General features: G+C 39.9%; 6 protein-coding genes and 1 long non-coding RNA gene across 14 annotated transcripts; 4 read left to right on the top strand and 3 right to left on the bottom strand.

Annotated features, from left to right (window-relative positions):
- The first annotated feature begins 14,367 nt into the window (after nt 1-14,367).
- Nucleotides 14,368-59,932, top strand: NUP205 (nucleoporin 205). The gene is made up of 43 exons (XM_050969706.1): nt 14,368-14,525; nt 17,488-17,630; nt 18,660-18,831; nt 19,748-19,892; nt 20,738-20,897; nt 22,062-22,290; nt 22,448-22,612; nt 23,335-23,510; nt 25,422-25,538; nt 26,692-26,829; nt 27,886-28,036; nt 28,790-28,995; nt 30,390-30,572; nt 31,216-31,266; nt 31,858-32,067; nt 32,853-32,952; nt 34,460-34,597; nt 34,861-35,050; nt 35,713-35,833; nt 36,338-36,419; nt 36,851-37,015; nt 39,081-39,205; nt 40,089-40,203; nt 41,192-41,341; nt 42,308-42,382; nt 43,100-43,257; nt 44,251-44,331; nt 45,144-45,335; nt 46,928-47,198; nt 47,647-47,745; nt 48,864-49,012; nt 49,724-49,915; nt 50,681-50,802; nt 51,873-52,011; nt 52,222-52,348; nt 53,268-53,344; nt 54,143-54,271; nt 54,708-54,834; nt 55,514-55,680; nt 56,085-56,208; nt 57,038-57,166; nt 57,877-57,950; nt 59,013-59,932. The coding sequence occupies exons 1-43, from the start codon at nt 14,498-14,500 to the stop codon at nt 59,163-59,165; spliced, it is 6,045 nt and encodes a 2,014-aa protein (XP_050825663.1). The 5' UTR covers nt 14,368-14,497; the 3' UTR covers nt 59,166-59,932.
- Nucleotides 59,933-60,569: 637 nt separating this feature from the next.
- On the top strand, nt 60,570-66,655 carry ARL1 (ADP ribosylation factor like GTPase 1). The gene is made up of 6 exons (XM_030237672.2): nt 60,570-60,727; nt 62,560-62,697; nt 63,986-64,067; nt 65,041-65,152; nt 65,905-66,083; nt 66,280-66,655. Exons 1-6 carry the CDS (start codon nt 60,724-60,726, stop codon nt 66,308-66,310), a joined length of 546 nt encoding a protein of 181 aa, XP_030093532.1. The 5' UTR covers nt 60,570-60,723; the 3' UTR covers nt 66,311-66,655.
- Nucleotides 66,656-66,795: 140 nt separating this feature from the next.
- Nucleotides 66,796-130,157, bottom strand: UTP20 (UTP20 small subunit processome component). Of its 2 annotated transcripts, none has more exons than XM_050969705.1 (62): nt 130,020-130,157; nt 129,334-129,414; nt 128,143-128,209; nt 127,832-127,964; nt 127,162-127,350; nt 126,103-126,184; nt 124,862-124,999; nt 124,322-124,477; nt 122,602-122,748; nt 121,970-122,104; nt 120,491-120,568; nt 119,692-119,870; nt 117,586-117,741; nt 116,970-117,058; nt 111,355-111,460; nt 110,026-110,176; nt 109,582-109,644; nt 109,116-109,274; nt 108,052-108,128; nt 107,111-107,190; nt 106,200-106,443; nt 105,426-105,632; nt 103,639-103,729; nt 101,853-101,938; nt 101,170-101,295; nt 100,467-100,633; nt 99,741-99,949; nt 96,891-97,034; nt 94,473-94,552; nt 93,421-93,647; nt 92,353-92,566; nt 91,830-91,917; nt 90,613-90,756; nt 89,948-89,998; nt 89,701-89,853; nt 89,027-89,182; nt 88,510-88,650; nt 87,614-87,751; nt 86,279-86,418; nt 85,701-85,780; nt 84,607-84,896; nt 83,974-84,113; nt 83,371-83,527; nt 82,487-82,585; nt 81,722-81,889; nt 80,893-81,059; nt 79,861-80,002; nt 79,447-79,563; nt 78,549-78,719; nt 77,916-78,044; nt 77,313-77,423; nt 75,994-76,073; nt 75,165-75,234; nt 73,983-74,165; nt 73,018-73,149; nt 71,770-71,902; nt 70,536-70,735; nt 70,126-70,197; nt 69,635-69,901; nt 68,814-68,940; nt 67,847-67,992; nt 66,796-67,491 (listed from the first exon to the last, which is right to left on the bottom strand). In XM_050969705.1, exons 1-62 carry the CDS (start codon nt 130,062-130,064, stop codon nt 67,336-67,338), a joined length of 8,454 nt encoding a protein of 2,817 aa, XP_050825662.1. In that variant the 5' UTR covers nt 130,065-130,157; the 3' UTR covers nt 66,796-67,335. The 2 variants fall into 2 exon arrangements, with proteins under 2 accessions (XP_050825662.1, XP_009084879.3); XM_009086631.4 differs by having other exon boundaries at nt 92,353-92,497.
- LOC127059095 (uncharacterized) lies at nt 67,500-68,151 on the top strand. Its single transcript, XR_007776541.1, has 2 exons — nt 67,500-67,645; nt 68,028-68,151. It is a non-coding gene; the product is annotated as an uncharacterized LOC127059095 (long non-coding RNA).
- A 12,919-nt stretch (nt 130,158-143,076) lies between the features above and the next one.
- SLC5A8 (solute carrier family 5 member 8) lies at nt 143,077-172,549 on the top strand. 2 transcript variants are annotated; one of them, XR_007776540.1, is made up of 16 exons: nt 143,077-143,726; nt 145,801-145,866; nt 149,772-149,823; nt 151,351-151,418; nt 152,286-152,440; nt 153,825-153,965; nt 157,966-158,095; nt 159,511-159,599; nt 160,930-161,042; nt 162,363-162,430; nt 162,748-162,834; nt 163,924-164,117; nt 165,294-165,397; nt 165,686-165,791; nt 167,096-167,181; nt 168,618-168,746. XR_007776540.1 is itself a non-coding variant. In XM_009086633.4 (15 exons), the coding sequence occupies exons 1-15, from the start codon at nt 143,394-143,396 to the stop codon at nt 168,747-168,749; spliced, it is 1,818 nt and encodes a 605-aa protein (XP_009084881.2). In that variant the 5' UTR covers nt 143,077-143,393; the 3' UTR covers nt 168,750-172,549. The 2 variants fall into 2 exon arrangements, 1 of the variants encoding a protein (XP_009084881.2); XM_009086633.4 differs by lacking the exon at nt 165,686-165,791 and having other exon boundaries at nt 168,618-172,549.
- On the bottom strand, nt 169,137-404,144 carry LOC103813633 (anoctamin-4). Of its 4 annotated transcripts, XM_050969710.1 has the most exons (35): nt 403,959-404,144; nt 400,892-401,053; nt 400,013-400,139; nt 398,697-398,743; nt 397,543-397,711; nt 397,029-397,147; nt 393,558-393,621; nt 371,925-372,161; nt 293,153-293,359; nt 277,700-277,810; nt 272,201-272,337; nt 267,379-267,537; nt 242,884-242,984; nt 242,527-242,628; nt 239,725-239,769; nt 235,008-235,139; nt 225,570-225,676; nt 223,415-223,470; nt 222,788-222,909; nt 216,317-216,451; nt 215,500-215,596; nt 214,934-214,994; nt 207,129-207,211; nt 201,501-201,641; nt 199,300-199,464; nt 195,677-195,713; nt 193,164-193,275; nt 192,020-192,077; nt 189,231-189,328; nt 186,775-186,917; nt 185,622-185,774; nt 184,496-184,643; nt 181,941-182,060; nt 178,809-178,914; nt 169,137-175,904 (listed from the first exon to the last, which is right to left on the bottom strand). In XM_050969710.1, the coding sequence occupies exons 4-35, from the start codon at nt 398,712-398,714 to the stop codon at nt 175,713-175,715; spliced, it is 3,735 nt and encodes a 1,244-aa protein (XP_050825667.1). In that variant the 5' UTR covers nt 398,715-398,743; nt 400,013-400,139; nt 400,892-401,053; nt 403,959-404,144; the 3' UTR covers nt 169,137-175,712. The 4 variants fall into 4 exon arrangements, with proteins under 4 accessions (XP_050825667.1, XP_050825665.1, XP_050825664.1 ...); XM_050969708.1 differs by lacking the exons at nt 242,527-242,628; nt 277,700-277,810 and having other exon boundaries at nt 169,140-175,904; nt 272,201-272,334; XM_050969707.1 differs by lacking the exons at nt 242,527-242,628; nt 277,700-277,810 and having other exon boundaries at nt 169,141-175,904.
- A 523-nt stretch (nt 404,145-404,667) lies between these two features.
- NR1H4 (nuclear receptor subfamily 1 group H member 4) lies at nt 404,668-440,841 on the bottom strand. Of its 3 annotated transcripts, none has more exons than XM_018910067.3 (10): nt 440,682-440,841; nt 435,465-435,604; nt 427,106-427,468; nt 421,633-421,785; nt 417,809-417,942; nt 417,189-417,287; nt 416,540-416,639; nt 415,449-415,595; nt 406,589-406,702; nt 404,668-405,529 (listed from the first exon to the last, which is right to left on the bottom strand). In XM_018910067.3, exons 2-10 carry the CDS (start codon nt 435,547-435,549, stop codon nt 405,291-405,293), a joined length of 1,434 nt encoding a protein of 477 aa, XP_018765612.1. In that variant the 5' UTR covers nt 435,550-435,604; nt 440,682-440,841; the 3' UTR covers nt 404,668-405,290. The 3 variants fall into 3 exon arrangements, with proteins under 3 accessions (XP_018765612.1, XP_009084883.1, XP_018765614.1); XM_009086635.4 differs by having other exon boundaries at nt 421,645-421,785; XM_018910069.3 differs by lacking the exons at nt 435,465-435,604; nt 440,682-440,841 and adding an exon at nt 431,336-431,510.
- Nucleotides 440,842-445,815: the final 4,974 nt, after the last annotated feature.

Here is a 445,815-nt window from a genome sequence, read left to right as displayed (position 1 = left end):
AGACACCTCAGCGGACAGAGTGCTTTTACTCATCGCCTTTACAGCTCTCTTGTGGCTTTCCTGGCCTGGCATCCTCAGCTCTCCGGGCAACCAGCCTCATCCTAGGTGTTTAATTATCTGTTACGTCCAGTGCACAAACTATTAATACTTTTGCCATGACAATATTCACCTGAGAATTTTACTTATTTCGGCAGTTGATAGGACAAAGAGGTGTTCACCACCGAATGCAAGGACACAACAATTACATTTAATGGCATGGATTTTTTCTCTTTTACTTTTGTTTCTTAGTTTGAAGTATTATACTAGTACAGCTTTGTACAATATGCCTGTTCAACTAACAGTGGAACTTGTGTTGACACAGCTTATCTCCTTCCTAAAACAAGTTAGTTACCTTGTGCATATTAAATTTTAGACTGATATATGCACGTCCCCCTCAGGAAAGCTCTAAATGAACTTTACTACTTCTTGCTGTCAGCAAGACCCAGGTCTGCATAAAAAAATATGCTGTTCTCAGCAGTAGTCTTGACATGAGAACTCAAATGCAATGTAATTCAGGAAACAAAACAAGAAATGGAATGTAAATACCTGTATTTGTGAGAAATCCTGTTTCTCTGCATATATCTTAGAGTGTAACATATACTTAATATACCAATGTAAAAGTAACTAGTTAGTATAAATTAATCCAATTCAGGTGAATGTATGTATATAACAATGTATTTCTCAAAAACTTTATTATTTCATATTTTCCTATCAACTGATATATAAATCATTAGGTTCTAGAAGTACCCATTATGTAAGTAACTTATATAAGTAATGTGATTGTTGACACACCTAATACCCGGCAACATTTCCTGTTGATTAAAAGCAGGTAGTCTGACTTGGAAAGAAAGGTTAAAAATAATATAACTAAAACCTGCAATTTTAAATCAGAATTGAGGCTGTTCATATTAAGTGAAATCTGTGCTTTCTTTTAATTCAGAATTAAGGAGTCTTTCCCTTAGCAAAAGTTCAAATCACATTGCTGGGACCTGCATGAACAGATAGCAGCACATCCAATAATAATGTAGGAAAAAATCTACATGCCTGAAGACTCCTCTGGCTGATTTTACCAAAAGTTATCCATAGCCTGCTTCCACCTCTTCTTTAATCTGGTAAGAATAATTCACTAGGCCATCATGTGGCCATTTTAAGGTTTTAAGGTGTCTTTAAATTAATTATTTTATTACTTTTAAGTAATTGTAATTGCTTTCATAAGGTTACTTTTGGAAATGTTTGGGTTTCATTTGTTTTGAATGGGTCTGACAACTCAGCAGGACTGTTTCTAAGAAATCGTTTCCATGTTCATAAAGAAAAGCTTTTGGAACACATTTTCTTGGAAATAACCAATATGTACCAGCTAGAGTAAAAATGTCTGTTCATAGGATTTATATATTGTGGTTCAACCCCCAGTTCCCTGACATTTGTTGCACACGCAGTGTCATGCATTGATTCACACCTTGTACTGGGAAATTGTTCTCCTGGGCAATGATCCACAGTCACTGTTTTGAGGAACAAACATAGGAACCTACTAGGATTCTGCAGTTTGGTGTGAAGCCAAGCTCTTTTCAGGATTCCTCCAGTGTTAAGCCACCACCATTTCAAATGGCTGCCAACCAGTTTGGAGGAAATGATGGAGGGTCCAGAGAATGAACTAGAGAAAGACATGATGGTGGGGTACTGATACTGGCAGGAAAGGAGGGGGTGGAGATAGAGTCATTCCATGCCTGGTTGGGATAGAGAGTAATTATGCTGGGACTTTAGGATGGGAAAGTTGCAAAGCATCTGTACAGATTGCAGTCTGAATATTCAGCAGCAAAGAAACAATACAGCAGCACCTCTGCATGTGGACTTTCTGCTCACTGGGATTGATAATGGTCTACCAGTATGTGCTAGAAATATTTATCACATGTATATTTCACTGTGTTGGTACTGAGGAAATACTTCCTGTTGTATGAAGTTTATGACCCCAAGCTCTGCTGGCAGCAGTGGCTGAATGTATGTGCCTATATTTTAGGCTGAAAGTTGTGTTTTATAAATAGAAATAAAATTCTTTTTCTCAAGCTTTTCCAAAGCCTCATGTATCACTACAGAAAGTTCACAGATATTATAGAACGATATACAAGGGTTAATAACAGGTATTTTAGAAATTCAGCCTTATTTACTGAAACAAGAATTGCTCTGCAGACTGCAATGGATGTTATTGATGTGTCCACTCCTTTTCACACTCTTGGAGGTCTAAACATCTTTCTGCTTCTCTGACTAATGATGCCTTTTACTTGGCAAATGCACTGAAGAAAGGAACTGCATGACTGTTCTGACTAACTGTAAAATAATGATAAAGGGCTTTGTTGGGAAGTTAAGGGTAGGTGGAGGAGCCTTGCAAACACTGATCAATATTTGCTGCAAGTGGTAGATGTTCACTATGTCTTGTTGGAAGTCTATGAGAGGAGAAGGAGATCTCTATGCTGCTCAGGCAAAAAAGATGACTGAATTGTCCTGCTCTTTCTTAAATGAGAGAATAGAGTGGTCAAAAATTGATATATTATAAAGATAAGGAGAGAGATATATCTTTGTTATGTTTTTGAATTATTAGGGAAAAATGAGAACCTCAATGGGATGCTACAGCCAATTTTTTTCATTACAACCTTATTTATTCAGCATAACTCTGGCACAGCACACCTTATCTGCTAAGTGCACCTATCTTTGCAGAAAGCAGAAATCATTCCTGTTTTCTGGAAAGGGTGTAGTGGGGATCTCAGGAAGCTCCCACTATTTGTTAACCTCAGAGTGCACTTGAAGTAGTGGCATAACATCCTAATATTCTTCAGAGGACTGGGGTTTTTTTACAATTTACAGCAAATCTTCCTGTGTGGTTTTTTCCCTTATCCCAAACTCCTCTGAATCTATACACTCATGTCCAAGTTAACACAAGTTATCATAAACATCCTTCCAGCTCTTTTTTTGCTATCTGGCTCCTGTGCTGAAATGCATTCATAGAATCCTTGAACTTCTCTTTCCTATCCCCTTCCTTTTTGAAGTATTTTTTATTCATTAAGCAACCTGTTAGGCTAAAGTTCCTCATCATAATGGGGCCTTTGTTGTCAGAGAGAAATTGCAATTATTTGTTATTTCTGCACTGAACTCAGTGCCAATGATCATAGGTTTCATTTTTTTAATCAATTTTGGAATGTCATTCCCATCTGTTTTTCCAGTTTGGACTTCCCCAGGAAGTGGTTGTTCTCAGCAAACCCCATAGTGTGTAAAAAACAAGAAGCCTTTCTCTCTCTACATCTCTTTTCTGTAGAAATCCTGTACTGATCTTGAAATGGGAAGGAGGGAAGAAGATGCTGGGCTAATGAGAGAGATGAGAAACCAAGAGAGCTGCACTGCTTTGCTCTGTGCATAAAAATGGAGCATGGTCTTTGCCCTAAGATCTCCTGTAACACATGCAGGTCAGCATCATGTGCACTAGAAGGGAACAGACTGTAAAGCAATTGGCCTGAATTCAAGAATTTTCTATTGCTGAAGGTTTGATTACAAGTGTTTTATAATCTCAGCATTTTAAAATGTTTAATTTTGGTAATTCATTTCATTAAATGTGAAAGGAAGCTAAAGAATGCTGAACAAATTATAAGCCAAAGTATAGTTCCTATTGCTTTTTTTTTCTGCATTTGATGTTGCAATAAATATGCCTGCCCTGCAATCTGTATTCCTTTTAACTCATGGGATGCTGCCCATGAGAGTTATTTGAGTGGCAGGAAGAGCAGCAGTGAGCCCAGATGAGTAGCAAGCAGCACAAGGTGGGAACACAAGACTGGGACCTTGTTTGTGGAGCACCATGATGACCACAGTAGAGAAGGTGGCTCTAAACAGATGGAGACAGGCTCATGGTTCATACAGCTCATTCTCCCCTGCCAGTGATGGCATCTGGATACCACCTGGCTTAGAGTTGCAGAGCTATGGTACAATATTGGACATGATAGGAATGCTTCCCTCAGCAGCATTTTCAGGCTAACCACCTTTCTGGATTCCAAACAGCTTTTTTGTAACCTCAGTCTTTGCATTTCAGTTCAGTGGTTTGGAAACAGTATTAGCCCTACAACTCCATATTTGAAGTGACATCATTTGACAGCTCTGGTAAGTCACCTGGGTCTGTTACAATAGAGAGGTTCAGCAGTTGACTTCCCATGGATAAATCTTTCACAGATTATCCTGTGCTGGCCTGTTAGAAGTCCTGGAGGTCCTGTTCACATCCCTTCAGTTCTTGTAGAAAAGCCAGCCTTATTTTGCTTTATGGCAGCACAAGTCCATTTCTCAGGAATGTCCCTCTCTTTCATTCAGTTTGACCAACAGTCACAAATAGTAACATTTGAGGCAGTGCCATAAAGTTTGGTCTGGATGTGCTGATACACATAACCCATGAGACAATATCAGAGAAGGAAAGAGGTGGCCCTCAAAAAATAAGTGTGCATCTGGAGGAACACACATCTACTGGCATTGCAATGGAAGCCATCAGCATTCAGCAGGAGTGATTAACATACTTGATCCAGATGATCTTGTAACAGAAGAGAGCACTCAAGGGCCAGACACCAAAGAAACCTTATCACAATATACAATGAGGGAAAATTATTTAAAAATGGGCAGAATGCTCTCATAAACTGGAGGATGCAGCTCATAGCTGACGGCTAGTGAGCCTGGGTTTCATTCATGCAAAAAAAGAAAGTCTAGCCACTTTAAAACAATTGTTACAAATATGCTCAAGCCAACTCACCTGAAATATTTGAAGTAACATGCCTGTGTAGACAGGACTTCATTATGTTACTTATTATTGTTTTCAGGGAGTCATCACCTGCTCTTTAAAGCAAAACATACATTACAAGACAGAATGATTGCTCATTATTGTCATATTCCTTAATTGCCTTCTATATTAGTGCATTCAAAGGAATATATTTTTCCTCTTCTGTCCTTCTCTGCCTTCATCCAACAGCACTCAGCATTTTCCACAGAGCTCAAAATTGCTCACATTCTTATAAAAATGCCTCAGCCATATGGGATTTGCTGAGATGAAATAAAAAGTGCATGACTTGAGAAAATGCAATACTTTCTCCTGCATATTGATTCCATGGCTGCTGTATAAACAGGAACTGTCCATGACAAGAACTTCCACTGACTTTTTCTTGTGTTGGAGCTCATGTTCTGCATAAGCCAGGTGTGACAGGAGCTCACCTGTCAAGAAGGTATGACGTTGCATTAAAGGGTTGGCATGAACTTTGACGCTTGTAAATATATTGCACCAGCCAAGCTCCAGCTGCAACCTTGCAATTTTCCAGACAGATATATTTCCTTTTGCCAAAAGGAACGTGACCTACTGCAGCTAATTTTATGCTATATAAATAATGCTGATAGAGAGACAAGCCTGAGATTAGATAGGTTAGATAGGCAAAGTAATAGATGAAGCAGGAAAGTCAACACATTTATTAATCAGAAATATAAATATGTTACTTAAGGAGCTGCAGGAAACCAGCTGTAATGGGGACAAACGAGAGATCCAAGAATAATTAGATCAGTTTTGCATATACCTAGCACTGTAACTGAGACTTTTTATGACAGAGATTTGCTTGTTGTACAGAGAAATTTGGTTATATGTTGTGACAGAGAACATTTCTTCTTAGCCTGTGCTTGACACACCACCAGAGGGAAGGTTGTGCTGTGTGCCTTGTGCTGCTCTGCCCTCTTTCCCCTCTGCTCCATCTTTCCCCTAGCACTCTGCACCATGACAGGACCAGGCCAAGAACCACTAGGGTCAGGAACATATCCAGGGGGAGCAGAGACCAATCTGGTATCCTGACCATATTTTATAGATTAACCAAGACACCCAAAGCATGGAAAGATACTTTCCTATTTTAACATACATTTTTTTTATTTTTCCATCTGAATTTTAAAATTGTACTATGTTTTTCCTTGGCAGCATTTTAAAATCATTGGTACATCAGTCTGTGAATATGAGAATTATCTGCTAACAGGCCAGACATGGAATTAAACCCCAGTTTGTTTTACTCCTAATAATCCAGAATTTGTGGGTTATTAAGGAATGATAAATTGCCTCTTCTTAAATAGATTATATTAAGCTGTAGCCAGTCAGCTCTGGTAGGTGCCATAGTTTTCTAAAGCAAATAAATCAGGTTCTGATTTTTATTTTAACCTACTTTCACATTTTCATTTTTTTTCTCCTGTTTACTTTCTTTATGTTACTACCATACTTGGGAAAATTGAATTTTGCATGGAAAAATTCTGAGGCATGGAAAGCTTTAGAACAGATGTGCCCCAAACGTTTCCACTGCTAGTGTATTGTGTCATGCATGCCTGAAGTGTTTATAATTAGTTTTATGCAAACCTTTATGCTGGGCCTTGAAATGTACTGTGCAGTTGTCAGATTGTCGTGGGAAGAAGGCAGGATATGCTCAGTGTTTTGTGTGGTTTTAGTCCATGCCTAGCAATATTTCTCCTGACTAGTACACAAACCAGTGTAATGTCTAAAAGCCACAGAATCTGAAACTTTTAGGTGTTTATATTTGCATGGGATCCCATGAAAATACCCTGATTTCCAAAACAAGTGAGCATTTGCAACTTCTCCTGAGGTCAATGAAAACTCATCTTCTCTGAAACACAGTTCCATTCTGCAGGTTTCCACACAAGATTTCTGTGTTGAATATTAGACCTAGACTGTGGAAAACATTATGTACAATATTACAAGCATTAAGATTAGGTGGGTAGCCAGCTGCTTCCCATTTGTGTAGAAAGACTTGGCCAAAGTCAGGGACAAGAGAGAAGTGAGTTGCTGGTTGCTTGCTTCTTCACTCCTCCTCTTTGCAGATAGGAACCTAGACATTGGACTTCCTTCCTTCTGTGTAATGTATACCTTTCCTCATTCTTCTGAACAGTATATACTTTGATTCATCTCAGGCCTACTTCAAAGACACAGAGATCAGAGGGAGCACTCTCAGACCTTTCCTGCTAAAGTGAACTCATACATTCTTACCTCAGGACAGGTAAACAGTGAATTATCTCAGCTGAGCTCTTAGTAAAGACAGGGGAGTTAATTTTTCATCTTCAAAATCTCATTAAAATCCAAGATTATTTAAATTTAATAATTTAAGTGAAAATGCCACTATGGATATTTTTAAAAAATAGTTTAAAAAGTAAGGTATTTATTTTTTGAGGTACATCTACTTTGATGCACAGAAAAAGCACTCAGGTCTCAAAACATGCAAACTGCTGAAAGAATAATGGTTCTGTTGTATTCCTGTAAAAAGAAGGAGCAGGTGGCCTAATCAAGTTTTATTGGGCATTGCTTCCTAATTGTTGACATGACTGAACCATCAAAGCTGTAAAAGGTGCTTGTCTAATATTCTGAGCAGTGTACTTCCTTAAGAAAACTTCACTCTGATACAGCATTCACCTTTAATTGATGCCTTTCCTCTCAGATAAATGTGGAATTAAGATGATGAATAGAGTCAAATTAGTTTTTTATGGCTCATCTTTATCTTATGTAGAATTTCAAAGTTTAGAGCATGGTATGTCCTCCTTACAGGAGGTCTACATGTCTCAGTCTGCAGAGGGCTGAGAACTGCCATGGAGCAGACTGACAGCACAATTATTTGCAAGGTGTGCCCTATTGGGAAAAGGCTGAGCTTCAGCACTTTGGTCACGTCACAGCATGTGACAAAATGTTACCAAAGAAGTGATTACTCCTGTCCTACTACAGCAGTCCTTGTGTCAACTGGTTCTAGCAATGGCAGCCATGCTTAAATCAAAGAACTTCTTACTAAGCCATGATTTGGATGAGAAAATGTGGGATATGGGCAGAGAAGCATGGTGAGAACAACACACACTGCCCTGGGTGATACTAGAGCTGAGTGTGCACTTCCTGTACTGCATTGTATTCCTTCCCCTTGATTTTAAATACCAGCAGTTAAAAACTATCCCCTTAATGCTGTCCAAGTTTGTGTTTGCACAGTATTTAAAGAGGAGGTAAGTTGCTTACAAACTGGGATTCCTAGAAATGAAGTAGGCTGTTAACTCTAGAGGGATACTAGCTCCTCAAAAAGCTAGCTCCTTGTCTCGTGTTATGTGTGAAAGTTTGTGTGAGGCAAGACGTGGAGTTGGATCATTATTTCATGGAGCCATGAATAGAGAGAAAAGACACAACTTTCAAACAAAGAAATCAGTTTATTGAGAGCACTGGGGCTATGTGACTCACTGATTTATTTGAGTAGGCAAACAAACCACAAAGTATTGAAAGAACATCTTTGATCAATGAAAATAAAAACATGATTTTGTTCTTGCTCAGATCAGAAAAAAAAAAAAATCCACTCTATAAATACAGATTGCCTAGGTTTGGAATATCTCTGAAGGAAAAAAGTTACAGCTGGTCAGGTTGACAGAGCTGGTTGTCCATTTTCACATATGGCTTAGGCTTTCAAGAACTCTCCAAAGTAGTTAACACAGAAGTTTGTTGGTTTTTTTTTGTTGTTGGTGTTTTTTTTTTTTTCTTGTGAAAAGAAAGTTAATTAATATTTGAGTCAAACACATGCTGATGTGTTTGTCAAAAAGACTTGATCACAGACAAATCACAAGAGAAATATTCTTCACCTAGTGGTCAGATTAGCCTTTTGAATGGTGGGATTTCCTCTGCCCCATTCCCTGGCAGGTTCCAGTTGCATATCTGGTGGAAGTTGAATTATTTTCACAAAGTTAAGTGTCACTAACAAGAGACTGAGAGCATAGAAGGCCAAAGATCTCTCCAACATTCATGGGAGATAGCAGTTGTATGTTAAGGTGGGAGGGAAGAATTTAGCAAGCTTCTCACAACCTGAACAAGTAATCTGAACTCCTCCAGTGAAAGGGAGGCATCAGTCTCCCCTATAATGCTCTTCAGATCTCACCTCAAAACTGACACTAGACTTTCTGAGAAGTTCTGGGAAAACACACTTTGAAACACATTTATCATCATCCAATATGAAACAATGTCAAACTAAGACACCCAAAAGGCATAATCAAATCCTCATTAAAACTACGGCCACCTAATTTTTAGGGGTTTCTCACAGCTCAGTGTCCTTGTGTAGTTATAGTCTAAATATACCTGCAAGCAAACCTTTCCCACAGTGTTTCAGGATGAGTCAGTACCTGAAGCTTCTCCTGGGCTGGACCTCACCATAACTACTTGTTTCTGCAGACAAACTGCTCATTAAAGAGGACTCAGAGTGATGCATAAGAAAAACAAAATTATATTGTTACTAGGCAGATGCCCAGGAATGCAGCTGAGTGATGCAAATACAGCAGAAGACAGACATGTGACATCCACTGAAATATTTTGACATCAGAACTGATTAATAGAATTTCTTGTTCCATAAATTGAATTTGTTCAGTCCATGTCCTTTAAATTCTTGCTCCTGAACATAATTCTTCCTGATTCTCAGCAAACTTATATGAAACAAAAAAATGGACTGGAGCAGAAAGCAAATAATTTCTTATGCTACCTATTTACACAGGGCTTTTTTTCAAATAGGTTTTTTCAATAAGTTATCTCAGACCACGACAGGGAAAGTATTTCAGTAACAAATTGTCAGAAGTGCACAAACTATATTTTACATACATCTTTTGGGTACAGGATACTTCTTGTCTTCTGCCCAGAGAATTCCAAAGAAGTGGACAGTGCTGGGAAGATAATTAACAAAATGGTAGCATAATTTGAAGCAGTTTTACATTGCAGTAGAGATGGCATTGCAAGGTAGCCTTTTCCTGAGGCTCATTGATTCCTTTATCAATTTCACTCAGTTTGTAAGTATAAAGTAATGATTTATATCAATTTAGTTTAAATTTACTCCCTCTCCCATTTCTTGCATTATATCTAATTACAGAAACCCTCTGCTTTACATTCATAGCACAGAGATTTTTGTGCAATTTCACACATCTTCGGTGTGGCCCAAGTGAACTCATTATACTCTTGGACCTTTGCATTTATTCCAGCCCACCCATTTTTGGATGGGAACCCAAAAGAAGAAAGAAGTATGTAAGTCAGCTGCAGAATATATACAACATGTTTTAGGAAGTGCTCAGAGTGAATTATAGGATAAAGCCTGAATCTGCAAAACTGGCAACCTGCAAAAACATCAGCTATCCTTAAATCTGACATGCAAATCCCTGAACAGAATGGATATCAATAAGGCAGTTCATGTGCCAAGACTTCTATTTACTATATCAAGTATCTTAACTTTGCTTATGCTTTGTTTTTCCAGCATTTCCTTGGTTGTAGGTTTCTGCACTTCTTGTTGTCAATTACTGGCAGCTACATCGTTACACTAATCATATCACCTTCTGGGCTAATAACTGCCTCAATGCCCTCAGCAGCTGAATGGAGAAATTATTACAGAAAAAGAAACACAGTTCTTCATTTCAGAATAGAGAAGAAAGAGAAAGAAACCAGATAGCTTTAAGGGCCCCAAAGCAGAAATTAGGGGAAAAATAACTCACGATACATCACAGAGCCAAGGTATTTTCACTTTACCTCTGAAGCCTGAGCAAGGCTCATACAGACCCAGCTGACAAGCAGGATATTGCTTATCAAGGCATTCATTTCTGGTCAGATGCCTATAGTCACTAACTGTCCTCACCTACACAGGAAGGGCAGTGCTTGCTGTTGTTCATCTCCCCCTGCTCCCTGACCCCAAGGAAGGCGTTCATGCAACTTTGAGAACTTTCAGCTCATTGTTGCCTTTGACCAGATAAACCACTTAGATGAGCTAGTGACAACCTCACACAGTTTCTTTGATCAGCTTAGATACCATGGTGACACTAGAAATATCTAGGATGGAAGACAGAGAAATTACAAAATTATTTTGTTGAGAAATGCTGAAGGCAAAGGTCTCAGACCTTTTCCTAAGATTTGATGCTAAGGAAACTATCTTCATGTACAAAGCATGCTTTTTGCAGCAAAGACAGGATTATAGCCAGCTAAGAAGTTTCTAGGAAAATTTGCCAGCACATAAGACAATTCAGGATTTTTTACTCTGCCAACTAACTTAAAACAAAAATACATTATTTTTCCTCTGTTCAGATGATGGGGCCAGGCTGAAGATCTGCTCAATCAGCATTCCAGGCCTGCTGTGAGATGCTATACCCATTTTTAACAGAACAGTAAGCTGAGATGCAGAGTTAGTGTCAGTCAAAACAAGAGCTCCAGGAAGTCTTATGGTCTAATCAGTAGCCAGAAATGTTTCTGGCTTTTTGGGAAAGAGGCATATTTCACAATGCAAGGACTGCTCTATTTATGTAGATGCACTTCTATAAGGCAACTTTTTCAGTTTCAGCTGCAATGCTGAAAAGCCTTTTTTCATTTTTCTCCATCGTGTGATGGAGATGTGATCATAATGACACTAAAGATTAGAGGTAGGAAATTAGGTAGGGCCTCTTAGGCATTTGAACATTACTCTTTTTTTAGCTAATAATTATTCTTCCTGGTAATAATAACATATAAAGAGAGTAAATTATATCATCATCACTGTTATCTTGGTATCTTGATGTATGATTTGACTATGAACCACCAAATACAGTACTATCAAAATTAAGAATGTTACACCTGTAGTACATCACAAACCACTTACAAGTTACAAAGAGTAGGTTCCCAGTGTGCAGTTCATTTTAATTATTACTAAGAGTTATTTCCACCTATAGAAATTAATGTGGATCTCTCACCACACAAGCAGAATTCACTACCCTACAGGCAATTTGGAACCTCCTTTCCCTGGAATCCAGGTGAATTAATATCCATCCCAGATATTTAGTGTCAGCCTACCTTTGATACTTCACAGATTTCTGTCTAGTAATTAAGGATGAAAGACATTGGTGTCCCTTCTTGAACCCATCTGTGTTGCAGAACTTGCTGAGAGCTATTGTTAGGGAGAGGAATGAGGTATTCTTTCCCTATAGTGACTTGTCAAAAATAGACTACCAAACCAGCCAGTGATCCTGGGTAAACAATGGGAACCTAAATTAAAGAACAGCAAATAAAGCAAGAATAAGCAAGAATTACTATTCATGGGCTTCCCTACTCATTAAAGCATGGATGGATGGATGCAGTTGTGCCAATAAAAATATGTGCAGAATGTATGGTATGGTGTAGCTAAATGCCTCTCTTACTTCATCTATACTAGGAGCTGAACTGTCACGACTATTTTGCATTAAAATATCACATTGCTGACAGAGAAAGAATATAATAAATGCTGTGCAGCTGGAGCCAAATGTGGTATTTTTTCTTCTGCAGTTCAGCTGCCCAGTGACCTACCCCTTGCCATCCACTATTTCAGGCTGTTTTTTTTTTCTTGTTGCTATGTGACCCTAGGTCAATTGGCAAGGAGAAGAAAGAATTATTTGGAAATTTAAAATACTAAATCTGCAGTGGTTAGAATGGATTTTTTTCCTTCAGCAAAGTTCAGAAAAAGTGGGTGCAATCTGGCTGTATCTGAATGCCAAAAGAAATATGACAGCTCTTAATGCCTGGGAACGGCTTTTTTTTTTTTTTTTTTTTTTAAATCAATTATTTATTTCTCTCTCTACTTTAAAACTTCATGTTTCTTAAGGAAACACAGCTTAGGAAATCACACTGTAAGCCAAACTTTTTCAGTAACTTTTGAACCTGTTGCAATTTCTGAGTCAATTCCAACCTAATCTGATCAAAGGCTAGAGGGCTCATAAACTTAGTGAAAATCAGGGAATGTGTAAAGGAAAAAGATCAAAATTAGAATCTCTGTGGAAAGAAAGACTGAAGCAAAACCTCAAGCCATCCATTACATTTGCTGTGGCCAGGTGATCAGCCCATGCATCTCCAAGTTTATCTGATACCTGCCTTTCATAGTCATGGGCTTTGGGGTGGCACATGGGCAGCAGAGAAGCAGGACTATGGCTTCACAGGGAAGGATGCACGGGAGAGGATACAGGAATGCCCCACCCAGGTATCAAGGCTGCTTTAGTTCAGCTGCTTGGGGAATAACTTCACTTACTTCCTGCTTTTACCTTTTGCCTGGCATTCTTCATTTCCTGGAATGAAATGGACAATTCACTGTCATTCTCATCATTATAGGTCTGGTCTGTTCATGGCTAAGACCAGGATAAGGTCAATCTCAAAGAAATATAGGACCTTTGACTAAATCAACAAATTAAGCCAAATTATTAAATACACATTCATCTACTGAACTCTGAGAATCCCCCTCTTTTCTAAAATACTCATTTCTCTCTTCTCTTCTGACTGTGAAACAGTTTCTCTGTTTTCTGTCTCCTTTTTCTTACAGCTGCCTTGCCAATTCACTCTCACCCCAGGAGCACTGCTCTCTCTCTATTACCTCTTCTGCCATCCCATTACAGGGGAGATCTACAGAAGCAAAGATAGTTATTTTGCCAATTTCCCATGGGTCTAGTTTATTGGACATGATTTTGCAACCATGAAATACTGGTTCAATAAAGTTCTAGAGGGGAAACTATTGGAACTAAAAATGAGTACTTTTGGTGGAAGTTTTTATCCTAAAGGTAATACTCTGTAAGAATGTTGATTACTACTGGGATGAAGAATGGTAAATTGAGTTCAGACAGAGACTACTTCTAAGATACTGATATTTGTCATTTGTTCCTCAGCTCCAGATAAACAAGTGTATAAACATGGTTTTTATATTCTTTTCTTTGTGCCTGGTATTTTTCCTTTTCTTTCTTGTACATACTTTGAGTTTAAATGCTGCTTTCTTCACAGGATAACTCCTATCAGAGCTGGTGATTGGGGTTTTTTTGTGGGTTTTTTTCCTCCTCCCCTATACAAGGTTGTAAACCCTAGTTCACATGCAAAAATTATTGTCTCTATTTTTTAAGACTTCAGTCAGAAACCAGACAAGCTGGAATAGTCCTGATGATTTTTTTTCAGTTAAAAAATAAATTAAAATATTCTAGTAAATGTATCTCTTAGTGCAGTGTCTGAATTCGGGTATTTAGCCATATTCAATGAAAACGGCTTATAAGGCAGGGCTTGGGAGGAAAGACTCACTTGAGCGTGGCTCAAGTGAAAGGAAAAGGGAAAGAAGAACGGAACGGGGCGGAATCGCTGTGTTATTTACATCAGAGGAGCGAAGGCGGGAGTGCCGAAGCCGGCGCTCTCCCTTCCCGCAGCTGCCTCGAGGGAACGCGAAGCCGACGGGCAGGCTGAACCATTCACCTGCATTGACTACAGCTCCCATCAGCCCGGGCGCGGGGCTGCCCCGCCGCTGCCGGAGCCGCTGTCCCTGCCGGGCCCCGGCGCGGGAGCGGCCGCCCCGCGCTCGTGCCCAGCCGCGCGGCGGCGAGGCGGGGCCGAGGCGCGCCGGGCTCGGCCGGGCCTTCCTCGGGCGCCGGCGCCGCGACGCGCCTCCCTCTGCCCAAGATGGCGGCTCCGTTGGCGGTAAATTCGGGTAAGAACAATCTGAGCTTGGGGCTCCGGCTTCTCCTCCGCCTCTCCCCGCGGCCGTCCCGCTCCCCGGCCGCCCGCGGCCCTGCGCCTCTCCTCCGAGCCCGCGGAACCGGGGCGGCCGCCCTGGGCAGGCCGGGCGTGGCGGAGCGGCGAGGCGAGGCCCGGCGGGCTGCGGGGCTCCCGGGCGGTGCGGAGCGCTGTGTGCGGGCAGGCGCCGGGAGAGCGGCCTCCCGTGCGGCGGTGCCCGGGCTCGGGCCGCGCAGAGCTGCTCGGCGATTGAGCTCCGCGGTCAGAGCTGCCTCCATGCCTGGCTGGTCCTGGCGGAGAGTCACGTCAGGCAGCCAAGGCCTTCTTGCTTACAGGGGACTGTGGTAACTCGGTGTGCACGTGGTTACGCATCACTTCGGTATTACACTCATCTCCTCATACTCTGTGGAGTAAGAGGGAAAAGAGAAATATATCCAGAAATTTTCCCCGCTTTCTATGTATAGTGCCATTCAGTAGTTACAGAAAACCAAGCCCCTATTCCTCTTTAGCCTTCTTTTTGTAAGGCTGGACCAGGTCACTTATTTCAGCCTCTCATTCATTCTGTTCTCTGCCTCGCTATTTCAGTGTCTAGCTCTGAGGAGCCCAAAATTACCCACAGCATGGGAGTGAAGGACTCTGAGATGCCTAAATAATCACTTACTTGCATCTAACAGTTGGCTACAGCTGTTAATACAGCCTGGAGCCTGTATGACTGATGTTCAGCCTCCTGTCTGCTAGGACACGTGGGTGCTTGACTCTTGGGTAAAGCTGCTTTCCAGCAATCTCCCTTGGTTCCCAGCCTGTGCAGTGGTTTTGTCCTGGGTGCAAGATGTTGCATTTACTCTTGCTGAGCTTCATCAGGATGAGAGAAGGAGAATGGAGACCCTGTGAAAAGCAGTTATCACTGGCATGTAGGACAAAAGGCCTGTAAATAAGGTTTTGTATGTCAATAGTGACAGTTAATAGTCATTATTAATTCTGGCTAATAGAATTAAAACCTCCATTCCTGTGGCAAGCAGATTTTACAGAGAAGATTCTTTGATCTCACTGAATGGCTTGCATCCATGTAGCCTTACAGAAAAGCAGTAATAATAAGCAAAGACTCTTCATGAAAAACTATGGCTTTGTTGAAATGAAATGGAGTAGTTCAAATGAGACTATTTTATGAGTTAAACAACAAGAGAGTCTATAGCCTTATAATTAAAAAAAAACTAGGGGAAGAAGGAGTTTTTTACAAGAAATATGAGAAAAATTAAAAGGAGATGTGGCACTAGAACTGGTAAAGATTTTGCCTTATGTTATAGTATATTGTTTGTGGGAACAGACATACCATGGTTGAGTCCATCACTTGGTAAAATGTTCAGGCATATAAACATCAACTGCTATTGTTGCCAAGAGAAGCAGCTCAGCCTGTGTTTTCTTTCTGTCCCTGATGGGATGGTCAGTGTTTCTAAAACTAGTGATAATGAAACAGCTTAAGTGGGAAAAAGTCAGCATGGTTGCTGAAGTCCCACCTCTTCCTATTCCAGGTACCTACTCCTTTCTCTGCAATAATTCATCTTTGTGCCATTGCGGAGCAAACTGCGTTGTAGATGTGATCCTGTTGAAAAGAAACTCCTTTTTGGATTAGATATTGCTTAGAGAAGTTAGATCCTTAATTTGTTCTAATTTCCAAGCAATTATGTGGTAAGAGCAAACAAATGGGCCAGGGAAGTAGTTGAACAGCTTTTGGCAGGCACTGTGGTTTGCTGCTTGTGCTTACTGGACTTAGTAAAGCAGTAAGAGTGAAAAGACAATTTCAAGTTGAAATAGATCTGAACTCTGAAGTTGTGTGGGACAGCCAGTTACAGCTGAGTGTGAAATTATGCATGCAGTAGTAGCTATTTCTAGGCAGGTATAGCATTGAATGAGTTAAAACACTGATGATCAGAAAAGACAAATTTGTCCCTTTTTTACAGGTTGGCCTGACAGAGCCATACTAACACTGCTAAATGTGTTGTCTCAGTAATTTGTAAATTCACGTGTAGCTACTCAGCATGAATGGCTTCACCATTTAAGTGTGTAGACTTCACCATTTAAGTATGGCAGTCTTTGATCTGACATTCTAGAGGTACTTTGAAGCTTAGGAGATTGGCATTTTGATTGTTGGGTGGGATATCAATTTTAGTTTGAGTAATCAAAGGAGTTTGTGCTCTCTCAACAGAGAATGTTTTTCTCTGATTAGTGAGGCAGGATTTTACAGCCCTTCCAGATGACTAGCTCAGTACACACTGGTTCATCTCTGACAATGTAGGAGCAATAAGGGTGATTTAAATAGCTTGCTTTTGCTTAAACTGCTTTTTGGTTTTCCCAGCTTGCTCACTCAAGTAGTAATCTTTGCAAATGGTTGAAACAATTTTTCTTTACACATCTGCTGTAATTCGAGAGTATTGTATATTTTGATTTGATGGGTTGTTTAGCTAATAGTGAAAGTAGTCCTTTTCTGGAGTGTTCTGTAGAAGTGGAGTCACAGTCCTGGAGGGATTTAAAAGATATGGATGTGGCACCTGGGGACATGTTTTAGTGGTGGACTTGGCAGTGTCAGATTAATGCTTAAACTGAATGGCTTTAAAGGTCCTTTCCAACCAAATACCTGTATTGTAAGTATTCTTGTATGATGACTTTCAGCACCAGAATTTAGGTGTGTACATAATCTTTTTTGGTTCTTTACTTCCCTAGATCCAATTAAGATTTATATCAGACTGTTGTTGGTTTTCTTGTTTTTGTGCCTTAGGAAAAGAAAATACAGTTTTCTTGATGGGTGTAAGAGTATACTGACATGCCAAGAGTAAGAGTAAACTAAAAAAGAGTCTACTTATTGAAAGCAATATAGAAATAATTTCTTTTCTTCCTTTCTGTGTTTCAATTACATTGTTTTTGTTTATCTCTTCTTTTAGCTGCAAGCTTGTGGGGTCCATATAAGGACATATGGCAGACTGTAATGAATGCCATTTGGAAAAGGCAACCTGAAGCTGTTCATCGTCTCGATCAAGTTTTAAAGAAGCACAAATCTGACTTCATTTCTCTCTTCAGAAATCCGGTACTGGACTAATGCTCTCTTCTGGAATGAGCTGGAGAGTTGGGGATTTACTCTGTCTTATATTGTTGTCTTCCATGCCATTTTAGACCCTGGCCATTCTTTTCATGTGACATTTTTACAGTACAAAACCCAGATGTGTTATACCAGTCCTGTTCTGCTGTAAGAATACAAGTAGTATTAAGTGGGAAAAAATAATACACACATATTATATTGTATCATCTACAGGATAATTTTATCTATTATGATTTTTTTTCTCTCATTATTTGAGTGCTATTTTGAAAGGCGTAGTAAAAGTATCTCATGATCCATCAGTCATGTATTAATTTTTTTTGTTACTCTTGTGTGTCTGAAATAAAGCACAAAGCTATTTTGTCTGGTTTTGCTCATATTTCAGTCAAATTGACAAACAAAAAATAGGTGAACACATGAGCTTAAAAAATACAGAATGTGTCTTGTTCAGAATGTCAGGTAATGTGAAAAAACCTCCCTGTTTCTTGGCTGGTGGATCGTAAGGTAGTAACTAGAAATAGATCTTCTTTCAGGAGTGAAATTTCTCCAATAGTAGATGGCTTTTTTTAGATTGAAAGGTCAGAAAATTTAACAGCTATAGAGTTTCATCAGTATATTTTAGCATCTCAGTTTAATGGAAAAAGTAACGTTGAAAACAGTTGGGAGTAACACAACAGTTCTGATCAGCAACCCATATGTCTTTCACTGAGTTGATATCAATTCCTATTGAGAACTGTATCAGAGTTTATTTTCAACCACTAGTATTTTGTGCAAACTAAATGTCAGCACTGATTGTATAAGATTATTCTTTTACGTTCCCACAAAGAGACCACTGCTGTCCAAGCATGAAGCATTTTTAGGATGCCTTTACTATCTCTGCTTAAAAACACTGCCTTTGTTTTTATGATGGCAACCTAACCTGACAGAGCTGTGTTTGTGAGGAAGGATTAATGTGTAAAGCTTTATTCAGTATTTGATCTCGCCATCTTGAATAACTTCCGATGCTTGTTTCTCTTGCAGCCAAAAAATGTTCAGCAGCATGAGAAGATTCAGAAAGCAAGCACAGAAGGAGTTGCTATCCAGGGTCAGCAGGGAACTCGGCTTTTGCCAGAGCAGCTCATCAGAGAAGCCTTTATCCTCAGTGACCTCTTTGATATTGGGGAGCTGGCAGCTGTTGAGCTCCTTCTAGCTGGTGAGAAGGCAAAATATTTAAGATCTGGAGAAATACTGCTTAAATAGGGCCTTCTTGTTAAAGTGTACATTTAAGGTGAATGCGTGAAGGCATTAAGTGAAGGCCTTAGCTTCCTATCACAGAATGTTCTTAAAAAGAAATTCTCACTGTAATGTCATATGGTAGCAGTGTTCTAAACCATAATGTTTGTATGCTCAGCTACTGCAAAGGGGGGTATATTCTGAGGAAGTTTTATGATTTACTTTCTGTATCATTGAATTTAAATGTAATTAAAACATGATGAGAATTTTTCCATAAAGCAGTGTAATAGATACTGATTCTTCAAATTATATGTTAGTTATACATTGCTGTGTGATTCTGTAATCTAATAACTGATTAGTAAGATAAGCGTTCTGGAGAGTGACATGTTCTTTGTGTAGAAGATTGATTTTTAGAATCGTTAAGTTAAAATTGTTAGTTGTTATTACTAGCTACTGTTCATTAACTTGAAAAATTTGTTAAAGAAGTAGACTTCAAGTTTGGAAAGCCATCTTCAAGTCAGGCTCATTCTGTTTTGAACTTGAATTTTCCATGTACTTTTAGATAGAAAATTTAATTTTGAATAAAAGATATTTCTATGATAATAATCTCAAATTGATTATTAAGATTGGTACATATCAGTGGCAAATACCATTTGGACTAGCATTTAAAAAAAATTTGTATGTTTTAGTAGTTGAGTATTAATTTTACCAATAGCACCCAAAATATCTGGGATTTCTTTTAAGTGTCTGAAACAAATCAAAGTGGTAGTGAATAACCACAGTTACTTTGAATGTGATATTTGTATTTCAGTTATAAATACAAAGATATAGAGCTGTTAATCAAGGCACGTTGGTTCAGCTTTCTTTGTCTGTTTCTGGGCATTTTCATTCACTAGGAGAACACCAGCAGCCTCACTTTCCTGGCCTGACAAGAGGTCTAGTGGCAGTCCTGTTGTACTGGGATGGAAAAAGGTGCATTGCCAATTCACTGCGAGCCCTCATCCAGTCACGCCAAGGCAAGACGTGGACATTGGAACTCAGGTCTGTACCAGGGCAATAAGCTGATCAAAACTCTTTGTTTTGAGTGCTTTTAGAACTAATTAGTCTAAAGGGAAAATGTATAATCTCGAATTTGCTTTCTTGTAACCTGATACAGCTGCTTTCATGTTTGTTTCTTAAGCATAATCATTTTTTGCACATATTTTTGTTGGATGATAGGCATATCTATTTTACTTTCAGTTCTTTCATGCTACTTCACCTTTTGGCAGTATTTTATTTCAGACACTCTCCCAGTCATTGTTGCTCTGACTAGTGGTCATTGCTCAGTATTTGAGGACACTGCTGTGTTCTGACTTTCTGTGTACTGTAAAGGGGAATTGTGATCCTGCCTTTACTTGAAAGGAATATACTGTCTACTGGTGAACATTATATGCTGGTATTTTTTGCCTTGAAAAAGAAAGCAATGCACACTGCTCCCAAGCTGGCTAGAGAAAGATGAAAAAATGTGTTCTAGTGTAATTATAAATTGTGAGTGCATTATCTGGACAATTGCATTTACTAGTAAGAAAGAGCCTGTGAGCTTTTGAGTTATGTGCATCTTGTATATAACACTTTTTCCTTTTAATAGAAATCTTAACTAGCTGATCCCTGTCGTATTCTCATTCCATGTTCTTGAACCTACAGCTACGTAAGGACTGTATCCCTTCAGCATAACGTTTTGAGGGCACTACTTACTGATTACTGATGCACCTTTAGTTGCTCTCTGTATATAATTTATTTGTATACTGTTTTGTAATCAAATACATTTTATGGGATTCAGTATTTTAGACACATTTGTGACTGGAAAACTATGATTAATTGTTAAATTTATATTCTTTCTGTTACAGTCAAGAGTTAATTTCCATGACAACACGCTTTACAGACGACCTCATGGAGCAGGGTTTGACTCAGAAGATCCTTACACTTGTGTCTCACATTGATTTGAACAATGAATTTGATAAACTCCAGAGAGAGCGTGGATTGGGCAGTGAGAAACACCGCAAAGAGGTAAAATTCACTGAGCATGGATATTCTGTTACTCAACACATTAGGATAGAGTTAGACTCTGAGGAGTCCTTTACCTTTGCACAAAGTCTGCTGCTCTCTGAGATCACAGGTGCTGCTCCACAGCTTGTGCAGTATCAGTGTGGGATTCACATTGCTTCCTGCATTTCTATTTTGCTGTTGGTCCCAGATGCTAAGGCATGTCTTATTTTTAGTGAAGAGTAGTAACAGTAAAAATCTAAGCCTAATATTTACACTGTGTTTAAATTTCTGCTTTTTTAAATTCTGAAGTCTGTATTTTCAATTACAAGAACTACCATTATGTGCACTACTGACATAAGAAAAGTGAACTAATTCACAAATTATTAAAACATACTGAAACCAAGTTGAGTCAGGTGAATAATTCTCTTAATAACCCAATTATGTTAATATGAATGAAAGCATTTCTAATAGTCAAGTGAAAATTGCTTGAAAATACATTGTCATCTCTGTAGTTCTTGGACTTAATTGACACTGTGACTAACTGCAGCATAATTTTGCTAGCAGGAAGATTTTAAACATTACTGTTTTATTTTTTGATCTCCTTTCTAATGGGTGATCGGCCTAAAAATCATAGCTCTGTGGAATAATAAATCAACTTACTTTCCACTGGATAAAGAACTAGCCTTACACTTCTACTATGAATCTAGAAACTGTGGAAAGAGTATCTTTCACATTTACCTGAAATTACCTTAATTTACCTTAGTTTCACCTGAAGATTGATTTTTTGGGGCAAAGGGAAGGTTGACTGTAACTGGGGTAACTGCCGGTGCAGTTGTGTAATTGGAGACAGGGAGTGTGCCTTCTGTGTGATGCATTTACAGCTATGTAAATTCTATTTAGATTGATGTCTCTTTGACCTCGACAGGGATGCTGGTTTGTGTGTAGTTATATTCCCAGGTATCTACTCACACCTCTCATGAAATACATAGGAATATAAATGCAATTAACAAGCAGAAGTGTCCTTTTTCTGTTTAGGAAATAAACACAGCATTTTCTGTAGCTGCGTCTTCAGAGTGATTTTTAGTTTATCATCATGATTGACTGAGAAGGAGAAATTGAACATGTTACCAGAATAGGTATATTCACCAGGTTAGTTTTTATTGTTTTTTTGTTTGTCTTGTAAAGGTTTCTGATCTCATTAAAGAATGCCGACAGTCCTTGGCTGAAAGTCTCTTTGTCTGGACCTGTCAGTCACCCCTGAGTAAGGATGACACTCTGCTCCTCATAAGTTACCTGGAGAAGGTAACAGTGGAAGCTGATGGCTCGTTGGATGGCGTGAACTTGTCTCTTCTCATGGCTCTCCTTTACTGCTTTGATGTCAGCTTTCTGGAACAAGGGGCAGAGGATCGTGAAGGTAATGCTGGCAGCTTTCCCAGAGGTTACATTGTGCAGAGGGATAAATTGTTGTTTAAGCAGTTTTGGTATTGATCAGTAACAAATTGGCAGGATTTTGCATGTGTTTTTTCACATTTGTTTCATTGAGTATTGGTTTTGTGTTTTTATTGTTGAAGACTTGATGCACCGGCTCCCTCTGCTAGCAGAAAGACAGTACATAGCAACGATCCACACTCGGCTTCAGGAGTGTCAGCCCTGGAAATTACCCGGCCTGCAAGCCACTGTTAGATTAGCCTGGGCACTGACATTGAGAGGAATATCCCAATTCTCTGATGTGACAGGTAAAGTTCACTTGCTGCACATTAGTATTCAGAGCTTGCAAGCAGTGTAAGTCAAAGGATCTATTACCTTTCTGAAGTGTTATTTACTTCCTTAAAACTTTTTCTATGTGAGTTTGGTTGTAGTGCTCTGAAATGTACACAGATGTAGAAGTAATTATTTACTAGACAGTAATAGTGCCTCATTGAAGTGAATGAGATTTTAATGTACTGGAAAATTCAAGGATTTCATTTTCAGCTTTAGTATCATTTGAATCTGCTTAAATCCAGAATAGATTCTTGACTGTGTTTGTTTTTACATCTGTACATGTTAGACCTCAGTATCTTGATATGATAAATCTGTTGATAATTTTCTTCTTTTCTTTCTGAACCTCACAAACCATAAAGCTTTCTACTACGTCAAAATTGAGTCTACTCCAAAATATCTAAAAAAGAAAATGTAAACATTATAATTAATGTTTAATTAAAGTTAGTTTGTGATTGCTGGTTGACTGCCTTAGATTTTTTGGGGTGAATGGATATGCACTGCAACATTTATTAAAACAGAAAGTTGAGGTCCTCATCTGCCACTTATTTATCTTTTTTTCAGTCTAGTTCTCCTGTACAGTAGAAAAAACAGAGTTGATAGATGCGTGGAAATTTGCATGTCTGTGTATCCTGAAATATATTTGTTTGGTAACAGATTGTTATTTACTTCTTCCCCTCTTGTGAATTTTGTTGCCCAGCTCTAGCAGAATTCACTGAGGCAGACGAGGCAATGGCAGAGCTAGCAATTGCTGATTATGTTTTCCTGTTCCTGACTGAATCTGTTGTGGCGTCTGAAAATTTCTACCAGGAGGAATTTTACATTCGCAAAATCCATAACCTTGTCACGGACTTCCTTGCACTCATGCCAATGAAAGTAAGTTGTTTGTGTGATTAGCACTTACTGAGAAATGTGGGCATCTCTTCTATGTTTCTGTTATTTGGACAAGGTAGCACAGAGATACAGATGAGATGCTCAGCTTGAGGTCCTGCGCTTCAGAAAACCTGTTCGCTTTATAGAAGCCATAATGTTTGGGGTTTGTTTTCCACTGTTTTCCACTGAAGTAGAATGTGGTTTTTAAAACACTTCAGTGTGATGAGATTTGCAATAGAAGCTTTTATGGTGGTGGTAGTTTTGTTTTACGTGATTAAAATTTAAATGAATGCTGAAATTCCATTTCAGTTTGGGTTTGGTTTTTTTGGTTTTTTTCTTGCTTTGGCTCAGATTTTCAGTTGGGTGTAGCTCATGACTGAAGATGAAGAGAAATGTTCATTGCAAACAGGATTTTGTAATACAGGATACAAGACAAAATCAGACCATTGACTTTTATCTAGTTTGATATAAGTCAGTACTAGTTGTTTCACAGGAAATTGTTAGTAGGCAATTGACAAGACAATTTTTTGTCTTAACTGCTGATAGGTAGTGGTTGGCTTATGTCCTCAGCTGTTTCTACCGAATTTCAAATTTTACGTAAAAAGAAGTGTCTGTTTTGCAGGATCTTTGTTTTGCTTTGTGTATCTGTATAACCTTTGTTCAGTTTTACTTAAATCTCTAAGTCAGCATTTTGATTAATTCTTCTGCATAGTTTTTGCATTTATGCTGCTTGCCAGTGATGATTTCAGAAAATCTTTTGGGTGCCTCCATTATATTCATTCAGTGCTTGATAATTGGCTTTAGTACTTCAAATAATTGGTTATTTAACTTATCAACAGTTTTTTTCTTGTTCAGTTAGTATACCAATTTAGCTAGTTTGCTTTGACCCTTTCCACAGTTATTTCTGTTTTTTAATATTTTTTCTTCTTATTATTTTTAAACTATTTTTTCCCAATGAGACACAATTATTTTGCTGCTCATTCAATTTTGCATATTGAGATATATTATAGACCATGAACTAGTGTCTGTTGACTGTCAACATGTTTTATTTTTTATGTGTTGAATTGGTTGCTTACTTCTGTTTCTTGTTCTTCAATGTCTCCTTAATATTTAACAAAACTTTTAATCTCGTGTTGGTTTGCTTTCTATAAGCCTCTGTTGGGGTCTCATGTCAAAAGCTTTTTAAATTTAAAATTAAATGTCAGCTGGTTTTTGCTTAGTAATTAGCATTTTCAACACAAAGAAGTTTAGGATGCTGATTAAATGGCTCTTTTTTCTTAAAAAATTGCTGCAGTTCTTCTTGCTCTTCTCTCTTGTTTTTCCTGTGGTATTTATTGACATGTGATAATGCTTCTGGCTGAGATGGAGTAACTCCAAAATTGCATCAGTTCGGACTTTTTCAAGTCACAGAGTAGCTGCAAGTAGGAGTAGTCTTTAATGGTGAAGAAAGGTGCAGTCCACAGATTGCAGATACAGGAATCAATATTTTGCATTCATGTTTGCATTTATGTTACATGTTTCCTTTCACTCCTTGTGAATAATGGTCTAGCATCCTTTGAAACTAAGCTGTCTGGCTTTTAAATTAAAAGAGGAAAAGGATCCACCTTTTGGAGACAAACCAAAGTATCTGGTGCAGTCAGTTAGGAAAAACTCCCATGATACAAGCTGAGGGCTTTTGCTGTGTTCTAAGGGCTTTGGCAGTAAGCAAGTGATTGGCTATAACTTTGAGTGGAAGCTCTTGGGAAGGTGAGAGGATTGAAAAATAGAAAATTGAATATTTTTGTCATGTTCAGGCAAGTACTTTTGCTTTCATAGTTTTAATAGGCCATGTAGACAGTTGAATTATTTCTGTTCTATTTCATTCTTAGCTAAATATAGACCACTGTTTCTTTTTCCACTTGATAAATCCTGCAGGTGAAACAGCTGAGAAACCGTGCTGATGAGGATGCTCGCATGATCCACATGAGTATTCAGATGGGTAACGATCCACCTATTTCCCTTCGGAGAGACCTAGAGCATTTAATGCTTCTAGTAAGCCTTATTTTCTTGTAAATTACTGTGACAAATAATGATTGTGACTTTCGTTTGTCATCTGAAACCTATACCTGAATGATACCACATGGTGCTGCATCATTCCCCTTTGGGATTTTTTTTTTTTTTCCCTTAAGTACAGACACTTTTCTATATTTTTTCATATAAAATAGTTAATTTACTGCCTTGGTTTCTGATGTTAATGTCATGGTTTTTATTATTTTTTAGTAAGCAAATACTGCATTGTTTCTTACATTTGAAGGTTTTAGAGGTTTTACCCCACTGTTGACAATTACTCTGATAAATAATCGAAATGTGTAAATAATTCTCATGTGTTGATATATTTGTAAAGAGAGTTTGGGAAGACTGTTTTGGTAAGGTGACCCCATCTAGGCTGATGGAATTGCAAATTCCCTTATTTCAGTAGAGTTTTGACCATAAGTATACATTTAAAAGAATGATTTTGTATCCCATTTTTAATAAAATAAAGAAAATCAAAATAAAATAAAATGGAAGTAAAAATGCTTATATTTGTTTAAATATTAGCTATTAGGGTTACTTAACTGCACTTTCAGAAAAATCCATGTTGAAAAACAGATTTGCATACTGAACTGAAGTGTTTTATATTTTCTGGTAATTTAAAAGCTTGTATAACTAATCTTTTCCAAAGATACTCCCTTAGGTTATAGGACATTAGCAGGAAAATTTGTAGTGAAATGCTTTCTTAGGCAGCTCAGATAGCTATAGTAAACTTAATTGAAGAAATAAAAATTTGCTCTGAGAAATTTGTAGGTTCAGGTAGCAGATAAGGTTTCTAGTTATGATACCAGCTAAGTTGTAAAATTAATGTTTAAAGGTTGGCATATGGTTGTTTAAGGAGAAATGACTGGTTTTTTTAGCAATTATGTAATCCATAATAATTTAATAGAAAATTATTTCATTTTCATTGATATGTGCATTTTGAATTTTGCTGGCTGCCACTAGTTCCAGTTCTGTTATTTAGAAATTGTGATTTTCAGGAAGTTTTAAGAACTGGAACACCAGCCCTGTGATACTTTGCCTCTCAGATGTGTTTAGCTAATCTAGAAGCAGTGCTAAATGTTTTTTTCTTCCTGGAGTTGATACTTCCCTAGCCTCTTCCTTTTTCTGACAGATTGCTGAGTTGTACAGGAAGGACCCCTTTAATCTGGAGCTTGCCCATGAGTACTGGTGTCCATCAGAGCCCCTGCAGACCTCCACCATCATGGGCTCCTACCTTGGAGTAGCTCACCAGCGACCCCCTCAGCGCCAGGTTATCTCCATTTTCCTGAGTAATTGCTAGTAACTTAAAACCAAAGTAACACAAAACCCTCAAGCAACAATTTTTTTTTTGGTATCCTTGTTACAGATAACCTCTAAGAAGACCTTACCTTTTTTCAGTGACTGAGTTGCATGTGCCCTGCTCTGCATGGCATGGTTGTTGTTGCTTGCCCTAAAATGAGCTTCTGCCACCCATTCATGGTTGTCAATAAACTTAACATAAAAGAGTACTAACATACCTCTTTAAAAATGCTGTTTAGGTTTGATTTGTTACAGTTGCTAAATGGATTCTGATAGTTCTCTTTGTGTTTTTTGTCATGATTTCTACATGCCTTTTTCATTTAACTGAGAAGTTAGATTCCTTAACAATAAAAAACCCCAAAACTTTATTAACTGCAATTGATAGTATTTTAGGGGTAAAAAGTCCTAAGAATATTTTAATGATTTAAAATCCTAAAATTATAGTCCATAAAAGATAGAACTTAAAATTAGAATGAAGCAACAATCTAAGCAGATAAAGCAGACATTCCAAAAACTCTTTGGGTATCTGGGATGCTGTCAACCCTCAATGCTTCTTTAAGGACTGTGCTAGGCAAAACCTTGTACAAGACAAATCAGACACATCCCAAGACCCACCCAGAATATTGGCAATTTAAATTAGGGCCAGGTGCAACTGAGCCTAATGACCCTGAAAGGAACCACTGTGTGTGAGAGTCTCTGTTCAGGTATATGACAAGCACACTGAACTCTTTACTTGCACTGTGAGATGTGCTAATAATACTCCTATGGAACATTTGGGAGCTGATGTAAATTTTATTGGTGGAAATACAGAATTGCAGAGTTAGTATATTCTGCAGTCACAGGAGTTATTTTGTTTAGTTCCTCTTTCAAACATGTCTGACTGAATAGGCCAGTCTACAAAGGAACTTGTCTACCCCACCCTCATTACATTAGAATTTGTTTTCTGACTTTTACTTCTTAATGTTTTCCTATAATACTCAGATTTTCCTTTTTTTTTTTTTTAAACACTGATCTTTATTTGTTCTAGGTTGTCTTGTCAAAGTTTGTTAGGCAAATGGGAGATCTACTTCCTTCCACAATTTACATCCCATACTTGAAAATGCTGCGGGGACTGGCTAGTGGGCCTCAGTGTGCTCATTACTGCTTTAGTTTGCTAAAAGTCAATGGCAGTAGTCATGGTAAGAGAAGTGACACTTCAGCTCTTTCTCAACTCCTTTTCTTTTGAAAAGTGCGAAGACTCATTTGAGATGAATTGAGATGAATTCATACTTTTAACATTTCATTATTAGTACAAAGTTGAAACTGGAAGTCTTTACTTGAAACTGTAGTCTGAAATAAAACCTGCCAGATGAGGTAGTTAGATGTCTGAGCACCATCGTGAGCAATTCACCTAGTGAAATAATGCTTTTTTGAAAAAAAAAAACCCATGCCTTAGCACCATAAGAAATGCAGAATGTCAGTGCTGATTATTATAAACCAAAAAATAAGTAATGTCTTAAAGTTAGCTATATTTACAAAATATACAATGTAACTTTCCTGAGCTAACTTTCTTCAGTTAAAATTTTTTGATTCATGTAATACAAAAGCACATTCTCAAAGTAAAAGATGCTGGTCACTCCTGTGTTTTGCATTCATTTTGCATTGGTCAAATTATAAAAAACCCCCTACTCTGAAAATAGAAATAATGCTGCAAAGCTTCCTATTCATTAAAGAGAAAACTTATTTATACTAGTTCTTTATATTAGCACCTTTCTATCTCAAAAAAACCATAAACAAGCAAAAGTCCCCAAACATAAATGATTATTTTGGATACAAGAACTTTCCTTTGAACTTTTTTCTTTAGATAAGAAACTTTTAGTTTTAGCCACTCTGCTTTTCACCCTGTGAAAGAGTAGAAAGAAAATCTTGTCACCTGTTTGTCATTCTTCTAGCGGAAAACATCCAAGGAGCAGGTGGCAGTCCTGTCTCCTGGGAGCATTTCTTCCACTCATTGATGCTTTATCATGAGCACTTAAGGAAAGACTTGCCAAGTGCAGACAGTGTCCAGTACCGTCACCTGCCTCTCCGAGGCATCACACAGAAAGAACAGGATGGATTAATTGCATTTTTACAGCTGACCACTGTTATAGTCAATTGGGTAAGTAACATTTTATTTTGTTTTCTTTGTTAATACTTTTTTTTTACCCTGGCAAATCATCATCATTCAGCTCTAAGTTCTCCTTGACCAAAAAATGTATGTAAGGAAAATGTATCTATCAGTTGTCATTTTATTAGTGAACTCCGAAAGTATGGGAAGCATCAGGAGTAACTGTAATGACCAAACACTGAAGGTGTAGGTGAAGCAGAAAGAGATGAAGACTTTTCCTGTTTTTGCTGATTTTCTTGCTTCCTTGACTGTCGTGCTGGTAATGGAGATATCATTCAGAAGTGAGGTATATTCACAATAAATCACTATGAAGTAGGAAAGTTCTCTGCCTTTATTTATGAGTTTGAAAAAGCAAAAGTAATAGTTGAATTCAAAAGGAAGGGGTAAAAATTTGACAAGGAATGTGATCAGCTGTGAAACTTGCCTCCAGGGTTATGATTTAAAATATTCCCAAACCAAGGGTGTAAAATGATTTGGATTAATTGACTGGAAGAGAATTCTAGGAGAATAAAATTGCAGTGCATGATTTTGTATTGTGAATTGTCTGTGTAATTCTGAATAGTGTAGAATTCTGCTCTTAAGTACCCACCAGATTTTGCAGCCTAAAATTTTAGTGATATAGGGAGATAGCCTTAGTTTTGCTGACAGAGACACAAGACAGATCAGTGAAACTAAATATGATTTTTAAAGATCGTCTTTGGTGGAAATGATAATGGGGTGATCCTGTTTGAGCTGTAATGTCAGCATTGGATATGCATGGAGAAAGGGAACTCTTAAAAGTAATATTTCGTGGCATCATTAAATCATAATCTGGGATGAAGATAAATTTGTTCTAAAGATGCAGGGAATTACCATTTGATGAGACTAGAGGCTTGATCCTGTCCAGTGGTTCATCTCAGAGTCTCTAGTGAGTTTATGTGAGTGACGATCCTGTTCTTAGACTAAAAGCAATTGATACAAGTTCTTAGAAAACATCCAAATGAAGTGTGAGTTCATAGAAATATGTAGAGATAGGAGTATACAGAATGTTTGTAATAGAAGAACTAATAAAAGTCCCTCTACCCATGCTTGAAGAAGCTGCTAGAGTGTAAGTACTTAAAGACTAATCCCATGAATGGTTGTCTACTAAAAAAAAAGCAGATTGTTTTAAGAAGCCTGTATTATCCAAATAATTTTTCTGTGTGGATAGGCACAATTTTAGTACTTGTAAGTCTTTATACTCAGCTTTTTGTTTAATTAAAATGGTTGGCTTTGGAATTTTCTACTATTCTTTTGATGTCTTGTGTACTTTCAAGTACAAAGCAGAGTCTTTGGTGCTGAGATTGTAAGACATGAAAAACCTTCAAAGTAATAATCTGCAGTTCTGTTTTCTGTTTACTCTGTAGAGTGAGAATGCTCGCTTGGCTCTTTGTGAGCACCCTCAGTGGACACCAGTAGTGGTCATCCTGGGACTTCTGCAGTGCAGCATTCCTCCCATTTTGAAAGCAGAGCTATTAGAAACCCTTACTGCTTTTGGAAGATCTCCTGAAATAGCTGCTTCACTCTGGCAATCCCTGGAATATACACAGGTATTTTAAGATTTTCAGTGCTTAGAAAACTCATCCTAGTTTGTTGAAATTGCCAGTAGTATATTTGAAATAGTACTGCATTTCCTCCTATATTTTCTTTTTGCCATTGTTGAATATAATTTTTTTCATGTACTTAATGCTTTGAAACAATTTTGAAAATGACAGTATCACCTCAGAGATGTCATTGGTGGTGCTTATTTTATGTCAGTACAAGTTTCCTAACAGTCCTGTTTGAACTGTAATTGCTGCCTTATTTTTGGTTGCTGATAAGAGACCCTGACAATAATGACTTGTCTCCACTTTTACTTCCTAATTTATGGTATTTCTTAAAATATACTATTATAAGGGGTAATGAAGGAAATGTCTTTCCCCTACCAATCTAAGATAAAAATCATAAATGTGAAAACATGATGCAGATCTTGGAGAACATAAAGCTGGAAGCATACAAGTGTCAAACATAATCTAGCCTCTGAGACAGAAAAATCTTGGCTTTTTATCCTTTAAAAGGATTTAGAAAACCTCTTCTTAGATCTAAAATGTGATGAGTATCTTTTTTTTTTTTAATCCTGATAAAAATTGTGGAGATGCACTTTGATTATGTGAAACGTGTTGATCTGTTTTCATTTCTCTTTCTGTTTTGAAGATACTACAAACAGTGAGAAGTCCAGGCCAGAGACAAGCAATTGGTATTGAGGTAAGGAAGTTTCTGTACTTTGGCAGCCTCCCTAATCATCTGCATATGCGTTTGGGAAGCACTTGCAGAAGCTGCCTCTCCTTCATGTGTCCATGGGAAACTTTTCTAATAGACGCTGTTGTTTTACTGGTTTGTAATTTACTTTCAAGCCTGCTTGTAATTTCTGGAAAATTTTATCCATTTTTGCATCTAGTTCAGCTTCATACTAGTAACAGAACAGCATCTAAACTTTCAAATTGCTCATGAGCACTTCTTACTAACTTTTTCCTAAATTGGACTCACTTTTGTTACATCTTGGTATAGCTCACTTTGTGTCTAACAACAGTGGTAAATAAAAACAAAGTAGGTAAATGTTGAGGCATAACTTCTAGTAGCTCAGAAAGGAATGAATATGTGGTGCTGAACTGAAGTAACAGTACTGATGCTTTGCTGCTTTTGCTCTGTTTGTGTTGTACTGTAGACAGAAATGCTGCTAAATTGATTCACTGGGAAATAATTCACAGATGATGCTATTGTATTAGTTCTCGTATGTTTCTTCCTCCCCCAAAATTGGTGATTTGTCTCCTTCTCTTTTTGCTGTCCTCCTGGAAGGTTGAATTGAATGAGATCGAGTCCCGATATGAGGAATATCCTTTAACCCGTGCCTTCTGTCGGCTCATCAGCACACTAGTGGAGAGCTCATTCCCAGCTAACCTCGGAGCAGGTCTCCGCCCTCCAGGCTTTGATCCCTACCTCCAGTTCCTCAGGGATTCTGTGTTTCTCCGATTCCGCACCAGAGCTTACCGGAAAGCTGCTGAAAAGGTAAGTTTGGTTTGAAAATATTTTTTTCCTTAGGATATAGTTGTTGATGTGGCTCAGATCTGTATGAAAAGCTGTGCAAGTTTGATGCAGCAAAAGTAACCTAGAGCACCTGATGGTGTTTTGATTCTGTAAACAGGTGATATTTCAACTCATGGATGAGGATATGCTTCAAAGGAGCCTGTATAAAGTATCTTTTAAAAAAGAAGTTTGTATTCCTAAATTTCAGTTTGCTGTGCAGGATTCTGCAAGTCTTCATCATGGCTAATGATTTCTGAATGTGACATGCCCAAAACTACAAGTCACATTTGTCCTTTTCTCAATGTTACCTCAGAAAATATCTCTGACTTGCTGAACCAAGGAATTTGGCTTTGGTTCTGGATGAAATACTTCTGGATGGAGGCACATGCTAAACTGTATCCTGGAAGCTGGCTATTCTTGATCTGTTCTTAGCTGTATACCTAATAAAAACTATTTGTTGCTTATCCTAATAAGCAATAAATCCAATAATAAAATATCCTAATATGTATATTGTATATTAGAGCCTAAAGCAGATAATAAATCTGTTTCAGTGTTCCCCTTTCATTTCAGGAAGAAAGCTTGGGCTTTCAAATGATTTGATATGTTGAAGTATAGTGTTGTTGGCATGACTGTATAATTTTGAAATGCTAGCCATGGTTCTGATCCAGTACATTATTGCAGTGTGTGTTGTGTTCTTTGTCATCTTGGCTTTGTTGCTTCAGTGTCAGCCTTAATCTGTGTATGATTTGTTTTCTCATTGTCTACAGTGGGAAGTAGCTGAGGTAGTTCTGGAAGTGTTTTACAAATTATTGCGCGACTACGAGCCTCAACTTGAAGACTTTGTGGACCAATATGTGGAGTTACAAGGTTAACTTGTTCATTTGTTCACTGACAAACAGAATTGTAGCTTGTTTTGCTCTTTTGCTGCTATCTTGGGATCTTGTTTAATACTGCAAATAAGCTGTTGGAAAGCTAGGCCAAGACTTTAAACCAGGAAGATGTTAAAAATTTTCATGTAGTATTGAGATCTGCATTGCTGACTCTAATAGGTCTTCAAATACACTATTTTCTACTTTTCTGTCTCTGCTAGGGGGATAACTTCTGTCTCATTTCTGATTCGGTTGAAGAGCAACATTTGACACTTGAACAGCACCTTGGTTTTGGCTTGTTCCTCTGGTCTTGTGTGGTCTCTATCTAAATCACCACTATTTGTAGGGTTAATTTAAATGCGTCATTGTATTTGAGATAACCTTTACTATTAATGTTATTAATACATGAATTATTGAAAGCAGATAGTACTGGTGGAATTGTCACCTGAAGTCCTTTAATTTGGAGCAACTGTTCTTTAAAAGGCTAAAGTAGATTACACTTGCCTCATTATAGGAAATCTAGGATTTATTTGGGCTCTAAATTTTTTTTCTTGAAACAAAGTTTCTTATAATGAATTCCATCCTGATGCTTATGGATTTGTTTTCTTGTAGCAGTGCTGTGAGAACCACTTTTTAATTGAAAACAACTTTAGAATTGGAAGGCCTGTGTGCCTCATACTTTGACAAAGAGTACTTGGCAGCATAACTAGCTCAGAAAACTTGTTAGCTTGTTCCTGTCCTCAGCTAATCCTTCAACTTGTATGATTATTTGTGCATTACATGATATGTTGGAGAAGTGGGTTAATCTAGTTTTGAGTAGGTGCATTTTTTGAACAGATTCAGTGTGTGGCTCCACAGTGGCCTGTCTTCTCTGTTGGTGTGTGGTGGAGTTGCACACGTGGATTGAATGGAAGAAGGGCATTTTTAAAGCTAGTGCCAATAGAAACCGTTGTACCCTTGTTCTCACTTGTGTGTTAAAAAAGATTCTTACTCTTTTCCTGCTTTTATCTACTGCAGTTTATGAAGAGCCTAGGTAAATTGGAAGCATTAGTCTTCTCCTTTTATTTCATATCATGAAGGTCTTTGAATTTTAGGCTAGTAGGTTTTTTTTTTTTGCATACATTATTACAACAGTCAGGAATTTTTGGTGGACATTCTCTTTGATTTCTGAAAATACTTTTTTCCCTCATTCAGGGTCTTTGTGCATGTTTGGGGAGGGGGACATAAACGTTTTCCAGTTTCTTTTTGTTAATATCTCTTTTGGGTTTAAATTTGAAATTGTACTATTAGATACTGGAAAGTAATGGTAATTGCCTTTACAACTATTCCCAAACTTAAAAAATTTCCTCAATGGCTTCTATGTAAAGAAAATCTCTGAAGACTTTGTACAAAGGATGTTGCTTAGAACCATGGAGGCTGTTATGTTTTGTAGCTTATGCTAGCTTGAGTAATACAGGGGGTTTTTATTAGAGGTTATAGCTTTTTTTTACTCCTTCTGTCTTTAGGAGAAGAAATAATAGCATATAAACCACCTGGATTCAATTTGATGTATCATCTGTTGAATGAGTCTCCAATGCTGGAACTTTGCCTTAGCTTGCTAGAAGAAGGGGTTAAGCAGCTTGATACTTATGCTCCGTTTCCTGGTATGTGCCTAGAATTCATTTTTCATGTGAAATTGAAATGTATAGTAAGTAGGATTTAAAGCTAGCATTGCATATTTGTAACTTGTATCTCTTGCATATTAAAATTGTATTTTGGTGGCAGTTTTCCTACTGGTAAACAACTGAAAGGTTTTTTTTTTCTTGGTGCAAGGCTTGATGAATGACATTTATGTATTCTATAAATACATAATGAATGTAGTCTATTTAGCTTCTCCTGTATTTCTCACGTTCTTTGTGCACTGCAGGGAAGAAGCATTTAGAGAAAGCTGTACAGTATTGCCTTGCACTTCTAAACTTAACCCTACAGAAGGAGAATATTTTTATGGATCTGTTGCGGGAGAGCCACCTTTCCCTTATTGTCACACCACTGGAGCAGCTGCTTCAAGGAATCAATCCTCGCACAAAAAAGGCTGATCATGTGGTGAATATTGCCAGGTATGTGCAAAGTACTGAGAAGGGAGGAGTTTTGGAGAAACAGAAGTGTTTGGATCCTGGATCCTTTCATTGGTTTCACTAGCCAGTGCTCCTCTTCACACAGAGCATCTCATGAACTTTTTTTGGTGAGGGGAGATGCCTTCACAGGTGGTGTGATCTGTGATTGTCTAGTGCAAGATTGGGATCTGTATTTATAGTTTTTCTTTCTGAATTCCCCCCCATCATGATTTCCTCCTGTCTGCCTTATATTCAATGATTCCCTTGCATATAATTTCATTTTGCCCCATACTTTGGTTGTCACAGAGTAGGAAAGTTCAATGAATTTGGTTGTTGGCCATGTTTTACAATATTGTCCATTATTTACTCTTATTAAATGCCTACAAGCAGTTGTTTTAACTTCTGCAGCAATGTTTAATGTAGGTATTGGATAAAAAGAATGAAAAAAATACCAGGAAAGATGATCCCTCCTCAGCCTTCTCATCTCTCCCAATGGAGGAGCATTCAGTGTTTCATACAGAGTGAAATTTTGTTTGAAGCTTTAATGTTATCTCATGTAATTTGATTTGTAAATGTTTCACTTCTAAATGTTGTTTAATTTCTTATCCATCTTTAAAAAGTTAAATTCTCAACAATTTCATTGCCATAATTTTGTATCTTTGAAGGTATCTTTACCATGGAAACAACAATCCTGAACTGGCTTTTGAAAGTGCCAAGATTTTGTGTTGTATTTCTGATAATTCCAACATCCAGATAAAACTAGTTGGTGATTTCACACATGATCAGGTAAGTATCTGTTTCTTTGAATCTGGAAAGAGAAACTGATGGAGAAATGCTAGGACTTCATAATGTTTCTTTAAAGGATAGGTTTCTAGGTTAACCACATTAAAACTGTATTTTGTTTTATATCTACGCACATTTAAAATGTCTTTTACTGTGGCATTGGAAAAACAATTACTTCATTAATTGAAAAAACAAAATCATGATTGTTTTCAAGGAGAAAAAGGGCAATATCCTTTGAGATAGGGAGATCTTTTTGTGACTTCATGGTCTTCAGTCTGTGAGAATAATTTAGCATATGTAGCAACAGGTAGATTTTTTTTTCCTGTTCACTGGCTAATTGCTAACCTGTTACTAGAACAGCTGTGACTCTTAACTCTTGTTTATTAAGTGGATTATATAATTTTTGTCTAAAAGTTCTGTCAACTTACATGAAGGGAATGGTGAAAAGTATTTGGTTTAGTACTCTTAAAATTGTCTTCATTTCCATCCTTCCGTTGTTGAATACAGAGTGTTAGCCAGAAGCTGATGGCTGGATTTGTGGAATGTTTAGACAATGAAGATGCAGAAGAATTAATTAATCCAGATGAGGGTATGTAAAAGGCTTCTTAAAATAGATTAAACAGTTGTCTTTTGCATGGAATGAAGTTAATGAAGAAAGTGTAAAAAGTGTTCTTAAGCTAGGAAACAATCTTCCTCTTTTTTCTGTGGAATTGGACCTTTAACAGAATGAAAAGCACCTGTATTTTGTTAAAGTGTGTCCACAGTAAGATGAGCCAACTCCAAACTGAGTCTGTTTTCAGAAGACAAGCATTTAACATTGCTTTGGATATATTATTTACAGCTGTAGTAACAGCAATTTGCAGTTTTGTTCTTGTATCTCTTTGCAGTAATATAAGTTCAACCCTCAACATTCTTGTATTTAACTTGAAGACCCTGAAGATTATTCTATTAGATGGATTTTTTACTTCATTAGTCACCATATCTGCTTTTTCTCCTTTTTCTTTTCTTTTTCTAATCAAGAGCTGGAGCCGGAGAAGAAGCGGGCACAAATCCATCATGAAACCAGGATCCACATTCTGAATCTCCTTATCACCTCTCTTGAGTGCAGTCCTCCCAGCCTAGCTCTGTATCTCTTGGGATTTGAACTAAAGAAACCTGTCAGCACCACAAATTTGCAAGATCCAGGTATGAAGAGGAGAGGTTGAGCTGCCATTTAATCAGTTCTGCTAACAACACTGAGAATATTTATTGGGAAATTCATGGGGAAAAGTAGTTCCTCTTCAACTAAAGAATAAAACAACAGGCCTTGTTCAAGTCCTCAAAAGCTACATGAAAAGGTGTATTAATATTCAAATACAGCATTTAAACAACTTTAGGATTTGAGTCTTGGTTTAAGTTGTATTTTGGAACAGACTTGAAATTAGAATTGTGGGGGAAAATGATAATTTAGAAGGAAAACATTAATGTATTTATTATTTAATACAGTGTAGTACAAAGAAGTTGATTTGATGATCCAAGTTGTAGCTGCATATCACAACATGTGAACCTACAAAAAGGAGACTGTTGCTTTTAACTGTTTCTGCTTCCTGGCTATTGTTCTGTCCTTCCTCAAGCTCCTATTTAAAATTATTTATAGGAAAGAAAACCAGTTTTGTTTTTAATGTTGTAGAAGAAAACCTTTTAGGACATGTGGGATTTCATTCTAGTGTTAGGATATATAATTATTAAATATATTAATTATATGTATATGACAATGCAAACTTCAGAAATATCACTCCTGCTGCTTTCAAGTTGAATTAGTGAGAGTAATAGTGTGTTACTCTGTGTCTTGTTTGCCTCCTCAGTTTCCAATTGGTGTTTTACAAAACAGACTGAGTAAGTCCAGCCGGGATGATCAGGGCTCTGGATTACTCAGCCTGTGAGGAGAAGCTGAGGGAAGTTTGGAAAAGAGAGAGGCTTTGAGGGAACCTAGTAGAAATCTTTGAACACCTGCAAAGACATAAATGACAGGATGAAACCAGATTCTTCAGAGGAGTGTGGCAGAAAGATTGGAGGCAGGAGGCATAAAATGAAACAGGAGAGGCTCAATTTGGATACAGGAGAAATTTTTTCGCCAGAAGACAGTGAAGCAGATTGGCTGTAGAGGTCATGCTGTCAACATGTTTGGAGGTTTTCAGGACCCAACTGTCTAAAGCCATGAACAATGGTTTGATACCATAGCTAGCAGTAGTTTGGTGTTGAGATGGTGTTGAGTCATGGTGTCCCTTCCAGTCTGAAATACAAGGTTATTTCTCAACTGTTTTAAAGCAGGTTTTAAAGTTTGAACAACATTCAATAATTTGATTTTAGTTTTTTGAGAAGAATATTTCTTATTGTCTTCAGGTTTGTATTGGATGTTATGGACCAGCAGTTTTTAGTTCTTTATAGTTCTAAATGAAATGTAGGTATGACCTGAGTTTTATTTCTTCAAATATTGTGAAATACTGTAGTTACACAGCACAGGTAACTGGTCTGCTCCCACGCAGTTTTACAGAGTATCTATCATGTGTTAGGTCAGTGATGAGGAAATCTGTCTTAAAGGTTTGAGAGACCTTGCCCGCGTCTTTCAATTTTCTTGTTAATAGTGGGAAGAAATAATGACTGTAAGACATTTACCTCAAGATAATGATTTCCTGCTAAAGCATAAAGTATACATGTTCAAACAGAGATTATTTCCCCTGTAAGAACTCTGATTATTGATGCTTTTGCTACTTCACGACCTCTTTCTGGGTCGATTACAGAATTAATTGGCTAAAGGAAGAATGCAAAAAGACAGAATTTTGACTTCAGTATTAAAATCTATTCTCTATTCCCCATGGTTGCAGTGTCAGGTGCCTTTAGGAGAATTAGTCATATAATAGCTGTATTTGTAAAATAAGACAGGATTTTTTAAAGCTGTTCTTTGAAATTGTCAAATAGCTCTTGGTTTAAAAATGTAAAACAAGAATTCAAATTGATTCACTAGCATCTCAAAAGCCTAAGGACTAGCTATAAATATTTTCATTAGGTTTTTGCTGAAACATGGTTCCTTCTTTGGTTTTAAGTAATGGTGATAAAACTTTGTCAGAAGTTTTTGCTGCAGCTCTGTGGAGCAGTATAGTGTAGCACAGGGCATCTGAACAGTTTAGGTTCTGTATTTCTGTGTACTTGACCTATATTGGCTATGCAGGAAAGTAAGTTCAAGAATTTCAAGTTCTTTTTCTCTTTTCAGGTGTCTTGGGTTGCCCACGGACCTGCCTTCATGCTATTTTGAACATACTGGAGAAGGGTACTGAAACAAGGAGTGGGCCTACAGCAGTTCGGGAATCTCCCCATCTTGCAGAACTCTGTTATCAGGTATACAGCATGTTTTCTATTGGCATATACTAAAAGTATTCTCTAAATAAAATTGGCTACTCCTTGGTTGGTGAACACAGATGGTTGATGACTCTGATAATAGTTTCATTTTTAAAATTAGTATGTCAGGTTTCTGTGTATAGTGAACTCTTCCTATTTTACCTTCTTCTGTTTAAAAAAATATCTTGCGGCATCACAGAAATCAAAGGATCTGCACTCATATCAGAAACTTGGAATTAGGATATATGTGTAGAACTTAACCTAAATATTTTTGGTCAGACTCTAAGTCTGTTGTGACATGTGCCAATTTAATTTTTTTTTTTTTTTTAATTTTGGAAGTGTAGTATGATAGCAAATAACATAAAATTCCAACTAAGCCAGTGAAACTCTCTGCTTTATTCTGTAGCTGTGAGAGAATGTACATAGGTGTGGCTGAGAGGGTCAGGTGGGGGAGACAGCTGAGTTAGACAGATGTGTGAGGTAGCTGATGCTTGCACACTTGTATCATGTTGAAAATCCATGAGCTCTAGAAAGGGTTTGAAATGTTATTAAAAGCAAAAGGCAATTCTGTAGAAGCCGGGAAGATTTATTACATTTTCTGTCTTGGTGGACATGCAATGTGAACTGAACAAACAGGCTCATCTATTGTCCTGTTGTGAACAACCAGCCGTTGTGGTCATCCACATGCTGGTAGTCCTTTAAGATCATAATTCAACATCTGTTACAAATAACATGTTCAACTTTGAAGAAAGCTGATGGAAAATTTACTGTAAATACTGGTAATGTTGTTTGAGCTGTAGAAAAGTATTATGCTTTTGATTGGGTGGTTGGTTTGTTTTAAAATAAATTCCATACATTGATATCTACTGTTTTTGATTGTCAGGTGATCTATCAGTTGTGTGCATGCTCTGACACTTCAGGTCCAACTATGAGATATCTGAGGACCAGTCAGGATTTCTTATTCACTCAGCTGCAGTACTTGCCATTTTCTATCAAAGGTAATTTTTATGCTATGATAAGATTGTGCATGCTTAAAATTCAATGCACTTTTTGACTCCTTAGGAGTGAAAGAAGAAACATAGGTAGCGGTATTAACTGAATTTATTGCAGGCTCTGCTAATTGTTTAATTCTGCAAAAATTGAACTCTCCCTACTTAAGAAGATTAGATTTTTAGTGCTGAACTTTTGGAAAAGAATGTTAGCTTTGGAGTGCAGTAAGTCTCCAGAACCACATCCTAATCTGTATTGCAGTTATCATTGTAGTTTTGTTAGATCATGCTACAGATAAAAAAATATTGAAAAGAGTATTATAAAGAACCAAGGGATTATAAGGCTGATGGTTGTAACCACCTATGTCACCCCTTTCTTTGAATAAAGTACTTTTAAGCTAGTAGGTATGTTTTATATTTCAAATCAATGTTTCTCAGGTGTCTTAAACTGAATAAATGTACTTTATCAGATGCTTGACCATCAGTCTTTTGTTCAATGACTGTAAACTTAGTATTGAAATACATATATCCAGCATGGATAAAGTGCTTTAGATGATTCTTATGTAACTTAGGAATCTAAACTTGATGAAGGTAGGAAGATTCTAGGAGATCCGTGTTCCAGTCTCACCGATTTTGATTAAAGCTGCAGTTCACTTGAGTAAATGCCTGGTTATTTTCACTGAAGTTGTAACTGACCCTATTGGCTCATGAAGCACTGCATTCTTCACAATGACTGTTCTAACAGTTGGTTGTGTCCAGTTTGGTTGTGTTTGTGTATGTGCTTGTTGCATCTATGTGTATGATTTGTTTTCAAAATAACCACATGTTCATTTATTGGCTTTTGTCGGATTTCTGTCTTTTTGTCTTGTAAACAGCTGGTAAGCAAATAATAACTAATGACATCCTCTAAAAGCTTTCTCAAGTTAAAAATGCTTTCCTTGGAGTAAGTAATGTTATTTATACTCAATTTTATATTTTTTGCCTTATCCCTTTCCAGAACATGAGATTTCAACACTCAACCAAATGTCTTGGCTGATGAAGACTGCAGCTATCGAAATGCGAGTGACGTCTCTGAACCGCCAGCGCTCCCACACCCAGAGGCTGCTGCATCTGCTGCTCGATGACATGCCTGTGAAACCATACCTGGGTAAGAGGAACTTATGGTGAGGCTAAATAGGCTGCAAAAAATGGAGAATGAGAGACTCCATTTGAATTCTTTTCTTCATAAGCTTGTGGCAGTTCATTTGTGGTATGGGAAGAGAGATGATGGTGGTTGTAGACTACAAAGTAAAAGAAATCAGGGCATCATTTTGTTCATTGCTGATAGAAAAAATAAAAACAATTTGTGAGGTAGAAATGGGAATATTAAAAAAAAATTAAACTTGTGGAATAATTTTTTTTGAACTGCTGTTCAGAATCATTACAAAATAAAGAAGGTGGAGGGTCTTCCATTGTAAACAGTTTAAGACAGTTTCTCAGTCTTAATGTCTGTCACAAGCTGTGAACCCTCTCTCGCAGAAGATAGTAGCTACACATCAATTTTGCTTTTAACATTATAACATCACAAAAGTGATATTTCATCCCAATGTGGTGTAAAATTCAATGTCAAATAAAAAGGCAAGGTTTCAGAGTTTTAGAACAGGGTAGAAGTAAATTAAGAAAAATAAAACCAGATGGCAATAAAACTCTACATGAAGAAGGTAGAATAAATGGAAGATACTTTAATAGGTTACTGCAGTATGGTGTTTTCCCTTACTTTTGTCAGCCTGAACACTCTTTTCGTGCTTGTGAGGATCTGAGTATGGGGAAACTGTGTTCAGATATGTTACTCATTTTATGGTGTCCATCCAGCTGCATTATTCATACTGAAGAGTGGGATGTCTATTTAGGCATTTCTAGTATTTTCTGACAGTATATAATAATTGGATAGCTTTTGTCAGGTAAGTATTTTTTAAATTTGATTAAGAGTTCAAGGGTATATTGTATTAGAAGACTCTAATGTGAAAGGTTTATCAGTTAATCATTGTGCTCTTTCACTATTAATAAAGTAGGTTATATTTTTCACTTAGATTTGTTTTTTTGTAATTTATTTAGTATGTTTTATTACCTTCAGCTGATGGTGAAGGAGGGATGGAAGATGAAAGTCGATCAGTCAGTGGATTTCTCCACTTTGACACTGCTTCCAAAGGTAACTGTTATGACTGTTGGTTATTTATCAGTAAAGTGTATCTGCTCCTGAACAGGCAGGAGGGCCACTTCCAGAATGGACGCTCCAGAAGAGAAAGTAATAGGTGTTCTGAACAGCAGCAGTACATGAAACAATTTTATTTAGTGTAGGGGGAAAAAAATAAAAGAACCTTGATACAGATGGTTGGAGTGAGTGAAAAACGCTGAACTTGAAAGGCACTTTGAAGATGTGTTTAGGTATCTGTACAAGGATGAAATGGGAGAGTGGCAGTCTATCAAATTTATTGCTAACAGTAGAAACAGTGAGACTGTTTCTAAGGCTGAACAAATTTGTATTTTCATGGCAAAGAATGTAAATCCCACATAAATAAATAAATTCAGATTCTTTATGGTTTCTCAGCAAAAGACTGCAGAGGTTATAATTGAAAACCAGCCTGGTTTCATTTAGGATAAAAAATTAGTCTTGTGTTTCTAAATATTGGATGTATAACAGGAGAACTCTACAATATAAGACATTTAAGAATTTAAAGCCTTAGAAAATGTTTTTAAACCTTTTACATAGATTGATAGCACTTTCTGTAGCTTTAAGGCTTTTTTTTGGAACTCTACACTTTAAGCTGAAGATTTAGATTTACATAGGTAAATTGTGCTCTTTTTGTTAATTTTTTGTTTCTCCTTGATAATTCTGAACACAATTTGAATTGATTTGCATTTCCAGTACGCAGAAAGATCTTAAATATCCTGGATTCAATTGACTTCAGTCAGGACATTCCAGAGCCTTTACAACTGGATTTTTTTGACCGGGCTCAGATTGAGCAAGTCATTACTAACTGTGAGCACAAGAATGCACGTGGACAAGTGGTCTGCAATGTCAAGGTTAGCATTGGTCTTTGTTTTGAAGTTGCATGTGCTATTTTGTAACTTAATAATAATAATAATAATAAAAAAAACCAACAGTGTGTTAATAATACTTTCAAACTTTCTTTTACATAGAAGGTGTATGTTTCAGATATGTATTTTTTTGGTTGCCAGTACGCAACTACCTAGCACTACATATGTGTACACAATTACATGTGCAATGTTGTTGTGTACTGTGGTAGTTCTTGGAGGCTTTACTTAGGATTGTATCACGTTGTGACAAGTACTTGACAAGTGTATTATAAATTGTCCTGAAGAATTTGTGACCCTAAAAAATGAGTAAAACTTGTTCGAATCCCAGTCCATCTGTTGCATCTGTCACTATGTAGCCATCTCCTAGATTCTTTTAGGAGGTACAAATACATTTCCTTTGTCACTTGTCCTAGTTTTGGCTCAAGTGCTGTTAGTTTTCTTCATGGTAGCTGGTATAGTATTGTGTTTTGGATTTAGGATGACAGTAATGTTCCCAACACTTTCATCCTTTAGTTGTTCCTTAGCAATATTTACTTAGTAAAGGACTTTTCAGCTTCTCACACCACCCACCAGTGAGTAGGCTGTGGGGGCACAGGAAGCTGGGAGGAGACACAGCCAGGACAGCTGACCCAAAACTTGCCAAAGGCCCATGCCATGTGATATCATGTTTAGTGTATCAACTAAGGGCAAAGCTGGCTGTGGCTGCTGCTCAGGAACTGGCTGGGCAGTGGTTGGCAGGTAGTGAGCAATTGCTTTTGTGCATCCCTTGTTTGTATTAGTTTAAATGTTGTATTATTCCCCCCTGCTTTCCTTTTGTGTTCTATTAAACTGTCTTTAACTCAACCCACAAATTTTACTTTCTTTTTCCCCCAGTTCTCTCCCCTACCCCACTGGGGCAGGGAGTGAATTGCTGTGTGGTGTTTATGTACCTGCCAGGTTAAACTGTTATAATCATTTAAGTTTCACTTTTAATTTCAGTACGTTCACAGAGTTCTGGTCGCAGAAGTCAATGCCCTTCAAGGAATGGCAGCAATAGGCCAGAGACCTTTACTTATGGAGGTAAATACAGAAAAAGTTAACTGTTGTTTGTTGTTGCTCTTGGTGGATTTCATACCCTGTTAGCAGTAAGCATTACTATAAAAGATTGTGGATTTGAGTCCTAACTTAGATTTAGTAACTCCTGAAGACAAAAACCACCATACTGATCAGACTAAGGTACTTCTTAGATACTGTTCTCTAAACAGCTGGCCTGTAGTCTGTTTTCTTTTTTTCTTTAACCTCTTCCCTCCTCCTTAGTGGTAACAATTGCAGCTCCTCACCCCACTGTACAGAAAACAGCTGATGTCAGGATTGGCTGGTAAACGTTCATCTTATGTCCAAGATCATTTTGCCTTTCTCTCACAGGGGATGCTGATTTATTTCTCCTTTTTTCCAGACAGATATAGTTTCAGTGAACTTGGAGATTAGTTATTTTCTGAGTTATCTGCCATCTTTTAAATTAAGAAATTGGTTAAAATGGATGCAAAGGATAAAGGGGAAGTTACTCAGACTAAATGGGAAAAAAAAGCACAAATAGTTTCTTCATAGTTGTTTTTGTTTTGATTTTAAAGTGCTAGAAAAAAAATTTCCTGGTTGATTTTTTTTCCTATGAGATTGAGACATTCATGATGTCTGCCCTGTGAAAAGCAGCTCAGAAATGGAATGGGCTACCTTGTTAAAGTAGTAATAACAGCTTGTTTTTAGTAAGCTGAAGACTTAACATTTTATTCTGAAGACTACTACTAATAGAAAAAATTGTCATCTTGAAGTCTGGCTTTGCCATGAATTTCTTTTAGCACGTTGTAACTGAGTCTCTTTTGGTGGGTTTTCAGGAGATCAACACTATCCTGCAGTACGTGGTGGAGCGCAACAAGCTGCTGCAATGCCTCCATGCCAAGAGGCATGCACTGGAGTCCTGGAGACAGCTGGTGGAAATCATACTCACTGCCTGCCCCCAGGATCTCATACAGGCTGAGGACAGGCAGCTGATTATCCGGGATCTCTTGCAGGATGTGCATGACAAGGTAATGCTCTGCTGGAAATCAGCCCACTCCTTGAACTTTGTTGCTGCATCTTTTTATGTGGAAGTGCTTCAATTTTGATTGTAATCCAACAAGATTTTACCTGTCTTTAGTATTCTTTTTAGTTTCTGATTGCTGCTGTGCTGATAGATGAGACACAAGTGATACTTTGTGTTCTTGCACAGCTACTGTTGAACTGTGAACCATGTATTGACAGATTTCAGAGGCATTTCAGTATTATCCAGCGTGATGGTATTCTGGAAAAGGTGTGTGAAAAAGAAGCACCCTGCTTTGATGAGAAACAAAGAAGAACTTATTGAAGGCTGAAGGCAAACTGCTGCATTTGCTAATTTACTGCGTTTAGATGACTCACTGCAAATCCTACTGCTGCTGCTTTGGAATAATTAAAGAGTAGAATGAAGCTTCATAGTAGAAAAACTAAAGATTTTACAGTTAAAAGGTCTTTTGGAAGTATGAGAGTTTGTCTTAAAAGTCTAGGTTTTTTACTGCTGAGTTATAGTAATAATTTTTGAGAGAGACTAGACAGTTACTACTGACCCATCCATTCTAAAGGGCAAAATTTAATGAAGAATTGTTGTATTTTTTAGTCTGCTGGGGCATTCTTATTTTTTTGCTTTATTATGAGAGTTATGTTGTTTGCAGTTCTGATTAATAGAGTTTTGTTTTGAGTAATATATATGAAAAAGTTGTATCTTTTCAAGGAAAAAGTAACCTTTTTGGGTTTTGTTTTTGTTGCTACCATTATTTTTTTCTGTAGGAATTACATAAAAATTGCCTATTTTTAGTGGAGTGCTGGTTTTGTTTTTTATTTGAACTGAATTAAAAAACAGGAAACAAGGAAGGCCTTCACTAGCTGAAGAAATTTCTTTCCTAAAATCTTTACAAAGAGGAAATTCCAGACTCTTAATTTTCTGTAACATCTTGGTGAAGACTTTTGTGAAGTGAAGGAAAAAAATCGTTACCGTCTATTGAAAATAATTGAACTACTGTTCAAAATCACTATATTGCTTAAAAGGAAAGCTCCTTCAGTATTAGTATTATTCAGTACCTTCCAAAAAACAGAGTGAACAAAAACAATACATGCAAACTTCTTGTTAGTGTTTTTCCACATTGTCTTAATGCTTCTTTGATGCTCAACCCTTTGGGTTTTTAAAGTAGTACCTTCACATTTTTAATGGTAATAAAATAGCTGTATAGCAAAGCAGATACCACTTATTCTTTCCCTAGCTTAGGTTTAAATATTTTACTAATAAAGCATCTCAAATGTCAACACATTTCTTCCCCTTCTGCCATCCAGATTTGATTATCAACCTGCCTGTGATTTATGTAAAAAATCCAGAAGACTAATGGTCTTCTCATTAAAGTATGTTCAACTCAGGTTTCTAAATCAGTTTCTGACATTACTGATTTTGATGTGTTTTAAATACTGTCATGTTAATGAAATCCTTATGTATACATAAATTAAAAAGCTGTGAGAGGCTAATTTAACTACTTTAATAACTCTTGAAATCAGACACTTTTAAACATTTTTTTTCTCTTTTGCCTTTTTTTTGTCTTTCTACTTCTGTATTAAGATCCTTGATGATGATGCAGCTCAGGAGTTGATGCCAGTGGTGGCTGGGGCTGTGTTCACCCTGACTGCCCACCTGAGCCAGTCTGTGAAAACGGAGCAGAAACAGCCACTTGCACTCTCCATGGCAGGACAGTCCCAGTATGCCTTGATGCTAGATGGTTCTTTTACCTCATCACCTGGCTCTGAGAGCATATCCATGGGTTTTGCTTCTGTTGGTGACTCCTCCCTCCACATCATCTTAAAAAAGCTGCTGGATTTCATTTTGAAAACAGGTGTGTTGGCTTCTGCAGGGCGTGTATGTGAATTCCAACTGCCAAGAGAAAAAAGATGGGCTGAGCTGCTTTCAGATACTGCAGTGAAGATTTTTCTTGCAGTCAGTTAGGTGGATCATACATCATTAGTATAAATGTAAGCGATGTTAATAACAAAAAAAAAAAATAGCAAACCCTTAAAAAAATGTGAACCACAAACAAAAGAGAACTATACAAATGACTATAAAGAGAATTTAATATTTTCATTCTTTTGGAACAGCATCAACTTGCTGAATTTACTCATAAATACAACTTTAATGCAAACAGTAGAACTTTCCCTAAATGAATCTGGTTTCTTTATTTCGTTCTGCCAGCGCTGCCATAGGAAGTTGAATTAAGTGCCAGAGGAGGATGGTGTTATGGAATTTACATTTGTTTGGTTTTAATTGTGAATGTTTCTTGTTAACAGGTGGTGGCTTCCAGAGAGTGAGGACGCACCTTTATGGATCACTGCTTTATTATTTGCAGATTGCCCAGAGACCAGATGAACCAGACACTTTAGAAGCAGGTATGGTCCAACTGTGTTTGGAGAAGAGCAAAAAAAAAAGTTGTTATTAAACCCTGGAGGGTCCAGTTTCTGCATGCTGAGTTGTCTTCTGGAAATAGATGGAAAACATCTTGCTCTTATAGCCTCTGAAATAAATTGCTTATGCCTTCACATACCATAGTGATCCTATTAAAAAAACCCCAAAACAAATCCCAAAGCAAAAAAAGCACAAAACACCAACCACACAAAAACCTCAAAATAAACCCCAAGGTTTGTTTATAATTTCATACCCTTTCTCTTCCTTTGTATGAAGATCCTCCTGGGGGGGAAACAAACACAAAAGCCTCACACACACCCACCACCATCCCCTCCCAAAAAAATTACAAAAAATAAGCCAATCAGAGTTGCTATTTATCCTTGAGTGCTTATGGTAAATATCACATTCTCTCTGTCAATGGCTAAAACACTTGAATTGTTAATGTTTCTAATAGTTATTCAGACAAGAATTGAGAAGGAATCATGGGGCTAGTTACCTGCATGCAGGCTTTTACTTGGCCTGGGTTTTGAGTTACAGTAGTAAAAGAAAAAAGACAAACTATGAACTTGTTATGACCCCTTTGAACTGTATGGCTGACTTTGGTTTCATTCTCTCCCATTTAAGTCACATTGTTAATTTAGCTCACACTGAATGCTTTGGCCCTAGTGAAAGTTCATAGAATCTTAGGATGGTTTGGGTTGGAAGGGACCTTTAAAATGACCTCATTTTAACCCCCCTACCATGGGCAAGGACACCAGACCAGGTTGCTCAAGCCTCATCCAACCTGGCCTTGAACACTTCCAGTTTTAGGCCTGTTAGTTTATCTATGTTACAAGGACTGAACATTTGAATTATTTTAAGCAGACTATTTACCAGAGTCATGTATCTATACAGGTCCACAATTTTGCTCTGGCTGGTCTGTGTGATATTCAAGGAAGGGTGGATTTGTAGAACATCTGCAGTTCATTAAAAAACCTTGACCATTGTTTGGGGCATTTCTATTGCAAGGCATAGAGAGAATGCCCTGAAGGATGTAGCTAAGTTAATGCTAAGATGCCTATCTTTGAATGTTTTCATTTTTTGTTTTATTTGCTTTTTACAGCTAAAAAAACTATGTGGGAACATTTGACGGCTCCTGAAGATATGTTTAGTAAATTGCAACGGGAAAACATGGCAACTATTGAGAGTTATGGGGCAGCTCTCATGGAGGTGGTCTGTCGTGATGCTTGTGATGGCCATGAGATAGGCCGGGTAAATGAATCTATTCTTTTAAAAGTACTGTTCTGTTTGTTTTAAAGAACATCATCTGTGCAGAGATGGGAAGTTTCATGAGGTAGAACTAGAACATTTCTATAGATACAGGATTGTTTCATGTTTCTGTCCTCCCACTCATCCTTCAAGCTGCTGAAAGTAGAGCCATACATGCATATTAATTTTTTTCTCAACGAGGCTATGTGTCCTATTGTTTAAAAATAAGGGTAGAAAGCTCTGCTGCAGTAGATGTAGGTAGGGACCCCTGTTAGAATTATTTGTTAGCATTTTTAAGTCATGGACTTAGCTTGGGAAGATGTGATTTCATGATGAAGTAATTTCTCCATCAGTAGATAGTAGCCAGTAGCTGAGAATTTCATCAGAAGGCAAACTAGTTTTAAATAGTAATTGCACTTGAGGCAATACTTCATTAAAATATTTTGCCTTAGTTATATGTTAACAGTATCTGTAATGTTTTTTAAAAGAATAGTAGAGAAAGGTAATTGGCTCATACTGTACTAGTATCAAGAAATCTTAAAATATTTTTTACATAAATGGTTGCAATTGTAATGAAGAAATGCATTCTGCTTATAAGAAACTGATACGAGAAACTGCTTAGCATTTCACATTTCTAGGTATTTATTAAAAATCTCATTGATCTTATAGGTTTAATTCTGTTTTGATTTGTTTGTTTTTCTTCCCTCATCCCAGATGCTGGCATTGGCTTTACTGGATCACATTGTTTCAGTAGACAAGCAGCAGCAGTGGCTGTTGTATCTCTCCAATAGTGGCTACCTGAAGGTGCTTGTGGATAGCCTGGCAGATGATGATCTGGCTCTTCAGAGCTTGCTCACACCTCAGCCCCCTTTGCTTAAGGCGCTGTACACCTATGAGTCCAAAATGGTAACAGTACTTGGGAAATTATTTTGTGTTACAGTGTTCTTTTTTTAATTTTACTTCTTAGGAAAAGTTGTTTGTCTACACTTTGCATTGATTGTACTCACAGATATTGTTAAGGAAGCTTTCCTGTCTGACCATTCAAGAGCACTCTGGCAGTCACACTTGTACCACCAGAGATTTTAACTGCTGGGACCAAAGCCCCTTTGTAGCGAGTGGCTCCAGTGACCGATGGGTGGCCCACAGTACCCTCACCACACTCACACACTCAGACCAGGTTTCTTTACTGGTCTGACCCCAGGTTTCCCAGGGCAGTCTCAGATGTCTGGATCCTTAAAATTATTTAATCATGGTGCAACAACGGAATAAGAGCCTGAGCTGGTGCCTCTGAGGAGGGACCTGAACAAAGGAACCCCTGGATTTTCGTACTCTCAAGAGTCTGTGTGAGTCAGTCTGGGGTCTTCAGCTGACTTCTTGTCTCCTGTCCTGTCTTTGAGTGTCCGGTCCTCTGGCTGGTGCCACACATCCCTCGTGCCCTTTGTTTTGCAAAGGGTGGGCAGTTCACAGGCTTTTGCTTGGGGCTCCTGCCATCCAGAGTTTAATCTGCAGTTGCACTGCAGCTGCACACTGAGCTACTTGCCCTGAAGGTATTTCTTAAGGATATTTTATTAAAATAATATATTTGAAATTATGCAAAAATGAAGTGAGAAAGTAGACATTTTAAGTCTCATTGTGCATCTCCAAAACTTGACCTTCTCTACTGTTGCGTAGGCATTCCTCACTCGAGTAGCCAAAAGTCAGCAGGGTGCGTTAGAGCTGCTGCGGTCTGGCGTGATTGTGCGGCTGGCACAGTGCCAGGTGTATGACATGCGGCCCGAAACAGACCATCAGGGGTAAGTGTTGCTTCCCTGGCTGCTGGTGAAACCATAACACAGTCTTCCTGGAAGCACATCACATCTGTTTATAGCCTCATGATTTCTGAGTAATGACTTGTGGGTTTATTCTTTGTGTGTATGCTTCTTAAACTTATCTGTTCAGCTTAAAGCTACCTTTCATTGAGAGGAAAATTTCAGATGGGGTATGAGGTTGTACTTGCATGCTAATTACTTAGACTACATAATTTTTCATTTGGTGTCTCAGATAAAAATGATTATTAATATTTAATATAAGTTATACTGTAGTGTTTGACAAACAGCTTAAACTGTAAACTTATTTTGGGGGCTTTGCAGTTTGTGCAGTGCAGAGTCTGTCTTCCATCATAAAGCATTGAGAGAGCAGTGAATTAAATGCTATTTCAGGAATTTTTTATGATGTGTTTAAAAAATATATTCACAGTTATATATTGCTTGGCAAGTTTCTTGATGTGTTGCCACATTAAGTCATTGTGAGGTGATTAAGAGAAGATCTCAGAGAAAGAAATTCCATATTTAGGGGAAATTACCTGGGTTGATTTCAAGCCTTGGTCCCCTTTTTAAACTCACAGTTCTTAATAACACAGTGAGAGTTCAAATGCTTTGGAAAAATTTAAGACTTGGACAAGGTATAATATTTGAAAGTTCCAATAAACATAAGATTGTATAAAACCTACAGGACATTTGTGGAGTACTGTATTTAACAGTTGCTTTAGAATTAAGTACAACTCTTCCTAAAATATTTGAGAATACCTAGTTTTGTGTATAAGTAAGCAGGTATTGTATTTCTGCAATAAAGTTATCTGGTTTAGTGTAGCATAATACAAAGTAATTTTCCTTGATTAAAGAAAATGTCTGGCAGCAGCTGTGTATCATAAATGTGTTGCTTTTCTGATATAAAGTCAGTTTAGGTCTAGACATCTTATTAAAATATGAATGGTTTTAGGTTCTTGAGTGATTGTAGGCTGAGGCTCTACCTCACTAGTGGACTTCACTCTTCTTGCACTCTTTATCTTTTTTTTTTTCTCTCCCTTCTTTTTATACTTCCTAAGAATGTATGGAATGAGAGATCCCCCAGTCTTCATTCCTGCTCCAGTGGAACGTTACCACCAGATTCTCCTTCCAGCTCTTCAGCTGTGCCAAGTGATCCTCACATCCAGCATGGCACAACACTTGCAAGCTGCAGGACAGGTAAGTTCTAAAACTTGCTTGAGTACCACTGGTATTGCTCATTCAAAGAAATTATGTGTGCCTTTGCTCTGATAAATTGTTATTTTTTTTTTTATCCCATCCTCATTGGTACATGAGGTCTTATAAAGTTCTTCAGAAGCATTGTTTCCTCTCTGCTTGCCATTAAATTTTGAGTCATTCATATTTTCTCTTTTTTTTCTTGTGGTGCAGGTTCTGCAGTTCCTCATTTCCCATTCAGATACTATCCAGGCAATCCTGAGGTGTCAAGATGTGAGTGCTGGATCTCTCCAGGAGCTGGCCTCCCTGACAGGAATAATCAGCAAGGCAGCATTGCCTGGTAAGAACTGCTGTTTTGAAGTCTCAACCCCATTTGCACGAATCTCAGGCTTTGTTTTCTGTAAAGAAACAGTAAGACAGAAGAGAATATGCATGACAATACAGATTTTTATTTTTTTTTACATGTAGAGCTCTGAGAAAAATAAAGAAATGTTAAATATTTTTTCTTGAAGTAAATATGCAGTAGACAAAGTGCTCTTAGCCATACATATCTGACTTCCCATTTTCTTTTCATCATGCTACCTCACACTAAGTACTTTTTGTCACAAATAGAAGTGCTCAAAGTATCTGTGGTATCTTCAAAAACCAATTTTTATTCAATAAGCTCTGTAACTGAGGAAATTAAGATAGAAAATTGTTTGTATACCTATTTTTAAAATGTCTTCTCTGTTTTTATTTGTTTAAAATATAAAGTGTCCTGGGGGAAAGCACTGCAGATTAGCATACTGCCATTTTTCTTGGGTGACTTACCTTCACAAAGGGCTAATAATGATTGTGATGGATATAGTGGTTTCTTCTGCATGTTTACCAGTTCAAAATAACTTCTCTATTTTGATTCAATGATTTTCTTTGTTCAGGAGAGATGTCTGACTACTGTAGAAAGGAGTGCACAGTTGTAGCCCAGGTGCTTCTTTGCTTACAGTACACAGAACTTTGCACAACAGCTGTGATTTCCATGCCAGCCTCCCTTCCTCCTTGCCCCCATTTGATTACTTACCAGGACAGTAAGCCACGTGTTCTCATGCATCTCCTGATAGCTGCATTCGTATCTGAATGTTTTGCTCAAAAAATATGCAATGTACAAGTTGAATGTTTGGCTGAAATATTCCTGATCAATGCTTGTATTTAAATGTATATCATGCACAAATCTGTTAAAAAAACCCCAAACAAAGTTACTTAATGGCTGTATCTTTCCTCAGGAGTGCTGACTGAGTTGGACATGGATGTTAATGAAGGGACACAGATGGAGCTACAAGGACACATAGGGCGATTTCAGGTAATAAAGTCATATATTTAACCCATGTCCTTTTAGAATTGCCTATCTAAATGTGTTTCTTTCTGTTTTTTTTACTTTGAATAGTAGCCATTGGGAAAAAGATGTTTTCCAGCATCAAGAAGAATGTGTGAGAGTTTTTTTTGTGGGCGTGGGATGGGGTTTTGATGGTTTGTTTTTTGGTGTCTCCCCACACTTCCCTGTGCAGTAGAAAAGATAACATTTAGCAACATTGGGGTTGCATCAGAGACTTTGTTTCCCTTCCTAGCTTAGGACTTATGTGAAGAGAAAAATTTGAAGCCAATACCAAAGCATGTGAAGTAAAGCAGAAACAGTCTGTTACCACTTTGGCCACAAGCATGTCTCCAGCTCAACAGTTTGGTGTATCAGACATGCTAGTGGTTCATTTATTTGCTACTGAATTAGTTTTTGGACTCTGCTTTTACTGGACTTTAGATTTTGTTTGTCTATATAGGTTAAGGTGTTTCAGGTGTGGGAATGGCTAAACTAAACTGTCATTGGTAATATTCTGTATAATGGCCTGCAAGAGACACAAGAAAAGTTGTGCATTTGTGAATTGCACTCATTTCTCATTGGCAGTGTTTTAGGGTGCCATTAATTTCTAAATTAAATCAAGGTAAGTTAAAACACTTAAAACTTAAATTTTGTTGACAAAGTGCTGAAAGTTTTATCTGCATTGCTTTCTTAATTCTGTTTTAAGGGACGTGTACCACTTAAGTGAAAAGAACTGTGCACTTCATTTGTTGAGATGGTAACTTAAATGTTCCTTTCTTATGGCAGCGCCAGTGCTTAGGACTTCTGAGCCGGTTTGGAGGATCAGACAGGTTACGGCAGTTCAAGCTGCAAGATGATAACGCAGCAGGAGACAGAGTGAACAAGAGGGATGAAATTGAGTTGGCCATGCAACAGGTAAGAACACAAGATACAAGAAACTTCAGTCTCAACATTTTACCTGCTGTGTGGATTTATTTGGTTATCATAATTTCATATGATAGTGGGAAGGCTTTACACTGGTTTTAGTGTGGTATAGGAGTCCACATATAGGGATGTTCAGAATGAAAACTGTATAGAGGGTAATGGCTAACACTAACTTAAACCCAAAGGAGACTTAAAATTATCCAGAAATTTTAGCTAGCAGTTTTGGGAAAGAGGCAAAGTTGCAAGTCCTAGACTTGCAGTAGAAGAGAGTTTGTACCTGATGAGAAAATAGAATCATCACATTCTGGTGGGAAGAGAGGAGCACAGTATGGTTGTTTACTGACATTTGTCCATGTAAAATTTAATGCTTCAAAGCCTGTAGATACTGTAATTGACATGCTGTCTTTTTTTTCCCCTTTGTTGGCAGATCTGTGCCAACGTGATGGAATATTGTGAGTCACTGATGTTGCAAGGCGCCCCCAGTTTCCAGCACACTGTTTGTCTGTTTACTCCCAGCCTGTCAGAGTCAACCAACCGAGATGGGCCTCGGCAGGGTGAGATTTTTGACTTGCTGTTTTATGAGCCTGAACAGTGTGACATTTGGGCTACTAGAAAATAGTGAACCAGAGGCTGTAGTTTCACATACTGTGAAAGTCACTTTATGCCAATACTGTAGCTGCTCACTCTCTCATTCTGGAATCCATGCTTGTTCAACCTTGCCCTAAGCCAAATCTAATCCTAGTTAAAACAAATTGTTTTTTCATTCACAGCCTCAGAAATCTATGTCAGTAAAGAAACGTATGTATGTAAATAAATAGCACAATACAGGGGAAGGTCAAGATCAGATTTCAGCATCTGTGCTGGATTACATTATTTGAAACTAGGACCTCATTTATGACATGTAAGATGTGTTTTGATGCTGATTGGAACTCTATTACAACACATGGCAAGAGTTTACACTGTGTTATTATGCAGCTGAATGGCTAAAATACGTAAATAATAAGTCTCCTAGTTACATTTCACATTTTGTACTCACTACTGCACTGGGCTGACTGCCTTTTAGTACTGGAGTTAAAGAACTTTTTACCTAGGCTTAAATTTAGGTTACTTCTGACAGAAGTGCAAAATATACTTGCCAGTGCTTTCATGTGTAGGTTATTGACAGAGAGCATAACTTATTGATTTCTTGGGGGTTTATTAGTTTTGTTTTCTTATCTTCAACATCTTATCTAGATACACAAGTACCAGTGGTGCCATACTGGCACTTGCCTGGCCTGGGCATTATTGTTTACCTGCTGAAACAGAGCACTGGTGATTTCTTCAGTTACTATGACAGCCATCGTCAGAGTGTTAACAAACTGCAAAATGTGGAGCAACTGCCACCAGATGAAATAAAAGAGGTAATTGTTCTTCTGACTCTGTAGTTTCTGTATTGTAGTAACTTAAACACAGCTGTAACAAAGGCTCCAAAGCATCTTTGATAAGCAAGTAGTTCCACTTCTTGTGCATATTCTTTTCTGCTCTTGGTGAAGGGGGTCCATAGAATTAGTGATCTAAAACTTTAAAGAAAATATTTGTCTTAACTTTGTTAAAATTGTGACTTTCATTATAGTTGCTTGGAGATGGATTTCATTTTTCCATTTTTTGGTCAGCAAAATTATGCAAATTCAAAATAGAGAGCAAGGTTGTAAAGAAATAGTAGCTTAGAAGAAAGTTCTAGATATCAGTAAGTAATCTTATTTGCTTATTTCTCCTGATGGTCTGTAATTTGCTACTGTCTCTGTTTTTTCTCTTCCCATCACAGTTGTGTCAGTCAGTTATGCCAGCTGGGGTTGACAAGATTTCCACTTCCCAAAAATACGTATTGGCAAGGCGGCGCCTGGTGAAACTAATAAATAACCGAGCCAAGTTACTCTCCCTCTGTTCCTGTATCCTTCTAAAATTGAAATGACCCTCAAGGTGATGATCCAGAAAAGCAGAGAGATAGGAACAGGTTTTTTTTACCTAGATTTCTGACCACTTTGAACAAAAATTCTTTGCAAAAAGTAAAATTGAAATATTGCTCTACTACTGCCAGAATGTAAGGATTTTCAAGTTAGTAATTCTCATTTTGAAACCCAGGTAGGACTTTCTGCAATATTCCAATAAAGGAAATGTTACAGCCCAGCTCTTCAATTTTTGTGTCCAGACCCCATAAACATTCACACATGTCCAAGTGAAGTGGAAAAAATACTTTGAAAAATAATTTTGATGTGCCTGTCATAATAGGAGTTTGTAGTCTTTACAGCCAACCTTGCACAAACCTAAATCTCATAAACACCAGTAATTCTATGGAAATAACCAGTCATGCACAAAAGAATTGTTTTCAACAGATCAGAATTTTCCTTTACAGCCTCTCTTGGGAAAGCCTCCCTTGTGCTCTTGCACACTTCGCTGTTGTCACCTAAGATGTTCCTGCCATGCCCAGCTTTATAACCTCAGCTTTACTTTACTGTGTGCAGCTGAGGCACCTTTACAGACCACGTGAGCACTCCATACTTTGCTCTCCTCCTGAGGGCTGGATTGAGGCTCTGTAGGGTGACGAGGACAGTGAGTGTGAGCGATCCATCACTGGGCTGTGGCAGTACAGGAGGTGACAGGTGGTTGAGCTGATATCTTCAGCTGTTTCCAAGTATGCAAATATACTCATATGTGTTAAACATAATGTACAATCCAAAAACAACCACATTGGAGTCCTTCACTGAGATGTGTCTGCAGATATCATAGAAATCTGTCTCTTCATCCTTTGGCGCCATCTGGAACACTACCTACTGCACTGCACACCCACTGACTCCCAAGACCCGCTGCTGTCCTCCAGGATGTCCTTTAAGAAAGGAAGGCTGCAAGGTAAAATTTCACAAGCATCAAAACGCCTTTGAATACCTTCTTGTGATTAGCTTTAAAGCTGATTTCCTACTATTAATATCATGCCTTTTATATTTAATAAAAGAGATTTCGTTTGGATTTGTTCCACCTTTGCGTATTCCACCGGAGAACTGGCATTTCTGATATTGTTCACTCCCAGACTTCTGGGGTTGTGTATTACACATAGCCTCCAAAGAAAAGTAAAAGTAACTATTTTTTTTATTTCTGCTCTTCAAACTAACTGAAGTTCAGCTAATACAATCAGATAAGTGATCCAAAATTATAGGAAAATATTTCAATATAATGTAAGATGAAATTATGAAATAAAGTTAATATTGGTGGTTTTAAAAGTATGTTTAGAATTATAGCCACCATTAATTTCACCAGAGGATTTTAAGTTGATTGAATTTCATCTTTTTAAAAAAAAAAAGAAAATGGAAGGAAATCAGGGAGAGTGGATTTGCAGAAGAGTCTTTTGTTTAAAGTGCCATGTTGTGCGATCAGAATTATTTATTACTCACTGTTTATGTATTTTCTCTGAGTCATTTAAGTCAAAAAATTAGTGTAATCTCTAATGTATAAATTTACTTTTGGATCAAACTGGAACACTGTTTTAAATTTTTTATATGACTTGATACAGAGATAGTGTGGAGCAGTCAACACAATTTTAAGATCTTGTTTTCTATTGCCAGATTCCTTTGGTTCAGAGCCAAGCTTGGATTTCAGTAGTGGACTGAATCGAGTGAGCCAGCATGACATAGACCAGGTGAGATGTGACAGTCTGCTGCAGGGTACAGAAGGCTCCTGGCTACCCTGCAGCTATTAGAAGCAGTCTGACTGTTGTTTTCCCACTTCAGAACAACCTGCAGTAACACCAACAGCATAGAACTTAATTTAGGATTAGTGAAGCATTACAAAATTGTTTTGGAAAATATTGTGAAACAGGTGGCACTTTTGCTGCTGTGCACATATATTTGAATCTTAATATGAAAAGTTTAGTAAAAAATGAGCTATACTTATAAAATGATCATTCTTTTTCTCTTAGCAACCAGTCAAATGGTGGTTTTTAATAACAGCTTTCCAAAACCACCAGATATTCTTGAAAGACCTGCAATATGAGAGTTTCTCAATTTTCTGTGATCAAACTGTTCACTATGGATCAGCTTCAGCTAGGCTATAGAGAAATGAGATCAGAAGGGTAACAGGAACTGAGGAGGTTATGAAATGTGAATGGTAGAAAAGAAGTAATTTCACTTACACAGAAATAAAATAGTTTGTGTAAATTTGATGCAGAAGTGGCAGGAAAAAAGATATTAATAAATCTCACTGACATTTCAATGACTATGCAGAAAACAACTGTTCTTCAAAACGGCAGTCTCAAGTACCTTTATAAGATCTGGAACTGTAAGAAAAGTTGCTGTGTGTTTTGTGATGAAGCATGTGTCATTTATTTTGTTTGTTCAAAAGTCAAGTGTACAGTATCATCTTGGTAAAATATTCAAAATGTAGTTAATTCAGTGACTCTTTACATAGGCATTAATGGAAAAATGTCGGTGTACACAGACTCTCTGAAGAGTCCCTAAAGGACTAGGAAAATTTTAATTGTAAGATGTGTTTGTATGACTCTAAGTGAAGAAGCTGAATTATAACCGATAATTCCTAAACAGAATAAGGAGTACTTAATAGAGAAGTCAGAAAAACCCATTCTTTGGAAAGCAGGTCAGAGAATAAATCATAGTGAAGGGGTTGACAGGCAGTGGATGATAAGCTGGCATTTCAGGAAGAAATGATTTTGTATTGATGACTGCATCAAATCTCTGTTTCTCAGCTCCAGATTGAAGCCACCAACAGCTTTGGTGAATCTCTGCAGAAGAAGCTCCTGGACATTGAAGGTTTATATTCCAAGATTCGCTCGCGGTACACCTTCATTCAAGCTCTCGTTAGACGTATCCGTGGTCTCCTAAGGATATCGAGGACCTAAAAGACTCTTGGTAGAGGCTGCTTGCCCAGTGAAGCTGGGTACTAGGGCAGGCCTTCTGGATCATTGCGTTTTATAGATCAGACATTTTCTAAATACTGCCAAAATTATTTTGTTACTTTTTTTTATCCCTGTGGATGAGTTTATGTATTCTTTCCTACTGCTCCCAACTTGACGTAAAAAATAAAGGATTGTTTTTGACTGAGTTATGAATAATGTAAAATTTCAAGCAAGAAAGAATTCTAATGGAGAGTCTCGAGGAAACAGGAAGTTCTGCAGCTGTGATACTACATTTGTTGATGCTTTCAGAGAAAATGAAAACATCTTTGTGTTGTTCCTGCTTCACACAGAGGTTTAATGAAACCATAGAGTTCATGTGTCATCACTTGCAGACTGATTACTGTGGTGTGGATTTTATATTCATTTTGCATTGTGAACTGCTAATTTCTTCTCCCTCATCCTGCCTTTTATTCAGCTGGAAGAAGTACAAGCTACTTCTCTTTGAACAAGTTTAAATGAGAAAGGTGATAAAAGTCATGGAAGGTAACTGCTATAGGTTTGGTTCTTGTGGCTGGGGGAATAAAGGTTTCTCTGCTTTTCTTGCTGGAACACAAGTATAAGGACAGAATGAAGTGCATGGGGAGGAAGCCAGTATTGTGAATGGTAGGTTGGTTCTATAGTTAGATTGTTCTCCTATGAGACTTTCATATATCCCTGTGTCTTCTGTAAAAAAGCTATTAAAAAAGTGGCATCATTGATTATTGACATGAGATCTGTTGCACTTCTCCCGTAACTCGGTCTGAGCTTATGGCCGAGTTCATGTGTGCCTTGTACATTATGTTTCCTCTGAGTTCTCATTATGTAATAGTTCACATTTTTTATGATTTCATATTTACTTACCTGCGCAACCTAATTACATGGATGATATAAATTTTATGCAGATATGATGACAGTGCTGCTGTCAGGTGAGCCTGTTAGCTAATCCATAGGAACAGCTTGGTATCAGTGTTTTACTCAGGTGGACTTTGTTCACTTCCAGCAGGGAATGTTTCTTTTTTCTCCCCCAGTCGGAGAGAACCGATCCCTAATCCAAGAAGCGTGCTGGCTCCGAGGGCTCCCCGCCCTTTGGCAAGCAGGCCGTGGTTCCGAGCTGTCGGTTGTGTGGCCGAGGGTCCCGTGTGCTTGTGTGGCCGCCCGGCTCCCGGGGCAGCGCGGAGGCCCCGGGCCGGTGACGCCGCCGGCCCCGCCCGCCGCGCGCTCCCGCCGCCGCAGATTCGCCACGCGCTGGCCGCGGGGCCGTGGTTTTTATTCTCCGGACCTTTCTTCCCGCTCCCATTCCCGCCCGGGCGTGCCCAGGGAGGGCGCGGGGAGGGTCCCTCTCCCAGACCTTTCTCTCCGCGCCGGAGGCGCAGCCGGCCTCGGCGTGTCGAAACGGCGGCGGGCCCGGAGCGCTTTGTTTACTCGCCGCGGAGTTCGACGTGGAGCCGGGCGGCGGCGGCAGGGCCAGCGCGGCGAGGGCAGCGGAGCGGGGCGGGCCGGAGTGCCGGCGGAGCGGCTCGACATGGGTGAGGAGCGGGCGGGAAGCGGCTGCCTGAGGGGACCCGTCCATCACGACCCTTCCCGGCGGCTGTGGAGGTGGAGGCAGGGGCGGTGGGGAGGGCGGCCGGGTCGGCGTTGAGCCCTCCCGCGGGTCTCCTGCCCCCCGGCGGCGGCTGAGCGGGCTGAGGGCCGCGCTGGGGCGATGCCCCCCTGCCCTCAGGCCGGGCCCTGCCCGCGGGCCCCTTCCCGGGCAGCCGGCCCCGCAGCGCCCGGAGGCCGCGTTGGGGCTGCCTTGCGATGGCGAATGGTCCGAGCAGCGGCAGGAGGGTGTGTTCGGTCACGTCCTCAGGCTGCTGTACTCCCGACGCCTGGCAAAATTAAAGCCTGAGTCAAGTCTGTCATGGGCTGCTGATAAGGAGCGGATTAGGAGAGGAGGTCCTGCAGACTAGTAAATGGAGTAGAGGGTATATTAAAGAGAGGCCCTGAATCTGAGGGTTGAGTGATCGAGGCGAACCTGTCCTTTGCAGATGATATTTGAGCAGTGTTTTAGTGTGAGAAAAACATACAAAATAGCATATAAAGGGGGGGAGTGAGAAGTGTCTGGCGGCAAGCAAAGTTACTGACTGAAAGAATTTTTGCATCTTAGGCCTCCATGCAACCAGTGGGAACCTTCTGCTTATGATGTTTCTATTGAAATACCTTTTTGAAGCTCAATTCTCTTAAGGTTATTTGCCTGCCTGCCTGCCTGCCAGTAAGAGGTGCCCTGAGCAGCACTATGCTGACTGGCAACCAATGGTCCCTTTCACCTTCTCCTTGTTTTCCAGGTCTGTAGTGTATGGCTTCTGTAGTGGGCTGGGCTTAGGAGAAATAAAGCAATCTGTTACCAGTCTCAGTTCCTTCTGAAGTTTAAGCTCATTGCTCCCTCCTTTCCCTGGAAAAGCAGAAGCCTAGACAGGCAAACATAGGGAATAATTTTTGTCAGAACATCTTTCAGTAAGATTTTGGTTGCAAATCTTCCTCATTTGTCTCTGATATATTTGTCAGTGTTGTCAGTGATTCTGGCTTGTTGGATGTTTCATTACCTTTTGCGGGCTTTAAGTATTTACAAACTTATGATTTAACATTAGATGTGTTTGTTATAAAAATCTTTGGAAAAAAAAGGAATTGTTACTGGCTTAGAACATCAGTATTCTTTTTATGAATAAAAATCTAGTAGGCATTAATCAGATATTAGCCTGGCCACTAGTACTCTTGCATGCTTGTAGAGAATAAATGAGATGCTGGGGCAAGCCAGCTTTGAAAAAAAGAATGAGAAGGACTTTTAAAATCAGCTGCTAGACTTTTCTGTAGCATTAACATACTTGATTTGGTGCAGCTTTACTCTTGGTAATGAACTGATTTAATAGGTACCTACTGATTTATACCTAATTTTAAGAAAAAAAGAAGTGGGTAATCCTGTGGAAGGCCATAGACATCTTCTGATGCTGAATTCTTTCAGGCTTCTTTTGGTCCTTGTATTGTCTCTGGCACTAAAAAGGTAGAGTCTGATACAAGCCAAAAAGAAGATGACTCATATTTTGGCAAAGGAGAGAAAAGGAAAAAATGAAACTGTGACTGCAGTGAGATTTGGTGCTGCTGCAGTGAGCTACCATAAAATCATAAAATGGCAGCACAAACCAGGAGGACATGATGTTGTTGAGCACACAGCCATGTGGGCAACAACCTGGACTTGTCCTTTTTCACTGAACAAGAGAAATGTCTTGTAGGCCAGTATGAAATTAGGTCAGTCTGTCTGCCTTTGCATATCCTCCACAGAGCTGGCTGACATTGAAATGCCTTTCTCTTCTGGTTTTTGTAGGGGGCTTCTTCTCCACCATCTTTTCCAGTTTGTTTGGAACTCGAGAGATGAGGATTCTCATCCTGGGGCTGGATGGAGCAGGAAAAACAACTATTCTGTACAGGTTACAGGTTGGAGAAGTTGTTACCACCATTCCAAGTAAGTGATCTGCCTGCAGGGAGAGTATTTGCCTGGAGCCTGTGATTTGCCTGTAGCTCTGACACATAAACTTTGCCAGTTGAACTTACTTCGTGCTTCCTTTATAAACAAAAGGACCTTAAGTTGTGGGAGTCTTGCACTGTTGTATCTAAGAACTTTTCTTGGATAAAAGTATTACAAAAGAATATTTTAAGCTGCCTTGCAAAATGCAAAAAAGCATTTGACCTCAAGATTGTTAGCATGATTTCACAGACTACTTGTGGTAGGTCAGCATTCAATAGATGGTAGTGGACTGTATAATTAGTTTGTTTCCAAATATAGCTATTTTGTGAACTTCAGTGGTCATTGTTGCTGTACATAGGATGGTGTACCTTTTTTTTTTCTTTTTGACAACGGTTTTATAAACACTTTTGTTTAACATGGAGAAAAAATCAGATGATTTAACTTTACATTCTGTAGAAAAGGTAACAAAGCTCAATGTGAGGTTTCAAGAGAGAAGATGATGCTTGTTTAACCACTTGTCTTGGCATTCATGCAGCCACACCCACCCAGTGTGTGTGCCCAAGTGTTCTGGCCATGATCACTCTGTGTAACATGAAGGACAAGGCATGCCTGACTTTTTTATGTCCCTGTCATGCCTGTTGTGTTCCTCCTGAGTCTGACTTTGCTCAGGCCTCTGTTACCTTTTAGAAGCCAGCAGTTTGCTGGGACATAATCTTTTTGCCCGAGGGTTTTGCTTCTTTCAGCCTCCATAAATTTAAGCAGCCTGTGCCCACTGTTCACTTCCCTGTGCTATGTTTCTCGGGGCTGGCAGGACAAGGAATGACATATGTGATACTGCAGCCTTGTTGCCATCTTCCAGACATTGGTACCGAGTCCTCTCCTGAGAAGTTGGTTCTGCTTTGGTTCTGGTGTCGCTCTTAAAAGAGTGCAGACCTTGTGTGGACAGGACACATTCCTTAGTGCTCTCTTGCTGTCAGTTGTGTACTTGGTTATCACAGCAGGCCAGTTCTTTAACCCTTGCTCTGTTTCTTTTGGTGATTTCAGACACACTTCTGTTGATTTTTAACAACCTTAGCATTTCTTACAAATATCTGCAGTATGTTTACAATGTGGTTTTATTAGTTCAAAAGAAATATTTCTGCATTATTTTAAGTCATGCTGTTGGGATAGCTTTTCAAAGGGCATGAGGTACTGAGAATTTTCAGGTCTGAAAATCTTAAACTGAGTGCTGTGATATTCTTCAGAAAAACAGGAAAATCACCAATGGTAAAATTGTTTGTTTCAGCCATTGGCTTCAATGTTGAGACGGTAACCTACAAGAATCTGAAATTTCAAGTCTGGGACTTAGGAGGACAGACAAGCATAAGGTAATAGATTTCTTAAAGTAAATCAACTTTAAAAAGTGCCAAGTTCTTGGAATTATCATAGCAGGCATTTCTGAAAATTGGTTAAGTTTTAAAAAGCCCATTCTCAGGAGAGCATTTCAATCTAATGGAATTCAGTTTGTAAAACCCGTGATGCACTACAGATTGGAAAAAACAAGCCAGTGTTTTCATTTGTATTTGGTTTTACTTTGGAAAACAAACTTATTAGTGTAGTAGGCAATGGAGTAGCATTCTGAGAAAGAGTGGAGGGGGTGATAAAAACCCAGAAAGATACTTCCTAGCTTTGCATTCTTAAGAGTAGTGAAGTTGGATTTAGATATAGATGGTGATTTTTTAGCAAGCTTCACAAGTTTTGTAATGAGTCATTAATGGTACACCTGTATGATCTCCTTGTGATTCCTTTTTCAGTGCTTAGTATGAAGGTGCAGTGTTGTTAGCTAATAAGGAAGGTAGTTAGTGAGATAAAGGTTCCTTCCCTTTTTACTTTCAGTACAATAATTCTGAAAAAGGTGTTTTGTTTTGATGCTTGTTAATTACTTGCCTGTATTAATTATTCATTTAAGATTTCTCTGCTGACGCTTCTTTGGTGACTGTAATGCAGATGCTTATGTCTTTAAACTTTCTTTGCTTTCCTGTCCCTCAGTTATGGATCTCATGTCCTGCAGTCTGATTCCCAAATAAATCTGTCCCCAGCATGTCTGTTCTTTCCCTGTTTTCAAATTGCTTCTTTATTTGCTTTGTGTTGGGTTGGAGTTTTTTGGTTGTTTTGTTGTGCCTCAGAGAGTATTTGTACTGTTAGTTTTTGTAGCCTCTTGAAGAAACCTTACTCGCCTCCTGGGACTTTTGACCCCAGAGACAGTTTTTACTTCCTCTGGATGGTCTGTTTTTAATTGTCTAGTTGAAAAGAACTGCTAACATGCAAATGACATAACTGGGACTTCTCTCTCCTCTGCAGGCCCTACTGGCGGTGTTACTATTCAAACACAGACGCTGTCATTTATGTAGTGGACAGCTGTGATCGAGACCGAATTGGCACTTCAAAATCAGAGCTTGTTGCTATGTTAGAGGTAAGAAAACAAGGATATAGTCATTATCAGTAAAACAGATTGAGAAATTAAAACTTTTTTGTTTTTGGAGTAAATATGAAATTTGATTCTGTGAACCAAGTGAAGCTCAACTTCACTTGTGAAACTTCAGCCCTCAGCATAGCCCATGCAGCACTTCTGACTGCAGGAGCACTGAATACTCTGCAGGTATTTCATGGGTTTGTGCAGCATTATCTGGACAGTTAATTTCATGTAGCCTTGCGGTCACATGAAGATTCACCTGCCTGCCAGGACTGCTGCTCAGTACTGCAGTGTGGCAAAATCAAGCCCTGAAGCATTGACAGTAATTAGTATCCTACGATGTTTTGAAGCTGAAGAACAAATGCAGAACAAGGTAATAGAAGTAAGATGAGTTGAGCAACACTTCCTTTCTCTCTTGCCTTGCCGCCCAAAATACCTGCTAGCTCATTTAATGTGCCTTGTTAAATCCAGCTACCAGCTTGTTTAATAATCTGGACTGTCATGTTTTGAAACTGCTCCTATAGGGAGCAGTTTCATGCTGGTATTGAAATTCCAGTATCGTACTGGAATTGAAAATAAACACCATTCTTTCACTGAAGAATTTTCTACAGAACAGAAATCAGCAAACAAAATAATTGAGAGCTGCTGAAGTTCTTTTTTATTATATGTACAGTTTTTTATTATATAGGTTTTCTTTCCTGAAATTCCATAGAAGTCTCTGCAACAACTTCCACAATTTCCCTTTTTTTTAGGAAGAAGAACTGAAGAAAGCCATTTTGGTGGTGTTTGCAAATAAACAGGACATGGAACAGGCCATGACTCCCACAGAAATGGCAAATGCCCTTGGCTTACCAGCTTTGAAGGACCGAAAATGGCAGATATTCAAAACCTCTGCAACTAAAGGCACAGGGCTTGATGAAGCAATGGAATGGTGAGTACCAGTCTAGTTATGCTTCATTGATGTATGTAATTTTACACATTTGGGTTTTTTTTTTAATAAGACTGGATTTGTGGATAGTCTGATGCAAAAGAGTCCACATGAGAAGAATGACTGCTGGTTTTCTGCTGGAAGTATTTCAGCAGAACTGAAATGACTTTTCAGTAAACTGACTTAACCTTTTTCCTAGGTTGGTGGAGGCCTTGAAGAGCAGGCAGTGATACAAAACTGACCATTGCAAGCAAGTGTCAGCTATAGCCAGCATCCTCCTTTCTGCAGTTAAGTATTTTCAGGCCACAGATACTTGTAAATAGGACAGATTTGAATTTGACTTGTTATGTGGATGCCTCTCTCCAATTGTAAAACTGAAATAAGTGAATGTGTACATTATGATACTCCATTTCTTTCTTTTTGTTTAAAGAATGTAGTTATGTTAATTTGTATGAAAGTCTTACTGTCTGAGAAAGTTGGTGTTTCTTTTGTCATCCCCCTTTCCTTTGGTGGTTTTGGTGGCCAGCATATTGGTGTAGATAGAACACTAATAAAATCTGGAACTGTCAGCTATACCCAGGGTGTGTTGCTTCCTAGAGGCTTGCTGCTTGCTTTACAGAAACAAGTCCAAGGGCTGCCAGTTCCAGCAGCCACGTAGCTGAACACCTGCAGAGCTGCACCTTCAGTGCAGACACACTGTTACAGTGAAGTACATGGAGAGAGCACAAGTATTGCACCTCTGGCTGCCAATGTGGCCTTCAGTGGGTGTCTGAAAGGAGAACCAGTGTCTTCAGCACACATTACTGCCCAGATGTGCCAGGGCAGTGACTTCAATTTAACCTCCACCTGCACGAGCTGTCGTTCCTGCGCTCTGATCTTAGCCAGAAGTGACAGGTAAGTAGCTCAGTATAGCTGCAGAAACTGAAGGCCAAATCAAAGTTAGGAGGCAGACTTGTCTCTCCAAGACCAGTGTGTTCACAGGCAGAAATGCAATCATCACAGAACCAATTTCTTACAAATGAAGTAAAATTTAATATAAAATATCATAGTTGTTGCCCATTCAACTGTACATGCTCTGGTAAATATACAGGTTTGGAAAAAATTTAGAAGTTTTTATATAAGATCCTTGATGAAAAAGGACATCAAAATACTAATAAATACAATTGAAATATGCAAGTACTTTTTAAAACAGCAATTAGTTTTTTAACTCAGTATTACTTTTCATAAATTATTCCTCCAGGAAGGAAAAGCCTTTTCATTCCACCATTGCCAAATCTTTTAGTGCATTACTTCGATGCCGCTTGGCCTTGTACATAGGACGCAGGGATTCAATTTTTCTCTTCCTGGTTTCTGCCTTATTCTTGTGTCTTTTCAGCTTCCTCCTTGCAGCAATGTCAGGATTTGCTACAGTCTAAGGAAAAACAGTACATTGGTAGTTCATTGACAGCTAACAACAGTGCCTGTGAAAATCATGAACTTCCTGAGAAACTGGTGACTGCTAAGATAACACATGGGTGTTGTTGGGTTCCTCGAATGTGAGGTATTCAAGCTGCTTTGCCCTTCAGGTAAGCAGGAAACCAACCCTGTCAGCCAGAACCTGTGCAAGAGGCTGATCATACACAGCTTTGTCCAACTTTTGTAAAGGAACGGATGAAACTGTCCTAATTAAAGATTAAGTTCTTCCTCAAACTCCCCTGCCTGGGCATCTCTCAAGCCTTTAGAAAAGCCCTATTTTCTTTTTCTCTCAAGAGAAAGTGGAATCTTACCTGCAAAGCCCTCTGCTTTTTCCTCATTGCTCTTTTCTGGTTGGCCTGTTTCTGCACAGAAGAAAAGGCCAGCGAAAATGCCTCCAGCCCCACTAACTTCTTGAGAAGTTCTATGATTTCTTGGGAAAGGTTCTTCAGTGTTGGATCTATTAAAACAAAATTGACTTATTTATCTTTTCAGCGTATGGAATGAAAGCCAAGAGCACAATATGGATTCCTCTTTCTTTACTAAAGGATGGCTGCACTGATAAACCTTGGCCAAACCGGTGCCTGTGAAATCTGCTGGTGCTCCACCAGCTTTCCCAGAGAGTGGCTTTTCAACCAGCAAACAAACAAACAAACAAAAAAAGCTTCTGAAAAGCAAAAAAATATTTTTAGAAGGGTGAAGTCATTGCAAAGGTAATTAAAAGTGGCTTTCTATATATATAGCCAGTAGGCTTCTAGTGAAATAGGCTTTGTTGGAAATAAAGATTATTACAGTCAGCATCCTTGGTAAGCAAAACAAGGGCTGACTTAAGTGTTGGAATCACTAGTTGGTGGCAATATATTAACTACAATCACTGGGGGAAAAAGAGATACTGGGGGTGAAAAAAGGCTACAGAGAGGTGCTAAGGGAAAACTGAGAATAGGGCAAATACTTCCTTGGTCTCTCAAACAGTTCTTCCAAGTTCCTCTAAGTCTTGCCACCATGAGCCCACCTTTGAGTACGACAATTTTCCCACATGCTTAAGCTTTACCTACTTGAACACAGGAGCATGCCTAACTTCATTCCAGTCTTTGAACATACAGGTTTCTACTTCAGCTGACATACACTCTCCTCCCTTCCTGGTATTTTGGTTAGGCAGCAAGCAGGTGAAATTCACTGATTACCATATCAATGCCTCACCAGACGAAAGGAATGGCAGGTATTGTTTGTATTGGGGCATAGCTGTGATGCACATTCCTCTTTGTGAAGGAAATCCCTTACCTTGCTCTGCATAGTTGCTGTTCAGCTCCCTGTACAGAGGGCTGAGAATTGTTGGAAGGTAGGGCTTGATCCTGTCTTGCCCCAGATCCACTGAGATTGCTCCCAGGAACTTAAAGATGCAGCTTCTCTGAAAAGAAGTGTGTGGGACATGAATTAAGGAAAGCTGTAGGGAAGCTTCCTAACTGAACTACTACCAGGGGGCCTTGCACCACTGTTCAACACAGCAGGTGTTGTTTTAGACACCTGAGTCACAAACTCACTGCTGTTTCAAGGTCTTGCTGCATCCAAGTACAGCCTTTAGAGAGACACAACCCCTTGCTGGGTGAGCTGGGACTGGGTTGGCAGCTGTTGACACTTTGAACAACAGGCTTTCTTCTCACTGTCCTCAACAGCTGAAGACACACAAGTTCAACCTAACTCCGCACTACGGGGAACCACAGTGCTTTGTGTGCTGCTCTCCCACACCTCCCCCCTCCTCATCCTAGCAAGTTACTCCACACTGCCATTTCCCTGCCTGCATGACCCTAGCTCTTGGGCATTCAAAGGCACTGCTCTGTTCTCTTCAGCTTGGTGCCTTGGGGTTTACCACTCTTCCCCCACCCCCCAGAAGGCTGGAAGCATTAGCAAGAGCCAGACTGGCACAAGCCTTTCCTGAGAACCGCAAAATGAAAGGCTTGTTTCTTCAGCACCTACTAATCCTCGCTTCACTGCCAGCTCACAGCACCCTCTGCACCTTGTCCCCTAAAGCAAAGAGTTAGAGCAACACTAGCCTGTAGAAGTGCCCACCTCATCAAAAGCAGTGGGACCACCACTGTTCTTACCTTTAAAGGGATCTTAGGGGAATATGCTGCTTCTCTCTTCACCATGACACAGAGCTTCTTCATCAACCACAGCAGTGTGGCTGGCTGGCCTTTCTCTTGTGTGTCCTCTCTTTCTTCCTCTCCTTGAGCAGAAGTATCTCTCTCATCCTCTGAGACCTCCTGCTCTTCCAGTTCACACCTGAGCTCTCCATCTGCCTCTTTACCTTCTTCTGAGGCAGGGGCTAGCAAGTAAACAACTTTGGCCACAAAAAGTAAATTCTTTATAACCTGAAGTGTAGAAACAGAGGAATCAGTCACTGTGGGTTGCCTCTGTAATTACCAGGGCATGTAGGAGCCAAGACTAGATTTGACAGAGGATCATGCCCTGAGCAGAGAGCAGCTAGCCCTGAACTGTGTATCTGCCCTGAGCCACCACCTAGGACACAATATCCCTTATGTGTCAGGGCCTGCTCTGTGTCCCCCTGCAGCCCCAGACAGGCTCCTGCCCTTACCTGCTCACTCAGAGACATGTCCAGGAACTTGGACTGCAGCTGATGGCAGAATGCAAACGCGAGTTCCTTCATCTGGGGGAATGAAAAAGGAGCAAGGAATGACTCCACTGAAGGGAGCTGGTAGCAGACACTCAAAGGAGTATTTTGCAGTCACCAGAGGCAGTTCCCAGGGGATACCAAAGGATCAACACAACTTCTGCCTGCATCTTACAATCTGGAAAGGTAATGTGCTGCTGAGAATAAGACCCCTCCCAGCAGCAGAGACACCTCCTCAATGCTTTAAGTGATGAGGAGTAGACAGCAGATAAGTGACTAAAAGAGAAACATGCATGCCAAACTATGAACTATTTTTATGTCCCAGTCAGGGAATGGGCATGAGCAGAGTGAAGGAATAGTATGGACATCATTACCTTTTTGTCCAGTTCAGCAGTCAAGAAGACTATGGATGCAGACAGCTCTGCTGGTGTCTTTTTTCTCTTCCCTGACTTTCTTTCCTTCCATTTGTTGACAAGATCTTCTGGCTTATAAGATGCAAACAACAAGCCAAAGATCTCAGTGGCTGTCAGCCAGACCCAGCTATGAGGATACCACAGGTGAGACTGGACATGATCTGGGGAAAAGAAAACCTCTTTCAGCAAAGGACATGTTCCATTGAGAGCAAAAATATATTTTTATTGCAACATATGCTGCAATAGAAAGGTGAATGATATGAACTGTTCTCATCTGCTCAGAACATAATAAAAGACTTTCTAGCAACTCAATCCAGCCAAAGTGAAGAGCAGCAAAAACCTACAGGTAGCCAAATGTCCCCACAGCGATCAGGAAAGTCATGTTTCTGCAACAGCTACAGTCCCCTCGGGGACTCGGTGCCACAGCTCATCTGCCCATGATGTCTGGGGGACTGGCTGCTGTGAGACTTGTGTCAGCTGGCCCTGCTGCTGATGGTCAAATCAAACCCCTGGAGAGAGGCTGAGGATACTTCAGAGAAGAAATGGAGCTGCTCTGCTGTCTCACCTCTGTCCAAGCTGCCCATCAGCAAAATCCAGGATAACAATGATTATCTGCTATCTCACTAAAGGCACCTGGCAGGCTGGACTCTTCAAACCAGCCACATCAGGTCTTCTGATTGCAGCAAATGAAGCAGTTAAAATAAGGGCAACAAAATGGCAATAAACCAGCCTCATATTTTATCATCTCACACACAGGGAAATTGCTTGAATCAAGTAACTTCCAAGTCTTTACATCCTGACAAACATGGTATTTAGAGCACTATTACCATGTGTCATCATTTTCTGGCTGGCATGTAAGATCAAGGAAATCTCTTTTCAGGAGAGCTCAATGTTTTCATCCAAGAGAATGTAATTATGGTGAAACATGCAATAGTTTCCAATTATTTGCTCTGTGGGTAATCAAAAGCACTTCCCAGCAACTGAGACAGAGGGTGTGTTGTTTTCATCAACCATGTAACCTTTTCCATTAGCAACTTCTCTTTCATTGCCCAATAACTGCTGTGTGTTAGCATTTTGCAGAATGGAAACCTTGTATAATAAATTTCAGTCATTTCTATTAGTGTGTGAAAAACCACAAGGCACACAAAGAATCTTTCTTGGAACACAGCTGTACTAACTCCTGAATGATACTTACCCCAGATCCTGCTCACAACATCACTGTTCCTGGTTAACTGAATCAAGTTGCACTCTGTGATTAGCTTTTTTACCAGCACAAGAAAGCTGAATAGCAGCCTATCTGCAGCCTTCTCCTCTTCTTCTTCAGTTATCTAAGAAAATCAGCAAGTCAAGAAAGATAACTTATGAGAACCTGAGGACAGTCCTGATTAGTCCTTGTTAAATAAATTTCAGATCAACCATTCAAAAAAATCAGAAGACTGACTTGTACCCAATTCCCAATGTAAACAAAGCAGAAGCACCTCCACTGAAGTATTTCCTCTGGACAGAATCTTTGCAGGAGATTGTATTAGAATCATTCTTCTTGTTTTTCATACAGACATTACTTTAACAAACTGCTGGGTTTCTAAATGCAAGCAACTACACACATTATGTCTGTGCATGTACTTGTGCAGATTTCATCCTCATCACCAGAGCCCAGCTGAGTGCAGATTTGCCTGTATCACCTGGGAAGCCCCGAGTTGTTATGACAACACTGTGTGTGCTGCCTGTGGGCCTCACCCTGCCTGTAACCACCAGCTGGCTTGATGTCAGTTGTCAGCACAGGGTGTGATTACACCAAATTTCTCCTCACTCCAGGTATTTCATTTTCATCTCTTGACAATTTACAGATCCTGAGATTCTCTTCTCTCTTGTGCGAGGGCAGCTTCTTAACATAAGTAACATTCACGGCCACTCCCCAGGCACAGTGACTGGGATCCCTCTGGGATTATCACATGCCAAGCAGAATCTGAGGCAGCCTTGTTATTATGAATTAATCAAGTGCACTAAAAAGATTTTCCAAACAACAAAACCATGGTCTTAAAGTACAGGAAGTACTGTGAAAGTTAAAGCTGTAGATAACACTGGACAAAGCAGACCGTCACATGCCACGCACTTCTGACATGCAATGCTTACACAAATCTCTGCAGCTAGCAGACACATTCCCCACATTGCAAGGAGCAATATATCTGTTGGTTACACTGCTGGTATAGTTGCAGGCTCAGGCCAGGTGGCTTTGCAAAGTTTCTTTTCCCCTAGTGCTGTGACATATGACATCAAATTTGGGCTTACAGGCAAAAAAATAAGGTTCTTCAGAACATATGCATGTGTTTTGTGTGTTTCTTCAGTCTTGAACAGTAAATTCAAACTCTCCTACACTTTTTCCCTTTTTCAATTTTCTTAATTCTCTTTACTCGAGTTTCATGCATGGCAAAAAGTTACTTACATTTTCAAACCTACTTGGGTTGATTTCTTTTTCGATCAAAGTGAGGACTGCTGCAAGCCGCCGTTCAAACATCACTCCGTCCACTTCAACAAACAAACCGCATGCCTGGGCAGCCAACCTCCTGTGTGAGCTCTGACACACAAAAAATTACAAAAAATTAACTCTTATAATCAAATCCTGCAGCTCCCAAGTGCAGGAGCTGGTAGCAACCCTTACTTTCTGCCTGTAGCAATAGCACCTGAAGAGAAGCTGGTTTTCAGAGTATACTGAAAAAGGAGATGCTTCCAGCAAGGTATAAAAGCGCCCAGCAGCACAAGTTATCCCTGGGAATGCACCCTAAAACTGAATGCCAGAACTGCTCAAATCCCAGCTGCAGAAATCCAGGAGCTCCTTTGCAACTCTTCGCAATGAAACAGGCAGCCTACAGTTACAAACCAAAACTGAACATACTATAATGGAAACCATGAAGTGTTGAAGAATGCTAACTCTGCTAGTGTAGAGGGACAGAGCCTGGGTTCAGCTAGAGGACAGTTTATCACCCAAGCACCCAGATCCAAACAGCAGATCTTGAAGACCAGATCTTTGCTGCCTTCAAGTTGCCAGCAACAGAATGAAGCATGTCTGAGATAAAGTCAGCACAAAATGCTGGGATCAGAAGAGCTTTAAGGAATTTGCTCCAACCTCTAACCTGAGCTAAGACTACACTGTGAAATACCTGAGCCAAAAGTGGAACTGTTAGAAAGCCACAAAATGCAGCTGGGAGGAGTCTGTAGGTTGAGCTAAAGCATCAGCAGGTCCTTATATTTGTGCAGCTTTATGAAGCTGTACCATTTCTTGCTCTCTAAGTCAGGAACGACTAATCCACCAATATACCAGCTCTGGTACTAGCAATCTCTCACTTGCCTTAATCTTACTTAGCCCTCCAACAGAGTTCAGACCTGGTCAGTGAAAAGACCCAAGAGTACCTTTTTGCTGTGAAACCACTCAGTGACCAGTGAAAACATCAGATCTTGCTTTTCATTGCTGATCTTACGGAGAAGAGATTTACACGTCAAAGCTGCCATCTTTTTGCATTTGGCTGAGTCATCATTTATCATCATCATACAAAGAGAGAGAAAAAACAGCCCACAGTATTTGTGCAGGAGATCCTAGAAAGAAACAGCCATTATCAACCACAAATACCAAAGGAGCTTCCAGCATTTAAAGAGAAAAAGAGGAGTATTTGCTGCACTATATTCAGGAGCAGCATTAGCCCTGAGTAGGCTTCATGTCAAGGCAGCTGAACTGCTAAAATGGGATGACCCTGTTGTTGGAGGGGGTGTACAGCAGCCCCAGCCCCACTCTGATTCTGACTTGCTACCATATCCCTGGGTCAGCAAAGTGAGTGTGAAACCTTAAAGGGCATTTTCATGCCCAACTCTCACTGCAACAGGCTTAAGTACTCAGCATTGCAGCAACACCCACGTCCTTCTCTCAGAGACTGCAGCTCTTTGCCACATTAAAGAGTTCCCAGGAACCAATCTGAAATATTAAATCATCAGGCAGTGCTGAACCACAGCTTACTGTGCAGAATTTCTCTTCCTTCCAAATTCTTGCTTGATTGCACTTCTCCCAGTGTCCTGAATGCACAGTTAAGCTCCAGCTGCAGAGCTTCAAGGCAGCTTAGGATTTTGCCTGCATGATCCTGTATAGACGCACAGCTCTGTTTTAGCTTTCACATTGAAGCACCCCACTGAGAAGCCCTTTCCCTCCAGTCAGGCCAACCAAACAGAACACACCAGTTCTGTCAACAATCTCTCATGAATACTGAAAAACCCTTACAGTGAGAAAATTCTAGACTTCACTTTCTATTCCTACCCTGGTTGTGTTTCTTCCTGCCATAAATCACGACTGAGTTTATCCAAACTCCAGCTGACACAGCTTTATTTTACTTGCAAACAGAGCACATTAGGCAAACAAGTGCTGCAGACTTTCCAGCGTGTCATTCCTCTTTTGGATAACAGCCAGGTTCTTTGGAGATAAGCGAATGTTCTGCTCATGATAAGAGATAACAGGAACTAGCAAGTGCTTCCAAAATAAACTGCTTGGAAAATGCTGCAAACCACAGAAACTGCCTGATTCTTGGAACACCAGGGGGTGCTTGTTACCTGTGGGAATGTGTCAAGGAGGTACACAATCATCTCCAGTGCAGATTCCCTCCCAGTTTCATACTCATACCTGTGAAGAAATAAAGGATTAACTGTTAGGGATGAGTTAATCCTCCTATGAAGTTGCCAGCAATTTACAACAACAACCAATTCCAGAAACACGCACTGATAGGGATCCTTCTACAACGGCTACCAGCCCTGGCCTGATACTGTGGACAACAGAAGCAGCAGGCCCACAGCTCTGCCTGTCAGAGAATGAGCACAGGGACACGAACAGCCCATGAAGGGTTCCAGCCCACTTGAGTCAGCACAGCCACACTGTGCTGGGGAACCTGGAAAACTGCTGTCACCTTGAACAAGGGAGGGGTGAAGCTCAGGAGGAGGTCGGAGGCACAACACTCCTGCAGAATCGGTACAGTTATTTTAACTGTGCCTGCAATTGCACTTGAGACATTGCCATGGGATAACAGTCCCCTAAAAATGCACCCTCCCTTATTCCTCCTGGATTTTCCATTTCACCTGTGTCCTAGGGTGACTTTATGATTATTCACAATCAGTGAAGGTGGTAAACTACTAAGCAAACAGCGGAACTTTTGCTTACAAATAGATAAAGAATGATATTAGCAGTGAAACAGGGGTAAGAAAAAAGCATTTGCTTCATCAAACAGCCAGACTTGGGAAAAGGGAAGTGCTTTACAAGTAGGAAAATGAAGACTTCATCCATGCCTTCTGCTCATTACAAAGAGCTTTTTGGAATACTAGAATCACATTTATAAACAAGGTTCTGTTCTCACAGAACAGTGACTACAAGTCAGGAATATAAACTCACTCCAGCTGTGCGAGCATGAAATCCAAATTGGGTTTCAGTTTGTCACCAAGAGGGTAATCCAGAATGTATTTTAAGTAAATCTGGAAAGAAAAAACAATACACAAAGGAGTTAAAATAAACACTTGGGTAAGCTTGTAAAAAGGTTATGAAGAAAATTTAGTGATGGAGCAGCAAGCTTATAAGAATCATCCCTTTCCTTCATCCTGTTCTTATTATACAAAGGGTCAACAACTGCTGCCAAGCTCTGTGCCTGGAACAGGAACAATTTTTAAAATACTACTGTGATTTGCACAGGCATCTGTGAAGAAATCCTGCATCCTTCAAAATCCATCCTGTAACTATGAAAGCTACATTTCCTGATCCTACAGCACCTATATCCCAATGCTTGAGACAAAGTAAGCAGTTCTTTCAGTTGGATTTACTTTGGAAAGAATGAGGAAGTAGAGGAAAGCAATTATGGATTTGTGGCAAATTCACTTATCCTGGGGCTTAAAAAAGAGCAAAGCTTAGTTACATAGGCTTCAAAGCCTCCAGGGGAGGGACCATGTCACTGCTGCTAAGCAGCTCTCCTGCACTTGGCACTGGTGAGGCTGCAGCTCAAGTACTGCGTTCAGTTTTGGGCTTCTCACAGCAAGAAAGACATTGAGGTGCTGAGCAGCAATGAAGCTGCAGAAGGGGCTGGAGCACAAGTCTTATGAAGAGTGACTGAGGGAGCTGGAATTGTTTGGCCTGGAGAAGAGGAGGCTCAGGGGAGACCTCATCACTCTCTACACCTGCCTGAAAGGAGGCTGTAGCCAGGTGGGGGTTGGTCTCTTCTCCTACGTGACAAGTGACAGGACAAGAGGAAATGGCCTCAAGTTTTGCCAGGGAAAGTCTAGATTGGATATTAGAAAAAAATTCTGCACTGAAAGGGTGGTCAAACACCGGAACTTGCTGCCTGGGAAGTGGTGGACTATTTAAAACAGGCTGGAGGTATTTAAAAGAGCTATAGATGTGCTACTCAGGGACATGGCTTAGTGGTGGATGGGGCAGTGCTGGGTTAAGGGTTAGACTCTCTGACCTTAAACCCAAACAATTTTACAGTTCTATGAAGGCACATCACAGTCTCACTATAGGCAAGGAGTCTGTGATTCTGCTATGCACCAGTCTCAAGAACTGAAGCCAGATAGCAAGGGGATTAAAGACAAGTAAAGAAGGGGAAATGGAATTCAGGGCTCAGCAGGGCCAAGGCACATGTCTGTGAGAGGCAGGATGGCCACACTAAGCCCTCTGGCCTGTCAGACAGCTGTGAATAGTGAGAGACTCTTCACTCCACCAACCTGCCTGCACTGGACTCGCACTGGCTCACTCTGACCCGTGATGGCCAGCTGGGCAACCTTCTGCAGCACATCATCAATTTCAGGGACAATCAGCTTCCTGGATAAAATAGCCTGAAAATGTGAAAGCATAGCAGGAGTCACATAATTTTGCTTATTTGCATCAGTGTGAGATGCAGTTCTACAACTTGGAAAACACTGGTCTCAGATGGTACCTTAACACTGACTGTTTCACATACAGAAAGTGCAACTCAAAGGGGAAAAAGAAAAGAAAGGATGGCTGACACATCCATATATGTTTCTTTTGGGTAGCACAGAATACCTGTTCTAATGATCAGAGATGTTGATTCTTTAGCAAAAACATACTCAGATCCAAATACATCTCATATGCACTGTGAATAAAACAGCCTCCCAAACAATTTTAAACAGTGACTACAAGACAAACAGTAAAACTTTGTTGACCTTTCCTCTCTTATAACAGAGAGCTTCAATAGCATCTGCAGCCTGTTCTTGATGTGAGAAAGAATGTACAGCCTTTCACCAGGAAGCAGAATCACTGCTGTTCCAGTGGCTCACAGAACACCCACAACTGCTGCACAGAAATACCTTGAGAAGGCCAAAGGCAGTGGCTTGGCGTGATGAATCATAAATGTCTTCTTCAGCAAAGCCAAGCAACACTTGGAGCTGTTTGCTTGTTATCTGACTCTTTGCATTCTTCACAAGTATTGTTACACACTACAAAATCAAATTGCACATTGTCAGTACACATGCAATGCCATAAAATAAAGGTTCATGCCTAAGTCTAACTTGATTTATACAACTTCACCCTGAAAAGACAAACTGCTGCTCTAGAACATGTGGCCAACACTATTCTCACCACAGTTTGCTTTCAGATGGCAATTGTGAGACAAAAGTAAACAAGTGAATTGTCCCCTTCCCACGTCTCACTTCAGCTACCAGGATTTACTCAGGTGGAACAAGATACTACTACAATGAAGAAAAAAGGCGAACATGTTTCTATAAAGACATTTCTTCAGACACAAGCTGTGCACTTTTAGGGAGGAACTATCTTTAGGTTTGCATTTGGGAAAGAATCAGCAAGGCCACATATTCCTCACTAGCTTGTGATCTCCAGACTGCCTCTCCAGGGACAGGTGCAGGAGGGATCTGTAGCTGGAAGAGTCTTATTCTAGAAAGTTAATCCTAAAGCAGAAATGAGCAGAGCTGGGTCTGACTTACTTTGAAACAGCTCACAACCAGGTGGAAATTCTGGCCTTTGGCTATTCCTGTCTTGGCAAACTCTTTCAGCAAGAGGAAAAGCTGCTTGATCAGTGCCTCCATATTTGTACTGACAGAAGGCAAAGGGAACTTTAAAATCCATACCAAGGACTGCAGAGCACCAGTTATCACCTGGAAGAAAGAGCCAGAGGACAGCACGTGGATACAGTGACACTGAGAGAACTCTTCTCACTGTTTTACAGACACAGTCAGGCTATCTACAACTGTAGTAAAAGGCTAGGAGTTTGTTAGATAGCTAACAAACTCCATCTATTTCCAACCATTCATGGGTAACACAAGGGTTTCTCAGTTCTGAAAGTACTATCTGCTACTCCAATACTCTGTAACTTTCATTTTACCAGGTAAAGAGATGAAGCAGAGCTGCCTTCAAGACATGGAAAGCCCCATTCTAAGTATCTGACACGGTATGAGGTATGCCTTCCACTCCTGGGCTCTAGGCTCACTCAAACCAAAAGCTGTCCCAAAAAGTGGCTGCCTACAGTGCTAGGAATGAAGACTGGAGTTGGATCCGAAGGAACCACAGTTTTGAGAACACTGCTCCCAGCAGCCACAGGATCTCATGAACATCCTCACAGATAGTCTGTAAGTTCCTCACATGAACATTCTCTAGGAGAACTTGCCCCCAGCAACACAGAACAGAGCATTCAGTCCTCCATCAGCCACAAGCCTCCCCTGGGATTACTTGTCCTCAAACAATTTAATCTGCACACCTATTAAAGCAGGTTCGAAAAAACGGTGGCTTTCTCTCCTCTTGCAAGTCAACTGCAAGATGACATTTGTGGGCTGGACTCATCTTAGTACAGCAGACAGAACACACAGACTTAGCTCAGAACTGTACCTTGACATCCATAGATTTCAGGCAGTCTATAAGCAGCTGAACAAAAGGGTCTAACATTTCCAAGGCCTGTTCCTCAGAAGAATTTACTTTGGATCTCTTCAGGCTCATGTGCAGTAGCTGTCATAGAAAAATCAGGATATTCATCTCAAAATCAGCCAGGACACAAAAGAGTCAACTAAGGTCCCCCAACTGTTTCAGGTTATAGTAGAACTTATGCCATATCCCACCTAAATATTTCAACAGACTGAGCAATTAAATAAAAAAAAATCTCTAAAAGCACCACTGGATTTACAATATACAAAGTGAAGTTAGGGCAAATGGCTGTGCTATTAAAACAATGTATCCAGAATACTTTCCTTTGCATACCCTTAACAAAATTTTGAATGCAAAGTTTTTTATCTGAGGAGATCTTACCCTAAGTCCTGAATCAACCAGGATATATGTGTTAGTCCTGCTGCTGACACGAGCTTTCTGCCCTCCTCTTGTGGGAGTGGGCTGGAGCAGCAGGCAGCTCTCTGGTTGCAGCCGAGGGTCTGGAGGAGGGGTAGCTTTCTTCCTGAAAAGCAATGTATGTATGGCAAAAGAAAATATTCAGATATGAACCCTCTCCACAACAATCCTGCTGCTGGGAGGAAAAAGAGCTGAACTGTGTTCAGCTGCTTCCCACACAGCAAGCAAAAGCAGGTCACAGATGGACCACAATGAAATAAAACCAATTTGAAAGCAACATGACAGCCAGGACTCAGACTTGAGCACAACACCACTATTCCAGAGATTACAAACACACAATCATTTGTATAACATCCTGACTTTTTTTTTTAGTGGACAGATAACTTTGGAAGTTCCTTCAAGCAAATACACATCCTGCCACTACCCACTGCTCTTCTCTACTGATCTTTACTTCAGTTACTGATGGCTTACAAACACTGCTTCAAGAAGTCTGCAAACAGCTGTCATACCCTAGAGAAAGCCAGCCTACATAACAGCAAATGCAGGACACCCAAACCCAGCTCTGAGCAGTGACACCACCAGACAGAGAGAAAATCTGATGGTTCTCCTCATCTTCTGCCTCAGCAGCAAAGCAATAAATTGAAAGCCCATCTTTTTACTTGCTCCTGGCCCCATGGGAATGTTTGGAGCCTGCTTCTAAACATTGTTCCTTGTCCCTCCGTCCTAACATCCTAACGCATGTTATCAACTCATCAGACAGTGAAAAAGTCTTGCTGAAGGTCCAGAGCACATGCAAAAGACTCTCATGAGTTCTACAAATGCTAACTCCCATTACTAAGCTTTCTCTTTGCCTTCTAACTGCCCAAATGATTCAGTTACATTGAAAACAAAAGGGGAATGGAAGCAATTAAACTCTCATGATCAGCTAGATTTGAGAACTGCTATTTCTGCAAGCAAACCAGTACCAGACCATCTGAACAACACTCTGGAACTCACTTGGCCTTCTCAGTGAGCAGAGGCAAATTTTCACTGATGAGACCATAACTGAGGAGGAGGAGGGACTCTGCATTCATGTCTGAGTTGAAGATGAGCCCTGCCATGATGTGACGCAGTGCCTCATGCACCTTCCGGACTATCTTCAAGCTTGTAGTGCTCTCCAGAGTCTGCAAAGGTAGAACCATGAGAATTTAAGAGGACAGCCTGATGGCAATTATCTGTTATCTGTATTCAGAAATCATGGGTGAAACTAGAGCAATTTCTCTCTCATCATGTTGTCACAGTCTCCAGCCCTTTAGGTAAATATCATCCCATTGCCTCAGCTCTGCACCAACATCCCTCTCTTCCTCTTAGCCTCCAGCCAGTTCAGCTACATCCACCAGGACACAAGAGCTAATGAGCAAACCAGGAAATTCCTGTGGGAGCTTGAACTCTGCTAAAAATTCTGCATCTTTGAAAAGGCAATTATTGCACATGGATAGACCCTGGATACATTTCGTTGACGTTTCCCCCAAGCACAAGAGATTAAACCACAGAGCAGCCTTGCAGGACTTCTAAGCTCCAGAGGAAAGAAGAGTGGCCAGAGGGAGAATGCATGGAGAACTCAAAGTGAGATGTTTCCATTTTAGCAGCAGTTAAAAGCTTCCCAGAATGCCGCTCCCTGCCCTGGACATCAACAGTAAAGTCTCACTGCTTTCCCAAAGGAAATTGGGAAGCCAAAGCAAGATTTCATAGGTGATTTCAAAGTTGCCACCCAGAGGCTCTAGAATCATTTTACAAAATTGAGAGTGCTCACAGTTAGTAAGAGACACTGGCTGACTTTTCTTACCTCCTTCAGTGGCAGAATAAGTTTTGTCACCTGGCCCCTTCCTATGAACTTCCCAAGAATTTCATAGGAATCGTAGCTCTTGTTTTTGCGTGCTTCCATGATCTTGGAGACAATTCCCTTCACTTCTTTCTCTTCAGCTACATTCCCAAACAACTCTTGGTTGAAAATCTTTGGAAAACAGGCAAGAGAAGTGATGAGAGAAGAAAAGCAGGTTCCTCCAGAAGCAACAAAACAACACTATTTTTCCCCACTCACAGACAAAACAATTCTCCAGGTTTCCTACAAATCATGTCTATCTTTCCTTTGTCAACACAGAACATCCTTTTTTAAGTACACCAGGTGAGACTGTTCTCACACACCTCTGTGGTGTTGTGACTCAAGGAATGGGGCTGCAGTCAGACCAATACATCCCAATACACCCCATCTGTGTGGCCAGCTGAGTTCCTGGGCTCTGTGGACTGCACTGAGTAGATGTCTGCTGACTTGCTCAGCCACTTAAGAGTACAGGAAAACACAGGTAGGTATCTTCATCTTGAATCCATACCCTCTCAGGATGCAGGGCTCAGGATACAGCCCCAGAGATACTTGACTTCTCTTGGTTCTCACTACAAGGGGGCCTACTGGTGCCTCCTTCCTTGGCAGTACACGACAACAAAGAGCCTGTTTGCCACCAAGTCAGAGACAACCTACACAAAACTTTCCCCTCCTAGAATATGTCCCAAGCACTTCATGATGCTTTTTCTTTCAGTCTTGAATAGCTTTTACCTCAATCAGGATATCTAAGCAGGGGTCCAGATCACCAGCACTGAGCCTGGTAGTAAGGCCCTTCAGTAACAGGTTCACAGTGAAAGTCAGCACATGGAGCTAGAGAAAAAGAGAACAGATCATTCCAAACCTTTGCATTGACCTCTTTAATCATACTGCATGGGGACACTCCTATACCAGAGACATCACAAGTCACGCACTGCACTTGAGCTTTCATTATAAGGAAAAAAAAAAATTACTGGGAGGACGAGAATCCATGTAGTAGCAAGAGAAAAAGGATCCCTATCCCACCACATACTGGCAAGAGGGCTGGAATGTCCTCTCTCCCCAGGGCTCTTACTGATGTACTTAGGCTGCTCTAATTGGTGCTTTCACTGTTACAGCAGCTAGAAGCTCACACTGCTCCACTGTGGTAATTCACATGAAAATGATTCTTAACCCAAACCATAGGAAGAAGAAAGATGAATTAATAGTCAGAGCCTTGGCTCTGGATCTAGGAAGCAAGCCTTAAACTAGCATCACCACACACTGTCTGTGCAGTCCCTGTGGCAACTCCCCCCAGATACTGCTTAGCCCTCATGACCTTACGGAAAGATTTCCTCTAATCTTACTGGAACCAGAAATTCATCCTTCCTCTTCATACCTCAACTCTTCACTAGGAAAATGGCTTAGACTCTCAGTTCTTTGAGGGTACAGACCCTTATTCCACTTGGAATGGCATAACAGAGACTGATGCAGGCATTAGCATCAGTATTTACTTGCATTATACCAAGCTATTCTACCAGTGCAAAACAATTTCAATAGCAACTTCCCTTTGGACTCTCCTCCCAACACATTAGAAAAAAAGCCTACAGAGAGCAGAAGAGGAAGAATTTCAGCATTACCTGGTAGCCATGGATGAGGGCAGACTGCATCTCCTTTAAGATATACAGAAGGTAGTGCACTCCCAACACTTCCATGATTTTAATGAGGGTGTTGCGGGCAATGTCCCGTATTTCCTGAAATCTGTTTCTCAGGAATGTGCAGACCTTCAGCAGGATGCTGGAAATAAAGACAGACAGCTTTGTTCACCTCCAAGCAGAGCAGAACTACTTACACTGCCAAGGAGGCTGCTTTTCAGGACTGTTTCACAACCATGGCTGTACTCACAGCCAGCCTCACAGAGAGGTGTTATAGGCACACCTACTGTCCTTCAGGACGTTCTACTGATTATCCCTTCTTTCTGTACACTATTCTTTCCCCAGCACAAAGAGCCCTGCCTCTGCACCTTGATTCACAGCTCTGCTCTTAGGTCAGGATTTACAGAAGTTAAATGCTGAGGTGCAAAGGTGCATGTCACTAGGAACAGGGATTTCCAAAAGAGTCTGTAAGGATGTCCCTTTTGACTTTAGCCGTGTACATAACCACAGCTTGAGAAAGGTGCTTGCACTCCTTCCCTGAACAATGAACAGCCCCACTGGGATGTGAGGAGCCCCACTGGGATTTACCTTGGTAAGTTAGCTTCCATCACTTCCTGGGGAAGACACTGCATCATTCTGACCATTGCAAAAGCTAATGGAACACGAACTACCTCATCATCATTCACAACATTGGATTTCACAAGCTTGTGCTCCTCGTCTCTTTTAACCTTTTAAAGAGAGCAAGACATAATGCACTTTTAATATACAGAAACAAACTCTGCTTTTTCTCAACAAACCCAGGAAGAGGCCAGTATGGCAGGCTGCTCTCCTCTGATGACTACAGGAAAAACCCATACATCTAAAGGAGAGGTGAGACAAATCCCTGTGTTTTCAATACAGAAACTAGGCTGGTGCAAGCAAGTGGCTGAGAACTCTTCAAGAGGTTGGACAAAGTGAATCATTTCACTTGTGTAGTTTGAGACAGTTCTCAGCAAGGAAGTTAAGACACCACATCCACACTGACCAGAGTGTCTGTCAGTAATCTCCACGACTCAGCAAAGGGCTTTTCTGACTCATGAAGCCTTTTCTGTGCTTTCAGATGGTCTCTCTCCAGTTGTGTCTGTTTTTTTTTAATGTGTTGCTTTTTCACTGGCTCTGAAGTAGTACCCCAATCCTTAAAGTAACAGCCTACAAAAGACCTTTCAAATGTCAACTCCTCACCTTTGCAACAATACACCTGTGCAATTTAGGCAAGATGTTGACTGTAACTGTTTCTTGAATGTGTTTGATCAGACACTGAAGCTCCTCTTTATTTCGGGGTAAGAATGAAACAGGTTTTGGCACTTGTTCAGCATTTTCAGATGGCTCAGCTGCTTGCTCAGGTTCTACTGGCTTCTCAGAGAGATTCTTCCCATTCTTTTCTTCAACCTCCTCCTCTTCCCCTTCACTCTGCTCCAGCTCCATGGCTTCTTCAGCCTCCACCACTGGCTCAAGGTCCATGGCAGCAGCTTCTATCAAGTAATCGCCAAAAGTACAGGTAAATGCAGGAGAACACAAAACTTGAACCTTTAATTGAGACTCCTGTGACAGCTTGGTTCTACATAAAGCTCCTACCTACCACCAGTGACAGCAAACTACCAATAAGCATCAGGCTTCTACTGAGTAAAGAAGCTTGGGCTTGCTGGTTTCTGATGAGCACCCTCAGGGCCAGGTTTAAAGCAAAGATTATGTTACTCTGTGTCTGAACCCCATAGTCAGCTGAGCAGAGGTCAATGTGCTTGAACTGTAGAGAATTGCCATTCACTTAAAATTGAGGATTTCACAAGGCAAGAAGTACCAACAAGCACAGCTGGGAGACATCCTCCTCCTTCACCCAAAGGTCCTAACATAGGTAACCACAATAGTGAAGAAGCTGAAAATACAACTTGGTCCCACACAATGGCAAGGGAAGCAAGATGAGGACATCTTGGTGCAGATAACCCCGAGAGCAGCCAACATCAAAGATAAAAACCTCAGATGTGTCAGACCTTAAGAATCACACAGCCCAGAACAGCCCAGGTTCTGGGCTGTTATGGCTTACAGAAGCCTGGGATGGAGTGGTAATGTGGACATGATTCCCTACACCTCTCCTTACTTTGTCAACACACAGGAGGAAAATCTGCACTTCTCCTGAGGAGACAAGTAAACACTAGCTTCCAGTATGCCCATTTAAAAAGAAGGAAGTAGCTGGTGTCAAGAGTAAACCACAAAACTTGGACTAGCTGCATTTGATCAGTCTGAGGCAGTGTTCTTACAAGCAGACACAAAAAGCTCACCTTGGTTGTCAATGGTCACAAGCTGCTTTTCAAGTGTTTTATGGTCAAAGTGAAAGGCTTCCAGAACTGTCTCTAACAAGCTGCAGAACGAAAACATGAAGAAAGATCAGCTTTCTGCACAAAAAGAAGAGGATGCATATACAACAGAAAAATCTTACAAGTACTTTTTGGAAAACATCAGATTTAGTGACATTGCACCATAAGGAGGTTTATCCTAAAAAACCCCAGAAAATAAAAACTGGTTACTTCTTAGCTACATGTATTCTGTGACCTAGCTCAATGTGAAACCTCACAGAGAGTGGTACTGGAGCAATGGAGGTGTCCCAGGAGCAGGGACAGCCGGACAGAACACCGGCCATGCCTTCAGTGAGACAAGGTGTAACAAAGTCACAACTTGTTAAAACTTCATAGCTCCAGGCTGAAAGCCTTGCCCACCATCACTTGCCTAAGGCCACCTCAAAGCCAGCATCTCTCACCTAAGAGAAGTGGCACAAGTCCATGAGATGCCCCTAAAAACACTGAATTGTCCCTAAGCAGTCTTTGGAGAAACCCAGAGCAGCACTGCCCGTGTTACCCACCTGACTCCCAGCTTCGTACCGATCTGTCCTGTTTGCAAGACATGGATGAAGTGCTTTAAGTGGTACAAATAGGCTGACCACGAAAGATGTCGGCAGACAGCTCCAACAACTTCAACTGAGGCTGTTACCATATTTTCATGCTGCTCAAAAGAGACAAATTCAGCTGCTGTTAGCATTCCCAATGGTCGTGTGTCTAAAGCATCCTTTACCCAAAGCAACAGGAGACAAAAGTAACGTTTGTCCAGTGGGGATGCTTGGGATTCAGTATTTTTAGATCTCCTCCTGAGCATCAAGTTAGGGGAAAAAAACCCACAGTCCATCAAGCAGATCTCCAGACCCACTTCCTCGAAATTATTCTGCACATTTAACTTTTCTCACGTACTTAAACCTATGGGCTCACTCGTGCTAAGAACTACGAACAAGAACCGGTGTCAAGGCATCCAACCACAAACACATGGCACATTGCTGGTCAACTATAAACCCATTTCAGATATGAAATAAAACGTGTCTATTTCTTCACCAAAGTTTCAATCAACACATTTTACTGCCCTCTGGTCAAAGAGCTACTCAATCACTCTACTGAGGGGCACAGACTGCACTGCTGCAGGGGCTGGGTCCTGTGCCTGAGCTCTAATTCTTTCAGCTTCAGAAGAGTATTTCTGACAGTAAGCAAATTAGACATTTACTTTGCTTGATAGAGGCAGTCTGCTGTTCTCCTGGTAGTGTGCAGGAACTACAGAAGTGTGAAACCTGGCTTTTAAAAGCCACAGGTGGAAAGTCTATCCACACGGACATTACAAGTAATTTCACTGAAAGTGACTAAAAAAAGGACACCCTTCAAATTTTAATTATAAAGCTGCTATTGATTTCAGATGTTTTCAGCCAATTCCTGCAGTTTCCCTCTAAATTCAGAGAAAACTGTATTTATTCCCCCCTCTGTTACTAGGTGCAGATTACATTCCCACAGTCTACTGTCAAAGAATATCACAACTAAATAGGACGACAAAAGTTTGGAGCCAGAGGGGAAAAAAAAAAGAAGCTGATTACAAAAAATAAAGACAAATAAAACCCCAATTAAAAATTAAAACAAAAACCCCTAACCCAAACAGTTAAAGATCAACTTTTGAAAAGCAGGACAAGTTTAGCAGATATAGGACTGGGCCCAGACTTCATCTGCACTTTCCAAACCCTCTTTCTGCCACCAATACCAGCACAGCACTTTTATCTACAATGGAGACACCCACTTCACAAACATATCAGCTGTCTAAGGGGGTTAGGTTTTAAAGGGAAATGGTGAAAATATTCAAGTAAATGCATTCAATTAAAAGAGCCTACCTTAAGCATTTTTTCACTGAAAATTGCAGTGGTAGCATAAGGCATGATGTAGTTCTGGAGGGATTTAGAAGACAGCACAAGCTTTTCTTCAGTGAGCTGCTTTGCCAGTTTCCTCAGAGCTCGTGCTCTCCTGTGGATCTGAGATATGTCACATGGGAGAGAGTGAATGAGGTGGTGCTTGAGTCTCAGCTAGCACGAGAGAGCACCTAAATCCTACAGTTCTGAAAATGTCCCAGTTTTAGGTAATGGCATAAACATACTACAGTCATTTCTAAGGCATGCCTTTTTCCTTAAATCTCTGGGCCTTCTCTAGCCTTTTGCCTCAACAGATGTTCCAAGTCAATGGCACTGTGGATTCACAATCATAAGACTGTGCTGTCTTGAGGTGTTAGACAAGGGAGGCAACTGAAATCAGCAGTTGCTGCAATGAAATGCAAAGACCAGAGAAAATTACAAGTTAAGAACTTACAACTTTGCATATAACTACAGATACAGCAAAGACTCTCTCAGATTGCACAGCTGAAAGCAGAAGAAATGTATTTTCATACTGCAAGAAAAACCAGGCTTTGTGTGACATTTATATTGCTAAGGTTTGTGAATGGGAAGGGGCTGCAGACTGAGCCTCCAGACTGAGAGCAGCAGCGAGCAGGTCAGAAAAAAAAACAGAGACCCATTCCATACCATAAACCCAATACATTTATAGACAGAAACATGACTTTGATTCTCAATCACTCCTGATGATGTCTACATCCCTCTTTTTTGTAACAGTATCTAATGACACAGGGTCAATTTCTCTGCAGACAACACACAGAGGCTTTGCAAAACATCCCCTCACAGTAAGATGCTTTTTCTTGGCAGGGGAAGACAGGCACTAAGAAATGCCTGCTGCCTTTTACCTGCATGTGTTTCATGTTCTCAAAGAAGTCCATGTCAGGATCATGGCGGTTGGTCAGCTGGACCAAATCCTGGAATTCGGGATTTGTTGGGAATGTCTGAATGAGGCAGGAAAGCAGTGATGTGTAGTCCTGCTGGATGCTCTAAAAATAGCAAGTAGTGAATGTTAAGTATCCCTTGGAGAGGCTGCTACACAGTCCTGAGAACAGCAGTGCAGTCATTTACAAGTGTTTCAGTCAAACGTCCTAATTCTTGGTAACAACAAATGCACCTATTATGGCCTGCATATAAATTAAAGCCTCCCCCCCAAAGAATGAGTTTCAACAAAGAAAAGCTGAACAACAGCAGAGAAACACAGTTAACTTCTATAATCTCTTAGAATTTAATAAGGTTTCAAATTAAAGGTTAGTTTATAGTGGGTACCTGCACTTCTTATCCAGTAGGGGACTTTGAGAACTCAAAAAACATCTCATGACCCTGAAGAGGCTGGAAATATGTGATCAGATACCACTGCCTTACCTCAGTCTTACTCTTCAGACCCCTTCTGATGGACTCCAGGAGAGTGTGCTGGATTAGCTCCTTGTACTCATCTTCTGTGTGGCTGATCTCTGCCAGTCGGTGGATGAAACTGGTCAAGCAAAGGCTTGCGTTGTCACTGAGAGCCATATCCCCGAGCTGAGTGGATGAAGAAATGGCACCACGTGAGTCTGGCTATGACACCTTTCTCTAACCAAAAGCTGGGACAGAACACCACTGGACACAACATAATGAGTCCTGTAGAGATTCAGAAACTCTTGAGAGCTTTCCTGTAGAAGTTCTAGTCCCTAATTAATGTCCACCCTACCCATCAGGAAAAAACCTTTTAGATTTACCAGCAGGCACACACAACCAGAACATGCTGCAACAAACAGAAAATCAGCCTTTCAAGCCTGTAATGTGCCTTTTATCCAGTACAAATGACCAAACAGTTGCAGGGGTCACTGACAGAAAGTTGTGCTGCGCTGTATTTGCCTTTTGGGACACACAGATGAAGAGGTAAACAGACAAAACTTTAAAAATGTGTTTGTGAGACTACCTAAAGATACTTTCTGAATGTTACATGGTGCCAAAAAATAGCCACATGAAGGAAGTTGAAAGTTAGATTCATCAGGGACACATGATGCACAGAGCAAGGGAAGGAACATTCAGCCAACCTGGATGGTATAGAAGCAGTTGTGCATAACAGGGATGAGGAAGTCAGTATCCACTGTTTGCATTTCCTTGATGTGGGCTGTGATTGACTGAAATGCTGACAGACGCACATCGAAGTCGATATCATCCAGATGTCGCTGATCAAAGGCATTCAGCTAAAACAGAGCAACAAGTTGTGAATGAAAAATGACAGAAACGTGATCAAACCATATTGGGGGAAAAGGGAGCAGAGAGAGAAACTGTGCATACCTTAACAACATCAGTAATATACTTCAGCTTAGCGTCCAAGTCAGATAAAGTCTAAAAAACATAAAAACCCATTTAACTTCTATAGTTGTTAAAAATTTGGATAACTTAAGACTTTACCACTTGAGACAAAAAATAAATAAAGCAGCAGCATTAGTATTTCCCCTGTTAAGACCTCCATAAGAGCCTTTCTTATGTAAGTAAGTTGGAGGATATGTGTTTTAAGTCCTATGTTTCCAAATATCTACACTGTATGTTTCCCATGTTTTACTGCTAAGAACTCATGTAAGTCACTTCAAAGTAATACAGAATATCCTACTATAAACTGTGAGAGAAGAACACAAATAAAAATTGTCTTCAGGATACTGAAATCCATTCTTATTTCATCAACATGCAGGATTTGTTGCAGTTTAAGTGCTTTGCTAGGCTTCTCTCACACTAAAAATCCCTGGCTCACATCAACCAGGCTGTAAGCCAAAACTTTTACAAATCTTAGTGCAGCTCATTAATTTTTATCACATAAAATTCTGTTATTTTCACTTCACACAAAAAATAAAGTAAAAAGATTTTTAAAGTCATGCACCAAGATAAATACTCCTATTATTTTGTTCTTGATCTCTTAGAACAAATAAAAAAAAAATATATAGAAAGATGTAGAAATGCAATACCTGAAATACCAAGCACAACTTATTTCGAGACAATTTGTTCTGGATGACAGAAAAAAGCTTTGCCAGTGGTTTGAGAAAGCTCATAGGGTTTGAGCAATGCCTCAGCAAGTTCTGCACTGTCTCCAGAATGTCAATTTGTGTACCCTGAAAGAGAAACATAACTCTCAATAAGTACTGAGACCTGACAAGATTATTTAATTTCCTTGGGACATATTTCAAGACATGAAGTGCACATTACTGTACTTCACTCAGATCACAGATACTGAATGAGAACAAAGAATTAGAAGGACACAATGCAATAATCAAATCTCTTGAAGTACTTGCAACCTTTCAATTAGAAACAATACAGTGTTAAGAGATGACTGTCAGCATGATAAAGACTTCTTTTATGTGTCTTTCCTCATGACTCAAGGGTCAGGAGAATTAACAGAGCTTTAAAAAGCAGTCTTCCCTGAATTTGTGAGATGAACAATAACAGCACCATATACTTCACAGAATGGGTCAGGTTGGAAAGGACCACAGGGGTCAATTTGGTCCAACATCCCTGTTCAAGCAGGGTCATCCCAGAGCACATGGCACAGGATTGCATCCAGACAACTCTTGAGTATCTCCAGTGAGATACTCAAGAATCCACGGATTCCCTGGGCAATGTGTTCCAGTGCCCAGTCACTGCACAGTAAAGCTCTTGTATGACCTCCACCAACAGCAATAACATGTGGTGCCCTAATGATTCACAGATTTAAAACCCCAAAACAGCATGTATATGGTTTGCCTTTGCCTTTCATAAAGAAGCAGACTAATGCAGCACTGCCCAGTACACCACACACACCACATACTCAACCACATGTAATCACATTGCTGTCCAGACCCTGTGGCTTTGGGGTGCATAAAATCCACAGTGAAGAGCAATTATTTCAAACACTGCAAGCAATTTGGTGGATTGACTACAGTGACAAAGAAAGTAAAGACTGCATTATAACTTCTGCAGACCTTCCCCATGACCAGGGGGAACAGAATCAGTCTGGGCACTGGTACCTCTGGTGAGTAGTGCACATCAACACATAGTGGCACTGCTTTCTGAACAGACTACAAACATGTGCAGACTTGCTTGCAGGCTGATAATGAGAAATGGCATGTATATGACTTTAAAACAAACAAATATACTTGATTAAAAAAATCCTATGTTTAGTAGGGGCGAGGAAATAATTTTTACCTACCTGCTCCATGTTAGTCTGATAAAGGAAAGGGATGAGAAGGCTCACAAGCACTGAATTCTGGCTCTTTTCTTGTATGAATTTGCTGATCCTGCACAATTGGACAAGGTAATTTACTCTTTTATATAATTTCAATCACCAGTACAGAGCAAAGAAGTCTGTCAGCACTAGTGTCATTTCACAAGGCTTTGTCAGCCTATCCAGGCTAACAGAGTGTACCCACCAAATTCACAGTCCCAGCCTAAGCATTCAGTTCCACATGACTGCAGGCATTTCTGCACCTTTTTCTAACCTCAAGAGATATTAGGTTTGAGTACCAGCAACAAAATCAGCTAGAATCAACTTCTGAAAACTTATCACCTCAATAACCAGCAAATAGCAAGGTCAATGACAGATCCAGGTATTTACAACAAATTTTAAAAAGTTGAGACATGGTGTTTTTTAATTTGGAAACTATTACAATAAGCCTCTTTCTTCCTCACTCCATCCAGCTTTTGAACTGTTTCAGGCTCTAAGAATCACTTACTTGGAAAGTATACTCAGCTCTTTGCTGACTTGAGCTCTGTACTTCTTCTTTTTCACCTTCTCCACATTCAACATTGTTTTGCTGAAGTACTGCAGTATGGCAGGAACATGAGGCAGGACCAACCGGCAACCTAGGCTGAGGGGCTCTGTAAGAGATACAACAGCTAGCAACACCCAAGAAACGCTGCTCCAAGAAACAGAAGGGAGATCCAACCCTATACAAAGGGGAAATTAGGATAAAGGAGGCTTCATTAGTGGAAGAATAAGCAAATGGGAGCTGTGAACATGCAGGGCAGCTGGTGGCTGGGAAGAAGCACGAGCACTTGCTGAGACCAAGTCTAACACATCTGAGATGTGATCAAAGCAAGCACAAACCACTCTCCCCACAGATTCCAGTAACAGCCCTCGTATATGTAGGCTTATCAGAAGGTACCAAGGACAATCTTCTACAGTAGCAACATCTCCTACAACGACTGGAGCATTTGTAGATGCAGCATTTTCTTTATTCCACCACTGACCTCTTGTGTAAAATCAAAGCTGCCATAAGAAGGGCACATGCCCCTTTCCACTAGCTTTGAGGTTGCAGGTGAAAGCAGCACACTGATGCTGTCTCCACAGCATCAAACACAGCACAATACTGTTCTGTCTACTAACTCTCAAAGATGCCAGGTCTTTCCAGCCAGGGAGCACATACTAAACATAAAAGTGATACAGGATCATGTGCATACAGGAATGGGGCCTTTATATAAAACATGGTGTAAGGTGCAGAGCCAAGTCAGCAATGCAGTTCTTGAACTTGTATCAGGCAAAGCTTCACAGACAGAACAGGTCAACATTGCCCTCTTCATTAGGAATCTCTCTGTGCTCAGGACCCTGACACTCAAACATGGACTTCATCAGTCATCAAGCAAGCAGAACTTTGCAGTTCTTGAGCACAAGTTTGTACATTGATGTTTCCATCTCTGCCGGGAGGCTCCTCTTCCCCAGTATTCTTGGACAACCTCACCATAATCTAACACCTCCATCTAAAGCACCCAACAGGTTCCTCAGAACTCTCAGGCAGGCATACCTTCTGTCACGTCTCCAGTGGCCATGACAACACAGTCAGTCACGCTCAAACTGGAAACCTGCTCTGTGGGTTCAAAATCTGGGCTGTTGAGAAGGCTATCAGCAATGTCCATCACAAGGCTGGATGTGGCCTCAGACAGATTCTTGGCTGACAGCACAGCAAAAACATTTGTCAGTATATCACTCTCTGGATGATCTGGCTGCTGCTTGGCCAGCAAAGGGAAATACCTGAGAGAAAGATTAAAAAAGGTTTACTGAAAATTAGGTTCAGAATTTTTAGCTTATAATTCTTATGTGCGAGAAGTCACACAAAAAATAATGACTGTCTTCCACTTCAACCAAGAAAAAAGTACACAAAAACCAGAACAAGTGTCATCAAAAATACAATGAAAGAAGGTTGAGAGGTTATCAAGTTCCTTTTCTAATCCTTTCTCCACAGCCTGAGTCTCCTCTTAGTCTGCTCCTAACCTAGTGATCCAACATAATTTTTAACAGAAATTTGTAGTCAAGGTCTTCATGCCTACCAATGAGGTGTCTCAGAAGAAAATCACTCAAGACAGTTGAGGTGGAACTTCTCAGAGTGTCAGAATCAAAAAAAGTTCTTTTACAACTTTCAGTAACAGACTCTCAGTCACAGATTCTATGCTGAACTTACCCATACTCTTTAGCAAAATAAAAAGAAATAGAGACTCACAAAAACATGAATAAAATTATATATTGTAAAACTGTTTTCCCATCTCGTAAGACTAAGAAGTCATTGGCCAAAACATATCCCTAAGAAGTCAGACCTCCTCCTCACTTGTGAGTTGGGTTTGGGCTGCATATGTGCCTATTTATCAATACATGGAAAAAATAGCCTATTTAAAATGTGAGTTCTTGCATAAACTGCAAAGCTTTCCAGCTGCTTTGACTGCTATCAAAAGAATAAGAGTCTAATGGAAAAAGACAATATGGGTTTGGACACAATTATTCACAGTCTATTAGTGTGCTCTTTTTACCTTGTGCTTTGTGTATTCAGAAGTACTTAGGCTTCTTTGCCAGAAGAACACTTACCTGGGGTTCTTACTCCAGGTGTGAATGAGTTTGAGCAGAAAAGTTGGAGAATACTGACTCTCTGAAGCCAATCTGCAGACCTTAAGGAGAGAAAAATCAGAAACCAACGCAACACAAGTAAAGCCACTTGAAAACCTCATCTCTAACAAAGACCTCACATTCTATAGTTTATCTTTTTTATAAAGTAATTTCAACCTTTTATAAAGTAATTTTCCAACTTCCTCAATATTTGTCAAATGACTCTTACATCATTTCACTCCTGTTTATACAGTATTCCAGCCACCATTTTTGCCTTCCCTTGAAACTAGATTCCCACAACACCTCACAATTGCCACAGATACCTATGAAATCTCAAGCACAGCACCCAAAATTCACTCATCCCACACTTCCTATGCCCTGACTGCAGCACCTGGTCTGTACCTCCAGGGCCTCACTGGAAAGGCTGGAACATCATACTGCATCCTGTGAATGGGATCTCCTAACAGGGCTCTGTGTCCAAAACAACCCCACCTCAGAGGTGGCCAGCCTGAGCCACAAGAATAGCTGCTGCTCCTTCATGACTGGACACAGGCTCAGGTGACACAGGGCACCCTCCTCTCTGCCACTCCACAGCCCAACAGGCTCCACCCAAGTCACACACGTGGGTTCCCACTGTGACTGTTGGCAGGGCACTGCAGTGACCACACAGGCAGAGCAGGCTCCAGGGCATTCAGGGGTGGCAGGCAGAATGGTGCACGTGGGGCTTGGACTAGCTCAGTTTGCTCAAGACCTGAGCATAACAGAAAAGAAGGAAGCTCTGACCATCATGGCCAGGATCTTAGAAATCTTCTTCTCTTGTCCCAAAACCTGGTAATATTATTGCCCTGCATAAACCAGAGATCTTTTTTAATTATATACAATGGAGTGTAAACCATTAATCCAATCCTGCAGGAATGCTGCTCTGCAGGCTAACAAGTCTCTGCAGCAAAATCCCGGGCTGTGAACAACAGCAAACTCCAACTGCAGGTTCAACAGACTTAAAACAATTTGCCCTCTCCACCAGTTTTACACACCTCAGTTTCTGTAGTTTTAAAAAAGGAAACCACACAAGCCAAAACGATTCTTTTGCCAAAACCAAATCTTGTTGAAGTTCACCAGAAAAGACTCCAGAGGGAGCTTCTGGATTGTACCAACATCCAAGCTTCAAAACCATCTGTTTTCCTAACATATGTAAGGACAAGAGGCATTCTAACTATTTAGTAACAAAAGTACATATTGTTCAGAGTTACTGAGACTTTGCAAACACTGTGCCCCAAGAAAGCTTTAAGCGCTTTGCTGACTGCCTGGAACTGCAATAGCCTGAACTGCTCTGGAACTGCAATAAATGTTCACTGCTTTTCCCACAGAGCACCCTGGCTGTAAGAAGACTCAGGAACATGCACTTCCCTGTTGCCCAGCCCAGGGCAATACAGAGCTACATGCACTGCCTGGTACCTTTTATCTGCTATTTGTCCACATAGCCATACTACATATCATGTATCACATAACCATACCACACATCAATCAGACGACATATCACATAAAGAGCAGAGAAACAGTGTAGGAGTAAACAAACACAAAGTCTAGAGAAGCAGCTCTGTTGTTTCAGACTAGACCAATGCTCTTTAACAGGCTTTTCTGCTGCAAGGAAGTTGGACATTTGGATACCTTAAAAGCCTCTGTGGAAGAGCACTCTTGGAGTCAGCCCCTCTTACTCAGTTCACCTTTCCGTGGACACAACTGCTCTTAGAGCAGAGACAACCCAGTAGCTGGTACAGGCACTCCCTGACAACCCCAGAGCCAGTGCACTGACAAAGACAATATAATTTAATTTTAAATCTTGTGTTCTCTCTCCATCTCACAGCAGTGCATTTTCCAAGCTCAGAGGTGATCTGAATTTCTCTGATAAAAGCCACATGCCTGTGCTTTGTCACTGTATTCACATGGAACTCTTGGCAGGCAGGCTCAAGACCACTTAGCCCACTGACAGATCCTCCTGCGTCCTTCCTTTCCTGCTGCAGCATTTGCTTCTGCAGTCCCCTACCCAATAACTGTCACACAGAAAAACAGCAAGGTACATCTAGAAATGACTCGTGTTATTTAGCTTCCTTGAAGCATCTAAGGAAGAAGTCTGCTTCTGTGGTTAAAGAACAAAGAAATGGCATCCCTTTTATTCAGATGAATTAATTTGTACTATAATCTGTGACTTGATTATTCCAGGACTAATCAGAGAAGAGCCAAGAAACTGGCCTTGCACAGATCCACTGGGATGCCACAATCTGTCCAAGACCACATCCAATCTGGCGATGGACAGAACTGACATGATGGACTCCAGCACAGCTGGAGTTTTCTGCATGGTACGTTTCAAACAAGTTATTTGGAAAAACAAGAAATACTTACCTGAGGCCATACCACAGCATGGAAAACTGCATCAATCTCTTCCACACTAAAGCCGTAGGTCTCATAATCAGAAAAAAACTCTGCCACAAGCTTGAGACCAAGACGTCTCAAATTCTTCAGTGGATTAATCAACCTAGGTTGGACCTGTAACGAAAACCAACAAAAAACCCAACCCAGTAAGACCTTGGCAGAACAACTACCAACTACTTGCTCTGAAATTAAATCCAGCAATTGACTGACCACATCCAGATACATCCTTTGCAGAAACTTCCGTTTTCTCTTGTAACCTGTTCACAGTAGCCATCTACACCTCAGAGCTGACCTAAATGTTTCTAGAAGGGGCCTGCCTGTTCCTGCATTGAGTCAGTTACACAGGACTCCTTCAGGTCACAAAAAAACCCACGCTGATAGGTTTAAGCCAGTAGCATCTGCCCCTTTTGGATGCAATGCAGAAAGCTACACCGCAATTAATTACATTTCCAACTCTGACACTTAAACAATTCTGTTTTACACTTGAAAGGACCGAAATCAAAGTGAAAGGACTCTTCAAAGTGAAGTTGTACTTTGCACACTGAGATCTTCTGGGAAGAAATCAACAGACGAAGAGAAGGGGGGAGGAACAGAGAAGGAAAGAATGTCAATTATGTCTTCCAGCAGAGTACAGTGGGGGCTATAGCATTTGGTTACAGGAAGGTGCTTCCTGTACCCATTTAGTGGTTATGTTCCATAGCCTTTCTTGGGAAAAACATTTCAGTAAGGGAATTCATGCAGAGCTGCATTCTGACTCTCCTCCCTGAGAGGAGCCTTGACCTGAGTAACTTAAATTATTTCCATACTGTGCAAGGCAGCTCACAGCATGAGCACATGAAGTAGCTCCACAGTGCAGAGGTAATGAACTTCAGCCTCAGAAACAACAAAGCCACATGAGAGCAAATGAAAGCCACTGTCTGATATTGGAGCTCTTTCTTTTGGGTCTCCATATCATGATCCATCGCAAGTAGATCCAAGAATCCAAAATCACAAGTGAAAAAGACAAAGAGGAGATGGTGGAAAAGGAACCTATCAAAGTCTTGCAACAGGACCTCCCAAGCTATGCTGAATGTGTTCTAATGGAGTGCAATCAGCTCCCAGGTGGCAAATGAACTGTTTGAAAGCCCAAGGAAAGCACAAACCAGGATACTATTGCTAATGGCAGCCTCCAAGTGAAGTCATTTTGGCTTTCCCACTACCCAATCACCATAAGAGTTCTCTGAGATCAAGCCTTTGAGAGGACAAAGTCTTAAAGTGGTCAAAGTTGATGTTTAACTCTCCAGGCAGTATCGGTCTGCAATAAATTACTCTCAAACTCCGAGAATGTCTTCTAATTATTAGTCAAGATAAACAGATTTCTCACACTCTTCCTTGAGCTTTTAACAGCCCCTGGGCTAATGAAGTGCTAAATTAAGTTCAGACAAACAATAGACTGTCACTCCTGACGTTATACAACCATGACAGAATTACTGTAGCAACTCTGGCAAGATGTGGCTTTCCTAGCAGTTAATGAAGCAGCTTTTAGAACTCCTGTCCTCGTTGAAAACATGTAGGCATATGCAATGCACTGCTGAAGTCAGACTGTGGGATGTTGACATCCTCCAATTTGCTCATCCTCTTTGTAAATTAAGACAGGTACCAGCTTCTGTGCAGCCTGCAGGCAACTATGAGACCTTGGATACTGCCTATTGCAAGGAGGTGTCTGATGGATTTTTTTCAAAGGAAGTTCTAACCTCAAATGCTCACAGCTGGGTCGTGGCAAGAACATGCTCATGGTGACAAAACATTCATTCCCACTTGCTCAGGCCATCATCCCCTAAGGCCTTGCAACACCACAGTGATGATGATGACTGTGCAGTTTGCTTGTTTCCCACCTAATGCATGAACAGGCTCTGCACCAGGAAGACAGAAAAGCCTGGCTCAGTGTTACAGTTTCTGAGCAGCTGCAAACAGACCCCAAGTAGCTGGACTAGAGCTCAGGGATGTCTGTGCTGCCCCCCTGCATACAGGGCAGCTATAAGCCAACACGCCCCACCTTCACGTTAACCAATCTTTAACAGGATGTTTTCCTCCCCTGACCCCTTCTGCATGTACAGCCATTGCACAGCAAGGAAAAAACATTTCCACTGCTCTGCAGATACCTGGCTAAGACCCAAATGGTAACACTGGATTAGTATGACTCCTGATACAGAGCCGAAGATGCTTCTAGTGTGCTGAAAGCACGGCTAGTAGTCATGTCCATCCTGTGTCCCATAACAGGAGGCATGCAGGGCAGATAATCACTGTGATCATCCACAATGCTGAGGATTATCACAAAACACCTGCAACAAAACACCTCATGGACAAGGTTTGCTCTCATATCTTCAGGCAAGGAACTTTAAACCTCTCTTTCCCCTGCTCAGACGTTTTATCCCTGCAGTCAAGAAGCCTCATCTTTATGGCAAATTTCAACTTCCAGCCATAAAATCTTGTTACATGTTTACAACTGAACATTTATCTCTCTCTCATGCCCATCTCTCCACAAAACAGGTAGGAACAATGCACAAAGATCACCTCCAACTCTTTCTTCATTAACTCAAACAAAAACACAGTTTAAATCAGTTTTCTAAGTACATTAACTCTGCCTGAACTGCCTGAGCCCAGACAAGCACCACAGGCCTCTATTTTAACAGACTTCTTATTGCTAAGCTTCACTCCACAATGGCATTCAACTTCTCTTTATCTGAATTGGTAAAGCTCTGTCTATATATGTAAGCTCAGAGGAGGAGGAGAGAAAGCAACATGATTTACATGTTTGTATATTGTTTGCATATACTGTACCTTCTCTCTTTGCTGGAGGATGCAGGATACCACTGCAGTCATGCAGAGCAGAATCTGTAGAATTTCAGGCAGGTATTGCTGGATCAAATGTCCCATGTTTTTCAACACAACCTCAAGACCATTAAAGAGGCTATGCTGACGCCCAAGAGGCAGGACTTTAGCTAAATCCAGCTCTTTCATACTTTGAAGGACTGCAGTCTGGCAAGGCCCTGTGATAGGCAAAGGAACAGCAAATTATCTAGGGAAGCATCACTACCAAGAATAATTTTTCAGTGAAAAATAGAGGAATTTGGCCCTAAATTACAGATCCTCACAGTCAGATTTTTAAATATGAACAACTCTGTGTCTCCATGTCTCTGACACTCAGATCTGTCTCCAACTGCTACAGAATCAGAGCACTTAACAAGCTCTCTTTACTACCATGATACCCAGGCTAACCTATCATGCCAGCCACTACCCACTCCTAGCCTGCTACAACTTACTTGCACAGCTGTGGCAAGTAAGCTGCAGTCAGTTTTTCTGACCTCGGACACATAAAACAGAGGAATCATGCTTTGTAAGGAGAAACTAAGGGGAAATCTGAGTTTCTTACCAAGGGCTTACTTTCATCCCTTCAAGGCATGGTTAAGAGACAAACTGAAGCACATAACAGTAGTAAGCCTATTTATCCTCCCACATCTCCACAGTCAGGAAATACCACATCCCCAGTTTCTATGGCCTACCTACCATTACTGAATTGCTTCACAGCTTCAAAGAGTAGATCCAAGAACATCCGTATCTCTTCTGGCAGCGAGCCGGCCAGAAATCGCAGCACGATCGACATGCGAGTGCTCGCTGAAGACTTGCCCTGTGTTTTGCTCCCTGTTTTGTTTCTCATTCTGCCATAGAGAATTCTTCAAGAACCAAAAAGAAGTTGCATTAGCTTTCAGCAAGCCATCTGTTTTCCAGCCTCTTATTCTGCATGAGAAACTCGGTTTAAAAATATTCTCTAGTGAAAGTTCTCCCTTCAGGTTCTCCGCTGAACTGCTACATAGTGTCCAAAAACATCTTAGTCAAAGGTCAGCTTCTGCTTCTACAATGGAAGCTCTGCTAGAAACTTCAGGTATAAAACTGGTTATCTTGCAGGACAATTCACATCACTGCAAATAGCTGCCAACACTCAACGAGCTGAAATGTCCTCACAGGTCCTCTGTAATCCTTAGTAGAAACAGTATGTACCAAAATGCTGTTTTTAAAGAAAACACCATTTGCATAACACATTATATAAATGTGTTAATAAGAAAACCATACAGAATATCACAAACTAAGTCATCAAACTATACCATTAAGAATGGATTTATCTCAACTATTCAAAATGGGAAGCAGCATTACATCTCTCTGCTCATGGTACCCTGCCTTGAAGCTTTTGAACTCACACTTCAGAACACACCTCATAAGAACAGGGATGAGATCTGGTCGATGCTCTGTTTTTACTACTGCGGTCTCTTCAGAAATACTGAAATGGACTATCTCTTCTTTAAAGCTCTTGTCCTCCAGTAGCCTTTGCAAGTTCTCCCTGAGGGCAATAAACAATATTTGAGGGCAGGTAGGGTTATAAAAATAGACAGATAGACACACAGATGCATCTATATCTAATTACCTACCTATCTATCCTTGCTGTATACAAAATATTAAAGTACTATTTTCTCACCCTTTTATTATAAAAATATTTTAAAAGCCAGTAAGTTCAAGCTAATCATGTAGACAAGTAAGTCCTGGATGTATTCCAAGGAAATTATTTAACTATAAACTACAGTTTTATGCTGTCACTTTCTTTGGGTGGTTATAAATCATCAGTACAAAAGGCATCTTGGAAAATGATGGAACTACTAACACTACTGACACTATTCTAGGACAGAATGGAAGTGTTGCTATTTTTCTCTAAACAAAAAAGAGACACTGATCAAGACCTGATTTCCTCTCTTAGATACAAAACATACAGCTGACTAAAATTAAACTTTACATATACGTCTTCAACAAATACAGGACCCCAAATAAAACTGACCCCAAAGCAGGCTTCTGATATGTTAGCAGGCTAATTCACCAATGCTAAAATAATATAAAAGCTTTTACCTGTATGGCAGTAGATGAGGATGTTTGTATGTCATTATACAGTCAAGAGCTATTCTCTGTACATTCTGGTCTTGATGAGACAGCAACTGGAAATAACAAAAGAAAGAAAATAAATCCCTATCTAGGAGGCAGAAGTGCTTACTGAAAACAGTGAAACAACCCAAAGGCTAGAGGCTCAAGCAGGTTTTGGACTAACTTATTCAAATGGAAGCAGAATGTATGTGTTGCCAGTATAAAGCCAAGATGTACATGCACAACTGCCACTCATAAAAAGGGCCATGGCTGCTGATAGTTCATATATGCTTTTCCTTTCTACCTACATAGGATAGTTATAATTTTATGTTTTTTCATAGTTGTCTTTTGGACCACTATAAGTTTGCATTTATCATCAAAACCAGTTATCAGCTGTGTGTCTAAGAAGACTGGATGAAAAAGCAGACTACCCAAACCATTCCAAGATATCTGTATTTCTCTCCTGTGACAAACACAAACTACTTGGAAGACTTGGTATGCAAAGTCTCAGTGAGATTCGCCCTCTCTTAACTCTTCATAACCTAGGCACCAAACAACACCAAGGAGTGGTCAGAGCACCAAGACTATCTGAGTTAAAGAACTGTTTGCACAATGCACTCAGGCACATGGTTTTATTCTTGGGGTGTCCTGTGCAGGGCCAGGAACTGGACTCAATGACCCTGCTGGATCTGTTCCAACTCAGCATATTCTGGAATTCCGAGATTCATTAAGACAGGGAAAAGAAGCTGAGAAATACAGATCATTTCCCCAGGCAGCATCTTGATCAGTTCTTCAGTCTCCTACTAAATAGCACAGGCAAGTGTCATCAAAGGTCACTTTGCCATGACATCCCTATGCCAGATGGACACACCAGCCGTGACACTGCATATTCTAAGACACAGAAATGCAAACAGTAAGTGATGAAATAATCTTTCTTCTTGTGCCAGGCTGTTCTTCCCACAGTGATTTGACCTTTACAGGACTGCCTAATATTTTGCTAAGAACACAGGCAAGCAAACACATCGATCAGCTGTTTTTCTAAGCAATACTTTGAGATAGACTGAAACAGAGTGGATGTCTACTAGAGATTGTCAAATTCAGGGACTAAGGAATGGAGCTTTCAACAGCACAGCCTCAGAAAACCAACTGGGAACAATGAGAGCAAACCCCAATGACCTGAATAAATCCACAAACTGGGAACCAACACAACCCTGTAAAATTAAAAAAATTAAAAACCAAAGCCATTTTAAGGATTGTAAAATAAAGACTTAGAATCCCTCTTAGAAGTCATACTTTTGACAATTCTTTCAGGGAAATCCCTATAATGGAGCAAATTGAATATTCTTCAAGAAGAAATTCTTTTTTTGATGCTTGATAATCTCTTGTACATATTTGCCATTCTCTTAGTACACAAAAGACTGTAGGACAAAGACAGATCTCCTTAGATCTTCCCCAGATTTTGGATTCTAAATCCTTCCCCATATCCTGCATGAAGTGTAAATGAAAGGGATATACTCTGCAACCACTCTTCCACCTTGTCAAAGACTACTACTTGTCTGCTGTCAGATCTGTTTGCCAGTGCCTGGCAAACGAAGCCAGGTATCTTAAGCACCTCTTTGCCTAAGGGGCTCATTTCAAGTGAAGGCTGTTAGAAAGTCCTCCCAAGGACAGCTCCTTTTTCAGAAAATGACAGCTTTCCTCAGTATTAGACAGTGCTCTCAAATAAGAGAGTTCATTTATTAGTAGTATTTGTAAAGTAAGCAGACAGCCTCACCTGGGTATACAAGGCATTCAACTTCTGTTCCAGATACAGCGCACGAGGATTTGAGAATTTTGAGAAAACTTGTAAGTGGGCTATTAGTTGCCTGCAAAACAAAGCAATGATTTTTTAAAAATATTCAGGAGACAAACAAACAGGGAACTTCAGTTAAAATTCATTAACAAGAAACAAAACAAAACACAATACAAGAGGATCCCAAGTCTTCAGCATTATTTCAGACATCTCAAAAAGTGTCCAGCTCCCTAAGCAGCTCCTTCCAGCTGCCACATCACTGCACAGAGAATCCTTTACTTCAGCAGCACTAGGTAGGCTCAGTTTTTTTCATGAGAAAGGGGTACAGTCAGGACACAGCTTACTTCCCTCTGCCAACCCAGCCTAGAACCCCAAAATTCTGTATTTATCTCTTTGTTTATTCACTTGTCCATAACTGGTGCCCATGTTGCTCCTACCAACATGATGGGCTGCATTCAGAATGTACTGGACTTAACACTGGGCTGCAAGGACAGATGGGAGTCAGTTCCTCTAGCACTGGCAGGGTCATTCACATCTGCCCCACGTCCTCCTCATGGAAAGGGACAGAGAAGACCAGGATAAGTGAAATCTCCTCTACCATGTGTGCTGTGGGACTGGTAGAAGCTATCCTCATTCAGCTGCTAATTTACACTGAACCCTCCACACACTTGAGCTGGGCCATCCTCTTCCATGGCTGGGCATAGACAAGGAATGAGTAGGATGCCTTCCAGGAACCCCACAGGGAGCCTGGAGCCGGTGCTCCCTGCTTCAGCCAGGCCTCCCAGGACACAGGGTGCAGCCCCACGAGGGAGTCCTCCCTGGCACAGGCCTGACCCGGGAAGGGAGGTTACTCCACAACTCATTAACACACCCCCAGTAAATCTTTCATGCCTTTGTTACAGCTACCGGAGTGAATGTTTCCACTTCACTGCACAGATGTTCTGAGATGGAGGCTGGGAAAACAACAAAATATCTTGGACTGTTACTGTATTTTAATTGCTGATAACTTGCAGATACTAGCCAGAATCTTGGAAAAAAATGAAACACCCACAGGACACCTGGGATGAAATGACACTTTAGGTCACATATCAAATACTTGTCTTGTTCCGACATATAAGGTGACATTTTGAAGTTCTCTGTCATTACAAGGGCCATCCTTTGCAAAAGAAGTGTCAGAATATAAATCTCTGTGCTGTATTTGTAAGGGATATTTGACAGGGTCATCACTGGGGAGAATTCATACGAAGAGCAACTTAGCCCATGTATTCAGCACTGCAACAGTGACACTCAGCAACATGCAGCTTCAGTCTGCCAAATAAAAACCTTGGTCCCTAAGAAGACAAGATTTGTCACGGGCAGGAAATGGCAGAATCCCAATATCAGAATACCTAAACAAATAATCTAATTTTTCAAAGCATTTGGCAATGCCCACAGTTTTCAAAAACTAACAGATATGCACAGGGAAGCCAGGGAAATTAGGTACAAGAGTCTCTGAAAACTCCAGAATACTAAACATTTTTTGCCTAAAGTAAAACACACCACAAACAGGTCAGCAGATAATGAGATAATGATAAAACCTGGGCAATGTATTTGGATTTTTAGTAATGTACAGGCAGAATTTCTGACTTGCAATCCACTGAGAAATGATGAAGCACAAGCAAAAGAAGAAAAAATAGTATATACAAAACCACAGCTTGTATCTCAATGTGAGCTGCTGAATCTGCCTTTCCATGAGAGCACTAGCAAAAGGGAAAACTAAAAATACTTACTTAGCAGCAGCTCTTCTTGTTTTCTTTTTTGGTACTCCTATACTAATTGGTTCCCCTTCTTCCTTTTCTTCTTCCTCCTCCTCCTCCTCCATAGCAACATCATTCACCTCTTCAGTGGGTATTTGTTTTGCTGCTATGGTACCACTTATTTTCCTTCTGAGATCCTGAGATGGAGCCACTAAGGAATCTGCTGGGTAGTACTCATTTCTGTGTTCAAAAAAAGGAAGGAAGGAATTAAGAAGCATAACATTTTTCAAGGTTTCAGGGCAACAACATCAACTAAAAACCTCACCATTCTTATTGTAACATCTTATTATGTCCATCACACTGTCTGATATGTGCACAGACATGCAAGCACACCATTGCTTTCCTTCCAGGGGCAGGAATTTGAATCAGCCTCTAACAAAATCAGTATTTTCCCCATCCTGGGGAAAAACACTTTGGTATTCTGTGATTCCTAACTAAAGTGTGTTTTCATGAAAGAGGAACTGTATTTCCACTGAAATCACTCTGTAACTGAGTAATGAGACTGACAATGTCAAGTCAATGAATGAGAGACTGAGCAGCAGAGACCTACTACTGTAAGTTTCATTCCAGCCTGCTTTGTTTCTAACAGAATCCACATTCCAATTTAAAGGTTATCTCTACTGGAAACAGACATGTCATCAGCCATGCATTCAAGAAATAAAGTCTGTAATGGGATAGCCAATCTTAAAGCTCAGCAACACACTGAAAGCAATGTGTCCAATCAACTGAAAAATAAATCTTACTTACCTAATGAATCTCAAAAGAAGTGGGGAAAGCTCCCTCGACCGAGGCTCCACTCTGTCTGGAAACTTATCCAGTGCTTTCCAAAGTAGGAACCGATAATTGGTGTGGTCCAGCCGCTCACTGCAATCTGTTCTACTCCTCAGCTGCTCCAGAAAGACAGTCCCCACCTCACCTTCTGGCATCTTCTCACTTTCTGTCTCAGCAATGCTCTCCTCCTGTTCATCTAATTCATATTGTAGCTCCATTTCTACAGAAGAGGTAAGAAAATCTTTTCAGGTTACTTCATAACCACCAGTAGCAAGGAATCCATCCCCCATTACAAAAGTAACACCTTTGGTGACATGCACCTGTTTAGACACAACTGTATTTAACACTGACCTGAAAAACACACATTGCTTAGAAAGCATTCTAGGATACCTTGCAACCCTGGCACTACTCAACTGGGCTCAGTTCCCTGGAATAACAGGGAAGTTCACAAATGGCTGCACACTTCTGACTCTATATTGAAATATTAGATTGCATATGGCCATAGGTAAACCTCAAGAGCACATGCAAGGGCTGTGTGCAAAAATTCCACAGAGCAAGAAGATGGTCTGCACCATTACATAGGTTTTGGCACTGCTCCTGACCAGTCTGAGCAGTGCCAGCCTTAAGCAAAGATGAAATTGCTGCAGGGTTTCTAACAACCTGCAACTCCCTCCTGTAATGCAGGTGGCCTTTTCCAGCTACTGCTTGGTGTTTAGGACAGAGGACACAGCTTCCTCACAAGCCTCTCCACTCCTGCCCTGGACATGACAGCAGTACTGGTTTTGAATTCCCCCATGACACATAAATTTAGGGAACTTGAAAAACAACCACATAATTCACCATTAGCTAGGTTCCTATGATAACCATGCTTAGGATAGGTGACTTACCAGCATAGCTAGCAGCCCTCTCCAAATGCTCATACAGGACCTTCCAGAACTGTTTATTCTCCATTTCCTTTGCATGAGAACTAACAAAGTGGAATACAGCATGAAATTAGAAGGAAGATAAGGAAAGGCAAGCGTCACTCAGCTAGTTATCAACTACCACAATCAAAGGCTTTGATCACTGCTTTAATGTGGCTGTCCAGAGACAGGACATCTGCACAATGCAGCTGTAGCACTTCCTTGCCTTTTCTCAGGGATCCCAAATGTCAACTGTTATTAAAATAATCTGGTTATACCCCATGACTTCAAATGAACTCAAATTGAGTAAAAATGTTCTCAAGCTTTCCACTGACTTCTGTACAGCAAATCATATAGAATCAAAGGAAGAATTACCATGGACATATCTTTTGAAGAGCTGGTTTAATTTTTTCTTTAATTAATTCACTGGTTTGAAGAGGAAAATCCCATCCTTTTTAATCACACAACAAAGGGAGGAAAAAAGAAGATGAAGTCATGCTGAAAGAAGTCACTTATTTTTTCACCATGGTAAGACTTCTCTACTCTTTAGTACGATTTAGAGGTTTTCCAGTAAGGACTAAAAAGTTAGCAGATGAGGAAACAGAGAGACTTCTTGTTCCTTTAAGCATTTGTGAAACATAAATCAAATCCTGCTACCTCTGACTAAAAACTCTGATGTTATTTGACTGTATTTGCTGCAAGTTCCCTTTAAAGTAAAAAAAAAAAAAATCAGGAAGTAAGTTGAAGAGTCTACACAGGCTGAGATTTGAGAGATCAAATTAATTTCAGAAGATCTCACATGAAGGCTCTCATGCACATCTCTCCCCAAACTGGACATTTTTCACCTCAGCTTCAGTTCACAGAAGAATGAAAGGAATGTCCTGTGACACAACTACGGATTGCAGCATCCAACTGCATATACTCACGTTATAAGTTCAATTACAGGATCCCAGAGAGGGCTGAAGTTAATATACAGCATTCCTAGTAAATACCGAAGAGGCACCTAGAATGACATACAACACCATCTTGTTGAGATGCAAAAAACAGTAGTTAAAGACCAACCAAACTCCTCTAACCTTTCTTTCTCTCAAAGAAGAAATTTTGGTCTAAGAAGTTTTCAGGAGTGCTGCAAGAGATGAAGGATGTCACATACATAATAATTTCTTCATGTGGAATATCTAGAACCCATTTATTTCCTCATAGCTTCATGAGGAAATCTAGAACCCATGTGGAATATCTAGAACCCATTTATTTCCATGAGGAAATCTAGAACCCATTTACTGAAAGCTACATTGAGATCTCATAACTATACCAAAATAACATGAATATGGAAAAGGCAGTTCAGCACAGATGATCTGGACTGTCTCTCTCACCAACTTCATTGCTGCCTCAGCAAAATGAGGGACCTCAGACAGATGAGAGTTTGCCCAGAAAGTACTTACTGCACTAGGCCTAATGCATGTTCTCTAGGCTGGCTCCTCACTGAGCTACATGGAGAAGGAGTGACCTACAATCCTTCCTCATGGATGTGAGGCCTCCTTTAGCTCAGCAGCAGAGGACATTCAGCAGTTACAGGCATAAAAGATTTTCCTGCTGAAGCAAGACCCAGAAGTGAAGTCACCAATGGCCAGTGGGAGTCCTACCAATGTTCAACCACACTGAGGACACAGCAAGGTCATGAGTTTAAATTTGCTCACATCTCGCTTCTCGCTGGAATCATTTGCCTTCCTTTCCATGATATCAAACCCAGATTAATCTGACTGTGGGCCATTTATCTGGATACCACTGTTGTTCTACTAAACACAGTACTCCCGAGGACAATGGAATCTGTGATCCCTACTAACAAATAAGTTTTCTAAAACCTAATCTGAGAGTTAATTTACTTTTTTGACGCACTCTCATTAAAAACTCTGCAATCCATGTGATGAAATAAGAACATTCTCTTGGAATAAAGGAATGTGACAACTGCTTTTTGACAATAAATCCTTACCTCCTGCAAAGATCCACTTGGTATTGCAGGCTGCACTATGTCACATCTTAGTTTCCTCAAATGGAGAAGTTTTTCTCTGTAATCATTCACTGTTGCTGGCACAAGTTCTGCTTGGAGCAATATGGCAAATACTGGCTGGAATTCCCCTGTGCCATCACCCTGAACAAACAAGTGACATGAATTCTGTTAGAATACCTTTATCTCATTGCAAAGTACTTCAAAAAACTATACAGACTCACGGCCATTCTGGACAAAAGAACAAAGCCAAAGGACTTGCTCTGGTTTCCACCATTTAGGCACACATCTGAAAACACCAGGAGGTGGGGGACAAAGAAATAAGACTGGAATGTGAAAGGACAAAAGCAGAGGACCAGATCCATTCTATTTCTGCAAAATGAACAACATTTCACACAAAGCATGAAACACAGATAGCTTTGAAATGTTAAATGAAAAGCTTCTGCCCTACCTCAATCTGTGCAGAAGGTGGATTATCAAAATGGTTTAGAATTCGAACTGTCAACAGCCGGACCTATTCCAAGCAGAAGCATATGTCAGGCAATATAAACTGACACATACACACCTACAGAGAGGTTAATGTCTGGTACAGCACACTGATTTCACTAGGCTCATCTTGGAGCTGAGAAACAGATGAATTCCTCTAGTCTGGAAGGCAATTAGAAGTGAATGCATTATGCTCCTGCCCTAATTTAGCTCTAGGGAAGAGGCAAGGCTGACAGGGAACCTCTGTTAACTCATGCCCCATTGACACAGGTCTAAGCAGACACTATGGAAGGAATAGCTTTACACAGCCTCATGCTTCTCCTTTCAGACTTTATCATTTAACTAAGATTACTTATGTTTTATTGTTAAAATACTAATTACTTTGCATGTGCTCAAAACAGCAGATTACCTTGGAAACACCAGTGGAAATATTAGGATGCAATTTCTCAAACAAGTCCATTAGGTTCTTTTGGGAAAGGGGCTCCTGGCAGCCACATAATGCCAGCCTCGTGTAATAGAGATCAGCCAACAGCAATGCAGAGGGGTCTGAAGGGAAAGTGCTGAAACAATGGATGATTTTATTAGCACACAGAAAGCACTGCAACAACACTGGTATTTAAAAACAAGGCAGTAGTGATAACTACAACATTAAGGGAAAATTCCATGATTTCAGACTCTGCTTGCACCAGCAGGCCAGTGAAATTAAATTTCACCAGCACAATGACTTGTAGCTGTAAAACCCATGAGAGGCCAAGAGGCATGAGATCCCTCCTTTGAGTCAATCAGGCTTGTCAAGCTGAGACTTGCATGCTGGACACACAGCTGCAGAAAATAAACCTGCATAGGTCACACCAGGGCCTCTGCTACTGCCCAGGTGCTCAGTCAATATCAACTTCAACAGAAGAGAAATAATCTAGGCATAGGTGAGACCCCAGGAATCCTGTCTGCTCACAGAGAAACCTCCTTCTGCTACCTCACATCCCTTGCTCCAAGCAGGTTTCACAGCCCCTGCCCAGAGCTGACAGGAAAGCATTAAGCTAAAGCTCATTGCCAATAATTCCTGTCTGATCTGGGCAAGCTGTTTTATTTCTATCATGCCTCAGACATGAGCACCCTAATTTCCTAAATGAACAGGATGTTTTGAAGCTCAAGCCACCAAAGACTTGGAGATGCTAGAGAGAGCATTCAGCTCTCTCCCTGTACCTCCAGCCAGAGAGTTTTCTGTTCTAATTATAAGTTAAATAGAGTCAAAATAAATAAAATGGAGTATACAAAATCTCCTCCCATTGTGGAGCAAGCACAAACATATCCATATCCCAACACCAGGAGCAAACTCAGGCTTTTGACACAGCTCAGAAAGTGCCGCTCCTGTCTCTTTTATCATTATAATGTAACACAGAATCACTAAGTGTAGCATTCCAAAGCAAAACTAGAACCAGTGTAGCACTCCAACATAAAACTAGAACCAACTTTTTTGACACACTACCCTGCAGCTAAGAAAGCATCAGCTTGCAGAGAAAATGTCATTGAACAGGAACTACATCTACCTAGTTCTCCAGAAAAAGTGCCTACAACTTTGCTCCATTACATAACCACAATACTGAAGCAATGCTCCAGCACAACAGAACGGGCAGCACACAAAGAAGCATTTAACCAGCTCTTATATAAAGGCAAAGTCAAATTTTTGCCCTACCAAGGAAAACCATGAAGCACCACAGAACCAGCAGAGTTTACTTACGTCACCAAGCTCTTGACACGCTCCACAGGTAACAAATTGAGTACTTCAGCAGATTCCACCAAACTAAGTAGAGTACTTACAGCTTGGCAGGCCACAAACAGGTTTCCTGGAGCAGAGAAAGAACAAGAACATCTTGTAAATTTACTCAGCTCTCAGTGACTTGCGCTTGTATGGTGCATGCCCATCCTGAAAAGGCTGGAGTTAGAGAAATAAGGTTGTATGTGGATCCCAGAACTGGCATGTGTATTTTCTAACCATAACACATAAAAGAAGTGCCTCCTCCAGCAAGCCAGCACTGAAAGCTGTGACAGCTCCCAGTTTGCATGTTTCCATCACACCCACATGTGCAGAAAGCAGGGATCTGGAGCTAAGCACTGTGGCAGGAGTTGCAGACAGCACTCTGCTAAAAAAGGAAGAAATGCTGCCAAATTGATATGAATGTAGCAAAAGCAAAGCAAAAATGCATACTGATGCCACCACCACACAGGTGTCTTTAAACTCTGGAACTTTGGCAATGCACTACTGTGTAAGATCTTTAAAGCTGTCCCATGAGTATATGACTGAGTATATATTAGTGAATGAGTGGTGGGTTTGCTGAATTTTGTCTCCTTTCTAAACCTTTCAGACTCCTTTCGAGATGAAGGGTTTCCCAGAAGCACAAGATAGCCAATGCCCTGCCAGGCAAGAAAGGGCAATTCCTTTCCCATCACACTTCTAAGTCAGCAAATAGGTTGCTTTAAAAAAAAAAAAAAAGTAATTCCCCTCCTTTGTCTATTTCCAGGTTGAAAAAAACTGTTCCCAAACCAGGCAAATGAAAGAAAGTTTTTAAAAGATTTAACTGTCTTACATGCTGCCAATGGAAAAGAAAGGGAAGTGAGCATTCATATCCTTATTATTCCTCTGCAAACATTCCTCTATTCTAAGTTGCTTAATTCCCCAGGTATGTGATTTCCCAGATCTTGCTAATAATTAATCTCCATAAGGATCTCCTCAAAGAGAGAAGAAACATCAAGTAATGACAGGAGGAAACTTTCTGCATCTATCTGCATAGTGTAAGGACAGTTCCCAGGCTGCAATCTGCATGGCCTTTGGTAGCAGTATGCCCATGCTGGACAAAGACAGCAGCTCCCACCTCACTACAGACACATCTGTGTGATCAATAAGGAAAGCACTTCCATACTGGCCCTGAAGAGCTGCCAGAGATAACTTGCTGTTGCTCTGACCCAGTTTTCAATCCTGTTTCCTTGCACTCCACAGCAACCAGAACACCAAAACCACCCAGTTCTGGAACGTGCACTTTGGCTCACGGCTCAGAGGGCAGGAAGGTCAAATAGAGTACAGGGCTGGGAGCCTTGCACAAGCAGTGAGAGAAGACTGAAGTCCTAGCAGAAGATGAAGGAACTGCAGGAATCATGGAGGTGGAAAGAATGCCAGGGGATGAAAAAAGTATCCAGGAACACTAGTTTGGGGGAAGGGTGAAGAAAAACAAGCAAGTAAGTATAACATGGGTAACAGAAGGCATGAGTACAGGACTGAGGATGCATTTACTTTTCTTTTCCCTTATGAAAAAAGGAAGAAATAGCAATGTGCCTCTGGCATGCACACAGAGCCTGAGCAGTGCTGCTACTACTGCCAGCAAAGATGAGACCAAACAAAAAAATTCTAAATATTCCTTTTTTAGGCTAAGTACATTACCAATAAAACAATCATGACAGCAAGAAAAACCTGCAAATATGATAAAAGAAAGACCTAAATGCTTGACAAAGCTTCTTTAAAGAAGAAGAAGCAATAGACCTGATTGGCGGATACATTTAGGAATATTACCAAAGGCATTATAAATGGAAAATGACAGACAGCCCTTACAAACAAAGGAACAATGAACACTCAACCTGGAGCATTCTAAAAATTGTTTATAGTTTGCCACAAGGTCAAATACTTTCTAGCTCTCTGAGTAACTGCCCTGCTCTATGCAGGCTCAGTTAATTTTTTTTTTCTGGCCAGAGAGGGAAGACAACCAACGACCATCACTTCCTGGAGAAAAGATTGGTGGTGTCACTTGGGTCAGTAGAGGCAATTTTCTTCATAGCATCTAGTATGTAGCTCTGTTTTAGATTTGTGCTGGAAACTGTTGATAACAGAAGGATGTTTCTGTTAGCAGTGAGTAGCACTCACACAGCACCAAGGGCTTTCCTGCTCCCTTCCTGCTTCTCACCCCACTCCACCAGTGGGGAGGCTGGAGGTACACAAGGCATTGGGAGGGGTGTTGTCATTTAACTCCAGCCAGCCACCAAACCCTCTGCAGCCACTTGCCCACTCCCCCACCAGCAGGATCAGGGAGAGAATCAGAAGGGTAAAAGCTAGAAAACTTGTGGGTTGAGATAAAGCAAAAATGCCATGCACATAAGCAAAAGAGAACAAGGACCTGCCTCCCATGGGCAGGCAGATGTTCATCCATCTCCAGGAGAGCAGGGCCCCATCACATGTAGTGGTGACTTGGGAAGACAAATGCCACCACTTCAAACATCCCCTCCCTTCCTCCTCCTTCCCCACAATTTATATACTGAGCATGAAGTGATAAGGCCTGGAGTATCCCTTTGGTCAGTTGGGGTCACCTGTCCTGACTGTGCCTCCTCCCAGCCTGCCATGTACCCTTAGCCTCCTTGCCAGCATGGCACCATGAAAAGCAGAAAAGGCCTTGGCAGCAGCAGTAGGCTCAGTAGTAACAAAAACAACTCTGTATTATCAACCCTGTATTCAGCACAAATCCAGAACACAGCCCATACCAGCCACCATGATGAAAACTAACTCTACTAGTGGAACACAGCTGGGACAGCTGACCCCACTGATCAAAGAGATATCTCCTTCATACAGCACCATGCTCAGCATTTAAAACAGGGGAAGAAGAAGGCATGGCATTTGTCTTCCCATGTAACTGTTATGAAAGCCCTGCTTTCCTGGGGATAGCTGAACACGTGCCTGCCCTTGGGAAGTGGTGAATGAATTCCTTGTTTTGCTTCACCTGCATGCATGGCTTTTGCTTTACCTGTTAAACTATCTATATCTCAACCCTTGAGTTTTCTCCCTTTTTATCCTTCTGATGCTCTCCCCTCATCCCTGTTGAGTAAGCAAGCAGCTGTGCTGGCTGAGGTTAAGATACAACACTTCTTTCTGGTACCCAACATGGGGCTTGCAAGGTTAGAAGAAACAGCAGTGTGCCTCTGGCACACATAGAGCCTGAGCAGTGCAAGGCTGCAATGTGCTAGACTGAAGCCTGATTGATAGCTGTTATTGCTGCTTAGATATTAATATTAATTAGCAAGCTTCTGTGCCTGCCAAAAGGCTTGCTTGTCTTCCTGTATATTAGCAGCCACTGCTTATTAGTGACTGCTTTTTGCTTTGACAGCTGTAGTGCTGTACTGCTTAGCACCCTTCTCTGTACCTGGGAACATTTTGCTAACAGCCAGGGCAGTGCTGCTCTTTTTGTCCTGTACCAGCCAGGCTGGAACTCCAGAGTGAACTTGAGTCAATTGGATTGTGACCTGTGGACGAGTCCACACAGGAGCAGGACATCCCAAAGCATCTCTGGCTGTGGCTAAGTCCATGACAAAGGAGGTACATCTCAAAGCAACGATGGCTTTAGTTATGTCTATGCTGCAGCAGGTGTACCTCTGAAGGAATTGTGACCCAAGGGTAAATCCATGCTGGAGAAAGTACACCTGAAGCATCTGTGCCTGTGGGTAAGTACATGCTGCAGCAGGTACACCGTGAATCCTCACCAGCTATGCATGAGGTCATGCTGGAGCACCTCAAAGTGTGTGGCCACAGACAAGTTCAAGACAGAGCAGGTACACTCCTGAGGGAGAGCAGCCATGGGCAAGGCCACATTTGGAGCAGGTGTATCTCTGAAGGCACTGTGGCCCACGGATAAGGCTGCCCTGGAACAGGTGCACCCCAAAACACCTGTGGTGCTGGGGAAGTCTACACCACAGCAGGTATACCCCAGGAGAAACTGGGACTCATAGGTAAGACTCCACTTGGAGCAAGTACTCCCCTAACAAGACTGTGGGTAAATTCAAACCCAAGCAGGGGCAAGGAGAAGAGCTCACTGCAATGTTAAGCCCTGTGGCCTAGCCAAAAGGGACTGGGGTGGAGATTATAACAGATACAACTTTAAATTGTTGCAACCCATTTCAGTTGCTTGTTGAAGGGTTTGTTGCATGCTGTAGGAATTACTATAGCACCCAAACCTATGGAAGACAAGCTTTAGAAGAAGCAGTGCAAGTGCAGCAGTGAATTAACATGAGCTGGCTCTGGTGGCAAACAATTCCACTCAAGACACCAACTCTCCTGTCCTGAGTGACCACCATAACAGATGGAACCCAGATTCATGGATTAAATGAACTCAGCAGATATTCTGTGAACATTTTACAGGGGTGGTCCACAGACTAAGGGAATGAAATTATATCAAAGGATGGGAGGGGAAGAGGTGGATAATGAGGTTGCATTGGATAGGGTGGTACCTGAGTATGACATAAATGGTATTAAATAACAGGCAGAGAACGTGCTGGTTTTGGCTGGGATAGAGCTGAGTTTCTGCATAGCAGCTGGTGTGAGGCCCTTGGATTTGTGCTGAAAATGGTGTTGACAACACAGGGATGTTTTTGTTATCAGTGTGCAGCATTCACAAAGCATCAAGGCCTTTTCTGCTTTTCATACCAGCCCACTAGTGAGTGGGCAGGGAGCACATGAGGAGCTGGGAGGGAACACATCCAGGACAGCTGACCCCAACTGAGCAAAGGTATTTCAAACCATATGGTCATGCTCAGCAGATAAAGTGGGGAATGTTTGATTGATAGTGTTTATCTTCCCAAGTCACCATTATGCATGGCAGAGCCCTGCTTTCCTTGAAGTTTCCTGCCCACCCATGGGAAGTGGTAATTAATTCCTTGTTTTGCTTTGCCTCTATGTGTACCTTTTGCTTTACCTATTAAGCTGCCTTCACCTCAGCCCACAAACTTTCCCACTTTTGCTATTCTGATTCTCTGCCCCATCCCACTGGGCAAGTAGGAGCAGGTGAGCAGCTGTGTGGGGCTTAGTTGCCACCTGGGGTTAAACTACCACAGTCTTTTTTAGCACCCAACATGGAGCTCAAAGGGTTTGAGACAATGATATTTAATTGCAGTTTATAGCTGTCATTGATGAGTAGCTATTAACTAACAGATGCTAATGTCCTAAACTTTGCACTACAGGTTTGAATTGGAGCTTATGAGTCAATAGTCTCTCCTTCACTTGACAGCTTCAGCCTGAATTTAATTTAGTCAGATTCCCTCCCTCTTTTTTTTTTCTTACTTTCTTCTTTTCCTTCCCAATTACCTCTGTCTTTCACGATGCAGGACATCTGTCACCCCATCATTATTATGAACAGCAAATGTTCCTCCATTGTATCCTGAAGGTGGTTTCCTCCCAAGCTTTGCTCTTCTAGTTTAAGTCAAGCTGGTAATTTTGGATACAATGCTACCACTATTCATTTTCATGCTTTGTGCAATCAGAAAAACTGCTTTTATTTTTTTGTATATCAACAAAAAGCAAATAAACAGGAAGTAACTGTAACTGACCTTTGCAGAGGCTTCCTTTGTCAATGGCTGTGAAGAGAGAGTCTATAAAACTCGTCACATGAGGCAGAATGTCATCTTTGTTCATTGGTCTGCTCAAAATAAACGCGAAGACTTTTATTTCTGTTCCACTGACACCTACATATAAAAGCTTTCTATCCCATTTATCTCTATTCAATTACAGGTAGCTCATTCCAAGTTTGAAAACAGCAGCAAAATGTTTTTGCTATTTCTGACTCACAATTTAAGATGTAGCATTCACTGCATCTCCTTTCTAACTAGTCCTTCAATACTTACTGAAAAAAATACTGTTGAGAGAGGATAGTGCTTAAAACACAAAAACTGAAATGTGTCAAGAACATCTCTATACATTAAAGCACCAAATTTAGTGAGTAGGCAATCAAGAAGCTGATATTCTATTCCCGGCTTTACTGTTGACTCCCAGAATTTCCATGCAGCACTTGTTTTTGTCTTCTAACCCCAATTTCCTGAGCCTAGCACTAGCACTTACTGTCCTTTCCTTAGTAAAGTGATTTCTTACAGAAAGAGAGCTAACAGGCAGTAAGAAAGTAGACAGTACTACAGAAATACATGAACAGTACCTTAGAATATCCCTTACCTAATATGTGGTAGTACAACCAAGGCAACCCAAGACTGTGAAAGGTCAGTGATGTCTTCCTTCTCTGGTAAATGCATTAAAGACAGTACGTGATCCAACACTGGTACTCCTGCCTTTCCTCCTTGTCTTTTACTTGTTTGTTGCCTTGTATTAGAGCTAAAAATAAACCAAAAATTTTTAGTAATTCACCACTGCATATCAGAGATTGTTCCTTTTCCTCCTATAATATTCAAAATTATGTTGTTTACTTCGAGCAAAAAGGACTTGAATAACACGAGAGTTTTTTTCTTCTAAATGTTCTCTACTGCACAAAACATCATCTAGTCATGTTGAGGAGCACAAAATATGGCCCACAAGAAATGTCAGCTCTTCATTTCAAGTTCAAATAATATTTCTAGAAGAAAAGACACTGGTTCTCAGTTGGACACCCTCACAACTGGGACATACAGACTCCAGGAACACTTGAGAGTCATCTCTATAACTGCTGTTAATAAACCATGATAACATTGACATAGATAGAAAACAATCAGTGAAGTAAAAGTTTTGGGACTTAAATGGAATCACAAGGTGAGCCCAAATCAAGCCTATCTGCAGGCTGAAAGGGTTGACACCATACTGGAACATATGAACAGGACTCCTTCACACTCCATGCACAGCAATCTTTCCATTCCACCCAGTGCTTGCAAGATCACAGTCAGAAGGCTGCATAGGCTTCACTTCAAGAAATACAGAAGCTCATAAAAAGCCAGCAATAAGAATTATTAGAGGCTTAAGAAAATACATTTATGAGATAAACCTCAAGGAATTAGGATTGTTGGTCCAGAGAAAGAAGATCTTAGACATGTCTGATGATGAAAGCCTGCTATTTCTAAAAGCTTGATGCAAAGAGTAAGAAATATTCTGCTCTTTATGTTTCCAGCAGATAAGATAAGCAGCAAGGGATTTAAACTGCTGTAAAGAAGGTTGAAATTATACACTGAGGACTGGGGGAAAAACCCCTAACAACCCCAGAAAAAACCCAAAAGCCAAAAAGCCCAAATAAATAAAAAAACACCTGTGTAAGTATAAAGATATCAAAGTACTGGCACAGGCTGCCAGAGGCAGCTCAGAAATCTCCAGAATTGGAGTATTTAAAAACTAGGTAGGAGATGGAGTATGCAACTCTTGAGATGTCTCCTGACTGTAATTTACACCACTGACATTCCAAGAGCACAAAAAACCAGTCCAAGCAGGACCAAGGTCCTTGCAGCTCTGTGCTCCAAACCACTGAAAAAATAGAGAGATCAAGAAACAAAGAAAACAAGGGAAGAAAACCAAATTTAATCATTTTGACTCAACTTTCTGTTCCCAAAACCTCAGTGCTTCCACTACTATTAAATAAAAATAGGAAAAAAACCACACAGAGTAGACTGCTTAAAGGAAAAAACAGACCTTACATAAAAGGCAATACAAAGTCAAAAGTTTTGAATTAGCTGAGTTAAAATTGTTAGAAAAATCACTATCATTAGATTAGCAATGGTCATTCTGTGCTTCAGTGGTTACCCCTAATTCTCTAAAGAGGCTCCAGGGAAAGCAACCACTTCATTGCAACCATACTAGGTTTGCAACTAAAAGCAGACAAGCTGTGCCAGCACAGTGCTGCTTCTGGATTAATTACATGTCCTTTGATATCCAGCTGTGCTCTATGGCAAGACTATTGTACTGCTGCCAAGAAAGCTCCTGGACAAGACCTATGCATACAGGGAAGAAAGCTGGGGCACAGGCAGGAGGTTAGCAATGATGAGAAGCTGAATTGCTGCACTCACTATGAAGATTAACTGCCAAGGGATGCAGTTTGCATGATAGTGTAACAGATGCCCATCATCTGTGCACCACAACACTGTTTCTATCAGTGACCACCTTTCCAAAGCAGTATCTCTTCCCATATGATTTCAAAAAGGAAAGTGATGTCCTGCTATATCATTTGGTTTGCAAATCTGCCAGCAATGCTGCCATTTTACACAACTCCAGCAAACACTGGAGGGCAACTTTTATGTGCTCTGCACTGCCTTCAGGCCTAGAGCCACACAGACACATCTAGCGTTCCCTAAACTTGACAAGTCTCACCTGACAGATGCTTCAGTGAAGACAAGAGGATACTTTTCAAATGCCATTGAACCAATGGTAGGAGGCTCTGCTTTCACCAAAATGAGTTTAGCCAGCATTGCCACGGCCTCATCCTTTGCAATGGCATCTGTGCCAGAGAAGCAATGTTCAATGTATTCTAGAAAGCATGGGAGAAAATGCTGAAGAGAAAAAAAAAAAGAAAAAAAAGAAAATAAGTCAGAGATTGGAAAGTCTTTTAATCATCATCAAATCCACAAAAACCTCTTGACACTAACCACAGGGAAATCCAAATGATCACAAATAAGCCAGGACAGCATTGGACTTAGCAGTTCTGGGGCCCCTAGATAAGAGCAAGGACTGTAATTTAATGCAAAAACTCATTTTGCACCAAATCCAGTCTTATCAGGACATTCCAGATTCTTGACTTGGCTTTCACCTCCCATTCCATTTAATTAATTTGATTCCTCCCAGATCACCACTTATACGGCTCATTCTTCATTTCCACTTGGTTTCTCCAGAACTCACTCTCTTCCTCCCATCCACAACACACTCACCCTCTTAACAAGCTTCTTTTTGTGAACAGATACTTATCACCTTCTCCAGCTCTAAGAACCCTTAACAACTTTAACACAATAGCACAAGTAACCTCTTTCCTCTTATCAGATCATAACAGAAGTTTAAATAAACATCATGTCAATACACAACAATCCTTCAGCATTCAAGGCAAGTAAGTATATGTGGATTCTCCAGTTCCCTTTAGCAACAAAAATAAACATAATGCACAATCACTTCCACCTACCCTCTCAAATTGCTTCATTGTAAACATCGCTTCAGAGAAGTCCAAAAGAAAATGCCGTTCAAATTTACTTGCAAATACCTGCAAAATACAAGTGAAAGATTGCAGAATGAGAGACATTTCATACACATGGGACATGTTTTCTGGTATACAAATCAAGCATTCTTTGAACTCTTGAGATACTCCGCCTTGCCCTCTTGCTAATTCCAGCACACAGAGCAGCATTGTTTCCAAGTGACAATTCAGGTACAGAAATGCACAGTCCTTTTTGACAAACCTTACTGACACAACCCTATTTGACAAACACTGCTGGATCCTACTGTCTCTGTGCAAAGACAACTGAGCTATCTCTTCAGTGTGATGTGGAAAATAGAAGCTGAAAGTTCTAGGACTGCAGCACAGACACAGTAACTGTTAGGAAAAAGCTTAGGCCCAAAACATATTTCAACTCGGCATTTTTTCTGTGTACCAGGCTGCAGAAAGTTTACTACCTCATGGGCAGAGCAAACCTCTGTGCTTTTGAAGGATCCAAAACAGAACAGTCCTTTGAGATACCCAGGATCAGTACTCCTCAAAGCCAAGACAAAAGACACACCCACATCTCTCTTTCCCAGACCCTTCAGAACACAAGGACAGCTTTAAGCCTCCTCCAGTTTAATAGAAGCCCACAGAAATATCCTCAAATGTTTGAAGAAGTCTGCTGAGCAAAACTGGCCTCATGCCACAGGCAAAACCAATCTTACTTCAGCAGACCAGATGAAATTTGATCTTCTTTAAACAATTGCAAGTCTTGCTTTCCCCTTGTAAATCGTGCAGCATTTTTATTTGAAATATTTTTTTACACATACTACAACTATGGTCCACACTGTTAATTGCAAAGTTATAACTTACTGCAACGTGAAAACTAAAGAATCAGACTCCATAGTATAATCTCCTGTTGATCTTTGCAACACTACATTTGATAGGAATGTATGCAGCTAATAATGTCAATGCTCCAGGAGCAAAGGTAGTACTGAAATATGCTTACCCCTATACTTTCTAAATCAGAACTGCACTTGTGTGAACCTTGTTCACAAGGCTAAGGCATGCTCATTAAATGCTTGGAAACTTAATGAATTTATTTTTTTTCACTAAGTTTGACTCAGTGATCTGCTTTATCACCATAGGCAGGATGCATTCCTTCACTGCCCTCCTTCCTTTGTCTAGAGGCTGCAGGTGTTTGAATTAGAGCCTGGATTTCATTGCAATGATGTCTGCCATGGTGACACTGCTATACTGACAGCCTGTGCAAGACTGTCAGGTAATCTCAACAACTCATCAGACTTTATTTAAGGCATTGGGCAGGTTCTTCATTATCTGTGCAAAAAGGCTGAAGGGAACCTTATAGCATATTTCCTAGCCTGAAATAGAATGTCCAGAAATCACCCTGCTGTAGGGAATTTGAAGACTGGGATTTGTTGTGTATGCAGCAATCCTTGTTACCTTCTGAATAGCTTCCTTGGTCAAAGAATCTGGCAACAAAACATTTTCCGCCAGCAGGAATGCAGAAATGGCATTCAGCAGCATCTTGCAGCAAGATGATGAGAGATATGGTGTCTGTAACATTTTTATTAAAACCTGAAATGAAAAGAGAGAACTCATATTTGTCCACGAAGATAATCATTATCTGGTCTGAATGGCCTGGACAGTCCCTGGACCAGGAGGGCCAGAGAGTTCTAAGCTTCAGCCCACAGAAACAAATCCTAATAGCCCCACTGAAGTTTGAAGGCCCTAAATCTAGCCTAATGGGGTCAAATGTATATGAATCTGGCAGAACTGCTCTATACCACTGACACGGGGGGGATCTCCTCCACAGTGGCAGGAACAGACTCTACAAGCAGTAGCCCATTTTCCCCACTGCTCATTTAAAGCTGGGCTACACCAGCATTACCATACAGAGGTAAAATCTCACCGGATCAGAGAGGTAGCATTACTCAAAATATATGTATGTCTCTGTTCACTCAAATCCCAAGGCCAGTGATGCATCAGAAATATGTATGGATGCTTCAGCTGGCCACACTCTTTCATATTCAAACAATACTTCTCTGACACATCTAAGTGCCAGTCTGACCTACCTGACAGACATCTTCAGGCAGTGAGATTTTAGATCCATTTGCATGTTCCACTAAGATCAGATAAGCTTGCAGAATCCTTTCCATTTGCTCTGAAGCCACAGAGCAGTTGACCTTCGTTATTTTCCTCTGCAAATCTAGGAGTGACTCCTGTTTAAATAAAATATGGAACTTAAATGCTTCAGATAAATGAACAGACTCTGTTTCACTTACTGCTATTTGAAAGACATTCTGAAGAATCAGTATCTCAGCTGCCCAACAAACTATTACTGGCTCTTTCATACATATTCCACAAATTAAACTGTGCAGAAACACTGTGAAATTTCCCTTAGGTAAAAACACATCCCAGATTCCTTGGACAGAAACACAAGGAACTCCTAAAATGAGGGTTCCCAAAAAGGCTGACACTTGGCATACACAGTAGGAAATAGAAATATTGAGTTCAACACCCCCAATGGTTTGGAAGCACCCAGCTTTCACTGGAATTACCAGAATGTAAGTACTTTTACACTTTATGCATAATTTTGCTAATGTGGATGCTGAGAGATTACTCATAACATTTACATTCTACATCAAAAACCCCTACCCTTGATCCAACAAATTGAACCCAATTTAGACAGCTATCACAGACTACATGAATACTTCCCTCTGAGCAAGATATCCCTGTGCATCCATCATTTCCCAGGGTAAAAGAAAAAAGACTCATTAAAACTAAAAGGAAATAAGTCACAAATTTCCAAGATTTTGTAACAATTGCAGATGCTGCGCCAAAGAAACCTCAGAGATACAAAATATTCAGAGATAAACAAATCTGTAGCTAATGACAGTCAGGTTAAAACTGCTTATCATATTGAGTGAGGCTAGAGGAACAGGATGGGATTTTCTAGGAAACTGGTTAGTCACAGGAAAGCAGTCTCAAGAAAGAACCAATAGGAGTTATTTACCCATGCTGGAAGGACTACCCTAAAAAAGCTCATGTGAATCATTTCCTGCAGTTTCCCATTTCATCCCTCTCAGGAGCACAACTGGCAGAGTCTGCTGTCAGTTGTAAGAGGCTTCAATCCCCCTTAGCAAATCTTTGCAAATTTTAAAATATTGGTCAGGTAAGTAAAACACACTGCTATGCTGTGTCATTGCTGATTATTCTACATCACCCTGATCCAACACAGCACAGCCCACAGCACTCAGCTGTACTCCTTCAAACCAGAGTGTAACCCCCAAGCAGCAACAGAGGAACATCCTGACTGAAAACATTCTGATTTTCAGTACTTGGCTGCAAGGCTCAAACTTGGATTTGCAGGTTTAACCCAACTCTTTGCCTTAAAAAGATCTGAAGGGCAAAAAGCTTCCCTTTTACTGTCATAAAATGGTTTTGAACCAACAATAGTTCAGCAACATAAAACAAGCACTACATTCCAGCAAGGGTTCTGCAATGTGTGCAAAGGCAGATGTACAAACCATCCTTGCCCAGCCATAGGACTGAGTTCCAAGTCTCACCTGCAGTAGCTCCCTTCTCAGTCACAAAACAGCCACCAGGGTAACTCTGAGCTTAGAAAAGAAGGGTGGAATTTTTCCCATGACTCTGTATTTTATGTTTCCAAAGCAGATAAAACTCCATTTCTGGTCCAGTAAAACACAAACACTTTCCTCAATAAGTGCAGAATTTTTTCTCAGTCACTCATGAATAAAAAAATAACAGTAAGAAGAAAAATAATCAGTGTACCTCCAGGCACTTGAAGACAATGTCAAAATGCTCCTTATGGATATGCACTGCAGCTGATCTGATCATTTGCTTGAAGGCTTCTCCAACAGCTACCCATGGTAGCTCAATTTCTTCTTCGGTCATAGGCCCCAGCTTCACCAGAATTAACTTCATAGCCTGCACAGGAAAAGAGTATATTGTGTTCTTACACTCAGAAAATAAATCTAGCAATCCTATAACTAATTAGTGCAAGGTATTGCTTAAATATTCCAGTGATCTCAATTCTTTTTAGAGTTGAGAAAAAAAATAGGCTATCACCTAAAATCTGAACTATGAGCAAGAAGTGTGATTTCAGCATACAGGAATACTGAAGAGGAATTATGTAAAACAACCTTCCTGTCTCCAAAAATATTCTTAGTACGCTTTCAGATTCTACCAGGTAATTACCAACAGGCTTCTCACCAAGGAGCCACTGAGGTGAAGGAGAAAAGACCCCTGGTTTCAGTGAGCACTGCCTAAGGCCCATTACAGTGACAGCTAAAGCAGCAATCTTGTCTTTACCGTCTCTGCACAGGAGTGGAACATGTTTCGAACACCCTTGCACATCTCAAAAAGCAGCTGTCCTACACCTTCCACCTTTTCAGGGTGCTCCCCCAGGTCACGGAGCATTAAATTGAAGAGTTCATTTTTATCAGAAACCTACAAAACATAAGGAGAAAAAACCATTATCTTCTATTCAGAGCTGCCAGATGGACAACCAAAAGGCTCCACAGCACCATGCTGTTCTCCTAGTCCTGCCTTCCCACAACAGCTCAAACTCATTATTTCTGTGACCACACAAGGAAATTCAAAGAATAAATCTGATCAGCTATTCAGTCAGTACATCTCCCACAACCCCAGAATGTATACAGGTCTGCTGAGGTCACTGCAGCTGAAATATATGGGTTTCATTCTTCTCATGCACATTTAAACACATGCATAAATGCACTGTTAAACTGGTCACAACTGAAATGAAAAAGTCCCTGTGCTGATGAGAAAAAGACATGAATCAGCTGAACACAGAATCCAGTAGTCCAAAACTAGAACCACACTTGAGAATACTGCAGGACTTCTGGTCCAATATTGTAAACACCTCAGTTTCTGAGGATTTAACTTAAAGTTCAGAAATTTCCAAAAACAACCAAGCAAATGAACATGCTTTATTAAGTTCTCTCAACTTAAGACAAAAATGAGGATACTCAAACTCGCTAGCCAGTCTAAGGAATCCTGGCTTTTGTATGTTTTACCTAAAGAAAACCCAACAATTAACACTCCCTTTCCTTACTTCCTGAAAGCTGCTGTCTGATCTTGGCAGGTCTTCCTGGGAATGTTACATACAGTGATCTTCAGGAGTGGAAAAACGTCATAAGAATTTCAGTTCTATAAGGGCCCTTAAGTATTTGTGAAAAAGCCAGCAGGTAAATGTGCTTAAACAAATCCAAGCCTCCCTTCAGCAGGATTACCTTACTATTTCTAGTCATTTTAGATAAACCAATGACAAGCATTTGGTTTAATGTCTCTAAACAGAGAGTGCTAAGGCCTCTATTTGCCACCACTGACATAGAATGCATAACATTCTCAGTATGACAAAAAAAAAAACATCAAACAACCCAACAAAATGACAAAAAAATGACAACTCAAGACACACTGTATGCCAGTTCAGGCTCTGATAACCTTCCTCTGGAGAAAATTTAACATTGCACATTGAGTCCAAAAACCATCTCAAAATGAAGATAGCATCAAAGTACAAACATCCCACTTACCTTTCTCATTAGAAAGACAAAACTTTCAGCAGCAAAGTTTCTGATGTGGAGTTTGTGGTGAGCCAGCAGGGTGCTGTACAGGCTACAAAGACACAAAATAACCCATTGTCTTAGGGGCAACGCAAGAATTGCCATCAGCTGGTTAAAAATATTGTCTCCAGTTTACATTACCACTTTTTACCAACACTAATAACCTGTCCAATACCATCCCTCATCTAGATTCCTTTCCACTCTCCCTGCATAAAGAACAAGAGTTTTGCAAAGGAGGTCAAATGACAGTGCCAAGCAAATTAAGCCACAATCAGAAATACCTTTCACATCTGGAGATCTACACAGATACAACTGCAGCAGCAAGATTTACAAGTTATATGTTTAGCAGCAATAAGTGAATGAAAGTTGATTTATATGCCAGATTTGTATTTCAGTTGAGCCAACAGGCTCTCCGGTACACTTAAAAGTTTTGAAAGATTCAGTTTGCAAGGCTGACAAATATTTGCAGTTTGCTGGTATCAGTAACAGTGGCAGATGGCTCATCACAGGTTCATTGCTGAGGGAGTGGTGCCTCAGATTCTCTCAAATTGAGCAGATAATTTTTCAATATGTTCGACAGCTTAGCCTGGGCTGGGGAGAAAATCTGTAACCAGTTTTTTACTCCATCTGTTCCAAACTGAAATTAGGAGGAAGAAACATGGAACCACTGTCTATGTCAAAAGGAAGAGCCCAGCTAAACCAGCAATTTAAGACTGAACAAGTAGTCACATTGGGTCAGGCCACATGCTCAGTCTACAGCAGCTGCCAAAAGCAGATACTTGGGAAAGGTTTAAAAACACAAGCACATACAAAATCAGCCTCCAAGCATCTGAAGCTCAGGAACTCCCCAAGGCCAGAAGTCCCTGCATTTGGTAACTGCCTGGAGCTTGGCCAGTTCTTCTCTGAGAAAAGCTGAGAAAGCATGCTAAAAAGTATACTGAAGCATTAATCCATGTATTTGTGTGGCATCTACACTTCTACAGCTTCTAGTAGCTGCTGATCAAGACAGACATTAAATATGGTTTTTACCTGTATATATTGTGTATGTCTTTCACCATCAATCTCCACAAATACTTGTAGAGATAGGAAAGAGAGGTGAAAGCCCATTCTAGCAGCTCTGTATCCTGTGTATCCAACAATTTGGTGATGGCCAGGAAGAAGTCATGAAAGTGAGGATAGAAGTCAGCCTGAAGATCTCGAGCCAGCTGCACCACTAGACTGTTTCAGAAAATACACCAGTGTTACTGCATTTCAAAAACAAACCAGTCAAAACCTAGTCAAACATTGCATCATCCAGCACAGTCTCCTTGGAAAGAAAGGCAGCATCACTTTTACGTCTCACTTCTTCAAAAATATCACCTATTAGGCAGCTGTGGATGGCAAGAATCTTAAGATTTTCAAAAAATCAATCAGACAGAAGTATAAAAAAAACCCCCCCAAATTATTAATATCAAACAAAGCACATTAATATAATGTCTGACATTTAGTAAGCACTCCAGCTAATTCGTTTGTCTTGTCACAACTATATTTTTTGAAGACTTAGAACTAAAAAGCTCTACCAGGGAAATATGAAAACATTGGGCATCTCATTGCTTATTTTCCTCAAGCACAATAAAGATAAAGAACACTTGCAACAGGAATCATGCTTACTTTTAATACCATCAAGGCTTATGACTACATTTTGTGACCATATACTTACTTTAACAGGGGTTGGTAAGCAAGACTGCCTTCGACTTGCAGATGTGTCTTCAAGCTCTGCACAACAGCACTTTGGTAATAAACCAGCTGGTTGAAGGACTGGCATTTGTTGGCCACTTCATTATAGAATTGCACTGTTCAAACAACAAAAGAGAAACCCTGAGAACTAGTCCAGTCCCTGGTAAGCATGTGGGGTGTTAAAGAATAACAGTGCTCCAGAGCCCAGTCAGTAATCTCCCACTGGGCTCTGGGTGAAGAAAAACCATATTTAGCAGTCTAAGGGAAGCAGGAACCATGAATATAAAGATGTACCAAAATGGCGAGTGAGGTTCAGCTCCTTCCATTTCCGCAGTCCTTCGAAAAAGTAGGTTTCAACCTCCTGCCAAAACAAAGATGAAGAATAGTTACCAACCCTACTGAATGTGTCTTGTAAAGATGAGAGGTTCAAATGAAGACAACTATCAAGTGCCTTAAACAAAGAATGTTCTAAGAAATCTTAATGACTCATTTCAACAGGCACTATTGAGTTTCCCTGCAAATAAGGTTTTTTTTTTCAATATTCAAAACACATTTGAAAATATTTTCTGATGACAGGACTTGTTTATATAATTGCTTTTTATACTTCTGTTGACTGGCCTTGATAATCTAAGATGCTGAGCCATGGTTTACCCAGCACAATGCCTTGGGATTTTCTTTTGGCATCCTCTCAGCTATGGAGTGGGAAGTTCAGAACAATCCAGCAGGCCAGGTGGCAATAACCTGCAAAGCACTATAATCATAATGATGATTTGTATGACACATAGAAATGATCCTTGTGATCTATGAAGACACATGCTCCTACTTTATACACATGCTGCCAGTACGTGGGTGTCGACAGGTAACAAGTGATGTGTCCCACGTGACAAGTGATAGGACAAGAGGAAATGGCCTCAAGTTGTGCTAGACGAGGTTTAGACTGGATATTAGGGAAAACGTCTTCACTGAAAGGGTGGTCAGGCATTAGAACAGGCTGCTCAGAGAAGTGGCTGAATAATCATCCCTGGATATATTTAAAAAATGTGCAGATGTAGCACTTGGGGACATGGTTTAATGATGAACTTGACAGTGTTGGGCTAACAGTCAGACTCAGTAATCTTAGAGGTCTTTTCCAGCTTATGATTTTCAAACTTCAGATTCTATTGCAACTACTCAACACATGCAAGTCTTTATAAGTCTGGTCCTAGGACTGCTAAATGACACAGCAGCATCCTTCATGTTCAGAAACAGGCCCACCAGCCACATGGAAGACATCAGGGTGGTACTGACAAAGTCCCTCAATGGCAATACTGCAGACCAGGTAAAAAAGTAAAATTGAACAAAGCATGAAATGAGGCTCCAGAAAAAGCAGTTCTTGCAGAAGCTCCTTTCCAATTTCCTCCTAAATACATTTCTTAAGTGACTCTTTCATGGAGTATGTCTACTTGTGATGTTATTTCAGAAAATAATCACAGTTGCTGCTCTCACCTCAGCATAGCTCCCAGTTCTGTCAATCCGATGAATAATATCAATATTAATGTTGCTCAGACGCTCCGAGAAGGTAAGAAACTGGAAAAATAAAGGACACATTTCTTGCTCAATTCTGAGCACAGCCCTTGCAAATCTCTCTCAACAGCACACACACACTGCAAACAGAAGCCCCACTTCTAAAGAGGGGCTGCCGGACAATACCCCTCAATATCAGCCCTATAAGAAGGTGAAGGCAAAGCGCCCAGGAAGGAGCAGGACCGACCCTCTACCCCCGCGACCTGCAAAGCGAGGCTCGCAGCCCACGCGTCTGCACAACACGATGACAGAGACGCAGAGAAATCTACCCAGATTTCAGCAAACTGCCCCGCTCTCAGCCTCCCTGAGATAACCCTGGTTAATTTCACTGAATTATACCCTACGCTAGGGCGGCGGTGAGCCTGCTGCCTGCCAGGGACGGTGACCGGGCGGCCGGAGCTGCCGGGTGCGGGGCAGCAGCCGCACTCCGGCCCCGCAGCCCCGGCCGGGACCCTCGCAGCGCTGAGCGGAGCCCGCCGCGCCGCCGACCCTCGAGCTCCTGCCGCGGTGCCGCTTCGGCAGCCGGGCACGACCACTGAACGAACACCCACGGCGGAAGCCTGAGCTCCGTTCCCCCGGCCAGCAGCCGCGTCCGGGCGGGCGCTCACCCGGTGCGTGTTGCCCGACTTGTGGGCCGTGGGCTTGCTCTTCATGGTGGCGCTGGCGGCGGCGGGAGCGCCACAGCGAGTCCCACACGTGCGGCCCTAGGCGCCAGGCGCCGCCATGCCGGCACGGGCTGCCGGGAGTAGGGGCGGGACCGCCGGCGGAAGGGGCGGGCGATGCCGAACGAGGCCTCTGTTCGGAGCCGGGGGACCTTCCCGTCCCCGTCTCGCCTTGGCACCGAGCGGAGATTCCGGAGTGCCGTGGGCAGAGCAGCTCCTCTCCGCCTTTGTCTGTGCGCTCTGGTGTAGGGCGGCGGGCTGGGGCACCTCTGTACCAGGGGGAGGCCGCGGCGATGCCCAGGGAAGAGCAGTTTGTGCTATGGCCACAGCACAGCACTGATGGCTCGTCCCGGAACGGCCACTGCCCAGCTCTCCGATCTCAGTAGTGACTTTTGTCCGGACCTCAACAATTTAAACTAAAATGTTCATCGCAGACAAAGTCCTCGCACCAGAGTAAATGGTTACGGACTGGTCCTCCCTTGCAATACCACGGCTTGTGGGAGCTTCTGTCGCTGCAGTTGCAGGAGGGGGAGGACGTGTGAGTGAGGTGGGAGGTGAAGTTGAGGTGGGAAGCTTAAGGAGCTGTGGTGCGGGCAGGTGTACTACAGACAGCTCAGAACCACGCGGCCTTTCGAGGTTGCGTCTTGTCCAGTTTGAGAATTTCTCCCTGCCGAGGCCGCCTGTCCTGCCTGCTACAGGCAGCTCAAGGCCCTGTCAGAAAGCAGGCTTGCAGGCTGTTCAGACCAGGCCACTGTCAGAAACCAGGCTTGCAGGCTGTTCAGACAGAAAGACACCCAGGCAGATTTGAGCACGGCTGAAGTTCACGATTAGGAGCACGTAGGGACCCACAGCTTCGAACAGACCCAGCAGGTTAAACAGTGCCAGGTGCATCCAGAAAGGCTGCCCACAGGCAGGCAGTAAGCCATTAGCATGATAGTCATCTGGGCAGGTAGGGGAACGTGCTTGCTTCAGCACCTGTGGACTCAGAGCTACTGAGACAGCTTTAAACCTTGTTCTTTTGCTGTAGGAATAGAAAGGACTTCTGGCGTTTGCATTAGGTGGGAAGAGAATGCCTAATTAGGCATTTAGGTTTGAAAAGGTTAGCTTAAGTGATTTCAAGGCCAAATATCTCCATAGAAAGTGCAGCCAAAAGCATGTTGAGAGGTCTAGATCCACAAGACCTTAGGGACCAATATGCAACTGTTTAAAGCACAAATAACCTCCCAGAAGTGGATAGTAAATTCACTTAGTGTCTCCTACCTATTGTATACTTGTGGAAAACAGTAATCTTTTTTTCCATTATGAATAACATCTATTCATAGAGTTGTAGAACTTTGTGGGATGCATGCACTGCAAAATCATCCAAGGAAATAAGAAAAATCTAACATTCATGTACAGTAACGGGGAGAAGAGCTCTGACTGTTGCAGAAGTCGTCATCGGCAAAAATAAAAGACATTAGAGGAAGTTTTTAAAAGCCTTAAAATGCTCTTTTTGTGTTTGTAAACTGGCAGTTTCTCTGAAGATTGAGACAAGCTAAATCTGCAGCTGCTGATGTTCCTGAGAGTTTCTGGTTGCAAGAGCTACACATGAACTGCGTGTCAGCCAGCACTGAATACCACACTTGGAGGTACACCTGAGTGAGCCTCAGGCTCATAGCCCAGGTATCAGTACTACTATGGCCAGGACAGTAGGTCTGGTGCCTCAGCTGGCAAGGTTCAGTGACCCAGAAGGGCCCTTCCCCACTTGTGTATGAGCTGCAGCTATGTTAACAATATCTTTACTACATACACTCCCCTCTGACTGCAATGCCTCAAGCCTCAGGACTTTTACTTTTCCAGTAAGAGATGTGGTTTTCCCATCTCTGGGCAAGCCCTAGCTCCAGCACCCTGTGATTATCTGATGGTTCCTGCCAGCAATTCTCCTTCAGAAATTTATGCTACAGGCATTAAAAATTAAAAGCAGATGGCTTTCTGAAGAGCAGTGGCTTATTGGTAGTAATACTTGTAGAGGCATGTAGAGGAAACCTTTGTAAAATAGTGCATGCATGTCTACCAAAGTAGTCACCAATTCAGATCTGACTTCTTCAAACACCCAGTGTGGACTACAGCCACCAGTCCCTAACTCTAATCCATCAGCACTCCTGAAACAGGTCTAAGATACGTGTCTCTTCTGTTCCTGGGCTTTTTATTCCTGCAGTTCTAAATCTACTTGCTGGACTCAGCAAGAGGCAGACCCACTTTATGTAGAAGCAAAGCAGGCTTGCCTTTGGTAGTCTGTAGTTTAGCCTAATAGTGGTAATTGGGGTGAAATATCTCGATATTTAACCCAGGATGGTCTCACAGGGCAGAATTCCTCTCAGATACCCTCCATGGTTAAAATGCATGTGTCCGCCTTTGAGCATCAACTTCAGGCTCCTTTTCTATTCACTGAAGCTCTAGATGTATTCTTGTACTCGAAACATCTGTGTTAGAATAGCATTAATCCTAGAACTGGTAACCTCAGGAAGTTTGGATGACTGCATTATATGTGCATATCTACAACTGACCCTGTGGGTGCTCCCCACATGGCATGGCTCAATAACTACATAAATACATTGTATCCAGACAGGGTTACTGAGTTGCCCTACTTCTGTCATATTTTATGTGTATTAATCACAAGCACAGCACATGTTCCAGAAGCCCATATGACTCTTGAGTTTCTGACTTAAAGGACATGTTACCTGACACAAGACAATGAGCAGCTAGGTCAGACTATTTTTAACCAGAGGACATTGTAGATTGCATAGATGCACAGGAGTTAGATCAAATTTTCATTTTCCTACCATATGCACAGAGGCATAGTGGAGTTTGCATAGGTAATTATCTTGTGCGAGGATTTTTCCTTTCAAAATGAAATATAACAGGCTAATAGATGAACAGAAACAACTGTGAATTTCACCAAACAACTTCTAATCTCGGATGCCCAAAGCTAGATTGATCAATCAAATATTAGAGACAATAAACAGTTATCTGAGCTGGTTGTGAACCCAGAAGCCTTTCTCTTTGCCTGTCACGAGTCACCACACAGGTGGGGTGCAGAGGCTGGGGTGGATGTGGCTGTAAACCTATTGCATCACAGGAGCTCTTTAGAATCCTCCTGTAGGGAAAAGCTGGCATGAGTTGAAGGCAGGTTATACAAGTGTATCATGCAGTTTGGTGTATTCTTTCAACTGAAGCAATCTAATTTTTAAATTTGACTGCAAAGTAAGATGAGCCCTTTGTAACACAATGACATATTTTCACTGCCAGTTTCCTCCTCAGCTTCTAGCTGGCACTTTGCCTTGCCTTGCGGGAGAAAACCCCACAGGATTATGTAGGATGTTGTTGAGAGCACTTCAAAATCAAAGCAGACAAGATACTGGAATCCTGCTCTGCAATGTGGTGGAACTGCTGGGCCACATTTTTTTCTAATATGCCTGGAGCATAGAAATTCTGCAAATAATGCAACTCCAGGTCAATGCTAGCTGAGTCATGGGGAGAATTTCATGGGGAGAAGGGTAAACCCTTAGGTTTGCTGAACAGAAGGGTTGGAACAAGGGGCTGGAATTTAGATCCCAGATTTTCTGTCTGAAATATTCTGAACTTATGGACTTTCATCACAGAAAGGGACACTGACAACCTGGTTCAACTCTTGACAAACCTAGGCCAGTGACTCATCTATTTCAAGTCAGTGTCCTGCTGCAGAGCTGAAATAGGTGGGCTGTACTAGCCCCAACTCTTGAAGCAAACTGAACAGCACCAGGGCACAGGGACTGTCCACACCAATAAATCATCTATACAGTCCCTGGCAAAAGTTTGATTCATGCTAGTTTTCTGCCCAGTAGGAACCCACACCTGGGTTTTTTAGGCTTTGGTTTTCTCTTTGTTGTTTGGGGATTTTTGTTTTGTTTTGGTTTTGGGGATTTTTATTTGTTTTGTTTTTTGTTTTTGTTTAGTTTGTTTTCTTAGTTTTGCTTTGTTCTGGTTTTGTTTTTGGTTTTTTTTTTTTTTGGTGGAGAAGAAAGTTTTAGAAATTATTTGTATTAGAAAGAAAAAGAGTCTGATTTCTGCACAGACACATGTATAGACAGCCCCAGGACAGGAGAGGTTTGCAGTGGTGGTTGCTGCTGTTGTTCCTCATCCATTGCTTTGCCACAGCAGCAGCAACAGAACTGGCTACAGCCTTGTTGAAAGCAACAGTAATAGAAGCAGCAGGAAGAGGATTCACAGAGGAATCATGCTGCATAGAAAGGAAAATTAAAAGGCAGGATGGTCTTGTTCCCCAAAAGAGATGTGAATGCTCTCCCGCATTTCATGGTCACCATTAAAATGAGGGGCATTTGGATTTGACAGAAACTATCTGGATTTCAGACTGTCTGTCATGTGTCTGGGACTACTAACAGTCTGTTTACAGCATGCCATTCAGGGAAAAATAAGGCCAGGCTCACTGAAAGGAATGGTATGTTCCTGGCATGGAATAGAAGGTAATGTACAAAGCAATTGGTACTGTTCTTCATATCTCTGCATCCATCTCATTCATGCAATGAAAGTTAGGTATGTAGGTTTGATGTTTTGGCTAATTAATTTGCTGCTTTTTCTTTTCTTATTTGAAGTTTCAACTGTCATAGTATTCATGCAGCTGTAACTTTGCTTTCAGGTTCCAATAGAGTCAGTACTTCAGTTATCCATTTCTGATCTCATAGATCCAAGAGACATAGTGTACAAAAGCTGAAACTCCAAAGAAAGAGTCTAATAATCTCAGCTCTGCAGTGTACTGTAAGGAAAAAACATTTAAACATACATACCCTTAAGCTGAGACTGCTAGGACGCAGTCGAATTTTGATGTGTACTGTTGAGTGAAATATTTCTGAGTACCTTAGAAAAGTGGAAGAAGTTATACAACATCAAGAGAAAAAGCAGCCCTTCTTGGCACTTCCACTGTGTCATAAGCTGCTCGTACCAGCTGCTAAAATGCAGATATTTATGAGAAATTTCCAATATTGGTCCATATAAAGCAGAAAAAAACCCAATAAAACACCAAAAAATCAAACCATACCAACCAACCTACCAACCAGTGAACCAACCAAAAAAACACCAAAAAAAAAAGTTATTAATGCTGTCACTGCAGAGATGTTGCTAACACTAAATTTAAAAAAAAAAAGGGCTGTCCCTTCTTATAATAAAATTTAAGTAAGTTTTTGGACACTGCTCCTGCTTTCAATACTGATTTGTGGGTCTAATTTATGATCAGATCAAATAGGAGCCATTGAAAGAACTGATAAAACAAACATACTGAAACAATAAATCCCTGTGTCAGAGATATCTAGGTGGAGATTGACACTTCAGTAATAAAGGAAAAGAAAATGAGCCGCTATCTCCAAGTAAGAGAGAAAACCCAAAAGACTCTGAAGCAGATGAAGTCCTGGCTGCTTGAACTGGGCAAGCACTTAGCACAGGGGTGCAGTTCACCTCTTTGGCTATAGCTGCTGGCTGCACAGAGGGCTATCTTTCACCTGGTGTTCATAGCCAGGAGAAGATCACTTGCAGGGTGCCCACCAGCACCTCATTTGATGTGAGATGATACGAGCCCCTTTAAAATCAGGATCAGCTAATGCTACTGTACAGATACAGAACATCTGCTGTACCAAGAGATGGAGTCCCTTAAATCCAGCTGCAGCCAAAATGCTTCTCCTTGACTACCATTTACTGCTGTGCTTCCTTGTGCATCACATCATTCGCCAAGTCTGCAAACTGCTGACACTATCACATGGCATTAACCTGACTGTGCAGAAGCTGTGGAGGGTTTATGATGCTAGATCAATACAATTTTTTTTTGCCTATTTAAAAAATCATATTAAAATTATTATTTCTTCTCCATTGCCTTAGCCCCAAATCCACATTTTCATCAAACCCCACTCAGTAGTCTATTTGAGCACATGCTAACACTGGATAGCAATACACTAAAGCAAAAGACATTAATTTTAAGAGTCCCAGTGTGCCTGGATTAATAGTCTTCCTGCCATGGAGTTTGGTCATGAACATCTGCATGACACATATCCACTGTCCTCCACCCACCACAGACCACCTCCTTAGCATCCTGCAACAGCAATAAGACTGCAGTGCAAGAGGCCAAAAAACCTACAGTGTGTTCCAGCAGCATCTTGGGAGAGACCAAGGATGCTGGCAGTGTTTCCACTCTCCAGAAAAAACAGGGCTTTGCTATTTGAAACGTCTAGATAGCATCAGAAATAGGTGTAACAAATCTCACGTTATAGAGGAAAACAGAAGAAACAAACCAAGCCAAAGTCAACAGGTGCAGATGGTTGGAACCTGAGGGAAAAACCTCCTTCCTTATCTACTTTTGGTGATGGATTTGCTTTGAGGATGTCTGACAAACAAAGCAATTAAACACGTAGAGCTGATGTAAATATGCATAACTGCTTTCAAACATTTCCAAGCAATGTATGTGTTTGTGTGATCTCAGCATGGGCAGCCTTCGCAGAGAGTAGAAGAAGAACTGAAGATGATCAAAAAGGGGTTTAAAAGAGAGGCAAGGCAGTCAGTTCCTAGAGACATTAAAAAATTGGAAGAATGAAGTGGATAGGAAACAGCAATTTTGAGGGAAATGCCTCATGGGACTGTGAGTCCAAAAGGAAGGGGATTCTTGTAGAAGTGTGAGAGGAAGGAGGATGAGAAAGTTTCTTAATGTGAAGAGATGGGGGTGGAGATGAAAGGATTGAGGGATCACAGGGGATTCAGCAGTAGCAATTACAAAGAAGGATGGGAGGCAGGTAATAAGGGAGGTGTCAGAACTGGTGATAGACACTGGATAGTGAAAAAATATGGAAAAATAAATCAAAATAATAAAAAAGCTAGTTAGGTCACTGGGGCAGTGGCAGGCAACATTTTTCAGAGTGTTTTGAAGTGACAGAGTTAGCAGGCTCATGTCTAGAGGCTTCCTCTGTAGAAAGTGCAAAGAGGCAGGCTCCTCCAGGGAGCATATCAAAGCAACAGTTTCTGTCTGAAAAACCTGTCTCCTTCAGCAGGGAGCCAAGCTGCATAACCGAAGTATCCTACATGGTACACCTAAAGCAAACACATATCAAAATAACATCAGCTAGAACATGTAATCTGAGCTAGTTTGGATAGCTGGTAGTGGAAAAAAGAGGGGAAACAAAAGAAACAATACAGAAGTTCAGAAAAATTGACTCAGAAAAAAAAAATCGATTTTTGTTCATCATTCTGGTGAACATTTGACAGCCTTTTCTCATACATTAACTGCAAGTAAGCAAACTGGTTGAATTGTAATTCTGTTGATGCAGAATTGAACACTTTAAATAAACAAAAGATCCCAAAGCCATGGGAATAAAGTTCAAACATGTAACTTATTTATCCATTTGAGTTAAAGAAGTAAAATCTGTACCACAATTTTATTCCCATACTAATTGTTCTTGTGAGCAAGTATTTCTGTATGCTACATCTCACTGCATGGACAGTCCATAAATACATTTTGAAATTTGTTCTTTTAGATGAAAGAGGAGAATTCTCCAGCAAATGCATTATAGACTCCTAATCATTCAGATTTAAATGCTCAGTAGTCAAGGCTAACTTAAGTACTTCCTTCAATCCTGGAGCACTCACTATTGATTTTAAAAGGTATGTTGGTATTAGTGGGTTACACAATATAAAGTTCCCTTCTCAAGACCATTAAGTACTCACATTTAAATTATTTTCCTTACAAACTGTATTCATTTGAATTTCAGTGGAATGTGAACACAGAAAAAACAAACAACTTAGAGGGTGTCATTCAAAATGTCAACATAAACCATGACTTCTATGACTCTTTGGCACTTTTCTCCTTGTTGATCTCTTTCTTTGCAAATCACTTTCTGTCCTTGTGTCCCAGACATGCCAAGCATGAGAGGACAAACACTTCAAGCAAAAGTTGTTACCCTGAAAGACTTCCTAATGATTAGGGTCTGAAGCAAAGACCTTTCCCAATTCTACACCTCTTCAAATATAGGATTTGGATAGGATGAGGATTGGAAATACAACAGACATGGAATTAGGGAACCATGCTTCTTGAAATATTTAACTTGTTATGTTTATGGTGTTTTTTTAAGACATAAGACACTTGCAAATATCATTGCAACCTTGTTATTGCCCACAAACAGAACGCAGAACACAGTCTGTGCAAGAGGCACTTCTGTAAAATTACTACTAGAAAAAAGAAAAGGATCCTTGGAAATGTGCCCTAGTGATGTTACTGGAAATAAAGAGGTACCAATTATGGGACATCTCTGTAAAAGAAAATCCCTGTGGTCAAAATACATGTGCCAGGTGACTATTTCTAAGAAACTCATCCAAATTTCACAAGGAATATTGATGATGATATGATGCTCTTCTGAATCCCCTTTCAGGGTAATTCTGTCATGTCCAAACAGTATTAACAGAAAAAGAGCTGACAAAAAAGTAACTGAAAAGAAAGCTAAGAAAATCACTAAACAAGACTGTGGGAGATTAAGACATCTTCCCTGATTTTGGCTGGGATAGTTAATTTTATTTTAGTAGCTGGTACAGTGCTGCATTTTGAATGTAGTATAAAAGGAGTGTTGATAACACACTGATGTTTTTATTGTTGCTAAGTTGTGCTTACCCTAAGCTAAGACAGTTTCCCATGCTCTGCCAATGAGCAGGTGCACAAGAAACTGGGAGGGAGCATGTCCAGGACAGCTGATCTGAACTAGCCAAAGGGATGATGTTCTGTTCCATACCAGAACATCATCCCCAGTATATAAACTGAGGAGTTGGCCAGGAGATGCGAATTGCTGCTCGGGTGTGGGCTGGCCATCAGTCAGTGGGTGGTGAGCAATTGTATTGTGCATTGCTAGTTTATTTTGTGTTCCTGCCACCCCTTTTAATTAAAATTATTAATATTGTCATCATTATAAATATTATTATTAGATTTTATTTTGTTTCACTTAATTAACTGCTCTTATCTCAACCCATGAGTTTTGCTTTTCTTTTTTTTTCCATCTCTCCTCCTCACTGCAAGGTGGAGGGCAGGTGGTGATTGAGCAGCTGCATGGTGCTTAGCTGCTGCCTGGGATTAAACTACATCAGGAGCATTAAACCAGGAGAAGCAAAGCCAGTGGTGGTAGTAGTAAGGTAACTAGCTATACTATGCCCAGCAATTCAAAACAGCAGTGTGTGGAAAAGCACAGCACGTAGAGGAAATTAGGGTGTATTCAAACACCCTAACTGATGTTCAGAAATATGAAACACCATCAGCAATGAGCTTCCTTTACACCAAAATGCAACAGGCTTTTCAAGGTGACAGGTGATGCTGTATAGGAAGCAGTTGCTGCCATGAAAATCTTCCAAAAGTAAAAGTGCATTTTTACTTGAAGTACTGCATTGTGAGAAAAATCAGACAGTCTAATTAGGAGTAAATGATTAATTTTGATATGTTATTCCTAACACTAACTGTGACATAAAGGAAATTTAACTGGTAGCTCCATGAATGGAGGAGTAAATTGAATCTAGGTCCTCATATCTCTGTGTCTTAGTGTGGTTGCCTGTGAACTTAAGAAGATGAGAAGCTTTGCCTGCAGTGCTGTGTTTTTAAGGTCTTTCAAATGGTTTCACCATTCCCCTAATAGAGGTTCAGCTCCTGCAGCAGTATTCCTTTCAACAGGAACATTTATGGGAGCCTGCATTTTTTCCCATCTACTTCAATGCAACTGGTAACTCCTTAATCTTTCTGAGGCCCCGATCTCTCTAGATTTGATTATGGTGTACTGTGATCATTGCATGAAGTGCAAACACCTTCCACATGCATACATGTACCTATACATATATACAGGGCATCATTCCACATCCCAGATTTCCTAACAAATCATCCATTTTTGCTGATTTTGTTTTGAAATTATTTTGTTTGTTTGTTTTTACCAACAGTCAGCCGTTTTCTGGCAAGGCTTCCAAACAGATCCCTGTGTAAGCAGCAGAGAACAATGGCTGGTCCTGGCACTACACAGGTCAATAAAATTGACCATGAACTGTTCTTGATCTGCAAACTCAGCTCACCTGGTGTAGGTACAGCTGAACCCCACATAGTCTGAAACGAAGCAAAAATTACTGGAAGTTGGAGAGCTCCCAGGCTGCCAAAGCAAAATGTAAAAGGTCTTGCATCATCACTGAACAATGGTCACCAGGCCTCCAGTGTTCCCCTCCCTCACTTACAGTTGTTTTTGCCCATGCCCACATTTGCCTACAAGCAGGATAATCCCTGAAAGTCTATTTTCACAACTTAGGCAGCATCTCTCCAAGTTCAGGGCTCAATATATTTGTCTCATCCACAGGAGAAAATACATCCTAGTGATCTCCCAGTGCAGTGGCCTATCCACATGAAAAATAACATTAAGGGAATGTCCTTCCCTACAGACTTCCAGTAAATTCTCACAGAGCTGTCCCATAGTGGAAATGAGCCCAATACAATCACAAGGAAGGAACCATTTGGAGCCCATAGGCAGCCTGGGGTTTGTTTGGTCAGATCCATGGCCTTTTTATTAGAGGGTGCTGGAGAGATGTGACTCTTACCCCTCTTTCTATTAAACACTGAGTCCCACTGATGTCGGTAGTCTTACAAAAACAGAGTCACAGCCACAGTGAGATGAGACACCGCATAAGGCCCAGTGGAGATGGGGCAAAAGTGTTACAAGAAGATAATGAAAGACACTCTCTGAGTTTGGAAGCCATTTACATATCTATTGTAGCAATGAGAAAAAGCAAATACTTACAATTCTGTCTCTGTTACACAGCACAAACCAATAGAGCTAATTTGGTTCTCTGTGTGAAAAATCCAGAAAAACATTTAGTCCTGTTCTCCAGGTTCACTTGCTGTGATTTAGAATACGGCCATCATGAAGATTTGCTGCTCGTTCCAAAAATGGAAATATCCACATGGGAGTATCCAGCCTTTCTTGCCATATTGATCATGATGACATGTGAAAGACAATTGCTTAACACTATTGGTAAAAGGACCAAGGATGCCACGTGAAACCAGAGTGATGTGCATTTCCTCATAGCTGCTTGTGTTTCAGTTAAGAAACATGATCTGTTTTCCAGTACATGTTATCACTTGCTGTGTTTACATTATGTCAAAAATTATAAAGAAGCTGAATCAAAATTGTATTAATCCTGTATAATTAATACTTTAAATGCATGTTATTGTTTGAATGGTTTGAGCAACATAATTCCTGAAGAAGTGCAAACAAAGAACACTGAGCATGAAGCTCTGAGCAGCACAAGCTGTGGTCTTGGGCCAGAGCCTGTTTATATCCTTCCTGAGAAAAAGGGGTCATGCTTTTTGACAGCAAATACGTTTTTTTGGACAACACCAGTTCATTGCACTGTGGGGTTGTGCTGGTTTTGATTGAAGCTTGGCTTGGAAGGTTTATCATCTTTCACACTGTCAGAAGTTGATTTAGGGCAACCACTTCAGATGATCAATAAAGCAATAGCCTAATTGGTAGGTGTAGAGCATAAGTTTCTATTTCACTCTTCCTCAACAAGACATCTGGAAGCTCTTACTCATTGCATAAGTAATTAGAGAGTAATTGGGCTACAGAGACTGATGCCCTCACCTGCAGTGGTGAGATTAGGACATGCCACTTGCACACCATGGCCAGCTTCTGTCTCTTCAAGGACAGATTCCCAGATAAGCATCTAGACCAAATCAGACATAATTTCACAGCTCAGCTTAATAATCCTGCCAGATCAGACTTCCACCTGTTCCCTCTCCTTCCAATATGCACTCAGAAAAATCTTCAAAAGGTATACAATTCCAAAGCTCCCAAGGAGAGAGAAAAGTTCCATCATCTGTGCTTGGCTGTCAGGTGTCTGTCTGGTCATTTCTGTCTAAGATGCAGAAGGCTGCTGAAAACCATGTTTCAAAATGGTCAGATAAGGGCAGTTCAGAGCACCTTGAGCTGAACCCAGAGCACTTGCAGCAAAGACTACTTCCAGCTTATCCAGCTGTGGATGAGAGCCAGAAGAGGCTGGGCAGGAAGGAAAGTTATTCTACCTTCCATGAAGGAAAACAGGGTAATTTTTAATCCTCAAGCTGGTTCTGACTTTTACTAGGTAATCACCTCCAGCATAGCACTTTGCCAATGTACAGCTCAGGATGGAAAGCTACTGTGCAAAGCTTTTAAACTCTGCTGCAAGGTGTGCTGTGTGTGGCTGCACTGCTGTCAAACACATCTGAGTCAGCTTTGGCATTCTTTAATCTTCATTCCCCATCTGGGGTTGCTAATATATAGCAAAGTGGCCAAATATGGTATTTGCTGTTAGTCCTCTGTCTACTGCTAGCTATAGAAATAGTCACATCTCCATCACTTGACATACATCATGACCTAAAAATCCCATAGGTGTTTTTGGTGTATTCCTCTCTGGGTAAGGTGTGTGAAGCTCCATTTGTGATATTCTTGTGCACTTTGACTCCTGAACTTGAAGACGATTAGTAAAACTTCTGTGAGCACGGTGCAGGTAGTAGGGTTTCCCTATTGCACAACTGCAGTGTTCAGCAACTTGTCTTGGTAAATCTGATTCAGTGAGTTTCCTTCCAGATTGCACAACTCATGGAAATGTATATATTAAATGATATTTTCACCTCAGCCCTTTGGGGAGATGGTGGAATATGCTAATGAGCGAGGCTAGGTTCCCCATCCTGTGGAGCTCTCGAGTGAAATGCCTTCCCTCTAGAAGCTCTGGACCGCGACTCAAGTTTGCGGGGTAACCGCGTTCAGGCGGGGCTGTGCCGTGGGGCCGTCCCGCAGCCCGGAGGCGCGGGGCGGGCTGCCCTGGCCCGGGATCGCCGCCCCTTCTCGCTCCGCGGGGGCGCTCAGCGCCGCTGGGAGGAGCGGGCACCGGCACCGTATAAGGCCCGCCCGCCGTCCCGGCTGCGGCACTCGCACAGCGGCTCCCGGCGCAGCCCGCTCCCGCCCGGGGACACTCGGCAGGGACATCGCGGGGCGCTCCGCAGCGACCTGTCCCGGCGGCAGACACCGCAGCGCTCCGCACCTGTCCCACTCGGTGACACCGCATCGCCCCTCCGCTTCTGTCCCGCTGGTGTCACCGCACCGCACCTGCCCCAGCCCCGGCGGGGGGCACCTCCCTGGGGGCCCGTTCCTATCTGCTTCCTCCTGCTTATGCCATCCCGTGCCAGCCCTGCGGAGGCAGCAGCAGCCCCTCTGATTTTGGGGAAGATTCTTGGTTCCAAGGGTGAGTTCCTCGGGTAGAATGGGGCGCTTCACCGTGTGGGACTATGTGGTCTTCGCGGCTATGCTGCTCATCTCAGCCATCATTGGCATCTACTACGCCTTCGTGGGAGGCGGGCAGAAGACATCAAAGGACTTCCTCATGGCAGGCCGCAGCATGAGTGCCCTCCCGGTGGCACTCTCCCTCACAGCCAGCTTCATGTCAGCCGTCACGGTGCTGGGCACCCCTGCTGAGATCTACCGCTATGGTGCCATCTTCTGCATCTTTGCCATCACCTACGGCCTGGTGGTGCTGTGCAGTGCTGAGATCTTCCTGCCTGTCTTCTACAAGCTGGGTATTACCAGCACCTATGAGGTAAGGTGGAGTGGAAAGAAGCCCTGCCCAGCTTTTAGGGAGCTGGGAGGCTTCTCATGCCTACTTTCTACGTGTCTGCCCTCCACCTTCTCTTCCCCCAAATTCCCTGCACTCTAGGCTGTCCTATGTCACCACACTCATGAGAGCAGGCTGCAACCCTCTCTGTCCCCAAGTCTGCCCACACTGTCTCTGCAGGCAGGTGATGCTCAGCCCTGGTGCCTTAGCTCAGGAGCTGTGTGTCATGCCAGATTTGTTTCCTCATGCCAGATACTCAGTTCAGTAGGTGGAGTAATCCTAATGCAGGTTGGATGGTGACATGTCATTAATCATCTGTAATTAATATACCCAAACCACAGCACAAAAGCATCTACTATAGGAACCAGAGTTATCGCATCATATCACGCTTCCTCCAGGTTGATTTTTAAGCTTAGGTGCAACCACAAATGTCACCCTTTGGCAGAATATGTATTTGTGCTGTTCCTAGAGATTTTGAAGAGACTCCTTGTCACCTGAGGCTGTTTACACTACTGAATGTCTTCTCCCTCATGATTATACAAGGAGGTCAGCAAATGCTCTCTGTCTGTGAAAGTTTTCTTCCACCATAATGAGGCTGAGCCAGTTTAAGCACAGCATACAAGTTAAAGTTATAGCCATCAGCACAGGTGAGGTAGTGGGATAATCACAGGTCGAGTCTGGTGGTTTTGAGATGGCAAAGCATCTGGTCAGTGCTTTCTTCTGATTCAAAATGTCCATGCAACCTGTTTATCTTCCTGCATGGAGATAGTTCCTAGCTGCAGATTTGGAAGCAAACTGCTCATTTTGCAGAGGACTTTGGGAAAGGAGCATCAGTGCAGGTGAAAGTCCTTGACTGGCTACTTTGGTCTTTAGCATTTTATTACACTGAGCAGAGACATTGCAGCACTGAAGGCTGAAAACAAGATTTCTGTTAGTGAATTTAGATAAGAATTCACCAACAGAAATCTCTGGTGTCTTCCAGTGTATTTTAATCTACTAATCTTTGGACTGTCATGATGATACTTAAATAAGGCTCTTTTAAATAAAGGCTTATCATCATTACCAGAAACTCACTGATTATCTTGGCATTGAAACAGTAATGCACCTATAAAAGAGATATCTTCTATTTCTGGACAGAGTCCAGATTTCTATCAACCTGTTGTGTCTGTCTAGGAGTTCAAGACTGCTTCCTTGTGTGGACATGCTCACAGATCACATTTTAAATGCTTAGTTCATGAGTGAGCCCTTTGAGGTGCTTCAGTGTTTATCTGTGTTGATTGAACAGATTTGTCAGGCAAATGAAACTTCTGTTGTACAAGCACACACCAAGAGGGTTTTTAGGACAGATGGTGGTAAGAAATCTGCTCTCCAGCATGACAGACTAATTTAGATGTTGTGCTGTCCAACCTTGATAGAAAAGTGAGGGTTCCTGTTTCACAAAAGGATAAATTTTTGACTTACCAGTAGAATATATCAGGCTGCCTTGAGCAGTGCAGAAGGTGAGGTTAACATGGGGAGAAGCTGCTGACCACTGAAAATCTTTTGCCCTCTCTTGCAGCAGTTCGGATGGAAACACAAAATGCCAGAGTTTCCACACTAAGATGTAGGAATAGTCACAATGTTTTCTTTTTTCTTTTTCTCTCTGATTTCACAAAACTAGTGGGTTCTGTTTCTTGGCTCCTATGTCATTGTCGACTCTTAGGTTTCCCTGTGCAGAGTCAAGAGTTGGACTTGATGATTCTTGTGTATCTTTGTTCCTTTCAACTCAGCATATTTAGTGATTCTGTGATAATGTGTTCTAGTCTTCTCTGTAGACACCTTTGTATAGTGACTAGCTTATGTCTGCTTCACTTGTTTGTGTGTTATTACCCACTAGAGAGGTCTGTAAAGAAAACCAGGTTGAAAGAGATATCAAACAAGGGGACTCTAGGAGTTTTGGCCATTCATGAAAATGTAAAAACTACATTTTGCTCTTTCTGTATTGCATGTCACTTCATTCTAGTCCTATCAATAATGCCGAATTTCAATATAAGCATTTGTTTTGTCTTCTTTTTTGCAGTATTTAGAACTTCGGTTTAATAAATATCTACGCCTCTGTGGAACGGTCCTTTTCATAATACAAACGGCAAGTAAACGTCAAAGCTCTTCTGTGGTCCTTGGGGCCACCAGAATTATTTGGTTGGGTGTAACTGGCTGTTTTCTCCGAGCAGCTGATGAAGTTACCACAGTGCCTGGGGGGGCTGGGAGCAGGACAAACAAAGCTCTTTCTGCTGCACAGCAATGTGGTGGGGAGCTGGTGCTGGGCTACCTGCCTCCTGGGTCTCTGTGGGTGCTGTTGAATACCCAGAGCTGTCACTTGGCATCAGCACCACGCCAAGAGACGAGCAACCCTTCACTACAGGGTAGCAGTGTGAAGAGCAGTCATTCACTTGCCTGCTGGAGAAACCTGCCATGAGTTCAAAATGCAAACGTGCGCCAGTTATCTACAGCGACAGTTTTCATCCTCTGCTGGGTGGATTCTGGGAGCCTGACTAATTCTTAAGGGTCAGGGAGAGGTGACAAAAAAGGCTGTCAGGAACTGTCATTTACTTACTGCTCAAGGGTTTGCACCACCACCACTAGACATCTCGGAAAAACCCTAGATGTCTGTCTGCAAACTGAGAATTAGAAGATTACTGGGGAATGTTAAACTAAAGCAATCTCTTATATTATTGTTGGTACAGTTTGCTGTATCTGGCCCTTTCAAAGAATCAGTATGGGACCACAGCTTCTAAATGTCAGTGAGCATATGTCAAATGCACCAGAACAAAAGTGTGTTCTTTTCACAGTTTTGAAGTGGACTTATGGGTAATTCAAAGTACACCTTTTTAAGGTACATGCTTGTTTTTGTCTATTTTTGTATTTTTAAAGGCACACCAGAAGTCGCAGGGCAATCACACTTGCACCAGTAAGATAGTTCCCAATGCAGTGCTCATTACTCATTTGAGCAGTGCTTCTTAGCTGGTTTTAACAGATACACAAGTTCATGGAAAAAGTAGAGTGCTGGCATGTGTGAAACCTGACACTGTTTCACCAGCACATATGAAGACATCACAGTTGCATAAGTTGGAAGAGCTAAGCATAATCTTTGCCTGCAAAGATGAAAAAAATAATTCTATGCAACTTAAATATGTGCTCAAGGAAATTAACCAAAGATCTATATGTGGCTTTCTCTGACAAGCACTTACAATTTAACCTGAATAAATTAAATACTAGTGAGGAAAGAAAACCTCCCAAGATTTTAATGGTGCAATTTTAACTCTTCTGTGAATATTAATACTTAAAATAAGGTAAAGAAAAGTATTTATAATAATACAACCAAAAAAAAAACCTACTGAAGAAGCAGAAAGATTGTATCAGTCCTATTTAAATTGACACAAAAATGTGATCGTAGTTGTGACAAATTTTAATTTCTGATGATTCAAGGCTTCTGGCACTTACTCACTGTGTATAAGAAAGCCACAAGTTCTCATGCTGAATCCCTTGAATTAAAAGGCTTGAAGAGGTTCGAGTTTGACTGATGGACTGTTAGAAGGAGAAAAAAACCAAAACTTGATGATTGCATCCAAATCATTGCAGTCAACAGCTACGTATTCCGATGGGAACCAGCAATGAGTGCTGTATGTACTGGAACCAATACTATTTAATTCCTTCATTAATGACATAGATAGTGAGAATGGGCTCACCCTCAGCAAGTTTGTGGATGACACTGTGCTCAGTGGTGCAGCTGATTTGCTAAAGGGAAAGGACACCATCCAGAGGGACTTTGACAGACTCGAGGAGTGGCCCCATAAAGTTTAACAAACCCGTGTGCAAGGTCCTGCACATGGACTGGGGCAATCACAAAAATCAGTATAGATTGAAGGATGAACTGATTGGGAGCAGCCTTGCAGAAGAGAACTTGGAGATACTGGTGGATGAAAAATCTGACCGAGCCAGAAAGTCTGGTCACAGTCCAGAAAGCCAGTTCTGTCCTTCACCAAAAGAATTGTGGCCAGCAGTTTGAGGGAGGTGATTCTCCCTGTCTACTCCACTCTTGTGTGACCCCACCTGAAGTACTGCATCTGACTGTGGGGTTCCCAGCACAAGAAAAACATGAACCTCTCAGAGAGGGTCCAGAGGATGAGCACAAAAATGGTCTTGGGGGTGGAACACCTCTCCTGTGCAGAAAGGCTGAGAATGTTTGGATTAATTGCTAAACTTGGAGAAGAGAAGGCTGTGAGTAGACCTTATTGCAGCCTTGAAAGGGGGCTTATGAGAAAGGTGGAGAGAGACTTTACCAAGGCCTGTGGTGACAGGACAAGGTATAATAGTTTTAAACTGAGAGAAGGTAGATTTTGAGTGGATAGAAAGAAGAATTTATTTGCAACAAGGATAGTGGGATACTGGACCAGGTAGTCTGGGGAAGAAGTGCAATGGCCCATCCCTGGAAGTGTTCAAAGTCAGGCTGGATGGGGCTATGAGTTTTGATCTACTGCAAGGTGTGCCTGTCCATGGCAGGGGCATTGGACTAGATGTTCTTTAAAGGACCATTCCCACACAAAGCATTCTATGATTCTATGTTTCATCAGCACATGCTGACAGCCACAGTATGGACAGCAAGTCAAACACTGACTGGGCTAGACAGGTGTCAGGAGCTGTCTGGAAGGTGGTATAGGTAGTTTTAGGAGATATTCACCAAGGACTAATCAGGACTGGCAGCTTTCTTGTAATGCCAGCTATATATGAAAATCTAGAGAGGACTCGTGGCACTGAGAGAAACAAGCATGCACACACAGTGGCAGAATGTAGCACACAGGTAGGAATAACTGTTTCCCCAATGGTCCCCCTATCCTTTCTGGCATGTGTTTCTAGCAGGTGTGCGGCAGGGGGTCAGGGCAATTAGGTTAGGCTGGGTGAAGAAGCTTCTCCCCACCAATTTCCTCAGACAGGTAGAGAGCTGCTCATTCCCATCACCTCTTGCCTTTGTCCCAGCATAGCCACTGGCCATGTGGTAGAGCTCCACCTCGGGGACTGGCTTTGATCTGCTCAAAAGCCATGGCAAGTAGTTCAGTGGTTAGCAATCCTGCTCTAGTTTGCCACCTGTGCCTAGGGTGGACACTTGCAGGAAGGACAGAAGCTGGCTGAATCCTGGATCACGTCTGATTCTGCTGTTTTTCCATGCCCAAATCCCATCCCTGTAAATCAGAAAGTCAGAAGAGTCCAACCATGGAAAGCTGATGCACGTCAGCTCATGACCTATTGGTGATCCAGATGCTTTGAATCGAGATTGCTGACCTTCACAGAAGTTATCAGCATGTTGGAAGCTGCATTCTCCTGACCCATGTCACAGCTGAACTTGTGGCAGTAATAACAGTGATAAAGAAGCAAACAGGATTTAAAACCATATACAAAATAATTGAGGATATCAGTGTATGAATCCCATTGTGCTCACAAAGGTAGATGGAGTAGCTCCTTGATTTGTCTGTATCTTTACTGTGGTTGAAAATATAATGTATGGCTTTGTTTTACAGGCTGAGGGTTATAATTCCTTGTAACACTATCTGTAAGGACTAACTAATGTCATATTTTGTATTCTTATTCACATGAATTATAGCTGGATACTGAAAAGCATATTGATCTCAAGACTGAGAAAATGATAGTAATAGATTCCTTGACAAACCATGTGTAAACCTCATTAACTTCCTTTTGCTCTTGTTTCCTTTGCAGTTTTAAAGGAATAGAATAAGTTAATTATAAAAGGCAGGAGAAGATGAAGATGGATTTTATATTTAAGAGTCCTTGGTATTTGTTTTAAGAACACTAGAAGATGAGATTGTAGAGCTTAATAGCCTCAGACATTTGTTTTCTAATTGGAATTATTTGTCAACAATTATGAGTTTAGGAAATATAGACTACATAGATAGCTGAAAAGAAATCATGTCAGAAAGTTATCACCTTTCCAGGAATTTACATTTATTTTGATCTTTCCTTTTTTTTTCCCCTCTCTAGACTTTATACACTGGTATTGTCATTTATGCTCCAGCTTTAGCACTAAATCAAGGTAAAATGAGTATGCTGCAACTGTTCCTCTACTGATATAATTTCTTCTTCATGTAGTATTGGTATGGTAGGGGTTTTTTTTTGGTAATGCAACACATAAAAATATAGCTCAGGGCTTGACTGTGAAGTCTTTTAATGGGAACTCTGTAATCCTAATTTGTAATCCCCTTAATCCCTGCCTGTAAGGAATTACAGAAGAGATTTTTGGGAATACTAGCTCTCATTTACTCAACCTCTGATGCAATACCTGTCGATAATGGCTTACTCAGAAAAGTTGAGAAGGCTTAAGTAAATTTTTAAGGCAATGCAGGCAGTAAAGACAAATTTAATTCCTCTGGTTAAGGGCTTTTCTTCAAGATGAGAGCAAGGCAAAAGTAAATATGATTTTGGGCTTCCTGGAACCATTTAATGGGGTCTGTCCTTTTTGCAGGAAAACCAAATCAACAGCAAAGAGATTGTTAACTTAAGATGTTTATTGTGATATTTACAAAGTTAAATATTTCCATTTTCTACTTCACAATGACTCTTTGATTTGAAAATGAGCCACATTCATTTCTAAAAGAGCAAAAGCTTTTCTAAAGAGCCATATTAAACTTCTAATCTGTCACCATTAATTTTGTTCATTTGGTAAGAAAAGGGAATAACAAAATGCTAATAAAAAATGAATCATTTTGGCTAGAATCAAGTCACAGTTGTTCTGCTCATTAAATGTTTTTTTTTGCCCTGTTCATTGAACAAAAAGGAAGAAAAAACCCAACTCGCTCTCTACAGGTTACCTCCAGTGTATAAGTTCCACAGGTTTTGTGTCTTTGATATTTATATTTGCCTTGCAAATACATGCTAAACCAAGCTATGACTTAGCTGGCTTCTAATTATTGTAACTTATGTTTTTCACTAGTTTTGTTTCAGTGTTTCTCATTAGCCTGAGCTCTCTGTCAGGGAGCTCCCGAGGCCCTGCCTGGCAGCAGGTGAGCATGCCAAGCTGGGGCAGTGACAACCTGTATGTCAGCCACAGCACAGTGCTGTATAGCAGGAACTTGTAATCCTTAAGAGAAGGAAGATTTAAGGAAAGGCTTTTACTCTGACACATTTATTCCAGACAATGCTTGAACAAACTTATCACTGTGGGGATCCCCCAAACTGTTCACTTGCTTACATCACTGCCTAAGGGCTCGGTAGCAACTACACAGGTGTTTCAAGGAAGGACATGTATTTTAAAACCTTCCTGAGTTGGGACATATTGGACATGCTGTTTGGGAGTGCTCACATTATAATAAGGAAGCAATAGCTTCCTTATTTTTTATCCTGAAATAAATCTCAACTTTTTAGCAGTTTCCAAATCTGTAGCAACTGTTTCAGTTTTAGAACTGGTTAAGGTGAATCCCATGGTTTAGACGCACTAAGCTTTTCATTGCCATTTATACCTCCTACTTTTGTATTTAATTTATTTCTAGCTTTTTCCAATAATTGGCCTTCAGTGTTTTGTTCCCAGTGCCTCCTTCACACTGGTGCTTTTTCCCTCTTTCAGTCACTGGCTTCGACTTGTGGGGCGCAGTGGTGGCGACTGGCGTGGTCTGCACATTCTACTGCACACTGGTACGTGGGCCCTTCAGTTGAGAAAAATCGGTTCCTTTCACTCACATCAAATATGGAATTTATTAAAAAGAAGCCTAATAATCAGGTTACTCCATGGAATTACATTTTACAGGTGGAGCCACAGGATCATATTCATTCAGGGATCTCTCTGAAGGCATAGGCAGGCTCTATGCAACTGAAATATTTTTTGTGAGGGTTATGATACACTCAAATTTCTGTTGTTGCTGAAAGAATAGCTAAAAGGTAGATTTCACTTTCTAAAAATTCTCCTATGATTTTTCTTCTGATCTAGTAGGGTTTTGCTGTGCAATTTGTCAAACACCACAACTGTAACTGTCTTGTGTGTTATTGAATAGAGCCACTGAAAATAGCATGCCACATGAACAGATTGGTCTTTAATTCAGCACTAATTGACCAAGTGTCTAGGTGAAATGATGAAATGGAACCTCAGTGACAAATTTATTTGCATATGGTGGATTAAATAATGTTTATTTTTGTTCAGATGAATGGTATACCTTCTGGAGTTAGTGGTACTTACTTATATAAAATAAGACGAACACTGTCTGAAAATCTATCTTTTGAAACAAACTTCTGAATCAGGTTATGTGGTGAAGGAAATACTGGATTAAACTATGTATATGGCCAAAGTAAATTCCTGTGAGCTTCAAAAAAGGGTCAGGGTGCCCTGAATATCTTCCAGAATACAATTCCTAAAGACATCAGTACAAAATTAGTTCCATTAAAGATGGAGATTAAATTAATCTATTACCCATAACACAGATGGCAATGCTTCTGTCAGTTAAATGTGAGTGCAAAGCAGGAGTGCTGCTGCCTTGTTGTACCTGATACATGCTCTTCCTCTTGCAGGGTGGTCTGAAGGCAGTGGTGTGGACAGATGTTTTCCAGGTTGGAATCATGGTTGCTGGATTTTCATCTGTGATTATACGAGCTGTGGTGGTTCAGGAGGGAATTGGACGCATTGTGAATGATTCCTACCATGGAGGAAGATTAAACTTCTGGGAGTGAGTTTGTACTAGCAGAGGCTGTGCCTCTCTATTCCTACAAATAGAGCTCATGTGACTAACTGTGAAATTAAACTGCTACTGCAGGAGGAGGACTGCAGAAGTTGTGACCCAGTTTCTGTATATTTTTAAACAAGCTTACCTAGTTTGAAGGATATTTTTTAGGTTTTACTCCATGCAAAATCCTGGAAAGAGAGAAACCTTTTTACTTTGTCAAGTAGGTATTTTAAGGATTCATTTGGAATTCCACTGAAAGAGAATGGTGAATAGGAGAGCACATTTGTATTTATAATTGCAATTTGCAAGTAGCTGATTTGGCATTTCAGTGACTGGACCAAAACAAATGGGAAAATAATAATTTTTGCCTAATCTGGAAAAGGGAAGATTTGTTTTCCTGAAAGAAAAAGTAGAAGTAGTTTTAATTGTATTTTACCCTCCATTATTGTAAGTAATCTTAGCCTAAAAATATCACTTTAAAAGTTCAAGAGTATTCAGTCTGACAATGTTGAATCAAAGACAATTTCAAGTAAAAAAGTTATTGTACCTTTGATGAATACAAGATTCTTCTAAGAACCTTCATCCAGTGCTCTTAGTGAAAGTTCAGTATGACAAGTATTGTGATAAGTTCACAATATTAAACAGGTTATTCTGTAAAATTCTTCACCAAATTCTTCAGTAAGTAATTAATCTGTGGGTAATTTATTCTACTTATTAACAGTAATTTATTTCAATCTGTTTGGCTCATTTGCAGTGGTTGCACTGCATTAATTCTTCTCCCAATCACTGAGTTCACAGATGGAAAAAGAAAAGGAGTAGAGGTTGTAAGAGGTTAAATAATACTACAGCATGCACCAAGATAAATATAATTCGTTGCTATATTAAAGTTTGGTTTAAAAATAATAATTGTTCATGGCCACCTAAAATCTGCTGTTTAGTTAGAGGTAAAGCAGCAAAATGTTTTATAGAGGCTCTGTCCACAAAGGCTGGGATTGTAAACACACCTTTATACTGGTGTTAGACTGATGTCCCTCTAGATAAGCAGGCACATTACACTTTTTACTGCAGCATCGTTTCACCACAACCATCACAAGCGTCATACAACTTTACATAAGACTGTAGTTTACAGGAAAAGAAAGCTCTCCAGCTTCACCTTTGGACAGTTCAGAGGGTTTCACTGGCTCAGAATGTCAGCTCTGAGTTTTAAAATTTGCTTTCTATGACTTCACGTAAAGTTAGAGCAACTTAATGTTCAAAATCTGGCCAAATTAAGAAAGTTTGTATTAGAACAAGCATGGAGAAATTATTTCTTCTAAGCATTAAGGTTTTTACATATTAAGAAGACTTTCATATTCTGAATTTGCTTTCTCTTTTTCCTTCATTGTAGCTTTGATCCCAATCCTTTGCAAAGGCACACCTTCTGGACGATTGTTATAGGTGGGACTTTCACATGGACTGGTATATACGGGGTTAACCAGTCTCAAGTCCAGAGATACATCGCATGCAAAAACAGATTCCATGCAAAATTGTAAGTCTGTCTGCACTTACTCTCTGAATTTAACAGTGGCTGTTCTTCATAATTGATTTTTTTTTAAGGAATGAGTGGGTATTTTGTCTGTATAAATTCCATTTATAAAGGCTAGCGTCTTTTGCCTTCTGTCTTGTGGACCAGGTAGAAGAAATGTGGCACAGTAATTACTGGTATATGAACTACATGTGTTTGCTGTAACACTGAACTTTGTGCCTGAATTTTTCACTGCACCAGTATTCTCATATAAAAATAGCTGCAGTAAGTTTATGTGCAACTTAAAGACCAAATATTGTAGTACTTATGCTGAAGTCATATCAAGACAGTATCTTCAATTGCTGCTCTATGAAACCTAAATCATTGTGTGGGGATATTGCATAACTAAAGAATGAAATATTTTCCCCTAACAATGAAAGTGTGAGGAAATCCAGAAATGACTTATTCAGTGATAAAATTGCTGAGCAATTGTTTATTTTGTGTTCATAATAATCATGACATATTTTTAAGGAATTAACTGTAGAAACTGGCAGAGGGTTATGTTTTCCTTGAGTGTAAACTTTTCTGATGAGCCTTTACTCTAGAATGGAGTATATTTGCTAGCTCTGTTATCTTTATCTTTAGAACCATTCCATTAGTTCACAGCTCAGGATTTAAGAATTACTAGTGATCTCATGAAAATAAGTTATAGAAGAAATGTAGAAATACACATCATGACTATAGTCCCTGTACATTCAGTCATTCTGTGGTACAGTGGCGTAGAGGAGAAGAAGCTTTGTGAAGGCTTTCACTTTATAAGCTAGCAGAATACCACAAAATCATGCACCATTTACAACTGAAATATTTTGTTTATATCAGTAAAGAAAATCTACTTTTCAGCCATTTGTGCTGCAGACAGGAATGAGCTGATGCTCATTATCTGGTACACATCCAGCATTCCCTGACACATCTCCAGCATACCAGGTCACTTCTCTGCAGTCTGTGGCACATGGCTGGGTTCTAGGTTCTCAGCACTGCAGAGGCAGGAGGCACACCCCACATCTCCCTGGAATGACTGTGTATGGGAGAACAGACACACATATTGTGCCTGATTTGTGTGCCAGTCAGGCTGTTCCTCCCAGCACCTGCTCCACTTAGGGCTGTGCCCCTCTCTTGGGCCCTCCCTACACTCTTTGAGAGCAGAGACACCTCCAGAGTGTCTCAGAAGAAGAGTGTGACCAGAGGGAATCTGACACCATGGCAGCCTCAGGGTAGTTTTTGTGAGCTGTTGCAGCAGCTTTTGCCAGGGCTGGAAGATATCTGGTTCTGTAGGGGGTTGGATGGAATTTAGGCTCTCATATTAATGGTTGCTGAGCCTTAATCAGCAAAGCCCTGTCCTGCTGGCATGGGTGGTTGGATTCTGTGGCATCTTGCTTGTGCCTCACTTGTGCAAGACATTTGCTCTGCATGGAGAAATCATTTTGCATAATAGTTGCAGCTTGTCACAACTATAAACACTGCTATTCTGTGGTGACTATCTAGTTCATATTCAAGTGTAATTAAACACATTTGGCAGGTCACATTGCTGGCCTGTACCTCTTATTGTCATTTAATCTGTACACAGAAGTGCAAAATGTCATCAGGTCAAAGTAATAGGGTTTTTTACCCCCGTGCCATTTACTGTAAAGGTTTTTAAGAGACAGCACAGTAACAAATCAGAGCTCAGAAAATAATTCCTTCACAGATTCCAACATGCAGGTTTTGGGAAGGCCTTTAACAGTGGCACAAGAACAGGAATTTTCTCAGGCTGTGGGAAAGGATTTCACCCCATTCAAGGAACACTAGTAGGTAGGAGCACATTCTGTCATCTTTGAACAATCACTAGGCAAATTGAACATAATGCTTATATCTGAATGATAAGAGGCACTCAGAGCAGGAGAGCTACACTGTCAGAAAAATATGGGCTCCTAACACATTTTTCTCTCCTTTCAAGGTCATCAGCTGGCATATTTCAGTGCTAAATTCTTAGAAACAAACTGAAACAAACAATTGAAAATAAGCTTTCTGCAGTCAAAATGCCTACTTCACCCAAACTCCACCCCATGTTACTCACACAGAATTAATGGAAACACCTCCCTCCAACAGTGCTACAATAATTATTCTCCAGTGCTTAGTCATAGGGTGTACCATGAGCTGGGATGTAAATCAGAAGGAAAAAAAAAAAGCTCTCTGTCAAACACTGACGCAGTTTATAGACAAGAATTGCTTAAAAACAAGACAATTTATTTTGCTTCTGTGTGTTTCTCTTGACTTTCTAATCTTGACTACAGGCTCTAGGCTTATTCTTCTATTACATCTTTTCAAATGAATTGGATTGATTTTACTCATTGGTTAAATTTTGTGCTAAATCAGTTTCTGGGTGTTGTATATCAAGATAGATTATGCCAGTGCAGGAATGGCTTCAGCTAAGTGGATGCAAGACATCCAATCAATATGTAAGCATCTATGAGAAGAGGACTGCTTCATTTTTACTGAATTAGTTTAGAGAGAAATTTAAAGTGCTGTTGATTGTGTGTTTAGACCACCCCCTAATTGCAAATACAAGGCAAAAATGTAGAGTTTCCCCTACTAAACATAAATCAGCTTTTATTTATATAGGTCTTTTCTAAGAGTTTGAATTGTGCTTGCCAATAACTTTTCTATTGTATAAAACTGATAGTTCAATTAGTTAATCTACCTTATCCGTTTCTGAAAATGTCCACTTCAATGTCTAACAAGGGTTATAAAGTTAGGTTTAGTTCTTTGTTCATCCTGCTGGTCCTCTATAGAAATACAAAGGCTGTTTCCCCTTACTTTCCTGGGAACCAAAAGCACTAAAAGGCCTCTTGAAGCATTGCAAGCATGAATATATTTTCACAGAAACCAAATGTCCTCCCAGAGGAGGTTTTATTAATTGGCACAAGTCCAGGGTATGTGATCTGTCAGGAAGTTAAATCACTATCAGTGATACACTGATAACCAGGAGGCAACTGCTGGAAAGGAACGTTGTTTTTCAAGGCCTTGTTCCCAGTGGGTATGTTTGCTTGAAATTACCACTCTAGGTGAGAAGAACTTTGTGACCCTGGAGATACCAAGAGATTTGTGACCCTGGAGTCATCAAGAGCTTAGAAACATTTGAGAAAACCAGAGACTTAGATGGAAAGCAAAAGCTTTCACTGAGCAAGGAGAGCAATGTGTTTTTCACTGCCAGTAGAAGCTGCCTGTTGTGTGGCAAAGGCAGAATTGTTGTCTGATGAAAACATGTCTGGTCTCACCATTGTCTGAAGCTGAAGATTGCGTCAGGACGTGGGGAGGTGAAGGAGTTTCTGGATGATACCAGACTCCAAGATTTTTAGTTACTGAAGGGGAAGCTCTGGGCTTGTTGAGAATCCCTACTCTCTGGAAGTGGCAGCCAGAGGCAGCTCCAGACCAGGTTCCAGGCCCCAGTTTCTCATCGCTGCTTCGCACAGAGACTGTGGCAGGAGGAAATGGGGGATTTGTAGCTTTACAAGGACAACTCCAGCATTGTGTAAGCATGATACTACAGCTCCAGAGGCAAAAGAATGCTGGTGCTGACTATAAGGTACCCAACACTTGGATCTGGGGCACCCCGCCTTACAAATCTGCTTGGGGTTTGTCAAGGGGTGTGGCATGGGGGAAAGAGCATCCTCTGGCCTGCTGCTTGCAATGAACAACTCGTACGCATGATGAAATGTGGGATTGCTCTATCGCTCCCATCATCTCCATTGCCAGGGGACAAGCGCTCAGACTGTGACACCAAAACCAGAAGTGTCATGTGTTCACGTAGAAATGTGGTCTCTCTCCAGGTGAAGTGCTGGGAGCCATATGGTGGCTCCCTTGCTGGCAGCAGCTGCTGACCAGGGGGTCAGCTCGGTGCAGGCGTGAGCTCTTCCTTGCTTGGCCCCAGCAGGGCCTTTGTGGGATGTTGAGCTCTAACATGCTGTTTCCATGTGTCTTGGTGCAGATCCCTCTACATCAACCTGGTGGGACTCTGGGCAATCCTGGTCTGTGCCACACTGTGTGGACTGGCCCTCTACTCCATCTACAAAGACTGTGACCCATGGACAGCCAACCAGGTGTCGGCACTGGACCAGGTATGGCCCCAAATCTCGGGGGAAGGTGGTGGAAGGGTATCCTTCCTCTGCAGCCATAATAACCAGACAAAGGCCGTTCAAGAGTCAGGGGGGTGGAAATAGTGACATGATGGAATCCTGTGTCAGGCTGAGACTGCGTTCCTGGAGCTGCAAATCCCTCAGCACTTGGTAAGGTGGGCAGCAGGGAGAGCTGCAATGTGGAGAGCTCTCAGTACACCCACCTCTGCAAATGTGTGGGTTTTTCACTCAAAATGGGTTCAGGAGTGCCAGCATTACATGAAACTGCTTTGAAGAGAAAGCAGTTTCTTCTTTGAGGGGAAGAGAGCAGCAATGCCCTTGTGAGTGACTGTGGGTCCTGATGCACTGCTTTGTGTCATCCAACCCAAATTCCCTTGGGCTGATGAAGGCAAAACCCTTCTCAGATTCAAACCATACTTATGCCCAGAGCACACACTGGAGGAAGGCTATCAGCAGGCAGCTCTTTGCTAGTGATTATGAATCCTTCCCTCCTTCAGAGGAGATATGGGCAATCAGACTGTGCTGCAGAGGAGCCACCTCACCACTGATAATGACTTCTCCCCAAATAGACCTGGAGCAGCAGGTTTACCTGAGGAGCAAGAGTTCTTGGCAGCCCATAGACTGGCCAGAGCCAGGGCCCAAGGAAATCAAATAAGTTTTATTTGTGTATTTAAGCCTAAGACAATCACAGGCTCTGGATAATGCTCCAATAGACAGTAGCTGGAAAGGCAGGAGAAGAGCACAGACCATGGAGCACCTGAGGCAGGACCACTTGGTCTTTAAGAGTAGAATAAAATAAGAGACAAGGTGGAAACTGGACGGAACTAAAGTTTTTCCAGTCAGTCAAATTCATTTGGTAGAAGCTGGAAGCAAGATACTAAAAATATCAACTTCTCTGTGAAAAAAAAAAGGTTCACAGGAAGGAAATCTTAAAATTCCTCTCTCTGTCCAGCATTCAGATCTTGCAAATGTAAAAAGAATGGCAGTTTCCTATATTGAAATTGATCTCAGGTACCAATATCTGAGTTTATTGGACTGTATATGAACCCCTTTTTGTGGAGTCAACAGCAGAAAAAGCATCTGTGGCACCCAGTCCCCCCAAGGGAGTGATGTGCAGTACAGACCACCTGCTGCCCAGCCCTAGCTTCCTCTACAATTGTCACTGGAAAACAAGGTCCTGAGGGCATGGCACCCCAGCTAGGTGGTCTCAACAGAATCTCTGTAGCTCTAGTGGACACTTTAGGGTTGGTTTTCTCTGTAAAATAATCAATACACAGAGCAAGATAGAGCATTAAAAATTAGAACAGCTAGACAGAACGCCAGTGAAAAGACTGTAAAAAACAAAACAGTGAAAAATTAGGGCAAGATGGTAATACTTCTTGATATGAATTTTTCAGCTAATGCCATACCTAGTGCTGGATATCATGCGGGATTTCCCAGGAGTGCCGGGACTTTTTGTGGCTAGTGCCTACAGTGGGACATTAAGGTAATTTAATACTCTGGAAACTTCTACCTTTTCTTTTCCCATTTTTATTGGAGCTAAAGTTGTAATTATACCAAAACTTTTGTACTTATTTCTTCATCTAGCTGATTTCTAGTCTTGAAAAAAATCACTATGACCTCTTTGATGATGCAACTTAAAAATCTATAGTTTCCAATATTTGGGTACTAGGACTTAAAGTAGTTTGGAGTTCCCTACTAACAACAGGAGGAAACAATTAGCCACATGTCATGTAAAACACTAACAAATCCTTCACTGTGCTTTTAAAGCCCCTCTGCTATAGGAGTTTTTGAGTATTATGGATGGATAGTTACACCAAATAGCTACAGTTGGGGAAATTTCCTATTGCTCATCTTTAATTTTCCAGTTTAAAACCTGCATAACTTCAAAGCCATGTGCCTTTCCTTACCCCTGATCTCTAGAGACCTCTTTTCTTGAGTTCTTGGGCTTCCAATTGTCTTGAATGAATCCCATGAGACAACAACCACTATATATTTGCACTGCAGGAGACAGATTGTTGCCCTTCTATCCCATACTGGGGAGGGTTTTGTTCAGCTTTCCCAAGGAGTATCTTCAAGAAATATTGTCACAGTGGAGGCTCTGAACAATAGCAAACAGTTAGAGATGAAGAAACTTACGAATGTGACACCAGAATATTTTTTAAAAAAATTCTGAATACTTGTAGCTACATAAATAGAGGGAACAGCCAAAATATTAGTTTCACATGCTGAAGAAAAGCTGGTTGCTTGCAGGAGCAAGGTACACTCAGACAAAGGATCACCTGGATGTGCCTTAGGAGTGCTGGTTTCTCTGATCCCACAAGGAGCCTTCAGTAGTTTGGTTTGTAGATGCCTAATTTAGTAGGCATGTAGATTAGTAGATGCCTAATTTTTAGGTGACCATAATTAGGTTATCTGAATTCTCCTCTGAGGGTGCATTAAAATTAATGCACAGTGATGTGGGAATTTTTCCTACCAGATATATGCTGTAGATCATATGTGAAGGTATCATGTATACCAGTAGTGTTTACAGCTAGCCATATATAATAGATATTTCTGTTCAGTTCTCCAGGTCCAACCCAACTTTTCATCAGTATGTGCCTTGACTTCACCAAGGATAATTACTTTAAACTGTTTTTCTAAGGTGTTAGCTGCATTCTCTGCAATAATAAGTTGTTTAAACCTATGCAGCAGTTACATTAGTTTTCTGGCACTGTTCTAGACAGTGGCAGTTTCTCTGTGCCAGTAACCTACCTGTCATCTATGATTTCAGCTTTTAAGGTAAAAAAAAATTGTATAAATCTTGCCTTCTGTAGTACGGTGTCCTCCAGCATCAATGCTCTGGCTGCTGTGACTGTTGAAGACCTCATCAAGCCCCACTTCAAATCTCTCTCTGAAAAGAAGCTGTCATGGATTTCCATGGGGATGAGTATGTCTGGAAAACATCTTTTCTGCTTTTGCTTTACAAAGTGAAGGTTTGATTCAGACCTTGCTTATGCTGGTGTATGTCAGGAGTAAGTAATTCACACCAGTGGGACTATGTTGGTGCAACATTTGGGGGAGACAAGATCAGCTCTGTGGGTTTTACACAAATGGGGGACAAGTGAGTTAAAGAAAAAAAGGAAACCATCTTGTTTGGTCTTTAATAAGGAAAGATGCACTGCATCTGTGTTCAGTATTGAGTCACAACTCTACAAGGCCAAATATCTCTGACTTAAACACCTGCTATTTTTCTTTTATCTGTCAAAAATAAGAAGCAAAGGAAGCTGTTTTGTAACATTTTATTAAAATTATTATGCAAGGAGTAGCCTTGTGTCCCAAAAATATTCCAGAGAACAAGAAATTTCACATCTTCTCTGATATATTCTCAGACTGTCACTCTGTTTAGCTCCTCTGCTTAATGTAACTCAAAGAGAATCAGAACCAGACTGAGCAGATGGTCTAAGTCTGTGAAGGACAATTGTCACATCTGCTACTTGTACTGTCTGTGACCAGCTGCAGGTGTAGCCCAAGAAAGTGTTTGTAGTAAGAATGAAAACACCTCTGTCCCAACGTGCTGTCATGTTGGAGCCCAAACCAGGGAGCAGGGCAGACTGGTGGGAGGGTAACAAGAATTAAATATTGTCACCTGAGAGAAATTTCTTAAACATTGCAAACAATGCTTATGCCAAAACTGTTGTTTGTGGTATCATGAGTTGCCTGGCACTTCACAATGAATAGAGAGATTAACCTTTTGCTAGAGCAGGGAAACTCATCAGGGACGGAGGTGGGAAAAACAAGTAAGCCAGTGTTAGGGCTCCTGGAAAGAAACACTGTGTCCTGGTGACCTGGGATGTTCTCTGTCACTGTGCCAGCTCCCAGAGATCTGCCAGCATTTACTCTTTTGCTTCCTAGAATTTAGGCTGAGAAGTGAAAATCATTCCCTCAAAATAAGGACAATGACACAGGAGATTAGCTGAGAAATATGAACAAGTGGGTTATTGCCACTATGCTTAATCCATGTGGCTGACCTTTATTAACTAATCTTTAGCTTTTCACAGAATGAGGATTTTGTCAAGTTTGTGTGATTTCTTCTTAATGTAAACAGACACCTGACCTTTTGGCCAATTCAGGCTCTCTTAGAAAATCTCCAGGTGTTAGCACTTTTATTTGGGAGATGTTGGGGCCATGCTGGGTTAGACAGAAACTTTTCCATTAGTGATTTTCAAATTTTGACAGATTTATACATTGTGCTGCCTTTCACATACAGGCCTGTTTTATGGTGGAGTCTGCATTGCTATGGCTGCAGTGGCATCTCTTCTGGGAGCCTTGTTGCAGGTAGGTGCCAGACAGATTTTTCATGGCCATGTTGAATGACCCAGAATAAATTATGTAAGAAAATAATTGCTGAAGACCATTGTGGGATTAGTTTTTATTCTTTCTTGGGTACTGATGTGAACAGGCCCATGGCCTATGTTTTAAGGATCTACAGCTCAACCTGTGTTTTAAGCATCCATATATTAAATCCTGGCAACTGAGTACACAGCACTTTAAAAAGTCTCATAAATTCTTTCTGAACATCTTCTTTTCTTGTCACTTTGGAAGCTTTACCTTCCTTGCACAGCACCTGATAGCAGACTTTCTTCCTTCCTCAGGCAGCGCTCAGCATTTTTGGCATGGTTGGTGGCCCCCTTTTAGGACTGTTTGCCTTGGGAATCCTCTGCTCCTTTGCAAATGGAATTGTAAGTAGAAATTTTAAGACCTGTTCATCCAAAATTTATTGATAACTTTGGGCTTCTCCTTCCACTAATAATTCAATGTTGGGCAGCAAGGGAGATGTCTTTCTTCGAGTACATTTCCCCTTGCCCCTTTCTTCCTTATCCCAAGGAAAGGACAAACAGAGCTGTATAGGAACTTGAATTTCCATCCTATGAAGAGATTTGGATGGGGGAAATAATCTGAATAAAAATGAAGCTTTGACAAGGATTTCTTAAAACCAGTTTTAGAAGCAGGGACAATGCATCTCAAGATACAGCTGAACAACCACTAGGGTCAGAGAATTATGGCCTGTCTGAGCAAAAGGGGGTCAGGCCATGAAAGTGGGGTCTAGGCACTTGCACGCCAAATTGGGGTATTCTCAGAGTGCTTCCATATTGTAAAATTATCATTTCCAGATAGAAAACCTTTCCCATCAGAAAAAAGAACTGACAAACTTTGTTGATATTGTTTATGGTTTAGTCCAGCAGGATTACTATTTACCATTTACAGGTTTACTAATTTATTATAGTAATATTGCTATATTACTATATTAATATAGTAATATTAGTATAATATTTTACTATTACCATTTGCAGGTTTACTAATCACTGATCTTTACCTCTTTGCAGTTGAAAATTTTATATATATATACTGAAGTAACAACAAAAAAAAATATTAGCTCTCAGCCGCAACCCCACCTACATCTGATGTAGGAGAGACTTTTTCACTAAAACAGGTCACATGAGAAAATTGAAAAATTGCTCCTGTATTTTTTCAAGGAGGGCCTCAAATAAAGCAGGATTTCCCCATATACCACGAAGACCAAAGTTATCCTTTGATTGCAAAGACTTAGTGGCCAAATAAAAAGAGGTGTGTTCAGGAGCTGTGAGAAAACATCATATTTCCCCAAAGGAGAATGAAGTAATCTCCCCAGCACTTCCCAACTATATATTTCATTGCTATGAAGACTACTGTTTAGATTATCTTGACTATTTCTTACTCATCTAATTGTTATTTCTTTCAAATATCTTTTGCTTTTCATGTAAATCCAAGTTTCACTTTTTGTTTTGCAGGGAGCATTTGTGGGTCTAGTCAGTGGCTTCATTATTTCACTTTGGGTTGGAATTGGATCTCAGATTTATCCTCCACTTCCAGAGAGAACCAAGCCACTCCCTCTCTCGACTGTGGGCTGTAATATATCCTCAGGAAATTTCACATCAACAGAAATTCCATTAACAACAGTTTTCAGCACATCAGGTGCAGAAAGGTATGTGAGTTCATCAAGTACAGTAACAATGTATGCATTTTTTTAAAAGAAATACAAACATCTGAACAGTATTTACTATAAAGATCCTTCTCTGGTTTATCTTCCACACTCTTTGAGATGCAGCAGTTTTCTCTGATTTTTTTTTCCTCTCAGACTGAAGTAGTTTGTCTGAGTTATCCCACAACAGAAATCAAAGTGAATATTTCTATTGATCTGAAAAGCTTCAGTTCAATATTTGAGTTCAAAGGCTTGGACATGCCTTACTGTGGATCACAGTTTTAAACAAAGATATAATTTATAGTTATTAGATTAGCTTCCACAATCTGTCACATGAATTAGAGTAATTGGCAGTTAAAGGGCAAAATGCCAGTTAGCAGCTCTACCTACAGCAACTTGTCTGTGCAGAATAGTTCTAATCAGTACATTCAGAATGGGCACAATATATGGGATTTCCTCTGCTTTGCAATTGCCAAATGTCTTACTCTGGATGATCACAGTTAAGTTTAACACGAATGGCAATACAGAGAACAGCAGGAGCAGAAAAAAGCTGAAAAAACACATTTCTAGGGTTTCCAAATCCTTACACCTTAGAGCATTGTACAATCAAGACATACCCTGACACACTGGCTGCCCAACATCCAGTTTCATACACCACACCTCTCTCATGAGCCCTCCAGCATTGCTCCTGGCTGCTGGGAAGCACCTGTTGCAACAGAGCATGTAGTCAGGGAGAGCAGAATGAGGTGTAAAGACAGTTGCTCTGTTGTTTCTGGCTGTTTAGAGCTGCATGGGGTTGATTTCCTTGTTGGTTTTCTTTTGTGCCCCTTCCTTTAAATAACATCACCCTTGCTAAAGAAATCAATCCCTTCATCTGGATGACTAGGGTGTTCAGCTCTGCACTAGATTCACAGCAGAGACAGGACTGTCCTGTTTTACCTGCTCTGTCTCATGCATTGCCTCACTGTACTGGCTAGCCTTGTCTCTTTACAAAGGAACTTGTTCTGCAAATTTTGGAACAAATTTTCAGTGCACACGTGATTGTGTGGAGGTAGCTCAAGATTACCAGGTTGCTTGGTTCAAAAGTATCTCTGTATTTTTACACTGTCTGGAAACAAGCACTTCCAAGTTTTTTGGAACAGAAAAGGAGAGATTAACACTTTTTCTGCTTTATTTCAGGCCTGCCCTGGCAGACAACTGGTATTCCTTGTCTTATCTCTACTTCAGCACACTTGGGACACTCGTCACAGTAGTTGTGGGAATAATTATCAGCCTCCTAACAGGTACTAGTTTCAGAGTTGTGATTGAATGTGTCTCAGATCTCTTTTAAGCTAAGATGTCCTGAGAGCCACAGGAAGTGCCAGTAACCTATTGCAAACACTGTGTAAAGGTTACCATCCTAAATCGAATTTCCTTCCCTCAGTGCTTCTGCATCCCACTCCTGGTCTTTGCTCACAGCAAAAGTTCTACAAATCTCTAAGGAGAAAGAAGTTTCAGCATATTTTTGAACCTAAGGGGCATTAAAAAAAGGAAAAAAAGAAAAAAGACACCTGTCTTTCCTGTTTTATTAGATGCCTGCAGGGGCTGGAGGTTTAAGACTTGTCCCTGGACATGGCAACAACTCCAAGCAAGGAAATACACCTATGCTTCTAGAGGACAAAAGCAGTTTTACTTTGAGTGAGTTCAGAGCACTCAAGGGCTGTTGTCTGCATCCATAGAGTGCATGCTTTTCACCATATTTCTCAAGAACATGCCTAAGAGCTGCAGATCTTCTGCATGGCTATTTTAGCTTCTTTTTCAGTTTCCCAGTACTTTTGTGCAAAGGGAAAAAGCAGCTTGCCATGGGTAAGAATGGGGAGTTCAGTTCCAGCCCATGGCCTCACTACTTTTGCATCCAGGTCAGATGCAAATTAGTCTTGTCATCCACCTCATGCATGGCAGAAACAGCAAAAAAGCAGCTGTTCTTACAGCTTTTCCCAGTATCCCCAGCCAGATTCATATAACAGCCCTCATCTTGAAGGCTGTTAGATTTCAAATTTTTAGACTGATCCACAACAGCTCCAGGACTATGAAACTCCAAACTCAGTAGATAAACTCACTTCCATTAACTTCGCTATGCCTTGCACTATCAAGCACAAGCTACATTTATCTAATTTTCTTTTCCTTCTCAGTTTTTAGAAGATTTGCTCCACACTTTCTTTTAAGCACATGCTCTTCCCATTGCTATAGTGATGCTTGAATCCAAATTTTGCTTTTTACCTGGTAGGGATCAGGTTACCTATAGGCCATGAAACAAAACATGAAAACCTCACAATTCTCTAAATCCAGATGAGAATTACTCAGCCCACGATTAGAAGCACAGAAGAATTAACCTAGTCACAATGTCACCCTGCTTCTCATGGAGCAAGATTCCATTTAAGCCTCAGGTAGCAAGCAGAGCTTATTCCCAGCACCTACATCTCTTTTGTTTCCCACCCAAGAATAGCTAATCTTCCATGCCTTGAAATGCCCAGACATTCCATTAGACCTCATCCCCCCATCTTGGGGATGCCCTTAAATACTTCACTATAAAAGTTGCTCGTGTGTTTGGAGAGAGGAGTCTTGCTGATAGGGAGCTGAGAACTGGAGCTCAGGGTTCAGGGTAGCACTTGGTACCACAGCTCCTGGACTGGCAGAGTAGTCCCAGATGTGATTTATTCTTTTCTGGTGATTGCCAGATTCAATTTTTTTTCCAAAATAGGGAATCTGAGGAAGCTGGGAAATAGCTAAAGCATTTGAAATAGACGGTGAGGGATCATTTTATATCTTGAGAGAAGCAGGGTATACATTTTTGTAAAGAAATGATCCCTAAGGTCTGTGATTGCTTGATGGCTTTTGCTGCATGACTCTGTCCTGCTTGCCTGGCCTGGTGCCCATAGCTGGAGTCTGCCCCATGGTTTGCATGTGTAAAGCTGGCTGAATAAAACTTGCCTGTTTTGTAGGAGGACTAAAGCAGAACACGGATCGTAAATTCCTGCTGACCAAGGAAGATTTCCTGTCCAACTTCTCACGGTCTGAAACTGAGCAAGTAAGTGTAACTGTACATCTCTGATTGAAATCAATCTTTCCTCCAGGGGACAAAGGCAAACAAATTTCCTGGCTCACACTTTTCTAGTTAGGATGAATAGCACCTACCTGATGCTGCCTGATAGGACTATCTGGTATAAGGCAGTAGCAGAGCACAAGGCAGGTGGGAGTAAGGCAGCTGCCACAGGCAAGGAAGCAGTTTTGCCGCATCTTAACTTCAGTCAACAACAGAGAAGTAACTGAGAAAAGGGACAGTTTTCTCCATGTTTCTGCTAAAATACTCCCTAACTGGCCTCTGGGAAGCTGCCCCAAGGCACCTTGGACTCAGCAAAGCTTCCTTTGTTTGTGAACGTGTGTTCTCTAAGGCCAGAATTTTTTTGTAACTTTGTAACTTTGGCTACTATTTGAGAAAAAACATTTCTAGTCAGTGTATCTATTTCCTAGCTCTCATCCTAAGAAAAAGAAAAGAGGAAATGTTATTGGGTAATAACACCCATTAGAAGGGAAAATAGGAAATTATTATTTTTAATAAACTACAGATCACTTTTCAATCAATATAATCAGCTGAACACTCAAGTTCAGCTTTGTTCAGTAGTTTAGACAATAATCATATCTTTAAGATAGTCCAGCTTGCAAAATGTTTTTCCTTAATAGTTACAACTCCTTCTAGAATGTTCCTATGTATTTCAGCTTCTGGATAAGAACACCAGTGAAAAAAAAGGATATTCTACCATACTATTGTAATGCTATTTGCTGATGTCAGTGTGGAGATCAGCTATCCCTGAAGTCTTTTGAAAAAGAAGAAAACAATCCACCACCCACATGGAAGCTAATGTCCACAGCCATACATTTTTATGCCTGGAGTCAGAAACAAGTCTCTTTATGTATCTGTCTCTTATATGGCTAAGAGCAGAATAACAAGTGGTTGGCACCACAAATAGTGCAAAAATTGATGAGATAAAAAATCAGGACTAACTAAACAACTTTCTGCAACGAAGAGCTCAATATCTCATTCTATTTAAGAAAAATGTGACCTCAAAGCCATGGTGTACGTTAATCTTCTCTTCCTGTCACAAGGATGAGCAAGGATGAAGGGTTGGGAGTCAATAGCTCAAAGACCTGGTGGTGACATGTCAGTAGACATGAAAACAGCAATTAGAACTTTGCACACTCAGACCAATTAACAGGACAAGAACATTTTGTGTTACAAGATAATTTTACACAATTAGTACCTTATGCAATACAAAACTTTCCATGCCCCTAGAAGAATACCATCTAGTGCAATGAGTAAGTATTTGTGCTCTGTCAGCAGCCAACATGTTTTCCTGCAAGGCAGCCCTGCATGTCAGGCCAGACTCTGCTGGCCAAAGAGAGGTCAAAGAGAAGAAGACTGTTACTTCTTTTTCACAGCATGGCTTTTGTCTTTTGTTTTTTTAGCCAGAGAAAGTGGAAGTGTTGAACTGGAAACCATTTACCATGGCAGACGAAGGAACTGACAACCCTGCATTTAGCCACATTGAAATGGATGTTGCAAGTGACAAGAACAAAGCCAATGGTCTTCACATATGACACAAGGCCATGTCAGCCCATGAGGACAGTTTTGTTCATGTCAAGCACTGTTGATGTTCCTGTTATGGGTCAGCTCTGCTGGGGTCATGGGCAGGCATCTACTGAGCTTTGTGGCACTATCACCTTTGCATGACCTTGACATTAGTCAAGAAAGGAATCAGGTTTTTCTTGTGCTTCCTCACTCTCTCTGGTTCTTGGTGACAGAGCCTAAAGCAATGTTTCTATGTGAAATATTTGCCTGATATTTTTGAGCCTCCTGGAAAATATCTGCTTTTAATCTCATTTAACCCTCAGAGTGAATTTTTTGTTTGGAAAGAGTACCGTTCACCCAGACATGGCTGTTTTTCTGGCTTGATTTTTTTTTTTTTTCTTTTTTCTTTTAAGGCATTGAAAGTATGAAGAGATTGGGGTGTGGGACCTTATCAGATTGCAAGAAACAGTGGGTCTTTTTTTTTTTTTTTTTGTATAGAAGGTATATTTAGTGCTATCTGGTTAGTCTGTAGAACTGATTCTGTGAGCATATTTATTTTGCAGGTTTTGTCATCTATGTTTTTTTTAACCCACTTACTTCTTGGCTACCTGCACCTTCTCCTCTGTGCTCACTGCTGGGAGCTGCAAGAGTGCCTTTGGTGGTGGTAGAGGCAAGAGTCAGTACTGTCTTTCCTTTCATGCCCTATCTCCCTGTTTTGCTCTGTCTTGCCCTTACAGAGCTGGTCCTCATGAGGGAAATAATTATTTACACTTTTTATTCAGTGCCATGGACCAGAACCACAGCAGCCTTCTGCTGCATGCCCAGCTTGCTGGCCTAGGATTGTTCTTGCACTGGGCTGGGCACAGTGCAGCAGAGGTGTTCATAAAGAAGATTCCCTTTTGGCTGTACTGGACAAGAGTGAAGGCTGCATCTGCATTTGCCACAGCAGTTCTCTCCAGCTATGAGCTGAAACTTTCTTAGTCCTTTGTGTTCTTGGAGTTCTTGTTTTCACTCTGGGGATTCATGTTCAAGGTTGGTTCAGATCAGGCAAGTGCATACTGTGTTTTGGCAGGTGTGCAGAGCCCCCTGCACAATTCTCCGGCATGGAGAAGGGATCACAAACGATGTCACGTGGTGGAGGCTTCTCCAGGGCTGCAGGGCTTATGGATTGGCCTATCCTCTGATGGGGCTGCCAAGAGAAGGTTAACAGCTCATCCATGTGAGACCATGCCCTGTGCTGGTGTTTTGGGAGGGTGAAAACCCCCATTGCTTTCTTCTCCTGCTTGCTTTTGGGTACAGAGGGGAACAGACTGACCCACTGTGGTTTTTTTGTGCTTCAAACTTTTACTATGACTATACAGGAATGTTTAAAACTCTTCTACAGCAGCAAAATTAAGTTGGAAAATTAAAGCCATTGCAGGAAAGCTGATCTGTGATGCTTAGAAGGCAGTCATGCTTGGGAATCAAGTGAAAAACTGACTGCATGTGTTAAATGGCTTTCTAAAAGTTGTACTGCATTTGTGCAAGTACTGAGCTGCTGTAACTTGGAAAATGACACAGTGCTAGCTTAGTTACCTTGACTGGGGCCCTGTAGCATCTAAATCTGTTTTTTTCTGTGCCCTTGTGACAGAGGACACTTGATGATCTACTGTGCAAGATAAACTGTTAGCATCAGAAAACAAAGGTGAAAAAATGGGCTCGAAGGAAAAGACCAGGAGAAGAGGCCAGCCAGACACACTGTGGGTGCCAGCAGGGCCATGACTCCATCAGCTAACCCAGCACAAAACCATGTGGTGGTGGAGGCAGGCTTTCCCCATGCCTCCTGAAGCATTTTTTTTTTTTTTTTTGCATTATCCAGTGCAGAGTTTAGGGCCAGCCCCTTTCCCCCTCTGCTGTAGCTCTGGTTCAGGTCAGTGCCTAAAGCAACTGTGTGGAAGGGCTGTGATCAAGTGGGATAGATCCCATGAGTTATGTCTTGTGCCCCTTTATCTGAGATCTGAGACAAACTATAGAGTCCTGAATAAAGTCTTCTAGGATTCAGGACAGGAATATCTCTGTTTTGGGACTATCTAAGTTACTCTGAGACAATTAGCCATTGACTGAATCAGCTGGCTGTTCTTCTCAAGTCTCAGAAGATAAGAGCAGCTCATTCAACCTTGTGCCTTGTCTTCATGACCCAGAAACAGATACTGCGTTCTGTGCTATGGAATACTTCTTCAGCCTTGGAATATAACAATTTATACTTACCTGGTACTTTCAGCCCACAGATCTGAAAGAGGGTAAGTACTGCTACCTCCACGCTGCTGCAGAGTGCTGAAGTGGACTGGTGTGCCTCTGTGTACCTGTGCTTTGTGAGAGAGAGTAAGCTGTAACAAAGAACAGAACCCTGCAGCAAGCACTTGGTCTGTGTGCCTGCCAGTATGGCTCCAGCCCTCCCAATCCAAATGCTGAATTCCCATCTGAATGTGCTTCTCCAGAGGGTGACTGGTCACCGCTGTGTGAAACAGCACCAGCATGTCCTTTCTGCATCACTCTATGCTGAAATTACTCTGCTGTAGTTGATGCTGCCTTAGATCATCTGTTACTTCTACCTGTTTTGTTCATGACTAATCTTCCTGGCTATCATTCTTAAAAAATGTAGTTTTCTTCTCCGTGCTTTGAATTCACTTAGTTGTTTAAAACAGAGGAAACACATAAATTACCATCTTACCTCCCCGTTATTGATGAAGTCACTATTTAAGCACTGAGCAGACATTTAACTCAAATTTTGGTATGAAGTGAAAGTTTGGGCCAGGTGATTTTATTGGTCCACAATCATAACATCAAGATGAATTTTCACTGGGAAGTATATCTTGTTGTGAGCTAAGGTTTAGAGACAAACACCCTTACACACTTCGCAGGTGACCAAAGCAGCTGCCCCATTTCTTGCTATCTAAACTCCCATGACTGCTGCAGAGCTATAAAGGGACTCTTTTGGCTTTCTTTTTTCCTATATTCTTCTTAATTAGCATCATTAATAAAAGCAATTAATTGATTTTCAGTAATATTTTCTTGGGAAAATATACTGTCCTCTGCTAGCTGAACTCTAAACCAAGGCCTTCCTTCTCTGTGTAAAAGCAAGATAATTGTTGGAGTCTCCACCATACTCCTGCACCCTGATCCTTCATCTCTCCCAGTTAAAAGCTCTCCTGATGAAGAAATGTGGGATGCTCAAAACGGACTCATTTCACTGGAGTGGGAACACTCCGCAGTGTCCAAATTATGTGCAGCATCTGGTAGGGTCACAAGACAAAACAATTAGGAACCTGTTTAAGTAAAAACATTAAAAAACCCCAACCATAAAACCACAACAGTAATAATATTTGACTATGTGAATACACAAAAAAAGAGAAAATAGTGACAGATTTTGTCTCTTTTTGGTCTGCATTTAAATTTTACTTCTATCTGACTGGTCAGTTTGCTTGCTGAACAAATAAGGTAAACAGAAAGAAACTCATGAATGACAAGCAGTAAATATTTCATGTGCATAATTTATTTTTAAAGTTTATTACATCACATTATACAAGCATTAAACATGGCTTTATGTTGATGATTTTTTTTAAAGTGTGAAAACTTGACATTCTTCTCCATAGAATTTTTCTATTTACAAATAAACAATCTCTCTATATACTTTATATATATATATATATAAATATAATATATATGGTCAATAATGTAACTCCCCTCAGAAAGATTTAAAATAAAAAAGAACTGATTTGTAAACACGGTTTCTGTTGTAGTATTTGGTGGCTTGAATGTAGATGATGTTCTATTCCTAGATTTTTCTTTTGTCAGAGTATCTAGGTTGTTCATTTATGTTTTTTATTCTAAGATCTGTAAAACCACCATGGGACAGAATGCAAAAAACTTAGCAAACAGGCTGAAAAACAGTCCCAATATACATTTTTTCCTTGGTTTTAAAAACTGGTGTGTAACTGCTCATGAAATACATGCTGCTGTCAAGAGTGGCCTACGGAGAACAATCCTATGCTGATTGCAAGATGATTTCACAGTAAATCCTCTGATGTGTGCTGTCCTGCTTGCTATGTAAAATGTCTGTGCCATGCATTGAGGTTGCAGTTTTTTCTCATTCTCTTGAAGGTAGTGGTCTTGTGGAGCTGGAATAAGTAAACAACATACAGGACTGTCACATGGAGATTTAAACAAAACACATCATCAGATCAGGAAGAGAGTGGCATAAATTAGTTCTCCAGAGACTATTAAAATTCCATTTATTATTATACTATTATTTGTATTTTATTATTCTAGTAAATAAAAAGGGGGCATCTTTCCTGAGTGTTCTGCTATGTAGCTCTGAAGGACTCTAGGGAAATCTGTTCATCAGACCAGCAGCAGAGAAACCTCAGTGGGTTGGCTGGTCAAACTGAAGTGACAGAGCTGTACTCAGGGTCTGCCAGGGAGGTCAGAGCCCCTTGCAGCCTCATACTCAGCACAAGCTTGGCAATCATCCAGCCCATGATCTCATTTAGAATAGAGCGAGAAACATCTTCTAGCAATGTGTTGTCAGGGAAATTCATCCTAATGCAGCTATCTTGAAAACTACTCTCAAAAGCAATTATTATCTATTGCATTTCTGCTGCACATTATTTGTTTTGGCACATTTTATTGCAGTGGTTTCTCTGGAGTGGAAGTCAGTTCATATTCTACTGTGTTTCAGTTCAGTTCTCGAAGTTACTGAGATCTAAATTGACAAAGCTGCATCTTACTGCAGGGATTTGCAAAGGTCCATTTTGCTCATGTGGGTGACACTGATTTTATGCACGGCTCATGTCTCACTTTACAACTTAGTAAACAGTTTCTAAGCTCTGGTCATCTGTTGGTTTAGACATTAAACAGAGGGTATCCAAAATAATCCAATTCTTCATGAGAATTTGGTCTGAATATGATTTTGCACAGCGATCCTGTCCCAAAATTCCCAGGTTGCAACTGTAGGTGGTGGATGGTAAATACTAACCCATTTGGCATGTGTGTATTGGAGGTCAACACTGCCTCATCCCCACCCCCTGTTTACAGAGACAGAAATATTCCTATTTCCCCACTGTCCTGTGGGCTCTGTCCACAGCTGCTGTGAGCAGAAGCAAAGATGAACCAATTCCCTTCCCCATTAGTCAGGAATTTACCAGACAACCACTGCTTGTGCTCCCCACTCAGTCTGTCACCAAGCCACCACAGAACAGACTAATCCTGAAATTCCTTCAGTGATTATGTTGTTGTCTCATGGGACTTTCAGGCTTGGGCCAGGAGCAGCTGATAAAAGGGAGATGCTGTGTCATTTATCCTCTTCAGGTAGGATGGAGGGTTGCTACTAGAGGAGATTCCTTGCTTTTTTGTGCAGGCAGGCAGTAGCTACAGAGAGGAGGGTGCTCACGTTTTCTTTCATCTTTCTCCTTCCTCAAGTCATATTGCCTTTCGTCAAAGCTCCCCCCTCTCATGCAAATAGCAGAGTTTTCCTTTGCAGTGGAAAAAAGTTACTAGATCTAATTTGTCTTGGTGCAAAAGGTCCTGTTGTCATGGGAAGCTTGACGTGTCCATCTGTAGGATCTTGCATTGTGTGGTCTGTCCAGAAGGGCAAATTCTACTCTTTCTATCAAATTAGTTCCAGAATAACTTGTAGGAACAACTGATTGAAGAGCTTTCACAACACTCAGTATTTTGATTCATGTTGCTCTAGCCAACACTTATGATGTCTTCAAAGCTACAAGTCCACTCTTTTGGGTTAATAGTCTGGAAATTTTGACTGTCTTAATTAAATCAGAAATTTTAAATTTCTCAATATTAAGGAATTTGCTAAAGGATACTGACAGTGGCTTATTTTGCCCAAGTCTCATTTGCAGCCTGTGCAGAATTGCTCTGCATTAAGGATTCCAAGCTGTTTCATACCAGAGTCTTTGTTTTGTGTTTTCCCTCCACCCCTTCATAGATAATGGAATGATGAATACAAAAAGTGCTACAAGCCTAGATATTCTGGATGACTGTGTTTTATTCTGCTCACCTTGTTCATCTGTCTCTTTTTTTGTTTGTTTTACATAGGCAGATAGGTCTTTAAGACACTGTCTGACATGTGTGTGAGTACACCCTAATTCCTGACTAAGCCTCAATATGATCTGGCAACACAAATCCATGGGCAGTTCTGGGCAAGATGCCTTAACCTGATCTGATTCCTTCATACACCAGACAGTCCTATAGCTGAAAAGGCACTGTTCAAAACTTTAACACGTCTTACCAACTTTTCACAGCGTCATTTCCAAATAAATGACCCTACAGCTAGATACCTCTGGCCACAATTGGCTTGGCTATCTGCACTTCTGATGCCTACATTTTTCAGCATTGTCAGGCCAGCTGATCAGACTCATGATCATGCATGTCCTTCTAGATAATACTTCAGTATTGTTGAGCAATGGAAATGGCCCAGCTACGTGACCTTAACTGGTGGCAAACGCAAACTAACGCAGCTGGGTCTGCTGTGGAAGAGAGCAACGCTGCCATGCACGTGCTGCAGGTGGTGGCCACACACAGAGACAAACACTGCCACGCTGCCAAGGCACAGTCACTGCTTGGGAAGTAGCAACTTCATGAGAATGAGCCGTAGGATCACCAAGTTCTGGAAAGCACTGGAAGTTGTGTAACTGCTGTGAAGTTCAGGGCCTCGAGTTTTAGTCATGGCCTGGGAGCTTCCTGGCAAGAGTGCAGAGACTTAGTATTGGTCTGATGTGCTTGTGCTGACATCAGCTCTGGAGAGGACTAAGCCTTGGAAACACCTCTAATTTCAAAAGACTTATGACAAAATCCACCCTGTTGAAGAGGGGCACACATGTGCTAAATGCACACATTACTGACTATTCCTTTCAGTGCACTCTCTGCTGTAGAAAACCAGGATTTTTTTTATAAACAAGAGTTCTTATTTTCTTTTAAGCAGTTTCTTCCTCGTCCTGTCATGGCCACTCATTGTGATAAGATTTTCCATTCTTTTTCCTTTCCTTCCGCTCTTTTTGCAGACGTTCTAGCTCAGCTTCATACATCATTTCCTGAATCAGGTACTTTTCTCTCCTCATTCGATCTCTCAGATCTTTTGGAAGATCTGGAATTAAGTAGGAGATCAGATGCTTTATGCAAAAGACAAGGTGCTGTGAACACAAAAAAAGGAAAGAAAAATTTAAAACCTCAGGAAGAAAACAAGTACCTTTCATATCTTCTGATATGCAGACAGATGCTGTGCTTAAACTAAATCCGTTACTAAATTTTAAGAGAAAAAAACCCATGAAGTTTTTTTCCCCACAAAAACTCCAGCCAGTCAAGTGAAGTGTGGGTCACAGCAGAAATTATGAGAAGGTGGGTTAAAATAAAGCCTCAGAACTGTTCTGTGACCTGTGTGTTCAAGGCTCAGAGGTCATGATTTGCTGTAAGGCTGTTTGGACAGAGCCTGGTATTAGTACTGGTATTAGTTCCTGCTCTGAAGGAAGAGGAGGCTCAAATGATGGAACACTTTCCTGTTGCCATAAACACTTACACCAAAATTTGAAGTAGTGTATCTATACAAGAGCAATGTAATGTATCTATACAAACAAAACCTAAAGACTTTTTCTTAAACTGTGTCTCTTATCCAAAGACATACTCCTGTTTAGCAAACACCACAGTTAAATAGAAGTTGACTGATCCTTTGTCCCTCTTATTTTAGGCATGACACAGCAAAACTTGAGTTAGATACCTGAGGATTGTGCTTTTCTGTTTGATCAAAAATGCTGCTTGGAGATTTACTCACTTCACTTAAGAGGAGGAACAAAAAAATCCTCCATCTCAGAAAGGACATACATTCTAGATTGAAGAAATAAAGGTATTTCTTTTTCTCCAAGCAGAACCCTTCTTTTGAAAGCCACTGAAAAGAGAATGTAAAAAGAGAATGTAAAATCTCTTCCCTCATGTTAAATAAACTCACAATACTCTAATTGTTGGGGGTTTTTTTGCCAAACCTAAAAAGAGGAAAAAAAAGTCTCTTCTGTCAGTTTGGCCTGGACAAAGAATTCCTTTTACAGTGATAGGAAATACTTTTGTTTGTTTTAAAAGGAGGTTAAGTTATCCAAAACAAACCACACTCAGAGTGCCACAAAGGGGCCTGAGTCTAGGCAGTTACTTAATTTATGAAAAAAACCTTCCTTGAATCCCCCATCTCTTTGTGCAATCTTTATTGTAAGCGCTGCAGCAATCACAATATAATCCTTAGTGTTTTAGAAAAAAATAGGTCATGGTTTCTGCTGCAATTACCTTTTTGATTTCATAGATATAGCTAAGTTATAGTTATAGTTATAGTTATAGTTATAGTTATAGTTATAGTTATAGTTATAGTTTAGTTATAGTTATAGTTATAGTTATAGTTATAGTTGTAGTTAGTTGCAGTTTGCAGTGTCAATAAGCAGAGTGGCTCATGTTGAGGGAGGCAGATATGAGCCAGCCTATGGCTTTGGTTGAGACAAAGCAAAAAGTCAACTCAGATGCGCCCACTACCACTAAAAGTTATTCCACAGATCACAAATTTGGTTGGACACTGAGACTTGAACAGGGCTCACTTTTCTTGCCTCACTTCCCTTTGTGCCTACACTGGGCTGCCTTTATGTCAAGTGTGTATCAAGAGGCCAGAGTCTCTTCAGTCTTTAAAATTCTTAGGCTGACCTGCCAAGACCATTCTTGTAGTCCTTTTTGGAAATGCATACCCTGACTTTCAGTACTGACTGCTCATGAAACTAGAAGGGATTAAGCCCAGCAGGCCTCTATCAAGTCTTTCTCTCTTTCTTTCCCTTAATATTTCCCTGAGTGTGGAACAGATGATGGCAGAAATGATCTCCTTGGAAACCAACTGCTAGTAAGTTACCCAGTGTAAAGGAAGAAGAGAGCCCAACCTGCAGTGCCATATTCCTTCACCTGAGAAGGTCTGAAAATTGCAATCATGGGGAATTTGCTGAAGTATTTGGGCTTCTGCTGAGCCACAAAGTATAGAAATAATAATCTAGAAAATGCTTCTTCTCCACCTTTGCTCTAACATAAATGCTTCTGTTGTGTTATCCAAAGAGGTGTGTTGAAAGCTCAGTTCAAAATGAATTTACACTCTTCTGTGAGTCAGGATGCAATATGTGCTCATGAACATTACACCACATGCCAGAATGGTGACTACAGTTTCCATATCTGTGTTGAATGCCCTGTTGCTATGATTTCAGAGCAGCAGATTGAGTAAAATGGTTTTTAAAATCATGTGTTCCTTCTTTGGCTTCTTCACAGTGTAAAAGGCATTTCAAACTTCTTCTGCTGGAGAGATGTCGAGCTCCTGGATTCTGGTGGGGATGTTCAGGTACTTGAAATTAGGTCTTATGAGCTGCATTTTCTAATTTTTTTTTTTTTTTTTGGTAAATCATCCTATCCAATTTTTCTACCCTTCTGGCTCTCTTTTTCAAAATCAGCATGGGAATACCAGTCATGTGAAGTTGGTATTATCTCCTTTGGTTTGCCTTAAAGACACCGAGTTACTGACAGTAAAAACTAACATCATGAACATGGACAAAGATACTGAATCCTTTTCATTGTCGTCATCTTTGTGATGCCAACCATTCTGGAGGACTGAAAGGCATTAAAAAAAAAACAAAAACAAAGAAAAAAAGCTAGATGTGTAAATACTGTAACTTTAACTCTCATTGTTTCTCAGTTTCTCAGATTTAATATTTTCTCATGTTCCTTCACCCCTCACACAACAGTCAGCATATGGCTTCCCAACCTAGACAAATTACTAAAAAAGTAAATAAAAGCTTCATTTATTTCCCCCTCTTTGCAAACCACTGATATAGTTTTCAGTGTTATTTTCCCTTTTCTATAAGAACCTACATTCCTGTGAAAACAAAGCCGAGAATACAAAGCACAATATAAGCAGAAGAAACTAAGACAAAAACCACCTCAACAGCTGCCATCATAGATCAGCCCAATGCAAAGTTTCAGAGGGAAATTTGTTTTCTTTTTGGTTTTGTTCTGCCACCTGGATGGGCACTGACCTCAAACACAATAATGAAGGCCAAGCGTGCTGCCAGGACGTGCCAGAACTGCAGCGTGTACCCGTAGGGCACGGGCGAGTGCGGAGGGTCCCGGTAGTCCCTGTACCTGAAAGACAAGCACAGTGGGGGAGTTAGCAACCTCTGCACTGCTGCCTGGGTGAAGGCAACCCCAAAACTTGTCTTCTCTTGGCCAATACATTCTCTGCACCAAAAATGAGCTCAGTGCAAACTGCACAGGATACCCTAATGCTGCTCGCTTCTAAGGCTGGGCTTGACTTCAGGTCAGGTGCCTGCTTTGGAAAGAAGTGTGCTGATCACCTCCACTTACTTCTCTTCATGCAGGTGGACTGACTTTCAGCTGAAACCTACCAGGAAGATGCACTCCAGGAGTTCTAATGGAAATTGGGTACAAAGGACCCAAACCAGTGTCTGTCTGAAGAAAAGCCCTGAGACAAATACAGAGGATGGGAGGAGCTTTGACCCTACAGCATCTCCCTTGGCAGCACAACATGTACCTTTTAGGCATCTCAGAACTTGGAGAAGGGTGGGATGCTCTGCTCATTTAAGGGACATTTTATTCCCTTTATTCATGGACATTTTGAACCCATAATTGTCCCCTGTTTTGTCAGCCTGTCAGTTCTCCCTGACAGTAAAAATGCCTCATGGATTCCACCTGGCCCTTGATCAATTAGTTGGCCACCCCTGGTGTAAAACATGACTCATCCTGACTTGAGCAGAGCCAGCACTGCACCTCTTGGTCTATCAAGAGGTGAGGACCACGAGAGAAAGTGATCTAGTGTCTTCTCTCACAGTATTATTTGGAAGACTTTAGGCCTCCAAAATTTAACTGTAGGTATCTATGGGGAAAGTTGGATCCAGGACTAGTCCAATATTGTGTTTACAAACTATGAATCTCTTTAAGTCACATATTCTAGAGTCCATTTTTACTAGCAGTTTGTTAATTCTAAAATAGAACTGGGGAAATGTTATTTAAAAGTAGTGTAAAAATTGTTCGCTTCATCATCTGTTTCCTAGGTGGGACAGAAAACCCACTGTAAAAAAATATTGAAAATACCATAGTAAATAACACAGGTTGATCACTAAGTTAGTTTAAAGAAACTAATGAAAATGCAGATGAATAAAAGAAATAAACGTCATTTAATCTCTATGACAATCTGTATTTCTCCATGAAGCTTCACCTTCTTAGATTGCAGAGGGTGCTATACAAACTGAAATAAACTGTCTTCACATCTTAGTTAGCATCAAATATCTCAGAAATTGCAGTGTTTCTAGAATAAGTCCTAAAAACTGAGATGATCTTTCCTTGTGCAAGTAGCATTCTGACTTCATAGTTTAGGATGTTTTACAATATCCTAAGAATCCCAAAAAGAGAAATCCCTGGACCAAGTCCCGGCAGAGTATATATTTTCTTTCTTTTTTAACTCACTAGGAATGCATTCTTACACATGAAAAAATGGGGAAATCTTTTATAAACAACCAGATTAGCACAGCACTATCTGTGTTCCAGACAACCAGAAGTTAACTGGGACTTTTTTTCAGACATACTGCCTTCCTGGAAAAATGCCTACACTATTACACAGTAGAATGTGATATTTCCTTTACTCCCTATCAATATCTGTCCTGAAGTGCAATTAAAATGACTGATGCTTTAGTAGAATGCAGTTTGGTAAGGAGCTGATAAATTCAGATAAAGAAAGATGTTAATTTTCTTTCAAGGGTAGATATACATGACATTTCAGTGTCTCCCAAAAGGACAGATATCTCTTTTGGAGATTTATCACATCAAATTTAATAGTGTTCTGTTTAGGGGATATTGAGCAGACAATTTTTTGTTTTTTTTATTGTGGGATTTCCATCATCAAATTTAAGGGGCAGCAACTTCATGCTAGAAGTTGGGGAAGAAAGGAATTGAAGGCGGGGAAGAGAATGGTCAGAACGACAAAAAAAGTATTAAATAATGCTATAGCAAACTATGTGGAATGGAATATTCTCACTGTGGCTCTGCTGCAGGGGTGAATTCAGCTTTGGAATACTCTTTCTGCCAAATAAGTTGCAACAGTCTTAAATGAAAGCATTGATGCCACCCCCTCCTCCCATTTATTATGCTCAAAATTTGTCTTATTCACAAAAACATTGCAATATAGCAAGTATCACTGACTTTTGCTGAATCACAGACCTTTGTGGTATCCCAGAGTATCTTTGGTTCTTTAGGCACTCATAAATAAAAGGATTTCAATTCTTCACAGTGAAAAATATTGGGACTAGGTGTACCTGCTAAAAGGCTACCAGGTCTCATGATTGTAATGTAACATTGCAATTAAAAAAAAATGGTAGCTGTATTTGTTTGGTTGGGACACTATTGAAGACTTCTATGTAGCCCCTTGGGGTTTTTGGCCATGAAATTCACTCAGGTACAAATCTGCCATTACGGACTTTTCTCAGACTCCAATTTCTCCAATCTGTTGTTGAGGACAAAGGCATGCAGACAATTAACTGCTCATCTTCCTTTGATTCCAACCACAAGTATATGATTATTACTAATAATCACACCAGTAAGCAATGACATAATCCCATTACCAATTCCACAGTTTGGAAATGCTGGATTTGAGGTTTTGCAAAGACAGCTTATGACAGAGCCTGTTTATGTCTGTCAGACCTGTGAAATACCTCAGTGTGGCCTCTCCTGTGCAACCCTGACTTCCTGTGCATGTCCTGTGTTATCATCTCATCACTACTGGGTCTCACTGGTACCTAAGTAATCAGGCACCTATTAATGGCCCTTTGATTTGACTGATTGATTTGATTTGATTTGATTACTGGCCCTTTGATACCACATTTATCCGTGATGATTGTGTCTGAATCAAGCTATGACGCCATAAAAATCCTGCATTAGGAGCACACTCCAGATACCAACTTTTTGGCTTCTCTTTTATCTGAGGAAGGAATCATGCAGGTAACAGCCAAACAGTACCAAGAAGAGCATGACCCTGAACAGCACAGTTAAAACTTTAAATTTTTGTCTTCTAACATTTAGTTTCAATTTCAGATTTATTATGACGCTTCTCCATTTCAATGTCCTAAAGCAGAGAAGTATGTTGACCAGAAACTTACCTGCAATATTTTAATGGTGAACCAGAGAATTCACTTCCATTTGATGTTGGCTCTGAACGGTTTTCAAAGTCAGACACCAGAAATACTGATAAACTGGCATTAACATAGCCAACCATACACCTAGAGGGGACAAAATGCTGTCAGCAGGACACAGCAAGGCTTTTCCATTAACTGTTGTACCCAGGAGGATGTCCTTTGGGTTTCATAAAATCCAAAAGCACAGTTTTGGTGCTTATTAATATTTGAAAGGGATGTTGAGGCAATATAAAAGAAATGCTAAAGTAGGTCAGATGAACAATAGAAGTGAAGCAATGGTAGATTTCTATGGGAGAAGGAATGGTGAAGATTGGGACTGGTTACTTTTGAAAAGTCACCTAAATGGTGAACAATAGGGACAGTGAAAATAATGAGGAGGGTCAGGAAGATAATCAAAATATTCCCACTGTTACACTCATGGTACTATCACAAAGGGACACTAAATCAGATGGAAAGATAATACACTTAAAAGGAGCTTTTTAGAAAATGTCCAGTTAATCAGAGGAACTCCATTCTAGAGGATCCCAGCTTGACTGAACACTGTGAGGGCCAGCCAAAATTTAGAGAGCACTGAGTAGGGGAAGTTATGTTCCCTGTTGAAGGGCTGTGGGTGTCAAGAGAAGGCTCAAGTTTAGGGTTAGCAAAGCTGAGGGGATCTGGCCAAAATGTGTTGTGCTGTTCATGCTGCACTGCCCAAACACAGGTAAGTGTAGGCACACTACTTATCTTGGTGTAAAGTATAATGCACAGTAAGGGTTGGGGGATTTTGGGTTTGGATTGGGTTTTTCTAAATATGGACTTTACAGTCTTTGAGAAATTATATTCAAACACCATCTGGCTTTGTCTTCATATAGATTACACTTGGAACTTAATTTAATTCCAGTATTTTTCTAGTATCATTGTGTGTCATGTAGATCTAATAGTTACAGATGTTTTTTGAAAGAAAAGAGTACCTCTCTCTTTTGAGCCATTAAATAACAGATGGTCTTCACCCCAGAATTTGAGAAAACTCACTATTCCTGTGGATTTTTGAATACCTTCCTGCTTTTGTAATATTACTTGCTAATAACATTATTCAGAATGCTGACATAATCAGTTTAAATACAGGTTAGCTCCTTCAAAATATTACTACCTGACAGCTTCATCTAGAAATTCACTCAAAGAGGCAGCAGAAATGTGACAACATTGTACTAGAGGTTTGTGAAAAGAAGATAAGAGCCAAACTGTGAGCCAATCTACTTCCCCTGAGCAGAACTTGTTTCAAAGCCACTGAGTCATATTTGAGTCTTGAGAGAAACATTTCTAAAGGTGTTGTTTTTCATCCACAGTGATTCTGAGAAAATCCTTCCTCATGCTTTCTTTAGCAATGAGAGTTGCTTACAGTGCCCCAGCATCCTGTAGATCTTTACAATGGCACGAGCAGAGGCACATGCTCAGGAACAACTGGCACCAGACCACTTTGCCCCTGAAGGGATTTGAATTCTTCATGAAAGTAAACAGAAGATCCTCCCTAGCCCCAGCCAAAGCACCCAAATCCTTGCAGGACAGGAGTTAGCAGGTCTGCTAATCAGGAGCTGCCCCACCAGATGCCTTTCTTCTGTCAGAATGATTAAATGCATTGACAGTCAAAAGATGTCAGAGAAGCAGCAACAGATGAACTCACTTTCTGCAGCAGGGAGTAAAAAAATCAATCTGCCACATGTCCAATAGCAGAATGCAAGCTCTCTGTCACTGTCTACTGCTCAGCCTGGGTTTCTTGGCACTGCAGGGTTCCTTGCTCATGGCACTGCTAGGGCATTTGCAAACTGTGTCCGTGTTTGGCTGGATTCAGTGACCTTCCAGAGTCCAGCAGCTGAGATTTCACAAGTGGCCATGCAGTAACTATCTCATGCTTGCTGGTAGTGTGCACATGCTAATATAATCTCAGTGCTTAGCAGCACTGAAAGAAAATCCACTTAGGCAGCAGGGATTCAGATCACAAATGTCTCCTGGAAGATTTAATCTAAGAACTCTAGTTTTAGAAGAAAAACAAATTGCTTTTCTCTGTGAGTATATATTGATGTATTAGTTGGAAATTTCTTCCTCTTGCTAGACACTACTTTTTAAAGTAATACATGCTGAATATTACATCAGGATACCCCCCAGTGTACAAGTGTAAGATGCTCAATAATTCTTTACTGATTTGTATCTCTGAAGCATTGCTTCTGAAAAAAAACAGGATTATATCCATGTGCTACCAGCTGGGAAGTACAGCTTGGGCAGCATCCTGTCACACACACAAAATCTCTGAAACAGCTCTGCCATGTTTGTCTTGAAGTAACCTCATGGATCACAGTCACTCAGCAACCCATTCTGGGAATATGCAGAGCACCAGTACCGGTGGTGTCTGGTACCTGTCACCTAGACACAAGCAGTACCTTTGGTTTAGTGGAATCAGAGCATACACAGACAGTAATACTGCACCTGTTTGAGCAGATTTTCATGCACATCTGTTCCCCCCTCCAAATAAAAAGCCTTACTTTTGTCCTGCTTCTCCTTGGCCAGCACAGGGTCCATATTTGTAAGCATAAACGAGGCGAGGGATGAAATCTGATGTCACCGCTATAACAAACGCATTTGTGATAACCGAGAGGATTCCAATGCCTTCCAGGATCCCATACCAGATGCCTGTTCAACAAGGACAGCATGTTTGCTCCAGGAAAAACAAGAACCAAAGTGCCTGGAATACTGCATGATCTGAAGTAGCTTTCCCCACTGCACAAGGTGTTTTTATGTAGTTTTCATCCAAGGGTCACTGAGTAAAAATAAATTTTCTTATTGAACAGTGAGACCTCATCACTGTGAATCACACCAAGGGAAGGTTAGACCTACCCAGTGATTTAATGAGGGACAGAATTGCCCCTGAAACTTTGCTAGAAGGCAATTTATTTTGAGAAATCACATTTGAATCAACATGAAAAAAGGTATTCTTCTGTGCTTCTATTAATGACTGGTTTTTGTACAAATTATGCCTGTAGTGTATACCATGTATGGCTGTTGTCCAGGCTTGTGCCAGAACCCACAGATTCACATTGTTCTCATTCAAAGCTTTAATCAGACTTTAGGCACATGCTAGAATGCTCTAAGAGCACAAAGCCTGAGCTTCTGCTATTTCTTGGTGTGGGCTATGGATCTTTGCAATGCAGTTGGTTGGTGAGGTTTCCTATTTACCCCTCTGAAAGCACCAGGGATTCAGCATTGGGCAGATGAATTTGTTTTTGAGTTCTTCCTAAAGGTGTTGTGCTTTTGCATCCTGCAAGGACAGAAGAGATTTGTAGCCAAAATAAGTTCAGAGATCCTTTGCAATAGTGTGTGGCTGGATGGCCTCAGGATTGTGTGGACCCTGTGTTCAGCAATGCAGGCGTCACACTTTACACCTTGGCTGCTAAATCCTCCAGAAAATCATTAAAAGACATTTTCCAATATAGAGTATTAATTGCATAAGTAGATTGGCATCAGATACTTGAGGTTTTTTTGAACAATCAAGGGCTGTATTAGTAATTGGGAAGATGACTGAAAATACCTTAATCTGCTCTTACTTGAAGTGGTCAAAGCTTTGATGAATAACACACATATATAACAAATTCCACTTAACAAAGAGCTCACCTATATCTTTGGCTCTTGAAGCTAAAGGTCTTCTCCACTGAGTAACAAATTTGTAAGCATCAAGCCGAATTTCAATAATATTGTTTAGTAAGGCCAGAAGTGGTGCCAGTGGAAAAGCTGCCACAAAAATGGTTGTGAACCCAAACTGAAGAACTGGGGGAAAAAAAAAGGAAATATCACAGGATAACTGTTAGGATCCAATCCCAAGGTCTAAGATACCAAACAGTGTATGCAAATATGCTGTATGTACAAAGTATACAGACACTTCTTATTATGTCATACTATGTAATGGTCTAGGGGCAGTTTTACAGCAAGTCCTTGTCAAAAGTTAGAAGAAAGAATAAAAAGCCCCCGGAATGGACAGCACCATCTAAATTTTGTAATTTGGAATGAAGTTCTGAAGGGAACAAACTGTGCTTTTAGAAAGGGACATTTTTACTCCAGCATCAGCTAGGATCTCTCAGTACTTGCAAAGATTAGGGATGAATACATTCCTTTCAATAGTTCAGATGGAAACAGTTTGAAATTTGGTTTAAGTTTCTAGAGGTAGGTTTTCAGATTATGAGATTTCCCATTAATTTGAAAATAATTGTGTGAGGGAGAAAAGGAAAAAACCAATCATGACATATGCAGTTCAGTCACATAGGGCAAAAGTTTATGTTTTTTTAATGTCTTTTTTTGAGCAGCTATTCTCCTCTCTCCTATGGATAGAGCAATGCCTTCTTGGCAGTAAGTGACTTTGTTAATGTGAGGTAGTAAATGAGGGAGGATTTTAAACATAAACAAGCATGCTGGTCTGTACCATGCACTTCAAAGGAAAAACACAAGACAACTTTCTTTAGAAAATAACAGAAAAGTTCTTCAGAAATGCGTGCAGATAAAGAACAGGGCTCTGGCTTGGAAAAACAAATCCAGAATGGGAAATATTTCATGGATGGGAAATTAGCAAACCATCAGCAGTGTGCTTAACTACATTGGTTTGGTTCTTAAAAACTGACTCCCATTCCTCACCTGACCTGTGAGAATGAAAACCTTTTTGCAGTCTCCTTAGCTTAATTTAGTGATAATTAAAGTTATTCACCAGCTCATATCAACAAAAAACCAACAACTTTAAAATATAGTGAAAGAGAGAGAATGAAGGTTAGAGCCATACTCATTTCTAGATATTCATCAAAGAGTCCATAAGCATTCATAGGCTGCAGATTATAGTCCTTTTCCCACTGTGGGAAGCTTGTTTTTCCCTGTGTGCCATACTCCTGCCGCAGTTTCCTCCTGGTCCACCAGTTTTGAATTAGCCTACATTTTAAATTAAAGAAAAGAAACAAAGTAAAGAATATGAATGGCTATTTATCACAAAATTGGAAGAGGTTAAGTGGGCACAGCATATCCTGCAAAATTCATTTCCCAAGGTACAGGAAAATGGAGCATTAGTAATACATGTGGATGATGACACAGCAGATGCAGCTGATGAGCTGTAATCCCAGCCTATATGTTGTTAAAATGCTGAAAGGATTTTGAAATATTTTCATTATTTATTTACTTATTTCTCTCTGCACAGAATGCCAAATGACTTCAGGGTTGGTTTATGTGGCAGAATGCTGTGTGGAGATAGCTGAGCTCAGTAAATAAGAGTGCTAATGCTGCCTGATTCTTTCCTCCCTGTGTGACCTGGCATCTCTGCATGGCTCAACAGTCTCTGGGCAACCCTGAATGGTGCCTACAGCCACCATTCAGAGGAGAAAGAGGCAGAAAGAAATGCCTGAACTACCATGGTGGCTGAGAGATGGATGGCTGACCTAGGAGCTACCTGCATCTCAAGAAACTGGGGACCTGTACTGGACATCAGGAGGAAGATACTGTTCCCAAAGTAATGCATGTGTAAGACCACTGTGAAAGGCAGTGAGCCAAAAGTGAAATTAATTCTCACATCTGAAATAAACACCTTTTCAGGGAGTTTGGTTGTCCTAGTATGGCCAACAAAGGACACTAGTTAAGGGTTATTGTAGAGAGAAAAAAAACCCAAATGACAGATTTTCATCAAAATGACAGATTTTCTCCAAAGTTGTGGTTGGCCACTTTGTGTCAGTAAGAAAAAACATGATAGATCACTGAAATAATTCAGTCCTTTCCCTGACAGTGCTTCACTTCTTGCCCTCACATTGGTCTGGTCTGGTCTGTGAATGGTGCAAACTGACTGCCAATAGTCATTAGATTTGGGTAAGGGTTTGGACAGCTGCTTGTTTTCTTGAATCTCAGAGATTATTTTTCCATTTATGTAATTTTTCAGAAAGATTATAGCTTTTCCTGTCTTCCTTAAAGAAGTGTAGGTGAAATTGAGTGCAGTTCATCTGAATTCAGGTGAAGATCGCAGGGCTGTCTGCAAGTCCTCTGGCCACCCACGCTGTGTTGGCTGCCATCAGGCTCTTAGCAGAAAGGTGTTTTTCACACAAAAAGGCAATGCAAGTGCTTGCAGCATTTCAGGGCTGGAAGATGGACTGAAGGGCCTGGAGAGCAAACACATCTCTCATCAGAATAAGCTGAAGCATTTCACAGTGTTGTGACTGTGTCTTTTATATTGTGGCTTTCCTTGTGACTCTCAAGTGAAGATTCACTTCACCTGAAGCAGTTTGCTCCTATTAAACCACTTGTACTTAAACAATCTCCTCCTATCTCTATCAATCACCTTCTTTTATTTCTCTCCTATGCTCTTTGTTAAGTTTCAAAATCTGCATTAAGAGAAGCAGAGAGTTCTAATGAAAACTGACAAAAGTGGTAGGGAGTGGAAAGAGAAGGATCAGTATTGCTGCCACTGTTCCCTCCTGCCCATCCCAACTAATCCCTAACAGCTGCAGAATACTGGCAAGGAGTCCTGGGCCCAGGAAAGATGGAGCAAATCCCTCTGGACTTTGCAAGGGCAAACTTTCTGACAATGTCCTCCCTCTCTTAGATTTCCACACTTGCAAATTTCCCTTGATGACCACCCACACTCTCACTAGCATCAACTACACTGATCATTATAAACCTATATTAATCATATTAAACGTGCTCATTAAATACTAATCAATAAGGAATAAACCAATAAGAAATGAGTAATTGCCAACCTTTTAGCTAGGGCACAGCTTCATGTTACCTTGAAGATCACAAGGGAATTTGTCTACATACCAGTCAGTACATTTTTCTATCTTTCAGAGTGCATGTGCCAGCAGTGCATTTTTTCCAGCTTGTACCTGCTCTTTCAGGCATCTTTTATCACCCAACAAGAAACAGAATTTAGACCTTACTAGTATAGCTAAGAAATGATACATATAATATTTTTAATGTAAGCAACATAGTAGTCACACAGTAATTTTTAAGGAGTTTAAGAACACAGAATACAATTTAACAAAATCAAGTACTTCCCATGTATTATTTATTTGTTAATATTTATATTACACTTTCACTTTTGCAAACTGTGTCCAGTCTGGAAAAAAGCCCAAAACATCATCTGTATCCTTGGGGGGATTTTCTGTTGTAATGACTAGTGAATCTTGCTTTTATTAACTGGTGATAAGGAAAACATAAACTTAGTCTTCTGTGACCTAGAGAAACATAGGTGTTATATTTACTTACGGATATCCCAATTCCATGAAATTGTTCCATGTCTGCTTTAACACCATTATAATGCCCATTTGCATACAGAGATCAATAAGGCATCCACTAGGGTGGCACTAGAGGGGAAAAAAAATAAACAAAACATTAAACAGTAATTATGCTGAGTTTTAAAGCATTTATTAAATGCTATAAATGATACTGGATCATTTACTAAAAGGGAATTAAATGCATTCTCCTTACTTTTTAAAGAAGTGTAAACTCATGGGAACAGATGACACTGTATTATACTGTCAGCATTTTAAGATTTTCACCTAATTCTCAGCAGAGGTCAGAGCCAGCTGAAACCAATGCAGTTTTCACAGCAGTGCTTCTAACGTGCAGTGCAACTGTGGGCAGGGCAGAGACAAAGGCCACCAAGTTCCTCCTTTCATTTCAATTGTTTTTGGGGAGGGTGACTGTGCATCAAGTCTAAGAGTGAAGATAAAATTGCTCCTGGCTGCACATAAACCAAAGAGTTCATGCCTAGAGGATAGACCTAGAACTATCAATTGAGTACTATTTAACATCTGTGACTGAGCAGAGCATGCAAAGCTGTTCTCTTCTTGAAGAACTAAAAATCTCTCACTGCTGAGCAACAATTCTTACTGTTTCTTGCTGAGTGTTTGCTTGCTTTAGCAGTGGCTCCAGACCCTGAAACAGTGGTGCTGCTTTTAGGAGAGATCTTCAGATAGTACAAATTTAGGCAATTTTTTATCTGGTATTGGAAAAAACAGAAAGATATCAAAAGTTTTCTACTCTCAAACAGCACTTGTGCAATTGGCTTTGCAGATCCAAACAATGTAGTTCAAACTGTATTTTAAAATCTTGGGTATTACAGATAAATCAAATAAAGCACTGTCACAGAACTGGGATTATTTCTCTCTAACTTTTAGGGAGAAAAATTAGTAATGACCTGGAATAAAATGAGACATTAATTTCTTATACATGCTTCATTATCCAGCTCTCAGAACTTGGATCACTGCTGAGGGTTCTGCTGACCTAATTCAGCATCTCTTTAGAGTAATGGGGTGACAGGGTTGGTTTTTTTTGTTGTTTCTGTGGTTTTTATTCTGGTCCTTTTTTTACTTCTCTGTCATTATGACTAAATCATCATCCTTCTGTTTTTAGGAATGGGTTGCTTGAATGAATACCCTGAGAGAGGTGGGTGCAGTGTTAATGAAGTAGGAGCAATGTTACAACCATAACATCAATGATACATAAACTGTACTCTGAGCTTGTCCATGGACACTGGACTAGGGTTACTGAATGTCTCAGACTTGGCAAAATTCGACAGGTGAAGAGAGAGAGGTATTGGAGGGATATCTGGACATGGTATTCTAAAGAAAGTTACTTCTAATCAGGGCTAGCAGAGATACAGTCAATAACTTTTTTATTATTAGACTCTTTTTTTCTCTGAGAAAAGCTTAACAGGGACTACTAAGCCTAGCTTCCACCAGCAACTGACCCAACCTGTAACACCCCCCTGTTGCACTTTCCTCACAAACCTGGTTCTCTTGTCCTTCCATCTCTTCTCCTGCAGAAAGATGAGTTACTTTCCGTGCTCTCTGATCCCTCTGTGAAATGATTCAGCCCACTGAATCAGCAGAAGACTAACTCAGCCAGAAGAAGGAAGTTTACTGCTGGTACAGGGAACTGAATGGGCTCCTCACAGGGTTGGACAAGTGAGAGCCAATGCAGAGGAAGAGGAAGGAGCAAGTCTCAGGGTGAGGAAGGAAGACCAGAACTGTTTTCCTTTGACAGCAGCAAGTCAGCTCAGCCCTAGACTGATTTTGGAGGGATGTTAAGCAAAATTCTGTCTGCCCATTTATCAAGTATTCTTTCCTTGAAGGAACAGAATTCTCTACAAAATGAAGATAGTTTTATTCAAATTCAAATCCTTTCCTTTGTTTGTTTTGCTAATATTTGAATGGCCTTTATTAACCAAAATACTTCTATATCCAGATATGTTTGAAAAATCAAGCTGGCAGGCGTTTTGCACTTACCATTTGTCATTTATCTGCAAAGTTGTTTCAATTATTCATCTGTGGAGCAGGAAAGAAACCACGGGATTTCAGTGTGCACATAGCAGCACTGGAAAGTAAATGACTGGTCCAGAAACTGCTGCTGTTCTCCTCCTATAACTGTCAAATGGGCTCTGAATTCTGAATGCATTTATTTAAAAAAATAAATAAAATGGAATTGGTCCTTGAGAAACTTGCAGAGCCAAACTGTCATTGCTTTTCATATGAATTTGATTTTATGGACATGAGACATTATGCCAATAGCTTGTTTGGGAAGTTTGTTTAGTTGTTTTGGTCAAATTTCACATACATTTTATGTGTCTTGATTTTTGATTCATTACTTTATTATTTAGCTCTCTGATCTGCAAGGCTAGAAAAGCTGAAAAGAAGGGATTTTTTTTTTTTTTTAAAAGCAAAAAGTTGTCAGATTATTATTTGATTTTGATTCATTCCAAGGACAAAATATTTCCAATGTGAGGAATCTTTAAACCATCTGATACCACTGTTTGAATTTGATGCCAACACTAGAACTGATAGAATTGAAAAGGGAATATATATATCTATATATATATCAATATGTTGATGCTTTTGTAGCAGATGGTAGTGTCAATAGTGGGGAGTTAGACATCAGCTGAAGACCCAACAACACACTCAAAACTGCCTGGGCAGATTTATGTGTCTGCCTCTCTTGCATCCATGGCATCTGTGGGCAGCAGATAATTCAGTGTGCAGTTATTGAGCACTCACCTCTTCCAGCCTCCACCGGTTTATCAGCCTCAAGTAGGCACCAGGGTGTCCTGTAAATCTTTAACACAGGAACACAGATGTTGTGTAAGCAGTCTGTTCACAGCAGTACAAAAAGCTCACACTCTAATTTTAATCTGGTGTTATCTTAATGGGACTGGTGTAACTATAAAAGATGTTATGCTGTAAAAAGATTTATGGGTATTCCTGGAATAATCCTCATGAAGGACTACAGATATTTTTGCTTCAGTTTTATTTCAATACCAACACTCTGCTGTTGGATATTGAACATAAGCAGAGCAGAGGAAAAATCTGACTACAACTGCTCATGTCAGTTTGGAAAATGGCTTTCAAATGCCAGTCCATTTCTTTACACCATAAAATGCTCTGTGATATCTGCCTTCCTGTGAAATCAGTGAAAATTTTAGTTTTCAGTAAAAAACATAATTTCTAACTCTTCTCCTGTGTTTTCCCCCAAAGTTTTTCCCATATGTAAATAATCCATATTATTCTTCTACTCAAACCTTCTCTACTAAAAAGGTCTTTTTTTAGGAGACTACCAGAAAGAGATATACAAGTAATATATATTTATATAGATACATAAATACACAAAAATACATGTGTATAAAATATAAAACAAAAATAATTTATATATATATCATAGATATATATGTGGGAAAACCCCCAAATGAGAGCTCATAACTCACTCTTAACAGTCCAGACTATGCAATCAGAGAAGGTCCCTTCCAATTATCCTATCTTATCCTATCCTATCCTATCCTATCCCATCCCATCCCATCCCATCCCATCCCATCCCATCCCATCCCATCCCATCCCATCCCATCCTATTTATGTGTACAAATAACATACATAAATACCTAGTGAAATGACCTGCATGTATAGCATTGTGAGATGCATCTGTTTCCAATAGTGAAATTGTTAAGTTAATATTGAAACCATGTGCTGATAGGAAATGAGAACTGCATCTGTTTCTGGGCTTTTGAAAGTAGTATAAAACTGCAATGTGTTCTGCTGGCATTTGCATTTTGATATGTGTGATAATATGGTCCATTTTGTTTCATTACAAACAATTTTATTTCTTCTGTCTGCTTCATTTTGCACACATGAGTGCAGAAATCAATCCTACCTTCCAAGGAAGAATGCTATATAAAAGGTAGAGCTGTTCAGATTGACAAACTGAAAAAGAAACATTTTCAGAGTGAAGCTGTTCTCCCACTCCGATTCCGTACGAGGCTGCTCTGTGAAGAAAATGATCAGAGTTTCAGAGGCTTATTCAGATTATCAATTTCCCTTGGCACAAAGGCTGCACACACCTGTAAGTGCTGTCAATATATTTTTAAATTAGCCTGCTGTTTTCAAAATACAACCTGGCAGAGAAAATTGTATCCAGAAGCAGCGCTCAGCAAGTGAACTTATAGAGACATAAAAATCTATTCTGGTGTCTGCATATGTTCCCCTAAGACTGTAAGAAAGTGGTCAAGGTAATGCATATATTCAACATCCCACCTGTATTTAGGTGGTCTTTACAGGCTCAGGCTCTTCTCTTGTTTCCTTTTCTGCATCCTACCATAATGACATTGCCATTCCATCAAAGCTATTTAAATGCCTTTTTGTTAGAGGTGCCACACTGAACAGCAGAAAGCCCTCCTGGTAATTCTGTTTCATGGATTTGCCCACCTGTATCAGCAGAGTGCTGCTGCATGACTCCCCTTCCTTGTCCCAGGGAGCTCATCACAAAAATCCAAGAAAAAATATTTTTCAGTGGATGGGCTAAGGCAAACAGGAAAGGGGAAGACATATTCTTGCCTTAGAGTACTGTTCCCTTATTCTCCATCTCAAGAAATATCAAGACAGAAGTTAACAGAACAATGTCCATGCCAACACACCAGTTCCATATTCTGGAACTACTTTCCAGCTGGCAGGAGCTTGTTGTTAGCTGACCATTGCTGTGAGCAGGAGTAATCAGAGAAGTGGAGTTACTAATGGTGATTCTGAGCATCATAATGATAGTAATCATATACTGCTTCCAAAGCAGCCTCCAGAAAAGTACTAGAAGTATAGAAAAAGCAATAAACTTGATTCTCTTAGAGCTGCCCTTTCATTAGATGCCAGTCTGCAGGAAGGACAAGTTTGACTGTAAGAAGCCTGCTGCAGCTGAAGCTTTGCTCACATGCCCATCAGAGACAATGGTGATGCTCTGGAGGAGCACAGATGTGAGTTCTGAAAAAGGTCATGTAAAAGCTGAAGAAGGACATCCTCAATGTCCTTAATGTACTTTTGCTGCCAGTTCTACTTTGAGCTTATTACACTGATAAAGATAATTCAGATCAAATCAGTTCCTTATGCCACCAGAATAAAAATCACAAAAGCGTCTGAACAGGATCGAAAAAACTTGACCTGCTGAATTTTCATACAAGTGCTTTCTGCAAAAAGCACACCTACCTTGATGACAACCTAACAGAAAGTAATCAAGCTTTAAGGTCTCCAGAATATATCTTACTCTCCCCAGGCTGTCAGGACATAGCTCGTACAATCCACAAACTTGAAAGTCGTGTTTCTCAACTGCAGCTAGCAGATATCTTCTCCATGGATACAGGATAGCAAAAATATTTTAAAACTACAGCATACAAATGAGGACTCTCAGCTTACTAAGAAACAAAAGAATAAAATGCTGTTGTGCACAGATATGTTTTGAACATTACCAATGACTTCTGTGATGTAGGAAAGCCCTGTGAGTAGCTAAAATCAGTTGTTTCCTTTGAGCATCAAAGCATCAAAATCTGTCCATCTGGTCCAATATAATTTACTGAGCATCATCAATGTACACAGGTTTCCAGGAGCTCAAAATAACCTCCTCAAACTACTTATATACATGCAGTAATATGGTTTGCTTAATAGGCATTCAGCCAGAGTCTCATTTCAGGCTTCTTGACACTAAGGAGCCCTTGCCAATTGCCACCAATTACTGCAATCTTCCAAATATCTCAGGATCTCCACAGATCCTGTCTGAGCCATGGATGTATGAATGACAGCCTGTTGCTACCCCACTGACAGTGGATGCTCCCCTGGGAAAACAGGTTTCCTTGCTCTAGCATAAGGACTGCCTTTGCAAGTGAGCTGAAAGGATCACTGAAATGTAGAACATCATGGAGTTCAGGGGTAGGCAGAGTTGATGATGTACCCAGTTGTTTTCCCTCCTTACTGCCCTTCTTAAAGGCAAATGTTTGATAGCCAATCAGCACCTTAGTTTCAAGCTATGAATTTGTTTTCCAGAAGTGGGTCCCCTTTTCCATGTTTACAAACCCTGGAGGGTGTGAGTGCCAAGTCTGTCTGAAAACTCATGCCTTTTCCTCCAAGCTAAAAATTCTACATTTACTTATAGTAAACAATTTATTTACATTCTGAGATGGTAATGGGTTGAAACAAGAAAGGTGGATGATTGTTGTCACCACTGGTTGAATGGCACAATAGTTTAGTTTATTTACTTTCTTATTAGAAACTTAAAAAAACCATTAATTCCTATAGATTGCAAATTAGTTAAGATTTTTCATATTTATGCAGACATTTTGAATTTTATCATGGTGTATGGACCAATAAATCAGTACAATATTATTCAATTTTATATTTAACATTACTTACCTAAATTTGTCAGGAAAAGAGCAACTTTTTCATACAGCTGTAACAGAGAAGAAACAGGCTCTTAGTTACATGGCTGGCTCAAAAATATAAAACTGCTTTCAAGGGAGAGAACATGTTAAATCTGACATGCAGATGATTTCTGTGATGTTCTGATAATGACAAAACTACATAATATATAATAAAAGTACATAATAATACAGCTTAAAACTTCATAATAATACAGCAGTGATATAATCAAACAAGGAATAGTAAACATTTTATATCTAATGCTCATCCATAACATATGGAGAAGACATGCCGTCATTGTCCTTGTTTTATATACAGAGTGAAAAAGGGTGAGAGAGAACTTTTCCAAAAATAAAAGAAGAAACAACAGCATGGCTGAGATTTTTGTTTTAGCTACTTATGGAACAACCACCTCACAAGAAAAAAATCACCCTAGAAGAGCATGCTATGGTATGTTGGATATGTTGGTTATTTGGGGCTTTTTGGTTTTGTTTGGCACTTTGGTGCTGAAAGGAAAGACACAGGGAGGACAGGGTTACTTCAGAGAACATCTTCAGCAGTCCTCACCACCAGACACATTTCTTACTCTGAGCCAGTGCCATTTTTTTAAATCCTAAGTGGTGATTTCCACATTTTCAGGCACCATGCTCTCAAACTCTCCAGGAGACTCCAAACTTCATTAGGATTACAAAACCAGCTTGGAGGGTTTTCACAATCAGTGTTTGCAAAGCAGTTTTGAATCTATAAACTACATCACCAACACCACCAGTATTAGAGAAAATTAATACAATGATTTCCATTTGCTTTAAATGAGGCTGGAGCCAGCTCCTACAAATTGCTAAATGTCCTTAACTCTCACTGATGCCTGCAGGAATACAAAGCTTCTCATATTTCAGGCTCAAGTATTTACTTACCCCTACAGTGCATATCAGCAAAGTTTCTTTTTATTTGCAGTTATCCTTAGAATCTCTTACTTAAATTGAGTTATGTGTTGTTTACAGACCAAACTGCCTGCTTAAGAGATGAAATCTCTCATCCATGTTAACAACACTTCATGCTTACTTGGAATAGCTTTCCACTGCCTTTGGAGTAAATGGTTTTGTTCCAAGTAATGAAAAAGGTAGTTTCTTCTGGGTTTAAAAGCATCTCTTAAGGGCAACTGTAAATGTGCTAAATGTCTGGGTCATTTATGTCTTGGTCCCAGCAGGGAGTGTGGTTTTTTCCCAAATGTTCACTGCTCTGCAGAAGGGTTTATTAAAACTTCAATTTGTTGCTATTCCATTTGGAACAGTAAGACTGTGTTAGAGATTCTGTTAACAATGTTTGGATCTAATTGTCTGCTACTGTCGTTTATCACTACTACCCTCAAGGGGCCCTGTTTGGGATCATATTCTGTATTTCCCACGAGCAGTATTCCTGGAATTAACAGTTTTACATAGCCTAGGTAAAGCCAGTGATTGTTTCCAGGTCAGGCTGCAAGATTATCCGGGAGACATGATGCTTGAGGGTCACTTAGTTTTGTCCTGTGCTCAGAACCTCTGGTCTGGAATTTACTCGTGGTCCCCTGATGCTTTGAGAGGTTTCCACTTGTGTCAGAATCACTGCTGGTTTTCAAGTCTTCTAGCAGTGAATTCTCTACTGCTGTGCACATCTTGGTCTGTTCTGGTGTTATTACAGTATCTTTTCTTGCTCTTCTGACACCTTTCTTGAGTCACAGCTCATGAGGATTCTACAACCTGAATCGCTTCTGGGGATTTTTCTTCTACCAAGAGAAATCCCACGATTGCCCTTCAGTAAACTACACTAATCCATCATGGGAAGCAAGGAATTATGTTCCTAAAAAACATAATCTTTCCTTGCTTTGAAAAACTCCTGCAGTTTCATATTTTGTGGATCTTTTTCTTCCATAAGCTATATCCAGATCTAAGGTTTATTGAATGGTGATGGGTATGAGGCTAGAGAAATCCATCTTTGCAGTGCTCCACTTTGATTTTTTTAGGAAATAAAACTAAGTTTCTCAAAAGGCACCTTCAAGCAGTCTTCATTATTTCAAAGAAAAATCTCAGAGCTCTTAAACTCATTGGGAATGAAGAAATTTCATTTGTGCAGCATTTCTTTGCTGCTGCTTCACTGCACATACAATGACTTACACTGAGAGCTTGAAAATGGATGTTGCACTGGCATAGATACATATATATAGATTTTCAATTTTTTTCTTTTATGCTTATTGTGTGCTCTATGTGGAGTAAAGAAAATCCCCCAAAGCTAGAGATAAACCCCAATAAAATAAAAATAACATAAAAGAAGAGAGCCCTCAGTACAATCTCAGACAGAAAATCAGCTTCCTCCTTTCTGTCCTTTCTCAGCCTATAGTCCCACCTAAGGGAAAACATAGGAAAAACAACAGTTCTGGATAGACTGTCTGTGTCACTAATCCAGTCTTGCCTTCTTCCTTCTTCAAAGAAAGAAGCAAAGTCCTGCACCAAAGACTCTTGGAATTTCCTGTCATATAAAAAAAGGAACCATCAAAAAGAATTTTTAGGTTATGGAAATGCTTGGATATTGCATAGGGAAGAAGGAAGTCTCTAAGCCAGCCTTGGAAATGAGCAGACCTGAAATAACATCTCATCCTTTCCCTAGGAAGGAAATCAGCATATCTCCTGGAGTGAAGCCTAGCAAGCTGTTTGCAGGGGATGCTTGCTGTTGAGTAGGCAGAGATACACTCTGGCTCCAGTGCCTGTCTGGTTTGTAGGCTGAACCCTCCTTCCCCTAAAAGGCATTTTTATAATGTCAGTTGACAAAACCTGCTAGTGAAAGGCCATACACATCTTGCCAAGAGGAACAAAGAGCAGACACATTGCTATCAGAGCAACATGCAGGAGTTTCAGCATCTCAATGGAAGGAGGGAACTCGTTCCCCATCTAATCTATGCTCTACTCTCTTGCTGGGACTCTTGCTACCTAGAAATTCCATTTTTTTCTATGTTGCTACATAGAAATTCCATTTTTGTCTTTGTCCCAACAATAGCTGCCATCAGCCAGCCCCACTGCAGTGCACCCAGGCCATGTCTCTGGTGCATTCTGGCAAAGGCTTTGGGCAGCTCTGGAACAAATCTCATCTGCTCAGGCCTTGTGAAGCTTTTAGTTCAAGAGAGTTCTGCTTATGGACATTGTGTCTGTATATGCTAATCCTCCCTGGAAAACTACCATGACAGCTGAAATTGGAATTACTGAAAATAGTGTAAATAAGAATTAGCTTTGTCACTGTATTTAAAAAAACATCAAAACACAATTAAAAAGAAGAGTATGAATGAAGTGGACTGAAAACTGCATACATATAAAAGGGAAAGAAGTGGCAGAGGATAAAGAAGGAGTATGGTCATGTCTCCCTTAAATATTTACAGAATATTTAAACATACTTTACATAATATTTTGGGATTGTAATTGCACTTTATATAAATACTGAATGGTGTTCATGAACAGTAATTCCATGTCTGGCTTAGCAAGACGCTCCACTCCTGCTCAAAAAGGAAGTGAAAGCCTTTGGTTGTCTGCTGACTGAGATCTCTACTGCTCTGATGGCTTAGGTATGACTTTGGATATTTTAATTTTACTCACCACATTCAGTAGCATGATGATGCAAAAGTTGATGCACACTGCAGTCCCTGTAGTTGCAACCTGAGAGTTATTCCTGATTAAAGCCCACTTAAAGGCAGCAAAAGTGCTGACAGTCACAACACGGTAAATAACAATGCCAAAAACAGCAGCAATCACCACACAGATCTAAAGGAAGGAAAAAATCAGAGAGAAGAACCTGAAAACTTCCAGTGCAACAAGAGTCACTTTCTCCCTGAAACTCTCAAAATTAAATGAAATGAAAGACTTTAAAAGTGCATTCCTTTTGATTCCAGAGGAAGGTTTCAACATGATGATTTTTTTTCTTGTAAAGTTCTTTTTATTTCTCATAATGAAAAATATAGTTGAAATAATATTAAAATAATTTTTAGTTTTAAACATTTTCTTGACAAGCTTCCTTGCCCTTAGCATTAATGTGGGAAACAGTATTGCCAGCTCTGGGAATTAGAAATTTTCCTTATCTGCAGATGATGTGCAGAGGCTAGTCTCAAGCTGCTGTTGCAGCTTGGTGGTATCATACTTGGGATGGATTTTGTGATTTGATGGACTTCACACTCCACACTAATGTATCCAACTGTAAGCCCTGCCTCAAAAACAGCCTGCCAAGCCAGCCTAGCTAGCTGTTTCTTCCTACAGTTCTGGAAAGTTTCTATCTAGAGAAGATAACCGGTTCAATTGCCCTTGGGATTTCTTCTCTGATGAAACTTTCAGCAAATGTGACAGTCAGAATGAGAAAGCCACAGCTGAGCCAGGCTGCTTAATGACTTGATGTTCCTTATGCAGCAGTTGAGCTGTATTATTTACTACACTGTGAGAGTCTGGGCTGAGAAATTTTGAGAACTACTCTAACTTGAAGTTTGGTGAGTGTATATCTCCTGTTATAGGTGTAGTTAAAAAAAATCATTTTTATCTAAATGGTCAAAAGAAGTGTAGATTTTCTAACTTGCTGGAAGCCCATGCTATGCCAACAATAAAAATAACTGCAGTGAAAGTAATTTTTTTCCTGTTTTAAGGGCTGTTATAAGGACAATAATTTGTGGTGCATGCAATTTAAGGCAAGGCTACTCTCTCTGGAACTTTGAGTAAGATCTATCACTGGTCCAAGAAGATCAATGACCGAGTTTGCAAAAGGTAAAATGCTTCCACCCTTCAAGAAAAAAACATGGGGAAAATACACAAAATATGGGAGTTGCAGTATCAGTTCTGAGCAGAGACTGCAGTCCTGAGTACATGTCCCTGAGTCAGGCTGTCCATCCACCTGACGTACCAGAGCACAGTTCATCTCAATAATGCTCTTGCCTGTCTTGACCTAGATTGTTTTGGACAATTTTGGACCCATCAGTTTCTTGCTGTCCTCTGCCCTGTTGCTGGGTCAGTTCACCTACCTGGCTCTCCACAGCTCCTGAGGCTGGGCACACCTGTCATTTTCTTGTCTCCTGGAAAAGGCCCAGTAAATTCCGTGGCAGTCTGCTGATTCCAGACCAGCACTGTGTTTCCAAGACCAGCACTACCACGCCTGTTGTCATGTGAATAACAGCCCACATCTGCATCACTGAAATCAGAGGGTGGGGGTGTTTCTGCAGAAGTGCATGCAGCTCTCTGTTAGGAGAGATTTTGCTGCTCCTTTTAGTTTTGACTAACTAAAGGGATCAATGCATCATTTTAATCAGGGAACATTGGTTTCTCCATTTCGACTGCACTTAGGAATATGAACTCTCTTTCCTCATCTCCTCAACACACAAACAAGGTAGCATTAACATAATTAAGCACTCTAGGAATCCTATTTATGTTCTCTGGGAAGTTTAAAAAAGAACAACTGCTTCTCTAATGGCAACTTTCTCCATCACTCTGCACTGTCTACACAGGGAAGGCTACCAGTGAGCTAATTCAGCCAGCTGAAGTTGGTGCCTGAATGTGATAGTGTCACTATTCTGGCTTGTGTCACTACATACAGTGTCACAAGTGCAGCCTTGAAGGGAGGGATTAACTGTCTGTGAGTCTCAGTGAAGAGTGAACCAGTGTAGGACTTGGCAGGAACTCAAGTGATTTTCTGTGTAGATTTTCAACATGCATAGAGCTTATTCAGCTTTCTAGCAGTCATATCCAGTATTTACCTACTCTACTAGCAGAGATAATGATATTTTGTTCTTTTTCAACTGGTAAATAAATAAAAGTTCTCAAACCATAAAAAATATTCCAGATGCAGAAACGATGAGTCTGCTGCATTTATCTGCAAATGCTTGATAAGGCTCTGGCTTCCCGGATATGGGGTTCATTCGTTCTTTCTTGGAGTATTTGGCTTCAAACTGAGGACGTATTTCCTCCTAAAAGAGCAGACAGATAATGTTCACATACAGCACAGCTAGGAAAAACTCTGTAGGAAACTTCAGATCTTTTATCAGATCACTGTTCTGGGGAATTAAATCTTTGAATACAGCAGCTGGCACAGCTACTATAAAAGCTGAGCTGGGAAATCAGGTCTCCTCCATGAGAACTAGAATAAATCACTGTACCCTTAAAAGTAAGTACTGAAAGTATTTAGTAAAATCCCCAATTAGCTATTCCTCTAAATAATGCTCTTTCAAAACTATGTGGCTGCAAGACAAATCGTTTTAAGATTGATACCACAGAATTTTTCAGAGTGACATTATCCTATTGACACTGGAAATTTACAGCTAAGGAAAAAACCAAACCGAAACAACAACAACAACAACAGCAAAAAACCAACCTTACAACCAAACCTCCTTTATCCAAGCTTAATTGCTGATTGTTTGGCATTTGGTTACGCTTCCACTACCAGCAAAACTTCTCAGCATTTCAAGAAGGATCCATGCCATCTAACACTGCTCAATTACTTCTTAACTTGGACAATATTATTAGCAGGAACAACTTTCAGCAGCATAAATGGCAAAGCATGCTTTGCCATCAAAAACCCTCTTGTGAAATGAAACCTGGGGATTACTTGGGGAGAGATTTGGTTACATCTGTTCACAGCATTGCCAGAAAACAGGATCACCCCATGTGCAGGTGACACCTGCAGCAGGGCTACCCCTCTGCCCTAACATCACCAAGATCCATGTGTCTTGTGTCACCTCATTCCTGTCTGGCATCCAGGACGTTGTCAGAGGTGAGATTAAAGCACCAGGCTGGACTCTCACAAATGCTGGCAGATATTAGAGCACAGTTTTTAGCACAGTTTTCTGCTGTACAGTGGAGAGCTGCTCCGTGGTACAGCTGGCTACAAGGGAGCAGACAAGAACCAGCTGACACATTGCAGTCGCTTCCAGCCCTTCACTGCACTGTAACTGCAGTCTGACTGACTGAAGTTGGAAATGGCCAGACCTTAAATGACTGCACTGAAATAGGTGAATGGTAACTGCTCACACAAGTCTTCAGAATGTGAGTAAAGGTGAGGTATCTTAAAATCCTACATCTTTTTTTAATAATTCCCCAAGAGGAAGGGGGGAAGAAGTCATGTCTCATTCTCCTCATTCCAAGTGCTGAAGATGCTTTCTCAACACAGTTAATTTCCAAATTCATGCAGCAACCTGGTAACAAGTTATAAAAAAAAATGAAGAGGCATGTATGCCTAGCTGCAATGCCTCTGTAACTAATTATGTTCTGTTCTTCAGCCTTACCTCAGCTATACAAAAAGGCTAAGCATGTTTCTGTGGAGACAGAGTAATACCTTGTTCTTGTTCTATTTTACTCAAGCTGTTCCTGCCATATCAAGGCTGAAGGAAGCTGAGCAGACCGTAGTCTGGCAGAAGGAACAATGTAAGCAGCATTCCTGTGTGCCCAGGGGCATGAAAGAGGACAGAGTGTGATAGCTGTGAAGCAGGGCTCCTGAGAATTTTACCCTGCAGATTGTGCAAGGGCTCTGCCAGCTGGCTTGTCAAAGACAAGAAACCTTTACTTTCTGCACCCCTCTCAGAGCCAAGGTTTGATTATCTTTTACAATCTGCAGTGTAGGGAAGTTCTTATCATATCCACACGTCCTGTAATCTCCAGCTGATGCAAGTAATGCAAATGCTATTTTTAGACATTCTCAAAAATGCTTGGAAATCTGGCGTGACACTTTGTACCTGTTTAATGATACTCAGCAATGCTTGGGCAAGTAAACAGTACTGTGTCTGGCTGAGGTTAATGATACAAAGAAGGTGACACCCAAGAAACAGAAAAAATATGCTACAAATAGCAACAGAAGCCAGATTTCATCTGGAAGCGCCAGGAACTGCATGCAGTTGGTTTTTGTGGCATGCCCACCAAGGCTCTGTTGCTCTCCACGTCTCCCACCTTACACCTGGTTTGCAAGAGCAGGAAATCCAAATATTTAGGGTTGAAAGAGGCAGGACACTCTCAGCTTGTATCCTCAGACTGAGAGGCCTGGACATTGCAGGGGTTGCTGTATGCCTTTCTTGGATGAGAATCTAAAGTGGTGAGGGATTCACAAGGCTGCATATCTGAATAAGTGCAATTCTCCTTTCCATTGTCTTCACTGTTTCCTTTATTTGTCTCTTCATTTAGGACACGAAGGTGATAACAAAGAGAGTGGAAGCCTTTATAAATGGTGTTTTTTCAGTGTATTGTTGCTAGGAATTAATAAATTTCCCTTTGTAATAAAACCCTTATTTTTCAGTTTGACAATGAAAATTCAAGCAAGCAAAGGCTAGACACATATTGGTAATAAAATAACAATCTTCATTATCAAAAGCTTGAGATTTAAAATGGTAATTAGAACTCTTTAATCGATGTCTTTGAAACAACTAACAAAAGCCATCAGCTGATTTTTCCTGGTGATAACTGAATGGAAAGCAGAGAGGAAATTTAATTAGCAGTGACTGTATTAGAAAGCAGCACTTTGGGAGAAAAATGGTCACCTTCTGGAGTCAAAATTCTCATTGGCATCTCACTGACATGCAACTTCCCAATGAAATTCCACAGGATGAGTCTTATCCAATCTACATAAAACAGACTGTTCTCCTTCCTTCCCATTTCTCTCACATGGATAATCCCAACTTTTTCATAAGAGAAGCCTTATTTCAAGAGAGAAACCCTATATGTCTGTGTTTACATTACACATTATATGGAGTAATGTATTGCCTTAGACCATGTATTTGTGCTCTAGAAGAGCTACTCTAAACTTCTTTGTGAAATACCTCCTTTTTCTCCTCAACAATTTTCTAATCCTTCAACAGGTAAATTATTGAAATAGTCCCATCCTTCCTAGTCCAAGCATATTGTCCTCTATGGCCCAGATGTAGAAAAAGAATTTGTAGATTGAAAATTTGAATCTTGTCCACTGGTACAAGTATAGCATCCCCAGAAGTAAGTCTCCAAGCAAAGCCTGTGGTTTGCAGGTGAAGACAATGGCAAAGTGAAGGGGTGGGCTTTGAACCACAGAGCAGGGAAATGTCTCCACACTTTTTCTCCACACTTTCATGATGAGCACCTGCTTCCAAACTGTCTTTCTCAGGAGGAGAGTGCAGTTCCAATGGAAAAGTGCAGCATTAGATACTCAAGCAGAGGCGGCAGTGCCCATTGGGCTGACCCAAAGCTGGGACATGCTTAGCTGTGCCATAGGTGTGGGCACTGGGGGCTGTAGCATCTTCAAAAAGATTTTGAAGATGATTGTCTCCTCTGGGACACATTCAGCTCCTACTCTTTGGATGCCACTGCATGCTGAGCAAAGGAGGAGCTGATGCCTCAAATGCCAGTGAGATCCTGATGTTCTAGTTACTGGACACACACATCTTTGGGAAGCAGCCTGCTGAGTTCCTATGGGCACCTTTAACCTCTAATTTGAGAAAGGTACAATCTGGCACACTGCTTCTGAAAAAACTTCTACCTCCTGCTGTAGAGACTTATAAGATTCCCTGTAGAACTGAAAGGAGGTGCACTGAAGAATAGCTCTGGAACAGAAAGGAGGTACACTGAATAGCTCTGGAACAGGTACAGTCACCACTGCTCCTGACAGAGGTCTTGGTGACACAGCTGACTGGAAAAACTCTGGTATGAGAATAGAAGACCAGCTGACAACAGGGAGCAAGTATCCTCTGAAAATTACCAACATGCAAATATCATCCTGCAGGCCAAACTGAAATAATCTGCCAGGGGAATAGAAATATATCTTATTAAAAATAGGAAAAAGAAAGGAAAAAAAAAAGGAAGGGAAAAAAAATTGAAGGGTCACTTAAGGACAATCTTACCAGGAAATTCAATATTTGTAAATGAACTGATCAGAGAAGATTCAGGTGGATGGCTTTATAAACCAGCATAATCCCAAACCCAGGTAGGTTAAATGGTGAAAGATGAAGATATATAACATCCCAAACTATAAACATCTGCAAGACCATTCTTCCTGGGAAAAACATAAAGAGGGTCTTATAGTGCACTTACTATTGTATTTTGTTTGTTTAAAGGCTCCTTCTCATTCCAGGGACACAGAGGAAGCTGTAATTGTCACTTGGAAATTGCAATTTGGTACAGCTTTTTCTTGGCTGTCAGCATCAGCAGCAGTGGCTTTTTTGGCAAGTAGCCATGAGAAGACATGATCCCTGCAGGCCAATCCTGACCACTGTGTGAACCTCAGGCAGGACTGTCTCAATCCCTTTGGGACTCACCAGCATTGGCAAGAGCAGCCTGCTAATCTCAGAAGAGTTGAATCAATATCAGAGTATTTCCAATAAATAGGAAGATAGTCCTGGGGTATCACCCAGAACTGACTGCATATGTGCACAGATAACAACATTCCTGTTGTTATAAAGAAATCACTTTCCAGTTGTGTAAGTTATTTCATGTTGCATTCTTGGGTCATCTTAGTAATTAAGCATTTAAAAGAAAATCCTACCAGCAATTCCACCATTTCATGGCCTCACTGAGCTACTTTGCCTCATACAGACAAACATCCCATAACTCAGAAGTCTGATTCTCTGCTGGCAAGATTGATAAAAAGGAAAATCTTCCACCAAAGCAGCAATGTAGAGGTTCAACTTCACTGAGGCCACTACAGCAGCCTCTTACCAAGAGCTTCTGTAGAGTAAGGAGAGCAGATTTATAGACACCTATATGTCCAAATCCCACTGGAGTAGCACTTTTTATTCAACACTCACTGAATCTTGCTTTTCTCCTGCATAATAAAACCTTCTAATTCTATTTAGACCTGAGTTCTCAGTCCCAAGAGCATGTGGTTTCTTTCTGGTGACCACAGAGAGGAAAAGATTAAGGCTATTTTCTGAAGTTTAATGTCTTCCATAAGGGGATTTCCTACCAACACTGAATGAATTAAGTCCTCTCTCTCTCTCTCTCTCTCTCTCTCTCTCTCTCCTACCCTCCTCCTCTCCATCTCTCTCCTCTACTCTCTCATCTCTCTATCTCATAATCTTTTCCTGAGAGAACCAACACCCTGAAGGTTCAGAGGCTGGTACAAGCTTCAAAAGCCTTTCCTTCCATCAACACTCTCAGTGACAAACTAAAGGAATAGATAAAAGCTCATTTGCCAAAATTCACGGTACACTGGGCCGTCAATAATTTCTGGCTTTCAAAATAAGAATGCATTTCTCCCATAGTGCATTTTTCCCTAAAATCTCTCAAATTAATTTAGATTTACAAAAGTGGGGAAAAAAAGAGGACAGTTTGGCCTGGAGAAAGTTTCTTTACATTCCAGAGGAAACATCTGAGGAGAAAAATCCTTATTTCATAGTTTATAAAGATTTAAAGAATGAACTGAAAATGAATGCAAAATAAAACCATACATTTTCAAACAAATAATTTTGTATTAAAGATTAGGAAGTACATTTTTTTATACAAACCTCTTCTTCTTCCCAGTCTATCAAGTCCCAATCATAAGCAATTACTGCTCGCCTTCTTTTCCAAAACTCCAGAAAAACAGTGGCTAGAGCAAGTAGGGAAAAAGATGCAAAATTGTTTTTAAGTCAAGAAAATGTTAATGACGATCACAGAACTGTTGAATGAAGCTGTTACATTATTTTAATTTCTTTGCATAAATGGATTCCTTTGAACAGCAAATCATGCTGATGATCAAAACTGCTTTCAAGAAGCATTGCTTTCTAAGGATTAGTTTGCTTGCTTCAAGTATGATTGAGGCTTTAGAGATTTCATTTAGTGCTAAATGAGAATGTTTAATTTCTAACCAACCAAAGGAGTGCTCTCAAAGAATAAAATCATTCCTGTGAGTCATCACTGCTAGATAAAGCAGATTTCTGATGAAGCTAAAGGTTTCTTGGGGCCATTGCACATAATGGAGTAACTTTCTTTCTTTGAAGACCATTTGCATGACACAGAAACCAGAACCCAGAGAAAGCACAGTCCAGTGCGTTTGAAAATGTGCAGAGTAGTACTGGGGAAATGGGAACTTCTGGTTTACACCTTTTTAATCCAACTCCTTTTATTTTACAGTATGTGAGTTCATATATAGGGTGTGGTGTTCATGTCTGATAATTAAACATTGTGTACTACAGCCCTTATTGATGGAGTTCAAGATGGAGTAACAGGCCTGCACATGACTGCCATGGGAAGATGACTGGGAGTAAAATTAGAGAAAGCTGGGAGGTTGTGTTCACATTCTGAACAGAAGTTAGAACAGTACAGAAATTATAGGGTAAAACAGAGTTGCTGCTGCCTGGGTGGAATGTAGGCGGCATGCCTGAAACCCATTCCACCATGACTCCCCATAGACCCAATCTGCAAATTTAAGCACATGCTAAGGGGAATGGAATGGAGGGTGGAGCAGGATGGAGACACAGAGGTCACGCTCTGCAGTAATCCTTGCTGGGAGGGGAACTGATGGTCCTTTGCAGCTGATAAACAGCACAGCACCAGTCAGCCAGGGGAGATAGGAGAGGGTGTCTTGCTGCTGAGCCAGCAACTGTGGTGAAATTGTTGTTCCTGAATGAACTGGGTTCTTTAAAACCTAACTGTACTATTAACACACACCTCCATCCCAGAGTTACCTGCCTTCAAGGTACGACCTCCCCTTGCTGGGCATGCACTTTATATTTCATTGAGTATATCTTTAGGAGAGAAGTGAGAGAATTTTACACCTGTCAATAGCAAAGATGTGTTTCACTAAATCTAAACAAATAGTCTAAAAGTAAGTTAAGAATGGGGAAAAGTTACAGAAGACTCCATCATAACTTCTGGGATCAGGGAATGGGCTGAACCTGTCTCCTCCTCCAAAGGAATGTCTATTGGGTAATAATCATATTCTATGCTCACTGAATGATCATCTTGAGCTAGGTTTGGTTGATGATTAGAGCTTGTCTGGGTATTGCTTTGAATACATTTTTGCAGTCTGCTACCGTCACTGCCAATCTTTGAACTTTAACCTGACACAATTTTCCACTCACTGTTTCTGTATTAATAAAGAGTGCTGTCCCCTGAACTGTTGGTGTGAGTCCTTCAAGGACTCTGGCAGATGTCAGCAGTGTGCAACATACTTGAATTAAAGTGTGAAGACCTGGGAGGGGGTCTCCCCCCTGCTGTTGGTGTGTGTCCCTGAACAAGTCAGTGGAACCACCCTCTGACCCAGTGGGCAGCTCAGTGGAGAGTCACCATAACAGGACATTGACAGAGTGATCAGACACAAAGGTATTGGCTTTCCTGGAGCACTGACAGACCAATCGAATGTAAAGGATTTTTGAGGAAATTCCCACTTTGATATAATAACTGTGCTTTCATTTTGTGATGGAAATAAAAATCAAGGAAACAGTAATAGCATAATATGCTCATAATCCAAAGATTAATACTCAGCCTGCCCAAAGTTACAGTTGTGTTAAACATTTATTTTGTCTAAAGGATGCAGAAACTACTTAAAGTTAACACAAATCAATGGGCAGGCTTCCTCTCCTGCTGTGAAGTGGAGAGGAAGACTGCCCTTTATTGCTCACTGAGAAGGAGCAGATTGATAACCAGAGAACATAAACCTCTTTGTTCATGAGCTAGCACAGTATCAGCTGTAACAGTGTCACAATCATCTGGCAATATAATTCACCTCCAGTCACAAAAGTGTCTTCTTAGTGGGCTGTTTGCCCTACTGCAGCATATTGATGAAAATGGGACCTGATACTAAGTACTGGCATCAGTTTGGCAAAGTTAATTTTTAGATAGGAAGAATTATGTTTTATTGTACTAGCTAGTGCAGTGGAAGTGTGCCTAGGAAATAAACACTACAAGCAGACAAGGTAAGGTATCAAAGGCATGTGTAAGGAAGCAGATATTTGGTTTGAGAGCATTTTCATATATCAGGTGATTGTTTTTCTGCAAGCTGGAATTATGTTACACCAAGTAACAACCACTTGGATTTTAGTCTAATAGAGAGTCATGAGCCTAATGCTTCTATAAATGTTTGTAATAGTTGCAGTATAATTGCTTGTGATCAGCAAAACCAGTAAGTGCTAACGAGGCTCCACAGCTACGGAACCACAAGATGGTTCATTCCTTGATTTTTTTCCCTGGTAGACCTGCTTCTCTCCTATCAGCTCATATTGAATTATTTTGTTCAGGCTAAACAGGTAGTCCTGCACTGTTTGCAAACCTAGGAGGAAGAAGCCTGATTGATTTCTGCCACTTTGTTTCCATTCCAGAAAGCTGCTGGTAGCAGAACTCCAGTTGTTGGAGTCCCAGCCCTGAACGTCTCAGATACACCTTTGTTGAATAATACTTCTTTTCTTTCTTGTTTTTCCCACACCTGGAGAGAGGAATTTATGCACACTGTGTTTTGCACATTTAGCACCTGTCAGAGTAAGTATGTGAAGTTCCTGAGGCTTTTTTAGAAAGTTATTTTCTAATCACTAAGTAGTAAATATGATGTTCTGCACAGCGCTGTTTCAGCTTTTACTGTGTTACACTTTTCTCCCTCTATTCAGTGGGAGCTTTCCCTTGCTAGTTATTTTAAAATATCTAGCACAGTGTGCAGCTTTCCCTGGCTAGATATTTTAAAATGTGCTATAAATACCTATCTTTGATTGATTCACTGTGCTACTGAGGTCTTCCAAAAGAACTGCATTTTCAATTTTCTCTGCTTATTCTCTAGCTGTAGTTTTAACTACAAATGTGCTATACAAACTTCAGCATTTTCTGACTTTGACATTCAATAGGACGCAGTTGTATTTTCCCATTTGTGTAAAGGAGATCCCGAGTTTTCTCAATATTTCCTGCTTGGAATTTTGCATTTCTTATTGGCCTTAGCTCCCAGATCCTTTCCTAGCTTTTCCTATACTACATTTGCCCTACTTCAGAACTCAGCCTTGCAGCTGGGTCCTCAATACCCACTTGTACAAGCAGCTGTCTTCACATCATTTCCTCAGCTGCTTTTGTAACAAGTTGTGATCTTATCTCGTAATGCAAAAGGCCTCTTGTAGGAAATAGCTCTACCCTGACCTTCTCTCAGAAATCCTCTCTCTATTGTTTTTCAGAGCACCATTTAATAAATCCATCCTGACTCCTAGAATATATTCTATATACCAGGAGTACTGCTGAAGAAAACCCTTCAATTCTCTCTCCTTGGAGAGCAGATTAATGTCAACGTTTTATGCTAGAGGCAAGATTTGTAGGAAAGTAATATCTTTTATTAGACTAACAGATACATACAGAAAAATTGTTTTATGTTGGCATTTCTTACTGCTTGAAATTGCTTCATGCCAGTTGTCTGTTTCCCCTCCCAATTTTGCCTTTCAGTGAGTGTTCTAAAGCTACTTCCTTTATCAAAGCAAACATGCTACACAGGAAAACATTTCAAAAAGGACTTTTCTTCCATCATTAGCTCCCCAAAGATTTGCACAGAGAGATAAACTACCACCAGCCTACCCTGCCTTCAGCATGGCTTTAGAAATGATAAATTGCTGGACTTTCCTTTTGAACAGTTACAGAATTTTGCTCTAGAGTTTCAGGAAACATCTAGGCAGAAACAGCTTTGCAATAAGTTACCCAGTACCTCAACTGGAAAATCAAAATCTACAATTCCAGCTGGCTTTACTGAAACATGCTGGAGTCAACTGAGTGTCAAATTTACTTAATTTTTAAAATGAGAATTAATTTTTCCTTCACTTTAAATGTCAATATTTTTTTGAATTAACATCTTTCTCTCATTTTCTGTCTTTGGTAAGAATCTAATTTAGGCAGTAAAAAGAGAGGAACTTTTCCAAAATATGGGAGTTCCTTTATCATCAAGCCAAAAATTTCTCAAGGCATACATAAAGAACAAAGTGGAGATGTTTCTCCCTAGTACAGAAACACAAAACATGATTTTGCTTCCCTATATTTGAAAGCTTTGAACATCTGGAAAATGTCATCAAGAAAAAATTATTTTGCAGCTTCTGAGATGATCATGTCTCAGTGAGCATCAATGGCAATCTGTTCAACAATGAAAAAAATTTAAGAAATGTTAGTGATTACAGGGACTCACCTTTTCCCTATAAACCACAAAGATTTATAGCTTCAATCTGTTTGAAAGGGTATTTCCTTTCAACAGAAGTTTCAATACAGAAAAACTTAAACAAGCTAATAATGAATTCCTTTAGTGCACTAAAGGGACACTGTTTGTCCTTTGATCAATCAGTTACAAATGAAAGTTTCCTTAAGTCATATGGCTGTCAGGTATACTTTGGTAAGCATCACACCTTTTTTTTCTATTTTATCAATTACTTTTACTTCTTTGCTTACACCAGGCAGAAATTAAATAAGTGAGGTGAAGGGTCAATGTATTTTTTAAAGAGAAGTGTACTTCTATTCCAATATCCCCTGGTACACTTACCAATTCCAGCCTTTCTTTGATGGGTGTCACTAATGCCACAATGAAGTGTTATAAAAGATGGGTCCCTGAGCTTCAGAGCCCTGCAGTCAGGCTCATTGCTGCTCCACAAATCAAGCATCCCCTGCTAGCATTTGTCACAGTAATTCCTCTCTGCAGACCACAGAAGTTTGCTCATCACTTGGAGATGTTTTATATTTATGTTTAAAATGGGAGCAGGCAGCTTAATTCATCAACTAAAGATGTCTTTAGAGCAAAAGGATGAAAGCACCATACAGATCACCTCTGCATGGAAAGACCAATGGCCACACCTGGTTTTGAAACTCCCAAGCAAATGGTTGAGGCTTCTCTCTCAACATGGGAGCTTACTAATGGATGTAAGGATGGTGAAGAAAATACTTTAGATAATAAAACAGCATGCAAACTCTGGCTAAAGAGATAACACGCTTCTAGATGCCTTTTTACTGTCATTCTCTTTTTATGAAAGCACTGCCATATTTATTTAATATGTCAGTGTCAAACTGGATCATCTGGAAGGCTGAGCTTTTCACAGCCAATATTTTCTGAGCTTGCCGGTTGTTTCACGCTGACAGAAAAAATATTTCCACAATCAAACTGCTATCATTGATTCTTCTCTTCCTCTATATGATTCACTGCCATGCTGGCAATGCCTGCAGCTGCCAGTAGGCTACTGCAGACTGAAAACCCATTTAACACAGGCAGCAAGCCAGCTCCTAAATACAGGAGCAGAAAATCCCTGGAAAGTTTGACTTCCCTTATCCGAATGTTGCTTTAGCCCTGTCTGCATGGGAAATACCTCCACCAGCTCACTGTTTTCTCTTCAGACTCTTCTTTAAGAATGATGGTTGGTGTGGAGCCAGAGGATTGCCCCATTCCCCAAGCCACAGCCCACACTCACAGCTCCTGCTGGTGCTGCCCCTCCCTCCCTCTTGGCAGCCACCTCCCAAGCCCAGGGAAAGCCTGCAGAAGGGCTGGGGAATGCTCTCAGCCCAGCTGCTGCCCTGTGGTCTCTTCTCCAGCAGCCAAATCACCCGGGGGCAGCTTCTGCTGCATTTCTTTCTTATTTCACTGTGGACTTGGGTGCTGTGGATGCATGGGTGGGCAGTGCATTGCTCCCTCCTGGCAGGCTGGTGTGGAGATTCCTGGAGGGAATTGGGTCTGGGAGTCCGACAGTGATGCTGAAGGAGGGGGAGGAAGGAGAGAGATATGGTTCCTGTCAACTAGAGGGGGGAAAGAGAGAGGAGAGAGCCCACAACATTTTGTAGCAGGCATGTTCAGCCTCCTCAGGCTTCTCAAAGGCAGCGAGCACAAGGCAGGACGGGGCATGGTGACCTCTGTGAGGGACTCCCCTTACCTAGAGCTGCTTCTCCTACAGCCCTGGATCTGGGCACTGCTAAGACCCAGAAACTATGCTGTGAGCACAGCTGTTTTCTGAAAGCAGTTATTGTAAAGGAGAAACAAAAGCACTGGTGCAAACTCTGCACTCTGAGGAAATGTCCGCAGCAGTCAGGAAAACTGCCATAAATGTTCAGCAATGTTAACCCAACAAGTTTCCTACCTAGAGATTTCCCTGCCTGTACATTGTGTTGGAAATTCTCAACTTCAGTGAGCACATGGGGAAAGAGTTTGGAAAAGCTAAGCAAGCATCTAAGGGAAATCTTTAAGGCTTAGAAATTTTTGGTGACTCTTAGCTCTGTGTAGCTCTAAAACAAAGATGAAATATCAAGCAGAAACATAAAGACTGCATGATCTGTGGATTTTTCTTAAATGTGATTTGTGAGATTTGAATATTTTTAGTATTACATGAAATGGTATAAATAGCCTTGATTGGAGGAAGGAACTGAGATAGACAGGTAAGATAATCCATGTTTCTCTGGTGGCTCTCATGATGACTCCTGGATATTTCCTGTGGTTCAGTAAAGAGATTTGCAGTTTAAAATTAGGATTATAATTACTTGGACACCTTTCCAAAGCAGTTGGAGATGTGTGAGTAAGAACAGGAGAACAATGATTAAATCTGGGTAGCTCAAGGACTTGGATGCTGTTTTTGAGTCCCCTTGCTGAGCCATTTTCTACAGTTGTTAACCTTCTCTCACAATGGCAGCTAAGAGGCTGGGCAGGTTCAGGGATTGTTTGACATTATTTTTTGTGCTGCCAGAAATTACTGGTTCCTCTTGCCTTCAATTCTGCCTACATGACACAGTAGGAAAAATAGTTGAGCCAAAAATAGAACATTTCTATGCGCAAAATTCAGCCTCCATGGCAACAGTTAGACCACACTCGGATCAATTTGCCATTCAATGAAATCTTTTATTTATTTCATCAGAGCTTTGCTTTCACTGCAAACAGCTTACATAGATTTAAGTTTCACTGCCTTTCTGCAAGGTGGGGAAAAAATGTTACTTCATTTTAATACTGACACTAAACTGGGCTGCCCTAAGCCAGGAGAAGCCCTGAGCAGTAATAGAGAAAAGGCCTTAGTACCAATGGATTTAAAAATGGTTAGAAATTCTCACAGAACTATATATATTAATACATATATATATACATACATAATATACATATACATATATAAGCTGCATATATATATATATATATATATATATATATATATTATATATATATATATAAAAGCTAAAATTACTATCAAGTAAAAACTTGATTCAACCAATTGCATCTTCCTTTTGCAGAAACAGGAAAGTCTCAAGCCTATATTCTCTTTTTTAGTGTCAGATAAAGTGTGCTGGAAAATCAAAATGCTTATGTTGCTTCACATTCTCTAAGAAAAAGATGGCACAATTACTTAATATCAAAATGAAAACTTACCCCACACTGCCATGAAAACAGCAAAAAAGACAGTAGCTCCATTGTCAAACAGGTGGGTTACCTGAGAGATACATTAATAATGTGATCAAATTGTGATCATAGGCCTTTATTTTCGATTTTCACCTCCTAAAATAAATGTGAGCATGAGTTTAGCTGGCCTGCCAATCCTGAGGATGCTTCCCTTGACATGTGAAATCCACCTGTGGATTGACAGCACTATTTGCCAGCCTGGCCTGGGGCTGACCCCTGCCAATACCAGATGAGAGCATCATTTCAGCCCCAAAGCATTAATTTTATGGAGCCACACAGAGAGGATGGATGAAAAGATAAAGGCTGATGCCAAGGACACTGTAACACATAGCTCTAGGACACAACCCCTAAGTGCAAATTGTATTCAAGTATTTTACACCCCAAATTAAACATTGGGGAAAGACAACGTTAGTGCTGGCTGAACTTGATCTGTCCCTTCAAGATTTCAACTATCCATGCTCACCAAAGACAAATGCAAAAGGCAAAATTCATGCTTTTGCCAGGAAGTATCTGTATTTGCATAACCTAAAACATACCTTGGCATAAATGCAGCTGTCTGACAACCTCATGAAGGGGCAGTATTTATCACATATAGGACACATTATGATATCTGTAGCTTGGCAGACTTCTTTACTGGAAAAACAGAAAAGACAAAAATTAATGGCTTGATTACTACAACAATCTGTCTGGATTGATAGGCTTTGCTAATATTCAGTTATTTATTGAACAAAACTGATCTGTAACTGAAGCCAAGATGTGTATAATTAATATTTGCTGACTGTCTAAGACTACAGAGTTTACAGTCATGGCTGCAGAGTGCAGTTCTCCAGGGACTGCACTCTGCAACCATGGTAGTATCTCTTTACCATTTCCAGCTTCTCCTTGAGTAAGAGTGACTTTTGGTAGGAGGAGGGTGAGGAGAACTTCAGGCAAAGTCATTCTTGTGACTTAAGTGCACAAAAACTTAGAGATGCAGCATTCAGCAGAAGGTCCAGTGATTTCTTCATCTGAGGAATGCCTCTGTGGTGGATCCTTGGGAAAGGCCTTATAGAGAGTGAAAATTCCCCACTCTTGTGCTGGCCTCTTAAAGAGCAATGGAGGAGTCTGCTTTTTCCCTAGTTTGTTCTGGCTTGCCAGCACCATTAACAGCTGGAACTGGGAAAGAAGAATTTCCTCTCTTCCCAGTTCAGGAGTATAAAACATGGGAAGTTTGACTGCTTACAACTAAGCAGTGTTTTCTTGACTGTTCGTTCCACACTTTAAAATGAAATAATTAACAGCTTGTGGGAAGATCTCTCAAATTATTCATAACAACTCACAGTTGCAATTTCTTTTTAAAAGTTCCCACGTTACCTGACTTGGCAGTGGTTCAAAGTGGTGACTCCATACAAAAAGACAAATAATCCAATGAAGGCAGCTGGGAAGAGCATCCCTGTGTACCAGCCTAACCAGGCAAAGTACAGCCCAATTTTTTCACCAAAGTACCGTCTGTTTTAAAACAAAACACAGCAAAGTTACCTGCTAATCTACTTAATAATAATATTATTAATAAGAATAATCTACTTAATCTTGTTATTCAGTAGAAAAAATATTTCTATCATATCTGAAGAGTAGATTAAAGAGGAGAAAAAGCCTTCAACTAAGCTTTTAAATACACACTGAGGGACCTGCCTCAGTAATGAACTTAAAACATTAATTGAAAAATTAAATAACCACAGTTTACTGTTTGATAAGTGGTGACCTCATGAAGGAAACACTGAGTTACTTTCAGAAAGCTAGTTCTTTGTATTTGGGAAATTGATGGTGTGCTTTGATTTTGGCCGTTTGACTTTACTGCCTGAATAATTGCATTGAAATAAATTTTATCCCTAAAGCTTGTAGAACAGCAAAAATTATTTGAGTTCAAATTAGCTCAAAGAAGTTAATTAACACGGGTTCATTCTCTAATACAGTTTATTTTAGTTTCATTATTTATTTCCTTAGCTCAGTTCCTGCAAAACTAATTTCATGATTCTACTGCAGTGGAAAGTGAAGTGCAAGTAAGGTCCATCATCTTGCAATGGTTTGAGGAAAGTCTGAATTGACTCTGATTTATTAGACATATTGCTCAAAACTAGCAGCAAAGTAGCCAGAAAGTTTCATCTTGCTACATACATATTCATTAGCAATTTCCCCCCTCCCAAACACAACCAAACTTTTATTTATGTGTTAGAGAATACATCAAGCACACAAAGACCTGCTGAACTCATCAGCAGAGGAGCAGGCTCATGTACTGTTCCATTGATTTGTGCACAGTAGATTTTAGGGAATTATTTGCAAGACTGGTTTTAAAGAATGATGCAAGATGATACGCTTGTGTTTCAGACATTTTGTAGACAACTTAAATTTGCATATTCACTCAATTTGAAAATAGCTGCTACTGGAAACTCTCTTTCACCCTAATGATGCAACTTCTGATGCATCCAGAGAACAAGTGCAGAGAGCCAGCACTGCTGGCTCCTCTACTCTACCAGAAAACATCATTGGCCAAACTTTTCAGCCAGAATGGAAAGCCCTAGGACTGTCTCTAGGGCTGGGTGCACTGGAGGCCACTTGGTCTGGACTGTACAGAATTAGCAGTTTTCAAGTTGTTATTAAAAATTTCCAGTGTAGGAAATATCTCTCTGGCCTGAGCTCATGCTCTGATGGAAGATACTGATCTGCAGTGACTATTTTCATTTGCGTTTATCAGCTCTGTAGAAGAAGCCAAGTATTGTCACTTTGTTTTTATTCTTCTGTCATTCAACAGACACTCAAAAATCACAGACTAAAGAGATGGCAAGCTAACGCTAACATGCTCAGTTCTGGCAAGGGCAGCAGGTCTGATTGTAAAAACCACACTGCAAACTGATTTTTAAGACCTGACTTGAGAGTGTAAATGAAACCTTTAGCCTGAATATTTTCCTGACATCTAGGATGTCAGTCTGTGCCTGCACCTCCAAAAATGCAAACTCACATTTGAGCTTACTTCCACTAAGTATGGATGACCTATTTTTCTCCATGAACATAGCTCAAAGTAGTGAAGTCCACCTAACTTTCATCAAGATTTATTTTTTATTTCATTCCCTACACTCTAGGATGAATGCTTCCTCATTTCAACCATCTAGCTGACAAGCATTAATGGCAAAAATAAGGGAGATTATTTACAATCTAATAGTGCAAATCATAGTACTCCTTTTGAATGAAAAGAAATGTTTCTAGAAATGAAACACCTTCATCCTAGATGAAGACCCAAGCAAAGTTCAGTGTGTGCATAAAGAAGACTGTCCATGATGGGAAGCAACCCATCTCTGAAAAGAAAGGAAAAGGCATCTGAGCTGGGTTTTAAAATTAGGTGTAAGATGCTGACATTACTTTGATATGTACTGCTTTAAATATGGAAAAACAGCCTCGATGTTCCATTATTGCCCTTTGCAGCACAGCTGGTACTCTACAGGCACGGGCTGTACTACTGCAAATTGCTTCAGGATCAACTTAATATATCAAGTCTTCTGGCCCCATGGCTTGTATATTTCTCCTTTTAGTCTCTGCTCAGACAGCACTCAGTTAAATGCTATGGAAACAAACTATGCCAGTGTGAAGGTCTTTGGAGGCCTTCCTAGGTGCCATACTCAGAGCAGCTCCACATTTATTCCAATATGTAATTCAGCTAGTCTGGACCATCATGACCCCCAGGAGATGAAAAATGTGTAGGTGCCTTTGTCGCTCCCTTCAATTTGCCCTAAATATTTGTTTGAAGAACAAATTTGTTCCTTCTCTTCTTCTGCCACCATGTAAAGGACAGAAATGTCATATAGCTCGCTTCAGTGATGTCAGTTCTCTCTGAACCAGGGCTCAGCAATGGACACAAAGAATTCCAGAGGTTTCTTTCCAGAATGCATCACTGTGCATGACTTATACCTAAATTTCACCGGTTATCATTCTACTCATTTCAAGGCCTCTGTGAAATTTTCCAGTGTTGATAACGTCTTTTTGTTCTTGTCAACTAATTTATTACTATCCTCTTTTTCAGATTATTAATATGGACAGGAAAGAAATAGTTTAAGTCTTTAATGGTTCTCCCACTGAACTTTTTCTCCACAACTAACCTAAAAAGCAGAGACATAAAAACCCCCAAGCACCTAACAGAATAATCCATCTCTCCTATCCTTATTTATACTGTACCATCAAAATAATAATAGAAATGTCATTTCAGCTTCTCAGTTGTAAGCTAGCCAGTATACTAGCCCTTCAATACCAGTTACCTTAATGGTGAACTGTATATCCCCTCAATCCATTCCAGAGGTAGAGCTATGACTTAAATCTTGGGTCAAGATTTCAATATCAATATTTATCAATAAGGCACATTTTTGGAAAGTAATAAGCTACAAAGTCTAATTTCCAACCTATGAAATGTGATGTTGGATTGTCCTATGTTTAATGACCCTCATTACAGAATATTTTGCTTTCAACATGCCTAGAAGGAAGTCATGGATCTAGAATATAGACATATCAGGGCTCAAGCCAAGATAGCTATTTTCATTAACTCTTTTGCAGGTAAGAATGAAATCCTGTTCAGAACTTTCTACACCACAGAAACTAGAGGTTTCCAGCAGGTGTTTTGGACATATGAAGCTCTCATGTCAGAAGCAATGGGGTGGGTAGAAAGGCTTGACAGGAGACTGAAAGGGAGTAGTCAGCTTGCAGTCAAGACCTTTAATGGAAACATGGAGCAAAATGCAGGTTACTCAGGCACCAGTTTTTGCTTCCAAGTTCATTCAGATACCTTTACAATCACTTAAAAACCAGTTTTCTCCCTGCATTTTTGTCCTTGAATTACATGCACAAGCAGCAGCAGGAGCAACTTGTGCACAATCAAGAGGGAAGCAATGATGCACAGAAGTGTGAAGGAGGTGATCCAACATCCCCAGGAATCACTGCAACTGCTTCTGCTGATTTACGTGGTCCCAGAGCATATAAATATAATGAGACCTGTTTCTTTCCAATTATAAGATACTCCAAGGGTCATAAATTATTATTGTCAAGTATCTATGGACACTAAATTCCAAGAGATGTATAATTAAAGTCGTGGTACCACATCTGTTGACTAATAGGAGTGGCTTTGTAAATTATGCCAACTCTGTGCCATTCCACTGCCACATGTTTCAAAGCAGAGTGGAAGAAGAATCATGCAATTTCCCTCAAATGACTTTTTCTCATTTATTTTTAGTGACTAGTATCTCCATAACAGCCAGCTGATGAGATTAAATGAAATCAGTTTGGAGTTGCTAAATTGGCAACACAGGAGACAGAAACCTCACTTTAACATCTAAGGAAAAAATAAAACAGCACTGCAGTATGAACATTTTCACTTACCATTGTGGTATCTTGACTTTAAGGTAGAAATAGCACATCTATTGATGACATAAATGTGCTATCTACATCTAATTTATTTCTTAGCCCTTCTAAAGCATAATGTCAACTAACTAAGTTCTGGCCAGACATGTGTGGAAGAATCAACATCCAGCCACTCCTTTTGTACAGATGACCGCACCACACCCTTCAAGCACAATCCCACATAATTTATTATTGGGGGGGAATAAAAAGATTTTCCTGCTGTAGAACTGGCACTGAGAAAAGTTTCTTTTTAAAGTATGCCCACTGAGACACTTCCAAGTGAAATGAACAGCAGGTCTTGCTGGTGTCATCAGTTCTTCAAGGAAAAGTCTCCAGCTCAATAGACATGAGAACTGCTGAGAGTGGCAGTACATGTGGAAGATTCATTCATGGATGCTGGATTACTCACATTTCCTTAGCTCCTCCCAAATCTTCAAATCCTCTGAAAACTTAGCAGGAGCTGAGGAAATGTGAGTAATCCAGCATCTGTGAAGTGAGAAGGAAAAGGCATCCCCTTCTCTTTGTTGTCACCCTCCTCCAGTGAGTTCATCACAGCTGTGGATGTGCCCCAGGCAGCACATGGCAGGCTGGGCTGGGGCTGCAGCTTTGGACCTGCTGAGTTGGGTGGCTTGTGACTCAGTCTGCTGCCAATGCTCAGGGAATCTCACAGCTCCCCCTGCCCCTCTCCTCTTTGGGTAAGCATCTACTCTCAACCACAGCAGGACACTCCTGACTTCAGCTAAGGGATCCATAACAATTGCCTTTTTTTTTTTTTTTTAATAGATTTTGAAAAATCTGTCTGATAAAAAATAAACTTTCTTAAAAAATCTTTAACTTTAAACCCAGGTTATGCAAGAAGGCTGCTATCAAGGTCTAGAATAATCATATCTCTAACATTGCTTATTCTGTTACCATTTATTCTCATACTTTCACAGACCTTTCAGATGCCTGATCATCAAATTAAACCAAACACCAGATACTGCCTCAAGAGCACTTTCACAAACAAGAAGTGATGAAAAACAGTAGACCACTATGGAAACAGTTGACCACTATGGAAAAATGGTTATAAAACTCTATAGAAATAAGTTGTTAGCACTGTGATAATAATATCTTGTTGTGTACTCAGAAATTAAAAGCAAAAACCCCCTTCAGTATAACTTTAAGCTCTTCCATAAATCAGCAATTTCTATGGTGTAATTTGACAAAAAAAAATTCAAATTTCCATCCCGTTTATTTAAAAAAAGAAATAAAAAGTTTTGGGGTTTAAATTATGAGATTGAATGAATTATTTCATAAAGGAGTAAAAAAATTACATGACTCAGTAAAAATTTTTATTGTATTTCTAGGTTAGCTTTTTATCTACGGAAATGACACTCTCTGTTCCATGAAATGGATAAGTTTTATATGGCCTTAATCAGGATCACTGTCTGTCTCCAGGGCTCCCCTCTACAAATCTTTCATCTGGAAACAATTTTCAGAATAAATAAGAGCAAAGTTTTCTATTAGTTACAGGACTTATGAGAGAGGCAATTAATAAACTGGACCAATTGAATATTGTGGATGACCCTTCCTGATGGTCAATGTATCCTCAGCGCTCCTGGCACATCTGAAGACTTTATTAACAGGCTCTTGTAGCTCCCTGTTCCTCTCTTCAAGTAGGAAAAGCCCATTACTGTCCAGTAATAGTTCTGCCATCACAATCAGTAAAGGCTCTGGCTCTCTCTATATGCACAAGAAATATGTAATCCTCTATTAATGCTTTCAAGGCTATTTGAAAACATTATTTTAAAGGCCTGTAAGAACTTGGAATCACAGCTCAGCTTTCTCAGTGTTTTTTTCTTTGCAGACTCCTTCCAAGATGAGTAAAAATCTGGACAGTGGTGATGTGGCTGGTCTGAATTAAAGGGCAGTGGTACAGAGGAGACTTGCATCACTGGTGTTGTGAACACAGCAGCACACTCAGCAATTTGTAAGCTCTGTGCCATTTGTAAGCATCATGAGAGCTCATTCTGTGGCTGATTTTTGGAAAAAGAAGACCTAGTTGGTGGAGCCTATCTTTCACCAAAGCCAGGCTCCAAGGAGGAAGAACTCCTCCTGTGGACAGATGTCTAACCAAGTACATCCAGCCTCCACAGATTCTTCTCTTCCTTTTTTACCTTCTTAAATATCCTGTAAACACTTCATTACAAATTACAGTGTCAGGAAACTCTGGAAGGAAACTTCTTTCACCTTCTAAAACTCCTCTACAAATACTTCTTTGGATGTAGTGTCACCATGAACTCAATGGTTTCCCATGACTTCGGGATCAGGTTTTAAAATCCACATGGATTGAATGAGCTCTCCATGGTTTTGTAAGAAGTGAAATAACCTGTGCTATAATGTGACATAGCAAAAGCAGGTAAGTCTTACCTTACAAGATCCAGTGGCTGGTATTTATACCACACTCCCCAGGAAGCCCAGCACTCATAGAGAAGGTGTCTGTGGTTTTCTGCTCCATGGGTTTTTATTGAATTTTTACTTCTGTAACTTCCCTAAAATACAAATCTGGACATTAATGAATAACAGCAGCAAAAAAGAGCATTTAAGAAATCTCTCTTACTAACAGCATGGATAACACAATTTATGAAAACTACATATTTGTGCTCCAAAAGCTAAATATGGCATTAAAAAAAATCAACTGATGTCACTAAGATTTGAGAATATTCTTCCTAAGAAATTTATAATAAATTATATTCAAGTCATAGCCTATAAATGCAAAGAAAATCTTAGGAGACTCTCAAAAGGTCCCCCAGAGTGTGATGTTTTCCTCTCTGAAAACATACTGATATAACAACTCAAAGAGTTTTTACAGAACAGATCTAGAACAACTCTCTTTACTCATCTCTTTTTGCAAGAAATACCCCTAATTTTTCCCCAAGGAAAAAAGAATTGCTAAATGGAAGCCTGTCAAGGCAGACATTAATAAGGTTAAGGATAAATAATTACACAATTAAGAATTCATTTGGTGGGAAAAGGAAAAAAAAAAGAGCAAAATACCTCATGAAGAGGAAATGCAGCTTCATAGGAGCCATTACTGAGCAATCGATTCAGACCTGAGAATCAAAATTATTCAATTATTTAACAACAGGAGCAGAAAGATGGCTAAGTAAAAAGCAAAACGTATTTCCAGAAACTGGCTAAATGGAGATGGAAGACAATTGACAGTACACAATACATGTAGAAAAATTAATCTTCTATAGATTTTGATAACTAAGAAATAATACAGAGAAAGACTTGTTCAAATAATAATCAAAATTTATCATTTGTTATGTTTAAGGCTTAATGATTCATTAGCCAAATCCATCTTTAGTGTAACTTCAGTGAAATTGGAGACTTTACACCAGGTTTAAAGTCTGACCTTATAAAACTTGGTCTAACAAAGCTATTTAGATGAAGAGCTGCATATCTTGGGGGCTAAAAACTTCAGGGTAGGCTCTGACATTTTTGAATTGCAGACCACTAAGGCAACAGAAACTCATAATTTCCATATGATAAGAACTTTTTAAAATGTGTTCAGCTTCTGTCTGATGAAAGTTGCCAAACAGACAGAAAGGAACAAGACAAACTGCAGCATTACAAGACCAGAAAATAAAATCATTCCTATGAGGCACAAAAAAGTAACCATCCAACCCACTCACTCAGGTCATGTCCCTCTTTAATGAGAGCCTGGAGAAATAATGTTTGCTGAGATGTTGGTGATTTTCACTTGGAAGATCACCAAAACAGGACTGTACTGCTACCAGGCAATGCCAAACAAAATATCCACATGAAGAACCTGAAGGTATTTGAACCCCATTGACCAAGAGGCATAGAGTCTTGATTCCTTTCCTAATTCACAGGGGACAGACAGCAACAAGAATACAGCAATGAGAAATTTTGAGTCAACATGAATAATTCTTTCAGTGGCAGTATCAGTGTCTGCCTGGCAAAATATGTTTTCTTCCAATGTCTCTGTCAGAAAAGTAAAGCTTGCACAGCTGAGCTGGGCTTTGCTCTGCCCAGTGATCACTGCAAGGTTGTGATCACTACAGGAACAGCACAAGTTGGCATGGGAGGGAGATTGGGATCTGGAGGTAGGCAGGGACTGCAGGTGTTTGGGCAAGATACAGCATCAGCTCTGCTCAGGGCTATTGCTGCCCTCATCCCAGCAGCAAGAAAAGAAAGAAAGAAAAGAAAGAAAAGAAAAGAAAAGAAAAGAAAAGAAAGAAAAGAAAGAAAAGAAAGAAAAGAAAAAGAAAAGAAAAAGAAAGAAAGAAAAAGAAAGAAAGAAAAGAAAAAGAAAAGAAAAGAAAGAAAGAAAAGAAAAGAAAAGAAAGAAAAGAAGAAAAGAAAAGAAAAGAAAAGAAAGAAAAGAAAAGAAAAGAAAAGAAAGAAAAGAAAAGAAAGAAAGAAGAAAGAGTGAAGTTCTGGGATATATCTCTTCCTCTTCAGGAAAGTGAGCTTTAAACAGCAAGGCAATGAAATAGACTGCAGAGTTTTATGGAGAGTTTCTCTACATTTGTCTCTGTGTGGTACTCAAGCTGTGTGTACTCTGTATGATTTGGCAGAAGGTGGCCACTGTTTCATCTTCTGTCCCTCCTCTGTCACTGCCTGCTTCCCTGGACCTGCATGTGTGCCACTCCAAATTTCCACTCCACTCACCAACTGAAAATGAATCCAGAGTTATCCATAGGGTTCTTTGCACTGAGGACATCCATGGTGAACTCCCTTTTGACTTAGAGCAACACCAGAGACACAGAGTCCTCCATCTCCCTTGGGGATGGATGGGTACCCAGGGAGCAGCCCTGTAGCCTGAGATGTAGAGCAGCACTTGCCTTCCTTCCAAGCACATTTTAATGAAAGAATAAAGGTTTTCCTGCATGAGTGTCTCTGCTTCACTGCTCCTAATCTGTTAATATTTCATGCTTAAATCAGCCTCTTCCCTTGCAGAGGTGATCAATCCCATGTGGTGACCTGCCTCTGAAAGCTGACTGATAGTACAGGGAGATGATCACATCTTCCAGGCAAAGCCCCTACCACAGCGGTGGGTGAGATGGAAACAGTCAAAACCAAGCTGATTGAAAAGGAAGGAAAATAGTCTGTTATGAGGCAAGGCAGACTTCTCCTTTCTTTTTTTAAAGACACATTTAAAAGCACATTGCTCAGTACTTACCAATTTTGTTTTTCCCTTCTTCATATTTGACTCTTTGTAAGATATGGTGCACAATTCTACTTCTTGTAGCATTGTTGAAGAAAGTATCTTTGTTGTGTATTATGAAGCTACATGAAAATAAAAACCAAGGACACCTCAGAAATATATAATAGAAGGTTTAAGGCAAACATTTATTTCCATTACTTTATTTAGCACTCTAAAAATCTACAGTGTGTGAGCAGGTGCAGGGAGGATAAAAGACACCTTGATTAAGAGATGGTTAGCCAGATCAGATTCTGTCAGTAACAGTGTTCATTCTCTTACAAAGAATTACATGGAGGAATCTGGAGAAAGATAGAGGATATTTAAGTATTTATTGAGATATGCATCACTTTTAGATAATTCCCTGAAAACTACAAAATTCTTGCACAAAAAATTGCAAAAGCATATCTTTGTAAGTGCAGCAATAGAATTTGACATCTGTTCCAGGCTTTTTTGTTATGCTTTACCATTAAGAGTCAGTTGGAAACATCTACTTGGTAAACCATTCTTACTGAAAACTGTTACTGAATACAATGTTAGAAATTGAAAGTATCATATACTCCTACATTTGGTCCTGGAAGCTAAAATGCAGTAGAAAATTAGCTCTCAGAGGCCACTTATCAAGTTAAGTATGAATACAGCTTCTCAGTTCAATAAGTTAGATGGAAAAAGTTTTGAAAAACCCACCAAACCCTGTAGATAGGACACAATATTGGTTTCCTCATCTGCGTTTTTGAAGAGCTGAAGAATTGAATAAACTGATAAATAAAATGTTAAGGTCACAGAGGTGTCATAGAGAGATGAGTCTGTAGGAGAGCACACTAGAAAAATATGATCTTAAATGAGATCATCTTAATCAGGAGCTTGGCATGGATTCTCTTCACTTTCTCTTTTGCACAATGTGAGATTCACTTCTCAGTTTTCCCCTCAGGTAATTTTACTCAAATTAAATTTTTTTTTTCCAGAATCAGTCTTTACCCATGGGAAATAATATACAGCTTTGCACCTCCACAGTAATTTTGAAAAATGAGGAGTCCAACTTCTGGACTTTGAGAACTTCATGTGCTCCCTCTTTATTATCAAAATTCTCAGCTGAATTTTCAATACAATACAATGTGTACATAAGATCCTTATGTTCTGCTTCAAAGGCTGACAGTAAAATAAGTCCTAAAGTAAAGGTATGTAAGACAAATTGCTCCAAGTGCACCAGAAGTAATAAAACCTGGTTTTTTAGAGATTACTATCTCATGTCTCCTTTGCCACTTCACCCCAGATACTCACAGGCCATTTCTGTGTCTACAATCTACTCACTACTGTACTCAGTAGTTCTGGCTTCCTCCCATTTCCCTGCTATTCCCAAAGTCCTGCTCATGCCCTACAATACCGACCAAAGGTAATTAGATTTATGCATATTTGTTGTGCTGATTTACCAGTGGGCTGGTAGCAAACAGCAAATGCAATTGGTGTCCTCTGGCCATTGTCTTGTCTGTATAAGAACAGTTTTGGGCCACTATTCCATTTCAAGCAGCTATTACTCAAAAGATGTGTAAGACTGAGCTTATCTTTCAGACACAAAAAGATATGTGGATATAAAGATGTATCTTTGCCTCTACATCAAATACTTTTGGAAGTTATTATTTCACATACTGATTACTTTCAGATTCAGTTGAAAGTAATCAGTATGTGAAATAATAACTTCCAAAAGTATTTTGAGAGAAGAAAAATGCTGCATTCACGTAAATCTTAATGCTGATAGAAATTATATTAAAAAATTCTAAGCTGTGAAGCAGTGCTGTTTTCAGCTGAAGCTGGAACTCTGTATTAGGCTGTTTGTGTAGCAGCAGAAACAAATTAAAAGGCAGAAGTAAAAGAGAAATGAATAGTTAGAGATTTTTGCTCTTTTTCAAATTTTCTTTTACTGCCTGACTATCCAAGACCTCACCTCCCAGACAGCACTAAATGTTAAAGAACTGTGATGATAACTTCACAGATATGAAAACAGCACAGTAATTCTCATTCTGACTCAGCTTGACTCATCATTCTGACAAGTTCTTGTAAGATTCAACCATGAATTGGATCACCTTATCTGGGAAACCTGCAACATGGAACCAGATAACACCTTAATCTATTTTCCTTGTAATACAAGGGTATTTTGCTCATCTGTTATCACAACTGTCTCATACTGCAACTAGAGATAGCCATTTCAACATCTTTTCTGAAGAACTTGTTTAATAGTTTTGTTTGTATTTAAGATTTTCTATTTTCATGAGTCATGAATGTAAAAAGGCAAAAATCAAGAGTTACGGGAACTCTAAAGAACAAAGAAATAATCCCTCATTTAAAGAAACACTTTAGTAATTTGCATTCATTTGCTAAGTTAGTAATTGTGTTACTATAGCTTTTGATCTCACATGGGCAAGAAGAAATGACCAGATGTGTCTGTGGAGCAGATGTGAACACCTCAGTGTTCACACTGCCATGAACTCTGCCTGTTCCAGAGTAGCTGAAGCAGCCCTCAAGCACCTGGGAGAATATGAGCTGCAGAGGTTCTGCCCTGCCCAATCTTGTGCCAGTAAGGGCAGGAGGGGGAGAGGAGAGGAAGGACTCACCATGATCAGAGTGGGTCAAAAACATGCCCTTGAGTGTTTCCCAATGTTATTCATGAAGACACAGATAAAGAAGAGATGCTAGAGTTCAGCAAAGGTGAAAGAGTAGTGCCAAAGCTGTGTGCTCTGGATGTTCTGGACCACCCCTAACAATATCACTATTTTGGGATGGAATTGCATGTGATGACATTTAAAAAAAAATCCTCACTTATTTTTGAACATAAAAGTCATAGGGTTTTTAAAATCTGCTTAACTCAAATACACCTGTTTTTTTTCCTGTGAAATTGTCTGTGGAGTAGACCCAGAAAGATCAGCATCACCATAATCAGTGGGGCAGGGACCTCTGGCACAGGAAACAAAAAGAGGCAGACGTGAGTGGAAGGCCTTGAAAGGTTGAGAATATCTCAGGTAGCTGTATCTGTGTTACAACATCCCAGTTAGACATCGACATAAATCAGGACAATGTCAGGGAGGTTTCAATTTATCACAAAAGTCACAGGAGTTCTTGTCAGGTGAGAATCAGGCAGCTCAGCCCTTTCAACCACCACCCCTTCTTCCCATGCTTCATGGGCTTTTTTCCCCCCAAATTTTTGTGCTTCTTATTTCTGAATGTGTGTGGTAAATCCATAGTCACAGAATAACCATCAAAGCTATTCCATCTTCTACAGCACCCAATGAAGAATTCAGAGGAGAAAGATTTTTCTCAGTCTGTGAAGAATCTCACAGTTCAAATTTCAGTTCACAGGGGCCAGAGCTGAAGACAATTTCAAATTAGGTACACATAAACATTTATCAGACATTACTGAGCTATGAATTGTATAAAGCAGAGGCTTTCTAGCAAGTTTTTTAACCCTTGTGGCTTTTAGGTGGAAGAATTTCCTCAGCTCTTCTGTTTCTGCTGCCCTTGTTAGATTTTCAACATGTACAAGGATTTGAATATTCATAAGAGCAATACATCTTGTGTTCAGGCTCAGTAAGAGTTTATTTATGACACTCTTCACTGATGGTTGTCATAATTTTGATGAAAAATAATATATAAGGATTAATACATTATAACTTTTTTACCTGTGAAGTTAATGTACAGGTAGATAAAGCCAGTGATTTGTTCCACAATAGCAATAATCATTAACTTGGTCCTGTAAGTCTTATTTGTGTGAGCTATCCTTGCTCAAAAAGAAAATCCCAATGAAGATAATGAAAGTACTTTTGGAAGGAAAGCTTCCAGACTTGATCCTTAATTAAAGTCCCTTTCAAAAATGTCATTCTGGAAATACTGCTCTTACATTTATGCTTTAAGAGACAGGAAGAGTCAGTGAAGGTTAATTGCTTTGAAGCTATATTTGTAGCCTTTTTAACTAAAGTGTGAACTGGAAATTTCAAACTATCTTTCCATGGATAGCAAAGCACAGCAAAGCTAACAGCTGTCTAAAGAAAGACCTCAAATTAGTGCAAATTCAACCAAGAAAAAATTACCAACGAATTCCTGTTCACACATTGTCTTTGGTAATTTTGCAGGTTGTACAACCCCTTAAAGGGTACATTTAGCTGTTGAATCTTTGAATGCACATTTGAAAAAAAGCAGGTTTACTTTTCCTGCTTGATTTTACTTTTTGTATTTTGGGAAAGCAAAAGGAAGGAAAAGGCTGTTTTCTGCCTTGGTGGCAAGATAAACAAGCTGAAATCTGAACACCTGTGCCCTGGTGACAAAGGTACAAAGGGAGGGTGGGTGTGTGCACAGATCAGTGTGGATCTTTGCACTCTGGGATCCACAGACACTGAAACATCTGATGTCTGACACTCACCACATCTAAAACTGCCTTCTGCTGGAAGCAGTACAGACTAAGAGCACAGATGCTTTGGGAAGTAGTGATCTCTATGTGAGCAGTGTATTCCTTAGCACAGGAAAAATGCTCAACCTTCTGCACTCCCAGGTAAATCACAGAGCCAACAGCCAACCTGTTGCTGGCTGAGGTAATAGCAGGTTTTTAGCTCATTTAACATAGAAAAAGTAAATCACCAGCTGTAGTAGCAGCAGCAATGTGAGTCTGCAGTATTCCCCTGAGAATAATACCACACATTTATCTACTTTATTTGTTTGAAAATGGCTGTATTATTAGCATTTGCTGATTTTCATTTTGCTCGATTTTTAAGGCTGTAGCTAACTGTCTTGCTTATATAAAAGGACATTTTTATTAATGGTTAGCAGGGGGTTTTCATATCATACAGGGCCTGAAACAGGGTCACTTTGGGACAAAGAATGTTGTAGTGGCTCTCTCTGTTTCCAATTTGGCACCACAGACTCAAAACTGCCAAAGTAAAATAGAAAGGCATGAAAGAGCTGAATCTCTCCTCCACCTTCCTCTGCCTTTACCCCAGATCAGTCTTCTCCCCTGATCTCTTCTTAATTTAAATTAGTTCACTTAGAAATATTCAGAAGGAGGGAGCCTTTTATATTTTTCAGGGATGCCCTGCTTCTTTCTATTTTATGCAATTAAAACTTCCAGAATCAGAGGGAATAAAAAAAACAACATTGCAGGGCATGTCCAAGTTTGGCAGCACAAATATTTGTTTGAGAGCAGGATTTACAAGACTGTGTGATTCCCTGTTTATAAAAAGCCATTAAAAATGTATGTTATTATACTGCAGTTGTATTTAAACACCAGAATGACCATCCTGGTCCAAAACAAGTAAGTGTCCATGCAGCTCTGTGCCATGTCTCCAGTTGCAGCAGCTCCCTGCTCTCTCCATGATTTTGGGGTGATGGGGCTCAAGGGAACATGGGCACAGATCATGTTTGTTAAGATGACCCTGAACATCAGAAAAAGCTTGAAAAGTAGCTCCACCTTGAGAGACACATATGGAAATGTGGAAAAAAATACAAGACTTCTGTTCCACAAGGGGACATAATACAAATGAGAAGAACTTCATTAACCTCTGGTATGCAGGGCCATTTTTTGCTTAATTAATCAAGTTACTAACCTAGCCCTCCTAATTGAGTAAATTTTTAATGTTATTTTCACTAAGTAATAAATATTTATTTTAAGTGGTTATTCAATTATATATTAGATTAATATTTAATCAGAGTGTTTATTGACTTTGAAAGATAAAACAAAGGGGAAATAGCTCCTGATATAGAGTTTGAAATCTCTAAACAACAATTAATGTATTTTCCTAGCTAGTGCACAGTTATCTCAGAAATTGCAGCTAATTGCTGCTGTTACTATCCCCAAGTGACTAGCAGAAACATTTCTCACATCTTGTGCATGCTTGTAACAGATACTTTTCAGAAGAAATATTTTGGTATAAGCATGACCTTTTCCAAAAAAAAAAAAAAAAAAAAAAAAGTGCTTGGCAGTTGGCAGAACTTCTTTCCTCCAAAAAGAGATTTTCTATTACTTAAGGAATAAGATGAATTTTGGGCTTCTGTTGTACTGGCAATTTTGAGATATACCCTATGAACTATGCCATAATGCCTTTAAAGGAAAACCTGAAGCTCTGCTGCAAAAATTATAGGCATATCTCACAAATGTCATTCTTGTGTTTTCTTCTTTGCCAGTTTTGAAGGAAGTTTTTCCAAAAAAACTTTTTTTTTTTGGAAAGCTGAATTTCTCAACATCTGGCTTTTTTCCATCTGAATGGAAAAGAAAAATGCAAGAAAGAAAAAGTCTACTGATATGATCTACTAAAATTGCACACACTCCTTGTACATCAATATTTTTTAAATACTATTTCCTATGGAAATAAGGTCTGGTCAGGGTTTTTCCTTAATTATTTTCCTCCCTAAACATTGCATTGTAAGTATTGTCAGTTCTTTGTCTTTCCATGCTTTTAAAAGAAACTCTCACAAATGAAGTTTCTACTCAGATCATGTTATAAAATCTGTATGAAACTGGAGCCCTCTATGTGGAAACTGTGGCTAGATCACAAAAGATAAACTGCCTGGTTTTGGTGACATGAAAGACATTTGATGCTATGAAGAAAGGAAAAAATAAGGAATTTTAGACCCAAATTGAAATATTGCAAACAATCCAAGCTCATATAAATATATAAGGCATACTATTTTAGAAAATGCAAAGCACATAAAACCAGGAAAAAAAGGAAGAATTTGGCAGCCTCCAGGTAGGATATGTGGCAAAATCTACTGTGAGGCCATGGAGATCTTATCTCAAAACTAAGGATATGGAGTTTTCTGCTTTCAAGATGGTTGTAATTGTGAGTGATTTACTTCATGTTCTTCAATAAGCATGTCTTGGATAAACAGTAATTTATGACAACACACAAATCCAAAATATTTTCAACTGCCAGAAGTACATATCTTGCTCTCCAGAAATACTTGCACAATAGCCAGAAAAATCCTCATCAGTGTAATTAAAAGACTGATTATATATTTTAGGCTCCTGTGGGTATTTCTCAAAGAACAGTTGAATGTACTTCCCACTAATCTCTTCCTCTCAGTTAGGATTCTAGATTTGCAGGAAAATTTAATGGCTTCTACTGTAAACTTAAAACTCAAAATCTGTCCATAAGTCCTGACAAAAAGCAGACACTAGTGGAATTTTTCAGCGACCACCTTAACACAGTACAAAAGGACTAAAAACTTGCATTTATTCTTCATTCTCTGAGGACTTCAAGAACTGAAGGAGTTACAAACATTTGCTTAGCTCAAAAAATGGCCATGTGTTCAATAAGTCTCAGACAGCACTGAGGTCAGGTAGCTGAACACTGGTGTGGCACTGGGACCCCTCCAGTCCTGTACCTGTTCTCTCTGAATCAGTTTTGGCACAACTGGAAGAGGAGGCAGAGTCACAGCTAAAGGCTCAGGAGTAGGAAGGAGATTGTTGCTGTTCTTCCAGGCTGTAGGATGATGTGCTTGTGGAACACTGAACTCCACAAGTGATTACCCATGACAAGTTTGTAGCCTCCAGTACAATGACATTGTGTTGGTTATATGCTGAGAGCACTCTAGCAAAACCTTTACTGACCCAAATTTCAAAATGTATGGACTTTTCTTACCATTGACAAAACACAAGCTAAATTTTCATCACATTACTGTAGATGGCAATTTCTCTTTTCAGCATCTCAAGAGTTTCAGTGATTATTTATCTTCACATTTCTTACACAATATTGTGGGTCTCTGGGTTAAAAAACTGAAATACCTGCATGCAACTCAGTAGAAAAATATTGAACAAATCATTGTATTTCAAAATGCTAGTGAAACAAATCAAGCCAGGCACAGGAAACAGGCTGAAGCATGATAGGAACTCCATTGCTGTCAGAGCCAGCATCTTTTGGGAAAAGGAGGCTAGCTCCAACATTTTATAAACCCTACACAAAAGGATAGGAAGACTCCATACAGAAAGCTAAGCAGAGAATGTCAGGTCTGCCATGGAGTAAAGTTTCCAATGCTGCAATGATGTAAAAGAAGCACCAAACAACAGCAGCAGTGTTAATGAAACTAACACTACTTAATAAACTCTCCTGCCAGCTTAGCAACACGAACATGAGCAGGGCAGAAGAATGAAAAAAACCCCTCCAGTTCATAAATGTCAATTCTCCTTTCAGACTCAAAAAAATCTCTCAGAACAAACCACCAACCCCTTTCCTATGTGCACTCATTTTAAGGGAAGTTATCAGGTAATATTACTGTTAATAAAAACATTAATGCTGATATCCCAATTTAGAAGTTTTTTAGTATCACTGATCCATTCTTAAACTAATTTGCACTTACTCTTCCTCTTGCAGGGCACAATAACTGACCCATCTCTGTATCAAACAGACTTCTATTGAAATTTCCCTGGAGTTTTGCACCTGTTCTTGTTTTTCTGCTGTATTTGGAAAGGTGCCATTTGTGACAGAGGTTTATTATACTCATTTTTATTGCAGCTAGTTAATCAAATCCCTGAAAAATTATTCATTCAAAATGAGTTATTTCAGAGCTTTATCAACCTGGCTTTTCCCTGAACAAAACCACATATTTCAGAATTTGGAGTGACCTATAATTCAATCTGTGTCTTCTTTTAGTATATCCTCAACAGTGCTGCCTAATGTGGTGAGGCAGCACTGTTGAGGATTGTGGTTTTGCTCTCAGTCAATGACTGTTTCCCACATCACAAAAACTGTAACTACCCATAAGACATCAAAAATTTGACATGCCTTAAATTTCATACAAGTTCTGAAAGTTACGTGGGCTTTTCCTGCTCTGCATTTTGCAAGGGAATAAAGGTTTCTTGTAGCCAAGTGATTTCTCTGACATTTGTCCAGCACTGGTGCTCTTGGTGGAAAAATGTCCCTGCTAGGTCTAAACCCTGTCTGAACACTGCCATTTTGCAAGGAGTTTGGCTTCTATAAAATGGAAAGAGAAGTGCAATCAAATTGACATTGTCTGTTTTCTTTAGAGTTTTGTTTGTTCTACAGTCATAACAAGGAATGAAATGCAAGTGTGAGTATTTCAACCATTGGTGATGAAGGACTTGTTTTGATTATGTTAAAGACATAAGGAATGCTGAGTAAAGTTTTAATCACATCTTTAAATGAAAAAGGAAAACTGCAATTCTGATCAGAGAGAAAACAGCCATTTGATCCCTTGAAAGAGGTAACTGAAATTAAAAGGAACTTTCCCATTGATTTCCTTAGCTTTGAGCTGGACCTTTAATTAGTAGAAACGTAGACTAGCTCTCTCTCCCTTCTTGTGAAAAAGGACTAATATGAAGGCACTAGTCCTCAATACATGAACAAAGAAATCAATTTTTCCCAAGGTGAATCCAGAAAGAAAAGTTTTCACCTTGCAACTGAGCTGTGATGGAATACTCACTGATGGATCCTTTGTTGGCTGAATGGAGCAGTGTAGCAGTCATTCTCCTCCAGATCTGGCAGTGTTTCCTTGTCCAGTTTCATTGGCTTTCTGGGCAACCATCCTCGGAACCTGCTTATCTGTTTCTCGATCCTGCAGCACATGACAAGTATGAGCATTTGTGACAATGGGTTTTCTCACTACATTTTGAAGTACAGGTTATCAAACCAGGACACTCAATATTTACAACTAGGAAAGGTGCAATGTCTTTTGACTTTTGTTGGTGCAGACCAAATTACATATGCTGAACTCGATTACTCATAACCAGCTTTCTGCAGAGGAGCATTTATTTTGTCTCATCAGAAAAGCAATGCTCTTGGTCCATGCTGTCATAAATCTTATTAAGCCCAGTGAGTGCTTGGCAAGTCTCTATATCTTTTTTCTCACATTTTCAGTTTAAAATTTTAATTCAGGCTTAACCAACATTAGATTTTGGCCATCTAAACACTAAAACAGTGGAAATTGTGACAAAGATCTTTGGCAGCTAAACTCAGCAGGTTACACCCCATTCCTGCTCTCTGTATGAACTCTTACCTTGCAATTGATGCTATTAAAAAAATAGGCTGCTTTGTTCATTTCCTTCAACTGTGGTTTCCTGCAACACTACAACCTCCATGAAAGCAGAACTCTGGGTGTATAAGCTAACAGGTGACTGCTATGCAGATTCTTACATTTGGAAGGTGAAAACAAAGAGTGATTGAGCTGGAGGAAGGGCAGATTTAACTACAGGTGCACTCATGCAAAGATACACAGCGAAATGAAGGGAACCACCAGAGCTCACTGGAGAAGACAATCTAAACCAAATTCAAATCCATACTAGAATGTTATAATGAAAATCTCCTGAGAAAGCTTAGTTTAACACCGTGAGCCCTGCTCCCAGTCCTAACCACTGATCCCTGCAAAAATCATGGACTACAAATTATGGAGTGTGCCCATACTTCAGTCACTGGATGAATGTTTCCAGAAGTGAAACTAAAGGACAAGAATTTACTTCCTTTACTTCCTTTGAACTTCAAACTCAGTTCTGAAAGAAGCTCAAGGGCTGGAAATATGGCAGTGGGATGGGGGCTTGTTTGTTTTGCAGGGGTATTTTGTAGTTGTTGTTTTGGTTTTTTGGTGTTTTTTTTGAAACAGCCAACATAAGAACTCTTAAGACCAAAAAAAGCTGGTACCTCTGCAGAGCTGATTTGAAGGAGGACAACCCATATCCAGGCAGATGAATATATAAGGAAGTGATGTGAAAATGTTACATATTTTCATTTAAAATTCATATAGTTTTTCCTGTAATATAGGAATATATATATTCATATAGTTTTTTCCACCAGGTTTTATTTTGGATAAGGAAGCTAATGGTCATTTTTAAACATGGGCACATTTCAAAATTGTAAATAAATCAGCTGTACCTGTTTTAGTCTCATTTTTACACTTCCAATCTGGAATAGCAGGATGGGGTGAGGGGTGTTGGTTGCTGCATATGTGTGCAAATTTATCATCAGGACTGTTTGGGAAAACTGAAATATGTATGTAAATTTAATATAAGATTTAATTGCTTAATTAATCATAACCTCTCCATGGGCAGTGTTTGCACTGACCCAGCAGTTTGAGCACATGAGGAGGTAGTTTGCAAATGTCTGTGCTGAATGCAGGTGAGATGTCAGATCCCAGAGCTCTAAAGGGCCTGATCCATGTAACTCTCCAGCTGCAGCATCCTGGCAGCCTTGAGCTAGCCTGTGCAGGCAGATGGAAATGTCAAGGGAAAGTAAATTCTCTATGGGTGAAATCCCTGTCTTTTGGCCACTGGTTTTTCCCCTGTAAATTCAGTAAGCCCTGTGTTACCGTTTATTCAACAGGCTTAGTGTGTCTGGGTATGGAAAAGGGAGGAGGAATTAGGAAGAGGGTTTTTCTAAATATCCTGTTCCATTCCTGTTAATTAAACCCGTTTGAATTCTCTAAGCTATTAACAGCCCTGCCCATCTGCAATCCTTTCCCGTTCATGCTGGAAGTCAATGTGCACATTTGAGATACTGCCTGCCTCAGGTTTATCACACCACACAAGCACAGCACACAGGGACCGAGGGCTCTCCCCACTTAACAGCAATGCATTATTCATGCTGGCTTCTCACTCAGTGCACCCAGAATTTGAGTGGTTTGCCATTCCCAAGACTCGGATTGCTTGGCATGCTCAGCCAGCCTGCTGGCAAACGGGTCTGAGAAGGTTGTAAAACCCTACTGCAAAGCACAGCACATGCAGTACAGCCTTCTGCAGGGAAAGCAAGCCCCCCTTGTTATCTCCTTGGAAAAGAAAAATGACCAAGTTTTAAAATTCCCTCCGGCTCATTCCAACAGTGCCGTCAGTCAGCAGCACAGGTTTTGTACTCTGCAGGATCATCTCGCAAGGGGAAACAGCTGAAAGAGTGGTGTTGGTGCTAACAAATACTGACACACAGTGTTAAAAATCCATTTTTTTATATCATTTCTTCAAGGCTAATCCATGCCTCATTTTCCCCGCACTCAGCTGAACAGGGGAACGATGTTTGGAAGGCAGTGTGACCTACTCAGGAACAAAGCGGTGATGGAGTGATAAAGAGGTGGCTGCTTCAAACAGTGCCTCAAAGACAGAGGGTCTCCCACTTCAATCCTGCCCCTGCTCTCTAAGCCTAGTCATTACTCAGCACCCTCTTTCTAAAAATACATATTGTGTTTAACTCACACAAAGAGTCTCCCCAAAAAATTTAAATGAAATTGTTTTCTCACCATAAAGTAGGGTAGAGATAGAAACGTTTTTCAAAGGAAAGTTAGGAAAAGAAAAAAAAGGTTGTGAATTGAGACTGATTTTTATGAGTGGGTCAGCTTTCATAGAACTTTATGCACATTGTGGTGCTAGCTATTTTATTAGCTTAGTTTTAAACCATGATGCAGGTGCTATAAGGTGTCTGATAACCCTCCTTTCCTCTAAAGTAGGAAAGTTTAATAATTTGAAGTTTTGAGATCACTAGAGTTTTTCAGAGAGAAAATTCCAGTCAGGTTCACAAGTTGCAAGAGACCTGCTCTGGGATTTGCCTTGAGACAAAACTCCTCTCTAAAATAAATTTTGCCCAAATGTCAACATAATGTTTGTATTAACTCAAAAAATGAAGAAAGGCTTTAGGTACTTGTAATCTACATTGAACTAGGAGTAGAGGAAATAGATACTTTTATTGAAGCCATACATCTGAGTTTCACATAAGTGAAAATAAAGCTGAATATATTTTATTTTTCCCCTCTGGAACCATTCAGTTACAGCTTTTCTTCCTCAAGTAGCTATTTATAGGCCTGAATATAAAAACTGAATTTAGTGTTCTCATCACTCAGGAACTAAATACCAGAAAAAGATCATACCTCTTCCCATACTGACTTCAAATTGCATCCTGACTCACAAGAAAATGAATGTGAAGCAAGACTTCATATAACACTTATAAATGATGGAACCTTCTCCTTCCTATCTATTGCTTTAGTCAAAGCAGCCATTCCACAAGACCAATTCCAGAGCTAACAGTTGCTGTAGCATCTATTGTAAGGTGGGAATGGAAAGTGGGGCAGCCTCAACAAGTTTTGGAAGATTTGTGTGCATTTATTACCATGTGCCAAAGAAGGATAAACTGTCTCAACTCCACAGAGGGCTCATTGGGTGCTTACTAATATGAAAAGGCAAATTCCATAATGTGATATCAGCGCTGGTGCTGTCAGGTTACCAGCACACTGTGACATAACTTAATATCCAAAATGCTTTTTAATATACTCAAACTGCAGAGTGATCATTCCATGGATGTGAATGTATCAACATTATGTGCAAAATGGTATGGCTGTTTACTCCAAAATGCATATTTTTCAAATTTAATTTTTCTCTCTTAGAGGTTCTTGGGAATATTTCCACTGACCTCAGTAATAAGGGGCTATTGAATACAATGGCATTAAATGCCACACACAGTGAGAGAGATAATTGACAGAGATAATTGTAGATATATAAATGATCTGGGTTTTGCCAAGTCTGTATAATTTTTAGGCATTTTGGAGATATTTCCATTTCATTTTCCAAGGTATCAAAAAGAAAATGCAGCAGGAAAAGAGCTTCATTGCTTGAAGTCAGACCTAACCTGGGCATCAAGCATAACCTTATTTAATAATTGAGTGAAAGCACTTCAAAGATTCTTGGAAAATACACATCTCTCAATCTTGGTTCATTGGCTTCCTATCTAACAACAAAGTACTAAGCATCCCCAGGGAGGAAGCAATAAATAAATAATGCCATCACTATCACAAGTAAGCAGGGTTCATGGAAATGGAAAAACCCCTGTAACTGTGGTACTCTAACCCCAAGAAACTCCCTAATGAGCTACATAGAAAGAAAGAGGTACAACATTTGCACTAACATCTATTTCTTTAAAGACTCCATCAGCTAAAAAATATTTTCTTATTCCTAAAAAAGGCAGAACTGATAAAATTGCTTCTTTCGCAATGCAGATGCCTTAAAAATGCAACTTCTGTTTGGTTTTTTTTTGGCAGATGTCCTAGTATGTAACCACTCCCTTTATCATTTCTACAAACACAACTGATTAACTTTTCCATCCAGCTTGACTTTAACCATTATTTTTGTTACTGGGTCCAAATGACCATGAACTGGCATGAGAGCTGTACTCACCTATTCATGAACTTGTATCGGCGATGCAGGTAATAGATTTTTCTCCTGGAAGAACAGCAAAAATGAAGCCAGTCGAGAAGAAAACCCATCGTCAGTTACAGTATGAACTAGCAAGGAAGGAAAGGAGATTGAAGACAGAAGCCTGTAAGAGGTGGAGGAAGAGACTAAAAGAGAGATTAACAGACCCGTCACAGGAAGCCACAGAGACACTGGTGGCATTAGAATTGCCAGAAGGTCAGAATTTTCCCATTGTCTCCTCCTTTTCTACTATTTGTCATGTGCGGAAGATGGGGATCTGAAGAAATTTCTAATTCAGAGTTCATAAACTGTTGCAGGAATTCCATAGGACTGACACAAGTATGGATAAATTAGATGACGTCTCCTAGTGAGTTATGGAAGCTGCATTTGGTGAAACACAAGGGGGAATCCCTTAGAAAAGCCAGGGAAGCTGTACCTTGTGCTGCAATATGCTGTAACACGTGCAGTACCAAGCGGGGTCTGTGGCTGCTGTTGGGATAACATCCCTTGAAACTGAATATAGGCTACACAAGCAAATGCACATGTGCTCAGCACCCCACCACATGTGCAGCAGCTCCCTCAGCCCCTCCTACAGGCTGGCTTCTGTTGTCAGTGCAATAAGCCATGTGTGAGAGCAGATGAGCAAGTGAGCAGACAAAGGGACACAAGCAGATGCATGCTGGACCCACTCCCAACCTGTCTCCTGACAGACCTCTGCTGCAGAGCAGCCCCTAACCATCATGTGTAGATCCAGGACTGGGAGTCCACGTCCTGGGTCACTCCCCTACTGGCTGCTCTTGTTCTTCTCATGGATGCCTATCATACCACAGCTGTCAGGATCTGACACCTTGCCTTCAGCACAGAGATCGCATCCTCACAAGAGTTAAGAAAATCTGAGGGTTCTTGAGTGCGGATTTGGGACTCATACTCCTTCCTGGAAAATTTGGGTGTCTGACCAGACTCTGATTTCCTCCTCCAGAGGCTGACTTTGTCATCCACTGAAGGTGATTGCCAAATCAAGGTGTATTCTGAGAGGTTCCATTGTGTAATGCAGAGCTGTACCACTTCTGGAAAATGAAGGCTTACACCACACATGTTCTAAATATTGTAGTAGATGTAGTGTAGGAATGCTGTTAGTGCCTTAGAAGCAAGTCCTCTAAAATAAGATGACTCTAATGCTTTATAAATGATTTAAAAAATTGGTTAGCATTCCAGGTTAATTTTCAGAACTTTTGAACATTTTTGTTATTAGAGTCCATATCGTGCTGGTGAAGTAAAATTTTTTAAACTATTTCGTGTTAGCCAGCCTTCTTTGGATAGTGTTATTTATCTAGCTCAACTCAATATACTCAATATCTTGCTCTGCTCAACCTTTCTCGACAGAGTAAAGTCAAAACTTAGTGTTTCTGAAGATGCCATCCACTTCTTGGTTTTGCTTCCAATATTCAGAGGTATCCACCACCTTCTCCCTCCTGCTTTGAAACAACAAGGATTTCATTCAGTGATGCGTGGACCTTGCACAATTCCAGCCTGACTAATCAGGAGCACTAAGCAATCAGCAGCTCTTAAAACAAGGGCTTAGACAAAGGCATCTGGGAACACACCATCTAGACACGTGGGCACTTTGTAAAATTCTTTGGAAATGGTAAATTGTACTCTTGTTTTTAAGAAAAAAATTAAAGAGCCTGCTCAGCAGTCACTAGTGAATTACCATGATTTTCTCTTAACAATGCTGTAGGAATTCTCTCTCTATGGATGTGGAAAGAATGAAGCCAGGATCCTGAAGCAGGTAAAGAAAACCTCAGTATATTCAAAGCTTTCTGTGTAATCTGTATGACACCTACTTTGCTGTCTGCAGAGTGATCAGGAAAGAATAAGCTGCTCCATGACTAAATTCAGAGTTCCTGGTGTATTTCGGAATCATGAGACCTCACTCCACTGCCAGAGCAGGTCCATCTCAAGGAATGCCACAGAAGTCAAAGAAGGCACAGTTTTGGCCTAATCCATTGTTTCTATGGCTGGAACACTTTAAAAAAAGAATATTACTATCCTGCAATGACTTATGATTGCTTTTAGAATTGTCTCTTTAGCAATAAAAGCATAAGGAAGAGCAGTTGAAGATTTGCTGTGAAAATGAAAACAAAATGAATACAAAATAAGCCTGCAATTTTGTCCTTTATACATATCCATTCTTCCTTATGAGTTCTCTACTGCTACAGGGTGTCTCATACCAGAGGCATTTTTCATACTGAGGAAAGAAAAAACAGAAGGAATCCTACGAAGGCCATAGCTCACTGGTTGCATATTCTGGGTCTGATTCTTTTCTTGTTCAGGAGTAATTCCATTAAAATCAATGGAGCTTTATCTTACAAACCCTGCTAATTGAAAGAAGAGCCAAGGCCTCTCAGTTCATGGGTTGTGGTCAGTTCCAGTGGAAGTCTTTATTCTACTTTAAAAGTTCTGATAACCAGCAGAGTAAAAGCAATATTTTACATAGAAAATTTCATAGCCCAACATGCAAATAATAGTTAATCAATTATAAAAATAACCTGAATTTCAATGTGGAATTAATCTGGTTATCAGTAGCATTTAATATAAGTTCTCTATTTTCTCCACAGAGAAAAAAAACATTCACAGCTTAAATTGTTTTCCTATTAGATGAGATACTTATTATGGGATATTTATAATTATTTATGGGATACTGACTACATACTACACAAGCAATTTACAGGTGCATACCAGATACGTCAAACAGACATGCCCTTTCTGTGCTGCCTTACGTACCTGGATCTTCTTGACCTCCCCTTGATTTCAATGAAATGTCCATTTAAAAAACAGCAGCGCACAAGTATGCAGGGGGCTCCAGCACTGAAGGGGTTAAAGGGCCTAAGGACAGAATACCCCATGAAAACAGCTGCACTGCTACAGCCCATCTTCATCTCAAACCAGCATTGTACCAAACTGTAGGCTTTAACAAGGAACAGCAGTGCATGTGCAATCTAAGGAACTCCATTTACATTTCCTAAAGGCGTGTGGTATCTTACAGAAGAGCTTTTCTACAGGCATTTTGGTGTTATTATCACATTAACTTCACAGTACGGTGAGGCTCTGGAGGTTGAGACAAAATACAGCTACACCTACCTGAAAGGCATTCTTACATTCATTAGTTCAGCATATTTGCCCAGGACCTCCCAAGGGGCATGCAGTTTCACAAAGATGATGTCACTGTTTGTTAGGGAGGACTGCAAAAGAGAAACAAAACAGCCACCAGAGCTTACTTTTTCAAGTGAAAAAAGAAAGAAACCGTAGTCAGTGGTCAATGTGACGTGTCACAATCCCTTATTCTTGAAATGTTGTATCGGTATTTTGTCAACCCATTTTTCTTCTGCTGTCCTGAAAGCCATGTGTGCCTCCTTTACAGGGATAAGAGGACACAGGGGGCAGACAGATGCATCTATGGGTTAGCTGAGTGTACATCTCATGAAGAGAACTTTATGCAGGGCATGAACATCGACACGGCTGCCACCTAACTGAAAGCTGTCTGGCAAAGAGCAGAGGATGGGCAGCAAAGGGGAGAAGAGGAGGAATTCAGCTCTGTTTGCACTCAGGAGGAGACACAGTGCTCTGCAAGAAAGCTACAGCAGGTTTGGCTGAAGCTGTGAGAACACAGAGACATGTGATAATGCTGGAAGATTCAAATTCTATTGAACATTAATTAAATTTTAATGATGTTACATACAATACAATTTTAGACATTCAAGTGGATGACATTCCAAGAAATAGGTGAAGGTGTACTTAGCATGAGAAAAGGAAAACATGATGACAGAAAACCAGGCAAGAAAATTGCTAGTTAGCTTTGGGGATGATTTCCTGGTTTTTTAGATGTTGTCCTATATTCAACATTTCTCACATAAATTCTTGGTTAACACAACTTCCTAAGAGTTCTTAAATCTAGTATTGCTTATCTGGAAACTAGTGACTGTATGGGTGAGAGGCTGACATTTATACTTTTTACACTCTCCCTCCACTATCCTGATAGATGCTGAAATTACTGAATTTGCACGTCCATGTCCTTAGAGTGGCTAAAATTCTATTACTACTTTGTGACATGATAGGAATGAAAACTCCAACGTTTAAGATACATATATATGATTTTATTCAGCACATCAAAAAACTCCAAAAAACAAATAAGCAAATTTAAGAAACAAAACAAAAACAAAGGAAGAAAACCTCACCCAAGCCAATCTCTATAGAGTTAACATTTTATAAACAACTACAGCATTGGACCATAATGGACACAGATATTTGTACTCAAAATATTACTGGGGTGCAAATATGGATTTAACCTATAAAGGAATGAGTGATGTTCTGGTGCTAAAAACTGCAGGGAAAAAAAAAGTCTTTCTTCCTTGCCGATGAAATTCTGAAAAATATTTCAATACAAAATGACACAACAGCAGCAAAATGCTCCCAAGAGATTTGCTTCCAAGGCAATGAATTCACTTGTACTCTTTCCCTGACTTTTATGGATTCTAAATCAGGCTTTAATTATGTTTTTCTTTATAGGTACATTTCACAAATTAGCTTTTATTTTCCCATGAGAATTTAGCAAAGAGATACAACAAAACCAAAACTGAATTCTGCCACTCTAAAAATCTCCTGCGAATTGCTCTCTCAAAGGTGAGGTTAAGTCAGCAGTGGATTGGCAGTTTTGTCCTAAACAGCTTGGATTAAAAACCAAAAAAAAACCAGAACAAAATCCACCCAACCTCAAAAGATCTAAGAAGCCCAACATACAGAAAGAAACTGCAGTACTGACACACCAATAAAAACTGAGAAATGGGGGAAATTGATTAAAAACAGCTTCTAAGCTTAGTGAAGGCTGTTAAACAGGAAGTTTATAGGTATTTTCCAGCATATTGTAGTTTGAGCCTTACTAGGTATGGGAGCCAAACATGACTTGTGAAGATGCTGTTTCTCAAGTGAACACTGTCTGAATTTGGTATCTTATGTGTTACATGTTTTCATGCAGAAACATGAAAAACTTCTGAATGGTTTATCACAATACAGATGTTTAAAGAATATTTTTTTATTCCATATCTTGCAATGTTGTCACAATAAAATGTTTTCAAAATGATAATCAGCTTTGCCAACAGAAGATCTAACCAACAGAAAATCTAATCAAAATACACTTGGCAGGTTCAGTTATATTCAGAAAAAAAAAAAAAGAAATGATAATGCTAAATTATTAATATAAAAATCCATTTCTCTTGGGTTTGCACATGTTAAGTGCCCATAAAGGAAAGCACTAAGAAAAGCTGAGAAAAGCAAAGCTGGAAAAAACAAGACTGGAAAGAGAATAACAAATCCAGATGGAGGATGAATTGAATGATGAGATGTCACACTCACCTAATCTAAGGAGTAAATAGCTAACCAAAATATCTGGAAAAACAATAGCATGAAGACCATCTTCATTACAAAAATACTTTAAATCTCCTAAACTGTCTTGGTTAGATTAGTATTTAGACTCAGTGTCCTTCATCTAATAAATGTTTCAATTGAGAATGGAAGAACATTCTTCTGTAGTAATTGACTTTCAAGGGTTGACTCATTAAATGATTTGGAGAAGTAAACTCAATTTCACATTATGGGAGCATGCAAACAAAAATCAATGTAACATTACTCCCCTTGGAAACTTAAATAAGACAACTATTGACATGAACAATCTGCTATAAAGTGATGTCCAGATAATGAAGAAAGAAAACCAGAGGAATTAAGGGGGCAGACCAATGAGATAAAACACTTTAGCAAACACAGAAATGGAATACACGTTTGGAATTGACCTGTAACACCATATCACAATGCAATAATTTTCAGGCCACCAATATTCAAATAAATTGGTTGTTTTGAACTGATTTATTGAGGAGGAATATCCATAAAAAACGGATTTTCTTCTGGTCCCTAACAAACACTCTCAGCGTTCTTCAGAACAGTGTAAAGCCAGGATGACAAGAGACTTACCAGAATCAGACAGCTGTAGATTCATCTAGAGAGGGAGGGACCTCTAGGGTTCATCTGGGCTGAGCCTCTGGCTAAAGCAGGACTAGCTTAGATCAGCCTGCTCGGACAGGAGCTGGTCCCATTGAGTATTGAATACCTCTACAGGCAGAGATTCACAGCCTTTGGGCAACCCACTGACTGAAACTGGCTGGAGAAGCTGTGGAAGAACTGCTCTCTTCCATAGAGAAATGTTGGCTTGAAACTACCACTTCTAGACTTGTTTTCCTTTAAAACACCCTCATTTATTACAAGAACTGTATTTAATTGTTATTCTCATTGAGAAGTGGTAGCAAGGTATATTTAGTTTAATTGACCTGATCTTCAAAGTGGGTTTGTATGGTAGAATTCAGATCACCAGAGTCTGAGTTACAGATAGCCAATTTACATTTTGGCTTCACTGACAAGCATCACTAGTACCAGATCACCTCTGCCAGCCCCAGAATACAGGCAGTACTACAGGTCCACTTATTATAGCCTTCCCCTTCTGGCAAGGCTCCCTTTCTATTTTACCATTAATTTTGTAAAGACATTGCTATTTCCCAAAGAAATCAAATCAACTGCAAACACATTGAAAAACAAAGCCACATTTTCTTCCCCATTGTCATTATACAAGGAGTGAAAGAGACCAAAGCACGGGCCATTTATGTAACTCCAAAAGCAGAAACACCTGCTGTGGAGAGTTACTGTCATCAGCTAGGTCAAGGAAAGCTTGTAAAAGGTCAGGTTGCCATTCTTCTAAAGCAAGCACAGAGCAGTGCCAACTGCTGGTTAAGTCGTGGCTACTGAACTCCCATGTATTCCTGCAAGCACTCTAATGTCTTTTGATGGCAGCATTTAAATATCTATGTACTTGCTATTGACCTGACTCTGCTCATTCTGCCCTTATCGTTGCTAGTCTGAACAGAAGTAAAGCTATGCTGACGTGGAATGTCTCTTGAAAAGCCCACATTCTGCTGTATTTGCAGGCTGCCTTCCAGGATCAAGTCTAAAGATTAGTATCTTTTGTCAAGTATCTTCTTGAACATTCTCCTCCTCCTTGCTAATTTTAGCTCATTATCAATAATATTGTCAAGTCATTTTAAAACAAAAGCTGTTATATCAACTCACCTTGATATAAGCATTTCTTCAGTCTAAAAGTTAAGAAGGTTGAGAAAACGTGTTCACAGCACATAACCTTGCACAAGGTTAAAATTAAAATTTTGCAAACCTGCCTAGTAGCCTCAAGGCAAATAAACAATGGCACCACTCAATTGGAGCCACTGTAATTTCAACTGAAGCCACTGTAATTCATGTATGCTAAACAATAGGGTGAAAAAAAAAGTCAGGATTTACCATAAAGGTGTTTCCCCTATCACCATTAAAGAGAAAAATTCTCAAGGCTGAGTCTCTCTTCACCTTTAAAAACCTTCCTCATGAAAGTAATATGAGATAAGTAAGAATCTGAAACTGATTTACCAACCAGAATTAATGTCATCTACTTTAGGAAGATCCTATAAGGCAAGTAAAAAAGGCAGAACAGAAACAGTTCTTTAAATTTTGGCAAATTTCTGGTAAGACCACAACGCAGGGAAAAACAGAAAAGGAGACAAAGTCAACATCCTTCTTCCAGTAACAATTCTCTCTGTAATCTAGCTCTGTATGATGTCTGAATGCAGAGCAGTAAATAGTGATTACTACATGTTCCACTGTTTTTGAGAATTACTTAACAGCACAGATTGATTTGCCATGTGGAGTGAATTAAGTGGAAAAACAAAACCCGGCAAATTTTAGTTGATTAAACTGTTCTTCCTCTGCAAAACCAAAGTAAATGAAAATTCACGTGGGCAATTCCATGGAGCTGGAGAAACAAAAATTATATTCTGCCAATACTTTTCCAATGCATACATTACTGCAGAGCAATTATTTAGATACTGCCAATATGTGTCTGGTTTCAGGGAAAATATTGCATCCTCACAGACCTTAGCTTCCACGTTCATGCTTCTGAGGAACCTAATGAATAACAGTGCCAATATCTTTCACACATGTACCTTCAAATAAGCATGGCTTTAGTGAAAAGGGGGAATATATATTCACATTTTAATTTGGATATTAAGAAGCCTTTGAGTTGCAAGAAACTGCAGGGCAAAAGCAGTAAGGATGACAATAAGAAAAAAAGATAGCCCTACGTAAAAAAATAGGAAGCTGTTGATAAAAGCAATTTTGACCTGAGTACACCGACATGTGAAATGCAGAATAACTTGATCTAAGGAGACAGAGGCACATGTTTACAATTTAGAATGATTTTAATGTGAAATCTCATGACAAAATATGACGATGAAAAAAAGGTTATTTTTTTTTTTTACTTTGCAAAGTCCTTGCAGAGGTCCTGCTCCAGTGGAGTTAGGAATGCAGGCAGGTGGCTGCTTCCTGCCAACATTCAGGCAATGTGTCATCTAATCCAGCTCAGAGCAGGTGTCATTGTTACAGGGCTTAATTTCTGGCAGCATGTGACAGGATCTCAATTGAAGAACTGAACAAGGGGAAATGCTTGCAATGTCCTTCTATGTAGACAAAAATATGTGAGTGGGAGGACAGCTTCAAGAACAGGGTAGGCTACTCGAGCAGAAGTAAAATGCAAATACTATCTCACTGCCCAAATTTACTGTGCAATGATAGGCTCACAACCTGCAGTAGAGAAATACAAATTCCTTTAAGATAAGAAACCACATCAGAAGGAAATCTTTAGTTCCAACAAACGTCATCTAAATCCGCAGAATGGGTCCTACAGTAAGGTAACTTAGATGTAGTAAATCAACCATGGAAACAATATCCTCTGACTTGGACTGCACTTCTGAGAGAAAAGAATTAGAAATATCTGCAGCATGACTGTCTTAATGGAAAAGGTTGGTATGACTGTGAGGTAATGATAAAACATTTCTTGATAATTCCATCAGCAAATACTGAATGAATACAGGTTAGACCCATCAAGGTAAGATTTCTGCGACAAAATAGCTAATAATATGGATTTTATCTGACAAATATCCTTTAATTCCTCTGTACTGGGAAATTGCTATAAACATGTGAGATCATTATTTGCAGATTTAAAATGCAGATAGCTAAAATCTCTGGGCAGAATAGTGCATTTTTACTTATGGAAACAGTTTTTGACATTGTGTCTTTAAGGAAACGTCAGTTATGGGCTCAAATTTTAGATTTAAAAAGTTAGTACTTTATATAGTCATAGCTGACATCATCAAATCTTTTTGATTGTTCTGTGGGCCAAAAAAGGCCTCTTAAGAACATTATTTTTCTTTTGACATCACAGGCCATTAAAAATGCATCACACAATTGAACTGCATTTTATAACTACATTTTATATTCCTTTGTGATTTATCCCAAGTGTAAAATATAAAACAAATATTTTTCTAATACAGATTTATTTCTCATTAATAATTTTTTGAAGTAGAAAATACTTACATTTAATGAATTGTCCATTACCTATTCTTGTTTGCTTTTAGAGGCTTATTGGAAAAACATTGCTTTGGTAAAGAAAAAGGCAGTTTATTTTTTGTCCAACAGTTAATTTCACAAACATGATAATTAGTAAAACACACAAAAAATCCAGGCAGGCTTATGATAGCTTTTTCATACACATAACCTAGAGAAAACTGAATAAGATGCTTATTGCATCATAGAATAATATAGGTCACCCAGTCAAATCTCCTGCTCTAAGCAGGGACAACTAGAGGTATTTGTGGGGTGTTGAACATCTCTGTGGCTGGAGACCTTGCAACCTCTCTGGGAACCAGAGTGTCTCCAGACAGAAAGATCACAGCTGAACTTCCATGTGGATGCAGAAGTGCTGGCAGCAGCCCTGGTTCTGAGCACCTGTGCTCCAGCAGTGTGAAGCTCTTTGGTTGTTCAACTCCCTCAACAGAATCTTGTTTCTCAGCTCATACAATCAAGGAAGGCAAGAGATGACAATCAGTCTGGACCCCAGAGTCCTTTCAGCACCCACACTTTCCAGGATGCAGTGAACTGCCCTGCAGCTCTCTGTACCCCTCTGTATTCGATGGGGCAACTCAAAATTCTTTCCAAAAAGAGACACCCATGAGCTCCACAAGAGCACAGCTGAGGAAGAGAATACTCTTAAGGTCACTGTCAGTTCAGTTCAGTCCACATGACACAAGCTCCAAGCTCTTCAAGCCAGCTACACCTTCTCCACAGGAGTAACTGCAGGCAGAGGTGTTAGCCCGTGCTGTAGGGGAGGCAGTGGGGTAATGCATGTGCTGCTTATCACAGCTTGGTACCTTGGGTGCAGTCCCATGCTGGCAAGAGTAGGATAACTACAAGGACTGGCAACACCTGTGTGGGTTTCTGGGTTTCTTCACCATTCCTGGCTGTGCAGGACACAGGTGTGCCTCTGCTCGGCGGGGAAGCCACAGGAGCGCACTCTCACTGCCCTTCTGAGTTTGAGGAGCCATCTTCTAATAATTCATTTCACATTGTTCTAATCATTGCTGCAAAACTTTCCTGCCTTCCTCATTTAAAGGCAGAGACATGAGCAAGACATTTCCCCTTTCTTCTTCCACTTTATTCAAATTGTTATACAGTTGTTATATTTATTTAATAAGATGGACAAAGTGAATTTCTGAGCTACTGCATTCTGTAGTTGCACTAAAGTACTCCAGAGATCTAATACACTAAAAGGATGCAAAAAAAATTTTACAAGGAAATTTGTCTTGTAAATATGCCATATTTAGAAGACAACTTGTAAATTGTAGTTGCGTGTGGTAGAGCATATGGTAGAGCAGCCATCTCTTCAGACATACCACCATTACTACATGAAAGGGAAGTTCTTTTCAAAGCCAAATGTGATGGTGAGAATAGGCTTGATTACCAATATTCAGTTCACAATTTGTATTAAAAAATTAGATAGACTGACCTTCTTTTAAATCCCAAACCATAGTAAGACTGTATAAGACTTCCCACAAAAAATGAAATACAAAACCCCAAGAGATAAGGGCAAATCCATCTCAATGTGTTGTCTTCAGCAAACTACAGTTCCATGTTGATCATAAGAAGAAATCCCAGTTTAGTGCAGATGGAAGTTTCTAATAATTGATGGTGTACATGATTGTACATTGATGACCTGTCTGCTCAGCTAAGCTCGAAGTAATTCGACCTCCATGTAATTAGATCATTGGATGTTAAAAAACCCACACATTAGAAACAGAAGAAAATCCCACTTTCTTAAGCAAAGATAAAGTAGAATCTAACTGGAGAGAAGGTGAAAGTGAAATACATAATGTCTCTAAACTAAAAAGGCAAAATTCTGGATCCTTTGTGCATCTGTGTACGAATTCCTTCATTTGTTAGACATGCTTTAAATGAAACAAGGTCGAGGTATGACAAGGGCAAATTATGAATTTGCTTCAGACTGTTCTAATTTATTGTGGTAAAGCAATGCTCATACATGGCACGATGAATTGTCAAGGCAGACTCCTAAACATGACCTCTGCTATTGATCAATTATTGCTGCTCCCAGTGTGCCTACTGACATAAGGTGCTGGATGAAAACACCTCCTGAATGACACAGAAGAGCAGAGCAGCACCAGATGGAGCTCAGTATCTTAATGGTTCAGATAAATGTGATGGAGCACAGAGAGGATTTCCTCTCCTAGTTCAGAGCTCTGACATGCAGATTTAATGAGAGGAGTTGCAGAAAACAACAACAAGAAAACAATTCTCCTTTTCTTGAAAGAAAACATCTCCATCACATGAGATAATGTTAGTTTTGTTCTGATTGCATATGTTGCAAAGAAGTGGTACTAATCCTGAAATTGTTTGCAGAAAAATTTTGGGTTTTGAGATGCCTATGAAGCGTGAAATGAAGGCCACAAGTAACACATACACTGGCAAAGAATCCTCCTTTCCAAACTCACTTGTACCATGGAAACTGCTGAAATGAAGATTATTTACTTAATAGACCATACTGTCCTTCTCTAGGGATAAGAAAAAAAAATTGTCTTTAAGAAGCCCCCAGCTTACAAAAGGCAGATTGTTCAGCTTAGGAAATTACCAATGTCTTTTTTATCTATTGAAAGAGAAATATTTCTTTTTAGTATTTTTTATAAGGTCTGTGCTTCTCAGAGCTGCAGCAAAGAATTCACAGCCCATAAGTGAAACAGAAGTTACAAAAGAGTTTCCAGCTCTGTGGTACTATTCAGATCCTTTTATTCAGTGCAAAAGTTTGGAGTAGAATTGAAATTCTCATCTATTGCACCTCTGGAACACGTCTGCTTACAGCAATCTGCTTCATTCTCTTCTACAGGGAAGCAGAGAAACATAACGTGGAAATAAAATCAATATCTCACTTCATTTAATAATCCCAGTTTTCAAGCTCTTTATAGATTCACTGTGATAGACATTTTCTTCTATTACAGAGATTTCTTGGCAAGAAAATTATAATTCCACTAGATAATTTTTGAAATAAGTCAATATGGCTCATACATGAATGGCTCTATACATAATAATAATTTTGTTGAAAGGAATTTTCTTAAAAGCATGACATTTTGGGCCCAGTGAATATTATAAAAGATATTTTAAAATTGGGGGGAAATTCCATTAGTGTTACATCACTAGACAACAGGGAAAATTTTGCAAATTGCAGAATACTATCTCAACAAACCACCTCTTAGGGTACTATAATTGCACATACACTGCAGGCTGTTGTTCCTTAAATATTTAAAATACAACATCCAGTGTGTTAGAGCAATGTAGTGTAGGAATGTGCTTTGCATCATTTGACTTTGCAGAGTCACTATGATTACTGGTGCTTTACAAACACACAGGCACCATCATGCACAACCTCTTTTGAATGCCAGAGCAGGGTGGTGAATTGGTAAGGGAAGAAATGATATGAAAATTGTATGGCACACACCTCTCCTAGTTCTTGGTAGCAGGGACTGAAAGCTTTGAGCTGAATTGTTATCAGCACAGTAGCACAGCTGGTGAATTTCTTTTCTAAAATGTTATTGCCCTACTGTCCACAATTGCCATATTGCTCTTTAAAAAAGGAAAGATTACAAAATTACAAAAAATCCCAAAATTTCTTCAGCACAATACTTCAAAGCAGCTCCCCCTTTCTGTGTCTTACACACTCATATCCAGAAACACGACTGACAAGTACTTCTCTCAGTGTTTCCTCCTTGTATTTGTTTCCTCCTCCAGAATCCCATCTGCATCTTGCTCACTTATCTCCTGATCAGCCCAAGTCACATTTCTCTGCCCAGGTTCCTCTCCCCACCACAGAGGGCAGCCAGTCCTGCCCATCACTCTGGCTGTGTGGGACGTACAGATCTCTGCCAACAGCAGCCTCTGGAGCACACCCAATTACAGAGCTCTATTTTTTAAAACTTCAGTCTGAAAAAGTAACAGGAAGCCATCTTAAGTTTCAAACTGGAGGAACCTTGTTTAGAATACACATATATTAAATTTCCCAAACTACCAAGAGAACAAGAATGTGGGGATTCTTGCTTTGCCCAGATGGTATTTAAGCACAAAATGGGAGAAAACGAAAAGCTTTGAAATATTTTTTTTCTGGCAGATTTTAAGCGAAGAGCTCATCTAACTGAGATGCCATCTCCCTTTAAAACATTAAAGGTTAAAAGGAAAATATCAAAATACTAATAAGGAAAGAGCTCTGGGTAACAACTGAGCAATCATCAGCACTGTACATCGTTGGTGGAAAGTGCAGTGGCAGCAACACTGACAAGAAAATAGAAAGTCTAATGTTGGAAATGTCACCAAGTGCCTGAAGTGATGCACTTATCTAACATATGAATATTTTTAACGTATAATGAAGAGCAAAGGAAAATGGGGGAGGGGGAAACCATGCTCTGTGCTTGGGTAAATGACTTCTAATGTTACACTCTAGTGTCTGACAAACACATTCTTGTAGCACAGAAGAAAGAGAGGTGGCTGAGTGTTAAATGGAGAAAAGAAGAACACACAAAATATCACTTTTAGAATCAAGAAGAGAAGCCAGAATAGGGTAAAGTGCATGAAGATTAAAAAAAAAAAATCAAATTAAAAGCATACAGGTCTCAAATTCCCTAGTCTTTTATTTTGTATAACTGTTCAGCAGGGTGCAAAGTACAGGCTGAGTAAGAAATAGATGGATTAATTAAAGAAAAATCAGAGAAGGATAATAAGAATGATAAAGAGTTTTGGGAAACTTGACCCAGGGGAAAAAGATTGTTCAAAACACAGATGGAATTTAAAGCACCAAAGAAAATGCTAAGCAGAGATCACAATAACATTTTAAAAACAAGTAAGGAATAGTTATGAATAAGAAGAAATGAACTGCACTCCATTTTTCTTCTCAATCAGGCAAGAAATAACTGGATTAAATTGTAGCAAAGGAGGTTTAGGTCAGACCCTATCAAACACCAGACAAGAATTTCTAGGACTTGGCATGTGGGGCTGTAAGGAATATATGAGTGGCTGAGAGTGCTTAGCCTGGGATAAAAGGAGAAGCCCTATATTATGCTTTCATGTGGGTATTACTGTAACAAACCCTGTCAAGAAGGGAGAAATAGTTCTTTACTTAAACTCTTTGTCCACATCCACACACACATATTTTTCTTTCACCATACTAAAATCAATAAAGAGCTATTTGATAAAAATCACAGAGGACTCAGGCAAAAGTGGTATTAAAAGCATAAGTTTCTTCAAGCACATCTGATATCCTTCAGAGTTTCCACAGTATCTGTATGCAGCTCTTACTGTGGAATATGTTATTATTTAACTTAAAATCTCTTTCTGAGATCTTCAGCCTTATAGGCTTCAAGATCAAAATGTAGCTGTTAAGGGCACTAGAAACAGATCTTCCCTTTGTTGGAGGCATACACTTAAGACAACTCAATCTACAAGAGGCTAGGAACTCAAGAGGAACACCATGAAAGAGATCAGTGTTTTGGATGTTGGTAAGGTCCTTTTGACAGGGCTCCAGGACTTTGCTGTAGAGTTACAATGTTTGCCAGGTGTTTAGAGAGGTGCCTATGCACTGTTTAGGAGATACAAATTCTAGGTGTTCAGGGAAACCTGACACATTTTGAGGTGTTCCCATTTCAGTTTTAGGAGTTTTAGGAACTGTCTGTGATAATCTCTGAACGCAGGATAAGGAATGTAAGTGCAAGTAATCTGTTCATGTCCAAGTACATCCTGATGAGACCTGAAACAAAAACTGTGGCCCAGCACTACATCCCAGGCTGTTGATCTAATTTTACTTTTTTGTAGTCACATGAAATAAAATTCTGGTCCAGAGACCATGATTGCAAAGGCTTTTGTTAGATCGTTTCTGCATCAAGAATCTAGTCATGAGTTTAGGAAATGAAGTGTGCTTTTATGTGACATATTGTCTAGTGGGAAATGTCCTTTATGCTCTACAAGTAATCTATGACATGAATTAAGAAGTTAGCATATAAAAGCTTTGCTAGTGAGGCATGGTTAGTCCTGCATGAACATTCCAGTGATCAGCTGTGATGCCATGTAAGAGAGAAAAGTATTTTGCTGCAACACCAAACTCAATAAGTTTTATGAAAATGGAGCAAATTGGACAAGGTTTCTAAAGATTTGTCAGGAAATAGGTGAAAATCTTGAATTTAGTTTAAAAAACTGTCCATACAAAATAGCATGTTTTGGTATTTCAATGGATTATATCTGTTTTCCCTTTTGTAAAGATAGCCTTTTAAACAACTAGCACAACATTTTAATATCAGGTATTTAATACTGAATCTGTTTAAATGAAATATTTTCACATATTCAAAATTTTGTTTCCCTTTCCTCAGCTAAAACTCTTTGCTGAGTCTAATCTATACTAGTGATTATTAATTGCTTGCCTTTCTCCTTTGCTGCCTTCTGTCAAGATGTTCTCCATAAATACAAAACAATTCTTTCAAGGTGTTAAGGGCTTGTGTTGTATTTCCAAAGAGATTTCACTGTCACATTTTTATATTGGGAGCTATACAATGAGAAGGGGGCTTTTCTTACATATCTGCCATGACTGAATGTGGATATGCCTCCACATTTTGATTCTAGTATCCTCTTATGCTTTCTCACCATCATTTTAAATTCCCCCCTTTCCCAAGACTCTGAAGCACTCACCTTTGCCAAACAATTTTTGTTTTGTGCCTTTTGGCTGGAATAATACATTAGTAGGAGACATGAATTGTGTTCCTAAGACAGACAAAAATCCAGCCCAAGATGGGAATGTAAATCATGGCAAACACTCATCAATTCCCAGTCAAAACAACAAAGAACAAAAAATGTCAAATAATGGAAAAACTGCAGAAACATTAATCCATTCCATAGCTTGGGGGATATTAGAATGGAAATTTTCAGTTGTCACACAATTCCATTAGTTGCATACTTTACATTATACCTGTACTGGGGATGGTCTTGAAATCCACATATCTATTAATATAAATCTATAGATAACACCTGGACAGAGGGCAAACAAAAAGGCTTATCTTGAGTGGTTTATAGATATGGTGTGTGACAGGTACCTGACCCAGTTTTCCCTGCTGGATACTGGCAGGCCACTATATTTGTATCAAAACACTGGCACTATCATGTCTCTAAGCCCACTGATCCTGAGAAGTTCTCTGAGGGCTTTCTCCCAAGGAGCAGACACCACAGGTGTGGTTCAGGGCAACTAAGTTTAGATGTCTGCAATGGAGAGGAACAGGCACCTTGAAGGTGTAATTCATTTGCTCTGTTTTCCTCAGAGAGAGATGAACTGATGCATATTAAGGGCTTGTTCCTACCTAGTCAGATTACATACATTGTCAACAGCTACAGTCAATATGTTGGGTTTTTCCTCTTGGGGCTCTGCAGTAAAACCACTATTTTCCCTGAGCTCCTGTTCCTCACCACCCACATCAACTTCTGCAGTGGCAGAGACACATTATTGCCTAGAACTGCACCTTCATGGGTGCCTCTAGAGCACTGCTCAGCTGTCTGGGACACATCACAGCAGCAGCATCTGATTTGGAGCATTTCACAAGACCTTGGCTACCATCCATTTCCCCCATCCCACCCTATTCATCCTTCCTGCAGAGAAGACATAGGGAAATGCAGATCTTTAAATAACAAAGCCTCCCATCAGTGTCCTCTGTACATTAAAAGGCCTCTTGAATTTGGTCAGTACTTTCTGTATTTCATTACTTGAATTCTTCTCTCCTGTGAATTTCTGAGGCTAATGATGATAAAATCCATATATTTGCACAAGAACATTGACCTGGAATGTTCTAAAAATCACAGCTTCTATTCTCTCAACTGCTGTTTCAGGACATTTGCTTAATTCAATCTTGTCTCAGAAAGTCACAGTTTCCAACAGCAATGGCACTCACAGTACCACTTCAAGAACTCTGGTGATGAAGGGCCAGGCTGTTATCTATAGAAAACCTATAGAATTCTATAGAGAAAAGACATGACCATCCTGATCTAGCATTGGTGACAGCTCTGCTTCACAAAGTTGACCCTCAGACCTTCCTTGACACCTTCCCACCAGTGCTCTGGAGCTTCTCCATATTCCCCAGAAAATGAGTTCACTGACTAGGTCATTAACTTACAAGGCACAAAAAGATGCTGAAATCTAAATACAAAATGGCAAATTTCTTGAGGAGGAGAACATGAATTTTGCATATTGCAAGACAAAGCACAGTCATGGTTTCCAGATGTACATGTGTCCATTTTGTTCTTCTCCTCTCTACATTTTCACTGTGGGGGCTATATTCTTTCTGAAAAATTTCAAGTTTTCAAAAGGTGTATTGGATGGATTTTAGACAAAAAAAAAAAAAAAAAAAAAAGAAAAAAGAAAAAAGAAAAAAAAGAAAGCACAAAGTTCTTATATTTTAAGAAATTGGAGTCAATCCTGTTATAAATGGAAAGGTCTATTTGAGTCTATAAACAAAAACAAGCTGTACCTAAGAAGAGTAATAAGTAAGTACCATGAAGACCTCCAAGAGGAAACAAAAGGGTTTTCACACTGTTTTGTCTAAAATGTATTCTTACATATTCTTTCAAGAGGTTTCAGATAACAAAATAAAAGATAATTTGTGCACAGAAGAGAGTTTTGTAAACCAGATAAGACTTCAAACAGGAGGACATGACTGGCTGACAGAAGTTGCAGTTAGTATGGCTATGTCAGAAGCATTTTTCTCTCAGGTCAGGCTTTTTTAAACTTCATTTACACTACCTCATTACCACTCAAGCAGCAAGAAAGAAATTTGTGAATATGCAGTAGATAATTCTGCATTTCATTTGGGCCCAGAGACCCATAAAGTGAAAGGTCTTTTTCAAGAAAGTTGAGCCCTGATGTAATTAGTTCTATTTTGTTCTGTTCCCACAACTGAGATACAGTAAATCCAAGGCACAGAGCACCAATGCTTCACTTGCTCCATCACTGACTTAACCCAGTATAACAAAGAAAATCAGACAATGAGAGGGCCTGGGGTCCTTGTGCCAAGAGCAGTGAGAAAGGGAACTGTCCCTCCCAGGTTCATGCTTCCTTCTTGGCACTACTTGCAGAGGGGCAGCCCCACACTACCTCAGGCTTTAGGGGAAGATGTAAATGCCCCCAAGACCAATCACTGCTATTTGTTTTAGATGCATAATGCTGTAAATACTGTGCTGTGTTCTCAAAACAAGTTCAACACCAAAATCATTAACATAAAATGAGAAGACAAAGCCTACTGCTGGGTTTCTATATCCTCTGTCTTTCTGTTCCCTAGAAACAACTTTAGATTTTTGCTTATTAATCCATTACTGTAAGGGAGTGCTGCAGCAAACCAGTCATGTCACCTTTGGGCAATGAAAACTCTCACTGTGCACTAAGTGTTTGTGCCCTTGTGCATTGTGCTTGTTCCTGATGCTGCTGGCAGGTGAAACAAGACCTCAAAAACAATTGCAGTTCAAGACCAGCTATTGTAAAGGTAAAGGTGACTTTTGACACATAGGGGACATCTCATATATAACCATGATAATTTTTTCTTAACCTGTTGCCTGTCTGTTTTTTTTTCCTTCAAAAGATTTTTGACGTTCTGATTTGTGGATGTTGAAGACAGTAAATTCTTAGACAAGAAATTTTGCCTGTTCCTGAAAGAAGTATGTCAGGGGCTTTTAAATTCCTATTCAGCTATCTATGTATTTTCTGTATTACCTCCCTATTCCTTGAAAGGGACACTTTTTTTTTTTAAAGTGGGTCAAGTTTTTAGCAACATTTGTTTAGTCTACTAGTTTTACAATGTCCTGTTAAAGACTGGTGCTTGTCAACTCAGAAGCATATTAATTTATGGGTTCCCTTTAGACAATCAAGAAATTTATCTTTAAAAACTGCATTCTGAAATTTGAAGTCAGACACTATCTATCCAGTCTTTCATTTATCTCCTCAGTCGTTTTTTTTTTTTTTTTTTAAATTGGCATTGTGCTGTACAGTGGACATAGCATTTGAAATCTAAAACTTTTCCCTCAGAAGTTCAAGCAGCTGGAAACTTCTTCACTCTTTAGTTACTGTGGTTTTTTGGTACAGAATACTCCCTTGGAGAGGACATTGTTCTGCTTGTACCATCACATTTTTCTGTAAAACATTGCTGAAAAGAGACTCCTTTTGCTATGTACATTAGATAATAAGACAGTCTGATTTCCACTTGCTCTGTCTGAATTGGGATGAAATGAATAGCTCAACATTTAAAACTAAGTAGCTGGAAGCACTTTCATTTATAATGCTTGTGGTTAGGTTTGCATTTCAGTCTGGCTCTCTTTTTGCAGCCATAGTTTATGTCATATTGATGTCCCTGTCCATGATTTGTGGATGCAACCAGACACAGTGCTTAAAACATTAAATAACAAGCTGCACCTGCTAATAATAATAGTTATTCTGCTCATGAAAATACATAGCCTGCAGGCTGCATAATTTGTACTGTAAGTTCATTAGCTGTAGCTATTTACATATTGAATAATTGCATCAGAAAAGTGAGATACTGAAACAACTTATGAGAGTCCATGAAAGCTACAGAATATTTGATACTGGTCACAGTAGTGGAGTAACATTGAATTACACCTGTGGGTTGACCCTGGCTGCATGCCAGATACCCACTAAAGGCACTCCATCACTCCCTTTTCATCAGGACATGGGAGAAAATAGAAGAGGAAGCTCCCAGCTCTAGATAAGGACAAAGAGAAATCACCTACCTCTTACTGTCATGGGCCAAACCGACTCAACTTGGAGAAATTAGTTTAATTTATTATCAATATTCAAATTAGAATAGGATAATGAGAAATAAAAACAAACCTTAAAGCACCTTCCCTCAACCATTCCCTCTTTCCAGGCTCAGCTTTGTTCCAACTTTTCCCCACCTCCTCCTACCCAGTGGTATGTAAGGACAGGGAATGGGGGCTGTGGTCAGGTCTTCACGTGTTGTCTCTGCTGCTCCTTCCTCCTCAGGAGGAGGGCTTCTCTTCCCTTGATCTGGTGTGGGCTCCCTTCCACAGGAGACAGTGCTCCACTAACTTTTCGAACCTGGGACCTTCCCACAAGCTGCAGTTCTTCACAAACTTCTCCAGCACGTGCCTCTTTCATGGGATGCAGTCTGTGAGGAATGGATTGCTCCAGGGCGGGTCTCTTGCATGGGGTCACAAGTCCTACCAACAAATTTGCTCCAGCATGGGCTCTTCTCTCCAGGAGGCCACAGATCCTGCCAGGAGCCTACTCCAGTGTGGACCTCCCACAGGCTCACAGCCTCCTTTGGGCATCCACCTGCTCCAGTGTGGGGTTCTCCAAGGTTACAGGTGGATATGTGCTCCCGTAGTCCTCCATGGGCTGCAGGGACACAGCTGCCTCACCATGGGCTGCACCATGGGCTGCAGGGGAATCTCAGCTCCAGCAGCTGGAGCACCTCCTCCCCTTCCCTCTTCACTGACCTTGGTGTCTGCAGAGTTGTTCCTCTCACATAGTCTCATTCTTCTTTTGGCTGCTGGTCTTCAGCAGGCTTTTCCTCTTTTTAAATACTTTATCTCAGAGGTGCTACCATTGTTGTGGATGGGCTCAGTCTTGGCCAATAGCGGGACCATCTTGGAGCTGTGTGGCACTGGCTCTGACAGATGTGAGGGAAACTTCTAGCAGCTTCTCACAGAAGCCATCCCAGCAGCCCTACGTACCACCAAAACCTTGCCATGCAAACCCTATACAAGATCTCATCTTCTCCAAAGATTAGGGAAGCCTAGTTTTGTCCAAATGCCAGTTTGGCCTAAAGGAAACCTGTTAGCCATAGGTGACATCCTGCATGTTGCTTGACCTATCATGCATGCACAGAAGGGATAATCACCACTCCCACCATTGTCCCAGTGCTTCCCAGTACATATCTCACACAGGCACGCTCAGAGGTATCTTTCTCTCTGTCAAAAAGCCCAGAGGACAGCTGATATTTTCAGGGGTGGAAGCTTTCCCTGGCTACCCTTTTCTCTAGTGGATGGTTTTTGATAGGTGCAGAGCAAGCTCAACAAGACAGGGAAAGGATATGAGCACCAAATAAAAACTCTCAGTCAGGAAAAGATTTTCCAGCTGGCCTGCAGCTTGCTCCTGGCTACCACACAAACTCTCCTGGCAATTTGTAAAAAGTCAGTTGACCATAGACTAAGCACTCTGGTTTAAGCTGTATGCCTGGTTGATTAAATTACATCTATAGGAGCAATAAACTACAGAAAAGTTATTGTTCTTTCAATAACTGGATAAACGGAAGTCATAACTGAAAAATAAACTTGGAATCAACTATAAAGACACTCAGATTTTATTGCGTGTGGCTCAGAGAAACAAATTACGTAAACTACATTTATAAAACACCTTTTCTAACTCAGATCTGCAAGTGCCACTTGGGGTCTGGAAGTCAGCTCAATTCTTTTCTACCCATGAATCACAATCAGAAAAAAAAGCATTTATGTAACAGGAATCTCATGAACAATTGCGCCGATGACGCACAAACCAGAAAAAAGCAGATCAGTCTCCCATAAATGTTTGGTTCTGCAGTACTAACAACAACAACAACAACAACAACAACAAGCAGGAGATGTTATTTTTTCTCCAGAAAGTTGATAGTATTTGATTAAGTTCAGAAGCAACAGCTGTTGATTATAATGTCTCTTTCACATCACCACTTTCTGAACAGAGTTAGTGCTCAGAAGTTTCAGTCTTTGAAGTTCTTAGCTTTGTCTTGTTCTTTATCTCTAAGTTTCACCTCACTTTGACATGGTCATAGGTCTATTTTCCTTTTACACTCAGGGATGTGCTAAAAGTCACGGAGATACTCTGCGTGCTCTTTCTGTCATCTGTAATTTCTCTCAACATTCATCATCTTGAAGGCAGACTCCAACTTGCTGCTAAATATAAGCATCTTACTGAATCCATGTTTCTAGCTTCTTATGTCCTGCCCCATTAGCACAAAGCTACAGCTACATTAAAAGAAACTGCTTTACACAACTATCACTAGCTCTTCAGGAACCTATCTACATCTGCTTGCAAAATTGAAAAGTGATGAAATAATAGCATTCTGTAATTATATTGCATCAACTACTGAAAAATATTTCAAAATATAACTTCTAGGGTCATGTTAACATAACTTAAGACTCAGACTATACCCACTAGTAGATATTTGTTCATACAAGACAGCTAAAGCTTATACTGTGCTTTTCTTTCTTGTCCTTTTGGGTTTTCCCCAGAGAACACCTATTATGTATTTCTACTACCTACTGTATACACCAGCTGTGTTTTTGCTGCCAGATGTTGCACCAGAAATGTCAGCTGCTGCTTGAGGCAGGGAGTGAATGCAATTAGAGGTGCCCTGGTGACAGCTTGACACTTGTGGTGGTAAAATTTAGATTTCTGATCAGGCATGTAAGTCAAAAACCCACACAACTTGGATTCTTCCAAAAGCTGGACCAGCACTACATTGGCATCATTTATCAGGGAGGTGCAAAGACCAGTGTGCCAGCAGAAATCCAAATGGATTGCCTGTTACTTGTAAAATATCTGGAGCTTATTTCTGAAGCAGATTCAGCATGCAGTAGCTGTGAGGAGTCCAGCTTTCCAGGGCAGTAAGCAATGCTATTGGTTTAAAGTAGTTAATTGCTTCTATACTGAGACATTAGTTACCATAAATATACAAAATATATAAAATAAAAGACCTGAATACTATTTTTTACTACTCCTGTGGTTAGTTCCCATTTACTACACTTCTATCACTCACTTTCCACTTGTCTGCCAATTGCTTTTTCAAGTAAACTGCATGAAATCAACTTATAATCTATACATTAAAAACTTTGAACAAAATCATTAAGCATAATGTATTTTTTAAGTATGTTTAGTAGTAGAAATACTCTGTATGACATAGTTTGTAGTCATGAGAAGTAGAAAAACCAAAAAAAATCATGCTATGTTCATACTAAATGTAGTCTGTTCCTAGGGCTACGTGATCAGATCCTAACCCAACGTCAGATTGATTTTGGACAGACATTTCTTAGTTAAATGAAAGATTACTTTCTTCTTTTTCTCTTGTATAAATTACTCATGAAAGTGTGGTCTGTGTTTGTTCATCCAGCATAAATTTCTCACCTCTATCCTGCATTTCCATTACTTTATAGTGCAGCTTAAAAAGTTTGCAAGTGAATGAGCATTTCTGTAATACTGTATTCGTGCACCAGAACTGTGTAGATACTCTTGACAGCAGCTGAATTCTACCTGGTCATTTAGGACAGGTAAATAGTAATTCATGCTGCAGGAATAATTTGGGAAAAGGGTAATCTCCAGATTTTGGCCAGGAGGTTACATTTATAAATATTTATTCTTTTGGAAAATACCATGGGCTCAAAGTAATTCTGACTCTTCATTCTCTCTTGAAAAGACAGGATTTCCAGAAATTGCTGGGCCACAGGGAGGAACATTTAATTTGGAATGGATGCTATCCATATTTCCTCTTCACATAAAACTGATCACAAGTAATTCTCTTCTGCATGTCAGTGGGCTGATCTAAGTCTCAGGTTTATCTTGTATTAAGATAAATTTGAAATGTTCCATCAGCATGTGGACAGTAACACCCTGTTAACCTTGTGCCCGCCAGCTCTGGAAGAGATGAGTCTCATGTGATATTTACAGATGGTATCAGTGCCTACAAACTTACAGTGTGATTGGTACCTCATCTCCAAGAAGTACATGCTCCACTTGGACACTGTCCTCTCCATTTTGCTCACATATAAGTCTTTTTCAAAGAGTATTGAAAAATGAGAGCAGCAGGGTCATCGAGGATCCCAGAGCCAGGATATCAAAATTACTTATCTCACTTGTGAGACATTGGAAAAGAGAATAAATCAACAAAGGAAAAGTTTCACTTGGCTGAAAAGAAAATACAGTCTCTTATCCAGGAATTACCTACAGTTTTGATTACCTTATGTGAGCATCTCTGCATGTGATCACATGTGTTGGATGTGGTCTGGAAGTGTTTGGCTGAGACAGGGTCAACACACTCATCCTATCCAGAGCAGGTATATACAGAAAAGCAGGGGGAAGCATTATAAAATCACTTGTGCTGTACCACTCAATTAGTATTCACTCTTAGGGTGTTGTTTTCAATTTAAAATCTTTACTATTTAATTTTATTTTTCCTATTTTTATTTTTTTTTCACTCTTTAGAAATGTTTTATCACTATTTTTTCTCTGTTATTTAATTTTTTTCTTTTTCTGTTAAATTTTCAGTATTTTAATTATCTCTTCCTTGGTCTGGGATCTCCTCATTCTTTATTACTATATGTACTGAGCACCAAATCTGGCAGAACTTCCAAGGCAGAGTGGTGTGGTTCAGTTGAAGACTGTGAGTGTGAATTTGTAGGGAATATCTGCAAAACATTCTCACCTTTTCCTGGAGTCAGAAACATGTATCTGTTCAGACCTTTCTCAGTTACACGATCTTGACATTGTGCCTGAAGTTATCTCAGCTGTTGTGAATTCGTTTCAGAGTCGCTTTCTCATTTCATGCTGCTAAGTGAGCACTGCTCCCTGCATTCTCCACTTCCTGGGAATTTCACTGCACTCTACTTGTCAGTGAGCCACTGCAGTGCACTTCCCCTCCCTGCAGTGAGGCATATGAGTTTGAAATTGCAGTGTGGATAGCTCTGTAAGATTTCCTCTCTGCCAGTGGTTTCCTGTTAAAAGGACAGGGCTAACACAATCAAATGCCAAGATATGAACAGCTGGTAGCCAAAGGAGAATGAACCAACAACCACACAAAATTCATGGAAGGGAAAACATTTCTTTCAGTCCAACAGTTACTACCTATTGCCTCTGAAAATGTTCTGTGGCCAAAGCAATAGGCACATTTTCATTTCATCTGGGAGCAAACTTTTTTTCAGTGGAAGCAGTATAGTGCATGTGAACAACTTGAAAAAAAAACCTGCAGTTATAATTTTCCAGAATTAACACTCAAAATGATGAGCAGTCTCAAAAATAGGAGAAGTAAAAATAATGAGAAATATTCTAGACACTAGGTGATCACACAGCTAAGTTTAAAGCTAAGTGCTATGCAGCACTGTTGTTAATCCCTGGGGATGGGGGAGGGAGTGTGCTAAGAATGTACATATTTCCTTCAGGATTATAATTTAATTTAGAAGCTAACATGATCATAAAATGTACATGCTAGAGTTTAGTTTTAGGTCAGAATGTTAAAAAAGATTGCTACCCTTGATTTTAAAAACATTAGCTCTAGTCATGTAGCACAACCTCATTTTGATCATTCTGTGTTTAGAAAATGTACAATTACTGACGCCGGCAAGAAGTCACACCAAGGGCAAATGAGATCAGTAAGAAATAAAACTGCATGTCACTAGCAAAATAGAAACTGAAATGAATAATCAAATTGGCAGATCTTTCATGCAGCCTAGGCAGCAAAGTTCAAATAAATGGTCTTGAAAGCCAAAAAAAAATCCTCCATAGCAAGCGCTTAAATCATCAATTTGAAAAAGTTTTCAGCAGAGAATGTTGCAGTAAGTCTCATAATACTTAATATATACAGTGATTTCATAGCTTTCACTGCTGACCTTAGCACAGTAATAAAACTGCAAAAACCACAAAGTAGGAAAAAAATTTATTTGAAACCATTGGACGTATGTATTAATAGGGAGGATTCTTTCCCCATTTGTTTTCTACATTGCCCAAATTTTAGAGACTTTGTCAGCATCTCTCCTGGTGGAAGCAGGACAGAATTCTAGTATGTGAAGGTGAATAGCTGCAGCAACACTCCCATGTTCTGGAATGTTGGGTTACAACTCCTATAGGCAGTAGCACATAGACAGGAAATGCAATAATGAAAAATCCCTGGCACTGAAAACATCTGTCAATTATTGAAGCACTGAAGAATATGACTTCCAGCTTATTTGAAGGAATAGTTTAGGGTAACTTTTGATGTAACCAGTAAAATGCTCTTAATACACTTACATACACAGTAATACATAATACAGTACCTATGTTCAATCAAAAATATTTAAAGAAAAGAAAAATTTTCATTTTCCTGTAAAGGCTTCCCTTTTTCCCTCCCCAGTGTTCTCCAAAGAACAGTGCATGTCAAACACACAGAATATTTACAAATGTACCAAGAATTCAGAGAAGGAAAGGGAGATAATGTGTAACACCTATATCCTGAAAATGTCTCTTCTGTTTCCATCACTGGCAGCATGACCATGCATACTAGCATGAGTGTGAGTACAGCAGGCACAAATAAAAGTAAACACTCAGCAATAGTTGAGTGGAATGGAGGCTTAAGCCCTGCTTAAGCACATTATCAAGGTTTAAGGAAGATCATAGGCTTGGCAAAAGAGATATGGTCACTTTAAACCTTGCTCCAGCTACCTGACATATCAATACATTTTAGATATTTTGCATTAATTTCTACACTCTTGTCCATGAAAGAGTATATCTTTTATTCAGGACATTATTTTGGAAACAATGTAGATATAAATGATTCATATGTACTGCCCAATTATTTCAATGCTTGGGGTTAAGCAAGAAGGAGAAACTTTAAGCTGTTTTCAAACTACTAAAATAACTCTCACGTTGCTTTGCCTAAGCTGACAGATGAAGGAAGGCAGGGGTCTAGTTAGGTCTCTGGAAAGATTACCAGGAGCCTCAGCAAATAGTGGAGCATGTAGCTAGAAAAAAATATAAGTGCAGAAATACAGATTGCGCTCAGTAGAATTCAGGCCATTCAAACCCAGAACTTGTTTTTTGTACTGCACAGCACAACAGATGAAATTCTGTGGCCCACTTGTGCATAAGGTTGAAAAAGATGGCTGTAATGGCCTGTTCTGGCCTTCAATCCCTGTGTCTGATTTTCCTTTAGGCTATACTTTTGCACTGCTCTGGCCTATATTTAGGCATGGTTAAAAGCATTTTTCTACTGCTACAACAGAGTGAAGAGTTTCAGAGTAAACAAATCATAGCCCCAGATTCTATATAGCTTCAACGAGAAAGTATTTTTAAGGAATATCTCTTACTTCTTTTTCCATCTGAAGTCCTTCTGCTCTGATATTTCTCTCAAAGACTTCCCTCTTCTCTGTCTGTGGATTAGATTTTCTATACACAAGGATGTAGTCAATGCGACATTTCCCATCTCTAAAATATAGTCCATTGGTTTTGTTCTTATCAGGTACTTCCTGCAAAGAGAAAACCAAGCATTGCAGTCATGTTAATTTGCCTTGATAATTCCTGTTGGCATCATCAGTTTTCAGCACTACTCAAGAGGAAAGATAAGGAATCACATCAAGCTGTCAAAGTTTTAGGCTTTTCCCATACAGTGCTTCTGACTTCATCTGGGAGGAGCACAGATTTCCCTACTTAAGGGGATCTTAAGGGGCATCAGGAGGTCTAAGGAAAAAGCTTGGATCTATGGGGATGGGATAGGAGAGAATAGAAAACACAAGCGAACCTCCCTCCCCCACCACTCTCCATAAGGTTGGGAATAATTTCTTACTTATAAAATAGAGCAGAGAAAAGTGTTACTGAAATGTAAATTTAAAATTAAGAACTTAGTATGGCTGAATGTCTTTGTACATGTGAGAAGAGTGACCATTAACATTATCATTATAGTTAACTGGAGTGAGAAGCACTAAAACCTGGCACTGAGATTTTCATTACTTTGCCCCATAGGACACAGACAACAATATGAAGGTTCTGAGCTGACCTCACCATACCTCATGGTGAACTAACTACTGAATATTCCTTGCTTAAGGAATAGCTGAGGATGGATTTATTTGAAAAGAATTACTGGTGGTGGGTGTGGCAGCACATAAAATCAAGAAAAGCAATAAATACTGCCTCCTTTCTATATATATACATATATATATATATAAAAGGCTGTTCAAATGTTTGGTCTGACAGGAAAACACAACTTGATTTCACTTTTAATAAGAGGATGAACAGGTCACTCTCCTGAGATATAAAAACCCAAACTACTGGTCTTTTTCCAGTAATGAGATTAAATTCTCTACAGATCCTCCTCACAATTTAATACTACTTCTACATTACACAAGTCCTGCCCAGGGTTTGAGCCTTCATTTTCAGACAAGTTGAAATTGCATGACAGTTTGTAATGGTTGGAGTGTTTCATACAGGAAATGTACACTGTGGAGGATCTATGGGGACAAACAGCACTCCCTCTGAGCAATATAAAGGGCAGGGACCTTCAGGAACCTCAAGATCAGTCCAGCTCAAAGCTGAAAGGAAATTTAAGCTACTTTACCTCTATTTTTCAAAAATCACTCTGCTATTCCTGCCAAAAAGAGCCCTACCCTATAATATACAATCAAGTCTCTGGAAAAAAAAAATAAAAATTTGACTTTCACATCTGGGGGAAAGAGGGAATTTTCAAAATACTTTCTCCATAAAATAATTGCTTCTGAATTTAAATCACAAAATGAACATTTAAATAGGAAAACTATTTTTACAGGAAACCACCCCAAAACAATTTTCCCATTCACAGAGTTTAGTATAAGCTATCTTTCTGATTCTCAGCCGGCATTTTGATTAAATGTAAAAACCAATGAAAGCATCTCAAATGTCCCATCCTCTTGGTACATCCAGTTCCTTAAAGGAAGAAGGGAATTTTTCTAACGTTATTTCATTGGAGTGTCTAACTCCTGACACAACTTAGGGCAGACTTGATACAGTGGAACAGTTCTTAGAGCCCAAAAAGAAGGCAAGAAAAAAGATCTAATCTCTAAAGAAAAAACAGTAGCAAACTATTTATATCTGAACTGCATATCATGCTGATAAATGATATTATCAAGATATGAGAAGCATTTTTCATAGAACATTAAATGTGAAAACAGCTCAGGAGGCACGTTTTATCTTCTTCCATTAAAAATCTCTGTCGAGAAGACATAAAAAAACCCCCAACAACCCAAAGGGTATTTAAGGTTATTTAAATTAAGAAAGGGTGTAGGAGATTCAGAGGCTGTGGGTCAGCTTGGTGGCCCTGATGTGATTTCTAACCCTCCTGGCAAGCCTCTTGCTCAGTAGTCAGAGTCAACATGTATTTTTAGTGTAACAGGAAAGGAGCTGTAGAGCAAAACAATCCATGCTGAGGATCTGCTGTGTATGCCATGTGAACTTAAGGGCTCACTTTGGGCCCACTGTAATCTGGTCCAAAGGACTCATTGGACTTACATCCATAAGGAATACAGGTTTAAAATCCAGCACTGCTCTGGACCACAAAGAAGTCATGGGTAGGGGGAATTGAGAGATCCACTTCAAATGTACACTCCTCATCTGAGCTCAGACCCATCCTGAGGGTACCAGAAGGAGTGTGTCCTCCTCTGCGTGCAGGAGTGACTCTGCTAGAAAAATTGATTTGCCCCTTCCTATGTTTCTTCTTTCTCTGAAGAAAATTGGTTTGCCCTGCACTGACTCATCAGTGAATGCAGAACATCACACTAAGGAGTATCCAAGAGATTCAGCCAAGGTATTTGGTTTGTCAGACTTCAAGTATGACTGCTGGGGACAATTACTACTCTTGGGCTTGTGAAACACTACCAACTACAGTATTGTCATTTTGCACTCAGAAAGGCAGCTTGGACACCCTTGACACTTGAAGATCCTTTTCATTTTAGGAACCCTGTGTGTCCAACCCAGGCTGGTAAACCCTACTAGACTGTTCCAGCCTCTGGAAAGGAACCCTTTCTCTGGCTCTCTGTTACAGACACTAAGGCAACTTTATGGACTGAATCTGGACTTGCAAGAGTTCTTGAGGATCAAATTTGATACAGAGACAGTAAGAGCTGGTTCAGCAGTGTCAGCTGCAGGACTTCTGCATCATCCAAGTATTATAGGCTTAAGCTGTGCCAGACAGAAGTTTGTCCTACCTTCCTCCAGATATTGCATCTCCCTTACCTGTGTAACGACATCAAAATTCAGTTTTCCTAAAGTGATGAAGAAAAAATATATAGCACTAGATCTGACTGGTTTTTGGTGAAAAACTGGTGTAGTCATGTATGTCAAACCTCCATTCTTTCATCTAAAAAAGGATGCTGGAAGAAAGTAGAACAGTGAAGACTTCACTCTAACAAGAAGCTCAGCATTTCTGTCTGTCTCTATGACTGTGCTGCAACACATGTTGTATAATTTGCACTTGTTTTCCAAGGAATACAGCAGTTTTTGTATTCTCAGGTGCTCAGCTGGGAACCATCAGCATTCAGACATGACTCATGTACATGCATATGCTAGGAGAGCTTTAAGCCAAGGAGCTTAAACCACAAAACATCTGAACAGTGTATCTTTTCCTTCTAGAGTTCAGCAGGGACCACGTACTTTGAAACTCTTTTTGGTAGGCTGCAGCATCCCTTAACTCCCGTTAAGACTTTCAATTTTCACCTTTTTTCCCCCCATCTTATACCTATATGTGACCTACATTGCTATTTTCCTCAGCCATGATTACAAAAATACCCCTTAAATCTGTTCATATTCCTCAAAGGTTTTCCTTTTCCTCTTAAAAAACAAAGAACACATCTGAGAGAAAAAAAAATAGAAATTTTTGACATATTGTTTTTTCAATATTATTACATTAAAAGCAGCAAGTCCTTCTGATCATTTCATGTTATTTTTTCCTCTTTAACTTACAAAAATTGTGTGCCTTTCACCTGGTCCTTTTTGCTAAAGACCCTATGGTACATGGTCCCAAAATGCAACTTGGGACTCTCATGTCAGATTAGCCTGTTATGCGGCAAGCAGGCAAAGAGAGATCTTTGTACATTGTACAGGAAGCTAAGGAAGAGCTGTGATTAAAGAAGATGAAATTGTGAGCAAGGTCAAACATATTCAGGGTGCCCTGAATTTTGTTGCTTTAATTATCTGTCTAAACATTCAATGAGTGCAGCTCTCTATGGGCTGAATTTCTAGAACAAAGAAAATCTCTGTCTCTTTCCTCAGCAGTGTTGCACAAAAGAATTTGCACCACAAAACCCTCTAGCTCTTGAGAAAGATAATCTCTAATTGCCTCTTCTAAACTCTATCAAAACTAGTAAACAAAAGAGGGTCAGGGCAGGGCCTTCAGCAATGTCCTGTGGTTTTCCACTCTTTTTTAATTACTAGCATGGTCCCTGCCAGTTCTGATCTGTTCCAGTCAGCCCTCTGCCAAAAATTCCTCAGGCATAACTTGCAGGTAACACCAGACCAGTCCAGTAAGTAGGATCAATGTAGCTCCATTCCTGAGGTGGAGGAAAGGAGAAAAGTCCCTGAGGAAACAACCACAACATCCATGGGTGTCAGGGCAGTGGGAGGCAAAATTAAAGGACAGATTGTTCCTTTCTTCACAAAAGAAACAGGAAGAAATTAAGACCCAAATTTTCATCGTGGGTCCATGACACTTTGCCTGCTTTAGGACAGATTTTAAAAGGGATTATGTTCTCAATATTTCCTCCCTGGTGTATTCTCTGAATCACCATTATCCACCATCAGGTGATAATTGTTCCTCATTGGAAGGGAATGTGTCACATAACTCAATGCTTCTCATAGGAGTTGTAGATAGATCCCCTCCACACTCTTTCCCCTTAAAGAATGAATATAGGGAAAATTTTCCCAGCATTTTCAGAAGTGGTGAAGATTTGTATAGATGTTTCACTGAGGGTGCATGAAACCAAAACTTTTGAATTTGAGATATTTTATACTTCAGCATTATATAATCTTAGAATGGGAAACCAGTTCTCATGGGAAAGATTAGGCACAATTTGATGTAGAAAATGAGATTTTAAATCAAATTGCATTTATTAGATCTTTATAATGGGCATGAATAAATATTGTATTAATAATTCTGTGTGTCCTTACCTCGCCCACAACTTCCAGCCTGCTGGCATCATCAGAAGTACTGGTCAAGTTACCATGGTGAAGCAGGGAATCATCATCTTTGGAAGGGCTGTTCACACCTTCTAACTCATCAAAAAAAATGTTGACATCCTTAGCTACTAAAAAACAAAAATAAAAATATACATTTAAATCACTGCTGAACCAAATGAAGACAGCAAGTATAACCCATCAATAATTTCACTTTTCAGTTCTGGTATAAGTATATACCATTTAATTTTAAAATATGATGAGCATTATTGGAATGCTTTCTCCATCAATGAGCCACATAAGAATTTAGGACACCACAAGACCTCTCTGATGGAAAATAAACAATCTGCTGTCACCATAAAACAGACATTAGCTATCTTCTCAGCTTCTTTTGGGGCAAATGGCTTAAATGACTCCCTTCTGGATTAGTGTTGTCTCTGGAAGTTTCTTAGGAGACAGATTTTTGACCTACTATACAAAGTATGAAGTTAGAAGTTGTACAGACCCGTGGGGCAGCCAGAGGCAGAAAGCCTTAAATAAATACTGCTTCTTGAAAGGCATTGAGTAAACAAACTTGGGCAGATATTTCTCTTTTCACAGCTTGGCATGTTTTGATGCATATAAATCTGACACTTTCAGATCCACCTACCATGCAGCCCTCAGTCTTGAAGCAATTGCTTACATCTACAGATTTAAGCTGTGGTAAACCAACTCTGACAAAAAGTATGGATATTAAACTCTGGAGTGGCTGCCAGATGGAAGGGGCAGGGCAGGTAGGTTCACTCTGCACTCCATGCACTACAGGGCTGGTGAAAAACATGAAGAGATGTGTGGCAGGAGAAGAAAAATGCCTTAGCTGAGGATCACGCTTCAGCTGTGGATGGACTTCAGCTCTCCAATCTCAGGCCTCGTAGGCAAAATCCAAAATTATCAAAGTAGAGTTGTAACTGTTAGAAGGCACCTCCAAAGGTCCTGGCCACTGAGCCTCTTCCACTGACTACAGTGGGAGCAAATATCTAGCAATCTTGGCAGAAATTAGTCTAGTCCCATATCACTGTTCACATTTCTTGCAAACTTGACTGACTTTTGGAGTCATTCTTCTTTTGTGCAATGAACTCCTGTTGCTTTTGCTTGTCCTCATCTCCCCTAATTTAGTGACAGACAATTGTAATTCCTGTTGGTGAGAATCCATAGCAACAGCCAAAATGCTCTAATTGCTGGCAGCATCTTAGTTCCATTTCCAACTCCTGGCTGCAGGTGTAAAAATCCATTCCCCCACTGTGGAGAGACTGGATAGCTGCCAGAAATTAACAGCCACTAACTGGTCCCAGTGATCACGAGCATTTTGAGACCTCCTTTTCACCTTTCCCTTCTTCAGGGGTCATAGCCCAGTTTCAGAATCCTTTTAAAAAATTGCTGATGATACCAACTCCCCAGTCTCTGCAGGTGGCCTATTTTTCATGCTCACAAGCAGGAGAGTCTTATCCATAATATTCCTTAAAACAGACATATGTTGCAATTTAAATATGCTGCTCTTTCCCTCTCAATAATGAGCATTGGGGGAAATGTTTCCTCCTTTCTTTAACATGTCTTTTAGAGCATCTAAAGTCTATTACATCTGTGGGTAATAAAAAAAGAAAACCCTACCAAAATATTCAAGCATCCTTCATCTTCATTTTCATGCATAAAATAGGGACAAGGCTAATGAAAGACATTTTATTCTTAACTACAAGAGTTTTGTTTGGAAAATGACTAAAAGTTTCAGAAACAACAGAGAAGTCCTCATGTCCAAATAATAGGCTAAAGTGCTAAGCTAAGCAGCATAGTTTGTAAGAGAGATTCTGAGTTTCTGGTGTTGAGATACATGCGATGAGAGCCTGCAGCTCCTCAGAGTCCTAGGGGAAACCACAGAGGCTTTAGGAGGCTTGAAAGACAACAAAGAAATTCCAATTTGAAGCCCATGTAGCAGTAATATTACAGATTTTTCCCACCTTCATTCATTTCAGTCCACGAAAATCATACTTAGATGCTTATAAAGAGAGGTGAAAGCACAGCACAGCCTAACTTCATGTCCTTCACTGTCCCTGCTCTTTCAAAAGTCAAGACCAGAAACATTCCAGCCCATCAGATAATAATGTGGATGTGGATCATGACCAGATTTTGCACATATTGTTCGTATGAGAAGAATAAATCTCAATATTCAACAGAAAGAACAAATGAAGCAGAAAACATTTTTAATTATTTGAATTTCACTGAATTGAAACCCGTCAGTGCCTCCATGACAGCAACACTTAAACCTGTGTATGGTTAAAACCTCAGTATAATCTGAAAACAACTGTGGAAACCCCCCCCCCCAAAAAAATTAAATAAATGTGAAGCTTTCTGAAGCTTATTCAAGATACATTTATCTGTTGTAGACAGCATCAATGAAAGCTGTAAAAATGAAAGTTTTGCCTGTTCTCTATACCCAAGGGAATTTAAACTATCTTTGTTCTGACATTAAGACTGCTTTGGTATAAAAGATGAGGCCTCTGGGATACTAGAATTGCTGCTTCTTGAAGTGCTGGTAATGCTTTGGGTTGCAAAATTCATAGTTTTAAGTGGATGTTTTGAGATACAGAACTTGGTGTGTAAGACAGTGAATGTGTCAGTAGCCTTGAAACACTGAAGTACTGAATTATCCTGAGGATTTGTGAGGAGCCAAAAAAAAAAAATCTTATTTTAAGATAATTTTAAAATACAATCCATCTCAGCAGTGAAGAAGATGTGGAAGCAACTCTCATCTTTAGTGAAATTAGCTACCTAATCTGACTTGCCCAGATTGCCTGCAGTGGAAAATTGTTTATATCAGAGATACACAGATAATTGGCATGTTGGTTGGTCACTGCAGAAAATATGGGCCCCCAACATTTGCTGAGAGAATTTTTCTACCCCAAGTCTCACTATATTCTTAAAAATAAATTAATAAAATACTGTTCTACAAAATCAAATAGATAATTTATATAGCAATTCCTGGTTGCTTTACATTAGTAATGGTGATGGTACTTCCACCATAACTCTCCTGCTGCTTGTAGGAGGCTCAGCCCTTCCACTCCAATGGACTGGACACCTCCATGGACAAATGTTGCTAAAAGGATGATCAGGGCTCCATCATTCTTGTCCCCTTCAGACCCTAACATACTTATAGCCACATATGTCCTTAACAGAATGACATAGAATGGCTTTATTATATACATAAATGTTATCTGGGAGACAGACTGGTGCTACTGTACAGTCAGGTATTTTTAAGCAGTGAAATTTAACAGGAATACAGAGCAGCACATGCATTGCTACAGGAGATATTAAGAATTCTCCTTCTGGTTTTAATCAGCTTAAATATGCAAACTCTTTTCTCCCCCTCACGTTCTATTTTGCAGAAAAAAAAAAAAAAAACTTGATAATTCAAAATCCCTTGAAGAATAAAAGGAAAAAAAAGTAGGTATACAAATATTTTTATCCCAAATATAGTAGAACTACATATTCTGAAAACTGGATGCTGATAAATTCTGAGCAGAACTCCACACACCATCTCTGTGGGCCCACAGATCACTTCAGATCAAGATGCTGGTATAAGGTAGGACTCAAAAACAAGATGACTCCTTTAACTTTCTGAAGGTGGATGCTGAAACTGAAGTGTCTAAAAATAAGAACTTTCATTAAAAAATGGGACCTGACTAACTTGTCGTGTGAGAAGATGGAAACACGCTCAGAGATCATGCTTCTGTTTGTTGTCATTTTATTAGCAGAAGTCCCACCAAGCCATCAAGTGTACTCTCACTTTGGATAATGCTAGCTGAAGATCAATATTCCAAGCTTATCTTAGCAAGAAAAAAATATTTGGTTTTGAAAAGCATCATTAGCCTGTTTCAAATTATCATTCAATGCTAACAACTGGGAATAAAAGTAACATTGACTGTTCAGAGCAACCACCCTAGAAGGAATATTTAGTCATGTTTATTTCAATTAGATGGCATTTGCAACAGAGTGCAGGTGACAACACCCCCCTGGACACACAACAAGCCTCTGCAATGTGGGTTGTACAGAATTCCTTCTGTCTTTGATGAAGGAGATGTAGCTAAAGGACATAGAGGTTAGCTTCCCAACAGCAACTGTGTCTGCTCTGGATAAAGGAAAAACACTCTCTCCCAAGCTGTAAAAGCTGCATCCTTCTCAAATGGCTTGTGAATAATCCATAAAGCAAATTGTTAATTCTTGAAGCACTCCCAGATTAAATTGCTTATCCATGTTTAGCCATCTTGTTTATCCACCTCTGAAAGACTCTACAGAGCCTTTTCAGTCTCTCCAGTCTGCATCCTGACTGCCCCCAGGCCTAAATCTGGGCTGTGCTGGGGTGGAGAAGGGAGAAGACAAAACCTCACGTTAAGATTTCTGATGGGAAAAGATTTTTAAATCAGAAAACACAGAATCCATCCAAAACCTGTAGCTTAAGTAATAAGGTGATTCAATTTAAAATTATTACCCCCATTATCTAACCTGAGCATTTTCCTTCCACCCCCAAATGAGTACCACCACTAAACAGCCTGATTCTACCACTGTGTGGTTCCTCATTCATGTGGCAAATATCAGGCAGAGTCTGGGTTTTTATGCATTCTTATTCATCCTTGAGCACTCTAGAATCGAAGCTGCTGTTTCTCACCCTAGAAAATTGCTGTACCAAACACCCAGTTTAAAATCAAACTGGAAAATAAGAAAGTCAGGAAGCCATGACTTGCATTCTGACTCTCAGCCTGCATAAGAATTTCAAACTATTATGAAAAATTCTCACTGAAATTCCAGATTTTATTGGATTCCAGAACTGCATCAGTTTTGGGTAGGGAGGTGTCTTCCACTGTTATTAACAAGAGCAGCACTACTTCTAGCACAAGTGTTGAGATCATTCTGCAGCTGGACTTAAGAAGGGTGAGCCAATTAATTCTTAGTCCACAGCCCATTACACACAAAAAGAGATAATTTTGTGCAGCACCTAAGACACACAGACCTTCACTTTTTGTGACAACCTTGTGACTCTCCCGAAAAATACCGGCTGCAAAAATGTGAATTCAGCCCAAAACTTTGGAAGAACTGGAACTTCAAATCCAGCCTTCAAACCCCAACTGCAGCATTTTATTAATAGTATTAGTTCACACAGCTACTCAGGAGGGCAAAGCATTGAATAAACTACAAGGAATCTTACTATTTCTGGTTAGGTCTGCATAGAAAATATATACTGCTGGAATCCTTTGGCACACAGCAATTCAAATCTTTCTATGACTTCTCTGATAGTAAAAGATTTCTTACTAGCCTTCAATAATCCATTGAACTTCCTGAAAGATTTTAATAATAGATACTTATCATTCAGTTCATCACTTTGTGTCTGCCTTCAGTTATAATTTCAATACATCTCAATTGAATCTTCCACTGTAAACACAATTTTGCATCCAAGGAAGAACTTACTTTCTTGTATTGCATTAAGAATTTCTGAAAAGTCCACATCTGTCTTCTTTATGCCTGGTTTGATCCATATTTGTGTTTCCAGCTGGTTAACCTGCAAATCCTCTCTTCCTTCTGAAGAAATTGAAGAGATTGATGGGGTTTGTGACAGTGCAGTAGAAAATCCAGCCAAGGGGCTTCAGGTGAGGAAACATACACATTGAATGAAGGTATTTCCATTTTTCCTCCTTAGCAGAACCAAGTTTTCTTCAAACCAAGGAGCTTCAGATAGAACATGGACTGATTTAAAGCTAAATAGAATGAAACAACAACATTCTCTGCTATCAGCAAGGATGCAGAGTTGCCACTGGCAAGTCCCTCATTCAGGTGACCACACGCTGCCATGCCATGAGCATCTCCTCACATACCATCTACAAAACTAACTCCCAAGTGTGAAAACAAACAAGAGATGTTGTTACAAATGACACAGGAACAAACAGACTAAAATAAAACACACACACACAAAGTAAGTTGCAAGACAGACAACAACCATTAGGACAAAAAGAGTACGGACAGCACGCTTCAGATGCAGGGCACTGAAAGATCTCACATGCCAACCTGATGGCATGACATAGCCTAGGAAGAAGTCCAGCACTGGAGTCCATTTCAAATGGATTCACATTGGTATGCACTGGTTGCTGTTTAAAAGCAGTGCAGAATAAAAACTTATTCTGGCGGGTCACAGTTTGAAACCTATTGACACACAAAAATAGGCACAGGATTTGCTCATTTCACTGCTCTTTCAACATTAGCAGAGAAAGCAGGAAGTTTTGAAAACAGAGAAAGGTGGCTGCATATTGAGAGCAGACAGAAAAGGGCCAAACAGGCACAAGATGCTGGCTACAGAGTATTTGGATACAGACAGAGAGAAAGAGGGAGCTACTGGGAATACCTCTGGCTTTTGAAGATTAGCAGGAAAACCTTTCCCAAAGGCATCTGTGAGACATGATGCTCTTGAGTACCTAAAGCACAGAGTTAGCAGAGACCTTCAGTGGTCAGGGAGAAATCTGGGAAAAGAATTCATGACAAAAAGGCTGAGGTGGAAGAACAAACCTTCAGGTCATTTAGACTACGCTGCTTCACTAGAAGCTATCACTCACGCTTTGGAAAGAAGCATTTTCCTTTCACCTACAGTCTGCCTATAGCAAGATGCTCCTATTGTGAATTCTGAGCTAGGCCATTGTATTTTCCCCTTCTCCTTGCCAAATTACTGTCTCACTACTGCCTTGATGGGAGCGACAAATAATATTCCTAGGCACAAAATTACTCATAAGTGCTCTAAAGGCCCTTCTCCACTTTTTGGAAATACAGATCTCAAAATGGGTACATTTCGACCAGCTTCATCCTTTATTACTTTTCAGTGTTAAAATATTAAAAATTAAAATTGTCTCGTGCTTGCTTCAGCATATTCTTTTGTTCCACAGCAAAGATCCACTGTTAACATCAGAGTCAACTCCCTTTGTAGATTCCTGAAAAGTGATCTGTCATAGCAGCAGCAGGAGTCAGCATTTAATGATGTAGAACAAAGAGAATTTCTTAAATGAGACAACTGATTATTCATACAATAGCAGCCTAAGGAAATCTGCAGATGACCTCAGAGATAAGAGGTGGAGATATGCCCCAAAAGAGATTTCTAAAACCCAAGAAAAAATACTCCAACTGCTGAAACATACATACAAATATGATGGAAATAGAAAAGTAATCAATGGGCAGCAATTCAGTTAAGCAGCTTTGCAAATTATATAATCCAGTTTCTTCTTAAATACTCAGCTATTACTTGTACCATATACCATTTCACACTTGCATCCTCACATTCAAGAGCCTTTGTTCTGCATTCCAACCCTACTTAGAGCAAATTAATGACAATGTGGACAGATATAAATTACCCTTTGTTCCCTCAAGCCCTCCATCCTTGTTACATTTAAGCTGCTGTTCCTCAGAAGAGATGAAGGTTGCAGGATCCCTGCAGCACTCCAGCAGATCTGGACTAATTGGGCCAGGGAGAAAGGAAGTGGCAGTCAGCTATGGAGGTCCCAAAGACCTCCATAAAATTTATACTCTTGGAGAATGTACACAGCTGACTTCAAAGCCCCTCTTTAAATAACAAAAACCAAACTGCCGAGGAAGTGGTCAGAAAATGACCAGCCTAAACCTGACTGTATTCCAGACAATGAAGTCACAATTTTGCTGCATTTGAATTTCCTCACCTCTGTCTGATGCTCTTGCAGTATAAGGAACTTTCAGCAATCCACAGAAATGACAGTGTTCTACACTTGTCTGATTCCCAGTAGCCTTAATACCTGGCCTCACTGCACAGGTATCACATTAACAGCATCCAGTCTGATTTCAGTCAAAATTGTAGGGGCAATCTCCTACCAATCATTTGTGATAAAACATAAAGTGAATTACAAACTTGCCTTCACCAACACAAGGGAAAAAAAGTGTCTGTGAACAACATAGCTTTTAAATTAGGGGTTGCAGGAAAGCTTTCCTCTCCCATGACCTTAATGATGTCAACAAAAACTTGAATTAGGGCACTTGGGCTTCTGTGCTCCTCCCTCTCTATCAGCACCTACTTTTCAGGTGGGACTACTGCATTGAGAAACACCACCTATGTGATGTGCTGTGGACTGGCCAAATTAATGATTTCTGGCTCGTTGTCAGGCAGAGGTTTTAAACCAGCAGCTCCTTGGAAAAAGCCATGGTGAGCTCACCCATGTTCCAGAAATTTATTTTCTTTACCTTACTACAGATCTCCAGTACTACATGCAAAGACAGCATCTGATGTCACTGCTGCTATGGATGGATCACTCACCTGCCTTTAGCATTTCCTTCTTGCTTTAGCAGCTGCTGATTTATGCTTTATCAATGACATATCCCACTCAGTAAAATCTAAGCAATATTGTCTGAGAGGGTGGTAAAGACTCTTTCCACAGAAGTATGAGAAATAAACACATATAAAAGCAAAGTAAATATTAGATTTTTAAAACTTTTATGGTTTTCTCTGTAAAGATCAGTCTCAATTTTTTCTCAGCTTATTGAGATTTTGTAGTTCAGCTGAAATAATAATTTAAATTACCTCATGGTAATTTAAAATAGATTCATTGGACTAATCTGAAATAGATTCATTAGACTAATCTGATTTACTCATTGATGCATAAAGTTGTGCATAAAACAACATACTTTTTCCTTTATTTGTCGTGAAGGGTCCCAATTAATTAGGTTAGGAAAACAAATGAGATTTTTTAAAGGCTTTTAATTTTAGAGGCTAAATGAGTGGCTTGTTCTCAGTCAGAATTTTAGCACACTTCTAAATATAAAAATGACCAAATGTATCAGAGAAGTAATTTGTGTACCAACATAGCTAATATGTTAATATGGTAGTGGTGTTAAACAAGGGCATTCCAGCTTGTAGTGAAAGAGATTTTGCCATGTGGGTGGATGCTGCTTTCACATCTACCTCTGAGAGGGTGACACTTAGCAAGAACAAATATAATTCCAACATGAGCAGGTTTGTTTTGCTACACCAAGTGCTGCATGTAAGTTCTACAGAGAAGTTGCTCCTTCTGAGAAGATCTTTCAAAGCAAACTGAAAGCTGCTGTGCATGGTGCCCTTTTCACTCCAGGCAAACCCGTGCCAATAAGGGATAAAAAGTCATCCCTTCAGGCACATTTTCCATTGGCTTCTTCCTGTGAGTTCTTGGCAGCTCATCTGCATCAAAAGCAGAGTTTCAAAGGGAAACTGCATTAAGCATTTCCATACATGTTAGTCAGGGCTCTGCAGGTGTGTGTAAAGCACAGCTTTCCTGCTCTCAGCTCTGGCACTTCTCATGTCTGTGACAGGAGTGGAAACCAAATGCACAGCACAGCTGGCCTTCCTTCCCAGGATCTGCCCCATGGCTGCACTGGACAGTGCAACTGCAACTGATGAAAACCATTTTGGTTCAATTATTGCTTCAGAAAAAACCCCAAACTGTTCTATGAGCCATAGAATGTATGCAAACACATATTAATATACACATGTCTTCCTAGCAGGATAAAGTTGGCCTGGAAGCAGTAGCTCAGAGACAGATAATTATTTCATTAAGTGGAAGGCTGATGTGTGCCATATCAAGTCTTTCAGAGAGCGCTGCTTTTGCTACATGGGTCAGAAAGTGTTTTCTGTCAGAAATCCTACATCATGTTCTTTTTTGGTCCTCATCAACCAGTACTGCTATATTCTTTCTGCCTTGGCATTTTTCTTTCCTGCAGCACAAGGTGAATACTGTGCACACCAAATGTACTTCAATGATTACATTAGATAGATTTTTAATATATCAAAAGTGTATAATTTTTTGCTTCTACCCTTAAATCCCTCATGTACAGTAGTGCAGAGTTTCACAGCACAAAATTATCATTGCTAAGTATGTTCTCAGAGCAGGAACATGTCTTGCATCCTGCCTTGAGGTTTCTCTTCTCTGCACAGAGGAAAAAGTCTTTGCAAACTGCAACTTTGATTTACCAGCCCAACACTTGACTCCTTTCTGGAAAAAGAGTGTTGCCCAGAAACTTTCCTCCCACCCTTGCTCCTTGCCAGCAGCACTAAGCTTCCTCTACCTTACACCTTTAACACAATTTCAGATTTCTACAAAGGATGTGGGGGGTGTGTGCTGAGTTCTCTTCTCCTTTCATTGATGCTTGTTTCCAGTTCTGGGCTCCTTTTGAAGACGGCAGTGGGGGTAAGGGCAGGAAAACTCATGTGTTAATTCTCTGTTTCTGAGAACTTGCTGGCATATTTTTACATGTAATGCAGTACCAGCTGTCTGCCACATCTACACATGCACATGTAGTGACAAACTGGAATATCTTAAAGGTGTCAATTTTATATAATATCCTTGTATTAATTACTTTTACTAATGTATGTCACAGGATTTGCCCCATCTAGCTACAAACATCCACACTTTTGGAAAAGTTTTAAGTAACTGTTAATGATACACATTGGGAGACCTTTGGAGACTTCTGATTTAAGACAAAGTACTCCATAATAACAGTATTAATATACAATGTGTTTCCAAGACTGAAAAGATTGGGTACACTGTGGGATTACTTGCACAGAACTTTGAAAAACTTCTGACCTTGCAGATTGCCATAGATATCTATAAATACATATTAACTTCCATATAACTTTGGATATTCTTTATTGGTTTAATAATTACCCTAAAACAAAAGTATATAGTCTATCACTATTTGGTATAGCTAAACACATCTTTTTCTAGTATGCACAAAACACCATTTATCTTAAATGCTTTCCCCATTGTTTATGAATAAAATAATATGTCTGCCTATTAGCATCCAAGTGAAGTGCAAAAGCACAAAAATATCTTTTTAGTTTTGAAAATTATTGGAATAAAAAATAAGTCTTCTTTATTTTCATTAAGAAAGTCCAAGGAATATTAGGAAAAAAAATTTCAAACCCCAAATCATTGTAGCTAAATTGAGGCATCTATGCCATAGCTCTCTGTGCATGGTCAGGTGCATGGTCATGTTAAAGGCACAGCAATAAAAATTCTGGAATTATTTTAGAAAAAAATAGATTCCCTTTGCATTGTAATGCATGACATAAGCAAGACATATGCTTAATTATTATTAGAACAAACTCTTTTCTTACCTTCCAGAAGCAGCAGTAGTGAAGGGAAGATTTCTGAACATGTGATATTACTGATTTATGACAGACTGTGGTATTTTGATGGTATATGACGTCCACTCTCCCCTCCATGAAACCCTGGCTGGCATCAAACACAGGCTGTGCCATTTAACTAGAGATGCAGGTAGTTCTGTGTCCAGCACTTGTTCTTTCTCTATCATGCTGTGAATGACTTTTCCAGAGACAACCATAGGAAAAATGGACAGACAGATAGCCCTTGGTGCAAAGCAATACCTTGAAAATGTCCTCTACTGTCACAAGAGCCTGAACACCAGACTGTAGGGACAGAGTCCTGATTGCCCTCAATTCTTGTATTTCCAATTCCATCACTGCCCAGAATGAGCTGTGGGCATGAGTGCAGTCAAACCCACCAAGGCTGTGCTCCTGTCATCACGGGGGAGGCACCTTTAAGCAGTGGGTTTGAACAGGACAGCAGCTGCAGAGAGCTGATAACCCACGTCTGCCACATGGGCAGAACCCACATGGGCAAACTGCTGGACAGCTCTGCAAAAGCCCAAAATCTCTTGCTTCATTTCCCACCTGTGCTCAGAGGATGCCTCAATGTTCTGATTATTGAAAGAATCCAAATGTTCACATTGAACACAAGCACCTCCCTGTGCCTAACAATTCCAATCACTTGGCTCTACTTGGCCCTGGTTCAGATTCTTCAGCAATTCTTCAGGAACAGAGTTGCACAACAAGCCTTTGGAATTACCTCCTGAAAGGACTTCAGTGATTATACAAAGAGAGAGGGCATCAGTGTGTCCCTCCTGTGGGGAACAAAGCTCCCCTCTTCAAGTGCCACAATGCCTGAGATGGGAGTTCACAAGATACACTCTGAATATGGCACAAAGCCATTTAATGTATATACAACTAAGTATAACTAAGCAAAGACATTTCTCCACAGTTGTATATTGCAAATAAGGATCTTGAAAGAAGTAGAAGATCCAAACACATTGAACAATTCAGTCCATTTCCTACTACTCTTATTTCTATAAAAACAATTGTAAGAATGATTGTTAGCTTCTCTTTCCTCTTAGACTGTGAGCACACATATAAAAACACAACTATCAAAGATCACCATCACAGGTGTTCAAACATTTGTCTGTGTTTGATAAATCAAACTACTTGTGGATGATAAATCCCTTTACCAATATCAGGAGTCATTACCAGGCCATTCATAACGGGGAGGAGAGAAAAACCTTTGCTGAACAAACAGTTTATTGCAAAACCCTCACCCAGTTCTCAAGTCAGTAGTTTATTGATGAGACAAACAGAAAATCTGGCTGCACAGGGAACAATCTAACAGAAAACTTCAGTGCACCAAATATTTACTTTATTATAATGTGGGACATCAAGACAGCTTTAAAAAGATCCCGGGTGTCTCTTTCAGGTGTGTTTTAATGTAACAACCCCATTGTACCACAGCACTGCCTGGTAATTCATTCTGGTAGAAAGTACCAGCAGCTAAACCATTTGGGGAATTTCAGCTGTCCTAGGACTGCTGAGGAATGAACATAACCTAGGATTGTGAAAATGGTTATCCTGAAGATAGGATAGCAGAACAGGGGTCTATGCAGGGCAGGATGCTATTTCTGACACCAAGGGCTTAGCCAAAGGGAGTAAGACCAGTGCAAGTACATCCAGTCCATCCCCAGTCTGTTCCTTCCAGTTTGGAAAGATTTAGAGATTTCTAGAGTGGAAGGTTTCATTTGGATGACAAACATTCCCAGCTACCAACATCCCTTTTCCCACAAACCTATTCCTTCTATATTCTCTGTCACTTTTGAGCTAACAGGTCATCATCAAATTCCTCCCTCCCCTTTTTACCTACCTTGCTTCCAGTTTTCAGGAGCTAGAGGGCCTGCTCCTCAGTTACAGCATCATAAGCCCTTCCCAGGCCAGGGCCATGAAGCCCAGAAATCCACTGTTATCACAAAGTCTTTCTTACTTTTGTCTCAGCCAAGAGCTGCCATGCAGACCCCATTAAATATACCTTCCTGCACAGAAACTAAACACAGATCAGTGAATCCCACCCTAGTCTATTACAGAGAGAGGATGTGGCTCTGACCTACCAGCCTGGGTGTGTGGAGACATAACTGGGGAGAGGTTATGATAAATACAACCATTCAGTTACAAACTGGAGTGGAAGAATGGGACCAATATTTGTAGAATATTTTGTAAAAATATTCTTTCTCAAAATTTTAATTTGTCTTTGAGAGAACCTTATAAACAGCAGGAATCATGCCCTTTATACTGTTCTTATCTAGCCTTGCAACCAAAACCTGCAAAGGAGAAATAGAGCACTGACATTAAAATGCATGGAGTAGTGTTGGGCTGTTCACATAAGATGCCTACCCCAAAGTGATTATTTCCAGCAACTGGCACTAAGCAGAGTCTCTCCCACAAGCAGTAGGAGAGGATTGGAATAGCAAGGGTCATAATTTTCAGGCATTCTGGCAACAAAAGGTGCAGTTGAAAAAATGTGCAGTTTTGATGACCCTTAAAAATCTATCATCGGGGTAATAGGTCCTGAATTCCTTTTCTGTGTTTGGTGCATTCCTGAAGCAAGGTCTAAATAAAGTACCAAACTGTAGTGACATCTCCCTTTTTCTGTTTTAACTTCCCTGAATGTTACCAGGAAAGAAGAAGACCTCAAAAAGTCAGATGCTTTGTGCTCTATTGGAGCTCTAAAGCATAAAATAGCACAGAACTGCACTCCCAAGGATGGGAGCAGCAAATTATTGTGCCTCTGTGAAGATCCCAACACTCACAGGACACATTTACTTTCCTGAGACATCCACCCTCTCATGGCACAGGAAGAGCCAGTGCTCTGCATGACCCAAAAGAAATTCTCAGAAACAAAGGACAGATTAGAAATGACTTCACCTTTTTTCTCTGCTGCTGCCCTTATGCCTGGTCTACGTTGTGATGAGTTTTATGCAGCTCTTTTGGGCTTTTGAGCTTTTCTGGCACCACAGTACCTGGGTTGGAATTTCTAGTGGGTCCATTAGAACCCTAGAAGCACTTACCTGTAGCATGTCTACTCATCCAAGGAATAATCCCCCCCTACTGATTTGTTTTGTTTTGGTTTAGCTTGGGGTTTTTGTTGGTTGGTTGGTTTTGGTTTTGTTTGTTTGTGTGGTTTTTTGTGGTTTGTCTTTTTCTTTTTCTTTTTATTTTATTATAAAGAAAGGAGTGGCTGAAGTTTGAGATATCAGAATGAACCAGAGGCTTGGTCTTAGGAAAGAGGTTTGGTCTTGTTACCTTTTGGAATGATACAAACCTTTTGTAGAAATTAGTAACACTCTGCAGCCCTATTTTAGTCAAATCCTTTTTCTGACTTTAAAAGCATCTCTGCCAAAGTAGAAGCTTGTTTGTTCCATCTTTTGACAGTCTTCCTGCAAGAATCTTTCTTTGGAATATATGTAACATATTTAACATTAGAAATAGAGTCTTACATAACACTAAACCCCTTTAAGCAAGAACTATAGAGCTAAGAAAAAGCCCCATTTTTCAGTCAAGCATTACAGGAACATAATAACTGATTATTCAAAGTCTCTCTCACTGTTCCTTGAATGAATAAGTTATTTTTTTGATTAAATGGGTCATTACTTTCTCAGAAACTTTGCAAAATTTTATATATTGTCTTTTATTTTTATAGAATAGAATGGTCAAGTCATTTTAAACCAGCTATGTTACACTGGCCTCAGGACATTATAACCTTGCTCTAGGGTCAGTGAATTTAGTCCAAAGCCTTTTCCTGTTTTTTCTCCTTGAAGGGAAACTCTCTGATGGTAAACAGTCAGGAACAGATCTCCACAGAGTGTGGCATTTTGCAGCCTTTGTGAGGTGACTACATATTGTAAACAAACAACAGCCAGGAGAGCTGAAATCTGAGGGTGAATTGTACTAATTTCAAAGTAAACATGCATAATTGATTGCAGGGCTGAAGGAAAGAATGTTTTATAACAGCAAGCAGGAGAGTGATCAAAGCAGGAAGGAAAAAAAAAGTATTTGAAAAGAATTAAGTTTAAAAACACCCTCAAAGAGATGCAAAACACCCTCAAAGTCACCACTTAAAATTATTAATATTATTTTTGAAGCCCCTTATTGAGGGCATGCACAGGTCCCTCCTAGATAGATTCAATTCTTGTGTGTGTCACATGCAGCACAAATTAATACAGAGGGATGCAATTTCTGCCTGCATAAAATACATTTAAATTAAGAAAGACAGCATTTGTGTGCTAGCAATTTTTTTCTTAGCATGGTGCTGCAAAAATGTTCTCCGAAGTGCTAGAATGAACATTCCAGGAGACTTGATACCTTAGGACCAGAAATTTTCAAAGTTACTTTTGTCATAGAAAAGTCAAGGGCTGAATGAAATAGGCTGAATGACTAAGCAAAGTGATAGAAGATTTCAAGCTCTGCATCGTCTCCAAGCTAGTTCAGTCCTTCATTTCAAAGTACTGCATAATCACCATGTGATGTCCTGCCACTCAGACTGGTGACCAAAGTCCTCATGGTAACTGAAGCAAAGTGTTCCTCTCGTTAGGAGCTTTGCAGAGGCTGCAGAGCACCCAGAGGCAGGAGAATGAACAGTCTGTGGTCAGCAGGGAGGTGTTCACAGATCATGCTTGAAGTACCAACACGGGAGAAATTTTGCTCTGTGCATTGAACTTACATTGCTTTGAACACAGGCTGTAGAGAAAGGGAAAAGTTAAATATGCAGGCTGGTCTCTTTGACATTCATGTCCAAATTAAAGTCCTTCTGCACAGGAATGATTCTCGTAACATGTGGGGGTTTTAATATGAAAATCAACCTAATGAGGGGAATACTAAACTTTTTTGAAATCTGCTCGCATTTTCTATGCTTCATTCCACATGACAGAGAGTTCTGTGTAGGCCCAGCAGAAGGCATATTGAAAAGGATTGTTCCCTTAATAATGTCAGACAAGTAAGATAACAGCATTACTGTCGGTGTGAATTCAAATTTCCAGATGAGTTTACATCAGCCATCCCCATGCCATGCATGTATTTGCCGCCAAGGATTACTTGCATGACAGAGCTTCCTGGCAGAATTATTTGCAGGGTTTTAGTCTTTCAGTCTAGGAGAAATGCATGCCACATGTCCTGCCAGTCAGCAAAGAAAAGAAAATGTGATTTAACCAGCAAGTCACATCTAACTAACATAGATCTTCTAAAGACCATTTACAACCAAATGTGAATGCTAACAAGCATATGCATATTTTGTGATGAGAAAAGGATATATTTTGCATAGCAAATTACCATTGTTGAAGGCTTCATTCCAAGATCTTTTGATAATTCAATGTTAATTAATTTGTGACTAAGCATATTAAACATGTTTCCTTTTTTCCTTTGTTGCTAGTTTCAAGAACCATGCCTTTATACTCGCCTCCCAAGTTGGTTTTTCTGTTGGCCAAGACCCCTAGTTCTTCTTTCTTATTTACAAGCTCAGTAAGTAGAGTAATCAATAAAAACACTGAAAACTGATAAGCAGTAAAAAAAGACGACCCAAACATAAAGAAAAACCTGTCCAAAGCAAGCATGCCTTCTTCTAAACTTGTAATTTATCAAATACTTCTTATCACAAAAAGCAAGAGAGTGCAAGAAAAGTTTCTCAGTGAATTCCAATGACCCCAGCAGACTTTCACCATAATACCAGAAACCAGTCCTTTCAGCACATACAGTTCTTTCAAGTATCATGGATATGCCTCTATAATTTCACGTATCAAGGAATGTCCTTTCCAAAATGTACAGTTCTTTGGCTTTGAAAGAGATATTTTTGAACAGTAAATTCTTGAAAGCAGAATTTTCTAGAATATTTTTATGTGTTTCCTGGAGTGAAGAATCTTTACATGTTGACGAAATTTTGGAAATAAATTATTTCAAAGACAACCCTTTCTTCTGCTTCTGTAGATTGCTTGCAGAACTGATTTGTATAAGTGATATAAGTTACAATCTACATTACTGCATATACACTAATATATCTAAACCTCAAAATGCATTAAGGTTTTACCAGAAGCACAGAGAGAGAGAAAATCTTGCCGGGGAACCTCTGAATTCCTGTTATTACAAAATGGGTAACAAGTGTTAGGAAGTGTTGCAAGTAGAGAATAACCAAGAGGATTCCAAAGTTTGTCACAATGACATAATTCACTTTACTGCTGCTTAGACATATTAAATAAGACATTTTTTTCATGGCCAGCAAATTTAAGGACTCCTAGGATTATGAGGTTCGATGAGTTCTGCAGAATCTGAAAACAAAGGAATTTGTCCCCAAGAGAATGAGGCAATGTAACATTGTCCTGACTTGGAATAGACTGACAATGAAAAGAGAAGTCAGAAGCCCAGAAACCAAAGTATTGCTTGTTGCACAGCAAAGGCGCAATGCCATCAGAAGGGAAGCGAGGCATTTTTCTGTCCCCAGATTTGCCTAACCGCGACATTGAGGGAATAGCCTGGGATGACAGCTTAACCCCCTCTAGGCTTGCTTCATGCTTCATTCTGTTGCTCTTACAGAGAGCCTAAATGATGACACTGTTGCTTTCAAATTGAGCCTCCTGTGTGCAGCACAGACCCGACAGTTCTATGCTGTCTTCAGGACCTTTGTGCCAATTCACTGCAGCCAACAATGGCTTTGATCTCTCAGCTTCAGTGGCCTTGTACCCCACTAGCCACAACACACCGCAACTGCTCATATGGATGGAAGCTGATAACTAGAGGTTTCTCAAAACTAAAACCACACTGTCCCTGACTTTGGAAAGAAATGCATATTTGCCTTAGTGCCACTAAATCTAAATTTATCATCTGATTGCTTATACTGATCTTTGCTTTCCTTCTTTGAAGAGAAAGTTCCCTCGTATGGGTGCACCTGCAAAGGTGTCAGGAGTCTTCCCTTCTCTATTAACAGTGTTTTCTTCCACTTGTTTCTCCATTTTCCTCTGTGTGTTGTTTCAGTTTCTTGATGCTTGTATATTTTCTTAAAATCCAAGCACGGATGTTGTGCAAGCAGAACCGCTTTGCAAGCTTGCACAAAAAGAAGTTTTAACATTTTATATATTTTTAAATAAGGTACAGTACAGACAACCCACCGCTCCCTAGCCACTCTAACACCCAGATTAATAATAGAAGTCATGAGCCTCAGGCTCCTCACTAGTTACAAATAAAACTGGCAGGGAAGTAACTGGAAAGGAACGCTGGAACGATGAACTGTATCTCTTGTTTCTTGTCCTTAGCATGCAGCTACCTATGAGCTTCATTCAAAGGAAACTACTGTCAAATAAATAGAATTCATGATAATTAGGTAATAAATAATTCATGGTAATAAGGTAATAAAAGCTGTCATTCTTGAAAGAAAAACAGTGCAAAGGGGAAAAAAGGTGCTGTGAAGAAAATAGAAGTGTGCTATCAAAGAAGAAAAATACTCTCAACTTGCACTTTATCAAGGATCTCTTCTTTCCATGGTCCTAGTCTATTTTACTGATAAGAATTAAAATGCCATTTAAGTCCTAGAAATACCTTCTATTATGCTAGACTGCCTTCATGTTTGGAGTATTTGCTAACTGGACAGAGAAACTTTCAGAGCAAGTACGGCATACGCTACTCCACCAGTGAGAGCTACTTGATGGTGATAACAGCAGCCCTACAGAAGGAAAAACACAAATTATATGAACTATTTAAAATTAGATGGAACAAAACCCTACAAACTTACTGCATGTAGCAGCAGGATGACAGTTCAGAAAAAAGCGCTGTAAGATCTGGCACCTGAGTAGTTAACATACATAAGAACATTGTCTTTCTAAAATATCAAGCTGCTTATGATATCTGAGAGAAGGTACTGCCACTGGACAACTGATGTCTTAATCTGATTATGAAGCTACAGCTGTTAACTTGTGACTGACTTTGAGTGAAGAACATACGATTTTTTTTGTTTAAATTAGAATTTCCTCTTAGGAGTGCTATTTATTGCTGCTGCTGACCATAATCTTTCTTAGATCTACTTGCATACAGCTCAAATAGTTGCAGTTTAACCTGGATGCAAACACAAATATTGTGGTCTCAAAAAGAATTGAAAAGGCAGACACAAATCATAGAAATGATTCTTCATTTCAGATAAAAAAATGGGACTGTAAGTTAGTCAAGAGAAGACTGCTGGCCTACACAAAGGGTTCTCAGTAGGTTCTCAGATGCTCCTACTGTCCAAAGAGGAGACTATGACAGATAAAACTAATCTCATATACTGAAAGATAATCATTATTCAAATGGTCACTAATGAGCTCCATTTTAGGAAACCTCTGTCTGGGGTCTACCTAAAAAGTGATCTTTTTCTCAATCAGAGTCCTGTGCACAAGCATGTGCTGCATGAACACTGTTTAATATTAAAGCACAGGCCCTGCTTATCAACAGATAGCTGTAGAATATGCAGCATTCCAAAATGAGTGTTATTGTGCATGTTCAAGATGCTTTTTTTTAAAAACTGTGGTGCGGGACTTTTTGTCAATCTCTTAACATGCTGCATACATCATTATATATCTTTGGCAGCAGCAACATTTCAGTAGTAGCAATTTCTCTACTTGAACGAAGAAGACAGAAGCTGAAAAAACAGGACAAACAAGTGAACAGAAGAACTAAAATAAATAAAGCATATGGTGATGAGTCACTGTAAATTCTTTAATCTGTGTTGACAAAGATTATGGTGACTAAATACTATGAGTGTATGAAACTCATGGCAAGAGACCTGTATAGCAACTTACAACAGATAATCTACAATTTAAACTTCTATAAAAATTAAGCCATTTACTAGATCTGCAAGTTAAGGGTTTGCAGGCAGAACTGTCTGTCTCACACAAATAAGGTCTGCCTCCCAGCACCCAAGTAGCTGCATACATCATATATCATGCTCTTTTCTGGGCAGCAACTCTGGAAGATTATTGAGACCCTCCAATAAATATGCTACAAAACTGACTTCATGGGCAGCTTTAATTTGCTCTGCTCAGGAAAGAAATTTGGTGTCTAATTTTCACTGTGAAGAATGACTGAGCATGGCCAGTACAAATGCACATCCCTGCTATGAGAAAAGGTATTTCTAAAATAGCACTTTCAATTATCATAACAAGGAATGAACTCATTATGCCAATTAGAATTTGATGGTTCCCTGGAGATTTTGACTTTCTTTTGAAAAGTTTCATTTTGTTAACCAGTTAAGCTTTGTTGTAAGATCTCGTGCAGATCCACAGGTTTTGTTAGTGTTATAGCAAAAAAAGAATTTGATCTACACCCTGGATTGTGTATTTGGTCAAAACCAATTTTAGTGTCAATTATTGAATTCTATGGGGTATGCCTGTAGCCTCTAGAGCAATTAGCTCAAGGCTTTTCAAAATTAAATATATATATATGGAAAGCAGTATTAAAAAGCAATATCCCAAATCTCTCTGCTTAAACATTTTGGATACCACTACACATCGTGGGGGTTTTTATGATTAAACTTACATTTTTATTTCCCACTTTCAGCTGTCCCAACTGCTGTTACTCCCTATAATCTATAATTGACAAAAACATCAAATGAGAACAAAACATCAGTGGGTAATTCTGACAATCAATAGGCTGATCTCCACACAACCTGACCTTGTGCTATTAACACCAGCTTTGCCATGTCATGGCACATCACATGTGAAATGGGACTGGAAAGGGTATCAAGGCAAATCTGTTACCTGGCTGATGGGTTTTGGCTTTTCCACCAGTGACTGATGAAATTGTAGATCCAGAAGATGAAGCTTCCATTTTTATTGACCCTCTGGCTTGTGGGATCGAGGGATGCCCATCCACAGGGGGATGCTGTGACACTGGGTAGCTTGCTGCAGTTCTCCTCTGACAGACTTGCACACGCTTTTCAGCCCCATGAATAGATAAATTTATACCTGACAGGAATAAGAATTAGTACTGTTAGAAACAAGAGATCAATATGGAATAACTAAAATATAAATTGTCAGGGTTTAAAATGAAGCTGCAAGAACCTTCTTAATTAAAAAAAAGAAAAAAAAAAAAGAAAAAAAAAGATAACTCTAAAAGATTAATTTTCTTGGAAAATTAAAAATGTAAACACTTTTTCTGCTGTATTGTGGGCATCAGATTCAGCCACAATAATGGATATTTAAATTAATGCACACTAATGGTTTACCAATTTACTGGTCTGCAGGAGGAAATATCTTCCATTCCTTCAAAATATCCACACAGCTCACAAAGAACAATATTAATCAAGCAGCTACCACAAAGTTTATGAAATGACAGTTTTCTGATTGATGGATTAGAAATTTGTCAGAAATTATTTCTTTTCTTCTGAGCCTTTACCCAATACTAGGAAGTCTCATCATATGGAAAAGATGCTACAAGTGAGGTATTAACTAGCTTTTAAGGAAAAAATAAAGGTCTGTTTTGAGGAAAGCAGTAAGGCTAGAAAGAGTAAGTAGTAAGTAGTAGTAAGACCTTAAGCTTGGAAAAATTCCACTTTCTCCTGTCTTGTGAAACCTTATCGTCAGTACTGGAAATTGTCTTTCATGCCAAAAATCTCAAATTTGTCACATAATCATTTTTTATACTGAAATTGTGATTAAAAAAACAGGTTTTATTTTTTCAAAGAGAAAAGTAAAGTTGAACTTTCCTTTGTGGCTAATGCACAGTCTTGGAAAGAAATGCTATCTTACAGTAAATTGCTGATTCTGACTTCTTCCTGTTCATATTGATGCAATTGCTCCAACCCCACCTGAATTGCTTTCAGTATGCTTGGCTGAAAACCATCGGACACTCTCTTTTGGGCAAGAAGGCTGAATGAAAGTTCTACACTACTGTTTTATGCTTAATTTACTTGTGACTCTTAGTGCTTCTGTTAGCAAACTCTCTTTGTTTTTAAAGAAAGAAAACAAAATACCCTAACCAGATATAAATAAGCAAACTAAGTAGCAGATGTAAAAGCAGACCCTAAAAACTGAAATTGTGGGTATTGTATTGTATATTGTAAGCACACTGTAAAGTGCAGTCACGCAAAATTGTTGGGTATTATGGATTAGATTGCTCAGCTTTGTGAACTGAAATGTCCAAGAATGCATTAAGGACTCTGCTCTTCTAGCTCCCCTGGAAGCCAGTGTATGTGAACCTCCAGGTCATGGAAGAGGTTTAGAATCTCTGAAATATTAATACACTTTGATCCATAATACACTACCAAGGGGAAGAGAGCTACCACTTCCATAGGCAGTTTGTGAAAACAGCGGGGCTGCACACAGGAGCAAAGGCTGTGCAAACTGCTTTCTTTTGTGGGGGATTTGTGCTTTCAGAATGGAAGCTGCACACTCAATACTTGTCTTTGCTTCCTGACTCCAGAGCTGATCTCCTGCAGGAAATGTGAAGGCATGAGAAGTTTCTTGCAGCAGCTGCTCACCTACTTCCTGGTTTTAGGGCTAATGTAACTGCCAGCTTCTAAAGACTTGAAATCACATCCTTAGGATACAAGCAAACCCCAGCCACCTTATTCTTGTGAAAGGCAGCATACCAATCCATGTGAACAGAATGACAATGAGCTTGCCTGCACAACGTGTTTCTTTGACCATGCCAGCTGTAACAGGCTTCAAAGGCTGAGAAGCTAAGTCCCAGCTGTAAAATGAGCTCTTTACTACTTTTGCAGTCACCAGAACATTGTGATGTTCAAAATATTGAGCAATTATCCCTAAGGTGTTACAAAATTAACTGCAACCATTTTCTTTAAGCATCACCACAGGTTGTTGCACCATTTAAAACAATCATCCCTCTGAAGCTTACGGTGGAGTCAGCCAATGTTCAGCACTAAACTTGAGCCTGTCATCAACACACACTTTCTAGCTGGATGTGCTTTCATTTGGCCATGAAAATAGAGATCTATTTTAGGAACTGGTTCCAAACATAAACTGACTGCTCCATTACTCGGAGGTTCGAGCTAAGTTGCTTCTTCACATTCTGAAAACGGTCTATAAACTCTGGTGCAGCTGTGACTGAGCTTCCTAAACTATTTCTGCAGCACGTTCTTTTTCAGACGTCAAAATAAAGGATACTGCTAGCAGATTGCTGTTCCTAAGAACTGCAAAATTTGCAGATTGATCACATCCAAAATTAGGTTCCATCAACAACTTGCTGCTGGTTATATGCAACCTTTTCCTTCTTTCACCAAAGAAAGATGATAAATCATACCTCCAAACTCTATGAGGAAGAATGTGCCAGCATCACTGAAAACTTCACATTTACAATTTTCTTTAGACATATTTAAAATTTAAAAGTGCCCAAAACCAACCAGACAAAGAGTGTCACAAATGTATACAGCATATTTGGAAGTTTTTCACTCCAATCTCATTGGTACTGCAGTTATTTTTTCATGGAATATATCCTTTTATTTGGAGAATTAATTCCCTTTATTTTCCTGAGAATGACATACAGGACAAAGATGCAAGTGTCCTTATTTAATTATAATTTCAGGTTTTTCCAGAGAAAGGTCAGATCTTTCTTTTTTATGTGCATTTCTTTTGTTAAACTAAAAGTCTAAAAAAATGTAAGACAGTAATACTGCTGCAAGCTGCAGCATTTTACCTTGTTTTAATGTGGGTGAAAGTTCTTTTAAAAGAGATATTGGCAGTCAAAAATACATCCCCAGATAACATGCAGAAAAGCACAGACTGGGAGGGGAATCAGAAGTAGAAAAGAGATTAGGAAAAATGCATGTAGCTTATGGCAGATGAAAGCCTGGTGAACTATTGGCACTAAGCAGACTCTAGGGAAAACTCTCCCTATTCTTCCTGCAAATAACCCACGTTGCTGATGAATCCCAGGTTTGTGGATCAGAGATGTGAGAAAACAGCAGAGAGCTCTCTGAAGAGTATATGTTAAAGTTGACATCAATTACTTTATTGCAGCGTGACAATACCTACACAAGACATCCAGAAAGAAAGAGAAGCTCTCCAGCAGCACACTGCAGTCCAGGTCTTCACTTATTGTACTTGGTGGAGTTTTTCTCCTGCCTTTAGGCTTGGCCATACAGCTGCTGACACCAAATCCTCTCACCATTGCATGCCTGGCTGCATGGCCTTAAGTTGTCCCTGTTCCTGCAGCATGGTGATTTTTGGCATTCATGCTCCCTAGCTGGGTGCAATCACACTGGTATGCTCTGATAAGTAGCAGAGATGTTAAAAAGACCAGGGGTTTCTTGCCCTCTGGCTTAATGCAATGGCTCATGAACACCACTTTGAGCCAGGGCTTCAGTGCAAATGCAAGTGAAAGGCTTAAATACTGCCCAGCATCCACAGCTGACTTTTCAGTTTGGAGGGCTGGCTTCTGGGCAGGGCTCAGCCAGCTGCACCTGGCTGGCTGCAGGAAGAGTGGGAAGTAGTTTAGTGTTTTGAAGCTGGATGAGATTTGCGCCTCTAAGTATTCTACACAGCACTCAGCTCTTTTCCTTTCCTGCGTGCATCAAAAATCCTTCTCTGTATTTTCAAATCTCCACATGCCTTTCTCTTTCCTACCTGTATCTATCTTTTTTTTCTCTTACAAGCTTTTTGTCTCCATGAGGAGCTGCTCTTCTTACTGACCTTTTGTTCTCCCATGACTCTGAGCTTGCAGGTTCATATAAGACAAACACCTTCACTACCTTCCTGCCCATATGCCTCAGCTGCACAGTTTGCCAGCAGAGAAGAGCAGCTTCTATCCTGCTTCTGGATAAATTTTACTGGTCTAAGATAAGTCTTTTTATTATAGAATTTTCAAACCATCAATCCTTCCACATTGAGCATATTTTGTCTCTTATAAAGTGGTAATATGCTTATGACACTTAGGGATTTATAATGCTCCAGATAAAACCTGCATATGAGAACATTAAAAGGGAGTAATGAAGCACTTCCAAGTCATGAAGCAATAAAATCAGACATAAAGAATAAAACAGGAGGGAGAAATTATTAACATTCCAAACACTACAGTGTGGCTGCATGCAAAGTTTTGTGTGACTATTTGTTTGGCTGGCTCATCAGATGTTGGCTACAAAGATGAACAACAACATCCCACACTACTCGGAAATCACTTTGCCCATGCATCTAATGGACATCAGCTCTGGCTGTGCACCATGCACCTCTGCTATGGCACTGAGCACCATGCACCTCTGCTATGGCACTGAGCACCATGCACCTCTGCTATGGCTGTGCACCATGCACCTCTGCTATGGCACTGAGCACCATGCACCTCTGCTATGGCTGAGCACCATGCACCTCTGCTATGGCACTGAGCACCATGCACCTCTGCTATGGCTGTGCACCATGCACCTCTGCTATAGCACTGAGCACCATGCACCTCTGCTATGGCTGTGCACCATGCACCTCTGCTATGGCTGTGCACCATGCAACTCTGCTATGGTTGTGCATCATGAACCTCTGCTATGGCTGTGCACTATGCACCTCTGCTTTGGCTGTGCACACTGCACCTCTGCTTTGGCTGTGCACTATGCACCTTTGCTAGGCTGAGCACCATGCACCTCTGCTATGGGACTGAGCACCATGCACCTCTGCCATGGCTGAGCACCATGCACCTCTGCTATGGGACTGAGCACAGTGACATGGCTCTGGTGCTGATGGAGAAGACTCTTGCCCCTGAATTTGGGTCAGAAAGGCCATGTGTCCAAATTATACTGTGCAGGGACTGAGACACCTCTCCACCTGGAAAGCATCCTCACAGTGACTGTCAGACTTGTGTCAGCCCCAGTTTTCTTCCATCTTGTGCGACTTTGGGTCACAGGCATTTATTTGTACATTTCTTTCTGAAGTGTTTGTCTCTAGACAAAGATTATATTAACATTGGCATAGGCAATGATAAGACAGTGCAGAGTTACAAAGTTGTACAAACAATTCATTATCTAACTGTGCTTGATTAGCCTGACCTGCTTTGCACATCTTTCCAGGGATAACAAAGTAGTTCTGGCAGGTGCAGGAAGTCCTTTCAGTTTTGTATCATTAGTGTCAGTGCTCCTGATGGAGACCAATTACTCCATCTATTTCTCCTTTCTAAGGATGTCTTTTATTTTGTTTCGGCCCTATGTGGAGGGCCTTAGGAGCAGATTAAGGCAGGCCCTTTTATCAAGGCCCTTTTCACAACAGACCAAGTAGAGGGGAACACAAAGAAGTGAGGAAGAAAATCTCAGCTACTCCATCACACATGGGCACAAAAAGTAAAGCAGCTCTGAAAACTCTGCAGTCATCAAGGCAGAGATAAGCAAGACCATAAGGAAGCACTTTGCAAGCATGAGCAGAGAGCAGAAAATGAGGCTTTAAGGAGCAGTATATAAATGGGAAAATGAGATATTTAGCTCCTTTCAACTTTTACACATAGGGAAGGAGAAAGTGAGCTAATTTTTCCACCTTAATAAACTAAGTACTCTTTCCTTTCCTGGTGCAAATTGCCACATTTCCCATTAAAGTCAATGATGCTCTACAGCCAGCTTCAGTTTTTTCACATTTTAAAGATAGCTTTGATAAAGGGGATCTCAGAAAGGGAAGGGATGTAAAAGGTTTCTCATGCAAACCCAGTTTAATTTGAGATTCAGGAGAGAAACAGCTGTACTTGATGCCATGAGGACTCTTTTGCTTGCTCCAAATTCCAGGTGGAAATGAAGGAACATGAGAGAACAATTGTCCTGCTGTCCTCTGCACACATGCCTGAAAGCATAGTCTAAAGGCAGTTTCATTTTTCTCCTCACCCTATGTATTACTTAGGTAACAAATACATCTAGAAACCATCCCTAACTTGGTGGAAAATGTTACAACATCATTAGGATTCCCATATTAAATTAAATCAGTTCTTAAAAGTTTAAATATCATCTCTTTAATGCAGCATCAAGTCCTTTGCCACTGATAACATGTGATTACAAAATCATACCTAAGATCAGGTTATGCTTCAAGTGCAGATTTGGAATTGTTGAAATACTTGTGACTACATCAGATGCAAAAAACACCTCACAACTGCAAGCCTTCATGTAAGCAAACAGAAAAGCTACTACTTACAGACTTTCCCAGGAACTGCACTGGCTGGAGAGAAGGACTAATTCTGTACATCTTAATGTGTTCAGTTTTCTTACATTCGGCATGATTGCTCCTCCCAGCCTGTTTCCTCCCAAATTTTGGAGACATTACAGGATTTTCAAATTCTTCAATAGTTTCAGATAATGATTGAAATGTTATTGTTTTTCTTATTTTTTATCAATTTTTTTTTCCAGTTGGCTTCTGAATTTACATCCATTTTTAGCATATATGATTTTCCATGGAAAGAAACCACAGAGCTCAGAGATACAGTTGGTGGAGGAATAACTCTTTTTGGTTTTTGTTTTTTGGTTTTTGTCTGAAACATGTTGTCCATGGAAGTATTGTATTGAAAGAGCTCTATCATGCCCCCTGCTCTATTGTCTCTCTTCCTGAGCTTAGGAGACCTACTTTAAACTGTTGCTCCTTTCTAATAAACTGCTGTATATCTCCAATCATCCCTGGTCACTCCTCTGTTCCTTGCCTTTTTCAAAGGATGAAGATCTGAAATGCACACCAAGGAAGGTTCAAGAAGCAACATCAGAAATGCCCATGATGTTCAGGCTGTGCTTTCACCGAGGATTTACACGCTGACACAATGAAGTTTCTCATTTTATTCTTTCTCTTGTAATTTCACTTGCCCCAAGATACCTGTAGATGGATTCTGCCTCCCTGTCATATTTGCCAGCTCTTTGGGCAATTTTTCAGTGACTCATGACTCTTTCTTCTAACCATGTGCTTCAGGTTCCTATGTTATCATTCCTTAAAAAAGTGGCTATATAACCTGTGGTAAAACTGCATCCAAAGCTAGTGTTAACTTAAGTCTGTGGAAGTCCTAATGAATAGAAAGATCATGCCCACCTCAGGCCTGCCATCAATGGATTGTTTTTATAGCCCTGAAGGTGATTTATTGAATTACAGCCAGCCAACATTATTGGTGATTATTCAGCATAACTGAAAAACTCCCAAAGTGCTCAAGGAGAGGCAAGATTACAACCTGAATTCAGGAAAATGTCTTGGAGAGAGCCATAACAGTCCTACTTGAATGGTCTACATGGCACTCTGAAAAACCACTGGTCTTCCTTTGGTGTGCAAAGTTTGGCTCACCAGTGAATATAAAGCTCTTTAGGGCTGCTGTTGAACTCATGGTGGTTGTTCCAGGTGAGTGTTGCAGGGCCATGGTGCTGAACACAGAGTGATGCCTAAGCAAGTTGTATGAACCCAGGTGAATAAATGAAACTTTTTTCCATCCCCAAGGTGCCTAATCTGATTAATTTTTATGCCTTGTGCTTTTATTTCTGTCTGAAAATCCATTCTTTAGTTCCTCTGTATAAAAAACAAACACACTGTAGAGTGGATATATGTAATACTTACCAGGCTACTGGAATAAATGCCTAATTGTTATAGTTTTAACTGTCTCTGTTTGTTTAGTATCTATTTTGATTTACTTTATTGTTCCTATTGGACTGCCACCAGTGTTAGAACCACATGCATGCTGAAGAGTAATTAAAAAAAAAAAGCATTAAAAAAAGTTCCCTTGCTTGGCCCAGTATGAAAATCACAGAGAGGGAAAAAATTGCCTAGAAATCTGATAAACATAATAGAAATCAAAAACTGAGGCTGATAAAACATTTTTAGTAAAGTGCTTTTCTATCAAAAAAATTACCATTTTTTTCAAGAAAAGAAAACCCCAAAGTCAAGAACTACTGTCAAAAGTTTTGTTCAGAAAATTATTCTGAACTTATCTGGACTGGAATATATTGCCTTTTTTTTTTTTAAACTACTTGATGCTTTGTAAAATGTAATCTAACAAATTGAGTAGAATACAAATGACAATGTAAAATATCAGTTACCTCTGAGCAAGCCAAAAAAACCAATTATCATTTAATTATCATTTCAATTACTGAAACACTGTTTGTATTGCCAATCATCAATTAATTTTACTCTAATATCCAAATAGTAAGAAATAATTAAAACTATAAACATCCAAACCAGAGAGCAAAACAAATCAAAATAACATAACAAAATAGAACAAATACAAGAAGTCCAAGCAAGATGAAATATTTCAACTGTCCAGAAGCAAATTCTAATAGAAATATTTTAAGCATTATGTAGAAATGTGCTCAAAATAAATTCAAAAGGGGGCATGGTAAGCAAGAATATTAGAATTTCTGTGGATTGGATATTCCAGATTTTGATTCACTGTTTCTATAATCAAGGGGAATAGACTTGCATTAGAACAAATGTAGGATCACACAAAAAACAACAGATTCATATTTCAGTTTATGTCACAAAAAATAACATCACATCAACACTTCTTTCTTTGAGGCAGTTTTTCCTAAAAAATAATTGAAGATTGAATCTGACTCCTTAAGTGCCTCTTATTAATTTGGAAACTATAAGAGGCAGTGAATCTTGTCTTATTTTATTATACATTCACAGCATTTACTGAAAATAGACCCAACACCGAGATGATTTAAAACTTACTTTCACCTGTGGTAAGCACTGCATTTAAGATAATTCTCTTTCTTAGCAAGTGGCTATTATTCTCATCTTCAAAATCAAGAGCATTCTCATTAAATTTGTTTGTGCTGATTTTGAGCTTTTTACCCATAGAATAAAAGGTAAATGCACACTCTGCAGTAGTACATGGTGCAGATATTGGGGCAAACCACAGTGCTCTGTGAAACAAAGCACCAAGTCAAGTCCCAGATGCTTTTTACTAGCTGAGGAATGAAAAGCAGCACTAACCAGTTAGATGAATTCTAAGTGTAGGTAGATTTAAAAGCAGAGAATTCTCTCTTTTTCCTCCATTTTAATTTGCTGCCTGAATGTCAACTGCTACATTGCAAATACCACAAGTCTCATTTCATCTGATTTAATCAGATATTCTCCATAATGCAGAGCAGTGCAATCAATCTGAGACATCATCTGTGAAACAGGATAAACACCTCAGGAGACTGCACAGATGGGAAAAGAAGGTATCTCAGGATATGTCTGAATGTGTCTGCTCCTTGGCACAGATAGTAGTGATTTCCAGCACAGCAACTAGGCTTAATTCCTCTTTTTGCATCCCATGCCAGGGGACCGGTCTGTGTTCATGCCCTCTTGCTGTTCCAGTATCAGCCCTGGTCACACTCTCTGGGGCACCCTCAAGCAGCAGAACAATGCACTTCCCTGCCTTCTCCCAGCCTGTGCTACAGCCCTGGATATGGAGCCTTTTGCAGGCATGGTGTCTAAACCCTCCATGCTAACACTTAGCTTTAACAACCATCACTTGACTTTTACTTTTGATGAGATATTATCATAGAAATTACCCAGTCAATGTCTTCAGGGGCAGGCCTTAAGACAAAAAAATTACTTCTACTTCTCCCTCAGCCAAATAAAAAAAGAATCTTATAGATAGTGTTGCGGCAAAGTATAAACTTTACTAAAATGTTTTTAAGCAAACATACATCTGGACACATACATATAAACTGGTCAAGTGTTTATGTCAAACCTGACCATGCCAAACTGGTCAACTGGTCATGTGTTGGGTCAAGTCCAAAGCCTGAGAGGGTTTTTGGCCTCTGAAACAAGTGTCCTTTGTGGGCATGTCCCAGGCTTTAGAATCTCATGTGTGCAGGATTTGATGCTGGATCCCCACTGGGAGGAGGCCCCCCCTGGGGAAGGCTCTCATATGAGCTGGAAGGACGTGCTGTGGTAGGTTCCATCAGAGCCTGGATGGGCATTGCTCTGCAAGGAGGAAACACCAGCCTCCACAGCCCTGCTTGCTGCAGCACCTGTGCCTGGATCAGGCTCTTCCCTGGCAGACATGTTAACAAGGGCCAGTTTTACCAGAAATGTTGAGGCATGTGTACTACTTGTCTTCCTTTCGTGCCTCATTAGTTTTCAGCACACTCCCTCTTGGCAAGTAATGATTTTGGTTGTAATAAAGTCTATGGTGCCAAGATTTCTAAATGGCCATAAAGTGAAGAAGATGCCCAGAAGAGGTGGCAGATGTAGTGTGCAGCAGATGCCAAGAACATCTGTGTTCATCGACCATCTCATCTTTCTGGAAACGCTTCAGACCATTAACAGTTACAAAATACCATTGAAAAGAATATGTAAACCTGCCATGTTTACACATAGGTTCCTCACAGGCATCCAGTTGATTGCTCTCAGCTTATGCTCACCTGCATAGAGCAAAGCACAAGTCCTGCTTATTCTTCTGAGCTAGACCTTATTTCTGATGGAAGACTAATAAACCCTGAGAGACAACAGTAGCTGCATAATGATTATCTGAATTTGGCAGATTTCATAGACATGGAAAAAAAGCTCTCTATTCATAAATACCATTTCAATTCCTTGAGCTCTTTATAGCCAGATGAGAAGAAATGGTAGAACAGTACAAAAATGCAGTAGCTGCATTGTAGGGCACTGTAAGGTATCTAACAGATTTGGTTTTATTATAAAAGACAGTCCACGTTCTAACTCCTTTATTGAATAACAGCCTTGTGCAAGGGCAAGGCCTACTGTTTTTTCATAAATGACTTTCTGATATGTTTGCAATTCAGAAAAACATGCAAAGCATGCAAGATAGACTTTCAGGTATCTTTTATGCACTACATAAAACACTGGACATTAATTTTTAAGAGGAAGCACAGAAGAGACACAAATTTTCTGAATCCATCTAAACTGGCCAAGTCACCAAGTGAAAGTAAAAAAGTTTTTTTAAAAGTCTCACTGCATAGGTAAAAATTTTACAAATACCTCCACGTTACACCTGCAAGTATTGCAAGTATACTGAAAATTTAATTTTAAAGAATATTCCAGTCTGACAATGATGCTGGATTTGTCCTGGTTTTGAGGGTGCAAACCAGCAGACAGTTCAGGCAGCGAGTCAATTTCTCTTCACAAGTACCATTTTGACCTTAGTTGAGTAGCTTCACCAAAAGATGTGCAGAACACAATCTTTGAGAACAAATCCTAAACTGAAATTTCATCACCAAAACTGCCCATAAAATCCTGAGGCAATTCTTAGAAGATCTTAGCATGTTGTAACTGAGTCTGTCTTTGAGCAATGCACAGTATCTGAACAATGAAATGTGGTTGTGCACTCTGTTCCTGTGGTGATACAACATCCACAAAATGAAAACTCAAATACATGGGCAGCAGTCTATTGAGAAACCAAGAGAATACTCTACTAGTAGGGCAATTAAACTTAGAGAAACTGATGGGCAGCTAGTCAGTGGGGGAAAAAACCAGACCCAAACAAATATAACATCAAGCCTTTTACGTGCAAAATGCATTTTTGTTAAAAAAACCCCAAAACACCCAAATCCCAACAACATAAAAAACCTCAAACAATCTACCTGTCTCATTCCTTCCCAGAGGAGGTGCCTGGTTAGACATTACTCCATAAAGCTGTTTGATATACTCCCTGAAAGAAAGAGCCAAGAGTACCTCTTCACATTGCATCTGATCTACAGAATCAAGATGGCATGTAAACCATGGGTCACACTGGACTCATCTCTTCCTTCTAATCCTTTAAGAGCAAAATTCTAAATCCTGAAAAGTCTGGGTTTAGAAACAATACTCTTGCTAAATTACTATGAATAGTTAACCACTAACCAGAAATATTTTTCTTCATTTACAAAGCAGTATGAGCCAGCTAACAAGAGTTTTTGATGAATCACAGTAGTCATAATTACAATTACATGAACAGAAACCTGGGAATGAATTTCCATATGTGATTTTAATGCTTCAATCAATAAAGCATACTGTCTGTCTAGAAGTCAAATATGTTGATGAGTCAGAAGTGAAGTAGATGAAAGTGTGAGAAAATTAATATTAGATAGGAATAGCATTTTCTCTAATTCTGGATAATGTTCATGATGTTTTCCATCTCCTTATGTGGCACCTCTCCTTGCTGAACACTGGGTATTGTGTTCATTTAATGACTTCTGACAATAACACCTTCAGTGATCAAACCATGGCAAGGAACTGATTGTGAAACATTCTCTTTTTCAAAAACTGCTGGGTTTTGGGTTTGTTCCTGCCTTTGCAACTCTGAAAACTTATTCCACTCAAAATGCATTTTTCCATTATGGGATTTTTTTAAAAAAGTGAATTGAAGACGGTCAAAATAAAAACAGCTTCATCATTGACAATACTGAGCCTTTCTTTGTTTTTCTTTCAAGTCTTCCAGTTAACAATCCATTTCATAGATAAATATATCAGAACCAAAACATGAGACCAATTACAAAAAGGATGCACAAACACTTGTAAGTCCTAAAAATTGCTGTCCAAATATGCTTGAGATATTTGGTGCTCCTATTAGTTCCATAACTGTTTTTTCCTTCTTGGAATTTAATGGTGTATGTCAAAATGTTTTCTATATTGGCTTCAATCAAAAGAAAATATCTCAAAGCAGTTACTTCAATCCAGTCTCTGAATTTCTACAATTTAGAATTCAATGATAATTTTCACTGACTCTAAATTCACATTCAATGAATACAAAGACCATATATGTTATTGATTCATGCAAAATGATAAATTCCTCTCTGCTTTCTTTCTCATTTTCAAGATACTATAAATGTATGAAAACTCTTTTTTTCCTCCCTTCCTGTGCTGGGCCACAGCTCATTTCATCTCATCTCCTTTATTCTAAAACTGCAATTGTTAATTATGATGTACAAAGTCTACTGTTCATCCTTTCAATAGGAATGAACATGTGTTGTCTGTAAATGCAGGACAACATGACTTTCTCAGTAAAATCAGTTGTGCACTAGGTTTTACTCCGTGCTGATGGATATGATGAGAAAGATTGTGACCCAGCTCTAATCCCACCCATCAGAAGGGCTGGGGAAGGAGAACATCTGCCAACCTGCAAACAGCCAAACCATCAGCCACTTTTCACAAACTTGGCCACAGTAATTCACAACAGTCACTCCTTGTTTGAAAGATTCTTGTTCAGCTTGTAGTCACTTGGCATGACCCTCTATCAGCTTTCTTGCAGACACCATCCCGTGCCTCAATAGTATTTCCCAAATGTACTGCTTACTGAATTGCTTGCTGACCTACCACCTAGACAAGCTTCAGCTGACTTTGGAATTGAATATAAAGCTCTTCACAGGACCCTGTACACATAACAAAAAACAGCCTTTCAGACCACACCGATCCTATCCTCCATTACAAAAGCACAAAAGACTGTCTTCTCCTTACCCACATTTCCCATGAAATAAAAATACCACTGCACCATGGCAGAATATCTCAAAAGAACATGCATTTCAGATAAGTGTTAATAACTTTATTGCTAAGTTTGCTCTAAAAGTTAAACTTTTCTGAAGATATTACATAACATGAGTAATGCAGTAATGGGCTTATTTTTAACTGCGCTTATTTTTAATTGAGCTACTCAGGTATTGAACTTAAGGCTGTCACCTTTAAATGACTTGCTACATTAATGTAATACATTTTAAAAGTCTTTCTAAAACTTTCATCTGCTTAGAGGTGCCTGCTAATCTGTTTCTTCCAGATACATAGTGCATGGAGAAGTCCTGGAGTGTTTACAGCACCAGCTAGCCCTAATGCCAGCAGAACCAGCTTGCTTTTTTCAAGTGGGGAACAAGACCAGTGAAACACAGCTGTGGCCATATAGCTTAATAAATAAACATGGGTGGTGAGCTCATGGCTGAAGCCCACCATGCCCACCCCAGTCTCCAGCCATGGGGCTCAGCCAGCCTCCCGTGGGCAGCTCAAGACCTCACAATTACGGATTGCATGAAAGGAGAAAAGGAAGTCCTCTTCTGACCTGCCCTCCTGCTTCCTGCATGCAGTGTGGGAACACTCCCACACACCCTGGTACACTTTTGGATCCTTATATTCAACCTTGGTGGAACCAACTGGATGGTGGTTGGTTTTTTTTAGTTTTCCTTAGTGTATTTGCAATTTCATTAAAAGTGGCTTTCTCTTGCCAGTCCATCAGCCTCCTACCTGAAAATCTGAAATCTGCCCAGGGACTGAAGCTCCTTCTCCCAGTCCCACAACTACTTTGGACATAGAAAGTTTAATTCTAAAATGCTCTTAATTTGATTATTTCAGAACGTCACACCAGAGTTACCATTTCAGGGAAAACATCAAAATTCCATCTGATGTACAGTATTACTGGGGAAATTCCAGTGGGAAAAGAAATTACAAATTCCTTGGATCTAATACATACCAAAAATAGGATATAAGATAATCAAGCTGAGTACTGAGAGAAATAAGATATGACTGTTAAAGTTACATTTCACTGAACTCTTATGTGTGAAGGATTTTCTTCTTTTAATGCATAATCCACTGGTTTTCTCCTCCTCTGTTCTGTTACCTCACTTTCCTTTCAATTTTAAAAATATTTCTCACTAAGATTCTGAATATGCATGAAAAGGCAGTCCAGAAGTAGAAGAAAGAAAAATAATATTTTAACTGTGAGAGAAATATTGGCAAATTGTTAACTAAATATCTACTCAGATGAAATCTAGTGATATCACAAGTATTACCACCAGGCTCTATCTAGTTCTCCAAGTCTATTTTAAGCCAGCATTATGATAAGATTGGTTAGCATGCAGCATCCTTATAAAAATAAAATTAAAACCAGCAGGGTCATTTAACTTCTTTTTGCATATAAAAGTCCCTCTAACTGATTCTTGTAAAACCTTATATTCTATGGTAACATTGCTAGAAGCTGTAAAAACTCACCTTTCTCTTAGCTGAGGATGCTTCTTAAAGGCAACTTCCTATGTTTGGAAACTCACTGTAAAGGTTGCCATGGAGATTAATTTTAAAAGTGAAATTCTCCCTTTTTAAAGTTTTTTCTTTAAAGAAGAAATGTGCTAAGGCTCAGCTCTCAGCAAGACAAATGGGAATGAAAATTCCACCTTAATCCTGAAGATTAAAGGACATAACCTCTGTGTAACTACAACTTCAGAAGCAGAGACATTTTCAGAAGAAATTTGGAAGTATCTATTTTTACCTGAAAATGAAAGAAAAAGCACATCCATAGGCAAAAGAATTAAAGGGAAAAAGCAATATTTTCCAGGGGTCAGACTGCAGTCACCAGGCTAGGTTATGCTAGTGACAGGATGGAGGAAAGTCAAGGGAGGAATGGTTGGGGTAGCTGAAACTCAATAGGAAAGCTGGCAGTCAGCTAGGAATAGTGACATTGTGTGGCAAGAGAAAGGGAAATGCATCCCCAGAGAAAAGCCTAGAAACCAAAGGTCACTACTGAAAAGCTCTTTAGCCAAGGCATTGTCCATTTTATTTCCATGGCTCAGTTTCACGTGGGTGTTTCCATCTATCAACTTCTCCTCTCCCCAGTGATGTGCAAAGCTTGGCTGTCTGCACAGCTGTGTTAGCTGCCAGAGAACAGACAACTGCACAGCTCTGTTCCTGCTGGGAACTGGGAGATGGAAAGTACCATTTCTTCTCTAAAAACACACAATTTTCAACATTACGTCATCCAGCTTGCCCCTGCATAAGCTGTCACTGCAGAAATCACTGGCAAATTAAGCTGGGAAATGTTGTGCCAGTTCAATACCCTGGCAATTCATGGCTTCTTTATTCACATGAAGATCACAGTACTGTGAGACAGCTGCATTATTCATTCTGTGTTTAATATTTTATCTCTCTAGGCAAAAGTATCTGTACATGCACAATTAAAATGTCTGACGTAGAGAGAGTTGATTTTAATACAAAGAATCAAATTGGTTTCAGAGACCTGCTTGACCTTAAAGCTCTCTGGTTTAAACCAATAGAAGGAAAACCAGGCTGAGACTTATGTGGTACTGTGCCTGGACATTTCTCATTTTATCTTGAATGACTGCCCAAGAAAGCCTCTTCACTTGAGCTTATCACATCAGTTATAAGATCACATGGTGAATGTAAGATAGTCTAAGTTATAGAGAATTATTTTTCACATTTGGTCATGATGATAACAAAAGAAAACACCTTTTTAAAAATGACAGAACATGCAAACAATTACTCTTGCTTCTTTGCCATTATTATAAAGTTTAGTAAATCCATGTGCTTTGTAATTACCTATTCAGACTTTTAGGGAAAAAAAAATACAGTTTTACAGAGTTACAGTTATGAACACAATGCAAATAGAGTAGGAAACAGTCACCATCTCCTTCCCCAGACTCCAGAGCAGCAATGTTACTCCTAAACCAGTGATCCCCACACATTTTTGCCTCCTCTTGCAGAGACAGATCACACCTATTGGCAACTGTGTGCTCCCTAAAGAAAATACAGTTTGTTTTTACTGTTCCAGAGACCTGTGTTTTTCAGCACACAGAGTTTAAGCAATGAAATATCAATTTTCTGAGCAAGGGGAGAACAGTAGTTCAATGTGCAAACAGCTAGAGGGGCATAAACATTTCAAGTCTGTCATCTCTGTCATTAACAGGTACATTCACCCTTTTAACCACTAATCTTCATAGAGAATGTAGTTAGTTTGAACTGCAAATATTCTCCATACTCTCTTGAATAAGGGGTTTTTTTAAGAATTATGGAGACAAGCCACACTCCAGACATTCATCCTTAGGAGTTTAAACCTCCTTATGTACTCATAGCAGAGAAGTTGCTGAAGGTTTCCACAGAGCACAGAACAATACCTCAGAACAAAGCTGAGCCTGACCACACTTAAACCACCCCATGATGTGAGTCTGAAGGCTGAGGCTAATTCTGCCTTCAGGAGTAAGTTAAACTACAAAGTGTAGTGAAGGATCATTCATGTGCTTGGTACCTTTTTTTTTTCACTTCTATTCTTCCTTTACTTTTCCTTGTGTCTCTGTCCTTTCTTGTGACTGGCATTTTCTTTAGGCCATGACTTGTTTCTCATTTACTCAACATGAGCAAGTTGCAGAACAGTAAAGGGATCTTAAATAGAGTGTTTGAGAATTTCTTTGGAGCCTAAAGTTGGAAGTGTGTTTTTCATCCAATAAAAGGCTAAATGAACCAAATAAAGCAAAAGAAAATGTAGTGGGTTTAGCTGAAACTTCTCTTTCATCACCCTTGCTCAAGCTGATGAAGCTTCCCTCATGACATCACCAATATGTTAGTACCAGCTCCTTGCACTAAAACTAAAAGCAATTCAAGGAAACCCAGCACACAGAGGAAGAGAGAATGGCACTGGGGGCAGGGGACTGGAGAATCAGCTTGGGAAATCCCTGGGCCAACACAGGCAGACACATATGCCAGCTCAGCGTCATACTGTGATTTCCCTCCCCTCCTTGAGATGTATCTGACATCTTCCCAGGAGCTTGCCCACTCAGACATGAAGGTACAAAGCAAGTGAGGACACAGTGGCTGAATACAGTGTCTGAAACATTTGAATACACAAATACAGTAAAAGTTCTGGATAATTTTTCTTGCACAGAATGGGACTAAAAACAGATGCTGGATTGTACTGCCCTACTCTCAAAAAAGAGGGAAAGACTCAGCACAAGAAATAAATACTTACATTATAAACTTGGACGTTCCATGCTATAGATAAGCCTGGAAAAACAAAGGAATCATTTAATCAGAGACAAAACTCTTGTGGATGCTTCCAGCTTACAAGGCAGCACTGCAGACACACAGTCTAAACATACATGAATATTACAGACAGGAAGGCCACTCTGGGGCTAACTCAAAACAAGGTGGGTTAATGGCACAGGATGAGGAGACTGGGCTTAAACTTAGAGAACCCAGAGATGAGAAAAGAGGAATGAATCTGCCTGTCAAGGGAGAAAGATACAGCTTATTCCCTTCTGCCACTTTCCTCATTAGCACTGGACAGTGTGACTGGTCAAGCTCTTCCTTTCCCATCCAGACCATGGTTGTACCTCATCCTTTCCAGATGGGAGTGAGCTGCAGTGTCAATGCAGCAAAGAACAAGGTATTCAGCACTACCAGCAATTCAGCTGTTAAATTTGCAAATTTGTAATTAGACCAGTATGACCAATCAGTTTTCTAGCTGGATGGGGGAATCACTGAAATGTAATTTCCTGCAGCACTGCTAAGTGGCACAATTAGCCTGAAGAATGGTGGCCAAGCATTATTAATATGTCACGGGGGCAATCTGTGACTGCTACACAAAACTATGGCCCCTAGGACAGCCACGAAAGAGCAGGCTGCCTTTCAGTGTCTGCAGAAGCAGACATGAGGGACATCCTCCACATGGCAGAAATGCAGGGTAAGCCAAGGTCTGAGAGCAGTTCTGGCAGATGACAGCAGGATGGTGCCCTCAAGGTGCTGGGTGATTAGAGCTCAAGCAATAAGTCCTCTGCTTTCTGTCTAGGCAGCCCAAGCTTCCTGAAACACTTGATTGTATTAACCACAGAGGAGTCATTAAGACTGCTCTGACAGTAATGCAATCACACCTACTGAGAGAGTCAACAGCCTGCTTTCAGGGAGAAGACCCTCTGGCTGGAAGGTTTCACAGTCCTGAAATCAGGGACCAAAGTTCTGAATATAAACTCCTATTTAGTAGGAATAATTCCTACCTAGAACCTATCAAAAACACAACACCCTGTTTACCCTAGGACAAAATGATCACTTTCAGTGGCATTGAGAAGTCCCATCATATTGAGAAAGGTAGTGAGGCTCATCAGTGTATTTCACAGAGATTTCATAAGTGCTGCTGACTTAAATCTGTTTTAAACACCAGCCAGGGTCTAGAGGAGAAGTATAAACTGAACCAAGTGTCAAAGCTTCACCAAGGACCCTTGCAGGAGAAATAGAGCTGAGGTGGAGACAATCCAGGAGCATGACATTAACTTACATTCAATTCTTTACAGGTATTTGGAGAACCTCAGGGGGGTGGGTCTGTCTATCCATCAAATATCAGGTATCTGAGAACATGTGAAAGACTCCAGCCAAGTCATCCAGGAAATGCTCAGACCAGTGAGGCAAAAGAGCTCAAATAACAATCAGTTACACCTCTGTATCCTTCACAGAGCTTAGCAAACTCTGAGGGTGCTCAAGGCAGCTAGCACATGCCAGTGAAGAGTGGGGATGGTCCAAGACCTGGCACCAGACATTTGTCTGGGTTGATGAAGAACTAAGCAAACCAGTAATCCCATCATATTACTTTATGATTTATACTAGTGAAGAGCTCACCCATGAACTAACCAGTACTGAACCACTGTGCCAGAGGCCAGCCATGGCAGCCTTAGCCCAGAGCCACCAGCTCAGCACACATGATAGCAGTCCTGATGAAACAGAGGGCCTTATACAGAAACTGAAACGTCTTGCTCATGGCTGGCAGTAGAAATACCAAGCAGCATGAACTTTCTACATTGCCACAGCATTAATCCTTGGAGCAGAAGAAAGAGACTGAGCCTCTGTCAATAACTTATCATGCCTTGCTGAAGGCTAAAGGTAATCTGGGGAAATGGCAAAAATTAAGCACTCTAACATGTAATCAAAAATTTTCACTGCTTGACTATGCAGATTGGAAGGGGCAAAATCTACATCCTGTATCTCCTTCCATCTGCTGAGAGATGAGGCCACCCCTCAAGAGTGGATTTTGTCTGAGGGGACTTGAGCACTTGAGCACTGCATAATTCCAGTAGAATTATGGAATGACATCCTGAGATGAACAGCTTCTCATGAGAAAGGACAGGGAAAAGCAAAGTAGTATATCAGTTTACCTGCCCAGATGAGGGCATGAGGTATGCTGGTATCACACAGTGCAAACTGAGGAACAGAGCAGAGGGGGCTTCATCAGTCTGGGAAAAGACAGAGAGGGTCTGTTCCCTTTCAGTGGCAGGAGGCATGTAACACAGCAGGCAACTCCTTCACATTCTAAGACTTGGCCTATGCAAATGCATTTTGATGCTTTGGCTAGAAATATCATGTGTAAACAGAACCTTTTTCTAATTCCCAACCTAAACTTCCCTTGACACAACTTCAGGTCATTCCCTTGTGTCCTGTCTCTGGTCACCACAGAGAAGAGATCAGTGTCTCCCCCTCCTCTTCCCCGCACAAGAAATTGTTACTGCAATGAGGTTTTTCCTCAGTCTCCTCCAGGATGAACAGAGCAAGCTCAGCCATTCCTCACATGCCTTCCTCTCAAAGCCCTTCAACATCTTTGCTGCCCTCCTTTGGATGCTCTCTAATTCAGCCCCATGGAGGGCCAATGAGAAGCTCCCCATTTCCATGCAACACAGAAGAGAATCTTTATGATAGACAGAATTTTGCTATCTCTCAGAATGATGAACTTGAAGTGGTAGATTATTGAGAACTTATTTAGAGGAATTTGAAGCCTAGCATTTTGTCTGGATTTATCTGTGAAGCATTAGCAACCTCTGGCCTCAACAAAAGAGCAAACATTTTCAAAAATAGCCCACCCATCCAGCAAAGACAAAAACGAAAATAGAAACCTGTAGCAACCTGCACACCACTTTGATGGGAGAAATGTATCTTATAGAAAAAGAAGGTTGAAGACTGATCAGTCTACATATATCTCAGTGGATGGCACTGCAGCTATGCATCCAGCACCTCTGCAAAGAGCTAATTCAGGGGCACACTGTTACATGACTCACAAACAATGGGGATTTTCTTTTCCTTGCTGGGAAAGAGGAGAACATTACTTCTACATGTACAATCCAAGAAATTTTGAAGTTATTAAAAAAAAGTGAGCTTAAATTTTCCCCTGCTGTGTTCCACTTCTGTAATTAGCCATTCTTAGTTCTCTTAGTTCTCATTTCTCCTCCCCAGGTTTTTAGTAAAAGAAAAATTCTCTTTTCCTGCCTTTGTACTTGCTAATGAATTATCAAAGACAATAGAAAGTATGTAACCTCGATAATTCAGTCATGTATCTACCAGTTCTGGAGCCTGCAATATATTTTGTGGCAGGGAGAGTAAGAATAAACATTCTCATATTAAATATTAAAATTTTTATTAATACCACTACACACATTGAAGCAACGGTAAGAACAGACATAGAATCCCTTCACCACGGATTCTCCTCACCAGGTTTACCTGAAATCATGAGAAATCACTGCAAGGCAACTTAGGAAGCAGCACAAGAAGAAGCAACAGTGAAGGTGATGATTTGTCTGTCTTACACATCTCCCTGTGAAAGTCACCCACCTTCAAAACTGAGAGGGGCAGACCCCCTCCCCAGAAACAGAGAGAAAATGCAAAGAGAAAGATGGAAAGGTCCCTGCCAATTTTTATGTGTGGTTTTTTAAGAGACTTGTTTGGGAGCCTATTAATCATTCTTCACTCCCAAAGAGTCATTTTCCCCCAGCAGAGTCACACCATGAGCAATGTCACATTGTCACGGATGATGCAGCACCGCTGACATGCTGTAATTTTCTCTGAATGCAGGCATTTATGGTTTCATACTAACATACCTCATGCTGATGGTGTAATAATCTTGACCTGCAGTTTTTACAAGGAAAAAAGAAAGTAGCAAATCACTGACAAGTGACCCCAATAGCAAGTATCCCTGTTTGCCAGGGAGGCTCTGCTCTTGCTGCTCATGACACATCTTGTTAACCAGCTCCGTTCCAAAGGACGTGTTTAAAATGGGAAGTTGGCAGTGTCAGCCTGGAGGTCTCACTGCCCATTCCCCAGAAGAAATATGCCATCACACACAGCAAAGACCTTGCAAGGAGCTGCTGACAGAGAGGGGCAGCCCTGATTCAGGCTGATGTCACCAGTGTTGTGACCTTGGGCCAAGACAACAGAGGGCCAAATCAGCCCCAAAATGGGGGGAGCTGGAGTCTGCTGCTCTGCCCAGGGGATGAAGGGATGGAGTGCAACCTTATTTCTGAGAAGACAGCCTGAAATGGTGCTGCTTCATGTCCCCATGTCTTGCCTGTCCAGGGCCTGGGAGGAAGCACAGAAAATAAAGCTGGCTGTTCCCTCCTGCAGTCCTCAGTGACCGCCCAAGGTACCTCTGTCAGGAGCCAGCCCTGTCCTCCTGGCACTCTGCTGTGCTCAATTCTAACTCACACTGCATCATCTCTGGGGCTGCTTTGGCTTCCTGGGCAACTCTGTCTCTTGGGAGCCTGATACCCTTTTGCCACCCAGTCTCATCTATCACTCAAAGATTTTCCTTCTTTCAAAAAAAGTCTTGCATTTCACTTGTTCTCTGTTTCATTTCAGATCCCTAAAATGTACATTCCTCCATTTCCTCTATGTTTGATCTTTTAATTAATCTGGTTGCCTTTGTTCAAGTGCAGTACAATGTCTTTGCAGCACTATTTTTTTGCGATGTATATTGCCTTGGTTATTTAATTCTCTAAAGCCTTCTGGAGACAGCTTATTTACAGGACATCATGTAATTATAGGAAGGTTTTTAGATTGTGCTGGAAATGAAGCTGTCATTGGGAAAGTAGCTCTGAAATATGCTGTGGATTTAACTCACTGTTTCAATATTACATCCAGATACCAGCAACACCTAAATGCCAAAACATGAATATAAGTTTAATATATAAAAACAATTTACTCCCAAAAAGAACAAAAACATCCTCATATAATTGCCCTCAGTAAAAGTATCTATTATTACATTTTAAAATCAGAATTTGGAAAAAAACCCCTTTCTAGCAAGTGGTAAACTTTGTGTTATTCACTAATATTTCAATATGCTGAGTATTATTTAGGTATAATATTTAATGAAAGCAGGTGCCTGCTTCTCCTTTAACAGCTGGGAAATAGCACTTCTGGGACGAGTATAACACAGGACAAATCTGTTTTCAAGCCTTTGTTGCCCACTCTTCTCCTGATATGCAGGGAAATCCTTAGGCAACAAATCCATCCACAACGTATTTCTACCTCAGGCTGCCTGGCTTCCAGAGAAACCTCACCTTCCTTAAAATGAAAAAAATAAAGAAGCATGCTAAATAGCCCCTCCCCTGCAACCCAGCCAACAAACAAAGAACTCACCCCAAAACCAAACCAACAACAAAAAAAAAACCTAGAGAATCAAAATAATCTATTAAAACTCTCTGGTCTACCCATGGGAAATTAATCAGAAAACGAAACCAAAGTGAATATGCAGAACAAGGATTTTTTTTGCCTCAGTCATCATAAGTATTACAACAGTAGGAGTCATACTTGCCATCTCTACAAAATGTAGTCACAATGATATTCTACCCCTAACAGCATTAACATTCCTGATTTCCTTAGGAAACACTATGGCAAGAAGGATCTGCCAGGCTACAGCAAAATGTAGAACACTGCACAATTACCTCTGGGTAATTGTTTCAAAAAAAGTTGCAAAAATAATGACAAGGAAGGCAGAGCAACACTTCCAACTAGAAAGCGTTCCAGAGCTGAAGGTTACCCATAAAGTTGTTACCTTGGATGGCCCTTGGCAAAGCAGACCATTTCTAGTGACATGGGTGTGTTCAACACAGAGCTTTTGAGCAACTGACTGCAACAAAAGTCATTTCAAGGCTGAAAAATAAGCACTGTGTAAATAAGCTCACATAAGCTGATAGAAATACAAAGACCAAGAGAAATCAGGGAGGCAAGTGCAGTTAAGAGACACGTGCAGGATGGGTCTCTTGCCAAAACTAGGAGCCTTCCTACAAATGTAGGACTTGAAAAGACATAAAAAGCCACTCATTTTGTACTAAGAAATCTGACAAAAAAGACCATTTTTACATGACATCCTTTCTTGAACACATCTTTTTCTCCAGCACTACTGTATTTCCTGCAACTAGAAATTTGCTATTCCCAAATCCTTTGCAACAAAGTTCAAATTTCCTTGTGAAAAATTCTGTTACCTGTAGGCTATGAAACTAAATGAACTAATGGAGCCTTCTTCACTTATAAGTTGCCTCACAGAGGAAGATTCATTTTAATTTGAGTGATTTTTGACTACATAATTACCACCTGGGATGCTTCTAGAATGATTTTGCTATACAGTTCTTAAAAATGTCAGTGCATTGCTTATCCAATTCTACACATGTTATAAAACTTTTCTTCAGATTCACAATAGCAAGGCAGAGGTAATAGAAGATATTGAGCCTATACAAAAGCTGAAGACAGATAAAAGATGCCAAGCGAACTAACCCTTTTGTTATCAACACAGATGGGAATTAAAATGTCATCAGAGGTTCCCTGCAAGGAGTTTTATGTCATTTACCACCTTATACTCTTAGAATCCATCCCTTTTCTTGTTTAAAGAACTTAAGCTTTGCTAATAATTTTACTTAAACCTGTTTGGGTTTACTGGGTTGTCACCAGCTTTTATTAGTTGAAGACCTTTTGAAATTATCAGTGAAAATGTGACCACTCTCTACCATGCAAGCACCTTTGAAACACTGGTGACATTTGCTTAAAAGACAGCAGATTGTTGTACAGTGCTGTAGTCACAGCCTGTGAGTGACTGCAGGTGCAGGCAAACTCTCACAGAGATGCTCCACTGCAACCTTTTAGGAAGACACAATTTCTGAGCCCACAGCTGTTCTCAGACATAGCAAGGGATATTTAGAAAGTAAGACATAAGAAAGATCAAACTCATTAAGGAAAATTAGGTTACATAGTAACTGGGGCTCTTTTAAAGTACTACCTGGACACATGCACCTTAAGGAAGCCTCACACCTTGCAAACTTGAAACATTAGCAGGAGTTAGAGCTCTAATCCTAGCAGACACAAGGCATCACAAGGACCACAGACATGAAAGTACACCCACTCAGAGCCTGACAGTTTGCCTGGATCCAAAAGGTCAGAGTCTCGTCTGAAGTAAAGCTGCTCTGCAGCACCATAAAAGAGCACCATACTCTGAGAACTTGTTTGTTTATCAGGAGCCTATAATGATATTACAATGTTGCCCAAATTCTGGTGCTGTAATGGTGCCCCAACAGCACCAGATGGGTGATGCTTGTGTTGAGCTGTCTTGCTGTGGAGTTGAGCAGGTGACAGCTTTTCAGGGAAATACAAACCAGCTTTGCCAGGGCTAGGGCTAGGGCAACACAGGAAACAGGGAGTAAAGGAGCTTGCAAGATCACTCAGCCTCTCCTCTGCCTTCTCTGTTGAGAGACCGAATTCATGCAGCTACTTTAACTCACCCTGGAAATCTTCCAGGAGAGATGGCACAGGCCCCTGCCTGTTCCCAGGCACTCTCCTCTGGCATCTCTCTCCTCATCTCTCCTAAGTTTTCCTTCATGTCTGGAGCTCCTTTACTACAGGTTAAGGTCTCTTCTCCACGCTGTGGACAGAGAGATCAGACTACTCCTTTCCTGTCTGCCACCCCCTCGGGTGTAACCTTACAGAAGGGACAAACTCTCTCCCAGTCTCGACTCTGCCAGCCTGAGCACCAGCAGCTCCTTGGCCGAACTCACTCCTGCACACCTTGGTTTTCAGCTGCTCTCTCCCAAAATTTCTTCCATCAGCTTCTCCACCTCCTCCTAGAAGGGGACTGCCTTAAATTAGGCAAAATACTACAGCTGAAACCTTCTGTGTGCCAGCAACAGAAGGAGGATTTCTCCAGGTATCTTCCACACAGCTGTCCTCCTCCTACACCCCACTAAGTTGCCTGTTTGCAGCAGTACAACATTATTGGCTCACACTCAGTTTTTGTATCACTGTAACTCCCCCACCCCCAGATCTTTTTCCAGAAAGCAGCCACTTCTTGTTCCCCATCCTCCACACTTGCAGTTGATTTTTTTGTGCCTAAATGTGGTCATCCCAGCTGAATATCACGCAACTTTTTTCCAGACCGTTTTTGTGGCTTATCATGGCTACTGGGTTTGATTCCTGCCCTTCAACATTCCTGCAGCATATCTAACAGGTCTGTGTAATATGAAAATGTACTTAGAATTGAATAGATATAAAAGATGCAAAGGAATATCATATTGCATAAGCCATAGATCGTGGTGTTCTATCAGAAATGGTATAGCACCAAACTCCAGGTGACCTCTGTGGAAAGTTCTGTGCTGCACAGCATTTCAGGGCAACTGGCTCGCCATTTATTCTGTGCCTGTTCTTTTTCAGAACATTCTAGTACAATATTGCACCTTGTAAGAGTTTCAAGAGCATCAGGCTTCAGTAGTTTGCAAATGAGTGCCATGAAAGACTCTGTGAAAACCACTACTGAGCCAAGAAATATGTCAACTATTATTTCTCCCATATCCAGTAAACGTGATGCTGTCTCACATGAGAAAATCAGATGGCTTCCATGAAATTTCTTCTTTACATAATCTAAAGACTGCTGCTCATCTCCTTGTTACCTTCTAAATATGAATCAACAGCTTACTTGCTCAGTAATTTTTCCTGGCTTTCATTTTCAGGGATTAATGCCGAAGTAACTAGTTCACAAATTCCAGTCTTCTCTTTTTCTCCCTTCACAAAGGTGCTATTTATTTTCCACTTTTTTCTTTTTTCCTCTTACCAGTATAACAGTCCTGTGCTGTATCAATGGATCAATAATTCTTTAACATATTAAGACCAAATTAGCTCCTCTGCCTGAACAGCAGATCAGGCAAGCTGCCTTGGCAGTATTGTGCTTTCCCTCTCATTACACTAAACAGCTCTTTTTAAGCCAGGCTCTCCTCTTTCTCCTCATCTGCATTTGAAAGTGTCTTTCTCTTAGTTGTTAAAATGTATTCACTTTCTACTAGGACTGCACACTTGGAAACCACTTGGTTTGAAACATCTAAAAAGACATTTTAGCCTGGCTTCGAAGCACTTTGCTCAGAGGGGTCTTTACTTAATTTACACACAGGTCTGGCCCAAAGGTCTTGCCTTGGAACGCCAGAATATCGAGACTCTGGAATTTTACAGAGATGTTTCCTTTGAATATTGAATTGCCCTCCAATGTGACCTTACTTTGTGAGCACCAGAATTTGGGATGTGGGGGAGGGAAGAGTTTAAAAATTACCTTTGTTCTGTTAGAGAGCCCAGCAACATTTTGCTGCCGAAGGGAATGGGGGCAGGCTGAAGGGCCTCACTTCTGTCGAAACAAGATCTCAAGAAACTGTAATCTCCTCAATTATTTTCTATTTGTTTCATGAGGCTCTAACTGCTGAACTGGACTTAAATTTGCAAATAATTTAAATCAACATAAAACTACATATGCTGTCATTTAGTTTTGGAAAAGTAAATTCTGAAATGTTTGCTTTTTGCCTCTTTTTCCTTTCTCGAAGCACTGTTTTATAACTTTTCCTTTGTCTATGAATTAATTCTGATTTTTAAGGTTTTGTGTTTTAGCAAAAGATGGATAGTTTTTCATCAAGCAGCATAGACATGCCTATCTGTCAAAAAGCATTTGTTACAAACCGAAAATTTACTACAAAGAAAAGATTCTCAAACACAATTCAACAGAATTTATATTAAGATCTTGTTAACATTAGCAAAACAACATTTCTATAATGGTATGGAAAATAACTAAACACTTCAGCAGATGCTTCAGAGAGGCAAAAATATCTGGCAGAAAAAAAATGGAGGGATTTTTTTATGTAATCTGCCCTCTTCCTTCACCCTCACTTTGCTGCTGCCACGCACGTATCCAATAACAAAAAGCCCAACTGCTCACAGATGCACAGACGAGCTCTGCCCAGAGAAACAGCTGTTCAGTGCCATCTCTGATACTTACTCATCTGCACTTTTCAGGCACCAGGCTAGCACTGCTCTGTTGCTCCCAACAGAAGAGATAGGAGCTGAAAGAGGCATGGTTTGGGGTTTTTTACATAAAGACTGTGGGGCTTAAGTAACTGTATGAGAGTGAGGAAGGTAAGTATGGAAACACCAAGGTTATCAGTAGAGAACAAAAAGCACTAATCCCAGGTTTGACCTGAATTTTCCTGATGTTGGATTAGCTTAGATATTCTGCATTAATCTTTTCCACCAGACATTTTCATTCTGTGATCTGAGAGTGCCTGGTTTTGCACAGCTTCTATGCTCATTACCTTATATTGACTTTAAATTATACATATCTATTGCCAAAGAGATAATGGTCTTCTCTATTTATCTATTTTACTTCTCACTAAATTGGATTCTGCTTGCCTTCTGAAATGTTATATGTAACCTTCTGTTTATCTACAGCCAAGCTGCCTGAGGGAATAAATTCTTGTTCCTCCCAGGAAGATATACGTGCTCCCTGCAGTACATGTCCCATTTAATGAAAAAAAATTACTACTATAATTACAAGTTTTCAGGACTTTGTCAAATCCCCATAAATGTTTTCTTTGGCCATTCACATGAATAATTTAATAATTTCTAAGTATTTCCAATTATTTCCTTGGAACAGCTTGCAGAAGAACAAATTCTTTTGTGTCAATTCATAAAAAATAATCCATAAAGTGTTCTTTCAGGAGATGTTGACTTGGCTAATACTCAGCCCTGTTGTCAAAAATCTCCATGAATGGATTGCAGTATAGCCAGTGTATTATGAACCTTGTATGCCTTATATTGATCATGGATTAACTCCTTGGCGTGGGAGTTTGGGGGAGCCAAACTAAAGGTGAAAAGAATGAATGAGAGTAGATGAATCATTTACCAGACAAGAAAGAAATAAGAGAGATACAGTCTAACAGCAGTATGATTACCTTTGTGATAGGCTAGGAATATAGCATTTAATTATTCACATTTCTTTTTAAAAAAAAGATAAAGATGTCAATTAAGAAGATATATATGGTATTGATATGGTATTAGAAATTGGAATTTGCTATTTTTCAACAGTTACACTTGCACAAAGAAATCAGAGAAATAAAATAAAATATTAGCAAAAGTGCCTGAATTTTCAGTACAAGTTTTAGCAATCTGAGAAAAAAAATGGAAGGACCAGCTGGTAGAGGGTGTAAGAGAAACATCAGCAGCGCCAAGCTTTCCTTGGTTTCTCTCCCCTATGACCTGTGGCCTCCCTCTGCAGGCACTGTTCTCCCCTGCCAAATGGTGTTATTCACCAAAGCAAGTTGTAAATTTCAGAAGGCAAAAACCAAAAAGGCAATGGCAGGAAGCCCTTATTGCAAAAAAAAAAAAAAAAAAAAGTGTGGAGGAAGCACAAGGTAAGTCCCTACTGCTGTAGTTAGGGGAGCAGAGGGACAGCTCAGTGATGAAACACCTCTCTTTCCACTGTGTTTCAGCACACTTCATGGATCAGCATTTGTTTTGCTACTGAGTAGAGGTGAGAGGGAGCTCTGCTGAATCATGGTGCCAACTGCTTCAAGTTCCTAAGAGACAAATACACATTCATGCTCTAAATAGATATTTAAATTTATTTCAGTTTCCAGCTGATTCAAGTTGCTACTGTTTTTCCTCAATCCTGCCACAAATACATGATCTGCTCAGAGTATACAGTAGGGTCACCTGGCATTCAAAATGCTGTACTGAAAAGAATATAAGCAGATTATTAGATCAAAATCTAATAATTCTTATGCATTAAGAAAAACCTCTCTTTTCCAGTAGCTGCTGCAAAGTTACTCATAATAACATCATTTTAAGCACCTCCATGATTTCTATCTAGATGTCTTTCCAGCTGTGGGAACTTCTGCACTGAGTATTATATCCAATATTAACAATAGCACAAATATTCTTAATGTTTATTTGTAGCTTGCCTGCAATTTTTACTGCAACCCTTTCTCTTTTTATCCAAATTTCCTGTTATTTTGGGGTTTTGTTCTGAGTCCAACATCCAGATAGAGAAAATTTCTATAAGACCATAGAGATGAGAAGGCATTTTGGAGCAGTACAGGATAACCAACACACAGGGGAAGGTCAAGACCCAATCTACAACCCATGGTTCTGCCAATAGGAGCAGCAGCTGATGCACTGTCCTTCTCTTGGGGGACACCTGGGAACAGCCCTGTTTCTGCCTTCACTGGGGGGACTGTCAACTTCCTCAGTCACAGCCCTGGCTGACAGCAGCTGCCACACTTGGACCTGCAAAGCCATGACGTGAGAGTAATTTGTTGTTAAAATATAAGAGATAGGACTTTCAGAAAGTAGTGCTGACAGCATTGGCTGCAGAGGGCTAAGGAAATTCCATCTGCTGTGCTGTCCCAAATTCTGCTGATTTCGTCTCCAGGTCCTGGAGATCTGTTCTGGGCATCAGGTCAGCTCATTCAAATATGGGTGAGCAAGGACAAAGGACATAATGAATATTTGGTACAAAAGCAGCAGGCATTTTCCAACTAGCCTAGGCCAGCAGGAACAGCCAAACAGAAACACATTTGTGTTTTTGTTTTTTCTGCTTCTTAACTTACAGCTTGGTTTTGTGAGTAAACCTATCACATTCAGAGCTTGTTCCTCTAAGCAAACAGATACAAAACAGGGAGAAGCAGTTGGCTCCCTCGAGGTCAGGGAGGACCTGCAGAGAGACCTCAACAAGTTAGAGGGCTGGGCATCACCAGCTATATGAAGTGCAACAAGGGGAAGTGCTGGATTCTGCAACTGGAATAGGACAGACAGACTGGATGTACATACAGACTGGGGAATGAGGCACTGGAAAGCAGTGCCATGGAAAGGACCTGGCAATCCTGGTTGATGGCAAGCTAAACATGAGCCAGCAGTGCCCCATGAGCCAGGAGGGCCAGCCCTGTTCTGGGGGGCATCAGGCACAGCATCACCAGCTGGGCAAGGGAGGGGATTGTCCCCTCTGCTGTGCCCTGGTTGGCCTCACCTCGAGTGCTGTGTGCAGTTTGGGCACCACAATAAAAAAGATACTAAGAGAACATCCAAATGAGGAGAACAAAGATGGTGAAGAGAACCTTGAGGGGAAGACATGTGAGGAGCAGCTGAGGTCACCTGTTCTGTTCAGCATGGAGAGGAGGTCACTGAGGGCAGACTCTGCAGCTTCCTCAAGAAGGGAAGAGCAAGGGCAGGCACTCTTCTCCATGGTGAGCAGTGACAGGACTCGAAGGAATGACCTGATGTTGTGTCAAGGGAGGTTTAGGTTGAGTATTAGAAAAAGGTTCTTCACCCAGAGGGTGTTTGGGCACTGGAACAGCTCCCCAGGGCAGTGGTCACAGCACTAGCCCAAGAGAGCTCAAGAAGGGTTTGGACAATATTTTCAGGCACACAGTATGACATCCTGACCCAGGGATGGTCCTGTGCAGGGCCAGGAGTTGGTCCCAATGATCCTTGTGGGTTCCTTCCAACTTAGCATATTCTGTGATTCTGTGAACATGGATCTGCTATGCCAATCCCTGAAATTGACATCAAAGTTGCAAAGCAAATGAAAAAACACTTCCAGAAGGATTCCTTGTCTGTCAGAGGAATTGATGCTGCTCTCCCAATACATGCTGCAAACTAGACAGGCAGGTATGAGCCTCACCTTGCTATTTGCATTGAAGACAATGGTTCATTTCCCCAAAGACCCCATGACCCTCTACCCTTGCAGACTTTCCATACACATTCATAAGTCAATCTTTTCTTTCTTAGAAACTGGCTCTCAGCTAAAAACCTACAAGTCTGATAAGGCCCTGGGTAACCTGTTCCAGCACAGCAACTCCCCACAGGAAGGTTGCCCTCATACACAGAAAAGGACAGACCAATGCCCACAGCAAAAGAGCCACCATAACAAAAAGCAGAAACCCAGAATTCCCATTCACAGTGCCAGGCAGCAAGGGTTCTGTATATTATCTCCCATCAGGCTCATCTTTTCAATAGGCTTGGTCTTCCAAACTCATAGACACATCAGTAATCTTGGCTAACAACAAAGCAGAGAAAATAGTCACATGTAGAGGAAATGGCAAGCTCAAGCCCATTATTTAGCAGAGTACACAGCTGGTAACAAAATCAGTCATTTTTACATTCATGAGGAAGGCCCTTGAGCACCAGGCCTGCTGATATTAATTTTTTTGTTTAATTTTAATGGACTCAGTTTATTTCTTTGAATCGCTTAGCTTTTGAGACTAATTAAATAATAAAAGTGTTCTGTTTGCAAAATTGCAGCATGTTGCTCTCACACAACCTGAAGAACCAGATGGGTATTTGTTTGGTGGCTAAAGTCAGTAGCGGTTTTTAGTCTTGCTTTTGCTTGAGAAACTGTTAATATTTAGTTCACAGTTTTTGCAACGTAAATTTGCATGAGTACTTCTTTTCAAACTATAAACTAGATTTTTGATACCCTGATTACAGAGTTAACCTCTCTCTTGCAGGAGTCTGTGGACAACTCTTAGTGCTCATCTCTCTTGGGAATCCAATAATTTACTTAATTTCCAAAGATACAGACCTGAGAACATTGTTTTTCTGCTCTCTTAATCAAACAAAAAAAAGACACCTCTGCTGTTTTCAAAGGCATTTACCAAAGTAAACATTTATCCATTTGTTCTTTGATCTGTAGTTTTTACAGTGCTAACACACCAATGCATTGAGAGAAACCCTGCAGTGTGATGGTGATCCTTTTGCTGGAAGTGCAAATGAAAACTAAGACTTTCAAATCAGTATCTGGCACTTTTTTGAGTCATAAAAAATTCTTACTCCAGAGAAAAGATGGGAGTACTTCGCTGACAACATAATACATGTGTAATGTGAACATAAGAATATAGAACAGGTGAGATACCTTGTGAGATTTCTGATAATCTATGGTAATCACATTTTTAAAAAGACATCAAAGAATTACTTCAACCTCATGAAATGATGCCATAGAAAGACATACTGCTTTTGTTCCTAGTATTAATCAATCCTGAGGTATTTGACTCAGTGCCCACAGGACCTGAATATCTTAGAGTCTTTAATGGGTTTACCCTTATAAAAAAACATGAGACAGAAAAGTTCCTTGATTGCTTACACTGCTAAATACACACAACCTCAGTGATCCCCCTTTGGTCATCCTGGAAAAATATGGGCAGTCCAGAAACATCTACTGTGAAGACCTGTCCATGCAACTTTGTAAAATGCATCACTTACAACCTATAGACACAGCAAAATGAAAATAAACATATTCAGAAAAGTAGAAACATTCTACCTTGCCATCCTAATAGCTCATCTACTACAAGAGTCAGTCACAGACCCACCAACAAAATTAAAGCAGTTCTTGACTCTCAGTTTTAATGTTATCAAAATGCTAATAAACAAGTACACTTGATCTCACTAGAAATATTTAGCTGATTCTCTGGAATAAACTAAATTTATTGATGCTTCTGTTTTCAAACAATCCATGGGTACATGTGTGCTTGTATGTCTGTGCGTACAAAACTCCACTTGAATTTTTGATCATTGTCTTTCAAAAGCTGTCCTGTATTTCACATTTTTCTTCAACTGGAACCAATATATTTCCTGAGAATCCAGGTGGTTCCCTTGAGAACTCACTACATGTCAGGGATGGTGTCAGGACTTGCAGCCATCACTTGAAAGTCTGTAGAGAAATTCTCTGTCCATACACATTTTAGCTGTGTTCCTTCTGCTTCTTCTGACCTTACAGTTACTTCTGAATTCAGGTGGGGTTTGAAGGATCAATGTCAGTGACAAAACTGCTACATTATGTTAATGAGTTTGGTACACAAAGCTTCTTTTTTGACAGCTCCTTCACTGTCATCGCTGAACATTTAAATGAAATGTGATTAGACCCACAAACAATAAGAAATGGTGGGCACCATAAATGGCACAAAATCAAGAGTCCAAATGCAAAGTAAAAGACTGCCAGCAAATTCAATAGGATCACTGCTTCCAAAGTTTTGCTTGTGGATTCCCACGAGACATTAAGACTGGGAAACAGATTAAAATCTGGATTTGTTTGCTTTGGGTACCCCTGGTATCTATCTACCTTTTAGGATCATTTCCTTATGATCCTAAAAGGATATATATTCATGTGCATGTATGCTCAGCAAGAAAAGTAACATCCAATGTCTCAATCTTACAGGTGCACATAAAGCCGAGTAGAAACCAAATATTTTCTGAGAAGCTCACAGGACATTGCCAAGAGGACTCCTGTTACATAAGTAGTGGATGTAATCCAGGTTCAACCTGTACTCTTTTTCTTTTGTTATTTTAATGAAATTCTAATTTCACAAGGCATACTCCAGCTGAGAAAGGAAAGAAATCCTCAGCTTTCTTTTCTGGGCTCCAGTACAGAAAACAGGAACATAGAGAAGGTCCCAATTTTGTTATCTCTCTATTTTCTTTTGGCATTGTCCCTCCATTTGATGATACATCAGCAATTAGCATTTTGGAAAAAAAGGAGAAAAGAGAAGGAAAAGACATCTTTTGGATTGCTCAATGTTTTCATTATGTTCTGCAATCTAGTAGCTCTTCAGAAGTAGTAAATTAGCCTGCAGCACTGATTTTTCCCAAGACACCTCTATTACTTTGAATTTGCATCCTTATCATGTATATTATGTATGCCTGTGCATCACTGTGCCTGAATTAGACTACGAGTTCCTTGTCACAGAATACCTTACTCTGTTCACTGCACTACATTCAATTTTGGTGCTCAAAGAATAAAGTTAACATAAGGAACACAATGGCAAGCAAAAGCAACCAAAACATGCCAAATGCAAAACTAACTATGGGTCCAAGAGCTACTAGACAAAAATTAATAGACAGCACAGCCTAAAGGTTCACAGCTGAAGACTTCCAAAACTACCCCCACAGAATCTGGATGATCATTTCTTTCCACAAACACACATTGTGGGAGCTCTTCTACCAAGGGAGAGCAGCTCTTTCTAAAATAACTCCCTGCATAGAAGTACTTATTCTGAGTTCCTATTAATTAACTACTGTTTCCCTGTTTTTCTGGCTCTCTGTAAGGCTGATCACCTCGTGGCTGATTTTCAGAAGCAAAGGAATACCCCCTTTGTCTCTCACTCAGCAGCTTGTAGGTTTCTATTTTCAGTTCAGTGCAAGGTAGCAGGAAGGACACATCCCAGGGCTAAAACTCCAGGTAAAAAAGAGTCCTTCAAGTTTATGCAAATACAGGAGAGTTCATATGAACTCTGTTATTTTATTCTACTTCCTTGGTCTTGATTCCTGCCCTTCTGTCATTAAGAACTGCTGGCTTGAAGCCACTGGATCAATAACAGGGTTTATGGCTCATTTTAGGTCCATTACATGGACAATACTCTGAGAAACAAGCACCAACAACCCCAACAGCACAAAGTGATTCCTACATGTCCTGGGACAATGTGTTAGCAATTTTGCAAGTTATGACAATGAAAGCCACATGGGATAATAGACCTTGTCTTTCAGAGAAATAAACTATTCATCTCAAAGAGTAAAAAAGGCCTAATTTTCTCAAGTATCACCATAGTATCACGCTAATCATGCAACCTATTATAGAACCATAATTTATTCTGAAGTAGCTTCAGTCTTCTTTGTAGCATTAAGAGCAGCCCATTGCCAACCACAATGATGCAGATGAAGAAATAGTTGATTTAGCAGTTTCTGCCCTGCTTTTTTATCATTCACAGATTTGCTTAATCTACAGTGCTAACTTGATAATCTCCAATTTTCCATCAGGACTGTGGTTTTTGAAGGTAAAGAGATGTAACTACACTGCTGTGTATTAAATTACCATTACCCTAAGCAGTGCCTGGGATTACTGAAAATGAGCAGAATTAGAGGAAGGAAATGGTATTTTCTCTCTAATGAGTAGTTTTACTCTATTTGCACCGGACAGCCCTCCACATATGGTGTGTTTCCCATTGTGCTGACTCCTTTTTTTCATTGAGTGTTCTCCTGCATGAATATCTTACAAGCTCTGCCTTCCTGGCACAGCTGTGGCTGTCCTGTCTCTGACAGAACTGCATGCAGCCTTCTCATTCAGCAGAATGATTTTTTTTAAATTTATGCCTGTGTAAAATTTTTATGCACGCTACAATAATTACGGACCAAACACAAGCTGTATTACATGGAAGTGATTCCTTGCACCTCACCAAACACAGAGGAGTCAGGAATTTAAATAGCTGGGAGGATGCATTCTCATTTCCCAGCAATGTTTCCTGCTCTCTCTTCAGCTGCTCCTGTGGTTTGCCTGCTGGGAGCTGAGCAGAGCACAGGGACAGGAGAAGGTGCTACGTCAGCTGCGAGGTGATACAGCAGTTGTTTCAATGACAGCAATCCTTTTAAAATGGAGATCAGAGCTTAATCAGCAAATAGCTAGTGACCTGGAAAGGCAGGTAATTTAGTGCTTGGCTGCAAGATGAACACTTAATTGAAGCCTTATCAAGTGCTCGCAGAATTTACTCCCAGAGTTTACAAGCAGGCTCAAATGCCCTGTGAAGCAAAAGGGATTGTTGTTATCTTACACCATCCGGTGTAAGATGCAAGTTGACTTGCATTTCTGAAGAGCCATACAATCCAGATGGAAATAGATGGGGCTTCCTCACACTCTTCAGCTTCCTCCTGCTGTCAGAATTTCCAGTGATACCAAGTGGATTTCCAGTGTCACAGTCTAAGCACTGCAACATAAGCACCAAAGCTTGATTTGAGCAATGTTCAAGTTCTTGAGACATGCCAATATCCATGCAGCTTGTCAGCTCTTGGTTTAGACACGGCTGCAGCAGAGTGAAAACCATCAGTATACTTCTCTTCTACCACTAGGAAGATGACTTCCCACCTTGGGCAGGCTTCAATACACAATCAAACAGCAAAAAAAAAACCCAAAAAAAACAGAAACCAGTGGACATGTTCTGATGTATTACCTACTCTGTTAGGCCTACTCACTCCTGTGGACTGGCTTAGAAAACTGGTCTTTGCACTGTGGATGCTTTCAGAGGTACTGCCATAATGTCTCCAACTATCTTTGCCTTAGGATAACACATTAAAACCTCCAAATCAGAAAAAGCATGAGGATAAAAATCTGGTACCATTTTTCCTGGAGCTTCAACAGAGTTTTGGGTGGGGTTTTTTTTGTTGGTTTTTTTTTTTTTTCCCTACAACTAAATTGGGAGGAAAAAGATTTAAAGCATAACTGAGTAAATGTCTCCTTACTTCACTGCCCATAACTCCCTTTCCTTGATGCCTTGTTAATGTTTGACACAAGAGGAATAATTTCCCAGGGAAGATGCTTTGTTTGGAAATTCTGCCAGCGTTTCTTTGCTGAACAGCAAGCAAGGCTTCAGAAAAACGAATACAAAGATCATCAATTGTTATCCAAAACTGAAACATATGTTTATCCCATGTGCTATACTCAGCTAGAAGCTGAAGATGTGCTCCTTTGTTTGCTCACCCTTTTAAGTATATAAAGAGAAATCAGCTAGCAGTTAACTGTGCCACATTCTAAGTGATTTTATTTGTGTCTGTGTGCATGCACTGATAAGAGTCCTGAATTTAATTTTTTAATTGACTTTGGGAATGAATAAGAAATGTTTTGAATTATCCCCTAGGGCAGCAGCACTGCCCTGTGAAATAAAGCCCTGTCACTGATGGTGTGGAGCAGAAATGCCAAATGTCAACTAACAAAAATGCCAGGCTTTGCAGTGGTCTTGACCAAACTAATCATAAACCCGCAGTGTCAGTTCTTTCACCTCTACATCATCTGAACAGTACAAATAGGACACAACTTGGCACTGGCTGCCAAATGGAGATCAGCAGCAATGGAGGGGAGCACTGAGCAGGCAGGAAAGCACCACTGCTGTGCCCTGCAGAGCGGGCAGAGGCAGGGGGTTAAAGCAGAAGGCAGAAACCCTTGCTTGCTCTTTGCTGGTGCTGACCAAGCAGAGGCATCTGCTAAGTCAGGTATCAAGATGGTAGTACAAGAACTGGGGACTGTTGCTCTGTTTTTACCCTCTTTCCAAGCAAAGAACAGCATTTAAGAAAATCCAGACTAATACTTTGAATATTTCTCCTTGGAAAGACAGGAATCCATTTACAATTTAGCAATAGGCTTCAGCTGTAAAAGACTTGTTTTGTGCATGACCCTGGATGTATTCTCCAGAATACAACAATGCGATGAAGACAGAGCTGGAAATTTCTTCCTCAGCAAGAATAGTGTAGTAATGGAGGTCTTAGCAACAATATGGACATGAACACCACCTGACTGAGTGAACTTGTAAGAACAACTCAGACATTAAGCTGAAAGCCAAAACAAAACCACATTTCTGGAGGTTCATTAGTTTTAAGGCATCGTTAAAATCTTGTGGCTTTTCCTTATGATTCCCTCAAATGTGAATTATTGTAGCAACAGATGAGACAAAACACTCACAGCTCTTCTGCTGTTCTTGCAAAATACACAGTCAATTTAGTTTACTGCACTGGATTAGAGATAAACCTGCTGATCTTAAGAAGTGACCTTCAATTTCTTTTTATCAGAAAGATGTCATTGGTTTGACAGCATGGCAGAGCATTTCTCTAACTCACTTGCAAACCTAAGTAAAAATGCACTGAAAGTGAGGTGATAAACTCCAGTTTAACCCAAGGATTGTGCTCAGCACAGCATCCAGTGCTGAATCTGCACACCACATATTGCTGCATCACCAGTGACCTTCTTCTCATTCCCATAGCCCACTGCAGATGCTAAATTCTGACCAGGTACAGCTATTACAGATAAACATGCCTGATGGTAGATAATTAAATTAAGCAAACTTATGCTAACCAAGTTCTTCTCAATGGAAATTTACAACTTCAAATTTAGACATTCATCCTCTATTTTCAAACTTTGCCTGATCCATCCTTCCAACCTGTCCCACAAGACAAACTTTATTTTGCACACAAGAAGATTAGGTATGAAGGACTGTCTGTGCTCCAGTCATCAGTGCAGCATCATCAGTGGTGAATGTGTTCTTCTTGTGACTCCACACAAGAACAAGTAAAGCTGCATCTCTCCTGCCTGTGCTGCTCATTCCTTTATGGATGTGGTGCAGCTATAACAGTGTCTGTCACTGAGCCTAATCAGCAAAGCTGTAGTAAGGCCCAGGTGATTTTGACCAAAACTCAAAAAGCAAAATATTGGCAGAATCAGACAGAAGGTTCACATTTTCCAGATATGCTACGTTGAGATCAGTCCCCTACCTCATTTTCTGCATCTCTATAGAAAAAACAATTAAAATAAATGAGCCATTAAATAATTAAGGAGAACCTCAGTGATTCACTAAAATTTCAAATACTGAGCTCATTGTAATGCGGAAATGATCTAAAGAAATTTACCATCAATGCATTTTCGTGAAAAGGCAGCCCAAAGAAGCTGATACTTAGAATTTACTTATCTTCCTGCATCTACTAATACATTAGGATGGTTTTGTCATCATCCTGCTACTGACACAGTTTTGTGCTGTTTAGCATGACTGTGGTATGAAACCAACAGCAACAGCAATGTAGACTGTCTCTGTCCATTGTTCATTGTCTCTGGGAAACAGCACTCACATAAATTCTCTCAACACAACACAAGTCAAAGTCAAAGTGAGCAGACATCCACAAGCCAGGGCTTTTCTTCCCTAGTCTGCAGCCTGTGAAGTGTCCCTGCAGCTCCTCTGGATCTGGGTTTCAGGAGCAGGGTAAGGAGTCTGGCTGATTTACGTTGCAGCTTTCCAGAAGCAAATACACACTGCAAAATGCATTGAAACAGATTATAATAGCAGAAATTTCTGAACAAGAGACAATTTACTGTGGCTATAGTTGGATCTCACTGGTAAGACTCCTTGATTATTCCATGTATCACATCCTTGTGGGTATAGGATTTCCCTCTAAAATCCTATACATCCCACACGAAACTGCATTATGCAGCTCAAAAATTCATTCCCCACTACTTATACTCCTTGCCTAAATCTCAGTACTTTGTTTTCCCTTTTTTTGAAAAGTTGCAAACCAGGATCATGGCAATTTTGTTTTAAAATTATTGTTCCAAATTATTACTTAAAGTCAGAAAGAAGTCTGAAAAAAAACATTTTCTATCAGAAGTGCTATGTGAAAAGGTAGATAAGTACAATTCAATCTAGATTTTCAAGAACACTCCTTTAAAAATTGGTAAGATCCTTCATCTTGAAGCTAGAATTCATATTTTATCTTTCTTATACCACCTTGTTATGATTGTAAAAAGGTCAGCTTGGGTACTGCAGTATTTCTAAAAACTCTACAATTGCCTTCTACTTTTCTCTTTATTTTAGTTCATTCACTGCATAAGGGAGATATAAAAATGTGTAAGTCCAGTCCAGATACTTTAAGATGCCTATGGGAAGAAAATGGTCTTTATTTACTAGCTTTATTACAATTATTTAGTGTCAGGTTTGCCCCTATGTATTTATTTTCACACCAGTATAAAATAAACTAAGAGAAGCAACCCAAACCTCGTTTAGGACAATGTTGAAAAAATGACTACATGGCAAAAAACTGTAAAAAGAGCTTAGCTTCCTTATGATAGTACTTAAATTATGTTCAAATTATTTCTGTGCAAATTGACCCTGCAAGTTTTGTGCAGGTTTACAGAGGATCTGCACTGAGCCTGCCTAGTTTGAATTGTGCTTTTGCCCATTGTGGGCTGTCAGCAAATGTTAGAACTGTCCCAGCTAAGCATGGTCAGCATCAGTGGGTCTAGAGATGGAAATCTTTCTTCTCACTTTCATGCTGTGGTAGAATAATCTCTTTTTTTCCCCTTCCCATTTCCTCAGAAAGGTTCCTCAGAGATCCCACTGTTACAAGCTCACAGATACGACCGTGGCAAGAAACACTCTCCACTTCAGTCCTGAATTGAGCAAATTGAGCACTGTCCCCTTGATCACCTCTGGAAACTGCAAAATGAATGACTATGGGCTAAATCAGATAATCTCTGAACATAAAGTGCCACACCTGAGGTTCCCACATTAGAAGCACATTGACTTAAGCCCACTGAAATTGTGTCCCTTCTGGTTGGGAAAGTGCCTAAGGCTAGGACTGCATGAAAACTTTTAAGGTGAGTTTTCTTTAGCAATCTGGAAGCATGCAGGTTTCAGTCCAGAGAAAACAGAATCATTGCTCTTCCACATCAAAAATTATAGCATAGGGTGTATTCCACAGCACAGAGGACAGCATCAATAAAGTCAGCAGTGTGTGAACAAAATTGTCAGGGTCTTTATCTCCAATGACCAGAACACATCCAGCAATTCTCCTAGCTAGAGCAAAGGCACTCTTTCTGTCTGCAAGTGAATGCCTCACAATAAAAATGAATTGTTAAATTAAGCTGTTGATTAATTCAAGGCTATTTCTATCCAATGATCCTGAAATAATGCTATTAAAGCAGAAAAGTATTTTTTTCTTTTCTTAGTTGATCATTCAATAGACTGTAAGCAAGGAATTGTTAATTTCTAGCTATTTAGCCTTCAAACTCAATGTGCAATTTAGAGCCCATCAAATCCATGGGTCTTCTGTGATTATAACATGAAGATTTAGACCATTTATTTGACTAATTACCTATTTTTTTTCTGCTGACTTGAGTATGGCTCTGAAAGAGAAAAATGACATCAAGAAAAAGAGCTTTAAAGCAGTGAACAATGCAATTTTCATTACATGATATCCTACCCTCATTCACACATTCCACAATTTCTCTGGGCAAATTCTATAGCTAAAATATACTTCCTACCCTATTTCATTATTCTTTACGTTCAATTCCCTTTTAAAAGAAAACACATTTTTTCCTAAAGGAAGAGAAAGGGAAAAAACCTCCCCTCTCACCTTGCTATTTATTTTTCAATCCTGAGTAAAATAAAAGTCTATTTAAACACAAAATGACAGAGCACTGATTTTTATAGCCATATACATTGTTCCTACATCAGGTAACTGCTTGTTCAGACTATCCCTGTACGGACCAGGTGTCCTGCCTCTGGACTCCAGAGTGTCCAGGAGGCTGGATGATCTATGGAGTGAGACTAAATCATCACCATGAATAACTGCTAATTAACATAAATAAGTGACCTTTCTGCTGCAGGCAAGAGAAATTTCAAACAACCAACTCTGCTTGTTTCCCAGGTACCTGACTTGAACGCCCACAGAAAGATCCAGATTCAAGTTCTCTACATCTGTGCTGCTCACAAACTGCAAACTGTGCTGAGAAAACTCTTGACCCTGCTGCTCCTCATCACTCACACTTCCACTTGTTACTGCCATTCACTTCTGCTGCATTAGCAGCTTCATTCCTCTTCAAACCAGAAATTAGAATTAGTCAAAAAATTGCACTGAAATGAGGAGATCTTTTGTGTCTCAGCTGCACAAAGAATTTCTACTCAAGACAACTATTCATTGTTCAAACCAGAGGCAGAGTTGCTCAATCCTTGTCCCCACTGTGTCAGCTGCTGTGTTGACCTCAGCATTTTATGGGACTTTCTGTAAGGAATGGAGATTTCCCTGTCAGGAATTTGACATTACCCAAAACAGACCTAAAGAATCTTAGGAGCTTAGAAATTTGTACAAGGCACAAAAATTATTAGGTTTCCAATAGGGTCCAAGATCCCACAATCTCAGGTTCTTGACTTCACATGCTTTTAAAAAAACCAAAAATGTCATGTCTCAAATGCTTACTGTCTTTGTATGAAAGAGAAAAAATTGAGCAAAAGAATGAAACTAGGGGGTACCTAATGTGCCAAGCAGGAATGAGACAAAGCTCATTTGCTCTCACTCACTCCCCATTACTGTTAATTGTATGGATCATTTACTAAAACTTTCAAAATAATATGCTGTGCTTTATAAAAACTGATACCCATCCATTAAAGATGATGTGGCTACAATCAAAAATATTGCACCAAGCTAGGTTGGAATTTTAAACTTCTTTTTGGGGTTGTTAATTTATTCTAAAATCAACCAGACAGGTATCACTGTATGCTGTAAATTTCAGCTACTGGGGTGTTGGAATTTTCTGACTACAGATTAGCAGCAGCTTCTGCCTCAGCCAGGCAATACTTTTGCAGGAATGAAAATGGCAAGCATGCATTTTTACTTGTAATTGATTTTCCAACACACTGCAGCACTGGATTCTCTCTCACTTTTTCAAAGATTTTCAATGACATCAATTCCTACTGACACACAGAGGATCTGCAATGTGTCTTGCATGACTCCATTTTTTGAAGGCACCTGTCTCTGAATTATTTTATCACACTTGCAGCCTGAGCTTGCTCAGCAAAATGGCAGCACCAGACCCAGAGGATTAACATTGCACCAAAGTTCTCAGCATCTGGCAGGTAACAGGGTATAATATTAGTGGTGTGTCAGGCTTTTCGTATGAAGAGTAAGGAAAAATTTCTCCAGACTTTCACAAAGCATGAAATTCAACACAAAGGTGACCCTTAGCTTAGTTACTGAAGGTTGCAAGCCTGGCTTGTCCTAAATCAACCAATATATGCCTGCTTATGCTGAAAGGAAATGGTCTGTCTGGGAGAATGAGCATTTTATAGATATCCTTTAGAGGAAATCAATAAGCCTCTAATTTCCTTGACACAGAATTAGATGCTTAGTGCCTTAAAACTGCAATATAGAGTAAATAAACCTACCATCTTGCTCTGCATACTTCCATTTATGCAAATGGCTCCTCTCCACCTCCTGAGCATTAGCATTTTTAGCTTACAATTGCTGGTGTGATTACATGTAAAAACTTTTCAGTGATGCATTCAAGTTACATTTCTAAGTGATAAACAATGACTGGAGGAACATCCTTAGTACTGTTACCCAAGTTCTGCAATTCTCAGTATATTCAGCCCACAATATTCCCCCTGATATATCCCAACCCCTAAAGGAATTAAAAGAAATTACTGTAAAGCATGAAAAATTAGCTCATGATTTTCCTTCAGCTGCAGCCAAAGTAAGGTATACACTGGACCCCAAGAGAGAGACAGGTTCAAGCCCTTTCCTGAGATTATCCATTAAACAGAATTCTTGTTCTTGCCCTGGGACAGCAAAACGCAGGTGACAAACCACAACAAAGCCACAGGCACCGTAGGATGCCATGCTGTGACATCTTCCTGCCAACAACACTCCAGCAGCATTTAGCAGGCAATTGCTGACTCAAAATCTGCATTCCTGTAACCTTGGCTGACTGGCCAGTGCTGGCAAAGCTTCTGAAACAGGACAGTGGCCAGGCTATTTTCAAGGGCACATGAGCAAAGCATTAATTGCTTTACTCACAACACTTAAAGCAGGACAGAAGATTTTTTTTTTTTTCTTGATCAGTTGCAATTTTACTACTTGTGTAAAGTCCTGTGCTAAAACTATGTTAATGAGAAGGAATTAAATTTAACTGGATTTACTTGTAACACTGAAACTGTAAAGATAGAATTTTGCTCACATAATAGTTAATCAACACAAATTTTTCATTTTAAAAAGCAGCTTTAAAGTATTAACCACATCAATGAATATGCTACAAAATCACTAACCATGCATATACAAACACAGATGCCTCAAGATTTAGAATGCCATTTCTGACTTGGGAAATCTGCTCAAGCAAATTTAAAAGCAACTTTGTTGGAAATTTAGAGAGAGAAAATTAGGTTTAGGAGGGACATTATGAAGAAGGTCTTCACAGAAAGAGTAATTGGGCATTGGAATGGGCTGCCCACAGAGGTAGTGGAGTCACCATTGCTGGTGGGAGGTGTTTAAGAAAAGACTGGATGTGGCACTTAGCCCCATGACCTGATTGACAAGCTGGTGGCAGGTCACAGGTTGGACTTGATGATCTCCAATGTCTTTTCCAGCCCAGTTGATTTTGTGAATATCTATCTATCTATCTATCTATCTATCTATCTATCTATCTATCTATCTATCTATCTATCTATCTATCTATCTATCTATCCATCCATCCATCCATCCATCCATCCATCCATCCATCCATCCATCTATCCTATCTATCTCTGAGAGATGGTTATTACTGTAAAAAAAAAATAAGATTACCTAAAGTTTTAGGCTGCCTACTTATTTTTTTTTTCTGTCAGCAATTGATGTGGTGTATTTTTTCCCCTCTTACAGCTCAAGGGCATCACTGCAATGGTAGAAGAGTAGAGACCTTCTCTCCCAGGATCTCACAGCTAGCAGTCACATCACATCATGAAGGAGGAGGAATGTCAAGATAACAAGTTCTGTGGCAGTAGAGGACACTTAGTTCCATTAAAATGCCATCAACAGGGAGTTTTGTAGCAAAAGATGTGCTTCCCTCTTCTGACAGTTCTACCAGCCCTGGAATGTCAGCCATGGCTACCAAGCTCACTATGCTCAAGACAAGGAAGAAGAAAATTGAAGCTCTAAAATATCTTACATATACAGCCAACATTTTTCTCCATAACAGAGGATGAAAATACTGGATTTTATGAAGTCTCTTAAAATATTCAGGTGTTGATATATAATACAACTATATCAGAAGGCTGTTGATTTTGCACTGTCAAGTGCCTAAGAAGTGCCAGGATTAAGGCTGCATCTGTGAAATCCAGTCAGCACTTCTGTGCTTATGCAACATGATATGAGTTTTAATTTCAGACCACACAGAAATTTTTTATCCTCAGTGTGCACTTAGGATGGACACTTTTGTGATAAGCATCAGCTCCACCTGGCCTCTGCCCAGTCTAGCCATAGAGAAAAACACATTGAAAGTACATGAAGACAAAGGTTGGTCTCAGGATCAAAGAATTTGGGTTTTAGTTTCAGGTGCTCAACTGCATACCCTCCTCTGCTTTCTGTGTTGCTAAGGAAGTGACTTCAGAGGGGCTATGTCACTGTCTAAGCACCCAGCAGACAACACCAATGTTATGGTACTCAGAGCTACAGTCAGTGTCCACTCAAGGCTTGTTTTGATTATATAAAATGCTATAATTAAGATGTGATTAAGACATGAAAATAATTGTGCCCTTGACGTTTCACATTCAGGACCCTAAGCCATTTCTCCCTTTCACATCAAAAACCTCAGCTCCTTATGTATGAAGTAATAGCAACAGAAATAATATCTTCTTACTACATAGTTTCCATGAAGGATAATTATTTGCCATCTAGACTTAAAAAGAAGTTTTAATGGTTGCAATAAAAATGCAAATATCAGGAAATATTTATTTGGTTTTTGTTTGGAGTCTGGTTTGGATCACAGAATGAAATTTTTCACAAGTAAAATAAAAAGAAACCAAGATAACTCAAGGAAAACATTCCTTGTCAACATATGACTGAAGTCTCCAGGATATTGCATAAATACAGGCAACCAATATTCTGGTATTTAATAATTCTTAAATGCTCAAAGCTGCCTCCTCCCATGGTATTCAGTAAAATCAAACTAGCAGTGCTCGCTTCCAAGAGAGCAATGAAGCACTCACAAAGCTATACCCAAGGTTTAAAACTGATTGACAGGCTTACAGATGTTTCCAAAAGTGCAGTTCAAAAGATGCAAGTGTTGACAGTGTGGCCTCAGAGCACATTTTCCCCTGGACTCCATTCAGCAAACACAACATATGCTTGACAACAGTGAAAGAGAAACACACCCATTGCAAGTTACTTAGCCTGGGGTGCGCTGCAATCAGAGCACATCAGAAACTAACCAGGCATCATGGAATGCCCTGGAAACAAACAACTGGAATTTTTAGACAGGCAGTGACAAGCTGCAACATTATCAAAGTTATTTGGCAAATATCCTAAATATTTCTCCACACTCTGTAACAATATGTTTTTGTCTTTAAAAAACTTTTATTTTTAAAAAAACCCTTTCATTTTTAAAAAAAATTGTTTGAGGTCCTTTTCTTGTTTTAGAAGACTGAAAGTTTTTTTTTCTTTACCTTGTGTATTTGAATGTAGCTTATTTAGAATTATCTGTTAGTATTAAAATTTTCACTTCCCCTGTATTGTCACTCTGGGAAAACAGGCTAACCTGGCATGGGCAGGGTACTGGCACAGGTTTCAAGGGTCCTGGGTTGAACCAGACATATATCTCTGTGTGATCTTGAGTGAGACACTTAAAGTTTTGACAATGAACAAGTTCCTGTGCAATAATTGCCATGCTATCACATGACAGGTGAAAGCACAAAGAAATTCCCAAATCCCAGTTTCTTTCATTACAACATGATCCTGAAGCAAAATGTCAAGAAGAAAATAAAACACCAACAAACAAACAAAAAAAAAAAAAAAAAAAAAAAAGAAAAAGGAAAAAAACACCCCAAACCCCAGTGGATATGTGGCACATCCATCTCTCTTCTTTCTTCCCTTGTCCCTCTTGGAACTAAAAGGAAATACATGTCCTGAACCTATCTCCATTCTCAACCTAGAAGCAGAGGTGATAGCCTTTAGCAACCAACCTCACACAAGGAGAATCAGGACAAGCACAGACCTATTATGCCTCCTCACTGCAACAAAAATTAAATTTCTATTCAAGCAGTGTACCTTAAGGTAAGGAAATGGCTCAATAATATTGAAATGGGAGCCCCCAGTTCTGCATTGTAACGTCACCTTTAACACCCTTTGCATTGTTTCACAAACAGCTCATAGAAAGTTTGGGTTGCTGTTGCAAAGAATGGTGACCTGCACAACAACTCAGCACAACTCAGTGGTCTGAGCTCACATTTTCATTAAGGCTCAAAACTTTAAGCACAAAACAAATGCCAGCATGTGAGTGGGACAGCTGGACACAGTCTGGAGGAGCAGGTAGAGGACAGAAGGAGCAGACAGAGAAATGCTGGAGGGGGAATGGAGCAGATCTTGAAAGAGGGTCAAAGGACAGGAGGTCCAGGAAGAAGCAGAAGCACAAAATGCAGAACTGTAAGATATAAGATCAGACATAGTAGCAGAATTATAAGAGGAGAATTAAAACTGCAGAAAAAGAGTTACCTGAATGCTGAGCTCACTGAGCTTTATAGGAAGCAACTGGATAATTTAGATCTAAATTTTGTCACAAAAGTTGTGGTATATAAACATAATGTACTAAGCACAAAACAGTTGAGTCATGTTAGCTTTTTAGGTAAAAAAGGAAAATAAAGTAGCATTTTCTCACATAAGAATGCATACATTTTTTGCAGAACTGTTCTAGGTGACAAGAGTGCAATGAGAAGTTGCAGTAACAGCCTGATCATGGGACACTGAGTGCTGATGGAAACTAGTTTGTATCATCAGAATTGTACCATAAGATATTAATCAGAATCTCTTATTATTAGAAATATAAACTAAGTAAACTTCATGAAGCATGCTGAAGTAGAAGGCTGTCCAATCTTTTGCCAGGGCATTTCTGAAATCCAAATCACAAATCCCACATTACAAAGGAAAATTGGGAAATTCTGTCTGTGGCTCAACAGGGATTTCAGGGTGACCAGTTAGAAAGGACTTCTTATGCCCAGGCTCATCTGGTGGGTATCATAAAGAGGCTGAGAACAGAACAACTGTTAGCAGCACTCAGCATCACTCAAAACAAAAATAAGTCTTTGGGTACAAACTTGACTACCCTGTATTTAATTTAAATGAGATCAGGAATTTTCACCAGAGTGGAAGAGTTCATTTAAATGGCATAGGCTAGAAAATCAAATGCTGCAGATGTTTCTCTGGGAACAAAGGACAACAAGAAATTAGAAGAGGTAATACTTCTCCTTTCTCTGAGGGTAGAGGAGCATTCAACTTAATTCATTTTCTTCCCCCCCACCTAAAATTAAGAATTTTTATGGCAATAACCTCAAAAACACTAAACATAAACCGAAGCAGCAATGTCTGCATGAGGCTGCAGAGAGGTTGAAATAACTCAGACCAGTATCACCTGCTTAATTCTTCTTCAATATGGTTCTTTGATCTCAGATTCCACAGCTACAAAATAATATATTTTCCTGCTAGATTGAGGAAAAAAATATTCATGTTAACAAGGCTGACATTTTATTTGACTCCTAAGTTCCAGCCCTTTTGTCCTGCCAAACATGATTGTTGTTGCCTTTTGTTCTTCATTTTTCTATGCATGCTTCACAATGTACTGGGACTGCAGACCAAGCTCTTAGGAACACTGAAAGAACAATATTTGCATTTCCCCAGGCACTGAATCAGAGCAGTGCTCTGCCCAGATGAACTCAGCACAGGATGGCAACTAGCATGGTTATAACCCTCCCCAGCCCCCAGGACAAAATAAAACCAAAACTAAGAAAAAGGTGAAGGCAAATCAAGATGTAAAAAGGCAAAAAAATACATGCCAAGGGAAAACAGTGGAGAGAGAATGTCACAGAGCACAAATAAGAAAAGAATTGAACAGAGGCTGGGGTATAGATGAACAACTTGTAAAGAGTTTGCATGTCTACCAGGATACATAGAAAAGCACCAATGGATTTCACAAAGCTCTGGATTTTAACAGGCATTTTACAGGGAGTGGTTTCCCAAGAAGTACCAAGCCCATTTAGAAAGAGTCTCTGGTGGTCTAATACATCATGTATAAAGTATTAGGCTTAATCTTAATGAAAACTAGTTCCTTCAAAGAAAATGATCTGAAATGGGAATATATCTCCTGCTGATCCAAACAGCTAATCACCAAGCCAGCTAATCACCAACTTCTTCACACAGCAAACTGGCTCAGAGGAGATTCTGTCTTTCTCTTCTCAAGTGATTTTGTTAATTAACTTCCTCATCCAAAAATGAAGGAAGTCAGAAAAAAATTTCTATATTTGAAGGCTGTAAGCACTATATAAAATAGGAAATTAATGTCAATACTGCAGGGGGTTGCAACAAGACCAAATGGTCAAAGGTAGAAAAGCTGTTTTGATGCAGGCTCTGTTTTAATAATCTCCCAGCACTAGTGACATAAACCCTAGAGATAAATTACACAGAGGCCTATTCTTCCTAGCTTCATATTAAACAGCAATCATTTTCTAAGGAAGATCAGGACATTTCTTTTAGACATATTTCCAACCACCCTATGGAAAGGAAAATTTTTGGAAAGGAAAATTTTCTGTAGAGAGCACAGGAAACTCATCTCCTATGATCATCACCAATACCTACATAATCCTGGAATCTTAGAACTCACTTATGTCCAGAGAATGCATTCAGAAGATTTAATTTGTTTATCTTTTAAAAAATACTTATCTATGGTAGTATGGGCTTTTGAGGGACCAAGCTGTCCGAAATTCATGGACAGCAAGCCTCCATTGGACAATCAGATTGCATATGCTGAGTCTGGAAATCTCTGGATTTATGTTCAAAGTTCATCATTTGGTGGGAACTGGTATTCTCTCAGAGCTGTATTTGGTGGCCAGACTGCTGTAACTCCTCCTGAGGTCATAAAGGGAAACTGTTCCTTGGGTCTGTGCTTTCCTAGAGTAAAATCCATGCATGTGCACAGAGCTGCACATCATTAGCTCCCATATTTGGGGATCTAATTGCAGCTTTAGCAATATTCATCCTGCTCAGGGCGTTTTTTGTAAAGATTAAAACACTTGCATTGCCTGCTCCAGTGCCAAGATCCCTTCTACTAGAAGGGATACTGAAGAACTAACCCATAACTCCTAATGAAATTGTTATTTGTCCTTCTATTATACAGTGAGAAGTTCTCGATTCTAGACCAATCTCACATTACCAGAATGCAAACACCTGATGTTGGTCAAGTCAAACAGGCCTAGTGCTGCTCCACTGTTACCACACTGAGTCTGGAATAACATAATTGTGACTTTTGCCATGCAGGAGAAAGTTCTGTAACACACAGAACACCTCTCACTTTATTGTCCAGTGTTTCCTGTGCAGAAGTTACATAAGAACAAACCCACAGGAGGCGAAGAGAAACACCATGGTTTCCATGAAGAACCAGACAGATCCACACAAAGCACTCTGCACTGGTACAAGAGCAGAAAATGCAATCCCCTCCTGAGATATGACAGGATGCAAGCCCTTTTAAGAAGGCAGGGTCTGCACAGGAGACACAGGACACCCATAACAATGACTGAAAGCTAATCCTTCCCCAGTGACAGAGGACAGCACACAGCACACACACACCCTGCCTAGGGCTTCCCCAAAGCACTCAGCTTCTGACAGACTATGCAGCACAGTGTTCTCACACAGGATTTCCAGCCACCCATAAACTGCAAAAGTAGCAAGGGCACTGGAGAGAGCTCACCTGTTAAAGCTGCAAAACATACAGAGACAGGTTTGTAATACCTGCAGGTTTGTAATACCTGCAACATTAGAGCTGAAAAGTCCTTGAAATCATCCTGGACAAAATCTGCAGACTAAGTGGGATAACATGTCCAGGAGCACCTTTAAAGTTAGCTCTATGAATAAGGGAGAAAGCCTAAAAGGTGCAGTTGGCTTTTGATTATTCTTATGGGCTCATTAGAGGGTCGGGGTGGATGAAGAAGCAGCCAGGTAAAAGCACAATTGACACAGCATAAAAAAAATCACCAGCCAGAGTGCTGCCTGGTACTGATGACTTCAGCTCTGCAACATGCATATCTCAGGACTGCTTTCCAGTCTGGGGCAGAGAGGGAAGTTGGAGCATGGCTCATTCACTGCCTGAGCTCTTCAGCCAGTGATAATCAATAGTGTCTGCATAAGTTTTGTCAGAAAGGAAATGAGCTGATGGAAAGCATAAAATTACTGTAGCAGTATGGATAAATGAGTGAGCTTTCTGTAAAAACATATCAATTTATATTCCCAACATAAATGTATATTTTTGAGTATTTGTGGAGTAAAAAGCTTTAAAAAACTTGCTTCTATAGACAAGTGGATGAAGAATGCATATTGATCATACACAAGAAAAAAAAGTGCAATGACTTCATCAGACCATTGGGTGATTTTGGCTGGCTGAGGAACAGAGCTCTTTTTTTTTTTTCTTTCCTTGCAGTTGTTTTCTATGCAGTCTTCAGCCACCCTGCAAAGGAATTAACATGACACCATGCTGTGAAACAAGGAAGTACTATGCACGCATTCCCTATTAGAGCATTCACAGAATTCCTAATAAATGAACAGTAGGCATATCTACCTACTTGAATTTCATGTAATTTGGGGAATTTCACTCTTCTCTATACCTCTCAAGACTGTTACAGAGGATTGCACCTTTATTTTTCAAGCCTTTAGCCTGCAACAAGATGTGCTGGCAAGGATTTCAGATGCACAGAATTCTCTGTTGCAGTACACAGATGTTATGTTCCAAATGCAAACATCCCATGGCAAGCTCATATAGTTTAAACTGGAAAAAATACTTCAGGATCATTTTCCTCTCTTCCTTTTGCCTCAAGGTTATTGAAAAAGCACATTACATTATGCACTTTGGCTTTTAAACTTTTATTGGATAAGACAGATATGATTATGCACTTTTGGTCAAAATTAGCTTTTACAAGATTATTTTATTTAAACAAAGGTAATTTTTGAGTGACAACCAAACTTGTGATAAATTTTTGGGTAGGAATGTGGATTATTTTAGGGCATAGGAATATCTGAATTTACAATAATATTTTAAATATTAACTGTGAGGTCCTCAGGATATTTTAAGTGGCGTATGCATTTTGCAAAACAGCTTGTTTTTTTTATTGTTATTTTCTCAATAATTTTATATGGAGAAAATGGTAAAAAACTCCAAGTTCAAATGCATGCACTAAATTACTTTTAACATTTAATCAAGAAAAGCCTAAGCCTAATTCCTCCAAGGCAATATCACAACCTACAGGCTGTGCAGGGTCTCAGGACTGCTTCTCTGAGTGTTACCAGGAGCCCTGCACATCTTCCAGAGCAAAAAGTTTCTTTGCTGCTGTCATAGTGTCAGCACTCCCTGAAACTGGAAGAGAACAAACTCAGACACCTTCGCCACGGATGTAAAAGAGTTAAGTAACACACAGACCAGTCATAGTGCCAAAGCCTTCCTGTAGGAGACAGGAGGGAAGGCTGCTCTAGAGGGAAATGTCTTTAGGCAGTTCCTTGAGCTGCACAATTGCCAAAACTGGCCTGTTCCCTGCCAGAGTAGGAGATCTGCAGGGAACAGATCTGAGGATCTACATCCTCACTGCATCAGGGAGAAGGGAAAGCAGGCTCAGGATCCACTGCACCACTGGGTTCCTCATGATGCCAAAACACAGGATCTGATGGGGGAGATGACTCAGAGCACTGAGATCTGGGCTACGTGCTGGCCACTGCTGCTTGTTCTGAGGGCAATGCAGCAGGTACCTCACTGCACCATGAAATCCTCCACCTGCAGGTCTGGCTAAGCCTCCTCCTTCTCCCAGTGCCTCTTGGCTAACCTGGGCTTCCCCCTCCCCCACCACACACATCATGCTTATCAATACAGCTTGACATTGCACCCAAGTACAGAAAAGAAATTAAGGGTACTGAAAATAACAGCAGTGTTCTCAAGGTTTTACTCATCAGGGAGGGAAAAGGAGGTACACAAACTCTATTCAACTGATCAGCCCATGTGAAGCAAAACTCTCTGAAATACAGGATAAATCAGGAACTAAATTGTTTCATGAAGTCACAATGTAAGCTACATTAAACCAAGAAAAAAAAAATTCCCAGACACCAGCATCTCTCTTGCTAAACCCAGAAAAGGCAATGCAGAGACAGAATAAAAGCTTTATTCTTATCCTATTTCAGTAAAACAAAGGTATAAGAACACATCTCCTCTTTGCTCTGCTTGAAGTTAGACCACCCTGTGACAAGTTTGAGCCAGTGCTATATCTTTGCCTTCAGTGGACCTTTGAAGATGTAGCAGAGTCTTTATTACTCCTGCAGTCTGTAAGGGCTATGCATAGTCAATCCACATAAAGAATCCACAGCATGAAACACATTTAAGTTAAAAGAAATACTTTAGTAGTTCTCTCATACCAAAAGCAAAAGAAAACAGTTATCTACCAGAAACTTTATATTTGTTTTACTTTAAATCTCATGCAACACACAAAGAAAAAAAAAAAAAAACCAAAAACAAAAAGATCCCAACTAAAACTAAGGGCACAGTTTACTGTGGTCTAAATAACAACCTTTCCTATTGATAAAATCAGAGCTGTTAAAACAGCTTAGAGCACAAATTAAGCCAGACCAGATTTTCAGACATTTAAAAGCACTTTTTTTCTACTGCAGAGGTGTAAAAGCACTCCAAAAAGCTAAGAATTTGCAACAGTAAGGACTAGATAGGGATGAGGGTAATTGGGTTGCCTATTCTGTAACTTCTTGTCCCAGCTAGTCTGCACTTGTAAGATGCAAAAGGTCCAACTTAAAAACACCTGATGACATAGGCTTATACAGCAAATGCTGAAAGAGCCCATCTGTCCCATGCCAACGACAGCAAACCCCAGCTCAAACCACATGTATGCTCACACTTGAGCACTGAGGGGCTTCAGAGTTTTCCAGCTGGCTGGTCAAGCAGGGGACATCTGTGCCCTCAGTGCAAGGGTCCAGACCTAGAGAAGCGAGCCTGTCACCTTTACCCAAAGTCTATTCCAGCTCCCCAGAAGCGCATCCCGCTCTGCCAGCGGCAATGGGGAGCAGGGCTCAGGGCTCCCGTTTCAAGGACAAAGAGGCAGTGCTCAGCCGGCTGTCAGCACTTCAGAGCTGCGGGTCAGAGGAGGGAAAGAGAGAAATAGAGAGAGAACTCGCATTTTACTTAGCCAGTATCTGCCAGGAAGACGCTGAAAATTATGACCAGATATTAAGTGAAGGTCACTAGACTTATCTAAGACTACCGGGGGAGAAAAACAGATGGGGAAGGGGGAGGGAGAGGGAGAGAGGGAGAGAGCACGAGCACTGCAGCAAAGAAGCTACGCTCAGCCAATGTATGCTGGCACTTACCGTAAAAATAGAAAGATCCAAAGAGAATCAGATTAAGGATCCTTTTTATCTCTCTTCAGCAGAAAGGTTCCCACATGAAGCTCTGAACACAGCTGTCCAGGGGAAAAGCAAGGTAATGTGCTGATGCACAGAAAGCACTAACGCACAGACGGGAAGTCCTTTGGCAACCTCCGAAAACCCGCAAGCAGTTGGTGCCGAAAAAACCAAAGGTAACAAGTCTGGAGACGACTCCTCCATCACACTGCAGCTACACCCGGCTGCGGGATTTCCAGTCACTCACACCGCACTGTTTTCATCCTCATCTCCTCACCATTCCTTACATCCGAGAGGTGGGCTCGGGGGTGGGGAGAAGAGATTTCTCCTGCGAGTGGAAAGGATCACAGAAGCGGCATCAGCATTTGTAATCGGTGGCTGCGAGCGCCCAATCAGAGGAGCCGAGGGGTGGCAGCGTGACAGCTGTCCGGGACACGGCAGCCACACGCCACGGTCCTGCCATGCCCGGCATCACCGGAGGAGCCGAGGGGTGGCAGCGTGACAGCTGTCCGGGACACGGCAGCCACACGCCACGGTCCTGCCATGCCCGGCATCACCGAGGGGCTCCGGAGCCCGCAGCCCCCGCGGGGATTCTGCACCCACGGGCGAACCGAGCGGCTCCGGGCTCTGTGCCGGCTCCTCCGGGCAGCAGCGGCCAGAAGGGCCCAGGCTGCTCTGGCTGCTCGCTGCCTCTCTGCAGCCCTACAGAGGCGAGAAAAGTTTGGGGGTTTGAGTATCAGCCTCATTTACCTTGTAATTTTATTACCTTCCCTATATAAAACATGCATTAATCGTTGCTTCCTCTTCAAAGGTATATTTTTGAAGAAAAAAGAAGTCTGGAAGGGATTTTACAGCGTGGTCCCGTTGTTGTGAACGGCCCTGTTAGAGCCCGTGCTGGTTTTGACATCACAGATCCCGGACAGCATCAAAACCACAGAAAATACACGAGCAAAGTTCCTCTCCCTGCACCTGGCAAGATGACAACTGGATTAAGTGTTTTGCTGCTTTCTACCATACTATTTGACACCAAAAAAGATTTTAAAAAAATCCAGACCTCTACTTGATTTTCAGCAATGATATCCAGGATCTGGGGAGAAATAGTCCTGTGGCATTTAAACCATTGAACCAAGTCACACAGTAAAGTGATGCAGTCAGATTTAAAGCTGCCAAGCACTGTAATTTACAAGGGATGTTCCTGATTCTAAGATACAAGTGGCTGCATTTGACTGTGGGCGAGAAATTATTCTGATCCTGCTCACAATGCAGTCCACAGTGGAGGAAACATACATACAGCATGGAAACTTGTCTTTACTTAAAGTTAGCACTCTGCCAATAGAAAAAGTGAGATGCTTACCTTTTCAAAACATTTTTAGAACAGCCAGTCCTGAATTTTTTGGCTGTATCACAAAGCAATCATGAATATCATACATCTGATATTCACATTTCAAAAGATGAAAAGGCCATGCAGGGTAAGGGGGGAGCATGGGGAAACAGACATCAAAGCACTCCCAGCAGTGGTTCCCTTATTACTTGATCAGTATCAGGTACTTGTAGATCACACCAGGTAACAACATAAACCTATCAGGGAAAGAGGAGGCCTAACAACAACAACAACAACAACAACATTTAGAAAAGATAGTAAATCACAGCTTCTACATCTTGAAGCACAGACTAAAAATCTAAAGGCAAATTTAATACAACTAATCTGTTCCAAAATGTTTAAAAGTTTAAATAGTGCAAGAAGATACAAATTCCAGGAGCAACAACAGCTGAACACTAGGCTGTCATCCCATCTGGGTCAGAAGATATTACCTTTCTGCATGGTTTTTTTTTTTTTTTTTTCTCTTTTGTTTTGGCTTGGTTTTAGGCTTTTTTAATAAATTTTTTTCCCCTCTGATGACAGGACATTGGAAGGCCCATTACATTTTTACATTTTATTTAGGTTTTAATTAGCTGGCTTCATACTGTCAGCAGGACATGCATGATATTTATTACCCCCTTTTCACAAACATATTTAGCCCTAAAAACATGAGATCTGCTCAAGAGGGAGTAGACACAGGTGAAGGCAGATCAAATGAGCAAATGACAAAGGAGGGCAATTACCATTTGCAACAAAGACATACACAGATAATAACACATATATAGGTAACCAAAATTAAAAATATAGCCAATATAGGAGCAAACATGAGAAAAGAAGGAAGCAGCAGCAGAAGAAAACACATTTAAACTCTGCAATGAGCTTTCGAAACAGACTGCAATGCAAACAGAAAGATTACACTTGGCACCTGTGAGTGTTGCCAAGCCCAGGTGCCATGCCTGGAATTGAGGAGGGTGATGAGAGCAACAACTTTCTGCTAACTTGATCTTGCCTGAAAGTGACTTAGGAGAATCAACTCTTGGTACTGCTCAACTTGAACATCCTTCAACTCTCTGATTTTTCTATTTTTATTATGCATTAAATTGAAGTGCTTTCAGTTATCAGCTTTTTAACCTCTATATTGATCTATTGAGAATGGGCAAAAATCCCTGCTTAGTTGTCATATTGGTAAATGTAGATGTTTCCTGATCTTTTCCTCTGCCACATGGCTCCTTTGCAATTTTTCAGGACCTTTTTTTAGCTCAATTAGGAATTTAAACAACTCTTTAAAGTACTTTAAAAGAAGTTATCTTTCTGCTAATTCTCAAATAATTGGTGGTTTCCAATTAGAAACTATTGAGTGAGTATTGGAATGAAGTATTTCAGGTTATGACATCAGTTTTCCCTTTAAGTAGGAATATTGACTGAGTATTTCTGCTTTTAACATTGTCATGGAAAATTCTGCTTTTCTACATCAGAGCTCGAACAGACCAACATGTTTTGAGTAAAAAATCAATTCCTAACATACTGTTACTTCCAGTTATAAGAGAAACCTTATTTATTTTCTACTGAATTAAACATGCATTAATATTGATGGCTGTCGATACAGCAATTTTTTTTCTGTTTTATCCTTTTTTATCTTACAGTTAGGAAATTAATATAATTTTATTTTTAAGACTTCATTCTTCAACATGTCATTTCCTTGGAGAACATAAAATGTTCTTAAATGGCTTCCAGACAAATAAAAATTTCATAATTATGAAAAAGTGACTTCATTTTTCAAATCTCTTAGCCATGCAAAAGGGATTATCAATGTCAATTCAAGTAGAAATTTTATCAATCTCTTTTTCAAGAAGAGTGGGTGTTCCAAAGCTTTTGCCCATGTTGCTGCAACATCATTTGAAATTCCATAAGGGAGGTTCTGAACAACACATGCAGATGGAAAGGAAGCTAAAAAGTATGATGGACTTCAAGAAAAAGATGTTAACTCAGCAAAACCAAAATGACCATTAATAAAAAATAAAAAAAAAAAATCCATACAGCCATTTCTGAAGTACTAAAAATATCTAGATACAGGAAAAGAGAATAAGTAATCATCTAGAGAGACTTCCATTTCTGCAGTGTAAGTTTAACTCTAATGCAGGAGGGAAGCAGCTCAGAGCTGACAAGGCTATGTGGAGAGAAATGGCTGCTGCTCACTGAGGCATCTTCATTCTGGTAAGAGAGCTTCAGAGACCTTTGCTGTAATATTTAAAAAAAAAAGCAAACAACAAACAAGTCTTTCAATGATAATGCCAAACCCCCTGGCAGAAAAACTGTTCATAAGAAACCCCCAAAACCTCAAAAAACTCCCCCAAACCTATGTCTGTTAACTGTCTTTTGGCTAAAAAAAATCAGCAATGGCCCTGTCTGCATTCCAGAGACTTTATCTAAAAGGAATTTATCTAGAGAATAGTAGCAAGATGTTATTTAGGGATTGCTGCACTTATGGAGAATTTTCCTGGGTGTTTTATAAGAGAGAAATAGCTTTGTTGTGGTGATCCATGTACCCACATGTGGCTTATGTACCCACATTTGTCAAACAAAAAACAAACAAACAAAAAAAACAACAAACAAACAAACAAACAAAAACACAAAAAAAAAACCCCACCCAAAAAGATCCACTCAAAACACCTCAAAATTCTACAATTTAGGAACAAAGAGACAGTGAGAATGTTCTCCCCACCTTCTTTTCTCCTTCCTAAAGGGACAGTGAAATCAATGCCATACAGAGATAGCTGATGGACACAACTCATACCAAGAACACCATTACCAGTTCCAATATCTACAATATCATTTGTCTGCAACTCAGGACCTCACAATAAGACTTTCCATAAATCAAAGAAGAAAATTATAGACAGGTAGTATTTCTTAAAGCATAAAGAACAGATTTTGTTAAAGCAAATTCAAGAGGGCTCTAACAAAGGGCCTTTAGGGTCAGACACATCCATGCACATGTGACAAACATTTGAGAGCTTACAGTAGTAAAAAGTTTTGCTGAGCATTTAAACACCTGACATGTTCACTGTTGACCTTTAAGAGGTTTAAATGAAGAATAATTTAAAATAAAACATAATAATTAATGATGCATGGTCTCTGCAAAGAGACAAAGTGTTTTACTTATTTCTGATTTGAGGTTTACCATTCCTTTATTAAAGAGTAGGAATGAATCTCTTTTGAAACAATAAAAATCTGAACTGATCTAAGCTGCTCCTGATATAGGAACTGGACAAGATTATTTCAAGATGCCTTCTAACCTAAATTACTCTACAACTCTAAAACATCCCACCAAACTTCAAGACCAATCAGCCAAGCAAATCTCTCAAATAGAAACAAACAGCAGCAAAACTGTTAGTGATAACCACTAAATAATAAAATAATAACATTCACACTGGTGAATATACACACAGATATGCACATCATAATCAAAGAGCCTGAATTCCTTCAAGAGGTGTTTCAGGCAGAGTCAAGAAAAGAGGAGATTTTTATACTGGGTTCTTTCTCTCAGCAAGGACCTACATGAAAGATCTCACACTGAGAAGTTCCAAAAGTTGGCTGATCAGACTCTGAAAGTGACTCCATGAGATGCTGACCTTTTAAATACCAACACACCTACCAAGGCTGGGGTGAGCTCCCCATGTCTTAGTCTCCTTTATTCAAGTCTAAAGGAGTTTTTCTTCTATAGTAATATTTTAAGAGCATCTTAGAAATAGTAATGGGATTATTAAGTGTTCTTTCAGAAAGTGAAGTTATTTTTAAAATTAACTTACTATCTAATTAGGTGGTTCAGTATTTCAGCTCATTCAGAAGCACAGACCATTTTCAGGCATCTACCCATTAAAATTTTGGGTATGAAAAAAAAATAAAATAACCACAAAATTGATTATTTATTTGAGCTTTCCAGGTTTTCATGGATTTTTAATGTAAGAAAAAAAAATCTAGAAATGTAACCATTAATAATCGTGTTGGATCTCTACAACACCAACAGCAAGAGGAAATGAAAATAGCAATCCTTAAGTAGTGCATATAACTGAAACTGTACTTGTAAATGCATCTCTTCAGGACACATTCATGAATGCTGCCAGCCACAGACAACAGTAATTCAAAACAACCTTTTAATAACAGCTTGTATCCCCTGTAAAAAGACTTATAAAAGGAGCTCAAAAGAACTGGGCTCCCACTAAGAAATAAATCTCTCCACGTGGCACTTAGGACCTAATGCAATGGACAAAATGCAACAAAATTAGTTTCTATTTGTGACAAACTTAGTATTTTGTGTGTATTTACTGATTACTATCCCTGCATCCTATGGTGGCACCTAAAACCTGTGAACTAAAATACACAATATTTTTAGACTGTTGTTGATTGTCAGTGTAGACAGAGCCTAAAAATGTCAGCACACTGGTTTCTTCAGCTTGGCAGGTAAACTGAAGAGTGATTTATAGTGAGGACAAGAAGACAAAGGTTTTCTGCAATATTTTTACAGATTATTCTGGCTTAGTTAAGTGAAGAATCTTTATGAGACAGTCTTTATTTTGACTGAAGCAGACAGAAATGCTTTATTTAGTTCTTGCCTTATAAAACCCTTATATTGATTTCCTCCCTTCCCTGTTAATTTAGATGCATTTCTCTTTTTTTTTTTTAATGTGAAAAAAAGAACCTGAAAAAAATTGTATTTCAAAACTGTTTTTCAAAATTTCCAAGTATGTTTTTGTGAGAGAGACTAGTAGTCTCTCTGTAGTGTAACACTGTGCTCTGCCATCCAGTTTCAACACTTATAATGGAAACTCAGTGGGAAATCAGTAACCTCAGGACACCTAGAAGCCAAAGGTGCAGTACAATAGCTCCAACACATAACCACAGATCTGCTGCTTAGACTCACAGGACTGGTCTAGCAAGCTTTGGGAAGAGCTGTCACTTTAATCTAAGTGGGAAAAAGGCACACAAAATACCAAAAGTTTGGGAAATGGAAATTTCCCAAAAAGTTTCCCTAGTAGAACACCCCAGTCTGAAAGCATGAGAAGCAAAAAGGCACTGACATTGCAACAGTTCTGCTTGAATAAGAGCATCCACTGGATTTTATCTGTAGTCACTGTTTTAGTTCCCATTTCTCCTCTGCATACACACACATCCAAATCCCGTCTAGTGGAGCTCTTATAATTTACTATTTTATTATTATTTTCATTGTAACTGCTGTTATATTTAATTTTAAAATATTTCATCCACTCTGGAGTGCTTTCTCCTTTGTAGTGAAGAAAAGGAAGCAGTGCTTGCTGGCAGAATGGAAGACACCTACACATTGATGTGCCTGCCCTGGAAGACAGAAAAAGCACCAGGTCCTACACAGTTCAACAGAAAGATTCATGAAGAAAATCCACCTGTAAACCAACAAAGCTGTTCCTGGAAGGGTCTACAAAGAATCAATATTGATATCTGGAGCTAATGTTGCTCTAGGTCTTAAGCAAGAGTTGCTTGAGACCCCATAAATTATACACAAGGAAAGAAGATTCAAGGGACTTGAATGTCCCAGGTGGAAAAAGCTGTTGTGTTGCTTAGAGATTTGACAACTGCTGCTGTGACATGAAAAGTACAACTGGATGGAAAGGTTGCTGACTGAGGTGCTGATTGCTCTGCTGTTAAAGCACCATGCAAGCAGCAGTGTCCAGCTGGCACTAATGATACACCACAACACTCCATCTGCAGCTCCCCATGCACGCTGTGGGGGCAATGTCCTGAGCAAAGAACAGAGAGGCTAGAAACACAAACCAAACCAACACTGCTTGATTATTGTGGTGCACTCTCAGCCTCCCCAGAACTGCCAAAGAATGATGAATGACCAGTGCACACATGGAAGTACTGACTTCCATTTATTATTATGTTTTTTCAAATTAAATATTACTATCATCTGAAGTAAAACACTATCTGAAGACATTCCTGAAAGCAGGAGTAGGTTTTGTGTGCAGCCATGCTCTGGTTCTCTTTTCCTGTCATTGCCTAAGAAAGGCTCTTTAAAATAAAAAAATTCTCCATGTTGACTTTTTGACATGGCCCACGCTTCCTAGAGACACAGATTCAGAACAGCAGTTTTCACATGTTGCTTTTTTTTCCCCCTCATTTTTATATTTAGGAGCTGGGATTTGAGTGCTACTGTGGCCCTGAAAGAAGTAATGGTTTGGTTATTCAGGTTAACAGCCATTTCCACACTAAACAAAGATCATCAGAAGAAAGTGACTTAAGAAAATATGAACACCACAAGTAGCTGTAGAGCAAGAGGTAATGACAAGCCAGAAAAGAGATCATTTTTCACATATGCATATGGAACACCAAAAGAGACTGATCAATTGGCTGAAATAATCTATGACATGCAGAAAATAAAGAAAACAAATTATTAATACCCACTTTTGCTATAAAGCTCTTTTTTTCTCTCCTTTCACCTTCCTCACTCACATTTCTGTCACTTTGTTGCCTGGGGCTCAGAAGGGAAGATTTTGTTGAATTTCCATAATGCAGCAGAACCATTAATCTCATAGCCATAGACTTAGGAAAAAAAAGAATTGCTACATTCACAGGGAATAAAATTCAGTGTACAGTTAAAGTCAGAAAAACAACTGACATTTATGATTTCATATGTGCCCAGGACAATGTGAGGGTCAGGCTGTACTGATTGCTGCCACTATAGAGTGGACTGCCAGAAAGTGAGATGGGTTTTGCTCCCCTGTATCTTCCTATTTACCCTTGGAGAGCTAGATCAGGTGATAAATTCCTGACTAGATGAAACACCTCAGTTTCCTTGTCCCAGCAGGGATCTGACCAAAGCAATGACAGGACAACCTGCCACCACCAAGTCAGCTTGGTGAGGAAGGTGGCTGGGAGACTGCCACCCTGAGCACCACGGGCAGAGCCCAGTGTCCACGTCCTGCTCTTTGGCTGAGCCTTCTGCCCCTTGCCTGCATCCAACAGCGTGCTCTGCTCTGGGCAGGAGGGGCAGTGAGGGGAAGGAGACTGTCATGGGTCAGCCTGCAGCCCCCATCACAGCAGGGCCAGGCTCAGGTCACCTCAAAAAGTGCTGCTGCTCCTTCTCCTGCACAGTCCCTCTGCCATGCCTGCCCCCACGGTGGCTCTGCCTCTGCTGAGGCAGCAGCACATTCCCAAAGGGAAAGGGGCTGCAAACCACCAACCCCACTGATGAGATCCCAGTGGCTGGGCCAGAACAGCACAAGTGAATCCTCAGTGCAGAAATCAAATCCTCTCAACAGACCAGCATGGAAGCACAGAAATTACAGCTTCCACACCACCCTTTTCAAACACGACATGAGGCACCCAAGAAAGGATTGAGCTGGTTTTCCACAGCCTCTGCTTGGGAGGACACACTGATCTCTGCCAGACAGGAAAATTTCTCCATGTAACTTGGCCTCTCATGAGACCAGTCCTTAAACTGTCCTTGCAGCTTGGCAGAAGGTGTCCTTCTTACCTCCCAAGTGCCTGCCTATACATGCTGACTGTAATTGGAAGAGTAATGTCCATTAAGTTTGCCAGTTTCATTGGGATTCAGTTTTAATAACGAGGTTGAAAAGGTGAAAGCAGTACAATTTTATTCTGTCAGAGCCCAAAGCTGGTTTCTGATGACAAAATTGCAGAAGAGAACGAAAGAACCAAAACCTATTTCATAAGATGACAGAACCTTCCCTGAGCTATCACTTGAAACTCCTGAAGCACCTTTTTTGCTGTAGGGGGAAAGAAATGGGAGAGCTGCATTCCCCCAGAGCTGAGCCCTGGGGCTGCTGGATCAACCACTTTCCTCCTGCCCTAACAGAGCCTCCCAGCTCCCATATTTACATTTATTGGCAACTTCCTGACCTTCTGCTGTTGTTCTCATCTGCTTTTTAACAAGCAGCAAAGCCACTCCTGCCTTCTTTTCCCTTAACAAGTAGAGCTGCTGGCATTTCCCAGGTTTTATCCCCAGATTCTGGAATATCAAAGTACAGGAGTGAGGTCCCTCTTGGCCCTCTGATCACAGAGTGCCATCATGCTCTCTAATACATTTCCCCAAGCTTAGGTAGCTTTTGAGGTATTTGCAGTCCCCTCAGGACCATTTCACTTTTTGATAAATAACAAACCATCTGGAATATTTGTTGCATGCTTTCCTTACAAATCTTTCCATTTTCAGCCTGCTTTCAGCCCTCCACTGGGATCAACCCCATTGCAGAAAAAAACCATAGGAGACAGATCTGGCCTGTAAAAGAAGCCTTCCAGGTGTCCTTTTGACCCTGAATTCAGAGAAATTTGTACTCGTAGTAGAGACTAACTTCCTCACCACACCTACCTTCACATACAGTGGAGTCAACCACTGAGTTTCTCAGCTGAAAATTGTTATAAAATAAAATGAAGAGGGGGAAAAACCTTCTGAAGCTTCAAAGTGGATGTCAATCATCAGTAGACTTGAAGATTTTTAAGCACATATGTTTCTGCAGCAACATTGCAGAATGTCAACGTTTCTCAAGAATGAATGCGTGAGACTGTGAAGTCCAACCTCTTGGCAAAAAAAAGTTGTGGAATTAGTAAAAGGACTTTGTTTCTGTTTCAGTGCAGACTAAATTAATTCATTACTTCAGCTGCCAAAGCAATTTTTATAAAGAAAACCTCCCAGAAGACTCCAAGTGGCAAGTTTCCTTACAACCAGCAAAGGTGCACTCCCAGGTCACCTGCACAGACAGCCAAATCCTGGCACTGGAGTGGCATCAACCACCCTGAGCATCTGAGACTTAACTCATCAAAACACTTGGATGTCAAACCTAAGGCTTATGAAAGAACCACTAAAGTAAAGAGATTGCTTGCATGCTAAAAAGTTCACATTAGCTTAAATATTTTGCTAGGTCATCCATCATGGTCCCAGCAGTATTTATGATTAATTAGCTGATTCCTCTTGGAAAATGAGGGGCCTTTACAGAGGACTGGCTGGAAGGTCTAGAGCTTAAAAATATGCCTATGTTCAATTCAGTTACAAAAGTAAAACCAGCTATTTAAATAATTTAAAGTAATGTAAATGTGAATAATCAGACATTGGTATTTTCAGACTGGTTTACTAACACATTTACACTAATTAACTATTTACTTTTTCCAGAAGTGCTCTGCACTTTAATAAGCAGGGCTAATCTTCTATATTAATATAGAAGATTAGCCCTGCTTATTAAATTAATATATTTGTCACCACCATAGAAAATCCTAGATTCATTAAGCAGGAGCTCTTTTACCTTGTATAAGGAGCAGATTGAAAGAAATGTATGAATTTAACACAAAAATCAGTGTCTTATATGCAACAAAAAAAAAACTTTTGAAAAGCAAACTACTGCATATGGAGCTGGAGGGACTTTTTCATTTTTGAAAGACAGCCATGCACAGGATCTGCAGAGTCAAATATTTATTTGTCATATAAATGTTGAAACAAGAATGATCATATTTTTAATGAAATACCAAAATATCAAAACTGCAACTAATCATGTATGCAAACAATTTCTAGACACTGACATGCTTGAAGTGTTATGCATTGTTAAACTTGCTTCAAAATCGAAATCGATGTAAAAAAATATTAAGAAAAACTATTTCTACTAAGACCTTCAAGTCTATGTCAAGTCTCCTTAGATGCCAAAGAAAATTTTAAACAGTATGCCTGAAAGAAAAAATGAGGCTTTTTTTCTCTGAGCCAAACTCTCCTTTGTATATGCTATTTTTTGAAGAATTAGGAAACAAAGTTCTATAGTCTCCCACTAAAAAAAAAAGGTTCTATCAATAAAGGTAAAAACGTTTCTGATTACTCTTGAGATAGAGGTCACAGGGCCAAGTCATTCTGCAGAACCTCAACAGACCCTGTCAGCTTCAAAAGAGTCCCTTGGCAAAATCTTGGAGTACTTTCCACAGCTAAAGAAAGAAGATGAGACTTTGAAAGTCCACAAGTTAGAGTGAATGTAGATGCAGTTCTGATCAGAAATATTATCACTGGACCAGGAAAGAATACACTAAAAAACATTATATTAAATGAAAACTAGAAAAGCATAGTAGTAAAACCATAGTGTAAATACTTAAGATATTAATTAAATAAACCTTTGTAAAAGAAAAAATAGTTTATAATAAAAATTCCTTATTTAAAGAAAAATATATTATTAGTCACATTTATGTATATGAAAATTTAGATTTCATTTTTTTCACAGTGGGTTTTAGTATTATTTAAGTATTCAGTTAAGTTGCTCAAAGTAAGAATGAACAGTGTGTTCATGATGCAGGAACATTATCACTTGCTTGTGAGCCTTAGGACAATACAACGACTGCATCTGAAACTACCTCAGTCCTGGAGCAGTTCCCTGTATACATAAGCCCATTAAATGAGAATTTCCCACTCCTGTGAAGATGACCTTACATGATGTTATTCTGAAGTGTCTCAGAAGCTGTTTTACTGAAGCTCACACCAGTCAATCCCAGGATTTTTGAGTTAAACCATTTTTATTCAGTCGTTACAAGTTCTTCTGATTCAGCTTTCAAAGATTCACCGCCTGATTCACATACCTGAGCTCAAATAAACAATTTCAATAATATTTTTAATAAAAGCTTTGAACATAGCACGAAATTCAGGGTTGTTAAATTATACAAGAGAGTGTTTCTGGACTAAGCCCACAGTGTGCATGAATAACTTCACTGAGATCATGAGACTCTGCTGGATGTTTACCAATGCAGAGCCTTTATTTCTGCAAATGTCCAGTTTTAGTCACTGCCTTATTCACAGAATTTTGGACATATTCTTTGAAGCAACTGGCCTTTAAGCTTGATGCATGTCCAAAGAGTTGTTAAGCCTTGAATTCCTTTGCCATCACTTCCATTTGCACGCTCTAGCCTCACATAAAAACCTTGTTTCAGCAAAATGGACTCCTATTTTGCTGAAATAAGAATTTTTCTGTACTTTAAAAGCAAATATCCTATTTTGCAGCTTCTTCTTTTCTATCTTCTAAAAAGTAAACTGTGGAGTAGAAGAGGATGTGAAAGAATTAAAAAAAAATGTAGATTTTTGTTGTAATCAGAACTCAGTACAAAGTATTACCAGATATACAACCTCTTCATCAAAGCCTGGTTTCCACGGTGACCAGCACATCGTCTGCTGGTTTTAGTTTTTAAAAAAGCTTGCTTTTTAATGTCACCCATTCCCAAAATTAGGATAGAAAATAAGCTTGGAGAAATGTGATTTTTTTCCCTACAGTATCTAAACCAAACTGAGGACTTAGATGCCCACACAGTATCAGCATAATGCATCATTCTTTTTATCTAAAGCTTGCTCATCCAACACAGTTACTAGTAGCTACTCTACTCTGACAAAAATGTTCATCATTTTTGGAATTTTTTTAAGCCATATGGATGACAGTGACAAGCAGGTGAACCTCTGCTCAAGCTCAACACCTTTAAACTGTGTAGGAGCATAACTTAAAATTTGGTGTGCTGGATCAGGCTAGAGGCCTTCTAGTCTACTGGCTGAAGAATTGTGTTCCCAGTAATAGCCAGAGGTCACAATTTCTGCCACCTTTTTTAACAAAAGTGATCACTTCTTCCTTCACCCCAAGAACTGAACTACTGCATCCCCTTAGCCATGAGAGAAACCCCATTCTAACTAGACATTAAACCAAGCTGAGATCATGATTTTCTATACAGACACACCAAAACAGCTGATTTTGACTTTTGCTGTTTCCACTTGGCTTTTACAGCCAGTTCCCCACTTGCTACTCGTGGTATTCAACATAAAGAAAGACTAAAAAGCCTTGTGCCTCACCTCCCTGCCTGGGAGGAAACACCAATCACTGGACCAGTCCGATGCCTTTCTTGCCTCTGCAGTCCCTTTCTTGTCCCTAGTCACCATGTGTTGATATAGTAATCAACATTTATATACTTTAGACACTGTCTATTTCTCACTGCAAATTTCATCCTCTATTCAGCTGCCCGGCACATTCAACATTTAATTCAATCCCACATCCTATTTTTAACAATGACTCATTTAATTTCATCCTCACCCTCCTGCAGTCTCAGTTCAAGACTATTATATAACTCAAACCAGTAAAATATACAGCTACAATTTTTTACTGTTACAGCTTCATTGCTTATAATTTCTGTCAAAGATTCCTTTTATTTTAATGCAGCATTGGATGTTTACTAATACAGCTTCTCAACAACCAGCTGCACTGATATCAAGAGATGATACTTTGTTTAACCTGCTAACTTGAAGATCATCTAGAGACATCTGATTTCTGGTTTGACTTGATAAACACTACCCTTGTGATCATGCAGAAGAGTTGAATAATGGCTCCACCTTTCTCCCTCACCTACTCTACACAGAATGGCATAGCATAATATCTGCCTAAGGGAAAAAAATAATAATAAAAACCTGTTTTCAGCAAGGCTGAGGTACAGCATGTTCTTATCTTTATGCATAGACCTTCATGAACACTCTCTCTTCTCCCACAAAATTAATCTCCTATAATTTATTTTCACTCTTCAATATTTTCATCTTAAAAGCTGAAGTGCTTCAAGGATATGAATGACAGTGTTTTTGGTAAGGGAGAAAGAGGCACCCAGGGGAAGCACTTAGAAGAATAAGAAAGAAGCACGTAGGTATTTCTGCATGAGGTGTGTTGGGAGGTTTTAGTCCTGATGTGGAAAAGATTACTGGGCTTTGAGAACTCGTCATTTGAAAAGGAGCAATTACTTCTGCAACCCCAGAGTGATGGCTGATATGCACCTCTTTTTCTTTTTTTCTCTGCAGACAACAGATAGTCAAGTACCCATTTCAGATTACTGCACCTTTATTTCCAGGATAGAAGGGGAAAATGAGGTAGGAAGCAATGGAAAAAGGAAGCACAGACAGAGAAGAGAGAGAGAAGTCACATATTTAAATAGCAATTTTGTTCATCATAGGTTCAATTACCTTAGGCTGCAGTGCAAGTGAGTCTTTCCATTGATTTCAACAGAGTTTAAACAAAGTCCTGACTTGCAAGATAAAACTCAGGATTAAGGGGCCTCCAGCAGGGTAATCAGGATTCAACTGGAAGCATGTCAGTACATTCAGGAATTCTGTCCAAGAGTTTTTTTGCCTTTTACAGGGAATGCTACTTGGTCTTCTCAACCAAAAGACATGGATTAGACCCAAATGCCATAGCAGACCTGAAAGCAATCAGACACAAGCACTAAGGAGCAAAAAAATTCTCCTGGACATCAGATCAACACCTGCCAAAGAAGCTCTCTGCTTATCTGCTACAGGAATTGGCTCCCAGCAAGAAGCTGGCCACGGACCAGCTCTCTGGGATGAGGTGATCCACTCTCCCCTTGGCCCTCAGCAGCAGCCTGCCACCTCCATGGCCATCCTCCATCCTGACTGAGAGAGGCACAGGCATCACAGGGGTTGCTGTGCTTGTTGTCTCAGTTTGAACCTTTCAGGTTCCTAAAGTCTCAAAGGAAGCAAAGCACCTCACCTGTGATCCAGGCATGGGAAACCACAGGCAGTGTGAGAGGAAAAGCTACATCCATGGAGCTTCCTCCAGCCATCACCTCCTAAGAGCTGAGCAGAAGCAGGCTGGGGGCAAGCAGAGATGCAAGGCTGGAAGCTCCCTTTCCCTGGAAATGCTATAAATGAGGAATGCAAATAGGTAGAAAACAGGGAACAAATCCACAGTATGTGCAGAGAACATGTAGGTGGGCAGGAAGAGAAGGAAAATAGGAAGAGATTTTCAGAGGTATGCAGTTATGGGAATGACTGAAGAGGAAGAAATGTAAAAAAAAATGTTAAAAATGAGCAAAAAGAGGGAAATAAAGTAGTTGAAAGGGTAGACAGGATGGCATTTTTCAAATTGTGAACTTCAGGTTTTTATCTCAAACTTGATTACTCTTCTTTTAATGAGGGGAGTGATGGGACACAAAGCTTGGTTGCCTTAAACTGAGCTTTAAAGAGAGAGAGGAAAAAGAAATAAGGGCTTTACTGGAGCTATTTTATACAGTCCATTTCATTTCAGTTGTACAGCTCCTGCTCTCTGGCTCAGTCTTGTACTGCAGTGCTGCACATGAACGCTTCCCACTGGACATCTGAAACTCCTGACACATCCTTTCTCTTTTAAAGGATCAAGGCTTCATCACCCACAGAAAAATGAAACACCTCATTAAAAAAACATTGGAAAAAATAAAGAAAACACATTAGATATTTGGGGGTTTTTTTGGTTCATGCTGTTTGATGTGACTATCAAAAGTGGATTTATTATAAAGTTAGGGTTTTTTCATAGTTTTCCTGCTCAAGGATACATCAGCTACTTACATATAGAGCATTTTAAGGTTTAACTGTGTAATATTCTCTAATGAGAAACAAAACAAAAAGCATTCTATTGTTAGACCTTTAATTTCTCTGGAAGCAAAGCTGAAAAAGTCTTTTTTTGATTCTGTAAAGTTAACAAGCAGATACTAAATGATAATTTTTTGCTTATCTTTAGTAGTGTTTTGGTTATAAAATATGCAAGATAAGTACACAGTTCCCAGGGAAAGGCATGTCATTGACAGGAGAATGAAACAGATTGCTGTTCACAAACCCTTCTTTGATTTAAAGAACTAATTAAACATTTCCTTCTTGCACTAAGCCTTGAAGATCCTCTAGCACTAGAAGGCTGCAACTGGAAGAGTGGTAGGAAGACAGATCCTTGGGTAAAAACCAGTTCTTCAATTACTGATTCAAACTCCATCCTAACCCTTTTCTTCATTAATTGAGTAGTTTACAAAACCAAAATATTGCCCAGAGAAAAAAAAGAGTCTCCATGAAATCTGATACTCAAAATAATTCTTATTGCCCCAGCAATAGACAGTACAGAAATATATCCAAGAAAAAAAAAAAAAGGCAATCAAAAAGAATTGAATGTTATAAATGTGTGTCAGCTAAGTGGTGATGTGAGGAGGAGATTGTGTATTACTGTCCCTCCCGAGTTTAGGTTCACACAAAGCACCAGCAGGAAGCAAACAGGGATCAACATCAGAGTCCTGCTTGAACTTGTACAATGATGTGTCAACCTCAGATCTGCAAAAAGGGCAAATATCCACACTGTGGATAAATAGGAAGGCCAGGTCTTGCAGCTAGGTTCAAAATTAGCACAAAGAGAACACAGGAGAATAAATGCACTTCCAGCTCTAAAGATGCTCTCTGAAGACAAGTTTGAAGCACACTGGTAGAACTGTTCAGGAGGCATGTGCCAGCATTGCCAGTTTTAAATGCCCTGAACCAGCAGCATGATCAGTCCTGGCCAGCATTCCCAAATACATTTTTATAGGAACTGCCAGCTCATTGAATTTAGGCAGATTTTAGTTTCCCATTCATAAGTGGTAAAAATAATTAGAGATGCCTATAAATTGATCCCCATGGCACAACTCTCAAGTTCATGAAGCATCCACTTCATTGCTTTGCTAGATCAGAATCAGGAAGTTCAGCAGCTTCTAGACTTGATCCTGCAACAAGGCCAGAAGAGTACAGAAGTTTCACAGGTTTTCTTTTCTTCCTTTTAACATGAGTGTTTTAGAATGGTCTGTGCACTTAATGTCAGCCAGAATCTTGACTAAACAGCATTACACTTTGAGTCACAAAAACAATTCTACTGGTAGCCAGAGTTTTGAAACTGATTAAGTAAGCACACTTAGATGTTTGGAATTAGAGATTTAATGGCCCTCTCTGTCCCAAGAGTCAGCAAGGACATTCTCTGTAAGATCCTAATTTGTCATATTTATTGAATGCAGTATGCATTTCAGCCAGTGCAGGTATAAACTTAAACACATTTAGTCTCATTTTATTAAAAGGAAAAATGCATATGCTGCATTTCAGGAGCAAAAGATGACATAGCACTGGAAGAAAGGCATTCCATAGTGCTTAGCACTTCTGAAAGTGCACTCCCCTCATTTTTGAGAAAAGTAGGGAATCATTGCCTTTCTTAACTGTAAAGATTCTGCTGGTGGCTGAAAAAAGAATTGAGAAGGGGAAGCCTCCCCTCTTCACAGTCACAATGATTAATGAACAGAGGCATGATGCTTTTGCTGGCAGCCAGGAGACAAGGGGAGGGAAGGCAGGCTGTTCTCAGGCCAGTGACAGCAAGTTCATGTAGCTGTCAACTGGACTTCATTGTTTCTCAGGTTCAGCTGACTACAGAGTTCCCAAGGAACATTTTTGCTAACAGTGTTTTTCCTCTTTCTAAACCCCACCAGGAGCTCTCTATTAGACAGCCATGAACTGCAGAAACCTGTCTCTCCTTTCAAGATGCTGTACAGAGAGCACCAAGCCAGTCTCCCAAAAGGGTCCCTCCCTTGATGCAAGCACAAAAGGAGAACAGGCAGAGAAGCACAAGCAGTCAGCAACACTGTGGGCACAGCAGACTTTGTCCTTGGCATTTAAAAGGCACCAAAATTCAAGAGAGGATTCTAATCAGAGATAACAAAGATGTGTTTTTTTTTCCTATTTCTCAATTTCATCATTTCATCAATCACCAGTTGATGAAACAACAACCTCAGAAATAACCATCACCTTTCTAATTCCCTTAATTCCCTCTTTCCCTCCAATATACTAAGAATGCATTAGGACATTTTACCAAAAATCAATGTTTCACCATAAACTGCAGCCTGAAGTGACCCACTGACTTTATCACTTGTTTGCAGGTTAATACACACCAAACTCCATGGAAATTTTGTCTGGTTACACCCAGGCTGCTGCAATTCTGCTAAATCTCTCCCAATGCCTTCAACCACAGTAAGGAGAGTCAGCACCATCTTGTGGCTTTCACTTTTATAGAGAATCCCCAGGAGCTGGTCAGTTTATGGCCCCTCCACATAAATACCTGAAACTGGAACACACACTGCAAGAATTAAAAGGAGGAGTTGCATCTCTGGGGTCACTTGGCAGTTTCCTCAGACTCTGAAGGCTGCTGGTCAGGATAAATGCATGGATCAGATGCCTGTTCTTCAGACTCAGCTATTTCCCCAAACTGTAAAAACATTAGACTATGAAGTAAACAGAAACAGAAACCTATTGCTTGGTTTTTCTGTCTTTAAATGGCTTTTGTTTTGCGAGTCTGAACACAGCAAATTTTTTTTACTCTCTTCTCCCTTATTGTTCTGGTAATTTTTCCTCTGCTTAAGCCCCAGTAAATCTCTACTCTTTGAAAATAAGCAGTCAGTTGATGTAAAAATCTTCTCTCTCCCTCTGTAGCAAATACTTCACCTGAAACATCCCAGGCCTCCATTTGCTTTTTTCATAGCTGCAGCCCCCCTCCAATAAGTAGCTGAATTTTTCTTCCTCTAGAATTTCTTGCTAAGGACTCACAGTTTATTGGAGAAAAACAAAAAAATCCTGCTATGCACAGTAGCAAAAGCTGCACCATTGTATTCCATAACTTTTCCCTTATTCTGTTCCCAAAAGGCATCCATTTCTTCCTACCTGGCATTCTGAATATCCTTAGCAGTGATGATGTCTCCCCCCTTAGACTTGTCAGCACTTCTCACCAATGCACTCCTCCTTTCCAGGCAAAAATTCTCCATAAAAATATTAACCTTGTTTCCAAACCAGTTCTGGGCAAACTCCACTATTCCTCTTCCTCCTGTTTAGCACTCCCTGTCCCAAGACTGTTTTCATGTCCCCCCCAATCATCTCCTTATTCACATTATAATTCTTCTAAGTATCATTTTTCTTCAGGGGAACAAATAAATTCCTAAGCAGGTCAATATTATTCCTTTCACAGAATCCATTTAACATTGGATCTACTTCCTTTGCATCTGACTTATGAAATAGATACTACTGGAATCCTACGCCACACTAGAAAGTAGGCAACATCACAAATGTATATATATATATATATATATATATATATATATATATATATGTATGTATGTATGTATGTATATATATATATATATGTATGTATATATATATATATATATTTTTTTTTTTTTTTTTACTGTTATTGCTCAATTTAAAACTTAAAAGCTGCACGAGACAAGACAGCTGCAGAATCAAAGAATACATATAAGGATGCACTTACCTACAAATCAAGAAACACATATTTTACTTTATTTTTGCCCATGTCAAACACAGCATTCACAGCAGGTGCAATGCCTTGCAGTGTAGTAACAAAAGGCAAAGGTTTCAGGCCATGATTGTGCATGCCAAATAAAATGAAGAGGTCACAGGAACTTATGTAAATAAAAGAGGGGACATGAGCTGCAGCCAGACTTCCAATAGTTCTGAGGAATAAACCTGGAACACTCTTTCAGGTTTACTTATGCCTGCAGAAATTGTGTACTATGACCATAATATTATTTATTTCCAAAGTGTGTGTTTCTATCTAACTATGAGACAAGCCCAAATGCATCCCTGAGGAGGGTCCATCCTGAGTCCTCTGCATTTTCACTGTCTCTGCTGTGAAGCACAAGCTCTCCTGGAATTGGACATTCCTGTGAATGTCCAGAGCAATACTTTACCTTCCAGTTGCTTTGCTGAGATTTAGCAGCCTAAATGTATTTTTGGGATTATTCCATTGAAGTAAGGATCCCATAACAGTGAAGAAGTGCAAATAAAGTAGTTCAGGTAATTACAGCCCAGTCAGCCAGACATCAATATTTGAAAAGAGATAGTAAGAAAATAGTAAGTAAGCAATAAATCAAGCTGTCTTTAACAGCTTGATTTATTTCTTCTTGATTTTTTCTTCTTACCTTGAAGAAAACAAGATAAAAGAGATTTGACATATTTCTCAGGAACAATTAATGGCAAATCAATATAATTGCTTTCAAAACAACTGATCCAGTGTACAAGGGAACAGGTCCCTGTAATGAGCAAACAAGAGAAATACAGTCTGGATGAAGGTGCACTAATTTCAGGTCAGAAGCAGTTGAATCAAATGCTTCAGATTATTATTGGAAAAATGGGAAATACATTTCAAAAAGGCACAGATTTCTTGTTATATCCAGTATTTTGATGAATTATGGTATTTTGTATTTCTTTAAAATTTGTAGCTGGCACAAATTTGACAGGTATTGTTCAGCTCCTGACTCATTTCTACCCAGTGCAAATCTATTCATCTCAATCCAGCTGGTGTTGTCTAGCAAATCTTCTGTACATTCTAGAATATAGTGTTCAATGTAATTAGGCATTGAATAATGATCATAAGAAGACACAAAGTTAATCAACAGGAACTCTTCTTGACTCAGCTAAAAACAAATATGCAGTTATGAAATATTTACCACAATGACCTTCCTCTCTGCTACTCCCTCACAAATTCTTTAGGTTACAAAATGAGCAAAGAATAACTCATGTTTTTTTTCATTCTAAGCAGAAGCCTGGCTTTTATTGACCAGAGCAATCTTCTCAAAACTCCATTATTTAGAATCACAACTAATACTATAAATTCAAAAATTCTCTTCCACAGCCCATGAAATTGATTAATTCTGGTGTCTATTATACTCCTATACCCAAGGACAAAATTTGACACTACTCTGTAAATTATCTAGCATTGCAAAATGCTGCAAAGGAACAAAAGCACTAAATTGAAACTAATGTTTCAAGTAGGATGCAAAGCACCCACTAAAGCCAGCTGCAGATTTATCTCTTTCATACAGTGTATCAGAATACACTGAGGTTTTTATGTTGTTATCTTATTTTGAACATTGCAATCCAGCTCAGACAACACCATGCACGGTTTATTTCAAGGTCCCAAACATGCCCTGATCAAATGGAAGCAGACAGAATTTTTCCACCATCAGTAATTAATAAAAGAATTCTTTTGAACTATAATGTGTGAGGTGAGTGCATTATATACCAGTGGTTTAGCATAGTTTGTTTTTTAAAGAATTTGCTGCTAAAATGTAATAGGGAGTTTAATTGTAAATGAACAGAGGAGAAGCAGCACAGTAAGCCTGTGGCATTCTTCTGCATTTCAAGTTTTTGTAAAAGATCTGATCAAGTAGTCTTGGAAATAAACGAGTGTGGATATAACTTTAAAGTTTACCCTGCCTAATTAACCTGTCCCTAAGTTACCCTCTGTCTTTTCAAGAACTCCACTGTTTCAGCTGACACTGTACTCTTGCCTGAGCTTCCTCAGAAGTGCTGAATGCTGCAAACAAACAAAAGCTTTTCAATCACTGCAAGACAGTCCCTGAAAACTGATGTAGTTTAAATCACTTGAGGAATCTCTGCATTAGTAGTGTTATAATGAAGGCCAGGGATAGGGTTTAACTCTGGAGTTGCAGATGAGACATCCAGCCTTAGGGAGCAGCTGCTGGCACAACACTGTTCTGCCCCTGAGCAGTAATGGTGAAACACTCTGGTTACATGCAGTACCCTCTACTCTGCTGCAGGATTCGATTTTAAAATGAAATTTTTAAAAATCCCACAGATTAGAAATTGTTTCATTGGATAAAGAAATTAGGATATTAATTATCAGGATGAAGAATGTACCTTCTTGTGCTAGAACTTTGAACCAGCACCACCCTGCCCTCCTAAAAATGGACATTGCTTGAGTGCTAACCTGACACCATGCTGCTTTTCAGTCTGACATTTTCATAAACATCTCAGTGTGAACTCTTCAAAGACCTTGTAGCTTCTTAAATTAGGGTGAAAATAGAGCATTTGTATTTGGCTTGCTAATATAATATCCTACTGAGGTCTTTGGCTATTTGTATCCATACTGTAGAACTGGGAAATTGTTCTGCAATGCTAACAGGTTCTTATCAAGTCTTACTACTGTTTTATTATGCTACCACTATTTTCTTTTATTTTAAATTAACATTTCTTCCCTTCTCCACAACAACACCTCTAGGTGTCAAGTGCCTCCTGACTTGCCACCCCACTGTCCCAAAACCACTTCAAATTAAAACCAGAGCTGTCACCCATCATGTGGGAAAAATATTAAGTGTCACACAGTATTTGCATCAATAAAACAGATGGCAATGTAAAACAAGATGCAAATTAAGCCTACAGAATATAGTCACAGAATTCATACAATCAACACTGCACTGAAGAAGGAGGTCCATATTTACATAGCTCTTAACTGGAAGCAGAAAATAATGTAAATGAGAGCCACAGCATTTAGCCTTCCTGAAGCTGTTCAGCATTTGACCTAACACTCCTTGTGTTAGCAAGTGGCACCATCAAAGCAGATATTAGGAATGGCACTCGAAGTGCTGGAACCTGGGATTTCCAGCTGCCATAAACATCCAGAAAGGTTCTGAGGATGAGCAATTAGATCAGAGAGCTCTGGGAAGGGACAAATAGGTTTTGATTTGATTTCAGCACCACCACAGAGTTTCAGGTCCATTATTTTTTGGCAACATGCAATAATGTCTTCATCAGTTACACTAAATTATATTAATGTACTGCAATACTTAAAATAACAAGAACAGTAATACAAACCACAAGAATATACATATTTGACTATCATTTTTACTACAGATTATATTCAGCCACTGTTGACAGCAATTATTACAATTTTAAGAACTAGATCAGCACTGTTTTCATACCAGCTCTAGGTATGAATAGAATATTGAGACTTTTCAGAATATTTGGACTTTTCCAGCATTATGACTTTCAATACTGGCTCTGCTAACACCTTGCTCTCTATATACATTCTTTTACCTGGCACCCAGGAAGAACCTTCTAATTCTTCACTCAGTAACAGAACTTAGGCAGCAGGAATTAAAAATCCTTTTACAGGGTTTAATTTAGGAAGCATATAGATGAGAGATTCATTGATAGCCATAAATTTTCACTGAGCTCATGACCCACTTCCTATCATCATTATCATTAAGAACTCTCAGACTAATGCAGCCAGACTTGGGTCGAGTGACTTGCCCTAACATCACAACTCTTCACCAGCTGTCATCTTTCCATCAGACCCTGAGACCTCCAAACCTCAGAAGGAAAGAGCAGCACCAGTGATCAGCATTCTGCTGTTGCCTCAGATGGGCTCTGATAGGTGTCAGCCTTCTAACAGGCTAGGAGCACAAGTGCATTGCCATGGATGTAACTGGATGCTCCTTGTACCCCCTATTTTGTGATTAGCCAGGTGCTAGCAGCATTTTGAACACAACAGACCTATCAGGGCATCCTCCATCACATGAAGCTTTATGACAGGCACAGAAGAGACTGCCCTCCAGTGCCTCCAAGCACTAACAGGGATGCACCCTCATCAAACAGCTGGCCTACCAGTTTCAAAGGAAATGTACAATAGTGGTATTAGTGCTGCTGAGAACATCTTTGTTCCTGACACTTGGTTTCAACCATGAGGGAAATTGTTAGGGTTTCTTTGGATAAGGATTACTTTGCATAACCATAAACCCTTTCAATGATGTTTCTGTGGTCTGATCCTTATTTAGGAGCAATCAAAGCACTCTGGCAGCAGAAACAGAAATATTGAAAATTGCTGACCAAACCAAGCTTGGACACGTGAAAAACAAAGACTCACTTACCTGTGGAGTCTTGACTCAAAGTTTCTTGACTACTACTGTTGTAAGAAGGCACTGGAGTGATTGAAAGTGATGCTGGACAGGACAATGGACATGAGAAGTCATTCTGAGTAGAAAAGCATTGACACCCAGGAGCACAGGCATCTTCAGGGGCAGTGAGACCGAGGGGAGGGTTCCCATACACACACAGATTTTTCCAGCGAAGCAGTCCTATTGCAAGAGGGCCAACAGCTTCTGAACCTGACAACAAACACCTGGAGTTAAAACCTGTGTCCTTGTGTTGTACAGCTTGTCATTTTGGACAAGGAAGCTATAGCAAGGTGATGCTAATTCCTGTTTTGACCATTAAGTTTGCCTGTCTCCTGGAAAAGAATGACAAATTTTATTCTGTATATTATATTCCACTGTCAGTAATGTTAAATGCTGGTGTAATGCTGAAGGAATATTTTCAGTGAGTGTCCTCCTTGTACTGAACAAGAAACATTTAATGTGAAATAAACCTTCTAATTGTTATGTGAATGCACAGATTGTGGTGGTCTTGCTCATACCTGCATTTCTGCAGGAACTCGCTCATGCATTACAATCTGAAGGTTTCACAAGTAGAAGCAGGAAACCACCGTTGAATTTTAAATTTTTTTTTCATCACCAGCTTGCTGTGATTTTTTGACCCCTGTAAGGTTCAGACCTCAGTGGAAATCAGGAAGTGGGAAACAGCCATCCCACTGTTACATGCACTTCGGTGTTCTTATGCTCCTCAGGAATTCTCTTATCTACCAATCAGTGGTTTAGGATTTCTTCTGTCTATTTCAGATTTCCTTTTTGCACTTTCTGAAGATTCATATTCCATCTTCCTAAAAGCTCAACTGCATATGACATCGTGACACAAAACCATAGGGCTTATTAAAACCATAGGACACTGTACCACAAGACTGTGGAGGAGAGATACCCTGAAGAGATTACTCTGCTGCACATGATACTACCTCTGCTGCTTCACCAGCATCCCACCCCAAAATACAGAAAAAGAAAAAAAAAATTACTAAAACCTGCAAAATAAGGGACGTCTATATGTCTCTCCTAAAAGTAGTTTCTTACTTTTTAACTCTCATGTTTGTGATACTTGCAAGACAAGGAGCATCTGAACACAAAAGGTTCCATCCTCAGAACTGGACTCTCAAATGCAGACAAATCAAACCTGTGATGGTCACACAAGCACCCTCAGGCCATTATGGCAACACTCACAACAGGACTACAAGTCTGATGTAGACTTGGCTGCTGCATCAAGCCAGGACTGAAATACAGCACAGAAACTCAGACCTCAGTCATGATGGTGCAATGAGCTCCTGAATTCACCTGCAGAAAACCAAGTCAGTAACAGCAGAGCAGGCCTGAATGAACAGGTGGCTCAGAAGTGGCTCCTAAGTTCTGCAAGAGAAATGTGAGAGCATCTAATGCAAGAGTCATTCCAGTTGCTCCAACCACATTTCTGTCACTTACTGTAACTCAGCACCAAACAAAGCACCTGAAATGCAGTGGTTGTCTAATGGTAGATCCTTAAAATGGAACCAAAAAATTGAAAATCAGAGATTTTCAATAGGAAAAAATATTTTTTTCTATTTTTTTCAAAAATAGAAAATCAGAGATTTTCTATCAATTGTCTCAGAAGAGGAGCCTCTAGGACTGAGCAATCCCCTTTAAATAAGTGTGTGTGCCCTCAGAGCTATTTGAGTTTCCCACTAGACAGACAGACCAATACATCAAGGACCTTCAAGTGTGTCCACTCCAGAGAAAGAGCTCAGGGTCACTGCAAAGAGTTCAATGAACTGTAATAAAATAACATCACATTTAACAGAAAAACTCCATCATCCTCCCTACTTTCATCTTTTTTTAAATACAAAATTTTGACTCACTTTTTTAAAACATAAATTGCTGCATTTTCTAGGGAGTTAGCTGCCAATATATTGTTCTGTCTCTCCTGCAAACATTCAGCATATTTGAGACCATCAGTTTTACTGAACATGGAGCTTTGCCCAGCTAACTTAAAAGGACATGGGTTCTATTTAGCTTTCTTAGTTGTAATTTAGGTTTGTTATAATACAAATACCCACAGACTAAAGACTGTGATCATCCCATAGTGCTTGACTGCTTTATCATGAAGGCTCAGGAAAATGGGAGCATTAAAATATATCTGTGTACACAGGATATGAAATTTATGGCTGTTTTTAGCTGTCACTATGTTAATGAAAATATCCATAATGATTTATGTTCAGATTTTTTAAAATACCCTTGCAGTCACTCCTTTGTCCAGTATAATTTCCTGTAAACATTGATTTTCACTTTTACTAATAAAGGATCATTCCACAAACTCATTTACAAGTACATTGAATTGATCATTTCTGAGGAAAAAAAACCCAAAACACAAACAACAACAGATACATCACATCAAAGAGACTTTTAGTTGTCTTATTTATCCATTCACCACTGCAAGGCCATTTCGCCTATACTAAAACCATCAGCTTAATTTTCATTTTTATCTGTAAGAAAGCATATGCTGCAGCTGTAAGCTTATTACACACAGAATCTTATGCTGAAAAACTAAGCTAGACTATAAAAAGTTCATAAATAGAAAAACTCAGCAGTCTTGAGTGAATACAAGCTAGCCAAGTTTCTGACTTGGTTTAATCTCATTAGTCACATCAGTTAGGAACAGCTTTCACCATAACCACTTCCAATAGCCACATGAAAATAAATGTCTAATTAAAACAACACATATAGAACACATATATGTGTATATATATCAATAATATAGATGTGTCCCTAGAAATGAAAATGTATATAAACACACACACCCCCACAAAAGCATGAAAGTGTATGTATGAGAAGTGAATGCAATAGTTTTAAATATTTGAATTACAAAGCTGTAACTGTTTTGTTTGCAGAAAATTTTAGTTTCAATTGGGTTTGGTTTTTTTTTTTTGAAGGGGGGGAAAAACACTCCCTGAAAATTTTCAGCTCAGAACAAAAAAAGCCACTTGAAAAAGTTGTCATAGTTAAAAGATGTGTCTTTCAAGGTGAGTGCAACACCAGGGATCATTGCAAAATGCAAGGAATGAATGTTGGCTAACCCTGCAGCAGTACATCAAGGTGTTTCACTGCATGATCCATGCACAGGCTGCTTCTGCCTGTTTGTCCAACTGACAGCAAACCAGCAGCTGAACCAGAAGGATCCAAAAAAAGATACTTTTGCTGGGGTTACACACCTTCTAGGTTGTACCAACAACTTCAGTCTTGTAACAGCAAAAGAAAGCAGCAGATAGCTCTCAACAGAACTTCCCACCATCAAGGCAGGGAAAGGGTTGCCTGAGATGTGCTGCAGGAGACTCTTCGGCAGCCTAATAGAATCGAGGTTGGAAACAAGAGGACAGCTATGAATCCACAGACAGTGCTGTACTAGCAATAGAGAAATTAAATTTGTACCCTGGAATAATTTTTCCAAGTGAAGAGGATTGAAAGGGGCTTGATAGTCCCTCAGAGCATTGCAGAGGCAATGCCCTGAAGAGCAAACCTTAAAGCTTAAATATGGATTCAAACCTGGCTACCCTAGTCCTCCAGGTTTCCCTGTCAGGCATCCACTTTTTATGCACTTGTTCCACTGTTAGACAGGTTTCCCTTTCTCTCTGCAGTTTTCTATGAAGTGGTGGAATGCATCTCTGAGTTTTCTCTCTGCTGGATTGCCCCCAGCCTTGTTCTCTCAGACAACACCACACTCAAAAATTTTCCCCAAAAACCTAAACTTTTGTATATCCTCCTGAAGCAGTAATACTCAAAACCAGTCCCCTGATGCCCCTCTTACCCCATAAATGCAGTAATGCTATGCAGCAGACACATAACTCTGTACACTCCTGCTTCTGCCTTATAATGTAACAAGCCAAAAGTAAGAGAGATGAACAAATAACATACCTGGCATGGTCCATGCATTTGCCCTGCCTGGGCTCCAGGCTGAGTTTGCTGCAGAGTGCCAGCAGACTGCCTGTGGTGGTCTGTGCACCTCCAGACCTGCCCTGTTTCCCGGGCTGCTGGAATCCCCCATCCTGTTAGGGAGCTTCTTTCTGCTGCTGCCCAGACAAAGCTGCTCACCTGTGCTCCTGCTGCCTCCTGAAGCCTGCGTGGCACATGCTGGCCACATGTTGGAAGTGCAGGCTTGCCATTCAAAAGCTTGGGTTTTTTTTTTTTTTTTTCTTTTCCCCTCCCTCCTCTCCTCTCCTACTTCTCCAGCTAATCCCGATCTTCACAATCAGACACACCTTTCCCCTCCTGCAGCTGGAGTGGAGCAGGAGCTGCTGCTCTTTCGCATGGCTGCTGCTCCATAGGGAAACAGTCTCCCTCAGGGAGGTGGGAACAGAAAAAGGCACAAGCACATTTTTGCAAAAACACACACATATTTATTTATTTAACTCCTTCTTGCTGCTAAACCCTCCATGAGCTGTGGTGGTAAAACCAGACCCAGCCCCTGCATAGGGAAATGAGGCTGCTGCAGGGTGGGCCAAACACATCTGCACAAAAGATTGGACATTAAAAGGAAGTGTTTATATGGAGAGAAACAAAACAAAACTATAACAAAACAAATCCAAGCCCAAAAGACTTCAGTGGCAAGTTTTGCTGCTACATTTCCTCCTGAGATCCTGTCCCACCTCACCTGCTCCTGTTCAGAGCAGGAGGCAGAAAACCCAGCAGATTTTCTGGGCCTGAGGTTTACTGCAGGTCAGCAGCCAGCCAGCTCCTCTCCTTCACCATTGCCATGGGAGGCAGACTGTGGCCACCTCAGTCACACTCCCTGACACTTTCCTCTAAAAGCCTAAACTGGGTGGCCAGCGTGCAGCTTGCTGGAAACTCCTGAAGCTCCCAGACCATCCCACTTCACCCCTGTGACTGAAATGCCTCAACATGCTAGGGGGGAAAAGCAGGACACCCCTTTTCTCCCAGAGTAAAACTCCCTCAGTTGTATTGAACTTGATTAAAAGCTCTGCAGTGCAGGGAAGGAGGGCAGAAGGGAGACAGGACCAATCCTGGCATCAGAGCTTGCCTTGCTTATCTGGCCTGAAATACTGCATAGGGCTACCTGCTCTGGAAAAGGTTCTGCAAATCCTCTGACCCTTCAAAGAGGTTAAAGGATTGAGACATCTCATTCCCAAATTTTGCTTCCTTTTTTGAAATAATCTGTTCTGAATAAACCACTTTATTAATTACTTTCCACTTAAAATAGACATATTGGGAATAGATGACATACAGCTAACATGGCAGAAAAATTCACAGTAAGAGACTAAGAGCACCAGTTCTCAAATAACCCCAGCCCCCAGATTATCAAGTCTATATCAGCATTTTCTAGTTTTGCATACTTCTGGTATGTTTATAGGTATATTTAGCCAAATGGGACAACAATAATTACTTTCAAGAAATTCTGTTCCAGCTAAGCATATTTGACATTCACACACAGCATAAAACTGAAAGTGCGTACGTGGGATTTTTTCAAAGTTTAGGTTAAGCAGAAAAACAGCTTTTTGCTTTTTATTATCTATGTGTGCCCCAATTCAAACTTTTCAGCTTAACTTCTCCTTGTCCAGGTTTCAAATACTGCTGTTAGCTGGTAGACTGGCTAACACATAACCAGACACAAAGAGTGTGGTATATTAACAGGGATTTGACATGACTAAATTATTTTACATCTTAGCAATCACTCTATCCCTTCCTCTTTGTAGAAAGGGAATTATCCTTTAGCTGCCTCTCCTTGGAGGAGATGGGCTGCCAAGGGTGAGCCAGATCTTCCATGGCTGTTATTATGTTAATCATATCTGGATTCAACAAGAACTGATATTTATATGAAATTTTAGTAGAAAATAAAAACAAATAGGTGAAAGTATGTGCAATGTGTACTCACATTGCATCTGCTGACATGTGAGTAATTCCCTTTGGTTTATGTCAAGACTGTAGAGACACATCCAAAGACAGAGATTTTGCACTCAACCACAGAAAAAGTGCACAGCAGACCATTTCGTAGTGCAGAAGGGCATATTCTCATGCTTAGCTTCACTTAGCTGCTTTAGTTTCTCCCATAAATGAAGAGAGAAGGATAAACTGGAGTAATCTGTAGTAAGATCAAAATCTAGTCTGTGAATAATTCTTGATAAGAGCTTTACTTTCATTTACCATTAACGAGCTACCTAATTTAGCTGGCTAATTGGCTTCCTGAAATAGGAAGTGGAAACCATGACCCACTGTATCCATTTTGTCATCCAGTCTCCTTCAATTTTTTTCTGGATTCAATAAGCACTTAAGAGTTTATTTGGGGAGGCAATTGTACAAGTGTGTTGTCTACTTCTGTGGGAAAGAGCAGTACCAGCCTCCACTATCACAGCTCATTTTCCTTTAGATAGGGCATGCATCAACAGGACAGATTGCAATTTTGTAGGCAGATGATAGAAATCACACTGGCTCTCTACAGGTCAAGGCAAAAATAAGAAATTATTAAGGACAAGGTGTTGCTTCCACCTGTCTCACTGCAGAGCAGTGGGTAGAACACCTGGCAGAGCCAGAAGACACAAAGCACTAAAAGCCACAAGGAGTTTCCTTGTCTTCTTACCTAAGGATTTTGAGACTGCTTCCTGTGGAAGGAGAGAGTGTAAATAGCAGGTTTGGAAATAACTAAAATAAAACAACAAGAAAGACTTTTGCTCTGCTTACACACAGAAGGATCTATGTCACTAACAAAAGCCTTGATCTTGAGCTAGTTGGCTCAGACTGCTTATCTGTCAGATAACTTCAATTTGATTGAGAGCCCTTGCTGTGACTTTTCATGTTAGTACAATAAAATACACTGCTGTGGATGTCCACTTCATCAGAAGTGTGGTTGATAGGATGGATTTTTGTTTGATTGTCTGTTCAGCTACACAAGGTGAGGTAGGGCCACTGCAAATCACTGCTTTAGACATACCATAGCAGAGGGGCTGGGGAGAGTTGGATCATACTGCATGGGAAACAGATTTAATTCACAGCAACCATTTATATTTACACTAGGGACTGCAACATCATTAAAAATCCCCACTACAGAAAAAGCCCAGGAGAACAATGACTATAAACATCTTTCCTGAAAAACCTTGATGCAAGGCACTGAATGCCAAACTCTAGCAGAAAGCATTCAGAGTGGGGAACCTAGATGACTCAAGATGAGGAGTTATGAGTTGTAACAGCAGCGCACTATAAAATTTTAAGTAATTATTTTATTTAATTTTTTAAAAATACATATTAGTGACATATATTGGCATTTTAATGAAAAGACAAGTAGCTCAAGAAGAGACTGGCTTACTCCATTCTACAGCCTACACAGGAAGAATCTTTAAGCTTAACAGCTTCTCTTCCCGTCAATAAATGTCATAGTCCATCTGAAAAAAAAGTTAAATAAATCCTAAAAGCTTCAAGTTTTACTGTGGAAGTGGAGAATGAAAGATCAGACTTCACAACAGCATGAAGTTTACCCAGTCCTCTTTATTTAACCAGATTTTCATATCTGATAAGGAGAATTCTGTTCAGAAAACAGCTTTGTTGCAAGTGCTGACAAATGGATAACACAGAGTTTTCTACAGACCTTGACAAAAATAATTGAGAGCATCAATCATAATCTATTTGGAAAACCTCACTGTGTATTAGAGGCAAGTTATGAATGTCTCTTCCTATCTCAAACATTCAGTCAACAGGGGTAAAGACAGAGGTGCAGAGTGCCAGCTGCCTGAAATACATAACCTAATGTCATCATTCACCAAATGGGCCCTGTCCCAAGAGCCTTGGCACCCGAGGTCTCACCTTTGCCTGAAAGTGTGCATGCTCAGAGACAGAGGGGCTTTGAATTCCACAGCAGGGTTACCTTGTACAAGATACAAGTGACAGAAGTACAAGTTAAGACTTTGAAGAGAGACCTCTGCTCTGCAAGCAAAGCAGATTGAGTAAAGCCATCCCATTGTGCAGAGTAAAATAAATCCTCTCCTCAGCTCTGTAACTTTTACCATTTTCCTGTCTTGCACAGACTCCACAAAGCCCTCCAGAGTCTCTGTTGCCTCCAAAGGCCCAGCAGGCTGAGGTATGTCAGCCCCACCTTTGCAGATGCTGATGCTGGAATGTCAGGTAACCATGCTCCTCTGCAAGAGGAATACATGCAGTGGGCTCCAGCAGGTGCCACCCAGGTTTGTCAGAATAAAGTGAAGAATTTGATAGGTAGCAAATGGCAAAGCTTAGTTTTCATTGTCACTGGGTAATGTAGTCTTACTGAAAACTTCAATGAACTTTGAATGATTATTCTCCTTTTCTGAACTCACTCCTGACTTCAGCACATAGCTACACAAAGACCCCTCATAGCAGTCATCTTATTGCAAAGTTCCCATAGCTTCTCAGTGATTTCTCGTGGACAGCTCCTTGCAGCACTGACTCCAACTGTCTTCACCAGCAGCTAACCCACTCTTTTATAGCACTCATCCTCATGGGACACATCTGTGGCCTGTTAAGGGCAGGCCTGTTCTTAATCTTTGGTGATTGGCACAGCTGCAACTCCTCAGGGGTGAGATTGCCCTCTGCACTATCTTTATTTTCTTATATTCAACACCTCCCATACCTAATGTTTTTACTTCTCTTTCAAAACACATATTTCTGTCTTGCTATTTCATTCTTTAGCCCTTAATAACTGAGTCATGAGCAGTTTTCATTGTTAAAAAATCAAAGGTTTTTTTTCTAGTTCTTGGAATAGGATTATGAGAAAAAGAACATGTACAAAAATAGCTGCTTTCAATTTAAAAAACTCTCATTTGTTATTACTAAATTTCACTTGTGAATTGAATGGCAAGCATAGGTTTTTACTGCATTTCATGAGGCTGCTCATTAAGGTACATTTTTGCAACTACTTGGGTTTGAGCTTAACTTAAGGATGCCATTGGCCTGAGTACAGCTTGAAAATTCCTGCTGTATAGGAATAAAGCATGGAGAGAGCCTGAGGCTTGTTTCCTTCCAAAGAGCCTCTCAAACACCACTACATATCCAGCTCCTCTGAAAACATTGAACTCACTTTGCTTTGAGAGACATCACTACATCTCATGTTTGTCTTATACTTTTTGAACTGCAGAAATCTGTGAGGGCTCAGGCAATGTACAGCACATGCCCTTGAATTTTTATTAGTCTATGCAGAATCAGATTTTATAGAGAGCAGTACTTGTTGAGCTAAAACCAAATGCTTTATTGTCACAATACCACTTCATTGTTTTTAAAGACACTGCAGTATTTTCCAAAACACACATTCCTAATTTGGTTTTAAAAAACTCCTCTGTGTTTATCTGTGTGTCAAGGGAAAGGCAAACTAAGCCAAACACTACCATAATTCATTATCTACTAGAACATTTGGTGATGAGAATTTCCCAAGAAGAGCATTTGCAGAGAAGCAAAAAGCTGAGCTGAGAACAAGAGTGACCTCACCTGCAAATTTTGCTTCACAGAGATCTTACTGAAGCACCCAGCACTCCAAAGGTAACATCCTGTCATCCAACCCATGGCAGTCACCTAATCACCAGGTTGCTCTTGGTTAAAATTTCTTTATTTGTTGGATATAGATACAGCTTTTTAATCTTCCCAGTGTGTCAATGCTGCCTGTCCCATTATGTGGTTGAGGTGGTGGTAGATTGTGACTGGAGATCTGAGGGTGAAGAGGGAGAAGGCAAGGCCTGAACAATGCTGTTGTAGAAACTTCAACAAAGGTTTTTGAGACCATAGGTATGACTTCATGACTGCTTAATATAATTTCCTTATTGAGGGAGGGGAAAGCTTTTAATTTAGTAAAAGACCTAAATGAAGCTTATGTGCTTTTTTTTTAAAGCTTTATAAAACCCTCTCAGCCCAATTCTTGGAAAGTCAATCACAATGCCTTTTTGTGCAGTCACAGCAAGACTGACACTCTCTCACAAATTGTAGTTCTCTGGGCACACATTTCCAGTCAAATGTTCACAAGGAGTTTGTTGACCAAGTTTGTAGTGACTGGCTAAGATGAATAATAAAAAATGGTGGTGAAGCATCAGCTGTATGTTGTATGTAGTTAGTCTTTCTTCATAGTTCTCTTCCCTTCACCTTTGGCATTATACTGTTAGCTTACAGCCCAAACCCAGCTGAAAAACTCAAATACTGTTTGAATCTAGCTGTAACTTTCATTAGTAGAAGCCCCTATTTTTGCTTGAGTGGTGGTGACATGGAGTAGAATAGCTAAATTGGAATAGACCTATGTCACCACCATGTTCTATGAAAAATCCTTTCCTTAGGATTTTTCCTCCTGAGAAGCTTAGAGGCCTCAAAAATGACAACAAAACAAAATGTAAACAATGATTATCTGCTGCTGTGGAATGCACCAGGTGGGTCTGTGATTGGTCTCATCTGGTTGTTTCTAATTAATAGCCAATCACAGTCCACCTGTCCAGACCGTCTCGGTCAGAGACAAGCCTTTGTTATTCATTCCTTTTCTATTCTTAGCTAACCTTCTGATGAAATCCTTTCTTCTATTCTTTTAGTATAGCTTTAACATAATATATATCATAAAATAATAAATCAAGCCTTCTGAAACATGGAGTCAAGATTCTCATCTCTTCCCTCATCCTGGGACCCCTGCGAACACCGTCACAGACCTATGCCATTCATTTAGTCCAACAATACTTACAGTGTGGTCCAGAACTTGTGGAACAGAGAGACTTTTGGTTTCATTCATTACATTATTTGACACAAACGGTCAAATAATTTTGGAGGCAGATGTTGTAAGCTTAGGAAATGACAGAAATAAATTGGTCAGGGTTGCTTGTAGCTCCGAACTCAGATCCCTTACATGCATTTAAGGTTAGATGAGCTGTAAATTCCTGAAGATTGGTTCTGCATCCTTGGGAGAGGTAGATGGGGAACATGTTGAAGGAATACAGGAAAGCTGAATGATTTTGTCTTGCTTCAGGCAAAAAATTTCTGTCTCTAGGAACAAGTTTTATATGTCCTCTTTTTTCTTTCTGCCTCCCTGCATGATATTAGATAACTGAGATAAGCTCACTGCTTCACAAAGAGCTACTTTACTTTCTTGTTATATATGTCTGACTTGAGCCCATTACTCAATTTTGCAATGCTCCTAAGCACTCCCAAGATATAAAGCCAAGTCACCTGAAATTTCAAAGTTATTCAGTTCAGTATCTTCACTATCACACTAACTACTTTGAAGTGCAAGTTAATTGACTCAACTGAATGGATACTTTAATCTCAGTGACTTTCAGCCCTGATTTTCCTCGATTTTAAGGAGATAAGCCTCAAGAAACATTCAGGTGCTGGGATGAGATCCTGCTAATACCCATATGACAATGATCTGATGTCTTCAGCACAGGCTAGAAAATAAGGCAAGGGTTCACACACTGATGTAGAGAGAGACTCCCTGATAGTGAACTGCCTATGCAGGCAGGGCTGTCTCTTCTACAGGCTGAGTGAAACAGCATTCTGATGAAATCATAATTGATAATGGAAATGTGTGGCAAAATGATAAAATCATAGAATGGTTTGGGTTAGAAGACACCTTCAAGACCACCTAGCTCCAATGCCCCTGTCACAGGCAGGGACACCTTCCATTAGACCAGGTAGCTGAAAGCTCCATCCAGGCTGGCCTTGAACACTTCCACAGATGAGGCAACCACAACTTCTCTGAGCAACCCATGTCTCACCACTCATAGTGAAGAATTCCTTCCTAACATCCAATCTAAACCCTACCTTCTTTAATGTCATTAACCCTTATCCTATCACTCACTACATGCCCCCATAAAAAGCCCCTCTTCAGCTTTCCTGAAGGCCTCTTTTAGGTACTGAAAGCTGCAATGAACTCTCCCCAGAGCCTTCTCTCCTCCAGGCTGAACAACACCAACTCTCTGAGCCTGCCTTCATAGGAGAGGTGCTCAAGCCCTCTGATCATCTTCTTGGCCCTTCTTTGGACTTCCTCCAACAGGTTCATGTCCTTTTTTGCAGGGGCCCCAGAGCTGAGCACTCCAAGTGCTTCACACATGCTAGTGAAACAGTTGCACTTACCCAGCCGAATTACAGCTTTCTCTAAACTGTGAATGTTTGACTTCACAGACCTAATATGCTACTTTTACACACCCGTGTAAATGAACTGTGACTTGAGGAGCTGAGTCTTGGGGAAACTCATGGAGTTTTAAGAAGAAAATCACAAATAAACTTCTTAATATTTTTCATTAAGCAATTAAGCCCATCCATATTCTAGCAGATATTCTTATGGCCATTGTCATGTGCATCACCAAAAATTCTTCTTCATGGATATATTTGTAAATAATTTGACCTAGCACAGTATCCTACTACATCTAAGAGTGTTTTATACAATTATGTAGTCAGAAAAACCAAATCTACTGTGTTATACAGGAGCTTAATTCCAGGGCTATAGATGCAGACAAAAATATTTAGTTTGATTTTTAAATAAAGTCATTCTGCTGCTCTTTTCATTGGATGCAGCAATAAATAACATTAAGGTACTTCAAGGGTCAATGCTGCAATGTGTACACAATAGAAGCAATTTATTATAGTTTTATTTCACAGGTGTCTATAGAGCAGTGTGTTCAGCAAAAAGGAAAAAAAAGCTGTGAGGCAGCATATTGTTCATCAGGATGACACATCACAGTAATTATTTCTGCTCTTCTGGGAATATAGGTTCTGCTACAAGGCACTTTTTGTTACAGCAGCAGTGTTTCAGAAAAGTAAATAATAATAATGCTCATATAAAAGTTCAGCAAATTAGGAGATTCTCAACCTCAATTTCCACAATTACTTTTATTTTGAAATGCAAGAGGTAAAGTATATGATTTCACTGTAAAGATGCATGTAACTGACTTTAACATGGTTCTTATCAGGTGCCCTGTCTGAGTATTTTGACAAACGCTAATGTATTCCCCTTTTCCTGAGTGAATATCCTAACAGGGTGTTTGAGGATGCATGCAAGTTTGGCTTTGTTTAGTAGGACCTCAGCTTTGCACAGCACTTTCTGACTCAGCACTAAAGGCCAATTTTACATCAAAGTTCTGTGCTGCAATCTTACCTTCTAAAAACTCTTAGCACAACAAATCTGTCAATACTTTCTGCCTAGCTACATTCTTTGGAGAAATGGCCAGCTGCTCCCATCCTGTAAGGTTTTTCTTCCATCTGGAGCAAAATACTTCACACAAAATGCCTTAATAGCTTTGCTTTAGACATCAGTAGTCCTCCCCAAGCAGAAAGCTGTCCCCTGCTGGCACTCCCACCAGGTGACACACCTGAAAGTTAATTTCTCAGTTAATGGGGATTGCTGGCTAGCTAGATCTGAACTGTGAGCATATCTCATCCCTCAAATATTGTAATGCTTTATTTTTTATTAAAATGTCTGAAAGGTATAAGTGTTGAACTTATCTACATTTCAGACAATTTATTTTTCAAAACTTTTATTACAGAAGTGATCTTCAATTTTGACTTTTAAATAAAATAATGAAAAGGAAGTTTTCAAGAATGTACTTGCACAAAATGAAAGGGTCTTAGAGCATTAAATGTCTCTTGCATTACTTATTTCATGCCAAATCTGGATTTTGCTAGCTAAAGGTTTTATTTGAATCCAAGAGAAAAGTTTTGTCTGTGCGTTTCTAGAAAAATTAAGGGGTTTACATTGTCAGAGTAGTCTCTAGAAAATTAACAGACACCAGATGACACCATAGAACTCACTCACCTAACAAACAGATTTCATTTTCCCTGTAGGGAAAAAGAAAAGGAGCTGCTTAGTGCGATATTCTAAGTTATGGGTGCTTCAAGTTTTAGAAGAAAAACTGCCCTGAAATTTGCCATAGATAGATAGATAGATAGATATATAGATAGATATGATTAGGATATATAAAATAGGGTTAGGATACTTACCTGAGAAAATCTTGGACTGTCTTTGCATTTTATTGGTCAGCTACAACAGCATCTATTAGAAAAAAAAAGCTGCAACTAACACCTTTGCAGAGCCTGGTCCTGAAGGAACAAGGATGGTAGATGCCCCTTGCACATGCTAACTAGACACAGCTGAAGTGGAAGGGTAATTCTGTGTGATTAGGCACCAGCAACAAACTGCCAGCAACCAAAGACACTTTGGAACAGCAGACAAAGGCAGGGCTTAAAAGTTTTAATAAAATAGAATAGGGAAGGGGAAAAAAAAAGTTAATTAGGGGGTTCCAGTAAGAACACCCACCTCTCCACCCAACAAAACGAATTAAATTTCTGTCTGCAACAGACACAGAGATAGATCTTTTGTTGACAAGATATAAGCAGGGAAAATATGGCACACAGGTGCTTTATATTTCAAGTAGAGCTGCAAACACAACTTTCTGGTATATCTGAAACTACTTAGGCTCATTCTCAGATGAGGATGTGCCTTCCACACAATTAGTCACACTGATAAAAGGGTCAGAGGAAAAATGTCTTGAACTCCAAACCAAGCAATGGATTAGACACAGCTATTTATGCCAGAGATGGAATCTACTATTTATGTGGTGGTAGAGGGAAAACATGAGCCTTCTGAAATGCATTTTCTTTCCCTCCCTCCAAAAGGATGTCAGGAGAAGAAACATGTGTGCACACAAAAAGGTGCAGTGTATGTTTATTTTAAATAAGTACTCATACAGAGGACATCAATGGACAATCAGTCAGATTCTTGCTCCAAATTATCTTTCTCTCACAAAAGGTAATATAAACTGAAGATTAGACTTGCTATTTGGCAACAAACATTGCAAAAATAGTATGTATTTTCATTAGGAGGTACTTTGTTACACTTTATTCTTGGCTCACCTCATGTTACTTGACTAGGCAATGCAGCTGGCGACGACCATTTGCACAGAAGTTGGATCACACTCAAATACACTATTTTTATAATAAAACCAAACAAGTCTACCCATGTGTAACTTTAGATTAGCTGATGAAAGTTTCAACTGTAACCGTTTATACGTTTTTATTTCAATTTTGAACTTTTAAATTCAGTTTATTACATGACATCATATATCACAAAGATGAAGCCATTTGCTTCATTTTCCCTGCAGTTCAGAAAGGCAGATGTTGAAGTTGCCTTACACCAAGATCCAAGAGCCTCAGTGTTTAAATTGATGCTAAGAACTTTGTAAATGGTTTAAAAGGTGCTATGGGTTGACCCCACTCAGCAGCCAAGTGCCTGTGCACACCCATCAGTCCCCTTATCTCTCCTCCGCCCCCAGCAAGATAAGGAGAGAGGAGCAGCAAAAGCAAACTCACTGGCTGGGATGAAGAGTTTAATGAATGAAGATATGAAAAGTAAACCACCAAGTGATGCAAAAGCAATCCTTCCCTACTCCCACAGACAGACTGATGGCCAGCCAGCTGGCAAACAATCACCTTAGAAGCCACACAACCTGCACGCCCTTCTTTCTCTACCTCTTCCTTCTTTTTATTGTTGAGGTGATGCTTTATGATATGGACTAGCCCTTTGGCCAGTTCCCAGCCATCTCACTCCCAATCTCCTGCCTACTCATTGTGGGGGCAGAGCAGGAAAAACAAAGACTTGACCCTGGAAGGGTTGTTCAGCAACAGCCCAAACAACAGCATGTTATCAACATGGGCTTAGATTTTAAATCTAAGTCACAGCCCCATATGGGATGCTATGAAGAAAGTTAACTCCATCTCTTCCAGACCCATTACAGAAAGAAAACCCCAAGAAGTCAACTATTAATCTGCATGTAGCACATGTAACTCACCATCTGGAAGCCCAAAAATAAAAAGCAAGTCATCTACTGCAAAACGCTTTCAGCATATGAAACCAGGTGCCAGATTTATCAAACCTGACAGGAAACCACTATAGTCAATACTCTGCCTAACACTGTAGCAGTGGCTTTGACCAGTGTACATATAAAACAAGCAAGCCCAAGGCCTTCCCCAAACATCCAACTTTGTAGGGGATCCTGTGGGACTTGTGTCCATGTTATCAAAACAGATCTGTTTTCCTCCTAGAGTTTGGATACTGGCATCTACTGCTTACTCCCAGCAGGTTGTGAGCAGTATTGTACAGTAGATATGCATAAATAGAATCATAAATTAAATAAAATAAGCTAACAAGGTGCTCAGAAAAGCAGCTCTATGACTCTGCCATATTGCATGAGAACTCAGTTTATGATGTTTGCTTACTCTAGTTCTAGAAAAAAAAAACAACAAAAAAAGCCTAAAATAAAACCCCTTAACAACAGAAACTACATATTCCATGGAACTCTGCTCCTTTAAAAAGACTTCCCAGTTCCACCATCCAGGAGCCTTTATGGCAGTGACATCCACTCTTGCCCATAAATAGACTGGGGGGCAGAAGTAATAGAATGGAGGGCAGAAGTGATGGCCTGTGGAAACCATCAGTGTGTCTTCAAAGACCTTCAGAGCTCCTCAGAGTCTGGAGGGACAACTGTTCATAAACCCCAAAATAACCCAAACAGCACTACTCCCAAAGACAGTAGTTTTCCATCTCCCATGAAGCTCACTTCTCAAGGGTAAAGGTGTTGAGCACCAAAGATGTTTAACTCACTGAAAGACTTCAGGAGATGGGTGTAAACAGTGCATAGCTTTCTGGCACTTTAAGATGTTTAAAGTCAAATGAAGACTATATTCCTCTTTGAGAAACTATTTCTCACCTCCAGAGAGTGATAGAGGAGAGACAGGAAAGAGGTCTCCACAAATAAAACAAGAAAGGCCACTGCAGAATAGAGTGCCAACAAAAATTAACCCGTAGCACTAAGAAAAGTATTTGGCATCTCAGTCTTCCATGCAAAGGCCACTGTGCAGTAAAGCTCTGCAGTAAAGCTCTGCTAGAACAGGCCAGTGCTTGCAGCTCAGTGTTGCTGCAGCAGGAGCTGTTTTGGGGCTCCAGCCCAGGAGTAGGAACTGCTGGGGGGCTCCAGCCCAGGGGCAAGTGTCTTCCCTAAAACTAGAAACATCCCTCCATACAGCAAGAGCTTTCTAGGAAAGCTAGTCAGATTTGAACATGGACTAAGCAAGTTATCTGCCCTGGGTTTTAAAGGTAGTATTGCTCACTGGAGAGTTCTGATCGGAATTTAAGAGGCTAAGGCACAATGAAAGTAAGCAATAAAGGCCATGATTATTGGTGTCCAGTTTAAAACAAACCAAGCTCCACTTCCAAGTGAGCTGAATCTACTTTAAGGCTTTTGGGGGGGCACAATGAACACTGATAACAGCATCTGTCAAATCTAAACAGGACTAGAAAATTCTTCTCTTTCCAAAACATGTGACCCAGATTTGGGTTCTGGGATACCAGTGAAAAAACCAGTTTTGTTTGAGGTATTAGAAATTTTACAGCTTGTGCACAGCTCTGTTGCTTGCCACACACCTCAATGCAGCTGTGCCAGAACCACCAGAGTTCTGCTGCAAAAGCATCAGCCTTAATTCCCCTTTCCTCTCCCACACTTTTTTGCAGCAGACCAAGGATATTTGCCATTCCACAGTGCCATGCAGCAAGTAAGCTCACTTCTAAACATATCCAAATAGAAGTTTCTAAACCACAAAATAAACACAGTTCTTACAGTAAGTTAGGCAGCAAAAGGCAGGTTATACCTAATATTTCATATTAAATGTAGTGTTATTTAGCTTTTTTCCTTGTCCTCAGTGTAGCAGTTACAAGAGGCCCTTTTAAACAAAACAGAGACTTCCACAGAAAGTAACAAATTAGTTTACTTTCTGGGCTTTTTAGTCCCTGTCATAACAAAATAGTGATCATCTTGCCTGCTCTTCATAAGAGGAACTTTTGATGCACCAGGTGTTCCTTTGTTATATGCCTGCTCCTTAGGCAGTGGCTTCTTGGCTGCTGGGGCCAAGCTTTTGTTTGTTTGCAAGTTTTTGGTTGAATGCTGACCTTTTGTGGAAGGCTGTGCTGGCTTTTTGGTCACTGCTGCTTTGGCTGAAGTTTGAGGGAGCCGTACAACAGACAAAGGTGTGCGTTCAGCAGGTTTGGATAAAGAGGGTCCATCCTGAGGGGGATTACTGGCATTTGGCTGCTTTCTGCCAGCTGATGACACATTTTTGCTTGTAGGTAACAATGGAGGTGGTGAATTAGATGCTTTGCTAATGGCAAGGGAAGGTGCAGAAGCAGAAAGTTTTAGCAGGGAAGCAGTTTTCAAGTTCCTTGCTAGGTGAGAAGTTGTTTGTGGGGCTCTCCGAGGATGCTGAGACCCAGCACCTGAGATCTGAATATCATTTTCAGGAGGTTTTGCAAGGAGTTGCTGAGAATGTGCAAACTTGGCAACGGAGTGCAGATTTGTAACCGGCAGCCGAGTAGCCCTGGGAGTGGCTGAATTCACCTTGGTTTTAGTGACAGATACAGGTCTGCATTTAGCAGGGACACACTTCTGTTTTGAAGTAGGTGTTCCAGCTGTCTCAGACAAGAGAGATGGTTGTTTTTTAGAGGGTGAGGGGGCACGATGGAGTGCTGGTGCTGGGGAGCCCCGAGGCAGGGCAAATTTCACTTTGGAAGCATCGGGGGACCGAATACGTTTGCGCAACGTTTCAGAAGAAACAGGAGCTGTTCTTGTTCCTGCACGTGAAGAACTTTTGCTTCCAGGCTGTGAAGGAGCAGAAGCTGGTGAGCTGCATGCAGGAGACTCCAGTTTCTTTGAGGTGCCAGCTAATGGTTTGAAAGGAGACTGCACACCTGTTGCTGAGGACCCTTGTAATTTGGACCTGACCGTGGATGACTTGGCAGTGGAAGATGGGGTCACTGCTGGTGATGCCAGGGCAGGGGACTGAGGACGTTTAGCTAAAGCCTTCTTGGCACTGGCACCAAGACGTAAAGCAGGAGCAGGAGGTTTTGATGGCTGCTTTTGAAACATATTGACAGCTGAAATAGGATTCATAAGAGGAGGCTCCTGATTTCTAGCTGACAAGCTGGGGACACTGTCACTGGTGACCCCTTTCTGAAATGCCAGGATTTTTTGTTCCAGAGTGGCAAACTGAAGCACTCGGCATGGATCATATTTCAGCAGAAAACCTTGAAGAGTGTCCCAGCCTCCACCAACACGCACCATCACATGCTTGCCATGTAACATCTGAGAATGGGGAAGAGGGGGTGGGAGCAGAAGAACAACAGAAATTCTGATCTTGTTTTACTTTTCTTCATCTTACATTGCCACCTATTGAAATTGACTAAAAATAGCACTTCCTTTCTTACAGAGAAACATTTTAAAATAGAACTTATGTTATAAACAAGGTTTTTGCTTCCCAATTATTTTATTAGATAGCTCCTCCTGCACAGGTAGTAATTCTGCGTCAGGAAATAATGGAAACATCTTTACAGAAGACATTTTAACCATTCTGTAAGAATCTTTGCTTTGTATACAGAGTTCTAGGCATGGGTTTAATTTAAAATATGTCCTTGCAATACAAGCTCTCATGATTGCTGACAAGAGCACTCAACAACTCCGCAAATTATAAACTACAAGAATCTAGGTTTTGAACAAGCAACATTCTCAGGATATTCTATGGCATTATCTTTATTTATGCTGCAAGTCATTACTGAAATTTTAGAGACACCACAGAGAAACATTATCTTAGTTTAGTGTGGTTGTAAAATCTATGTTTGTGGATCAAAGATCTAAAGAATGGAGTAATTTCACCTATTTAGAATAAGGGATTTAATGTCAAGTTGTGCCAACCTAAATAATTCCGTAATTCTAAAACAACTCCATAAAAAATGAGGTATTTCACTTAAAAGCATTTCTCTCCCCAAAATAAATATAAATTGGAGCTCTAAAAAACTACTTACTCGTATGAAGAGTATTTTATCTCCCAGCCTATAACGTCCCTCTGACAAGTATTCAATTGAAAATCTATGGGAACAACTGCAGGGAGGATCTTCTGCTATATGTTTTACCTAGTTATTAAATGGAAAGTATTTGTTAGTATTTTGACAGAAGCACAAGTTTAACCATCTATTGAGTTTATCTTCTGTTAAGATGGAAGACCCAAGAAGGAAACAACTGAAAAAAGGGGAAAGGGAGTCCCCAAATAAATTCTGGGTTAGAGAAGATCTGCCTCTAAGAGCCACTTAGAAAAGCAACAAATTGGAAGGCTGAGATTATTGCCAAGAAGGAGAAATAGCGAGTTTTCAGAGAAAGTAAGGACCTGGTGGCTGACATTCCCAAAGAAACAAAATTTTTACATTACAACCCAGAGGACCTTTAAAACAAATGAATTTTTAAGCAGAATAGGAAAATTGTTCATCATTTCCTCTGGACCAGTTTACAAGCTGTACAAATCATTTCCTTTTCTGGATACATATTAATTTCCAATTGGTACAGCTACAGAGGTTTGATTTAAAAATCTTCTTTCAAAAGACTTTCATCAAAGCCTACTTCAACATCTGATGAAGTTTTAAGAAAAGATCAAATTAAAGGGCAACATTCATTGTAGTCATAGAATATTGACACCAGAAAAACTGAATGAGAGCATTTCTTATACTCTAAGAAGCAAGGAAAAGGAAGAGGGGAAATGACATCAATGTAGGTTCTATGCACTCCAAACCATATAGAACAACATTTTAGTTACATTTTCAAAACAAAACAAAAAAAAATGATGAAAAGAAGCGCATAGCCTTCTGTTTGAGGAGGCTCACATATTAGATGAAAACCAGCCTGTCCTTACTGAGACAGATCACAAAAGTTCATAGCTAAGAGATTAATTTTAAGTCCATATCACACTAAGCCAGGAGCACTTACTGCCTCGTGTAGCTCCCCAGGGTGACAACATGACTTTGGTGTGCTAAGAGGTGATGGTGGCCCAGAGGTCATAAGCAGGGTTTCTTCTAGCTCAATTTCCTTCTCTAGTTTTACAAGTACAGGAGGTTCAACTCCATACCTCAAATACCAAAGTAGAGTATTTAGTTACTTTTTTACTAAAGAAAACAAAAAGAAACTGATGATAACAAACTTGCAAAATTATAAGTGGCTTGACTGACAAGGACACCTGAATCAATCAGAAGAGTAATTTCCTTAATAATCCAAAGAGAAGGAGCATCTCTGAGTTTCTAGCAGAAGCCCTTCCTAAGGTAGCCTTGGTGTTACCAGAGGATGCAGTAAAAAAACTACACAGTTGAGGTCCCATCCAATTTAGATAGACTATCTTAAAGCTTCCAGCTCTGCACTAGAAATAAATTGTTGATACTTAGATAATAAAGAGATACCTTCCAAAAAATCTGAAAAATTGAAACCCTTAAAATTATATTTAATGCTCAGTGAGTTCTTCCAAGAGGTACACATTATCTATAAGATGAATGTATAACTTAAACACGCAGCTATAGAAACCAGCATGGAACAGCACCTCTCCAAGGAAAGAGTCCAATAAATATTTGAAAAAAACATTCATATTGTATGATGGTCCTAGAAAAGCTACTCATTACTTTTTGCACAGAATTATCATCACTTGACAGCTGCAAATAATGTCCTAACTTTGTCTTAGCTTTTACTTAGTAGGATGGGCCTTTCAATTTCTTGTTGGGAGCATGTGTGGATCACCTACCCGGATACAATGCGCCCAATTTCCAGCAGACAAAGATATACTTGTCTTGGATCCTTGTGCAACACTAAAAGGAAAGAGAATAAAGAGGAGTTACAGCTCATATTTATTGCAGGAGGCCTATGCAATTAGGTACAGCCAAGAGAAGGGAGGATGAGGCATCCATGACTATAAATTCCCCGTCATCCTACCCAGAGGCAAGGTACATTACCATTGATGAAGCACTACATGCTTTACAACTCTAATTTTCTATTCCATAAAATCTTGAAATCCATTCTAGCACTCATGAAACCACTCTTCCTCCTAAGAAAAATATGTTTTATAATCTTCTTTCTTGATGAGAACAGGAAAGAAAGAGACACGAACGCTTCCCATTCCCTACTGTGATACTTCGTGCCGCAGTATCACAGTCTTAAAGATGGAGAGCACTGAACAATGACAAAAAGGAAAATACACCCATCTGTTCATGCTCATGCCTACAGACACAGCTAGGTGCATGCACTCTGGAGGTTACAATCCACAGGAGGATACCCTGCAATGACCCCAGCTGACAAGTGGATGGCTACACAGCCAGGCAGCCTGAGTGGTTTCAAACTTCAGCTGGGAAAGAACAATCTGGGTGACTGTTACCAGTTCAGTAAGCAACAGATCTTTTCTTATCACTGCTTCAAAAGTTCCAGCTATATATTTACAGATGAAATCCAACATCCTTCTGATATCAATTTGCTATTTGAAATGTCTTTGCTTTAAAAGTGTTTCCTAAAGTATAATCCAAATATGAAGTCAGACTTTCTGATGATGTTTACATCATCGACTCCAGTTTCTAAGTCTGCTTTTTAAAAGATCTGATTATGAAGGGTAAATCTAGAATAGAAAGTTGACAAAGCCATAATCTAAAAGCTACTTTTAGAGGCCAGTAATCTTTTTTAGTGTATGTGCATGTGTGTATTTGCCAGCTGTAACAAAAGTGTTTTAATTTACTTGAGTCCAAAAGGGAAAAATCCAAATATATCCCTAGCAAAGATCAAGACATTTGTTTCGGCTTGACGTCAAAGGGCATCCCACAATGGCTACTCTTCCTTTCTGCTGTCTCAGGAGCCTCTTGATTTATTTCCTTCCCAGTCATCTATACTTTCCAGGAGGTGCTGCTATATGTCCCTGATGGGAAAAAGACAATTGTCAACTTATCCTTTTTCCTTCATGAAGAATGGCTTGAAAGTCTGATGAAAAACATCAGTGGAAAGAATGTTTCATCTAGGAGGCTGCAAGTCTGCTCATTTCAACTGCCAAAAAGGCTCACAGAAGATATTTATGCCACAAACCAAGCTTGTGTCAAGAGTTACAGACTTCAAAACACTTCTTTGCAATGAGTGAAAGCCACAGCACTAGGAAATCATGTCTGCTTATCACAGGGAAGCTAAACAGGTTCTAGTTACCTGTCCACTTACAGGAACTAACATGTTTAAGCAATACAATTCATACAAGGAACTAATAAAAAAAATTAAAATATTCTTGTAACTCAGTTCTACTCTGTATTTCCTGGCACTGAAAAAAGATACACTCACTAGTTAATCAAAATGAAACATGTAAATGATGGAGTTTTCTCAACTGTTTTTAAAGATGACTTATCCAGTAGAGATGCATGGGCAGTCCAGCCAGTATGTAAATAGAATTTAATTAGCATTAATTCTAATTAACAGCATTAATGGAACAAAGACTTCAAAATACAGTAAATATTATGAAATTTCATACGATTACTGAAAACAAAAGATAGTTTTCAATTTTTTGCTAGTCTGCTGACAGCCAGATATTTTGCTTACCAAAATAAAAAAAGCCAAACAACAAAAAACAGAATTTGGCTTGCCACAGAAAGTTTTGTATTAATTTTTACTGACATAATAGCTGGTAGAAAAGCATTTCCTTATTTATTATGTGATGAAAGTACAATCCTCCTAACTAGCAGTCAAAAAGATTTTATTCCATCATACCAGTCTAGAAGATGCTGTACAGCACCAGTTGTGCACTGGGCAGGCATACTCATAGTTGGTAATATTTATTTTTTATAACTATCTTATAAATGGGAAAATACAAATGGTTTAGAGTAATGTTGTGTCCTGAAGTAAATGTTAATTACCAACAGGCTGTTGCCACTTCAGACACAATGCCCTGATGTCATTACCAAATTCAAGCATCTTGAATGTATTATTCTGAGGGATTTTTGCAAGAAGAATGAGCTGTAACACCAAATAAAGGATCTTATTGTGAGTTGACTCCATGGCCTTGTGGTCTTCCCACACACAGAAAGTGAAACCACAGTTTTCTCCTGTTTCTCAGTGGCTCTTTTTACTGAAGGAAAACACGGCATTTTGTTGCACAGCTCTCAGTCCCCATTTCATCCCACACAGTAACTTTCAGAAGTTTGGAAAAGCATCCAAACTTAAAGTTATATTAGTCATTGAACTGATTTTTCAATGCTTGTATCTGGACACTGCCTTAAAATAAATAAGAGCTTGCACGACACATGCAGAGTCAAGAGAAAAAGTTCAAAAGTCTGTAACAAGGCATCTCCCTGACCAGGTAGTGATTCACACAGAGATCAAAGCAAGTCTTACAAAAAGAGAAAGCTACCTAAGCCTTCAGATTCAAAGAGGTATGTCTCATCAACTCCAATGGCTCTACACCAGTTAAGAAAGTTGGCTGTATTATCTCTGGCAAAAAAAGATCCTGATGGAGCATCCTTCTTACATGGAATTTTTCTCATAGGAAAATTCTGGCAAGGGAAGAAAACAAAAAGTACATTGTACACATCAACATTGCCAACAGATTTCAAAGCATATTTGCAAAGGAAAATACACCCTAAATTCAGAGTAGAGAAACAGTTGTAACTATTTTGTGTTCACCTCACTATGTATTCCATGAAAAAAGCTACACTAATACAGAAGGCATTCTACTTTATCACTGTGAATGGTCACTGAGTGAACAGTCTTTAGTTCTGCAGCCTTTGTACTCAAAGTAACAGAGACTTGCTTGAGATTCCCATTTCAACTAAGCACTGCCTCTCAATGGAAATACTGAAGCCCATCTGCAGGTCTGGATACTTTTATGGCTGACCTGTACACCTGAGTTCAGACACCATTTTCTGGCATAAAACGCAGCACCAAGTGCCAATGGATATCTCAGTAACAACCCACACTGGTGTCAGGGGTACAAACTACAGACTTGGACGCGATCTTGGTCTGGCAAGATTTCTACTGAAATCAAACCAAAAACCCAGTAAAGACCTTAGAATGTGATTAACAAAGCAAGCAGTTTATTGGATGAGTTTATCCGTCTATAACGCCACTTTGTTGTTAATCAGTCTCTGGATACACAGCATACAAAACACTTCTTTGGGAAGCCTCACTCACCTGCTTTCCCTGTAACTACTACTTGAACTTTAGGACTTTGTATTTAAAAAATCATTAAACAACTCACCCTTAAGTTATTTGTGCTACAACATTCTTTAACTGTGTTTTGAAGAACATCAATCAATTGGCAAAGCAGTACTCCATTATCAAGTTCTTCTAGCAGTTGTTCTGCTTTGACTTCCATTCCTTTATGAAAAAAAAAAGGTCAATATTAAAGTTACTCCACAGAAGGTAAAGAAGTTTCATATGAACTTAAAGGCAACTGAAACAGCATTCCAGTGTTAAAGACTGAAAAATAGAAGAAATTTATAAGTAAAATAAAATCAAATATTAGTTTAATTAGATTTTAATTAGACTAACAAGATTCATAAGTATAAATAAGAATTATTAATTGAGCAATCCTTAAGAGGTGGCAGCTAATAAAACTGAAATCAAAGCATGCATTTTAATGCAATTCTCCCAGCCATTCAAACTCAAATACAGCAGCTCATAATAGTACTATAGATATTACACGTCAGTGCTGACTAGAATACTGGAAGTGCTTTGAAATTCATGAGAGAGTGATTTATTTTTAAGCTCACCCAGCAAGCCAGACAGCCAAATGGAGAGATCTTCCTGCATAGGCACCAAAGTGGCTTCGTGCCGCACAGATATCCATTGGTCATAGAGGCACACGTCTGCCAGACCCGGCCCATGCCTCGGAGTCAGAGGACTTCGGGGACTCAAGGGAAGCTCATCTCCAAACCACACCTGCAGAAGATTCCAATAAGCTGAAGACAGGAGGCTCGAATATTTGCAGTCAGATGACAAAAACTTGTGCTTCTGAATTAGACTGAAGAACTATTATTCAAAGAATGTTCGCTTCCCTTTCAACAGATATAGCAAACCAACAGAGCAATCAAATGGTTCTGGTCTTGCTAGTAACTCCTGCATCAATATACCACTGCATTCCTTCTCTTGACTCCCTTGGATTTAAAATTACATATTTGCCTGAATACAGAATAAAGACAACATGCATTAAATGCTTCAGGTTTTTTAAACTCAGCACATTTTAAGTCACAAAATCAGCAAATTATAATATCATTTACTGCTGACTGCTGATTTCTTAATCAAACATTTCAGAGGCATTTTGTGCTTAAATCATTAAAAAATTTAGCAATAAAAGAGGAAATGTTCCATGCAAGGACATAACACATTTCTTGAACACAAATACTTAGCATTTCTCTTCAGAATTGTATATCTTGTAAATGAGAAGTAACTTACGCTTCAAGAAAAGGACCACACTGAAATTTTGTGAAGAAAAATTTCCAAATTTTTTTCTGAATAATTTTTGACTGAATAATACCAGAATGTTTCTGGTATTCTTAACTATTTTCCTTCAGTTCAGTGTGTATGTAAAATACATTAATCACTTAAGTATAAATAAATAAATAAATTAGAATATAAGGTTACTAAAAAAGCACTTCTTAATCATAATGGAAATTTTTCAGTAATCTCAAGGACTTTAAACCCTCCTTAGCTAACAGCACTAAGAAGTGAATGGGTCACCTATCTGATAACAGCAGTGGGTTATCCTTATCACATTGCTCCTTGTAAAAAGGGAAAACCACTACTTTTTTTTAAATCAGAGGTAACTGGGGAATCTAGTATTTCATCTGCTTCAGGGCAGACTTCAGTATTAAAAAAAAATAGTGTTATACATATACAGGATTTAAACACTTCAAAAGGCATTTACCTGAACTGCATTCTGCATGGTCACTTGCTTTACATTAGTTTCTCCTCCTGGCAAAAAATAAGAGATTTTTATTACAGTCTCTCCTGTTTTCATGAAAATCCTGAGGAAAAACCCATCAGTGCTGTTTTGGAAAAATAAGAATGAGTCTACTTCAGTTCTCTGCCCTGAGATAAAAGTGCAGTTATTACAGCAAAAGTAGCAACTAGCTTTGTATGCAAAAACAATGCTCCAAAGTTAGCAAGATTTTAAGGAGCTGTATGACATTTATTTTGTCAAAGAGTAATGCACATACTTCAAACCATTCTTGAATTTAACACTGTTGGCTCTGATTTTTCCTTCCAAGTGTATCTTGTATATCTTGTACATGTGTGCAGACAGATATATGCATCCTGAGTTTACATTAAATGCTTGGAATACCAGGAAAACCTGAAAGCAAAGGAATAGTTTTGACAAATAAGATTTTCTCTTACAGAATCATAGAATGGTGTGGGTTGGAAGGGATCTTAAAGATCATCAAGTTCTAGCATAGACACATGAGAGAACTCAATGCTTTTATAAATCCTTGTTGGAATTGTGACTTTGCAGGCAGCATGTATGCACAAAGTTTTCAACAGAATGCTGCAAACTATTGCAGCAACATAGTTATCAGTACAAATGCCTGGCAAAAGGAACATTAAGGAAACTTTGGAGACAATCCAGTCAATGCTTTCTTTCCTGAAGCCAACACTGTATTTTCCAGCAATATGTTCAACCATGGGAAAATCCAGTGCAAGTTCTACACTGGGCTAAGGATTAGCAAGTCTTTCCCTGGAGGCTCTAGGTCTAAAGATGTGCAGCATTGCCAGGTTAGCTGCATGCATGTGTACAGAGGGTATTTCTCTATAATCATTTTCCAGTGGTGTTTTGCAATGTCAAAAAGTTCCTATCTGCGTCTTGAAACCTGTTAAAAACTACTTATCTGCTGTTACTCAATAGATGCAATAAAATTTCACCTTACTGATTAAACTGAAAACCAGATTGCAGACATTAGCAGACATTTTTAACTCATCTGTTTTCATTTAAAATTAAGTATTTTTCCTCTCCTGTCCCAGATATTTAGGCTTTGTACGTAGATGGCATCTTCTCTCCTGCACAACCTCCTATGACAAAAGACCGAACCTCCCATCACAGAAAACACAATTCTTGTAAAAATTCTCACCCTTTCAACCTACATTGAAAGCAGAATGGTGTCATTTTCTCCCCCTTGCTCCTTCCCACTGCCTTAAACCTAACAGACTACGTGGGACCACATCTATCAGGCATTTCAAACAACTTACCTCTGCAACTGGCAAATGAGCAACCAGTTTGGTTTCAGGTGAAGACACTTCCTTGTACGAGGACTGCTAGCACTTCTCAGACCTTATCAGAGACACTCCAGTGATATCTTTCCCCTTCTTTTTATCTCTAGGGAAGGAAAAAAAAAAAACACAAAGAGACATCCTCTCCTTGATGTCATTTTTCCTTCTATGAATGAACAAGGGAAGGGAAGGGTATATACCAAGCATTACTAATGAGCATGTTATGCTTCCCACAGCTTTGTCCAGGGGAATACGTTTTCCTTTGGCATAAGAAAGCTATTGTCCTAAGAGAAGCTCAATAAGAGGCTTCATTGATTAAAAAAAAATAAATAAAACAACAGCAGAACAGCCAGTAGAGAAGCTGGTCTCATTAAAATAAGGAGTTCCATAATGGCTAACAAGAGCTCTAGCATATTAACTGCCAAGGGAAAACAAAAGACAGCCTAATTCACAGGGAGCACTCAAAACATGAACAAAGCAAAATATTCACACTGCAGCTATCACAGGAATGCTCAGCATCTGCAGTTTTGTGGCATGCCTAACAAAAACTAGTCTTGCCAAAGAAAAAAAAAGGAGGAGATTGAGGAAAATTGTGGCACTTGAACTTCAAGGGCCTGCTCTTCTAAAACAAGTTATTTTGTAAGCCCGTATGTCAGAGCTCCCTAGAAAGCCAAAAGGCTTCACTTATTATCAGGGCATCTGAAAAACGCTTAACAAAAACCCCCTCTGATGATGCGAGCTACAGTGCATGAATTTTGAGCTGAAAAGTAATACAGTAACAACTGCCCATTTTCAGATGCCAAACTGTTCAGCTCAGAGGTTGCAGGGAATACAGATAAATGTAGCCATATCACTTACTGCAAGAGGCACAGGATGAGAAGACCCAGATCTGCCACCTTCAAGTAGTCAGCCTGTAAATGTGCAGAAGGTGCTGTGGTGAGGAGAATACCGCAGTACCAGGCAGAGTCATAACCAAATCTGACTTCTTCTAAAACCAGTTGGGTTCCCTGCATCAAAAAGCTGCACATAATGAATGAACTAAGTATCTGATTCTGAATTTTGGCAGCTCCAGATAGGACTGCATCAGTTTCTACACATGCCAGTTTTATCAGCTCTCATTCAAAAGGCATTTGGTGTTCAGACACTGAAGTTTGTGAAAGAAAGGACCTCAGAATAAAAGTACACTGTAACACATCCTCCGCACAGCTCCAGGCCGTGCCATTCTCATTTCCAGGCAGACCTTGATACCCTCAAGGTCCCTGGGGACAGAAGACTGAATATGCCCATCACAGTAGAAACAATTCTTTTAATAATTCTTCTCCTACTGTTTCTGGTGTTGTTTCTTCCCCATTTTCCCCTCCCTGCTTCACCCCTTAAAACGAGGAAAACCAGAAATGTGAGCTTTGCCCAAACAGGGGCAACCAATCCAGTTGCAAGCTCAGTAAGCACAGAGAACCCCCACCAACAACCCCACTTTCAGAAAACCCGTCTTTTTTTGCTGGTACTTCTGCTGCCAATGGCTCTGGGGGATGGAAGGAGAGGAGCTGTCAGCTAACCACACCTTGCAGGTGGATCAATAGAGAGACACTGATTTACTGGGAGACAGGTGGTCAGCCACAAATTACATACCAGTAGAAGCAAGAATTGCCTTCAGCTGGTTGAGTGCCAAACCTCCAGTGAAGGACTTAGAGCTATGGATGAACACCAGGTAAGAGAGATGAGAAAAACATCCCTATCTATTGACACGTGGCATAGGGACAGGCATTCCTCAGGAAAGGGGGTGCAGACACACCCTGGACGTGACCCACACAGACTTGTGAGACCACAGCTTGCCTCTGCTCTCCACAGAGATGCCCAGCACTTTGCCCCCAGACACTCTGAGAAACAGCAGAGTCAGCAAATACTAAAGCACTTTACACAAATACTTCAGGGTGTTAACACATGCTCTCAGATACTCCATGAGATAGCCTGCTTAGGATCAGCTGTATCAGGATTTATAGAACACTCAGTGGGCCCCAACCAGCAAGACATGCTACACTAATTACAACCCATTCTGTAGCACAAGATGAACAGAGTCCAGATCCCATTTTACTTGACTGAACAGTTTACAAATAAACAAACAAACAAAATCCACAACTCTACAGATAGCTAAAACATTGATGAAGCAGCCATTCACCTAGCTTAAGTGGAACCTAAAGGGATTCACAGGCTCATTAAACTGCCTTCTGTTAACAGGCTCATTAAGAAAACACTTGGGTAGAAACGATTCTACTTCTTCACCCTGTATTTAAGATATATAACATCATCTTCTATTCCATCAACACCCAAAGGCAGTCACAACAGTCTAACCCAGAGCAACTGGATTAGTCTTGACAGTACCTACTGAAACCCATGTTTATAAACACACTGAAATGAAAGAAGCTGTCATGTCAGTATCTGTTGAAACCTACTACAGGATAGTCAAGATTTTTTTTTACAGACACATCTACTAACATGCAAAAACAAGGGGTAGGCACAAGAGACATCCCCTGAACGGAGCGCTGCTCCATCACTACAGCAATTTCAGAGCCTTTTCGTTGCATTACTGAGTCAGCAGGAGCTCCGCTTCCCTGGGGAGTTCTCAGAGGCACGAAAGAGAAAGAACCAGACTGGTCAGTCCGAGGTGATGGGCTTTAAGGCGGTAACCAACTCCTTACATTAAGGCACGCTGACTCTTCTCCTCAGAGACTGCCTTTCCACACCTCTCCATGAAGTGCACACAAGCAGAGGCAGTGAGCACGCTCTCCCCTACCAAATGGCAACAAAGGCCCTGGGTACACCTGTCAGAGCAGAGAAACGCACTTGAAATCAGGGAGGAGCACTTCGTCTCAACAGCTGCCATCTCCGCAGGAGACATGCAGACGGCTGCTTTCCCACAGGAGCATCCAGTTTGGGCAGAGGCTGGTTAACACCAGACACACTGCCCCAGATGCTCTCTCACATACACAGGCAAATTCTCTTCTCCCTCCCATTTCCAACCCACACTTCTTCCAGCAAAGCAACACGGAGGGGAGCATTTATCGATGCCCATTTAGCAGGCTGCTGGCTGGCCACAGTCAGGAGTAGTTTATTATGACTTAAATATAAAATCGTGTATTATTCTGAAAGATCCACCCAGTACAATTTCGGTACAATGCATAGGGCAGTTAGGCCATATAGCTCCTAAAGGAATACATGTACTTTTTCCCATGTCTTGAGCTGCCAAAGGTGACACACAGCATCCCTGGCACAAGGCCAGCTTTTGGGCAAAGAAAAGTGCCAGACGCTTTTCGGCTTATTAAGCAATACGAATGAGTGTTTTAGCCAAGAGCATTGGGGCAGATTTCTTACAGAAGCAGCACTGCATCCTCAAACGCCGGCATAGGGCACAGGAGAGACTGGTTTGAAGGCGGTTATGCAAAAACTCTCCCTCTCCCTTCCCCAGGGTAAGTTTCGAGGCACTTCCCTTCCGACGACCGTGACTGAGACGCAGGATGAACTGCTGCCGCTGGACGTGTGACCGGGCCGAGGGCAGTGAGCGGCTCCGCCCAGCACCGGCTCTGCCGGGGCTCCCCGACACGCGGGACTCGGCGCCTTCCCAGCGCTGTCCCTGCAGACGGGCGGGACCCCCGAGTGCCGCCGCTCCGGAGCTGCGCGCCCGGGGCACCGCGGCGAGCGGGGCTCCCCCTCAGCGCCCCGCCCGGCCCCTCAGCCCGCCTCAGCGCCCCTCTGCCTACCCGGCCCCTCAGCCCGCCTCAGCGCCCCTCTGCCTACCCGGCCCCTCAGCCCGCCTCAGCGCCCCGCTGCCCGCCCGGCCCCTCAGCCCGCCTCAGCGCCCCGCTGCCCGCTCGGCCCCTCAGCCCGCCTCAGCGCCCCGCTGCCCGCTCGGCCCCTCAGCCCCCCGCACCTCTGCCGCGGGCCGGGGCCGGGCCACCGCTACCCCCCGGTGCGGGCTGCTGTCACACCCACCGCTCTGCCGCGCCGTGCTTTGCTGTGCCGTCCCGGGCTGGGCTGTGCTGTGCCGTGCCGTCCTATCCTGCGCTGGGCCGTGCTGGGCTCTCAAGGCGCAGCGGCCGCCGCCGCGCCGGCCGCTCCTTTCGAAAGCGCCAATCGGCTCCGGGGGCGGGGCCGTGCCCGCCGCACCTGGCTCGGAGCCGCGGCACCGCCCCGGGACAGAGGTCCCGGGCTGGGACACGGCCCCGGGACTGGGACATCGCCTCCGAGCTAGGACTAGGCGCCCGGGCTGGTACACTACCCCCGGGCTGGGACACTACCCCCGGGCTGGGACACGGCCCCGGACTGGGTCACGGCCCCCGGGCTGGGACGCCGCCCGCCTGCTGCCCCGGGGCGCTGGGAGCCGAAGGGCCGCCGGCATCCCGCGTTCTGCCCGGAGCGCTCGGCACAGCGCTGCCCCCGCCGCCTGGGCTCGCGTCGCTGGGAGCGGAGCCCGGCACGAAAAGTGCCCCTCACCCTGCCTGCAGCCCCCGGCGGCATCCGCACCTCCGCGCCCAGCATCCAGATACACTTACCTGTCTCAGGGGTGCTGCCGATGGTATTTTTGAGAGCTGTTAAGCACCAGCACTCAAAGTCATAAAGCAAAATAACCTGTGACACACTTTCACAAAGCAAAGATACTCTATAATTTTTACTTCGAAATAATATAGCAATTGAAGTTACATATTATATCATTAAGAGGTTTCTTGTGTATGTAGTTTTTCTCCATTACATAATTTTTCATCTGGTGAAGAAATAACATCTTGCAAACCTTAACATGAACACATTTCAGAGTTGAACAGCAAACAGCTATGACATTACCCATTTCAGCTGGTTTATTACTGAAACGATCTGGAATATATTCTTTGTCAGAGGTAAAGAACAAAAAAACACTACAATGAAAAATTATGAATGGAAACTTGCATTTCCCCACTTCTTTGCAAAGGAACAGTTACTGCAATCAGCTTAATTGCAGCAGGAATTAATTGCATTCCTCTGAAGACCTGGTGGGCTCTTTCTGTCAGAGGGTATAAATACAGGAGAAGTTATACTCACGTGTGAGGATCTGATAGCTATACAATATTCTGTGTAAAGTGGATAAAATGACTTTTATGAATCCTTGGTATGTTGCTATAAAAATGCAGTAAAGAAAATATAATGCACCATGGGAACTTCTCTATGAAAACAGGTGCTATGTGGTCCTTTAAAAAGATATTTCTCCTAAAATAAAATAAAGAAGTATCCATCACTGCACATCCCAGATCTCACAGAGAAGAGGTGTGAATTTGTGGTCATTCACTCTCCATGACATCAGCATCTCTGCGTGATGATGGTTAAATGTCCGTAATTCTGTGAGACGGCCCAGAAGGCATGCAAAGTGTTGAGGGTTATCTGGGTGGTGAAGTTTGCAGACTTTTTGTAGAATATCCAGCAGGGGTTCTTGAAGCCTTTCCACAGAATCTCTGTCCTTTATGTATTGTCGATCTAATTATGGTTTTAAAGAAAAAAAGTGATTAGCAAATATATGCTCTGATATATTGCAAATATTTACACTGATAAGTTAAAATAAAAATATTCAAATATTTACACCGGCCACTGATGTTCGTACCTACAAGGAACATTTATTTTCAAATTAATATGAAATATAAATGTTTGATACTGTATTTTTGCCTTAGGGTTTTCACGTAAGCTTCCTACTTCTAACTAGGAAAAACTTTTAACTTCTCAAAAACTGAGGTATTTTAACTCTGCAATGTTTCACTGGAGTTCTATCATCATCTCTCCATGTGTTACTGCATCAGAGTATGTCATGCAATAAATTTCAAAAACTGGGCAATACCCTAAGTTTTGGAGGTGTAGTACTCCTGGGGAATTTAGCCAGAAGAGAAGAGTGTAAAAGCAGGTCACCAGGGTGAAATCAAAATTTTCATCCTCAGATTAAATTTCCTTGTTAGAAAATACTTGTGTTTTTATTTTGTTCATATGGAAATGTGTTTGGATACTTGGACTGGGAGAAGAAGAGAGAGATGGGATTTTTGGTGTAAAAAATTTCCTGAGACACACTGACTCAAAGAGTGATGGAAATGCTTCATCTTCCCATCTTTGATGAAACCTGGTTTGGAAACCTCCCAATAAAGTCTGAAGACTTCCATTGCCATACTCTAAGTTATTCTAAGTTATAGGGTTTCCCAATTTTCCTTTAAAATATGTGGCATTTCACAGTGGTCACTGGTGATGTGCACGTAGCCACATCAGGGGTTTTCTGAAGGAAGAAACCTTTTTGCTAAGTAGTGAAGAGATACCTGTAATTTTTAAAAGCACATGATTTAAGCAGTTTCTTCCTTGTACTCAAAACCAAATGGTGTAGCAGGACATTTGGAATTTGTATTTCTGTGCTTTTTTACTGGTTTAACAACTGAATATACAGAATGAGCATGCACATTCACTTATTCCGTGTAGAATGTAAGTTTTTACAAATCTCATGTTTGCTCCTCATGCTTTCTTTCCAGAACCACTAATATTTAATTCTGGATGAGAAGTTACCTGGAGACAGGATAACTATGGCTGTGAGCAGTGCATATTCTTCCAATGTCATCTTCAGCTCTCCAATGCTTTTATAAAAATTAAACATGGGAGTTATGAATTCATCTGAGATACCTGTGAGAATGAAAGAATAGTTATAGTATGTCTTAATTATTGAAGCATTCTGGTTTATTGCTACACAGCAATTATTTCATATTTCATATTGACTGTTTTGGTGGGAGAAATCTACTGAAGAAATCATGATGCAAGACAATTAGTTACAGAAGTGCAAGCACATCCTTGTTTTCCAGAGCAAACTAGACACAGACAAACACTGGAAATTTCTTTTTGCATGGTTTCAAAGTCTTTTTTTCAAACAATTCATTTCACTCTGCAGATTTGTCCATCTGGCTCTTCAGGACCAGTCTCATAGTTGGTTTCCTTGTTTGCTGATAATCCTCTTTGCGAAGCAGACCCTGTGTTCCCTGTCTCTGCATTAGTTATGTGGAAACCTCTCAGGGTGTACGGTTTAATTCCAGCCCAACTATAGAGCCAACTGCCTTGGGCAATTGCTTCAGTTGTCTCCATAAAGTCACTTAATTACTCCTTTTATGTAGCCTGAAACTTTCATTAGGTCTAGGATTACCTGTAGTCCAAGATCAACTTGCTTGCAACTACTACTACCTTAAAGCATAAAATAATGTATTATAAAATACAGAGACAAAAATAGCTAAAATCCAGGCCTATTTCAGAATAGGATCATGTGATTCTCTCCCCATCAGCAGAAGCCTTTGGGGTTTCCAAACTAAGGCATGCCAATGAGACTTCTTCTTGCTGACTTTGTCATCAGGTCACAATGTTCTTAGCTAGCCTTAAATTACAGATGTACTCCTTCCTGCTCTTTGGTGTAAAAGAGAAGTTCTGTGACATCAAAATGATTCCTCTTTTAAATGATATGTGAGTCACTCAGAGCAGACACGGAACTATTGACAGCAGCTGCTTGCAGCTCTGAAGCAGTGTTGACATCCAAACCAGTGGTTCTGCAGCAAGAACCTTTTGGCCTTCCTTGGCTGAAAGGATGGGAACCTCCCCAGTTCCCACAGATGAGGGCCACAGGATCTCTTGTACCTTTAATCTTAATTTTGAGCGGTTCTAGGAGAAGTCTTTATAACTTGCTTTGGAAACCAGGTGAATTAATGTGGGTTTGAGTGTTGTGTACAACACCAAGCTGCAGTCCAGGACTAGTGAGGTTTGGAGTGCCCCCAGTAGGCAAAATTCAAACTGAAACTCAGCGTGTGGAACTCAAAGAAAGGAAACATGAAGTCACTTGACTCAGCTATGTAACTGTCACATTTTGCTGTGGCAGTGAATTTACTTTAGGCAGTGGAATAGTTGTGTGTCCCAACAGTGCAGGAAGGGTCTTGTAGGGTGTGGTTTATTTCATGGCTGAGTCATGTTTTTAAACACATGACATGAGCAACTTATGTTCACTTCAGATTACAAACCACAAATCTTGTTTCCTTGATGAGTTCAATACTACTAAGTCAATTAAAGGGATATATATGATGTGGGTCAGCTTGTCCTGTAGAAGTTAGTAACACAGCTGGCCCTTCTTACAGGGCAAACAATAGTCATAGCACCTAATGTGCTGCGAGGCTTCTGTTGTTAGTCATCAGCATTAACTACTTTAAATTTTGAATGCCTGTTATTGCTAACTTTTGGGGCACCACCTGTCTCCCTCTTGGGTGGTTTGAAATGCCAAGGTTCCTTATAATATGTAAGCAGCACATTTATATGGAACACCAAAGTCTTAGAGTTTGCATGAAAGTAGAAAAAAAAAAGAAGTGAAAAGCTGGGCCCTAAAGCAGAGCAAATGAATTCCTTTCATGGAAATGAGTAGCTCAGCAGCAACATGAGAAAAGTCTAAGACAAAGAAAAGTCTAAGACAAATTTGATATTTTTAGAAGTCCCTGTGCAAGGTATTGTGCCGCTGGGCACAATCATCTTGACAGGAAACAAGAAATGGTAGGAAGTGGGCTGTGACTGACTCCCATCATTTGGTTCTTATATTCGCAATTTGAAGGTTTTTTTCTCTTTTTTCTTTTGAAGGTCAGGCCAGCTTTCAGCTGGATTAATTTATTGCTTTTGGTGACCCCAAACTCCTCAAATCCAATTGTCTGTATAGCAGAAGTAGGATAAAAATGGTGCTGGCAAACAGGATATGGAAAAGCTAGTGAGGACCTAAATTCATGTCCTCACTGCTCCAAACAATGCCTAAGCACGTAGTGAAACAATCACTGCCCAGAGAGCTTCTAAGCTAACATTAGGAAAGGAAGGGTGAAGCAAAAAATGAGTATAGATGTGAAATCAAATGAAATTACTGCAGAGCGAAACTCTGAAACTCTGCAGTAGTGTACTGCAAGCAGAGAAATAAAACAAAACCAGAGAGATGAAAGGGAATTACAAAGGGATGTTTGAGCAAAGCATGAGATTTTCCACTTCTCCTAGGGAGAACAGAACTTAAAAATCTTTCAACTGATATACGTCACAAGACAATTATGAAAAAATCAGTAAAAAATTAGAAATTTTGGAACTAGGATAATGGAATCTTTTATCTTAGTAGTTTTGCTGTCATCCCACCTAAGCTGAAGTTTCCCTGCTCTCAGTTCATCTTTCTGCACGCTCGTTACACAAGTTGCTTTTCCGTCACAAGAGGGGGCTGTTTTCTAATGTGATTGTAAAAGCTTCGGCTCGGATTTAATAAACTCCAGCAGAAAGGAAAAACACCAAACCCCAAACAATGAAGAAACACAGGAAACAGATGTTTACAGTTCTTACTTTTTTTTTTTTCCTAGCTACTGTATGAGATGTTGCCACTTCAGGTTATCAGAACAAGAATTAAAGGTGATTTGGTGCTTGTAACTGGAAAGGCTAGAGAAGTGAGTTACATGGTTTTCCCAAAGTCATTACTACAAGTTATAGCTCAAAAGTGAAAAAAAAAAATAAAATCAATGAAATTCTATTTCTGGCCTCACTGAGAACAGAAAAGTTAGTTCTGCCTTACCTTCTATATTTAGATCAGATGAGAGCCCTGCACAGTGCTGGCAGGCAGGCAGAGCTTCCTGGTCACTGCTAATAGTGCCTCCTTCCTAACTTTCTTCAAAAAGGTTTCAAAAACCTTTTTTCATGCAGCATTATGGCAGTAAGAACATGCTTATCCCTCACATGTCACTGGGCATCTTTCTGTGTTACACAAATTCCTGCCTAACCCAACTCAGCCACCTGCAGAAGATGCTGCAGATCATTTCATTATTTCATTGTGTTCATGCATGTCTGGCTGTAAACCCAAGTGTTGCCACTGGGAAATACAGGATTTACTGAGTTGCAGCTTTCCAGCATCAAACTAGAGCAGATTTAATCCCATGAACATCATTCATTCAACATCCCTTACTTGCACAAGTTCATCCCCATCTGTAGTTCAAGGCCCAGCATTACTTTAGACCTTGTCTTTTTTAGAGTTTTGTTGCTATGATTACTCCTTAAAGGTAAGATGACTGATACCTGATATCATAAGGTTTGCAGTTTCAGGCCATGAATAATTATCTGTTTAAGATAACCCTGGAATATGTGTATTTACTGTGATATCAGGTCAGTATTGCCAGCTTTTTGAGACAGCATTCTCTCTTCTACTTCAGCTGTGTTGCAAATCTGAATAAGTAATCTATTGCAAGAAGAAAGCTTGAGAGCAAATGCTAATTAACAGTAACTAACACTGTGTTATTAATATAGATAGAGATCATTTTTTCTTTATAAACATTTAAACATCAGTGAATACAAAACCAAGGGTATATTAGCAGCTGCTTTATGCAAATAAAATATTCTAATTACTCACAAACTTACATTTTATCTTTTCCATTATTCCATCTACCAGAATTGTTTTTCATGCTGCTTATTAGCTCTCCCTTCTAAGCCATTCAAATGCATAAATGCTGCTTTAAACACTGACCAAATTCACCCCTGCAATGATGAGTGCCAAACTAGGGGAAAATCTAGCCAGGAGAAAAGACACACCAGAGCTTGGGCACATTCTTTCCTGTCTGCCATTATCTTGTAGGGCTTAAATGGCCAACTTAAATGAAGCTTAGCATATGTTGAGCACAACTCACAACCAAGTACCAAACCCCCATCTTCTTTAAAGCAATCTATAGAACCTCTGGCAAGTCATAATTGCAAGCAAAGAAACCTTAGTTAAAAAAACCCACCAAAAAAAACCCAAACAACCCAAGCCTGTAAGGAGGGTACAAATAACCTTTTCCACGTACCCTCCTATAGCAGTGGCCTGAGTGCCTGCAGACAAGAGAGAAATGTGGTCTGGCACACAGTAGCAGCATCTGCACTGCCTTGAGCTGGTCTTCCTAGGCAGAGTCTGAAAATGTTTTTGGCCTGAAGAAACACACTTATGCAGAATAAAAGAGATTGGGTTGCTGGCATCTGTTTTTGCTTTCATGGGTATAGATTTATTGTGTAGATATGATTTAAATAATTTTAATTATGCTTCAGGTACCTAGAACTGGATGACTCAGTGTGATAGATTGTGCAGGAAAGGTGAGTGAACAGAAAAGATCTTTCCTATATTTTGCAATTTAGAGTGGTCTAAATTTCTTAATGTTTTGGGCAGTGTGCCAGTTTTGCCTTGAGTCACAGGATGATGTGTCCTTCCATGAGGATGCACATGACCATTTGGAGGGTTAGACACTTTGGACTCACCAGTGAAGATCATTTTGTTTCTCTCACAAACCCCAGGACAAGGGGGGTTTGAAGCACCACTCTTGCTCAGTACTAATAACCAAATTATAAAAACCAAGGGCAATGGAAGTTATTAGGTATCCATGCTCCAATATCAAACTTTGCTTTTGGTTGCAGGAGCCTCTTATCCAAATCAGTGGGAACTTTGTATCCTACATTCAATGGGAAAAGGTGGCCTCTTGCCAATGCTTTGAAAGTGCGGCTATTTATTTTTTTCCCTTGGATCTGAGTGTACTTCAGCACCTGTAACCCATCCAGGAAGACAACAGCGTGTTTCACAATGTCAGAGGTCCTGCTGCCAACTTAAAATTTGGGTCCAGATTCTTCCCTTTCTGTCAACATCAGTATTTTATTTCCCAATACTCAAATTCCTAGAACTGCTCTGTAGAGTAAAGTGACGAAATAAAAATCTGTCTTTTCATGACTACTGAAAACTGGCATCTTTAGCAAAACCAAAGGTCCTCACAGAGAAAAATTTCTGTATCTCAGCTCTATTTTTTAAAAATAGTGTATTTTTTTTTTAAATAGTGTATTTGCTCAGAAATGGGGAGAATTTACTTTATAAATAACAGAAAAACACCAAGCATTAAATTACTAGAATATCAGCCTTTCACAGAATGAGTCAATCCCAATATGGTATATGCATAGTGAAGCATCAAATAAAATGAGTAAATGGCAAAAATCTCAGTAACATTAAATTTAAAAAGTCTGTATTTCTCATTAAGTCTCAATATTAGGGTGTGTAGGAGAGGATTTCAGTCACAGGAGCACCTAATGCAAGAATTTTCCTAATGGCTTTTGGAGAAAGACCATCAGGGCTCAAACAAAGGCAGTCTCTGAGGTGCAGCAGGACTTGAGCAATAAGCACAAGCTGAGAAATAAAAATATGCCTCATCAGCATGAGAATGAAAATGAATGCTGATAATGCTCAAAGGTCATCACCACCCGATCTCTGACTTCTTTATCAGAAAAAAAAAAAACCCAAACATTCCATACAAGCAGACCAGAGAAGGCATAAATATTAATAGATGAGAGCAGCTTCAAAGTGGACATGGTGGCAGGTGACAGAATTCTGGACAGCTTGTGACTTTTAGGCAGAATCCCCACCACCCTCCCTGATTTTATGGATAGAGGCATCAAAGCTTGACAATAGAACTTCTGTGATATTTAGACTTTAAATTAGTCTGTACCTAAAAATATACAGACAGAAATTCTGACTAACAGCAATAATTTATGGCTGCTGACATGACAATGTTTAGGACCTCACTAGGAGCCATAAATAATCCTGATGCTGTTTTTTCATTTGTTACCTATAAACTTGATTTTCAAACTCCCACTCAGCCATCACTGAATTTCTTCTGAGGCTCTCTATTGTCTTTGTATCTTTCAGTTTGCTGCATTTAACCTTTTTTGTTTCTGTGTTTATTTGTTTGTTTTCCAGTAAGGCTATATAGAAAAAGAGGGGTTTAATCTCTTCTGGCCATTCTTGTCTCTTGGACCAGTCTATAACATGATAATGGGCAGCTGCAGCTTTTGATAGCATTTGCCTTTACTGGTTAAGATTGGAAAAGATTGTTTACATTTCTTCTCTAATGTCACATTTGGTACAGGCTACTGTGAAACCTAGAGCCCTGGTGTTGAGTTCTATGACATTCAGGGGTGTAAACTGCATAATATTGAATGTTTTAATATTGAATATCTGTAATATTTTATTTTGCTATAATTTATATTGCATATTATTGAAATAACGTTGAAAGCTGGACGTGTAAACAATGATAACAGAAGAATTTGGATGCCTTTCCTTCATTTGGTTTGGACTTTGACACATGAAAAGAATGAGGATTTAAACTGCAAAAATAAGCTATTTCTGTAGTAGATATTTTAAAACTATTTCAAAGTTTCATTTATTTAAAAGTCAAATAGGTCCAGTAGCAGTAATTAAACTAGAAATGCAAAGATTTACAAGCTGCTTTTTTTTATTGTCACAGCCCCATTAAATGCAGCAAAGGAAGATCTTTTAAAGTAGTTTTGAATTTGCACTAAGTAGAGAAATAAAGTATATGAGTTATTTTATTCTGGCTATTAATAGAAGGAAAAAATGCAGTCAGCAGCAGTAAGCTGGATAATACATTATCCTTTTGTAATACATGGAGGGAGAAGTTCTAACATCAGAATTTCCTCTTATGTCTTCAACTTGATCCTGGCTTGAGGGAAGATGTTTCAGAAAGCTTCTCCCAAGAGCAAGAAGATTTGTATTTATACAGGCACACAGGTTTAAAAAGTTACTGTGTTTCATTTCTTGGGAACTATTCAGCCTGGGCTTTTGGTCTAAGAATTTGCTTTTAATTTACCCTGGAGTTTTTCCCCACAGAAAAAAAAGAATTGCAGGAAACATACCACATTTTTCACTTGTCTTGAAATTTCTACACAAATTTCTTCTAAATTGTTTTGCACAAAATGTTTGTTTTTTTGGTTTTTTTATTCTGCAACATGACAGGCAAATAATACTAAGGCAGGATACAATGTAGTATTCCAGCCAGTTGTATTATCATGAAGTCAAGCACAAACCTGTAAAATGTAATATTGCATCACTTCAGAATCCCATAGCTGCAGAGAATTAACAGAATATTTTAAAATTATGACTAAGGAAAATTATTGGTATGACATAAGGGCTTATCCAATGTTCTGGATTAAAGTATTTCTTGCTTTTGGGTTTTTTTTAAATGAACAGTTGATACCTGGAACAAAGAAACTTCAAACTCCTACAGATCAGAGAAGAGAAGCTTTCAGTAATCATGTTGCCATATGGATTCATTTCTCTAAAAGCTATTTTTATCAAACATGTGGGTTTTAATCCAGTAAAAAAATCTCTTAATGAAGACATTTGGATATGTGACAACTCATTACAGTTTCCAGGAAACATATCTGGCCTTCTTGGCATATTTCTCTGCCTGCAGAACCTGGACCAGAAGCTATTCATATCACTCTGGAAGTCACTGTTTCCAGTCCATCAAATAGAACCCTCCTATAATCAATGAAAATGAAAGAAATAGAAAAAAACTACTAGTTATAAATGAGAGTGCTAAGCCAAAATAAATACATATGGTCAGCTAGAGAATTATTCTCAAGTTTTCTGAACCTTTTCAGTGAATCAAATATGTAAGCATTGGCTTAATTTTGCTTACATCAGTAGTACTTTCTGAATCAAGTTCAAGCCCATTCCCATGACTAATATTGAGGTTACATGTTCTTCTGTCTCCTCTCCTTCTGATCCTTAAAAAGGAAAGTCAGAAGGCAGAATCTATAGACTGACTCATTCAGAATTGTTGATCCCTTTGAATATTCATTGATAGGTATCTGAGTACTGGATAAAGCTTGCTGGTCAATACAGGAAAAGGCAAAACATTCGGTATTGTATTGGTGGAGGACAAAGAGTGCATAACAATGTACAACACAACTTCTCCTGCTCTAAGTAACAAACAATATCTAGTCCCATTTGGCTTTTCATAATTATTACAATTTATGTCTAGAACCAATGGAACTTATCAGAGTCACTGAGCTTCCAATGGACCTTAAGAAGCAAAAAACATACTCAGAACATGCTGTATTTATAATTCTTCTATGCACCTTGTTCAGTGTGATTCAGTTTTAGCAGAACAACCCTAAGAATTGGTGCTTGCCTTCAGTCACCTTCAGTAACATCCTAAAATTTTTTTTTCTTTTCTTTTCTTCTTATAGGGATTGTCTTTGAAAGCATAATTACCAATACTTAAGTGAACAATTTGAAATGGTAATAGTTCTTCTTCATCATTCTTTCACTCTTATCACTGGAGACGTGCACTAGGTTTATTTGATGTAGCATTATTCATAAAAGATGCAAGGTACATGTAAAGGATCCTTTACCTTATGAACTTTGGACTCAAGGCTCAGTCAGAGTTGTTCTAGTTAAAGTAAAGAACATTCAGATAAATCTATGAATGCTACTAAACAATCATACCAGCTTCCCAAGGGCCAAAGACTGACACAGAAGTGGACTGGTGTGGTTTGGTTTTGCCTCACTGAGCGAGATACCTACCACTATTGCGAATTCTTTCTTCCAGAAGGACAGTGTGCCCCGTAGGAAGCTTCCTGCTGAAGATCTCAGCTGAACGGAGGAACATGGCTTCTACTGCTGAGCCCTTCAACAAAGCAATCTGGTCTTCATGATCAAGGGTTTGGAAGCCTGAGGAAACATTGGAGACAAATCAGACAGCGAAAGAAGCAGTTCCCACTTCTTTCTGTCCTGCAATTCCTGCACGTGAGGCGCCACACATCAGCACAACCTCGATGTTGGTGTCAGTAGGGTGGCCAAATGCTGCAGACATTCAAACCTGGACTTCAGCACATGACACTGATTTGAACATCCCCAAAGTTTATGAGGATTGCACACATATTTCAGTGTTCATGGTACTTTTTGAGGGTAAGCAAAGTGTGGTGGTGCACAACCAACAGTGACAATTTTGTCTAACCTGATGCTGCTCCATAACATCTTCTGTTGTGTTTCCACCAGAGCTCTCTGCACTCCTTTCCCACTGCCATGCTGCTTTCAGTGTTACAATGCACCTTCCTTAGTTAAGGGTACCTACCATATGCCCAGTGTTCAGTCTTGAGGTAACACAAACTTGAGAGTTTAAAAAATGCTAATAAACTCACATTTTCAGCCCTTGTCCATAACACACTGTGCAAGGACCATAAATATTGGTGCCACCAACTAGAGAAAGCTCTTGTGTGTCACTCACAATTCGGTGGCTGTTAAAACCTACAGGCATTGCTAGAAAGGCAGCAAAGGGAATCAAGTAGAGTCTAGCAAGTGTTAGTGGTAGTTTCGAGGCAGACTATTTGGCAATATATAAAACTAAATCTCTCTACAGACACAATCCTTTCTCTGAGCATTCTCTCTGTCAATAGCTAAAGGGTGCCACATCTTGGAGTAGCAGAGTTTGGACTGTTCAGTCTGCTATTCTTCTGAGCACAAGGCACCTTTTCTTTATACGATATCTAAACTGTGTGTAGAAGGATCAGGCATTTTTAAATAGTCTTTAAAATATATGCAAAGCTTTCCAAAAGGCAACAGAAAGACATGTAAACATTGCAATAACAAATATTTCCCCAAGACCCTGGATGTACCTGGTAGTTTTTTAGTGAATTCCACAAGAACCTGCACATGACTGGTGGCCATTTCTGTTAAAATCAGAAAATTTCCTTCAGCACTGAATTCCTCATTCAACTGTTGAAAATCAAACCAAACAAAATCTGTTAATTTTCACTGACATTTCCTTTTTAGGATCATTAAATACAAGAACTATTAGACTGGACCAGGCAAGAGTTCTGCCAAACACTGTAATTTGTCTCCAATGTTGTCAAAACCAAGTATTTTGGAAGGCAACATAAGAAGTAGTCAGTGTCTTTTACTCTAGAAAATATTTTCAAGATTCCAGGCTGGTGTCTTTACAGGAAAGGAAGCTTGACAGCAAGTCAAACTCAAATCACTGCCTACAATGGAAAAAACAAAGCTCCAATCAGCAAAGATTAGATTTGATCATAGGAATCTTATTCTAGAGTTGAAAGATTTTTCTTAACATTTAAGTTTCACAAAGATGTGGTCTAATTTTTGACTGAATGGGAGAGATTCTACCCCACTTTCAGCATACTTAAAGTGTAAGCCCACAGTTTGCTCTACTTACTACACCTGCTTATGCTGACTATAAATATTTTTTGCCTTGTAATCCTCACTTCATTATCAGTGTTTCAAAAATGAATTTGTCAATATACTTACCAGTTTTTTTGACACCTCCTGGGGTATTTGTTGTTTACTGTATGAATCCATAATATAATCAAGAAGTTTCTGCTGCTCTGGGGTAAGTTCTACCTTCTCCTATACTGGCAAAAAAAAAAAAAAAAAAAGCCCATCATGAAATGCAGTCATAGTAATGATGTAACATCTCTTGCTTTAGGCAAAAGCTATACATCCATTTTTCACCACTTGGAGACTAAGGAGATGAGAGGTTTGCTTGTCACTGAGGCTTTTACAGAAGTGTAAGAAGAGAGGCGTATAATGTTTTTAAACTGCATAGGTTTGTGTGGTTAATTATCAGAAATAAGGAGATGATTAGCAAATAAGTAGGTATGTTCAAGTTTTAATATCACACCTCAATGTATGTGATACATGTACCACAGAAAAAATACTGCATGGATCTTACAGATGCTTTACAGGGTTTTGACTAAAAATATCAGAACCACATCTACACTCAAGGTATTTCCTTGATTTAGTGGAAGATAAAGTTTTAATCAACACAGGTAACTCCAGAGGGTTTTCAATACCCTTTATTCACTGTGCTAGATGGACTTGACAAAAATCACATCACCAGTGATGAACTATTACAAGAATTCTCTTACCCTATATATTTTGGTTGTAGAAGTTACTTGTTTCACATCATGGCCTTCGTTGTCTTCACTGACTGTCTGATCTGGGGGCTGCTTCACGTTCTTCCGCAGCCTTTTTGACTTGCACTGTATCTCTGTTAGGAGACCTAGGACACATAATGCAGCACAAAGCAACTGGAGTCATACATGCCTGAGGCACTGAAGAGGTACTTAGACATGCCCACGAATGCCCTGTACACCAACAACTCTGACCTGTGCAGATCATCTCCTACATGTGTCATTATCTTTGGATGTGAGTCTGCTGAGACAACCTAGGCACACTCTATGAGTAGTCTATCCCACATGGAGCTTATCTGTATAGTAAAACGGTTGGTTCTGCTGACCCAGAATCCACACACTGAGCATGTCAGGGGTCTTGCTTTGGACCGGGTCTAATCTATTCTTACTGGCAAAAAGCTCATTAGTGATGGGGATGTGCTGGATTGTGCCTTTGTTTCAGTTTTATAGAAGAAAAAAGCCTGGAACAACTGGAAGACTGTCATCAAAACAATGCTCTTTTGCTCTGTGATGGAGGTGCAGCTGTTCTTACATGAAGGGCATTGGATATTTGCAATAATCCTTAAGCAATATTAGGTCTGTTGTGCACAATTTTTGGAAAGAAAGCCCACACAGAAGAGAGGATTCCTGGGCTTTAGCCTTTACTTCCTCACTGGTAGGCCAACATCTGAAAACGTCAACTCAGAAGTAAGTCAGACTGGCAAAAGTACCTTTAAAATGTAATTAAGAAGTTACCCAGCTGGTCTTGTTATTTTGCTTTTCATTGTATTGGAGGAGTGCATAAAGCTCTGATTTTATTATAGAATTTCACTTGCAAAAAAGAATTTTTGAATTTGTGGTATGAGATTTTTTTCTTCAGTATTTTTTTGTTCTAGACTACATTTCAGTACCTTGAACCAGGAAGCATCCTTGTTTCGATGTCCTAAAAACTACCAATTCTCTTGTTCTAACAAAAGAAGGGAACAATAGGTACCCTACACAATCTGTTGAAGACAGTCAGAAATCACAAATGAAAAAGTAAACACCTAACTATTCATCTAAAAATACACCTCTCTTTTAAGCACAGGACTTTTCTTTCTTTCTTTCTTTCTTTCTTTCTTTCTTTCTTTCTTTCTTTCTTTCTTTCTTTCTTTCTTTCTTTCTTCTGTCTTTCTTTCTTTCTTTCTTTCTTTCTTTCTTTCTTTCTTTCTTCTTTCTTTCTTTCTTTCTTTCTTTCTTTCTTTCTTTCTTTCTTTCTTTCTTTCTCTCTTTCTCTCTTTCTCTCTTTCTTTCTCTCTTTCCTCTTTCTCTCTTTCTCTCTTCCCATTCTTCACCTTTAAAAATGCAGAGCAGGAAAAGAGGCTCATTCAGTGAGTATATGATGTGGAGGAAGATACCATGAAACCAGTGAATCTCGTTGTGAATGTTTTTAATTTCCTGTTTAAGCCCTATATAAAATGACCTACCTGAACTGCTGGGAGAAGAGGAAATTTACATGATTAAAATAAGACCTGCAAAGAATACCTTGAAAGGAAGGAATGATAGAGATAATAATTGGTATTGAGCCATGTAATTTGTGGTGCCACACAGCACCATAGATTTCTTTTTCTAAATTATTCAGTGCATCCTTTGGTGCTGTTAATGGGCTTGTGCTGTTTTCCACCAGCTTAGGATCTGCTCTATTGCCTTCCTAGGGAAAATTTGCTTTACATTTGCCTTAAGCATTAAGACAGATTTTTCTCATGCTTCTTGCTACTAAGTATTACCTTGATATCTTATTCTGGCTCCATTTAAGCAATCTGAAAAACTTGTGTGTGAGAGAGGACATCACTTTTTAGCTCAGAGATAGCTAGGTTTTGATGGGTATTAAATTCCGGGAAGAGTGGCAGAACCTGGGTCTTCCCTAGGTAAATGTTTCAGCCAAGAAACTTTCAGTTTAGATCCAAATGACAGCAAATGACTGAACTTGATGGGTAGTAATTTTGGTCTGTCTGTAGTTTGCACATAAAGGGCAGGAGAAAGATTGTTCAGTAGCTGTGCCATAAATATTTATAATACTTTAGCTCCTTGTTCAGAAGGCAAAAAGAATTCACAGAGCTTGCAATTACAATCCTACAAAATGAGTAAGTGAAACAAAGTTCAAGGTAACCTTTTATTTCCTAGTCATATTTTTTCAAATAAATGCCCTACACTACTAGAAGTTTCATGTTTTACTGTCCTAGATTGCCTTGAACAAAAAGCAATTATACAACACACTCCTGCTTTAAAGCCATTAAATGGTGCCTTGCCAAACATCCTCATTGCAGTGCATTGGAGCACACTTATGGTTAAGTCATGAGCAGCACAAGATACCCCGTGTTTCCATTGCAGGGAGAGAGTCAAATGGCAGCAGCACCCACTGGCTTTTATTTCCCGTGTGCCAGCTTGTGAAAATGATAGGCCAGCATAAAAGTTTCATGTGGCCCCAGTCAGTATTATTTACGCTGACCTGGTTTTATTTTTTCAGCAGTGGGTTGTTGGGTTTTTGCTGCACTGAGTGACTCAAGCTATTCTGAATCCTCAAAATTTTGAGGCAATGGATCAGGGGTGAGCTCCACAGGGGAGTTGTTTTCCTCTGACAGTGCAGAATGCATTGAGTTCTTCCATCAAAGTGGGGTCTGCTCATATATTTATGTATTGCACAAGAAAATATCCTATCTCAGGATCTTTGCAGCCTGTTCAATTTGCAGAATGAAAGATTAATTACATTATGCTGGCAACACCTTCGAAATATTGATGGAGCTTATTGTTTCTCATATAACCAACAGTTACTATAGCATCTTCTGATCAGATTGAAGGATAGAAATATATTAAAAATTCCAAGTAGATTAATTTCCTGTATGAACCTAAATTGATTTCACACATACGTGTATGCTAAAGTGACTGGAGCCATCAAGAAGAATAAATTGCAGTCCTATTCATGGAAGGCAAAAGAGAGTTTTCAGGAGCAGGCTTACAAAAATAGTGCAATAACTCAAAGAGGAGCTTTAAACATGTTCAGAGTTGTACTTCAGTATCCCCATTGTTCAAAGTTATCCAGTTTGAAGCTCAATAAGGTTTATAAACAGTTTGAATAGAATACTTGTTCTACTATGCAACATTATTAAAATCCATTGGGTTTGTTTCTGGAGACCAATGTGTCTACCTATGTACCTATATGCAAGGCAGGAAAATCTGTAGCAGCATGAGAAAAGCTAATGAGACTATAAAAAAGGGCCAGCCCTTACCCAGCTTTGCCTGATTGCTGGGTGAGGTCTGGGAACATACATTTGGCAAGTCCACAGAAACTTCCTGCTAGTGACACTCCCACTTTTTTCTTAAAAATGGCATTGTGTATGTGCCAAAACTTGGACTTGGCCAGCAAGAACTTGACTGGGGGAGCCCCAGAGAGAGAAGGAAAGAAAAGTGCCAGGACTTTCCTGCTCTGGCTTCTGTAACACTGCAAAACCCTGACTCCTGGGGAGTCTCCCATAGACCCACTTCCCCTGCTCCTTCCCACTCAAGCAGACTAAGAGCTGTCATCCAGTGCAGGACTGGCCTTCTTTCACCATTTTCTCAGCTCTTATGCCCTGGCATCCCTGACCACCAGGTAAGTCCCACTGCTTAAAAGTGCATTTGTCTTTCAACAGGGTTTGATGCACAGGCACAGGACCTCCTTCCATATTCCTTCTACCTGCCACTTCTTTTATAACTTTGTCAAAACCAGACCACTCAAGCAAATCCAGTATGTAATGCACACTCTGACTGGATGATGCAAATACCTGTATACATACATTCAGCCAGCATGCCCATCTGCTTGCATTTCCTTAGACGGCACTCCTGGCACTTTCTCCTCATGTACATGTCCATCTCACAGTTGCCTCCATTTTTACACTTGTATACTGCATTCTTTGTGATGCTTCTTCTGAAGAATCCTGCACAAAACAGCAGTGACATTGATGAAGGAAAACACTCAGAAGCAAAGTCATCAAGGTGAAGTTCACCTCCATCCACACCGCATTTTCTAAACGACACGTGCTCTGCCAGATCATCAATTTCTTTCAGTGCCTCAATGACTAAAATCTTGACACTTGTACTGACAACAGTACCCAAGTCATATAATTTAAAAAACAAGCCCAAACACTAGACATTAGTCCAAAGTAAAGTCCTGTAATTGTGAATTTTGGGAAAATTCAGACACAAATCTGAAACCTGCCAGCAGCAGGCTGAGCACCAGCACTACAGCCGTAGGGTGATACCATACAAATAGCCAGCGAATAAAAAGTGAGTCTGTTAAGTCTCTTGAGGTACAGATTGTGCAGAATGTGCAGAAAGAGAGATGAGTAATTCTTCACCCTTCCCCCAGCTCCTGGGAGCAACAGGATCTCCACATACTGGTCTGCTCACCCACCCCCAAGTTTAATAAGGAAGCTGTTTAATAATGGTGTCTGCCTATTGTACATGTGGCCTCCGCCCCAGTTTACAAGATACTCCAGCCTTATTCACTAAGTATTGTCCACTTGATGAGTTAAGTAGTCACCCAATTTCACCTGCACAGGCAGTTCTACTGGTATTGTCACTGGATTCACCCAAAAATTGCACAGTAATAGCTGCAAACAGCAACTGATACAAAAAATTGACAGGACCCTTCCTAAGTCCGTCCAAATCTCCTATTTGTCTGCTGCCCATCTGTAGGAGCAGCACTGTGGGCAAAACATGGGGTAAACAAGATAATAAATGTGATAAAATAAGGGTCATCACAAAGCAACAGAATCTTTGTTGTCAATGTTTTGTGAATTTTTAGTATTAGTCACTGTGCCACTATAATCTTCTTACACTACCCTTCACATGGCAGAGACTCTCTAGCATCAGCTACAGTGGGAATCATTTTTCCTCCCCATGTGAGGACAGGTTTCTGAAATAAACTCCTGGGAGCTTCTGCTGCCACATCACTGATTTACACTGTACTTCAAACTAGAGCTCTGTGTACATTTATATTAACCAGAGCTATTCAAAAAGCTTTTGCTTTCTTATCGCCACTGCCTGGCACAATAAAACTATTGTTTTCCAACCTGACACTCTAATGCATTAAAAGAGGGACCAGATAAGAGCCAGTCTCCCATAATCAAATCACAGAGCACATTCAGTTGTGAATCTAAAGAATTGCCTGTGTGTTTGAAGAATTGTGCATTGTCAGATGACAATTTCCCGAATTTGCCCCACGGTTTTATAGTTGCCTAATCTCTTCCAAGCACCAGTGTGTAGCAACCAGTAAAACAATTCCATTACCTGGTCACAAAAAATCTGGCATTTCTCTGAATCTTCAGTAATTCCTGTCTGAACTCTCTTCCATGCTGTCTGTTTTATTGGCTGCTCTTCAAACAAATACAGTTGACTGGCATCAGTCTCTTTTGAAATGCAGATTACTTAGAGCCTCCAGAAGCCCCAGGCATTATTTTTTATTCATCACTCAAATGGTTTTAATACATTACCATTTACTGGTCAGGGAAGGGAAAAAAAGCCTGGATTTAAGATGTAAGTTCTCTCTGTCAGTTAAAGGCAACTGCATCTGCTTTATAAAATTTAGTTTTTTATTTGTAAATTTAAAATCATATAGTTTATGAGACATTAAATAGTAGTAGATGCTGAAAAGCTCTGCACAAATATTTATAACATTCTTAGACTGACTGATGACCTTATCACTCAACCTTTTCACAAGGAGTGCATTTACTTCTTCATGATGGAAGAAAGAAAAAAATTGATAAATAACTTTTTTAAGAAGTTCAAGAAAGAGAAAGGCAAAAACATAAATGCAAAAGCTAAGAACCAGCAATATTCAAGCAGTCAAATACTTTCTCTTGAAAACAAAGGGCATGAAAAAGCAAAATTATCTGAAATGAAAAGCAAAATAATTTTTTTCTTTCTGGCAAACACTAGTTTTAACCCTATTTTTGTTTCAGTTTTCTGTGAAGTGACTCTTAAATTATTACCTTTTTGAACAAATTTCTTCATAACTAATTTTTAAATTAGCTTTTGGTATGAATGAGATTTCTGTATATATTATTCACTACTTATTCAAAATGAACTTACACTGCTGGAACTGTGACTTTCTATAACAGGAGGAGTTTTACTAAAATTTTAAGGTACGTTTGAAACAACATATGTTAAACTAACAAAGGGTTAGCAATCCCAAAAGCTGAAGATTTTCCTGGCACAGTCTAATTTTCATCTGATCTTGCCAAATTACAAAAAGCTCATGTTGGCTGGAAATGTTGAATTTGCTTTGTTCTCAGATAGTCATGAATATGATTAATTATGGTAGAGCTGCTCCAATGTTACTGACGCTGATTTTTTCACATGGAAATTATGAAAGTTGAAGGAGGGCAGCTGTAAAAAGATTAGATGAAAGCTTTGGAAATATTTCTGGCATACTGATGGGTTTTAAATTTAAAAGTTTTTGAAATTCACAGTTGCTAAAAAAGCACCTGCTCTGCTCTGTCAGGCTATCAAGACCTCTTCTGGAATTATTTTTCCCCATGCCCCCATGGTGGGTGTTAGTGTGAGGAGAAGATTAAAGAGGGATCCTTTTTGCAAGAGGAATTCTAGTCTGGTGTGAGACACATCAAGCAGCACAGGAGTGGTTTGAATACTGCAAAAACTCCTACTGCAAGCCTGCATGGAGGGGGTGTGTAACCAGCATTTCATAGAGTCTAGAACGGCTGGGGTTGAAAGGGATCTCGAAGATGGGCACTTTTTGTTTCAACAGAACTTATTCTGTGGCTTAATTAAACAAGCCTAACATTATGTCACACTTGTTCTGTAACACCTAGCAAGGGCCCTTAAAACCCAGTATAACTGTTCAGGCTGGGGCTGTACCAGAGTGTCTTTGATGTTAGTCTGCAAAGATTGTTTCAGAAATGGTCCCCATAGCAGCAAGTTTAAACACAGTGTATTGCTCCTTGTGCTGTAAATATTATGTGAAATACTAATGAAATAGTTCATACGTATTTGTTTGTGGATGATAATGTATTAAGAAATATATATATATATCAATATATCCTCCTGCCAATATCTTCAGATGAATATTCTCATGAGGACAATAGATAAGATCCTAATATTGTTCCATCTGCCAAAGAAAGAAAACCAAAGAGAATGGAAAGTGTTTCTGAATGCATTACCCATGAAAGAAATAATAATAATAAAAAAATTAACATATTCATAACAGAGGATTGAATCCCATAAAAATATGTGCAAAGCTTCTTCCTTTGAATAAGAACATCCACTGCATCAATGGAGCAGAGGTGCTTCAAGGTGAGCTCCAGTCCTACAGAAAGGGACCTGAGTATTATTTTGGACACACATTGAGCATGAATTAGTCTTGTTGCAAAAAGAGGGGATAATCTCATACTGAGATTCAAGACACAGACACGTGAGGTAGTTATCATACTGCACTGATAAGAGCACAACTGAAGCCCGAGCCTAATTTTGGTCTGCATGCTTTGAAGGTAATGTATACCCATGTGAAAAACTCCATGGATAACAAGAATGATCAAGAGATCTAGAAAACAAAGTATCTGCTTTGCCTTGTCAGACAGAATTACTGACCTCAGCACATCTCCTTACTGAATCAGCTGGTACTTTAGTCACCTTTAAAATTTATTGTAGAAACAGAATCCATTACCTATAAGTAATTCAACTTTTACTATGTTTGGTCAAGGGTACTATTCTTTGTAATTGATGTTGCAGACATGAAACAGAACAAAAACATAAAATAGATTATCCCAATAAAGCAGTAAAATTATGGTTACATAGAGTGATTCAAACTGAATCAGTAGGGAAGTGGATGCACTTTTCCTTTCACCATGGGCTTTAGTCTGAATATTTAGCTGATAGCTTTAACCTCTCTTCTAGAAACATTCTATACGAATTTCAAAGTTTGTAACTTTAAGTCTTTGAAAAATTTCTCACACATTAAATACTGCAGTTAATAAAGAGAAGGAACATCTTCCTGACAGAATTAAAGCACCATTACTTGGAATTGTCACATCAAAATTGAGTTTAACCGGGTTTATAATGACAGCATTAATATGAGTTAATTCACAGGTTTTGACTTGGAGACTATTCCAAGTCAATCTTCAATAAGAATCTCTTCTTTATTGGGATTATTGAAATAAACTCTGTGAGCCTTGACTGTATTAATGTTTGGAGTGGTCGACTCATGTGGTCTGTTTTTTCTCACAAATGATTTTGTGATAGATAAAGCAAAAGCCCCACATTAGGTCCAGGTCCACTCCCTATAACAGTGAATTCCACTTTAGGATATTTTAGTAATTTGGTAGTGACCATGCTTTAGTCTTTATCCATAAAACAGAAATGTTAATGAAATATTTATTCACAGAACAGGATGGAAAAATGGGGCACTATTTTTCTGGCCATAATGTACCTCAGCCCTGTCACAGGTATATTATACCTCTTCAGGTATGATAGTCCACATAACCTCTTGTCCCTCTATGCTAAAATATCTGACAATCATGTTTTCATGTAGCAAATCAGCAATAATTTTCTACATCACATTTATCCTGATAATAATACGCGAATAATATTCTTCTAAGAAGCAAGATATTTTTCCTACAGATACAACCTTCTTCCTGAAGAAGCTCCCTCCCTAGAGATAGGGGCTACCCTTAGAAGAAAGTATAGAGCTAGAAATCCTTTAATTTCACAGACCTGAAGACACCCATCATATCCTTTGGGAGCTGAGGGAAAGAGAGTCTCTGGGAACAGCCTGCAGGTGGGGGCTGACAGCTTTTACTTCCCTTCAGTGCACACGACATGAAGCTCTTGGGCTGGTTTTAGCTATTTTCTAGGGCAGCCTAGCACTCAGCTCCCAGGGGCCTCCATGGGCATGTTCCTTCCACAGGCAGAGAATGGCATGAGCAGCTTCCTCAGAGAGCAGAGCCAGGCTGCCAGTCTCCAGAAAAAGCTGTCCTTCAGGTCACCAAAAGGTGCTCAAGAGCTGCAGCTTGGCCTGTTATGCTGTGCAGCCATAGGGCAGTGGTGGAAGACACTGCCAGTCTGCCTTGGGGGAAAATACAGAATAGGGTGCAAGGGATCCAAATGCAAATCTCTAATGCGCTTAGTGATTTGGATAAAATTAACAAGAAAAGTAAAAAAACAGGGAAAAAAAACCCACAAAAACAACCAAACCCAAACAATCTGAGTAGCTGCTGTGTCTATCAGCTGATTTCATCCTACCTTTGCATCCTTCACAAGTAAGGGCGTTATAGTGATACCCAGAGGCTTTGTCACCGCAGACCACACAGAGCTCTTCTCCTTTCACTCTTCCCGTGGAGTGACCCAGTCTGGGCTTTTTGGCTGCAGGGATATCCATTATCTCAGTCTCCCTTGTGAAAAAGGTCTCTGAGGGTAACCTCCTGAGTTCATACATCCCAGGGGAGTACCATTCCTCGTGCTGTGGAGGGTAGAAGCCTAGGTTGGAGTAATAAGGTGGAGATGAGATCTGAGGCTGAACTTGGGGAAATGGCACATTGTTGTACTGTGCATAAGGTGACACATCTGCCTCTTGCACTGGAGAACTCATTGGTTCTGAAAGGACACCTGGAAAATAATAATGCAAAACCAATTTCTATTACTACCATGAAACTGTAGTTATCAGAGAAGTGTCTGTTTCCAGACATCTATCTCAAAAACTAAGTACAAACATGAAGATTGCATTATCTAAACTCAGATTTGCTACACAAATACACTGCAAGAAGTTTTAAAAATACTTTATCCATTCTCAGACAGTCCTTTATAATTGGTGGAAATGTCTGGCACTGGCAGTTACACTACAAAAATCTTGAAAAATATTGTGAAGCAATCATATAATTGTTCAATTTATAAGAAAGAGCAACCCTACCCCAGACAAGTTAACAACCCAAATTAGGCCTAAAAGCAGAATTCAAGAAATCCAAACTAATGGCAAACCCCCCCATGGTATTGGTGAAGGCTAAATCAAGACTCAAACATCATCTCAATTTGTATTAATTTCGAATGAATACATCATTCAGATGTAGACAGACAAAAACTGCATTAGGGAAAAATGACAAGGGTGAGGCTTAATTAGAAGACTGAAAACATGAAATAAGCCTTCAAGAAGATCCTGAAATAGGAAGGTGAGGTTACCAGGAAAGAACAAGAAGGATATTCCTAATGTAAGTGATGAAATGCCACCTTCTCACCATCCAGCCTCCAGTGGCCAGCCAGCCTCTGCAGCCTGATCCCCAGATCCCCAGCCCCAGTGCCATTCCAGTGAGGATCTCACAGGAAGCACCTCTGTCAGCCAGCATTAGTCACCTCTGAGCCACCAACAGAGCTGGCAATGGCACAAGGAGTGGCAACCTTTCCTGTCAGGATCAACACAGTATCCAGAGGCTACCTTAACCTTGCTCATCAAATAGCATTTTTTAAATTGCAGACAACTGAACCCTCTTTTATTTTCTGTACTCCAGGCACAACCACATCTAGCAGTCCCTGGATGGTGTAGGTAAAATCCAGTCCACACCAATCAACTGAAAAGCTGAATTTAAAAGTTATTTGCAAATTATTTCTTATTTTCTGTTGGAGAGAGCCACATCTTACAGTTTCATGAAAACTCTGACTCAATTCCTTCAATAGTTCCAAGAAGAGAGTCTGAGAAAAAGAGTGCATATTTCCAGGAAGATGATCAGTCTAGTTTTATTTGAATCAACAGCAGTATTTACAAGAAAATCATGGATTAATGCTCATTGGTGACCATCACTTAACAGCACTTCAGAAGAACTCCAAAAACATTTTTGCTGACATAAAATTGGTCATGGACAAGAGTCCTTCTTTTGTAAGGAATCAAAAACAATGAAGAAATGCCAACAGTTTAGAACAGGGAACATCTGTAATTGCAAAAATAAATAAAATCTGTCGTGGGGGATCCTTCCCTCTCCTTTGTCTCACTTCAGTCAGTGCCAGAAACTGATCTCTGAATTACACTGGCTTTTTCACTTTCAAGGTCTCATGCTCTTGCTCTGCAGCTTCCTGCCCTTCCTATGTTACCATGCTGCAGAAGCCATGCAAGTGTTTTGGGTTTTGTGGCTGCTCTGTATTGCCCACAGCACATCTTTGCCAGTAACAAGTGTTCAGGTCCCAGTTCCAGAATAGGCAGCGAGATGTACATCTGGAAAAACGTGACACAAAACCAAATGAGAATAATGGTGCCCTTTATCACCAGCAATTAGTTTAATTATGGTTGCATTTCATTGCTCTGGAAGAGGCCATGGCACCAAGTGCTACAGTGGCAGAAGCAGAGTGGCAAGGCACTCCTCAAATCCAAGGTTATGCCATTTAAACAGAGACTATAGACACAGAGGGCACCTGGGGACTCTGTGAAAGAGCCTGGAAGTGACATTACAGCTTCTTGCATCAGGTGCAAGCTGTCACTGATACCTGCCAGCCACAGCAGGGATGAAACAAGTAAAGGGTGAAGACAGCAAAGATTTCATACCCTGTGGGTTTAATGAGTGGTATTTTAGCTGTATTTACCACTTGCTGATACTGCTGCTCATGAAGACTGGTCAAGGTACTCCAGGTACAAATATGGGGTTAATTGTGGGATACACAGTCATTCAGTCTTTGGAAAGGAATCTGTTCACTGTGGAAACCTGAGCTTTCATCTGCTTATTGTTAATTAGTTGAGTTTGATAAAAGAAAGTGGGACGGACGATCCCAAAATGAAAAGGAAGAAACTTGATTTTTAGCTTTTTGCCATACACAGGAAACTCCACGAAAGCTGTATACCAGCCTCTTGAACTGCTTGGGTTTTTTGGAAGAGAAAGAAGAGAAGGCAACATTCCTTCCACAGAAAAAAATATCAGGGCTTGTTAAAAAACTCAGAGCTGCTAAAGGACTGCAGCACATCCTGAGACAATACTGGGATTTATTTAAGCAACTGTAGAGCCATTTGGGTTGCAAGTATGTTTAAAAAAATCTTGCCAATCATTAGTTCTACTCTGCTTCCAAAGGAAACAAACAAAAAAACAAACAAACAAACAAAAAAAGTCTTAATTAAGTTTAAATAAGGAAAAAAGGCCAAACAGTCTCATATCACCTCCTTTTTCCTTCCATCAGGCACAGCATTCAATTTAGCTGAACTGAGTCCATGCTCAGAGCAATGGAAGGGAAAAGGAAAACCAGACATGTTTGAGAGAGACTGAGAGAACATGGCCTTGTTTTGTGTAAAACAGACTCACAGCTTAAACTCTGGGAAGTGCTCAAAGACCAGTATGATTTTTGAAGATAATTAGGTTGCAACTATGTTTTCCTACTTTAGCTTGAAGTTTTGAGGGTTTTTTGTTTGGTTTTGATTTGGTTTGATTTAAGCAGACCTCAGCATGATGTACCTGTAGACCTGTACATGAGAGTCTGGACTAAATAATTTCTTATCACAAAAGAAAAGTAATCTTATCTTACCAAGCAGAACGAACATAAGCTTTTTTCCAGGTATATTTATTAATAGAGGTCTAATTATACTTATTAATAGAGGTTTGGGATGGACTGGTCTCCTGCCACTAAAGCATGAGCAGCCCAGTAAAATCATTGCAGTTGCAGTAGTATAAGCAGTGAAAGTGAAATCAGAAATGAGCTCGTTGGACTACACCAATATTTTGTTTCTGTGGTCTTAAATATTTTGAACCATTTATCTCTTTTTCCCTTTGGAAGGATACCTTTCAGATTTTTAAGGAAAAACTATTTAACACACACACAAATGTTAATTACATCTGCATATTTTTTCTATTTGCAAATCTTACATTTTGTGAATAAGTGTTTTTCAATTAAAACCTTTTACAAAAATATTGAAAGCTTACTAAAAACAAAGTGAAGTCTTCACATGCATGTGATCATTGTTTTACAAATACTTTTTTCTACGTGCAACTGAAACTTATTAGAGAATTTTACTTTTGTTACTTTAAATTTTACACAGAATACTTTACAAGAAACTCCAAAATATATTTGACTTGTAGAAATATTCCTTGCAGGAATAAAGGAGCTGGTTTCAGTTTGCAGAATGATACTGAGACTTTGCACAAGCTAAATGTGCTGTCATGCAGAATATTGGAGAAATTACAATGAGATCACATTTTAATGTAAAACTTATTGTTCCTCTAATATAAATTTCAACAAAGAGAACTAAATTCTAAGTGGGTTTAAAATATGAACCCTGGCTCTCCTTCGTTATTCATGAAGGATCATAATAAAATAACAATATCCAGGATTAGGTAATTCAGAAACCATGGCATAGGCATTATCAAAACCCTGGTTTAACTCCAAACAAATTATTTGCATGTCTTTTAAAGATCTCTTGGTGTAAAAAACCTACTAGCATCCTACAATTTCAAAGAAGAGTGCAAGAATAGGTAACAAAAATATCCAAGGGAGAACATGTCAATATCCTACCTCAGGCTGTGTTCAGTCTGACCATTTCTGGACCAAAAAAATTCTCCTTAAGGTGCCACAGTCCTTGTTCCCATCTTTTTCCCTCTTTTTACTTCCTAAAGTCTACATGTACATAAAACTCCTCAATTCTGCTTTGTCTGTGTCCTGTTCACTTCTTCACTGTGAGAACTTTCTCTAAGATTAGGAGGAGTGACACAGACCAGGGGTTGTATAGTTTACTAATTAACTTCATTACGAGCAACTTGTTCGTAGATGCCGGAAACAATGTCTGTTCCCTGTGTGGATTTACCTGGGTAAAATTTGGCTCTCAGTTTGTGGGGATGCCTCCAAGCAGCCTAGCCACTGTATTTTTGTACCTATTGTGGTTGAGTTACAACCAAATTTTGTATCAGTCAATAGTTGGTAAGGTCAGGTGGTTCTGTGCAATAGATTGACCACTCCAGTATCACAGGGAGCAGGTTTTTTAAGTGGAGAAATGTTGCATTCTCAAAAAAAAAAAGGCCAAAGTGCTCAGACCATACTGGACACACCTGTGTGACAAGACAGAAGGGTTTGGGCTGGAAGGGACCTTAAAGACCATCTAGTTCCAAACCCAGAAATAGGAAGGGACACCTTCCCCATGAGCAGGTTGCTGAAAGCCACATCCAATCTGTCGATCTCATTAATTCTTTTACTCACATTGCCACTCTGTTTGGTTTGGGTCTGTTAATAATTATTATGCATCCAATGTTTTCTGTTTTAATTTGTGCTGGTTTGTTTCTTTTTGATTTGGGGGTCAGCTATGAGCCTAATTATCTTCTCTGCAGGGATGAAGCCAGATGTTGCATCAACTGCCAGGTGGTGCCAAAGACAAGAAGTTATTTAACATAATTTATGATCTTGAAGCTGTTTAATCAGTTTGGACACTTGACCATAACAACTTTTTCATTACTCTTATTTATTTTAAAAATACACACACAAAAAAGACCAAATAAAACAAAAAAACCAAACAAACAAAAAAACCAAATAAAAACAAAACATAATAAACACCAGAAAATAAACCAACCTCCCCAACAAAAAAAACAACTGAAAAAACCCAAATAATCACAAATCAAACCAAACCAAGCCAAGAAAAAGCAGAAGAAAAAAATAAAAGCTGATTTACCTAAAAGGAGTCTGTCTTTTAAGGTACTCTTAGGCACTATTCTGTGTCTACATCAATTTTCAATGATATTTGTTCTTTCATTAAGAAGTTTAGATATATTGATTTTTTTCCCCGCCTTTGTTACAGGTCATTATTTTTTCTTATTGTTCCTCATCCTTTTCCATACAGCTTTCAAGAGTGTTCATTCCCCCCAAAACCTTCTTTCCCAGCCAGGGACAGGTACAGTGAGGCTGGCATTTCTTGTCTTTTTATATTTTAGCATCACATTACAAGAAAACATTTTCAGGCCATCAAAAATACTTGAAATACTTGAAATAGGTCTTCATTCAAACTAAGAATTTGATTTTCTTTTCAGGTTCTTAGAAATAATTCATTTTCTGATATCTGAAGTTTCACACTAAGTATCTTGCATACTTGAGGTGCTTTCACAGAAAATAGAATGGATCTAGCTACTTACTTATCATAGAAATGACAGTTTGAGTCACATGCTGTTCATATTTCAGGTGCCACACACATATATAACCTTTCTCAATCACCTGAGTTGAGAGTCAGAAAAAGAAAAGCAGTTTTGCAGGAAGACAGGGTGGAATGGAAGGACCCTGACTTTAACTAGGTTAAAGATGTTCCTCATTTGCATTTGAGCCCTTTCCCCAGGGACTCATTGCTGCAGAAGTGAAAAACTATGGTTAAAACACACTAACTCCAAAGACATACAGACATATTTTACCTTAGACATATACTCTAAAATGGCAACACAAAATTTTCATCTACTGAAAGGCAGACAACCTTTTTTCTGAAACCTGCTGCATCTAGAAGTCTTGAGGCTAAGGATGTAGAAGTGCCCCAGAATTTCTATGGTGATGAGGCTCAAGGCACAGGCAAATCAGAACTGACAACATTTCTTTTTGAAAGACCTGAACCTGGAGCTAATGTTTGGAGAAGCAATCAGATTTGATCTGAAGGTCTAAGAACACTCTCCCAGGAGACTGAATAAAGCACAGTGAAAACAAAATGTATTTCTAAGGGTTTTTTATAGAATGTGAGTGTGCATCTTTGAGTAAAGGAGACTGGTTTGTATAAAGGGTAATGTCTGTAAGCCAGCAATTTTGAACTTGTGAGCTGAAATGTATGAACAGACCTAAAAGAAATGTGAATTATAAGGACCATCTGAAAGAAAAGCTTTCTTCCTGTTTTGTGGGGTTCACAAGTCACTTCCTGCCAAAATGGAATGCCAAAAATTGCAAATAATTTACAAAGAAACAGAATGGAGAGGCAAAGCCATTTCCTACAAGTGTTTTGCAGAGATGGAGTCATATTTTCACAATGAGTAAGTTTCTCTGTGCACTCAGTTGCATATTATTTCTGATAGGCTTTTTCCAGCTATAAAAGCAAAAAAGCACCACATTAGAGTGACACCCCACAAAAGAAAAGTCAGCTTAAGTGAAACACAGCAGGAGTCCCAAGTTTTATTCCTAATAGGACCCCTGATTCAACTCCTTAATGCATTATTTCTTTCTGTTACAGAAATGTCAGTTTGAATTAAATCTCCATTGTGCTAAGCTCTGAGCACCTTTAATGAGAGACACAATGCCTCTTCTGAAAGCTTCACAATTTGGAAGTAAGATTACCCTGTGGAAGAAAAGTATTTTAAATTAACATTCTCCCTTCTATTTACAAGCAACCTTATAATTACTCCTTTAATTAATGAAAAAGTAGATATTGGGGGGAAATTTCTTGATAAAAATCTGAAGTAGCTTGGGTATGCAGGAGTTTTGAAAGATGACTGGAAATAAAGTTTGGCACCTTAAATTTGAATATCATTCTCCTCTCTATATATCATGGCCTGACATTGGAATTAAGAGGTAGCAAAGGAGTGTTTTAGTTGTTAGCATATTTTTTTTTTCAACAACTCCAAAACATTTCTCCAACCAAAACCCCAAAACAAAGAGGGATAAAAACCAGTAACACACAATAATGGAGTGGGTTCTGCTCACCATTAGTGATCATGCTTTAGTTTAATTGTATGGAGCCAGGACCTTGCAAGGGGTCTGACTCGTAGAGATGGTCCTGACCTCCAGGAGCTCTGCAGCTGGAGTGGCTCTGGGTGCCAGAGCCCTTCCTTCCTTCCAGGCCCCAGGCACTACTCTTGTTTCAGACAGATGACACTGGGATGTGTTTGGTTTTTCCAGCACTCAAAAAGGCAGAGCTCTGGTCCTATTTGGAGTGTAAATTTCTGAAGTGTTGCAGCATTTTGTGGGTGTTTGCACTGCGTGTGAGGCCCTCAATTTACCATAACTTACTCAATGAAGGACCCACTCTCTTGTCAAATGAAAGGCTAAAACAATTTGTTATTTTTTTTTTCTTACTGGTACATATACCAGAAAACAGCTTACCCATGCTAAAAAATATTCACCAAGAATTTTTCACTTATTAACAAACTCATGCTTAGCCTTGAAAAAGATTCTCCATGAAACTGGAGCAAGGAGCATCTTCCAGCCTGCTTTATAAACTTTCTTGTGCACTGAAGTTAATAGGATAAGATTAATGGTTGTAATAGGACAGAGGTTTTAATTTAGGTGAAATTACCTTAATAAATTTGCATAATATGGCAATGCAAATACACTGCACTATAATTTCATTACAGATTAACTGGAAATAAAACTGCTCAGCTTGATTTAAGTGACTCACATGAAGGGAACATCCAGCCTCCATACAAAGGTCTGGTTTTGCTAAATGATCTCCAGTATGAGAAGAGTGTCACAAAAACAACTACAGGTTCTGCTGTGAGCAGTGATGAGAGCAGTAACCTGCAGGATTGCATTAACAGCCCAGACCTATTGTTTGTTACTCCTGTCATAGGTACTGAGGATTCAAGAAGGTTGGCAGGTTTCAGCCTCAGATCCTTGACTTGGAATTTCAGTCCATTTTCTCCCAGGTTTCTGACTATAGGACAGTTTGCTATTTCAACCCAGTTTGGTGACTTACCAAACAAATGAGGGCCTTCAGCAAGAGGAAATCCATCAGCAGTGGCTAGCTGATGATGCCCTATTAAATTCATTTCAGATCCCATTTATTCTTCAGTTCAGGAGGAATATGCTGATTAAACAGGAGGTTGAAAAGAGACCCTGGAAAATATAAAGCAAAAAAGAATATTTAAAACAAGATAACTAACTTTTGTGTACCTAGTGTGAAGCAGAATGCAGGAGGTTGTTTCAATATTTGCTGTAACAAACACTGTCTTGAAATTACAAAACCTAATTCAGCCTTTAAATAAGATGCTACATCCAGCCTGTTTGTTTTTTCCTATACCAATTGTTGTTTTTTTCAATTCCAATTGTTTGCATGATTTTTCATCACCCTTTCATCATTTCATTGTTTTCACTTACTGAAAAAAGCGTAAGTTTATGGTTAGCTCAGAAGAACACAGATGGGAAACTTGAGTTTCATTTCTAGGGACCAGCTCTTGATCTTGTCTCAGGTAATGACTGAACAAGACAGATGGTGACAAGCACAGAAAGCCAAGCCTTGCTCAGGTGCCCAGGCTCTCTCTGGTCTCAAGCAGCCACACAAACAACTCTCCTTTGGGAGGCTGGGAGAGGTGTGACAGGGACTCCCCTGCCCAGCTCTCCTGGGTGCACTGGGCCAACTCCAGACTGCATTTGAGGCAGGACCAGCAGGAGAATGCAGAGCTCCCACGAGGAGATGTCTCAAGGGTTTGTACAGACACCGAGAGGATTCTGCACAGAGCTGTCAGCAATCTGCTTTACTTTGTTTTACAGCCTTAATTCTTTATTTGGTTTTATTAGCGTGGGACTGTCCCTGGGACTGCATTTCCACTCACTGAAGGCATTTGAGAGTTCTAGCCCAGTCTGCTTCCCAGTGAGAGCCCAGCATGTTTCTCGAGGAGAAATGAAATCATCTGACAAAAACGTGAGTGCTGCTCAGGCCCCAGTGCTGAGCAGGCTGGGAAGCAGCTTGTGAGAGTGAGTGACAAGCACACTCTGTAATTATATTCAGATTTGTCTGTAAGGATTCATTAAGTTCTTTTTTAACATAAACAGAGGCCCTCTAATTAGACAGATGCATTTTAAATGTCTGCCCACAGATAATTTAAACAGTTTACTTAGAAATGTCAAAAGCTACTTGTATCACAGACCAGAGAGGGTTCTTGAGGCAAATCACATGTAAACACAGTCTCAAATCTAGCACAGAAACATAGTTTTGCAACAGCAGAAAAACTCCATGTGTCTTGGATGGGATTTGGCAACAAGCCCACCCACCCCACCCCACCATGTTTAATTCCAACCATTTCATTGCCTTGCTGCCTCCTTTTCCAGGGAAGTTATCTGCTGAAATCAAGATGTGGGGCTATGCAGATGGCTTTAAGGTCTTAAAATTCCTGACAGACAGATTTCTCATAAAATACCCCTGACAAACCCTTAGGATGGGATTCCTCTTACAGCCCATTAGGAATGTTCTGTGATGGGAGAAGGCAGTGGCACAGTCAGGACCATTATCATGGCCAGCAAGAAAACCATCCAAACGAGGTATTTTCAGAGGGCTAATGAGTACTTTTCTGGATTTTCTTGTTGAAGAGCAGAGAAGAGAGGCCATCAGCACCCTCTCCTCATGTCCCAGCCTTTTACTATCTTCCTTACAGCCCATGGGAGTGCAGCCCTTAGAGTTCCTTGCAGGATCAGCTCTCCTTACAGCCAGACATGAAAACTGCTCCACCACTGCTACTTCTGCTTCTCATGTCTCCTCATCAGCCCCTGTTTGAGGGCCTGACACTGCAACCCCCAACATCAGCACTGGGATTGTGAATCCCTGTATGCTCATACAGAGCCTAGAATTTATCTTCTCAGGGAATGTTGGAAGCCATATCAAAATACTTTAAATACAGTCCCAAGAAGACATCTATTTAAAAGTATTTACTGCCAGTGTATGGTCAGACTTTCAATGCAAAGATTCTTAGCTTGTAAGTTTTGTATTCTCCATCCTGCTATTTTCTGCTGCAAATAAGAAGACAGAGGGCAAGCTGTGTTTCTAAGGGCTTATAAAGTGTCTGTGTTTTTACAGCCTCTTTGATATGTCTATAAACTACTTTCTCATTTCTTTGAGGACATTTCATTTTTTATTATATATCATTGTATAATGCCCCTCTTTAACCTCAAGATGGACTCCTTAGAATGTATTATTCTTTGCATACACACAGAAAAAGACCCAACCCTCATGGTATTAATACTGCCTTGTTGATAGTAAGAATCTTGAGGACATGTTTGTAATATTCTGCACTGTTGTAGGACATTACAGGTTTTGTAACTCTCCACCTCCTGCCACATTTATTTTTGTCTGGATGGATTCGGTTCAAGCCAAATGCTCATGATGATTTTACAATTCCCATAATTTTACTTAATTTTCTTTAATATATCCAGCTGATGCAGACCATTTACTAGATTTCATGGAAGAGATTACTCTTATTTTCTTGGGGTTTCTGCAAGCCACAAGATCACCACAAAAAAGACCAGAAATATATTTTCCAATGCATCTAGCTTTGGTACTGGAGATTTCACTGAACACCAAATTCTTCATTAAATACTGATTGATATTTGGCTTTGATTTTCTCCTGGGTCCAGCCTGCTGTGAGCTATCTAGCTTACATTAGATTTATCCATATAATTAATTTCACATGTATTTAAAAGGAGCAGCTGCTGATTTCCAGCTCTAAGACCTGCACTAGGTAGACAGTACAGAGCATTGAAGCCACACTTACTCCATAATTGTTCAGTTCTGGGAAATAATGTGGGTCACTATATTGGATTGATACTCTATCCTGAGGTGTAACAACAAAAACAAAGAGCATCTGACATGTAAAAGCTGAAATAAAAGCAACAGAAGCACAGGAAAACAACGTTGCTCTCCAAAATAAAAGCCCTTCAAGAGAAAAGAAAAGGCATGTGATAAATTAGAAAGCTTCTTTTCTCCAAATAATTTTTTGTTAACTGTTTAAATAAACCAATTTACTCCACCACCTTTGGAGATTATTTCATAGGCCAAAATATACAGCAAAGGAAAACAGAGATCAGAATGTACAAAGTAACATATGTGTAAAGTAAAATATGTGCCCAACTGCTTGAGATTATTGTCTTCAACTGTGTGTTAGGAACTTGGAATTGCATAAAATTTTGTTACGTGTAACCTTTAACATACTTCAGAACAATCAGTGTGTGTTTACTTGTTCTAAGTTTAACTAAGAAAATTTGCATGTATATTATTATACATGGGGCTTGTTTTTCCACTGTATGGGTGTATATACATATTTATTCAGATTTCTTATGGGATACGTGTTCATTGAGGTATACAAATATGTATGTAGAGACAAATGGGCTCACCACTGAACTCCAGGTTCCAGATGTATTGTGGGCTCTTATCTGTGCACTACCCTGACCTTGCTATAGTCAATAGTAAAGCTTTCCCTGGCTTCTGAGTCAGCAAAGCCAGCTCTCTTGCTGAAATAATTAAAGTTGAATCAACTGGCTTCACTGAAAACGAAAGCATATTGGCTCCACACTTTCAAATAAATGTAAAAATAGATTTGATCATCAGAAAAGCTCCATGACAGCTCTAATTGTGGTTTACCTTCAGAAGAATGGCTGAATCTATTTCAACTACTCAGCAAAGGAAGATATATCAAAGCACATGCAAAATCTTTCACAAATATTAGTGAAGTACATTTCCTTCCATCTGTCCCATAATATTTTCCTATTCTTCACACATCTGACTGCTTATTGCTCAAAGAGAAATTTCAGTAACATCATTAATCTATGGCCCAATCCAAACATTGTTAACATCAAGGGGAAGATAGATTCCCATCTCATTCACAGGCTTTTGATGTGGCCTCACAGCCTTTCTGCAGAATATTTAATGCAATGCCTCAGTTATTTGAGAAGCTATTTTATTTGCTTACCTGTTTGTTCTAAAGTGTATCAAAGGGACCTGAAAGCATTAGGAAGATTCCTGCTCTCTATTTCCAGCCTGCTGCTCTCAGGTCATTTTGGCAAGCACAGCACTACAGGCAGTACACAGCCACTGATGCAAAATGTGAGCAACTGCACGAGCAAGTCTGAGGAGCAGAGGCAGGACGAGCCTTGCTGGGCTTATTTGAAATTTTCTGTTACATTTCTTACTATGGAGTTTAAAATCAGACCAGGAAAGAGACACAGGACACAGAAAAAAATAATAAAGTATTCCTACTTCTTAATTCTGAAGCAAAGGCAGCTATCTGAGTCCCAAGGAGAACTAAAAACTCCAAGAGAATTATCAATGACATTTCTGGGAGCAGGTAAGTGACTTCAAAGAGTGGAGCCAGCTTCTGACTCTGCCTGGGATTTCCTCCTAAACATTTGTGTTTCTTGCTTTCTCCAGCATCTTTTTCATGTCTCAAGCCCTCCACTTCTAACTTGTTTTTGGACTGCCATTTGGACTAGTACAATTCCAATATAATTCCCAATCTCTAGGCTCTCTGGATCACAAGCAATAGCAATAAAAATAACAGAAGTGAAATATGCTCTGCCACAGGTATAATTTTCTGAAGATAAATGAGTAGCAGAAACACTCAGAGTAGAATTATATTTTCTTAAAAACTACCAATGGATTCAAAAGTAATCACTTGAGATTTGAAACCCCCTTTTTACTTTTCCTAGTTATGTGAAATATGTGCTAAAATCTTCGACTTTGGAAGACGCACTTGAAAAATGTACACAGAACTGTCAAAGAAAAAACTCTATGAAATAAATATAATTTTCCTTTTCTGGTTTTTCCTCTGTTCTCCCATTAATCACATTGAAACTATTTCCTGTTTCTAAAAGGAGAAAAAAAAATTTCAAAGCTAATGCACACAATTAACTAGATACTGCTGTTGCAAGAAAGTCTCAGTATCAAACTTAGACCTTCTGTTCCAGTGACACTCAGAAGCCAGCTTCTAAAGACAAGTTTCAACATGACCTTATTATTTTTCCCAAAGGGAATTCCTACTGTTGAGACAGTTTTGTGGATGAAATGACTTCTTAAATTATTCTTCACTTTAATTTTTTTTTTTCTGGTCAAAAAATCCATTAACATCCACTAAATAATTCAGGTGATAAAATTACTTTTATACTACACAACAGCAAGAAGCTATCAGTTTAAGGAATTATTACTTACTTTTCTTTTCTGGAAGACTGCAGATGGCAGGATGTAAGACAGTTCTGCACTCAGTTCAGTATCCTAATGATTCTCACATAGGAACATTTTTGTTTTGTTTTTCTTTCATGTTTAGCAGAAGCCTGTAGTGATAACACAATGAATCAAAGCTTGGGTTTATTGGCTCAGTGCCCTAATGGACAAGGATTACTCATTAACAATTCTTTCTTTGCGAAACTATCCAAACATGGGCTGTATTAAAATGTTGTGAATTCCAGCTTGACCATCAGCAGAGAGATTTGAGATGCTCCTTCATGCTCTGATGGAGTGCAGAGGGGAAGTTAACTCAGGCAGTGGGGTGATAGTAGCTCGTTGCTAATTGTAGCACTGTCCTTGCACATGTGCATTTTATGACAACCTCAGCCTCCTTGTCTTTCCCATCTAAAGAGCCCAGATGTTATCCCAAGACCTAAACTTGGTTTTTAAGTCTTTCTGTTATTTTTTCATACTTTTTAGGGAGACTGAGCATTACACTGAGTACTGAAGCAGAATAGGCTATAAATTTCACCATCACAGGGATGCAAGGACATTGAAGTTTAATTCCTGTATCTGCAACAATCTCTAAAGAATTGCATCATTTTGATTTGGGCTCATCACATAAAGCTTTAGACAAGAAACTGAGGCCCCCAATTTTAAATCTATCAGACTCATGCACTGGGTGTGCACAGGGGGGAGAAATTGGTACCTGTAGATGGAAAACCACATCCTTGAGTGGGTTGCACTGGATCTGAAAATGCTGATGTGTTGTCATTGACAGAAAGGGGACCTTGAACTACCACATCCCAATTTACCCTGCAGAGGGAATCTAAGCCAAGACAAATGGATTGAGGCTGTTTTATTTCAACATCCCACCTACACAGGAAGCATACTAATTCCCTGGTTTGCCTTGCTAAACGTACCCGGTGGGCAAGAGTTGATCTGACAGTGGTACTGAGACAAGTTTCAGTCAGAGGAGACTACTGACAGCATCACTCATGGTGAGTGAGTTCATGATTGTCACACAGTATGTGATGTCCATCCTTCCTACATATTTACACTGAGTAAGATTGAATTCACAGAGACACAGACTGTGCTCCTACTTGAGCAAAGAGAGGCATTGGGCAGCAAACAGAGTCCTTTCTCTGAGAAAGGTGAGAGCTGCTGGCCCTAAAATTACCAAGAATAAAATTCCTTCACTTTCCCTCATTTTAAGAGAAAAAAAAAATTTTTAAAAAGATATATTAATCTTCAAGCTTTTATCAGGGCAACTCAAATTCTCTATAAATTCTCTATACTTCTCATGAAAATATTATTAATAATGAGTCTCTTATGTGTTCTGTCCCTTGCAAGTTCACCTGGTAGCCACCCAAACACTCCTGGTCTGACAGATTTCTGAAGAGAGCAATAGGAGAATGATGCCATAAGGCTGTCACTGGACACTAATTCCCAAGAGACTGCTGTTTGCAGGGATTTATGCCTACAACTCATTCTAGCAGGCACTAGACACATGATAAATATATTTAGGACTAAGGCTTTCTCAGTCCTCATTTCTGACTCTCTGAACACCATCTCACTTCTGTAAACAATGAGATTTCTCTTTGACAAACTAATATTTAGCAAAACCAGCAAAGTACTTTCAAGTAAGAGAATTCTTCCAAAACAACCCTACCCACAGGAGACAGGTGGTCTCTTCAACCAAAGATGCCAGCAGCCCATCTGACACTCCCCACCGTATGTCCACTCCAGTGGTGCCTAGAAAGCACATGCCATTTTAGTATGTAAAAAACAAATTTATTTGGTCATACTGAGGACAGTGATGGGTTTTGTCCCACACCAGGAGAAAAAGCAGAAGTGTAGGCAAGAAATCCAACAAAAGTCATATTATGTGCCATGGAGCTTTTGGTCTCTTGGTAGGTTTCAAAGATCTGAAATTTATTTTTCATCATTCAGTTTCCCCCAGTATTGGTTTGATATAGTTGATGGCACAGAGCAATTGCTTTTTAGAAGCCCCTTGAGACTAACTTTCAATGAATGTTCTTTCCCAAATAGCATTTTCCTCTGTGGGGACATTGTCAGACAGCTAAGAGTTTAGCAGAAAAGAAATTGAATTTAATGCACCTATTCACCAACACATTTGTTGCATTAAAACATTTTTCCTTTCCTTAAAATAATGAAGAGGCAGTGCCAAAGTGGAGCTTTGTCCACTAATCAATATATTCAAGACATTATTGGAAAAAGCAAAGAAATCATCCACATGATCTAAAGAGGAGATGTTGCCTGTAGCAATGACATGTGGCATTACTGGTTAAAGCCAGGTGTTCCTTTTTATGAGGGTTCATGTACAAATGAGAATTGAAGAGAAAGGAATTGGAGCAAATTAAATATATCTTCAGTGGTGTTTCAAGAGATTACATACACAGCATCAAGGGAGAGAATAGAAGGAGGAAATATTCAAACACAGATACTTATAAATGGAATATCTTCTCAAATATAGCATTGCATTCTAAAATTTTTAAAATTTCAGAACATTATCTGACAGCCTTAAACTTTTCCAGACAATAGTACCATTACTTCTGCAATTGACAAAGAGTGTGTGTTCTACACATACACATCTATGTCATTAGCAGTCCAAATACAAGTTCAACAACAAAACCAGGGATATAGATAACATTTAGAGCTAGAAATCTGTCTGCCTAGAAAACACCACTTCATAAACTCCATGAAAGAAAAAGGGGGTGTTTGCCATAGCTCATTTGCTCCTCCTCTTGCTACTCTCCACTGAAATAAATGTCATTCCACACTTTCACTGGCAAGGTACCTCATGGAAAGGCAAGACAAATCCTGGCAACAAAGTAGTTTGCCAGCAAAAGTGTGGTGGGAAAAATGTAGTACAGAAAGAGATAGGGAGAAAGAAGAAAAAAAGTAGACTGGGTGTTCACCTTCAACATTTCCTTCTCTCCACATCCAAATGAATGCATCATCACACACTAAAAAAAAACCCAAAAATAATACACCCAAAAATAACCAGCACCTGCTCCTTTTGCTCAGAATTTTCTTCCAGCAGCTGAAAAGCTTACAGCCTGCTCACAGCCAGTTTTCTGGAGCTCCAACAAGATTGTGCACATGACAACTGTGGAACTGTTCAGGTTGAAGAAGATCTCTAAGGTCATTGAGTCCAACCACTACCCCAGCACCACCAAGTCCCCCAGTAAACCATGTCCATAAGTGCCACATCTGCAGCACAACTCTGAATACCTCCAGGGCTGGTGACTCAACCACTTCCCAGGGCAGGCAGTTCTAATGCTGGACAACCCGGCTGGCGAGGAAAGTTTTCCAAATATTCCATCTCAACCACCCCTGGCACAACTGGAGGCAGATTCTTTCCTGCATCAGACAGTCATTACCACAGGGAAGGTAAGGATGAGGAGCTAAAGCCAGATAGATCTCTGCCAATGGATTAATTTCTCTGTTCCCCAAGATGCAAAGGGAGAAACTTCCCATCTTGCCAGTGGGAAAACATATCTTCTGGGCCTAGGGATTCCTGGAAACATCTTGGGGCAGGTGGGAATTGCAACAAGGAGTAGGTCTGCTCTGGCTGAAAGATAAATCAGCTTTTCCAACTGGCACCTGGAGCTGTCAACACCCTTAATACACCTGGGCATTTCTGACAAAATATCTAATTTGCAACAGTCACAATGAGTGAGATACCTTGGATCTGTGCTTGTTTCATAAGCCAAGGGACAGGTGTGTTGACCAAGACCTACTTGTGCTCAAGGACTTATTTTTCCTTATTCTTACATCTCCTGGAATGAATGGTACTGCAGACACCTGAGAGATCATGCAAACTCAATTGTGCCTCTGCACAAACCATGAGTTTCAGCTCAGAAAGTGCTCACAACATGACCATAAACAGTTGCCACTAAGCTGCAGTCACCCTCAGCTCTTCTTTCATCCCTGTGGCACGCCTTCTTTATCACTGCTACCCAGAGGATTCACATCCTCTACACCACTTTGGGCCATGGTCTGTCTCCTCAAACCAGCCATTTCTTACTCTCAGGCACCCTCACCTTTTCATTTCTGGAAAGATGTCCAAGATTATCACACTCTTACAATAAATTTTATCATCTGAAGATAATTAGGCAATCTTAATAGCTATGGTTGTTTCTGTACAGGTTAAGTACTTCATGAATCAGAGCCTCTTCATTATCAGTTGCTCTCTGATTATTCAGTTTCTGAGCAGGGCAAAATTTATTCAATAACCTTATTTTTTGCCCTGTTAAAATAATCTGTCTTCTCCCCTCACACAGTTTACATAGAATATCATGAAGAGTAAAATGACCACAGAACAATCAGTCCTCAGAGGGGGAATTCCTCCCTGGTGACAGGCAGTTAATTGTTAGCCAGCATGCTCCAGTGAGACCATAAATGTAAGATACCCTCCTACAGCTGCCTGGGTGCAAGAGGAGAGCTGACTATTTGTGGAATCAGCTACAGCACCAAAAAGTTAAGTTTCAGTAGGGGAAACTTGGTCTACTTCCCTCCAGCTGACTTAAATGAAATTTCAGATGTGTTTTTCTGTTAATAAATTCTGGTATTCCACATTAGATTATCTCTTATTATTTTAATTTTTAATTAAGGCACTGATACTACATGTTCTTCCCCACTCTTACCCCCTTCTAGAGGTTACAAGTTTACAAGTTCCTAAAGAAATCGCAGCTTTAAATTAAGCTTGTTGGTACAGTATCAGCTGATAAGAAGTTCTCTTAGAGGCCTCGGACTAAATATATACTGTATTCTTACATTTTTTTTCTCTTGACATTTTGATGTTTTACAGTGTGATAGTGATTGAGTTCAATAAGGGTTAGCCTTCATTTATGTAAATATTTGGAGAGATAAAATTGTTAAGAAATGTTGATCCATTCCAGTAAATGAAAGCACTGTCCTTTCATTAATAAGTAGTTCTCTTAAACTGAATGTCAAAGGTGACAAGTGAAGAATTATTAATAAGTAAATATTAGAATATTTTTTAAAATAATCACACCAAGTAAATTCATTTTGCCAAGTTTTAAACCTCTAATTTTTTTCTCATACTTTGCTGTCAAGAAAAAGAGAGATG

The sequence above is a fragment of the Serinus canaria genome, chromosome 1A, assembly GCF_022539315.1.
Source record: "Serinus canaria isolate serCan28SL12 chromosome 1A, serCan2020, whole genome shotgun sequence".
In the NCBI taxonomy this organism is placed as follows: domain Eukaryota; kingdom Metazoa; phylum Chordata; class Aves; order Passeriformes; family Fringillidae; genus Serinus; species Serinus canaria.
The sequence above is the reverse complement of the archived record's forward strand: the minus strand, read 5'-3'. Positions and strand labels throughout refer to the sequence as shown.

What these genes read in the sequence shown, in the direction of transcription:
- LOC103813633 (XM_050969710.1), bottom strand. An exon ending in CAGCCACTGGATCTTGTAAG is followed by an intron (nt 216,452 to 222,787) that starts GTAAGACTTACC and finishes GTTTTAAAACAG; the next exon opens with ACGGTACTTTGGTGAAAAAA. An exon ending in CATCTGGAATATTTTTTATG is followed by an intron (nt 199,465 to 201,500) that starts GTTTGAGAACTT and finishes TCCTTCCTTTAG; the next exon opens with ATCTGTGTGGTGATTGCTGC.
- SLC5A8 (XM_009086633.4), top strand. Translation starts at nt 143,394, where the DNA reads ATGGGGCGCTTCACCGTGTGGGACTATGTGGTCTTCGCGGCTATGCTG. An exon ending in GCACATTCTACTGCACACTG is followed by an intron (nt 151,419 to 152,285) that starts GTACGTGGGCCC and finishes TTCCTCTTGCAG; the next exon opens with GGTGGTCTGAAGGCAGTGGT. An exon ending in AATTATCAGCCTCCTAACAG is followed by an intron (nt 165,398 to 167,095) that starts GTACTAGTTTCA and finishes CCTGTTTTGTAG; the next exon opens with GAGGACTAAAGCAGAACACG.
- ARL1 (XM_030237672.2), top strand. An exon ending in AGTTGTTACCACCATTCCAA is followed by an intron (nt 62,698 to 63,985) that starts GTAAGTGATCTG and finishes TGTTTGTTTCAG; the next exon opens with CCATTGGCTTCAATGTTGAG. An exon ending in GGAGGACAGACAAGCATAAG is followed by an intron (nt 64,068 to 65,040) that starts GTAATAGATTTC and finishes TCTCCTCTGCAG; the next exon opens with GCCCTACTGGCGGTGTTACT.
- UTP20 (XM_050969705.1), bottom strand. Translation starts at nt 130,064, where the DNA reads ATGAAGAGCAAGCCCACGGCCCACAAGTCGGGCAACACGCACCGG. An exon ending in TCAGTGAAAAAATGCTTAAG is followed by an intron (nt 86,419 to 87,613) that starts GTAGGCTCTTTT and finishes TCTTTTGAGCAG; the next exon opens with CATGAAAATATGGTAACAGC. An exon ending in ACATGTCTCTGAGTGAGCAG is followed by an intron (nt 69,902 to 70,125) that starts GTAAGGGCAGGA and finishes TCTACACTTCAG; the next exon opens with GTTATAAAGAATTTACTTTT.
- NR1H4 (XM_018910067.3), bottom strand. Translation starts at nt 435,549, where the DNA reads ATGGGATCTGAAATGAATTTAATAGGGCATCATCAGCTAGCCACTGCT. An exon ending in TACTTGTGAAGGATGCAAAG is followed by an intron (nt 421,786 to 427,105) that starts GTAGGATGAAAT and finishes TGTTTTGTGCAG; the next exon opens with GATTCTTCAGAAGAAGCATC. An exon ending in AGGAGGTGTCAAAAAAACTG is followed by an intron (nt 416,640 to 417,188) that starts GTAAGTATATTG and finishes GATTTTCAACAG; the next exon opens with TTGAATGAGGAATTCAGTGC.
- NUP205 (XM_050969706.1), top strand. Translation starts at nt 14,498, where the DNA reads ATGGCGGCTCCGTTGGCGGTAAATTCGG. An exon ending in TTTCTCTCTTCAGAAATCCG is followed by an intron (nt 17,631 to 18,659) that starts GTACTGGACTAA and finishes TTTCTCTTGCAG; the next exon opens with CCAAAAAATGTTCAGCAGCA. An exon ending in CCAATTCTCTGATGTGACAG is followed by an intron (nt 22,613 to 23,334) that starts GTAAAGTTCACT and finishes TTTGTTGCCCAG; the next exon opens with CTCTAGCAGAATTCACTGAG.